The sequence below is a fragment of the Vidua macroura genome, chromosome 3 (assembly GCF_024509145.1).
Source record: "Vidua macroura isolate BioBank_ID:100142 chromosome 3, ASM2450914v1, whole genome shotgun sequence".
In the NCBI taxonomy this organism is placed as follows: Eukaryota; Metazoa; Chordata; class Aves; order Passeriformes; family Viduidae; genus Vidua; species Vidua macroura.
Window position 1 is genome coordinate 20,684,608 of NC_071573.1, and position 546,480 is coordinate 21,231,087.

Genomic DNA, 546,480 nt, shown 5'->3' on the forward strand with positions numbered 1-546,480 from the left:
CTTTAGTTGTCTGTGGGTTGAGAGAAAGAGACAATGATGTGTGGATGGAAAAACAACAACCAAAAAAAAAAAACCCTAAATTAAAATTAAAACACAGCAGGACTCCAAAGAATTTACAGATGTCTCTCCTCTCCTTCCTCACCCCCCCTGCTTCTCCGTGGTCAGCTGTAAATATTTATCTGGCAGGCTGTAGTGAAAGGCATGGCCCAAAACACTTAATCACAATTCCAGCATGGCTGCCCTCCAGAGCACCCCAAACTTGGGGGACGGTGGTTTTTTTCTGCAGCATTGTTAGAGGAAGGTACTTCTGTCCTTTTGCAGGCAAACAAACACCTTCAAAAGCAATTCATAACATCTCCAACATGGACTGCTGGGTGCTTTGTTTGTCTTCTTCTTTGGATCTTTTTCTTTTTAAAGGGTCTGATTTTCTTTTTAAACCTGAGTAGCAAAGGTGGACAAGCCCGTCACCCCACTGTCAGCAGCAACCTGGTGCTGATTGACAGGCAGAAGTGGAGTTGAAGTTGGACTGGATCAGTGAGGAGGTTTGGGAAATCTTCTGCAGAATCAAAGGAATAATTCTATTTCTGTAATTCACCCGAAACTGTTCCACAAGTATTGATAGAACCTGACCCCATCTTCCCTATGAAGGGTGGCTGTCTCTGGGGTGGAGCCTTGGCAGCTTCCACGGGTTGCTCAGCAGAAATCTGGGACAAGTGGAAGCACTGCTAGAGGCCGGTAATTGTAGGGCCTTTGCTTTTGAGGATGCCCAGCAAGAAACACCATTGGCACAGGGATTGCTGTGCAGCAATAGGTACCTGCAAAATCAGGAGTAAAAACCATGGGACCAGGGCCTTGCAAGCCTCGTTCCCTGGTTTTCACTTTCATGGTGAGTCTGGCCTTCTGATGTATCTCCCTGCAAGGATTTTGGGAAGATTTCCCCATCTTCAGTTGCACTGTTCCTTCCCATACACAACCATTACATCTGGCTCTAAACCCTATGTATTTATATTTTGAGCCATCTCTTGATGGCTCACTCTCCAGTTTGATATGGAGGAGCTGGGAAAGGAGAAAGGACCATAACACACAAGGCTGTGGGTCCTCTGGAACACACCCTCAGGGCCTCCCTCTCAGTCTGCTCCAGCCCCAGAGGCTGGAGCACATAAAGATGCAGCCAATGTTCACTTTGTGTCTCAGCTTCCAGCCTCACCAGCAGATGTGGCAGAGTCTTCCCTGGAAGAAGAAATTAAATGTCCCACCAAAAGCTTGGTTGCTACTTCACCATAGTGATTATTGCCTCAGTTTCCAGATGAAACACAAACATATTTTGTTTTTACAGTTCTTTTCTATTTTCTGCAGGGAGTGGCACACTTTGGCCAAGCAGAGCCATGCATGACATCATATTTTCTTATTGGCCTTTACTGCACTGCAATTGCCTCACCAGTTATTGCCACTTACTGCCAAGTAGCTGTTTCACCACCTGATTATTTATCAGCCTGCCTTTATGCTTTCCTGGGCATTGAGATTCACTTCACTTTCTCCCTCCTCCTTGCCACTATTTCTAGTGGAAATGATACTGATCAGCACATCTGCAAACATGTAGATTTCCTTGAAAAGGCAAGTCCACTACTTGCTCATTTAGAGCAGGTAATCAGTAACCACACAGATAAATTGGTCTGAGGTTAATCTATTATCCTGTCAGTGGCTGTTGCAATTTTTAACAGACTCAGAGCCTAGAGAATTGTTAAAGCCCCCTCCCTCTAAGTATAAATATAAATATATGATCATCTCAACATCCTTCAAGAAATAAACTCCCTTCTCTGCTGTAATTATTGTGACCTTGCCATTGTGATACAAAGGGTACCTAAAAATGCAGACCAGCTAAATCCAAAAGTTTTCAAAACCCAGAGTAACCATCTATTAATCTATTTTTAAAGCCAGTGCTGTGAGATTTGAGGCCTTCTTTGAGATCTTGTAATCTCTGGGGCTGCTAATACTGTAGCAGTTAACTGTGTGCACTGACACCAACTGCAGCATCATCAGAGGGCTGTAGGATGCTCTGGGAACAGCAAGTCCTCTTAAGGCAAGATTTTCCAAAGGGCTCTCTTTGCTTTGACCAAAATGGACCGCTAGGTTTTTATTACACATAGGGCACTGTACCATGGGAGATTTGCAGTCTCCCTGGTGCTGGTTTCTCTGAGCCCACCCACTGACTACGCAGCATCACATCCCAAAATCCCTGAAAGTGCCATGTCCACCTTTTCCCCTTGCAGTGTGATAAATGGTAAGGCGCAGAGGCATCTGGGGAAAGGCTGCTTTTATGGCAGGGTACATGGTGCCCTGGACAAGGGAGGATGTGAGGGATCATGATCACCCCTGGGGACAGCCCCAGCAGTGCCAGGCACTGCCTTGGCAGAGGATGGGGCAGAGCTGTGCTCTGAGTGTCCATGCAACAAGCACAGGCAACGGGGACCTGCTCGTGCTCCATGGGGTTGACACAGTACTGAGATTACCCAGCTGCAATTCCCAGCACCTGCTCTGTAGCTGGTCCTCGTGTCCAGCAGTTGAGGTGCACTTGAGGTGCCCGGTTCATCCATCACTCCCCACCCCCTTGGGACGGCTGGCTGCTGCTGCCTTCATACAGCTGAGGCAGACCATGGCAGGGTGGGGAGGGCACATGCGCAGAGGAATATTCTCCATACTGCAGCTGCTGCCAGGCTGACAGCAGCAACCAGAGCTGGGTTTTCCCACGGTTCCTTCACCTTTCTGTCAGTGCTGGGGGTGAGGTGCCAGCCTGGCCCCTCAAGAGAAATCAAGCAGATCTTTGCTGTTTGCTTTTCCTCTTCAGGAACTGATTTAGAACAGTAATTTGTCAGCCTAGCCAGTGCCACCCTCCTGCCCACCCCTATTTTGCCCCAGAATCGGCAAAGTGGCTACTCCAGGTAAGCCCCTGAGAAGCAGGAGGCTCGTGTTGCCTGCAGGCCCCATAGGGATCTGCTGACTGGAAGGCAGCTCCACATGTTCCACCATCTTCAAGGGACATCTTGGGCTCAGGGTCACATCAGCTCAGGCATATCTCCATCTGCCTGACATTGGTCTCAGGGTCTTTCTGCTGTTCAGAGATACAGGGGCAAGTCTGTGCTGGCAGCTGTGGTGGGACACCTGGACAGAACATCGAAGAGAAATGGAACCTTCCCTCTGTCCTCACCATGAAGGGAGTCTCCACCAAAGCTGCACATCCCCAACAGCCTGGCCTAGCCAAGATCGTGACTTGAAAGGACAACCTGAGCTACACCCTGTTTATTTCTATACCTGCTTTTTCTGTCACAAGCCCAGGAAGCCCAAATTATTTACCTGATACAGAGGGAAACAACAGAGTGATTCAGAGATCAAGAAACTTTTCATTTCTCAGAGGGAAGATAAATACTGTTCCTTTGCAGTAAGTGAATTGTTTGGTAGTGCCAGCACCAGAACATAATCTGTTATTCTCCTGGTTGATGTAGGATTGTCAAGGCCAGGCCACCCATGAGCTCAGCCATCAGGCAGAGGCAATGCTGGCATCTCCAAAGCCTGATTGGGGTTTCCAACCTGTACAAGTCTTAGAATACTAATTTCTGAGTGGCTGCTGTAAGGAAAGGGCTAAAACTTTGCCAGGCAGCTGCAAGATACCATGGAAAGATGAGATGAGGAGTTACCCAGTCCATGGTACCCAGCCTCTTACAGTGGCAAGCAACCACACAGCAGATGACCTTAGCTGAGAAGCCCAAAGTCTCTGGTTCATGTCCAGAGCATTTCCAGACACACTGCAATGAGCCCTGGCCAGCCTCAGCCCCACAGAGCAGCAGCATCACTAACAGAGCAAAGGCCTGGTCATGCAGGAAGCCCTTGGCAGCATCCCCATCTCAGCACCAGGAGGTGCCTTTGGTGAGCTATCCTGAAGTCCTGGGTCCAGAACAGAGGAGCTTGCCGGAGCAGCATTCCCTCATGAGTAGGGCTGGAGAGGTACAGAGGGACTCAGAGGTCTCGTCCTGCACACCCTGGACAGGGGTGTAGGCCTGGTTCCTACAGCTCAGCACAGCACTGGGCAAAGCCACTCAGCTGGCCCAGCTCCCCACTCTCCTCAATAACAGCTGTAACATCTTTTGGCATGTGCACAAAGCTCACTGAAGGAGCAATAGAAGTGTGAAGCCTCTCTGAATACCTTATTCATGGTGTTTAGACAGCACTGCCTATGGGCCAAGGGACACAGAGATTGGATTCCCATAGCCACAAATTATAGAACATGTTCTTCTTTTAACTGGTGCTTCAGATGATCCCAGTCACTTGGGATCAATTGTGGTGGTTAACCACCCTGCAGTATCTACGTCAAGCACTCCGGTTAGTGCTACACCTCTGCCACCTGCTTCCTTTTCCACTCCAGCCACCGCTGAAAGTCTTTGTGCAACCAACAATTTCTCTAAGGACCTAAACTCTTTGCTTACTCTGTTCTCTATTTCAGCTCCAAAGGGAGGGTTTTCCTCTGTGCAGTACCAGTGGGGTTCAAAAATACCTGGAAAATTCAGTGTTTTGGTGTGCACAAGTAAAAGACTACTTACCGCAAATATTGTGCTGTCTCCCAGGGGCAATCATAATGCTACAGTTTGTAGAGCACTACAGTAATGAAAGCCCCAGAAATACCACTGGAGATGAAAGGTCAGGTGATTTAATAGGAACCATATGTGCTGCTCCAAGTTTTCTGAGTAATCCAGCTTCTGCATGTCCTCGCTGCATTACAGACATGATGCATCATCTCCCCTTTCCTTGGCTTCATTATGGGGACTGAATCTCCCCCGAGACCCTAATTGCTTCAAATGCTCTCTGCTCTATTTATATTTGATTTTACCCAGTGGTTTCAAGCAATACTGATCCTGAATGACTGTTGATCTAGGGCTGTATCCTGACTGACATCTGCTTTCAGGAAGTTGTGTGTAGGTCTGTTTGAGTAACATTACACAGGGCAGAGAGGACTCTGCTCTTCAATTAGAGGCTTTATAATGATCCAGTCAATACAATGTTTTTCTTCACAGACAGAGCCATGTGACCACAATGGTTTTCATATCTGTGGACTTAGTTTCGGGGTAATGTGTATCTTTCTGCTATCTTTGTGTTGGGTCCTTGCCTCAGCTGCTCCCTACCTCGGTTTCCCCCTCACAAACTGGTCGTAGCTCCCCTTACTTGGGCCAAAGTGCTGCCAGACCTTGATAACCCACGCTGCCCTATCTGAAAAGGGATCTTTCCTGCCCCGCCTGGTGGAAATAATTGCAGCAGGTCCCACTGCTGGCAGCCCTGGCATCTAGAGGTCAGCAGAGAGGGGAAGGAACATTTGTTCCCTTCTCAGTGGACACAGACCTGCTTGATGGCCTGGGCAAAGCGGTGCCTTCCCTCTGCTGCCACAAGGCACGGCTTGGTCTGTGTGGTGGTGGAGGGCGGGGGGCAGGAGGAGCACAGAAAGCAGACAGATGGCTACACAGCCAACCCGGTTATTACCGGAATAAATTGGGTAAATCACAGGCTAAGCAGTTGCTCTCCCTGTGGTAGAAGAGGATCTGACACTGTGATTGAAAATTAGCAGCATCTCAGAGGCAATCATGGCTGGGAAGCTTGCTGTGCTGGGAAGCTCTGCTCAACCGGGTGTTGCACTTGGACTATGTTATTACTGCACCTTAAACCACAAGAACAAAATGTTTGGGACATGCTAATGACACCAGGAGAAACAGAAGCATTTTGATTTGATAGTAATTGTAGTAATTATTTGCTAGCAGGGCAGATATGAATACAATATAATGGGTCTGATTATTTATCAGCATTCAACACCAGAAAGAAAACAATGCTGGTAAATAGCAGAGGGTTTATTTTGAGGAACTGTTTAAAGCCACAAAAGGACAAAACCTCTCTGTTCAAAACAGGGCCTGTGGAGGCTCCGTGGCAAAAATCTGAAAAAGGCTTTCAGGCTTCACAAGAGCTGTATATGATTGAGGTTTGGCCCTGATGCGTTTGGCTTGGTGGCACTGCCAAGGCCAGATTTGCTGAGCAAGTGAGACCCTGACCAACATATTGCCAAATGTCACCCACTGGCAAAGAAACCACCCAGGTTAGAGCACTTTGGCAACCCATTTTGGAAAAACTTAGCAAAGATTCTTCAAACACTTGCAGGAGCGCAAAAACAGGAGAGCGGTAGGCACACCAGGACAGGTCTCACACCAGCAGTATTCACCATCCCTCAGTGGGGAGCAAAGACCAGTGTCACACATGCTCCCAGGCCACTAGAACAAGGACAGCTGCTGACCAGCCTGCCTTGGAGTGTCTGCAGGACATGCCAGGGCAAGGCAGGCATTGCTCCTAGGGAACCCTTTGGTAAGAAAGCAACTTTTCTCCCATTGCAGATGGCAACCACGTTCCTTTCAAAGGGGCTTTGTTGTCCCTATTCACCTCCTTACTTGGCATCCAGTTCCCATGGCACTTTCAGTTCCTCCACTCATCCAGCCTCGGAGCTGCTCTGCTGTGAGCATGTCAGATAGGAACATGCAATCAGTTCTGGCCAACCTACTAACAGACCCAGCTGTTACTACAGCAGGCACTGATGTGAGCAGCCACAAAAGCAAACAGATCTTTGGGCTCCTCATGTGTCTGGAGCTGCCTGCACATCCTGCCCCACGTTAACTGAAAACACGTGGTCAGGTCCTGCCAGGCTGGCGTGCAGCTACAGCCAGAGCGAGCTCTCAAAGCACTACAACTTCTGTTTCCTCACCCCCTTGCTTGAATAAGCCCACTGAAATCTAGCTCAGGAAATGGTACAATACCGACATGCTTAAATGTTCTCATCATCACTGATGTTACTTCTGCAGAGCCTTGCCGCTTCAGCTGCATCCTCGTTGGCTTGCTGGGTTGGGGTTTACTACGTGAGGATTACCCATCACTGGAGGATGCTTGTCCTTGCTTTCCTAATATGTTCCTAAATTTCAAAAGATAATTCCGTGCATAACATACCCAGTTATGTGCTCAAACCAAACTCACTTTGTTTCTATGACACGTGAACACTGGTCTGCCACCCAGGACAGACCTCACACACTTCAGAAACCTGAGCCTGAGCTATGCCTTTGTGACCAACCTTGCACACAGCGACCATGGATGATTCAGGCTCAGCCAAGGGATGTGATGGATGCCAGACAGCCCTGATGGCCATGGTTCTCCTAGCAGGCCCCAGCACCCACACCCTGAGGGCAGAGAGGACCTGTAGGATGCCCATTTGCAGCCATGCAGGTAGATCAATGAGTGGCTCAGGTTTCAAGCACTCCATGAGGAGCAGTGCAGGAGGTGAATGGGGTCACCCCCAGCCTCACCATCAAACACATGAGGGCTGAGTCACCCCTGAGGCCTCCCCATGGAGAAATTCTTGGAAGTGTAAAGGCAATGAACATGCATACAAGGCAGGGCTGGCATGGCAGGGTCAGTTGCTAGTACATGTGCCTGTTTGGAGCTACTGGCCCACCTGAAACCCTGGCAGGAGCAGACCCTGCCACTGAGGAGGGGGCAGAGATGGGACTGGCACACAGTAACTTACCCCAGAAAATGCCCCTATGTCACCACCCTCTTCAACCAGAGGTGGATTTAGTTTCCTAGGTAGTATTTTTCCAGGGTGCATGTAGTTTCCTAGGTAGTATTTTTTTTTTCCTCTTTCTTTCTTTTCAGGTCTGTAGCACTGTAAAAACCAAGCAGCCACAGCATCCTGTGGCACAGGGTTCCCCAGTGCAACCCCACACTCTGTGCAGATCTGCCTCTGGTTGTTTGCTTTGAACCTGCCACCTGCTACTTTTATTTGATGTCCCTGAAGTTCTTGTCTGAGAAGCAACAGCATACAATCACACAATACAAATACTAATTTGTATTGAGATCCCCTAGTCTTGAGTCACTGGTGTCCAGGTGCCTGCTTCTTTTTAATTCAATGGTGAAAGCTCCCAAGTGCCTCAAGGGCACAGATCAGGCATTCGTAAATTTTTCTTCACTTTTCCAATCATTACTGGTGTGATGCGCTGCAAAAGTCTGCCAGTTATTACCATAATGGATGAGACTGCAGAAACAGGAAAGAAATACCACCTTTGCCTTGGCATATATAACCAATCTGTATGTCCTCCATGCATCACTGCCTGCAGACACCTGGGAACACACAGCCTCATTCATGCCCCTCCCCTGCACAGGCTCTTCTGCCCATGCTCCAGATGCACATCCACCAGCATCCATCCTTCCAGAACCACACTTGCATCCATGCATGCCCCTTTATCTTTACTCCTCCAATAAGTCCTTCTGATTAAAATATAACTAATATGCCATAAATACAAACACCACAGGCACATAAATGCCACTGTAAATGCACTTGTCTATATACCCACGCTTTAACAGCACATACCCCATTCAATCCTAACTTGATACACACCCTTGAATGCATTCTTCCACCCCACACCTTGCCTCAACATGCTATGCAGCTTCAGGAAGAGCAAGGGAAAGCCCAAAGTTGTTTGAATGAGATGGTCTGTCCAGCTGGAAATTCTGCTTCTCAGTTTTTCCTGTGCCAAGCCATGTTTCAGTGGCTTTCACGGAGACTGGGGTGAGAACTGTGGCCCCAGCAGCACTGCATTTTCCTAGTCAATCCCATAGGTAGGCAGATAGGTCAACACTCAGCATGCAGCTGGAAGCAAGGCAGTGGGTGGGTTTTCCAAACAGCACTGCACTTTGCAGCACAGAGGTGGTGAGTGTTCCACAGATGGGCTTCACATGGAGCCCTGTCAAAGACTGAGCCAGGCAGGTGAGCACAGGGCACCCTGCTCATGGGTGACTGCCAGAGGACAGATATTTCTGGATAAATGAAACACAGGGAGACAGAAATATATATATATATATATATATATATATATATATATACACACACATCACATGTGAGCATGCATGTACATACATATATGCCAGAAAATGTTTGTCCAACACAAAGAAAAGACGATCCTGTGTTCTGGCTGCAAAGGGGCTCACCAAGGCTCAGGGTATACATGTAACAATCCATTTGGCCACTGCTGTGATCTTGGTTCCTCTCTGCTATTTTTAAAAGGCCATAGCATTAACCTAATTAATTTACTTTAATTGGAGAACGGTATTAGCTTAAATGGTCCTGCTTAAATCGTAGAGAAGCCGTAGCCACACTCTTCAAACAGCCACTTGTCCCCATTCACCCTCCTGCAGATGGTTAACACAGCTGAGCTGCACTTTGGCACAACAGCCCTGCTCTCTTCACAGGGTGTTTTCTGCTCCGAAGGGAAACACCTGCACATCTCCAAGCAAGATGGCTCAGAGCAGAGAAAGGACTCAGCTTAGAAGTTGCATGCTCCCCTGCTGAGCCAGGACCCAAACCTGGTGGGAAGCCAGGAGATCCAGCAAAGTAGAGGTCCTGAGGGACCCATGCCAAGCTGACCATGCTCACAGTGCTCAGACCTCAGCTGGCATCCCTGCCCATGCTGGCAGAGCAGGAACTGTTTGCACAAGCTGCTTTGGAAGCCACAGAGGTGATCAGCCCTGCAGAATGGATGCCAGAGGCAGCAACAAGGGACAGTGGCTACAGCAAGGACCATGGCTCAAAGACCACAGCTCAGCTCTCATTTCCCTGGTTTCTGCTGGCATCTCCTGCAGTGGGCTTTGGGAAACCATTCCCACATGCCAGAGTCTGGCATCCAAAGGAGGTCAACATCCTCACTCTCCTTTACTACAGCTGAAAAGTACCCTGTAAGATCTTCATGAATACCCCTAACCTGTCTTCCTCGAGCTTCAGAGTTGTTGCCATATTGCAGTTTATCACCATGTTTCACCACCCAAACTGCCCTGTTCTGTTGTTAACCCAGTGGCCCAAGCTTGCAGGGAGAAATGATGGGTGGGCATGATTGAACTAAATCCAAACAGATGCTGGGGGTTCAGCCAAGAGCCCTGGCACCAGAGCAGCACCTCTACCCCCAGCTCACCCTGGCCAATGGGCTGGCTGTGCAACGCCAAGCTGTGTGCCAGCTTCCCGCCTGTACCCTTCACCGGCTGTACCCTGCCTTCAGAGCGCTAGGTGTCCGTACCTCCAGCCTAGCGGATACAAGGGCAATGCATCCCTCTCTCTGAATACACAAAATAGACTTACAGCAAGCTTGACCTGCCAGAGGCCTACAGATGATCAGGGTTTGTGGAGTCATAGCCACCGCCACGGCTTTGAACAGCATCTGGGGCTCCAAGGGTGAGTGCGCTGAGGGATCAGGCTGTGCTGGAAGAAACATCCCAGAGGAAAGCATTCTGTAAGGGAGGGGGGACTTGGGGGAGCCAGCAAGGCACCGTACAACCCTTGCAAAATTGGCCAAGGCCAATTAACAAGCTGCAGCTGACAGAGTGGGGAGGATTTCAAGATAAGAGAGATGGCAAGAAGCCTAGAGGAGAACAGAGCTTGGAGGGAAGAATGGAAAAGGCCTCCTGGGAATGAATCTAAGTAGGACTGCTAAGGGAATTTATGCTAATATCTCTCAGGAGGCCTTAGAAAAGGGGACATAGGTAATAGCCTTGTGAGATGCTGGTGAAGATACAGAGTTAGCAGTAGGGGAGAGACAGGAATTAGCTCAAGTAGATAACAAGGGGAGGGGAATGCACATTACAGGCACCTGAGATGGAGTATTTAGAGCAAGACTCAGAGGAAGGGATGAACCACAGCTAAATTATGCAGAAGTACTCTGGCTGTAAACAAAAGGGCTGTGGAGACTCTCAGGACAGATATGCAAGACTTCCTGAAGTTAAAATTACAAGCCAAAGACCATTTGGGTAGTTACCCACCCTTCTGTTTTGGGGAAGGCTGGAAACCTACAGTCATGCTACAATTGACTTGCCCAAGCAATAGGCAAGTCACTTGAAAGACAAAACACCATCTTGGTGAGGGAAGCACCAGTGAGGGACAATACACCATACCTCAAATGGAGCAGCTGCACATACAAAGAACCTGGCATTCATTTTGGAAAAGCTCTTAATTTTCAAAGCCATCCACTTGCAGACGTGGCCTCCTGGCATTGTGAAGTGCTTGGGACTGGCTGCACTGTGTCACAGTTCACTCCACTCCACCCATCCATACCCTTGCCCACAAAGACCCAGAAGATGGCAAACGCACAAGACCCAGCAGAGGTGTGAATATAGCAGCTGTTACACTTTATTTCATTGTGGATTTTAATTTTTTTTTTCCTTCGGATTGAAAAAGAAAAGACAGAAAAGTTACAAAAGTAGTAAAAGGCAACAATATCCGCAGGACATCCCTGTTCCCCGCTCCCACACGGGGCAAGGCAGCCTGCCCCACCTGCTAGCTGGCAGGAGCACACCTCTGGGCCCCAGCACCTTGGCAGCCCTTGCTGAGCAAAGCCTGAGGCTGCAAGGCCATGTAGGGGCAGACACCCCAGCCATTTGCACAAGGAATGTACCTCTTAGATGGGTACCAGGCTATGGCTGTCCCATCTCCTGAGCACAGGGATTTGGTCCAAAGGAGCAATGCTTCCTGTCCTGCACTGGTCAGCTTGATCTGGCAGCAGTTAAAAAGCTGAGGTGTGCCATCAAAACAAGATAAAGCAGAATTTCTACAAGGGCAGGAGGAATCAGCAGAGGAACTGCGCTCTCTTGGAAATAGAGACTTGCAGGGAACCACGATGGTCTGCCAGAGGTCCCTCACCAGTAAACACAAGTAACCTCCTGGAGGTGATGCTGGTGTAGGGGGTGGCCCAGCTGTCACAGTCTGGAGCCAAACAGCAGGCAGAGCTGGGGCAGCATCAGGACAGACATCCCCTCACCACCTTGCCCAGCTGCTCTGCCTGCCTGAATGACAGGAGTTAGGGAGAAGAGAGGGGGTGGGGGATTCAGGTCTCCAAGCCTACAGCCTTTGGACTTTCCCCAGGGGTCTCAGTGAAAGGCCCAGACTAGCTCACTGGGTAGCCTCCTACTGGCAGCTGGACTGACCACTGGTCTCAACCAAAGAGCAGCATCAAAGACTCTACACTAAGGCAGATTTAAAAACCCAAAAATTATTTTGTATTACTCACAGTTGCTCCTCCTGATCTGGACAAACTACTTGTTTGCCCTGACACTCAGATACAGGCTCATAGTGGGCAATGCCTACACCAAGAGGTTACTCTGTCCACCAGGTGCAGCAAGAGGAAAGGCCTTGCTCCTCTGCCTCAACAGGAGAGGCAAGAGCTTGTTCTATTAACTCCTGCCTTTGGCACAAAACACGCACATGCCTCAAGGACAGATCCCAGCCAAACACCAGTGGTAGCAAGGCCTAGCATGGTCCCAACAGCCCCAGAACTGTCTGTGGAGAAATGTCCCCCACCTTCACTCAAACTCCCCTCCTGTTTCTTACACCAACAGCCACAAAATCGACTTTCTCCCCACTCCTTGCTTCATCTGGGAACATTGTCCCACTGATACCAGAAGAGTGTACCTGAATTTAATAGCTAGCCTAAAAAGGGGGAGTGGAAAGCTTGCTGGAGACATTAAATTGGTTTGGGTTTGGTGGTACCAGTTACCTTCACCATCATATAGTGGGACAATACTATGGAGAAGTGTTACATAGTCCCAGAACACACACTGCCTCAGCAGAGAAGAGACCAAGTCACCACCAAGTTCCTCTCTTTGATGATGCTGAGAGGACTGAAGGTAGGCACTGCATTTTCCTGGATAGCTCAACACAGACCTTCCAATTCTAGAATTTTATTCTAACCCCAGATCTACATATGGATGTCTCACTCTCCCATTTCAATCTCTTTTTGAACAGTATCAATCAACTGCCAGCAGATCATCTAGAATGCACAGCTAAATGTGCCAGTTACTCCTCCAGACACTTCCCTATCCCAGGGTTTTCCACTTAAGAGAGCTTGATGTGAATGCAATTGTAACAATCTCAGAGAGGGATCTTCTTGTTTTGCAAGCAGCTCTGCATAGCCTCTTTCTCCAGTCCTGAGCTCACTTGTGAGTGGGAGAAGTGCCAGGTCTATAGCAAAGCACTGTAGACCCAGGTATCCTTGGGAAACTGACTGGATTTGGTTTCACAGCTTGATCACTCATCCCTGCTGCCATGCAGGTTATACTAACCCCTGAACACCTCCTGGATATCTTCAGTTGCCACCATCCTCATGTTTGACACTGCCTTGGTGGCAGTTCTTGTGGTTTGTGAACCTGACTGGTTTGCTTTGCCCTGAAAGACAAAATTTACCCCCTTTGCCACTGCTCGGATCCATCAGTGGTATGAGAACAGGCACTGCTGCCAAGCTCTTTGCTTCTTCCTGCCAGAGCAGCTGCATTGCAAAGACGTGTCATTGCCCCTTCTTCTCCCACCCCTCCCCTTGGGTATCATCACCTCCCCTTCTCCCTGCCAGGCAGGACACTGGTTGATAGTTCCTGAGGTTTTCTGGAGAAACTCCTTCAGTAGGCACATGACGGTTCTTCCACTGGAGCTATCGGGCTCAGCGGCTTCAAGGTGCTGAGGGAACGGAAGGCAAAAGTGGAGGGATCATACATAAAGTGGGGCGGCGGGCGGCCTCCGTTGATGCTCTGCAGGGGAATAAGAAGAGGCATGAAGTCAGTGCTCATGTCAGCTGCAAACAGTGAAGTTCCTGCCTTGAGTGCTTTGCCATCCCCCTCTCTGATACAATTACACCTCCTTGAATGGGTGGTCATGCTTGCACTTGTAGCAAATGGCACTAACATAAGCAGTGCGAGCACTTTGCTCACATCTTTGCTCTTACCCTTCAAGATAAAAAGCAGACACACCTCCCTTCCTCCAGGACTGAGGCCCACCTGACTAGGGCCCATGGCACCTGTAGCCACTAAGTGAAACAGGATATCCATGATGCATTTAGAGTACCAGAGTCAGAAAAACATCACTACCAAAAGGTGTCACACGGAAAAGCTAAATTCACTTGGCCTTGAAGTAAGATCTCATACACTTTTAGAGCATGGAGACAAACCAAGTTCTCTGGAAATGCATTCTTCAGGCCCATTTTTCAACAGCTCTCCAATAAGGATTTACAAACCACTATTTCCTACAGTCTCAGGCATGCTGAAACTCTCCAGGGGTTTGGTTCCAGTCTCTACAGTTTGGCAAGGAATGGCTGAGAAATGCTTGGAGGAAAATATCCCACCCCCAAGGCCTGACAGACTGGTTTTACCATGGCCACTAATTCTCTACCCTTTTGCTCCCAGTGCTCAGAGCATGGCCAGAGCAGGTCCAGAGTAAGGAGGCCAGAAATAGCCATGTACTCCCTGAACTGCATGACAGGACAGAAATGCTGTTTTCCACTAGGCTGTACTGGGATATGTGGATCCCAGAGGAATTATAGTGCCAAAGAAGTAATTCCACTCTGTTAAATGCAAAGAGCTTTCCTTTTACTTTTCAGGAACTTTGGTTTGTTTCTTTCCTTCTGCAAGCAGAAGCACTAGTGGGACAGCTATTTCACTGATACTTTCTGGCCAGGAGAGGAGGGCTTACTTGCTCAAGGATCCAGGAGAGTGTTTAATCATGATTCTGTAGAGCTCATTCCCAAGGAATATGTGGAAAGTTCAGCAGCTCAGAAACTCATGCAAACGTCCCCTACTCTTATCTCACTTCCACCACTCTTGGGAAGGGCTTTACCACTATTTTCACAGAGGTTAGGAAAAAACCCAATGAGAAACAGGATAGAAAAAACCCCAAAAAACTACAGGTTGTGTAGAGAAGTGATTGAGAGCAGCCCTTCAGGAAAGGACTTGGGGGTGGTGCTTGATGAAAAACTCAACGTGAGCCAGTAGTGTGCACTCACAGCTCAGAAAGCCAGTGGAATCCTGGGCTGCATCAAAAGCAGACCAGCCAGCAGGTCAAAGGAAGTGATTGTCCCTCTCTACTTTGCTCTTAGTGAGACCCCACCTGGACTACTGTATCCAGCTGTGGAGTCCCCAACAGAAGAAGGACATGAAATTGTTGGAGCAAGTCCAGAGGAAGACATGAAGTTGTTAAGAGGACTCGAGCACCTCCCCAATGAAGACAGGCTAAGAAAGTTGGAGCCTGTTCAGCCCGGAGGGAAAAAGGCAGCATGGAGACCTCACAGGAACCTTCCAGTGTCTGGAAACAGTCTTTGGGGAAGCCAGAGAGAGACTCTTCCTCAAGAACTGCAGTGGCAAGATAAGGGGTTAGTTATGGTTACAAATTGGAAGAGGTGAAATTTAGTCTAGATATTAGGAAGACATTCTTTCCTGTGAGGGTGGTGAGACACTGGAACAGGTTGCCCAGGGAGGTTGAGAATGCCCCAACCCTGGCAGTGTCCAAGGTGAGGCTGGGTAAGGCCCTGAGCAGCCTGGTCTGATGGGAGGCGTCCCTACCCATGGCAAGTAGGATTAGAACCAGATGATCTTTAAGGTCACTTCCAACTTTTGACATTCTATGTGATTCAGACTGGGCTCTGGTGTTATGTGACTCCCTGTTCTTTTCTAGGCCTTTCCTAACTAGAACTACGGTCTCCTTTGCTTAGCCTGCACTGTGGGACTGTTCCTCAAAGAATTAGGCTTTTTAGGAACAATTACCAACTCTACTGTCTCACAGAAGACAAAGGTTCATTTCAGCACTTCAGATTCAAGTCTATCACACACCTAACAGCATGGCAAGGTGATGTTTTGATGCCTCCAGCTCTCCTCTGCCTGGGTTTTAACTTGTCATCACAAGACAGCAACACATAAATATCCCCTAAAAGCTGCTCAGATGGTTTGTCTCACCCAGACACACACAGCAAATCAGAGTGAGCTAAGTGTCCAAGCCAGGCCCTGAGTGCTGCAGTAACTGCAGCAGGATCTGGAAGCCTCTTGTCTCCAAGGCTCTTGGTCACAGCTCAGCCCCACTGGGCAACAGCCTTCATGTCAGGAAAGACCTGTAAAAGCCAGTGTGGGCAGTATGTTCCTGCCTAGTTCGTATCTCTTCTGCAAATTAAGATGGGCAGTTGAGAATGGAAAATGCCAACATGGTGCTTGGCGTCAGCTGTGCCTGCAGTTTCAGCCAGCAAATCATACCCTGCTACATCCCCCTGACACCTTGGCCAGCAGAATATGAAACAAGAGAGGCAGATTTAAGAGCCTTTACTCAATAGCCACCTGCTGTGGGGTTATATATGGTGTATGCTCTGGCAAGCCTCAGAGCTGGAAGGTAACATAGCAACCCCTATTCAAAGCTAAGGGGTAGAATAAATCAGCATATTTGTCCTTCTCTAGAGCAGAGAAGGTCCCCTGCCAGTGCCAAGAGGGAATGGGAACAAAGAACCTGGCAGTCCCCTCCATTTTGAAATGCCAGACAGGATTAGGGAAGGCAGCTGAATCCGTTCATTTTTGGCAGACGGCAGATGAAGAGGCTGGGGAAAGACGGGTCCAAAGGACAGACAAAAGTCATCTACAAAACTCACCAGGCTTTGGATGGAAAGCTGTGCTATGGTTTCTCTCTGGGTCGTCTTCTTCTGGGGCCAATGTGTGGGGCAGAGAGCCTTCCCAGGGCACTGCCAGGATGATGGGCACAGAACAGGTGAGGTAGAAGGTCAGGGATGAGAGAAGATGCAGTAGGATGACGAGATTGATGGATAGTCATGCAGCTGCAAGTGAGGCTCAAAATGCACCCAAATCCTGCCTCTTCATTGTGGCACCTCTCAAGCAGCCACAAGATGACCACTGGCTTTCAACAACCGCAGACAAGGGCAGAGTGAGAACAGGCCTGTGCCCAACTGCAGGCAGTAACAGGAGAGGCAGTAACCTGACTGCCCTGATCCATAGCAACCTGACCAATCTGCACTCCTTTATAACCCTGAGCAACAAAGGATCCTCATGCACCTGCTCCCTGACTGACAGGGCAGCACCTCTGCTACCGACATTGCTGGAGGTAAGAAGTCTCCAAATCCCTCAACTCTCTTCTTGCAGAGGAGCATTTTTAGATTGGAGTTCATATCCAGCTATAGGGATGACCAGCCTGATCTGGCTTAGTCCAAGACACCATTTGGGATCACAGCATGTGGTGGTCTGGTCCTGATGGGTAGCAAAAGGCAAAGCTCTGTAGATATATTTCCAGAACAAAAACGGATAGAGCCAGCTGCCAGAGAGGGAAACACGTTCCTGCCACCCTGTCGCTTGGGCCAGCTGTCTCTCTGTAGTCTGGGTAAGCATCCTCACCAGCCTGCCCTTCTCCTTGGGCACACCATGCCTAGGACTTTGCTTTGATTAGGGAAGGGTGTTAAGAGTTGTTGCCCCCACAGCAGGTCCCCAGGGAGCTTGCCATAAACCTGCCTGACAGCCCCTGGTGAGCAACCCCAGGCCAGCTCCTGCAGAGGCTGCTCAGAGCGCAAACAATACGCACTTGACATTAAAGGCTCATGTGTTCACTCTAATGGCATTCGGACAGCTGGGTACCGCTCACAGAACGGAGCCTAATATGGGCCCTGTGCTAATGGAAATCATTAACCAGAGCCCTCAATTTGCTAAGCAATGTATTTACACAGCTGGAGAATGGCCCGAGTCAGACTCACACGGTTGCCACAGGAGAGCACAAAGGCTCAGACACAGACTCTGTCAAACACACATGCTCACTTGCACATACTCACCTGCCTCAGGTTCTCCCCAGTACACAGGCGCTTCCCTGGTCACTTGTGCACATCCCTCTGTGCACACACAGACTCCTGACTCAGAAATCACAAAGAGGGCTGTTCCACTCATACAAACCTTTCCTGCTTGTAAAGTAATTCAAGCCATGCAGAGCCAGAACTTCACAGCATCCAGGGGATGGTCTAAGGCACCACAGCTCATCACTGGCTCGTACAGCTACTCAGAACACAAGGTAGTTCCAGCACCTGAAGATGCCCACACTGCCCCACTGCACAGCTGATTCGGATTAGATGAGCTCCTAAGGGAGGCAAACTCATCATACACACGTTTCAAGCAACTATGCACAAACCACCTTGGTCAAGGATGCCTCTTCACCCATGTACATAAGCCTACATGTACACGCCTGCCAACGTGTACTGTTCTCACCAATAGCATTATCACATTTAAATACAGGAGGGCAAATAAACAACCAGGTTTGAAACATATCTGAAGGTATATTAAGGTATAATATCTGAAGGTATGTATTAACAAAGAAGCACATCTAAATATAGTGAATGGAGGAAGGTGCCTCAAAGAAGGCCAGTAAGTTTAAACATCACAGAAGAAATGCCAATTTCAATCATATTAGCAGCTCTCAGAAAACAGACAAATGCAAAACTGTTCCATAAACCCATCTGTAACATAATTGTACATTTCAGCAAGGAAAGAGTATACAGGAAGAAGACAAACATGTAAAGCTAAATCTATTAATATGGAGCCATATACCTTCTAGAAACAGATCCCTTACTTCTATGAAGTCTGGGAAAATATCCCAAATGCAGACAGTAACATGATTTTGGTCTCATGATTCCATAGAATCACAGTTCTCCTCTCTGGACAAAGCCAAAGCGACCACAGGTCCAAGTGAGCTTTCAGCTGTGGGAATGACAATCCTCACGGGAGCAGAGAAATGCTCAACACAACAACGTCTTTGAAGTGAGTGGTGTGCTAGGGGAGATGGAAAATTAAAGGACTCTTTGGTCCTCTTTCTTAAGGGCTCTAATATCCAGGTAAGATTCAAAAGTAGATCATCATGTGCACTCTACCAACCCATCCCTACTCAAGGCTAATCCAGCACAGGAGTCCCTTCTTTCCTACTCTTGGGCCCCAGTGGTTGGGAAGTGTTGCTGAGCTCCATTTAAAGGATGCTGCCTTCCAGTGGTGGGTGAATGATCCCTTTGCAGTCTGTAGACTCACTTGTTGAAAGTCCTTTGGGATGAAACCATGTAATTGCAAGTTGTAAAGGCACATCCGATTTCCAGCAGCACCCTGTGTGGAAAGGAATAAATCCCCAGAATAGCTTTGGCAAGGACAGACGCCTGCCTGGGATGCTGCCTGTTTGCGAGACAGCTGCCTTGCCCAGGAGTGGGCAGGGCCAGGTATTCAGGCAGAGCACAGAAAGAGTAAAGGTTGTCAGACTCCAGAGAGGAACATTTACAGGTACACTGATTTAACTCCACTTTGTCCTCCTTCCTCTCACTCCTGCTAAGTGTTAGAAAATAAACTTCTTCACTCTTCAACTTTGATGTGTGAAGCCATCAGCTGTGAGCAAGGGAAGGGGACCCATACGCCTGGTCCTAGTTACATCTGTAATTCCAAATATAGTTCTGCCCAGGCAACCTTCCCAACATCTCTGCCTCAGTTTCTTCAATGCTTAATACATACATGTCCTGGTTTCTACTGGGATGAAATTAATTTTCTGCCTAGTAGCTGGTGTATCCTGTGGCTTAGATTTAAGATGAGAATAATGGTGACAGCAGTAACTAAAAATATCAGTCTGTTAAGAAGTGTTTATACTGAGTTAAGAACTTCTCAGCTTCTCATGCCCTGACAGTGAGAAGGTTTGGAAGGGCATGAGAAGCTGTGAAGGAAACAGCCAGGACATCTGACCCCAGCTAGACAAAGGACTTTGCCATACCATATGATGGCATAAGCCAGTGGTTTGCCTTCCCAAGTAACCATGATGCATTCCTGCTTTCCTGGAGATGGCTGAACACCTGCCTGCCCATGGGAAGCAATGAATGAATTCCTTGTTTTGCTTTGCTTGCATGCACAGTTTTTGCTTTCTATATTAAATCATCTTTATGTCACCCCACAAGCCATCTCGTATTTACCCTCCCAGTTCTCTCCCCCAACCCACGGGGGTAGCAAGTTAGCAACTTCATCATGGGGTTAAGCCACAATAGTACTCTACAGCCAGGATGAATTAATTAACTTCTAGGTGTTTCAACCTTCTGATGAGAGGCGATTTCTTTTCAATTACAGTCTCGCTTCAGGCAGTTTCCAAGAAATGGTTGCTGGCAAGCAGGACCAGCTCCTCCAGTGGAACAACAATTCACATTTAACTACTTATTCATTAACTCTGATACGGCCTCTAACAATTTATTCCAGTCACAGACCTGGAGCAACTCAAGGATGAAATTTTCACAGGCTAACTCGTTTCCTCCTGAAACTCTGTCCTTCACTCCCAGGTTCATATAGAGTTTTATTTCAAGGAATAGTTAAATAAGAGACCATGCCAGAACTTCCTTTTATGACTACTCTTTTCCCTTCTCTTCCAAGAAAAAAAAAAAAGAAAAAAGGTCATTTCCAAATATTGTTTTGACAAGGAACCCAAAACTTTGCAGTAGGCACTGTTTTCTTATGATTTTCATCACCCTGCCCTGAAAGACTGAAAGAGCTGTCTGCCATCACCAACATAAGGCTGCCTAACACTAATTTCTTTCCATACCACCACATTGCAAAGAGCAGTTCAACAGTTTACAAACACATCATTTCCTCTTCAAAAGGTTAAAAAAAAAATTAAAAATCAAACATTTGCAAATGTGTGTGCAGAATTGTCAGGTGGCAACCTACCAGACTTACAGAGGTGCCACCAGACAGACAACACTGAACCTTTTTGGAAGGTACTTCAAAGGGCCTAGCAGATGCTTGTTGGTCACTTGCCCAGGAGCAGAAATTGCCAGTTTCAGCTCTGGGTCCTTGCTGGCACCAGCATGATAAGCCTTTCTTCTCCTCTCTCACACATCTTTAGATACGTCTTTGACAAAGCTGACTGCAAGCTTTGATTTTGCTTGCCTGACAAGCTGAAGGAAAGAGGCTGCACAAATAAAGGGACAGATGGGTCATTCAGAGGGGCAGTCTGTCGCTGCTCCCTGGCCAAGCTGGGGAACCCACCACTCCAGGGTCCCAGTAAAGATCATGCTCTGAAGGCAAAACAAATCTCTTAGGAACAAGTGAATGAGCCCATATTTCCCTACTAGAGAGCCATGCCTTGCACTCACTTTTTTTCCTTCTGATAAGAAGTTGCCTGCGCTTCCTGCATACCTGCAGCAGTTCCTGCAAATACTACAGGGTCTGCATGTGCCTGAGCAAGAGAAGAGGCAAGCACAAGAGTAGCTCCAAAAGAACACAGACACAGGCAAGGCACAGTCTGGCCCTAAACCTCCAAATGCACCTGAGTAGAGTCCTTAGTTTTGGTCTGTAAACAAGTGACACTACCTCACCTTCTCCTTCCTCTCCATCCTCCCATTCCAGCCCTTGCTGTGTAGCAGGAACACCCTCCTGTCAGAGAGATCACACCAGCTGCCTCACAGCCCTCCTCCCTCAGGGCCAAGAACCCCAGGTACCATGCTTCCCACAGAGCTGGCACGTGGTGCCTACTTGGGCTTGTGCAGCTTCCAGTTTGCATGAGGCCAGGGCAAGCAGATTCCCTCTGGCCAGACAGGCTGGCACAGAGCAGCACGCTGCTTTCAACTTGAAGGGTACACAAATTAAACCTGTAAAGTGAGGATTAATTAGCCTGGCATGAGCAGGCTGCGAACACATGCTGACATAGTGCACTTGCCTCTGGACAAACCACCCCAGCTGTGGAAGCCAAGCGCAGGAAGTGGGTGTATTATGGGAGAGGTGTGTGGGAAAAGAGGATCACAGCTCTAGGGACTGGGAGAGGCAATGGGTGCCAGGTTCCCACAGCCACACGAACAAAAAGGGAGCAGGAACAACTGCAGTGGGCCTGGATACAGGGAGCAGATGTGCTTAATCAGCAATCTTGGACTTGAAGCTCTGACAGAAAACAGTGGCTCTCTGTGACCCTGTGCTATCCCTTACATCTCTATCTCTCTCTGTTCCATCACCCAGATATGACCCAGAAATCATTAAATCTGACCCTCTCTCTGTGAAACATGCCTTGCCACTTTCCATTCCCTTGAACCACAGTGCCACTAGCCATAGCCACCATTGACACACAAGGCTGTCCCAGAAGCAAATGGGTTGCACCTTGTTCCTACCACTCCCCACCTCCCCATATTCTTAAACCAGACCCGCAACCCACATCAGACCACAAAGCAGGAACAGTGCTGAAAATAGGAAGTCAGCCTCCTCACTCATCAGCCACTTGCTACTTTCATGGTGCTGTGTGGATTACAGAGCTCTTGGTTATTCCACAGAGTCTATTCTGTGGGCACTTAGATGATTCAACAGGTGTGAGGGCATACATGGCAGAAATTTATGAAAAGCAGGAAGCAATACAAGTTCTTATCCTTACAGAAACAGAAGAGAGACATGACAGCCACACTTCTACCTGCTATGGGCAGGCTAAAGGCTGGTTAGCCTTTGCCATGAAATCCAGTAAAAGCCAGATATTTGGAGCAGTTTTTAACAGACAGAGGCATTGCCCCCTTGACAGGACCCTTCCCCACACTGAGGAAACTCTGGACAAAGTCTTTTGTCAGGAATTATTAAGAACAAGGGCTGGCGTCCTCCAGGACCAACTATCATCTTCAGCAGGCAGTTCAGTGGCTGGGTTGGGAGGAGTGTAGGATACCCAAAGGGATATTCATGCTCCCACTTAGCAGAGGGCCTTCTCCATTTTGCTCAGCAGAGGCATGCCCATCAACTGGAGCCAAGACACCACAGAGGAAACTGGAATGCCAACATCTCCATGAGGGGCTTCTGACCATAAAGTAATCCAAGACTGTGACTGGCCAGGGAGGCAAGTCTCTCTTGTTGATTCTAAAATCAGGGTCAGGTTTAGACATTCAGTCACATACTAAAAACAACCAGGAAGGTTTGACAAACTGTTAGTAAGCTGCAGTTTAGGATTTCTGCTGCCTGACATGCCCTAGGTGTTTATACTCATGATATGGTATGAATAAAGACACAGCTCTAGGAACATGGCCTAAGTTCTCCTCACCCTATCCCTCTTCAGGTGAGTTACACTTTCTGCTGGTTTCTCAGTGTAACTCACTCTGCAATCATGGTATTTATCTACATATTTATATGCATCCAATGCTAAATGCTTGCTCAGCTCCTTGGGAGCCTGTGATGGAAGGAGCCACATTCCTGGTTTTATATATATATATATATATATATATATTCATACACACAGGTATGTATGATACATACACAGAACCTTCTGATTTTTTTAGAAATCTTTGTGCTGCACAGCCAGAACCAGAGGTTTGCACCAATACTGCTCTGTCACCTGGTATGCCTTGCACTTGTGAATAGCTCAGGCATCTGCCCAGAAGGCTCTGGCCATCATATCTCCTGCTCAGCTCCAAGCTGAAAAGGTCCCTTGTTTTAGAAGAAGAAAAGCCAGCATGTTTCTGCAGTGGCCTTTTAAGATACAGAGTAAGAGATAAGACACAGGGAAAGTCATTTGAGGGATCTGGCCCCTGTCCAAGCAGAGGGCGTTCTCAACATTGATAAGATCAAGGCAAGAGCACAAGAGGTTTATGTTCCGATTTAAAATTTTTATTTTTACATAGCAAAAAACATCTCTCTGATCAGCCAGGTTATCAGATTGGCCTTGAAATCCTTCCTTCCTTTCTGCCAGCCCCAACAAGATCCTAGAGACACAGCTGGTAAGCCCCGGGTGTCTTCTACCCACCTACTGCTGCTAAGACAAGCTCAGCTTCACTAATCCCATTCAGAGACTTCATGTAGAAGTTTGTCAAGGAAGAACAAAACCAGGAATAAGTGACAGACTTTTAATCCTCATCCCAAGATGCCCCGGGGAATTGAAGACTGGTGATATTATAGATACACTTGAAGACAGGTCTCTGCATTCAGAGCTGGCCAAGCTTTGTCTAGGGCAGAGACACACCCCACGAGCACATGGTCACACAGTCATCCTCCTTCCAGCACTGAGCAAGCGTCTCCATTGCAAAACACCTCACCATGCAAACACACTCGGGACGCTAAAATACCCACAACATGAGTGTGCCCCTCCCACTTCCAGTGCCTTGCTTCCAGTTACAGACACGACACTGGCTGGCACTTCGGGGCACCAGGGACCAGGTCTGTACACTCATACTGCCCAGCTCATATGTCACACACACACAGGCCAACACCTGCCCTGACCTTGCTGTGCTATGTGCTTTGCTGGATTTACCTATTATGTACAAATCCATAGTTCACGTACATGCTGTCACCTCTAATTTATCTATGCTCTCTTGCCCATAGGGGATGATTCTTCTGTTCCATTATCCTTTACTGGGTGGGAACAGAAGCAAGATTTTTTTTCTTTTTAATATTATTTGCTCTTTACTATAGGCTGCCACCTCTCACAGCTGCTATTCCTGAAAACATTTCAAACTGAGCTGCTGCACATTAGAAAAGCTTATCAATCTCTCTTCAATAATCTGTTAGGTTCTTAGAGTAGTCACATCACTAGCCCATTGTCCCACTTAAGAACCACGGAGTGAGTGGAAAGGCTGTAGCTGATCACCACCTGAGCTGGCCCTTGGGAAACTTAAGTACAGGAAACAGCAAGGTGACACCTTACTGTCACCTGTTAAGCAAAACCTGCTTAACAGCAGCAGGTCACCTGCTTAAGAAAGACTACCAAGGACCACAAACATTTCCAAAGGCTGTAGCTGTGTTTCCATGCCAGAGGGCAAAGACACTGCCCCCTCCATCTCACCTCCCCATGGGAGACTCTTCCAGCAGAAGACAGAGGAAGGAATAATGCAATGATGCATGAGAAAACAACACCTTGCACCCTGACATGCCAGCAAAGCCCCAAGATGTCAAGGCAACCAAAGTATCAGCTAGGAGGAGGGTTTTTTTAAAAGCAAGCATCATCTCACAACCACATAAGACATTGATCTCAGCAAGAATAGGATGAAAATGCTTCACTGATGATATCAGAACGTCACTGTCATCATTGTCCTCACACAAGATGGAATAAGCACGATCCTTTCTCCTACAAGTTATTCAGCAGCAGGAAAACTGAAGGGAGAAAGCAAGGATCCTTGCTTCAAATCCCTGGCATAAACCATTAGATATCCTGCCTGCTCTTCAGATCAGTTCACTCACTGGCTGTTCATCCAGCTGTACGCTGTCTGATATCTGTGACCATCTCAGTTCAGGAAGAGACTCTACCTGAGCTGAAACAGGAACACTTGTGCATCAGTGCCACAGTGACACAAGCAAAGTGGTTCACATGGTGATGTTTCCTGTTCAGACACACAGACAGCTGCCTAGTTCCTCCTGTAACAGCTCATCAACCCATCACTATGAGATTTGTCTTCATTTTTTCTACCCTTACCATAACGGACAGGTTCCAACATGAGCCTGTGCCACCAGACGCTCAGCAACAGAGAGCTGAGCTTCTCACCTTGCCTCCTGCCGTCACTCTTTGCAAAATACCACATTCAGTAGGGCCTTAGAACAGCCCTTCCAATAGAACTCAGGTCCCTAGTGTGCTCTGACTCCACTACTGAATGCTGGACAAAACTCAGAAATCACAGAGGGGTTGAGGCTGGCACATGCAGCTCTAGAGATGACTGAATTCAAACCCCCTCCTCTGAGCAGGGTCAGCAGGAGCCTGTTGCCTAGGACTGCATCCTGGCACACCATGGCTCTTTCCATGGACAGAGATTCCATGATTTCTCTGGGCAACCTGAATATCTTACATATCGACTTGTGCCCGTTACCTCTTGTTGCTGCTGGGCAACACTGAGAAGGAATACCATGCCAAGCATGTCCAGCTGGCTGGACTGAGGATTCCCTTTATATGATGAGAGCACAGCACTGTCTTTCAGAAGCATTGACCTCTCTCACCTGTTTCCAGAGCTGAGGCACTTCAGCAAAGAGTTCTGCCAGGGACCTGCTGCTTCCTTTTTCAGCTGGGTACACAAAAGTGGGCATTCACAATCACTTGAAAAATGGAGGCAAAAATGCACCTTTACTTAACAGCTCTGCCACCACAGCAAGAGGCTGTGAAGTATCACATGCTATTATCATGGAAGCCACAAGTGCCTCAGGTGGAGAAGCACTGTCCCAGCTTGGCAAGGCTGGCCAGAGAATAGTGAATTTTGTGCCATCTGTCAGAAAAGTGTGCTCTCAGTTTTTGCTGTTTATTTTACTGCAAACTGACATGGGCTCAAGGAGGAAAGGGATAATTCTCCTTTCAGATTCTCCAGGGGTACAATAGTAAGCCACAATAATGAGTTTAAGGTGTCAGGAAACCACCTCACTGAGACATCACTGAAGCCCAAGAGACTACAGAAGCACCACCAAGCACCACTGGAAATACCTGGTGTCCAGGGACAAACACCCCAAAAAAACCCAGTGAAAGAGCATGGGGCAGGCATAAAGGAAGGTGATAAACAAGATGTGCTAAAACATTGCAGCAGGATTAGACAGCTGGCAGGTCTGAAGGACAGGCACAGCCTGGGGAGAGCTCGTGGGGCACAGAAGGACACAACTATATTGAAAACAATTCAGGCAGAAGCAAATGAGAGCACGTAAAAGATCAAGATTAATTGTGCAATCAGAAGTACCGGGTCACTGTGGGGGTGCTGAAAGACAGGACTGAAGAGCCCTGACAGAAGGTGTTTAGGAAGTCAGAAAAATACCACCCCCAGCTGTGCACAAGGCTCTAGCCAGTTCTACCTGCTCCTCCTCCTCTCAGATACCAAATTCATTTCCAGAGCAGTGGTGAGCAAGGACATCCAACAGCATGCTTATCAACTGCAGCACTTCTGGGTACACACAGGCATCGCTCCTATTGCCTGCTGGGCAAGGTAAAAATCTTGAAAGGATCCTGGTCTGTCATTCAGCCCTCTTGCAAGGCTATAAAAAACACTGCAGTGAAAATAGCAGCTTCATCATGAAGGATATTTGGATTTTTCCCCCTAATCTGTTTTTGGCTGTGTATCACAAACATGGAAGATCATGTGGACTGAGGTACACCTGCTTTGGTGACAACATGCAAGGTCACAAACAAACAGAATCTTAGAATGTTTTGGTTTGGAAAGGACCTTCAAGATCCTCTAGTTCCAACGCCCCTGCCACGACAAGGACACCTTCTACTAGACCAAGTTGTTCAGAACCCCATCCAACTTGGCCACAATTCTTCTTCCAGGGATGGGGCAGCCACAGCTTCTCTGTGCAACCTGTTCCAATGCATCCATCACCCTTACTGTTAAGAATTTTGTCACAAAATCTAATCTAAATCTACTGTCCTTTAGCTTAAAGCCATTCTTTCTTGTTCTATCACTACACACCCTTTTGAAAAGTCCCTCTCCAGCTCCCTCATAGCCCCGTTTAGGTACTGGAAGGTGATACAAGGTCTCCTAGGAGCCTTATCTTCTCCAGGCCAAGCAGCCCCTGCTTTCTCAGGCTGTCCTCATGGGGAAGGTGCTGCAGTCCTCTTAACTTCACAGCCCTCCTCTGGACTTGCTCCAACAGTTACATGTCTTTCTTCATTCAGGGAGTCCAGAGCTGGATGCAGCAGCCAGGTAGGGTCTCACCAGAGCAGAGGGGGAGAATCACCTCCCTCAACCTACTTGTCACATTTCTCTTTGATTCAGCCCAGGATACATCTCCCACATAACCATACAGCACTGACCAAAAGAAAGACAAGGGACCCACAAAGGAAGCAGGGGTTGGCTGACGAGTCCGGGAATGTGCTGCTAAAAACAGAACTCTCAGAGGTGTAGGTAACAAAATCTACAAGGACAAGACTTGAGCATATCTGATAGGGATTCAGGCTGTCAAGAATGGAGAGTCTTGAGACACTGCAGCTTCATCCCAGCTAAAAAGTCATCCAAGCAATGTAGCTTTTATCTGTCATCACACAGCCCCATATCCCATCTGGTTCTGCAAACACCGGCACATCATGCAGGTATAGTCCCTTTTCCCCAGCTATCTACCGTACCTCTCACCCCTACCAAACACCACTTGGTCAAGAAGGATCCAAATGACACCCTACCAGACAGCTATGCTGCATGAGCTCATGGCATGGGATGTAGACTTTGACAGCAAGGAAGCTTAGAAACCACGGTCTCCAAAATGGAAAAGAATGTATTATTAGCCTTGTCAACACCTAACCTAAATTGCAACTACATTCTATACTGCACACTAGCAACTTGTGTTATGCAGCTGATCAAGCCACAAGAAATCTCCAGAAATCATCTTCTGGATACAGATGTTCAGTGAGAATCACCACATTAGGTATATGTGGAAAGATTTTCTGCACCAGAAAAGAGCAACTTACACGAATTTTAATTACTCTAGTCTTCGCTCCACAATTCTTCTTGAGTAGCATCTTCTGAAAGAGAAGTAGAATCCAGGGATTAGTAGAAATAGCATGAACAAACAGAAAGAGGGATATTTTAAGGAGTTCCTTTTAATCAACATTTCATTAAAACAAGATGGATGGATGGTTAAGTGGGATACAAAAGATTAAGAATTACCAAAGGTGGCCAGCAAGTAGATCAACCTAATCTGAGACTGTCTCACACAGCCTGCACAGAGACCTCTGACTTAGGTTATGAAAGAAATTACAAGAAATTTCACAGGGAAAAAGACAAAACAACTTCCTGAAAGGAAATTTCTTCTTAATTTCCGTCAATTAGTGGTTAAACTTTGCCCTGAAGCAGGTGAATTTACCTCCCTTTACAAAGGAAAAAATGGTCTATTTCATGTAAATGTGGATGTTCCCATTATTAAACAGATATTTTCATTATGCTTATTTATTTAGAATGAAAAAAAGGCAAAAAGCACCAGCCTGCAGTTCTAAATCTCTTTGCCATATATTGCAAGAGTCATTAAAGTTGTCATAACATGAACCACACAACTTAGCAAACAGGATATACTTGAAACAGCAATTATTCTGCGAAATTACAGAAATAAACAGGTGAGTTGAAGTTCTACCCCAGTTTTAAGGCACTCTTTTGAAAGCTGGCAAGTGAATAAAATCTTTCTTTCTCTTCAAAAAATTGTCACAAAAAAACTCCCAATGGGAAAAACAAGGCTTCAAGAGAACAGTTCTTTCATTTAAAAAAGATACTTTAACTACATTTTTCATTTAGAAAAAACTGGTGAGGGAGGCATGTCAGGAAGAATCTTCTCCATCAGCTTTTGAAAGAAATAAAATATTTTCCTCACTTCTGTTTTTAACACAAGTAGTTTTTAATACAAGAGTAGCCTTTCTCCAGTTGGAAAGCTGTGTGAAGTATGGGAAAACACTCCCCACAATCACACGCTTTTACAAAGCAACTGAAGTGTTTTTCAGATGAGGCTCTTAAAGGCTGTAGAAAGACATCCCACCATTTTACTAATATGAGTGGTAAATAGTGAGATCTTTCTATTTTCTCTCTTTTTATTTGTTTGTTATCCTTCTGGTTTCTCTAGCACAAAGCAGGATAAAAAGCAACACAGTACAGGGAGGCTTGGAAACTCAAAAAGCTTAAAAAATTCAAACCATACAACCAACCTCCAAAAAAATCAGAAGAAAAAGCACCACCCCAAAATTGAAGTCAGTGCTTAGGTGAAAGTATTTATTATTTTTCCAGTAGAAAGTACTGCTGGGAGGTGGGAAGTAGTCCCATTCCTCCACTGCCCTCTGTCACTCTACATCCCATAAGCACGTATTTGTAATCCCAATCCACATTACTGCCCAAAACTTGGAGAGGGAGTTAGAGATCCACCCAGCATTTCTAAGCACATCAGCCTCTTTGATCTAAAATCCAGAACTTGGCGCACTCACGTCCCACTTTGAAACTTTCACGTGAACAGTTTGGGGCTCAAGGACAGTGTATTTTATTATCCAAGCATGCATGGGGGAAGAAGGGAGGTACTGCAAGGATTTTGAGCTTTTTCTCTTAATCCTTTAGCAGGTGAATCGTACTGCTGTCTCCATTATTCAAAGGACTCAACAGTAGCCATGCCTGAGTGCTCTGGTCCCAGGTCTGACCTGGCAGCACGGCTCCAAGGTTTCTAACCCAAAAGGACCCAACAGTTCTTTGTACAAACCAGCCAGGAGACAAAGGGAACTGCTGAACTGAACTAGCCCAGCCCACAGCTGTCCAGCTAAACAAGTAATCCTGGGAATTCTATAAAATATCACAGGACTCAGCTCCCAGACAGGCTCCAAGGCACTACAGTAAGGCTAGTATTTACTGTGAGGTCACTGCCTTTCTCAAGGCCCTCACAACCACACAGTGAAAAAGAGAAGGAAGGAGACCTTGGTAGGGCTGACAAAACCCGGTGCAAGGAAGGGCAAAGTGAGGAGCTGTGAGGTCTTGCAAAGTTTTGGTCTCTCCTTAAGTTTTTCTTCCAGCTGCTGTAAAATGTTTGCTGGTAGGATGAGGAAGGGTAGGCTAGATAGCTCAAGCCACAAGCCCACTGGTGGGATAAAATGTGCAAGACAAAGTCGGGTTGAGCAATGAAAGTTAGAATCAGGAATTGTGATTTTGAGCCCCATCCTTTAGGGGAAGAATGCTGTTAGAGCAGAACATAACCTGCTGCGTCCCATATGACTACAAGCTTTTTGACTTTGGGCAAGACCCTCAGCTTCCCCAGGCTACAGTAAAGCTGAGCTTTATAGTGGTACTTGGCTGAACCCCCAGGATGAAGTGAGGCTGTGACACAAAAGTCTACATTGCCTCAGTAGCACCACTGAATCCTCTGCCGAAAGGGGGGAAAACAGCTCTGTTGGCCAAGGAGCAAGTAAAACACCTTCCAGTACAGTCCAGTGGGATGAAATGCCTAGCATGGTCACACCCACAGGTCCTCCAATAACTTCATCAGGGTGCAACAAAAGACATTATTTCCCAATTTAATCAGCAGAGGCAGCAAGATATTTACTCATCCTGGCCTTGTATTAAAACATACAGAGAGGACCAACAGAGACAGAAATTACAAGATGACACCAAAGAGTGAATGAAAGCCTGAAGGTAGGTGGGACAACCAGCCAGACTCTTCCAAGAGAAATTCAAGTGCTCAGCTGTATCCCAAGTCCTACTCTTCAGGTAGAAAACAGAAGTGTTCTTTTAGTGATGCTGTTGTGATAAGCTTTAATTATATGAGAATCTTACCACTAGTTACACTACTGCTATGGTTTGCAAAGATTTCATTGTGCAGCAAGAGCAAGATACCCTACATAGTTTTTGTTCCTCTTGTGTTTCCTCTTTGTTCCTGGTGTTCCTCCTGATGGACTAAGTAGAAAAATAAAAACATGACATCCCCTCATCCACAGGCTGTTAAACTGGAGCATAAACCTCAGCATACGAAGCTGCCTGGAGTTCTCTTATTTCCACTTAGACTGAAACCAGAGCAAGACCACTTCTGCTGCACTCTTCAACTTCCAGATCCCACATCATAGTAAAATCCAAAACAGAGAGCTGGAGAGAGAGAGAAACCCAGCCACACAATCCTGCACCTGAGAATGAATACACGGAAGGCAAGTCACAAATGTTATTCTATCTAATCAAATTGCTTCAATCTCACTTGTAGCCACACACTTTCTGCACCCAGCACCGTAGAGCCATGCTTTAGAAAAAGTAAGTCAAGCCATCTTTGAATGGTTTTCCATCCCTCAGTCTTCCCTTTTCTTGCCAAACCTGAGCGCAGACTTTCGGACAGGGAAGCTAAAATGCAGTGCTGCCTAGCAACAGCCAGGGACTTTCCACAGCAGCCTCTCCTCATCCTCCCTCTGGAGACCTCCACGTCACAAGCCAACCACGAGATGCAGCAACTCATTAACTCCTATTTACACAGATACAAGGCAGAACTGAAATAACATTCATTTGGCTACATGACTTGCAGTAGCCTAAAGCAGGGGAAACAGCCTATAAGAAAGGTGACATATTCAATTTAGTTACCCTGGGATCATTCCTAACTACTACACCAATGTGAAAGTGCAGTTTTATTTCCTCAAGCTGTTTTCAGGGAGTTATGACAATGAGCAGAGCAGAGAATTGTCAAAGGTCACAGAGGATATTAGTAGCAGAGCTGAGAATAAAAGCAGAGGGTATGGTTTCCAAAACTTTCTTCCACCTGCAGAAAATGAAATGGAAGAAGAAGAGGCAGTGTCCCTATTTCAATTAAAAAGTCTTTCCTGCTGGTCTCTGACAGAACTGCTAGCATCAGAGCTGAAAAATACAGCTTGGGAGCACTATTATTTGCATGAAGGGAAGTTTATTTCTCTATCTACAGTGACTTCTACTAAAAGGAGGAAATGACATGACTAAGGAAATGTTAAAGCTTTTTTGAGGACACAAGAGTTATGCCTTGCTCTAAAAGCAAAGCTAAATTGAAACACTTCAGGGTTAACCTTCCAGAAAGCAACAGAATCAGTTCAGCCCAAGAACCTGCCCACCAATCTCACCACCTGCTCATAACCCAGAGACTCACTCAGTCCTGAGCCTGGATTCAAAAGAAAGTTGCAGGGACTGGAAATAACAGAAGCACATATTCACCAAATGAAATGTAATGAACCCCTGATCTGCCACATGTGTGGCTTTGCCGCACATCACTGCCACGTCAAAATATCCCCATTAGAGCAGAGATGAGCCACCAGCCCTGCTTCTCTTGGAGCACAGCTCTCCAGTCCAGCCTCGCTTCAGGAAATATCTCCAACTGCTTAAGCAGCAGTCCTCCAACACTAACTTGAGCAGTTCTGAACTAACCCAGAAGGAAATGGTGAATGCCTGCATTTGCTTATGCACAAAAGCTACCACAGAACTGTACTATACAAACTGCACCACCCAGATGACTGTAATATATATTAACAATCAAAATACAGGCATTCTTAATGCAAGATCACTCTAGGAATGCTGATATCCCCAAGATGAATGAATTTATGTCACACTGCTGCAACAGTTCAAAACTAAGTATTTAAAACTCTGTCAATGCACAGTTTAAAGACAAGCATCACAACTTAATTTTCAAATGTTTAAGAGTTTGAACAAACTCTTAAACCAGCATACAGTGCAAAATACTTTACATTGATAGATATTAATAAACACTTTTCATCTTATGTCTGCTTTTTATATACACATTTCTGGTTTTAGAATAGTTTCATTTTCACTACCTCCACAAGACAGAACTCTTTTGTCCATTAGCATTGTGTGCGTGGTGGGGGGGGGGGGAGTGGTGTTAATTGCTAGTATTTATTTAATTTTATTATCTGGTCATCGTTTTAAACGTAGGGGCCTGTCCAGCATTGGATGCAGTTTAACTACTACTGGTTTTCTCAGACTAGTTTAGCCTATTTCTAGCAAAAGAGCACAGGAACTCTCAATTTCTCAAAAAAACTCATCATTTAATGACATACTTCATCAAATGTTACATACAGATATATAGAGATATAATCAGCTTGTTACAATTTAAGAATGTTGCAGAGATTTTCACTTGCTTAATGAAAGATATTTCAAAGTTAAAAAAAAAAACTGTATTCATTAACTGTGCTTTAATTTGACTCAAAGATCAGACTTTCCAAAGAACAAGCAGGCCAGAAGTCTGCCTTTCTTTAGTTTTGCTAATGACCCTTCACAGGACAAGTGCACTTTAAAGGTATGGACATTTCTGTTTCTTGTTGATATCTTAAGGCTCTTGACAGGATACAAAGTTTAAGCAGTCCAAATTTTCAGAAAAAGCCTCCTCAGCTCCATAACCCCTGTTTTAATTCTATGCTGTTAACCCTACTAGCCAGCTTCCCAGCTGTCCAGAGTCTTTCAGGAACAAGAAGGCAGACCAAACTTGTATGTCTAGCACAGAAACAGACCGATGACTTTGCTTGCTTTGTTCAGACAAAGAAAAAAAAAAGAAAAAAAAAAAAAGAAAGAAGAAACAGTACAGTGTGAGGAGAAATTGCACACTGAGTCACAGCAGAGGGCTGATGAAAAGGGAAAAACCATGCCTAGCGATGCAATGTGCACAGAGAAGATTGCCTCACAGCAAGGCAGGGAGGCAGCTCCATGGCCCATTAAGCAGTGGACTGAAAGTGGAAAGTCTGATCTTTGAGTCAAAAAAATCTTGGGACAGCGAGGTGAAGTGGATGCTGCTGCAGAGGCAAATGCTTACATGTGAGCTCCAGCCCAACGCCAATCCCATTACATTCAGCCAGGGAAGCACAGCCCTATGGCCCTCCTCCCCTGAGAAGGCATTTCAGAGCCAAGAGCCTGCCTCATGTCCTTTCCCAGCACCCCTCAGAGGCAGGTTTGGGCCAGGAGGAACAGCCTTCCCCTGCAGCCAGCTGCTGCTGCTAGCCTGTCCTCTATCCCAGCACTGCTGGGGCGGGGAGAGCTGCAGAGGGTTAAGGCAGGGCAGGGGTGCAGCTGCAGCACAGTGGGCAGATGAGGTCAGGGTGCTGCACAAAGTGGCCATTGTGCAGCACACTGGGGCTGCAGGCTTCTGCTTGACCGGCTCCCACCTCCGTCCCACCGTGTGGCACCGGGACAGCACCGGGGCCGCAGGGGCGGGAGGCCCACAGCTGCTGCCCAGTGGAGCGGGAGGCACACGCAGGCAAAGCAGCAGCAGCTTCACGCTGCTGATGAAGCGGAGCAGTCCAGCAAGGCCCCTTCTAGAGCACAGGAGAGGGATCAGCTTCCCCCAAAGGCCAGATGTGAAAGCCCAGCACAGCTCCAGTTCAGTAGCAAGGCTGAAGCTTTCAGTGTTTTCCCAACACAACAGCTCCGTGCACCTTCAGGCTTAAATACTACAGCCCCGTGCCCTCTGCTTTAGAGAAATCCTCCACCCAGGAGAGCAGCGCTTCATGCCCATGTGGCAGGGCACGAGGGAGCAGGGCCATGGTTCCTGTCCTTTTGCCAACACAGTGATGAGTTTTCTACAAGGAGCAAAGCCAGGTCTGCTGTCCCAATGAGTTTAGGAGAATAACAGGCAAAAAAAAAAAATATTACAGCTATTTTGTAGGTTGATTTTGGACTGGGTTTTTTAATTCCTTGGCACTGAGAAGTGTTGCTAGGACATGGGCATCACCTCTTAGCCTCCAGTACAAAAACTGTACAGAAAAAACAGTAAGTCACAGGCTCCTCCTTACTGCTTTTAAGCTGAAGCAACTCCAGCTGACACCAACCCCCATCCAGGCTCAGGCTCCCAGGCACACATGACTTAAATTGGCAGACAAACCAGGGGGCCAAGCTTTCCTAGCAGGCACCTAAGGGTAGTCTGCATTTGCATCACCAGGGATGCCCTGTGCCAGGGAATCACCTGCTGTCTGGGCCCAGGGGTGTAAAGCCACTATCCAGTGCATCCACGTACCAGACACAGACACAAGCTCCCTGCCCAGCCCCTGAAGCAGCACAGTAACAGAAAGGCTATAGTTCAGCCATAGCTTTAAATTACAATTATCATTAGTCACAGTCTCCAGACTTCCCCATCAGAAGTTAAACCGCCTACAGCATTTTAAAATACGGGCCAACTCAAATGGTTTGGCCAACAGTCCCCTCCTACAAAAACAAACCCCAGCATCCAGACACTAAGCTGTGGTGATAGTGTGGAACATCCTGAAAAGCCTCTTAACTCTTTTGAAAGTCATTTCTAGTTAATATTCAGGAGAATTAGTTAATATTCAGGTGAATTCAGTGAATTCATGGTTTTGCCACATTTATCCTCAGTCCATCTGAAGCTCCTTCAAAAAAATCAACACACTTGGTCTCTTAACATTGTCATAGAGAGCTTCCATCTCCACCAAGATAGGAGTCCCAGTTATCCAGGCAGCACATCTGCCAGCAAGGGCCAAAAATCCACAGCCTTCATATAATGCAAACATTGACAACTTAGTGTATCTGGACAAGGCAGCAGAGGAAGTGCTGATTATTAAGTGATCACTGAGAACAAATTCAAATTAAAAAAAAAGCCAGGCAAGGCCTTACAAAAAAAGATGTATTGCAAGGACTTGCACTCAGCAAACAGTGGACCATGAAAACCAAAACAAAATAATTCCTGTGGTCACCAAAATCCTTTCCAACATGGTTATCATTAATCACTGCAGTTTGTGCACTGCTGGGAAGGGCTCAGCTATCACTGCTGAAGAGAAATGGGTGAGAGCCTACAGCAAATACCAGCTGGCAGAACAGCAAGTTAGTCTCACCAGTAACTGCTCTCTAAATAAGCACAGCCCAGTTGCACTGCAGTCCAGAAAGGCGATGTGCAAGTGATCACTGCAGAGTGGCACCAGGCTCCTGGGCCTGGTCAATACCTGCTACAGAAGAGAGTGAGCTGAAGTCTGGCCAGCAAGGTCTGCCACCTGGCAGAACTTCTGAATTCCCACTATTCCCAAGGCCCAGAGAACAGATTAAATTATTCAAATTACAGGCTGCTTTTTGAAGTTTTCCCTGCATATCACACTAGAGCCACAGCTAACATAAACACAGCTACCTACTCACACAGTTGTGGTCTAAGCAAACAGACTGTCTGCCTGTCTGTAGGTGACTCTGGTTTTCTACTGCCTCTCTGTCTCTTTTGTGGCACACAGTTTCCAGATATACACTGGACCTGTACAGAAGCCCTGTCCCTTTAGGAACAGATAAAACTGGCCATATTTTCCCTGGCACTTTTACTACTAGCCCTTTGATTGGAATTTGAGGATGGAGGAAGTGAACACTCTCCATGAAGCATCTCTGGCTTAGCAGCCACTTTCCCTGCTGGTCTGGCAGAGTCTTGAGTCTGCTGATCTGCAGGGTATATCAGATGGTTCATCTATTCACTCCATGCCAACCCCAAATCCCTCACTGAGTTTTCTTTGAGGCCTGGAAAAAACCCAAAGCTCCATTTGTGCAGGAAATAGACCTGACCAAAAACTCCAGCACCTGTGGAGTAACAAAAATGTTAAGAAAGGGCAGGATTCATTAATTCCCTATCACTCATCTGCACATGCCAAAGCTACCAAAGTTCAAATGTCAGGCTTGCCCCTCCTGCTCACTAGAATCTGTGAAAGGAGGAGGGGTGCAAGGGGACTTAGGGGGTCTAGTTTCACAGCTGGCAGGCATGGTAGCAGCTCCTGAGAAAAGCTTACAAAGCTTTTAATTCAGGGCGGCCAACGTGACTGTTTCCTCCCTTCCTTCCTGGCCTTGGCTCCAAAGTTGTCCACAGGGAATGTTCAATCTAGTCTAACATATCATCTGATGTCTCTATAGTTTATCTCACTTCTAACTGAGGCCTTGGCTCAGACATGACTCCAAAGCCCTTCCTCCCCACAGACTTTTCAGATAAAGCTAAGCAGAAGGCACACTGCCTCCTGCAGCTTTATCCCATTCCCCTCATCACTGCTGCTGCAGCATATGGGAGATGGCAGTGCTAGGGGCTGGAAACAAGCAGCCCCAGACTTTTCCACCCTTTGCTGTTTAAACGCTGTCCCCAGGTGCCCCAAGAAGGGGTTAAGACATCAGCACAAGTCAGGCAATGCTGTAAACACAGTTCCCCTTTAATCAGGGAGATACAGAGAGCTCTGAAAATCACACAGCTGTATACCCTGGGAAAGAAGAAAAAAAAAAAAACAAACACTAAAATACCTGAAAGGTACCAACTCTTGTCAGCTGTGACATTACAGGGACATGGAGAGGAAGAGAATCCACAGATAGCTGCTCCAAACCCAGAGGACACAGGTATAAAAGTGTGTGCCTTTACGCTATCCTTGGGTAACTGAAAAAACTACAAGACATTCCAAATGCTCTGTCATAGGACCTCTTGCACACCAGCCACAAAGTGAACAGCCAAGCATACAGAACACCAGATTTCCAGAAGAGACTGCATGCTCACACAGATTTGCCACATGAAAGAATAGATGTGTGTGTGTGGATAGCAAAAGGAAAAAATAGGCTAAAACAACCAGCTCAGAATGGTTTCAATTCTAGATTTTTAAGCCAATTTCTTTCTGGTTTTGACAGAACTAGAACATTTTAGATGCTCATATGAAGTATTTATGTTTAAAAGTAAAAATTCTTGGACTTAAATGCTTGTTTGTCAGTCCAAAACCCTGCCCTAAATTTAGCACAAGGAACTTTTCAGGAGGTATAAAACCCATACTAAATCTACCTAATCCACCACAGAAAATATCCAGTGGAGATCAGTGGGTTTTCTCTGAGGAGAACCTGGAATATGTACCTTTAATGAGATTTTTAGCCAGAGGATTTATCTTAGTGGAGCTTCTCAAAAATAGGGCAACATGAGATATAGTCTTTGCACTAAATGAAGAAATGATTTGTCAGTGGCCTGGATCTTCATAATAGGAACCTCAAAAGGTGGCTCTGAATTGCCTCCCACGCTCTCCAGCTGAGTGCAAAGGACAATACCCTATGGGAACCCTTGCCTTGGGTTCATCTGGTGCTGCTGGGAGCACTCACAAGTGGAACTTTAACACATAAGGTCACATCTTCAGATGATAACTTGGATTCATGGACAGCAGGGAAACTTTGAAAAAGCCAAATGCAGACTGACTATATAAACAGCTTTGGAAAGCCAAAACAAGCCTGTCTGACAGAAGCAAACATCCCAAGGCTCTGAACACAGGGCAACAGAGTTCCTCTTCTTCTCCTTGCAAGACTCACACATGTATCATGTCTGCACTGCCCTGCAAAATATTTGAGCATATTCTCCTTTCACATGACTATACCTGTTCGGGAAATCTCATGTGTTTGCATGAGCACATGAAGATAAATGTATACTACATTAGAAATTGGAGACCAGAAGATGATTAACAAACCTGAGATACCATTTTTGCCTACAAATAGACATCCATGAAGTTGGAGTAGTACAACACTAATCACCACAGAGAGGAATGATGACGTAAGCCAACTGTTCCCACATTCCCCACTCAATCACCTACTCATCCCCCTGCTCCTCTTCCCCACTGAACCTCACTTACACTTTAGCGACAAGGGAACATGCTGAAGCAGCTAGGCAGCTAACAGGATAAAGGCCTCTTACTCCAGGGAGCTAATCCATTTATGCAGAACATAACTAATGACTGCGCTTGGAGATCGCTCTCCCATGCCCACATGGAGCAGGGTCTGCCCACATGTGCCTCACAGCACAACACTGCACAGCACACAGGGTCTTGCTCACGTGATGCTTGAGTGCTGAAACTCAGAACTTGTGATGGGGTTCGACCTACCAACTGTGAAAGGACTAGGCCTGTACCCATGTGAACAGCTTGCAAATATTCCAGAGAAGCCAGTATCTCCTGCCTGGTGCACTGTCCTTCCTTTTAAGCAGACATAAGGCTCCCTTCAGCACTGCTGATCAGCACTTGCAGATTCTGATACCATTTTGCATCCCTTCGTTCACATCCTCACAGATGCACATGGCTTGAGATGATGTAAAGCTGGCCCAGGGAACCATTCCCAGTGCAAGAAACAAAACAACCAATTCAAGCAAGCAGTGTTTCTCCCTGGACACTCCAATGAGCTGAGTGAGCTTCACCATCTCTACTTGTCCATGGGTACCAGCACAGAATACACATTACTCCTGCCAACATTTTTAAACTCCCCTATGTGAGGGCAGTGAGGCACCATTGGAGTTGGAAGCAGATCACTGTCCTTCTAAACAGGTGTTAACAGAGCACAGCAACCCTCAGAGCTCTGCATGAAGTATTTGCTGGAGAACTGGTGCCCTCAAGCATGCCACTCCATTGTCAACATCAAGATCCACCTTCCAAGTATTTGGAAATAAACCATCAACTCAACAGCTTGCAAGATCATGTCAGAGCCTGTATAACACATGTCAGTGTTCAGAACACATGCATCAGTTTTAATGCACAAATCATATCAGTGTTTCCTTCTTTCAGCTCAGGATTTCGGCCCATCTCACACTTACAAAACAGTCATGCTCTAGGACTAAGAGGGCTCCTTCCCTCACACACTGCAGAAAGGCAGAAGTACAGATTAACACATTAAAAAGTGACCGGAATGTCTCAAGGCCAAGTTCATTAGGATCCTCTGTACAGAGTAAGGTTGGTAACAAAAGCAAAAGTTTACATCCATTTATATGAATAGTTTAGAGGGTGTTTGAATGATTTGGATGCTTGCATCCAGAAAGCAAATGAACCAGTGCCTCAGCTCAGTACAGAGTTTTATACAGTGGACTGAGCAACATAGGCAAGTCTCACAGTTGCAGCAGTAGCTACAGCTCTTTCTACCTCTAACCCTACCAGCAGCCCCATCATGAGATAGCAATCTGGCCTTTTTCAGCTTCTTGTGGTTTTACCATTTCACTCAGCTCTAGAGAGTCCATGAGCTGTTTAGCACAACTGCCCATAGTCTGCAAAATGCAAACAGGACAAACTAGCACAGCAAAAATGCCTTTCACACTTCTTGTAGCAGTCAGGCTTGAATAGAACATTGGTGTACTATGAAAGAAAAGAGACAAGAATGTTAGAATAGTTGTTCTGTAAATCTTTCTGCTTAGAAAATATTTTCCAAGAGCACCACTTTCAGTGCTCATAATCGCACTCATTCTGCTAACAATAATTTGAAACTAATAGGATTGGTTATGTTATTCAGAGGAAAACAAGAGATTATATTAAGTTGAAAATTAGTTAAGAGCTTGACTGGACAGCACACGAAATTCAGTACTACAATGAAAATAAGCATACCATGAACTCGCTGTGCTATTTCCACCAGAGCTCTGAACAAAGCACTGCTACTTAAAGACTCGCTTTAAAGTATGATCAATATACAGTCTTATCATCCAGCCAGGTACACCATGTTCTTGTGTGAGGTCTGTCTGTCTTTCCAGCACATACAGCAAACAGTAGCAGTAACACTTTCCTGAACAAACGCAGGGCTTTCCCTGACCTATGGTGGTTCTCCCAGCTGCAAACCACATCACCTGAAACATAACAGGGAACAGGTTCACAGAAGTGAGAAAAATCAGACAACTGACTAGCTCTATTTTAGAGATATTTCTACCTATATTAGGAATTACACATACCGACTAGATTTGAAATTTGGAAAATTATTTTTTTAACCTGTTTCTTCATCATAATATACCCACATACCATCATAGCAGAGCCTCTAGGATTTTTTGATGAGCCTCTGAGTCACAGGCAAGATAGGGAGTTTCTAAAGCCTCCACGGGTAGAGAAATTTTTATTTTGTTTATGCTGTCAAAAAGAGCATGCTTACAATAAGACTGCAAAGTAACTTGCAAAGCATTTTAAGGTTTTATCCTTTGTACAGCAGATCAACTTGTTTTTTCCATAATCAAACATGTGAAGGTGAAATTATAGCTTGCAAATATATGCCAGAATTTTAAAGCACAAGCATGTTTTTGAATTAAAAATACAGTCTTCCCTAGTATAGACATGACCACAGACTTCATTTACATTAAGTTCTAACACTCTAGACAAAGCTCAGTTTTACAAATTCATTCCTATGAAAACTGCTTTGCATAAGCAGTTGAAGTCCAGCAGGAAACCAAAAAGGTTGTTTGCAATGAGGAAAACCAGCAAGTTTCATAGGGTTTCTTGTAAGTATCTTCATTTGTGTTTTATTTTCAATTTACCTGTAGACCCCAGGACACCTATGTTTTTGAAATCTTTAATTTAGAAAAAGCGTTGTTACATGTTTTTTTGTCTTGAAGAGGGGGGGCTTGTCTCTACCTTATTGGTCATCATTTCTTCAAAATAAATTGCAGCTCAATGAGAAGTGTATCTGAGCTCACAGCTCTGGAAAAGGGTAGGGAGTTTTACAAGGGAATCTGCTCTGGTTTAACTCAGTCTCCATCTACATGAGAAGTAGATGCCTCTACTGAGTGCCTCCCCCTGTGAGATGAGCTGTGGACCAATGCCCAAAACTCCCATTGGCATCAACAGGCTGAAAGAAAGTGCGAGCAGGGCCCAGCAGTGTGGTTCTCATGTGAGCCAACAATGGAGAGGTTATTCAGAGCTAAGGCAGAAAATCAGAGCTAAACCCCTGCCCATGCCAAGGACAGCTGTGTTGTTGACAGCCAGTCTGGCTATTCTACCACTCCAAAGCTTGTCTCAAATACAGCATTTCCTAGAGTGTTTACTTTAGTCACAGGCTTGGTCTTAAAAGCTCAGCCAGCTTCTGCCTATTGAGCAGTAATAAATGGCTGCTGCATTTTCAAGACTCAGACATGCTCCGGACAAGCTGCTTGCTCCCCATGTGTGGTGACAAACTGGAGCACAAACGCCTGGCATTAATAGTTAATCAGCACCATCACATGACTGCCCTGTTCCTGCTGTTACCACTCATACTACCACCTCCCTCCTTCCTTCTCACTCATAGGCAGTGCCCCAGGGGAGACTGCTGGGTGCAAAGCACTCCCATGCCACCTCTCAGACACCAATGCCAAGCCATGCTGGGCAAGGAAGGTGTTCTGGTTCACAGATACAGAGCTAAGCAATGCCAGGGAAGAGCTAAGGAAAACCAGGCTCTTGTTTTCCATTCCTTGCTACCATCTCTTCTGTATAGTGCTCTGAAACAAGTCTATAACCATCTAAATTCTAAGCAACAGCAGCCCCTGTTATCTTGTGGCTGCTGAATTCTAAGGGAATTCAACACTTAGTGGTGGTAAAGTAGGAACAAAGAGAAAAAAAAAAAACTAATCTATCTCTACTGCTTATTTCAGTTTCGTTACCTATTCAACAGAGTCAGAAAAGCAAGCAGAAAACTGCCACCACCATCAGATGCCCTCTGGACTATATGAGGAATAACCAGATTGGTTCTAAATAGCCATTTACCCTCCCCAGTTTCCTCAAGCCACTTCACTGGCCCTCCAAAGAGCTAAACTGTAAGGGTCTCTCCTTTTCAGATGTTGCTATCACAAGCAAAGGATGCAACTTATTACCCCTGAAGAGAGATCCATTCACTCGCAGACCAAATACAACTTGAGCAGTGACAGCATATGGTGGAGCCACCTGCAGACTCCTTCTCTCCCCAGGCAAGGATGAGATACTTGTATCACAGTGAGCCACATGCTGAGGGAGGAGTGGGCAGGGAGAGGTATCTGGCCAAATCAACAGCCACACTGGGACCCAACCCAGGCAGCCCCTTTTGTCTAGACACATCAAGGCTGGGGGAGGTGAGGACAATCCAGCCCTACTGCAGAAGAGGAGAGCACTGCAGAGAAAGTCCTGACCTTCACTTCCAAGCAGCATCTTCAAGCTGGTGATTTTGAAACATATACACATGTTGCAGCAAAATTTCTTAATCTATTAGGCTTCTGAGATTACTTGGGCTGAACTCAGGGACTGGGAAACAACATGCTAACATTATCCTCCTACACAGTACTGTATCAAAACAAGAAAGAAAATATCCTTCAGAAAACCTTATTTGAAAAGGACCAGAAGCAAACACATAAGAGACAGAACAGTGATATGTTGCAGGATGGCCACCCTTGGGGATCCAATCCAGCACCCACTCTATGACTGCTGCTCACCCCACATCCAGTCACATTTTAATCAGTTGTGTTGTTGCTGCAGTTAGGAACTCTCGGTTTTGCTTAGTGATGTTTTCTGTGGCAGCCCACCATAAACCACAGCTAGCAGATATGGGCTTTTCCTTCTATTAGCTCAGTAGGAATCATTTTACGTGGTGCTTTGAGAGCAAAATGAAAGAGGTTAAAACCTCAACCTTGTCCATTCACATGCAGAGCTTCTGGCAGATGCTTTCAGATGGAAGGGCTTTACCTCCTTCCCAATTTGCTCCTCTAAGGCCTACTTAACCATCAGAATCAGACCAAGAGTTCAAGTCCTACACAGCATCACTCAGCACTTCTCATTGAGTCACATGCCAGTGGTGCCCACTTGATCTCCTCTCTTTGGACTGCAGCCAAAGACTCAGCTCTAGTCTAATACCTTCTTACCAGGCTTTAGAGTTTTGAGGAAAAAAAAGAAAGCAACGTTGGGAAGGTAGCCAGCAAGCCTGCCAGTCTAAGTGATAAGCCCTTGGCTTGAACTGCAGGCTCATAATTTTCTGCCGCTGGTGCCAGGTGCTATTATTGTCCCTTTGGGAATCTTAATACAACAAAAATACTCTCTGTAGCTCTGTCTCCATCATTCTTAACCTTCCTATTCCACGGATCTCTGCTGCTTCTCAAACTTCAGCCACATCAAATTCCCTTCCCTCATCTTCCTTTTGCTCAACCAAGCTGTCTGGTGTTATCCAAATAACCCTGACCAACCTAATCCCTGCTCTCTTTCATGATTCACAGTAGCACCTCAAGGAACCACATTTCAGATGTCTCAACATATATTCTAGCTACTGGCTTACCTTCCCTTGGTAGTCCAGATGGATATATTCACCAGCATGCAAGCTTCCAGGAAAAGGCAGCAAAATTACACAGCCACATACCCCAGGAAAAAGAGACCGATAAGTATTTCCAGACAGCAGCTCATTTGTCCATTTCCCTCTTGAACTGTTGTCCCTTTGCACATATTACAAAAACAGAACAAAAATGTACTGAGACAAAACAAGGAAGTAAAACAAAGGGAGAAGAACAGAAGCATTTGGCTCTAGGAATGGACTACACATTCTGTGCCAGGGCTCACAAAACAGTGGAAGAGGTGCAAAGAGATGCGTGCTCAGAATGAAAATCTGCTAGCAGCACACCTAAAGCTGAACACAGTATCAATAGTTGCCACGGGGCAAGGCAGAACTGGAGTGGACTTGCACTAAAATTAATTCTGTATTTCAACAATGCACAGAGAACAGAGATCCTCCCGGAGAAGCTGTTGACATAAGGCTGTGTAACTTCCAGAGGGCCTCTGCAACCTCAACCATTCTGTGAGAATGCTCTAATCTCTGGTACACTGGTTGATGCAGAGAATTTAGGAATAGGACTAGATTATCCTGCCTGTCTTGCCTTTGGCATTTACAAGCTGGCAGCAAGATGAACCTTACTGTCACAGTTAAAAGACAACATAGTCAACTTACTTGCCTCTTCCAGGAGGAAATCATTATGCTTTTTAAGGAGCAGCTAGGCCAAGTTGTACATGGGTTACTCCTCTCTTATATTCCAATTCATCCAGCTGCAGCTGCACACAGGCACTTCCTAGTGTTTTTGCATGAATTAGATAACCATCCAGGGAACACTTACGAGATACAGAGACAGAGGTATCTGCTGCCTGGCAGAATCATAATCACCTCCTTGAGGCTAGGTGGAGTTCCTCATGATTTCCCCTGCTATTGAGTCTCTCTCCACCTCCCAGACAGCACGCTTTTCTCCCCACCACTGTCAGACTATCAATGTCTGATGTCAGCTAACTGGACATCAGCTAGCTGGCACTGAGCCAGTCTTTACAACAGAGATCAAACCACAGGAGAACACCTCCTCAGCTCCTTCAAAGATGCAAAGAACAACATACCTGTACCATGCCCCATCTCCCACTCATATTATACATGTCTAGAGTCCCAGAGCCTCCCACCCACCATGGAACTACATCCTTGCAGGTGAGCAGACCAGACAATGTCATCGATCATGTTCAGCCCCAAATTTCCTCATGCTAGGACTGCCTTGCAGCAGCCACACATAGCATTTGTTTGCTGGCCACTTTAGTGCCAAACACTGTCAGGGTTGAGATAGACAGGCACTTCTATGCTGGAAGAACAGCTGCTGCAGCATATTTCTGGGGCTGAAAAATTAAAACAAAATTGCAGGAGGTTACCAGAAGTGGAATTTCTCATTCTCTACTGATGCAATCAGTTTCTGCAACACTTTCTTTACTTTGTTGCTTTAACAAACCCACAAAGAACTGCTATGGCCCAACTTCCCACACCTGAGAGACAAGTTCTGGTGGTGTAAGCCATTATGCTCAGCACAGGCCCCTGAACTCCACTCAGTCACTCTGGAGAGGCCCAGGGCGGAGACTGCGATGAAACTGCCACCAGCACCAGCAGTAGATTTTCCGCCACCCTCTCGCCACAGAGAGAAGCTCAGATGGGCAAACAGATGGTAACAATTCTGAAAAGGCCTGGATTCAAATGGGAGGCCAAGAGGTGAAAAGGACTCATGAGCTCACACGTGGAACCTATCTGGAAGCTATTTGTCAAGTCCTGGAGAGACAGGCAAGGGCAAAACCCAGCTGTGCTAAGGATATGGAAGTCTCAACCCTGGAGCCATTAGCAGCCCAAAGCCCAGACCCCAGTGCAGCAGGGTCGCACACGGGGTCCTTGGTCACGTGTGGCGAGTGCTGTTCTGCAGCCTCTGTGCAACCAGTATTGACTCAAAGGACATTTTCAGAGCTGATCACCCACCCCACCAATGCTCAGTCCAACCAAAATGCCAGTACTGAAACATACAGCAGAAGGAAGATGGTCTTGATATTACACAGCTAAGCCCAAATTAGGATTCTCATCAAGCACTTTATCCAGGCCATTCCAGTGTCAAGATGAAGATCCACTCCTATGTCTTGCAGTGAAACTAGTCACCCACCAAAGGGGGTGCAGAGCCTGCAATGAGCAATCCAAATGTTAGCCTGGGATGCATGTTTCTCTTCTCTGATAGCCTTTTTCATCCTAGCATCTCATTGCATTTCAAAGAATGCACTAAGCCTCCAAAATAAAATGGTATTGGCACTCTGTAGAGGAAGCCAAATAAAGAGCAGCTGAGATCACTTGGCTTGTTCAGCTGGAAGAAGAGGAGACTGAAAGGACACGTCATTGCAGTCTAGAACTTCCTTACGAGGGGAAGCAGAGGGGCAGGCACTGCTCTCTTCTCCGTGGTGACCGGTGACAGAACCCAAGGAAATGGCCTGAAGCTGTGTCAGGGGCGGTTTGGGTTGGATATAAGAAAAGGTTTGTCACCCAGAGGGTAGCTGGGCACTGTAAGAGGTTCCCCAGGTTAGTGGCCATGGCACCAGCCCTGCCAAGGTTCAAAAAGCATTTGGACAACACTCTCAGGCATGTGATGTGATTCTTAGTGCTGTCCTGTGCAGGGCCAGGATTAGAACTTGTAGGTCCTTTCTAACTCAAGAGATTCTATGAATTACTGATTCTGTCCATTTATACAAGCAGGCAAACCACAGCAGAAAGCAAGACACGAAGCTTATCTAATCACTTTGCAGCATATCTGGAAATATACCCATGTACCCATACTCTCTGCCTTGTACTTCAAAATTATGCTTTCCATATCAGGGACCTAGCCACACAAAGAATTTGGACTGCTTGTTGTACCAGCCCAAAGCTGCTCTCCCTCCAAAAGATCTTTCTCCCTGCAAATGCTACAACTCTGACTTCACAAGCTTTTTTAAGTAGATTTCAAAGGTGCTCCTGGCAGTCCCACTGAAGAGCACAGGAGGATCCTTTACTTCCTCTCTGTTTACACAATATGCCAAGACCAATTAGTCCCCTGGGAACGAGCTCACCAGCTCCAAGAAGTCTTTGTGACACCCTAGACTTCCTTATGTCTCAGGTGAACCTGGTGCCTTCACCTTGAACCCAAGGATGTCCCTGCTCTCCTTGACCTTATGCTCTCAGCATTGCCAAAAAAGCCAGATATGCTAAAGTGGTAGCAGCCATGCAGAGTGGCAGCAGGCTTCATTAAATAGCAAGTGGTTGGCAGCCAGGGCCTGCATGCGATGAAGTGTCTGAACAGGGACCATGATCAAGGGGTGCTGGGAGAGGGCATTCACTGCAGCAAAGCAAGTGTCTGCACAAGCCAGGGCATTTCTGCCCAATTAAGGGAAAGAATAGAAGTCTTCTGAGCTAATTTTCTAGGCCTTTGGAGAAGCAAAGAAAAGCATGCATTGCAATATCCTCACTTGGCCTCAACAGGGAGACACTGTGTGGGCCAGCTGACCAGCCAGGGTGGGAAATACATCTGCCAACAGTCCAAACTCATGTCTGGGACACAGAAGGGCTGAATTACTGTACCCTGTGAAGCTGGAAAGGCATAGGCTGGCATCTAACCAAAATAGGGCTTTTTAAACCTGCTCCTGGTACAGCCTTCCCTGCTGCAGGAGGCTGAACTGAAAGGCATGGATGATGGAGATTTCCATTTATTAACAAGCCAAGAAAAGACAGCAATTCCCTAACTTCTTAAAAGCACTCTGATTGCCCCCCAACCCACTTGTCTCCCAAATTTGCTCCTCTTTTTTACCAAAAGGCACCAAATCACTGGAATACAGGGAGACATTTGGATACCACTTGGCACCAACCATGGGAGGAAGCAAAATCTTCTTAAACATCCCAACACAGAGCCACTCTACACCTCAACTCTCTGGACCAATATTCCATCACCGTCCAAGATAAATAGAATTTGATGCAAAGCACTTGGCATCTCTTCATCCACCCTTGAGTTACCCATACCGCATCACACCCCCAAAGTGTCTTCTCATCTCACAGCACATTTGCTTCAGGCACAAATTCATCTTGCCTGATACTCTTTGTCATCTGTCAGCTGCAGAGAGCTGCAGAAATGGGAAGTAAGGCTCAGGGATAAGAGTGAAAGCCACATCTGCTGCTCAAAAAAAAAAGTTTAGCTGACAAACTTTTCAGCTGTGCTCTCATGGGCAAGCATATGATAGGAAGGATAAGAATCACAAAGCAAGAAAAGCTTGATGTTCAGAGCCCAGAAGCCTTGAAGTAGCCTGTTTAATGTTAACATTCCTCATATGCATCATTTACCTGACTAAGAAACACGTGATGCCACACACCACCCAGGCAGTTAAGAACCATTTTTGTTGGAAAATGGAAACAGACCAAAATAGAAACACCCTGGTCCAATTTTATTGGGGAATGGGAGTCATGAATGATTTTCCTAGGAGAAATAAGTACAGGTCGCAAACAAAGACTCATCATAAAGCTTGAAGATGTCACTGGCTGAAAGTTAACCAATTAAAACTATAAAAATAAGACAGGTGACCAAATAAAATATTCAGGCTGCATCTCACTGTGCATGTGTGTGTCATGTCATGTTGTGCTCTCAGTACACTTCCCATCAAATTAAATCCACCAGCTGACTATCCTTTATTTATAACATGGATTCCACAACCATGGAATGTTAATGACATCCACAGCAAAAATGTTTTTTAAATAACACACTGCCACCCCCACTCCAGATTTCAACTTCTTTTGCAAAAATATTTGCCACAATTAATCCAGAAGTGTAGAGAGCAAATGGACAAGGAAGCCAATTATTCTCACAAAGTTTCCCCAGAAAAAGCCAATAGTTTGGAAAGCTAGTTTAAGTTAGCCCCTAACTTTTATCGATATACTCCTAAAGACAGAGCTGAAAGATGCATGAGGGAGAGCAGACAGATGCTATGCCTGGCATCCAAATCAGAGAAATCACCTGGGCCAAAAGAAACATTTCCCCATTTACTTATGTGCACTCTGGAAAAAATAGAAGCCTGGGCACAGGCTTAGCAGCTTTTTTCTTCTCTCATAAGGATGTGAGACTAATTAAAGTCTGTCAGTATCAGTAGAAGATTTGGGTAATGTGAAATGCAAGACTGGGCCCTTTGAATGTTCTGTGAGCAGAAACTTGGCTAGAAGGTTGAAAAGGGGGTGAAGAAAACCATACTGAAAACAAGTCTCTGCATTATGTATTCATGGGATGTATGCTGCCAGCAGGACTGAGAAAAACCAACAATGTAATAGGGAAATAGAAACCTCACTTTTAGGGGTCTTAGAAAATAAATGCATAGTCCTTTCTTTTAGTGGGTCCATCTTGTAGGCTTAAAGGAAGTGTTGCAAGCAAGGTTAAAACTAGTACATCCAACAAACCAGAGGCAGTGAAATTCTTTCCTAATGAGAGGAAATTCAGAACTGAAAATAATTGTTTTTAACTTATTGCAATGTACCAGGGCCAGCAGATGTCTGCAGATATCCTTTTAAACTGACACTACACCATTCCAAATAGAAAAATAATGAAGAGACATTAAATACTAACTCTACAGCACGGCCTTTTGAAAGAGAGGCGCCAGATGGGAACTGCACAGGGCAGCCTGCCCCATTTCCCATGCTCTGCAGAGATGAGGCAAACTTCTAGCATTTCTACACCTCAGTCCCAGGCCAAACCAAAGTCCTGCAAAATCAAGAGTAACTGCATCTAGAGCAAACTTAAGCAGTTTGTAAAGTGTTAAGAAGGTAAAAAAGCACTCTTTTACATCGCTATAGAACTCCTAGAAGGCATAGACAGATCTAGGCCCAAGAAGGTCAGCAAGTGTGGAAATTCCTATCATCGTCACATCGACAACCACTTTCACCAAAGGCATTTTTTATACATGCTAAGCAATTAATTTATTTTGGAATAAGTGACATAGGTCAGATCATGGAAGCAGTGGTAACTTGAAAGCAAATGCCAGTGATTTCGTTCCTGTGCCATGCAATGAACTGGACAGTACAAGTGCTGCCTTCCTCCTGGGGTAGCAAGAGAACAGCCAAAGTGTAGCAGGAGCCACCCAAGAAGCAGTGCCTTTACCTCTCAGGAGGGGTATCTACACCTACCCCAATTTATCCTAGACAGACAGCAGAAGTACCCTGAAGGTGTGCCCCTGAAGACATGACCACAAGAAGCAACTCTATGAATTTATTGATCCTTGCCTCAATAACCTTTTCCTGTCTTTGCTTACCAGGCCTTTTTCTCAAGCAACGCTGCTTTCCTCACGTGAACTTCTGCCTTACCTGCTGCATTTTTTCCAGGTCAAGGCTGGGCCTGCTGACCTTATCCCCATATCCTTGCCGATGTCTCTTACAAGGCATGACCTGCTCAAGGCCTGCCCCAACACTTGTGAGGATTAAAGATCCGGAGGCCGGGCTTCGCACCAGGGGCTGGAGTCTCTTGGGAGGGGAGGCACTGAACAGCACGGGGCTCGGGCTGGCGTGGAGGCCATCACCCTGCTCTGCCACGGGCCGGAAGGACATGGCGCACAAGTTCTTCACTTCTTCGTCACTGGAGGAGGCGTTGTTGCCATCGCTGCAGCAGGTGAGCCGGCTGACCTGGGACCACTTCCGCTTCTCGGCGGCAAACTCTCGGTTGATGCGCTCCAGCTCCTCTTCCGAGCTGTGGCGGTCTAGGCTGGCATGGAAGAGGGCCCGAACCTTGCAGCATTGGTTTTCCTGGTTCTGGAGCTGGTTGGTGGCCAGAGGAGTCAGAGTACAATTCCGTCTTCTCTCTAGTGGGAGGAGGAGATTGAGAAGTGGCAGAGCAGATCTGTGTCCCACAGCCTAATAAAATGGGCCTGTTTTCTCCTGACCTGCTGTTTTCATTTCCTCCCAAGTAAACGTCTGAGCTGTTTCCCCATCTTCTCTTCCCGAGATGAAGCACCCTCCCAGCTGAATGCTTCCCTTTGGAAGTTTCCAGACCTTTTTTCAGACCAGATTGCTAGATGTCATTCCCTTTCAAACCATCACCTGGAAGTCTAGTTCCAGAGAAAGAACATAGATCTGTCACCCACCTCACCTCCTCAAGGCGGAGGAGACATGAGCTTACAAATGTGTTGCTAGGCACTTGCCTCTAGCCAAAAACATTAACTTCTAGTGACCAGTTCTCAGGGCAGAAGAACCCAGTAAGTTACACTATTCTAAGTGTCACCTTTATAGCTCAAATAAATGAGATCTGGTTTCTGGAAATAAAAGTCCTCTATTACAAGACTTGTCACACAAGAGAACCTGTCTTCAGCCACAAGCTAGGCATGCTTTATCTCTTCTGCTGAGATCTTCTTATGCTACGCATACAGAGTAAGGATTTGAATTCTAACAGGGCATGTCCTGTGGGTCAGGAATTGAACTTCTGCTTCCTCTGCATTAGAATCTGCTTGAACCTGGGCACAGGGCATGCACTAATGGCAAACATAGCATAATTTAAGAGATGCATTTACTACAGATTTCATGTGCAGCTAAGCTACTTTATATCAAGTCCAAAAACAACTGCAGAGCACCTGTATTTTCTCTATCAAAGACTCTCACTAGATGCAAGAATAGGGCTGCACAATACCAACAGTCTAGGAGGAAGGGAGAGAGATAATCAAATAATGAGTCCAGGGGAATGAACTGAAGGTTAAAATTCAAAATAGCAAGGCTGAGGAAACCCAGAACAAAGATGACAAGTGCAAAAGCATGGAATAGAAGACAAATTTTTAGTCCCAGCTCTGCTGCTGGCACAATTGTGGACCATCTCTGCAGCACTGGGACTTTAACACATGGTTAACATGTCTATTTCTGGTGGTAAAAATGCAACTGCAGCATCCGATAACACCAGCCTCTCCCTGTGAGGTCCCAAATGCTTCAAAAGTGACTGATTTAATGCATCTGATTGTGGTACACTGGGGACTGAGAAGGAGGCGCTTGCAAGAGCACAAGTGAAAAGAAAAACTGACTTCAGCCGTAGTATCCCAGGATCCTTCTATCTTCATCCCTTTACCTCTGTCGATCTGAGCAAGTTCCTGGTTCTCTCCCTCAGAGTCATCGCTGTCCTCATCACTTGGGGGATAGGAGATCTAGGGGACAAGGAGAAAGAAAAGCCTTCATCATGAACACTGAATATTGCCCTGCTGCTGCCCAAGCCACTTCCCCCACCCTCCCCCTCTCATATCCTGGAGGCATCCACCCCACCTAACCGCATACACCCAGCCATAACACCTTCCTGTATACACATCCTCATCTCCCAACCCCAATCTCCCATTGTATCCTCTTAATTTCAGCAACACAGAACACACGGACTTCTGTTGTTTCCACCATGCTGCACTGCCAGCTCTTTCCCAAGTACAATGAACATATCCTGCCTTGCACTTCCCAGACATGTAGCTTGCAACCATCATGACCTACCACATCCACATCACGTGGATAACTGAATCTCCAAAATCTCCACTGCCGAGATAAAGACACATCCTGTCAACAGCACTTGCAAGGCACCCACAAATGGAAGTGGCACGTTAGTTTTAGCCATCCTGTGTATGTACCCACACTTCCCCCTTGAAGTTCACACACAATCCACCACAGAACAGACACGCCTTGCTTTCCTACAGGACAACCCTGAAGTATTTAACAGAAATAAAAGAAACATGATTTTACAGAAACGTAGACAATACTGTTTCACTGTCCCCTCCAGGAGATAACTTACAGTACCACTGAACACCTTTGAATGCTCCAAGATTAACAACAATACACATATTTTGTCAATATCAAGACTTTTCAGGACCATTTGCTCTGTATCAGCCAATGGACTTCAAGGCACTTACTCACTCAAAACATGTCTAACACTGAACAAACCTGGTAGCTGCCTCTTGAGAGGATTCAGAGATCTGAAACCAAGCTTTTATAGGTCAGATAGATCACACTGCTTCTGAGTTTCCTACACAGAGGAAATCCTACCTACTTTGTTACTAAAGTGACTTTTGTTCAGCAGCATAGAGCCTACTTGGAAGTTATTAGATCAAACCACTGAGCTACACAGCTCAGTATGTGTCTCTGGCAGCAGCCAAAACCAAATGAGTCAAAGGAAAATGCAATACTTAAAAGAAACCTTTATAAGAAACAGTTTTGGAATAAAATTATCATGGCAAGATGAACTTCATTATTCTTTACACCTTTTTATTCAGAATAACAAACATGGCCATCATTCTTAGCTGCCTCAAAATACTTGCTCACAACAGAATCCAGCAGCAATACATTTCAAAAGGGTACATGCTATGTTTCCATTTTACATGTTTCATGTGCTGTGGTTCACTTTTACGAAGACAAGGCAAGGATGCAGCCATTACACTGATTTGGACCATTTTACCTCCATCACCCTGGAGAGATGTCTTTGTAGTGTTTCAGCCATACAGAGACACAAAAGAGCAGCTGCATTTACCTAGGTGTCTATGAAAGACACACTGCTGATGCAGAGAAACAATATCAGTTGAGAGATTCTGATTGATACTGAATTTGACAGCTATTAAATCGACACACCCATTTTGTGACCATCCTCCAGGACTGTGTTTGGGGCATTTTGTTCCCCCCAAAAGCATGGTGACACCCTTTTCCCCCCCTCCTTCTTTAAAGCTACCTTTTGCCCTTCTGTATTTAAACTGCCCTTTGAGAAATCAAAATATATTTTCCTTCCTTGCTAGTCTTTAAACTATGTTGTCAACTGTCAAAAGATGAATCAGGCAAATCAGATTTCAGATTTATCCCCACTGAAGTAAACGGAGGACGTTGTTTTTCCTTCTACAACTACAATTTTCTTGTATGTGTTCACACACATGCATCATTTAATAAAGGCAGCTGGCACTGAGGAACACTGCCAAACACAGACTTCTAGTTGTCCCCAGAGCAGGTATAATACCTTGTTTGTACCATGGTAGTTCACAGAGGGGACAGCTGACACTGAGGTGCCATTGTGTAGCTGCTGTACAGACAGACAGAGGTCCTGTCTCCGTTATAAAAGCTAAGGCTCCCATTCTAACTCGAGAGGTACTGACCTTAGTCTGTAGCTCATTCCCACATAAAAACCTTTCATTTGGACACGGCAGGGTTTTCAGTGAGGTTTAGCAGCTCTGCGTGGGAAACCTAGCAGCTTCAGTTTCTGTACAATGTGAATGTCAATATATGGCATGGCACTGCTTCCAAAAAAAAAGCCAATGACATCTAGCACGTGGAGGTGAAACAGCTACTGCACAATGTCACTGGCTTGAGATGCTTAAGATAGGAGGTGGATTTGAGTCAATGACTGACATTTGAAGGTCTTTGTGTCTACTGGTCACGGGCTTCTAAAATATTCACTCTTCCCTGTACAAGTGAAATTTTGCCCTTGGCCTCATATAGGTTACTCTTCTCTACTGAGCCCTCCCTAGTCCCTCAGGCAACCAAAGACCAATTCCCTTGTGAGTTGCCTTAAACACTTTGCTATAGGCTTTCTTCAGAGCACCTGAAAGAAAAATCTTACAAAAAAGAAACTCTAGCTTTCATGTCCCACAACAGAGAACCACCATTCATAGTAGGCTAACCATTAATCTTGCAGAGTTGAATTTTTTTTACCTGAAACTCCTTGCCACAATACCTCACACAGGCAAAGATTAATGGAAGATCAAAAAAGTCAGTCTGGATAACAAGGCTTTCTAAAAACTAAAGATCGATGGAATTAAAAGACAAATGCTCTGACTAGTTGGAGATAAATATTCTGTCCCTTAACTCTTCCCAGGCTTTAACAGTACCCTCTCCTAAACATTCAAAAACATTTCACTAAAAACAGCAATACTGTGTTCAGGCCTCCAGCTTCCCATATATTAGCCACAGATTTACTTTTGTCCAAGGCAGTACAGCCCCATTTTCCTCAGAAATTCAGAACTGTTGCACTGCAGTAGCAGAAAATTCAAAAACTTCATGTCAAAAGTCCCACCAGATCATGGCTTCATTCACAGAACATCAATTGCAGAACTGCTTAGACTGAAAGACATTTCTTGGTATCACAATAGTCCAAGCTCTTGCTCAAGCTGGAAAAACAAGAAAAGTTGGAGGACTGTGCCCTACACATTCTCTGCCTTAACAAGCAAAATTGAAGAGAAGAGAATAGAAAAAAACTTCAATTCACATAAATGTGTGAATGTTTACAAGCTATGGCACAAAAGAAGCCAAAAACCAAAGGACAGGTAGTCATCTACCCTTCAGTCTTTCTTCAGTAAATGCATCAGAAAGCAGCCTCCTGTTGATGAGGATCACCCAGTGTTACACTTGGGATCTTCAGCTCCGGCACTCGACGTGCCTTTGGTCTTCTAGGACTCCTTCTGGGCCAGACAGAAACATAAACTAACTTCCCCATGCATTTAATTTCTCATCCATCTTTCCAAATATGGGTTGGTGTAAAATAACCAGATGGTATTTAAGGAAAACTTAAGAGTAAAGCTTACACTTCTGAGGGAGTTTTTACATGAAAGACAAACTAGGAGATACAAGAAAGAAAACTAGAATCAGAAAAATGTCTTTCTGATCACACTGCTGCCTGTCAACCGAGTAATAAACTGCAGCTGAAATTGCCCAGGTCCTAAAGGGTCACATCACCCTCAAAGTCTAAAGCTCTGAAATACATCAGGCAATAAAAAAGTCTCATTATGTTAAAGTGGAGTTCCTCTTGGTTTGGCTTCCAGAAGAGAAATTATCCTGCTATCATACAATCAAAAGCAATGACATTAAGAATCATCTGTGAGCTTAGAAAGGATAAGAAATCTCACTTTTAAAGCAGACTAAAACTCCCCCACCAGGCTCCACTTAAAGGCTGCATTGTCCTAAAAACCTAAAACACCAACAGTATGGTTTGGTTCAGCGTAGGTATGTTCATGAGGAAGAGATAATACAAAGATACAGTTGACCACAGGCAACCCCTCATTCCCAGCTTGAATGAAGAATGCACACAGGCTGGAGGGCATCATTCCCAATTTCCCTCTGGGAGCAAGGGAGGGAAGGAGGGAGTTTACCTCCAGGGAGGTTTCCCTGGCAAAGGCCAATACTGCCTATGCTGTACATACAAGGCTGTTTGTGACCCAGGCTTGCTCACTTCAGGCCGACCACTCCAGGGCATCTCTGCAACTAAGTGAAGTCCCTTCCAAGAGCCCTGGAAGGAGAGACTGCTAAGTTGGTCTCACACCCCAGTTCCTGGCACAAAACCAGAAAGTAATGGATGATTTCAGTAATGACTACTGATATTTCTATGATGGGGAACTGATTTCCATTTCTTCAGACTTCAGACTGGAGAAATGAAACCAGTACTCACTCACCTCCCTCCTGCCACACTGCCTACAGAGCAGCTGCTACAAACATGGGCATCCTACAGCACAGGGCTCTGATACTGGCTCTTCTCCATTTCCATTGCTTGGCTTTAGCAAAAACATTTCACTAAATTTCCCTAGTGTTATTTTTCCAAGTCAACAGCTGGTACAGTTACCATGGGACACTGCCTGATCTTGAATGAGGGAGGTGCCATCCTGCCAAATATAAGAAACTCTGAATTAGACAGAGTTGGAAAACAAGGTAGATGACGAGACACTGAAAAGCAGTTTTGAGCCACGGAACATGAGAAAGAAGGAAGGAATGAGTCAAACAGACCTTCAAATTAACATGTAATTCCTTTCCCAAGATCTCCTTTAATTTTGAGAGATATTCAGTGAATATCAGGGAGAATTTATGCTAGTACAACAGGCTGGCTCTCTCCTCAAGAAAAGTTGCCAAGTTAGAAATTCAGTTCAATCTTCAAACATCCACATATGAGATGTGACTGCCCAGGCTATATCTGGGGTTTACAGCTGGGGTCCTTCAACAGCTAAACTCCCAGCAAGAACTGTCCTGGTTTGGAAAAGCTTTTCTAGAATATTTTTTCCATGTTACTATGTTCCTTTTTAATTTTCACAGTAGGTCTGCCTTCAAACTCTATTCACCATTTCCTTGCAAATGGCTACAGCCAAACCCAGGGCTCATAACCCTTGAACATGGTCCTGCTTGACAGAGCTGCTGGGTTAATGAAAGCCGGGATGGGCCAGTGGGACACAACACTCCCTGAGGCCCTTGTTTTCTAAGCCCTACCTATGCCAAGTACAGCAAAATTCCTGTTGTAGGAATGCCAGCTTCTGCATGGGCCTGGAGTGTATTAATTGTCAGTGGTTTCACAGATGTGAGGGAAGCAGAGAGTGATTGAAGGTAGCCAAATCTTCAATGCTTTAACAGTACAGTTATTATTTTTGTTCAGTGCTTACTATTCTCATAAACTGCCAAACATGGTCACTGGCAACTCAGGATGGAAGTGGTGGCAATCATTAATCAAAGAACATGGAAACCAAGCTTCTGTTCTGAGGAGCAATGACTGAGCTGCATTTCCAGAAGCATGGGATTAAATTGTGTTACCTATATCTTGAAAGGAAGGCACAAGGCTTACATAGAACAGTGAGGATATCAGTGGTGCATGGGTGTAAAGAGGCACCTGCTTAGTCCTCTTACCATTTTAAATGTAAAATCCACCTCATCCACCTGCACTTTCACAAATACATAGATGTGTCTTGACCATACTGTGTACAGCTTCTGGAAAGAACTGGCACCTGTGGGCAAATCTGACTAGAACTAAAGTGGAGATACACTACCCTAGTGCTGGGGATCCTCATCTGCAAGCAGAGTAAACCAGAGGACTCTATGCAGACAAGTGCAGTGGGGCTGGCTTCAGCCCTGGAAAAAGGCTGTTGTTTTGACTGGTCAAAACATGGTTCAGGGCAACACAGCTGACTCTCTGCACTCTCTCATCTGCCCCACATCAGTTTTCTTTGCAGCAGTCAGAGCATGCAAACCTCTTTTTCAAAATCTTCCCCTGCTCTTCTCAGGGCTAAAGCTGAGATGATTTTGCAGGAAGAGACTAAAGATAAAAACACCAGAGGGTTTATAAAATAGAAACCAACCAACCAAAAAGCCCCGAGAAATCCAGGAAGCCCTGATGCTTCACCATTAATCCAGAAAAGTGTGTTTACACCACCAGTGAGCCTATGGTGCTTGAAGACTTGGAGTGCACAGGCACCAGAAACTAGATACCCCATGTTCCCCAGTCCCAGGGAAGTGAATACAGCTGATGCCCACAATTGAGACTCCTATCCACCCTGGGTCTGTTCTCAGAAACTCTGGGCAAATACCGTTACAAGAGTAAAACCAAGATCATGCTTTCAGATTCCACCCAAAATAGAAATAAGCAAACAGACTACAACAGACTCAATTCTACCAATGGTATAGGCATCCATATAGAGGCACACACTCCTATCAGGCATCACACTTCTGTGACAACAAAAGACACAAAAGGAATGCTATCAAGTAAAAAATAAGTCTTTAAAAGGCTTCCTAGGCAAAAAATACCCAGTCTCTGTTCCTTACCACACAAAATATTCCAAATTGGAGAGAACTCCATTAAGTTTATTTATCCTCAAAGCCACTGTGAGAACAAGAATCTCTCTGATTAAACATAGCTGCAGTCATGTACGGAGTCATTTTTTCAATGTTATAAATGTCATTTGTTAAAAATACAGATAAGACAAAGTCACGACAGCCCTCACTCAGCAGGTGGATGGGGTCTGGTAACAAATGTGTTCCCACGGAAATAGAGTCTTTAATCCTTCAATTTCTTTCTTGACATCCCAGACCGCTGTGTTCCAAAGTAAAACCGCTTCTGCAGCATGGGAGCCAGGGGAATGGGGCAGCTCCATGCTGTGATATGTATCACTCTTTCTGGTAGCAAGAACTTTTACAAAATACTCAAACTATCCTTAGGTTGTTAGCTTAAGGGGCTAGTTAAGGTTTATAGCTCTTACTACAAGTGACAGAAACCAAACACTCCTCCAATTCCACTTCTACCTGCACATAAAGCTCACAGGTGTGCCACTTCCCAGTAAGTGTCCCACCAATGTCCTACACTCCTCCCACACTCAGCTTCTGCTCCATAAAGATACCCAGCCCAGCCTGGCCTCAGGTGGCAGTCACCTGCATGTGACGGAACCACACTGTGAGTTTCTCAACAGCTCTGTTACTCCACTCATAGCTTTGCTGCTGCAGTAAAGAGAGCTATGGCTAATTCCTATACAAATTTCAAGGATTCTCATGAGGCTGGCATTCATCTGTTAGCTTTCTCATCCTATGAGGGGAGATAACATAGCTCAGATGAGAACTAACAAAGAAAAAGGTGTCTAAGCTTGGAAGGCACGTATCAGAAAGAAGCAGCAACACAGTTGTGATGGAAAGAGATCCCTTTGCAAAGGAGGTCATCTCCCCTGAGAGCTCTCAGCTTGGAGCTCTGGCAAACGCCTGGCTCACACCCGGCAGGAGCAGCGTTATTCAGCAGTGTTGACACCACAAAGCACAGCAATCCAGGAAGACAAAAAGGATCCCGAAGGATTAAAGACCTTCTTTACAGGGCCTCATCCACGCTGCACTAAGACACAGTGACTTATCTCCGCCTGTAATTTACAGCCCATTTGCTGCTAAACCTCAGCTCCAAATAGATTAAAAGGAACACTATTTATCAGAGGCTTAAAACCCTCTCAGACATAAGAGGAAGACAGTACAAGGGACACCTACAACTGGAGAGGCACCTCTAATAGCTGATCTTACCTGTAAAGCATTTACTCAGGAAGTGCCAACCATTCCTGCCTTGGCCACGGGGATTCAAATACACCCCTCCCGACTCATACCCCACCCCACCGGCCTAGCTCAGTTACTATTGCTGTGATGGGAAAAGGTTTCTTTGCACAGGCCAGCTTCTCAGGCAGTTTACAGCAGCTCCTCAGCATTCCATGAGTCCCCTCAACCAGGGAAGCACGGCTGACAGCAGCTGGCATAAACAACACATCTGGTAACAGTTTTTCCATTCCCTACTCAAAAGACTCAGAGGGCAACTGCCTTTGCCCTGAGATACTTCCTTAGCTGAGGAGAAGCTGCTTGTGCTGGGAGACCTCACTCGACACTCACCTCTGCTCAGCCATAAAGAACTACATTAGCCACATTTGCAAACACAAGGAACAATGCCTTACAGTCAGGCTGGAAAGTACATTTGGAGCACATGAGACATTTCAGGCTTCTCCTCCCCTCAAAATCTCACATTAACCCCTCTGAGTGCAAGCAGATGAGAGCTGTTTCATCTCTATGGATTTACACCAAACATCTTGTGTTCTATCAGAGAGCAAACCAGTAGGTTAATCCTTTCAGACCAGGTCTTTGATCCATCTGGTCAGGCACCTTCAAAGTAAGAGTTAGGAACATGTCGTAACTTGCAATGTCTCTCACTGCACCAGATCCCTTCCTGGTAAATATTTTGTGATTCCAAGTGGTTCCTAGTTGGGAAAATCTGACAAATGGGTTGCCAGATCATCCCACACATGGAGGGATGACCTAGAAAAGAAGACCAAATTTGAATATTCACAAAGACAGAACTTGAATATTCACTCTCTTCTCCAATATAGGGCACAGAAGGCAAAAAAATAAATTAGTATGAGGTAGGTCCTAAACAAATAACAGGTGATCATTTGGCAGTGTGTAGTTAAGGTGTGAAATACTTTGCCATAGGATGTTCTGGATGTAAATACCCTACACAGATTTGGTGGTGTAAAATGAACAGGTTTAGACAGAAGAAACTTACTGGGTTGCTAATGCAGGAGGATAGGCTACTGGGGGAAACTATAGGTCTACCATGGGACAGATGCTCCTAAATCCCATTCATGGAAGCAGGACACAGAGCACCATGCAATTACTTGCAGTGTCACAACATAAGGGGGATGCACAGAGCGAAGTGTGACAGCATTCTTCCAGGTCCAACTCACCCCACCACAGAGGGCTACTGAGACAGTATCCAAGCACCAAATACTAAATTAGCATCCCCTTATATCAGTTCAGGGGCAAGATGGGAAAAGCTGCATTGCATTGCAGTTCTCTACAAAATACCATTGAAGGGTTCCCCAAAAGTGATTGGCTCTGTCCAAGCCAGAACAAAAAGGGTTCTCTGAGAACAAAATATCTATACATGGAAGCTGCTGATTTTTCAAGCCTCTAAATTATTTCAGTTTATATGCTTCACACCAAATACCTCTGTTCTTTCCTCTTAATTAGCCTTTGGTCACAGAACTTTATTCCCTTGGAATAATCAACTCATAGGACTAAATATATATATATATTTTTTTTTTTTAAAAAAAAACACACACACAAGAATAGTCTGGCTGCAGACAACTGTCTGGAATAACCACTTGGCTTTGTGTGTAATAACTGGGTGACAGGATATGGAAGGATTATTTTATATTTTTCCAGCTTACATCCAGACACACTCTCAGCAAACTGGAGAATTTAGCTGCCTGTCTGGCACCTTTCCTTAAGATGGGAAATTCCCCATTCAAGCAAAGGAAATTTTATTCTCATCTTATGTCCATATAGAGCTTGGCAGATTGTGTCATGCCAAGAAGTAAGGACATCAGTTAAATAAAAACCAGCATGCATCATGGAAACAATGTGACCCTGCTAGGAAGGAGTAAAATGAGACAGATTGCTGAACAAAATAGGTGTGAAGGGATAGGATCTTTGTGCTATGAGCAACTCAAATTGTGTGATCTCCTTGAAATCCTAGCTCAAAACCAGGTTTGTAGCCCAGACAAATCAATTAATCAGCTACCAAGCAATATTTTGGTCCTTAGATATATCAGAAACCAAGGCCTGCCTACTCTCATTGCAGACATTTATGAATATTGAGGTATTTGAACATCTCACAAATACCAGGCATCTCCCATCCTTTTCTAAATCTAAATTTAGGTAAGGACCATCTACCTTGAAGTCAGGCAACAAACCTCAGGTGAACTTATCCATGAAATGGGAGACATGGCTAATAAAAGCCTCTCTGGAGGCCTAAACTCAGGCATTGGGTTCCTTTTCCTCCTCAGAAAGTGTTTCAAGCCCTGAACTCATAGTTCTTCTCATATGGCCTGACACTGGAGCTAGGATGGGGAGGTGAATCCAGGCAAAGCTGCAGAGGCCTTTTCTCAGGTGTGTTTGCTGGGCACGAGGACCAACCAACCCAGTCATGCTGTTTGAGGCAGGCAACCCACAGCCTACCAGCCTACCATGCCTTAGGGATACCTCCCCGGGTTTCACGGCATCTCCTCACTCACAACACTCATCCAAAGGGTGCGTGCCAGTGGCGCACAGACGTCGACCTGCTCCCAGCACCACAGCTCAAGCCTTGGCAAGCTGGAGTTCTCTGCAGCAGGCTCAGCCTGGATGATGAGCGCCTGGAGAGGAGTGCTGGGGGGAGGAGAGTGCTGGAAACAAAGAAACAAGGGGCTGGTCCACACCAGCTGCTTGATAAAGCACTCACAGAATCTTCTTTGGGCTTTTAGCCCCTGCCGCCCTTAGATGATATTCTGCTGCGCTATCACAGAATAACTAGAAAGAACCAGGATTTGGATTACTGCACATGCAGCCATATGGCAGCTTCGGTGCAAATCTACCAAACCAGATACTTTCTTACATATAAGTCCAACAGATAGTTTTCATAAGCATCCATGGTATTTCACCCTCCATGAAGCCATCAAGGATGGTCCAGAGAAATAATCATGTGAGTTCTTCACAAGGGTACTCTGTTGCAGCATTCCAATTCTGCTAGAGCTGCTCCACAGGACAACAGCAAAAGTTCACCTGGCTGAGCACTTGCTGTGCTGCAGTGATTACAAAGGAGATAAACACAACAACAAAAACAAACACAAAAAAAACCCAACAAAACCAAAAAACAACCCAACTACTCATCATGTAAGATCTGCTCCCTCTGCCTCAGACAGCTCCTGAGATGCCCCAGCCTAAAAATGCCTGTCCTACATGAACTGAACAATTCAGTGTGACATATAGACTGAGGTACATGTGGATGCCAGGTCTGTGTCCAAACAGACCGGCCCATGGCAGAGAGGAGGTTATAATGGGCACAAAAAGCAAGAACATAGCAAGAAATGCCAGACACCCTGAGCTGTTCATCCCCAAAGAGTGACCATGCCGATCCAGAAGAAACCTTATTTGAGCTGTGCTTCACCTGCCTGCTGCATCCCCACAGTTTGGGCAGCCCTGTGCCCAGACTGGCATGGAGACAGCTCTGCATAGGTCACACTGGGCCAGATGTCCTTTACATCGACTTTCAGGCCTGGGTCACAGCAGAGTTCGCTGCACAGGGAATGCTTTCAGTGCAGATAAAGGTCACAACTAATTGGCTTTTCTCTAAATCCTTGCCTGGGTGTTCCCGCTGAGTACTTGTGGGTGGCGCTGGTGCCTATTCACAAACAGCTTAGCTGGCTGACTGCTGGTCACCGGTGGCAGGAGGACAAACAGGCGCTGCCCACGGCCACGTACAGCAGCTCCCGCGGCAGAACACGGCCCAGCACACACATACCTGTGATGCCGGTTGCTAGGAAGAGCTGGATCACCCGGCAACCTGAATCCCACTCAACAGGAGAACAGGGGCTACAGATAAAGGCACGGGGGTGGGAGGGGTTGGCGCTGCCTACAATGTGTGTGGGAGTGTTATTTCCCACTGAAAAGGCAATACAGCCCTTGGTTCCCATTCTGAGGAATCCCAACAACACTGCTGTGACCCCAGGCATGCTCCAGGAACAGCCAGGGAAGCTGGCCAGGCTGACATATTACAGCAGAGTGGTACCCTGCCCACCCACCACTCCAAAGAACTCTTTTAAGCAGATGCAAGCCTTGCTTTTTACTACTAAAAAAAAAAAAAAAAAAAAAAAAAAAAAAAAGTGAACCCACTTTTTTGTGAAAGCATATAATTAAAATAAATAATGACCTGTTTTGCTTTCTATTTTCACCTCAAATATGAGCTCTTTTCGTGCTCAAGAAGACATTTAGCATCCCAAACAGTGCAACAAATTTGGAACTTGTAAGACAATGCATGACAGCAGGAAATTAAGAACTACACTACCCAGCAAACAAAAATAATTCATTTTCACAAAACCCCCCAAGCTAAATACATAGCACTGACTTTTCAGAATTTAGTTTTCCATTCAAATAAAAAACAAGAACTGGGAAATACAAGGAAAAGTAATGAGATTTCTTTGTGCCTTTGGGAGGTGGAGACTTTTTTTAAGTCCACAGTTTCCTATCAGTCATAAAGGCCAGCTGAGAGAACATCTCAACAAACTACCTCAATGTCAATGAATGCCCCATCATGCTGTATATGCAGTATCTGCAATTTGTCTGAAGTATCACTCTTTGGAATTAAGTCATTACAGGAGATTATCAGTGCTGAATGTCTGCACAGAAAAAATGACAACCCTTAAAGATTCAGATCTTCAAAGCCAAGTAGAAAGAATCGCAAACCTATTATTTTACAATGCCTCAGGCAGAAGTCTCAAAAACCCAAGGCTTAAAGTGGATGGGATTGCCTGTTCTAATCTTTGCCATAGCTAAGTATCTATCACAGCCTTTCTCACCCACTAAACATACATATTTTCAGTCCAAATTATCACAAGCCTAATTTCAGGCATATTCATAGGTACTCCAAAAGTCAAAATTGTACTTACACACTTAAAGGATTCATGCATTTGTGTCTTTCCTGCGATTACAACAAACCAGAAGCATCTAACGTAGCCAGCTGGTGTAACAGGAAGAAAAGCAAAGTTTCAATGTAAAACAGAGTCCTCCAGCTCTAGAGGAATGAACCTGTTTGGTGACATCTACTGAAACACCCACAAATGAGAGAAAATCTGCATACACCACAGCAGACAAAGCTAAATTTTCCCTGTGCCAAGCTGAAGACCTGTGACATACGACAAGCAATCGGCCCAAAGGAAGGCAGAAATCAGTCTGTCCTCATGCACAGTAAGCCTGAGCACTTAGGCAGATCTTTGAAAGCATACCCACTGTGCATCAACAATAATGCTATTCCACTCTTTTTTTTTTAGTCTAAGAAGGAAAAAAAAAAAATGCTCCCGGCTCCACAGAGTAACAAGCTACTACAGGGACACTGACTGCAGGAGTTGCTGCCTGCAAGCCTGAGGTTCACTTTGCACAGCCAGCTGAATCCCCTTCATACAGGGAGGATGAAGATGATTCCCAGTTGCCTGTCAGGGCTGGCCAGCCAGACCAGAGTCTTATAGCTGATTCCAGATACAGATGCCAGTAGAAAATAACTGAAATTACTTTCTGGCCCCCAGTGCTATGTATGCACACATATAAGCTGCAAGAGTACACGAAGAGAATTGACACAGTGGCTTTGTTAGCACCTAGCAGACAATTCCCTTTAAGCAAGTATAAGGCTAAAGTTATGTAGAAGAGAAATGCAGTTTTCTGTCACCAGAACACTCACATTTGACTTTCTATCACTGATCAACATTAAGGAAGTGACAACAAACATGTCCATATTATCTCTGCCCAAGACCAAAATGAATATGCCAAGTACATAAGTAATTTAACAACTTTTGTGGATTAGAACATCAGTTGTATCACCTCCAAAGTTGTTTGTGTCAACAGCAAGTTGGAATGAAATTGCCACCTTTAAAGTGCTCAGTCTTCTTTAGGTGCATGTTCCAGCCAGTTAATTTTTTAACACACCACAATCCAACTGTTTCATTCTGATAACACCTAGGGCCACTAATTAAGGGCTTAGTTTGACTGGCAATGCACAGACTTGTTCCAGCCAGATACTCCCTGCACAAAGGAGCTTGCTTGCAAGCAAAGCTCAGAAAACAGACACCCACACTTGAGCCACTACATAAATAGCAAGGCCCCAAGAGTTAAAGAGAAACTTGGAAGAAACACATTTTTGTGAGAAACCCCAACCCCAAATTGTGGGGATGAATAAGACATTTGATTTGCAGAAAGCTCACAGAGTTGGTTAGAGAACACTTCTAAGGGCTCAATATCAGTTACCCACATGCAAGCCCAAGATATGCATTTTAAAAGCTCCTTGATCAGCCTGACTTAATAGTTCAGGAAGTACTTCTCAGGGCTACAAGTCTAAAACTAGGAAAGAAAATAATAAAAAACTATACTAGACTGTAATACTGGACAACTAACACAAAAAAAGAAAACAAGCAGGCCTTGAGTTACAGGCCCCTCTCACTTTCCTGGTTTTGAAGCATTTCACTACCATATGGGACACTCCCCTGATCTCACTTTTTTCTCCTGTCTCAACTGCTCTGGAACAGACCCAGTTGCCAGCCATTATCAAAGATGATCCCTAACCTGTAAAGTCAGAGCCACCTTTGGCTCAAAAGCACCCAAAAAGGTTCCAGAATCTGGCCTAATCTCTAGCCAATAACACCAGACCATTGAAGTAAGAGGTAAACCAAAGACTGAGGCACCAGGCACCCTCTCCTTTCTTGGATTTAGCCACAGAAGCTGAAGGTTGAAGAGCTGAAGGTCTTAAGCTATCAGGCTGTGCTATGAGCTCAGGAGAGCACATGCTGCCCCACTACAGGGGCACAAGTATCCAATGGAAAGACACCTCAGAAAATTTGACATCCACAAGTCCACAGGCTCTGATAAGATGCTTCCACAAATGTTGAGAAACCTGGCAAAAACCATGGCTAGGCCATTCGTGATCATCTCTGGAAGGTCGTGGTGATCAGGAGAGGTGCCTAAGAACTGGGGGAAAAAAAAGGGCTTCAAAAAAGGCAAGAATTATGAGTCAGGGAACTACCAGCCAGTCTGCCTCACCTCAATCCCTAGAAATGTGATGGAATGCCTCATTCTGGAGGCCATGTCTATCCACATGAATGACAAGGAGTAGTCAGCATATATTTACCAATGTCATGCCTGGCACACCCAATTGCCTTCTAAAATGAAACAACTACCTGGATGAATAAAGGGAGAGCAGTGGATATTGGCAACATTGACTTCAGCAAGACTTTCCACACTGTCCCTCACAACATCCTCATAGGCAAACTCAGGAAGTGTGGACTGGATGAGTGGACAGTGAGGTGGATTGAGAACTGGCTGGTGGTCATAATCAGTGGCAGACAGTCTGGCTGAAGGTCTTTCATTAGTGGTATCCCCCAAGGTTCAATACTGGGCTCAATATTGTTTACCTTATTTGTCAATGACTTGGATGAAGGGGCAGATGCCTCCTCATCAAGTTCACTGATGTCACAAATTTGGGAGGAGTGGCTGATACCCCAGAGGGCTGTGCAGCCCTTCAGAAAGAATGGTTGGAGAGTTGGGCACACAGGAACCTTCTGAAATTCAACAAAGGGAAGGGCAGGGTCCTGCACCTGGGGAAGAATAACCCCATAGACCAGCACAGGCCCAAGTGCTGGAAAGCAGCTCCATGGAGAAGGACCAGGGAATCCTGGCGAACAACAAGCTGTCCATGAACCAACACTGTGTCCTGTGGCCAAGGTGGGCAATGGTATCCTGGGGTGCATTAGGAAGAGCACTTCCAGCAGGTCAAGGGAGGTGATCCTGCCCCTCTACTCAGCCCTGGTGAGGCCACATCTGGAATGCTGTGTCCAGTTCTCCACTCCTCAGTACAAGGAGCTCCTGAGTGAGTCCACTGGAAGGTAGCAAAGATGATTAAGGGATTGGAACATCTCTCTTACCAGGAAAGGCTGAGGGAGTTGGGCCTGTTCAGTTTCAAACAGAGGCAACAGAAAGAATCTCAATGTATATAAATACCTAAAGAGGAGGTGTCAAGAAGATGGAACCAGGCTCTTCTCAGTGGTGCTGAGCAATAGGACAAGGGGCAACAGGCAGGAACAGATGCACAGGAAGTTCCACCTGAACATGAGAAAGAACTTCTTTACTGTGTAGGTGACCAAGCCCAGAGAGGTTGTGGAGTCTTCCTCACTGGAGATATTCAAGAACTGTCTGGACACAATCCTGTGCCATGTGCTCTACCATGACCCCGCCTGAGCAGGGAACCTGGAACGGATGATCCACTGCGATCCCTTCCAACCTTACCCATTCTGGGATTTGGTGAAGCAAGGTCAGCTGTCTTCCAAGGCAAGGCACTCAAATTTGAACCCTAACTATCACATTTGACAGTCCAGCCACCCTTATCAGAAACTGCTGGCTGAGCAGGCTAACCCAACATCAGGTGAAGTGTCAGTCAGTCCCTCTCTTCCCACCACGGTGACTTGTGGTGAAAGGGAAATGGAGGGACACTTTCTGAGAGACACCAGCACATCTCTTGAGTCAAAGTTCTCTGAGCAGCCCTCGTTGCCAACTGCCTAAAGGCCAGCTTTAGAATGGAAAAAGAGAAGTCCATTACATCAACACCCAAAGATTGCATATTTTGTGGTTTCACTTACAGAAGGCCATGGCATCCTCTCAGCTTCTCCAAACAGGGAAAAACTAGGCGGACCTATCACAGCCACACTAAACCGATTTGGGACACATCATACAAAAATAAAACCTTTACAGTGGGCAGAAATTTCATCCTGAAAAGATTCCTAAAGCTTGGGTGACAATCCAAGATTGGTCAAATCTTCCACACTTGTAAAAATGAGTTGACAATTTACCCAAGGACAGTCTCCTGGGAATTTGGCTAATTTCAGTACAGTTGTAATCTAGAAGCACAACAAGAGCTTGCTTTTCCTTCAATTTGGGAACTTCCCAAAAAAAGTCATAAAAAGCTAAAGCGAGCAGGCAATGAAGGAGATGAGCAGCTAAGCACACTGTTATTAAAGCTCAGAAAGCACTTGGTTTGGGTGGTAAATGTAGATCAAATCTTACTCTATCCAAACTTGATGCTCGTTCTTCACTTACAGGGCTACAGACCTGATTCTGCGCTCTCACCTAAATGTTCACTAAGTTTCAATGACAGCACATTGGACCTTTTAAATAATCCATTTACCATACAAGCAGAATACGTACAGACCTGCATAGACACAACCCAAGGCCAAGAAAGCTGAAGTCTGGTCAGCGCCTGGCAGCCCCACATCATGAAGACAGTAGAGCAAAATGGTAGAGGACACTTGGCCTTGACACAGGGTCCGTGCACTGCATAGCCACCAGAAGCTTCCACACTGCTCACCCCCTGTGACACCTACCCAGGGTCCATACCTGCAAGGAGCTCTGGTCCAACACCTAAGACAGAGCACTGCACACTCCATTAAGCAATTAGTATGCTGCTGCAAGGCTCAACCAAGACCAGGCAGCTGCACACGGTCCCCAAAGGCCTACAAAACAGATTTAAACCCAGAGTTTGCAAGTCTGGCTTTCTGCCCATACACATGTGTACCAGTCATTGTAGCACTCCCCACTGCAAGCTGCAAAGACAGCTCTGATGGGCTATGCAATAGCCTTGCAAGCAAGGCATAGTGCAAGCTTAACTGTCTCCACTGAGCCTGCAAAAATGCAGACCACCTGTCTGCAGCACAAAACTTTGGCACTAACATGAACAAAATGGCTGCAGATGCCCACTCATGCACATTTTCCTGCATGCCTCCAAGCATCCGGAAGGCTGTATCTACCTCTGAGAGCTCCTTCCAAAGATTCTCACGGTTTCAAAGCCTGAGGCAAGAGACAAACAGTAAAGCTAAAGGAGGAGATTGCAGCCGTAAGGCCCAGAAACACAATGTTAAAAAAACCCTCACTGCCTCTGCAGATACTCTGCACCAAATCAATCCACTACAACCTAAAGCATTGCCCTTATTTATTTCCAAAATTAAAATCTAACCCTGCCTCACCTGAGAGCCACAGAATGTGCAATCCCCAGAGGAAGAAGTACAGCAAACTTTGTTAAAACAGTGCTGATGTTTCATCAAAGTTGCCATCAGCCTGTCCAGAGTGACTGCGCAGAAGTGCAACCACACGGCAATGAGCCTCTGTGTAACACATACAAAAGACTCCACTAGAGTCTGGTATACGGATCCCCAGCCCCCAACTCAGGCAACGAGGGCTGCTACTTTTCCCAGATCCCATCTTTTATTTGGGGCCAGGTGCTACACTTCCCACAGTACTGGTGCCAATCCAGAGTAACTCTGCTGATTTCAGGGAATATTCCTTGGTTCACAACAATTTTGCCAAATCAGGATCCAGTATTTTTTTCTCATTCGTCATGGCTCCCTTTTTATCCTGTGGTATATGGCTCAAAAATTCTTCTTTATATCTGGCAGGAATTCCTCTTTATATTAAACAGTTCTTACCCTGAATCTTGATCCTCGATTTTATTTTAAACATTTAAAATGGATGTATGAAGAATCTGGAAAGCTATGGGGTCAATGCAATAATCCAGCCTGCAAACTTCAGCTCAGATTCTGGCCTTCAGGACCAGATGAGAGAGAAATGCAAATAACGAGCTGAAAGGCATTTTAGGTAAATCATGTTTGTACAGTACCTAGCACAGCGGGGTTCTAGCCTGATAGGGCTGAGAGACTACGGATTGCCCACATACAAAGGTATCTAGGCAAATGCCTACACAGTTAAATGTGAATCCCATCAAAAGTAAAACATTCTACAGAACAGACAAATACATCTTTGTACACCTTTCTGTATTATCTGAATTGTGCAGGGTAATTCTGAGTGCAAAGGAACGGGACTTTAAGTAACAGGAATACAGCCTAGGCCAGTTCCTCCTGAGCTCACTGGCTGAGAGGAAACTGACCCAGCATAATAAACACTGCAAGTTTTCAGCTTCTCAAGGCCCTCTTCGTAGTTACCTGAAAGCAACAAAAAACAACCGAGACAAAACCGGCTTTACTTACCTTTAGCTGGAAAGGTTGAATTTCGTTCAAACTCTGGTTCCTGAGCTTTTTGGTGAGGATCTTCAGCATGGTACAAATCCGAGGAGCCAAGAAAGGGTTAAGCATACACACACGCACGCATCTGCATCTGCCGCGCCGCTACCGCTACGCTCGGCGGAGCTGCGCGGAGCTCGCATCCAGCACCCCAGGTACGCGGCGGCGGGGCACGGCTCCGCACAGCCGCTCCCGGCTGTGCCGCTTTCCCCTCCGCCACCGCACCCTGTCCTACAGCCCTCCGCGCTGGGACGCAAAGGGAATCCCTCTCCAAAGCCTACAGAAAAAAAACTGAACACCAAACTTCCTCTGCCTTCCACCCCCTCCTCAGTTACGCTTCAGAAAGGAGGGAGGTACCAGCTGGCAGCGTGCTGCAGGGGACAAGAGACACTCGGTGCAGAGTGCTCGCCGCCGGACGACAGAGCTCCCTGGGCGAGGCGCCGGGCCCCGCTCATGGCAGCGCTCCCGCCGGTCAGCCCCGGGCGGGCATCGGGCATCGCGCCCCGCTGCTGCCGCGGGCCGCCGCCACCCCGGGGTCCCTCCGGCACCGCCGCCACGGGAAACTTGTAACAAGCGGCGCGGCAGCCGCGGCGCACATTGGCCCGGCGGGGCGGGACGGGGCGGCACGGGGCGGGACGGGGCGGGCACTCCGCTTAAAGGGTCACCGGCCCTTCCCGACCGCCGGCGTTCCTTGAGTCCCCGACCTGGGCGGGCTCTGCTCGGGATATGGGGGACTGGAAGCTGCCTCTGCGCTACTGCATCCTGGCTCGCAGCCCGCTCAGTCCAGGGATCCCAAAACGGGATGCCGTGACCTGTCTGTCCTGTCCTCCGATGCAGAGCACAGATCCATAGGGATGGCTCGTGGGTCCTGTCTCGAGTTCCTTGAGCCACCCCGGGAAGTTGCACGGGGCCGGCAGCAGCAGGGAAGTTCGCCACAGCCTTTCCCCAGAGAAACGCAAGAGCAGGGCCAGGCCAGCATCAGCTCCTGTTGCACCAGCCATCCTCGGGCACAAGCAAGATGCCCCATTTCCATGGCCAGTCCCCCAGCACCTCCCTGGCAAAATAGTCAAGAAAGTTATCAGGGACTGACTGATAGGCTCCCAGCCACTTTGAACCCACAGGAAGCCGCCGACACGTTTGCCAGTAGTAACAACAAAGGGCTTTCACCCACTGCCAACTCCGTGCCAGCAATGAACTCCCCGTGTCTAGGTGAAAGGTCCCTTTTGCCCATTTTCAGTCCCTGGGGGCCAGCAGAGCCTTTTGTCTCAACCCTCCTCCCGGGACAAGCTAGGAAGCATTGCAGAGGTCTCTGCTTGTGTACAAATTCCAGAGGAGCACAGGCTGGTTAACTATGGGTTCCCAGTTCTCAGCCAGCACGCCTCTAACAAGATAAGAGCACTCCTAAAGTGCTGACTGTGGAAAAGAGAGAGCACATCTTTGCTGCAGGGGAAAGGGCCTCGGTTCAGCTCCACTTAGCAAAGTATTTTTTCTTGAAGGAGTACAACAAGCACAGAGTCTGAGCCAGAAAGCAAATTTTTTGCTTTTCAGATAGTGCCTTCTTAGAAGATGCGTGCAGTAGGAAACTGTCTCAGCTGTTAAGCCACACTTGTTCTGTGTGTTCTGCATTCACACAGTGGACTTGTTTTCACCTATTTTTCTCTGAGTTCACACCAAATTGAAATCACAATCCAACCTTATAACTCTAAGCCACCACATACTGCTATAGGTACTTCTACTTTTCTTATTGCATGGACTAAAAGAACCCGGGAATAGTGCACATAAGCAGATTGCCAGTCTGGCATCCTGCATCGAACAGGAGGGAGTAAAATGCCGACTGAAACCAGAAATCCTCCATAGACATATGCAATAATATTTTTAATGCTAGATAAGAATTATTCCTGGGATCTAACCAATAACCAATGTATATCCCAAAGTCTAACAACTGAGACTCTCTTATAATTTTTTCTTTTTTTTTTTTTTTTCTCATATAAAGGGAAATTACCCAAGCCTGTATTCATTCCTTATTTCAGCTCTGGAGACACTGGCTGTCCTTGTGATGGTCTGTAAGATATAACCCATAAACCACAGTGTGTTTAAACCACTGTGTGTGATTGCTTTCTCATTCAGAGATCAAGCAGTGGAGCAGGCACATGCCAGGGCCTAGTTGTTTGTTTCAGAACAGATGAAGCTGAAAAAGCTCCCTGAAACAGAGAAAAGCAGAAGCTGCCATCCCAGCTGTAACACATCGCAGGCTCTACCTGAGCTCACCCCACCTCACTACACCACAGGACAGCAGTGGGGACCCCAGCCTGGTGAAGGGTTTGTGCTAGGCCTCCTAACCTGCTGCAGGGACAGGGCAAGCAGCAAAAACAAGTGCTGATGAAGCTTTTTTGGGGCACTTGCAATTTGAGAGAAACTAATTCTACAAATCCTGCTTCTGCAACCTTTACCTACACGTGTTTCAGCAAATACCTGCAGAGCAGCTGTTTCTTCCTTGCTTTGTATTTCATATGATCAGAATCATCAATCCACAGCATCCAGCATCTCCTCTGAAGGAGGCACGGTGACACACTGCTGCAGCTAATGACAAGCAATTTAGCAGACCCCCAGAGGAAAAGAAACCCTCACAGAAAGCAGAGCTACAACCTACTGCTGCAACCCTTGTCTTAGGTGATCCGTGCCCCGACGATGAGACTCAACGTGCTAAATGGGTTCCCAGTAGATGACAAGTCACACTGCTGCATCACATAGTGGAAAGAAAGCTTCCTGAGAGGGCTGGAGACATTGCTTCTCCACATACAGGTTGCAGAACACTACTGAGTAACTTTTATCTGAGGACAGCAAAATATTTTCCAAGGATAAGTCATAGTATTATTCCCAAAGAAAAACCCAAGTCAGAAAAAGTTACTTGACTTTTTGAAGGTCACTGAGAGAAGCTGTGGAAGATCCAAGAATAGAAGTGGTACCTCCTGGCCCCTAGCTGGTTGTGCCCAGACTGTAATCTAGCCTGTTACTAGATCACACTGCTGGAGTTATGCAAAATTCAGTGGTTTCTGTTCCCAAGCATCTCATGTGATCACTCTGCTCTGTTTTTGGTTCCTGTGGGTTTCTCACCCCTGGAGTTTTGATCTGCCTACTGGGTTCAAACCAAATCTGAAAGCTCAAACCTAGTCCAAGTTTCCTCTGGTCACATGATAAAAGCATGAAAAATGCATCACACAACACTTAGGGTAAACCCACATGCCTGCTCCAGCATTTCTTGAAGAGCTCTTTAAGTTCCTCATGGCCAGACCAAGAGCAGAAAGGAGGCAAGTGGCAAGTTTTCCCTGCAAGAACACATGGCACTGAGGTGACAGGGAGAGGGCAGGGGACTGTGAGCTGAGGCAGGGTACTGGTTCACTTCCACATGTTCCTGCCCACTGCTGCCATGGGGAAGACATCGCTGGATGTCTGCTGTGCTTCATCTTACTTTCCCTTGGAGACATTCCACTGTGGGAATCCTGACCAAACAGTGCAATGGGGAGACAGGCAGAAGGGGTGAAGACAATGCAGTGAGGATTCGTTTAATGCACAGATTCCCTCTGGTCTGCGTTTCCTGTTGTGCTCAGAGGACAAGCTAATGCTTTCTGCAGTTTATCCTGCCCAAGGTATACCACTGACACTGCCAGGTGCAAGAACAGGAATGTGTGTGGGTGCAGAAAGCCTCATTAGGCAGGCCTGGCCAAGCCTTCTCAAAAGGAAAGAGATGCTTTTTTCACCCTTTGAAGTCACCTAGGGATTTGCTCTCCCCTTGTTACACAGTGAACCGCTTTTTGGTCTCCTTTTTCCACACACCGTGCCTTATCGGGCTCCTGCTGCATCTGTGCGTACGCTGGTCTGAACATCGCGAGGTTGGAGGGAAAAAACAGCCAGGAAAGAGGTTCAAGTGCCATCTGTTGGGGATCTCCCCTCATTACACCCAGGGAGACAAGGCAGAGCTGGAAAAATCCCATCCGTTCCTGCTTGCTTATGACCCTGACTGGATGGTGTCCAAGACAGACACTGGAGGTACTGCCAGTGACAGGCAGAGAAGGATCATCTGCCAAGGAAAATGCTAAAAGAGAATAGGAGGGCAGGAGCAGAATGAAAGCTGAGCCTGGAGCTTGCTTGGAGGAAGATGTGGACCCAAAGCCAGGCACATTTTGAATGGTGCTCCAGAGCAGAGCTATTCACCAACAGATTCAATCACAGTCCAATGTATGTAGATAAAAACAGAAGAGCAGGACAATCCACAGAAAAAAAAACAAACAAAAAAAAAAAAAAAAAAAACCCCAAACTGTTCCCAGAAAATATGACTGACAAAACAGACAAAGGACACCAAGCTTTGTCCCTAAGCCAACCACCAGTCACTTCTAGCAAGAACCACAGGGCATTCCTCCTCCCACAGTGTGAACTGCTGAGCCTAAGGGCTCCTCCAGAAGGGATCATCTCTGGCTCAGCCTCTGTGTGATGCCTGTCCTAACACAGGCCAAACTAAGCTGAGTCCCCGCCACACAAACCACAAACACCCCATGACCCAGCTGCAGGGGTGAAGCGCACACAAGGGCTCTCTAAGCTCTGACTGTGTGGTCTGTATACCAGGAGGATGGGACAGGCATTGGGAAACACATCCCACACATGAAGGAGCCCTTCACTAAAGCTATAAGCAGCCAAAGGTGAGAACTGCCCACCAATATCCTAAAGGCTACAAACATCCCAGAAGTGAGCCAGCTGCTGTTATGCAAACACTTTGGACATTCAGGGAGAATCAAGAAGGGCTGGTTAAAGGTGGCTGAAGATAACAGCTACCTGTTCTCTTTTACATACCTATCCTTTGGACTCATCTGAACAATGAAGTACCTAGGATACATGTTTTGGCATACACAGGTTTTGACTGCCATAAAAGAGGAAAGTAAGGAAAAAGGAAATTGAAGAGATGCTATTTGATAGAGAAACAGTGACTGTTCCAGCATAGGTCATGTCACATACATAAGAAGAAGAGACAATCCTATCAACAGCACTGCTGAACAGCCCCATCTCTGTTATAATTCCCTTGCTGCCCATTCTCTCCCTGCAAAATGCTTGGGCCAATTGGAAAGTCAGCATGTGGCTGATACAAGAGAACCTGAGAGAGCAGGCATTTACACTGCATTCCCCTGATGGTACTGCACACATGCGTTCCTCTGCAAGAGGGCCTGGAAGGGCCCCCTGGCACCTACTCGGTAACAGGCTGCTGGGACAGCACTCACAGTTTAGCTCAGCCAGCCAGAAACTCCAGGGTAGCAGGGCATCCTGGCTCCTCAAAAACACAAGCAAAGAGAAGCAATGATTTCTGTTTTGGATAGATTCTTTCTAATCCCTGGAGAAGAGGAATTGTCTCACCTGACCTTCTTTCTTTCAAATAGAGTCACTGCAATTCACTCCCATCTCTTCAAATCCCTTCTCAATAACAGTCCTCAGCTGGGATCACACAGTGCTTCTGAGCCCTGCCATGTAGTCAGGAACAGTCAGTCCAAAGATGAAAGAAACACCCAGCCTACCCCCACAGAAAGAGCTTACCAGCTCATCAGCTGCCTCAAACTGGAGGTCTTTAGGTCAAAGACAAGAAACCTCAAACTATAATGCTTAGAAGGGCAGCAACAGAGAAAAAGGTCCTGAGGTCCTGCAAAAATGAGAAACTTCTAAAGCAAAAATGCTAGCAAATGAGCACACACAGTCTCTGAAGAGGAAGGGGGAATATATTATTGTGGTTCCTGGTCTGATGGGGGGAAATTGTTTTCTGGAACTTCCTGGCTGCCCAGACAGCCTCTGGGCTTATCCCAAGTGTATAAATAAAACATAGCTTTTAACATCAAAGAGGTTTCCCAGTTCCTCTAGTTTGGCACCCCATCTAGATATATATTTGTGAGCAGCTTCAGTGCTTCTAAGGGAAATAAAAAAAGAGACAGGTTAGTATCACCAGGGAGAGAAATTCTAGGAAGAATTTTCAGAAATGTGCAAGTTTGAACTTGATGCTTTAATGCAGGCACAGTGCACACATGAGGACAGCAACAGCAAGGTCACACCCATGCTCTACCCTGGCTGAGCCATCCTAGGCAACTCCTGGCCACAGTGCCCCACTTTGAGCCTGAACAGACCTCTCAGACTGCCATCAGGTGAGCAGAAAAGACCAGCCAGCAGTGGTGATGTTTCACAGAACTGTTAGGACCCCTATCTGCTCAGTTTTCAGACAGTTTTGGGTCTGCTGAAGTCAGTGTGTGAACGTGTGCTGCTGAGCGACTCAGCATAGCAGGGAAGGCTGGGAGAGGGGCAGGAGCACCTCTTGAGGCCTCTGCAGGAGTGACAGCACAGCAGAATCCTCAGAGAAAGGCTTGCAGGTAAAATACATGGTCCTTAAAATAACTGCAGAGCTGCAAATGACTGAGGATTTGTGGCCACAAACCAGCCAGAAGCAAACAGAAGGGGTCCAAGCGTCCAATAAAACAGCACTGTGAGGAACAGAAAAAGATAACTTGTCTTCACAAGCCTCTGCCTCAAAAGCTCAGATTGCTAGACTGGCCAAGGAAGGAGGGGCCTTAGAAGATTTTGTAATGAGAATAAATCACAAGCATGCTATTTACTCCTTGCTTTCTAAACTCTGTGATTGCACATTGCACCTGTACCTCCTCCCCAACTCTTCCAGAGGCCAAGACCAAACGATTAAACCTTTATCACTTTCCCACAGCTAAGGACAGTTATTTGCAAGCAATTCAACAGAAATTCCACTTGAAACAGCTCTCTAGGCTGTGTAAACAAGGATGAAAACAGCCTTGGGAGGGAGGAAATGAGATTTGGCATCAGAAACCATGAGCTCTGCATGCAGTCACGCTAACACTACAAGTGGTCAAAAAAGTGGGGGAAGCTGGCAAGAAAAGATGGGCTAAGACAAAGGGCTGATAAAGGGTAGGGGGTGAGATATTTTCATGGAGATCTTATCTTCCATCACTCCCTCCTTTCTCTTTGTTTCCACGCTCGTGAAAAGCCCCTCCTGTCTCGTCCCCGACTTCTCCCGTGCCTGCACTGCCGCCGGGCGGCCCCAGGAGGCGCAGCAGACCGCGGCTTGGCGCTGTCCCGGCTGTCCCTGCCCAGCCGCTCTGCCGGGAACAGGGACCGCGGGATGCAGGGGATGCAGAGGATGCAGGGCTGCCGGGTTTCTCCAGCTCTGCCGCCGTGAGTGTTCTCCCGGCTGGGCCGAGGGCACAAGCGGCATTACTGCGTAGCAGCAACGAGCTCCTTTATGTCGGCGAGCACACGCTCCCGCAGGAAATCGCACTTCAGTAACCAAAGGTCTGTGTGTCTCACGCAGCCAGCTGGGTTGCTGCTCCAAGTCTGCACACACAGCCAGCCAGCTTGCTGCTCGCAGGCTCTGCCAGCCCCCTTGGCGCAGAAGGCCACGGTGAAAGGATCAGCCCTGCCTCCAAATCCCACCCTAGGATGACCTCTCTTCATTCGAGTGCCTAAGAAGTAGGCATCAGAGCCTGACACAGGTTACAGCCCCACACCAGGCTCCTAGCCCTCAAAGGCAAACCAAAGTATGGTCACACACCTGACTCCACTCAGAGGAGACAATGCAGAGAAAAACTCTTCATCTTCGTTTCCACACCACTGCCAGTATTCCTAGAGGTATTGATGAGTCATTTTCTGGAGCCTGTTTTTGAAAAAAACTCTCCTCTTTCTTAGCCAGATCTATTCAGATGTGTTCTGGTTGCCCTCTAGATGGGAAATGGGCCCAGATACACAGCATCAAATCCCCTGAATAAACCTGCTCACGCATCACAAAGCCACGCATGTAGCAGGTGTGTGGGACTCCATCTCTGGGAGGCATGCATAGCAAATGGCAAGAAAAACAGGATAGACAGATTCCATCTAAAGGATCAGATGTTCACTTCATCAGTTCCCAGCCCTCCTCTTTTCTCCCTCATAAACCCAAGTGATGACTTCTGAAGAGCCAGCCTAATTTGGTTATATGTGGCAGACACTCATCATACCCACAGATAAATGGAATTTCAGTATACTTTTGCCCACTTCCTTGCTGCTATTGTCACCACAGTGCACCATCATCACAATATCAGAGCTGTCCCAACATGGCCTGGGGTTGGGATGGCTGGATGCCCAGGTCACATATTGCATAGGAGAGCAGCAGTCCCACCAGATGGACTGGAGCTACACAGATAAGAAGAGACACTCGTTATGTCAGTGTTGATCTCAGCCCTGGCCATGTGTCCTGACGCTAATGCGGCGGGTGCAGTGACAGAAATGAAACTCAGGTTACGGTAAGAGTCTGGCTAAGCAGGTGACAGACAGAAAGAGTTAGGAGGAAGAGCTGTGATTAGACCAGACAGATGGGTCAGGAAAAGTATGTGACTGGGAGCACTGCAATTAGCATCCTGACCAAAGGAGTTTTCAATGCAGGTTTGCTGCTGTCAGTCAGATACCTTTATGTGCTGTTCTTCAGAGAACATAGAAAAGCTCAAAGCTCAAGTACATTCACATACTAGAAACTTAACAGCACCATTCCCAAGAGATGTAGTACCCCAAGGATCCGTGTAACTGAATACACCCGCAGGGGCATTCCTTTCAAAATGTCATCAGTCCCCCCATAATTTCATACAGCAACATAAGTGTAATCTTAAAATCTCCAGGTTTTACCTGAAGACAAAGGAAGTTATTTTCTGTGAAGCCTGATGAAAATTAGCCAGGCTTTGACACATCACTGGTTTGTATGGTTTCGTATTTATCTTCTAGGTTTTATGTGACTTTCTCCTTAAAAATATTTAAAAAGTGTTAATTAAACAGAGCTCACTATTGTTATATGCCATTGTCATGAAGACAGTGATAATAAAACTGCATAATGACAACCCCGTTTATCTTCCAGCAGATTTTTGCTATTTAGGGAAAATACTAAAGGGTCACGAACACCAGAAGGCAAGGCTTTTTAACCGAGGTGATAGAAGATTTAAAGGCTCAAGGCCCATGTCCACAAAAAAACCCAAGGTTCCCTAAAATGGATCTTGGGAGAAATCAACTACCTAAGTCCAGGCATGCAACCCTTAAAACCCTGCCTAATCCCCTGGGCTCATAGACTATGTCTATACCAGTAAATTAAACGTGCCCAGGACTGTTCTCTGGCACCGAGAGCCCTGGCACAGGATAGCTTGCACCAATAACATTAAACTCTTTTATCCTCCAAGCAAGGCATTTGGATCCAAGTGGTTGTTGGGAACGGCCCCTGGCCCACACTAACTCCCTCAGTTGTGCCTGGGAATTGTCTGGAAAAGTGTTAACTGGCACAGACCAAAACCATGGCAAGAATAAATTAAATGGAATCGGCTATTAATTTCTAGACAATGGAGTTGTACTGCCCCAGATTTACTGATACAGACATAGTCCTAAAATCCTATTGTGTGGACATGTATTAATCTCTATATACTTATATACTGTCTATATAATATACATTTATGTAGAATATTTTGCATTCATATAGTATACTTACAGGTATCAAGTTTGGTCTGCATAGGAAGCATTTCTTGGCAAAAGTGTGACAGTTGTTTATGTTGCTGGTTGATCAGCCATCAGCAGTCTTTCCTTTCAAGTGTCTCTATTCCAAGTGTCCCCATTCCAAGTGTCCCTTCCAGATAATGGAAATTTCTAACTTCTCAGACACTGCAATTTTATTGTGAATAATTGGAAATATTTGAGGGAAATTTTCACACTGATTTTCACAACTGGAGTGTCTATTTGTCCATGCTTAGAGGTGTTTGCCTGGAGATTACCTTTGCTCTTTGAGACTTCTGAGGCTGTGAATCTCTAACATTGTTTCATGCCTGTCTTGTACCTAACTTGGCAATTCCCAGTGTAAAGCCCAGGACTCTGCTGTGACTGAGCACCTCATGTCCACCTTGGCAGACAGGAACCTGAACCACCAGCTCTATCTACTCCTTGTGGTAATCAACCCTGCAGCTCTTGAGAGCCTGAAAGCCCTTGCTCTGTCCTGTCTGCCTGACGTCAGTCACACAATGTCCTTTTGCAGAGACAGGTGGGACACACACAGATGATGGGACTGGCACAGCAATTGTGGGACCATTCCTGTTGCACATATAGGTCCTTGAGTGCGTCCCAAATTACAAAGTACACTTTGATTTCCCCTGGCATTAATAGCTAGTTTTCCCTAAAACTAGTCCAGCCAAGTCATGTGGAGGCACAGGCTGTTTATTTACAGGCTTAGCTTTCAAACCACGCCACTTATCTGTAGATAGGATGGCATCCTCTGTCCATGCAGTGATTTTGCTTCAGCAGTACAACATGAGCAGTAGTCGATCTTGACTTTTACAGGAAAGAGCTTCAGCTACATAGTCAAAAGCCCATGCTGCTTAAAAGAAAACCTTTCATTCATGTCAACATATCCATTAAATTTAATCACGTACTTATTCATATAAAACAATATACTGTACACATCTTAGGTGCAGAGCACAGCCTCTGAAGGGTTTGGACAATATCCAGATGTAGGCTATGTTTCACTGTGCCAGAGGTGTCTGAATCAGCACGAGTTAAAACTCTAAAACTCGCAGCCTTAAGACCTGACTGCCCACGGTGTGCAATGCTGGGACACTCAGAGAAGGCTGTTGCTCTGTGCAGTTGATTGGTCACGCTGGCATGGCAGTTTGGGCTTGGAAAGCTCAAAGCAGGACCCTGGACATGACTTGCCAGGCCCACCAGCCATGCCAGTGCCTTTCAACCAGCAGATATATCATGGATATATCATACCAGCAGGTACATGAGGATGTATAGTGGACAGGCTGGGGAACAGCTCCCTTCCAGCCACAGTTGGTGGTTCTGAGGGACCCGCGGAAGCAAAGCCCTGGGCTTTGTCTCCCACAGCCCGTGTAAGCGGAAAACCATATCCTCACAGCTGGAGACCTGAGCCAAAAGCCGGAGCAATACCCTCCGTGACTGATGCCGCTGAGTCAAAAGGAAATGACCGAGCGCGAGGTGTCCCTGCAGGAAGCTCTGCAGGGCAGCGGCAGGCGGGCCGGGCCGGGCCGGGCCGGGCGCAGGGAGCGGAGCCGGGCAGGCCGCAGCCCGGCAGGGGGCAGCCGCGCCGCGCGGCCGCAGCCGCCGCCGGCCCCTCCGGCCCGGCGGGAAGGGCGAGCGCCGGGTCCCCTGTCGCCGCGGCCGGGCGGTGGCACTGAGCCCAAGGGGAGCGTGGCCTCGGCCGCCTCCTCCGCTCAACGCACGGATCCAGGGCTCGGGTTTGTGGCTGCCTTCACACACCCTGTTCTGAGCTTTCCTCATCCCGACGCAATCCCTTCTGGTAACAGTTGGGACATTGAGGCCGATTGCAAGACTGCGTGTGCAAGTCCCTGCCAAGGTTTTCCCATTGTCGCAGCTCGCTGAGTTCCTTCCCCTTCCTCCACCCACCAAATCCTGCTGGGTTACTGGAAAAGCTGCAGTCCAAATGTACCAGTGTCTTCAGGCCACCTATCGCATAAAGGGATTTTTCCAGGAAAGGCACATAACACAATCACAGTCATTCCCGACTTCTTTGCCACTTGAGATTTTTTTCTTTTCCACTCCTGAAAAGGGGTGGTAACCTATTTCAACAGCACGAGTTACTAGAAAGGCAATAAATAAATAAATTAATTAAATAAATAAATAAAGTTTGGTAGATCTGGTTTCTTCAAGCTCCAGGACACAGCCGAGCCGGCCAACCCAGTCCACATAAAACCCACTGTGGTCACTAATTCTGTCACTTCATGGTGACAGCCAGCAGGTGTGTAGATTGCCTAGACCCTGTCTCCTCCTCCCCACAAACCTTAGGAAATTTGGGGGGATGCACACAACAGGATGGGATGGCACCAACCAAAAAAAATAAAATAAAAACTCACCACAAATTAAAAAAAAAAAAATACCCCAAACAAACTGGGGAGACAATATTCTCTAGGACTCAGAACAGTAAGAATCAAAATTTCTGTATTACAGGGTGAGTTTTCATTTTCCAAATGCTTGGTCACTTTTCTTAATCTCTCCGAGCCTCATAGTTTTCAATATAGCACCATTTTACCCACCTGCACAGTGGCTGGTGCATTCTGATGAAGGTCATTATAAAGGCAGGCACTTTAATTACATGTTTAAAGTGACAATTTAATCTTTTTATGATCATGACCTGAAGGAAAACCAGACTGCCTATTAACTAGAGGTGGAGAACATTCAATTAATGAAGGCATGGAAGGCAGGACTGTGAAGTTCTTATTGTCTTTCTTAGGGACAGATTATTCTGTACTTTTGCATAAGCCAATTAGTTTTTAACTGCCTTGGCTCCCCAAACTGCAAAATGGAGGAAAATGTATATTGCACAGAAGTGACATGAGATTTATTTATTTATATTAATAAAACTATCAAGGTTCTTGGAAATTGCCAGATAAAGCATGTCATATAAGAACAAAGTACATAGGGCCAGTAGCTTTTATCATGAAGCAAGTAGGAAATATTTTTGTCTTTATGATGCTGAGAAATATAATGAATGAACAACCTTTTCATATCGTGCTTTTCGCTCTCTTGCTGAGCACTCCCTGCTAGATAGAAGGACTCACATGTTTTTGTCTTAGCACATCAGACATAACCCTATGGAGAGTGAAATGCAAAAAGAGAAACAACCAGAAGCTTTCTTGTACCATCAAAGATGTAGAAAAAGGGGCAAGAAAAGGTGGCAAACCACAAAGTTTGCCCAACAGAGAGGCCAAAACAGGGAAGAGAAGTATCAAAAGCAGCCACAGGCATCTGAGAGGAAAGCACAAGTGAGTGGGAGGAAGACAATGCAATAATACAAAAATAAAGCCCCTGGCCCATTTGGGCATGTTCAGATTAAAGGGCAGGGGCAAGCCAGACTGACAACTATCTTGGAGCTCTTCCCCAGGGAGCAAGGCATTGGGTGGTTTTTGTATATAATAAAAAAGCTTTAGGCGTTTCTCTTCATGCCAGCTCCCTTTATTGAGCTGGCGTCTTCCCCCAGGATGGCTTTCCCCAGCAGCCTTACCTGAACCCTTAAGGCAAATGCTGCTTTTTCCCTGCCCCCAACAGCAGCAAGAGCCAACATCCACCACTCACACCTTCCCCCACCACTGCCTGCCCCACTAGACCTACTAAGATTTCTCTGGTTTTGGCCATTCTGAGGACAAAAGTCACAGTGTTTAGTCACATCTCAGGCAGTCTCTCTACCCCCACTGACCTAACACATGAGAACCATTAAGTGATGCTGGCCAGCTGCACTGTATCTTCACAAAAGAGCTCTCTAGGAGCCAGCTCTGTACACAGTACCTGTAGTAGTGCAAACTGCAAAGGCAAATAGGAAATCTCCCTTCTGTCTCTAACTGCAACAAAGATATGCAGATGGGAATACCCTGACATGCTTTTTTAATGGCTTTTAAAACATTCAGTTCTTTCTCTGCAGTTCACAGTCCTCTGCATCCCTGTAGCACAGCACACACAATGTAGGTGGATTCAAAGCCCCTAGCCCCACATAAAACTTTTCTAAAAGAAGTCATCCTCACAGCCCCACTCATCACCCCTAAGTAAATTCTGCTCCAGTTTCGGCATCTTCCATGCACTTTTGGAACCTCAGGACTCCTCCTTGTCTGAGACCTCACAATTTAAGAACAGGCCCTGTAGTTTCGCTTTTCTCCACTGTATTTGTGAGCTACGGAGAGCTGGACTAGTGGGAGCCCCTGGACTCCACACTTGAATGGCTGGGAGAAGCAGAGCAACCCAGAAAACATGAGAAAAGCTGATAGCACTTCAGGCTTTTTGATGCCTCCAGGTAGCAGGAGTCTGACCTGACCTCATCCTGCCTGAAGACTATCCAGCCAAACTGCCCACTTTAATGAGATGCACGAGGCAGAAAGGACACAGCCTGGTTTCTCCGAGAAGCTCACCAGGTTGATGGCAGAGTGTCTCTGGTGTAAAATGATGGGAAAAACCTGAGAATCACAACTGTTGCTTCTCGTGGCTCAAAGATTCACTAGGAAAAACTGGACCCTTTGCTTTCCTAGATTAGAGGAGCTTAGTTTGACTCCAGAGAGATTAAAGGTGCTGAAATGGGAGGGAGAGGGAAGGATACTACCATTAACAAAGGGCTAGTTGCAAGTGTGGGGAAGGAGTATAACTCCATCATTAGGATATCTATGTTCCCTCTGGGAAACCTTTGACCTGAAGTAAGGATGTGAGTTCAATGTCATTTTTCAGGTGGTAATTAAGCAGAAGGCTGGTGGAGGAAGCAATCTCTTCAATCTCTCTCCCTTGCTCATATCTCCATAGACATCTTGCACCATGAAACAAAAGTCTTTACCTGTGCACAGCCCTTATCTATTGACAAGTGTTGGGAAAGCCGTGACTTCAGGAATTGTTAAGAAAAGGTCACTGAAGTGCTAAAATCTGACAGTGTTTCCATCACATCTAAAGCACAGCAGCCAGTTTGCTCTCTGCACCTCCTTCCCTAGCTACAATAAAGTGGGCAGCCCAGCAGTTAATGCTGGCAACTCAGAGTAATTGAATTTGCACAGGGCCCATTTCCAGCCCTGCTATTGTGCAAGTCTGGGAAAGGCACCAATTCTCTCTGTGCTCTCTCCCCCACCCCCCGAGTGAAACAAAGCACCCATCAAGCAGCAGGCTTGCTTGTCTGAATGAATTAATAGCTGCAGAACAACCTGAGTTCTACACAGATCCATCAAAGCCATTATGAGGACTGATGCTGGCTATCAGCCCCTTTTTCAGAAAAAAAAAAAAGGCACACAGAGGCTATATCAGGCAACTGCAGAATGACCCAGCCTCAGGAAGAATTTTGACATCATGCAGATACCTAACAGTAACATTTATCCATCAGGATTTACATAGACTTGACTTGAACCAGGCAATCTGGAGTTTGTAGCCATCCTCTTAGCTCCTAAGGCCCGGAGCCTTAAAGGATTTAAGCATCTAAATAACATCAGTGGCCTGAAACATAAATACCTTTGAAGAGCGGGGCCTCAGGATTAGCCTGCTAACCAGAAGAGTCTAGCTTCTGCCACTGGGAACACCAGCCCTCATGTTTCACCTGATACTTGCAAAGAGGCAATTGAGGATTGAGAACCCACCTTGTTAATTAAAGCAGGGTAGTATCTTGCCTCTTAATAGGGAGATATAATCAATGTTAATCTTTTGGGCGTGCTACTAAATATCCAAAGGGGATGTTTGTTTTGCAATTTCCCTCTTCCTTAATGGCAGGCAATGGTAGGCTTTTCCCTGCCCTGCACTATCAGCCACCCTGCAAATCACAGCTATAAATATTTTGGCTTATTTGATAGCTGTAGCATTTCAGCATCTTTCAACTTGAGCTTCCCCTCAACCATTATTCATTGGTCCTTCACGGCAGAGGTTTTGAGCTGATGTCCTCCTGTTAAGATACACATGCTGAGAGCTCTGTGTAGACTTTCCTCATGCTCTGGATTTCAAGCTGATCCATACCACATACCTGAAGGACCAATAGGAAAGGAGAGCAACTTCCTGCCTTGGGCAACTCAGAGAAGGTGCAAGCCGTTTGCCTGAACCACCAGGCACTGCAGAGATGTCCAGCACTGACTGAGGAAGATGCATTGGATGGGGAGGCAGGGTAGACTTAAAAAGCAAATAGGGAAGGAAGGGGATAGGATGGCTAGTCAGGAGAAGGACAAGGGCAAACAAGACAGTGGAAGGCAGAAGAAGAAAGGTAGGATGTCTTAGGAAGAAACAAGGTTTGAAATTAAGGAGTGGGATGACTGGCAAACGTGAAGTTTAGCTGAGGAGCCAATGTATATGGAAGAGTGGAGTTTATGTGGACAAAAGCAGTTGTGGCTATGGATGGAAAATCGAGTTATTGATACACTTAGATTCCTGCCAGACAAATCCTAGCTATGGAAGCAGTTTTGGAGTTGTTAGACAGTGGCCTTAGCAAGGGAAAAAAAATAATCTGCCTTTTTACAATGGGGCTTGAGAAATCTCAGATAGGATGTCTGGAGAGGACATATCTAATGTGACTGGAGAGGATGAAATGTTGTAACCTGGAGACTTCTCCTACACGTAATGTCTGGGAGTCTGGAGGATAGTTTGTTAGTACAACAGCAGCAGAAGGTGCCATTAGTATTTCTGGAGGAAGAAGGGTACAAAGAGTGTGCAGAAAATATGGATGGATCGAAGGAAAAGCAGAGCTGGTACTGTTGTTCCTGGCCTCCTGGGCAACCACGTGCGAGTGCCCTGGATGAAGGCAGATTTGCTGCAGGCATTACAGCTAATGCCATTTTCATTTCTGACATGCCACTAATGGAAAAATATTTAACATGTATTTATTCAATGTCACTAACAATACTCAGGGCTGATTAGTGGGGGAGGGTGGAGAGGACCTGCACTTCTGTAAAGACTGAAATGTGATATTTACAAGCGGGATTTGGAAAGACTCTCTCACAGTAACTGCTAAGTATCCTCTACCATGAAAACCTGCTGTCAAGTGTCATGTCAAATCAAGGAGACTATAGGCAGAGACTCAGAGAGATCTTTTTCCTAAGAGCAGCCCAGTGGATGGAAAGTAATTGCACTGCTCTGGCATTGCCTGAACTTGACACGTTCTCACTAAGAACAAATATCCTTTCCCTGGTAATGAAGGAAAGGTTTCATCTCATTTCACTCCAGGTGAGTATGTTCAGTACAGTGAGTCCCTTTGCCACTGTTAGCACTCATGTGTTAGCTAAGAGTGGTCTTCTGGCAGGTTTAATCTATTTCACAAAGTCTGTAGGAAATGTGGGACAGTAGGTCAGCTGAGAGAGCAACTGGGTGCATCATTTTCTCCCCCCCTGCAAAGCAGGTCACTGGCTCCTGTCTTGTGTTTATCTCTTGTCCCTGCATGGGGAGGCTTGGATCTGCAGCGAGGGGTGGCAGAGGACCTTCTTGCCCCTAGGCTGAATGCAGCCTTGTTGTACAGACTGTGCAGGCTGTACAGATCTGCCCCTACTTCCACACTGGAACCCCCCAGTGACATGGAAGATAGGCAATACACCATGGCTCCCTAACCTCCCTTGGTAAACCTGCTCTGCCTTCTGCTGAAATAACAGACGGGATTTAACGCTTCCTGGGCCAGGGGTGACCATGAAGTCCTGACTCCTCCAACCCAAATGGGATTTTGGTCAGTAAATCATGAAACAATAGGAGGCTTTTTTGCTCACAGTATGCAGCTCTGTCCCTATGCTTGCTAGAGATAGGCTCACACAAAATGCTAAGATTCAAGCTTCCATGAGCACCAAGGGAATTCAGATCCAGATTAGACAGTGCTTGGATGCTTTGGTGATTGGCACCTTAGAAATTACATAGATAGACAGAGCACAGTGGAAATAGATGGGACTTTGCAGCTTTGGCTCTTCTCTGCTAGTTATAATTATTTAAGATGATGTTTCACATCACATTCAAGCTCCTGTGCAGATAGCAGCGGCAGAGAACAAGAGATCTCTGCCACCTAGGAGAGGATTATGTGGATATGACAATGTTCAAACCCACTGGGCTCTGCCACGCTGCATTATTTAAGCCCAGTAACCAAATTTAGTAATCAGCCCCTGAGGCACTGAGAGAAAAACACAGCTTCCAGAGCTCCTTCTCTGCAGTCCTGTCGGCTTCCTCCCTTAAAGGAGCCACCAGCTTTTCTCTTCCTCCATCAGCCCCACCAGCCAGGCCTGACCTGGCTGACCACATTGTTCCTACAGGAGTCCCTTGCACAGGTGTAACACATGACCCAGGTCACACACAGTGTGAAGCCTTGGGAGCCCAGTGCAGAGGTACCTGCATGGGGAAAATGAGCCATCCCAACTCCAGGCCTTCAGGATACAGGGCACAGAGGCTTCATCTGTGCAGTGAGGTGTGAGCTCAGGTATAGACAGGACAATGCTCAGCCTGTCTGGACCACTGGCTGCTTCCCAGCTATAGTTCTGTATTCCATATCTGTGTGTACTCAGGCTCCTAGTGCTACCCACTCTGCCCAGAACTGGCTCTCACCTTTTCGGGAGCTTTGAAGCTCCATCTAAATCTGTGCATAAGCATGCCTGCTGGTAAAGTGTGTGGGCAGAAGCAATTCTGGACATACAAACAGGCTCAGACTTGTGCTTCGGTGAAGACCTGTCCTTGTCTCCCTTGCCCACCAAGTGCTGCAGAGGATGGAAAGAGGTGAAGCACAGCTCTCTCACCAGCTCTAGCCTCCCTTCCACAGCAGAGCTCTTTGTCACTGCTCCACAATGTCACAATGGCATACAATGGCACTTGTTAACCAATTTTCAAAAGGACTAAGGCCAAGGGAGACTGGGAGGCTTGGGCAGACTCCCTGCCAGCATCTCGGACTGTAGGTCAGCTGTCTTATGTTCAGTGAGCAGGTGCTATGCTACAGCAGGCCTTTGACTGCCCAATTAGATGGGAGTGCCCTGGTCCATGTATGTGGCCAAGCTCTCAGGAGCAATCTAAGGGAAGGAGAGGTTGAATAGAGTAAATATTTAACCAGTGCTGTGTCAAATGCAAACACGTGTCCAGTGTGGTGTTTGTCATCACAGGGCCCTGATCTAGTATGTACACTTGAGGAAACACAGCTTAACTCCCCACTGATTCTAGCAAAGCTGGCTTGAGAGATGCAGAATTTACCTTGGCATGTGAAGGGGTCATTTCAGTAAAACCCAAGCTCAGCCTCAGGGAGCCATGAAATAGTGTTGAAACCTGCTGGTACTGTAGGTGACTCCCACCACCATGGCTATTAACTGCAAGGCGTATCCTCTCCACCCCAGCAATCGGACGCCACTGCCTCTTAAAACTGTCTGCTGTCTCTTAGATCCCTCCCTGGCCTTCTGCCCAGAGCCCCAGAGGCAGAGTCGGAGACTGGTGTTTACAAACAGTCTTTTACATCGTGTGTGGAATGAGAAAAAGGAGCAAGCCCAGCTGAATGGCCCTGGCAGGGGCAGATATCATCAGAGCTTGCATGGAATGTCTTCCAGAGCCACCTTTCTTCACCTAGAAGAAAGCTCTTCACCTAGCTCTGTCTGAGCTGCAAGGACAGGGAACAATGGCAGTAGTAAGGGGCCTCTTCAGGCAGTAAGGGCTCCTGCCAGATGCATCTCCTGTGAGCTGGGCCACTCAGGTTGCTACCATGCCAGGAAGCATACAGCAACGCTCATCATAAAGACCACCTCTGCAAGGAAAGGAAGATTTTGGGGTTGTATGGATGGTAACAGCTAGTCCACAGGGCATGAAATCTCTGCCATCTTGTGCCATTCCCAGACACCAAATTGTGGATATGCAGGACTGTTCAGGTTTTTTCATTTCTGTGGTGGTGTTGTTGTTATTTATGCAATTCTCAGCCTGACCAAACTCAAAAATGGGTTATTTATCACATACCTCGAATGCCATAACACATAGGGCCTATTGCACCAGTGCCCCTAAGCTGCTCCTACGCCATAGCCATTTTATTTGTAAACCACAAGCTTTTTTTCCAGTATTCCTGTTGTTCAAGTGACCACCAGAGCCTATACCAGCACTGGCCTCTGGCGGATGGTCCTGGCAAGAAGGCGACACCCAGTATAAATAGAATTCTTCTCCCTCTGTGAGCCCCTGTGCCCAGTCAGCTCTTCCCTGCACCGCACAGACCCCCACATGCTGTGTGTCTGTGCCAGCAAGGATGGCAGTACTGGCTGCCATGTGGACATCAGTCCTTGGAGAGCTGTTCTCATCCCACACAGGACACCAGACTCCTCTGAGCTGCTGGCTGGCTCCTGCTGCGCAGTGCTGGGTGTGACACTGGAGAGCAGGGTCATTTTCTGTAAAGCCAATTTATTCCAGTCTTTTTTGAGGTCCTTTTTCTCCCCCTCTTGAGGGAGAAACTCTCCAGCAATGCTGTTGTGGGAGAAGTTACTCTGCCAGAACTTTTAAAACAGTTGCCCATGGGGACATGACATGCTGGAAAAACAGTCCCTTAATTCTGGTGTGATCACTTCAATTCTCGAGCCTGGCTCTTTCCCTCCTTCCCTCCCTCCCATCCACTGGAAATTAGCATGCTTGATTCGGTTGCAATCTCTTTGCAGCAAGGATGAGAGGGCTGTGATGTGGCCTGTGATAGGACAGGTGCCCAGTGCTCCTCGCTGCTTTAAACCAGTGGCAAAGTGTGCAAAGCCAGCATGTGGCCTGCTCTTGGGAAGGAATGTGACTCCCCAGCTTTTTCTGCAGACCCACATGGAAACACAACTGTGCAAATAAAAATAACAGTTCTGGTGAGAGCACAGCAAAGACTTTCAGCGGCCGTAACTAACATTAAACCACTTGGCAAAGCACTTCTCACTCTCTGCCTTTTCTACTCTCCAGGAACCTCAGGAGAGGCATAACTGGAATCCCTGTCTGGGAAAGGGAAGGACAAAGAACATGTAGATGCCCAGCCTGGGATTTCCTACAGCTACCACTCACACCAGGCAGACAAGAGCCACATGCAGCAGCTCCAAAAGCAACTCAGAGGAAGGGAAAGGCGTGAGATTGTTTGTGTGAAATGTATACATCAGAACTGGCTGAGGGCAGCCCAGACCTCTGTTTCCCTAGAAGTAGAAGCAAGGCCTGGGGTTTTGCCAGCCGCCTGCTGCCACCCAGACTGCTCTTATGCTAGCAGGATTCATCTGCAGCAGCAAACATCCAGTCAGAGGAGATTTTCAGGATGGGTTGCTTGGCATGGAGGGAAGGGGTGAGTGGGTATAGAAGAGGATAAACCTGTAATGTTCCTCAATTGCGGTACAGAAGCAGCCTCAGATTTCCTCCTAGGGCTCAAACTTACTTTGGCAGAGCTCTTATCTGTGCTCAGCCACGCTCACACGCAGGGGAATAGCCACCGCTGCCTGATGCACCAGGCCCTTCCTGGGACTGCAGGCTCCATTCTTTCTCTGCCCTAGACTGACGCAGTTACAGCCTTCCTCAGGGCTGAGGTGGTGGCAGCTGAAAGCCACAGTAGACACGCGGATGCAGCAGATCCAGACAGAAAGAAGCTGTGCTCTGGCACGGGCAAGATGAGGCAGTTGCCAGTGGGGGAAACTACTTGGGGTTAGAAATCTGCTGATTGCCTTTACACAGAAGTGGGCTCTGGAGACAAAATCCTTGTCGAGTAGTTGAGCTCTGTCCCGTGTCCTCTATTCCACAAAGCACGTGCCACTGGTGTACGACCCTTCATTAGATGGCTACACCAGCTGTGGGCCGTCATCAGCTGCTGAGCAGCAGCCTTCCTTCCCAGCCAGGTATCCTCTCAACAATGCTAAACTCCCTGAGAAGGAGGGAACAGGGGAATAGCACTCTTAAAGCAGTCTGCCCTGTAAATCATGACCTCAATATTGTTGGCACTTAAATCCAAAAGCAGGAAGATCATCCTCTTCATATATTTTGTGGGCAGTCAATAACTAACCTCTGGGACCCGGCTGCTTACGAGAGAGAAAATTTCTGAAAGACAGCAATAAAGAGGACGTGGGTACAGGGGGAGGAGGAAGGCGGGGAGGGGGAGAGGAGGGGTATGTATGTCACAGCTTACCTCAGAGCCAGAATTAGAAGCTGGGTAAAAAAATAAAATCACAGCAGGAAATAATGTGTGGCTTAAAATAGCAACATCAAATGGGAGCTAGAATGGGGAGTGGGTGGCATTTGAGGTTGCTGCTCTGTTCCTCCCTCAATGGCAGGGTGATTAATATGTCTACGCTACTTGTATTTATGTAACAAAGGGCACTAAAGGCCAAAGCTGCATTTTCACCAACACTGCAGGGGAGTCTGAATCTTTTCTTCTCCCCATAGCAGTAAAAGGGAGAACATGCACTTGTGCTTCCTGCCTCAGAAACAAAAAAAAAAAAAAAAAAAAAAAACAATCTTAAAAAATCCATGCTTCAACACTGCACACAGAGTTACATTTCCACTGTTTGGCATGGTGGCACAGAGACCTTTAGGGCTTTGAAGGCATTCCTGCTGTCTTTCATGGCTCCCCACAGAAAAAGCCTGTTCCCAGAGAACACCTGTGAACTTGTTTGGGTTGTCTCTGGCTGGAGGCTGGGCTGTAATAGCAGGCAAGGTACCACTACATGTTACTACACATTTTCGTGCTCGTTCTCCGTATTTGCAGTGAATCACAGATCTCTGAGATGGGCCACGCAGTCCATTTCCTTGCCAGCGCAAGATTGTTCCCAGCCACGTACTTAAAACCCTCACGTTTCTCTTGGGAGACAGTGATTCAGACTGATCACTCTTCTCTTCACGCTTTGTATCCTGAGAACTGCATTAAAGACTTGAAAGCACTCATGTGTTTTGATAAGAAAGGGATGCTGTTCTCGGGCCCATCGAGAACTGCTCAACCCACCACATCACTGCTCACTGATGAGTGGCTGCCGGATGTATCATACTTGTTTTTTGGACTCCTCTGGACTAATAAGCAATGCAGAGGCCTGCATGGAACTTGCAGTGAAAAGTAGGAAAGCATCCCAAGCGATGCAGGAGGCTTGCGTCTCAGCTGGCCACATTCAGCACCTCCCACTCATCTGAAAGGCCATGTGCTGCCAGAATTCCCTTTTCTCAGTGCCTGGTCTCCTCCGAGAGCAAAGGCAAGAGCAAAGACCTTCCTTCATCTCCACACACACACACAAGCCTCCTGCCGCTCCAGTCGCTACTATCAAAATGCCTGCTTGCATGTATCTGTTACATGCAAATAACTTAAGACCGAGTTTGTAGTGTGATAAAAACCTGCTGCACGGGCCTGATCCTGATATTCCCTGACATCAGCAAATATCTTTGACATAAGCTGGGCCATGCTGCTGTTGGAGGAAGGAGAATCTGGCCCAGATCTAATGCAAATCTTCCCACAGGCAAGCAGAGCAGCACGATTTGTTTAAACATGGCATGCTGGTGGCTGCAGACAGAGATCACTCCCAGCAACTCCATCAACATGAATAATATCCTGCTAGTTAAATCCAGCCATGGTAAATATCTCCACCATGTTATCCCTCCAAGCAAATATAGTACCTGCATGGAAGAAATTCCTCACAATGTTTCCTGTCTGGAGCTGAAGCTTGCCAGGGACTGAATTTCCTGTGAGGCTACAGTTGGGAATGCAAAGCAAAGAAGCTAAGAAGAAAATGAGATGATACATATTTGGACCTGCTTTACACTGAACCTCCTAAGCAAGCACATTTCCTGCCCCACCCCACCCCCCACCCCGTTATATAAAAATGAAGCACTTGGATTTTCAAATATGGGCTAGGTTATTTTTCATTAAGCATTCTTATTTTTACCCCACTGCCTCCCTCTCTACTAATTTTTTTCCAGCTGCAATTCTGTGACTTACACATCCTGAAAATGAAAGAGGTTGTTTTTGCCAATAGCAAAGTGCTATGCATCCTTTCAACCATCTGGAAATGGATTTTTTATTCTTCCCCTCTCCCAGCCACACACGCACGTGCACACACACAACCGAGTCTTTGTCTCTTGGAATCATTTCCCACACCAAAGCTGATGGCCATTAAAAGAATTCAATAAAAAAGTTCCACAGGCATTAAGAGGCCGAGAGAGAATAAACAGGGTGACTTCCTGGGCACTTGTTCTCATCCAAGCTGCCACCTCATGAGGAAGTGATGAATGCAATGGAGCATATGGTTCAGTTGTTAGAGATTAGGAGGTAGTTTAAGGCTCTTGAGGTTTTGTCCTGGTTCTGCTACAAACCTCCTTTGTCACTAAGAGCAAGTTGCCTACCTGCTTAGTGCCTCAGCCCCCCCTAGCTGAAATTAGGGATAGTCTTTTTAACTCCTTGTGATGATCAATGCGTCTGTGTTTGTAACGTGAGCTGATCTCCAGAGATGAAAGAAGTAATCTAAAGTGAAAATTGCCATGATAACTCTGTGCTGAGCCTAATAGAGTCAAGCAGGACACTTTGGGAGCCAGAGACTAGACTTGATCATCCCTTGCCCAGAGGCAAATGTTAAGTGAGCCATGTCGCTATGCTATCCAGATGACTGCAGGTCTGCAGGAGGAAGCAAAGAGGAGCCAGAGCCACACTGACTGGTACAAACATGCTTATAGTGTCCAGCTGAGAATGAGTAACAGCTGCTTGCTCATCATCCTGATTTCTGTCACTACTAGTGTTTCTGAATGCTGAAGTGTCCCAATGCTGTGACTCAGGGCTGTGAGTCATGGGGCTGTATGTCTCCACCGCATGGAATCACTCACTTGCTCTCTGATGAGATTGCAGAAATCACAGATCATCTTGGGTCTCTTACAGTGGTAAGTCTTAAAAATATAGACAGATATTTACAAACAGATCCAGAACAAAGTCATTCTGTCTCAAATACTGTCTACAGGGGATTTGTAGTAAAGCTCAATTTCACATGCACATCCCACCCAATAAATCCAGGAAAGTCTTCTTTTCCTTCTGTGGACATTTAATTCCTATATCCCCAAAGCTCTAGCAAATCTGGGCTAAACAGGATGCAGTGCAGGTAGCACTCAACCTTTTGCTTCCCCTGCTTTTGCCAGTCATGTTTTTAGACCTGAAATTCTGACACTGTGGTGACACAATGTTTTTTGGCATTGTATCTGCCTGTCCAGGCTCTCCAGCATCCCTGGTAAGGGAGCTTTGATCTAATGGCATTCTCTTAACCTCAGTGATAGGCACTAGTTGCACACAGGGCTGCAGTGTGAGTTGGCTGTCATGACCTCAGAGGAGACACCAGAAACCCCCAAGGTATCATCAGATCTGTGTTGACCACATACAGTGCAGGGACAACTTTCTCATCTACAGACTGCAACACCAACCAGCTGCACATTCTGGAGCTCACCTCCAGTTTCTATAAATTCTCTGCTGACACAGGTGCAGCTGAAATGGCCACCACTTCCTCTTGAGATGAGTGAGTAGGGGCTCACCTCAGCACTGACCTCACCGGCTGGGAACCTCCTGCGCTGTCCACCCGTACAGCACCTAATCAGTGAAGCGGAGTCCCCACACTGACAAGAGTGGGATTGCTGATACTCCTCTAGTGGCAGCACAGTTTGTGTTGGCAAAAGAGTGTTTCTGTTGGCATATGCCTCTTCCCAGAATTGATTAAGTCATGCTTGCTTTTGCAAAAATCTCTACAGCAAGGTGTTTTACTGGCGTAAAGATATGTAAAGAATTGCTCTGTTTGCTCACAGCCAGTCTGAATCCTTCCCACAGAAGTAGATAAAAGACTGTATTGGCAATCTCCCCAGGTGGGCTTCTGTGTGCTGGGCCAGGGTGAGTGCTCTTATATGTCTGAACTAATGCAGACAACCAACGAGATCCATACTAGGAAAGCAAACACAATGCTCTGAGCACAGGGACTCCTAAGTGATAGGAAGTGACTTCAGCACACCAATTCCTCTATTCCCGTAACTCTCTGTGGGTTTGCCAACAATCCTTATCGTCCTTGCTGAGAAAGGAGAGCTCTGCTAACTGATTACATCCTCGTTTCCTTACTGTGGTCAGTCAGTTGCTGCATGCCAGAAACAGCTGGTACGATTGATAGATAAGCACATGTCTTGATGGCTCTGTCTGCTCTAACCACATCCATCCCTGTGACTCCGAGACAGGCAGTTCTAAAAAAGAGTGAAACAACACACAACAGTTTTGTTACCAGGACTAGTTTTCTAGAAACACTAATCCAGGCAATATCGACTTTTCCCATATTTCTTACAAAATACTGTAGGTCTCCATGAAGGGAGCCAGGATGGTCCCAACCCTCCCCATCAGCCCCCCAAAGCAGGACATCCCACAGCCCAACAACCCTTGCAGACAAGTCAGTTCAAGTGCTGCACCAAGAAGATGCCTCAAGACCTCAAGTTATCAGGCCTCCTGAGACACCATCTCTAAATGAGGATCCATGCCCTGAGCTGACAGGATCAGGTCTAACATCACCACCTGAGACTAGCCAAGAAATGTGCAAGACTGGGCTCTTTAAGGACAAGCATGAATGCATTTGAAATTTTACCCCATTTTGATTAAAGTTCTCTGCACCTTGAGTTCAGCATTTTTGGATAGCCTGAAGGCATTCTTCAAATGCAATAGAACAGTTAAGTAATAAAATGCCTCAGGATCACCTCTATTCCAAGTACATTGCCCTCTTTCAAGCAGCATATCATGGCAAAAGTCATCTCAGGCCGAATTTCTCTTCAGTTTGAGTCACAGGAGTGTCATCAGAGACGGAGTTAGCTCAGTTTGTTCAGTGAGTAGAAGATGGACAATTTTATTTTGGCTTTTGTCTTTTTTTTTTTTTTTATGTTCTAGTTCCTGGAATCTGGTTTGTAGAAGTGGCCCTTCTGTCACTGTGAGCTCACGCTTTGAGGTGGGCAGAAACGTTGAAATAGCATCTTCTTTGACCTTTCTGGTACTGAGATGCTTCTTGTTGCTTTTTTTGTAAGTTTCTGAGAAGCTCCCACAAGCCTCTGTCCCCCCATCTCCTGAACTGCATCTGCAGCATCCAACAACAGCCCCTCTGGAGGGCAGCGTGGCTCTCACAGTGACGACACCACACTCTTAATTTGTTCCAGCCTGTTTCACACTGACATTTTAGCACTGACGTCATCAGCTGCTGAAATTTCACTGCTGCTGCTAAGAATAACAGCCCTCTTCATCCTCCACCTTACACCAAATAATTATTTTAATACTGTAGGGATCTAGGCTTATCTTTTCTGACACAAATCAGGTTCTGGTGGTTAAAAGAAGTAGTAAGAGCAAAGCATTGCAGATGCTTTTATGTTCTGTCAGCCTAGGATAGACAAAAAAAAACCAACACAAAAATAAAAAGTGTATTGCTAAGTTGTAGGAGTGCTATAAAAAATGAACAGGAAAAGTTCAGACTGATTTTTTTTTAAAGCTTCTTTGTCAGACAGTCCTAGGTTGCTGTCCTAGCTGTCATACAGTCCTAGGAATTGCTTAAATAGCCTAGGCTACAGTCAGGCCCAGAAGTCCCTTACAATGCGCCTTCCAAATTCTCCAAGGCTTTTTACCTTGAATATTTGCTTATACTGGTGCAGTGTGAGCATAAAGTACTGCCAAATAAGAATTTCCCATTGACTTTGGGGCCTGAACCAAATCCCATCGATTTCTGTGGGAGGATTTCTATTAACTTGAATGGGCATTGAATCAAACCTAAATTGGCAGTGTTCTGCACCCATTTGGCACAGTGTAGTTCTCTGCATAAGGTAGAGAATCAGGTCCAAAGACACTCAGAAATGCTTTAATTAGGAGCATTATTGAGGAGAGCAAGCTTTTCCATCATTAAGTTGATAAACTATATTTGTTCTATACTTTTAATAGCAAAGAGTCAGATTTTCAAAGAGACTTGGTCTAAAGATGAAGCTGAATGCTCATGGATTTCCAAGAAATGTTTTAAAGCAAATCAGATGCTGAGAAGCCTTTCAAATCAACAGTTATCTACACTTATTTATAAACTTTCAGAAATCCTAGAAACTACAAATTGGCCATTCTTGTAGGCTTATAAATCTAGTTTTGAGATGACCATTACCTGCAGCCAGCAGCCAAGTCTGTTCACCAGTTCCTGGTCAGGCCTGGGCGCTCACAGGCACAGTGAGCAGCAGCTGCAGTAACTGCACCAATTATTGCCTATAGGCACCTGCCCCTGATGCCTCCATTCCTCACAGAGGGAGAAAGGCACCTCTGTTAGGCACAGCAAGTCATGCACAGTCCCGTCTGGGCAGGGGTGACAAAGGCCTCTAAAAACCAGACATGCAGAAGTCCTGGAAACATTATTTTCAACCCCTGCCAGGGAAGTCAGTGGCTAGCACAGCTTCCGCTCCAGAAGCAGAGCTGAACCTAGACAGACCAACATCCGGTCAGGGAGAAGATTCTCACAACTGCTTTGTTACTGCTTCCCCATCAACTCTGAGGTCCAGCATCACTTCCTATGTTGCTGCTGACCCTCTCAGGCACCTTCCTCTACTGCTTGATCTTTAGCAATTGCTGTCTTCATTATCTGCATTTCCCTTTACAGCAGAATAAGGGAAGTTTTAGAAGCTGGCATTTCTGATGGATCCTTTGGTTACTCAGTTGGAGTTATTTTGTCTGGCTATTATTTTTAATTTGGACTTGAGTGTTTGGCATACTCGTTTTCTGGGGAGTACAGGGAGATTGATCATAAGACATGAGAGAAAGACATCCCTGCTTTAAAATGCTGGAGGAAGCAAGAGAGAGATGAGAGAAGCATTCTCACACTAAGAAGCCTTCCCATGAAATGCTGCCAGGAAAGAGACCCGAAAAGGTTGATGCTAGAGAGGAAAGCAAAGAGAAAGTGAAAGTGGTGTCAAAGCCGAGGCTCGAACACGAAGCACAGAAGCTGGGAATGTCTGCTCCGACCCCTGGCAGCCATTCTTGTTCGGCCTGAATCGGTCAGCAAGGTCACATGCCGATGGGCTGACAGGAGCATATCTCTGAGCTGACGTGCCTCTTCCTGCAGACGTCAGGATGGGCTTGGCTGGAAGCCTGAGGGATAGCTGCGGACACCTGATTTCCTCAACCCCCGTGCTAACCTCTTCCTCTCTTCCTCCCCATGACTAATTTCCCTCCACCTCCTCCCATGCACACCCCCAGATCCTCACCCCGTGCATTTTTATGCACAAAAGACACTTGTTAAATTGCGCCACCTGCTACTGGAATAAGTACCAGGTAAAGAGATAGGAATGTACTGAGGAACGTGATTCTTACAAACCAAGGAAACATAGAAAAAAATACTTCCTGCACTGGCAGGCACAGAAGCGGCTCTCAAACCATCCCCTTCTGATAAGAGCCCTGCTTCTGAGTTGGGGTGCTCCTAGAAAAACACATCTAAGTTGCTAAAGAAGTTGCTCAGTATAAACAGTAAGGCCTCAAATATGCTCATGTCTGTCTGGGGAGTCAGCGGGCCAGGGCATACCTGAGCTGGTTCAGCTCCAAGAGGGTAAGCCATGACTTGGAGCCATGCACTGAAAGCAAAGCTGTGCCCAGCAGCATTCCTGCATGTGAGTGGGAATGGTTCTGCCCCACCATATACTTTCTGCTTTCTTTTGCTGACATTGACAAAACTGCTCCCAGCTTCAGGCTATGGCTCTGGTTCTGTTTTGTACCACTTTTACTGTGATGCTGCTGTCCCACTTTTGAGTCTAAGCTTCCCCAGGGCGAGCACGAGGGGGAATTGGGCCTACGGGGTTTTTTGTTGCTTACACCGAAAAGAATTATCTAATTAAAAATCATTGGAAACCACATGCATTTGCAGAAATGGCTCTGCTTCAGAGGAATCTCTCGAGGCAAATAAGTGAGTAACTCTTCAAGGGTTTATGAAAATAGCCTGTATAGTTACACTCGCTAGGATAAAATTACAAGTGTTTTCAATCCTCATACTTCGGGGCATAAGTTGATCCTCAGCTGGGGGCCAGGGAGGAATTTCCTCCCAGAGGATATTATTGTTCTGAGATGTATCTCATGGGAGATTCACATCCTCCAGAGTATCTGGCATTAGCCACTGGAAGAAAAAAAAAAAAAAAAGGAAAGGGAAAAAAAAAAAAAAAAAAAAAAAAAAAAAAAAAAAAAAAAAAAGAACGGAGCCCGTGCCCTGGTCTCCTCGCAGCACACCTCGGGGCCCGGGCCGCCCCCGCTGTTGCACAAGCTGCCCCGGCCGATGTTGTAAGGGTCCCCGGAGGTCCGGGAAGGGCGCGAGGCGGCCCCGCTCCTTCTGGGAAGCGCCGTGACTCACCCGCCGCGCCGGGCCCGCCCCGCCCCCCGCGGGGACAGCCAATCACCGCCCTCCTATTTGCATGAGCGCCCGGGGGCCTCTGGGATAGCGGCGGGGGCAGCGGCGGCCGCCCCTCCCGCCATCGCCGCGCGCTCTGCTCCATGCGGGCCGCCTTCGCATTGGGAACAGGCGGAGGGACCATGCCTGGGGGAAAGCAATTCTCACCATTACCTTGAGGTGAAAGATATGGGGGACTTCATATAGCGTGTCCCACGGCGGCTTGAAATTGCCCGGATGACCCTCAGTGGTCTGGGGTGCAGGCTTCAAACCTGTAGCTGTCTAGCGACAGAGTGGTTCAATTCCACCTTTCGGGCGGTGCTCCTGCTCGGCCGATCCCTTTTGTCCCGGGAGGCGGCCGGCAGTGCCAAGCCCAACCATCCTCAGGGGCAAAAGGCAGCGCTCGCCACGCTGTCCCCAAGTGTCACCGCACAAGGAGCACGTTTCGTTTATTCTTCTTCCACTTTATTGCCACGGCGCTGGACTGCTGAAATGGCAGCGTGCCAGGCACAGCCGAAGGACAATTCAGGTTTTAATTGGATTTTTCAGCTAAGCAGATCTTTGTTAAACTGTGTCACATGTCCTACAAAAACAGAAAAGAAGTAAATAACAGAAGTCATTCTCTAGATCTGCTCCATATTGACGATAACCCATCTCCCACCCACGCTGCACCAAAGATGCTTCACTTCAGCAGTAAGCAAGGGTGCTAATAATGTCACCCAGCCCCATGAAAAAGAAAGGTTAGCATCAAGCTAAAAAACATATTCTTTAAGCAGAAGGCATTTATTTTGTGATATCCTGTTGCAACAGCTCTCCAGTCAATGATTTGTGGAGCCTCTAGTTAGGACGAGACCCCAACCACCCCCACCGCAGGGGACATGCAGGGCATTTTCACATTATCTCCTGGCCCCACAAGCAGGAAGGGTGATTCTGCCTGGTGAATTACAGAATAGTGAATTACAGAGTAGTGAGAATTATCAGATCTCCAGTGCTCCTGGTTGCTTTTTGAGGGGCGCAGTGCCATCCAGAGTTAAGTAGGTAAGCACCCCTGAGGATCTAAGCCAAAATGACTGTGCTTTCTTTACATGGAATGAGTCACTCCAGCTGAAGGCCTGGGAGGAGAAGGGAAGGGCACAGGGAGCCCTGAGACCATTGCTGATGGCTGCTGCTGCTTCGAGCCTGCAGACCCCTGAGCTGGTTGGGGAGGAGCAGCCCTGATGCCAGCAAGGCATGTTGCTCCAGGAATACACAGTCCTGTTATGGGAAATCTGGGGGGAAAAGCCCCTCTGAAGCTCCCACAACGTGTGCCAGCTTCTCCATGGCCTTGCAGATGTGTGTGCACAGCTGGGAGTACCCCAAGTCCCAGATGGCCATCTCTGTGCTCCACACCACTCTGCCTGCCAGCCAGCCTGCTCTGCCCATAATGAACTTTCTATGTGGAATTTCTCTGTGGCCTCAGAAATTGGTATCTGCTCTGCAGTTTGGCTGGAGGGGGTTGTTTTGGGGGTAAGGGGGAGAGCTGGAAAGGCCTTTGCCCAGTAGTGGGCAGCTGAGAATGTTAGCGCTCTATGTCAGTTACCAAGCAGAGCATAATACGGCTCTTTCATGTGGTGTTTATAACTGAACATGCTGTTTTGTGTCAGCCTGATTTTTTTTTTTTTTCCTTCCAAGAAGTAGTTTTGGATTAAATTATGACAATTACATTCTTATATTCACACACACACATCCCTGCCAGCTCCCACCCTTGCCCTGCGTGCACACAAACACAAACGGGAATTATGTGCTCTGAGCGTGATTTGAACTCTACAGCCTGGGATCTGTGCCTGGCATTGAGTTCACTTTTTTTTCCTACACAACAAAAAGGCCACATCTACTCTATACTCTTTCATTGCCTCAGGAAAAAGTAGGATGGTCAGATTGCTAGTGTGGGTGATTTGTCCCTCATGGAGCTGATGGGCATGAGACTTTGAGGCACGAAAGAGGAGGCTGGGGAGCCTTGCCTGGGGAGCTTGTGGTAAGCAGTGCAGGGACCTGGCTTTGTGAAATCCCCTGTGAATCCCTACTCTGAGCTGCCTACATTCCCCCAGTGTGGCTCCCACACCTGGGCAGTGCCTCGTCTGGTGGGTAACGCAGGCACACAACAGGAAACGATCCTGCCTTTTTGGGCTGTGCCCTGCAGAGCTGCACTTCTAGCACGTGGCTGAATGCAGGGAAACACAGGTGCTCATTAGGACAAGGGACATGGCAAGGCTGCTCTTGCAGCCTTTAGCTGACACAGTGGGTGGGACAAGGCCTTGGGAAACAGGGCACCCTGTATTTTAGTTATTTTTAACACTGTTTGGAGGAGAACACCAGTGTGGAGACCCATGTAGATGATCTGTCCATAGGAAGGGCATTTTGTACAATGCCATCCATGTCTCGTCTGAGTCAGCTTTGCTTGGAGTCACTATTAGTCAGGCAAAGCTTCCAGTGTTTCAACCTGAATGTCACTTTCTTCCCTGACAAAGAGCCAAATTAAGAGGAGCCAAAGCCCTCACCACTGGTTAAAAGGCAATCCAGGGGTTACTCAGAGCCAAAATGCACGAGAGCCTGGCTTCTTAGTCAAACGTAATCTGCCTCCTGTTGTTTTCCCCATGGAGTCACAGCACGGTGAGGAGGATGTGCTGGTGACAGATGGCTGACGCGACTTGCTAAGCGTACGGGTGACTGGGCTGTGACTCAGCGAGTGTTTGGTTACAAGAGACTGGGAGCATGTGCTTTTGCACTGGTAACAGTGGTCCTAGCTGGATCTCCTCCTGGGACGATCAGGCATGGGCTGTTGTGTGAAGCCTGTGACTGCCATCTTCCATGGGAGGAAAGCAGGCACATGTGGCCTATTAGAACAGAAAGTCAGGCTCCTAAATTACTGTTTACACTTTCAATGGAAAATGTCTGAGTGTGTATAAATATATGACCTGCCAGTAATGTCCTAGTGGCCTTCAGAAAGGAAACATCCTGGCCTAAATTACCATCTTGCTCCGAGGGAGTAGGACTCGGAATTGCAGTTGAGTCACTAGAGGGGGACAAAGACCTAGCCAGGGTATGCATCCATCTACCACTTCCCCCAGCTGCAGCTGTGGGAGATACCTTGGAGAGGCAGCTGCAGAGATGGCCCTGGTCCTTCCCAGATTTGGAGGTGCCCAATCTCAGGAACAGTTTTGTGGAGGCTGAGCATGCAGGTGGGGACCAGCAATGCTTTGTGGAAATGAAGCCACTCCTTTTCCCCCAGAAGCATGATAGCACATGTATGTGCATGAGTAGGTCAGCAGCCTTTATGTTGGCTCTTTCAGCATTTCTCCCTGCCTAGAGCCAGTTGGTCCATAGATGGCCTGGGCTTTCAAAGGCTAAATTCCAGCCACTGCACAGCACAAGACAGTGTCACCGGGCAGAGGACACAGACGATCATGTATGGTTACAGTCACATGCCATTTTTCTCCTCTCTCCTCTTTCATGAATGGAGGAGAGCTGAATTCTCAGGTCTGGAGAGGTGCCAGGTGTTATTGTTGTCTCTGGGAGTTAAAGACGTCATGGGAATATTGGAGGACTTGAGCAGAGTGTACCTGTGTGCATCCCATATGCGCACGGAGAGCCCAAGTGGCCGTGGCAAACAACAGGGCACTGCTTGCAAGTGACATATTGACCTGGATAGCTTAAAAGCTATCCCACACACTGTCCTGGGGAAACGGAGACCATAATGACTCACACAAATGGATCTGATACGCAGCCCTCAGCCCAGCCAGGCTGTGTGTGGAACCAAGACACTCCCGTTTTCTCCCCTCCAGCATACTTCCCTGACCAAATCCAGGACTGAGCCATTTGGCTCTGATTGGAGCTGGTCAGAACATGTTTTTCTTTTCTTCTCTTTTCCCCTCCTTCACCCTTTGGAAAATGTTGACATTTCAGGAAAGGACTGAAAACCCAAACCCTGAATATTTTCCATTGGAAAACGCTGGGGGAAAGGGAGAGGAATAATCCCCAAACTGCCAACAATCAAATCTCTTTTGCTTTTAAGGCTTTTGGGTTTATGCAAGGGAGCATATTTGGAGGTCAGTGAACACTTTTTATGAAAATATCTGTTCTCTTAAAACCAAATTTTCACTAGAAGTGTTCCAAGTGGCATAATTTTCACTGGTGATGGTTTGGACACTCTCTACATCTAATTTTGGAAAGGACCTGAAGAAAATTTAATTCATTTTATTGGAATATAAGGCACAAATGACACTCCCACAGCACAATTGATACTGAGAATATGTATTCTCAGTATCATGAGACTATACCCTGATATTCTTTATTTTTAAAGAGTGCTGTTCACACAAATGTCTCAAGCAAGTTTGGAACCTGGTCTCTGGAAATACCATGCTCCCAGAGCTACAGCTGACTTGCCTTAGACCTCAGAGCACATTCCTGAAGGGAACCTACCTTTCACAAGGTCACATCAAAGGCTGCAAAGGAAGCAATATGCACTGAAAGGCGTGTTACCTGTAACTATCCCTTGAGTAACTGATAGCACAGAACACTTACAAAGCATTTTGTTCTGATGTCTTCAGCTGACTTACTTTTCTATTTGAATTGTAATGTAGACCTGAAACATGTTTCATCTTGGTTTTGCATATTATTCTGCTTTCCTGTAAGTTAAAAATAAAAAAGGGACTATGTAGCATAACAGAACACACATATTTGTAGGAGATGAATTATGCCCTAAAACCTTCACGAAATGTGGCTAATAGCAGGTTAGAGTTTATAAAAGGAAAGATCTTAAAATGGGCACATACTGGTCATAAATAAATTGAGGCTGCAAACTTGCAGAAACTTTCAAAACAACAGCAGAGTGAAGTTCAGGATAACCTCCAAAGAAAAGCAATAGGAATAAAAAAGCTCAACTGTTTGAAGACAGGTCTTTATCAGTTGTGGGAAATCGTGACAACAAATGAGTAGATTCAATCACACAGACAACCTTTTTAATTTGGCATGCCCCTTACCCCATTATTTTCCATGCTGAAGCTTTTCAGTTGCTATTTACATTCTCTCTGGTATGATTTAGCAATTGCACTGCTGCACTTCATTCTGATTTAATACAGCTCCCTGTCTCCTGTCACTCCCAGTTTTCTTCTGAACTAACCACCTGTGTTTGAATTCAGTCAGCACAAAAAAAAAGGGTCATATTTGACTTCATCAAATCCCTGGTTTTTATTCTTTTCAGTTTAGGAACATGTCATTGTAATGGTTAAGGCTCATAAAGTGGTGGGTTTAGAAAGATAATGATGCAAAATCTGTTTTAGACCTCACTTTTGTTGGTTGGGGACAACTAAATTGCATGTTGATAAAAGGAACTGGTACTGAATGTCTCTGATAACTTAGTGGCAAGAAATACAGAGGACCTGCATTGGTGCTGCACATGCTTTGTCATAATTTTTCAAGATAAGTAGGTAACTTTTCACTTAAAGAACCTTACTCTTGAATTAATACAGTCAAAAAATTAAGAGTTTTAACCCCTGGCCTTAGAAACATAACTGCATGCAAGAAGCTATGGCAGAATCCTGAGGAAGTGCCATCTGGAGCTGCAGAGCTGTAACTAGCCATTGGAAGGCCGTACACACATAGCTGAGATGCAGCTATGAGCTGTCCTTGCTCCCATCAGTACTACAGGGGCAGATGAAGAAACAAGGAGATCCCAAGTAAGAAGATAAAGAGTCAAATGAATCACCCTGTCACTGTGTGAAATGTAATGACTGTGAGAGCAAACAGATTAAGCCAGGGCTCATGACTGTTAACATTCACAGAAACATGTTCCACAAATTCTGCTTTCAGAGAAAAATTGGATTCTAGCTTCCTTCTGGTAATTTAAAGAGGCAACAATCTGTTCATATGACCTTCAGATTGGGCTGGTACAGTGACTGAATCCTACAATAAAAACTGAAGAATAGCCTTTTGGGGCAGAGAAATGGTCCTCCCCACCCAGCACTCTGCTCTCAACTAGGGCACGGTCCAGGGAGCACACACCCCCGGACATTTCCCTCTGCCATCTGTTTTCTCAGCACTCACCTTTGTTGGATTGGGATGTTCCATTACACATTTTGCCTGTTCCTTTTAGTGTCATTTTATGGACCTGTTGCCTGCAAATTTGTCTAATCCCATTTTGAGCCCACTGATGCTCTCCAGCCTTTTGGGTCAGCAACTTCCAGAAGTTCTCTACTGTTAATGTGATATAATTTCTTTGAATTGTTTTAAACTCATCTACTGGTTTCATTGAGTGCTCCCTGTTCTGCTGTTGATGGATTTGGCTACTAATGGCTCTGCGTTCATCTCAGCCACTCTGATTTCGTGAATCCAGTCCTTGGCCACCAGAAAAAAATAGGGAAGTATTGCAATACTGGTTGCTCAGCTTACTTCAATCCCTGACACTTGCTGACCTGCACAGAGTGGTTTTGTGCCTGGAGCACTCTGGCTATTACCAAACTCAGGGGAGAAAAATGATGGCAAAGCAAATGGAGTGCAATGGAGCCCTTCCTCCCAGGGCTGTGCTCCCCCGCAGCTGCTCACCGGTGACGCAACAGGTCCCCTTTGCGGTTAAGAGCTGGATGCTGATGGCCCCATCCTCTCCTGGGGCTCTGCAGTTCTGGGCCCAGCAGGGGGCTGCAAAGCAGCAAGCAGGATTTCAGGGAGGGTAGGCTGGCAGCCCTGGCGGGGGTGTCCGGGGCATCTTCCAAAGTGGCTTTAATTAATGAGCACATGTGCAGTAAGGAGAGTTACAGCATCCCACTCAAATTGTTGACTTGGAGCCGCTTCTGGAGACAGCCGTATTCTGCTCATTAGGAAAGAGCTTTTTTGCAATGCCCTTGGATTGGACAGCTCTTGGATTGCACCACGAGATCAAGTCCACGTACGGGCTGCCTGCCTTTCGGCTGCCAGCTCCAAGAGGGTTGTTTTTCTTGTCTTCTCATTCTCAAGGAGTGCTCAGCCAGATGGCCTGTTTTCGAATGCACTGTGCGTTGGTTGGATGTGTGTTTGGAGAGTCTGCCAGCTTCATGAGAAGGAAGAAAGAGCAAAAGAAAGGGAAAAAAGCACCATTTGGTATCTATCTCTGGGACCCAGCCAGAGTTGAGGCTCTGTTTGAAGAAGGGGGGAGTCTTAAGAAGGAAACTCTAGACAAAATTGAAAGCTGGAAAAACTTTCAAGCTTGACAGACTGGGAGACTGAAGTTCTGTAAAACATCCATCCACTACCTGGCTCCATTGCAAACGTGTAGCAGACTTCCTCAAAAACAACAGTAAGAGCAAGCACAAGCACCAAGTGTCTGTCTCTCTGCTCTCCCAGAGTACCTCACCTGTGGGCTGGGATGCGGAGAGGCAACCCAGCCAGCTGCCCACCAAGGCTGGTTGATGCTGCCTGTGGGTTTTGGGATTTAGCTCTCCATTCACCAAAACCAGAAATTATAGCATGCAGCCTGAACACATCAGCTCAGGACGAAGAATGCAATGGAATAGTAAAAAATACCCATCACAGTGGCCCAACACTTGAAGAAGCTAGCCTTAGTGAGTAAGTTAAGCCAGGCCAGTGTCATTTTCTTGCACCCTCTTATGTTAATTTCACAGAAACACCTTCTGTTTGTTTGGTGCAGCAAATAAATACAGGCCAAACCAGAGCAACGGCTTTTTCCAGCACTTATTGGCAAATAATTTGAACCTGACAAGAAAAATCTGTTGCTGAAGGAAAGGGGGAAGTTTTGAAGTTTGGGTGGATTGTGCTTGGCTTTGTTTTCTTAACTAGATGTCATGTTGTGGCAAGCACATATTGTTCCAAGCCGCAGGAGGAGGTCTTGCTGAGCAGAGCCGGAGAAAGCCACATTTGTAGCCATTCCCACTGGCTGACATGCCACTGTGTCTTACAAGCAGGCTTGTCTGCTTGCTCACTGAAACCATGGCACAAAGAAGATGGTTGCAGGAGCACGTGTGTCTGTGCAGGTGAGTGTGGTAGCTGCAAACCTCCCTTCTCCGCTGATTGCATCAAATTATTTTCATTGAAGTGATCAGAATTCATGGGTCCTGGGTGGGCAGTGTGTCCCTGCCAACACTGGCTGGGCGCTGTGTTGCAGTCACTCTGCTGACAACCAGGACAAAAGGGGCTCTTCTCACTCCTGGTGTGGGACACATCTTGGGCTAAGCCTGCTGGTGTCTACAGCATGTCAAAACCTCTGTGGCTTCTCAGAAGCTCCAGGCTGTCACTACTCCAGGTCCAAAAGGTACTTCACAGCAGTCACAAGGGCAGCGTTTGCATGCCCCACCTTGAAAAGAGCAGGACCTTTCCCCACACACAGGGAAATGTCCTCAGCTTTTGGCAAAGCAATGTCTCTGACCTAGAGGTGCAGATGCCATCCTAGAAGGGAAGGGTTTAGCTGGTTCAAGACAGTGATTACATCACACAAGTACATTGTTGCATGGGTAGGAAGGCTGCACAAAGAGATTGCCTCCCTTCCTACTCCAACAGTACTCAATTTTGGTAAATAACCCTGGCATAAAAAAACAGGCTGCGGTACCTACATTCATGGTTAAGATCATCACAAGAGAATGGATTTTCTGTGTGACAGAAAGGTGCAAAAGTCTAACAGTAAATTCAGCCATTCCATCCAGGGCTTTAGAGGAGTCATTACACCACTCTGGCAATTGCCTGATTGTTACCAATGCTGTGTTATAGAGCTGATAAAGGAATTGCACCAAAAATTCAGGGGACTAGGAGTCACTGGATTGGGCTTTACCACAGTTAGGCTAGTTGGCTAGTTATTGCATCTCTTGGCAAATGGAAATAATGATTACCACGAGATTCACATGAGTATCGTTGGAAGGAGGTAGCTCCCAAACAAAGGTCATCAGTGCACTTTGGGTGGGAGATCAGCCAGAAAAAACATCCAGCCATACGCTCACCCAAGCTGCACTGGCTGTGTCAGACACAAACAGCAGCCTCTGCATTTTTCACATATGCTAGTTTTCCCCTGCATTATTTCATTGCTCTAGTGCTGCCTGACTCATGGACCTGTGCATCTCCACCATACTGCCCAACATGGCATGAGTTGACAGGCCAGTCTGAAAAACAATTTTCTGGGCTAAGGTACCATTACATACCTAGCATTGTCCAAGGAGGGAAGCTAGAAGTATTGCCCAAACATGGGATTTTGGAAATTTGTCTACTGTACAGAGAGGTGAGGCCTGCCTTTTGGCACCAGTCCTGGCTGCTCTTCCACCAGCCTTTGTGTATAACTTTTTTAGCCACTCAGTACCTGGATGAGAGGTCTCCAAGAGAGGAACCAGAGGTTCAGAAAGTCTCCTCTCCAGCTAGGGATAGGTCAGTACGTGGCATTAGTACATGGCATAAGTAACATTGCACTGTCCATTATGAACAAGAGTCTTGAATGTGGCTGCACTCAAGTTCAGCAGCACCCACTGAGGGACTGCAGAGGATGGCTCCAATTTTGCATCTGAGCAGCTCATTTAGGCAACATCCTCCTTCAACAGCTCAGCGTTTTCACAGGGACTGAACTCCGCAATGCAGTTAAAAAGTGGCCACATCTCCCTCCATGCATGGCCTCACTTTGCACCCAGAAGCTCTCGGAGCATATTCTTAACTTCACTAAGAAAAGCATATTTCTAGCAAGAACAGATTCTGATGAGCACACACAGCTTCCATTTCTCAGCTGTGAGGAAAACTCCCTGTGCTACAACTCCAAACAACATGAGATGAGATTATGGACACAGGACAGAGCTGAACATCAGTAGCAAGAATGTGATGATTGAAGCTGAGGCTTTGGTTTAAAGCCTAGGTATACACAAAGTGAACAGTGACCGAGATCCATGCTGCTTAGGTTGACAAGCCTACAAAGGCTTGGAGTACATGGAGTACAGGGAGTGAATCACAGAGTGTCTCACTCGCATCCATTCTCTCAGTCCATGAGCTTCCCGTGGTTTTATTGGTGGTCCATATCTTCTGTAGACCATGTGTTTGACATTACTGGGGAATGCAGAGGTTAAAAAGATTGGAACTCCTTTTGGAGTTACGGGAAAGAAAAACTTTAGAGAATGACTTACAGATAGAAGTAGCTCATCATTCAAGTGCAGAGACCCATTTGACTCATAGCTGTAGTTGGATATAAGGACAAGGATGGTTACATTAAAAATTCCCAGTGAAAGGTAAAACAGAAAACCATAAAGTGGAAAACAACAAAGCACATATTTAAGAAGTTGAATTTTAAGACACAAATTCAATTCACTACCATGCTGACTAACTTTTAAACTATGACTACACAGTAGTTCACAAGCCTCTTTTCAAAAAGGGACTGCACATGCACACACATTCAGGTAAATATAATATATGCAGCTCTTATTCATACGTGATTTCTTGGCAGGCATCTTACCATGAATTTAGCAAGGCTTTAGGCTGTCTACCACAACATTCTTGTATTCAAGTCTGGATGTTATGGTCTGGGTGGGTGGACTAACAGACAGTAAAAAACTGGTTTAGATAGTCAGACTTGGAGAGGAGCAAATAGATGTCCTGCCCTACTTGGAGGCTGGTAACAGTCTGGGTACTGTAGGTCTCTCGTGGGGCCTGTCCTGTTTAATCATCTTTAGCAGTTTTCTAGATGAGACCATGGAGTGCTTGCTTATCAAGCTTGGAGACAACATCAAAGTATTAGAGGGCATTGATATGCTTGAGTGCAGAGCTGCCATTCAGAGGGCCCTGGACAGGCTGCAGGAATGGGCTGAGAGGGACCTTATGAAATTAAAAAAGGATAAATGCAAAATCCTGCACTGGGAAGGAAGAGCCCCTGCAGCAGTACAAGCTAAGACTGATGGGGAGAGGAGCAGCTCTCCAGAAAAGGATCTGGTATCCAGGCAGAGAACAGGCTGGGCGTGTGCCTTCGCAGCAAAAGAAGCCAAAGGCTGACCAGCCAGGAGGGTGACAGATGTGTTTATCCAGCTTTCTCTAGGTACTCGGATGGTACTGGAGTACCAGACCCAGATTAGGATCCCCAATGTAAGAAAAACATGGACACACTGGAGCCAATTCAGCAGACTCCACCAAGAGGTTTGAGGGCAAGAGCCCTTTGAGGAGAGGCTGAGGGAACTGGGCTTGTTTGGCCTCAGAAGAGATGGCTTCGTAGGAGACAACCAGCAGCCTGACAGCTTCTCCAAGTGAATTATGAAGAAGATGAAGCCAGGCTTCTCACCATATGGCATGGTGGGAGGATGAGAGACAATGGACCTTAACTAAAATGGAAGATGTTTAGGCTGACTTTAAGGAAAGGCATTTTCACCATGAGAATAGCCAAATACTGCCCAAAGAAGTTGTGCAGCTACCATACTTGAAGGCTTTCAGTACCCAACTGTCAAAAGCCCTGAGCAACCTATCCTCATCCTTTTTTTGATCTTCTCCTTTCAACCAAAGGTTAATCTGAAGACCTCCCAAAGTCCCATCCAGCCAGAGGAACCTGAGTATTTGTAAGGTTTTGTAAGGTATTTGGGAGCCTGAGCATTATCCACTTAAGGAGCAGAGACAATACCATGTGAGCTGATTGGCCAGTCAGTCTGCAAGCAGAAACTACTCAAACAAAAGCCACAGTTAATTTGCAAACTACTCAAACAAAAGTAATAGAATTTGCAAAAAGCTTTGTTTGCATAAAACAATTGACTGAAAATTTTACACCAACAAGTAGTTGAGCAAAAATCTGTCTGTTCTTCATAGCCTGAGAAGAAATGCAATTTCAGTGAATTTATGACCCAGTTAAACACCAGTTTTTCTTAATGCCCAATAACCAGTTAGGAGATTGAAAACTCTGTTTTCTCTTTGACGGCTGTCTTCTATATCTGAAAAAGAATGAGAATGCCAAATACCAAAGCACCTAGAAATATTTCTTAGATTATTACTATGGCATCTTCCAACAGAAAACTCAGATTGCTTCACTGCTGTTAATTAATTAAGCCTAGAAACACTTATGCCAGGAAGTTTGATATCACCACCCCTTTTTACAGATGGGGGAAAAACAAGATATTCATTAAAACAAGATATTCATTCAGGGCTACTCAGTGAATGAGGGGCAGAACCAGAAACAAAACCTGGGAATCCTGGCTCAGAGTCTCCTCTTATAATCTCTAAACAAAGCTTCTTTCCTGCAAAATTCTATCTAAGCTCTTCATAGAATAATTAGAGCCAATTTATTTCTTCACTCGTTAACAATGAAATCTGACAGGCTTTGTAGTCAGGATGCTGAAGCTCAGTTAGGGGAGCAAGGCTCTTCTCCATGAGGGGAGGCCTGGAATGTCAGTCTTTAGGTGGCTTAGTAGAGGCATAGTTCCAGCTGCCAGGTACTTGAACTCCTGCCTAAATCCCTGTGGCAAAGCTTTAGGGAAGAACTGGAATGTAAATGTTATCTACCATAAATGTTAGGGAAGGATTAGACAAATAGCAGCTGTTTTTGCAATGATAAAACTTTGCCCTCAGTGGCACTTAAAAAGTATGAAAGAACATGTACCTGATGTGGTATTAGGTCGGTTTCTCTTTTTCTTTTGTTTCATTTGCCTATTTTTCAAGTGAGCAGACTGAAAAAGCTTGAGACACAGAGAGATTTATGGCAGTACGTCAGATGTCCCCCTCAATTCTACCTTCTTCAATTCCATCAGATCTGGAGGACATAAAGTTCCTTGGGGCTTACAGCTCACTTGCAGCTTACTAGCAGTGACTTGCACTACCTTGAGATGTACAGTAAGGTCATGAGTCATGGACTTTTCCACCTCCCCTACCCAGGGCAAATGGCTCACCATCCTCTCTGTCATCACTCTCAAGATTTCCCCAGAGGTCAAGAAACTGACACATGAAGAACTACAGAAGTGCTGACCATCCAATATTTTAAAACTCTGAAGGCTGCTCAGCACCTCTTAACCACAGGCCACTACATTTTAAGGTGGAGCATCCCATACTAGGGGGTACATCTAAGCATGTCCCCTATTTGCTCAGCATCACATGAAGGAGGCTCTGGTAGAGAAGGACAGACTCAAGATTTCCACATTTAAAAGCCTGTACTTTTGCTGCTTTGATGCATTTTCCTTCTATAAAGCAAAACAAGAAAGACTGTTCTCACAGAGCATCACAGGAAACTCTGCAGGCCCTCTGCCTTCGTCTCTTCAGCTTTTGGCAGAGCAGAGTTGAGGACACTGATCATAAAGTCCAGACACCAGAAGGGGTGAGGGAGGGACGATCTTTTACAAGAAATCCTTGTGGAGTGTGGAAGCTCATCTTCCCTGTTTCTTCAGTGTCATCTGCCTCTTCTCTCCCAAGGCTCCAAGCTCAGGTCCAGTAGGTGGCATGTTGAATTGGACTTTGATCATCTGGAAATGGTTTGCTGTTTGCCATTCCTGTGTTCCAAGCTTCATTTGTGGCTACACTTGCTTATCAAATTGCTTCTGCATTGGCTGTAGACATCTGTTATGGCCCTTCTCTTTCCCTGTTGGGCATTTTCAGTCACCAGGACAGTGTGCATCACCTCCTATAGTGGAAAACATTGACAGGAAAGCCTATTGTCTTAATATCTGGGGACAAATCACCTAGGCTCCCTTGGTCCAGCCTTCTCTTGGCGACCTATGAAGCAGAAGTTCATACACACCTTTTCCTACAGGAATGAAAAGGTTCCAGCCAAGGTCTGGGGAGTGTGAGGAGGGTACAAACAGGGAACAGACAGAAGGAGAGAACACAGAAGAGCACTTATATCTATCAAAGCAAAACTAAAAGATCTGGGGAGCAAAGGAGGTTGGTGTTGGCTAAAGATCAAAGCCTGACAGTGGCTGTGGCTTTCTGATCTTCTAGCTGAAAGTAGCAGAGGCTTTTTTCTTGCAATACTGATGGCAGTGAGAGCTGCTTGCAAAAGTCCAAAACTTCAGGAAGAGAGACACAAGGATGTGAGCTTTCCCATCAGCTGATTTTCATTTGGAGGGAACAAGATTAGTGGTATTTGAGTATCATGTAGCAGGGAAGAGAGTTGAGGCTGCAGTACTCAATGGCTTCAGGGATACCGAGAGCAAACACAACCACAATTGCCTATCTGTTTGAAGCAGGCTGCAGGATAGGGAAGGGGCTATTTCTTTACCAGCTGTGTGTTCAGTGGAAGTATGAGCTGGCAAGAAAGGAGAGTTTAGCTGAAGCCTAGAACATGAATTTGAACAAGTGGCTTTCTAATGAAAAGTTAAAGGGGAGATTCCACAGTCCGCATCATTGCAGCAAATGATGGCAAGCCAAGGAGAAGACAACCAGGTTAATGTGAAATCAAGAGTGACTTGATACTCTGCTGAGCTAAAATTTGTGTGTTTGTTACATATATACAGTTTTCTTGTGGGCATCTACCTTTTTCAAATGTGGATGAGAATTGCTGAGGACACTCTGAAGAAAGGACATCCTTCTACAGTGTTGAGCTGTGCCCAGAAGTCACACCAGCCTTCTGCTTGCTCACAAATAACCCAGCATGTCAATCACTGGGAGTGAGAGGTTAGAAAGCGCTAAATACAATAACTAGCATCAGTTGAAACAGACATTTGAACTTCTTGGGATGATACACATCCCCTCCTTTCAGGAGGTCCACAGTTCAGGAGTACAGCTGATGTATAATAACGCCTTTCAGAATTTCTTGCATATCAAATGACTCTGGCAATCTGCTGGAAACAAGTAAAAGAGTTGACCTAACCCAAGAGGAGCTGCTTTTTATGTCCCTTTCCATCCTGAGACATGGAAACATTTTTACAAGCATTTAGATTTTAGTATGCTGGTGTCTCCCTGTGGCACAGTTGGGATTAATGGCAGATGGCACAGAGGCTTGTCCAGAAGAAGGACTAACAAAGCATGAAAATGCCTTCCATGGCCAGTGGAGCTGTAGAAAAAGAGACCTCTGCAGCTGTCCACATTAACAACTCACAAATAATACAATCAACCAACAGGAAGGTTACTTTAAATTCATCAGGCATTATTATCATTATTCAACCATCTGAAGAGCAGCTTGACTAATGAAAAAGTTATTTGTGAATAATTCCAGAAGGATGATAACACATTGGAAAAAGTACAGAGAAGTGATACTGGGCTGATTAAGAAACTAGAAAGCATGCCTTAGCATTAAAGACTCCAGGAGCTCAGTCTGCTCAAGCAGAGATCATGTGAAGGGTTGATTTGATCACAATCTCTCAATGCTAACATAAAACCAGAGGTTTGATAACTGAAACTGAATGAATTCTGACTAGAAAAAACCCTGATATTTTAGAAGTGAGAGTAATTAATCAGTTTGCATAAAGCTTCTGGTAGATCTCTCCATTCATTAGCAATATTAAAAACAAACAAACAAACAAACAAAAAAAAAAAAAAACACAAAAAAAAAAAACCAAAAAAACCCAAAAAAACCCCAAAAAACCCCAAACAATTCCCCTGAAAGTTACTCTGTATTTCCAAGAAAAAGCAATTCAGTATGATACTGCAGTTTATGGTATGCAGGAGTTCAGATTAATGATACCACTGGCCTCTTCCTACTTTGCAATCTCTAAACCAATGAGCAAGTTACTCAAAACTGACAGCAGAATTGTGTGTAGACTCATTGCATGATTTAGGTTGGAAGAGACCTCAAAGAAAGTAAGCTGCTGAACAGACAGCTACACCATTTGTCAACGTTATTCAGCAGGCTCTAATTATGATGTTTGCAATGACTGAGGAGATCAATGGAAAGATTCCTAGTGACAACATCAACCTCAGTAAAGCGCTATCTACAAGATACACCTTCGCTCCCTTTGTTCTTCAAGGAGAAAAATCCTCTTCGCAGATGCCTTTTGCCCTTTGCCACACCTGTCTTTCTCTGCCCTCCACCAGTGAAAGGTACTTAGCACTAACTCAAGCAGGATTTGTGAAGTTTAACTCACTAATGATTGCACAGTGCTTCAGGAGTCTCATCTGGGAGATTCAGTCTATTCCTGTGTGATCCCACACACTTATTCTTTTAGACAAATGGGGGCAGGCATTTGCCTTCTTGTATCTGGCAACTACTGCAATAACAGCTTCAAAATAGATTTTGGCAGAGAATTAAAAAAAAATAATTAAGTGTCCTGACTTTAAAGGCTAGAACAAGGATTAGAAAAGGCTGCTTGATCTGGTAATTCACAGGGAAATAGAAAGTTCCTTCAGTGTTGACTGTGTATCATTCGTTGTATAGAATCATTGCCTGAAACATTCCCAGTTCCATGTAGCTAAAAAAAAAAAATGCTGCTCTTCTTGTGACCAAATGTGAAGTCACTCTTTGGATCATGGGATAATGTCATAAGGGTTTGGTCTGACTCATTTTAAGAGAGAAGATTTTCAAATCAGTGAACAAGGCAGTTCAGCATGTCAGTTCAGTCTCCACCCTGTCAGTGGATTTCACATCTAAAATCATAACAAAAGCTGCTAGAAGGGAAACAGGCCCACTGCTCAGCTGCCTTTCTTTGTGTATCTACTTGAAGCCCATCTTGCAGAGAGCTCTTAGCCTCTAGACTAAACACTACTTGGAGCTGAAATAAATATGAATGAACAATGGTTAGGACGCTCAAGTCAGTTGGTAGTGGTAATTTGGTGGTACTGGAAGAGAAGAGAGGGTGAAGTGACAGAAGTCCATCTGTGTGCATTCCTTCGACAGGGGTGTTGCTTTGCTGAAGTATAATCACTTCTCTCCTTTGCAAACATAAGAAGATTAAAATGTCCTTATCTCAGAGCTGCCAAAAGGTACAAACATGGAAATGTAACTGTCCTTACCTCTGAGATGCCAAGAGTGGCACAGAAAATTAACCGTGTGAGACCACATAGGAGGACTGCCTAATGTAAGGCACTTAAGTGGAAAACCTAAACCTCAGTTTTCATGCCAGCCTACTGCTAATGGAAGGATATTTCACCTGCTCTCTGGAGTGGCACATTACCCTCGCTGACTACAGCAGTGGATGGGATTTTAAATATCTACGGTTGGGTGGTATCAGGTTAAGACCTCACCCCAACCTCTTTATACTTTGCTTTAGCTAAAACCTCTTCCACAGAACTCATTGAAATCAGTGGGAAACCTCTCAAGGATGCCAGTGAGCTCAGCAGAAAGCCATGCGGCTGAAGATCCAGGCCTTGGTGGTTACGGCTTTGTTTCGGGAGTTTTAGTCTAGATTTTCAAAGCAGTTCAGCTGCTGGTACCAAACGAATGCCAGGACTATTTCATTCCTTCTGATTTCCCCACTCATGTTGTGGGGGAGAGTCAGAAGCTGGGGAGGTGCAGCATTTCCCCGGTGACAGCTCTGAACCATGCATATGGAGCAATCACACACGTTTTCCAAACGGGCTGGAGTCATGAGTGCAAGTGCAGTTGAAGATGGTCTCTATGTGTGTGCTGTCCCACTGTCTTGGATTTCTGGATAGCCATAGTCATACTGGAAAATTATTAACATTTTCTGGAGAATCCCAGCTACTCCAACATAATTTCTGTTGATCAGTCAGCGAGTTACAGGCTCCTGGAACAGAGACAACCGCACAGGAAACAATGTCAATGAACACAGCAGAGCAGGCAGCTACTCCATCCTCCCTTTTAACCAGAGAGACTGCAGCAGAGTTATGGAAGGTTACAAACCCTGAGCATCCTGGACCACACTGCCAATTGCAAGCTGTTCCTCTCTTGAGAAGAAAGTCAGGTACGAACAAATGGCCTTTGCTCCTTGCTGTATTTCACACTATTTGACCTTTCTGCTCAGCAGTTCTAAGAATGAGAAAATGAAGCCAAGATTGGCAACTGGTAGATCTCTTGAAAGGGTTAAATAATATATTGTATCTGACTGAATGAACAGGTGAGGCCTAAAGCAATTCAGAATCTCTAAATTTTGGGATTTCATTGGAAGGGGTATAGCTGCATGTGAATGAGTGTAGTAGGAAGACACAAATGCCCCCTAAGCTTCTAAGTTTACACCCAAGCATTTACAGTTTGGGAGATGTGAGATACAATTGTGGCTGAATAGGCTAGGATTCTGGTCAAGGTACCAGTTAGTCACTGTTCTCAGTGTGCGGCTCTCTGAAGACAATGCAGTGCTGGGTTCTAACCTCACATAAAAAGAATGAAAAAGAAAACACCAAAAAACGCTACAGGTGATAATTCCTATAGGCAGAACTAGAAAAAAAAACATCAAAATCATCCTTTTTTGGATGAAAGTATGAAATATGCAGACTTTTCTGTGTAAATTAAGTGATTTTTTTAATGTAAAAAAACCACAACCCAGTGAAAACTGTTTACTCTTTTCCTCATCTTTCCTTTCTCATCTTCCACTTTTCTCCATTCCACTATTAAAAAGGGGTTGAGAGGAAAACAGACAATAATTCTGAAGAGAGTTAAGTGTTCTTCAAGGGAAAGTTTTTGAACAAAGGGCTATAAGCACTTCTACTTCTGGACATTTGACATGTTGAGCTCCCCACTCCATAATTTCTGTGTTCTTCAGGGAAATCCATTTGCCCCTGGGGTTAAGTGCTACAATTATTAATCCAGGTATATAATCAGGGCTGAATACAGCTACTATGAGAAGCATGACTGTTCTCTCATCATATGAGTTGGGAATATTCCCAGAAAGTGTAGGGAAAGTGTGGCCTCTTCATGTTCCTGTGTAACTCGGCTCCTGACTAAATTCCATAAATGTGAGTTGAACAGTAGGAGGCCTCCTGTGGGACAGGTAAGTTGGTACAGAGGGCTTTAATTCTTCCTATTTTCAAATTATTACTTCATGAAAAATAGTTATAAAATGTCTGGAATGGATGCTGAGCTAAATATAGAAAGGAACTGTTTGCCAGTGTCAGATGGTCCCATAACATGCACATCACCACACCCTTCTCAGCTGGTGAGCAGTAGTTTGCAAAGTCTGGGTGAGCATGGAGTGGTTTTACCAGACATGAGTGAGATGCTATGGAAAAGCAGTCGTATGGTGTTTGAGGTTTCTCTTTGTAACTGCCTTCAGCAATCAAATACACCTCCTCCCAAGCTGTTGTTTCCTACTCTGTACATAAATCTTCCATCTACTTAGCTTGAATTTTGGGTTTTGCTATGAAAGACCTTCTAGATATGAGACATGATTGCCTAGAGAAGGCAGGAAGATAATCTCGGTTGTAGAGTTATATTTTTCAGTGTTAGCTTTCTGGGTTTGCCCTTTAAAGATATGACAGTTGTATATAAGTGGAAGTAATTTAGCCCTGGAGGGGTGAAATTCTTTTTTAAGCTCTTCATGTAATCTTAGTTTGTTATTGCAAAAAGATCTCTAACCAGGAGCAACTGGGCACAATCTGATGTTGAATTAAAAATAACTAGAAATCCTGGGGCAGTCCTCTGCAGTGCCAGAGCGGTTGCCAGATGCAGTTGGCGTCAGATGTACATCTAACTCAAGTGCCTTTGCCTGTATTTTACCCACAGGTACTGCAGGCAGGAGGGCAGCTGGAGGGGTGTCCTGCTGCCTGTCCTGCAAGTGAAGGCTCACCAAAGTCATCCTATTGATGCAGAGGGTTCAATGAGGTGCCACCCCACAACGCTGGCAATTGTACAAATACAGAGTAGAAGACAGTTCCTGCCTAGAAGAGGTAAAAGACTGCAACTGGCAGCAGAAAAGTGCAATGATTGCCTCTGGTTGTTCAGCAGCTCAGAAAACTCTTGGAATTGATTTGGCTCTGCAGACACACTGAAAGCAAATTTAATCCCATTCCAGTAAATTCTTCTGGTTTACTGCTAGCACGAAATGCCCTGACCGTGATTTTACATGCAAGCATGAGGTCACTACAGACAGTACTGGTTTATGTGAACTCTTCAATGCCAGCAATAGGATTTCAAAATGATGCAAGAGTATTTTTGTGCTGAGGAAGAGGTGAGATTTTCAGTTACCCAGAACTAGGTCATCAGAACCTAATTCAGGGCAGGGCTGGGAATATCACTCTACCAGTCGTATCCCAGTATGGATTGAGTCATCATGTGAGCAGGCAGAATATTTGGACAGGATATTATCTAACAGCACATGCTATGGGCCATGTCTTCAACATATTTACTCATCTGATTTTTAGGCAATTATGCCCCTTGGACACATACTGAGTTTGACTAGATAGCAAGGCAACTTTAAAGATATGGGCTAGAGTTATGGGACCAGTTATATTTAGGGAGCAACACCTAGTCTCTTATTGATCTACACAATTTGGAAGAGCAGTTTTTCCTGTAATAGTGAGGTTAGAGTCCATGTTGTGACAGTTGGGGGAAAAAGGAAGGTAAAGAGTTTTTCTGATTCCTTGGGTTAGGATAACTTTTGGGGAACACATGTAATTCAGTCTAGCTTTGTTTTGTGAGCAGTTCAAGAATGTCTTGGTCTATATAGTGATGTGGGGAAATAGCTTGTTCTTTTTCAGACAAGGGATATTTCCAGAAAGATAAGTTGAGATACATTTACATTATTTGATCTAATAGTTTGACATCACTGAAGAACATAACATGGGCTAAAAAGTGACTGAAATGTAGATATATCTTTACTGGTCAACAAAACCCTTGCAAAAGGCCATCTATGAATATTGTTACAATCTTTATCTTCTTAACCTAGAGGACTGCCTTCCCTTTATAGGAGGGAAATTATTTCTTTATATTTGGGGATGACAGGGCAAGGCCAAATGGTCAGTGCTTATGAAAGAGGAAAGACAGTATCTTTGCAGAGATTGTGCAAAAGGCAAGGAACACACATTGTGCGTCATTAGGGCTTTCAAATTGCTTGTATGTTTTTAAGTAAAATGGATCTAGGGAGACTACAGCAGAAGAAAAGGGTTTAGGGAACTAGCCACAGACAGTTATGCAAGAGTCCAAGACTTCAAACAGATTTCTACATACATTCCTGCTGAACCTCATTTCTAGAACTTGCTCCATTATGATGATTCCTATGTTTTTACATATTCATCCCAGGTCTAGCTTGAACCTGAGCTAAGCAGACAGAAATAAATGGAACACTGCCCTGCTTAACTCTGTTTTTCTGCTATTCCATCAGGTGTAAACGAGTGACTGGCTTCAGAAGCACAAATGCGTGGAAAAAGGAGCGATGATGCATTCAGTGCTTGTAGCTAGGAAGCCCTGGGGCCTTCTCAGCCCAGTGTTCATACATCAAATATCCATCAAACCACAAGACACTGCAAATTTATGTCCCTCTCCTCCTTCCCAGCTCTCTGCCCTTCACAAAATCCACAATATTCCTACTTGAAATTCCTCAGAGACACACTATTACCACACATAGACACACAGACAGATAGACAGACATCAGTTAGTGAGGTACAGCTCATAAGTAATTCACTAAAGAGTCTGCTGGGACAGGGGAGGGAACTGCTGTGGGTGTATTGTTCCAGTCCCATCATTTCCCAAAACACTGAATGAAATAATAACTTGTTTATAATACTGCATGACATCAAGGCAATGCTACATAGCTGCACTTGAGAAACAACTTTGAACCTTGTGACCTTCCTTCAAGGGAGAAAGTCTTTAGGGAGGCCACAGGATGCAGAAAGCTGTGTCCTTCTTCTGGTTCCCTAGACCCACTTGTCCCCTTGAACCACCTGTTTTCTTTTCCCTTACAGCTGTTAACTCTGGCTTGAAGCTAAAGATACCCCCTTGCCAAGGAGCCATGCAAGTGATACACCAATTCATTCCAGAGTAGGTTTCTGACATAAAATGAAACAAGTCCAGGCACTTGATCCTCCTCCAGTAAGATACAGGAGGAAAAAAAATTATTCCCTATCTATGTCACACCATGTTCACATCACATAATTACCTTCTCTCTTTGCCTTTACCCACCGTGCTTAAAAGTACTTGACCTTGCAGGCTCACAACTTTGATTTTGATACACTCTTTCTTTTCCCTAATATCACAGCTAAATCCTTTGTGTTACACAGCAAACAATTGCGCCTTCCTTTGAAAGTGCACTAGGTACACTGCCTGATTGAATTCAATGCTTCTAAGCAACAGAGAGCATCTGCTGACCAGTTAACTTCTTGTATTTTCTTCTTCTACAGTGAAGTAAAAACAAAAACAATCCAAAATTTAGAAGGGAAAAAAAAAGCGCCAAAACAAATGAGAACTGATCCTGCCCTCCTGAGAGAATGTTTACTTTAGAGATGTAAGCTAATGCATCTCCTATCTTGTCTTTCCCCCAGGCAGCTTCTTCCAAAGAAAGGAATAGTATCTTCAGCATCAGTGCGGGTGTCTTATGTCTGGGGGACTAATCACTTCCAGGACTGAGCCCTGATGACTTAAGCTGCTCTGTGTGCAAAACTTTATGCATGGAAGACAAAAACATTGTTCTGTTGCCCCAAAAAGGGAAGAAGGTTTCAAGGCTTGCTAAAAACAACCTCTGATCAGCTGTACACATCTAGACACTGTTGTCTTTGGTGTCCCAGATGGTCCCAGCTGTTGGCATAAGCACTGACAATGACATTCATTCCTGTTGCACACAAGTCCTATGCAAGCCCAATTTTTCAGCTGCCTGCTGTTGGGAAGTGAAATTCATACAGAGAAAAGCTGTCCTTGAGGCCCACAGGATCCCAAAGCTTGTGGAAAAAATGGGGAGGATTAGTTGTAGGATCACTTCCGGCTACTATCTAATTCTATCTGTGTGTCACTGATACCGAACGTCATTCTTTTTATAATGAGAACCCCTCGACAAACAGGGCTAAAAATAAAAAGCAAGAGCTCGTAGCTGGCACAAACTGTGCTACATGGACTCCAATTTGTATAGCAGGAACTATAATCACTCTGAGACGTGCCCAAGCCCTCGGGCATCCCACGGGATTTCAGTCACTTGTTTACAAGGTGTTTTGATTTGCAGCTGTTTGACTACAGTGGCATTTCAAGAGTGGGCGGTTTGAAAGGATGTTGTTACTGTGGATGCTGGGATTGGGAAATGGGTATTGAAAAATCACATAAGAAACAGGCAAGTGCTGTCTTTGTTCTTCCCCACTTACATCTGAATGACGTCAGTGCAGGGGAAAGGAGCTCCAGAACAGATCCAGAGACCAATGCTCTGGAAGGAATAAACAGGGTGCAGGTAAATCCCTAAAAACAGAGCTGTGCCCTAACCACACCAGAGTGCCCCACATCTGATCTAAGGGGACTAAGTTCTGGAGGTAAGAAGGGAAGCATCCAAGCCCATTGCTTTTCCACCTTTTCTAACAAGATTATCACACCTAAGAACTAGGCTAAAGGCCACTTCAAACAGACCAGCAGCTGAAATGGATTTAGTCACTGGCTCAGAGTGATTTAGCACTTCAGATGGCTCTTTCCATAATTCCCACTCTCCTGGCCTGAACAGTTCCTCTTTCAGAACTGCATTAAGCTAATGCCCACTTTCTTCTGGCCCTATTGGAATAATGGATTCAGATATGCAGAAAGAATGTAAAAATCCATGTGTTATCTGGGATGAGTGATTTGCACAATAGTGTCCATGAGTGTTTGTTTAACACTGCGGACAGCAGAACACTGCTAAGTGGTAACACACTGAGAAAGAGAAAGAAGGGAGGAGAAAGTAGCCTGGCTGTTTAAAAGCTATGCCCACCAATCTGTCTGCATTTTTTGGCTTAGTTAGCTGTTTGCCTGCTTTTTGTGGGAAACCAGGAAGGACACGTGGAGCTTTTCCCAGGCTTTAGTGTTATTCTCTTGTTTCCAGCCTTGGATTTTGTATGCGTTAATTACAGCAACTCACGTAGAAAATCTGGTGCCAAGAGGATATTTACCTCACAAACATTTCATCTGCTGCCCCCCTCTCCCCTTCTGTGACTTTTTTGAGCGATGACTGACTAGAGGCACCACACTGCACTTGAAGAAGCCTCACCCTCACTAACCTCAGACACCAGCCCTTTGCCTGCTCACTGTGTGGCAGAAACCTGGCTGCACTTTCTTGGCAGGGAGCAGCCATCTCCTCACTTCCTGGAGGTGAAGGAGGGCTCAGCCTAGAACATAAAGCGTAAAATAGGAAAGAATCAGTTAGATTATACCATGACAAATTGTTGTTTTTCTAGGGAGGTAAAAACCCACCCTATGTTTGATTCTGAGTGACATTGATCAGTTTGGCACTAGCAACTTCTCTGCTGGAGTCACAAGTGACTACTCTTTAAGCAAGTACCAGAATTATCTAGGCTGGCATTACAGTTCATCACACTCCTTGCTTTTTTCAGGCAAAGTTGAAGGAAAAATCTGCATTTGCACTGCACATGCCATCGAAGATCTCAAAGAACATGACTTATCCTAGCCCACATGCCAAATCTGAATCAGAGCCAGGGTCAGAAATTCTCACTCTCTCTCGTTTCCTCCAGCCAGGATAACTTTTCCTCAAGGTCAGCTATGACTGTTGCCATCAGGGGCACGTGACACTGTCAGCACCTTGCCACACATACCAGTTTCAGACTCCCTAGGTTTTACCCATAGCTATTGAAAACTGTCTACAGAAGAGGCTGCTAAAAAGAAAGTTGAAGACGGTTGAAGTCTATTCTAATCCACAGTGTCTATATTTATGCAGCCCGTGTCACAGCAGAGCAGAGAAAATGTCACTGGAACAGTTTTCTTTTTGCCAACAGGCAAGAGGTTTAGAAAGAGGCAGTAACCTCTATTTGATGATGTACTTCAACAAATGTTTAACTTGCTATTTCATTTAGAAATCATCTTTAATGTTGATTTATATTCCTGGCAGTGAAGTCAGGAGGTTGGCAATCCCATTCCTTTTCAGTCTGTGCTCTGACTGAGGCAATAATGCAGATCAAAGAGAAGGAGTCTTACAGCACTCACATTTTATCATCTTGAATGTTTTCAAGTTCTCACTCTGATATTCATGGGCAGATTATGTAACTACTAGATTTATACTTCTGAAGACCACATAGTAAAGACTGAAATGTTGTATCATTAAGAGGAGGTATTTGGAAATAATTGAATTGAATTGAATAAAGGAACAACATATCAAGTAAACACTTGACACAAGCAGCAATGTTTTCCTGAAGATGTCGTTTTGCTCCAGTCTTTTATAGGGTCAGCTTCTTGTTTTCATGCCATAGAATATATAATTAACTGCATGTTATTATACATTCTAAGTCTTGTTTTTCATCTAAATATGTCAAACTGACATTTTTATTGCCTTAGTAATTGCTAAATATTCAAGAACTTGAACATCATCAATAACAGTTTACCTAACTGATGGAAGCAGAGTAAGCCACAGACCTGTGAATTTTTCAGAGGGTAATATATTCATTACCTAATGGGTCAGAGGAATATGAAGACTTGCTTTGGTACCTGCCCTGAGCCTCCCTGCCCATGGCTTTTGTACAGTATCTCATGAACACTGATAGGTTTAGGTTGCCTAATGATCTGGGGACTTTGACAGCATAGCAGCACCCCCCTTTTTATAAAAAAGAGAACAAAGGCAGGCAGAGGTTAGCAGATCATAGCATTTCATTGGGGTTGGAAGAGACCTGTAAGACTATCTCATCAACCCAGCACTATCACTGTAACCCCTAATCACTAAATCATCCCCCTGCACCACATCCAGACACCTCTTAAACACCTCCAGGGATGGTGACTCCATCATCTCCCTGGGCAACCTATTCCAATGCCTAAAATGCACTGGAGGATGAGAGAATAGACTGAGAGAGGATTAGAGGAGAGCCCTGAGGAGAAGGATTTAGGGGTTTTAGTTGATGAGAAGCACAACATGACACAGCCATGTGCAGGTTGGTTGGGGCTCTGAGCAACCTGGTTTAGTGGAAGGTGTCCCTGCCCAAGGTAGGGAGTTGGGACAAGATGATCTCTAAGGTCCCTTCCGAGCCAAACCTCTGTATGATTCCATGCAGTGGGACAGAACCCCAATGTGCTGCCAGCCAGAGGGCACAGACTGTGGGGCTATCATGGCCAGGCACGTCCCCCTCTGCACTGGCCCTGCTGCCATGAGCCACTGCCAGACACACAGACAGGCTGCTGGCATGTGCGAGGATAGGCCTGCATGGGGAGATCACAGAATTACAGAATTGTCAGGGTTTGGAGGGACCTCTGGAAACCATTTAGTCCAACCCCCTGCCAAGGCAGGGCCATCTAGATCAGATCACTCAAGAAGGAACACCTCCCATGTCCAGGTGGATTTTGAATGTCTCCAGAGAGGGAGCCTCCACAACATCCCTGGGCAGCCTGCTCCAGTCCTCTGACACTCAATGCAGAGAAATTCTTCCACATGTTGAGGTGGAACTTCTTTTGTTTTATTTTATGGCCACTGCACCTTGTCCTGTTGCTGGGCACCATCCTTTTGGCACCCAATTGCCTTTGAGATATTTATATGCACTAGCGAGATCCCCTCTCACTTTTCTCTTCTCTAGATTAAATAGGTCCAGCTCCCACAGCCTTTATTCATAAGAGGGATGCTCCAGTCCCTTCATTATCTCTGCTGCCCTCCACTAGGTACTGTCCAACAGCTCCATGTCTTTCTTGTACTGAGGAACCCAGAACAGGACACAGAACTCCAGATGTGGCCTCACCCGGGCCGAGCGGTGGGGCAGGATCACCTCCCTCGACCCGCTGGCCACAGGTTGTGCTGGATGCAGCCCAGGATATCACCCTGGCCCTACCGGCCGCCAGAACAGCATCCTGGGTTTCCCAGGACAGGCTCCCTGGCGCGGACACGGGCAAAGTGGCGGGCACGGCAGCGCCGCCGGCTCCGCCCCGGGGCGGTGCGGCCCTGCCGGCCCGGCCCCGCGCCCCGGACGCGGTTGTGGCGGCGGAAGGGGCGGGGCGGCTGCGGGCCCGGCGCGATGTTCCTGACGGCGGCGGCCCGTGAGTGGCGCGGGCGCGGCGGGGCCGGGCGGCGGCGATGGCCGTGGTCGTGGCCGTGGCCGTGGTCGTGGCCGTGGCCGTGGCCGTGGCCGTGGCCGTGGCCGTGGTCGTGGTCGTGGTCGTGGTCGTGGTCGTGGTCGTGGTCGTGGTCGTGGTCGTAGTCGTGGGGGCGGCTGTGGGCGCGGGCGGGAGGCCCCGGGCGGGCGGCCCCGGCGGCGCGACCTTCCCGGCTCTTCCCCGCCCTTCCCCTCCTTCGGCCGCGGGGCCTCCCGGCGTGCCCCGGAGGAAGCGCAGTGTGACCTAAACAAGACTTGCACAGACACAATACAGATGAGCTTTTTTTTTTTTTTTTTTTTAATTTTTAGTGGGGGTTTAAATTTGTGCTGCAGATTTATGATTACTTTAAATTTAGTGAGCTGACAGAAAAATAATTCCGCCTGTTTCATGCTGTGCTGTGGGTTAGATCAGCGAACCCCAAACCAGGCCCGTGGGAAGGTCGGGCTCAGCTGAGAAGGGCTCCCTGCTCTGCACCTGTGGCCGTGCAAACCCTTGTGTTGGCACCACAGCAGGAACCGAAGCCAGAGTGAGTGGAAACAAGTCCGGGAGACTGGGACTGCAGTTTCCACCAGCAGTGATCCTCACACCTGTCTTAACTTCACATTTACACAGAGAATTTCATACTTGGCACTGAAGCTGAAAAGTTACTGAGAACATCTGGAGGATGCAGCAAGTGCAGCCTGTCATGCTGGGCACTGCATTTGCACAGACACTTGCAAAGGTGACATGATGGCAGAAAGAGCAAGGAACTAACAGCACGTGGAAAAATGGGTGGTGCTTTATCATGATAATAAAGCTCTTCGCACTGTCTGTGCGGTGCTTTAACAAAGTCAGGCCATGGAACACACTTAATCTTTGTATGTTGCATATAAAGGAAACAAGATAAAATGGTAACTGTTTCTTCTGTTTTTCTCTTCTCCATGCTGGAAAAAAAAAAAAAAAACCCAGTGGCCAAGAGCAAATCTAAGTAAGTGATGGTTTTCCTCACAGTTTTTGATTACTGTTATGTTGTATCTTTGCAAAGTATTAAGCTTCTCTAGATTTTTTTAATATATCTCAGAGAATTTCAGTCCTTGAGTCTAGCTGCCTCCTCTCAGCCATTCTGTGTGTGTGTCTTCTCACAGGTAAGTACAGAATGGTGTGAAACTCCCGTGGGTTTTGAACTTGCAGCAAAGGCAGGTTTTGTCCTATGGGCTGTCACATTGAGCTCAGCAGTAATCTCCAAAGCGCCCTGTGCGGGGGGAGCACACCTCTGTGCTCTGTGATTAGAGAGGTGGTAAATTATCCAAGTATTTTTCCTGTTATTCACCTGTCATACCTTTTTAGCTGAGGAGAGTAAACTAAGGTACAGCGTGGGTCTTTGTTGTCTGTGGTGTGGACTTTGGGCAGGTGCTGTGAAGCCTTCCCATAGCCAGAGTGCAGAATGCTTTCTAGCCTGAGCATATTCCTGAGTTGGTACGTGAGGAGTGGATGGGGTGCAGTCAGTGCTCTGGGCATCTTAGTTTGCTCTGTAGTCCAGTTCAGCAGAGATGTTAGTGGGCTCTGGAAGAAAACTAGTCACAGTCCTCTGACCTGTGTTAAGGATTGGAAAGAAAGGAATATGTAATTTGAGCACACCAGTGCTCTTACAATGTGAGCACAAGGTAACAAGATCATGTGGAGAAACTGACTTGGATCCAAAATGCTCTTTGTAAGAAAATGAGCTAGACAAATCTAAGAGGCTAAACTGGTACATTCATGTGAACACATTCCTATCTTCCCGTTCCCAGAAGTTGCATTCTGTGTGAGTGTATTATACTTGATACCACACAGGCCTGGGATCTATGGCCTTTGGTACATTTTCTGTATTTTGATTTTTTTAAGGATCTGCCCCCAGCAGAGCCAGTACCAACCACTTGCCACATTTGAGCAGATTCTTCTGTTACAGAATTTCTGCACAATGTCAGGCGTTTAAATTAAGAAAGCACTTCCCAAGTATGTGCCTGACTGAGAGCAGTTTGACATCTCATTGTTCTACTGTTATCTGTTCATAAAAACAAACACAGCAAACCAGGAGGTTTCTGCAAGGTGAAAAAGTAGCTTTTTAAAATGGTGTTACTAATGTTACTGTAGGGATTTCTACCACACACTCCCTTTTTTTTTCAATCCTGATATTTCTTTCTGTTCTTTTACAGTCCCATATGCACTCCAGGAATATGTTCTTATATTATTTATCATTCTCCACTCCCTTTGGGTTTCTTCCTATGCTCCAACAGCTTTCTAGTGGTTTCTGCCTCTGCTCCTTGTTACATCACTTCACAGGGGAGTAATTTTTTTGAGCAAAAGTATTGTGGCCTCAAATGTGGGGTGCACAAGAATTTCAAGGCCTGGCCACACTGATGCCACTGATTCCCCCAGAAAGGGGAAACTGCAGAGAGGCTTTGAGGAAGTGAGTGAGATATAGGGAAAGGAGTCTTTGTGGTTACTGAAGCTTCACAGCACACCTGCAGTAGTGTGCAGGAGAGGACAAAAACCAGGGCTAATCCCAAGGATATGCTTGGTCAGTTGTCTGCAGGAATCCAGTGTCTTTCTCCTTATTTTGAACTCAATAGTAAATTAGATTGCAAAGCTGAAAAGGAAGAGCTTAAGGAAGTACACTGGTCAGAGCTGTACAAGTGAGAAAGAACAGGTTAATTTTGACAGACCATTTTGTGTTAGAAACAGGAAAATACAGGAAAATGGAAAGTGAACTGAGATGTATTCATCTCTTCATTGAAATGGAAGAGACAGATGTAATTTACAGACTGGTTAAAGGGTTTTACATTTCTTTTGAAAATTCAGAAGATGCCCTCTGACTGGGAAGTTGCTTGGATCTTGGCATACTTCCAGACTGGGGGTGTGGAGCAGTTTCCTCAGTCTCCTGCTCCCGGGACACCGCAGTTGCTGCCAGCCTGCCCCGCAAACCAAGAGTCTTCCAGTAGGGAAGGGGGTTGCCATGGCTGGGTTGATATCAAGCTTTTTATCTCTAGCAGGATGGATGGTGCCAAGGGGTTCTGCTTCTCCTTTCGCATGTCTCTTGTGCCAGCCTATCTGCTTAGCTTCCTTTCTGCATAGGGAAGTGATAGTCTGTGATACAGTGTTATCTACAGCCTGAACATCTTTAGCTACCATCATCCTTCCTCTCTTGCCCTTAGCATTTAAGCCATAGTGACTCAACTGTATGCTGATTTTCCTAACTTCTTTTTTCTCTCCTGTTTTTATTCTTCTCACCTCACTGTTTTTTGGAAGAGCTACTTCTCTCTAGGCTTGTATCCTGTTGAGGAATTATTTACTTAAACTTGATCCTGGAGCTTATGGTTTAGTGTTTCTCTGTGTTAAAAGTTAAGCATACATAGTTTTGATACTCCCATTCCTGAAGTCAAAATGAAGTGTCGTATGTGATTGTGCCAAACCATGCATGCTGAAAGCTTATCCATTGGTCCATGCCCTGGCAGATGTGGTGGGCCCTCACTGAGTGCCTGTGCACTGACACAGAGACATCCCTTGTGACTTTAGATATATTCTGGTGAGGATGAAGAGTGCTGCGGAGACAGGCTACTGCTTCAACATCAGGAGACTCCGACTGCAGGAAAAACTGGTCTTGCTGAGATACGATCCCATCGGTAAGAGCTCAGGGAAGAAGTCAGCGTGCTTTGTGTGAGCTTCTCTGACTCTGTGGGAGAAAAGATTTGAATGCAACAGGATTTTTCCCATCTAAGCAGAATATGTCATAACATGTTTCATACTCAAATGACTGTATGCTTGCTGTTCTTCATGGCATTCCAGTGGGAAGTAAATGTTACCCTCATTTTGCAGATTGTGGCAGTGAAACAAAGTAATGACTTGCCTGACACATCAGAGACTTTGATGACAGCCATACCACATGTCACTGGCGAAGTCAAGTGACACAGGAGTTCTTTCATTCTGTTTCTTTGTGTGGTTTGCTAGACTGTGCTACCTCCAACAAGCAGGCACAAAGTATGCATCAACAGAAGTGTTCTGTTAAGCTGCCATGGGAGCCCTAGACCAGAAGTTTTAACCACCTCTTAAAAATGGACTTTTTCTTCTAAAGAAATAGGCACAGATTCTTCCTATTCCACAAATGATATCACTCTCCAGATGGCAGTTAGTGGATTCTTTTATGTTCCCCTGGTCCTTGCAGATTTTCTCAGTTTAAGAATCTGATTTGTTGGACAGGTTATAGCACCTGCCACACTGTCTTTTGCTCACCCGGCTTTTTGAAATGTGACTAAGGGTTCAAGTTTCTGTTGCTAGCATTAAAAAGCTGAATTTAATGTTAGAAAGCTTAATGTGGGTAAACTTAGAATTTAAACCAAACCATATTAGAAGTAACATGGTGTAGCTAATGCAAAAAAGGATTATTTAAAGTTGTAGAATATAAGAACTTTATTAAGCAGCTCTAAGTAGATAATGCATGGCCAATAGTTATGTGATTCAAGCTTATTTTTTCTTAAAATGTTCTTGTTAGACGACTACGTTTTCATTCTCAGATGTAACAGTACAGGAGCTTTGAGAAAAACCACCAGAGAAGCAATATGCAGTTTTCAAAGGTGACAGAGGTTGTGGGTTTCCTTTTGAATTCCACACAGAAGGGGAATTGGAGATCTCTGGGATTATATTCTTGAATAAGAAAAATGAATTATTATTATGCACATTGAAACATTGTGCAGAGTGATCCTCCAGAAGCTTTGCAACTTATAGGGAAGTGAAGAAAGAGAAGAACTCAGAACATGTAGTAGGTTGCTGAAGAAAGCTTTGATCTTTGTAGCCTGTAGTAGAACACAAGTGAGAAATTGATGTGAGAAAGTGTTGCATGTGTGAAGGGAAGTAAATTTGAGTCTAGATAACAACTCACATCAGGAATATGTTTGGAAGCATTTTCACTTGGCATGTGTTTTCACCTTATGTTTTCTACTTCTCAGAAACCTGGGATGTCCACAGAATGAAGCTTTTTAGTGAAGTAGTGGTAGGATTGCCCAAGTTTCACTACCTCCCAACTGCAGCAACAGAATCTGTACTATCTACAACATTTCTTAAAATGAAACTTTTTTGTGGAAGAAGAGGTTTTGTTGTGAGGATTGCTCTTGCATAGCTTTCAAAGGAATTCATATAATGAAACTAACCAAACTGTTGATTTTCAGATGGCATTTTAAAGCTTTGCTTTGCTTTATTTTGTAATTTTTGGTTTTTATTAATGTATTGACTATGCTTAACCTGCCCCTGCAGGGTTTTTTTGCAAACACCTGCATCAGGCATTGTGGTTAGGGCCAGTTTGTGGCTCGCTGAGAGATCCACAGGACAACTGGTTAACTTATCAGTGAGTCTGTGAGGCCAACTGGATCTAACTCATCATTTGTAGTTGTTTGGGCTCTGGAGTTGAAGAGTAATAGAAAGCAAGAGAGAACCTATTTTTGTCCCTACATTGAACAGCTGTGACTCAGAATAGTCACACAGAGCAGCTGTTGAGTGTTTTCAGTCACTTGCATTCTGACACTTATTCTCACAGAGGTAAAGTGGACATCTTTGGAACTAAAAATTACATGTGGTAAAGTGAAAGCACCACAAAACTCCTTCAGGAGTTGGTTAACAACAAGTGCTGTGCCAGTCAGTTGCTCCACACTCATTTAAGCAGTGAAGGCAGCCAGGAGAAAAGGAACGTGGGCTGGTTGAATTGAATTATTGAATTTTAACACTTCAGGCTTCTTAACGGATTCTTTTTTCTCTTTTTTTTTTTTTTTTTTTTTTTTACTCCTGTAGCAAAACAACGTGTTCTCTTCACAGAGAAGAGAAAAATCCGTTCTGTGTGAACAATGACTGGACTAGATTTATACATGAGAAGAGGATGGTCTAGGGGGAGGATGGGGTGAACACTGATTCAGAAATCCAGCAACATGGGCTGAAAAGAGAGGAAATGAACTGGGATCACCGTCTCCTGTGATTTGAAGGCCATTGTGAATAAAACAATGTAGAGAGAGAAAATTCTTAATGTCTGGACATAGATCATCACAGTAACATTTATTTATCTTTTGAGTTATTTTTACAGTGCTCAATTAAAAAAAATTAAATAGCAAATCCCATTGTCTGTGTTTTCTATTGTGAAAGAGGCTGTAATCTTCAAAGGAACTATTGTTTTATAAAGCAATAAAAATTAACATTTTCCACAGCAGGAATTCAATGGCAGTATTGCAAGTTTTTCTAACCTACCAGCCACAGATGCGACAGTAGTGACCATGAGCTGGTGTCATTACTTGTAGGGGTAATGTTGCACCAGCTCCTTCTGAGGAAAGAAGGAATTGGAACCTAAATGAGTTTTTGAATAAGCTATTAACATGGTTAAAGGCCTGTATTATTTTCAGCCAGGTTAATAGGATGGATTTTTCATTCCTGGGTTTTTGTCAAACATGAAGAAAACAGACAAGGTAGTTCTCTGATGTTCTTGTAAGCTTTTTTTCCTTAATTAGCTTGCCTGTGTTCAGAGCAATGTGGCTAGAAACATTTTTCAAAGTCAACCTCAGTAGCAGTCCTGTCCTATTTGCAGCTGAAGGGACCTTCCTGAGTGTGGGGAAGCAGAGAGTGCAGTGCCACACCTGAGGCACGTGGGCACAGGTGGCCCCAGGCTTGATATACAGGGCTTTGTTGTGAGCCAAACACTGGCCCTGGTGTTTGAGCACTGAAAGTTGTAGTCTCAAAGCTAATGCTCTGCTTCATGTGCTGCCATTTCACATAAGCAGTTCTGATAAAATCAAGTACAAATATTGTCAGGAGCCCAATACCCTCCAGGTGTTTTGCTATAAACTTCATGTAGTTCAGTAGAGCACACTGTGTGGGACAGCCACAGGGTTGTGTGGGGCCAGAGAGACCTGCTGAGCTCTGTTTGAAAGACCCACCACCCACACCCCATCTTACTGCTGTAGAACAGGAACACACTGGATTCCTGAAATAAGAAGCAAAGAGACTCTGCTGGCCTTTCCAGTCAGCAGAGGAGAACCTCAGTGCAGTCAGGAGAATAATGCTGTCTGGTATGAGATAAAATCAGTACAACAAGCTAGACAATCAATTAGAAAAGGTCCTGAGGCAAGTCCTTCCTGTAAGGATATGAAGACTGTGTCCCCGGTGCCTGGACGCTCACTGATGCAACGCAGTTAGACTTCCTGATCATTTCCTCCATGGATAACTTGGGATAGTAGGCCAGGTAGAATGCCAGTGCTCCCACAAAACTGTCTCCAGCACCCTAGAATAAAATAACAAACAAGCTTAAGTGTATTTGCACAGGGAAACAATTCAGATGCCTTTACCGGAAAGACACAAGTTGTAGCACTGATTACAGGGGTCAGGAAATTGGTCAGGGGTTGAGTTCAATACACTTTTCTATGCCCAGGAAATTTTGCGAAGTTAAACTAATGCCACAATACTATCCTTGTGCCCAGCTGCTGAGTCAAGGTGCACACTATAATATGGCTTAAAACTTAAAGAAAAAGCAAAGCAAGCATGCCACAGTTCAGCAAGATGTTGTTACAAACATTGCTTTTGAAACTTCCTGTTGCTGGAGTGTCTGATTTTGATTTCTCAACCTGGATGTTTCATTAAAGCTATTTTTCTCTTATTTAACTTCCGTTTTTTATAAAGGTCAGTGGTAGAAGGGGCAGAGAAAACGGGGGGGGGGGGGGGGGGGGAGGAATAAGCCATGTAGCTTGTGGTGTCTGTAAATTCCTAGTTGCAGAAGGATATGTTTTGACACTTCCAGAACTTAGCTGTTGTTTATTAAAAAGGTCCCACTGTCATTAAAAACTAATATTGTGTCTATCACATAAATCACTCTTTTTCCTGGGACAAGCTTTGCCACCTGCACTGAGTTTGACCATGGAAGATGAGGAGTGACATTCACCAGGAGCTCTGGCAGCCATGGCCCTCTTGAGCTATCCATCGTTTCCAAGCCGTGCCCTGCATGCCCCTTGGGAGCCCTCGGGAGGCATGGAGTACATCTGTCCCACATGGGCACCAGCCACACCCAGCTTGCTCTGACCCTTCTGCCCAGATACCGCTGGTTGTGCTCTGGTCAGCAGGGAGTGACAGCTGTTTGCCTCCCAAGCGCTTCTTAACAATAACTGTTGTTTAGCTGTTCAGTGCTGTGACGTGTCCCAGCAACTGGCAAAATTTAACTTGATTGATGGTCGTGTTTAACTTGATTTGCTCATTTTAGTCCACAGTGTTCTTTCCCTTTCCTCCTCTAAAACTGTCTTGATTTCTAAGGCTAGACTGATACCAGTTCTTGTTGGTACCATAAAACTGGTCCTAAGGTCCCTTTTTTTTAATCATACTTTTATACCAGTGAAGACATTAAACTAGACACACTAGCATTATCTTATTTCATTCCAGATCCAGCATATGAACTACTTCCCCTGAGGGATTTTGCCTCTGTAGTTGTAATAAATAGGCCCAAGAGTCATGTAACAAGAGCAAAGGGCCTGGAAAAACTGTCAAAACAGCTCAGCAAAATTTCTAATGGAAGTTATGACTAGGAAGTAATATTCCAATTTTGAATACTAGTGTTTCTCAGTCTTACACTCTTACTTGCCCTGAGATCAGCTGCATATAATATCATTCTGGCAAAACAATGCCACTTCCACAGAAATTTATTTCTAATGTTGCAAGCAGCTGATAGGGCAGAACAGCCTGGGCACTGCAAGGGACCCTAACAGGGGTGAGCACAGGATAGGGGCCCCACCCCAGGCCTGGCCTCTCCTTGCCCAGCCCTGCCACAGTGGCTGTTTGCATTGGTGTTTCCAGTCAGAAAACTCCCAGCTTAACTCTTGCTTGGCCTGGAGTTTGAATGCTGTCTTCTATCAGGATACAATGGAGAGCACGGCCTGGCAAATGACAAGTTAATAAGCAAAGCGGTACCCCTGCATGCAGCTGTAGCAGCACCTGTTTCAACAGTTCTGTATTCCTGAACATACCAGGGGCAGGTGAAGGTTTTTATCAATTTCTGTTGGGCCTTTGTCTCCCTTCTGGTTTCCAGAGTGTTCCCACAATGGCAGGTGGAGCAGGAGCAGGTGACTGCTAGTTAAGTATTGCCAGTGTCTTTGTCTGATGCATAATACAAAAATCTCTATCCCACTTCAGAGTTTGTAATCTAATCACTGCATGATTAATTATTAAAGCTATTTTGATGCTGTTGTTACAGACAGGAGTAGGATTTCAGCATGCAGATCTGTTCTGCTGTAGCTCTAGCAGGAAGAACATTTTTTACAGTGATCACTGGGAAATAGAAGTAGCCAAATATTTTAATGAGTAATACTCAGAATATCTGGTGTCAAGTGGCATAAACTGTTACCTGGCAGCAGCATGGAGCAGAATACTCTCTTTCTATTTTTTTCTTTAACAATTGCTGCACTGTTGGCTACAGGAACAAAAAAAGACTAACCACGTGTCACCCAGGTCTGTGTGCCAGTGAGATGGAGTGTAAGTTCTCCCTGCAATGTTACTGTGGCTCTCTGCTCACGGGTGATGCTCTGAGGTGGTGAAATGGCTGGGGATCTCCCTTTTAGCATGGCTAAATAATGATAAATGGCTCTGAAAGCAGAAAAGGGAGAGAACAGCAGACTCCCATCCAGAATAGAAAAAGTCCCCCTAGCATTTTTTTTGCAAGAGAAAAGATTACAGGGTGATTGGAGAATATACAGAAGGATTTGATGCCAGTAAATTTTTTCTGAAATCCTCACTTCCCAAGCATAGACTGAAGCAGTCAGTATCTGCAAAGCCCAGCTATCACAGACCCAAAGAGTATCATAAATTCAGTTGTTGGTAAGTGAATGTTTTGTGAGGGAGGTGTTTTCAATAGAGGAGCTGCTGCACTGAGAACAGCGTCATGCATCAGACTGATTATGTAGATATGCTGCTCAGCCTTGCTTCTGGTCTGTGCAGACGTGACTGGTCAAACATGACTAAAAGAGCAATAGCACAACTGGTTCAGCTGCAAGGTTAACTGCAGTAAGAACTATTTTTGGCTTACAGAAACAGGCTTTCCTTCTTTGGTATTTTGGCTTAAACTACATTGGGTTTGGTAGATTCAGAAAAGGTTTGCACAGAGCACTAGAAGGAACAGGCTCAAGAGTAAAATCAAGATTACACAAACACTGGAATAGCAAATAGTAGATTTACATTTAGCTGTTTCAAAACTGCTCTAAGAAAAATAATTCTAACCTACTTCACAAAAAGAAATTAATTTGAAAATGACCAGTAAGGTGCATTGAGAGTGCCCACTGACAAAATATAAATACAGAGTATGTAATATTTTACATTCTTCAGCATTTGTCTTCTGGGAATTCTAATGCACTGCAGACTTTGAGATAATCCTCATATCCTTGAGTGCCTGGAGACAATTCATTCCATAATTATGAAAGTATAATGTATTTAACCTTTCTGTAAAGCAGGAGATGCTAGTTTGTTTGAAATAAAATAAAGAATTGGATTTTTAAATTGCCTGATATGCTGTGGCTCATTCTTAAATACAAATATAATGGTTTTGACTAATTTGTATGGTTTTGAAGCAGTTTGAAAACCTATTTATATTCTGTGCCACTAGTCTGTAAAGTCCTTGTTTTCCTGTGTGTCTGGAAAAGGGCATTTTTGTTTCTTACAATCCAGCACTGACTGAGATTCTGTGCCTCTAGAGAAGAGAAAACCCATGAAAACACTTCTATTTATACCTTAGCTTTTGTTAGTTCTGATTTGTCAGAAGCTGGTTCACAACTTTAGTATAACTATTTTTATATGATGCTGCCCTGAGAAGCTTTTTAAGGAAAGTGCTTTGTAAGTGGAAACTATATTGTTCAACAGCCTTTTCAGCATGTAAAGCCTTTTCCAATCCATCATGCACAGACTATTAGGATGCATTTCCCTTATACAATAAGATGACTTGCTCACCAAAAAAATTTGGAGGCCAAGAGGCTAAAAGCTGCAGTTCACAGAGAGGCAGCAGTTCAACTGCCTTGTTCCAGGGCAATCTTTTGCTCAGCCTTTGCTCTCCCAGCCTGTCCTCCTGGGCAAGAGCAACAGCAACTATGGAAGAACATAACAGGGTTTTGGCTCCTGAAACTGGATGTTGTTAGTGAATCTCAGAAAACTTTTCTCAGGTGATTTTTAAGAAGTTACAGTCCTTGTGCAGTCTGGCTATTAACATGGATTCATTCCATTAAATACATTTTAAGAGCATGTTACCCAAAGGCCCAAAGAAACGCCTGAAAAGGATGTTGAACAGCAGTACAAGAGAAATATTTTGCCTGTAATGATGAATTCTTCATGTAGTGAATAAATCAAAACATCAATCCAAAAGCTGTCAAAAACTGCCTCATGATATAGAACCAATAACATTGTTCACAATGATGCTTATAGCCTCCAAGGAGCATTCACAAAAGTGCACAAATAAACGAAGCCTGAGGATTATGCTGATTTAGTGCAGCCTACATCCATGGCAATGCAGAGATGCCCAACTCTGTCAAAGGAACTGGGCCTTGGAGAATTCCTGCTGTATTTATAGCGCTCCACAACTGTGTGATACTGGATTATGCTAAGGATGTTATCGCTCTGTCACATCTGCTCAGCATTCCTTGCTGTACCTCTGCCTACTCTGTACCCAAACTGCAAATTAGCCCTATGTAATACAAAAATAGCTGTCAGCAAAGGCACTCACTATCCATTGCTCACAAGTGGGAAAAGCCTGTGTCTCCCTACAAGAATCCCTGGGCTGTGCCTTGATGAAAGGTTACTAGTGGAACTGGAGAAACATTTACAGCCTTCGGATATATTCAGATAATCCTATGCCATTTGGGTCTGTCTCATCTAAGGGACAATTTCAGCTGAAATGCTCAGGGAATAAAATATCCTTTGACAACAGTGTGTGGTGGGGTGACCCTGGATGGATATCAGGTGCCCACCAAAGCTACTCTGCCACAGTTCTGCTACTCTATTCAGTTGAACAAGGGACAGAAAATAGAACAAAAGGCTTGTAGACTGGAATAAGGGCAGGCAGCAATCACCATCACAGGCAAAACAGACCTGACTTAGGGAAATTAACTTATTACCAATCAGATCAGAATAGAATAATGAGAAATAAAGCAAATGTTAAAACAGCTTCCCCCATCCTCTATTCTTCCCAAGTTTAATTTCACTTCCATTTTCTCTACCTCCTCCTCACACAGCAGCGCAGGATGACAGAGGATGGGGATTGTGGTCAGTTCACCACATATTTTCTCTGCTGCTCCTTCCTCCTCAGGGGAAGACTCCTCACACTCTTCCTCTGCTCCTACATGGAGTCTCTGCCACAGGAGACAGACCTCCATTGAATTCTCCATGGAACATGAGTCCCTCCCACAGGCTACAGTTCTTCACGAACTGCTCCACAGTGTGTCCCTTCCACATGGTTCAGTCCTTCAGGAACAGGCTGCTCCAGTGTGGGTCCCTCATGGGGTCACAAGTTCTGCCTGCAAATCTGTTATAGCATGGACTCCTCTCTCCACAGGTCCTGCAAGGACCCTGCTCCAGCACGGGCTTCCCACAGCCTCCTTTGGGCATTCACCTGCTCCAGAGTGGGTCTATTCCACAGGCTGCAGGTGGATCTCTGCATCCTCATGGACCTCCATGGGCTGCAAGGGAATCTCAGCTCCAGAGCTTGGAGCACCTCCTCCCCCGCCTTCTGCACTGCCCCTGGTATCTGCACAGTTGCTTCTGTCACATCTTCTCTCCCTCTCTGCAGCTGTTGTTGCACAGCACTGTTTTTACCCCTTCTTAAGGGGTAAAACTACATTATCCCAGAGGCACTACCACCATCACTGAAGGGCTCAGCCTTGGCCAGTGGTGGATCCCTCTTGGAGCACTGGTTCTATCGAACATGGGGGAAGCTTCCAGCAGCTTTTCAGAGAAGTTATTCTTGTCGTCCCCCACTACCAAAACCTTGCCATGAAAACCCCACTCACAGCGGCTGGATCAGTTATGCAGCTTTTGGACTTTTATTATTTCCTTCTTCCTGAAAGAAACCATGTTTATCCTCTATGTGATGGAGAATGATTTATTTTTGGAAATGTTCCTGGCTGGTTTTTTTTTGGTTTTTTTTTTTTTTCTTCTGCATTTATTTGCCTGTGGAATAATTTAAAAAATTATTTTCTGGGAGGTTAATATTTTCTCCCCACATATTTCCTCACGTTTCACTGGAAAGATATTTTGGCAGTTTGAATCAAGACAACCTTTAAATTAAAAGAACTCCACTATCTCAAAACTCTCCTGAAATTAAACTAATTTGACTATCTTCAAACTGTTTCCTAAAATCAAGGCCTAACAAGGGTGATTACTCCCAGTTTCTGGGGTTGCTAATCCTGTGTGGAAGCACTGCTGTCTTTGTAGGGCAACCTGCAGATACTGGTGTGGCTCTGCACAGCTGTTCTTAAAGGAGGAGACCTATTGCTAGAATCCCCTAAAACATGAAATATTTGAAAATTACAAAGAAATTTCTCACTAACATAGTTATTCCTGTATCTTTGCAAGGAATTTTGAGCCAGAACAAAGGGGTACGAAGTCCTTAACTGGGAACTACCAAATTTACCAGTAAGAACCAAATGAACTTGAATCAAATAGCACAGCTTGCCTTGCTAGGTCTAAGTTAGGCTTTTGGTACTGACTAGATAGCACTGCAAAGCTACTTGGGTTGGAAATAAACTGGGAAAAGCACACTGTACCCCAGAGCTTTAGGGTCTGGATCCCCAAATCTATCACTGTGCTTAAGCTGTCCTCTGGTAACTGAGTGTTTCTGCCGTCTTGTCACAAAGAAAGAGCAAATGTTACCCTAAGCCAAAGGAAAATACAGAGAGAATCCTGGAAGTGGTGCTTATCTCTTCCTTTCTTCTTTCCTTCTGCCTTCCCCACAAGCCCCTCCAGTGCTGTCTGATGTGGTTTGCACACTCCAGGCAAAGCCATGAGGAACTGTTAGGATGCTGCCCCACCGTAGCTCCTTCCTCCCAACCATGTGTAGAATGGCTGAGCTCAGCCAGTGTTTAACAACGGCAGGAGGTGTAAGCTAACACATTTTAATTTGCATTCCCTGTAGGTTGACAGTGCACTCTTAATTCCAGTGATTCAGACTGTAGTTTCATAATAGGCTTAAGCCAATCCATGGTTATGCTACTGCTGAAAGGCTCAGTCCCCACTCATGTTTTTATCCTTGTCTCATGTTCCCACGCCCTCCCCTACATCAGATTTAGCACTTGTGTGGCCAAGCAGTGAGGCAGATCAGTTCTATGATCCTTCTGACAATTGGGCTGGCTTTTCTGAGCAAGAAACAATAGTTTCCACCCAGATCAGCAAGTTGCAGTATTACCACATGATAGCTAGTCCACAGCAAACTAGAAAGAGGTAGAAACACTCCTTTCAGCATGATCTTGGATCAGCTTGAGCCAACTGTGAAACCTCACCCTCAGTCAACACCAGGCAATTCATTAACTCAGTTGTGTATCCAAGTCTTAATACTCTTGTTCACACAGGAAAAGCTGCCTGTTCCACTCTTCCCCCCCGTACCCTGTGGGCTTGGTCTGGAGGAATGAGGGAATGATCACGCTTCCTTTCTGCATCTTTACCAGACTCTGTTCTGGGAAGCTGTGGGAAGGAGCAATCCCTGACTTTCTTGCATTTATGTTGTGATGTACTTGCACAGCCTTGAACAGGGAAAGTTTCTTGCTCACTTACTCAAGTTGAACAAGGCCATCATATCATCTGGTCCTTCACATGTCCTGAGAACTTAAAAGGTAACTAAACCACACCCAGTGTAGACTATCAGTTGGGAAACATCAAAACCAAAGCATACCACACAATGTTTCACATCAGCCATCAGGAATTTTTACCCACTTCCTGACAGATTTCCTGATGGGTCATTAACAGTGATTAATCAGCCTGACCGTTAACCCCCTGCATTCCTGAGAGATTAATCTCAATACAAGGTCTCCTGCAAGCAATTTCTTTCCTTTCTGAAACATCCTACTACCTTAAGTTATGCACTGTTTCTAAAAAGATCAGTGACAAGCATTACAGATGCATGAATTCCCCTGAAATGTTTGGTTTGTGGTGAATGTTGGAAATAAAACATACAACATTCACAACTCTGAAATTTTTAATTTGTATGTCATCTAAAAAGCAGAGATGAAAGTATCTGCTTTACATTTCAAAGCCCATATACAACATCAACTTTGAAGGCAGGTAATAGTGCTCTCATTTCACATGATAGGAAATTAACCCAGCTTAAGATCAAGGATGTTAAGAACACCCACTTTGAGACACTGGTGGGCTGAATCCAAAGCCCCACATCTTTCATGGGCTAATAGGAGTTAGTTATATGAACTACCCATCCCCTGAAAGTGAGGCACAGCTTGGGAACCCTAAAACTGAGATATGCAAAATAATTAAGTGGACCTCCACAGCGCTGCTGGACTCTCAATCAGGATCAGAACAGAGGAGCTCCCACCTCACTGTTTACAAGAAAAATACTGCAAGGTATCTGTGAGGTGATGGCTTTCTTCTAGTGCACACTGAGAAGTCTGAAGTCTCAGAAAGATCGCAGGAGAGCTACATTCTCCTGGATAATAATATTCCAGTATTCTGCTCAGCACTGGGGAACAAAGTTATTCTGTGTAGTAGACTGTTAAGTCTAACCCCAGAAAGCCAACAAAGTATTCACCCACAGGGAGCACTCTGTTTTCTGAATCATCTAAACAATCCAGTGTGATGATACTCATATAAACTCCTTTCAACTCCAGATAGCATTTATGGGAAGTGACAAATTTATTTCTTTCTCACACAATGGAGTAAGAGCACTGAACCAGGAACTCCATATACCATTCTGAAAACAATGGATCCATGTTGCTGAACCTGTGAGATTCCTGTCAACCAAATAATTCACCACTACTCTGATTCCTACACTACTAGGGCAATAGATATTTTGGCATGGAATTTTTCAATTTGAGATACACTTCTGTGTAAATTTTCTGTTTAAGATTGAGTTCACTTTTGCCTTCATTATCTGCTTCTTCCCTGGTTCCACACTTGCACTTTGATCTGTGACCTCCTTTCATTTGATCTGGAAGTTCATACCTCACATAGAAACTCAGAAACGTAAGGAGAAACCCTCCACACGTTCCTCACCCCCCCTCCCCCCAGTGCATATAAAAAATGTAAGACATACAAAATACAGTACTGGAAAATTCTGATTACACTTCATCTGAACACAAAACGCTCCAGTGGCACTCTTGCGAAGTTATAAACCACCATGTGTCAACAACAGGGAAGCACGCAGGCATCACCTCTAATAGACAGAGGATGGACTTTCAGTTGCAAATGCTACAGCAGCTGTATCCATCTTTCCCGAAATTTGAACTTGTACAGAATCAAGAGTCGTGGTTGAAGCCTAGTGCTAAATATAGCAGCTCCTCAGAAAGTTGATTTGTACTTCTCAAACTGGTTTATCAAGCCTCAACAACATGCAGCCTCAACTCTCCTACTGTAATCAAAAGCTTCACTTATCTCATTTCCTTGAGCAGTACTTCACTCCTTTCATTATTCATGTCACACTTGTGCCAAATTGTGCTTTCGTCCCAACAAAGCTCACGCTTATGTGTTAATTCACAAATATCATTTAATGGTGAAATGAAACTACAGCCAAAGCTCTGCCCAAAATACATCACGATATTTTGATACTACACTGGAAATTCTGATACTGGGTTTCCCTCCCCAGCCAGGAGACAACTGGCCAAATTGTCACTAACTGTGTCACTCAGTATCACATATGAGGTTGACATGGCTTCAGGACCCATAATCTAACAGTTAAGTACGAAGAAGGGAATATCTGTGCTGGACAATTTTACTAGCCACATGTGGTTTTTTTCTCTCAGACTGAAAATGCCAAAGGACTCTTAGTGATCCCATCTAATCTGACGAGAAGCACTCGGAATGACACAACTGCCATCTCGCCTGGAATTGATCAAAAAAACATTCTTTTTTTTGCACGAAAACTCCATATGCTCGAGTGCCTCTTTCAAAACCACAGCATCTAGCCTTTGTTGGCTGGCCACTGTTTCTGCCTACCTCTGAACTACACATCCTGGAAGGGAAAAAAAACACCAAACTTCAGTAGGTTTTCTGTCTGAGCTCTCCCCACTTTGTCCCCTTGCCAGCTCCCTGCATTCTTTTTCCAACTGAGTTTGTGTAATCGTTTCGATGACTACTCAAGCTGTATCTCCTCTCTTGAATTTCAGTTAGATGTGACTTACAAGCCAGAACTGCTGTTCTGCTCAACAGTATTGTTTTCTGCTACCCAGTCATTCTCTTGTCCTTAACCTGTGGGGCAGGAGTCCAGAAAACAGGGCTCCTCACTCATGGTCTTCAGCAGTAGGTGACCACCAAGGCACTGCTTCTGACAGAAAGGCATTCTCTGAGAAATTCCCTGTAAAATAGATCTTTCCAAGCAACACATTGCCTGCTTAATGATTTCATAACAAAATCACAGATACCAACAATGAGGCACAAGCTTCCAGAGAATTTCCTCACCTTTTCCCTGTATTTCTGTATCTCTTTGTGCTTTGAAATTAATAAAACAAATACTCCTTATAGACATTTGGGCAGCTGACAAACATTGTGGCTAGAATTTGGGAATCTGATTTTCTACAGATGACTTTCTCTACAATAGCTGGGTTTATGTCTGTATGTCTTCCTCTAAACACACAGACACAAAAAAAAACCCCTGAGAAAAGTGGCAAAATCAATGCACTCAACTGTAAACTTGCTATTAAAGACATTTCTATAGGTTACTGCGAAAATCATAAAAAGTTACAGTTTTAGTTTCCTTCAATTTCTCTAATGAAAGTTGTAAAATATTTCTGTCTATGGGACAGGCTACTAGAGATTAATTCTTTCATTCTTGATAAAAAATACAACTTCTGGCATTTTCTGCAGTTATAATTTGCAAAAGCAAGAAGCCTGATTTCCCCACTATTCTCATTTCTCTGTTCTTGTTCTTTTGAAAACCCAATTATGCAATATCACCAATCTAACTCAAACCTTTCTGGTTTCTGTAGTGACAAAAATTACTTGGCATTGAAAACTCTGTTGGAGGAAATAATGAAATCTGATATTGTTCAATATCATCATTACTGCACTTGGCATTTCTGGGCAACTAGGCCAGAAAGGGGTTCCAGAGCCAGCTTTGCCTTCCCTCTCACCACAACCAGAACTGATGTGAAGAAATTGAGAAGAGTAAGTTATGTTCCACAATAGCCTGGATGATACTTGGTTCTGCAGAGAATAGTTTTAAAGAAGAAAGGGAGACATATAACATTTGTTAGCTAACCATGAAGAGAAAAAAAATGATGAGGGGTTTGGCCAAGAATATGCTGCACTATTACACAGCGGATTGCATTTGCAACTTCCTACAGCTCAGGCCAGAAAAAGATACTTGGGAAGGTGACGCTCTGGATGTGCCAGAAGTGCCAGCTTCCACTAGCTATTTTTAACTGCAGGAATTGCATTAGAAAGGATGACTGCACACAGTTGGTCTTCCTTCCTCTTCATCCTTTCTGCAACTCAGATATCCCAGAGTGCTATCTACCATTACAAATGGCACTCCTCATGTGAATGCACTGGCAGCCCAGGATCTGCTCCAACACAGGATGAGCTACATACCAGGACTAAGCATCTTCTTGGAGGAGACCCTGAGCTGGACTCATCATAGAGTCAAGAGGAGGACAGCAAATCAAAAAAGGGATGCAGCATGTTTTGCTGTGATGATTTTTACTTGTGTTGCATTCTATGGTTAGCCCAAGAGAAGCAATAAAAGTAATTTCCTACTCTGCTCTCAACTTGCATAAATTATACAATTGTTTCATTTACTAAAACATCCCAGAAGTGAGATAGCACAAAAATATTTCTGAACTCAGCCTCTCTAGACCTTATCCAAATGTACTCTCAGGTGTAGATGTTGGATGTGGTATAATTCCCATGTTCTGGCCCACAGACAAAACACTCAAGTTGCTACACATATGCTGCCAGCACCCCTACCTTTTTATGTCCAGAATAATAATCAACTGGGTTAATTTCCAAACTGGAATGTTTCTCAGTATGCCAGTAGTGGAGCCAAAGCACCTGCTCTCATAGCATATTTCCATAAACTCCCTACAGCCTCTTCAAGAAGCATCCAATGCAAAGCAACTCTGCATTGCCATGTACTTTCTCCTTTATGTGGATATTTCCAATGATGTCCAGTTCTAAAAATGAGACAGTTGATAGCCTGACAAAAATTTTCCTCCAGTCCGATTTTTTTTAAGATGAGCATAGAAAACAAGTCATGATTAAACAAAGAAAACAGGTTCACTTGCCACTGAAGAGCCAGTGTCTGCATGTTTTGTTCCCTATCTAGAGAACAGCATTCTGAATAGTACTTTCCTTATGTTGTAAATAATGTAAGGTGCTTAGCAACTTTTTGTATATGTATATGGAATAAAGCTGTAGGACACAATCAGACACAATGCCATGACTTGTTACTGACCATGTGTAGCAAAACCAAACAACTCTTGCTATCACTAAAATAGTTTTACTGAGTTTTTGTTGCCTGGCACACTACAATCTTAGAAGGGGCTTAAAAATGAAATATTGGCTTTAAACTTCTCTTTATAATATGTCTTCATTAAGTACCCCTTGTAATTTAACGCAATTTGTGGCAAATGCTAATACTGCTTTGGGCCCACTTCTCCCTGTCAGCTGTATCTCTGTTAAATTATGCATTTCCATCTGGAAAGAAACTGTACAGGACTGTAGGCTCTCTTCCACTTAGAGTCAGGAATGGAAAGGGATTTAATTAGATGCTCCATGGTTGAGAAAAGGACTAGAGCAAAGCCTGGGTGGTCCATGGAATCTTCCACTGGAAAACAAGACAGCAAATTGTTCTGTACAAGCTTGCTTCTGTTTGCTCATTTTGTTTACATTGTTTGTTCTTACAGATTAAAATAGACAGTTACTAGGCAGATAAACAGTGCTTCCTTCCACGACAACGTTGTCCAAAAGTTAAGAGAGTAGCATGGGACAATATATGCCTGGGCTTAATTTTTGGCTGCATCACTCCAACTCCCTATATAACTTGGAGCAGAACATTTTTAGCCTGTGCTTCAGTGCACCCAGTTGTTAACATTTTTGATCCAATTTGTACAAGGGGGATAATATAGCTTTCTGCTCCCCAAGGGGAAAGAGGGTGCATCCAGCTTGCTCCACATTTTCTCAGTTGACTGCCAATGCAGAGGGATGCCACTCTTGCAATCCCTCTTGTCACTAGATACCTGAATACCCTTAGGCCACTGACCAAGCCTTAACAAACTGAAGTGTCTTCAGAAGGCCTGAATCAGAAGCAGAAACTCATGAGGAACTAAGCAAGTCCCATCTAGACTTAACTGTGAGTCAACTCACATGCAGTCATTTCAGTCATGTGCCCTTTCACAGTTCAGCTGAACTTCAGAACATAATAGATGCAGCTTTATTTAGACTTACAGTGCTGATCACTGATTGGAGTGCCTGGCAGATTAACTTATTCCTCATGGTTTTTCTGTTCCAAAATTCAATGGATTCCATATTTGTAAAAAAGGGAACGCAGAAGGCTAAGTCAGAAAGTGGGCTATGACTGGAACTAAACTTATTTATTAACCTATTTGGGTTGCATGTTAAAGAAAGGAAGCTATTATGGTGTCGTTTTGTGGGATGTTAATGGGAGCTCTGAGCATAATTACTCTGTGTTTTGGTGTGTCTGAATAAACTCCACTGATAAATAAGATTTTTGCTCAGTAGTAACATCTCTTTCCCTGAACATGAAAGGGAAGATGAGAAAAAAAAAGAACTGAAAAAGAAAAAAGAGAAGAAAAGAAAACAAAAAAGAAGAATAAAAAGGAAAAGGAAAATGAAAAGGAAAAAGAAAAAAAAATATAAAATAACAAGGAAAAAGAAAAAGGGGAAAAAGGATACTTTTTAGGGTGAAGGAAAAAAGAAAATAGAAAACCACAAAGGTTTACTCCTTGCTACATCCTTGGGTAGGAAACGGTTAAACAGTTAGCATTTTTCTTTTCTTAGCAAGTCAGAGAACTGTACATCAGACACATTGTCTGCCAAATGCTTCATTTACTACCAGCTGCATTTTTACTTTGTTGAGAGATAACTGAAATAAAATCACTGTTCTTTGTGCAAACGACATGCTAAATAATGTACGGCTACAAGATTATTAAATAGCAAAGGCATTTGATAATATTAGAGTCAACCACAAGTCCCACTTCTGCTGATGCAAAGAATTTTGAGTAATTAGTCATTGCACAGAGTGTTGTATTTATATCCCCTTGAGCCTCAGACGTTAGGCCACAAAGTCAGGAGACAAAGAATTGCTGTTATTAGGAGGACTGTTTTGGATTTATTTATATTCTAAGGCTCTATTTCAGTGTCCACTTCACTCCTCTGGCTCAGGCTTACTCCAAACCAGAAGATACAGCTAAGTCAGAGAATTTTAGTGTAAACCATATTTTTACAGACATGACCTCTCCACTTCAAGCAGAAGCACTTCAATGAGTTTGCAAAGCCCCCAAAGAAGCACAAGTGGCCTGAGGTTATATGAAAAGCCTGGGAAAAAGGCCTCCCAGGTTCTGTTCTGATCTCTAACAGACTTCTCATGGCTTATATACAACACATTAATAGCAGCTCCAATTTATGGACAGATAAATTGGGATACAAAGAAGACATGTAACTCTTCCAAGGATTTACAGCAAGTCTTTTGCAGTGCCCTGGAACTCTTAATCAGTCCTTTGTTAAAACTGCTAAACCACACTGCCTTCTTTAGACCACAATTGCTGCACAGGCCTGAATACTGTGGCATATCTAAAATTATACAGTTATACACTTATATGAGGCTTTATTAAAATAAGGGTTGTGTAACATCTTCAGAGTTCAATACAAAGCTGCCTAGTGAGCAATCTACTGTTTAAAGACAGCCTTCATAATTCTCCTAATAGAAGAGACAGATTTAATAAATTGTATCAAGAAATCTGAGGGAAACAACAGGATTTGAACAAAAACATCTTATGAGAATTCATATTGTAGCAATGAGCCTTTCTTTTGCAGAACTGACATGAAAAAATAATGGTAACATTTTTGATTATGACGAATAGTATGTATCACATCTCTGAGATTACTGAACAGAAAAGGACTACATAGAATAAATCATATGCTTATGTCACATTTCAGGCAGAGTAGATTAAATGTTGAATTTTATCCCTTCTCCTAAATGATTTTCATGTTTACAAGCATGGCACTTCAACCTGTAAGCTTCTCTTAGCAGGTTGTGCAATCTCTGTATCCAAAAAGCACAACCAGGCAGGGAAAATGCTGGTAATATAAGAAATTGCATGGTAAATGTAATGGTTGTGCTTAGAAATACTGCAAAGTTAAACATTCTAGGTCCTCCATGACATTTAAAAGAGGGACCATTGACTTGCTGTGATTACTAGGGGCACCATTGTGAAAAGTGATTCCAGATTTTCATTTAAATATTGTTTGCCCAAGTACATATTTGCCTTTAAAGAAAATACATCTATGCCTAAGCCAGAGATAGAGATGCCCGATCTCCTGGCTGTGAGTGTGCTAATGCAGGACTTTTTCCACACAACAGTGATATGTGTAAACCTAGAGGTCAACTGATGAAGAGATCCTAAATATAGCAACCATACTATGCATTTAGAAGACCAGATGAGTCAAAAATTAGGAAGTCACCCTAACTGGTGCAAGTATATATTCGTCATCTTGATCCAGGTTGGGTTCTGGTGCAAACTGGAGATTCTAAAAACTAACTCTAGATGACCTCCTCCCCAAAGTGATCTTTGTGCTGTAACCTAGAAATGGGGGTCCAACAGAGAGGCAGCCCCAGCTTACTTAGAGAGCCCCCCATTTTCCACTAATGCTGCTGCACAGGAGAGATCCTGCCAGTGCCAGCTCTCCAATTCGAGTCATGTACCCTAGACGGGACACCCCAGTTGCAACTGCAAGGAGCAACCAAAGAGCAAATCCCAGAGCCAGCAGACACGTTCCAGCCTGCCATAGCCACTGACCCCACCTCCAGAGGAGGCCTGGCATGGCTCTGAAGCCCAGATCCTGAGTAACCTGGAGCTCCAGACAGCCTGAATGCCCCCCTGAAGTCCACCTGCACATACTAAGCCTCAGGCAGGCCTCTGGCAGTACCTCAAGGACTTGACTTGGTTCCCAGCTGTCACTTGAACTGCTCAGCTCCATACTATCCCATAGTGCTTTTTTTCAAAATGGAAGGGAACTAATCTCACTGCTGGCCATATTCCAGCTTTGAGTAATTACATTCTTCTGACAAATTTTCCTTGGCAGTTTCAATGGAATATAATTAGTAAAAGTAAATAGATGTAAATAGTGCTGTAAATTACACTTTGCATGATTGTCAGAAGCAGAGGGGGAGAGCAAGGGTGAAAGGGCAAAAAGAGCAGAGCTTCATTCTCCAGTATGGATGATGTGGCCTTCTATCTCAATAGAGCACATATGTCTCTGCCAAGACGGCTTGTTCAGGGCTACTGCAGCAGCAGATGTCGAAATCCAGGATCATCGTGTGGTTCATCACACAGATCATCCCCTTCACCTCAAGTACAGCTCTGACATGATGGAGTTTGGTCATGTCCCACAGATGTTTGTGAGCAGCTGCTGTGCTCCACCTCAGCTGTGCTCCTGCTTCAGCAGCAGGCAAACTGCTTCTCACATACACAACTGCAAAATGTGTGTATATGATATTATTATTTTCTATGAAATGCTTACCAGATTTGTGAGTGATTTGTGAAACCTTCTGCTACCAACAGAAGTGTCATATAAATGGAATTACATAATTGTCCTTCACAGCTATTTTAATGTAGCTTCATGTACTAGTTTCACCTAGAGTGGAAATAGCTTCTTCCAAAAATAAAGTAAATGCGTATATTTAACTTAATATAGTCAAATAAATTTAAAAGCAACTATTTAAAGTAATGAAAATAGAATATAATATATACCTATATTAGTACTTTATTATGTGTCAAATGTCTCATGTACATCAACTGTTTCAAATACAAATTGATATACGGTGGGCTTAATCAGATATTTCTGTCATAGAGAAAGTTGGAGGATGATTTTTCAATAATTCACTTATTTTTATTTTTATTCAAAATTTGCATACAGAAAGTGGATAGCAGGAACTAGTAAAATGAAAGGAAAGTTAATTTTCGTAACAAAAGCTTATTGCACTATTTGGCTATAATAGGAGGAACAGATGTTTCAGCTTTACAATACCATGTCTTGCAAAACTTCCCTCTGAACAACTATTCGTGCTCTACATGTTTTGGACTGTGTATGGAGAGCTCTGCTAACAGTCATAAGAAGCATTGCATACATTACTAAAGCCCACACTAAGATAATTAGTGCTAAAAAAAAGAATCAACAAGCCTTTTTTCCCTCTTTATAGTATTGATTTAGTGTGGGTGAAAAACGCCAGATTTTCAATCTTGAAGATTCATGTTCCACCACAGAGTGGGAGATGGAGCCAGCTTTTCCCAGTGTTCTGCCAATAAACACTTAGATTAACCACCTCAAAAGTAGAGAGGAAGAGCCAGGCTCTACAGCCTATCAACCCTTAGTGTCTCTGATGAACCTGTGAACATGGACAGTGGGGAGCACACAAACTAGGACAAGGAACTCAAATTCTTAATCTTTGTGGCTGTACCTACCCAAGTATTTTGTTGTTCAAAAATTTCTAAAATTGCTGTGGACAACAGAAATTACCAGGGGTCAGTACTGAAGTTGCAGTGCTGCAGAGAGGACTCTGGGCAGTGGTAGCAGCCATGGAAAATTTCTGCAGTAAAAGGGGACTTTGAAGATAATTTTGTATCTTGCATGTGTATCTTCTAAATGGCAAACTCTGGTTTTTAGTAAGGACTCTGTAGTCTTTTGCAAATTCTGTGATAGGGTACACATGTCATTTAACTCTGTCTGGCAGTAACTTTACCTTCTGCAGACCTAAACAGTATCAATACAGATACATGCACATAACCCAATGTGATTGTGCCCAGTCCCTCGAGATGCTGAAGTCAGAGCAGTTTAAAGTAGCAACTTTTTTTTAGTATCAAACGGCAGGCTAAGAGCATACACATGAGCAACTCTGAATACCCTGTGGGTAGGTGGCTACTTGGTAAACCACCTTACAAGTTTGATCCTTCCCCTGGGGAAGAATCTACTGTGGACATGCCTTGAAGAAAGTAACATGTCCTACTAGAATGTTTAATGCTTATTTTAATAAGAGAGCAATCCAGGTTAGTTGAGGATGACATTATTTTCTTAATGTGTGTAAGGGTTGCTTTAAAACCACTTGCTTTCAGGCAAAGTGATAATCAGGCTAAGCACTGTAAGACTTTTATAATGGAAGGCCAACACATATTTTTTCATTCAGGCTGCAAGAATAAACCAAGCACAGCTGTTTTACTGAAAACTACCCACTGGTATTTAAGTAGATTAACAAAATTAACTGTGAAAATCCTCTGCTATGTGGAAGCCAAATAACCTGTTGGCCACAAGGAGGCAGGGCAAGGATTTAGTAAATTAAAAGAAACTGTTTTTATTTAAAATAAAAAGATTTTTTTTTAAAAAAGAAGTGCATTACATTCGTTCAGACATGAAACTCCGAACTGCTAGGCAAGATAAAAAGCATTTTTCATCCACAGTGTGTGGTTTCAGTATTGCTGTTTTATTCCAAGAGCAGCAAATCTTTATCTTTAAGATATCAAACAATAGCTGATCTGGAAGCAATTTTCTTCTTTTGAAGAAGCAGATCACACATATTTATTCAACATCCCTTCTGTGTGCTAGAGAAGAAGCTCTAGCAGTAAGTTTTGATAGCAGCAGTGGATTTACCAACTCAGAGCAAGAAGCTGTACTGCCAGGTTCACAAGGTGTTGCTCCCAAGCTAATAAATCCTGCTTCTGGATAGCTTTGGGAGCTCTGCCTTTCACTTCCTTGGCACTTCTAATTCTGGGCTAACAGCAAGCAGAGGCAACTTGGCGTCTGTAGTGTCCTACCAAGAACCTTTTGCATGAACCAAGAACCTTAGTGATGTCTCCTTCCCCCAACTAGAAATTCAAGACATTCCAAACCCAAGGTCAAGCTTCTAAATGACAAAGCGGCAAAAGAAGAAAATAAAACCAAAGTATCTCTATTTCAGAGTTATGCAGAAAAATATTATATTGACCAATGAAACAACGCTTTCTACAGTATCAGAATATCACAGTCCAAACCTATAAGTGATCTTCTGACTGAGATGAAGTGACTTTACTCTTAGCCCTGCTACTGCATGTTACTGATCTAGGTAATTTCAACTCCCTCTGCCTCTGTTTCTTCATCCTTTAAGCAGTTGCCTTTCCTCTTTGTGAATCAGTATGAGGTCCATGAATAAAAAACATGCTACAAGAACTAGTTGTTATTAATGCAATTCAGATATGGAACGTACCAGATGGTAAAATCTCCAGGATTTTAATGAACTATTGTAACAGAACATATGTAATATGACGTTATTATAACAGGCATTTAAATGTATAGTTAGTACATATAACGTGACCTGCTCTGCTCTCAGTAACTCCACTGGAATTATTTTGGATTTATGTCAGATAATACTAGGAACACAAAATAGCCCCATATGTGCAATGTGGTAAGGTTTTCACAGCAATGATATCTTAACTGTTGCCTGTCCTGTTTTCCTCTTTTGCTGGGGGTATTGCATTTTGTGGTTTCACAGAGCATGTTTTCTGCACTTAGTTCTGAGCAGGAAGCAAAGAGGTATCCTAATGCCAAAGGTTAAAATGCGCCTGACTAAGTATCCCTTACCTAGCATCATAAAACAGTCATCATGAAACAGCAAGAACTTTTGGTTTTTTCCACTATATTCTGTAAAAATTATGTCTTTAATCACTTTATGCTAGATTTGGTAAGTAATTCATGCTTTGTCAGAAGACTCAAACATTCAGTTTCAGACTGTGAGTAGTATCTCCGTTCTCTCACAGTGCCTGAGTTCTAAACAAGATGAAGTAAATGAAAGGGCAAAGGTGAAAAACAGGACTGCAGCTCAATCCAGTGGCATCACATACTACAGTCAGAGACAGGTACTTCAGTAAAGGAGGAACATGGGGATGGCTTTAGTATGTATAATAGTTCTAGCTCATCTACAACAGAACTACAAAACTCAGGTAAATTGACATTTAATATATGAGACACTGGAAGCAAGATACCAATTTCACATCATAAATTAGCCTTTGTGCTAGTGCCCAAAGATCTGGCTGATTACTCACTGCTTTCCCCTAGTGCTTAAGCAGTCTTTTCCAAAGCAAGACAGTTAAACCACAAAAACGTACCGTAGTGTCCACAGCCCTGACCTTCCCAGCAGGAACGTGCTTTGGAATGGGTTCGTCTCCTGATATCATCATGCAGCCTTCTGCTCCAAGAGTAACAATTACGAGCTTACACCCTCTTTCTAACAGCATGCGTCCCACCTTTTCAGCATCTTCAAGGTTGCCAACTGGGATGCCCGTTAAAATTTCTGCCTGGAAAACAACCCACGCAAATGAAAATCATAATCTGACAGCATTCATTTTTGGACAACTGTTGCATTTGAAAACAGTATTTAGTATCTTTTAAAAATGTGTATTGTAGGATGATCATGAAACCACTTCCTACGCTGATATTCAGCTGTGTCTTGCTCTTTGCTTGAAATCAGTGTGTCCTTCAGGCACAGCAGACTAACAGAGAGCAGCCTAGGCAGAGAGACACAGGAGGTGTGGGTTCTGTTCTAGCTTCTATAACTTACCTGGTATACAACCCTTAGTAAAATCACACTTCTCCCACATGCCTCAGTTTTTTCATCTGTGAAATGGGCACAGTGACACAGAATCAGCAAACGCATTTTGTGGTTTAATGTGAAAAAATGCTGCAAGTCAACTTAGTCAAGATTCTTAAGGGCTATTTATCACTAAGTGAGGAACTTTTTAAACACTTTTTTAAAATTCTCAGCTAGCTAGAGGGACATCACAAGGGAAAATCTCTTCCAGGAAAAAAAAATTGCTCCTCTTTGAAGACCCTGTTCAGTTTATTATATATTTTTGGTATATAATTTTGGTATACATATTTTGGTATCTATATTTTGAGAATACCTAATATTTATCTGAAGCCCTCTTTGGACAAAGGCCCATTAAAAAATTATTATATATTTGTGTTACAGCCATGTCCATATGCCTCTATCAACTGTGCTGGCTCTGTACAAACACAGTTAAACTCTTCTTCTAATTGATGGTAGCTTAAGTAAACTTCTCCCAGCTGGATCTTAAAATTTATCTCTTCTAGTTCCACCAAACAAAGAGTAAAACTTCACCAAAATCTGCAGTGAAGACTTCAGAATCAAACAACATTTTCATCACTTCACACATTTTCTTGATGGCATTGTATTGTCAAGTATATAATGTGCTTTTTCTCTTCTTTTTGGAAGGGAAAAGAACAAGAATGAAACAGGAAGAAAAGGAAGAGAAATCATCTTTTCTCTGAAACAGTCTACTAGGCAGTTCTCCTGCATAATACTGTATGCCTTCAACTGTAAGTAAACAGACACATTACATTTTGCTGTCTTCACTAAATTTTGTCCTGCTTGCCTGAGAAAAGGGAAGCATTACTGTAGCTCGCATTACAAGGTTGCTGCTGAATCTTGAAGAATGCGGTCTGCAGCATTTTCATATAACTGCTTCACAGCAGAGCATTACTTCCACACTCCTAGGATTTACTTTCAGTGGAACTTTCTTTGGAACCTATTCAGCAGCTACTCTCCTGACCTTTGCTGCACGGGCAGCTCAGCTTCTTGGGAAACAGCTGCTGAAATATTTCGAACTACCTTCCTCTGCATGACTGAATCTTGAATTCAGCGCTCGCAGTTCTTGGTGTAACAAACTGTAAACTACAGCGATTAAACAAGCGCTCCACGGAGCGCAGGCCATGCCCGTAGTAAAGAGAGGGCGGGCAGGCAGCCGGGGACAGGAACCACCGCAGCCAGCTACGAGCGAGCCGCCCCCAGCTGTGAGTCAGCGGCCGCTGCTCGCCACTGTCATTTCCTGACTTCCAGCCTGACCCAGGCGAGAGCAGCCACCCTGGGCTCTGAAGGGCCACATCGTGCCAACACACTCCCTAGCGTTTATAGTATCACTCGCAGAGCACTTAATCGCTTCAATTTTTAAACATACATGACTAAGTCCTGCAGTCCCTACTTAGACAAATGCACAAATTATTTCAAGCGCTGTTGACCTGATCACTATGAGGCAGAGCCTGGTGTGGCAGGACTTGGTTGTTAAACTTGTGCACTGCAGGGGCAAGGCGTGGTCAACACGTACACGCAATTTAAAATTACTTTTTTTAACCACACTGATCCCAGACAAAAATATAGTGAAGTCTAAATTATAAGAAGGCAACTAAATCTGTCCAATTTTCTCTTTGGCATGCCACCGTGCTGCTCGAACTTCTCTTGCAGTATAAACTATTCCGTATAAACTATGCTTATTCAGTATAAGCATATTAAATATATTTCAGGTTAGAAAAAGGTTAGAAAAGTTTTTTCATGTAAGAATTTTTTTTTTTCAAAAAGCATCTCACAAAACCTTTTGAATGTATCTTCTTACAAGGTTTCCAGGAAACCAATTCACTAATAATGGTTTTGGAGGAACTACAGATAGGTGACATATAATATTAAAATATATATGTACACTCTATTCAAGTGTCTAAAGAGTTCGAGTCTCTTCATGAATTTTAATATCTCTGGAGCAGGAACTATGTATTCCTGTATTCAGAACACCTGGTGCCCTATGCTACAAGAATAAAAACAATTTAACACAAATCCTTGAATGAAACAGGCAAACTGAATTTTCGGAGTACTTTATGAGGGCAATAATTCTAAACATCCTACCTCTGTTGCAAAGTCTCCAGAAGGAAAGTGGATTTGGTTTTGGTAGAGTAACAGTAAATCTAATATTGGTTTATTTACCTGATATTTATACTTCTGTAAGCCCATAAGCAAGGTAAATGAAGTATTTAAATATAATATTCTTCCTAATGAAATGCACAACCTGTATGCTTAGCATTATGACAATACTCCTCTTTGTACTTCCCATGTCCCAGATGAACAGGATTTTTTGTTTAAGTAGTGAAAGAATTGTTTTGGGACAGATATTTGTAGAAATCTTTCTTTTCATCTTTACACTGCTTATACCAATAAACAAAATTATTTTGAACAGACAGTCTGTATAAAAGTAGATCTTTGGCTGCTTCAAATCACTATCATCTAACTCATCTACAACAGGATGGTACAACTAAAAAACACTAGAACAAGCTGGAAGAACCATAAAAGCAGCAGAAGCCAGACAGATTCTGTGCCAATCATTAGAAATTGCAGTAAATGTCAACTGATGTTAAATACTGTGGTGAGTTTTTAAGTTCCTCCCTTCAGCAGAATCTTATTTAAAAAACAAACTGTGGTACAATTGAGGGAAATAACTAATGGTTATGTAAAGAAAAAATTAAATAACAATACTAAAAGCCCAATGTGGACATTTGCCATCATACTGTACAAAAGAGCAGCAAATGAAGAATTTTATTTTTCTGCAGCTAGTCTCATAAAACTACTCAGTTAAATGGACTTATTAAAGCAAGACGACATTCCATACAACTGCTGTCAGAATAAACCTATGATGGATATTATATAATTAATCTACATACTATTTTCAAAATGTTGTTTGCAAGACTGGCAGAAAAATTTAACTAAAGCTTTTAATTTCATAGATATGAAGGTTCTTGGCCATAGTCTTTACTAATTTTAGTTAAGTCTCCGTCTCTCTTTAGACTGTGGAGTCTAGTCATGGTAAGCTGACACAAACCAGAAGTGCTACATAAAAGAAAATGGCCCTGCTTTTTCCTTGCCACTCCTGTCCACATGGCCCACTCTCATGTGCCAGAACAGCCATTTGTGTGGCCTGGAAGCAAACTACGATTGCAAGGCAGATCTGTGTTAAAATTAACACCACCCTGAGTCCCACATTACCCGCAAAAGTCGACCCAAAACAATTAACTTATTTCAACAGCAACAGTAATTTACACTGGCTACAACTGAGAATATTCCCAGCACAGGAGCATTTGCCAGTTGTTCTTAGCTGTGGTGCATTTGGGACAGCCACTTCAGGGAGATGTTCTGGATCCTCTGCTTGGCAGTTTCAAAACCAAATCTGCAGCATCGTATCTAGTTTTGGGAACTCCGGCACAAGTAAGACATTGACCTACCACAGCACACTGCAGTGGAAGGCCATCAAGACAGTCAGAGGACCAGAGACCAGCACATACAAGAGGAGGCTGGGAGAAGCAGGCTTGTTCAACCTTAAGAACACCTGGCTAAGGGGAAAATCGAATTGCAGTCTGGGGCAATTTAGTAGGTGGGTATAGAGAAGATGAAGCCAGAGTCTTCTTGAAGGTGCACAGGGATAAGGCTAGAGACAACAAGCACAAACTAGATCATGGGAAATTCCAATATTAGGACAAGTTTTTTCACCAACAAGGGTGATGAAACAGTGGAACACGTGCCCAGAGGTCACGCAGGCTCCAGCCTCGGGAGATTCAGAACTTGACTGGACAAAGCCCTGTGCAATCCATCCTAAACTGGACAGGCTTCACCAGGGTGTTGGACTAGTTGAACATCCAGAGGTCTGTTCCTAACTTCCACAATCCTCTGATCTTCAGCAAATATAAACTGGTGAAATAACAAGAATTATTAATTCCTTGGGGAGCAGTCTATCATTTGGACTGGGTTTTGTGCACCTAGCACAATAACAACTTAGCAAATATTCCCAGGTACTGCTGGAAGAGAATTAATACATAGTAACAGGAAAACTGTCCCAGTTTTAAGGCTAATGCATCTACAACTACATATGATAATTTTAAATACTTTTCATTTCAAATATTTAAACACAGCAAGTCAGTTGGCTACAAACTTGGCCTGTACCTTAGAAGATTTCTTTTGAGAATGACAAAACAAGAATTCAATCTCATTAATTCTAAGACATGTGAACAGTCCCCAAGAAGTAGTACAGCAGATTTAGTGTGTAAGAAATTGCAAGGTCAGGCCACAAGCCAAGCTAGTTCCAGTTGTTTCAAATTAAAAAATTTTTACATGCAGGCAGGCAGAAATACTTATCATGCTAGAATAATTAAAAACTGATTGAAATGAATTGGCCCGAAGCTATAATTTCCCTCCCAAAAGTAACATCTTTCATTTTAGACTAAATATGGGAAAATTCATAGTTTCCAGCAACTGATAAAAAGGGGTTTAGAACAAAGATGGAAATAAAATATACTGTGAATTGCTGGCAACTTCTATGTAATGGCAGAATAGTAGCTTTCCATTACTTAAAACACAAAAGGCAATTTCAAGAGATGTCCTGAAATATTTTATTTCTAAAGGACTTGTTTTTGTTTTTACTCCTAGAGAGATCAATTATATTTTCTTAAGAAAGATTATTCTTACTATTATCTCTCTATATTAACAAGCAGTATCTTAAATGTCCTTATCACAGACTACAGATAAAGTTTTATAAACTTAATATTCTCTGAATCTTGCAAAAGGTAATAGTGTATCTTGATTCTGGACATACTAACAAATATTTATTCCAAAAAATGGTCTATCCTCTGTTAATAGACAGTAACACTTAAAAAGAAACAGTAGGAATGTATCTGTTTTTCTGTGTTATTTTTATACATCTTACAGCTTTAACAAAATCAGCAATTAACGTGTACTGCTTTCTACTATTGAAGCTCCAATACTAGTATTTAATTAAATCTTTGCAAGGCCTTCTTTAGATCAGAAGTCTGATACCCATTTTGCATTAGGGAGAAAGTAGTTCCCAATTCTGCATTAAAAATAGCTTGTCAAACTTAATCATTTGCTGTAACCATTCAGGAGTTTTTCTTCTCCTGAAGGGCTCCTCAGCAGTCTTTGAACAGAGTAGCAGCTGTTCTTCAAAACGTTTAGGATCAAATTGAAATTGCTGATGTGCAATATATTTTGGTTCCTAACCTGCAGGGCTATGTAACTGTGTGCACACGCTAAGAAAGAAAAACAACACATGAACTGTATTGACATTGTGGTTATGCCTAGAGCCATCTGCAGCAAGGATTCACATAAATACATGGGGAAAAAAATGGTAAGTATTCCAAAGAGCTTGTCTGGTATAAGGTTGTCTCTTTTTCAACATTTATAGATGACTGAAAAGAACAACCATTAGTTTTCACCAGGATGACACTGGATACATTTATTTTTCATTAGAAGAATTAAGGGAATGGAGAACTAGCACATTCCTGCACAAACCTCAGGGATTAGGCTGTGCTACATCTGGGAATTAACAAACTAGTCTCAACAAGTTTGATCTTTCTGGGAAAAGATAAAACTGAACTACAGGCTAAGCAGTGAAAGAACTGATAACCTTGCAAGATTTGTTCTGACTTTTTTGTTCGTGAACCACATAAAAAGAAAGTCATGTCAGACATAAAACCCCCTGTTATTGCAACAAGCAAGAGTGAAAAGAAAAGCTTGTGAAGAGCCTTCTAGACAAACTAATGGTAGATAATTCATTGATAGTGTAATTTTGTTTGCTTCTCTCTAGCACGTAAATCCGTAAGAACAAGCTGTGCTGTTATACCAGATACTGCATGTGATTTCATTAAATCCTAAAGCATTTAATAAAGAATGGAACATAAATTGTTGATGTTGTATTTGATATTTGCATCTTTGAGAGCCAACATCCCATGGCTGACACTATAGCTGGCATCTTTGAACTTTGTTCTGTGACAAAGGCGTTGCAGATCAAGACCCTGACCTTTACAGCTGTAAATAACAGAAACTTCTGACTCAGTAATAATTCAGCTAAACACAAGGACCATCCCCTTTTTCTCATATTTGATAATATAAACACTCCACACAGTCTATGAGATGTCTTAAACTATATGGCAGCCAACATAATTTTCTGTTACAAATATACTGTTCACATATTATTCGCAAACCACAGGATTTCATAATTTAAAAGTATTTTTTGGTGAACAAGGAGGAGAGGGATATTATGATGAAATTGTGATAAATATTTGCAAATATAAATTAATAAGAAAGGCAAACCAAGCAATAAAAAAAATCTGTGTAAAGTTAATTTTGTCTTAGAGCACACATCTGTATTTAAAAGAATGTTTTCGAAGCAGTTGAACTGGACAGCTCTAAAGAATTCACCTTCAAACCCAAGGTGGTTTATTAACTATTTAAACGACTTAGTAAAGATAAAGCAGAAATACACTTTTTTTTTCCCTTGAAGTAGCTAAAAATACCAGATAACAAAAAAAAAAAGGATTCCAGAAGGGGTAGAGCTGGAACATAAATAGGATTTTGGCTAGAAGGAAGACATTTGAGACTTAGAAATACCGAGTAGGAGAGGCAATGGAGCTGGAACAGAACAACTCAGGAAGGCAGTTGTAAGCAGGACATTCAATAAATTTGGCCATAGAGAATAATAATTTTTTTAAATCCAAGAGAATCACCACAGTGGCTTAGAGAAAATGTCTATCGCATCCAAATGCTATTTTCTAACTGTAATTGCCAGTAAATACAGAGGGAAATTTAAATAAAATAGGATAAAAAGATCTTTTCCCAGTCTATGTTCAGGATCACCAAAGTCTTAGGTACTCCTTGATTTAAGATGATGATGGAAATGCATATGTAGTTGGTTGAATGCATAAAATTAAAAAAAAAACTAGAATTATTTTTAAGATTTGTAGAATTAACTTGTTGCTTTTAAGTGCCATGCAGAGATGTGACTGCTAACCTTTATTTAGGTATGTAAACATTTGTCTGTATATCAAACTTCTCAAGTATACTCATTACAGAGATCTGAAATTAAAGAAAGTCATGAAAGATAACAGAAAACAGATGGTATATGAACATACAACAATTACTAAAAAGACTACTTTCAAACTTGTGACATAAGAAAAACAAATGCTTGATTTTTCCTTTTTTTCTCAGCAACAAGAAAGGAACAATGGCAATAGTTCATCCCTAAAAATCAATTCAATACAAATCAGACACACAGAGAGAATGAAATCAAACAAAATTGAATATTACATTTGTGCTAACATAATTGATTTCATTGCAAAGTTTCAAAAGGTTGTTTCTAAAAACAAAGGTATTTATGAGCCATTGTTGTTCTCAGAATATGCTGTACACTTGGATTTATGCTGCCATGATATGGCTGGAAGGAACTCCCATATGTCTAGCATTTCCATAAATTCAGAAAAGATGAGCCTCCTCAACAGTAGAGCACATATTTCTGTGCCTGACCTTGCATCCAGTGATCCTAGCTATCTTCACATTGTAATTACTTTCTAAAAGAAAACAGCTGAAAAGAATGCAAACTGTACCCCCAGCTCTGCAGGGAAAGGTAGATGAGTGAGCAGGGATCTATTATAATTATACACCTGTATTTCTTGTTCTCTAAATAGAAGTAATTTTCTTTTCTCCATGTGGTGGCAATAATAATACCCCTGGATCCAACAAGCTACACTTGTAAAGAATGCCTCTTTCAAGACTGTCCCCTAGCAATAAAATACAACAAAAGGAAAACTCTGACAGGTGTGATGCAAAGAGAGAAACGTCAGGAATCAACAAGTAAAGAAAACCAAAGTTTTGTTTCTAACATATGAGGGATAAGTATTTGCAGGGGGAAAAAATTAATAAGTGGCATTATGACAAAAGGAAACAACAGATGATAGTTACTTAATAGTGGGAGAGTATGGATTTTCTCAGCCCAAAATGTGAGCCATTGCACCATTTAGCCAATCCAGAGGCATAGTCCAAGCATAAGAGCTTTCTGATAGCATTAAGAAAACATGATACTGATGTTCTGAGAGTCCCCTGAACAAGAATTAATACTTTGCCTTAGCATTCTCTTCATCACATAGAATTCAACTCTGATGTCTGTTGGGCAGTGTCTGAGCCACAACTTGTATCATTGTCAGTTATCCTGGAAACTCTGGCTTCCAGAGACCTGAAGAGCCATAGCATCTCCCACCTTGCTATTTTGCTAATTCTTGAATTCTCCGGAGTATGTGAACTTGGCAGACCCATAATGAAACATCCCAGAATAAAATTTAGATGTCCTTCTGGGTTAATTAGGCTGACCCTTAAATGCTAGAAGACTCATGGACTGAGACAACTTCCAATATAGTTTGTGATGGGGTTTAACAGAAATTTCAAAAGAGGGTAACTGAGTCTTCAAAAGTTTACACTGACAGACATTGTCATCAGACAAAAAGCACTACCAGTAAGCCAGGGCCATGCTCTCTCTTAGCTCTTCCCTCTCCTCTCCACCCAAAAGGATCATGTTCATTGCAGAAATCATGTTTCTTAGAGATAACTTTAATTCTGACCAAGGCATGGTTCCTATCCCATAGGTTACTTTTCCCACATTCCTGTTTATATAAAGAGACGGTGAGGGGAAGGAACACAGCATGCCTAATTCTAATAAGTAGCAAATTTAAACAAAAGTCTTATGAGATGAGGTTAATTTGTCTCTTGTGACAAAACCAATTTCCTTTGGGAGAAATAACACTTGAATTAGAAAAGAGAGGAAAAGGGGGGCTGGGGGGAAGAAAAAAGCAAAATATACAGCTGAAGGCCAGAGAAGATTCACTGAAAACAGATCTGACAGGAAGAGGCATATGAAGCTACTATTTACCATCAAGTGCAGCAAGCGTGCATCACCTCCTAGCAACAGAGTTTAAAACTGTCAGAACACTATGGCTAATGCATTCCTGCTAATCATATCAAGGGATCACAGAACAAGGACAAGGAACTATTTTAATATTTACCACTCAGTGATAACATTTAACAAGTGTCCTTTTATGGATGCATTTTGCTGATCTACTTGTAAAGAAGGCTGGACCCAACTTTCCTGCTGCAAACAGCTAATTTAATTTCGAGTGCAAGATAAACTTATTTTAGAATACTCCTCTTTGTTGGTTAGGTCAGGTAAGAGGAGCATGGCTCAATTTTCCTGCTCCCTGTGCTGTATTTCTGAGATATCCTGAAATTTTCCTGCTTAAGACTCCTTCTTTAACATGACATATGACCATTACCTCAGTTTCATTGCAGCAGAAGATATCAGAATAGGTATAAAACTGTGGATCTAGGTCAGCAAGGGCTGGAGCTGGATTAAACAACGTCTTTACTGGAAAAAAAAAAAGAAGGAAAAAGAAAATCTAAATCTGGAGTGTCTTAGGTTCATAAACCATCACTTGGAATACCATTGTGTTTCAATCACAGACCCCAATATTTATTATTAACACACAAATTACTCTGCATCCTCCTCTTATACAAATGCTAAAAGTTTTGTTTAATTTATGTGCAGGCACCTGTCACGATGGGAACATGATAGAAGAGTAACAGAAAAAAAACCCCAAGAAATTATTAATTTTTTTAAAAAGGAGAAAATACTTAGACATTAATGCAATTTGTTTAACTGATGATGCTTCTTCCATTATATTAATAAGTTTTACAAGAACTGATTTAGTTCTAGAATTTTTCACTGTCATTATCTGAGTTCTGTACATGAAGAATCACGAGTTATGGAGTAATGAAGGGCATGTCCAGACAAGGAGTTAAATATGCTTCTGAATGTGTTACCTAACTTGTTCAAAATACCACATTATAAAACTGTAGTGTAGACAAGGCACTGCATATTTTTAGTATGCTATCTGGCAGAGCTAGACCTAAACTTAACATGTGGTAGAATATGTTAGTTAACCTAACTTTAAACGGTAGTAGCCTAAGGCCCCTTGTAGCAGCAGCAAAGGTTTGTCATGAGGACAGTGTGACTTACTCATTATTAACATAGGAAGTCTGCAGCCTTGTTTTTTCACTTTGCCAATTCCATGATTAATACTTGTGTTTTATCCACAAGGCCATAATTTTTAAATAAAGCACACACTCTTACTTCAGAAATATTCCTTAAAGTCAGTGATCAAATCTTCCAATCTGGATAAACACATTTAGACTGTAAGCTATAGCATGTAATAGTCAGACACCCTGAACATCTCTGAATCCCAGTTAATGCCTAACAGACAAAGATGCACAGAGACTTCTGAAATCTGAGTACCAAGAAGTTTAGGTGATTGACACTTAGAAAGTTTTAGCCTTTGACTGTACAAATTTATCATGCCTTTCTACCTGCCTCATTAAAAACACTATTAAAGTGACAAAGAATTTTACTCAGAAGTCATAAAATGCCAGGATTAGGAATTCCAATGAAATCTTAATTTGACTCCCTTAAATTATTACAATACAGTATGTATTATAATAAACTCTTTAATTATATGATCACATACCACTGAAAAACAGCATGTGATCACATAATTAAAGACTACAACAAAATACATATGCAGAAAGGAGACAAATTAAGGTTTCACAGGCAATCTTAACTCTTGCATTTCCTATTTTCTTAGCTGCAACACTATTGAAGTTTTCTTAAACATAAAACTTTCAGTTATACTTTCCTAAGTAAAACAAACAAGCAGCACATACTGGAAAACAAACTGTCATGTGGTATCACACTGACATATGCATGGGTCAGGAACAGCACTGGAAGTGCTCCAACTTGGGTTTTAAGTAATACAGACAGGTCATGAGCATAATGTAATACACTACTATTAATTTTCTCCCATATTTATTATCTGCTGAGCAGGGTGGGGGAGATAGAGGAACCCTAAGATCCTCTTTTCAGGTTGTGAAGAAGAACATGGCTTTTGAACAGGATAATCTGTTTGGCCCTCCTGAGGAACTTATTTTCTGCTGAAATTTTTTCCCAGAATCACAGAATCATAGAATGGCCTGGGTTAGATGGCCATTTCCCCTTGTCCTGTCACTATATGCTTTGTAAAAAGTTTGTCTCCAACTTTCTTGTACGGTCCATTTAGCTATCGGAAGGCTGCAATTAGGCCACCACTTTTCCAGGCTGAACAAACAGCGTTTCCTCACAGGAGAGGTGCTCCATCCTTCTGATCATCTTGGTGACCTCCTCTGGACTCTGTCCAGCAGGTCCATGTCTCTCTTCTGCTGGGCCCCCAGAGCTGGATGCAGGGTTCCAGGTGGGGTCTCAGCAGAGCAGAGGGGCAGAATCCCCTCCCTGGCCCTGCTGCCCACACTGCTTTGAATGCAGCCCAGGACACGTTTGTCTCACTGGGCTGTGAGTGCACATTCCCAGCTCATGTCCAGCCTTTCACCCAGCAGCACCCCCAAGTCCTTGCCCCAGGGCTGCTCTTGATCATCCGCCAGCCTGTGCTGATGCCAGGGTTGCTCCATCCAGGTGCAACACCTTGTACTTGGTTTTGCTAAAACTCATGAGATTCCCACAGGACTACTCCTCAAGCTTGTCACTTCTCTCCTTTTGCCAAGATCTCTTTTCAATGAGTTTTTATCCTTTATGCCTCCTTGCGTAGGAACTATGCAATTATAACCTTTTTCACTCAAGTTTCACCACATCATATCTCTTTATGGCCCACAATTCCTATTCCCACTTCCAGTGTCCACAGCCTGCTCCCTGACTCTACCTCCATCTTCCAATCTCTATTCAACAAATCCTGATCTCTGTTCCAATTTTGTTCCTTTTTCAGCTTCTCCTTTCTTTCTTCCTTCTTCTGCCACCCCCAAAAATCAAGTAAATCTCTCCTACGTTTCCTTTGTCTGAAATCATCTCTCTATCACCAGCATTCCCATCTAGCTTTGTCTCTTCTGTATTGAAATTGAGCAAGCTCCTGCTCTGTGTTTCCTGGGCCTATAACAGATCCTTAACAGTATAATATAAGTTGCCTAAAACCAGATTCAGGAATTACACTGGAAGTCATGCTGCCCAAATGGACAAGTGCTTGTATGGGCAGATGCTCAGGGGAAGCTAGCTGTGAAGCTCTTAACAATTTTCTGATGTCTCTGTGAAAGATACTTATTTTCCAGAGGTCGTTAATACAGTTAAAATCAGACAGGTTTCCATACTGTTGTGAAGGCTTATCTTTAAAAGAAAGTTCCCTTGCTATCAAGTCTTAAGTAAATTTTAAGGTAACTGATCTTCATAATTCAAAAGCTAGGGTAGGGTGGGAGGCATTTTCCATTGCATGGTTTCTGTGACCACAGTGCTTTGGCAGAAATCACAAAGAGTTTAACCACAAACAGCTGTTATGAAAAATTGTAGCCCAAGACTAAAAGCTTGAAGCATCCAAAAAATAGATCTGTTTCTTGCAAGTGACATAGAACCTTTAACTGAGGGTGCTTCCAGATCATTTTTCACTACAGTATTAATATGCTTGGCATTATCAGCCATCTTTTATGGAGTCTGTCATTAGAGAAATCCAAAACCAGACTTTTGGAGGCAGCAGCAGCTTCTCACCATTGACCACTAACAACCTTTAATTGTCCAGTCAGATTTCCACTACAGTTTATACCTACTTCATATAGTTGTTCACAACCAACCCTCCCTTCCTTCCTTCCTTCCTTCCTTCCTTCCTTCCTTCCTTCCTTCCTTCCTTCCTTCCTTCCTTCCTTCCTTCCTTCCTTCCTTCCTTCCTTCCTTCCTTCCTTCCTTCCTTCCTTCCTTCCTTCCTTCCTTCCTTCCTTCCTTCCTTCCTTTCCTTCCTTTCCTTCCTTTCCTTCCTTTCCTTCCTTTCCTTCCTTTCCTTCCTTTCCTCCCCCCTTCCCTTCCCTTCCCTTCCCTTCCCTTCCCTTCCCTTCCCTTCCCTTCCCTTCCCTTCCCTTCCCTTCCCTTCCCTTCCCTTCCCTTCCCTTCCCTTCCCTTCCCTTCCCTTCCCTTCCCTTCCCTTCCCTTCCCTTCCCTTCCCTTCCCTTCCCTTCCCTTCCCTTCCCTTCCCTTCCCTTCCCTTCCCTTCCCTTCCCTTCCCTTCCCTTCCCTTCCATTGTTACAAGAATAATGAATAATCAGTGCCACAATGAGAGGATGTCATGACATGTACATGACATGATGAGATGTCCCCCTCCAGCTTAGAGATCCAGATGACCTTCACTGAAGAGAAGCAAAGAGTTCTTGCCTGTTCCTCCATATTCCTTCTCTCTTTTGATTATTTCTTTCAGTAAGAATGAAGAAAAACAAGCAAAAAACCCTAATTCAAACAGAGGTTTAAGGCATCTGGGTATGCATCTGTTTTACACAAAAATAGTCAAGTGAACGTTCTAACATGAAGTGCTACATAATACATGAGGGTATTGCAAGCTAAAAGAAGAGAAATTGCATTAACAATTTACTGTTGGCTACAGATAGGTTTTTACAGTGCTACAAACTCAGCTGTTTACTTACATGTGATGGCACATGACATTTGAACATGTGTAGCCTATTGTTTTAAAGCAGAAGCAACCAAACTTCCCTGACAGAAGAGCTGCACAATAACACACTGACAGCACAGAACTACAGCTGGCCCATAGTTAAGTACTATCTTTTCATGATATATTGTGCTGTCTACAGTTGCTAAGTGATTGCATGTCTGTTCTGTGTATCAGGTTTGAATTTTTCTCAATTGCTTTTAAAAAATCTTGTCTTTTCTTCTGTCACAGGCTGGCATCTTACCATAGGAGGGTGACAAAAGTGTGAAGCATCTTGCCAAAACTGTTCATAGAGTTAGAAATGGACAAAATAAGTCATGGATATTGATTAACAATTCAACTAGAGTCCATTAACCAGTAGATTAAAAATGCTGTTATCCATTTTCATAAAATGTAATGACAAAAATATATTACAACAGGTGCACAACAGGTCATGGTGCAGAAGGTGAACTGGAGAGCCTACAATTCCAGTGTGCCATGATCTACTGGAGCTAGCCTGGGCCCAGCTTCAAGAAAACAGTAAGTTCTGATCCCAGTTGCATCCCTGATCTGCTGCATGACTGACTATGCTATGAACTGTCTCCTCCCAGTAGGATCTTCTGGATAGAAGGGAAAAACATTTTTTAAATCTCATATAGATGCCTCTCTTGCATAATTATTTACTTAGTGTTCAAATAGTGTGGTAACCGTGCTTGAGTAACTGAAAGCATTACAAGCACTTAAACAACAAAAACGTTATGTTGGTAATAAAACCCCATCCTGTTCCAGCAAAATATCAGCTTTCATCTACATATATGCTACACTGAAGGAACAATGCCCTACATTTAAAAGTACAGTACAGAAACAATTTTCTAATAATTTCACAGACCATGACTGTGTCTATGCAATGGCATCATGCCCAGTCACACAAGAATTTTGATTAGGAAGAAAAAGTTGGGTTTTTTTTATTTTAAGGATGTCAACTACTATACAAAAAAACACAGCCATACCTACTGCTATGCTGTGAGAGCAAGGGCATAAGTCTGGTTTTGAAGTAATTTCATTCACTTTCCTGTGTGGGGAACTGTACTGACTTGCAGTCATTATGCCTGTTCCGCTCTGGAATCATAGCAGAGTCAGGCCCATAGCTCCTGACCTATCAACATTACACTGTATTTAGTCACAGCACGAAAACAGAAGGAAAGGCAGCACCCGACATATACAGGGAGATTATAAGGGTATGAGTTGATTTGCTATCCAAGGTAAACACTGCAAAATTTTTTAAGCTAATTCAGTTCTCATTAGCATAGCATGAATTTGTTGGCTATTGTTTCAATTCTAAATAAAACTAATATGACAGAAACCAGAATTAACTACATGATCTTTATTTAGAAAGCACGATAAAGAGTATTTTTCATGTAGCACAAATGAAAGAAAGAGAATGGCTTCTGTTAAATTACCTCCACTGGCACGTGCCATTTTCAGAGCTTCAAGAGAAACAGCAGGGGTTATTTCTAGCTGGCAAACAACCACTTTGGCATTACAGATGACATCAGAAGCCCTCTTCAGGTCTTCAAAATTTAAAAGCAGGTTGGCTCCTTGGACTATGACAATAACATTCTGTCCTAAAGAGAAGATATTGTGTTTTTTTACTTTGACAATATAGTATGTAAAACAATTCCTTGCACTTTTTACAGTATATTTCGGGTGAATATTTAAATTTACTTCCCAAAAAACCCATTAAAATGGTATGCATTGCTGACATTTTCAAATACACAAATATTTCAGAGGATAATAAAAAAGATTGATGTACTAATGAACTAACACTGCACAATAAACACAATATAAATTCTTTCGGGGAAAATCGTATATGGGCATTCCCCAGTTTATTTTGGTGTCTTCTGTGAACTCTAAAGAAGCACCGCACTAATCACAGTGGAGATGGTGGATACATGCTGAGGGTGATATTTGCATCTTCCTAAAATATTCCAGTAGCATTTGGAAGAGAAAAGCATCAATGTGATTACTGAATTCATATACCAAAAATGGCATAAAAATTTTAATTTTCCCATCAGCTGGGAACAAAAAGTATTTCACAAAGCTAAGAAAATTATGCATGTTCTTTGGATTTCAGAGAAGCAGGCTTGCACCATTTACCCGAGACGTTTCAAGTTAGGGCTCCTAATCATCATGAAAACCAGAACCAGCTTGTCACCAAAGCCCAGAAAGGTGATGCCTGTGTCTTAGAAAAGTTTTATCAGAAGTGAGTAAAGAAGATGGGCAACAGCTTCTTCTGCTCTTAGAGGTGGCCAGAGGAATGGTCTAAACAAAGCTGTGCGTATGGAAGCACGGCAGTGTCTCAAAGCACATCTAAGATCCTTTTTATTCTTGTAGTTTGTTTTACAGTTAGGCGAGGTTCATTTACGTGGGTTCCAAATATTCTTTTGTTTTTCTTCAGACACACAAATCACCTTCTTTTATTGCAATTTCTTTCTTTTTTTAATCTCTATTACAACACTTAGAGACCTTCAGGCATGGGTGCCTTCAAATTAAAATTTGTTATTAATCACTCAGGTATTAACTTCAATAAGTCACTTGTTCCTTGATTTACAGGCTCAGCCCGCCCCCGCTGAAGATTCCTTTAAGGACTGCCAATCATTAAAGGCTACCAATTCTGTAATGAACTGAATTACTTTGAAAATAAATATTTATGTTTTTACATACATTATTTTTGTTGAATGTGACTTCAAAGTCTTTTGACTAAGAACGTGCAAAGTTCCTCTCCCTAAATACATTCCAAAAAGAAAGCAGGACAATGGAAAGAATAATATAGTGATCTCAGAGGGAGGGACCCAAGCTTTCCAAAGCAATTCTACTGTCAATGGTTTGGTACAGAACAGCTGCATATGAAAAGCAAAACCTCAGCACTTAAAAGCCAACGCCCTGCTTTTCAACAGACAATGATGGGCATCTTGGATAAAAAAAACAAAAGAAAACAAAACAAAAAACCTTCTGCAACACGTAAATGTTACCAAAGATATCTGAATCCTGTTGGGGAAATATTCAAAGGGAAATTGTGCCTATTTTGCCAGGCATCTTTTGATAGCTTTAGGGTGCAGCAGTGCAAGCAGTAAAAGACAGGGAATCAGTGGAACAAGAATCTCTTTCATTTCTGCCTGGCCTCTGTGCTTCCTAGAGTCTCAGACTTTATTCCCAAGTCTTGCTGCATTATCTTGCTGAACTATTTAGCTGTAGTGACATGTATATTATTATCAGACTTTGGAGCTAATGGCCCAAGGCAGTAAGGGGGGCTGTTTGCTTAAACCTGTATGTACAAATTCAAGGCAGATCATGCTACACTGGATCACAGTCTGAAGATTTTCTTCATAACTACAAAAGGTCAGGGACTTAGAGTCTGCTTTCAGACCTGCCAGGGAAATGCAGTACCTACTGTGGTGCAACAGTCCAGACAGATTAAACCCAAGCTGTAGGGAACACCCCCCTCCATTCTGTTCTTTGCTATATATACCACACTTACTGAATGATAAAAGTCACCACAAGCTTGCACCAGGGTGCATGAAGGCAGAATCTGGACCCATGTACTCACAATTAATACAAAATTTTGTATTAACAGCAACCATTTTGTTGAAAGAAATTATTTCTTGCCAGGGAAATCAGATGGGAATTCAGCATCAGGGACAACAGAGTTAAAGACAGATGGCAAAGAGGGGTGAGATTCATCTTGTCCAACATGAAATATTTTTTTTTAGTTAAAAAAATCCTACACACTAGAAAACTCTAAGAAAACTAATTTCTAAAAATTGTTTTTCTATGTTCCTTCAACAAGGAGAAGAGACAAATATTTTCAGAGGTTTTTTTAGTCTTACATATTTTAGATATCTGTTTGAGGAGGAGATAAACTATTGCCCAGAAAAGTCCATGTACCTCTGTTAACCCTGGGTGAAGCCTTAAACTGTAGACCTAACTTCTAAATCTACTCCAGTGAGGTAAAACATTACCCACACCAAGAATGAGAATAATGTATTTATTGCATTACTGTTAATTCTAAAATCTCTTTTCTTAGACTAAAATATCTGTTTTGATGGGAACATCTATATAACTTTGAGTTTTGCAGACATCAGCTAGAATATTAAGGGCCACTTTCACACTTGCTATAAGCTGTAACAGCTAAATGAAACTGATAAGCTTGCACAGGCTTACACCAGATGGGGACTGGGTCCAGTCAGGATGAATGCTGGATATATAAAAATTGTCCTAAGTTGGGCTTCTAAAACTGCTACTGACAGTTCTTAGAAAGATGGATAACTCAAGCCAGACCTTTTTTTACATGGGTCATTGTATAGATGACACCAGATAAGAAGTGCCAGTGGAAAAATCAAATGTCAAACCAGTCAACGCCACAGTGCAATAAATATCTTTAAAACGTGATGACAAACCTAAACACCATCAGTAGTGCTTAGAATGAATCAAAATATCAAACAGATCAAACAGTGTAATTATAACAATAGCTGCAGAGCTTGTGCTTAATAATTCACACAGAAGAAAATTATATTTGTGATCAGAAAAGAATGTTACAAGAAAAACATGTACTGCCAAATCACATAGTTCATGAATATGAGGGTGGATTTGAGGTGTGTTATGGTATCATAATTTCTAGGCAACCACTTGTTAGAAATATTGAAGAGTCTTGCACATAAAACATTCAAGCTAATGAAGAAAGTCAATATGTAGAAAGTCTCTAAAATTCAGGTGACATTTCTTCATAAACCTGAAGGTTCAAACCAAAGATTTTCCTCTGTGGAAAGTGTAACACAAACAAGTTGACATATGTATTCTAAGTTTGCCTTGTTGACTTAGCCTTACCTAAATATATATTTTGAATGTTTTTTTACTAGTAGTGCTTTGGTACTGAAGGTACACTCAACTTACAAAATAATGTCTATTCACTATTCATGAATGATTAATAACTTTATCATAAAGTCAGCACAATGCCTGTCTCAAGTGAGGGTTATCATGCAGTGGTGTGTGTAGGTGAGCTTCAAGTCCTAACTTGCAATAATCAAGAGAATTTTAATCATGACTTGCCAAACTCTGTTGTGCCTCCACTGAATTTTTGCTAGGAATATGAATATGAATGTTAGACTTGTTCAAACCTCTAGTCCAGTTAGGCCAACATAATGGTACCATCAACAGTCAGTACCAGATATGGACAAAGCTGCAATAACCTTCAGAGGTAATAATGTAAAAAAATATCCACAAAGAGGGTTTTTCCCTCACTACATGTGTGTGTGAAAGTACAACACATCATCACTTTATGAAGCTCTTGCCATCCAATATCACACTGCTAGCAGAAGGTGTGCTAAGTGATGCTAAGTGACAGAGCTAGTAGCAAGAAAGCAGACTGGAAGGGGAAACAAAACCTTGGGTTTGTGATGCACCTCAAAGAAAATGTGTTAAGAAAAGCAGCTGGATGTACCAGCTTTTATCCTTAAAAGAGAAAGTACAGATTTGGGTATACAGGATACTGGTATACTTGTGTTTAGTCAAAGCAAAACATTCTGAAAAGGCAGCAGCATAAAAGAGAACAACTGAAACGAACACAAGATCCCAGAAATATTTCTGCACAGCTTTCTGAGACCAGCCCAGAGGTCTTTGCAGCATCTCTGGGCTGCACATTTTTCAGTGCAGCTCTATAAACTTGTTAAACATCTCTCTACCATTCTGTGTTAAAACAGAGATTGAACCTCTCTATCTTTTATTGAAACTATACTGTATTGTCCCAGAATATAATCAACTTCTAGAGTATCAAATGTGCCTGATATTTTCCAGTTTTTAGCACTTTGCCAATTACAATAGTGGGTGAGTTATACTTGTGCAATTCAGTAACCAGTCAAAAACTTCCAAGAAATTCTACAGTGCCAGTTAGACAGGTAACATCAGGGAAGATTCACTTCAGAGCCTCATCTGACTCTGATTTCTACAGCTTTTCTTTGCTCTGCCTTCACTCATACATCACAGCATCATATACCCTCTACTTTTATATCTCCTACTTCTCCCTGTGATTTTTCTCAGCTGGTTTGAGTTGGTATTTTCCCCAAGTATCAGTACATGTAAAGAATTGGTAAGAAGGGTAGGTTAGGTGTGTAACAATACAGCAATGAAATTTTGTCAATTTAAAGAGATGATAGCTATGGTTTTTATCTGTTCCTCATCTTAACACAAAACAGCATCACAAACCCTAACTTCAAATGCTTCCCTTTCATGTATAATTTGAACTAGCAGAAACTACTTTACATCAGTCCATTGAGTGCTGTAGTGTTTCAGCTATGCCAGCACAGCCACTGCAGTAAAACATGCATGTGTAGACAAGCCCTTTCAAAACTGCTGTAAAGCCTGCTTAGGTCAAATCAGCCAGGTTTCTACAGAAAAAAAGAGAAAATGTCTCTTGCAACAGCAAAGCACATAAGTACTGCTATTTTACTGCAATTTGCTCAATTCAGGCGCCAGATGGTTTTTGAGAGAAGTAACAACGAGAACCATTACCAATTCTGTGCATCTGTTTGCTTTAGAGCAGAGTTCTGACCAGGTTTGCTCTTCTACTAGATTTTAAATTAAATTTGAGGGCAGTGCTAACTTAGCATATGATTTTTCAGTTACTCAGAGGCACAAACTACATGACTTTATGCATTATTCATGTCACTATGTGAATCACAAGACTGTCATATACCCTTCACACTGACACTAACATGTAAGCTAGCCCACTGTGAACCTCGTGGCCCCAAATATCCATTTCCCTTTCCTGGGCCTAATAAAGGTTTTACATCCACAAGATTGTTTTATTCCTTATCCTTCAAAAAATTCTTGGTGGTAAAATTTTAACAGGTCATCCTCTGTTCATTCAAGTTTAGACTGTTTTTATCTTAGCTGGCCATGCATATGAATTGGGAAATTATAAGACTGGTTCTTATTCAACTAGTCTGGACAGCAAACCTAGTGCAAGACGTACAAAACAGTGAGGCCCAGAAGCAGTACTGGATTCCCACTGTCCCTCCTGTTTACAATGGCCATAGTGACTGTAGGCAGTGTAAATGTCACGAGTTGCTGTGTAATCTACCTGCTAATCCAAACCCAGAAAAGGAGGTCGAAGTTAACAGGCAAGTATCCAGGTTATCCAATGTATTAGTGTTACCTTATTTCTGAGTTAGAGCTGTCATGCAAGGCTTGGATTAATCTTACTTAGGGAAAATTAAGCTCACATCTCCAACTAATTTGCCTAATTTTCCTGAATATTCCTGTGTAGGCTTGCCTTTAGTCACAGTTCCTTCCCAGTTTTGCTGCGTGAGTAAATAGTTATGTTTCCTTTCCCATTTTGAGCTGTAGCCCAATGTACAACCATCAGATTACATAGTAGCTTGCTAAATTGATGTGTCAGCTAAGTTGTGGTAACTGTTCAAATGAAGCTTCTTAGCAACTCCAGAAGTGAACTAATCCAATCACACTTATTTTGTTATGTTTGCATAAACATTATCAGTCCTGAGCTCTATATTTTGATTCAGACACACTTATTTTAAGGCTCTCAATAGCTTGAGGAAATAGCTTGAAAAGACATGCAGATGTGGCACTTAGATAGATGGTTCAGTGGGGGACTTGGCAGTGCTGGGTTAATGGTTGGACTCGATCTTAAAGGTCTTTTTCAACCTAAATGATTCTATAGTAAAAGTGATGGGTAAGTCATAGTAGGAAAGGAGAGCTTTAACCTTGTAATATATACTGTGTGTTCAGGACAATATAAAACTAGGTTGATCAGCTGGCTGATTAAATTATGCTTGAGGAAAAGATATAAAGTTTTCTGAGGATAGTTTAGCACTCTTGACAAAGAATATGAAAACAAGCCAAATCTTTATTTCTTCCCCTGCAAAATAACAGCAAAGGCATAGGCTAAGGAAAACTAACATGGAAAAAAATGCCATTTTAATGTGTACTCATCACTGCAGATGCAACTTGAAATCAAGTTTTGTGGTAAAATTACAAGATCAACAGAAATATTTCTACTTATACTGAGGACAAGTCCTTTTCCTGATTGAGAGCATAATGACTCACTTGGTGTCCTGAGGAGGCAAACCTTTCCCTCACAGGACCAGAGGAAATGGCCTCAAGTTATACCAGGGGAGACTTAGATTGAATATTAGGAAAAATTTCTTCACTAAAAGGGTTGTCAAGCACTGGAATAGGATGCACAGGGTAGTGGCTGAGCTACCAACCCTAGAGGTATTGAAAAGACATGTAGATGTGGCACTTTCGGCACTGCTGGGTTAATGGTTGGACTCCACAATCTTAAAAGGTCTTTTTCAACCTAAATGATTCTACAGTAAAACTGCTGGGTAATTTCTAGTGGAAAAGGAGAGCTTTAACCTTCTAATACACTGCATGTTCAGGAATGTGAAACTAGATAGCTCAGCTGGCTGATTGAAATATGGCTATCACACTGCTAATTTAAGCATCAGATTCTGCTGCTTTTAGGTACCTAATCTACATTGCCTGCAATAAACAGAAGTGCAATGAAGTGTGAATAAAGTCTTGAAAAAAAAAGAAAAATGTAGGAAAAAAAATCCACAATTAACAGTGATAAGGCAAAGGTTTCTTTTATGGCTGTAAAGGCAGAACAAAGAGGACAATTCAGAGCAGAAATATGTACCTTCACTGTTGACAATTATTGAAGCAGTTCCAGTAGCAGCATCTGTAGTTTGACCTACAAATGCTAAGAAAGGGAAAAGTTAGAGCATGCACTAGTTCAATACATTACTTTCAACCAATAGCATGTGACGCAGTTTAATTGAATTAAATCTAAAATGAACCCATAACCTCCAGCAATTTAAAAATGCTAATTACTCTTTCATGTGCAACAATGCCAGAGAAGCTAACAACAACAAAAAGTGTTAATTTACACCCACAAAACGAAATACGAGTCCAATATTCTTTAATTTGGCTACATCTCTGCATTAGAGAAAGCATGTTATTTATACAGTCTTCTCAAGCACTCTACTCCTGCTTGGAAATACTTCTTTTATCCAATGAAACAATAGAGTCAAGGCTAAAGAAAAACAAAAATACTAAAACAACCCAGCATCTCATTCTGTGTAGATTTGCATTTCAGCAGCAATATTAACTAATGCTATGAAGGAAGTGGTGGAGTTATATGTATCCCCTATGGACTATTATTCAGAGAAATTAACATGATGCTGGCAGCACTTTCTGTTAGAAAGATTGTTCCATGTTTCCTACTATAAGAACCTGTTTTCAGCTGACAGCAAATTTGTCAAACACCAACCAATGATAGGAAATTGGTAGTAGAAACCAGTAGCACTGTAGCAGAAAACTGACCAAAAAGTTGAGGGTTTCTTTTTTCTTCTCCACAAACTGTATTTGAAAAAAAAAATCTACTATTCTATTTGAGACAAATTCTGGTGACCTTTTGTTTAAGGAGCTCTGGTGTTCTAACACTGTAGAACATGGATTTAATGCTGGGCAAAAGCGAGCTTCTTTCTCAAGATGTGCCTTTATGGCCAGTTTAACAATCTGCTCCAATTTGAAGAAGGCAGAAAAAACACCTTACATCATGCTCATCTGGTTTTGCTGAAGTCTTGCAGGTATTCGCCCTGGAGGTACCCTTGTCTAGCTCAGTTACCAGGATCAGAGCAGGACTTCCCTTGCAATTACAGCTTCTTTTCACCATGAATTCTGCACACTGGAACTGAAAGCAGAGAATGTGTGTCTTCTGTACTCTCAATGCTCTTGCAGCATGAGCAGCAAGTTGCCCGGTTCAAATGTGGGAAAAGGAACAACGGATCAATAAAGATCTAAATGGTCTGAGCAGCACTGGCAACTGGTTGGTTGTAGAAGACAAGAAGACAGGGAAAGGGGAAAATTACAAAACAGACTGGAATTGGAAAGAAAAGGGGTGTGCTGATATGCTAGGAAACAGAAGAGCAACATGAAGACATACAACAAGGACTCAAGTTATGAGAGCTGGCAGAACTGGCATTACCCCAAGGATTTTCATCCAGTACCCAGTATCCTTATGTACAACAACAAGGATATGCTAGAAAATTATTAAACCAGGACAAAAAACCTATGACTGAAATAAGACCATCTTGAGCAAAAACCTCTGAGCACACTGAATCACCCTTGCCTCCATATCTAGGAATACAAGTTAGGATCCTGGATCAACCTCACCAGGAGTGTATCTTACTTTTCTCCAGGGCTGATCAATGGAGGAGGTGGCAATCAAACACAATTCCGAGATATTTTTAACTCAATCAGCAGAAATTGGGACCTTGGACCTAAACATTCCAGCCCTTCAACTGATCTACCTAGGTATCAATGAACTACAATATGATGGAATTTCTGAATATTTTCCCTACACTTTTCTTTTATTGCTATAAAGATTATTTTAAAATGTATGTTAAGATTGCAAGATTAATAATTTAAATCAGAAAACATTAAGGTTCTTTGTGGCATATGCATTTTCATTAAGTGGTATGCATTATAATTGCTTTATTTACACAATCAAAGACACAAGGTAGGCATGCTTTGGAGACATTCAGAACTGTACACTAACAGACACTGTTTTCATTCTTTCATGCTTTCACTGTTTCCTTGCTTGGTTTTTTTGCCTAATTTGAAAGATACACAATGAATAAAGCTATATATTCATTTGTGAAATATTTAGATGTTACACTGATAAGCATTAAAAAAAGCCCACAAAATACTGATAATTTTGTCTTTAAGGCAGGACTTGAATAAGGCAATAGATTAAGCTGTGGCTGCACATTAAACAGAAGAGATAAACAGAATATTGAATTGCCACTGAGTGATTACATCTGTCCATCCTTGTCCACCCCAAAGGAGACAAGGGTAGTGTAGACAAAAAAGGTATCATATAGTTAAGCAGTGCTCAGTAGAGAGGGAATTGGTTTTACAAAGGTAAAAGATAATAGAATATTGTGGATGCCTAATTTTCCCTTTTTTCTGAAAGCCTTTTAACATTGATTTTTGTGTTTATGTGTGCTAACATCAGCTGCAGTCTCTAAACTGACTGCATGGGTCGGTTCACAAAGCAAAGGTGAAATGTACTGCATTTACCATTGAATTTCCACTCCATCCCTCCTCTGACAATGTGAAGTTGAGAATGAGTAATCAGAATGAATTTTTCAATTTCTCACTAGGCATTATTATAATTAATGCCAGACTAAACAATTGCATAACAGCAAATTATCTTCAGGTGACTTGCAATGATGCAATCATCTGAGATTTAGAGGCAATAACACTACATTTTATTTTTAGTGGTACAGCTGATTTCAGGAGTCCCCATATTCTCTCTCATATTCCTTCATTCCTGCTAGCTACACCAAAACAGTTATTCATAGTTCTGAATGGTAAAACATATCTAATAAGGTAAAACAATAATAAATCCTCCACCACCAGTTTTTGAAGTTCAAAAATAATACAAAACATTTAAAGTAAAATTTTACCTGTAGAAATACCATTCTTCTTCAAATTATCAACATAATCATTGCCAAAGGAATCACTCCCAACCTATACAAAAGATAAAATAATGGGTTTTCTTTACAGAAAGGTGAGAGGATAAATAGACCATCTTTAGACAACAAAATGCTCTACTATAATTTAAATACAACACTTTTAGTCTTTAGAAGCCCTTTGCCTTATTAATCAACAAATAATAAATTAAGAAATAATGGTAAAAATGTACTAATAGTATTAGCAAACAATAAGAACAGTGTTCTGCAGTTTTCTCCTGCTCTATTACAAACACCCATGTTGCAATATTCAAGTTTCATCCTTGTACAATCCCTGTGCTCCTCTGACACTGAAACTTCTGGGGACTTTTAAATCTGGACATGTACTGAATTTTTCACCTTTGAATTGAAAGCATTGACATTAATTCAGGTGTCCTTCTTAATTGCAGTTTGTATTTTGAATTTTTTACTTCAAGTTTCCTTGGTGGAAAAATATCAAACTGTGTCTATGGGACAGAAAGTGATGATAAACACAGCATTACTAATTTCTGCAATTCTCCGTACTAAATGTACTGTTTAAAAATTCAATATTTTTTGTTTGCATTATCCAGCAACAGCAGATCAAGTTGAGTTAGGGAGTCAAGCTATGGTCTATTGTTTTTTTAATAGCAACTTAAAAAGCTTGTAATTTCAGTTCCATTAATCTTTTTAGCTGAAAACAATTCTGCTTGCTGTTTATTCAAACTAATATACATTTCTTTTTGTTACATTACACAAGCTGAACAAAGGAGATGAGGTACATGGAGGAAAAAAATAGTTTAATTTGCTTAATATCATACGAGCATTTAAAATATATTTATAAAGCCAACAAAGCTTTTGAGTCACCACTCTTAGCCTGTCTTCAGCATGCATAGCACATGTTCCCAATTCCAAGAGTGAGTTGTGTATCCGAGCACTGTCAAAGACTAACTAATGCTACAGAAAGTATTTTTGCAAGAGGAAAAAAGAAACAGTTTTCAAATTAGAAGCCAAATTGAGATCCTGGTTATGGGTCTAGAGGAGTCCTAACCAATTATCCATCTTCTCATAAAACAGCACTACACAGCTAATGGTGTACTTTAGTTGCTAGAGGCACAAAGCAGCTGCCTCTACTGACTGCTGTTAGAAATTTGTCTATATATGAGTTCAGTCTTTAGAAAGCTTGGAGAAGGCCTGAGTACCAGCTAGTGATCACAAGAATCAAACACTTTGATTCAGAATTCTAAAATTTAAATTGGATAATCCTTCTCCTCACATATTTGATTGCATAACCATGATTTGAAACTTTCATTTCCTACAGCATCTAGAAGGTTTTTTTCTAAAGCATTATTAAGGATAGTCCTGGTCTTTCAGCAAGGAGGACAGCAATTAAGGTCAGAATAGTCTAACCAGATGGAACATTGGTCTAGTACATGGAAAAAATCCCAAACAACCCAACATTTTCTTGGGTCAATGTGTTAGTCATTGTTTTCATGTTTGAGTATATTTGTACTTTGGACTACTCCCAGTTTGCCAGACAGGGCAGGTTGTCAGGAGCTGCCTCTTCTGACTGCTTTAGGCTGGATGACTGCAGCCATCTGCAATTTAAACCTGAGCTGTGCTCACCTCTGCACCCTAAAAACTGTGCTCTGGAATACCTTCAGTCTGATGGTATCACCTTCTCCCTCCCTTGCTACTATGATTCTTCTACAACAAAACTCACAATCTGCTCAGTTAATTCAGCAACAAAATATTTCATAACCATCTTCCAAAAGCTCAACTGAAACTTCCTTCCTTCAGCTCTGCATCCTGCATGACTGACAGACAGGCATTCCTTACTTTTCAACTGTCAAAGCAGCTGAGATCAGCCATGGTACTTTCACTTGCAGCAGGACATCTCAGTGCTGGAGGGAACCCCTCCAAGGGGTATCCATGGAGGTCACTTTCCTCTGGAGACTTTTTTCCATGTTAGTTCATCAGTATCCAACCCAGTTAATCCTAGTGCATTTGAAGGACTTTATTTTTCCATTCAGGCTTTACCCCCAAGGAAGACAAGAGTATTGGGCATTAGACTCAGTTTAGATTAAAGGCATATTTACTGACCATGTCAAATTATATAACATTGTTTTAAATATTTTCTGCTTTTGCACAGACTCTGATAGATGGACTATTGGAAAAACAGAAAAATAGATGTCTCAGTCTGCAGACCACAGAACACTGTTAAGAGCTGAAACAGCATTTCTTGTTTCTTCATTTCTTAACAAAGCCATTTGTACAAGCATTTTTGTCACGCAGTTTACATATCAGAATAAGTGGAAATACATCAGTATTTTTCAGTCTGGGTTTTCCCTGTTTATGATCATGTTTTCCACATGGAGCTAGGGAGCTGGCTGGCATCATAGCAACTAGAATTCTAGCAGCTTAAGAATCAAACTCATCTGTACCTGAACAACAAAAAGGATGTACCTTTTGATAATTTTTTAATTTATTTTATATGTTCTTTTTCATTTCAAGTGTTTACTCTTTTTTATCATTAGGGAATTATACAGGTACTAAAGACAAGCATAAGACAGTAATACAAAAGGAAAAAGCAACTGAAGATACCCATCATACTCTGTCCTGCATCTGAGATACAGCTATATTCATGCAATGAAGTGAGAATTTAGCCTATAGCACTTTAACTTAAATTTGGCTTATGGATAATTTAAAAAGACTACACAACATGGTAATACAACACTTCCTGTTTCTAGGTAGGAAACAAATGCAGCCATGGCTTAAACAGAATTTAGTACATGCAATATCAGCAATGTCCAGTGAAGATCATTCCAAACTGTTTTTCAGAAGCAGAACCTTTTTCAGCACATACAATGTGTTTCAGACCAACATCCCTCCACCATCTTATTCTAGGATGCCGAACAGATTTTTTTGGGATTGGTCACGACAAAAAGAAAGAAAATAGTTAGGGGAGTTTGAAATCTCTCTAGAACACTGTTGTTTTTTCAGTACTGCAACAGTGTTCTTTTATGAACCTGAGCAATTAATTTATTTGCTTAGATCCTTTAGTACCCTGAAAGGAATCCTTTACATTTCTCTGTAACTATCCAATTAATACATCATTTTACAGGACTGAGCAAATTGACTGCTACTGTGACACACATTGATAACTCAGAGTAACAGTGGCCACTTGCAGAGACATCCAGGCAGGAAACAGAACATTGTTTGCATTTCCACTACCAAAACTCAAATTTTTAACATTTTTTACAATTTTTACATTAAATTCCACAGCACTCTGTGGTATCTCTAATCATAACAGTAAGTCATTATAATTCTCTCTCTCTCAAACCCTTACCAAATACTGACTCTTGTGTTTTAAAGCTCTGAGATATGAAGAATTCCTTGTCACTTGATCTGAGATGTCAATCTCCAGTCTTCTTGAGGACATCCTCTGTCTAAATTACACTCGTACTAAGAGGATGCCACACTCCAACAGAATGTCCCTTTAATATTAATACTGATTCCATTTTCTGAACTTCAGATTGTAGAAGTAATTTTTGCATCCACACTAGATAAAAAATGTTGGGAAATATGACCAAAACAGAAGCATGTAACTGAGCACAGAGTATGTATGTTAGAGGCAATCCAGCTTAAAGAACCAACTTCTGATTAGTTGTTGCAGTAAAAATAATGTAATTGCAGAGGCTCATTATTGCCCAATTCTTCATAGTTTATTAAGCAAGAAATTTTATATCTCATTAACCTATGCAGATATAAGACTGTATATGAGACTTCTATGAGATGAGATAGTATTTTGTGAGGCTATAAAGTGCAATTTTTAAAAATAACAACTTTCAAAATTAAAAAAATAGAAAATGCTAATATTTTCTCCAACAAATACACAAGAGAAAGAAAGAGAAAACAGGAGAAAGAGACAGACGGACAGAGAGACAGAAATATGGAAAGACAGAAAGAAAGAAGACTGGGTTTTACTGAAATAACAGAAATATGTTATTAAAAAGTACTTAGAAAATATAGTAGCTACTAAATTTTATTATGAATGTGTATGTTTCCATTGCACTGAGCAAAGGGCTAGACCATTAAAAAAATTAAGCAAAATTCACACTTGCAATGGAAAAAAACCCTTTAACATTTAGCAGGAAATGTTATAAGGGAATTCACTGCCAGTTCATCTTGTACTTGAATCTGATCGTTCTTGAATGCAAAGATGATGAAATATACATAATATGACAGAAGCGCAAACATTGCCAAAAAAACCCAACCCCACACTGTAGAACAACTAGTGATAATAACTCACAGAAATGCTTTCAGGTGTAATTTAAATTTATAGCCAGCATTATTTAGTCTAAATATTGAATTGAAAGAACAATGAGGGAGGCTTCCTTGAGATGTTTGCAGTACTTCTCAAAAAATCCTTGACAGACAATGATCCAACAAATTTAGCATCCTCCCCAGCTATGGCAAAAAACAAAGTATGTCCAGTCAGTTTGAAGTTTCATCTACAGTTAGCACAGGATAGACAATAAAGACTACAGAGAGAAAAAATTTGATCTTAACCGTAGTAATGATCACTCAAAACTTATAATGTTTAATGACAAAAATCAAAGAAAAGCATTGTAAGAATATAGCATCTGCCAAGCTGAATCAGTCCAATGGTCCTTGAGTAAGTCTTTAGAGCTGCAGTACATCAGATGCTTCAGAAAAGTAGGCAAAAATATCCCACAGCACACAAAGGTGCTAGAATTTGGAAATGATCGCTTTCTTAACCTCAAGTAATGACATACTTCAAAGCACTTTTACATTCCTTCTCAAATTTGTCACTGGCTTGTGAGTATCAGATTTTTAATCATCTACAAAGTAAATTTCAGAGCAACCGTAGCTTCTAGCACCTGAATGCCATCAATGAAATGCTGATTGCTGTAACAGTGGGGAACATAAAGAGGAAGGCCTAATCAAGATTTCTTAAATTTTGAACACGTCTAACTCTTCCCAATTCTCTTTTCCATGGCATATCAACCTAAGTTTTGCAATCCTTCTCTATATGCAATTTCTGTCAGATCTGTAGCCAACTAGTCTTTGGTTCTGGCAGTGTTCTTAAACAGCCTCCTCCATGCTTAAATTTATAGCTGAAATAAGAAAAAGAAAAGAGAATTAGAGAGAGAGTTTAAAAAGCTAAAAACATACCAGAAGCTCTTTGGTAAGTGACCAAAAGGTTTACTGGAATTTGCATGAACATTCAGTTCAGCTGTAATTGAAGAGCAAGTCAATGCTTACCTTGCAGATCAGCGAGGTCTTGGCCCCAAGTCGAGCAGACTGGACACATTGGTTGGCTCCTTTCCCACCAAAACCAACAAAAAACTTATGTCCAATGATAGTTTCTCCAGCTTTTGGCAATCGTGTAGTAAGGCTATTGCAATTTAAAGCAATATTTACATACATTAGTGACTTAAGATAACAAGCATCTTCAAAATAAGAGTTACATCGTTATAATCCTAAATGGCTCAACAGCCAGCCAGTAAGACTGAAAACTATTCGAAAGACCTTTTAGGGTTCTACTCCACATCCCACTAGTTTAAGTTTATTTCTTATATGCCACCCAGTCAAGTTTCTTGTCCCCTCAAGAGAAGGGCTGCATTTCTTTTGTTCATGTTTCATGTAGTACCTGAAGAAGTTGTACCTGATCCCTGACTGGGATTCCCCCGTGCTAACTCAATACAGATAAACCATGAATCTATAGGTCTCCCTGTTCATAGGGATTTTTTACTGTAACATTAGGCTCAAGTTCACATATAGTTCATTTAATTCCATTACATGTAATTATACCTTCTTAAACTATCCTTAAGTAATTTTTCATGCTGTTGATATTCACACCCCTAAGAATTGTAATAGTTACCAAAACCTGCCTCTCCTCTGCTGTCATGCAGGCACACTGTACATATTTAACATATTTCTTTTTTAAGTTTTTCTTTTACAAATCAAGCTTTACAACTTCTCAGCATTTTGTTTTTTCCTTGAATGCAGTCCAATTACATTTACATCCTTCTGCGGATGGGTGCCCAGAACCAGATGCACTAATACAAGCCGAAAGCCATCAGGAGTGTATTCTGATTTCATTTCCATTTTGGAAAAAAACAAAACAAAACTGCAGTTTTGTTAACCCTGCCAGATGCTTTGCTATCTCAAACAAAAGTTGAAAAGTGTAAAAGACACCAAGACTGTAGGGTAGAATTTCTCAGAATGCAAACACTACCTGACTTTCGTAATTTCTGTTAAAATACATAACCCAAAGATGCATTTTCAACACTCAGATAACCAACATTTCTGCCTTCTCAAGCCATGCATTCTAGATACAAGGCCTAAAAATATCATTTTTAAATCTCTTACTCTACAAACAAGTTCACAACACATGGAAAGGAAAGGCATTCTATAATGTAGTAACAACCTGTTTAGTCAACAACAGTTACCTCAGACAGTTTCCAGAAGTCTGCGGGATAGAAAGGGGAATGGGAGACTGAAAGAATGCAGAAAAATCCAACCTAATGATGAAGAGATTATCTTCAGCTCTGTTTGTCAATTTAAAATACCATTTTACCAATAAATCTCACAGCAGCTTCAAAATTCAAAAACTGAATTCTGGGCTCCTCAGGACAAGAGAGCTGTGGAGCCCCTGGAGCGGGTCCGGCTGAGGGTAACAAAGATGATTAAGGGACTGGAGCATCTCACGTATGAGGAAAGGCTGAGGGAGCTGCGCCTGTTCAGCCTTGAGAAAAGATGCCAGAGAGGGAACCTCATCAAAGTCTATCAGTATCTGAAGGGAGAGTACCAGGAGGATGGAGCTGGGCTCTGCTCAGTGGTGCTGAGCAATAGGACAGGAGGCAGTGGACAGAAACTGATGCCCAGAAAGTTGTCACCTGAACACGAGGAAGAACTTCTTTACTGTGTGGGTGACTGAGCCCAGAAAGTCTCCCTTACTGGAGATATTCAAGAACTGCTTGGATGCAATGTGCCATGTGCTCTAGGATGACTCTGCTTGAGCAGGGAGCTTGGAACAGAAGATCCACTGTGGGCCTTTCTAAATTCAAGTATTCTGTGACTCTTTGAAAATTGCCAGCCTTCCAATTCAGAATAAAAGGTTAGATATTACAAGAAATTATTCACTGTGGGGGTGGTGAGACAAGTTGCCCAGGGAGGTTGTCAATGCCCCAGCCCTGGCAGCATTCAAGGCCAGGTTGGATAAGGCCTAGGTCTAATGTAAAGTGTCCCTGCTTATGGCAGAAGAGGTTATGACTGGATGATCTTTAAAGTTCCTTTCAACTCTGAATGTTCTAGGATTCTATGCTTCTGCACTAGGCAATCACTACAGATTGTTTTTTGAAAGGATATGAAGAATATGTGTATATTACTTTTTTAGCTTATGCTGCACCTTCTGGGGTATATGGGTGTTTGCAGAATCTTACAGAACTAATGACAGAGCACAGCCTATTCTCAGGAAAAAGCAAACATTTTTTTCTCCCTCCAATTTTCAGTTTCGTCAGTCCAAAGGTTTAGGATCATTAGAAAGTCAAGAAAACCTAAAATGAAACTAGCAAACTCAAACAAGTCCCAAACTCCCAGAAATTAACGTTTTGGCTTTGAAGGAGTTGTTACAGGTCTGTGCTTCATCAGTAGTTATAGTTTCCAGAGAGATGCAGGTAGGGATGCAGCCTCACTAACAGAAACACTCACTAGCACAGCATGCCAGATTTTAGGATGGCATACACAGTCACCAGGTTTCTTTTGTGTGGGTGGCCACAGATAAACCCCCGAAGAGTCACACATACAGCTCATAGCACTCATTTCCAGAGATTCAGAGTCAGAGCCAGGAACATTTTGTTGCGAAATGTTTAAACCATTTTCATTAAAAACACAAAAGCTTTTAAAAAATAAACTTATAACCACATATATATATATATATATATATAAAATATATATATATATATATATATATATATGGAAAGGATTGCTAGGTTCCTAATACAGCAAAGCTAAAACTGTTTGCCCACAGCAGCATCGAGGAAATTGTTTCCAACAATGAGTAACTGTACATTCTCAAGGAAAAAGGTGCAACAATAAAGAGTATCAATAAACAGTAATACATAAACAATATTCCTTAATTGTAATATCTGCAATTTATCACCATTTTCACCACTGGAAGCCAAAGTAGAGATGGTTGTGGACCAGAGAAGGAAGGCCACAAGACTCAGCTGAGGAAGCTCCTCTTCAGCTACTGCCAGGGTACCGCACATACACATCTAAAATTAGGTGCCATTCAGTAAGGAAGGATGTTTCATCCAGCCTTGGTAATAAGAACAAATAGCAGTTCTTGTGTAGTTCCTTTCATCCACACATCTCACTACACCTTAAAAAGCAGAACAACATTATTCCTGTTTTGCGGGTATGGAACTTAGTCAAGGCATTTTGCCTTTTCATGCCTTGGGTCAGTTAAGAAGCCAGGGGCAAAACCAAAAAGAGAGATCAGCTTAATCTACCAGCTCACACTGTCTTCTCATTTAAATTCTGCAGTATGAAAATGGCATCAATTCTCAATTCATTTTTCTTCCTCAGGCAGTTTTTTGGTTTTTTTTTTAGAGATTATAGCTTATTCTAAATAGAATTTGCTTCCATAAAATCAATATATTTTTAATCAAAATTTTTGTGATTCCAGCACACATCTCCTAATAGGACTGCTCAGAGTTCATATTCAAGTATGTTCAACCATAAAAAATATTGTTGCTTTAACAGTGGCCAAACTATGACTTGATTCTTCTCTCTTTTATGTTGGCATCAACATGCAACTCCAGTGGAAGCATCATAATTTCACTGGTGAAAAAACAGGCTTGATGAGATGAGAATTTCGGTCTCAGTGTTTCAAGTAGCATGGCATAACAACTGCCTGTGGGGTTCAAACAGCTTGTGGAAAACAGGGAAATGACCTTTTTTATTGCTTTGATGGAAAGGTACAAGGCAAAGGGCAAAGGATCAAGTGCAAGTGTGATTTATAACTGGTCAATTTTTAAAATAAGCTAAAACAGACCAAGCAAAAACGTGCAGCAACTTTCTGTAGCTCTCTACAAACAAACCTTCACCATATTTCATTTTAGACATGGTTGCCAATCATTCCAGACCAATTCTCCACTCCAGAAGCCCATTCTTATTTTCCATATGAAACAAATTCAGAGTACTTATCTATATAGGTAGTTTTAACTTTCACTGAAACCAGCAGTCCTGTAACAGGCTTCTTTGCCAATACAATGGTACTCTCTCATCATTTAATTCTGCAACTATACTAACTTTTGATTCACATCAGACAATTTTAATGAGCATTTCAGGCTTCTTTTATGAGCAGGCAGTGATGACTAATCTGTATGATTAAGAAACCCTATAAATTCTTGGCTTATTCATGGTGTCACAAAGAATACCTAAAATAGCCTAAAAGTGATGAAACAGCTAATGTAACTCCAAAACTAGGCTAAATAAGTTAATTAGAAAAAATGTCACATTGGCATTCAGAATTGTTACATAAAATGTTTTGCAAAGCCGTTTACAACTTCTGACGTAATTTGAAAACACTGACCTGAAAAACCCAATATAAGTTACTATTCAACAGACTCCTCCTTGCTTACATGACAAATTCTGCTCACCTTTAAATGGTGCAAAGGATACTAAGTTCCTATGTCTTATGAAAAATCAGAAACTGAACTTGAAAGCTCCCAATACATTCTAAGTAAAATAAAATCACTGTATGTTTTGCAAATTGTGCACGGTACAACTGAATCATATTTATAGAGGAAAGTTCAGACTGAAACATCTTGAATTACTTTGGACATTACAAGGAATATAATCACTCATAATTTCAATTGAGTTTTTATAAAACAATATTTAAATGTAAAGCACACAGGAATGCTGCCCACATTTGTGACAAATGAAGACTCTTACATACACTTACATTTCAGAGGTTTGGGACGAATAAAGGCACACACATAAGTATTCTACCACTGCACTAACTGCAAGCTTCCCTTCCAGTGTATGCCGCGAGCTCCCTTAGAGGCTAGAGCTGATTAGCCTTTGTATTTAAGGATAAACATCCCTTTGGAGGGATGGCATTAAAACCAGAATAGAGCCCTTTACTACAGTGTTGAAGCACTGAATCAGAGGTGAAAGCACAGTGTACTGAGTCATTAGCGCACCTTTCCCGATATTCTGGGTTTTCTCAAAAAGTTCCCCTCTAAGCAGTGACTAGATCACATACAGAGATAGAAAGTATGAAGGGGAAAGGGAGAGATGCATATGAAGTAGAATTTGCATAAATTAATCCTGAAATTAATCATGGTTTGCTTCTGATTCTTCACACCTAACCACTGTTTGTTCATTGTTTTCAACACACGAAAACTAAAAAGATGTATTTTTATTGTCAACTTAAACTGATGTGAAGCCATACCCTCTTCTCACAGCATTTCCCCACTACTCCTCTAGCACTGCTTTTACTGCTTACAGAGCTTCCTAATTCAAAACATTTTTGTTCAAAGGGTCATTTTCATTTGGATCAGTGCATTCGTCCAATTCATTATCCAGCAGCTAAGGTGGGCCTATGAAGGGAGGAGCAGGAGAGCCTCTGCTGGCAGCAGTACAGCCAGACTGCCCTGAGCCAAAGCTGGAACTTGCACTTGATAGTACTTTGTATTGAAAACACTTAATGCTCTGTTGCTAACGTTTGCTTAAGTAGTACAATATACTTAGCTCATTAGATATATGGAAAAGCAGAGACTATCAGTACGTTTCAGAGAACGGCATGTATGAGAAAGGAAAATAGCAAAGCACATGAATATTTTTCTCTAAAAAAGCCCCAACAATATTTTCATCAGGCAACTCAGAGGGGAAGAGAATTTCTACATCAGATTAAATATCACCAAAAATGCTTAAAATGACTGTCATTTAAATAGTATCAAAATAAACATTCAGGTTTCTTTAATTCCTGAAGAAAGGTGAAGATGAACACGGGTAGGAAAACAGCAGCAGAAATAGTGAATTTAAAACTGACTTAATAAAAAGCAATAGAATGTAAAGCTCTAGAATTTAGCTTTGCTTCTGTTTTCTTTGAATCACTGAACAAAACTTGCTTTCTCCACTCCTGGGAATTCCCTAGAATGGGGAAAATCCCAGTGAGATTAGAGTAGGTGTAACTTAGCCACTGTCTAGTACATATAATTTACTGGCCTTTCATGGGTCTCACAACTGAACAAATACAAAGGACAGAACAGTTCTTCCCTCTAACATAATACAACATTGTGGTGAAAAAATCTCAGACCTCCTTTGGATCTGGCTTAACATTTTGGTTTAGCCTTGGTCTGTTTTGTCTAGTTTCATTTTGAAGATTTGAACATGTGCTGTGGGAAAATATCCATAACATGGAGACAAAAAGACCACACTCTTTTCAAAATCCGATATTCTTGACTCATTTATGCTTTCACCCCTTTAAATCATCCATTAAAATATCTTATTGGGAGGTAGAAAACTTCCAAGATTTCTGAAGAGATTACCTCAGGAATTTAGTTAACTATATTTTGGTTTAAGCATGGGGCAATCTGGTTCTAGGTTTGTAGACTTCCTTCAGACCTTTAGTGACTGACAAAACCCTAAAGATCATAGCAAATGTCTATTTTTTTTCCTTCTATGTTCCTGAACATGACAAGATTTTCTTTAAAAAAAAACAAAACAAAACTTTTCAGACAATTCAAACACTAGCCTATTGCTTGGATGTTTGATGGTCTCAGTTCTCTCTGTAGCCCACAGTGATGAACATTATAGAAGCACTACCCAAGCTGGTATCCGGCACAATAACTGACACTTAGAGGAGTCCCTCTACAGCACAGTGATATGCAAAAGCTTTACACCATCATCCTTTCAGAGGGATTTTTAAAAATCTGTTTGATTTTACATCAAAAAACATTTATCACCACAACACAAACAAGTGAATGATAAATTGGTGCAAAGCTGCAGGAATCTTTTCAATGAGTTTTGCCATCAGGGAGAATATGTATTTTATAAAACAGAAATATATATAAACAACAGATAACTATACAAACTGTTTATATAAGCACATTAATAGATATATAGATATCTATAAATAGACAAACTGGTTTGTAGATCTTATTACTAAGTGGGTAAACAGCTGAAGTGGCACAACTGTAGAAAATCTCAAGCAAGGGAGAAAAATAAATGAATGGCTGTGACTATACATAGGAGGGCCACCAGCGTTATAGCTTCTTATATGTACAATCACAACTTCAATTGAAAAAGACCAAAACTTGTAACACATAGAATGAGAACAGCTGTCCACAGCTCCTCAAGAACTTCAATGAATAATTTTGTTGACCCTTTGTGCAGAATCAGATTTTACCCTCCTACATATTAAAAGATGAAACAAATAGAAAGGCATTCAGATGAATGCCCCGAAGCATTTATGGTAGTACACTGTACTGCATTTCAATGAAATTATGGTATTACTAAGACATCAAATTCCTAAATTAAGTTACAAATATGAAAACTTCAACACAAAATTTATTTTTTTTTACTAATTACCAAAAAGCTTTCTCATGGAACAACAAACCTGTAACAATTCCTCATATCACTAGCATTTAAATCTGGGGAAAAGGTGGCACAACATTGGTGAGTTCATAATCTGTGAAGTGTTTAATTCTGAAGCTGAAGCTCTAAAGAGATTTAAAACTCAAATAAATCTATCTTCAGATATTTAAGTCTCAGCAAACATTCCATCATTCTTACCAAACATCTGTTTCGTATTTAAGATTGTGGAAATTTTCAGAATTGCTACTCTCTAGCTTTTTTTGCCTCCCACGTTGTTCTTCATTGATGTCTCTCGATTACATTATTTTTGGAATGGCAGTTACATAATTATTTTCAATACAATCTGACAGTAATGTTAGAATAGACTGTCTCTGAAACAGGCTGTGCTCACCCAAAACTGAAGCAGGCTGCCTACAGTTCCTGTGCTGAACAGAACATTGTATCATGATGAAATAGCAGTGCTGAAGCAGAAAAAAAAACCCCAATACAAAACAAAACAACCTTTGCAACCCAAGCAAAGAGTGATTTTTACATGCCCAAGTACAGATTAAGATAAACAAGACATGTGAACATTAACCTTTTTTCTATACCTCTTAGAAAAAGAATTTATCAGACAACAGTGAACAAAGCGGAAATAATATGGTTGGTTGGACAAGCCACATGGTCCTTGTTCTTGTCATCGTGATTTTCTATATACTGGTAAATCAACAAAGTAATCTGTACTATTTTTTTATTCTGATACTTTACTGATATCTGATACTGATAAAGTATGATACTTACACTTTACTATACATACAGAAAAGAGGGCACCTACCATACAAAATCTTGCTGTCAGTCTTTTTCAGGTAAAAAAATAAAAATAACCCCTACACACCATTAAGTATTGGCATTTTGCACACAAGCATATTGTGTTTTATATACTATAATATTACGAGCAACATCATAGATGTGTTTTCAGAGTACAGAGTCATCAAGACTAAGTACAGTGGGGTCCAAGTACTTATAATTTTTTTCAATAAGATGTTGTTCTAAAACCTTATAGCCAGGACAGTAATTTTGATAAATGTGATATTTTTTATCAAGTTTGTATGAGCAGTGCTTCCTGCTGAATCCATATGAGTAATGAATGAAAAGTATAACCAAAATAAGACATTGTTTACATACATTTATTCAATGTATCATAAATAATGAAAGCAATAAATATATTAAAGTACATATATATTTATTATATGAGAATAGAATAGAATAGAATAGAATAGAATAGAATAGAATAGAATAGAATAGTTCAGTTGGAAGGGACCTACAACCATCATCAAGTTGAACTGCCAGCCACTTCAGGATAAATTTTTGGTCAAGTTTTTACTTTGAAACTATCTTACTGTTGATTCACTGATAAAAGTGTTCCATCTAATTCCATCTAATTATAAAGGCACCAACTAATATCAGGGATTACAGTAACATTAAGGCTTGCAGGGCAAAGATGAGAATGTGCAGGGTGTGGGGGGAGTGTGCATGGGCTTCACTGGCCAAGATTAACTCTGCTGTGACAGGTAGGAATCTCCTCTAGGTAAGTCCCTTTACCTTTTTCATAATTTAAGCTCTCTTGGGAGAGGTAGATCCCTAAATATCAGAAGGAAAAGTGTAATTCTGTATAACCCTGGCTTCTAATGCCTACCAATAGACAATTATTGTGTCTCCATTTAAGCACAGAATTTAATGAGCAATGGGGAATAAAAACTGAAGAAAAACCTGCACATTTTTGCTGCCTCTATATGGAGTAATACAAGTTCCAACAAAACCACCAACTACTTTTTTTCCAACAGATCATTTTTCACTTGGTCCTGTCTGGGAAAAAGAAAAATGAAATTAATTTTAAAAATTATTGAACAATACTAACAGGATATTCCCAATGAATAATACTAACAGGATCAGACAATTAGAAGAAGGAATGAATATTCAATTCTCATTGCTGTTGAGAACATAAAAAATGCCAGTCTTCCCATGAGTCCTGAACTTGATCTGCTTATCCTTTATTTTCAGCTCTGACCAATATTTTTTTCTTTTTGCTGCTTATACTATCAAGGTTTATGCATTTTGTATAAATAGGTATCTGAAAGAACACAGGAAACATAGGAAGTGATGAAAGGAATAAATTAACGAAAGGGAGTTATGATACTTTGGACATAAAAGTTATTTTTGAAAGATGAGAGACAGGGAAATAGCAATACGGAAGTGCACTGTAAGAACATGATGTATGAGGACAACAAGAAGAGGTGAAAGCAAATCAGGGAACTTTCATGGTTCAACAATGACATACTATTGATGTTGCACAGGAGAAAAAGGAGGAAAAAAGGACTAAATTCAGAAATGAAAAAAAAAAAAATACAGAAGAGAGCACATCGATATATTTGGGAACATTACCACCTTACTTATTTTATAATTAGTTGTCATAAAGATCAACATGTTCTACAAAGCTGCACCTACTTTGGCAACAACTAGTGAAAAATAATTTTGTATTTTCTTCAGGCTCGAAGTGTAAGATACGAGGATCCTCAAGGGAACCTGGATGTCAGCATCAAATAACTTACTGCAGCTTGATATAGGAGCTAACAACTGGAGCCATATAAAACAAGCAAACAAAAACTTACTGGTAAGCTCCTATGGAAAGAACAGCTCAGACAGCTTCTAGAGGCAACAGAATATATATGCCTGCCCAGAGTGTTTTTACACAAATTTGTTACCATCGACTCTGTATGACTTTTATTGCAGGTTTTGATTTGTGCCAGCAGCTCTTTACTGTCAGGAGTACTAAAATTCACCCGAAGATACTTAAGTCTAGAAATGTATCTAGGAAAATTACTGTTTCCTTTAACAGTATGGCCAGAAAGTAATTCATTAACAAGACAGAATGGAATATTAATCATACCATTGTGTCTCACAAAGGGGGAGAAAATACAATATTCTTGGTGTTGGTTGTTAAAATCTAGTGCCAAGCACCTGCCTATTGTGATGAGTATTTTCAAAGGAGTTCCTTTAGATAACTTCCCATTTGACTGTTGTGAATCTTGCATGTTAGACATCTCCAGACTGAAAAGGCAAGAGACATTTTATTTTAAATAGTCAAAACCAGTTTCCAATAATAGTAGGACAACAACCAAATCATTAATAATCTGTGGAAGTTATATGGAAAAAGTATTTATTGGGGCTAGAAATTATAGATACTTTCATAACACAACATAATATTCAATGTGTAGCACGGGATATAGCAGAAGCCCAAGGAACACCCTACAGTACTGACACTGCTAGTGCCCAGTGTATTGATGCTTTGCATGCTATTTACTTGGAACTGCTCAGCTGCTAACAACCCTACAGAGAGCAAAAGGCAATAGTTGTGCTCTCTGTAAAGTGGGATGTTATAATGTGAAGCAACGGCCATATGTTACAGAGCATTACTGAGATAAAATGCCATCTTTTTGTAGCACAAAGACAAATCCCTTCTTATTCTGATATTGGACAATTGGTAAATAAGCTTTCATCCCAACATTCTCTTCCCTGATCACAACGATTTTACTTCCTGACTTTTCACTTTCTTTCAACACAGGTATCTACTCTGGGTTTTCCACAGACAGATGAAGCCTCAGAAGGAATGCAGAATGATGGGGAAGATGCAGCACAGGACGTTGCTGTAACATCACCTGAGTATATAGTCAGCAAATAAGAGCCAGGTCTGTTATGGCATTAGTAATTTTAAGTCTCCAAAAAATACATACAATAATTTTGTCTATCCTTTTATTCTAACTTGGTTCCATTTCAGTGAACAAAAATGTGAAAAGGAATTTCTTTCTGCTGTAGTCACTCATATGGTAAGAATTTCAGGATCAACCCTTTCACATCCTAGACTTTCTGTGTTACGGGACACACGCAAGTTTGTATGTACTTAGGGCACACCATTTTGGCATTTTTTTCCAAATGGTCATACCCAGATCGTTGAACAAGATATTTTATGAGAGTTCAGTTGTGTTAGGTGGGAAAATAGACAGGCTGAAATGTGCAGAGATATAGTGTCTTTCTGAAATGAAACTACATTACCAAAAAATTACTATTAATTTTGTCTCATGTTGCAATACCCAGACTGATGACGTCCATTCCTTACAAACATTCATCTAATGTCTTTTCCCTTTCTTTTCACACTTTTTTTGAGGAAAGTCTACTTCCTTGGCTTAAAAATTCTTAAGCATTTGAAGGGATGAAATAAATTATGTTTTGAGTCCACCACTGCCATCTTGCAGCATTAGCAACTGTTCTAACACTGGACTCTACATTTTAAATGGATGAATTTTCTTTTGCCATTACGGTGTTGAAACTGGCCTCTCCTGTCACCAGCCCATGAGAAAGCATGTATACCCTCAGGAAGGTTCAATAAAGAGATTCAGCTACTGATACCTGGAAAACAGAGCACCCATTAAAAAGATGAAAAGACTGATGATCACGCTATTTTACTTTTGTGGGTAGTGTCTAATAGCTTACTGACCTCCAAATGTGAAAAATTACATCCTAGTGAGAGCAGAAAATTGTGCATCTTTAAGTCAAACCATTAAGTAGCTCTGAATAACAAAACTATAAGGAGTGCCACTAGGTTTCAGACAAGTGTTCTTGGCCAGGTGAGAGAACACAAGATGGAGTAGCTGATTTTCTTCTCTCATTAGGAAAATATACCCCAAAAAAGTATCACCTGCTAGGATTAAAATATTTCTAGATTCATTTACTCCATTACACAAGTGAACTCTCCAGAGGATTAAGCAATAGTTTCCCAGCCTCACACGGACTAAAGCTAAAAGCTTGTTAAACACTAGTTTTATCTCACAAACCATAATTTTTAATAGCTAACACACATAGGAAAGGCATAATCCTCCACTGATGATATCATAGTCTAGTGCCATGGAAATGACTGCAATATCATAAACACAGGTTTAAGATGACCTCACTTTCATTGGAAAGAGGGAAATTTCACTAGAATGTGAATGACATTGGGAATAAACACATAGATACCATACAGTGAAAAACTCTCTTACTAGCCAGTTAAACTATAGAAGATGGAGACAACAACTAGAGTTACAGCTGAACAGAAATAAGGTTCTCCTGGCCAAACACTGTGTTACTGCCTATGAAACTTTAAACAGAGAGCCCTCTGAACTCCTGTCAGGGTTCCCCTTTCTAAGTTCACCACACCACAGAGGAGTCAAATCCCTGCCCTGACAGGCATACAGTTTAACCACAAGAACATGAACAAAGTATGGCTATGAGAACCCAGTGTAGGATCTCAGAGCAACGTTGTAGCTGGAATGCTTCCTAGAATGAGTAAGTCCTTCAGAAGTGGGAGGAAGAGAACTCCACAGTCTCTTGAAGCACAAAATAACATGAAGTCAGACGCAAATGCAGAAGTACGATCTCAGTGTGGCAAGTGCTAAGCATCTTGGCATCAGCTCAGGAAAATACATATATTTAACCTTCAGCTCTGAAGTACTCTAAGAGGCGTCAAACAACTCAAGGATTGGAAGCTGAAATTTGTGTGTAAGCTTTGTTTTGCCGTGAGTTGGGAACGTTAAGTACTGTGCGGGACCCCAAGTTGAGAAAAGAAGCTTGAACTGAGAAAAGGGAGTGGAGAAATGTACAAGGCGATAATGATCTCACTTAAGAAGAACCTTTTATCTTGAAGGATCTCAAAGCAATTTACAAATTTAAGCAGACCAGACACTGCAGCTGGTAGGAAAAGAAGCAGACAGCTGGGAACTCATTCATGGGAAGGAGGAGGTAACAGAGGACCCTCTGGTGCTGTATCTTCCAAAATACTGTTGCTGGGAGAAGACAGCAGGACTAGAACAGAGCTTTTCCCTGAATTTTGCCATGCAGCCATGTGAGAAAATTGCAGAAAGCAAGCAGATAGGCAGAGCTGACAAAAAGAGATGCAGAAAAGCAAAGGACCTTTTCACAACTGGGGACCTGTCACTGTTAGCACTGTAGTTTCCCTACTTCTTATCTCAATTTCAACCCTTTAGGTAGACTCTTCACACTTTCTGCAGTAAAAACTTTGGTCATTCCTATTATTTTTGCCTCTTTTAATACCTTACTCCAATTCTCTTTACTTATTCCTATCTTTTTACAAAGAAAACTGCCCTTCTTCCTGTCCTCAAATTGCAAAATGTTTTCCCAATGCACAGAAGGGCAAATAATGCTGGTTTTGGCTACTGGGATTCATGTAGTACAGGCCTGACTGTAGCACCACACTGGGTATTTTTTAGCTCAAAAGCACTATTAAATACATACTATTAAAACTTAACAAGACAAATGAGTCTAAAAAACAAGGTATATTAGTTATTGCTGAAATGGAATTGCCTCTGGAAGTAAGAACAGTGCCTAATTACAGTACACAGTAGCATAGGACACAAAATGAAGGCACCAAATGAAAGGGCAGGGACATTTCAATTAAATAGAATCCAGAAAGCAACACTTCTGTTGTGCTTAACTTAAAAGACATTGTGTGACTACTTTCACATTCATATTTCCTGAGACTTCTAAAACTTCCACATTTCCATTTAGGAAGGGGAGGAAAAAAAACCCGTCTTCATGCAAAAGAGCCAAAGACAAGCGCTGAGCAGGTGTTCTAGCACTACCAGTCCTTCTCAGAGAGGGCCCACAGCATCCTCTATGGCACAAACAACAGTTTCTTTCACAAGGTGCCAGCTGGGATCAATGGCGCACTGTCTCTTGCTTGGGGTTCACAACCTTAGTTGCAAATGCAGCCCTTGTAATGAGTTAAAAAAAAAGTCCCTGGTGGCCTTGCCCTAGTTATTTTGTGTTAAGAAGCACCCAAGCAGACATTTTCCCTCCTTTTTCCCTCTTCAATATTTTGTCTTTTTTTGTTAGAGGAACTTTGTTGGAAGCTTTCCAAATCTGGGGTATAACATCAAATACCTTTAACATGCTAGAATATTAAACTGTGTCTCACCCCAAAATCACTCAGATTTTGCTGGAGGATGACAATTTTATTTCAATTTGCAGCAGTGAAAAGCTTCTTTTGACATAAATGAGCTTGGATCAGGCCCTGTATCACCAGTGTTTGGGCCAGTAGAGATACTCAAAAGCTGTACATGCACAGTTGACAATTTTCTTACTGAATGCCATTACTGAAGATTTCATCAACTTGATTTTTATCTCATTTTTTTTGGGCCCCCAAGACACAGCTTTCTTCCTGCCACACAAGAGACGACAATCAGGAGTTTCTCTGAACATTTAGGTTCTCTAAAATCAGAGCAGAATAACAAAATGCTGAGCCTGTATATACTGCATTTAAAATGCACCCAAATTTTGCTAGGTCAGAGAAGAAGACAAGGGGGTGACAGCACCGGGTCTGAAATCAAGCCCAGATTTTTCACTATTACATAAATGAAACAATTCACAGATGACACATTCTCTCATGCCTTGATGTCTTTCACTGGATCCAAAGATTAATTTCCTCAACTGGACTAAGCTTGTATTCCTTCACAGTTGTGCTTTCCCATGCTGCTGGCAATGGCAGATTGACTAGAATGAGGAGTGGCTGCTGCACGGGAGGCATTACAGATAAAAACAAAAACACAAATGAAATGGATTTGAAGGATTCTAGAACATTTCACTGTTAGGAGAAGCAGAATAGCAAAAAAAATATCAAAACAAGACAAAACCATTAAAAGTTGATGACATGCATGAGAAATGGTGGAAACGAGAACATGTGTGAGATCTGGAAACAAAGCAAAGAAGAAAATTAAGTAATATGCGAGATTTCCTCTGATCACTTGAAAAAAAAAGAAAATTCCTTTTTCCCATTCCCACCAAAAAATGTCTGCAATTATTGTTCCAAATACTGCACTTCTGAAAAAGAAAGTACAGACATAGTTTTGGATCATGGACATTTCCAGTGTGCCAATGAAATATTTACTTCAGCACTTCAGCAGACAATAATCGCCACTAGAGACTTAAAAGGAAGACACAGACTCTCACTAACGAGATACCTTTGTCATTTGGCCCAAGCAGAGGTTTTGCTCTGTTAGCAAAGAGGATTTGATGTGTTTGGGATGTTCATACCAATGTGCAGTCACTGCTGTCCATTGCAGATCAGCAACACACCACTCTGTACGGAGCTCAGTGCTTTCTCTGCTTTGTCTTTCTGTCTTGCTGAATGCTTACAGTCAATCAGTTTAGTACTTGCAGTAATTATTAACAGTGGTTGTTACAGCGGAGGCTAGAAGCAGAACTTTTAGTTCTACTCCCTAAAGGGAGTGAAGAAACATGATAAGAGGAAAGAGGTCCACAGAAAACTAAGACTTGAAATCCTGAAAATTCTAAAAAATGCAGTTTTCCACTATTTGGACTGGTATCATTCTCTTGAGTTAAACTGAAAGACTGTTGTTGTTGTGACTATCCAAAGACTGTTTTTCCATCTTACATTTTGTTCTATGCTTCTGCTGTTTTCAATTGCCATGCCAAAGTTTCCCCTGTTTATTCTAATTGTTTTAGTGTGTCTGACTCTCATTGGCTTATATGTTTAGTCTTGTCCTGATTTAATATGAATTAAAATGCCAATGCCACGACCAGTCTGCAAATATGAGTCAGAAGAGAAACTATTTAAATAATACTGTGGATGGTACCCATCTGGTTTGATATCTAGATCATATAGAATAATGCTGTTTTTGTTTTCTACTACTATTGCCTGCTATTGCCAATGAAGTGTTGATTGTGATTGTGACCACAAATATGTTTTGCTCCTGGTCCTATTGAGCCAAAAGAGTGTGGTTTACTGCATGTATGTACGTGAGGTTGTTTTGATCATATGAAGTTCGCTTTAGAAAACCCGCATTCTGCCACTGCAGCGCTACAGGACAATGAGAAAAGAATTTCTAATGAGAACAGTGTTTTAAAAGCAAACCACTGGGGCCCTTCCTTTTAGAAGAATTTTAAGACATGCTACCCTTTCTTCTGAATTTGTTTTCTCAGAATTACATCTGAGTATCTGAATTTAACTAAAGGTCCCTGTCTTTTTCTGTCCTGGTCATTATATAAGATTCAGCACATTTCAAACTGTACATTTCCATTTCACACAGAGGTTACACTCCTTTAACTCATTAGTTTACTGTACTGAATAAAAGCATTATATGCTAATTTTTTTTTTTTTTTCATGGTGTATCTGGCTACCATATGTCCAGTGGTGACTTGAAGCTTTTTGGTACCTTGCCTCTAACAGACCTGGGAATGTTTAACATTTCAAGTCTGCCACTACCATTTCAAGTCTGTCCCTGAGCTTCTAGCTCTCCAGTCAGAGGGCCAAGGTTGTGTCCTAAAGGGTCAACAGGGTATTTTACCAGTTTGAGTTATAACACAGCCTTGTCTAGCTCTGGCAGAATCTCAATCAATATTACCTTCTAAGAAAGATAGGCTTTAGTGTTGAGTGGACAATATGCCCATTAAACGCAATGTAAACAAAAATGCGTCTGGTTTTCGCTGTGTAACTCTCACAAATTTATTCAGGCTCCTCCAAATGAGTGATAGGCATTTAACATGATCACTCTTGTCCATGTCTTTTATAAACTGAAACATCAGCACAAATGACAAACTCACAAAACCCTGATGCTCCTTCATTCCAGCTGAAATGAGCCCTAGCTTTAAAACCAGAATATGCAGCCCCCGCTAAATCCCATACACAAAGACAGTCAAGAGTTATGCTCCTGGAATCTAATCCTAACCCTAACCTGACAATTTTTATATTTCATAAAGCTTGTTTATAGTTTCGTGTTCCACCTAGGCACAATCAAGCCTACTGCTTAATACTTTCTGGTAATTTTACCCAGATTTTCTTAACCCAGGATACATTTAAACAATGTCTGCATAGGTAACACATGGAAATTTTGGTCAGATTAAACTCTTGCCAGCTGAATGTAAACACACTGTTCTTCTTATTTTATTAAGTGCCTGAAGTTCTGTGCTAGTAACAGAAAGAATGAAGCCATCCCTTCTTTTTCAACTGAAGCTGATTAGCTTATCACTTATAAAAAGCCCTTTCAATGCTACTTAAAGCAGAGGCTAATAATGGTGTCAGATATGTACTTGTGATCGCATTTGTACACTTTAAGAAACCCTCTCAGCTGATTGAAAAGTGAAATGGCTTTTCTTCAGCCATTTAATCTCAGTGTAACAGCATCTGTCACTCCAGCCCATGGTGTAATTTCTGGTTACAGTACGGTCAGTCAATATGCCTTCAAATAAATTACTGCATTTTTATAATATCAAACATGCAGCCAAAAAAAAAAACTTAAAAAAAGAGTAAGAAGTTTTCTTGTTTGTTTGTTTGAGTATCAAGAAAAGCCCAGAGCTGCAGCTGTCAGCAGTGCTTAAACTGGCAATTTTATTACTACTTTTCCCCCCACATTTTAGACAGACAGGAAAAGGAATGTCTTGAGGTTAGAGCACCAAGTTTTACATTTCAGTGCAACGTCATAAGCATCTGAGAGCTCATTCACACATAACATCAAGATCAGTTCCACAGCTCTTACTCTGACAAGCTCTTACTCTTACAAGACAACTATTCTCCTTGGAAAGATGCCAATGTGTTCTGCAAATTACACAGAGCATTAAATCTTTCTGACACAGGTTCTATGATTATTTAAGGGGCTTCATCATTTCTGCAACACAAGTCTAAGCCTAAGCAATATTCACTCCTCAGCATGTTCCTCTAATCACGTGTTCTGCTCTTTCTTGACCCACAGGCTTTGGTATAATTGCCTGTTGATAAAGAATTTTTTTTTTACTGCAGAATTCTGAGCAGGACAAGGTGATGCAGTCCAGATACATACACTTTAAATCTTACTTTTACGAAGTCTGCATATAGAGTATGGAGATGTGTTTAAAATAGTACAAATCAAAGACTGATTTCCAAGTTTACTGGGACTGACAAGGCCAGCCAGTTCAGGTTAGAATTTGCATCGTGAATTCTTCCAATTTCGCTTGAATTCTCCTGTTATTTATTACTGACTACAAAGCCAGGCCTACTGGAACCAAGAGCTTTCATGAACTTCTGTACTTCAATTTTTCAAAGAAGTTCTCAAACCTTACCTATGTACAAAAAAGAAAAAGAAGAAAAAAAGACAATGAGACCCAAGTATTTAATTTAAAAAACAAAATGCTCAGAAAACAAATAAAGATTTATTTTAAATTAAGATATTAATTTAAAAAACTTTTTAAATAATTAAAAAATAGCTTTGCAGTTCAGAGTTGCTAAGTTTTTGAGGGCTTCCTATATACACTTCTTGATATGTTTGGATATGAATACCTTGGGAGGGCCTCTCTCTCCCCCTCTCCCTCAATCTCATTTCCAAGTGTCACACAAAATGTATGCAAGTAATCAACTTACAACCTACTGATTCATGGAGCTAACTTTGGGGTTTTTTTGCAATATTAACCTTGCTTTCTGCTTTTCAGTGGAGACAAGTGTGCTTTTAACTGAAAATGTGTTATGGTGGACCAGCTTGATTTACTTCCATAAAATCGTGTCAGACTCCTCTGCGCATAACGAGTATCAGAGTTCCAGGTTTCCCGTGCGGGTGCCTAAGGAACGCTGCTTCACTGGCCAAGGCCAACGCGGACCCACCCGGCGCAGCTGAAAACACAAACCCAAGTCTCTCCTCTCTCCAGAGTCACACACAGCTGATCAAAGCTCCGGCACACAACACGTTCAAACCTCTCCCCGTTCCCACACTCTTATTTCAAAGTACTATTTGCAGCTGACATCACCCGGGTGCAGCCGCCCCCCTTCACAGAGTCTCAGAATCCCAGAATGGATAAGGCTGGAAGCGACCACAGCGGGTCACCTGGTCCAGCCTCCCTGCTCAAGCAGGGTCATGCCAGGGCACATGGCACAGGGGTGCATCCAGACCGTTCCTGAAAGTCTGCACAACCCCTCTGAGCAGTCTGTGTCTGTGCTCAGTCCTTGCCTCTGCCGCAGCCACGGTTCCCTCTGCCCGGGGCCGAGCGCTCCGCCCGCCGCGTCTGGCGCCGACCCTGCTTCTGCCATCCCGGCCCGGGAAGAGACGTGACACCGCTTGGTTCGGCCCGGGGCGCATCCCGGCCCGGCCTAGCCCGGGGAGGCCCGGCGTGCCTGCCCTGTTCCCTGGGCACCGTGACGCCCTGCGCTCCCATGACCTCAGGGGTCGCTCTGCCCAGTGCGACCAGAAAAACCCCCACCCAGTACTAACCTGACCAGGTCGGTCATACAGGATCCCACCACCACAACCTCCGCGGCCATGGCGCCGGGGCGGCCCTTGGACCCTGACCCCGACCCGCCCCGGGCCCCGCCACGGCTTCTCGGGTTGCCATGGGCGACGGGCTGCCCGCGGGGACCTTCGCCCGGCAGGGCTGTCCACGCCGAACGCCTGCTGCCACGACCGCCCCCTCCCCGTTCCCCTCTGTCCCGCGCCGCTCCGGCCGCGGCCGAACCGCTGCCCCACGGCCTGCGCGGCAGCACGGCCCGCACAGGCACTTGCGGCGGACGCCAATATTGGGCCGGTGAAGACCCCTTCGGCCCGGGTGGGAGCGGCGGCGGCGGCTGCGGCGCGGGGGGAGCGGAGGCGCGCACGGTGCGCGGCGGGGCGGGGGCGCGCACGGCGGGCGCGGGGGCGCGCACGCCGTTGCCAAGCGGCGAGTTCCGGCCGCCGTAGGTAATGGCGGGGCCGGGACGGGCGGGATGGGGCGAGCGAGTCGGGCAGGGAGAGCGGGAGGGAGCGAGCAACGCTACAGCCTTTCCCGGGCCAGCGGCGGGCGGAAGGGGAGCCGGCGGAGGCCGGCGTTAGCACCGCCGCTGGGGCGGGGCGGGGCGGGGCGGGCGCAGCGCCGCGGGTGGCGGCACCAGCTGGGGAGGGAGCGGGGCTTGGCCAGGGTCAGCCCGGAACGGGAGTGGATGGACGGAAAGTTCCCCCTGAATGTGGCGAAGAGCTTCTTTACTTTGTGGGTGACCGAGCACTGCAGCAGATTGTCCAGAGAGGGTGCGGAGTCTCCATCACTGGAGATACTCAAGAACTGCCTGGACACAATTCTGTGCTATATGCTTCAGGATGACCCTGCCTGAGCAGGGAGGTTGGTCCAGATGACCCGCTGTGGTCCTTTCCAGCCTTACCCATTCTGGGATTCTGAGCGTTCTTCCGTGCCAGGGCTTAGGTAACTTCGTTGTTCACCCGGGGCTCCGCAGATCCACACTGCTGATCGCATTCCATGGCTGTGTTCGGGCATGGCTGCAGGAGGTGGCGGTCGTGGGTCCTCTCTTTTCCCCACTCACACACAGACACAAGCTCCTGCCACCCGCCCCCAAAGTGAAAACCACGCAACCAGCTTGCCGACGGCTACGCCAAGAGGGTTAGACAGGAGAGGTCCTGTCACGCTTCCAGGTTTCCATCACAATATTCACCTTTTCCTTTTTAAAATCTCGTAATCCTCATTATGTTATGGCCGGTGGTGGAAAGACAGAGTATCTTGTATCCTGACTCTCTCCGGTGCCCAAAGCAGTGCCCGGGACTTCATGGTTACTGTGACGCCTGTGTAACATTGCCCCGAAGTCACAGTGATACCCAGCTGAATCTGAGAGGATTCAACTATTAGTTTGTTTGCTTCTTTCCAAGGTTTTGTTTTGGGAGGGAAACAGTCCAGTGAATTTTGTTTTTCTTAATTCCCCTGAGTTTGTTTGTGTTCAGTTTCCAGTACTGTGGGAAACTTACGCTGTAGAAAAACAATGTATATGACAACTGAAACTTAGGAAACTGGTACAATTTGTGTTCTAGTTTGTAAAGCCCTTTGTTTACAAAATAAATCGGTGAGTTTACTTGATAGTAACCCTTTAAGTATTGTGTATCTGGCTTGTTAAATAGAAGGTACCGTGATTTTAAAAAATGATGCAATAAAATACAGAAAAATGCCTAACAGTCATTTAAATCTTGTTTTGACAATATCTGCAAATTTTATTATCATAAAGATAAGGAATCTCATTTTAAAGTTCCTTTTGGAAAGTGCATCTGGTGAGCTGTGATCACCAGGTGTATCACAGCTCTCAATTTCACCTTCATAACACTTACAGTCCCCTTAAAATGTGTCATTATCAAAATCAATTCTGTGATCTTAATGTATAACTTCAGGATTGCTAGAAGGATACCTTATTTTTCAGCATGTTCTTATGATTTTAGAAGTTCTTAACTTCATCAGTCCAGCTGCTCCCTGCTTGAAATTACTCTTCCCTGCAGCAGGGCTGGCAGACTGAAGTATGTGCCCTGTTGTAATCACTCTTGTGCAAAGTGCTTAAACTAATTTTTATTAGCAGTTCAATCTAAGCCACTGGCCTTTGCATTGAAATATATCAAGAATGGGCTTGTGTTTTCTCAGTCCCTCTGGGGAAGAATAAAGGTGAGTAGGCAGAAATTTTTAGTAGAAAAGCAGCAAACTGGAGGTAGTATCTTAAATTGCTGTAGGTGTTTGCTAAACAAACTTAAGTTGTTCCACTGTCAATTAAATCATACATGAGAACACCTTATGTGTTAGGGCATGGATACATAGTCTTCAGCTTCTTCACTGCCATAAAATGTAGAAGACAGTGTATTAAAGATAATTACTGTTTTTAGGAAGTCTTACTTTATTAGTCTTTCAGTTTGCCTCTAAGTGCCTAGCCTTTGCTTTATTAAGATATATTCTGAATATGTAGGACAAACATGTAACATTGCTTCCTGCTACTCCAGTGTGAATGGCTTTCATGAGAACAGAATGTGAAATTTAATGTTGCTCCCAGTTACAGAGATTTAGTAGATTCTGCAGAATATCCATTAGTTACTAATTAATGCTTGTAAACTGAGTGTGAGAAACAACAGAAAATTGCAATTATTGCCATGAGTTGTTCACACTCTTGTTATAGAACACTTACTAATACAGCAGTCCATATGCAGCATTTTTAAGAAAGTGAATGCTGTGTGTATTACTGTTTTTCAATTAAATGCTATTTTAAAAAATATTTTTGAATGCTGAGGATTTATGTATGAACTCTTCTGTCCCACTTAGCAGTGGCAAGTTCATGTTATCTTCAGTCATTTATAGCCTTGTTTTCCAAAACTACCAAGTTCAGTTAATTTTCATATGAAGCTCTGTGCCTTAGAATGTGATCAAATACATCAGCATTTTAATAGGTTGGTTACCCTTCTTTTCTACCACTTCTCCTACCACAGTCTGTTGTTGTCCACGTACTATAGTCTTTTTGTGGTGCAATGACTTAAAATGTGTGTATGCTCAGTTTCTGCATTTCATCTAGAAAGCAACAGGTTACTTAAGTGTGCTAAATTAATGGCCTAATTGATTTAGCATAAGGTCATGTAATTGCAAGCACTTCTGAACAAGCTGTGCTTAAAATGTGTGTACATCAGCTTCCTGATCTGTTACGTGAAGATTAGGATGCCTTTCAAAGAGTGCGGTGATACCACTGAAAGAGAAGCAGTGTTAGCTTTTAAAAGGCATCATGAAGTTCTATAAATTGCCACCTAATGAAGTAGTATAAAAGTAATACTGATTATTAGTGAGCACACTAGTGCTCTTGGAAATTGCAGGTGAGAATACTGAGAGGTATCAAACCCCTGGGCCCATTGCAGTTAATGTAAGTTCCACTGATTTCCGGGGAAGCGAACAAGTGTGACTTGTCATCAATTACAGACTGACTGGGAATGCCCACAAGAAGGACTAGGCGGGGAAGTGTCAGAGTGGCCCTCAATTTTATGCCTCTTTTTCAGAGGCATAGGACCTTAATTAAAGGCGCCTAGGACATAATTCTGGTTTTATATTGATACCAAATAAACAGAGTTCATTGAATGTTGCAGAGGTGGGAGGAAAATAACCCACCTGTGTTTATTTTTTCTCTATAAACCTGTGCACAGTTCTGTTACTCTACACTCCTGATCTTTTGCATGCTTAGCTTTTTTTCTGTCGATGTTTGCAAAATACATGTGAATCTACATCAAATAAGTAGATAATTTAAATTTTTTATTTTCTCCCTTTGCAGCTCAAGACAAAAGGAAGGAGGAACATAATAAAATGTCACCTGAAGTGGCCTTGAACAGAATTTCTCCAGCACTTTCGCCCTTCATTTCCAGTGTGGTCAGGAATGGAAAAGTAGGACTAGATGCTACTAATTGCTTACGGATTACAGACTTGAAGTCTGGGTGAGTTCCTCATCTAAAAAGAGCACCCAACCCCTCACAGTTGTCTTTTCAGAACTGAGTTTTATTAGGTTCATGTGTTTAAGCATTTTGAACACAGCTGGAGTTGACATACTAGCTACATTATTTTTTTGTCTTGCTACCATTTTGTAGTTTGGGAGACTAAATTTGTCATATTTTTGGCAATAATAATCTTGTTAAGACACTCGCATCGCTGCCACTTGATAGTGCTGGTTTTCAGCGGTGAGATAGTTACAAACACTTTTTTCTGTTGTTTATCACTTGCTTAGTCAGTCTTCTCTGTATACCAAAAATTGAAAGACATATTTGTGTGACCCTACCTGTAGTCATGAATATGCCAAACCAGAAGAAAAATTAACTTTTCCTTTATCTGGCCTCCCTCAAGTTCAGTACATCAAGTGGCTGTAGGGCCAAGTGTTTGAAATAAGCTAAGCTACTCCTTTTATTTTTCATTCTAGAGGCGTTCAGATTAGTTTTCAGATAGTAATAGAATTTTGGGATTTGCATATACAAACAGACTTTGGTATATAACCTCTGTGAATAATACATGAGGAGAGTGAAATGTTTAGATGACACGTCAGAAATTGCTTTATTCTTACAGAGTTGGGCATCTAACAGCATCTTTTTGATTTGGTTTTTTTTTTTTTTTTGCTACAGGAGCTCAGAGACTGAAATTACTTTTGCTTTAGATACACAAATAATCTTGTTTGTACAAACTACTGCTTTGTGTATCGTTTTGAATGATAGCATAATAAAAATAACAAAAGATGGTCAGAAGCACCACAAATCACTGTTGTTTAAAATGCAGTTCTGCTGAAAACTTTGTTTAATGTGCTTCTGAAGGCTGTTTTATTATATTTTCATGAAAAGCTTTGGAGGTGCTTTTCTGGTTGTAACAATGCCTTTTCAGGAATGAGGTTTGCATTCTGGGGTTAGTTTGAAAGGAACCATTCCCTCCCTGTGAGGTGCTGGGACAGAGTACAGAATTTACGTGGAGGTCTAAGAAGCCATGACTTTGTTATTAGTGTTGACTGGCTTGACATTTAAGCTTGCAAATTACATGAGACAGGCTGAGCACTTCTGCATCTGCTGCTGTCATTTCATGCTAGATCTTGCTTTCCCTTGAACTAGTCTTCTAGGAAAGCTGTGATGGGAGCTCTTATATTTTTCCAATTGAAGTCTAAGAGAAAGGAATACAAAGTAAAGTAGAGAGAAAATGCAACTATTTGTTGGGAGGTGGCTACGGGGTTTGCTCTCTACCCACTGAATGCTTATGCTGCCTGTCTTTAAAGTCAGAGATTAAAATAATAAAAAGTGGTATTTTCTAGCTGATTCTTTTCACTGGTATTTTTAATACGTGTCTAAAGTTTTTGGGCACTGATCTTGCCAAGAAGATCTCATATTTTTTTTAAAACCTGAGTGTTTTCCAGGAGTTTATTCTTTAAAAAACTAAAAGCTGCCAGCAGCTGCACCTGTCACTCAAACCCAGTGATTCAGATTGTATAGTAACTGTGTTAATGTGGAGTTTACACACAAGTACAGCACCTGACAGAGGTTGTCTCATATCTTGTTTAAAGACCCTGGCCCTTCTAAATGCACATGTTAGAAATACTTTTTTCCTTGTTCAGGAACATAAGCATAAACCTCATTCTTTATGCTGAGTCTTTGTTTTAGCTGGAGGTTGTCAGGATAATCAAGATTCTTCATTTATTTTAGAATTATTTTGAAGGTTTTCTTTCTTTGGTACAACTAGTTCTTAAAACCATTGCTGTAAACAGAATTAATTAACAATTGCTTGAAATTGCTTTGAAATGTAAATTTCATGCATGTGTTTGTAGGAAGGATTTTTGTTTGTTACAAATAAATTATTGGTTATTTATAACAGAAAATTTTGAATTCATGTGACAATATGGAAATACAAAATTCTCATGATTTAGTGCTTTATGCTGTCGCTGAACTGGTGAACAGTGCAAATTACTTACCATACTATGGATGAATCACAGTATTACAGAGATGTCCCTTCTGTAACTCAGGATCTAATTCAGTGGTCTTTAACCTTGGTACGGGAGTTTTTTGACACTCCACAGACTGTTTCTCAGAGTCTCATGTCAGCTGATAAATAGCAAAATCCTTAACCCATAGTCTTGTTAGTAGATTTAAATTTGTTGCTTCATACTGACTGTAGAGGAAAATTTTGTAGGGCTTTGAGAGTTCAAAAATGAATTGAAGGTCATTGGCCTACTCTCCTCACCTGTACTCACATCACAAGATGATCCAAACCCCTGCATACTTTCACTTTTATTACACTTTTTTAAAGGAAACAAAATAATGCAGACAAAATAATCAGAAGAGGCAAATGTAGGTGATATCAACGTGAAGAAAGAGAACTGTGAGGCCATTGAAGTTGGACATAAATGGGAAGAAAATGAGAACTATTTTTAGAGAAATGGGATGAAGTTCAGAATATCAAATGCAAAACTCCCTTCAATTTCAATGGGTTGAAATCAGACTTTAAACTTAGAAAGTGGAACCAGGCAGGTTTAGATTAAATGTTTGAAGTTAGATAAAAAGCAGTACTTGTTCGCAAATGAGTATGACCACTTAGTAGTACAAAGTTCAGAAACTTTGCTTTTGAATACTGATTGTACATTTATTCACACGTGACTGGGGTTGTACACACACTAGTCTAGGCTGTTAAAACCCTAGCCTAGCTTGAGTTTATTACAGAACATGCAAATATTTTCTGCTTTAACTGCTGTGTTATGTGGAAGATTTTTAGTAATAAATATATACAATTTTACTGTAACCTTTAAAATCTTATAATAGTTAAGGTAATCATCTCAATAGCTATTAATTTTGAAAACAGAAGCATCTGTAAGCTTCTGAAGAGGAGCTATATGGTTGCTCCACTGTCACATACCATACTGTTACTCTTAGAGAAAATAGGAGTTACTGTTGTTACATCCCTTCCCTAATGAACCAGTGCTTTACAATGTATAGCAAAATAAAATGTTCAAACTGGAGTATCCATCCATTCTCATTTCTTAGATCTTAGAAACAGGATGGCTGTGGTTAGCAAAAAATGATGGTAACATACTGAATAAAGTAGTACTTCTAAGGCTTTGCCCACTCAGAGCCTTGGTTTTGATATTCTCAGAAGTGGAAAGTATTTCCTTTCTGTTTCACCAGTAGAAGATCAAGTACCAGATTTTAGCCTATCACATCAGTTGATTTTGATTTGTAATGGCAAGTATATTAAGCCTTTAATTATTTGAAAAGTCAATCCATATGTCAGATAGTTTTAGTAAGGAACTTGTTTTGCACTTATTCTGACTTATTGCTGAGATTGACAACTTTTGTTGTGTTTTATAAACTGTATTAAAGAGCTGATGTTACATGTATGAGGTATGATGATATGTTAATTTGCTTTGCTTTCAAGTGTGGGAGGGAAATATGTCATAGTAAGGAAATCCTATTGTTTTGCAGTCTTTGAGTATGTAAATGTTTTATAATAACATGTTACAGTTTCATAATGTCTGTGTGTTTTACAAACTTATTAGACAGTACCAGTCTCATAAGACACATACATTTACATCTATGATTAGGATATTCAGAACCAAATACTATTTATAGAATTTATATGGCCCCTGCTGATGCAGACCCCTGAATGGAGCTCAGTAATGTGGCATAACAGAAAAGAAAGAGACTCTGCAACGGAAATACTAATAAAAGGTTAGGTGGCCAACTTTTCTTATAAATAGGGCACCACAGTGAACAAAAGTAGAACTGGGGTGTAGGGTCATGTCTGAAATACAGCACCTTAAGCAGCGTTGATTCTGGTGATAAGAAAACCCTGGCAGGCGTCTCTGTTGCATTGATAAAAGACATTCTTCAAGATGACAGAGTGGATGAAAGCATATTTAACTCTTGCATAGGATATTACTTTGTTCTAGACCCAAAGAAAATAGTGCTGCCACTTGAGTCAATGTCATTTATTGTATCATTCAGTCAATCTCTACTAGTGTCTCTTTGAAATACTGACCCGTCTTAATTAGATATTATAATCTACTCATAACCAACTGAATTGTGGCTGAGGCATTTTTCTTAGCATTTACACATATAATCATGGGAAAGATGTTGAATAGGGAAAAGTGATTATTATGTAGATTTAGAAATAGAGGATATTTTCCTATGTGAAGGGTGTTTAATTGTTGTATAATGTAGAATCCAGTTATTTAAGAGACTGCTGCTTTTCCTATGGTGCGTTACAAGAGTGAAAGACATAGTTGTGGTGGTCATTGCCTTTGAGAACTCTTTTTTTCCCTACAGCTGTTCATCAGGGCCCATGCTTGAACTTCAAATTATGCTGCAAGCCTATTCTTCTTACTCAACAAACTTGATTTTGTTTTTTTAAATTACTTTGATGTGTTCCGCCAGGCAAAATTTCAAAATTAATTTAAAGCTGCATATATTAAGATTCTATTTTTTTAGATATCCACTCATAACAAAATTTAAAATTTCATACTTTCATGGTTATATTTATTCCATATTTATGAGAAGATTAACTGTGGAATTTTTATGTAAGTAGTTTGTAGTAAACCATATTAGTATTTTGTTCTTTTCGCTTGTCTTATTCACTATTTATTTCTGCCTCTCTGCTTGATATTGAGCTATATGTGCAAGTAGTTATGTTCCTGAAAGAAACCTATATGAAGAGTGGTCAAAAGAATGTAATTCTTTCTGGAGTAAATTTCAACATAAAAATTTATTATCAAGCTGTAATAAGGTATTTATAGCTTTATTGCCCTGCTTCCTAGGAAGCAGTGATGATTTACTTTTTTTCTGTTATCAAGTCGACTGCAATATGCTTTGGTATTTCCCTTTCTTTTAGGCATTTCCCTTTTTAAAGTAAATATGCATTTTTATGTGCATATTTTGTGAAATAATGTTGATTTTAGCTGTGATACTATTATAGTACTGTAGCAGTTATTTAAAGCTTTGCCTTAGTCTTTTGCATTTGATTAATTTAAAATGGAAGATTCTACTTTAGTTACTTGAGGAAGGTTCATATCCATTATTCACATTGGTGTCTGTAGGTAATTTTTTAAACGTGTTTATGTTTTGTTTATATATAAAGTTTAATGAATCTGACTCTTCTGAACACAAGTACTGTGAAAAACTGTTTTTAAAAATAGCTATGTTTTATGTAAAATGTGTGCTTGAAAGGATGTGGCAGCTTCTTAGAGGTGTGGTTTTATGAGTCCTTTACTGCTGTATTGGATAAGTCGTGAGCTGTCACCTTTTCACAAAGTAGGTTATTTCATTCCAGGTTCTGATTATAAATACAGTTCTTCAATGCAGAGCATCTTACCACTAGAAGTTTATCTCTCAAGTAAAAGGTTGAAGTTCTGATGGGACAGTTTGAGAGAGCTGGTGCTGTGGAGCAGCACTTGGAACTTGGAACAGCAGTTTTTCTGTGCTGGTTAAAAAAGACTTGACTGTCTCCAAGGTTGCACTCTCCTGCATTTGTTTCTAAATGATGAAAAACAAAGGCAAAGTGTCTGTCTGGTAAAAGGTCAAAGTGTAGGGCATACATTTGGCAGTGGTTTTATAAATAATCTCCACAATGTTTGGCATTCTTTTTACACCAGTTTTAAACAAGGTGCTTGAAATGGTTCAGAATAAAAAAAATCTGTGTTAGTCAGTTTCAAGTGCTATGAGGAAAGAAAAGATTTTAAAAAGTAAAGGTAGCACTAGATAATTGCAGTAACTTGGACTCTCATTTAAAAGACTATATACATATTCCTGAGATTATTTTCAGTTTAAATACTGCACAATGTATCTTTGCTGGTATTTTTAAATGGGGACAGTGAGTAACTTCCTCTTGTTTGGCCTTGAAGAAGGTAAACGCTGTGTTTATCACTATTATCATGTAATAAAAATTAGAAGAAACTATTTGATACAGCTGTTTCTTTTCTGTGTAAGGAGAGCATCACATGATGTAGTACCAATAGTGTGCTAAATGCTGTTGGAAAGGTGTACCTTAACAAGGTGTTTAAATGTGGTTTTGCTATCCATGTGTTGGGAATTCATTGAACGTTTCTTGAAAATGGGGTTTGTGTTAGTGTAGGTCTATGCCCAGGTCTTTCTGTTGTAACAGATGTCTGTTATATCTTTGCATTGTGCATCACTACAGGAGAAAAAAATTCCTAAGATTTTATTTTTTGTTATAAAGACAGCTAAATCCTAATAATTGGTATCCATACCAATTTCTTCACTTCCAAATCCTTGCATTTGTTTAATATGAACTGAACAGATCTCTAGCATGCCATGTGTCTTGGATGCATATTGCATTTTACCAGGAGGTAAGAACAGCTCACTTTTTTTTTTTTCCATCTCATTAGTAAAGAAGAATACTTTCCTGGATAGGTGGTCAGTAAATTCCTCCAGTCTTACACATGAAGTTATTCCTTGTATGCATGATTCTCTCATAGGCATGCATGTATATGTGGCATAACATTAAAAAGCTAAGGTACACTTGTGATGAAACCGAAGCAAAATATGAATTTTTGTTTTAGCTTTCTGTTGCAGACATTGTCTGATGAAATTAGGGACTTAAAAAGCATAGGAGATGATCAGAGGCTTTATCCTGACAGACCAGTATGCAACACTGTTGAAGATCATTCTCTAGCAGTGTGCGAAATAAGAGTGAATTATGAAATGTAATAATTATTTTTAATCTGTTTCTTGATATAAGATCTTAGGCATTCACCTGGCATTGCACTGCCAGTGTAGGCATTCTTTGAAGCAGCTCTTGTCTGACTGAAAGTGAGCATCTCAAAAGAATATTTAGACCTGTATGTGTAAACTAACAGAGTTCAGTTTGCTCTTGATGTCTTTATTGAAGATACTAAGTTCAGTCCTTGAGATAAAAGTAAGCCTCCTAACTGATCCATAAAAAAGTAAAAGACACTAAAAGGGAACATGCTTATTTTGTCTTTCCTGAGAGAAGGGAATTTGTGTCTGAGGCAAACCACTCCACAGTGTAGGCCACAGGTTCTTTTCTCTGTAATCTGTGGTATATGACTGAAAGAATAAAATTAGACCATTGGGACTGAATATTTTTAATATTGTACAGTTAAAGAATTGCAGTGATAAAACTGAGTTAATTAGGGCAAATTGCAGAGTTTCATTATGGGAAAAAGACCAAAGAAATAGCCAAATATAAAGCCCTCTAAGCTTACATTGCCTAAAAAAACTGACCCCAGATTCCTGTGCATCACTGTACACATTACTGAAATAATATCTTTAAACCAAAAATATGACATAGTAATGTCTGTTCTGTTTTGGATGGTCAGTTCTTTTTTCACCGGAAAAACCTGATTAGATTGGTCTTGTTTATAGTTAGGGCTACCAGTAACCTTTTAAAATGTCTCCCAGTTTATATTATTTATTTCTCTGTTTTCTACTCCTTCCTTTAGAATGTTGGTTTCAGTCTCTTCAGTAAAAGTTGATAGGTTTTTCATGCATTTCAACCATGAATTTTTTTTTTCAGGGGGGAGGGGGAGGGGGTGAGTAATACATAGTTTCATGTTCTTTGTTAAGAATTCTTCTGTACTGAGAATTTTTTTAACTAATAGATGGTGATTATCTGTCCTGTTTTCCAGGCTGCCATAAGTGTTAGTCATTAGCCTTAACTTAAGCCCTATGAAAGTGAAATGGTTTCAGGCCAACTGCAAACAGGCAATGAAGACATTTAGAAGGAATAATTTCCTCAGAGATTTCTAGTAGTGTAGTGTCTTCTGTGTACATGACTTCCATTGTTTTAGTTTTAACCTGCTGTGCAGAGGCAAAATTCAGTTTTATTAGATAGATACAGAAAGGGGGAGAACTTAGGGGTGTAGGAGAGGTGCTAGAAGTGGCATACAGGCAGGTCAGGGCATCTTAGTGGGCTGGGGACTCAGACTTACAAGAACTTAGGGTAGACTGGACCCTTTTTTCAATGGGATCTAAAGGTGACTGTGCTTATAAATAATCTTGTCATTGCTGGAGGTCCTGTGTGGTTTTCTGTGCCTGTGAGGCTGATAAGAGGTGAGCCAAGCCTAGCTTCTGCTGTGATACTGGGAGAAAACAAGAGCTGGACAGTGAGGGCAAGGATAAGCATTTGCAGGGAAGAAGAGGATTTTTTTGACTGTCATCAAGAGAAATGTATATGGAACCCCTTTCTTTAGGTATAGTTAGATGGGACCATGGGAAGAGTGATGCTTAATCATATGTTTTATGATGTCATCTTGAAAATAGTATTAGCACTGCTGAGGTGGCTGTGAACTGTGAGAATTAATGTAAGAATGAGAAGTTAGAGAAAGAAAAGGTGAGCTGAGGGGTTCTAGAGTGAGGCTTTTGGAGAAAATGTAACATGCAGCGATGTGGGGCTTGCTTTCTGCAGGTGCAGTTCTGTGGGGTGGTCTGTTGTAATTTTACCTGTAAATTTCCTTTGCCTTTTGATATTTTTAGTCTACTACATGTCTTTATTGTTGTAATTGATCTAAAATAATGCTAGAAATAGGAGAACTACTGATATTTTTATTCAGGTGGTATCTTTGTGGCTTTGTGCTGTGTCTCTGGTCTTGTAATATTTTATATTAATATACTTAATCTGAAGTTGCCCTTTTGAATATGTGTGGGACTGCAAACTATGGATTTATGTTCTAAATGTGGTGATCCTTGCTTGGCCTAACTTTCATATCCAAAGAACTGAATTCATTGTCATATTAAAATAAATTTCTCCTGAGAGTCTATAAATTAGGAAATCAATTAATATAGGCATCTGTGACCAAAAATATCTAAAACTCTTCAATTAGAAGAAAACTTTGAAAGGGAAATGCAGAAGACATAGGATCATTGGATCCCTCCTAATATCCATAGAATCATAGAATGGTTTGGGTTGGAAGGGACTTTGAAGATCATATAGTTCCAACTCCCCCATCCCCAATAAAAGGGATGAGACCCATTTATTGTTTATTTAGTTTATTAAAGGGAGAAAATGTATAAACATGGGTTATGATTTTAGTCCTTGAGGTTTTTCCCTGATACCAATTCACTGCATTTGCCAATAAAATGAAATAAATTACTTAGAAAATGGATAGGGAGTCTTTATGGCTGCTACAGCCAATATTGTGAGCAATGCTATGTGGCTTATTAAAGCTGATGTTTATAATAGCTCAGCTTTTGTGATGTGCTGTATGAGTATGCTTTTTCTGTGAACACTGAAAGGATATGAAACTCCAGGTGGTTGACTGTAATTTCATACTTGGTGAAGAATGGTTCTCTTTTAGAATAATCTAAAAGTAAAAATGTTCCCTGTCTGATTTTATTTTTCTTTCTCCGGAAATGGAGTTCACTTTAGTGAACAGTAGAAATAAAACATGTGACATGTTATTAGGTTGTAGCTCATTGCAAAGTAATAGATAATTGAATGGCAGCTGTGAAAAGCTGAAACATGGTTTGAATCTGTCAGAAGGGGAGGGAGATGAAGTAAATCCAAATGATGCATCTGCCACTCCCTCATACTCTTCACTAAAAATTTGCTTATGAGTTCCAAGAATTTGGGACAGCTGGTCTTACAATATAATGAAGGAGTGCCTTTTCCTTGCGTGAACATGTGACAGTTTATGATACTGCAAATTCATTAGTTTATTTTCCTAAACATATTATACTAGAGTGTATGTTATTAGTGTTGGCCCATCACAATTGTCTTTATTTCTGTTCAATTTTTGAGCATTCCCTCATTAAAATTTCCATTTTCTGTTTCTATTTCATTCTTTTGAGGTGTATGTGTGCCATGTGTAGTCTTTAAAAAGAATTACATGCAATTACCAGAGTATAAAAGATCTTGCTTACAAAGAAAATCAGTTTGATTATCAGTGTTTTTAAAGCATGTTTGTAAAATAAGTTTTGTTGAAAATTTGGTCAATGCTTAATTATTTCTCCTAATTAGTATCATCATTAGCTCCCTGAGACCCAGTAATAATGATCTCCCACCCCAAACTGCAGAGATTTTATGAAGGGAAAGTTCTGAGATTGTTTCAGAGCTGTTGCTTTCAAGTCCACTTGCAAGTACAGTAGATGTGGTACGTCACATTTCTTTTTTTGTGATAGCACCTTCCAATCAGTCCTGCTATGGTGACTGGAAAAGAGCTGTTCTAAACCTAGCCTAACTAGGCTTACTGGGCTCCCCAAACGGGGAGTTTGGGGCTAAAAAAAATACCAGAATCATGTGGAGTCTCCCTCCAGCAGAGGCACCTGTTTTGCTAAAGTCGTGCTTTGGCCACTGCAGAACTGCTGCCACAAGACTTGGGCAGCTCTGAAGGAGATTTGTAGTTCTAGAAGTCCCAGAGCTCTAGACCTGCAGCATCTGCTTTGGCAATGCAGATGCAGTCACTCATATTAAAAAAAAAATCTACATTTTCTGCTATATACAAGTGCTGTATTTGTTTTCCTAAGATAGGCATAAGATACTCTTATGTAGTGTTTCTAGTGAAAGCAGCTGGAAAGTTGCTGGCAGCTGAATTGATTTTAAATAGTTATTTGAACTTTACTTTTAAAAAATACAAATATTTCTATAGGTGCAGAAGGGAAGTGAAGGGTTGTTCTTCTAGTATATATGTTCTGCCTCACATCCCACTGCTCTCTAAAAGTTCCAGTTAGTGCAATGAACTTCTTACAAGAAAACATATGTAAAGGAAAACATATGTAAAGGAAAATCAGCATTTACAGTAGATGAAAGTTTTATTGAGGATAAGTTGACATATCTGGAGACACTTTGGAATTTCCCAGATGATAACTGTTGCTTGAAATGCTGTTGCAATTATGGAATATCACCTATACTATCAGGATTCAAAAACAACATCATAATCTTTATTGCAATGCCAGAAGTAGTCTTTGTTTATAGTTTAATTTTATACTAAGTTTGAAGAAAATGGATAGGGTACAAATGAGTTTTCTGAAAACAGTGGGTTTATCTACTGGGAAGTTTTTTGAATAATTAACAGTTGACTTTCTGATTTTAATATTTTAATTAAGAGATGCATTTAAGTAATGATTAAATGTAACGGTGTTTTAATTTCCCAAAAGCAATGGTGTGAGTCTTTTAAGAGCAAATCCCTCTCTCTCTAGTATGCATAATACATATGTCTTTATAAAGAAGGGAAACTGAAGGTAGAAGTTGGTTGACTAGACCATATCTCCCATTTCAAATTTTGCCTGGTTGACAGAATTTTAGTTGGATCTGTTTGTTTTCAGGAGCAGCTGCTTAATTCTCTAAATACTGTGTAGGAGCCTGTAAAGCTTTGTGCAATGCTGCAGGGAGCTACCACTTGATACAGGGTTTGGTCATCAGTGTCAATGCTCTAAAATGTGATTTTCACCATTTTTCTGTTTCCTGATCTTGCAGAAAACCTGTCACCTGCTGGCTTTCCTTTTATTCACCTCCATCCTCCACACACTTAATTATTCTTAATGCCTCTGTATATGGCATACCCATCTGTTGTGAGTTCTGCAATTAAGTCTTAATTAAATGGGATTAAATACTCTGTCTTCAAGGAACACTGGAGCAGATTTCCCTCTACAAAAATTGGAGGAAATAAAAATCTGAAGGCATCCACAAAGGCTGTTCTACTAGATTTGAACATTGAGGTGCTTTTCTTAGCAAATGCCATGAAAGCGTTTTGCGTGGAATTTTGAGTTTGCTGCCTCTTATTAGTAACAATCAATCAACCTGTCTTTGCCTCTGAACTGCATTTGACTCTTGCTGGCAAAACCTTCAGCCTCTGGAACTCTGATTGAACTGTGTCTCATCATTCCTAAAATAATATTCATTCTTAGCCTCTTGTATTATGAAAGTAACTTGACCTCCTTTTCTCATAACAGTATCTTTATACAACACAAACAAGAACAGTTGGAAGCATGTCGTAGGTATGGTGGGAGGGGTTGGGAATACAGCCAGTGGTCAGAACTGAATTTGTGGTGTTGCTTATTATTTGTGTGTGTGTGTTGGTTTTTAGCTGTTTTCTCCATTGAGGTGTCTCTAACACAGTGTGAAGCTTTTACACCAAGAGTCTGGTGAACAAAAAACAGTTGTCTGTTTTCCAATGAAAGTACTGATCCTCAAGAACAGCAAGTGTAGCAGCCTAAGCATCATGAGATTAAGGAAGCTTTTGCATCTCTGACTATTCAGTTTAGGCAGTGTCAATGTCAAATTCCTGAAATTATAGAGGCTAAAATTGTGAGTCTAATTTACTTTGCTATTGTACAGTAAAATTCACTGATGATTTGTCTTCTGATAGTAAAGGCAGTAAAGCTTCTGTGTGATCTATGAAGGAAGAATGACTAAATGCATTGGATACTTTTTAATCAGTAAATATGATAGTCATCATATAAATCTTATGTGACTATTTGGGCTTAAACCTGTACCACAAATCAAAAAAAGAAGAAATAAAAAAAAATTACTCATTTTCCTGTAGAGCTATAGGACTTCTGTTGGCAGTTCTGAATGTTTGCTATAGTTTTATATGATTCTAAGCAAGAGATTTTAGGAGTGGCATAAAAAACAAGCCTCTGACTGGAATTTTGGGATATAAAGTAGTGGGTTTGGAGAGAGGTCTTCACGGGTTTGGTTTTTTGTGATTTTTTTTTAAAGTTTTTGGATCTAACTGTCGGTCTGCTTACTTTCATGATTAAGGCAATAAACACTTGTGGGTTTTTTTTCATTCTAATCCCTTCAGTTGTCACAGAACATAATTTTGGATAAGATCTTACCAGAGTCCAAATAACTTAAAACTGCTTCTCTTGGGAGTGCTTTCAAGTGATGGTTTTAGAAAACTATTTGATGAGATGATGGTTTTGAAATCTAGGGTTATCAGAGTCCTCCATATCATTGTGGTTTCAATCCTGTAAAATATCAAACTGGGGGATTTTTTAGCTTAAACAAAACAGAAGTAGTGTCAATTCAACAAAATAGTCAGTCACAAATACACTGGTATAAGATGAAACTTTGCTGTTAAACTCAAGTAGAACTGCATTCTTAGCCTTCTTAAAGGCTTTTAGGATATGCTGCTCCATTTAGCGGAAGAATGCATTGTACTGTGCCTGTTGTTATAGACTGAGGCCTTATTCCGAGCAGCAAAACTGAGTGACTTTCCTGGTTTGTATTGTTATTATTGTTGCTGTTTTGTTTGGATAATCTTTATTTCCTTTACGTGTGTTGTATTAACTGCGAAAGAAACCTTTTCCTAGTAGTCATAGGCAAGCTGTAAGGTGCATCAAACACTCAATGAAGGAATGTTCTACTTGGCACCTATTTGGAATAATTACTTCATAAGAATGTAATGTATCTCAATTTGAGTTTAATCTGCTGTATCTGCTCAAGGATTTTAGCTAAAATCTGCTGTGAAAGGTAACAAGCTGTATTCAGCTGTAGTTGCTGCATACTCAGTTCCGTCTACCAATTTCCAGCCATAAGTCTCAGCACAGCCCCTTTGAATAGGGCAATATGATGTTAATTAATACATTTAACGATATTCCTTGGTCCCAGAAACTTTTCAAGTTGATGATTCTTTGATATTTTAGTAGGGAAACCATTGTGGGAGATCTTGTGGTGTAGCATTAATCATCTTACAAAGACTAAGATGTATCACTGCTCTGAGCATGAGAGCATTAATTCCTGCTTCAGTGGCTTTCTTATGTAAAATATTGATATTAGTTAGATTAATAAATGCAAACCAGTGTAATATTTTTCCATTAATAAAGAGGGAGATAGCACACCCATATATTATGAGATAGAATCAGCTTATGATATTAATTTTCAACACCAGGTATTATTGTTCTATATGTCAATTCCCTGTGAAGAAAGGACAACAAATAATCTTCAGAAGACTTAGTTAAAAGTCATTCATTTTCAAGTATTATTTTTGTGTTGACCACATTAAGGAAAAGGATCTCATTTTCAAAAAAACAGAAGTCTTACATTTTGGAGAAGACAGAGGTTATGTTTCAGGGTCAGACATGTATCTAATTTTAAGAGGTTCTATGTGTTAAGGAAATTCAAGCAGGAGATAATGTCCATAGTCAGGCCATTACTTGGGGCTTTCTGTTGAAATGAGGTCATGCATAGACTCCTACATGTACAAAAGTTTTGGTTTGCCTTAGGAGTTTTGTTCTTTTGCTGTTTATTCTAAAAAGAAACTGCCTCCTTTCAAATGAATGTATATAATATTTCTGCTTGGTTGCTCAGCCTATTGCAGTTATTGAAGTCTCCTGTGCAGCCCAGCCAGAGCAATCTGGGGGGAAAAAATGTTAATACTGTCACTTTCTATCATTTCTAGACCAATAAAATTAAAAACATCTCTAGTGCAGTATAATAATATAGGAAAAGCACTTAGTATTGCTTTTAGGGACATTTACCATTAAATAAAGCTTTTATTTTAATGTTAAAGAATATTTTACTTTCCATAAGTATTTCCAAATGGCCCATTGTGCTAAAAGAAAAGATTGTAGAGTATTTGCAGGATCAGAAATTTTTGTGTCTGTTGAAAAGCTAACAATAGTGTAATTTTGATGGTATTTGAGAAATGTCTCAGACTGTGACCTGTGATACTTTGAAAGAAATTTTCATTAAATATTAAATGATGTTGCAGAGATATTTTAGAACTTGAAAAGGGTTTTTTATGGTGCACATTTTTTTGTATTCTTCCTAGAATTGACCTTATACCTGTTGTAAGCCATAGATATTATTTGGAAGTAGCTAATAATGTCTGTATAGCTGTTGAATTAATCCACAGGCATTAAAACACCCTAACAGTAGGCACTCCCATTTTGCTGTTCTCACCTATTAAAAAAGTACATCTTGGAAAAGAATTATATAAATTATAAAATATCTTTCTGCACTAGGGATCCAGTATTTTGTATTCTTAAGTTGATTTTACTCCCAATGAGGCTGGTGATGCTCACTTTTTCTGATAAGCCCTACCTAGATGAAATTGAAATAAATAGTGCAACCATTAAATCAAAACGTATTTCAGCTTTGGTCCTTTTGTACAACATGCTGTATTCCCTTTCACATTTGCATCATCAACAGGTTTCACAAAGCATCATTTCTTTTCCATCATCAGTCTTTCAATAAAATGTGAAGTATTATTCCAGCTGAAAAAAAACCGAGTCAGGTCATTCTTCCTGAATGAAGCAAGATGTGAACTAATCCTTTTTTGAAACTTGCTTTCCATTCAAGTCTGCACATACCTGACAGTAGATAATTTATATCTAAATTATGTCTTTCTAGATTGCTTCTCATGATACTCTCACAAGATGTTGCAAAAACCTTTCTAAGGCAAAGACAGGACAAGATAGATGTGTTTCTTCCTTTTGATTTGAAAGGACAGATATCTAATTTCTTTAGTGATACTGAAAAAATACAATGTGTTCTTGCTGAATCAGTGTAGGCTGTTAACTGCATGTGGCTCTTAATTGTAGGTGCCTTAGATTCTAGCTGCACATAAATGGTTTGCTTATGTTTTCTAGTATTTTTGTGGAAACTCCATTTAAGTTAATTGATCATGGTTTCATGGTTGCTTCTTTTTGAGGAAGCTACATGCAGGGACAAATTTGACTGTAGTAAATGTAGTTCAGTTAATATAAACAGTCTGAAGTTAGTGCATATGGTTTCCATAACTTGTAAGTGGAAAGAGGAAAAGAGACTGTAGAGCCAGGACCTGAGGGAAATGGCTCTCTGAACCATTTTGAGTATGTGAGTGAGAATTAAGATTGTTCCATTTGCCCTGATGCCTCTTGTGCAGTGGGAGAGATGGAGCTTCAGGAGTTAGGATGTTGTTTCTGACAAGGTAGGATCAGAATTTTGGACAATTTTCTGGCCTACCCATCTTGCTGCATTTGGCTGTGTATATAGCCCAGAAAATGTGGGGTTTGTTTCAATACATTGTCAGTGGTGTGTATTAGAGCTCTACCAGTGATCTAATATATGTTTAGTCAAGTTATTTTACCTTTGTCTACCATTCTTGTCATTCACTATTTTTCCTAGAGTTGACCAGTATGACTTTGATTTTTAGGTGGCTTGCAACAATTGTGCTGGGGCTATGAACAGTTCTCAATAATGTTAGGCTAGCAAGAAGATTCAGGGCTATTCAGATCCCTAGGAACATAAAGCAATGAACTTCTAAGGGCTTCCACTGTTTTTGCTCCTGGTATTCATCATATGCCCAGCAGCCCACAGCAGAGAGACCATTCCTGCCTGTGAAACAATGTATGTCCCTGTTTCTTCTTTTGCAGCTGAGATTTTGAAATTTTTTATTTGCAAATTTTGGTCTATGACTATCAAAGCTATCAACTAAAAAGCTGATCTTCTCTGGCCTAAGCACTAAACAGTTTTCCAGTGACTTTTCTATTCATGAAATGCTCACCACCATGAGGCCTGGCTGCTGTTCCAGTGCTCCAGATAAACAGGAGAGTCACAGACCAAAAAGATAACATGCTCAGTTCTTATAGCCTCAGGTAGCTGATTCTGAAACTTGCCCTCTTGAAGACTACTGTGAGACTTTTCCACAAGGGAAAACGTTAATATTATAATAGGTAAAAAATTAATAAATGTTGGTGGCTTAAAATTAAGATTGATCCCAGTTATATGGGTGGCAGAGATAGGGAGCAGGTAACAATGTTAGTGTGACTCACAGAGTTGTGGCTTGCAAAATTGTATACCAAGTGGAGAACTTGATGGCTTTGACTGACTAATTGAAAGCATTCTGATTACACATTCAAACCAGAGCATTTTGCATGTATGTTTCTTTATAAAATGGGAGAGAGTAGGCACAAATCCTAACATTTCTTATGCTATTGTGAGAACTGCTGATCAAAAGAGAATGGGCCTCCTGCATCTTTCCCACTTTTTCTTCTCAGAATCATAAAGATGAGTATTTCTAGTAGTCACAATATCTTTGCTATTAGTAATTTGTATCCTGTAGAATAATGTTAGTGTTTGCTACCATCTGTAACTGCTTAGCACATTCTTTCTTCTCTTATCTTCATTTTTAGCTGTACATCCTTGACCCCTGGACCCAGCTGTGATCGTTTTAAACTACATATCCCTTATGCAGGAGAAACACTCAAATGTAAGTTAAAAAATCTTGCAGTTGCATCTTGGCTTTTCTTTCAGTGTTCTATGTCTCACTAATTTTCCAGTGTGTCTGTCTAACTTTATGAGTTTTGAGATACATGTGTTTGTTATTTTCTCTTAAAGCTTCAGTTTCAAGAACACAAATTACATGTTTCAGGAACATGTACTACTTAAGATAAGTTTAAAGGCTTCCGTGAGACTACAGTTTTGAAAAATGAGTTCTAAAAGCCAAAAGTCACAACCTGGTATTTCTAATAAAATGTTATGACTAAGACAATCTCATCACCATTTTTAGATTAATTTATAAGTTGTATATGTTTTGTGTCATTTCTTTCTGTCTCTTTTAGGAATAATTCTTTATTAAGCTCCAATAAAAGATGTGAATCTGCTATTACATTAGGTATCTTTAAACAATAACTGGTATAATTGACCAGATTAGAGAAATGTGAATTTGATTTTTCTGATTTAGTGGTATTGTTAAATCATCTTTATGCTTAGAGAACCTGTAGACAGCTAGTTCATTTGCCTACTCTAAGTGTGTGTTCTGTTTGTCTTAGTTTGTGTTTTGTTTCAAAGGTTTAAAATAAAATTTACTTTTGTATACTTTTAGAAGGTAACATTTTCTAAACACTTGAACTGCTGAAAACTGGTTGCATTGTTTTTATCTCTAACAACTGAAAAATGAGAGAGGATGAAGAATTTCAGGTAAAGTAAAATTCAAGGCTTGGCATTTATAGTTTTAGGACAACTTTGGTAAAGCCATGCCTAGAGTACTATGTCTAGTTCTGGTCTGTCTGTACCAGAGTATCATGGACATATTGCAATGAGTACAGCAAAAGACTACAAAGATGATCAAGAACTGGAGGATTTGTTGTATGAGGAGAGGTTAAAATAGCTGGGGCTTCTTAAGAAAAGAAGGCTCAGGGCAAATCTCTCCAATGTTTATAAATACCTGATGGTATTTATAAGAAACCTGGTTTTTCTCAGTGGTGGTTACTGAAGGGAAATGGTCACAAATTGAAATGTAGAAAATTCCGTTCAAATACAATAAAAACTATTTTGCAAGGGTGGTCAAAAGGTAGAACAGATAGTGCTTAGAGCTTGTGTAGTTTGTGTATCTCCATCCTTTGGGCTGTTCAGAACCCAGCTGGACATGACCCGTAGCAATCTCCCGTTTGCCCTGCTCTGAGCTGAAGGCTTAGACTAGGCAGTCTCCAGTGGTGCTGTCCAGCCCTAGCTGTCCTGTGAGTCTGTGAAAGTTTGTTGTCTGGAGGAGCAGGTACTTGGTATGAACAGAAATGGTAAGCATTTAAAACACTGCTTTGCTACTATCCATTTAGACTGCACCATACACATGCTGTAGCTCTCCAAGACATTTTACATATTAAGAATTTTATTGTATTCCTTCTGCAGTTTTTTTTCTTTGGTTGTTTTATTACATTATGTCATGCAGTGGAAGTCCTCCTTTATGAACAGAAATCAACACAATTAAGCTCCTTATAGTCTAGAAGTTCGTTAAAGCTTCCATTTGGCACCTGTAAGGAAAGTTGTCTTTCACAGAAGTTGATGTGGAAGCTTAGTCAGGTGCTCAAGAGAGAAGCCAGGCACATGTATCAGCCTACTATTGCTACTTTTACTTTTCTGAGTATATGAAATTATGGCTTAAGAGGCTTACTAGTTATTTTTTCTCACAAAATAAAACTGGAAGATTTAAGTCATAGATAGTAATTATTTTAAGACCAAAGAAATGGTTCTGCATTTGTTCAGAAGTCTTGTGAGTAATGGCTGTATTGTATGAAGCCAACTTCCCTCCCAGGAAGAACTTTATTTTAAAAATTGTTAAGATGTGTAGTAAACTCAACCTATTAAGTCTTGATGTGTTCTGCAATGTGTAGTAGATTCCACTTGAGTCTTGGTTGATGACTATGATCAAGTCAAAATGTGTTTCACTGAGTGACATGCTTTATAGAGTGGTATCATGTTCTATAGGACCATCTTACCTTATACAGGGACGTGTTTGTACATTCTGAGAGATATAAATCTTATTTTAAGTAGAGGCTGAAGCTGTTCCTGATTCATAAAGTAAAATGGATAGACTAAGATGCCCATATGCAAGTGCACAGACATAAAGAGTATATTCATGTATTAAATGACTGTAGTCCAGTTCAAGTACTTAGAAATATGATTATGGAATATGCATTAAATTTCAGTATCAAGAAATCTGGGGTTTTTTTTCTCCAGTGTTCTTATATTTTTTATATCATATACACAAACAAAAAAAACCCTACAGAGCATGTTATATATTTTAACAAAGGCAACTGAAAATGGTGTAAACAAGTGTATCTTTTTCAGAGATGTCTAATAATAGCTGTGAATTCAAGTAATAATAATCCTCCACATTTCAGTGTTACATGTTTGAAAATGCTGTGAATCATTAAGTCTCACAGCCTGTGGAATAAATAGTGATGTGAGCAGATTCAAGAAAGCTCTAATAATTTTGTGTTTAGATCTGTAGTGATGGCAGGGGAAGACAGCCATAGTGTGCAAACAGAGATGTTTAGATACTTTGTTCTAGGTTGTTGCTAGATATGTTATCTTTCAAGAGCAGAATATTTCTGCAAAGGAAAATTGCGAAATCTGCCAAAATAAAAAGATTGGCTGAAAGTGTTCAGGATCTCCAGTGTATGGGCTTCAGATGTGGTACCAAATAAAGGCTGAAGTGTGTAGTTCCTTTGTGGTTTGTGTTACATCCTCTTTGCAACAGATTAGGTCTTCGTATATCATCAATCATAACCGCTGCCACTGCACAGGCACCCTTGTAGCAATCCCAATGTGTTGGAAACTGTTGGTGTGCAGCTTTAGGGAAGTGTAACTGCACAGTGCAATCCTGTTTTCCAAAATACCAGAAAGTTCACAGCTTCTCAAAAAAGGAGAAAGTGTTCTTGTAGGCAAGGCTAACTCCCTATAGTGTAAAATAATTGTTTTGTAAACTTCGGTAGGAGGAAATATGTTGTGACTTCAGAATGGCTTGTTGGGTGTGTAATGGGTTTTTTTTAAGATGTCACATTCACCTTACTTTTGCATGTATGCAGAGCTGCTGGAACGTTACACTGAAGAGTTATTCAGCTCCAGCCAGGGACCTTGGAGTTACCCACAATTTTATACTGGAGAAAATACTATGCCAGTGTTCAAGATAAACTAGTTTGTCGTATTAATTGTCTTCCACCACACTTCAAGTGATTCTTTCAGGGAGAAACTTTTATTTTCTTCTGTAAGGGAAGTAATTTTTTTGTTTGTTTTCATGGTGGGAATATTTAAAAAACTTGAGCCTAGTCTTCCTTGACTGTCAGTTGAACTCTGAGATGGCCATATTGTTTTTATTAGTTCATCTGGTACTCAGTGTTGTCGCATTAAACTCCATGGTTTTCTCTGTATTTGAGTTTTTCAGAGTTCTTAATTGGAGTTTTAATTTCAGGAAGACTATCTGTAATACCCTGTAAGAGATTGAATCTGTGCTTCTAGAACAAAACTTACTTTTTGTGGTATGCAGCGGTATCCTTTATTGCTTACTGGACCACAGTATCTGCTTAGAAAAGTTCAGTATCCTTTCTGATGAAGTGTTTGTGTATTTTGAGGTGAAGTGTTCTGTAACTCTTGCAGATATTTCAGTCTTGTTGTCAGAATAAGAAATTGTCAGAATAATAACAGCTTATAACAGAGTTATAAGCTTCAATAGTCTTTATAATTAAAACATGCCATTTAGAATCAAATTACAATCTTTTTCCAGAAGTCCTTGGAATATCTTGGATTTGGCTTTTCTTTTTCACTCAAGCTTTCATTGCTGCTTGCTAGGGAATCTGACTTTTTTTTTTTTTTTTTTTTTTGCTTTTGCTCTTCACATTTTCTTTTTCAGGCACTGATGCCTCCTTCCCTCTCTGACCTTGAGTGCTGTCATCTGGAATTTCACAGTGATTAAACAATGTGTTGCCCTTGCAATGCTACTGTTCTCTGTGGCCGCTTGAACTCTAGTATTTTCATCTTCTGTCTGATTTTCACTGTTTTTATGTGAGTGGATTATAGCTCTGGGTTCTACTGCCACCATTTTGGTTTCCTTGGTCCTGAAGAACCTTTCCTTCGTCTCATTTGAAGCTTAGTTTTTAATTTTTTGCTTCTGATTTTTGTTTGTTAGATTATTATTCTTTTTTGTTATGGGCCTTAAAGGAGAAAATCAGTCTTGATGCCTAACCAGTCTAAGAATATTGCCCATAATACGTGGTACAAAGTTTCATCTGTTTTTATTCCTGTGATGGAACTCTTTCAGTAATTTCATCCAGTCTTCTTGTGGATTTCTATTCTAAGGAAGTAATTAAGAACAAACAAAAAGATAAATATAGAGAACAGCCCAATGTCCTTATTGCCCCTTTAAAGGCCACTTTGCCAAGTAATTTGCTAAACACTTGTTTATTGTGCCAATAAACAATTGTAAAAATTATTTTTGTAGTTACTGTAAGATTTAAGATTCTCATAAGTATGTTGCTGCAATGCATGTGTTAATGTTTTTTGCATCATTAGGTTATTTCATACAGGCTGTATTTAGGTTGAGGCTCTTACGGGAAGGACTTCCTGATTGCTGTAATTCAGATTATAGTTAGGTGTTATCCTTACCTGTGTGATAAATATCTTTTTGTTGGATCATGCAACTTACCAAAGATTTTTCCAGGCAATGTGTTTTCTGAAGTTTGCCTGAGTCTTGCTTTGCATGGCAGGAGTAATAAATCTTTTTCTCTCGGCAACCTGTTTGTTATCTGATGAGTATACCTAATGGGAGTGTCAAGAGAGACTCTAATGTTATACTTATTTCTTCTTTGAATACAAAGTTTAGGACTGTATTTTCCCCTTTAAAATAATCACTTTCCTCTTACTTGGGTTTTTTGTTCACTTTTTCTTATATTCTGGACTTCTCTTGAGCAAGTAAATTACAGAAGATTTTGCAAGTCCTAAGTCAATTTTGCAAGTTGTAAGTCCTAATGTATTTCTTCATCAAGAGAAATGACCTTAGAAATATCTATGTACAAGTGGGGACTTACAGAGACTTAAAAGATTTTATGTTAGGCCTCCACACTGGTGTTGCCATAATGCCTTGCTACCTTGCTCTTTCCTCCTTTTTTCACCTGTTTGGGCTGCACATACTGGTGATGGTCTCAGGTCCATTTGCTTGAATCTATTTATCCTTTGCCTTCACCTTTCCTTTTCTCACCTATCCAGTGTTTCTGTTTTAATTTCTCCAGTGCTGCCTGGCTTTAATTTCTACCAGTATCTTATCCCATCTTGAATTATCTGTTGTTCTCATCTTTGTCCAATTCTAGTACTAAGATTTCTGAGAAAGCAGTTGCCCAGCTACAGAACCACAAGTTACTGAGATTGTCTTGATGCTTTCTTGCTCAGCTTGTGATCCAGTTTACTTAATGATACTCAATTTTTACAGTTTTTCCCACTTTACAAAATAACATGCTTTCTGTAGTCTTACAGCTCTTTTTTTTTTCTCCTACAGCAACATTTGTCAGTTGAAGTTAAAGAAAAAAATGACCCACACCTGCAACCCTTTGTCCAAGAATGAAAATAACATCCTGCAAATTCATCCTATATATTTCTTTCTTCTGTTGGAAAAGTGGGACTTGATTTACTAACCTAACTATAGGTGTCATAACTCTGAGGTTCCCAAGAATACCTTGCTTGGCCTTTTCAGCTTCTGACCCACAGGGCACTGATGTCTCTGAAAACCATGTACCATAGCTGCTGTAAATGTGCCCTGAGGCATCTCAAATGAGACTAAACAACTTGGTTTAATCAGCTGCACCAAGTTCATGGAGACTTGGGTCTTTCACAGCCTTGCCTGTGGTAGGGTAGCTAGACTTTCTTCGGGAGTGTTACAGAGGTGCTGAGAAGTTGCTTTCTTTCTAATGCAATCAAATAATTTTTTTTCAAGTTGTCCCTCTATTATGAGATAGTTTTGAGTCTTTACGCTGAGTTTTCTGCCTTTCTTTTTCTGATATCTCGATTTGCACATCACATCAGAAATCAAGCTCAAAAACATCCTTTATTTGCAAGCAGAATAGTCTGTCAGCAGCAGTACCACAGCAAAGTAGAATATTCATGCATCTCTTTTCAGTAGTAGTAGTTTTGTATTTAATAAATTTTATTTTAATTTCAGGAACTAACCTTTCTTGACAACCAATTATAAAAGGGTTCTATAGGTATTATATTACTGTTTTTGACTTAAAGCCTGCAGAGCAAATTCTTCAGTGTGGAATCCAGTGATAAGGATTCCAGCCAGGTCTGCATTTAGTTAATTTAAACCCTTTCATACTGCTGACTGCACTGACTTAGTATCTTGGTTGCAGGTTGTGTAACTGACTACTTTTGTATTTGTAAAGGCAATTAAAACTGGCTGGTTTAGGTAAGAATTTGTTTATAGAAGAGACTGATCAGTGGTTCTTGTCTACAGTTTGCATGGCTACTAGAAGAGACAGATTGAATTTTGAATTGATGAATAATATAATTCTACTGGTTTTTCCTTTTTAATACTCAACAAGAGCACTTTCTGTATTTTCCCAGAACTGATTCTGTACATAGTTGGCTCTCTTGCTTCAGCAGTTGCCTTATTATCTGTGAATGCATTTTGTGATCAAGTTGCATTTGCATTTCTTAAAAGCCAAATGGGTTGATCTCTTTCATAGGAAATTCCATTCAAATTGGTCTTACTCTAGGTTGCTGTGGCCACACATGTTTATTCTACATACTTAGTGCTGACTTAGAAATTCTTGGTGTCAGAAGAAACTGAAGCATATAGATATGTTTTCAGAAGTAGAGTTTGGGAAGTTAACTGGTGGGCTGCTTCCTAATTTTGCTGCTGTTGGTTAAACAGGAATGTTAATGCTCTGGCACTCTTAGCATAACATTTTTCAGTACTACAAATATATAGTATGGTTTAAAAAAGAATAAAAATACCCCAAAAATGAGGTTACCAGGAGAGGAAGAACTGGATAGGCCAATGGAAAGCGACTGTAAGGATTTTAGAAATTTCTCCTTTTCTTGCTGAGTTACACCTGTCTTACTTGTAGTCAGTTCTTATTCTTCTGTTAGATTTGGTTATGCATTTTGATAGATGACAAAAAAGCAGACCATGTGGGTTTTAAAAGAAATTACAGATTTAAGTATTAATATTTCTATCTTTTTGTCTGTGGGGAGCAAATTAACTTTTCTTTTGAAGTTCTGTGAAGTAAAACATTTCAACATTTAATGCTGTTTGCCTGAGGAGAAAGAAAGGAAAAGAAAGTAATATTTTTGAATAATTGGAAATGTAATTCCATCAAAGTAATTATTGGCTGGTATATCTACAACAATGAGGAGTGTGAAGGTTTTGCTTGCCTTGCTCTTACACTGGAGTAGTCATGGTCAGTAGTACTGTGGAGCACCACATAGTTGGCCTTCCATCAAGGGAAAAAGGGCAAATGGAGTTGAAACATATGCAAAACTAGAAACTTGTGCTGGAGATGCAAGGAAAAGGGTATTTGTGTCATTTGGGTAAGAAGAGCAGAGAATGCAGGACTATATTGATTTTTTTTCATTGTTTTTTTTCCTCCAAGGTTAGAATAGTAAATAGTCACAAACTCTAAGCACAGTAATTTTGGAAATGCTTTTATTGGTTCAAAGTGTTACTTTTATTTACCCTAGTTATATTTGAAGAGGGTAAGCCACAGATAATGTCATGTAAGCATTAAATATAGTACTTGTTATAAAAATGGCTATTTCTAGTAGGTCAAGAGAAACTGTTATCTTGTGATTCAAAACATTTAGCACCTTATATTTTGTGAGCTTACTGCAGAGGCTAGTGTTAATATTTATGTGAAAGTAAAACCAGATTTGCGTTGGCTGTTGTGATTGTTTAAATACCTTTTATTTGAGTGTAATGAAGCATATTTTATTTACGCATCATAACCCTGCCAAGCAAACTGGTAACTGCAGTTTTAGTTTCTCTGGGTTTTGATATTTAGCAACAAAACTCAGCTTTAGGATGGATCCTCTTAATCTGTAGTTTGATTTGTTACTGTATGTTTTTGCTGCTGTAACTTGGGAAAATAGCTCATGCTCATAGCTGCGAATAGGGCAAATGCCTTCATTGGTGCCTAAGCCTTTTAGGGTCAAAAGTGTTACCTTTTCTGTTCTAGTATGTAACTTAAGCAAGACATAAGTGAGACTGTATGGAAGGGGAGAGCACAGAACAGGAAAGTTGGAGAGGCTGGGAGTGATGGGTATGGATGTCTGATATGGTTAAAAAAAAGATTATTTTTTCTTTTGCTTTAGGAACTAGCTGAACGTCTTTGGATTCATGGCAGAAGTGAGACTTAATAGAATAAGATTTGACTGAGGGAATTTTTTTTTTTGTTTTTAAATATGTTAAAAATTTGTCCTAAGGTCAAATCTTTAATAGTAATATGATGTCTTTAACTTCCAGAATGAAAGCCACTGATGATAGAAAATCACTGCTCTTTTCTAACTGTTAACATTGAAGTTGAAACAACATTTTGTTCTGTACTTCTTTGTCTCTATTAAATTGTCAGCCAGCCTGTGTGAGGTTTGATTGTAGCAGAATAAATTAAGGTTTACATTTGGCTAAAAACCTATGGTACTGTAGGAAGGAGGGCATAAATGATACATTTCTGTTCAGTCAGAACACAAGAGCAATGGCATAATTTATTGTTTCTGTAGGGTTGTAGAATATTTTGAGTATGGTCTCAGCAATAGTGTTTTGTGAATGTATAATTAACAGGCACTGAACTACTAGTTTTATTTCTTCTGAAGCCTGGAGAACCTATGTAGCTATATAAAATGTGGCCTTTTGGAAATTGAATACACTATAGGGAAAATAATCTTGATATACACATTGGCATTAATATTGATATATTTGGTCTCAAAGTGGCTTTTATTGAAAAGACTTGGGAATTTGGATTTGAGGCATGTTTACCCTGGACAAGTAGATGCAATTTTAGCAATTATAAATAATTATGAGTAACAGAAAATCAAATATCACAATGTTAATTTTTACTCTGGATTCTATCCCTTGTACCTGAATAGTTCCTTGGTATCAGTAGGTCAGGAACACTTTTAAAATGCAAATATCTGCATAGTTGGTCACTGTGGGTCCTTAGCCACTGTGGGTAAGGACTCATAATGCCACTGATACTTAGTGGAAGAAGGGGTCTGACAGAAGGTCTAAAGAACAAATATGAGCATGTGAGACAGGTAATAGATTGGTTTGTCCAGCTGCAGCATGATGTACCTGACCTCGGTGTGACCACACATCACAGCTGAGTGGTCAGAAGAGGGTACCATGTTCAAATGTCCCGGATCCCCTAGCATGAATCATTGCTTGGCATATGCAGCTGACCTGAACCCCAAATTGTTAAAGTCTACCACCTACCATGTTAAACTCATAATGCCAGCTTTCATTTACTGCTATATTGAGCACTGCATCTAATGGTGTTCTGGGAGTGGCTGTGAGTTCACTCTGTGAAAGGAAAGAGTTTGTGTCTACTTGAGCCTCCAAGTAGCACCTACTGCCACAGCTTTGATGAGGTTCACCCCTTACTGTGCAGCTCGTAGAAGTGGATCTGGTTTATTGCCGGTCTCACTACTCAAGCAGAGTCTTGAAGCTGCCTCGTGATGTAGGGTTCTGTAATAGTTTTTCACTTCTCAAGTATGGAGGTGTAACATCAAAAATAGCTGTTATTTTGGTCCTTCTTTTAGTCTAAGCAGCTTTTTTTTAGTATGTGTGTAGTTGGAGTGCAGCTCTCAAGTGAGCTGAGCAGTAGATACGTCTTATCTGCTCTGTTTCACCAGCTCTATTAAAGCAGGAATGCAGAGAATGAAGAGCATGCAGCTAGCACCTGCAGTGTGTAAAGTGTGTGCTAAATGAGTTACTTAGCATCACGTAGCAGAAGCGCAGGTACAGTCCTTTCCTTTGGAATAGCATTGGGCTGCCTAAGTCATGGGCCAGGCTTTATCATTGTACTGTTTCTGAGTTACTCATAACTCATATTCATGCCCCTTTCAAAACTCAAAGAATGTATTAAGGTGAATCTCCTTCAGTACATAACCTCAAGTTCACTGCTCTTTATGTAGAAATTGATGAGGTTGTTGAAAGGAGCTATGCATGACATTTTAATTGCAGTAAATATCAAGAAAAGGGTTGTGTCATGGTGGTGTAGGAACTACCCAATCTAGTAAATATCAACTTTTTTGAATTCTTCAGTGTTGTATTACGGTTTAGGCTAATCTAGTAATTATTTTTTCTTACTTAATATAGATGCATTTCCTGTTGCAGTTTTATGCCTTTTCCTCCAGATCTGGTGCCCATTTCATTCTTTTAAATTAAATTGAAATGAAATGAAAGGTTTTATTTTTGTTTTGAGTGTGTTGGGAATTTTTACTGGCAGACCTCTGCTATTTTCTGCACCCCATACTTACACGTGCTCCCGATGGCTGTGAAAGGAAGGTGGGAGTGCGGACAGGAGAAACCTACACTGTGCTCTACTCGTCGCATGATCAGTGAATTTGTGATTTGGAGCCATACTGTAGAGAATACCTACCCCAGACTGGCCAGTGGCTTCTTGCTCATGAGCCTTCATCCGCTGCAATTAATCTTCATGGCATCCTTGCTTCCAGCTAAAGCCAAGAAAAATGTACAGAATATCCGCAATTAAAACTATCATGTTAAATGCCTGAAGATGGTGACATCACTAAGCCAGCAATGTGGCTTTGCAAGATTTGTTAATCTAATGCTTTTCTCCAGTTCTGCATTAACAGTTTTTTAAGAAATAAAAAGTGGTGTAACTTTCCTGAACAGAGTTGTTTATAAGGATTACCATGCTGGTTTTACTTTGCTGTGTGGATTTTAAATGAGTCGTAACACGTAGTAGGCAGTCATTTTTTCTAATGTCTACTACCTCACAAATCTGTTTTATGCAAAAGCTCAGTTATTCTTTCATATTGTCATAAAGAATGATGGGGAGGTAGACAAGTGAGGCTAGAAACACTTATTTTTATTTTTAATTTTTTTTTCTTGAACAGTGGGTGGGTTTTTTTGAAAGCTCAGATGCATATGACCACCTCTTGAACTATATGAACTCTGAAGTGTGTGTACTAGTGAAATACTAGAACCCAAATTTCTTTTAATTACATATCTTGTGACACTAGCAAGATGAGAGCTCAGTGCCAAGCTGTGATGAAGTCTTATATTTTCAGTTAATTTTCATCTCTCCATTTAAATGTGCAATACTGCATTTCTCTTAGCCAGAATTTGGGTAGTTGGAATGGTTCCTATTGAACTGTGTATTCTTCCTTCTACGAGTTGGCAGTGCTGAGGAGAAGAGAGGGAGTAAGTGCTACTAATTTTTAAAAGCTCTGGTATTTTGAAAGTCGTGACCTTTTGTAGTTTGCAACTGACTTTTAATAGAAACACACCCATCTAAATATGGTACTTTTTATTAAAACAAGATCACTTTTCTAACTTGGTGTTTTGAGGCAGCCCTCAATAGTGTTTGAATTGCCAATTGAGATACAAAGAAATAATGTATTTCATGTTTCATTGCTTGCAGAGGAGGAAGAAGCTGCGCCTCAGGAATTTGACTTCATCCCCCAAAACATCTGATGCTTATCTTGCATGTGAATTTTTGTAAAAATTATATGGCTATATACATGAAATATATGTAATGCTGCTGTCAAATTTTGTGTTAAAAATGTGTGTTGTATGTGATTATTTTATTTTTTTATTTATAAACACATATATAAAAGTGCAAACAATGTTTCCATTTGTTGCTTTTCAGGGGATATAATTTTTAATGCTCACTATCCTGACCTACCACCAGATTTTATCTTTGGAGAGGATGCTGAGTTTTTGCCAGATCCTTCTGCGTTGCATGTAAGTACTTTACTGTTTGAGAACCTTACACCTTGCAGAGAGACTTTGCTTTCTTAGAATAGCTTCAGGAACAGGAATTTTATAACAATGCAAAATAAAAAAGAAACACACCTTTTATCTCACTGGTATTTTGAGTGTAAACACGTTGCTTTCTAAAGTGATTTAAAGTTTAATCCATAAATGGGGGGGAAGGAGGAGGGGGCACAAAGTTTAAAACACTTGAATCATGACAATATTACCGTTTACCTTTAGTTACTTAGAATATCTGTAAAAATGTGTCTGTTTAATATCTGACCATCTTAAATGATCTGTCTCAGAAAAAAAACTTCATAATTGTGTCTTTAAAAGCATTTATCTCTAAAATAAAGTAGTGTAAAATTTGGTGTCACATTGTTGATTTTTGTTTTCTGTTGAGGAAGGATATATCCAGTTAATATGTTATGGGAACCACTGCATTAAAGAAAGCTATCTGTTCATGTGTGTTAGGGTTATCTAGATAAAGAAATTACTTTCTAAAAGATGGGAGGAACAAAAATTAATGAGGAAATACTTTTAGGCAGCCTTTTTTCTACAGAAGGAGAAACACCACAACCTGAAACCAAGCATTTTGTTCACTAGTCACAGGTAGCCTCAAGTAGTAAAGCCTTGTTTGAAGAAGCTATCAGTGCTTATGCTTTTACAATACTTCTCCCCCTCAAAACTTCCTTAGTAGTTACTAATGAGACAGTGCAGGGCCCTCCCCTGCAGCTCCTCTTGTGCTTTATGACATCTCCAGAGGTCCCCAAAGGTAGTCGGTGGCTGTCATGCTGTGGTACAGGTGTCATGATGGAGGTTGAACATGTCCTTGATGTGTGACTTGACAAGTTCTGGGTTTTGGTTTTACCTTTCACTTTATAGTAAGTTATACACAAAGATCAAAAGAATTTGTTTTAATAATATTTTAGCATACCTAATAGAACTTTTAAAAGGTGAATGTCATATTTCTTTTCTTCTCCTGGTCACTTTGCTGTTAAGCTCTCAAACTCTTTCGCTTAGGAGGCGTGGTGCTGATGAACAGCTATTTTGTTATCCTAGTTTATAGAAAAGGTTTTTCTTTCTATGGCAGTTCTAGAATTGTTTTCACACTCCTTTATTTACCAATACTATTTTCCTCTTTTTCTCATTTGTTTCACAACCTTCGCAATCTTACAACCTCCTGAGAAATGTTCACATTAGCAACTACTTTTTATAGTTGATATTAAAAGAAGAGAAGCACCTTTTAATGTACTGGAAAACAGAAATTAATAACAAATTGCAAATGAGATATTAAATAATTTGGGACATTTTGCAGAAATGCTGTTCAGATGGAGAAACTTGCTGAGAGTGGTACGGTGCCATATTTCTTATGTGAAAAGAAGTCATTAACAGTTGTGATCTACAGTAAAACCTGCAAAGATGAAAATATCCTTATTTTTCTTTCTTTCTTATATTGTTCATCAATGATGCTTTTTTGGGGAGTGTTGCTTTTCTTCTGCCTAAGCACAGAAAAAACTTCTTGTCTTTTTTGTTGGAAAGCAACTCAGAAGAGGTATTTGCTTCTCGATATATAATGAGATATTAAGCAGCCTATTTGAAAGTAATTAGAACAAACAAAAGAAGAAATCTTCCAGCTAACAGTGTTCCTTTGGTCATTATGCCTTGCTGAAGCATTCACTATGTAAATGTAACCTTCAGTTTGTCCTCATGGTATTGGAGGATGTTATTTCCACCTTGCAGCTGTGGTCTCCATAGTGTATCTTTAGTTTTGCATTCACTGTTCACAGTTCCATATGGTTTGTTGATTTTTTTCTTCAGAATGTTGCATCAACAATAACTTGCTTATTCTGCTATAAAAAAGCAGAAAAAAGCTCCCTTTTTTCCACAAATGTGAGAGCTGTTTAATGACGATCATTTTAATTGAATTCTAAGATATTAGCAGAATTCTTAAATGTGTTAACATAGCTGTCTACTGACTAGAAGTAAAATACAGATTAGCACATTGACCATAATTCAGTGCTCTTAATCTTGAGCAGTCTTCAAATACTTCTGATGCAACAGTTCCTGGCAATCCAAACAGGATCTACCATGCACAGAAGTATGTAGACGTTATTCAATGAGGAGCACAGTCTCTAAGTAAGTAATACATGCCATTGGATCTGTGGGAATTCTGACATTGAGCCTGCATGCACTGGTCTCATCTGTCTGAGTGTCTTGTTTTTTAAGAAGTCATCACATGTTGTTAGATGGCTTGAGTCAGGAATTATGCTTAGCATGAAAGGAGAACCAGGTACTCCAGATTCCTCAAGCTCGTGTGGCTCTAATGGAGGCTGTCAGTAGGCATCCCCAAAGACATTTGAATGGCTGTGTTGCAGATCGTTTCAGTCACTCTTCAGTTTCCATGGCCGTGGGCAGAGCTTCCAGTTAGGTTTTCATCTGAGCATGGTAATAGGTGTTCAGTTAAGCAGCCGTTAGCCAGACAGCTAAAGCAAGATTCCAGAAATACTGCGTTCTAAAAAGTGAATGCTGTAGAGGAATAGTTCATTTTTTGGGTTGTTTTTGTGGTTTTTTTTCCCGGAGAATTCCTGCTTGATTAGACCAGTATTTCAGCAGTAGAGCAATGTGTTGAGCACTCTTGTTTTGTAAGCAGGGTTAATGCTTTCTTGAATGGATACTGCAATTGCAGAATCAAGTTGAAAATGCTCTTTGAAATTTAGCTTTGCTTCTGTGTCTTGCACAAACATTAAAGGCACTTGGATTTGAAACTCAGCTTGAGTCTCAAGTTCAGCACAGCAAAGTATGTGCTTGGTTACATTTCTTAACCAGTAGTGGTTACTCTGCTGGTCACAGGGTCTAATTGTGTGCATGCTGATCTTGCTGATGATGTCAGCATTGTGGAGCACTTCAACAGTGGGGCAAGTGGTCCTTTTGGTTTGTTGTACAGTTTTAATTACAGTCAGGGGGCTAAATTCTTTAGGTTGGTGGTGCTGTTCATGCTCAAAGAGTTACTAAAAAGAAACATTTTTACATTTTATTGTCATTAAGAATGTTTTCCTATCAAATGCATTTGATACTTGCATGTATAGTATGCATAAATAAAATCAGCTTCTCAGAATGTAAATAGAAAAGTTCTTTCCTGCTCTAGTGTTTATTCATTTTGGATGACAAGTATTAGAAATATATTTTAAAAACAACCTATGATTCACTCTGTTCTGATTAAAAATTCATTTGGCACAAAACAAGATTAGTGATTGTGTACGGATGAGATTAATTTGGAACTCATTACAATGACGCCAGTTTGAGTAACAAGAATTGTTTGTTATGTTAGCCTAGTTGATTGTTAATGTGAGCCAGTTAATAGCTGAAGTGCTTATTCAAAATGTTAAGCCTATTTTCCAATGATTTTGAATTATTTTCTGTTTGGTGAAGAGGATACAATAGAAGTATAAGCAAGGTAACTGTCAGCTCAAGGAAATGGGTTATTTTAGTATTCTACTTCAGGTCTCCAGCTAGTCTTGCCAGAATTATTCTGCCCACCCATTGCTATCAAAAAGGCTTCAATAGCCTTTTTTGGGCTATTCCCTTAGTGGGAATGGAGGCAAGAAGACTTGAGCATTTCCTGAAGCCTACTAAGTGCTGAATGTGTCCTTGTGGGCTAGTATATAGCATATTCTTTGTGGGCATACCTAGTGCTGCATTTGCATGGGAGAAAGATACTGTCATCACAGACCTTCAGAGGATATGCCACTGCAGTTCTCATGCCCATACCTAGCATTGCGAGGATTGTTTTCCCTTGTGTTATTACTGATACTGAGTACAGATTCCAGTCACTGTGGAGTTAATTCAGCTCATTGTGCTACTCAAGTGTATTGGCTGTCACACTCTATATCTTGTGTTGACCAATGTTTGTTTCTAAGTTCTTGTATTTGTGCTTATTAGACTCATTTGGCTATATGAGGACTATCGTGAAGGTTGTAATTTTTTCTGTGTCTTAATCATTATTTCTGTTGGTTGCTGAGTTAGCTTTTAATGGGTAGTGAGGAGATCCTTTAAAAATCCCCCTCTTCCATTATTTTTTATTTATTTACTCAGGTGCACGAGGCACATGTTTAACAGTGTCAGTTGTCCCCCTGCTCACAGTAGCTCCAAAAAAGCTCAAGCACCCCTTATATTAACTAATGCTGTTTGAACTATTTTGTTTTAAAAAGCCTGTCAGTTGTATTGTTTCAAGGATTCAGCAAGGATTCAGCTGTTATGTGTTCTAGTGTGAGAGCCCCCCATAAGGGCAATGAGCTCACTGGTTTTGGAGTGTGATTTTAAAATATAAAGCCACAGCAGTGGGTTCTGCTTGTCTGAGAAATGCATGGGTGAGTTCAGCCTGTTTAGCTCTTTTTTGTGCTCTATTTCAAATGGCAGCAGCATATTTCATTCTTGGACCCCCTAACCTGCTGCTCTTGTAATGAAAGCCTTAAATTACTTCAGCTTCAGTTGAACTTGGGAATTTAAGTGAAACAGAATGCAGAATTGGATCCTTCAATTTATTAGAAGTTTTTTTTTTCCTTATTTTGAACTACTTTATATTCCCATTTATTGTGTTCATTTTTCAGCCATGTCTTGACTTTATATGTCAATATATGTTTTGATTATTTATAATCTCATGTTATTTAACATTTAATTTTCTGAAACAAACATTAATTTTGAAAACTTTTTATTCCTGTCTCTCTCTGTTGATCCTACCTATTTGTATACATGGGGAATGCAGGTATGCATGCACACATGTATGTGTATGTGTGTATGTATATATATATATATATATATATATATGCATATAGTCACTGTAGCCTTGCTTGAAGCTTTTTTGGTATTGATAGGCAATGGAAAAAAAAATCACATTTTATACCATCAGAGAAGTAATTTATTCAGGAACTTTCCCAAGGACTTTTTGACTGGTATTGTTGGCACTTATGGTATACATCTTTGTTCACGTTTTTGAACAATAGAAATATACCAGTGCAGCATTCCTTTTAAAGCCAGATCTGAAAGAATATAATTTTGAATGTATTTTGATCTGATTTTGGTGTCTGAGGCTGTTCCTCAGGGAATCTCAAAATCACAGAATAGTTAGGGTTGGAAGGGCCCTCTGGAGATGATCCGATTCAGCCTCTCTGCCAAGTTGAATAAGTGCTTAATTTAAAATGAGAAATCCCCAAAAGAGGATTCTGGCTGGGAATCCTCTCCTGGCGTAGCCTGGCCAGCTTGACTGCAGCATGTGTGAGGCCAGCATTCAGGAGGTTTTTCTGAGAAGTCACACGGTGCTGAGAGCAAGTGTTAGGATTATCTGTGTGGACATGTGGTAAAGATGGTGGCTATACAGTCCAGCAGGAGTTCAAGAGGATGACAGAAAAGGTTTTCCTGTCATCTTTCCATCTTTGAGTCTGTCAAAACTTTTCTACACTGGGAAATTATTCCTTTTTCTCCTTGTTTTAGTCTTCTTAATTTCTCTTGTAACCTTTCGTTTTTGTCCTTTTTGTCTAGAGTTGTTAATATTTATAGGGCTGAGAGATGGTTAGCCACATTGTACTACTTTATCATTTTGTATTCATGTGAAGTCATTCTATATATTTTCCTCACTTTCTTTTTGCCAAACTTCAGCATTTCCTAGCACAGTTTATAAAATATGGCTTTCTATCTCAAAGCATAAGTAGAAGAGAATATGCTGAGGTTAAAAGTTGTGCTTTACTAGATTGCAGCATTTTGGCTCGACTTTTCACCTAGTGAATCAAGAAATTAAAAAAAAATCTACAGTTTGATAACACTCCTTTAATTTCAAGGGAGCAAAATATCTGTAAAGCTAGGTAGTTTTGCCTTTCTTGCTTAAATCTTGCTGGTATAGAAAGCAAAATTAATTCCATTCGTTTTGTAAAGGGCTCCAGGGGGAAACATTCCCTTTCATTTTTTGGCACAAGCTTCTCTGATAATGCAGTTTCTCCCTTGAATATGAAAAATCCAGAGTATTAGCTTTTAAAATATAGTATTTCAGTCCAAGAAAGACTAGTTTTTGGAGAGCATTAGGAACGTGCATGGGCATTTGACTGAAGATGGCAAAGTGGGAGAAATTGTGTTTCTGCCATACTAAATAAAGTGCATGTGATGAAGGACTTAATCAGCACTAGTAAAATACGGGGAGAAAACATTTTATGATTTTCCATTCATAGCATTTTAGGAAAAAAAAAATTCGTTTGTCATATGAGTTTGCCATATTTTTCGTGGTCATAGATCTGGATGGGCCAGAAGTTTGGACCAGAATAACACGATGCTTAAATCTTAATATAAAATGCTGAAAAAGATGTTTAGGCTTGCATGTCTTTCCTTTGCAAGAAATACAGTCCTTGCTAAGTGGTAAGGGTGGTATAACGAATTCCAGCAAATAATTCACTTTCGAGCCATAGCTCATACCAAATATATAAAGTTGGATATCCCAAGCCAGACATATGAAAGCAGAACATCTTTTAGGTGAAAGTTTTGAAGTACAGTGATAATGTGTTGGCATTTATAAATCTTTAAATGTAAACCAGCAAAGTGGTAATGTACTTCTGACTATTTTTTGCTTCAGTTTATTAGTATATAATCATATTTACTTGAGCAGTGTTTTGTTAAAGATGGTGAAAAAAGTATTATCAGAAAAGCTAGCGGAAAATTGAAGGATTCTGGCCCTTATGTGTGGTGTTACTGTCAAAGTACACTCTGCTTCCTTACAAGAATCCTATAAACAGTAAGAAATGGTATGTCTTGAGGGCAACAGCTTGTTAGATTTGTAGAAACACATTTACAAGGGGCTTGGGTAGGGATGGGGATTTTTTTGAGAGAAAAGACTGATTCTAGGAGAGTCTTCCTGAATTGAGAATACATTTAAATTCTGTGTAGTATGCCCATTGAATTCACATTGATGTGCTATTATAATTATTTTTTCTGTAGAGGAAGTTGGTCATTGCTTATAAATATTCCAAGTAGAAAAAACTTTTAAATTAACTGATTACAGAAGGACAGTTAGAAATGGTCATTCTGTCTAATAATGCAGTTTTGTATTTTATTTAATTCTGGCTTGTGAATTGTGTTATAATTTATAATTGCACTTTTCTCCAATGAAATTAGTTTTAAGTTTGGTACCCTGAAGGTTCTTTCCTTCAGAAGATATTGTTGGGGCAAAGAAATAAATGTCTTTGCACTCTGGGTGATTTTCAAAAGATCTACTCATTTCCCCAAATGGAGGAGGGCTGAAGATACATTTTCTTTCCTTTTTACTGGTTTAAATTTCAGCCTATATTTGTTTCAAAACCTCTCTTTGTTTTACTCATTCTTTACATTCTTTTACATCTTTGTTTCCTTGCTATCTTCTATTTCAGTTCCTCAGGCATATCTGCTCTTTTTTAGAGATAACTACAGAAATATAATTCAAATTTAGTCAGCATCTTGAGTCTTTTGTTTGCAGTGTAAATGTTCATAGAGTTTTACATGAACTCTGCCTTATGACCATCTTCCCAGAGATGCAGCTTTTTACTTTCATAAAGGAACCAAAAGAGTGTTTTCATGCTGGTTTTTTGAGAAGAAATAACGAACTTGCAATAATTTTTTGGTATGGTAGAGAAATAATTTTGATTTCTCATATCTTACGATTTACACAATGCTATTTTGTAAGTGTTTTCTTTAGGGACTGTATTTTCAAGGTCTTATAAACCCTCTTGTAGTACAGGTGTGAAAATAAAGATGGCAATGCTGCTCTCACAACAGTGACATCCACCATGTTATACATTGATTTTAATTTGTGGGATTTTGAAAGGGGAAAAATGGCTAGAAGAAAACAGTTCTGTATGTGCAGATAAACGCTCAAGGGATGTTAGTGGATGCTATCCAGAACATTAGCTGTAAAGGTTCTGCCTTTTTGCTGTAGCTAAAATTACTTGTGTTGACAGGAAAGGAAAAAACCACAAGAGCTGATAAGAGTGAAAGACTTGCTATTTGAAAGGGACTCTTGAAGTGAAGCATTAACAGTGGTCTGTTCTCTGGTCCACTGAAGGTCTGAGGAGTTGAGGTCTGTTCACAGTGCCATGAAGGCACAGTAAGTGAGTCTTTAGGTAAAAGTTGCATGTACCTATGTCTTGTGGGGAATTTTTCTTGTCTTCGTACTTTGTTCCTTTTACTTGCCATGTCTAATTAAATATGTACAACTGGTAGTCAACTCCCAGGGGGAAAAAGTGCGGTGTACTCACATGGAGAAACTAATGATTAGTTCATTGGATTCACTAACCCAGAATTTAATACATGCTGAAGGAGTTAAGAAACGCCCTCTTGGATCAGGTGACGGTATCATCTGCTTTGAGAGAGGTGTGCTGAGAGGTGTGTAAAGAAGCAAAACTTGCTCTAATTCCTTAGCAAAGTAGGACAAGAAATGCTTATGTGTGTCAAGTCTTCAGGAGATTAATTAGATAGTAGGCTGTTGTAGCTTTTAAGGGTCAGAATATCTTCTTAGAGAGGTCTGTGGGAGAAACAGGCAGACTCCTTCAGGAAGAGTGCACAACATAAAAATGTTCTCCTGAGTTCAGCTTCACAGATTCTGGATTTCCTGAGTACCTTTAACTTACCAAGATCAGCTGTCTCTTCACCGCTCCTTCAGCAGGAAATAGAAAAAAATTGTTGTAACCTTTGGAAGTTGAGTTTACTCCTTTTTTGGGTGAATGGTACTTGAGGGGCAGTTTTGTGTTTATTCTATGTGAATGCAGAAGAGTGTTCTCCATTTGTCAGATTTGCTGGTATCTGTTATAGAGCCGCTTTGGGTATTGCATCATTTATCAAGAATCACACTGTGTAGGCAGTGGAAGAAAAAAGGTAAAATAATTTCATGCACAATATAAGATGCTCTTCTGAAAGCAGAATTAATTTCTTATTATGTTGTTTTCCTGCTCTGTATTTTCTTGTTAATTCAAGGCCCTCAGGTATTTGGGATTTCGCCTAAGTGTTTATAAGCTATTCTAATTTCTGTATCCAGTTTTCATAGCCTCTTGCCAAAAATAAAATTAAAATAAATACTGAAAAACCAAAGCTTTGCTTTGTGCAAACGTTTTTATCTGGTATTCGCGGCAGCAGAGCACACAAGGTCAGTAAATTCTTCGGTTGTATTTGCAATGACAGAATTGCTCCAGAGTTGAACTTTTTCTACAAAATGTTAAGTTTTGATGTTTGCTTGGGCCCAAAAATGATCACTTCAGGAAGATCACTCCAGAAAGTTGTTCCAGTGGTGCTTTGGGGGAGAGGGATATGAAGAACCTGTGAAAACAAGATGACAAGTAGATGGCATGTAGGTTTAGTGATTGATTTGAAGCTGCAGCCTGTAGGATGTTTAAGTGCTGGCTGCTAAGATACTGAAGCTTTTGAAGTTGTTATAACACTCCAGCCCTGCAAATACTGTGAAAAATATCTGCTGATAGAAAGATGTGAGCATATGGTAGATAATTATCCTGTGCCTTTTTCTGTGAGCAATTTCCCTGTGGTGGCCTATGCAGAGAAGAGCAAAGCGGGGACTGCAACCAGATACGCCAGTTTCTAGGCTAGTGCTGTAACCACTGGACCAGTATCTCCTCTGTATTTATGTGGAGGATAAGTGCTAATATCACACTGTGATCTTTCTCATTTTGGGTAAAAACGTATACTGGTACTGATTTTTAAGCCACTGTAGGATGCAAGTTGTGTGCATGTGGTGTGCAGAGATATAAACAAAATGCAAATCTGTACTTAACATTATTCTTTATGATAATTCTGGATGAAAGATGCTATAGAAATGCATTACCACTGTTACGGACTTGGGAGGTTTTGTTTACTGACATTTTCTCATGAAAGTTAATTTCTTGCTTAGAAATATAGAAGTACACTAACTTAAAATAAGATCTTGCTGTTATTTTCTGTAGTATAGCCAGGAAAAACAGTTGCAATCTGTCTTCTTTAAAATCACATTCCTGGAAGATATTCTGGCAACCTGGGTATTTAAACACATTTCAAAGAAAAACAACTTCAAATCAATTAGAAATTGTTACTGTATTTCATTTCTGATAGTGTAGAATTATAGTTTGCTGCAGACATTGCTTGGAGTTATGAAATAAGCAATAACCTGGGAAGGAGCCTATGAATTACCAGCATTATGGAACATGAGGCCCATTGTACTGTGAAAAAAAATGGGGAATAGGTAATCGTGGACACTGAGTAGTTTGCATAGGTTCTTGATTAGCTTTTTTGGAAGGATAAAGGAAAGAAGACAAAGCACAGAATGTTCCAGAACAAAATTTAAATGTGGTTTCTTTGCCAGAAGTTGAATAGTATGGCATTTTTGGAAAGCTAAACTGTGCATGTCTTTGCTAATAGGGCTGAGAAGTTACTTTGTTGGGGGTTTTTCACTTGCCTCACCTGTAAGATCTCACTAGAACTGATAGTGTCAGTCTCCAAATTTTCCTTGTCTCTTTTGGAAATCCAGTTGGTGTCATTGCTGCTCATTTAAATTAGTTACTGTTGAAATGGCTTAAATTGCACTCTGTGGGTGGCCTTATAACAGCTCTACTCTGCCTTTTATACCAACTTCAAGTGAATTAATTTTCTCAACTCTGGTCATGTCTGAATGTCAAAAAAACCTTTCCCTATCAAACTGTTCGCTTACTATGCAGCCAACTTCTGTCAGCAGACAGGATCAGGAGCCAGGGAATTCACAAATTAAATGTGCAGCCTGACAGAATCTCTGGGGTTATACTTCTTAGTGAAAATCAATGCTCCTTGGTGAGATTGTTTAACTTAATATCTGGCAGATTGTCAGAAGAGATCTCTTGAATCACTTGGATTTCTCTAAGGTAGACATAGTTTGATGGATGCCTATGGTCTGTTAATCTGTGTATAATAATTGAATACTATTTTTCCATTCCTATTGCCACACAACATGAGCTAGAGGGCAGAACTTAGTGAATATACATGCTATTGGTTAATAACTTAAAGGTCTAGATAACAGTTTTCTTAAAGACCTTGTCCTGAAAAATTGTTCTATAATGAAAAAAGTCTGCCAGGAAATCTTCTGCTGTGAAGGATCATTTAATTTCTTTATATTGAATTGGTTACTTATGGGTAGGTAAATAGTTATTGGCCATCTTCTGTGTGACAATAGCTACAGCTGTGTGGGCAGTGATGCTTCTGGAGTCTGGTCTCTGTCATATGGAAATTCTCATTCCATTACTTTTTCTGCAGGCCATTTTGAATTTATTCCTGAAGATCATTTTTCATTCATTCCCTAACTGGAAAAATGGGGTTTACCCAGTTGTCACAGATGACATTAGCAGATTTTTGTGTCCACAAAAATGTAGAGTCATCTTTGATGTATCTAAACCTGCTACTAAACCTTCTGTACTTCTTAAGATGAGGCAACAATTGATCTTTTTAGAAAATGAAATTACACAAGTTGCAGTATGGAAAAAAAAAAATACCCAAAAAAAAACTGAAATGAAAACCTGAAAGGTTAAAATTAAGATCTGTGCATGAAGTTGCTCACAGTGTTAGTGGAGATCATGAAGAGACATGCAAGCAGTGTCTAGACAGAAGAGAATTGTTTATTTGAGCCTTCATCTGTGTGCTCAGAAATGACAGGTAAGTTCTTCAATGGTACGCTGAAAAAATGATAACATTAATGATGGTCCTAACCAATCTGAGTTGTGCACATAGGCCATCATGTGAAGTTGGCATGAATGCAGAACTAGTTGCAGATACAGTTTGGGTTGATTCACACTGGTATATCGTTGTACAGTGGGCCACTTTCAGTCTAACTGGGTAACTATTGAGTAACTTAGGGAGTTTGCACTGCAGAGTTCATTTAAAGATATCTATTGGCAAACAAAGCAAGGGATTGTATCCAAGTCTGGATTTCTTTATTTCAAATGCATTAATGATTGTTCTGTTAAATTTCATTAACTCTCTGGAAAGCCTGCAGAAATATAATTTTAAATTAGACAGGATTTATTAAGTGGAATATGTAACTTTGTCAATACCTCAGTCACTGTGATCATTTTTTTCTCTATAAAATCCATTTTATTCACAATTCAGAAGAAAAAAACCCATCTTTTTAACATGTATGTGATTTTGGTAAAATGGTAATGTATAGATTTGTGAGCAAGGCGGAAGATTTTGATACAAGCCACAGAAAGCAACAAGTCTTTTTCTATGTACATAATTGTCTTGTTATTTCTGTATTCTTCTTGGCTTTAGTGATCTGTCTGTGTTCTTATTCCCAGGATTTCTTTGAAGTTGTAACAACTAAACCTCATAATCTTGAAGTTGCATCAGATTTTATTACGTATACAAGATCTGAGTTTTCAAGCAGAACTTGAAGCCATGAAACACAAACACCAGAAACTCTGGTCTTCTAATGTTTTAGATCTTCTTAACAACAATCTCTTAAAAAGCTGGATTGATTAGGCTGGAATGCAGCCTGCAGGCAAACAATCAGAAAATGAAGCATACAGGTTACTACTGTTTTTGCTCCAAGTTTAAGATTTTGATGATTTCCAAAGTCTAATAGTGAAAACAATACTGCATCACTAAATAAAATCTTATTTAGAAAGTCCTTTCCCTCTAAAGAAAAAGGTCAACTTGCTGCTGCAGGGACACTGCTCTCATCAACTAAAGGGACGAATTGTGTGTCCTCAGAAGAATCTCTATGATGCTGAAATTGTAGCAATGTAGACACTCTACAAGGGATAAACTTGGCAAATCAAATTCTGCCTCAGATTTCAACAATGTATTTTACAGGTAGTTGCTTACTTTATCTTTGATTTCAAAAACAGAAGGAAGATTAAAGAATGTGTTGTTTGAAACTGAGAACAATATAGAACATATTTTGACATCCTGTTGAAATTGGATTAGAGTAACGTTGTTTAAAAGTATTTTCAGGTGAATGAACCTAGTGCTTAGGGCAAATAAGTTGCACTAAGATATGTAAAAAGAAATTTCAAACATAAGCATGGCATGATGTTTGGTAGTGTTTGTGTTAAAATTTATTACTTTAGATGCCGTGGAAAGTACAGCCCTTCTGCAAAGTTAACAAAATGGGTGGAAATGTAGTGGCCAAATGCCAAATAACATGCACTACAATAATATAATTCTAAAGCTAAAAATGTTTTATATAAATCAGAACTTGTGTTTCAGAAAATCTGTGTAGCCCTTGAATGTTTCTTCTTTCATCAGTGAGAATCCGTTATAATTCATCTATGTCCTGAGTGGGTAGTTGAATTGTTCTTCAGGTGACTTGTTTTTATAACCAGTTTGTACTCTGAAACTTGAGTTGCTGAATGAGAGGTATTTAGTAAGGATCCTACAGTCAAATAATTAATTTTAATTCGTGTAGCTTTAAGGCAATACAGAATAAACACTGTTTAGATGCAATGTTCTTGAACTGTTTGAAAAGAGCACTCCTTGAGCTCTGTGCTGCACAAATGACAATGGATTTCCTCTTGCTCTTTTTTTGTTCTGTAGTGTAACATTATTTAAAAAACAAAAGGTTCAGTTGCATTTAGGTCAGTTATTAAAATACTGTTGGTCATTTCCTCTGACAGAACATTTCTATTGTGTTATACCAATGTCATTAGGAGGAAAGGTTATTCCCACTTGTCTGGCTGATATCAATACATACTGGCATATTACATCCTCTGGCTTTCTGGAAATGTTTTATTTGAGCAGCAATTTGGGAACAGGAAATTTAAGGTTATATGCAGTCTGGTTTCAGACTGCATGGTAGAAAATGTGTTTCCTAGAAGATGCTGTCTACCTGACAGATTTTCTCTAGTATTTTGTAGAATTGGATAAGCTTAAATAGTTTCAAGTTGCAAACAAATTTTTACCAGCTGTAGGTAGCAGACAAGGAAGAACAAAGTTTTCAGTCACTCTGTAGTATTTGACGAACTTATATAAATTGCATTCATATATCACCAATTGACCAATTCCTCTGGAATGTAGTTTACATTTTAAGATATGGCAGTGATAATATTACCATTTTGTAAGTGTTCCTACTGTCTGGAAGGGGGAGAAAACAGTACTTTTACATCAAGCCATGGTCAAATGTGAGGTCTATGACACTGGAGTAACTTTTAAAGGCAGAGGTTCAAGAATAGCATTTTAGCCATGCAGAGCAGCCCTTTTGACAAGAATCAGAGTGTGCAGGAAAATTGGAATACAGTTCAATCCTGTAGCTGTTCATGCATGTAGAACACAGCAATACATACTTCCCATTGCTTTCACTGACAAATTAGACTGGTATGTTTCAAGTGATGATGCTGAAAATGACAAATTCATTTTGGTATGATCTTAATATATATTAAATGGGGAAAAAAGTATAAAGTTGTGGAAAGAGCAACACTTGAAATATTGAGCCATCATACACATGTACTGAAGTCTGTACAAAACTATTCCATAGGGACATATCTAAAGTCATCAGAAATAATAAAAGTTATAACCCTTTCTAATGGAAATAGCCATCTTAGTTAGAGATCAGGCTACAAGTAAATTTCATTGTAGACCTGAAGCATGGTGCCTGATGAATAACTGATTAAGCTTTCTATCTGCCTTTGCAGGGTATCAGGGGTATCAGAAGATAAAATTTATATACAAACTCATTTGTTTCTTTTCAGGCCAGAGCCATCACCTTGCTAAGATCCTGTTTCAGTTTAAGCTTTTTGTAAACCTCTTCATAAAGCTAAAACTAGCTGAGGTTGGAAGGAGTCTTTAGATAGAGATCATTAGCCCAGCTGCCCTGCCTGGGCAGGATCAGCTAGATCAAGCTGTCCAGGTCCTTGTCCAGTCAGGTTTTGAGTCTCTCTAAGGACAGAGACTCAACAACTTCTCTGTGCAACTTATTCACTTGTGTTTATTACTTGTATTTATTACTTTCGGTGTTACACAAAATATGAATTTGTTTATGAAATATCTGCAACTTACAGGAAGAAGTAACATGGCATCTAACTACATTGAATACAAATATGGATAAGTAATTTTATGAAGCTACTGTATTGTATCATCACTTAGTTGTAAAATGCAGATGTCTGTGCTAGTTCTGAGTTTCTTAATGTTAACTGTACAATTCATACAATTTAAAATTCTGTTGCAGCTAGTTTATTGTCAAATGTCTGCATGATATACAGCTTTCTAGAACCTTAATGGTCCCTCAAGAGACCTGGAAGGGGAGTTTTTATAACAACATGGAGTGGTGGGAGAAAGGGTAATGGCTTTAAATTGAAATAGGGTAAATTAAAATTAGATATAAGAAAGAAATTATTTACTGTGTGTGAGGGTGGTGAGGCACTGGAATAGGTTGCACAGGGAAGCTGTTGATATGCTGTCCTTGGAAGTGTCGAAGGCCAGGATAGAAAGGCCAGCCCAGCCCACTGCAGGGAGCAAAGGCGAGCGGCTCAGAGGGCGCAGCAAGGACGGCCCGCTGCTCTCAGACTCAGCCAGAACCGAAGCCGGTGCCTCTGGGCGCCTGGCATTGCCACTCCCGGCTTTAAACCTGCCGGCATCCACGCGGCGCGGTGCGGGCGGGACGCGGACGGCCCTGCTGGCAAATCGCCGTTGCCTGGCCCGTCCTCTGGCTTGAGGGGTCGCGGTTATTTGCCAGCTGCCCTTGGGTCTTCGCCAAGCAGAGTGGCTGAGCCGCGGACGCTTTTATGGCCAGGGCCAAAAGTTTTAGTGGAGTTTTAGCTTTGAGCACCCTGATATAGTGGAAGGTGTCCCTCCCCTGAACTACATGATCTTTAAGGGCCATACCAACCCAAACCATTCCATGATTCTATGACATGCAGATTGATTTTGCTTATACTCAAAGCTCACCAAAAGCCACAGGATTGTGTTAACATGCTCTGAGGTTGTATCAAGAAAGCCACTTGAAGATCCAAGTGCAAAGCATATGAGTACCTAAGTACTTTCAATCAGTGCTGTCTCATGTCTACATGAGCATGGACTACAGGGTGAGTCCCCCTTTGCCTTTCACATAGGTCCTTTTTTGGTCGACTAGATGTAGGCATGTGACATTGGTCACATTAGGTATGGTTTGTAACACCAAATACTTCCTGGATAAAACTTAACTGTGCACAGAAGACTGATCTAAGCCAATTATAGGAGTGTTAACATCGCTACTGTGCTACTGACACAGTTCTCTTAATTGTATTATCATTTTTATTTCTGTTAACTATTTCTTGAAATACAGTGAACCTGTAATAAAAAGTTCTGCCAGGCATATTAAAGAGACTTTTGAGTACAGATGACATTTGTGTTAAGGGGATGAGTCAAGGTAATTCAAGTGAAGAGGCAGTTAAGGTGAAATAAATCACAAGGTTGAGGCAAGAGAAGAGAACCCATTTGCTCTACCACTGGTAATGTAGCCACTGTTTTGAGATAATGAAGCACCATCTGTAGTTGATGTTAATTTGCCATATTCACGTGGTTGACTGCTTTTTGAATCAGTTACTGTGCAAGGTTGTACTTACTGAATCCTTGTGTGTTGCATATCAGTTTTAATTTAATTCAAACTTTTCCAGTTCTCAGATGAAACAGCATAATTTAGGAAATAATAGAATGGTAATTTGGGCCTATATAAGCCTGGTAGTAGCCCTTTTATCAGTTTTATGGTAGGTCTCCTCTTTGAAAATAAGCTTCTCCTGTTTCACCTGGCTTTCTTCCAAAGCATGGTAGAACCTTTGTATTTTAATATTGTGGTTTAGCTTTGTCACAAAAGTTCCATGTGCATACGTGCCTCTGGTATCAGTATCGAAGGGGGATTGCTTGTCTTTTACTGCTGTAAACAATTTTGGGTTTTGTTCTTTTCTAATCAACAGAATTTAGCTTCCTGGAATCCTTCAAACCCAGAATGCCTCCTGCTTGTTGTGAAAGAGCTTGTGCAGCAGTATCACCAATTTCAGTGCAGCCGATTACGGGAGAGCTCTCGCCTCATGTTTGAGTATCAGACTTTACTTGAAGAGCCCCAGTATGGAGAAAACATGGAAATCTATGCTGGCAAAAAAAACAACTGGGTAAGTTCTTATTTCATCTAAAATGCTTTTAACAAATACAACTCTTGCTTCAGAAAACTGAAGTTCTTCCTGTGGATCTCCATGCTTTCTGTTTCCAATGGAGAAAACTCTTATTTGACTTCAGCTCATTTTCTGTACTCCCTGTTTGGGATGTTGCTGTATTCCAACCATTACACTGGTTGGACCAGATTTCCAGGTGCGAACTGGTTTGAAACTGGTGTTCATTTGTCTGGTTTATAGGTGAAAACTTTGAAACTGTTGCAAAGCGTGTGCTGTGTTTACAGGGCACAGTACAACATAAATGTGGAAGTTCAAGTTAGCTTTGAAGATTTGAGAGGCAGAATGACAGTGTTAGTATGACACCCTGCCAGCCTACCAGCCTGCTTAGGGGTAGGATTTTTAGGGTGTGCTTCCACATTATGATTGAGTTGATTTAATTGGTAGGTGCAGCTGCCAGTATCTCTCTTGCACTTGTCTAAGCTGAGATGAGTTGTTCTGGGAGAGGAGAGGAAAAACTAACCCTTCTAATTTTCTGCAAGAGGAGGCAAGATGGGCTAGAGCAGTAACCATGCTTTCATATGACAGTCAGACATTAAATTGGCTTATCTGTTTCCTGAAGTTATATCCCAGGTTCCCACATGGGAAATGTGCCATTTTGTATAGAAACACTCTGTGTATACTAAGATGTGGCCATTGGGAATGTAGACATTTTGGTTACTATGTATCTTGACTGTTTTTTAAAATCCATCTCTGCCACAGAGTAAGCTTTGCAAAAATCAGGTTTTTTTCTGCTGGTAATATATTTTTCTTCAGAAGTTTGGCGTAAGATATGTCAGGAGGTATCTAAGGTGTTTATGATGGACTTGTTGCCCTCTTGCTTTCAGAAATAGCATACTCTTAAGATAAACTGACCTCCAGAAGCTGTATCTTCTGAAACAGGTGCAGTCTGAAAATTGATGAAAATTCAGCACTCCTATTATCAAGGCCTAGAATTCAGCTTTATATCACTTCAATCATCCTTAAGTTACAGGTGATTCAAGGATGTTTACTTTACAACTCACACATTCATCTGTTGTTTTTTTTTTCCTTAGGCAAGTCATCTAGGCTTTTTTTATTTGAACCCAGATTTAATTTTGTTCATCAAAGAGATTCAGACCTCTTTAATGTTTATAGATCAAAATATTTGATTGAAATTAACTTAATCACAGATGTTATTGTCCGTAGCTTGCATCCCAAACAACTTGCTATATCTCTAAATTTCATCAGACTAGTTTACTGAAGTGCAGAAGGCTTTCTGAACTGTACTGAAATTTTATCCAGTCTTTTCTCAGTCTTTGGTGACTGAATAAAGAACTTTTTTTTTTAATTTTAAATGCTGTTTTAATTTAAAACATTCCAATAAAATAAATTTTAAATACATTTTGAGTCAAATCCTTTTCATATAGCAGAGCTATAGATTTTTCCATAGCATGTGCTTTTTTCCAAGTCTTTATTCTCTGTTAAGAAAACTCTTGACAGTTTTGAAGATTCTGTGAACTTGGTATATGTGACAGAGGCTTGTTTACTAGTGTCCTAAAACAAAACTGTGAAACTACCTTGTGTAGTTCTCTTTATGTCCTTTACAACTGATTTGGTAATCTCAAGGGTCAGCAAAATAGGACTGTTTTTCCAGAAGGCAGGAGGTAAGTGGGCTTTTTTATTCTCTGCCTAGAAGTCATTGAAATTCATGTTGCTGCTGTCTCTCAGCAGCTGGGACTCAGTAGTCTCAATAGTAGTTCAGCAGATTTCTGATATAATCAAGTATGAGCCTTGCACATTGTTATAAAAGCAATCATCTTAGGTGCATGAGTTAAAAATACTTTGAAGAAAATGACTGAATTCAGCACTCTGACCCAAAACAGAAATGGAACAGAAATTTGCTCTTATACCTTTGTTCCACTGCCTCCAGTTTCCTAAGTGCAAGTCTCCAAGATATATGACAAATCAACAAACTGTTATCTAGCTTAGTGGCTTCTTGTTGGAGAAATACCGGCAGATGCAGGAGCCCATTAAATAGCCAATCACTCAGGGCTATGGCCAGAAATTCATCTGTCTTGACCTGATGCCTGTATCCAGCTGGTTTGGGCAGGGGAGATGAGCACCATGGACAGGGGCTGCTCCCTGTCCAGCCAGAACACCTTTGGAAGAAGTATTAATTTGCAAAATAATCTTGATTGAATGATATGAAATATCTAGACTTTTTTGGAGCAGCTGATGATCAGAGTAGCATTGATCAGAGGTCATTCATGTATTCTGTGGCCATCCCAGTTCATCAGACTAGGTGTTATACCAAAAATAATTTTCTGGATTTTATGGCAAATGTTGTATGGCATTTTTTGAATGTCCAGAGGAGAAGCACTATCTGTAATGTCCATTTCAATCCAGATAAGAAGTGAGGACCCTGACCATCATCATAGCAGTCTTCATGTCATACATACATACATCAGTAATACAGCATCAGGAAGTTGGTACCTCTCCTCACAAGTGGTGTTATCAGGAAAGGTTTCACAGGTAGACTTTAATGTACACTACCTTTTTGTTGCATAGGGTTTGTATGTGCAATTTCTTTGCATATTTTGTGTGACTATCAGTGAAAAATTTTAAGGGCAATTCTTAGCTAGTTGGCATAAAGGGTGAATTACAGCGCAACATCACACAAACCCTTTTGGCAAATTATATAACTTGAAAGTGCCATTGGGAACATTTCAGTTCCATTCTGGATCTTGTTTTCTCTTGTTTAATGACTTAAATGTAGAATGAGTTATCTCTAGTTCATGCCTGGTAGATAGACCCAGAAACAGATTGGCACTAACAAATTGGTTACCTTGTCTCAAATTATCCCACTTTTTGTAATTAATTGCATAAAATCAATGTTTAACACTTTTTTTACTGGTAATTCAACCTACCAAACAAATATAGCTGCTATGTGGCTGTTATATTGAACTAAAAAAATAGAGATAACAAAAAATTAACGTGGAGGAAATCAGGCAGGTATTTGTTTTTAAAAACATGCTAACTTCATTGCTTTATAACCAGGTGGACAAAGTCTGGTTTTAAGGAAGTGTGTGAAACAGAGAGGAAATCCTTTCCATTTCCTTCACATACCCTTTATACGTAAAAAGAGCAATGTGTATGGGACACTTGGCAAATTTTCAGTAAACGGTTGTCTAGATGTTTAGAGTTACATAATTTTGAAGACAAATTATTAAAAACCTTCTACTTGAACTCTTTTCCTCTAACTTTATTCAGAGGACACTTTTGATATGTGCTCACCTTTTGAAAAACAAATTCTCTTACATACATCTGCAGTGTTTGTAAAGATGCCTCTGTTTTATCTATGTGTTCTTATCAATTTGTCAGGTTTTTAGCTTTGCTTTCAGGCTCTTTGCAGTTCTCACCAGACCTTTGTCCGGAAATGAGTACAGCCAAGATACATCTATATTTAGGGTGTAACAAAATATAGTCTGATTTTTGGTCATGCACATTGTTTTATTCCAACTACTTTTTGCTGTTGACTTACTGGCAATGAGGGTTAATGTTTTTTAAGGTGTTTTTTCATATGACATCTGTGAAATCTGTACATTTTTTTTCCCTCCAGTACCTGTATTCAGCAATTTTGTTTTAAATCTCATCCCTTCTCTTTGGTATGAGCTCTTACACACTTTTCTGGATAGTATTTAATCTTCAGAATGTTTGAGATTCTCCTTTAGCTACCAGGTCACATTAATGTTACCTTTTTTCCACAGACTGGAGAATTCTCAGCTCGCTTCCTCTTGAAGTTGCCTGTCGATTTCAGCAATATTCCTACATACCTTCTCAAGGTAAAGTAACTGTCTAAGTTGACAGTATTTGTGAGAGAGTATGAATTATTGCAAGGTCCTTAGTAATTATTTTGACTTTCCTGCCTTCCTGCTCTCCAAGAGTTTGAAAGTTCACCATTTCTAAATCTGATTGGATTATGTTTTGGAAAGGTGATGTTGGACATGCTGTTATTTTGTGTGCTACTTTAGTGGCATCTTTTATATGAGTCTGTGGAATTTCATGACATGTCAGTGTTGGAATTTTTAATGAACAGTCTCAATTGTACCAATAATCTTGATAGTAGAAGCAGAAAAGCAAAACTAAATATACCATTTCTTAACAGGGAATGAAAGCAAATTCTGGTTACTTGAACTGAAAGCTTCAATGATTGCTTTACTTCATTGTTCACAATGAACAGAAATTTGACCAGATACTTTTGAAAGTAGTATTATAGAGTATTCTTGCAAGTTGGGATGAAAAAGCCTTTATTTCTTTGCTAAGAGGAGAAATAAAAACAGAAAAAAGCAATTTGTGACAAACTACTACCATGGAAGAATTTGAAATGAGTGGTTTTTACAGCACAGGGACAGTCTCTCTTTAAAGCAGCTACTGTGGAAGCCCATCATAAGGTCAATGTTAGTACATTCAGTGAATGCAGTGAGAGATCTGGTTTTTCTGTCTATCACAACTGTCAGAATGAAGTGTCAGAACTTCCACTGCAGACAAGGTTTGAGTCAGTTGATGTTGCCAATACTCATCTTTCCTTTAAACCGTTTATCTGCCTTCTTTTAAATATTTGGAAAGAGGAACAGCTACTTAATCTTTAAAAACTAATGTGTTGAGATGAAATTGTCAGTGTGGATTCCATTACCTCCTCTTCATCTTATTGTTAGAACTGTCTTCAACTACTGTTAAATCACAGTTGCAAGTGTGAGTCTTCAGTGTTTCACCAAATAAGATGTCTCAAGCTACAAACCATGAAAGTAAAGGCAGGCAAACTGTAATCTTGACTGAAATCTTTGGTTGCAGTTTGAGATTGGAACCCTATGATCTTTCTAGCTTCTGTAGATTTTCTGTTTGAGTAATGAGCTGCTTCTCAAAAGTATGCAGATACTTTCAGTAGCAGCTCTTTCTCCCAGCTGCTGTCTTCCACTGGGCTTTTTCTTCAAGCTTGATGGGAATGTTTCTGATCAGAGGTAAGAGGGTTGGCTAAGGCCTTTTCTGGAAGGTTGGTGTTAAGCACAACACAGCAACAGTTCACCTAGACTGCAGGCTAGCTGTGATTTGCTTCTGAAAGACTCTGTGGAAAAAAGAAGATTAGAGTGTATAATGTGAACTGTGCTGTCTGCTCCTGCCAGAACTCCCAAGCACTGTATTTTTCAGGAACAATTTTAAACGAGTCAAGAATTTCAGGACAAGTGCAGAAGGAATATGTTCAATAGCTTCAGTTGCAGGGCTGTCTTGTACCTCTCTGTTCAGTTTCTGGGAAACCTTGCAGGTTGGAAGGTGGCGTATGATTTAACGTACCTGTCATCATGTAGGAACACCGTGATGTAATCTGCAGTTGTTTTTGAAGAGTAACATTTTAATGCATGACAGCATACTCCTCCCTACTGTGATTGCCAGTCATGTTCACTAAATATCTTCTCTAAACAAGGTTCGTATACTGTGGGTAAATCATTAGTGCTCCACAAGGCTCCTCCTGGAGCTTTGTTCATCCCAAGTACTGAGTGATTCATTAGTCTGAAGGAAAGCGTGTGATTATTTTGCATGTACATGTAGTGTGAGGTGAAGAGACACACAGAGCAGGTAGCAGAATCAAAGTTTCCCAGTCTGCCTTTATTTTGATATTTCAGAAATCTTAATGTCTTAGCTTTGGGGTTTTAAAATTAATGTGTTTTTGTATGTTATAGCCTGGATTTTTACAGCAGCAGATCCTTCTTGATGAGCAATGTACTAGTGAAATCCTCAGTTTTCTTGATCAGGCTTCTACAGTGCAAGCTGGCAAGTTAACTCTCTGTAGTAGGAAAGTGACATATAGTCTGGCTGAGTAGCCACAGGAGAAGAAATATTGCTTTATTCCAGAAGTATTTGTTGACAGTAGAAAAATGGCTTGATTTAGTCTCCAGCATGATTTATGACAGAATGTGTTTTGTAGCAGGCAGGATCTTATACCCTTGCTGCCTTTAGCTTCCTTTATGTACTCAGAGCTAGATTAATGTCATCTCTTGTGACTGCAACATAAGCAACACAAAAGCAGGTAGAATCAGGACTACTCGGTTGTGATTTAAGTAATTTTACTCTGACTACTCCAAATTAGTAAAAGAGCTATTAAACAAAAAAGATTTTTTTTTTTCAAGCTGTCCATGTCTTTTTTTTTTTTTATGAGACTTTTGACATAAATAGACCCTTAATGTACTGCAATAAAATAGTTTATTTCCATCATGACTCCTAGTTATGCTGGTTTCAAAGCTACCTGATTGTGGTACAAGATTGATAGAGTGTTTATTGATGCAGTGGAAATAATTATTAATATATTACTCTGAAAGGTGGAAGAGCAATCAGTAATTGAAGGCTGTTAGTGTATTAACAGCTTAATGTTTTACTGCAGAAATTAATGTGTTTGAATTGCATTCTCGTCTGTAGCCAATCTTATTGTGTGCAGTAGCTTCTCTGTAACAATTTGCAAAGTTCAAACCTGTTGTGCTTTCTCTGACATTTTCTTTTTTATGTTTAATTAATACTACTTGTGTTAAAATCTGGTGAAATATTAAAGACCATTATTTTTGTCTAATCAATCACTCGTAGTATCCCAGTGATTTCTAATGCTTTTCTGAAGTTTTTGTTGTTGTCAGTAGGTAATCACACTACAAGCATGACAGTAAAACTTTGTATCATAAGCCAGTACTCAGGTTTGACAATATAAGCTGTGAGATCAGTATGCAGTGTTACAAAATCTTTGGGGTTGTTGAGAATACACTCTGGAATCATAAGATATTATTCTGTCAACTTAGTACTGATTGTGGTGAGAGTACTTTTCCTATAAGGAATAAAAGTTTGGAGATGTAGCATAAATTGGATTGTTATGGACTGGAGAGGCAAATTTGCCAGGTTATTTCAAAGGTATTTGTAGCACTAAATTTAAAATTGAGTTTAAGTGTGTGTACATTTCAAATAAAACAGATGAGTTTATTAAGAAGACTGAGGATAGTTAAAAGAGCAATGCAGAGTACACTGTTTCTTCCTTTGAATTCTAAAATCGGAGCAAAATTTCTTCAGTTATCCTAGTAAAATTTCTTCAGATTTTATTTAGTTGGAAACATAATACCCGTTATAATGCCTGCAGCAGATAAATCTCTCTTCATAACTTCTCTTGCTATATTCCTTTACATTTGAAAGAAAAAACATCATTGTGTATTTTCTATGCTAAAGAGCTGTTCTAAAAGAAATGTTGGCTTACACTTAAAAAGCACATTCATTATTTTTTCTTTTAGAAAGTTATACTTTAATGCAAAGGTTTTTTAATTGAATGTGGACCTTTGTATTCACTTTCAAATGGTTTTCTTATGCAAATCCATTTGATATAAGTGAAAACTTTGTCTTGAAACAACTGCAGAATCAAGCTGATGGCTCAAACTACTGCAAAGTTTATTATGATAAATCTTTCATTAAGGTTCTCTTATTTGAAAAGAATGAGGCTTTGGCTCAGGAAAATCCTTGTATACTTTTCCTTTGCCTTTTTTTGCAGCTGGATTTTTAATCAGCGCGTTTGTTTCAAATTAAATTATTTTCTGTTGGTTGCACCATATTTCATTTTCTCCAGTGTTTTATAAAGGGAAGTATTCACCGTACATGCTCATTTTGAGAGTCAGTCTCTAGTCTGCATTTCTGCTTCTTTACAGATACTGTGTATGCCACAGTAATAAAATAGGTAATAGGCTCAACATCTAAAATACCTCTTTCAAATTTTCATAGAATTTTTTAGGTTAGAAAAGACTTCTAAAATCATGAAGTCAAACCGTTATCCCAGTACTGCCAAGTCCACTATTAACCCCATGCCCATCCCTATGTGCCCCATCTACACATTAAATGAACACTTCCAGATGTGGTGACTCCACCACTTCTCTGGGCAGCCAGTTCCAGTGCCTGATCACTCTTTCTGTGAAGAAATTTTTCCAGGTATCTAATCTAAACCTCCTCTAGTGCAACTTGAGGCCATTTCCTCTTCTCCTGTTATTGTTACCTGGGAAAAGGGGCCGACCCCCACCTCATTACAACCTCCTTTCAGGTCTTTGTGGAGAAAGATAAGGGTCCTCCTTGAGTCTCAAATTCTCCAGCCTAAGGAACCCCAGATGCCTTCTCCACTCATCACAAGACTTGTGCTCCAGACGCTTCCCCAGCTCCATTGCTTTTCTCTAGACATGTTCCAACCCCTCAATGTCCTTGTAGTGAGAGGTCCAGAACTGGACACAGCACTGGAGATGTGGCCTTACCAGTGCTGAGTACAAGGCTGTGGTCACTGCCCTGGTTCTGCTGGCCACACTATTGCTGATACAATCAGGATGCCATGGACCTTCTTGGCTACCTAGGTACATTCACTCTGTATAGTTTTTTTTCTTTCTTGGTAGATTTTGTCAGCTAGGGGCACATATGCAATCATAATGACAAATCATAAAAACCTCCAGCTCAGTAATTTACAAATTGTACTTGTTTATGTGACTGTAGCATGCTTGCACAGTATCAGTGGATTTCAGAGTGCGTTGCCAGTGACGCTGTTAAAAACAAGACATTTAGGTATTTTTCTTCTTATTTCCATGGGGGTTTTTAATGTTTTGACTAAGTAAAATGTTCCCTGAATAACACCACCTTCTTGTATGGATCTTTTAAAGTACTCATTTCCTATGTGTATGTACCTACTTGTTATGCTCCAGTGCATAGCTAATATCAGGACTAACTTAGCTATGATGCTGTGACCAGCAGCCTTCCAATGATTTGTCAGTATTGAAGCATAAAGGAAATACACAACACAGACCTGTTTCTTTAGATGCTTTATTTTGTGATGACCATTGTATTTAGTGCATATCTTTTAGAGCTGAAATAAATAACAGACATTGTCTAGACGCATTGCCAGGGGCCAAACAGTTGTGTGTAGGACTGTCAATGGAAGAGGTTTATACTCAAGTTCAAATTGAAAGATAAGAACGTATTTGTGGGTTTTTTTTCCTTAGTCTGATTTCATCATTTGGAAGTCTCTTAAAAGACTTCACTGCAACTTTTGTTTACAATGTAGACCAAATTCCAGGTACCAAATTCCAGAAAAGACTGCTATACTTGTCTATGTTTGAGTAATTAACTGTAGCACAGAACAAACAAAAATATAATATGCAGGGTCAAATGAGATTTTTTTCCAGGCCAATTTCTTTACTGTTGTGCTTTAGCAGTTTGATTCCTTTGACAGCATTTAAGATTTTTGTTAAATTGCTGCAAATACCAAAACACAAATGCACTTGTATAAAGTTCTAATGCTGTTTAAAAAACCTGAGCTAAATATTCTGAAAAAGAATAATATTTTATTTTTCTTTTAAACTTCATTGATTTTGTTTGGAGCTAACTAAAACCTGATGTGTAGTGTGGTCACAACAGTAGCAAGAATGATGTGGATCTGACTTGATCTTTTTGCCCTAGACTGTTTTAGTCTGTACCAGGTAGCTACCTCTCAAAAGAGTGTAGGATGTTATGCAGCATATTCTATCTGACTACCTTCCAAAATATATTTATGTTGTATTGGATAGAATGATGGACCTGCAAACCATATGAAGCTTGTCAGGTCTGTGGTGCCTGGTGTCATTCTACCTCTTTTACCAATAGCAAACTAAAAGTTTATAAGACTGACAGATAATCCTGAAATAATATGTAGTCCTCATAATTCACAATACTCCAACCATGCTTTACATAGAAATCTTTTAGGCTAATTTAGATTGCTGTTAATATTATACTACTTAAGACTTTGTGACAAAGGCACAAAGTTAACTTCCTGAATTTCATTCAATAAAGTATTCCTTATCTTGAGATGTATGCAAGCATTTGGAGCAAATAGTTTGTATTTTAAAAGTAGATGACAGTATGATATTCACTAGATTGATTACTATACCAGCATTAACTTAAAACAGAATAATGGATCATCAAAGATTGTCTGGGCTTCTTCTGTTAATAAAGGCAAACTTTATAACATACAATTATAATGAGCCATTGAGATTTTAGATTAGAAATGGGTCTCTGCAAGTTAGTACTGGCAGTATTTGAAACAGTAGCATTTGTAGCAGCTGAAGACAGTAAATTGCATGATCTAGAGGCTGGGAAAATAAATGTAAGCTGTGTATGCAAAATACATTTATCAGTATAGATGTCATTGATGTTTGTCTGTTATAGAGTCTTCATTTAGCCTGTGCCCAGTAATCTGCAGTTTATTTTTGCTATCCATATTTTCCATTGAAAATAACAGCAAAGTACCAGTGATGAAGTGCTCCTTTAGCTCGATACCTTGACCATTGTCGGAGTAGCAGCCCACTGCTAGAAGCAGGAAAAACTCCATGTGCTGAACCTTACATGTTGACTGAGGCCAAAAATAACATGGGGAGGGAAAAAAATGCCTTCATGTCATGAAATATTTCTGGTAGTTTAAACAATGTGGAATCAGAAAACTAGACTTTCTTGGTGCTGAAAGATTTTGTGTCTAGTTTTTCATTACAGCTTGAAAACATAAGATCTGTCAGCCATAAATGCTTGGGGATTTTGTATTGTTTTTTTATTTTGCAAGATGTTTCACTTGTCACTATAGGTAAAAGTGTATAAGGTCTTTCATATTCCACTGTATTGTGCTTCTTGGCAGGTCATACCATTGTAGTCATATTATTGACCCTCACAGGGTTTTTGAGAATAGATCAGCTCTTGTTTTTTCACAGAATCTACTGATTCTGGTGTTGGAGAGCTAAGAGTAAAGTGATAACTGCTTTAGTTCAGTGAAGCTGCAGAAATGCAGACACTGTGATTTAATTAGTCATTCTTTCATGATATTGTTCTTAATATCTTCTGCCTACAAACCAAGGGAAGCAAAGCTGTATAAAAATGTACTTCATGATCAAAGCGTGTTATATTTGAATTCTGGGGGGGAAAAAAAATTCCCTTCATTCTCACTAAACATATTAGTACAGCTTTTCCAGAACAAGATTACTTCTTGGTAGCATCTAGTAACTAAAACCACATAAAATATGTTAGTCAGGAGCACCTTAAGCTCTGTATGCTGAAAGCCAAAACCAATCTTTTAAAATAAGGATTTTCTGTAATTTATTGGAAGATTTTGTTAATAAGATCTGTCAACTGGAACAGATCATTCTGCACAGCTGATGATTTTTATAGGTTATGATCTTAATATGAATCATAGTCTCCAATCAACTGTATTTCTGATGATAGGTCTTTTATTTTGAAACATTTTATTTTTATAATGCAAAAGTAAAGGAAAGGACCACCACATCTACTGATAAATCTTACACTATTCATCCCGATTTCTGTGAATTCTCCTCAAATTTGGTAGAACTATTAATTTGCTATTCAGATGTGACTAGAGATAGGGGGATTTTCATTAATTTTCTTTTAAAAATTAAGAAAAATAAGTTAAAAAGAGCAGCTTTTGAAAGCCTTTCTTGCATCTGGTGAGAAAGTTTACAGACATGTTATGTTGCGTGACTTGGTTCAGATTTACTGCCTTGTTAGGGCTTGTAATTTGTGCTATTGCTTTACATTTGCATTTTATGCATTGCATAGGGAGAATGGAATTCAATAGCCATAAAAATAATTGCAGATTATTACATAATGATGGTGCTTGTTTTATCAGTCATGGTCCACCCATAGAATGTAGAACAAGCAATCTACAGTGGTCTTAATCTGGGAAGTAGGTCTTGGAAATACATATTTTTAAAACTCTTGCATTCATTCTACGCTGCTGTTTCTTATTGAAAGAAAAAAATATTCGCAAAGTTGTCGAGCATAGAATTTGAAGGTAGCAAATAATCTGTAAAACTCATGAACCAGCAAATCTGTATCTGCAAATACATAAATGCATAAAGCACGATGGTAGGATTTTCTGAAGGATGTTTCCATGCTGAGCCCAAAGCCCCTTTCTGGTACTGGGGTTCTTTCTAAGGCTTCAGATCAGGGCTTAAATCCTACAGGAGCTCATATATTGACATTTGAATGTAAATTTTGTTTATAAAAGTGCCAGTTGCTGTTACAAGGACTGGGTTGGTTTAATGTTCTGGGGTTCTTTTTGTTCTTGCTTTCAGCTTACTAGACTATGTCTTCTTAAGAAAGAATAGTATTAACATGAATGTGCATCTGTATGGTGATTGCCTATGATTTTTAGTCATGCTTGGTTTGAATGCTGTGATTTGCATTGGTAACTTTTTTTTTTTTTTGCTGAATATACAAAATCTTTTCATGACTGCCAGTCTTAAAAGGAGGTTTAATTTGTTTGGGTTTTTTTTAAATATATGTATGTAAAATAATCATGTAGTGGCATGTGTAGCACTTCTCACTTTTACTTGGTTTCATGGGTTTAGAGGTTTTAGACAAAAATAAAAATAATAAAATAAAAGCTTTTACATTGAAACAGTTACTCTCAGCAGTAAACATACTGAGGTTGACTGATCCATCACTTTTATTTTTGTCTAATTGATAGTGGCAATGTCATTAATCATAATACCATAAAACATAAAGTAAAAACAAAAAAATTGGATGTTCTGCTGTTTTTCTTCCATGTTACCAAAAAATTCTCAGCATTTTGTCTACCAATTGCTAGCTAGTAGTGTGCCATGTTCCTATAAAGCTTTTAATTTCTATAGTAACTTCTGTTTAGGAAGGTAGTTGCTTGTTTACAGAAGGTATATGTAGGCATTTTCTGTTTTAGAAGGAGACTTTAGAGGGAGAGGGCTAAAGGAAAGTCTACCTTGTCCAGCAGCATCTCAGTGAGACAGTGAAAGAACAGCAAGTAAAACTTAGACTTCTCGACTCTCTGTTGCTGTTTTAAGAGTTTAGGTGTTCATGCTAGAACTTGTATGTCTTTCATGTGCTGGGACCTGTAATCATTGCAAACAGCACATCCATGGGAGAGAAGGGGCAGTGGGGAGGAGCATTAGTTTGGCTTCATTGGGTGCAATTAGGTGCACTCCTTAGGCCTTAGCAGGTTACCAGTACATCAAAATTTGGGCAAAAAGATGTCCATTAATTAAATGTTGGTTTTGAGTTGTGTAATGAACTGTCTGGAGTGCATATATAACACTTAAGTATATCCATATAATACCATTAGGAAGTCCTTCTGATGAAGGAAAATTGGGAAATAGAGTTAAACTGGTAATGCTGTTCCATCTCTTGCCACATTTTGTCATTTTAATTACTTGCTTTTGTAGTTGTCTTAAGTAATAAACTACTGAAATATATATGCTTTTAATATATTGGAGTGTGTTTATATATTTGGAGATATCAGTCTTTGTTTTACTGTAAAATCTTCTCTGGTGTAGAAAAATGTTAGACTAATATGACTGATGGCTTGACTAAAACTGATGACTGACTGATGGTATGTAAATAATCAGTGATTCATTTGCAAAACCCTGAGGACAATGTGTTGGTTAACAAAGAATAAACACACTCATTCCAATTTATTATTCTCATTGTTTAGCATTTATAATGTGTGTCCTAGATAAAATCATTAATTCTATCTAATTTCACCTAGACTCATTACTTTTTCTAAGTAATAAATCTTATTTAATTTTCATTTTACTATTGTTAAGTGATTAGATAAGTTCTTGAAATATAGGTCAAATTATACTCAGGTTCCCATTTTGACATACATGTAGGTATTGTTGCTTTTCCTCCCTACATAAATTAGATGAAATTAGTAACTGATCATCTCACAAGTTCTAATTTAATATATTGTTCACAGGAATTGTGCTATATAAAAAACATCTGTGTTTCAGACAGGACTTGAAACATGACCTAGGTGTATGCAAATTCAGATTGGAGTCCTGAGCTGTGAGTAGAGAGCTTGTCCAAGGCTTTAACCAGAGCAGTGTTCTTCCTCTCCTCTCTCTTTCTATAACTTTCACAACTCATCACAGTTAAAATTAGCAGTCATTTAAGTTCGGTTCATTTTGGCACACTTCTCTTCAAGGAAAAACAATCCATGCCTATCAACAGAAAGAGTTGTGTGACTTCAGAGTTGCTGGAGATTTTTCTCCTAGGCCATTTTTCCACTATTATGGGTTCTTACTGTTGTGCCATTATAACATTCTTCAGTATTCTTGAGTGTCTTAAGGTGATTTTGGACACCTCTTCACATTTGGACAATAACTATATCTCTGAAGATACTTAGAACTTCAATTATACCTTCTTTCTAAAGTTCACAGAATTGAGCGGTGTTCTGCATGAAAGAAAAGCACTGCAACTGTTTCACTTATTAAAAAAAAAAATTGAAAAGCAAATAAATGGCAGAACAGAGACCAGAGTACATGCTATCTGACTTGCAGTCTGTATGAGAAATATTTAAACTAAAATACAATTCTAATTTTATATTCTTAAAGGCTGTGTTTCATCTTTGTTTACAACACCTTTCTAGGTAGAATGTAGTTCTTTGTGTATCCATTTCATTTTATGTATATCATTTATTTTGACAATGTCAGTAAAAGGCTGTTAAAATGGCAGTAATTTCTGGGCTTTGTTTTGTGTAATTAACATTGACTGCACTAGAGCTACTGAACAGAAGAGCAGTTTCTCTTGTATTAATGTTCTTTTTTACATGGTGATTCAAACTCCTTTTTCAAGTTTTGCGGATTTTTTAATATAAAATCAGAAATTGTTGAAACTTTATTTCAATATGTGTAAATTATAGGTGGATATTACTTGTTTGGTAGAAATAGAAGACTGAGGTGTTAGTAATACAGTGCTTTAGGACTGAGTGCTTTATGAGCTTTCCTAAAACAAAAGAAATGTTGAAATGAAATTACCAGAGATTCTCTTGACGCAATAGCAAATGTTTCATAAGAAGCTGTGAAACTGAATTTGTAATAAACAAGACTGGCATTTACAACTGTGTTCTTGCAGCATCAGTTTTACTGTATGGCAGCAACTTAATAGCTAAAATATTCTCTTTGTTTCTTTTTTTGTTGTTGTTGTTTACCACATGTTGCCAGTTCCTTCTTGAAAAGATGTGTGATCAAACTGCAGGCCCATTTACAGACCTTCAGGCAATGATAGTATCACATTTAGGAGACTATACCTATTAAAGCAACTTGGAGGCATATATTATTTCTCTGACTCATGTAAGGCAGCATTGCAGTATGCAGAATTCCTTTCCCTTGCCTTCTTTATTTATGAATTTTGTGAATATAGCTGAATAAACTTATCCCTCCTGGAAAAATGGTATAGAAAGTTATATGCCACTGATACAGAAATGTTATCACTGTTACAAGAAGGTGAGTAATTGTGTATGAGTAAGAATTATGTTAATATAGTCCTTCAATACTAAATATAAAAGAAGATATAGCACAAAGAGATAATTTAATAGAAAAGAACTGAGAGTCATTCAAAGCCAATTAAGAAGTGGAGATCCATGTAAGATTGAAAAAATTGCAGTCTCATAGGTTTGGAAGGATGCATTCCCAGGAAACTTGGAAAATTGTAATAGTGATCTGTATAAGTGGGATTTGAAAAAAGAAATTTAATTAATTTTGCAATGCTGTTCATCAAGACAGAACATGAGTGTGCTTAGCAGGACACCTCTTCTAGAGCAGTTTTTTGGCACATACAGATATAGGTTTTAAGTAAAGTCACCACATTTGTGAGCAGTAGAAATAGTGAAGCTTCATTTCATACAGGTTTAATCCCTCTTCTTGAATCACTGTACTATGCTGTTATTTCTCCCATGTGTCCTGTGTAGGATTTATCAAGTGAAAACATGAGAAATGTTTTCACTCTTTGGCCCCCCCTTTTGCTGCCTTTCATAGCAAACTGAATTGACCTGTCGCAGTATTTGGTGGAATAACCAGTTGTGTCTCTCCTCTATCTGACTGCTGATCTTCATAGAGCTTCTATGAACTTAATTATCTTTTGAGACTACAAACAGGTCAGGGAAAGGAGTGAAGAGAGTGGGGAGGTGTCTGAAAAGAGTGGTCATGTATGCACTGAATCTGAAACTAAATTAAAAGGGAAAAAAAAATATTACAGTATGTCTACATTAGAATGAAAAACTTGATAACATTCAAAATTTTTTCATCATCCAAAAAGTTTTAGAACAACTTGGCTCAAGTGTGATGAATGCACAAGCAGAGTATTTACACTAGCTTAGCACCAAGACATTCACTGGAATTTGTTTGTAAACTCCTTCCTGCAGCTTTATCATCTATCAGTGTTGTTTAAATCAATTTGGGAATGCCCATCTAAGGGATTATACAGTTGAAATCTTTAGTCAAGTGATCCATTTGGAAACATTTGAGGTAGATCATGGTGCAGCTGATTTTCTTCTTCCACTGAGTACATCATCACTGTTACTGTGAAGGAAATCTCTCCTTTAATGTAAGCTAAAAGAATCAATAATAAGTTTTCAATATGAAGACTGTTAACTGCTCATTGAGTATGCAAAAGCTATTTTGGGGTTGGACAGAAAAAACAAGAGTCTGAATTTGTAGAGAAAGATGAATAATCTCTGCATTACCATATTAAGGCAATTTTGGAACATACTTTCAATTAAGATATTTACAGCTGTACAAAACATTAGTGTTTTTTGAATCACAGAGAAAGACTGGAAGAATGTCTTATCTCTTTATCTTTGTGTTCTAATTTTGTATTCTTTGAAAAATAGAATGAAAAAGAGTCTTCTTGAGATTAATATTTTGGAAGCTTACTGCATGTAAACTTTTGAAAACACTGTTTTGAAACTGTTACAGTACTGTCTCCAGATATTTATTTGTTTCTCCTGTGCATGATGGTGTTCAGATCTTTGCAAAACTATTACTCAGAAAACAAAGTATTTGCAAATGCTCAATTTATCACTTCATGTAAATGATTACTTCGGGACTGTTTCCTTTTTTTTTTTTAATGCAGCCATTAATTGCAATCCAGCTTCTAACACACTGAAAGCTAGGCAGATATGGAGCCAAGCATGTATTAATGCTGATTGAGAAGGGAATATTCAAAAATTGACAAAAATACCTTGACAGTGTCCTGTTAAGTAACCATCTACAAATATATTAATTCCATTATTTTAATGGGCTCCTTTCTTGATTAATCAATGGCCTTATTCTCTTAAGCGTATCTGTCAGGACATGTCTTCCTAACAAATCTGTTCAGCCTGGAGCATGTAAAGCATCATCCTCATCTTCAAACTGTGTTAAGTCAAGAAAGTGTTGTGGTAATGTTGGGCATTGCTTGTCCAAGAACATTAAGAACCTTGGTCAGGATCTTTTTAACCATAAAAGGATGTCTGTTATGCTTTCTTGTTTGGTATAAGTTGGAAGGGAGTGAAAAAAAATACAGAAGGAATTTTTATTGCAGAGAAGTATTTCCCTCTAAATAGCATATGAAGGAATACTGTGTCTGAAAAAAAAAATTGTTGGCAGGGGAAGAAGTAGTCCAATAAATGTTGCTGATAAAGACTTAGCTTTAGATGACTATTCGATTTAAAACTCAAATTTTTCTACCATAAGCATAAAAAGTTAATTTTTAGACAACTACTTACATTTCTTCTATTTCTGTAAATTCTTCTCTAGATACTAGATCAGATTTCTTTTATCTTTTTTCCCACCACAGTTAGAGACTGTTATCAATTGCATTTGTTTAGAAGCTTGCCTGTAAAATGAAGAAAAAGTAAAAGAACTTGATGATGTGTGTGTTCCAAGAATTTGCATATGAAGATAAGAGTTTTTCAGTGCAGTTCTAACCTGGTTGTGTACAAACATAACTGTTAGCAAAATGTTTATTTATTGTTTTTCAATATGTTTTGTATTTCTTATGAGAATGATGACAAATTACTGGGTGTTGATGTCTAGGGTGGGAAAATGATACATTTTATTTTAAGATTTTGAAATCATAAAATAAGTTCAAAAGTGAATAGGCACTATTTTTCAATTTGCATTACATTTTTAACAGTATATTTCCTTTTCAAGTGTAGCAGTAATACCAAAATTCTCAAACTCACCTTTAAGTGACCACAACTGTGGAGCACAAGAACAGGACAGGATGTGCTTTTTGCATCCCTGTTTGTCCATGGGTGGTGCACAGATCAGTATATTACAAATATATATTTTGATATATTACCAAATAGCTTTAAAGCCTTGGAGTGAGCACCAGTGTCTTCTCTTTCGTTGTGTCACTGTGAGATTATCAATGTGAAGGATCTGGAAGAACAATTTTTATATTTTTTTTCCACTGAGGTTCTTAAAGAGATTAGTTTTGATGCTGAGAGGGCATAATTTCTTGGGTTTTCCTATATAAAACAAGGGGCAAATATTTAAAACTTATTAGTGGAATAAATTTCCAAATTGATACAATGTTTTGATTCTTACCGCAGTCTTAAATTTCTTTCTACAACAAATTATTGGTTGCACAGCTATTCAGTGGTTTGGAAGCATTTACATGCTGAAAAGCAGGTAAACAACTTTTCAATAAATGAACTTATGCGTAATGTGTGCTTTTATTTTCAGAGCAGTACAAGGAATAATTTTTTCTTGGTTGTTCTTTTTTATTATTTTCTGTAAAGAACTAGAGCAATGAGAGTAGAGTTTACTTCTTTCTATTGTTGGTTGTTCTTTTTTATTATTTCTTGGTTGTTCTTGGTTGTTCTTTTTTATTATTTTCTGTAAAGAACTAGAGCAATGAGAGTAGAGTTTACTTCTTTCTATTGTATTCTTCCTGCAGTGTGTTTTGTTGAAAGTTAGATATGGTGCAAATACAAGATGTAAAACATAGATTTCTATCAATAAAACCTACAAAGCAATATATTTATAGATAATTACAGAGTATAGAATGAAAATTGCCATATTACTTTTTGGAAGGTTGGTGTGGCTTTGCTAAATCTAGATTCTCAGTTTTTCTTACACAAATACTGAAAACAATAGTACAGTTACACAGAGTAACTGATTAGTCACTAATGAAAAAAAGTCACTTGCATTTGGAAGCAAATCACTGACGTACCCAACTATCCTGAAAAATAGTTGATTTCTAGGTTTAAACTAGAGTTTTGGCTATAATGAAGAGCAGGTGTATACCTCATGGTTGGTGGGTTTTCTTCCCTGTTTTTCAAAGAAATTTTCATTATATTTCATGTTATGGGAAAGGACTAGCTGGTAGTTTCACTTCCCTGTGTTTGTGTTAGAAAAAAAGCAGAGGTTTATGATGCTGGAAAGTGATCAAGGCAAGAAGTGTTATGTCTCCTGTTATGAAACTAGTTGCGTGCAATTTTTTCAAAACAAATATTTCGGATACCTTTATGGAAAGGCTGGTCTAATTGGCCCAATTGGTGCAGTTCAGACCAGTCAAGAGACAATTGTGTTTTTATTCCATGAGGTGGACTCTGCCCTCATTGAAGTCAACAGGATCATGATCACAGAACTATATTCATAAACACAGATTTTCAAACCATCTGAAATGTAAAGGATAATTATATGGCATTATATATAAAGGCCTCTTTGTGTTATGTGCTTGTTCTGTGTTTCTGAGGGATAAATATATACAAGAATTGTAGGTGTGTCAAAGCAGCAAAACTCGTTCAGACAGGTAAAAGCATTTGAAGTGGTGTCTTTTGCACCATTAATAGTTTTGAGTTTGTCTCAGTATTTCTGCATCAATATTATGAATCCTGGTTTTAGAGATTTATTATTCCTGTGAAAGCATCAGGCTGAAATTTGGCTTATCAAATGAATTACTCTTTCATTCTTTTTCTATTAAAAGAATTTTATGTTGCCAGTGATAGTTCTCTGATACTGGAAATGCTTTTGCAACTTGAAATTTTTTTCTTGTTCACAAGTCAGTTGGTGGCAGTTAAAGGAATTAATAAGTTTCCTTTCTGCAGCATTGATGGAGAACTTTGCAGTCAGAATCAAAAGGTTTTGAAATACTGACTTAAGCCCTGTAACATCACTGATAAGATTTATTAATCTCCACATTTTTAAATTGGGAAACTGGTATATGAACTTTTGCTAGAGTAAGGTAGTGGCAGACCAAAAATAGATTCCAGTAGTTGTGATTTTTAAGCCGTGGAGTATCAAATACAATAATTACTTCATCTGCTAATTTAGCTGCGGCTGTCAACCTAAATTTAATATAGTATTTATTAATAGGTGAGTACAAGCTGTTCTGTGTGCTAACCTTTGTCCATTTGAGTATTTGTTTATCATGGTTGAACTTTATGCAATTTAAGGAGCTGTCATTCAGTTTTTAAGTCTTCAAGTAATGTCCTTTGATACAGCAACATTGGAGGTAGAGAGAAAATGAGCAAATTTATTAATTTCAAACAAACTGAAAAAGTTTTTAATTACTGTTTGAAACATTTTTTGCTTTAGTCATAGGTTATCTTTTAAATACTGTTTTAGTCCTTTTAAAGTAATAGTTTCAATTGCTACTGTTAACTTAAAGTGTACGTATGTATACATTCAAGACTAGAGATATTTTGAATGATAAGTACCTTCCAAATGCTTTTGTGCTGCTTTATATAAATTATTTAATGTCAGTTCAATATGTCAAAATTAACTAGAAGACAGTGGAAGTTATATTCAAGTGTATCCACGTGAGCAATGGCATCAAATTAATTTAGCATGAAGTAAGCATTCAGTGGTGAGACTTAGGTGTCATTCTCTTCTTGCTGACATTGACAAGTGAGCATTCAGATCTTTAGGTGTAAATGACAGCTCAAGCTGTTGTGCTGTCAGGTTGATCAAACCAAAATCGAGTTCAGGAATGGCCTCGTGCCTCCTCTGGCTACCCTATGAAGAATCCAGCACTTAAGAAACTCATGAAATTTTATTATGATACCAACTATTTATTACACAATCATTGCTATTTCCAGTGCTGAGGTGGCTTTTACCAGTGTCAGGATTGCTGATGGCTTCAGCATCAGTTCAGACAAGAATGCAAAACCTGGCATTATCATCTCTGTATTTGCCAAGTTTTCTCAACATAGAGCTCAAACCCTAGCTCCAGAAGTCTGATTGATTAATGCCACAGTATTTCATGCTCTTTTGAAGACAGTGTCTTTCATCTTTTTTCTTGCCTGCTCTGAACTGTGCTGGAACCTGCTTGGGCCCAGTATGTCAATGGGAACAAAACCCTCCTTATATGGAATTTATTTAATTAATAAGGTTTGTTTATTTAATCAAGTGAAAAGCATAACAAATAAGGTATCTTGACTTTAAGAGTCAGTATTGGAAGGTTTATTAATCATACCTGGAGTATTCTTTGCAAAGTCCTTGGAGTTTTTCTATGCCTGTAGAGAATGTATGTTTTTTAAGACCTGTTTATTTTCTGATTATGGTCTCAGTGCTGTCTTTCAGACAGAACAACGCTGTAGGTTCTGAAGCAGATCAGTCTTAGTATGCCTAACTTACTGTTGGTAACAGTGTCAGAAGTTTGTTACCTTTCTTTTTGAGCTTTAATAATTAATGAAGGTAACTCAATATCAGAGCTGGATACCCTCAGACCACATTTCATTACTTTTTCAGGTGCTGAAATGTGGAAGATACTTAACTTCCCTTGTGTAAATAAAATAAAAAAATCTAGGCATTGATAAAATATGAAGACAGAATTTTTTCAGCAATTCAAAATACATAAAGTGACATAATTTATAATGCAAGTAAAACTGAAGCTCAGTAGTTACTTTATTTGTGATATCCACTAACAAGGATTTTATCAGAGTTGGCAAATATCTACTTAATTTCTTTGTTAGAATAATACGGCACATCATTTGTGGTGAGGACAAGAACGTCCCAAGTTTATTTAATTAAAATCAAGTTTAACTGGGAATTAATGCAAAGATATATATTCACCAACTGCCTGAGGCTCAAAAAAAAGATAGTCTATTGAGCAGACACCAGGTAACTACAACATTGCTTAAGGTTGCTCTGGTTACTGCAGCTAGGTTTGTGCCAGTACTTGTTTAAAGCTCAAGATTTTGATTCCATTACCTAAGGTCCCTCCAGAATTACAGCCAAGAAAAAGGATCTCCTATTGGACCTGGCATTAACAATAATTTCTCTATATTAGATTGAACAACAGTGTTTAAGTCACTGGGAATGTTCATATTCTGCTAAGAATAAACCTTTTTTTAGCTGACATAGTTGAACACAAGCATCACAGAATATATAAAAAATAGTTGATATATTGAAATGTTGAAAAAATTTTGAGGAGTGGGTGCATTATGTGAATTGTCTACAATGTCATGACAGTTAAGTTGTGGTTCCAGTCATTGTTCTGGATAATGCATTTTGCCGTTGAAAATATGATAGAGGAAGAGAGGCATCACTTCATATTTCATATGAAATTGGTGGAAAAATCATAGACTATGACTAGAAATGAACTTCTGTACCATGAAGACTCAGCAGAATAGTTCCTCTTATTTTGCCTATTTCAAAATCTAATCTGATACAGTGTCTCTTATCTTTAAAGGAAACACAAGTTTCTATGTTTTTGGCAATTAGTCCACTAGCAGTTTGTGTGTAATTAAGTTACCAGGTCACAAAGTATAGGGCTTTAGAGAAAGGTCTCTTCATGTAAGCATAGTGCAACAAAGTGTTTCTCAGATTTGAATTATGTTAATCATGTTAACGAATAGTGCACCAAAGTGTTTTATTTGAACTGAGACAAGGGGACAGTTATTGACTCTGAGATATTATATAAGGTGTAGCACCTTTGGTAAAGTCTGGTAGTGAGTGGCTCTTTACCAACGTAAGTAGGTAGGAAATAAACTTTTCAATAGTGGTATCTTAGTTTTCTTTGAGAAGCAGTAAGATAAGACCTCATCTGCTTTGTTCAAGGAGTACATCATAGACTGATGAGCGTTAGAAGTGTCTGTGCCCACTCTGCATTTTTCTTTCACCTAATAGACATCCAGTTTTTCTGTTTTCAAAGGTAATTTAAATGAAGAGTAATCTAAATTATTATATTTCTCAAATGAGGAGTTTTTATAGAACTTTTTTTGAACTTTTATAGCTCATACTTACCCCCTGTTCTGTTTTGTCACCTCCCTGTTAATCAAAGCAACATTTTGTCTTAAATTGTTTCTCAGAGAATGAATGGATGACTTTTTCTGAGGAGCTATATAAACAATGGTCATTTCACCATCAATCTTGAGCCTCCACTTTCCAGGTTTATTGAACCTTAAGTACAGCATATAATGGACTTGCTGCAAATACCCATCGTAGTCGTCTTGTACATCTATCTACCCATACAACAACAGCAATTTCCATTTTTCCTTCTCAAGAATGGCTTTCAATTGGAAGTGATAACCTCTAGAAGGAATGAAATACTACTGATATCTTTTGAACACATTTCCATGAAGGCATTCTTTATGCATTTTTATGTCAAGGGTTTCCCTACCATATTTCAGATAAACCAAGTTGTTCATTTAGTTGTAGTTTCAGCTCAGTTTCCTGAGGAGATGTGGCATCAGTGTCAGAGTGTGTCTGTTCTATTCTCTCCATTTTTTAAATAACTGTACCTCACATTTCAGTGTGTTCCACAGTGAAACTGGCTACGACAAAGAATGGCCTTCATTTAGTTCCTTTTCTTGTTCTAAGGTAATTTGTTGTGAGAGCTATAAAAAAATGAGTCAATTACAATACAAAGCAAACAAACATTAAGAAAAAAACTGGGCTGTTTCATTTTGTCTCTGGACTTTCCTGATATCTTTATACATCTGCCTTCCAGATAGTAAAGTGTTATGAAAGGGACTGCTCTTCTTTTAACAGTAGAGCAGCAAACATGTGGTTGCCACAAAACCAGTTATTATAGTACAACTAATAATTACAGTAACCTTGTGAAGATTAAAGTTTTAATGTAAAGCATCTTCAATTTCATAGATACAAAAATACCTGCAGAGAGTATTTCTTAATGTGGGAACACTATGCTTGATTAATGCAGTGGGGTTTAAGTTCCTCTCAGAATGAAGAAAATAAAAGTTTTGGGGGAAGAAAAGAGATAGAAATCTGTAGGTGTTTCCTAATCCTAGTGGGAAACAATATCTTTTCTATATTTATTAAATGGAAAAAAAATAACCACTTGTCATACGCACATCTGTTTGGACACAGCCTTAAGACAAACTAATGTCAAGTAAGTGCAGTTGTTCTGAGGGAAGACCAAGATGGATGTGTTTAAGTAGCCAGTTTATATTTCAGGCTGAAGGAGCTTAAGGAATTGAAGCATCTGTTTCCATATGCCATGGAAATAAAATAAAGAAATGTACTTTAAAAAGCAGCACCCAAACCAAACAAAAACTTTTAAGAAGCCTTTCAGTTAATTAACGATATTGAGGAATTGAATGTGGAGGAAGACAAAAGAGAATGGCATAATTTTTTAGGGACGAGAAGGAAAATATCGGAAGTTTCTTTTCATGTATATATAAATGTTGCCATTGATAACATTGGGAGAGTGTTAAAGCCCGGATGCAAAGCACTTTCAGAAGCAGACCTGCTGGCAATCTGTGAAGGTTGTAGAAGTTTTGATCTTGATTATCACAGACTGTAGGGGCTGAAAAGCCTGTGTGGAGCCAGGGCAACGGTTATTTCCAAAGAATATTAACAATTTCTGTTTAATACTACCCAAGGAGTCTGGGGACCAATCAAAAGAAATGAAGGCTTGGTCTTGACAGAGCTTTCTGGAGATTGCTGTGGGGCCAAGTATAAATCAAAGGAGTAGCTTTTGTTGCAGACCAAACAGTTAACAAAGCTGCATGGAGAGAGAGAAGTCTTGAGCTTCATAGTTAAGGGGAAGTTTGTGTTCATGACGTGAGTAACTGTCTGGGCTGAAAGGTCAGAACTTGACAAGACTGTAGTGTGAATCCCAAATGAAGCAGTAAAAGAGTGAGAGAATGGAAAGATCTTCACTTCTGTTTCATTTGAGCTAATTACTGCAGTGTCCATCTGGTAACTAGAGCATAACTTCTTTGAAAAGAACCTGTATACGTACATACGGGTAGGTGCACCTGTATCTGCCATGGCTATTTCTAAAGAGTTTTAGCATTGCAATGATAGCATCGTGCAAAGGAATGTGAACATAAATAAATTGTTACATCTTCTCTCAAAATGCTGTCTTTGAACATACTCAGCTGCAGGTCACTTTACCATGGGTTGCAGTCAGTGTTACTCCTTAATTGTTTGAAAACAATAGAAGTAAAATACTATAAACTTTATTGTAACAAACAGATACACATTTGAAAGAAGTACCCAGCAGAACAGAAATGAGCGTCTGTTCCCAGTGTAACTCTGCGAAGCTTTGTTTAGATTGTAGAATGAAACAGGTGTGAGTTGAGGTTGTATTTCTGGACAGGTTGATTTATTTTGCTGGATTTACTGTTTTCAGTGATGCTAAGATTAAGGTGACATTTATTGGGTTTAAAGCATAGGTAAATATGGAATGTAACCATAAGTTTAGAACAGTTTTCAAAGTAAATAATGAATTTTTTTCCTTTCTTTTACAAATAAAAATGAAAATGTAGTAGATTTATTTGAAGAAGTCAAGTCTATTAGAATTTTCACTTAAACAGGAGTTGTTATATTGCTAATGAACTGCACATAACAGAAACATATGGCTATAGCTTCTCTAGCAGAATTTTTAGATTCATCCCATGGCTACTTAGGCTGCAGGAGTGGGAAGTTAATGTAAAAGAAGGTCCATTCTTTGCATAGCTATAAAATAAAACTGAGGTGGTGTTGGTTTTCAGTATTGATGACTAGCAATTCTTTTTATTGTAAGGACAAAAAAAATATTTACATGCTTCATGGATAGCTCCTAATTATTTTTGTATGCTAAAATACACAGTGTATTTCTATTACAACACTCACAGTTCTAAGTCTTGATGTTCCCTAAATTTACAAGATCTTACATTAGAACTGGTTCTGTGTGGTGTTGAACTGATTCTGTGTAGATGTCTGTATCTAGAACTGGATTCCCTATGTGATGTTGTTTGACTGTATGCCAGTTGAGTTGTGACTCTAACAGGAGACTCTGACTTGTAGACCTTAAAAGGAACATGCTCCAAACAGTTAGTGGTTTTGTTTAATGTATTCAGGCTTAATTAGAGTGGACTTGTAGACTTTTCTCTGATGGCTAAAACTTGACCTATATTTATAGTTAAAGCAGTGTTTCTCAATGTGTTTATTTGAAGCTAGAGGTGATACCAAGCTTCAAGTAGTTTCCTGCGTTCCGCAGTATATTTCCTGTTCCCAAGGATGTGAAAATTGATGTATTGGGTAGTTGTGAGGGTTGGGGTAGAATGTGTATGTAGATGGTTTTCTTCTGTGACTGTTGCAAAGTGCTGCATACAGAGTGGAAACAGTGGGCCAGCATCTCATCTGTTCTTAATACTTAGAAAGTGACAAGAAAGGATAAGCTTCTAGCATTATGTCTGAACCCTAGAAATAAAAGATGAGACACTTCATTTCTAGATAAATGACATAATGAAAAAAAACAAGGAATATTGCACGTGAGATATCAAGATGGTAGAATTTTACATAGATTTGCAAAAATCAGGTTGCTGAGAGTGGAAAGATTAATTAGAAAAATTGAGCTGAATTTGGCAATTTCAGAGAGTTTCCAGAATGCATGTGACTTGAATCTTCCTTCTCCCTTGATCCTTAAAATGCTGTTGACTGCAGTTTTGTCACTGATAAGACACAACTGTTTTCTATGTGGCTTCTTAGTAGAAAAGGCTTGATAGTTTCAGATTTACAGTTTAATAATATATATAGGAATTTAAACATTACTATTTACATCATATGTTTAATCTGTTCTATTTTACAATGGCATCTTAAGTATTGACTTCTCTGATTTTAACTGGCACTTACTTTGATTTTCACATGCTATTTTAAAAGAACATCCAATTCTGCACTTTCCCTAAGCTTTTTTAAAAAATGCTTAATATTGTCTCCAAAAAAGTATCATAGTGAGCCCTGCTATAGGTGTACATGCAAGGCAAGTAAAGGACTATATTGTTTTGAAATTGTTCCCTGTAGGGAAGCTGAGGTTCATGAAGAAGGCGGAAGTAGAGGAGTTACTACTGTTGGTGTGTCCCCATGAACTCTTAACTGTTAATAACTGCAAGGTGGAGCCAAATCAATAATCATCCAGCAAATCCCATCAGTTGTGAAGCTTGAACGTCAAATCTGCATTATTTCAGAAAACTTCTGAAAATAATGTAGTGTTCAATTTACTGCTTCAAAGAAAAAGAAAATTTAAAAATAAAGCAATAAAATTCTCTCTCATATACAACAGGGTAAGAAGCTTCCAATTCAAACTTTCTTGTTGTGATCCAAGTTTTGCTTGTATGTAATCAGATCTCCCTCCCTGACAAAAAATGTACTGCTCAATTTTATGGTCAGAAAGCTGTATATCAGACCTAGAACAGGACTCTCTGTTAATTTGTCCATGCTGGGATGCTGTGCTGAAACAGCTGAGTGTATGCAGGTGACTTTAAGCCTTATGACAGCATTAAAAGTTGCATTTGCAGAAAATTATCCCCTGAACTTTGGAACAGGAGATATGAGAGAAAGTGTCAGGATAGACTTTAAAAATTCAAGAGTGGTATCAATATTAGTAGCCTTTGAACTCTAATCTTTTTTATTGAAAAAAGATTGAAAAGCTGCAGACACCATATAAGAGTTTAACTATACTTCTCCAAATTCTTCATCCTAACTTGGTGATGAATGCACTGATGGAACAGATAAAAGATGTGGTGATCTTTTCTGAGTCAGTAATCAGGGAAATGTCAGTGATGGAGTCAGTCTTCCATCTGGAAATACATGATATATTTTTCTAGCAACTACCTCTTTAATTCAGTGGGACCACATTTGAGCTGGACACCCCGTATATCAGGCACTGTCTTGGGCACGGTAAACAACAACAGATGATTCAGCCTTCACCTGAGCTGTGTGCCCAAGTACAGGAGTTAATGTCTCACACTGTAAGTTCCAAAGACCTCTCTTGACACAGCATGTCACTGAGTGTCACTTTTTTATTGTATATAGAAGGAGACTACCCCTGTGAATTTTTCTCACATTATGTGCCTGTTTTACACGGCAGTACAGATGTGAACTCTGAAATACCAGTGTCACAATCATTTTTTGCGAATACAGCTTTTATCCCTCATTCCAGTGTCCTGCTTCTCACCTGTATCAGGATCCACCTTCACAGAAATACAAGAGAAAAGCTGTGTTTCTCTTCTTACTGCAAGAATTTTATTTTTATTACAGTTATTACTCTTTGTGACATCTGTATACATTTACACTTGTGTGCAGACCAAGTATGTTGTTTGTTGGAAAGCTGAATGTTTGTAAATAGGGCTCAAGGGGGCAGGATGCTCTGACTTCCATATTCTTTGTCCAAAGCAGAGAATGCCCCACACAGACACACACTCCTATTTTTAAGATCCATTAGACATAAATGGAATAATGAGACAAGGGGATAATAGAATTCTTTGGAAAAGAAATAAAAATACTATACCCTTGAAATGGAAACACATAATAATAGCTTGTGAATTGAGTGAATAATAAAATTCTCTGGAAAAGAAATACAAATATATCCTTGAGATGGGAATACAGAACAGCAGTTCGTGAATCAAAAGTCCTGTGAACTTGGATAAGTAACATTCCTGTTATTTTCAGGAAACAGCAATTGACCAAAAAACTCATAGCAGTTAATAGTTTTAATATTAACACTTCCTTTTTAAAGAAAATGTTTCATATTTTTAAATCAGGTCAGCAGTGCTAAGCTGCAGTGAACAAGTTTAGAAAGACCACTGAAGACCACAAAGACCACTGAACAAGTTTAACTTTGCTTGTTTTTACCTTACACTTTGATTATTCACTTTTTCATCTGTGAAATCATATTGGTACTTCCTGGTTCACTGAAGACGTAGCTCAGGATATGGCTTTACTCTGGTGTTCTTGTTGTGACCCATGTAATCTATAATATTTCTGATTTTGCAAAGATATTCACTGAACCAGGAACATGGAAGAATATGTGGAGAGCAGGGCGAAAAGCTTTTATTAAAAAGTTGGATTGATTTAAAAAATAAATGCTTCTGCTGACTTGCAACCACAACACAGTTACAGAAATACTTATGATTGATGTCTCTTTCACAGTATTTTAACTTTTGCTCTCTTTTTTTTTGTGAGATCTATTATTTGTATCAATGAATTATTTAATTATCTTTAAAACAGTACTCTTGTTAGTGTCCTGTCATTCTAAGTTAGTGCTGTCATTCTAAGAGTCAGTTCTGTACCTAGAATCTTGGCTTGTACAAATAAATTATATTCTTCCCAAATATAATTGTTACCTCTGAATCTTTCAGCTATGAGCCCTGTATACTAATCTGTTATGTTTGTTTTGTCAATCTACACATATAAATATGCATGTATAGAAAAGCCATACTTAGCAATTAGAAGGTTGGCTTAGCAAGAAAATTATTTTATTTAAAATTGTATTAATGATTTCTTTGTCATCTAGTTAAGTACTGGGGTATTTATTAGGAGACTTTGTTTTCCAGTGGACACAAGATGACTGTTCTTTGGCCTCTGCAATGACATTGCTATTTTTAAAGCGATGAGAAATCAGTAAAATGGGGGAAAGGAATGCAAATATTGCTTTCTAAATAGGTTGCGGTCCAGTCAACTGAAGAGATGGCTGGAGAGTTTTGAGTCTTGGTGAAATCCTAATGATGGATTTGAATTCCAGGTTTTATGTGTCCCCAAATCTTTATCAGGAAAACAAGTCTAAAACAGGGCTTATATTTAATTGTCATAACTATACAGGTTGAGGAAGTAGCTGTTTGTCAAGACAGGGCAGCATTTGCTTGGTTTGAGTGCATGCAACTGCTGCTTGCTGTTTCAGAACAGTTATAAACTAAGCTTTGCAGTCTCTGAACACTTTGTTCACCTCATTATGAGCTGGTGATGGCAGAGGTGGGTGCTCCTGTCAACTTTCAGGTGCTTTTCTTGAGGTTCTAGGAAAGACATGGTGGTATTGGAATCTCTTCCTTGCCTACAAAACTTCATCAGAGTAATGGGGCATGGGGTGTCTCTCAGGGTCATTTACTTAATGGCAAAACTGTAGTGTTTTATAATAACTTAATGATTTATGTGGTCTGCTTACAAGTTAGGTTAGAAGGAAACAAAACAAAAATTAAGCAGCACTCCTGTGTAGTGTTTGATAAACTGATGTCCTAAATTTTGTAGGAAGCAAAACTGCTTTTTTATGAATGCACAGAAAAGCCAGATGTGAGATTACTACCCAGCAGTCTAGATTTCTATTATTTATTCCTTTTTTGTGATTCTTTTTTTAAACAAAAGTTAATTTATTACCAGCTGTATTTCAAATTCTGTAAATGCTGAGTTTTAATTTTATTTTAACCTGAATGTGATACCTGGTATTGGAGTAGGTAGAGCAAATGTACTCATACTGAAGTGTCATTGAATGAATTGAAATATAAGATCATCAGGATCTCACATACCAATCTCTTCTAAAAATATTAGATATTCTCTACTGTAGTGTCATCAAAACATACTTAACAAGTGAAGACTTAGATTCAGTCAATATGATACAATGATCCTTGTTTGCAAATATGTTTTGTATCTCTTGTGTGTGAAAATGAATATGTGGAAACATTTTAGATTGCTTGACATTAATTTAAAAATATTAATTGTATACTGTACCTCATATTAATTTTATACTGTGCCACACCTGTATTATGTATTTCAGATTTGAGTCTCAAACTTGCCAAAATATGTTTCTGACCGTTGAAGAAATCTGCTGTGTTTTCTGAGATTGTTTTTCAGACCTAAGCAAACAGTATTGTTGTGCTGAAAGTGTCACCACAACTTTTTCTGCTGTCAAACTAAATTAATTTTTATTGTCTGAAATTTCATTAATCTTGAAGGTTTTGTATCTAGCATGTATTTTCACAGACAAAAATGTTATTCTTTCCTTCTAACCATTTGTAGTTTCTTACACTTTTCCTAACAGCATTCTGTACCTAACTCTTAACAATCATATTGTTAAAGTAGCAGTAAATTACCATGACCAAAACAAAAGAAAGGAGTATAGACAAAACAAATTAATATGTAAATGTTGAACAAGAAGACCCTGAACAATGACAATGAAAAGAACCCCTGGGATGTCACACTGTTTGTGTAACATCCATTTTTTTTGTGTTCAGCTACTGATGCCCAAGTGGTATACTTGCTGGTAGTTTTAATGCTCAGTAGTTATTTGATTTATTTTGTTTAATGAAGAAAACCCAGTATGTTGTCCTAGAAGCTTGCTTTTCAGATTTTACAAAGTTGTTCCCAGGCTACAATTTCCATGTAATTTTTAAAATCAGAACAGCACTGAAGCTCAAACGTGCTTTGCTCAGTGTTTGCTGCTCTGTTACCTTGGGAGAGGGACTGTGTATGGAAAGCTTTGATGCCATGAGCAGTGCACTCAAGGTAACTGCCTTTGTTTTCATTAAAGTTCCTATTTAAAGAATCAACACTCCTTGATCAGACCTGGTGGGTTTCCTGGAAGACAGGAGAAAGAATTTCCTGGAGTGATTAAATATTCTCCCTAGAGTGAAGCAGATTTCTCAGTCTCATTTGCCACTCCACATTCCTTAGCCTGCTTTTACCTAGTGTGTTTTGTTATCAAAAAAAAAAAAAAAAAAACAAAAAAAAAAACCACTAGATAAAGGAAAAGATAGGGAGAACTGCTCGTATCAAAGCTAGTGAAACTGCTACACAATAAGGGTACAAGTTGCTTGTGCTTTATTTTCATTTTATTGCACACTGCCATTTGGTGGGAAAAAGCCAAACATTGCTAACACTTCTGAAGCCAGAGGTCTGTTAATACTAAGGAAGCAAACAGTGTTGTGTATTCTCTGGTGTAATTCACATTTCAGCTTCAAAACCAGATACTTCTCTGATCAGTTGTTAATAAGTATGGTACAGGTATGTGTCATGCAGAATTTCATGAATTAAATTTGACCCTAAGAAATTAAATTTCTGAATGCATGTTACTCTCATGCATTTATCTTCTGAAGACCTTTCTTTTTTCAGAAAGGATCTTGAAATATAAATTTCACGCTCAGCTTCAGTGAAGCTGACTGACTTGGTAGGGCTGAGAGGTACCACAGGCAAGTAGATGTCTGCTGAAAGACCCACTTAGTATAAGCTGGCTGCAGATGCTAAGATCAAGGTCTCCTCACTCCATTCTGTTCTCATCTGTATTCTGCCTTTCTATTCCACCATCCCTAGCAACCTCCACCACATTGTGTAAGTTTATCCTTTGTTTATTTTAAGCAATCCCTTCCCCATTTGTTGGAGTTTTTCATTCTTTCAATTAGTCATACCACAAAAACAGTTATTGAAGAGTTGTGAAGCCTCCAGCAAGAGGTAGGAGCAATTGGCTTGGACTGGGAACCTCCCTCCTGAAGCAGATTTGGCCTCACCGTATTGTTGGGAGGCATCTACAATATCAATCATCTGCGAGGCATCTAATTTCTCAAAGGTACATCCAATAAGTTTAACAGTTTGTGTTCTCTTTCTTCCCTCACTTTTATCCCCACACCAGTTGCTGTGTATATCCATAATACAAACTTAACAGCCTTACCAGAAGTTCAGCTCCCTTATTTCCTGCTGTCTCCAGGGTCAGAAGCTGCTTGTCCTCCCCAAAGCATGCTGATACTCTTCCTGCACATACTTTCCCAACCTTTCTACCAAATTTGAAGCTTCTTTTTTTCTTATTTTTGTTAATCACACTAAGCCAGGCTCTCAATGCCACATGTTTGATCTGTGCATCACTCCATTTCACGCTCTCCTCCTGGTCTCATACCCCCCCATCCTGAGTTTCATGGAAAGACAGGTTCTACTACTGCCCAGGACAAGACAGAAGTCACCTGCCACTTTAAACATTACAGTTTGGGGCAGGGAATTGCACTTGCGTGCCAAGCACAGAAATACCTCCTCTCAAAAGAATACTTTAATCAGAGGCTGCAAGGCAAATCTTTTTTTTGATAATGAAGAAAAAGTAATAACTGATTTTCCATACTCTGCATCTTTAAGGAAAAGGAACTCTAATATACAACTTGGTAGGACTCCAGGCACAAAAGGAAATGGGTTATAGCAGTTGTGACTGTGCAGAGCAGATGTTTTGGTTGGCCTGGCTATCAACCATCTGACTCATAATAAATTGTCAGTTCCAGTAAATTCCCAGTTTTCAATTACAGTAGGTAGGATATGAGAAAACAATGCCGTTTGGATAGTGTATTTAAAGTGGTTTTGATGGAAATTTTCATAAACATCTCCTACTAACTTTGTAAAAAGATTAAGGATCTTGGAAAGGCAGAAGCTGTAAACATTGAAACATACATTTGAATGTAAATTGAGATTAATAGAAATGAAAACTAACAAATGGCTGTTAACACAGTGCTGATACAATTGGAAATAGAATTTTAAATTTTTCTTTGGAGTTTTGTGATACTCAAAGTCCTTCCATGAGGTATATGGGAGAAAAATTTCTAAATGCCTTCAGACTTCCATTTTCAACTCTTCTGTTCTTCATTTATATTTTTCACATGGTCTCTTGTTCTTGAGTTTTGAAAATGCATACTTAATGAACCTTTCCTCAGCACTGGCTAAGTAGAAAAACAGAGAATTAAAATCAAATACCATGAGTTTTCTGTTTATGAAAAGTTGTATTTATTTTTGTAAATTGTTGCTAGGTTTCTGTAATAGAAAAAAAGCCTATGGGTTGACAATGTCTAGATTTTTTTATTGTTGTTCTTTTCTCACCACGTTGCTTTGGAGGTTTAGACAAGGATGAGGTTCCATTGTGCAAAGTATTCTGTAAACATAGGAAACCCCTTGCAGTTCTTGAGAAAGAAAACTATTTTCAGTGTTAAGGGCTATATCCATTTTTTTCATGTTTGATTTGTATGGGCATTTTCATAAATGAGAAAAATATTTTTTTTAAAAAAGACATAGTAGCAAGGTGGCAGAAAGGCACCATGAAAATCTATGTTGGATCTTTTCCATTGCAATGTTCTAGAGGCTGGGTTTTTTTTTACTGTCAGGCAGGAGACTGTTGTGGAAAAATTAATAGGTATGCATTATCAAATGTTTAACTAATGGTCTCAAGCATTTTTACATTCAGTTTTTGAACCTCAAAATTCCTGTGGCCCAGGATGTGTTCTCTGTTCAGTTAGAAGTTCATTTTAATAATGCCTTCTGTGGAGTCTTGTGTAGAAAAAGTTCTGTGAGTATAAAATGGCACTTATATTATGGCAGTTCTAACATTGGAATTTAACATTTATAGGAAATTGGCATTCTGCATTCTTACAAAATGAGTTTTTCTTGAATATAAAATTAATTTGTTTAATAAAAGCATCTATCATGTTCTGAGTTACATAAAAATTATAAGAAGAAAAAGCATGGATGCTTAAATACTAAAAAATGAAATCTGACTTTAGTTCCGCAGTCTCTTTTTATTTTTTTTTTCCTAAAAGGGTATAATATTGCCAAAGCAGTTAGATGTCACTCTATCTTTTGAAGCCAGCTGAAAAACAAGACTAGAGGTGACTTTTACTTTGCTGCTCTATTCAGATCTGGTCTATTCTTTGATATAAATACATGTGCAGAAATAGGAAAAGGGAAGATGCTGTCTGTGCAGGGTTTGATAAGAAGCATTAAAACAGCATTTGCCTTTGGACACTGTGGTGTAATGAAAAGATCTCAGCCCCTGTTCTGGGCAAATGGCATGGTCTGGTATGAGAAGGTTCCATCTTGTCACCTGATCACTTCAGGTTTCTATAGATGGTCGGGACAGAGATCACTGAAGGGGTTAAGTTGTAACTGGCACAGACAACATCAAAAAAGTTTATTAGCTGAAAAGTTTTCCACAGTTTATCTGTAGACATGTGGTTTTGGTTTGGTTTTATAAACGGCAATTCTAACAGACATACCAGTGTTGAATGTAGTTCTAGCAAGAAGCTTCTTCCATAAATAAAAGCCTTCCAAAGCAAAGCCTGAAAGGAATAGGTGGCATGGTGTTAGATACAAGGGAGTTGGTTGTAAATCTGTGGCCACCTGAGCAGTAAGGTTGAGCAGCTTCACAATGTTACCACTTCGTGTCTTTTAAAACCTACAGGAATTCTGGTTTTGTGTTTTGAGTGTTTTTTAAGTAACAAGTTTCATTTCTCAAGGCTAAAGATACGCATCCATTTGAAAAGTGGTAGTTATAGAAGAATGCCAGTTTCTTTACATGGATTTGCATTGGACAGTAGCTGTATGAACATAACGGTGCTCTGCTGGCAGCAGGAGTTGCAGTCACGTTTTTTGTGTGTATTTTTATAAATGGAAAAATATCGTGTCTCGATTTATTGCTCTTACTACACATTTCATTTTACTGCAGCTCAACATGCAAAGATACAGAGGTGATTTATGTGGTTGTTTGGGGTTTTTTCCCCTGGCGCAAGTCTTCATATGAAGTTCACTAGTGAGCAGAGAAAATATAATATACTATTATTGTGTGTGTTAATGGATGCTGTAGTGGCATTCACCTAGTCTGTCTTGGAGTTGGATTTTTCTGTTTCCTTGTTTTAACTTTGTTTAATCAGTAAGTACCTGATAGTATTCCAGAAAATGGTCTTACACATGGTGTCAAGCTGTGTGTGCACATCTACTTTTAGCACTAATCATAAATGCAAGACTAAAGAGGGGATTTACTGTCTGTGGCAGAGCTGGATGCAGCACTACAGGTGGGGTCTCAGCAGAGCAGAGCAGGAGGGCAGAATCCCCTCCCTCGTCTCGCTGGCAACACTGCCTTAGATCTGACCCAGGATACAGCTGGCTTTCTGAGCTGCAAGTAGACGTCACAGGGTTATGTTGAGCTTCTCATCAACCTAACTATTCCATGTACCTGTCATCTCTTGAAGAATGCCCATTAAAATAAAATCTTTTAAATTGTTATTAGCATTAAAAGCATTGCTGTTCAATCTCTCTTAATAGTTCTTTTCATTTGATTGACAATTAGCAAATGAATGGGAAAAAGCCAGTTAATACTATAGTCAGTTCAGGATTGAAAGCTGTTCCTTATTTAATTTTTTTCCTTAATGATGGAAATACATGAAATACTGGGGAAAAGGTCAGGGTAGATTGTACTCTTGGGTATATTTTGTTGTTATTTATCTTGTTGATAAAGCTTTTGTAATCTGTTCTATTTTCTCTAGTCCAGATGATAGTACCACTTAAAAACGTAACACTTAAGGGAACATTTTGGGTCACGAGATCCTATCCATTGGTGTTACAGGCAACCACATCCCATAATGCTATCCATAAACTGATCACAGCAGGACAGCAGCTATTGTTTGTGCTTACCACTCATATGGAGTGTTGTCCTGCGACTTAGGGTTAAAACCATGCTCGGATCTCCAGCCACAGTGTGCTTGTGACCATTTTACAGGCAGTTCTAAGAGTACAGTTTTCTTTCATCTGTCAGAAGTGAGCTGCACACCAAGGCAGAATTTAAGAAAACACTGTCAGTTCTGTCTCATTTTTCTTCTAAGACAATTAGGCTTTTTTAAGACCCATTCTTCCCTGCAGCTTATCGCTAAGTTTCTTGGCATATAGTGTTCTGCACGTAATAGCTGGTACACAGCTTGTCTCTCTGGACATTAACAGCTCCAGTCCTGTCAGAGCTTCAAATGGCATGAGATTGCCTTCCTGAAACCACTCAGTGGTCACTTAATTTTTTTTCTTCCCACACAGGGCAGGGCCTCCTAAGAATATTTAAGTGGTTTGCCTGTTCCTTCCTCACAGCCTGTAGGACAGAGCATACCAGGGCACTCTGCACCATGTTGATCCTACTTTGAGTACATATCTTATTTCCTCTCCTATTTTTCCAAAATAGATAAGAACAAAGGCATCTTGGCAAGTTGCTATGTACATATGAACAAACATGTTGGAAGATTTATTTGTGAGCAGAAAGTGGCACCATATTATTTGCTGTCAGTGAAGGTGACTGTGCTGCTAACTCATTACTTTCTAACTAGAGGTCAAGAGCTTAAATGAAGTTGTGTGTGGCAGAAATGCATTTATTGGTACTGTATGTGATTTATGAATTGGAGGGATGTCAGGTCCTAACCAGAAACAATTTGTTCTAGATGATCCCAAAGCTGTAACTGATTGTCCTGATATAAAGAAAACCTCAACTGTGAATGCATTAAGATTAACATGTATTTAGTATGCTTTTTTTTCCTACAGTACTTTCCTGGAGTCTGCAGACTTTGCTGAAAGTAATGCATAGGTTTAATTTGCAGGAAACTGGGGGACAGTGACTTCTAGATATAAATTTCTAATTGCAAAAATGTTTTTCATCCACAACAGGAGTTTAATACAATACACTAGAAAGTTTGAACCATAAACTACTTTGAAAAATAGCAAATACAGAATTTGTGGTCATAACTCAGTGATATTACAACATTCTAAAAAATCTTTTGGCATTTGCATCTGATGTCAAGCCAGGAATTATTAAAAACAAAATCTGTATCTTTGCTGAAGTTTATAGTTCACTGAATTGAAGAACTACAGTACTGTATACTTCATAACTCAGTAATTTTATTTTGATACATTAAAGGAAATTAAGCAGATCAAGATATTTATTTAAAGTCCCAAATTAAAGTGCCAATATAAGAAAGAATAAATTTGCAACCTGTTTTGCAGTGGTTCCAGTTTAGATTCCTCACTTAAGCATCTTCTAAATAAATTCATGTTTGACTTACTAGTTCTTATCTGTAAGCATTTAAATAATTCGGTTTGTTATTTACCATTTCATATTGCTTTTCTACGTACAGGATGTGAATGAAGACCCTGGAGAAGATGTTGCACTTCTCTCCGTTAGTTTTGAGGATACAGAAGCTACTCAGGTTTTTCCTAAGCTGTACCTCTCCCCTCGTATTGAACAGTGAGTGAGAGGTTTTTTCTGGAATATTTATTCAACTTCATCTTGGCACTTTTCAATTTTTTCCTGACATGTGTGATAACATACTAGATGATAACGTGCTATTATATGATATACTATTATATAATACTATATAATATATAATATATAATAGTATATATTATATCGTAATATAATACTAATATACTATTGCTTTAAATTGCTTAAAGTTATACTGGTTGCTTTGAGTGTGTGTGTGGTGGAGAAATGACAGATCTTCTCTCAGCTAGTTCTGTTTGTATGTGATACTCTTATAGCATCACAATCTCTGAAAACCGTGTTTGTCCTTGTGGCAGTGTATTTTGAACGCCTTCCATGGTACAACATAGTGATAGCTTTTGTGGGGGGGAATCTTTTTTCTTTCTTTTGAGAAGGTAAGTTCTCTATATAAACATAATACATTTGAATAAACTATTGTTGTAGAAGCTAAAGGGTTTGGTTAACTATGCTTTTGGAATTTGCAGCCTTAATAAATTACTTATTTTCAGGAGAATATTGGAATGTTTCATTTTAGGAGCATTGAACCTTACTGGTCCATTTACCAGTTGGCAAATTTGCTGAGAAAGGGATTTTTACTCCTAAAATGGAAGACTGGGAACTAAAAATCAATCTGTTTTCATTAAATCTCTTTTCTTCCTTTTCTGAAATTGAAAACGTTTTCATATTTCTCCTTGTCTTCAGTATCTAAGTCTTGTAATGCTTAAAAATAACTGTGTTAGACTTTTCAGGTATACCACATCCAAACTGGTATAGCATTGTTTCAGTGATGTGTTGTTTTTTTTCTAATAGGGCAGTTGACTTTCCTCTGAACTGGTGATGACTGTTCTGTGTAGAGAAAAGATGGGAAATACTGACTACTACAGTTTTAAGGGGATAAAGTTTGTGTGAGTGAAGAAACATAGTATCTTGACATTTTGATCAACAGAGTATTGATATAGATAAATTCTTGGATGCAGTTTAGAACATAAACACCAGAATTTGACTTAGATAAAGACATAAGACTTCCGAGATACTTTAAGAAAATGTAGGTTACATGTGCATGTGCAAGCACACAGGTAATGGATTTAGTAGCTTTCACCCTTTCATATTTTTCATCAATTCATTCCTTTTTGTCAGCATCAGCTGAGGGAACAATTGTCATCAAATATGTAATTATCCTTCTATGTTCCAGAGGATTCTTTTTCTGAACTCTTAAAAGCAAATGGGCTAGCATTAGTTTCCATTGTATTTCCAGCTGTAGTCACATGTTGATGGTTAAGTATGTTTCAGGCCACCCAGGTATATCTGTCTAAATCATCTACGAGCTAATGAATACGTTGCGTATTTTCCCACTTTCAGCAGTATCTTTAGAAAGATGTTAACCTCTTGTTACCTAGCAGAATAGCAATACAAAGGAAGTCTTTGTCTTCCTAAAAGTATTGCATTTTCTCTCAGTGCCCTAAAGAGCATCTGATTTTAGATGTGTGATGTAGAGCGATCACAGCAGAAAGATATTTGAGTGGTATTGGTATGTATCTGACATTCTGGTGTATTTATGGCTTTTGTCATTTATAGCTGATGCAGTCATGTTAAAATCATGCCAGTAAACCCTGGAGTTCTGTGCCACACCTTGTCACATGATCTGTGTGTTGAGGTTGAGATATTTAACTCATCTCAGTCAATCTGTCTTTCTGCATTTGTAACATTTCATCACAGTATCTAGGTACTGATAATGCATAATTACTGAAGTTGCTTGTGAGCTATTGCACCTCCCTTTATGCTACTGGCTACTCCTTATGTGCCATGAAAAAAATGTATGCGTATGTTTCCAGTGTTTGTAAAATTGTGCTTTAATAGCAAACATTCAGTTCTCTCTTGTCCTTTCCCAAAACCAATCTCTGCTGTGTTTAGCAGGGGCTGACAGTCTAGATATTTAACTTCCCAGTGTTTGGGAACTGAAGCAACAATGTGTACTTCTTTATATTTTTTGCCAAAAGTATAAAAAGCTTCAAGAAGCCCTCAGGATTAGTATAATGACTTGAGGCCATGGCATGTTACATTTGAATTGTGTTCTGCTTATAAAGGTCCTTCCTGCAGCTCACAGTAATTGGATCTACAAAAGCCATGTAAGCAAATTACCAGTGTTTTTGTTCTGTGCAGCAGATTTTGAGGTGTTCCAAGTAATAGTTGATAGTTCCCAACATAACATTCACAAGAACTCAACAGAATGTGAAAAATACCAAATTCCCACAATTATTTTGCTAACACTAAAATGTGTTCACATTAGGAAGAATGAGCAAACAGGAATAGCATTTTCCTGACATATGAAATAACATTTCAGGCTTATAGAGCAATAAGAGGAAAAGGGCCTGTTTGTGTAAAGTGAGTTATCTCCTGCTTTCCCAGGAGGTTTCATTGCTCTTGTGCTCTGCCATATAAACACACATTCCCGCATTGCCCTTTCTAAAAATGATATATACCCACAGATCTTGTCAGCAAGTTTGAGTCCTAGAAATGTGAATATAGGTCTTTTGCTTTGAAGGGTTTTTGTAAAACACATTTGCTCTATTTTTTTAAATTGATAGTAGACATAATAATACTAAGACTTTGACTGCACTTTGTCATAGACTCTGTAAGAGAGATTTCCAAAATCAGGGAAATGTCCACCTTTTAGGTTTGAGGTGAAGATGTTAGTACACTGGTTGGCTTGAAAAGGTTCACATATTGAAGCAGCAGGTAGAAATGCAGTAGAGAGCAGTTGTGGATCATCCAAGTCAATACTGGTGCTTTATTGACTTGTATGGTGTGATGTCTGGCTGCAAGATTGTCAAGTGCAGTTCTAACAATCAACTAACCAAACCCATATTTATGGATGGGAATTACTTTTATTAATTTATAAAAATCTCATCAATAACTCTTCATAATAATACCTGGTTTAATTCTTTCATTAAAAGAATTTGAATTGCTAATTTGAAAAGTTCATTTCTATACTATTTGTTCAAAACATGTTAACAGCAACTTTTAAGGTTTCCTTGATTTGAAATCAATCACTTAAAAAGCTTGCATTCTATAGTTTTAATAATTCTTCTGACTTTTTATTGCATTACATCAATAAACAGATGCCAATAACAGTTACTTTCAATTATTTCAAAATTAGACCAAATAAAAGGAAGCATGAGATATTTATGAGATGTATTTGTTTTAAAAAGCTAGTATCTTTACTGTAGTATCATAGAAAACAGTTTCTGCACACTTCTGTAGGAAGTGGTAAGCTGAGAAGCCACACAGACTGACCACACAACTTGAGAGATTGGTGCTTGTCAGCATCCACGAGTGTCCCCAGCTCATCCTTCCCTTCCTCCCACCTCAGGGTGGGGGACTTGTCTCAGGATGCTCTCCATCCTCTGCTGTGAGCTGCTGTGCCTTGAGAAGAGGGTTATACAGCTGAGCTAGGTAGGCACAGCCATGCTCTAAGGTATGATAAGGACCTGCTGGGATATTTACCCTTTATGTCTCTGATGCATTTCCATGAGTTATTCATAGTGGCTCTGAACCTATTGGTACAAAGCATCTTGTTCAAAATTGCCTTTCTAGTGACAGTATACTAGATACTCATGTGGGATGGAAATTTGTAATAAAACTGCCCATCATATCTTTGTTTCCCATTTATTAAAAGTCATTAGACTCTAAATTCAAAGAATCAGTTCAGGGTTGAACAGCTGATTTCTATATTAATGCTTAAAAGTTTGTGTCAGCATACTACACATGAATGTGGATCAGAAGGTTTTGGGCTTTTTTCTTAAGAGAAAAAATTCGATTTATATTTTTTTTTTTCTTTTGTGAGTCATCCATGCTAAAGAATATAAAAATGGGTTCATCTTGGTTCACATTTTAAGAAAAAACTATATTAGGGTAGAAATGCTGTTGCTCAGTGAATGCTATGTTCCCTGTGTTCACAGAAATAATCCTGCAGTAAACACTGTTGTCCTGGAGGGCTTTTCTCTGATAAATACGCGGACGTGAATATGCTAAGAAAACCAGCTGTCACTAGAAGTTGTTTTGCTTAAATGGATCAGGCTCCATGCTTTGGGGACTGCAATGGTCGTTTTTTACTGGTCTGGGAGCTGTGCCAGAGGGTTCTTCATGACTGAGGGTGGTATGCAGAGTTCGGTGACTGCGTTTAACCTTCCCATACAGGCAGGGGAGAATAACAAGAACCTGATCTGAGCTCTTTGGTTTTGAATGTTCCTGTATGTTTTTCACTGATGGAAGAAAAAATTGAAGAGAAAATTAAACATGTGTTTGCTTTGAGGTATTTCCTGTCTGTTACCTGTGCTTTCTGCTGGTAGCTGGAAGAGGAAAACCATAGAATATTACCCATTTACTACCAAGTACTGTCTCTTGCTATGTTTGAGACACAGGGGAGCTGTGAAGGGCTTCACCTTTGAAGCTGGCATGCCATGCTGCCTCCAGTAGAAGCCTACTGTTTCAGACAGATTATGAATATACAGTCACTAAATGAATGGTTGTGCTTAGGCCTTTTTATATGTCTGCTTTGTAGAAGTCAGAAGATCTTCAATTTGGCATACTAAAATGTGATTATTCTTGTGAATTGATGATTTCAGTAGAATTGTTCGTAGTCATCCATGGCAGACCATGGCTTCTTCAAATCCCAGAACATCTTTGCAGACATGGGAAGCAGGAGGAATAGTAGTTGCTTTGCAGAGCTTCCTGTTCCATTAGGCTTTGTTTGGTCAGTGCCTGGCCAGTGTAGTGGACATATTTACTGCCTGCTGAGTGTGCTATGCCCCCGTCAGCCAAGGCTTCAGAAGCTATAGCCAGTACCATAACCTGATTGCCAACCTAGCACTACTTTGTACTCTGCTTGTGTCCAAAAAATAATCTGTTTTGCTGCTACCAACTTTTGATGGCATCTTGACAGCTTCAGAAGAGATCAGGACAGACTGGGACTGGCAGTCAAAGCAGATTGACTTGTACTTCTGTTCCAGGTGTTCAACTGTACTGATTGTTCTTTTTTTTTTTTTCCTTCCCTCTGAAGCTGCTGTAGAGCAATTAGTGAAAATTGTTGTAGGAGAGCTAAGATTATGTGTCCATCATCTAAATGGTGCTTTAATGCTGGATATGTTAATGCTGTCTTTTAATGGCTCAGTTAGTGAGATTTTTAAGTCAGTTAAGAGACTAAGCAATTAGACCTATTTGTCGAGGTATGAAATACTTGAGGCAGTTCAGTGGGACCAATTTTGTTGCTAGGTAATGAGGTACCAGTTTCCCTGTGTAGGAGATATGGGACAGTTGTTGGTCTGACTTATCTTTTGTGGCAATCCAGATCTCAGTATTGCCTCAAGTCTCAGAGGAAAACGTAGAGCTGAGTATTGGGAAGGATTTGTATCTTCTGGAGGTTTTGTCAGGCTCTGAGTGTCAGCCTGTATGCTTAAGGTTCTGTAATGTGATGGTGGAGGGAGTATTTTTACATTATATATCAAGCACTTTATCACTTCAAGGATTTTCTTGTATGGTTGAAATACACATACAGAAAAATTCATTAGTAAAAGATCACAAAAGAAAATGAAAAAGTGATTCAATACAACCCTCTTCAACTCCCTCTGCATACTTCAACCCTCTTCAATTCTCCTTCTGACTAGGGTAGAATGGTCTACAGAAATTTCACAAATTTTAAACCCATTTGATTCCTTTAGATCAAGTCTCTCCATTAAGTTGTTGCCTTTTTTCACTTGTACACACATAATTTATTTATTGTCAAAAAGCACTTTTAATTAGTCAAAACTAATCCTGGCAACAGTATTGAAAGTTACTGTCATCTTCATTACTAGCTAGGTCAGTACTTAGTATTTTTGAAATCTTCCTCTCTCTCTCTGCAATATGGGTTGTTTTTTAAATTACTTTCTTAGATTGTGTTTATTTTGATACTGAAATTCATTTCAGGAACAAAAGGTCCTAAAGAACTCTGGACCAATGGTATGGACACTTTGAACTCCTTGAAATGTTTTCTGTAACATTAATTAGGCTGACAAAAGAAATTTGTAGCAGGTATCATCTTTTTTTTGTGTGGCATTTGGTGTGGCAGTAATAGGGTCAGGTAACTGGGGTTAAGTGTTAACCTAAACAATTACTGACTAGGTGTTTCTTCAAAATGCAGTGGAAAAATCAGGTTAAGGTAAAATTCATATGTAGGGGAATTTGGAGTTTTTCTGGGTTTTTTCTGAATTTTTTTTCTTTCATTGATAACATCCTGGTATTAAATTCTGCTTTAAAAAAAAAAACCAGCAGTTAGATACAAAGTTAGATTGCTGGAAATCACAATTGAAGCAGTAGTTTCTCTGTCGTTAAACAGACTTAATTCCAAAGACTGCCTCTTTGGAGTTAAATTGCTCTTGCAGAGGAAAAGTGCTTCAAAGTTACTGACAGCATCAAATTTTAAAATTACCTGACAAGTTTGAGGCTTCTGGTAATTTATGAGTAAATTTAATCATAGAATCATTTAGGTTGAAAAATAACTTTGAGATGATTGCGTTCAAATGTAAACTCAACACTACCAAGTCCACCATGTCCCTAAGTACCACGTCTACACATCTGTTAATACCTCCAGGGGTGGCGACTACACCACTTCTCTGGGCAGCCTGTTCCAGTGTTTGGCAATCCTTTAGGTGAGGATAATTTCCCTAATATCCAATCCTAACTTCCCCTGGTGCAACTTGAGGCTATTTCCTCTTCTCCTATCACTTGTTATTTGCAAGAAGAGGCTGACTCCCACCTGGCTGCATCCTGCTTTCAGGTAGTTGGAGAGTGAGATAAAGTCCCTCCTGAGCCTCCTTCTCTAAGCTAAACCACTTCAGCTTCCTCAGCTTCTCCTCATAGGACTTGTGCTCCAGACCCTTCATCAGCTCCATTGCTTTTCTCTGGACACGCTCAAGTACCTCAATGTTCTTCTTGTAGTGAGTGACCCAAAACTGGACACAGCACTCGAGGTGTGGCCTCACCAGTGCTGAGTGCAGAGGGACAATCACTGCCCCAGTCCTGCTGGCCACACTATTTCTGATATGGACCAGGATGTCACTGGCCTTCTTCGCCACCTGGATACACACTGGGTCATGTTCAGCTGCTATTGACCAGCACCCCCAGATCCTTTTCGACTGGACAGCTTTTCAGATGCAGTTCCCCAAGTCTCTAGTGTTGCAAGAGGTTGTTGTGACCCAAGTGCAGGACCCAGCACTTCACCTTATTGAACCTCATGCTGGCCTCAGCCCATCGATCTGGCTAGGTCCCCCTGCAGACCCTTCCTGCCCTCCAGCAGATCATCACTCCCACCCAACTTGGTGTCATCTGAAAATTCAAACAGGGGCACTTGATCCCCTCGTCCAGACCATCAGTAAAGATTCTTAACTGGACTAGCCCCAATTCTGAGCCTTGGGGAACCCCACTAGTGGCCAGGTGCCAGCTGGATGTAACTCCATTCACCACCACTTTCTGGGCCTGGCCATCCAGCCAGTTTTTTACCCAGTGAAGAGTGCACCAGTCCAAGCCATGGGCTGCCAGCACCTTCAGGAGAATTTGGTAGGAAGTGATGTCAAAGGCTTGCCAATGACAACATCTGCAGCCTTTTCCTCATCCACTTAATGGGTCACCCTGTCATAGAAGGAGACCAGGTTGATCACCTTTCATGAACCCATGCTGATTGTGCCTGATCCCCTGATTGTCTTGCATGTGCCACATGGTGATACTCAAGATAATCTGCTCCATGACCTTCCCCAGCACAAGGCCTACCAGGCCTGTAGTTATCCAGATCCTCCTTCTGATCCTTCTTATAGACAGTCATTACATTTGCTGATGTCCAGTCAACTGGGACCTCGTTGTTTCACCAGGACTGCTGGCAAAGGATGGAAAGTGGCACGAGCAGGTCATGGAAGATTTTTCTTTCAGATCGGACCTGAGATTTAGTTGTTGTACTGTATTCATTCTAACTGGGTAATAATTTCCAAAACTGTCAAGCAGTAGTTAAATGAGTTAATTAGAATCTTGGCAGAAAATGCAGTGGGTATGGAAAGGCACATTTATTCAACAGTTATGAAAACTCAGATTTCCTAGAGTACACTTTGAACCCACTTTTGTTGCTGCGTGGGTATTTTTCCCAGTTCTTGATGTAAATGCAAACCCACCACTACAGAACGTGGTATCTTAACAAAGTATGCTTTCTTGAAGTTGATTTTTACATATTTGGGATATGGGGTTTGCTTTCTGAATATGGTGATTAAACCATTTGTTTTCAGAGAACTTCATTCTGATTGTGATCTGCATATTAGTGTTCTGTCTTCAGACTTTTTCTATTTTATTATTTAAAACAATTAACAAAACTTCAGCTACTGTTTAATGCTTGCTTCCAAATGGCCATATTCAATTGGTACAAATCTCTGACCACTGGAAAGTGAAAAGTTAAGGATTTTCAGATACAACCCATGACAAGTGTGAAAAACAGAATTAAGTTGTATGTGAAAGACCTCTGATTGTCTCTGTTGTCTTCTCTCCTTGCCCCCCATCCCCTCCATCGGCGAGAGCTGGTAGTACCTGCTAGGAACCACATTCCTGTTACTGGTGTCCCAGGAGGGAATGTGGAAGTACAGGGAGCATAAATTGAGGAGTATGGCAGAGGAATTGAGGAGTGTGGGGAATCTGATGGGCAGGAGGGAGAATATAAGGGGAGGGGTCTTGGCCCCACTGTTATTGTGATAAAAGATTGTAGTGCATTCTTTGACATTACCAGGAGGGGTGGTTTCCCTGCCAATGTACCTTCTTCCATACACTTATTTACCCCACAGTACTACTGGGTATCACCTCTCAATTTCCTTTGTTTTCTGCCTCCCATCTTTCCTGCAAATAATCAATGGTATTTTAAACTTGATGCTTTCATGAAAGGAACATTAATACCGCCTTAACTGTCCACTGTAGGAAGATGCCATTTTCCCAAAATAAATCATGGCTGATTTTTTAAATGTGACTACAGAATTTCTGGGGGTTTCCTTTTCCCTGTTATTGTCAAGAATGTGGTTCATTGTAGTGCTTATTTTATTTAAGGCATGTGAGACAGTCACAGTCTGTCCCGCTACTTAACCACTTCAAGCTGCTTGGCTGGTTGTGACTGGACCTGGAGAAAATGTATAAAATACATTATCAAAGGTGAGACTTTTTTATTGAATAGTCTTTTCCTAGATAACAGATTCCCCTTCAGGAATATCATGAACTTCTTTTCTAGGAGCTTTACTCTGAAGAGTCCCCTAAAAAATCACAAGGATCTGTTGAATTTTGAACTTGGCACAGGCATCCTCTAACAATACTAAACTTTAGCTATGTTTAAATGAAAGTGCAGACTATAGGCAACAAATCATATGGCCATTGTGTTAATGAATGGGACTCTTTTTATGTATAGTTTGGAAAAACATACTTGTGTGTCCACAAAGAATATTACAGAATTTAAATGAGAGATCTTGTGTGTGATATTTAGTATGTGCATGCAGTACGTGTCAAACAACCCATGGAGGAAGACAAGTTAAATTTGGCAAGAACTGAAAATGAAGATGATGAAAGTATAGATTCTTTTTAGTTGGATTTTAAAACTAAATTCTTTGAGCTGGTTTCTGGTCAGGGGCTGCTAAAAATACATGGAGAAGAAACTTCATCTATTTAACAATTTCAGCAGACAAAACTCAGTTAGTACTGAAGTTGCAGACACCACAGTGCAGTGGAAAAACCTGTACAAATAGAGCGAGACAATTCTGCTTGCAGATATTTGCTGTTGAAGCCAATGAAAGGGCTGTGCTCTTCTGTGTGGTTTAGTGATGTCAAGCACTGCTTGCTGGAGGCAGCTGCGCTACTGCAATGCTTTCCTGACCTTAAATAGCCTATATGCTGGGTAATGCAAGTGTTCAAATATAAATACAGGGCACGTAAGGACAGAAGGAGGCCAGAAAAGCCACCGAGGCCCCTTCCCTCTCCTGAATTAGTCAGTGTCTTCCTCAGTATTCTTCTCTTCTGGTATTTGTCCAACATATTTACAAAACCGTTTAGACTAATTGTTCCCTTGTGTTGCCTCAGCACTGTTTATTCCATATGTTAAGTACTGCGTGCAAAGCAGTTCTGCTCTTCAGTGTGACTGCTGCTTGCTTTCCTTTCCTTTTCCTTTCTTCAAGGTTGCCTTTGATATTAACCCAAACAGTTGTGCAACCTCTGTCTGTCCTGGGAGGTTGTGTGTGCCCACTGCTCTTCCCTAGACCTCTCCACGCAGGCAGGGCTTTCTGGGACATTCTGTGGAGGTAGTTCCTTCAGGTCATGTTTTTGGTCAACTTCCCAGATTTTTTTTTTTTCTTTTGCTCTGTAATGGGAAGATGGTTAGATGACATGTATGTGTAATTATGTAGTGATTCTCCTAATTTGCTCCATGGTTCAAACACTGTGTTTCTTTTGTGCCTATAATGAATGTGTAACTTGGTTTCTACCTCCTCAAACCCTGTTGTTTTAAATTGGTGCTCTTGTTTTATTCATTTGCCTATCACTTAGGTTTCTCATACTGCCTTCTATGGGTTTTTATTTCTTTACATTCAATCTCTATTTTCTGGTTTCTCTTTTGGCTGTTCATTTTCAGCTCCACACACATCTCTGAAAATTTGTTTTGTTTTCGAGAAGTGAGGCTCTGGTTTTTTGCATGCCAGGTAACAGTTTTTCCTGCAGTTGACATAGAAACTGCAAGAAGAGTTGAATGATGAATGTACATCCTGACAAAGCAAGTCTTGTTGAAAGTTTAGGTAACATAAACTTAGGTAAAAGTTAAGGTAAGATTTGATCTATAAAAACCGAACAGCCCATTTAACAGTGAATCAGTGCATGTCCAGAGCAATCATTTAGTGTTGTCTACAATTCCAGTGCCTTCATTGTTCTTAATTTTAAAGCATTTTAGCATTAGTTTTTTTAACTCTGTTTATTTTACATTTCTTTTAACATTATTTATCTTCACAATTAATTGTTTCCATTTATAAAAGTAGTGAAAGCTTCAGGATTTTTATGCAACAGTGAAAGCAAAAACATTTCATTATATTGTATTTATCTACATATAATTGAAAAAACCTTTTTTCCCCTCTGTGACAGTATTCTATTTAGACTACATGTCTCAGCATTAAAAAGATTATGTTTCTCACTACTATGAATTTCTTTACTGTCTTTTCATAGTATGACATTAAAATTTTGGAGGTCACATCAATTCATAAAATACATCAAGTGCCTTAACTCAGGATTGCTGGAGTGGTTTTGTTGAAAATTCTTTTGCAGCAAAAAAGTAAGTGGTAGTGGTTATAGAGTTCTCTGTTGCAAAGGAACTCTGAATCATCTAGGCCAGCTTCCTGCTTGGCATGGGACTGCCACCAGCACTAGCTCAGGTTTTGTGTTGCAGAGTCTGTCCATGTCTTGAGCACTTTCCAGTGGAGATCCTGCAGGTTCCCGGAGGAACCAGTCTCTGCCAGGCTCTGCCACCCTCCTTAGGGGAGGACCTCTCCTGAAAGTCCAGTCTGGGACTCCCAAGGCCTCAGTTGTCCCAGTCCTTGGGACATAAATGTCCCTGCAGACTGAAGCTGTGCAGTTGGTCGTAGCAGTATTGCACAATATCGTTAACAGTATGCCATGTACTGCAGTGTGGAAGCAAAGGCTTTTTTAGTTAGTCTCATCATGCTTCTCCAGCAACAGGGACGGGGGAGTTCTTAAGGACATATTGCTCTCTAGGATTTGTTCTGGCTGGAGGTCATGGTACGCTGGTAGAAAGTTAAATTAAGTTCTTATCTCACTGCTGTCACAGTGAAAGGACAGCATAAGGAACAAGGGCATGAGCTTTCTGCATTCTGACAAGTATCACAAATGCATAGGCCTTTTGGACTGGTGCATGACATAAATTAGAACAGTGCATGGGACCAATATTGAAGAATTTGGGTCAGTAGTATGGGTAGTGTTATGCCTTGCAACACAAAGGCACATAATACTGGGAAATCTCTCTTACTTTATTTTTTTGGCTCTGTGTACTGAAAGCTTCAAGTTCCCTTTTCAATACACAGATGCTAATTTGTATTTTCCTTTCTTAATTTCATATGCTATAGCAGAATTTTTTAAAAAGTAAATAAATACCCTGAAATAGAGCACTAGTCATTAGCAGTGAATGATCCTGGCAGTGCAACTGGCATTGCTGAGTACTTTACACATACAACTGAGTACACTTAAAATGTTAGGAAAAAGGATAGATTTATCCTGATTTTGTTTGTTATACTAATGCTGTGAAAGTCTAGCATTCTATTTTTGTTCATCCACCAATCTGTTCAGCATATTTTGTTTAATAGTTTAATAGTAGAGTCTATATGCAACCACCATGTTACATCAGACTCTGCAACTGGAATGTTGTTTACTTTTCACCAAGGCAACTCCCTGTTTTTGTTAATTTATATCTAACAAGGTCCTACAGCTGATTCCCTTTAAAGTCAAGAATGTAGGGGTGTGGAGGGTTTATAAGCACATTGTGCTAGCAGCAGTGTCTTTTGTACAAGTGACCTGTTAAAGGACATGGTTTGGGGTGGCTTTTTTCATTTTTATGTGTGTGCATATTCTTTTATTCTTCTGCATTTTTCTTGGGCAGGTTATGTTTGTACTGCACATGCATACCCCTTTAATACATGGTGCCATTAAGTTATTTTCCAAAGCCACAGAAGGAAACTGACAAAATTTGTGGGAAGGTCTTCTGCACCATTCTCTCACCATTCTTTTGGGGACTAAAGGAGAGCTCACGTTTCTGACATGGTCAAATTGACAATGGTGGTTCATGTCTAATTCTTATTTTTGACAACAAGCCATCCCTTGCATGTTGCAATTACCACAGTACCAGAAAGGATTTTTTTTTTGTAAATGTTTAGGAGTTTTATCCAGGCTTGATTTGAAAATATGCAAGGGATACAGTATACACAATTTCCTTAGTGCTATTCTACTGATAAAATGTTTTACTGTCTTTTAATCTGAATATCTGTTTTTGCAAACTTTAATATGCTTATCTTCTTGGTACCCTTCTGGGATAAAATAGTACCAAATGCTGTCAGCATGTGTGAATATATTCATGTGTGTCAGAAAGATTTTATGTTTAGGAAACTAGAAGCAAATAGAGACTCCCTCGGATAATCTCAATCTGTACCAGATAAATGTTGCTAGACTTAGAAATGTCTTCTTTCTTTCTTTTATAGTCAGTTTTTTAAATGCAAAATGTCTTCTCAGTTACCCTCCTTAATTACTGCCCTGCCTTAACTTTATAGGGTGTCTTGAGGTTGTCTACACTTAGATGCACTCATACAGATTCCTCTGGTATCTCCACTGGTGTTATTTGTGCTACGTCCTCTAAAGAAATGGAAATTTTAAAATTCAGTATGTGCAGAAGTACTTTTTTTTCCACCATGAAAAAGATCTTTTTAATAATTTGGTATGTTTTTGTGCTTTGACCCCACCAGTGTATCTCAGTAACCTAGTAATAAATAGATAATGCAGCTGGCAAGCTGATCAAAACTGTATCTTCAGGCAGGCAGAAAAGATATTTTCATTTAATTCAGTCCTTAAAACCTGTAAAAATACTGGGTTCTATTTTAAGAACAAGTAGTAGGTAAATAGTGTTCCACCCAAAATCTGCCAACTACTGATTGTGTTTGTGTTCTCTCTTTTTTTTTCCTTAAGTTCTTTTGTTTGTAGGAGGACATCTTAGCAGAGCTTCACATATGTGGTTAAGTGCTTGCTGAGCCACAAGCAAATAATACTGTACAGTTAAGCATTTCTTCCCGCATTACCAATTTCTATTCTCTTGGGCAACAGGAGTTCAAATCTGGGCAAAGATGACAGGCATAGACCTGTCTGATTGGATTAATAACTTAGAAACTGTTGTTGGCCACCACAGTAATATTTTACAGTTGAACTTGTGGTAAGTTTCTCAACCTAGATTTTGATTTTATTATACCAGCAAATAGATAATTGAATAGCTCTTCAATCCTAAAGGACAAAAGGAGAATTGTTTCAGGTTTGGCAGATCCAAATTCTGCTAAAGGAGGTGAAAGAGGGTATGTAGAAGCCTGAAGGACAGTGATGATTCAGAGATGACTTCCAGTATATTGACTATGGGGGATTTCTTTTTAAATGCTCTATCATTTTTGCTTGTGTGGCATTTTCAGGCTCTCTAAATGCCTTTGTTTGGAAATAAGAAATAATTAGTTTGAGGAAGTGTTGTTTGCCACAAGGCAGTGTAAGTTTTCCCGTCAGTGTGTTCATTCACACCTGGAATGGAGGAGGAAGTAGAATTAGTTTGCTTATCATTTGGATATTACAATAAAAAGGTTTTTGGATAAATTTATTTAATCATAAAATCAGTGCTCTACATGGAAAGTCATGGGTTTTGTTATGTGTTGCTAGGGGAATGACTTCAGATTTTTCTTTTATCATAACTTTTCAAAAAGCTCAAGTAGTATATAATGAGTAGTAGGCTCTATATTTTGGATTGTACCATGAAACTGAATGCATGTGAAAAATCTATCTGTGACTTAAAATTTGCTTTTCTGTGCATTTGTAGTTGTCTTAAACTGACAAAAATAGCTAAGACTGGGGAAGGTAAAGCTGTGTTACAGGAACTCATAGGGAGCTTTTGGGAAAGTAGTTCTGAAATTCAGATGATGATGTTCAAGGAGTTTTGAACTCACTTAACAGTGAGGATATAGAACAGGTTGCCCAGAGAAGTTGTGGATGCCCCATCCCTGGAAGTGTTCAAGGCTGGGTTGGATGGGGCTCTGAGCAACCGGGTCAAGTAGAAGATATCCCTGGCTGTCCATGGCAGAGGGGCTGGGACTAGGTGATCTTTAAAATCCCTTCCAGCCCATGTTATGATCCTGTGATATGCCTTATTTGTTATTTCTTACACTTGTAACATGGCATAAATTCAGTTCTCCTCAGAATACTGCAGCAGGCCTTGATTAGTTCAGATTATAATCTTGTACATGCAATATGAAATCTAAATCCTTAGGAAGGAAAAAGACAAGTATATTTTGGGAATTAATTTGGTCCTTTGAAGTTACTCCAGTGTCTGGGCAGTCTTGATGCAGTACCTGCTGAGGAGACGGGCACCTTGATTAGAATACCAGTCACAATGACAGTCAGTTAAAACTGTTTTATGTAGAAAAAATGTAAATTATCTGTTTGAATTAACTGTTGGGGAAGAAACATCTCATTTATCTAGCTTTAGTACCATATGAAAAAGGGAAAACAGTATACAAAGTGACACAAGGAGGGAAGTTTTAGGCTTGGGAGCTTTCTTTCAACAGAATTAACTAAAGTAACAAATTTTTAAAAAAACACCATGAACTATATCTTGTTCTTTTAACTAAGAGAAATGCTTTTTTGAAGTATAGTTCTTTTTTTCCCCAACTAGGAGCTTTTCCTCTTTTATTCTCCAGGTCTTCCTACTTTTGGAGCTGTTTGTGTTTCATCTCCCCTTTAATGTGTATTTACATTGAGGAAAAGATGAAAATACCAGGTCCAGATTATTCATTAGAATTGAGCAATTCTGAGGGTTTCCTGGTAGACAGATAGTAGAGTGCTGGATTTTCAAGGCAAAGTATGAAATTTTAAATGAAAATAATTTTTCTTTCTATCTTTGGGATTATGAAACATGTACCCTGAGACTTGATAAATAATAGTGTATAGTCAGCTGTTCTCCAGGCATCCCTTGCTTTTACATGTACTGCATTTTTATTTCTTCTTGTAAAGTTAGAAAAAACAGAGCATGGATGTATGTTTCAACCTTTCCCAGCATTTGGTTCAAAGAGCTACAGTTAGTTATTTTTAGTCCTGGCCAGGTTTGCATCAGTGCTCTTCAGGTTCTGAACTAATTAGATACTGAATAAATACATGTTTCCTTGAAGGCTAGATAGCCTTTTCCAAGTATTGGCAACAGCTTGAGATAGGTCACTTTCCAAGGTAGGTCTCTAAAAACAAAGCAATTTGGAGCAGGTGTTAAACAATCCATAGGAGTGTAAGCTTGACATGTAAAGACCTGGGTTTCTTTCTTTTTTCCCAACTAATACATGGATTTTGAAATCACTTACTTAGGCAAAAAAATTGTGCATTTCAGATGCTATTTTTCATGTATTGTCACGTTGAAAGATAAAAATTAGATGTTTCCCAACCAATTTTGTCTTTCATGCTCTGAAATTATGTATGATGCCAATCATATTAGAAACTTATGGATGTGCTAAATCAGTTGGTAACTGTTGCATGTCACAGGTTTGGCAGTCTTGAAGAATAGAAAGTGGTGACTTAGTTACAAGGAACAATCTAGATATTAGTATGCAGTACTTGAAAAGTTTGTGATGTATATAACCATGACCTCCAGCCTCTTCAGTAATACTATTGCAATTGCTAATTTCTAACAAAAAGCTACTCTCAGGTAGTCAGGTCAGTCAGAGCAGAGATGCAAATAATTTCTGTTTCCTTAATGTTTGAGAAGTGTGTCTTTGTGTAGCTCAGGTGCTAAAAACAAGCTACACAGTTTTTCAGGAAATCTGCCTCTCTTAAAAGAATGAGATAGTTCCATTCTTCTTGACCACTTCCACCTTTCAGCATAGTATTCCAATGTAATTACAAATCTGAAGTGTCTCAGATGGTGACACACACCCCCCCTTGCCTCTAGCTTACACGATTCTCAAATAGTATCCACCTTTCAGATCTTTCTTTGGTGTAAACTTGAAGTGTCTTCTTTTTACCCCTTTGGTATTCTTTTTTTTTTTTTTTTTTTTCCTAAACTTGTTTGTGCTTAAAAATACAACCTGTATTCTTTCACAGTAGTAAATTTCTGGTAACTTGCTGCTGGGACATTGGCAGTATCTTAGCATCAGTTCAATGACCTTTTACAGTGATATGGGGTGACAAGCTAGTAAGAAAGGGAATGCTAGAGAATCTGTTAATGATCGATTTTTATCTGATTTGGATGTAGCAAAGAAATGGAATGATCGTTTGGAAGTGGGTTGGCTGTCTTTCAGTTCCTCATCAACAGACCTTTGGATTGATAATCTCTTCCGTGTTGTAATTCTGACAAATCTTGTTTGAACTCCCAGTGAAATAGCCAAGGACTGATTTGACCATGGCCACTGAATTTATCTCCCATACTTAGGCAGACTTTCTGTGGGCTTTTATCTTAATTTTGGAGGGCTCGTATGAGATTGTTTTGTTGTTGCTGTCTTATGTAATGCTGTTTCATGGACTGTGGATTTTAGTACCAAGATTTGCAAGACGTGAAGTAAATTGGACCATCTAGTTACACTTGCTAATACTTTTACCTTACTTCCCTTTAGTAAAATGACCTCAAGTATCAAGTTTGCATTATAATTCTCCCAAACACCAAACAAAGGAGAAGAACATTGTATTAAGTCAATGTTTGTCGTTGTCTTCCCTGTCTCTCCCCAATCCTGTCAAAAAAAAGATTAAACAGAGGTAGCTGTATCTCATCACTCACATCTCTGCTCTATACTGCAGCAGCTCAAAAACAAAAAGCACACAAATAGAATCAAGCAGCAGCATTAGCTAATTACAAAATGTGTTCAGTAACAAAGGTAAGAGGCCTTAAATCAAAACTCCAGCACAGCCTGTAAGTGGATCTTCACTAGTGTGTAAGTGCATCCCTAAATCATGGCCATATTTAGGGGATGGGGTTTGCTTGTGTCATGGTGCATCCCCCCACACTCCTTTCCAGGGACAGCTTGTCCTCCTCCCTTGGCATCTTGCAGCTAGCCATACCTGTACACAGGGATATCACTGTGTGCAGCAATTTGCTGGTGGTGTCTTTAGGCTAATTGTGTCCTTACTTGACTCCACCTACTCTGAGAAGTTTGACATACCCTGTTTCCCAAAGTAAATAGCATTTGGGGTTTGGTTGTTTTGTTCATACTGTTTCCACAGAGGAATAAAAGAGACATTTTGTAATCTTCATTCTCAGTTTACTTCCTTCAATCTTCTCCTAAACCTCATCACATTAAGTGTTAGTGTTTCAAGTTCTCTTTCAAGCACATGCCATCCAAATCGTGGTGGTATGTGAAATGTCATGTTAGGTAACTGTTGATATTGTCAGAGGGATTGTATGTTAAGCTGGGGTGGGGAAGGTAGCACAGTATGTTTTGCAGAGCTGTGCATTTTTAAAATCATCGTGATCCCTGGCATATCACTTGTACTTGCAGAAGAGGGCAAGGCCCTACGTCTTCAGATGGGGTGTTTTTCCAGATGTTCCACCCAGCCTGAGTTCATGTCAGACAAGTCAGGTCATTTCTGCAGAGCTATTGAAGTTCTCAGAAGAGGATCTTTATTTATTTAAATGTTTCATTCGTTTCATTAAATCTAAAACTCTTAGAAGGTATACTACATTTTACTGATAACAAAATTAGTTAATTTAAAAACTTCTCTGAGGGACAAGAAAATGTAACCATTCTAAAGTTCTGCCTTTTTCTCCCCATTAGTTCAGGTTACTCTAACAAATACTTCCACTGCATTTTTAAGCAAGCACCGTCATTTAAATGATTTGTATCTACTTTAATCACATAAAACTGTGACAATCCTTTTAAATTTTTTATGTAAATAGAGAGATACATGTTTGTGATTAAAATTTTGCACTGTAAATTGCCTTGCAGTATCATCTAAATATGCCACCCCACTAGAAAATCACATGGAAGTGGAAAATGATAACAAAGTCCATAGAAACAGGGCTAGCACATGCAATATTTTGCCCTAAGAATTCTCCAGCCCTAAGCCATTGGTGGCTGAGGAAATTTATTAATATGTAATCCTGAATGAATTTTTCTTTTGTGTTCTTGTCCAGCCTTCCCTTTGCATGCATATTACAACAGGGAATTTCATAGCTCCACTACCTCTTGCATTAAGATGTCCCTCCTTTTAGTTTTGAAACTAGCTCTTCTGTTAGCCTGCTGGCCACTACACTTTTATTGGAATAGACAGCAACTAGTCAGTGCTTATTCACATTTTCAACATCACTCATCACGTTATGGTAACTGGTCTTCTGTCCTCATTTTCTGGTTTCCAGACTCAGTTGTGCTGCAGACAAATTTCTACTTCTTTCCTCATGATCCCATACTTCTTTTTGTTTTGACTTTATTTTGTGCTGAGTTGATATTTCAGCTGAACTTTGATCAAAACCCTGAGAGCAACTGAATGCTTTGGTGCCCATTTACATTTTTCATTAGGGTTGTTTTTTTCTTTGTGTATGACTTCATACTCATCTGTGTTAAATCTCTTTCTTACTGTCATCCAGTTCCTCTGCTTCAAAGCCTGTTCATTACTCTTCATGGTTGGAGTTTATTTTGGCTACCCTCAATAACCTGTCATCCCTGAACTGCCACCTGGCAGCTCACAGGTTTGTCAGGTCATTTACAAACATTTTAAACAGCACAAGTCACTAGTGAACCCTCATGCTGACTTAATGCCACTGTTAGAGCTAATTATTTACTTAGGCTTCTTAGTGACTCTTTCTAAGAGCTGCTGTAGATGTGAGAGACAGGACTACCCCTAAATGCGAAGGAATCAGTTCAGCTTTCAGTCAGTGCCTCTGCACACAAACATTCTGGGAAGGGGAGCTCTGAAATAAACCCATTTCCCTAAAACTTAGGGAAGCCCTCATAGGAAAAAACCCAGCTTTCATCATGTCTTTGTCATTTCCATGGCCACCTCCCTTGACTTGATTTTATCTGAGTGAAAAACCTTAGTTTTGCTCTGCTTAAAACCAGTGGTGATGATTCTGTAGGTACAGGTGCCTCTTGGGCTACTGTTTGCTAATGTTAAATGGTCATTGAGTTCTCGCTTGTGATGTCCATCATCAGTACTACAGAGAGTTTGAGATGACCTTCATTGACTCCAACAAAGGATGATCAGTCTTTGAGCAGTCTTACGAGAAACTAAAGGGAAGTTTAAAAAAGACTAGGTAGAGCTACATTCAGGAGTATCCTCTGCATTCACCAAATGGAAACAGTTTAAACTGCAACGACTTGTGCTGGAGGGCTTTTGTCCTGCAAGAGCTAACTACCCTTGCATAACAGGCAATTGTTTTGCCATAAATCAGTAGCAAATCAGATGGTGAGTAGCTTTTGCTAGAAAATCTTGATAAACAGAACCCACTGAAAGCAGGTTCCTGGTTGATTTTTTTTTCCCCTTTTCAACGTATAAGAATAGAAAAATCTGCTCAGAGTTTTCTGAAAAGTCAAGTGGTGGAAAAAACAAGAGCAACAAGGACACGTACCAATAGGTCTTTCTTTGTACAATGTTTTTTGTATGGCATTGGGGTTGGATAATAGAAGAATGGGTTTCTGGAATTACGGACCTTTCCTGACATATGAATTTTATATTAGATTTTAAAATTCTAACAGAAGGAGATGGACAGAGTACAAAAATATTTTCTAACTTAAGAAGTGGTGGTAAAGCTTCCATATTTTCTGCTGTACCCAGTGAATATAGGCAAGTTTCCATCACCATCAACAGTATTTTGACCATTATTTTCCTTGTGTTGATTCATTCACCTTGTTTTCCTACCCACTAAGCAAGATTAGTAAACTTACTGTGAAACTGGCAGAAATTCTAGAGCCTTTTCTCTAATACAAATTCCCAGCTTAAAAAAAAAAAAAAGAGCCAACTGGCTGGTGGAATCTTCTAAATTTCACACCCTGTAAGTACTGCCCAAGAAGAGAGTCATGAATACACATGTCCAAAGCTATAAAGATTAATAGATTCCTGCTCTGGACTGTTGAGGGGAAAAAAGGTCATATCTCTAAACTTAGACTAAAAGGCCTTTGTCAGATGTTTTCAGTGGTATTAAGCAACTCCTGCTTTCCAGTAAAGCTGGGAGCTGGGAGAGTGAACAACCTTTGAAATTTGCTGCCATTGGAAATTGCCTCATGTTTTCCATTATAAATATTTTTCTTTTGTTTCTTTTATTTAAAAATTTTTCAGTTGCAAGTTGAGGTTTTCCATATGAGATAGCAGTTTCAAATGAGTCCTTCCAATGAGCTTCAAATGTTTTGAAGCTTCATTAGGACTAACATATTTGCCTTGCTGATTCAGTTTCCATCCCTCAAGAGATATAATATTTTTTTCTGTGACAGTGTCAAGTTATACCTTCCTTTGGCACCTCTGGTTTACAGAACATTTAATGAACTTTTTCTTTTGAGTATGCACCCGTGTGCACTAATGGTAAAGAAAGTAGATTGCTAGTATTATGGTTGTGGCATTTGTAGAAGCTCTTGGAACAAGCAGTGGTTTTGGCAAATGATTTACCTAATGGGATGGAGTTTCCTATGCTTGTTCTTATTCAGGAAGTGTCTGAGGAACACTGCCCTCTCCCTTAATTGCATGTGCAATATGAGTTTAATCAGTAGATTTTCAGTTTTTTGTTGAAGATTTCAGGTTAATCAATGGGGTTGGTTTGGGGGTGGGTTTCTTGGAATTGCTATCATTTTCTGCATGGACAGAGCTTGAGGTCTTGGCTGTTTTCCTGCTGGTTACCTCTGCCAAGGACTTCAGTTCCTCCCTAGATATGTTATGTGGTGGGAAATTAGGGTTATTTTTTAATCTGGCTTCCTAAGAAAATTGATTTTGTTTGCTGTAAAATTAATATGATCATGTTATCTGTATGTACAGGTATCTGTCATTTTTCTCCTGCTAACTTTTTTGAGCCTGCTGGTCAATTTGAAAAAAAAAATTGCAGAAAGGTAGAAGTCTCGGAAATAGTAAATTCCCATTGTTTTATGAATATAACCACTAAGAAGAGGAAGATACTGTTACTGCCATCTGAAGGAAAAGCTGAAGCCCCTCTGTATTCAGTGCTGAATACAGTGCTGAAGCTCCCTTCAGTATTCAGTGTGCAGAGAGTCAATATGGGAGAAAGAAATTACAAATATTCTAATCTTAGGAAGTGCTTTAATTAGAATTCATGCCTTACTAAACATCAGGTGAAAAAAGCTTCTCTTCAGTCAAGATTCCTCTCCTGAATGCATGCTCTGATATCTTGCAAGGCATAAAGAGCATTTGAAGCTTTTCATTTGGCAAAGGCATTTAGGACATCTTTCCAGCGTGGTTTCTCTGATGTTTATAAGGGCTGTACTCCTGCTGTGCTGTGGCTTTAACACAGCCCGTGTAAAAAGTCAGTCTGATACATTGTAGAAGTCCACTGGAAACCAGACTTTGTTACTGTGCTACTCACCAACTTCCTGCTTACTTGTCCTGTGAATAGTCCTGATTCGTGCAAATAAAGGGGGGGTAAACATTGACTGGCAGACAGTCAAGAATAAAAGAAATACAGAGATTACATTGGTGGAATAATATAGCTGATGTTTACATGCATAAAACTCATAAAGAAGTAATTCATCAACCTTTATTAGGTCATGTCCATATATTGGTATTACATTAACGTTGGTAACGTTGCGTTGTTACAGCACATGTGCAGAAGAGGATCAAATTACTGCAGATGTGTGAACCAAAACTTTGTGATCCTTTTGGGGGCTTGGGGGAAAAAAAATGTTGACTTAATATTACACATTTCGTATATGAGCTTACGTATGAGGTGCAGGTGGTTATAGGGGTAAAAAGGCAATATCTCATTTTATCAAGGAGACATTAAGATAAGGATTTATGTGTCCAAGGCTGTAGTAACTGAAATAAATAAATAAATAAATAAATAGTGTATTGTATTATACAAATGCCAAGTTTGAACCGGCAAACAAGAGAAAGGATAAAATAGGAGAAGCTATTGGATTGGCTGTCATTTGTGAAGTCAGAAGTAGATTAATGATATTAAAGACTCTCATCTCACTATTGCTTTTTTTCCTAGCTTGAAAACAATACATTAGGGATAATAGATCCAAATCCTATGGTTCTAAGTATATTATTTTAAACCAAGGTGGATAAGAATTTACCTCAGTAAAAGAGGATCAAATCTCATTCCCTCTTTTGTATCTCAAAACAGCTGATTTTTTTTTAAAACCCTGTGCCTGATTCTTAATCTGGAGTGAAATTGGGCATGTATAGTATCCTGGCATTGCATCATTACCCTGAGCTCTTAGTGAAAGGTAAAAAATCTGAAAGCGTGTGATGATTTCTTTTCTGTCAGTGTAACCACTGTGATTTTTAAAGAAATTAAAAACGATCAGTATCCAAAGAAACACTAACTATAGGAGTAGTTACTAAAGGAAAAGCCTTCAGTCATTTGCAAGGAGGAAGCCCTTTGAACACAAGTATACAGAAAAGTTTAGATTTAAATACACAACTGTGTTGTTTTTTTGGTTTTTGTTTTGTTTTGTTTTGTAGAGGCACGGTATTTTTGTTTTTTTACTCCAACTTCAGCAGACCTGCAATCTTCATAAGCTAGCACATTTATTATAACTCACTTTAAAACATCCAATAGTGGCCTGTGTGTTGAAGACAGGAAATAGTAGAAAAAGCAGACAGCATATGATTTCTGAGAACTCATCTTCACAACAAAATAGTAACCTAAGCAGGCAGGAGCCCCAAATCAGCTATTTCTGCCCAGGTAAACTAGAATTCTAAAACACTATTTATAGATTTAAGTAATATGGAAGGTTTCATTTCTTGCATTCTTTAGTCAATTCAAAAATAACTTTTTGTGAGTGACAGATATTTGCAATAAAAAAAGCTTGTGAAGTTGTCTCAGTCTGAAATCATGTACTTCTGTGGCTGCAGATCTATAGCATAAGACAGTGTGCAGCATCTTCTTTAAATGTTGTAAAATGAGAAGACAGTTAACCTGCCTGAGTAGGTAGTATCCAAGGGATTTTGGTGACACTGTGATGTTATTAGTTGATGGAAGGCAGAACTTGGGATAAACTGAAATGGCTCAGTAGTAAACTTCAACCTGGAAAGATGCTGAGGACCTGCTTGAGAAATTCTGATTGTACTCCACTTCTGAAGTAGTTGTGAGTTCTGCTCAGCTTTTGTGCACATAAAGAAATATTCATTCCCTGAAAGAAATTCTATCAAGGATTGTGTACTAATGTATTTGAAGCAAACTGTAGAAGCACTATACACAAATTGTATTATGTGTTCTTGAAACACTTTGCATTTTTAGGATAAAAGGTATTTTAATAAGACATGTAGTACTGCTTCAATGCTTTTATTTTTGGTAATCATCTGATCTTTTTTACATATCTATATGACTCAAGAGCCTTAATATAATTTCCAAAAAGAGAATACTTTATTTAGGAAGCAATTCAAGATGTAGAATCCTAATATTTCACTCTTACTAAATGACAGAACAGAAGTTATTTAAAAGCATACAATCTTTCTGAAAATGTCATTCTTCAACTAAAGATCCTGGTTTATCAAAGCATCTGATATTTATTCGTAAATACATCTACTTGCAGATGCAATTTAGGCCATGCAATATCTTACCACTCAACATCTTAAATGTTAAGTAATATTAATCAAATCCTTAAGTGATAAGGTGGAATTTTTGTCTTTCAATGGCCATTTGCAGCTTCTAAGGGAAAGAGGGGCAGCATTAAAGACAGTTTAAGGGGTAGAAGTGTGTGTGTTTGACTGATGGCCTGACTGATATCTGTGAATGTACACTGTGAATGTTCATTATCTCTTCTGGGATAAGGGGAATCTTTGTGAAAAGGATTTTTTGCTCCAGTCTTTGCCTTGCAGAACATGCTATAATGAATGTGCTCCATGACCAAAATCCAGGCATCAGTGTAACCAAAATCCTGAGAATACCTGTATTCACTTTCTGACCAACTTAAGTACTGCTGTTAAGTTACAAATTATGAGATTTCCAATTTCTTGTGTATATATGAGGTCCCTGCTTCAGTTTTAACACAGTCAAGAGTTGTGGGTTTATTTTCTGCCTTTTCTGTTTTAAAAGTAGACCCATGTCTGCCTTTTTACAGAAGGAACCTTTGTTACTTCTGGTGTAAGACCAGAGTTTCAAAGTGCCAGTGTTTTCTTCTGAGAATTTTTCTCAGTCTTTCCACCTACCAAAGGCTGCCCTTGTGCAATGTGATCCACAGCTCTGCTTCCCTCTGTTTTGAAGAGAACATATTAGGATGAATTTTGAATTATTTGTATTCATGGGAACAAAACAGACTTACACAAATTCCTGTGGTAAAGACTCTGAAAGGGACTGTAAAAACTGTCTGAGCAGATTGATATCACCTTGTTAAATGAGTAAGAGTTTAACATGGTTCATATTAGTTTGTCAAGCCACAGTGGCTGTGTTTACATGAAAAACTGATGTTCTCTTGCCTTGTGTCCACATGTGTATTTGGCTTACATAAAACCAGAGTGCACTCGGCCTCCTGGAGCATTTAGCAGGAGCACCAGACCAGACTTGTAGCATTCCACATCATTTGTGAACATAAGATAAAGCCAATTTCAAGATCTGAGCAAGAATGCCCTTTAATCATGCTGCATACACATGGAAATCAGTGTCAGAAGCCAGATGTATGAAAGAAAAACATTTTTTTCCTTTAACTTTCTGTCTCCCTCAGGCATTCTTATTGATGACCCAAATGCTCAACTTCATATCCAGAAGTTTTCCAGCATGTTGCTCTCATTTCATTTCTGAAATTTTTTTGCAAGTTTTCTTGCCCTCTCAGTATGTATTTCTTGTTCTTCATGTAAGCTAATTAAATGTAATGCTGATGAAGCAGAGGACAGGATGTTTCATACAAAATGTTTCTTCAGAAAGATGAGATTCACAAATGAGGATTACTGTATGGCCTAAGGAGAATGAAAAAAAACTACATGAGAGAAGTTTACGACACAGCAGTGTTTTAGCACAGAGGCAAAAAATAAATGCTCTACAAAATTATCTACAAAATATGTCACTGCAAGTGTTAGGCATTAAGCAATATAGGAAAAGAGTAACAATAAGAGATAATTACTGTAATTTGGCAAGTAGATGAGAGAACATAAATAAAATAAGGAACAATATGAGCAAGTGCAATCAGAAAACATAAAGGGCTGCAAGTTATAGGAAATGACTGTTGTTCTTCAGAAAAAGGCAAGAACAGTAGGCAGGGAAGGCTATAGAGTCATAAGGTTTTGAGAGTCATTTTCTTGCTTTGTGATAGACACTGCTGGTTAGCTGGGTTTGGTACAAGTACTGGAAAATTACCTGCTGTGTGAACAGTCACAATATAGTAAACTGGATGTTATTGAATGTATGCTGTAAGAGTCATCAGAAATTACAGATAGATACAGCATATGTTTGTAAGTGTAACTGATACTGTCTTAGAGCAGTTATTAATTTATATTATCCACTTTATTGATGGATAATAAGAGAAGATGTACATGGATTTGTGATACATATTCTGTTCAACTGAATTGTTTGGGAGATCATCATTAAAGCAGAGTGGATTATAAAAGAGTAGATCAGTATCTGAAATGCTGTAAAGCACTGTGTAACATACCACCCAGGCTTCAATGCAGTGAGGAATTTCCAGGGATCCTTATAATAAATAAATCCTGGATTATTTTGTTAATTTATTGGGTGCTGTTGCTTCAGAGGAGCATACTGCTCACAGCATACCACCAGTCCAGTGTTCTCTTTCTTTTTCTTCTTTTTCAAAAATTTGTAATTCCTAACTCCTGTCTTCATGCTACACCATTTTTAGTTCCTTTTTGACACAGCTTTTTCCCTTGAAGTAGAAGAGCCAATGCCCAGTGTTATCTTACTTGCTACTTAGAAGGCCCTTAATATATTCACAGTTTAGGTAGTTATAAATATATCAGCAAAGCAGGTAATGCCATTAAAGGTACCTTTCTGAAGAACAGGAATTTGAAGAATGACGGACTCAACTTTCCTCCTTCACAGTTCATGAGAAGGAGAAATGGGGAGAGTGCATTATTTTAAACAAAGTCCTAAGTTTGTGTTGGTATCTCAAACCAATGCAGGGTGGAAAAGTTTAACAATTCAGTTACAGTTGACTTTTTCTTTACCCAAAATCCTGTTTTGTCATAGTTGTGATGAGTCTCCAGCCTCTTTCACAGTTGCTCTTCTTTCTGAGATCCATGCAGAAGAAAATTGAAGGAGGTTAGGCTACATGGTCTTTCTCTTGTACGTTTTTGAACTTCTGTGGAAATTAAAACATAACAGGACTGCACAGTGCTCTCTTTATTTACTTATCTGCCCATGTTGCTTATCTTATCTACCTTTTCTGTTCAGTGATGTTTGCTGCTGCTCTGTTTGTCTGGATTTCTTTCGTACAACTTTTCCTGGTGGTTTGGGAGTTATTTGCTGTTATTTCCTTATTGCATTGAATTATCTGTGAAAACCTTCTCTGACCTTTCTTCACTTCTCACTCACGTTTCTCTGAATTTGCTACCAACCTTTAAGAAATAAAGCAAAATGCTTTGGAAATTATTTATCTACGTTGTAAGTGATAAAGGTTTAAGTCTCCTTTCTGCAATGTACATGCGTCCTAACCTCTCATTCAATTCCTCTCTCTGCAGAGTAGCTTGAAATACTAGATTGTGATAGTTCTTTGATACAGGAACCATGCCCTCCTCTTTAAACTGTGAGGTATCTAGCAACTGATTCAGGGCCTCTTATATCTGTTTCCTGTAAATATTCTTTAATGAATTATTATTTAGTAAAAATATTTAATATTATTAATTTGAATTAATACTAGTAAGCAATACCTTTTGAGAGCGAAGGGGAAGGATACACCAAAGTTTTATTTTTTATATCATAAGAAGTGTCTCTAAATTCAGCTCTCCATCATTTGTTGTGGATTCTCATTATTCTCTGCCCCACTTGACTGAGTATAGTACATTTGCAAAACACATTTCTATGGGTGGTTTTTTTTGCAGAAAAACTAAGGGGGGCATCAGTTCAGTAAGTAGTAACACAAAAGCAACATTTCTCAGAAATTTTTAGCCTTAAAGAGAAGGCTAAAACTCTTTCTATAACCTGCAGAACTTTTAATATTTTCTTTTTTAACCCATCACTAGTGTATTATGAAAAACAATTCTATATTAATACTTTGAAACAGTTTGAAATATATTGCTCTATACTTTTCACTTTTATGCTGTCAGGTTGAATAAGTGACCATCATTTCTGTACCATTTTATGGAGTGATATTGTTGACACCAGTTAAGTTAACCTGGACACTTCAAAGCCTCACTGATAATTTCTGGTGCTTGGAGTTTTCCTCAAGTTTGTACCTTGAAGTCTGATGGAGGTGCCAGAGGGCAATCAGTTGTGCTGGGCTGCCTTCCTGCCCAGCTGTCTGCTGTGAGCCACAGGTCAGTTTATAAAAGTGGGTCCTGTCACCCAGAGAAGAAAGCAATATGGTGCCTGTTGTAGGCAGCATGTTTGTGTGCCCTGTGGTACCACTGTGTGACATCAAGTGTCCCATCAGACAGGTAATAATTGTTATCCTCTTGTGGTTTTGTTTCTTCAGAGAATGTGAGATGTGAGGATGGTGGAGTGCTTCTTTTTCCAGCACTAGCAGCCCAGGTTTTCACTCATTCAACACACCAGTAGAAATCTGGCAGTCCCCCTTATGCAGAATGTTTCTGTGTGGAAAAATCCATTAGGCAAATGAAAAATCCTTTCAGTCCTGATTTATCAAATACAGAGGAAATTCTAGCATTTTCAGACTTCTATGCTATCATACTGCAGTAAGAAGAACTTGGTACTGCAGGAGTACCTGTTCTTTCTTCCTCTAGCTCTCAGTACTTAGTGAAGGGATGAAAAGAAACAAATTCTAATGTAATTATAGGGTTAACCATCTATTAATGTCATGCTACTTGAGTTATTTTCTTTGAGAAGGAGTAGAATCCTGGGGACAGAGCTCTTATCCCCACAAATCTCTCAGTGTTGAATTACTCTAGATATGGTTTGCATTTAAGTCTGATAGATTAAAGTCTGCTAGAACCTAGAATCTGTACACCTAATGTAAGTCTCCTTGGTGTAACCACTTTATCTAAAATGGCTAATACATTATAGACAACTGCTTCTTTCTTACAATTTTACCTGCAGCAGAATAGAGAGGTTGGACTAACCCAAACATAGTATTTATTAGCACTTACAAATTAATTCATCCCACAGCTTTTGTACTAGTCTATGAATGCTACTAAACTTCCATGTACTTCAATGTAAGCATCTGAACATTATAGATGAGCAAGCAGAGAAGCAGAATGGTTGAAATAACATGCTAGGACATACAGAGTTAGCAGAAGAGCTGAAATAAAGCTCAGTAAGTCTGACTTGCAGTTTTCTGCACATTCTGTGAAATACATTCTGGTTTTAGTATTTGCTCTTTACAATGATTATTTCATATTTTTTTCCAGTCACTAGTCAGGACAAGCTCAGAGGTATTTACTCTGAACCACTAGTAGTAGGTCAAGGAAAAAATGATGGTATCATCCTTTCTGCTCTAATGGCCAGATGCTGAGTCTGAATTTGACCAGGATTCTTTCTTCAGATAAGTAGATTTGGCATAGTTTTCCCTCTAGGCCTGTTTGTGATTGTATTTATTTTTCCAGTACGTTCAATAATATAGATGCCTCAGATTATATCTCTTAGCTGAAAACATACATTTCTGTTTTACCAGTATTGTAGTAGAAGTAATTCAAAGTAAAAATTATTTCTTTAAAAATAGAATGGAAATTTTTGTGGATACACTTCCTTTTGTGATAGATTTGAGTGGACAAGCAATATGTTAACTATGTTTGCTTTAAGTGGACGATTACAGGAAAGGAAAGAAAATGCTGTCTCAAACCTAGACTGTCCAATTTTTCAGTACAAATGTTCTGTTATTTTGCTGCTAAGCTTTGTGTTGCTGATCGAAGCACTATCCCAAGGCTTCTGCCAAGCACCATGTAGTTTGTGTGATAGGAGGGATTTGGTTACAGTCAGGCGAGTCTGAAAAATGGTAAACTGACAGCAAATCTGGGATCATGGTTGCTAAGGCAGCTTTTGTGGTCACGTGCTTTTATTTGATGTGGTTCCTTGTGTCTCTTGTGCCAAATGGTGTAATGTACTAAAGTGATGAAACTGCAAAAGAAAAAAAGTCAACTATTTACTTCAGCAACAGAGGACAAAGAGAACAGGGAAGGAGATCAAAGCCCTTAACATGCCTCTCAAAATAGGAAAAAAGAGCAAAAAGAAGGGAATTTCTTTCCATGTGCTTGAGGCTACTCTTGGATATAGCCATCATGAGTAATAAACCCTTTAAACGCTCATGTCTGCAGTGTGCTTCAGTTTCAAAATACAGCAGGTATTACAGAGAGTTAAAAAGGTAATTTTACCAATCTTGGTAAAATTAAGGACTATAGTCTATAAAGTCTACTTTTCATCACTGGTACATAGATTTGACAATGCTTTAACACTGGCCACATTGACAGAAAAGCTCATAATTACTTTAAACCCATATAAAAGGTCTTTCCACTCAGAGGCAAGTTTTTAAATTGTTTACATTTTCAAAGTGAGACGAATCTATAACTCCATCATTCACAATCATTGAACCTGTCTTTTCCCTGTTTTCTGTGTGTTTTGCAGAAAGAATATATTGGAGTTAGAAAAGTTGAGTGCAGTCAATATTATGTACTGCTTTCTTTTGGTATAAAGCTGTTTAATGCTACATTACACTGTATTCAGGATAAGTATTATTCTTACAGTTCTGAACTCCTCACCCAAATACACATTTTCTACTCTCCTAAAAAAAAAAAAAAAAAAACTTCAATAAAGTAAGGTACCTCCTTTTAAGAGTATAGCTTTTCTCTTTATGTTCTTTTCTTGGTGATATTTGTTTCACAGAAAAGCTTATGGAATTTTTGAAAATGGGGAATGGGAACAGGTAAGGGGGGAGCACAAAATATAAACTGTATTATGTGTGCACCGGTCCTTTGCTGTAGTAGCATAACCTTTGTTAGCACTTAACTCTTTAAACTGTGATGTAGAGAGTGGTCTGAAATAATCCTCATTTTTCAGACTTAGGTCAAAAGTTTCCCAGCAATCTAGAGAAACCTGCCTTTTTTTCTCTTTGGAGAAAGAGAGAAGCAAATTGAGCTGCAGAGAAGAGGTGGTGCAAATGGAGGCGTTTAGGGGAACTAGGCAGGCCCAAGAGCTGTAGGGAAGGGGGTAGGGATAGGAGTAAGAGCATCTCTCTACATGCCTGTAAGTGTTCCTTGCTAAAGCACTCAGTCTTCTGAGCTTGAAACTTGCAAGTACCCTTCTTCCCTATGAAGTGATGGGCAAATAACTGGTTCTTTACCCATAAATACTCAAGAAGAAAAACAGTCACTTCTCTAAACTTGTGAATTAATGCTAAGCCATTTATTGAGGATGATTTCTTGAGAAAGACATTTTAATTAATTATAAGTTATCACAAAATGTGGAGGAATTTTGCATTTTGTATGTTGGCCTGAATAAATAGATCCACTGAGAGACAGAGCAAGTCACTTGGAATGCACCAGTCAACAGCAGGAATGTAAACATACTCCAGCTATGCTTTCTGAACTTGTATTTCAGCATGTCACAGAACAAAACTTATATTAATGCAGGCTGACTGCTGCGCTTTTTGAATTGAGTAGTGAGTTCCTCACAAAATGCAATTTAATTCACAGACCATGGATCAGAACCACATTGTGACTGACTCTGGACGTCCAGCAGGACAGGACCTTACTGCAAGGAGTCTCTGCTCTGTCTTAAAATGAGATGAATGAAGTTGATTTGCAGAGCAGAGTAGGCTTAGAGTAAGAGCAAGCAAATAAAATTCTGAGGCCAACAGGTCTTTGTTCCAGCATGTTTGTACAACCTTATCTCTGAGACAGGTAGATCTACCATGTATTTAATCTTCATCTGGTACTAGTCGAAATGAAATGGCATCCCCTAAGACTGTGGCTTCGTGAATTGTTAAAATTACAGAAAATACCAGACTGTTAGAATTCTAGCCTTTAAAAAGTAGCAGTTTGTTGGAAAAAAAACAGTGTAAAAATCAAACACAATTCAATTGATTGTACTGAAACTAGCCTTACTCTGGCAGCTGTAGGGGAGCAATTGTCTGTGCTTCCTCATCATATCTCTTGATGCTTTTTGTTTAACATTTTTTGTTGTTGTGATAAAATGAACGTGGGGTTTTTTTGTCAGGGGTATATAGCACTGATACTGAGAAGGAAAGCTTGATTGCAAACAGAAGTGTTTAAGATCTATGCTCCAAGAGGCCCAACTATCTGGAAAGCAGATTTGACATGCAGCAATCGTTAGCTTGTGCTGTTGAAATACTTTGCCAAATGGAATGTCCTTCACTATAAAAGCACTTATAGCACTTTGGCACTTTTTCTTTTGATAGGACTGTGAGGTACCTCAAAAAGCAGCCTTAGATATTGAGCTGCGTGGTGACATTCCCTTGCCCAATTGTCTCCATTTTGCACCCTTTACAGGTCCTTCTTTGGCACTGTGGAAGTCTCTTCCTTCTTCAGTTGCAGGTTTTTTATAAGTCAGATGAATTATTGCGGCCTCTTGCCTGATCTCAGGGTTGTGAGGTACGGCAAATATATACCTTTAACGTGACAGACATTGCAGTACAACGTAGTCAAATCAAACTTTGAGCAATAGCTTCTTTACCTGTTTAAAAATAAAAGGTAAATATCAGTTTAATGAGACAGATGAATCTTAATTGCTAAATGTTTCTAGACAGTTTTGAGATGGTCAGAGGCAAGGTCCTGTGCAAATGCAGTATTTTATTAAAATATTTAATAAGCAGATTCTCTGATCCAATAGAGGGAACAAAGATGCCTGTCCACTCTTAATTTTCCTTACCCATAATTATTTGTGCAGAATATAAATTACAGATGGTACAGCTTTATTCTGTTTTCAGAGGATAATTACACTAGAAATTCCAGCCTTCTTTCTGTGGAGGGACCTCTTTCTCAGAAACCACACCTTTCAGTAGTCTGTTTTTCATTGGAGGTGGGCTGGATTTCCATTTATGTCAACAGGTTTTTACGGGATGGCTACTTTCAAGAGATGGATAGAGGTAAAATGGGAAACCCTTACTCACAAATCATAATAATTCAGTCTGTAAGATGTATTGTAAGCTGATGATATAGGAGTTGAAGCTTTTTTTTGCATGTGTAGTCTGTTAGAGATGACTTCTAATTTCATACCTGCTATTGTAACTGGGAGAGAAGCCAGTAATTCCTGTTGTACTCATCTGAGCATCTTCAGTGCTATGTCCATGCTGCAAGGGAACTTGGACTTGGTGTCAAATGAAGCAAGGCAGGATGCAAAATGGACAGCACCAGTTGCTCTGTGTATGAGATCAGAGGCTTTTATGGATATATTTACATAATATTTAAGGAGTTAAATAAATTGGAAGTCAGGGTCCTAAAGTAAGGTACACAACCCACTTCTAACATACCAAGAGGTCAAGTTTTCCATTCTCCAATGTTACAGATCGGTGCACCCGCTATACTACAATTTTGTAAGAGTATATTGTTTCAGAAATGTTCCAGCTTTCTAATCATCTTAGTCATACTTCAGTGCTTTTAACCATCCACAAATTGCAAAATTATATTCTTGTGTGAATAATTTTAGCAAGGGGGTAGCAGCAAGGAAACTGAATTCTGTTTAAAAAATCCCATTCAAGTCTTATTTCTGCTGGAAAAGTTTGTTTGTTTTTTTATGTAGCTGTGGTGTACTCAGGACTTTTTTTTTTCATCATTGCATATGCAAAATCCAGACCTGCAGAACTGTTCCATGTGGTGAACAGTCTGCTAAACCCAGACTGTTTTGCCTGAGTAGCAGATTTCCATATACCTCATTATGAGTTTGGGATTTTTTTTGATTTATGTAGGCTCTGTTCCTTCAAAGGGATGCATGACTGCAGACCTTTATACCTACCAAAGTGGTTTCTTATCGAGTACTGAGGAAAATAAGAGGCCAGATCCTGTTGGAGAGTAAAAGACTTGTTTTGCAGAGAAGAACTTTTCTTTCTAGCCAGTGTAATTTGTCATGGAAACAGCATGTAAACAGGAGGCCACATAAAGTAAATTAGCTCTTGAAGCATTTTTATGGTGTCCAAGTTGGTTCTGGATGGTTAGTGAATGATGTAATCCACAATGTGCAATGCAAATTTTTATTTGGTAAGGGCCTATAAAGAAAGATTTAGGTCAGTACTGCTAGAAGGAAGTAGCATGGACTTTACCTAGTTGTTGCCTTATACAGCCTGATTTAAATAAGTGTTAGATCTTTCCACACCAAAGAAGCCATTATCCTGAGTAATAGCAGGTGTGCTTCAGTCTTCTGTCCTTTGATAGTGGCAAATGGTTAAGCTGCCTAATTGCATCTCTGAAGTTACCTTATTTCTGTGAATTCCTACCATTCAGATGTCCAGTATGTGCATGGACAGAATTAACATCCTTGTTTTTGTCATTTCCTACTGGGCATGAACAAAATCATAGAATCATAGACTATAATCATAAACCAATGTAGTTTGGCAAGAAGGAGCTTATCTGGCCAAGCCACTCCTCAGAGCTCATAGCCCCTGTTGTTCAGCTGAGCTTTGAGCACCTCCAAGGACATAGCACCACTGAGGCCTACTTCAGAGAAGCCTCTGACTCCACCATCTCTATAATTTTCCATGAGATAATTGAAGACATCAATATGCCTTCAACTCCCCTCCTCAGTATCCCCCCTCTGCAGAGTTCTCTGAAGACTGAACAAACCCATTTCTTTCAGCATCCTTCTTACATCATCATATACCTGATAATCTTTCTGACCCACTCCCCCCTTGATTTAGTAGGTTAACATCTGTGTCCTATTGGGAAATCCAAAACTGCAGTAGATTACATGATTGATATTTGCATCTGGCCATCTATGACTCCTCAGTCCCAATTATTTTGATTTTTCTTAGGTGGTTTGACTGAAGGTGTATTTTGGAATAGCTGAGGACTTCAGGTCCTCTCCTCCCCCACTAACAAGATGTCTGAACTACAGTACTCCACATCTTACTGATGAGGGCTAAGAAACAGAACTGTTCACAATGAAAAAGCTATTTCCTGAGAGAATGTTTTGCGTTAGTGATACTCTTAAGTGGTTAATTTACAGTGGGTCATGGTATAACCTGTTTTTATAGATGGTATCACTCAATACTTTTTATTATCACCACAGGATAAAATATACTTCCTCTTGGTCATCTGACTTCAAGAATAGGGAAACAGGACTGTGCAGAAATAATTTTCAGATCTCATGGGCTGTACATGTAATGCATTCTTAAATTAACTTATTTTTCTAGTGCGCTTGGAGGATCATCTGCCCTTCACATCCCAGCCTTTCCTGGTGGAGGTTGTCTCATTGACTATGTACCCCAAGTATGCCAGCTGCTAACAAACAAGGTAAGCTGCTGCAGACAATCAGTTTTCCTTTCCCTTATGCACTGTACTGCATTTCCACAGACATCATTATTCCTCTGCCAGGTACGCAAAGCAAGGCATACTTAGGCTGAACTACACAGGGAATACCTTCTTGGTAAAAGCTGAGCACAACATTGAATGGAATGACTCCTTTAGGTAAACAAGTGAGTTTGGGATCAGATCCCGGAGCAGTTTTTTTCTTACTGCGACATGTTATGATTTAGGATAAAATGTTATTGTATTGTACAACACTGCATTGCAGGTTTTTAGTAAATACAGATGTGTAGTTTGCATATTATTGTTCTAGTTGTAAGTTCTCATACCCCAGTCATTATTGTAGGTTTTGAATACTTTCCATGATTTTTCTTCTCAGATGTTTCCACCAGATGAACTGAATCAGCAGTTTCTTTGGATGTTTATACAGTAATAGCTACTTAAGGTTGCTGAAAAGGTTGTGTTCCAGTTAGCTTACTGTTTAAGCAAAAAAGAACGATTATAGTATTTTGAAAGTTTAAGTATAATCTTCAAAAGAAGGCTTAGGGGTCAACATTTAGAAATTTACCTATTACAAACTTCCTATTTGTATATTATTTTTACCTTCAATTGTCTAAATGAAGAGAATAATTTTATCTTTTAGAAAAAGAATGTGTTTTCATAATTATGTTGGAATCTATCATTAGAGTTGTTTTTGTTGTGGTTTTCTGTTAAAATTACTTTCTGTTTTTAAAATCTGCAAGTACACCGGGCTGTTTTTATCCTTTCTTAAATGAAGTCACTTAAGCAAACTTATCATATGTTTTCCTCTTCTCAAAGTAACATTTCAGATCCTACACAAAGCCTTCAAAATATTCTTAGTGTTTTATAAAATACAATGTTTGAGTTTATAAATAGAATTTAAGTTATACAAGACAGCTCTCAACTATGGTTGTATCAAGACTTTTTCAGTAATTTTAGGAAAGCATTTGCCAGCCAAGGAATTCTAGTATTGCCATAGCCAAGAAAATACTCTTCTGTTCTTTTCAGTAAGGGAGAAAAGGTTCCTAAAATGCTAGTTTTTGTTCTGGAAAGCAAAGAAATTTACACAGGGAATCACATATAGAACCATACCATAGGTAATTCCAAGTCACCAGTTGTAAACCAGATGTCCTTGCAGCCCGGTGACACATGCATTGGTTTTGTTATGGGTCAAACCCTGCTCACACTGTTCTCTTAAGTGATGCCATTCAAATCAACGAGAAAACATACATGGTGTGAGGAGAATTTTGCCTTAAGTCTCCAAATTTAGCATTGTTGGATTTTGTCTGTGCCAGGATAGAAGTCTTTCAAAACCCAGAGTGCCTCAGAAACTGCTGCTCGCAGTTGAGTAGGTGGCTCCCTGAGTCAGCATGAAACCAGTGAAAGAGCTTAGTGTTCAGAAGATTTTGTTGGAGGTGCAGTCTTCAGAAAACACCCAAGATCAGTCATGCAAGAAATTTAATTTTTTCTTCTCTTTTATTTCCAGAATGTTATTTTGACACTTAACTTACTGTCAGTTCAGATAACTGATTTGCCTATCACAGATTTCTACTCAAACTTCAGTAAGGCAATGCTGAGCATTTATTTCTTTCAGTCTTTGTCTTGTGCAGTTAAACAGTGCTTCAGTCTGTTGTGAAAGACTTAAGTTTTACTCAGACATGATTGAAGAGATTTCAAGATAATCTGTATGCAATATCCAGAGTCTGTTTTAAAGGCGTTTTAGGATTCTTTAGGGAAATCATGCTAAATGTAGGATTCAGAACTTCTACCATGTCAAACATAAATCTTCCGTAACAAGAAATATATTACATACTGGCCTTTGGGTTTTTTAATCTTTTTATAGCTCTGGATTTGTTTTCTTTCTTTTTTAAGGTACAATATGTTATTCAGGGATACCATAAGCGAAGAGAGTACATTGCAGCTTTCCTGAGTCATTTCGGAACGTAAGTTTTCTTCCAATGCATATTTTTCTGTAGTGTGGGGGGAAACTCATTTTCTGCATATGGTTTGTGGTTGTGTGGCTATCTCCACTGGATGAGATTAAATCTAGTCATTTTTCACAGAATTATGTGTACAGATTGTCTCTCTGTAACAATACTGGAATGTACTTCAGCATTATTTCACTTCTGTGCCAATGGCCAATGTGATTTTTCTAGAAAATGGGTGATGATGGGAAAGGGACAGTAGGGATTTTCCGTATGCAGAAGTAGTATATTTGTATCTGAATAAATTACTTAAGGGGTCTTACAGGCAGTGACTGAGGTGGGAAGATGGGGAAGCAGGTGTGGTTCCAAGCCTTGCCAGAAGTCGCTGCTCAGTGTAAAGGCAGGGCTGGGAGACAGCTGTTCCCACCAACAACCAGTATTTTGTCTCTCAAGAGAAGAGGCTCTTGGGTCATGTTGCATTCCTGCAAATGAAAGCTGCGTGGCCAGGAATAATAACACATTAGCTTCACAAATCAATTAATCAGGGCTACCATGGCACTTTGAATGGTTGGCACTTTGGTTTCCTGCCTAAATTGAGCTGAAGTCCAAGCCTTTAGCTAATTGTGATGAGGGGCTTCTGCTTCCAAGGGGTGATGCCAGTGACATGGATATTTGGGAGCCCTTCAAATCTCAGGTCTCTCAAGTGAGGTTAGGAAAACAGGTGGTTCTAGCATGCACCGAAATTTAACACAGTGATAAATAGATAACAATAACTTCAACTGGATGTATGAGTAGACAGTTAGTGCAAGCTTAATCTTTATCAAGATATTTCCTTTTCTTCTGAGAAAGCTGTATTATAAAAAAGGCCACATGTGCCTAAGACTATATGACATCTGCATTGTGGTTCATGAGTTCTGATACTGATTCAGAATTAGAGAATACCAGCTTCTGATGGTTGAAATTTTTAATCCATCTATCAAACAAGTATTCTATATGGAATTTTTTGTTATGATCTCATGTTTTGTATTTTTATATATATACTCTTCCAAATTTTCAAATTTAAACTCTTCCCAGACTTCTAATTTTCAGTTTTACCCCTTCACCTTACAGAAATGAAGAAGAACCTTAATTTGTGTGCCTACAGCATTTATCAATTTAGGACTGCAGATGTGGTAGCAGGTCTCCTTTCATTCAAAAGTATATTTTAAACTGAAAATGGCTTTCCTTTGAGTAAAACCCTCCAATACCACAGCATAATTAAAACAATTACTGAGATTAAAAGTTTAATCTAATTTAAAATTAGCTAGAAAATTGTAACTGTTAATAAAAAAAAACAAATCCTGGAAGATTCTGAACAAACAAACAAAAATAACAATCCCCATATTACAAAATTTACATATTCATCATCCAGTATTTGAAGGTAAAAACTGTATTCATTTTTTTGTTGTGTTTTTGTTGATAGTGGTGTGGTGGAATATGATGCAGAAGGATTCACAAAGCTTACTCTGTTGCTGATGTGGAAAGATTTCTGCTTCCTTGTTCACAGTGAGTAACGTTTTGCCTGAGGCATAAATGTCTATCTTCTGAAGATACAAGTTCAAAAGGGAAAACATACAATTACAGGAAACAATTTAAAAGTTTTAGCTATTTTTATCCAATGCTTAATCTATTTTTGATGTGACTTAGAAAACAAAAAATTTCAATTGTGTCTAGAGAAGAGGAGAGGATGCACACCAATAGTGAAATGTTGGTTTTACAGAATACCAAAAGGGTCTTGGGAAGGTTTTCTAGTAATTTGACTCAAGATTGAGTTCACTGTTGTAACTTAGCTTTTCAAAAGTGTTAGTGATGAGGACTCAACCCAGGAATAACTAAAATCATCTGTAACTGTCAGGAATTAATGGATTGATAGCAACTGTAAATACACTTTATGCAGAGAAAATATATCACATAAGAAATAACAGCATATTTTCATTAGGATCCAAAACTTATTCCTAGACTGAAACTGTGTAGGCAAAACTGTCCTAACAGCGTAGCTAGGTTTGCTATTACTTAAAATTTTTAGATAAAGATTGTATTCCTATCAAAATACATTCTTAATTTAAATATATAAGAATTACTCCATGTGGAAATTAGTAAATGTGTCTTTGATATGTAAATGTGCCTTTTACATATTACCTTAAGTTTCAATTTCTGTTTTTCCTTGTGGTAAGGTGAAATTCACAGGTATCAAGGATACTTTGATCTGGGGAAATTCAGTCATGTAACTCTTTAGATTTGATTGTTACACTTCTTATTTATATTTCAAATTATTACACTGCAATGTGGGCAGCTGCAGCATTGGTGTTTGATGGCATTCTAGCACTGGAGTCTTTCGTATTACATAATTTTTATCATGGGCTAGCTTTTCATGTGGAAGACTCTTGGTGTCTTGATGATGTGATAGAAATTTGTCCCTGAGTTCTTAATGCAGGAAGTCAGGATTGCCATTGTTCAGAGAAGTCCTGCACCCTGTGTTGTATTGCAGATCATAAAAAATGGTCTCACTAATCTCTTTCCTTCTATGCCCTAAGATTACCTTACCACGCACTAATGATCTTAAGAATCATTCACGATCTTAGAAAACTCAAACCTGAAATTAAAACTCTTCCATCATGTTATTATTATTTATGCTGGGGAAAGAAATAGAATTGAAGTGGTATCTTTGGGAAAATTATCCTTATGAAGTCTTTACTTACATTTCAACTACAGTGCAGAACTGGTCACCGGACAACTGTCTTCTATGAGATGACACTTCTTTATGTACAGCCTTCCTGAAGATTTCCCACCTTTCTTACTCCCCAACATATTTGGGTTAATTTAATCAATGTTAAAATTCCTATGGATTTGATTTGTGCTGTGAGATAATATACCATAATACATGTTGAATCACTTAGATTTCAGGGGAATCAAAATTCAAATTTCTGCTAAATAACAGAGTGAGTTTTAACTGTGTAATATTCATGGTATTTAATTAAACTGGCATGAAAGCTGCAATTATAACTGAATAGTTTATCACTGTGTATTAACCCTGTGGCCTTAGAAATCATACAGTGGCTTAGATGTGTAAGCCATTGCATCACTCACTTGTTGAACAATTCAGTGCAAAAGCATTTCTGGTCCATGCACTGAAGGATATTGCAATGAAAGGACCGAAACCTGCACTTCATTTCCTGAGTGAAGTAATGTAGGCTTTCATCTCCTAACCACTGACATAACTATGTATATTATGGTTGAATATTTAGCAAGCATCTAATAAAATGTCTGGGAGAGATAGCAATAGGTTGAAAACTGTTCTACTTTATATATTTACTATAGTGTGTAGATAAAGTATTCAGAGGAGAGTAAATAGATCAGTATACAGCAAGCACTGTGGCATATCAAATGAAAGGCACCATAATACATTTTATTGGCATCTAAATTTTGGTTAAAATTTTAGTTTTGAGATTGTGATTTAGGTGAGATTTATAATCACTAACATGAGTCGTATTTCCTTTAGAGGATGGATTCACAGGTTTCCAAAATAACTTTGGCATTGTTTTGCAACTGTTTGCATTGAGAGTTACAAACTTGTTTGGCCACTAGGAAGCAAAAAACATGAGAAGTAAGTTAAAATTATTCAGAATAGTTTTATTGAATAAAGTGGGTTAAAGAGGAGAGAAACAGAAAAATAGTTCTGAATTGCTGAAGCCAAATAACCTTAGAACAACTTCTATGTTGTATGCCAAAAAAGAAAAGACTGGTGCTGTAGTTACAGAATGAAGACCAGAGTCTACACATTCTACCTTAAAACACTGAGGAGCTACCTAGTTGCAAACTTAATCATTAGACTAATGAAGCTGCTGGAGTTATTATATTAGATCAAAGACTAGTCAAAGGAACTGTTTCTTTAGTGGTTTAGTTTTAAGAATTAATCAAGTGCTTTCAAATATAAGACAGAAGAAATAAACATTTAGAGAAGTTCATCCATCCACATGGGAAAGGAAATCGTTAATCAGGCTTACTGCTTTTGATACTGATACTGTTTATGAGTAAGTCCCAGTATGAAGCTTTGTAAGTAAACTTCAGTAGACTGCTCACTTTCAATAGACTTCTCTTCTTGTTTATAAATCAGCTATGATTAGTTTTTGGAGACAAATATTTCCTTGTATTCTTGTTCTTGTATACAGTTTATCTATTTATACCATATATAAATTATAGTGTCATTTAGGTTGGAAAAGACCTTTAAGATCTAGTCCAGCCATTGATGAAATATTAATATTAGATAAAAACACGTTACATTATCTTATTTAATTTAAGAATTAAATAGCATTATTGTTATAAACACAAGAGTAGAACTTTGAAGTAATCTGTATTTGGGCTTTTCAAAGATTAATTTTTGTCTTGCAAGATCTTTAGGTTATCAGCACTAAAGAGATGGACAGAAGCTGGACTAGTATGCAGTAGCAAACGAAACACTTAGTGGTTGTTTAAGATGTCTTAAAAGGACAAACATTAAGCTAAAAAGGGTTTGTTTCACTGAACAATATTTTAAGGGGTGAAGAATGTTGAAGGCTGCCAACATTTCTATTTCCAGTTTGTTTGGGATCTTAGCAAAGGTAAAGTTGGTTGGGAACATTTGCTGAAAATGACCTTGGCTGACTGTAAGGGATTTCAGTTGCTGTGTGGATAATGCCACTGACCCAGGAGTTCCAAACTGCTGGTCATGTAAAAGCTCGAGTTTAATTGATGATCATTCTTGCTATGGGAATGCCAACTTAAGTAGCTTTTTGTCCACCTTTTAACTTGTCTGTGCAGTTATGTGGTTGTCTCTGGTAGATAATAGATCAGAAAGTGACAGCATCCCAGCAAGAAGAAAGTTTTGAAACAGAAGAAAGAAGCAAGCTAGCAAGAGACCTAAAGCATTAGTTGGCTAGAGACTATACCTATGAGTGTCAGGCTTTGGGCAGACACCTGCTTCTGGATTCAGGATTTTTTGGTGGACATTACCAAGACCAGCTTCTGATGCATTCTTGTGTGAATATTGTTGTCTGCACATGTTTGTCAGTCGTTTTAAGAAAAGTTATGGGGAAAAAACCTTGTCTACCTGAGCCATGTCTTAAAAGAAGTAGGCCAAGTATTGAGTGGAATATTTACGCAAGATTGTTTCTGTGAGCTTTTATCTAATGAGGTGTTTTAACTTTCATATAAAGTGCTGTTATTTTATTCTTCTTATTGTTCCTTAAATGAAAATGGGATTTTATGACTCTGAAAACTGAAGAAGGTAAAAAGAGAACATGACTATGTGAATAGCAAGGTGGTGTCTGATCCTATCAGGAAAGCAGGATACTTCTGCAGAAATGCCAAGCATAACAAAGTAAATGTTTCAGAATTCTAGAATGAGAAGTTCAATGCTGATCAAAACAATCTGCAAATATTGTATAAGACTGTCATTTCATTCTTAAATGAGAAACTGTAGATAAACAAAGCCCCCGTGATGTAAAAGTGGCTAGAGAAGATCAGATTTGGATCTTATGCTTGGGAATAAGTGTCTTTCTTTTTGGCGGTCTTTTCCTCTGGCTCGGTACTTTTATTTGTTTCCATGTATTTCTTTGAATCTGGTCTTGAGAGTTTCTGAAAGCATGTTCTGCCTACAGCAAAATATACCCTGAACTGACCGGGTTTCTTCAAAACTTTGTACATGGTTTCAGTCACTCAGAGCAAAGCATTCTCTGGGCCATCTCCTGGGTAGTGAAGTGTGTCTTGCTTACTGAAGCCAATGAAAACTGCAGATACACTGCAGTGCTGTGGACAGGCAGTGTGATGGAAAAGTAGCCTGAGTCACAGACACACAGGTCTGCACTAAACTAGGCATGGGCTTAGGCAGGGGCTAATCACAGGACTGAATTGTGGCATTTGGAAAATGAATGAGTCTTTTGCTGATCATTTTTCTCCATGGTGTATTTTTCTCCTTTTTTCTCTAGGGGATACCGCCAACTAGATTTAGTTCGAAATTTTTATTGAAAGCTGGTAATTTTATTTTTGACATGAAGAGTGCTTTAAACACTTTGTTCCTTTGATTCCACCTTGGCTATTTACTTGTATGTGAGCCAAATGAGACTTTTTTTTAATATAAGTATTCATAATGGATGCGAGTGAATCTGAAAAGTGGTTTTCTTTTCCTCTTTTTCTGTTTCTCTAGGTTCATTTTGTTTTCCTGTCACTCAAGATAAGCTAGTTGTAGGTTTCTATTTGTAATTGCAGAAAAGGGGAGAATGGACACAGAAAGCTCATAAAACTTGGTATGGACAGCAACAAACAAGAAGCAAAAGTTGTGATACTAATAGGCTTTATAAGAATCTTATAGATAGCCTGATGTGGGTGGACTGGCAAGGTATTTTAAAATGTCATTTTGCTGTGGATATTATTTTTTTAATTTCTGATTGTGTGGCAAAATTGTGTTTGCCACACTTTTAAAACTGTAGTGTATCAATTGACGTTCTTCCAGCAACTACAAGCACTTTAACAAATGGACTGAAGGGTTTTGTAATAACTTCTTACAAAATTGCACTTTTCAGAAAAGTGAACTGTTGATTTTTTTTTTAATTTTATATTTATATATCTCTAGAGTATGACTACTATGTGCCCAAATATATGACAGGTAACTACAATTCTCAGAAGAGGTACCTGACATGGAAAAAGGATATAATCCTATTTTATCCACTCAATTTTTGAAAATAAATAATTAGGTTATAAAAAGTAATTGACAGGGGCAGGACTTGAGTACAGGTTGTGGTGCTTATTCTTTTTACTTCGTCTGTTTTGTGTCTGTGGCTTTGGTAACCCACAGATATTTTTCTCTAAGATGAGAACTGCTTTAAAGGTGTGAAATAGACCTTTAGAATAGAATAGCAAGTTCAAAATTGCTCATAATAGCAAGTAGAAAGCAAATATCTTGTTTTCAGTTCAGAAAGGAGTTGATGAGCAGGGGTTTCATGGATGAGTCCTGGATTCAGTACCAGACAATGCTTTCAGTAAAGAAACAGGATGATACACAGCATCACATGATTATTAGAGATATGAAATTTCTAGAAATAAGAGCTGCATCAAGATAAGAAGCATTTTCTGAATAATATTTCCCTCTCTTTCCTCCTTCTATGCAATGACAATCACTTTGTCACCAAATAATTTTTTTCTAAAAATCCGTACGTGACATAGCAGTAGCACACAGAGGCAAGTGCTGAATACCTTTTATGAAATAGATAAATATAATTCATTTTGGAATAATAAGGAATGCACCTTAGTTTAGAGATGGAACTGATCACAAAGATGCATAAATGTCAAAAAGGAGGAAGCAGGGAGTGCTTAAGCTGCTTTTCTGTTTCCTTTGTCAGCAGTCCCCCTGCCCCATTCAGCAGCAGTCCTATCTTTTCCCTAGTTATCCTTTTGCTGTTCCTGTAGCAGCCCATCTTGTTGTCCTTAACTCAGATTGCCAGATTCAATTCTAGGTCAGCTTTGACATTCTCAGTCCTGTCTCTGCATGCTCAGGGAGTGTCCACATCTCCTGTGATTCCTTGTTATGCTTAGTTTTATCAGTTCCTTGCTCATCCATGTAGGCTTCCTGCTGCTTGCGTTTGCCTTTCTGCTCACTAGGATAGACTGTTCTTGAACTTGGAGGTCATCATGGACCCATCTTCTCACCAGGACAATTATCCCATAGGAGTCTTCCATGGGAGGAGCAAGACCCCTGAACAGCCTGAGGTCTGCTCCTTGAAGCTTAGGGATGTGATCCTGATGTTTGTCTTACATCATCCTCAAATGGTGATTCACAAAGTGCACCAAAAATGGCTGGTGGTCTAGAAAGCGTGTCATAAAAGAATATGTTCCACAAAGTAGTTCTTTAGGTCATTAAAAAGCATTAGAAGGATAAGCTTTTAGTATTGTGTAAGGTGGCTTGAAGAGTAAAAGTGGTAATTGTGATGTCCAAGAGTGGGAAATGCAAAGGGCCTGTACTGCAGTTAAGAATACCTGGAGTGGCTTCGTTGGCTGTGTGGGCCAGATGGGATTCCATTGGGTTGGGTTTTGAAAGCTGCAAGCCTGCAAGAAGCGAAGGTTGGAAGAACAGGATAGGAGGTGTGGCAGCAGAGGGTCCTCTTGACCTGCAGGATAATTTCACACTAGCCACAGATTAGAATTAAATAGGTTTTTCTTTTTTCAAATCCCAGGAAGCATTTAAAACAGAAAAACCAACTTATTTGCAAGCCTCATAATCTTAATAAAATGTTGGTGAGAGAAGACAATAGTTTTGCACATCTGCTTTTGAGGTATAAACATGGTTTAGAAGTCTTCCTGACCAGTTGGAAGGTAACATAAAACTTCTCAGCATCTATCAGTGTATCTCTGCTCAGAAAGCAAAGGAGTATCTTTTGCAGTGATCACCAGTCTGTGCCAAGAAGGGCATGGCTTGCTTTTTACACCCATAACAACTGCAACCGTATTTAAGTTTCAAGCTTCAAACAATTCAGACAGAGAAGAGACAGCTTTTAGTCACATCACTCTCATCAGCAATTTGAGAAGTTACTATAGAAACTGTAACAGCAGAAACAATAAAAGGAAATAAAAACGGAAGGAGGAGGGAATTAAGATCTTTGAGAATTTGAAGTAAAAATAAAACAAAATACAAGTAAGTAGCTGAAGCTGGTAATAGGAAACCTTTTTCTTAATTAAGATAAATATGATTTCAGAAATTAGAGAAGGAAAAGACCTTTAAGGCCATTTTGCCATTTCTTTGGGGTCAGTAGATTGTGAGATATTCCACAGGATATTTTTAGGAGGTAGTCCAGTCTTGCTGTCCAATAAGTGAAGTCCAATAAGAGTATGACATAGGTGGGGTGGGCAATGACACTCAAGCAAGATGATCTTATAAAGCTGTTTTCAGATTAAGTTATAGCTCTATAGCATGGTCTTGGACCACATAGCTGGAAACTGCTTGAAGAATATCTTGATTTGATCTGTTACTTAGCTCCTCTGTAAAACTAAACCAATAGTTAGATACTCTGTCTGCAGCACATGACTGTAACTTCAGTCACTCAAAATATTTTTATCTTTTTTTTTTTTTTCTCAATGCTGGTTTGTATGAAGGATGGAGTACTTAAAAAACATGTTCTAAAAAAGACATGGGATATTTTTGCAACCATATAATATGCCTATGTTGAAAGAAAATCAAACCAATTGTAATCATAAATCTAGTTGCCACTGGTGCCTAGACTGTATTATAGTTCCCACTATCAGTGGATGGAAATCCACAAGGTGGATACATAAATGTCATGCAGGCCTCCTCAAATAAAAATGGGTTACATTATATTTAAAGAAACCCAAACAGACAAAACCAACTAACAAATCAAAACAAGGAAAGCTAATTAAACAAATACATTCTGTAATGTGTCGGAATAGTTTAATCCATCACAATTCATTGTTTGCATTTTGCCTATAGTGGTTTGTCTTTTATTGTTTACTATTGTATAGTAGTAGTTGTTGTTGTTGTTCCTATTGGAGTATTTACTTGTATTTCTATAGTATTTATTTGACAGTATTTTGTACATAAGTCATCTTGCTCATTTACTATACAAGTGTTGACTTTGCCAATGGGGTGGATATTTCCCGTAGCAAGGGCAGACCTAATTATTTCAAAACCAGCTGTGATTACCAACACACCCAGAATGCCATAAGTGTCTCCACTAAAATTCCATAAGCAGCTTTTCCTTTCAGATTTGAAATTTTGAAATGTTGATTTCAAAATAACATCTTCCTGCAAAAAACCCGTTTTTCTCCAAAAGGGATGTCAGCCCTAATAGTATTTAACAAATTCATATTCCTGTGACTGCACTCTGTTAACCTAAAATCCCACACTAATGCCATTGATATGTTCTTTGTCATCCTTGCTTTCTCATTCCTGCAAGAATAAATCATCACACACCAAAGCAGGATAGCTGTGGCATTCAGTAATTTTTGTGTATTTTAAGCCAAGTTTCCCCCTTTCATTTTTTGCCAGTAGAATGTAGGCCAAAGGCCTTCAGCACGCATGAGTCCAGGGAAGATTCACTAAGCAAAGTAGCCTGAAATCCTGCCCTGAGGAGCTTTGTGCTTGACGCTATAGCCCCCAAAATGCTTGTGGCTAAATCTATTCAGGCTTCTCCATAGGAACCATGATCAATATGAATCCTGAAAGGCCTTCTGCACTGGAATTTTCATGTAAAAAATGAAGAAAGCTTTTTTCCTTGAAATTAGGTAAAGATTTTTCACCCATTGTGCAGGCTGTCTGAATCATCTGTCTCATAAGAGAAGTCATGTCAAAAAATCTAGTATCAATTTTCATTTTAAATAGGTCTCAAGAGATGTGTAAGTGATGTGTATATGTATTGCCATGGAGTTGCACTGTAAATTCACATGGGTCTCATCCACATCACCACAGGAAAACTGCAGAGCTCCGAGTTCAAGGAGCTTTTCAGTTTGAGGCCATGCATTCAAATCCACTGGTTTTCCCGGCAGTGTGAGCTCAACTGCAAGTAAGGCAGAGAGAATGTGAAATTCAGTGAACCAAAAAAAGAACAGGCAGAAAGATGATGAATATGTACTAATAAGAGACAGAAATGCAATTCTGGAGCCTGGAATATGTGTTTCCTGTTTCCATTACTTACTTCATCAGATGTACTTGAGTGCAGAGGCAGTCTCTCGCCAAAGCTGGATGATAAGTAAGGAGTGAGTCAGGGAATTTTGGGAAGAGAACGGCTAGTATCAGGCTAAGATTCTTCAGTGTTCTCTGGAGATTTGAGTTTGGCATATACTTCTTGGTTTTCTGGTGAAATAATTTAAACAAAACCTCTCACATGTCCAGTAATCATGGATTCTGAAGTATATGCTATGGCAGCCAGCATTGGAAGGACTTGTGTTTGATTATATAAAATATTTTCTACTAGTAAGTCTCAGCAGAATTGCATCCCACAGGCTAGTACTTAGTATCATTAGGCAGGTTGACTTGTTCCTTCATTCCTGATCTGGAATCCCTAAAGAATCTCTCAACTAATGAATGTGCTTTGAAACCATTTTTTAAATATTTTACGTAGCTAACGTCATTCTTGTGATTGTTAGAATCATCAGATCAAAAAGCTCATGCAGAAATGAACACATTTAATTGGAGCAAGACTTCAGTGTTGTGCAGTAAATAAATGCAGAGGGAGAGGGAGAATCTGTCAGATGGGAGAAGCCAGAACAGTGTCTCCTTTGGACAGCTCTGTGCAGCCTAGGACCATTTAGAACTGGAAACAGAACTGTGTTATCTTCTGTTTGAAAGCAGTTCCATAAAGCAAGTATGGATTGAACTAAGGTTGTGCAGGCCATAAAATCTTGTCAAAGTAGAAATCTCAACAATAAAATATCCAGATCACTCAGTGTTCATGAGTGCATAACAAATTTCAGGTGCAATAAACTGCTGCAGAATCAAGCATCCCAAAGGTTAGCAAGATAACCAGAATGGCAGCATCCAAAGATTAAAATTATTAATTCAGTGAGTAAATGTTGGCTTTTGTGAAAACAATTATCTGGATTTATCCAGTGTCTTATGAAGGATAAATAAACCTTTTCCCTAGAACAGGGGAACAATATATGGAAATTTTTTTAAATGTTACCATCTAAGTGCTTTGAAATATATTAATGGTCACCATACATTTCAAGCATGGTTTTGTTTTCCCATCTCTTTTCCCCAGTGCTTAAAGGTGGAAAGGAGGGCACTGTGGTAAACCTGCCTTTTTCTTCTGATCATTTTTCCTTCTGAAGACCTGTAGCAGCACTGGTACATGCTTTTTCTCAGACATTCCTTCTGAATTTCATATCCTGTTGAATGAGTTGTAAAATTAGATGCTAAAGATACTATTTTAAAGTTAATAAGATAGTCAAAGTCAACTCTGTAGTTGTTGACATAAGCTTAACAAACCAGGTAACCTGTTCCAGGCCTCAGATTGCTGTTTTTTAAGAAAATCAACAATTCAGCCTTACAAATGCGCCGCACAGTTTGTTAGTTATTAATAAACGAAGATTTTGGCTTTAAGATAACTACGTTTTGAATATATGTATGCATTAAATACTAAGTCAAGAAAAGCAAATTTGTGTGTTACTTCTAGATAGTTTCTTACGTTTCAAAAAGAGAGCAACTTCAACTATTTATAAACTGTAATTAAGTTTCTTTACAACGTGACTCATTCTCAACAAGCAAGTCCTTTTTCTTTTGCTTTCTTATGAACTGTGTGGGAAAATTAGGGTTCAATCAGTGAAGAATTTGCTCAATGCTTAATTACCCATAAACAGCCCTCCAAGTTCTGCTCATGTAGTGCTTGCATAAAGACATTATTTTACCCACTCTATGGCTGTCTAAAAGTTGACTTTTTAAAAATGATCTGTAAATTGTAATGTAGGAGAAAGCAATGTTTTACTGGATTCTTTCTCCAGTCTGCTTCTTTAAGTTCCCCTTACATTAACAGTATGATGCTTAGGAGAGCCAAAGTAAGAAATCATCAGATTTAAATTACTTTGAGCATGGAACTAAATTAGAAAGCTTTACTTTCCTGAATGAGCTAATTGTTTAAATTTTCCAAAGGAAATGTTTCTATTTCTGCGAGAGAAGGGGTAAATGGGACTTCCTCTGACATAATTTTCATTTTAAATCTTGAGTTTGACAGCAGCATTTTTACCTTCATAACCAAATATTACTGCTTAACTGCATGACTTGTATAAGCTTGCTAGTTGAAGTGACTCACTTACGCAGATGAAGTTATTTTTAGGGAGATAATTTGCACTGTTTAGAAGAGAGGAAAAAAGGGAGAGAGAGTCCTACTAAGAGCTAGATCTCTCATTATAGTTTACAGAGCTCATGAACCCAGCATCCAAGCAAAAGATGACTAAGCAAGGGGTCTATTGGTACTTTCAGGAATTTACAGACATGAGTCATCTGCTTATTTTCTCCAGACATATCACCAGGGTACTTTGTGAGTCAGCTGTTATTTGGGAATAGTACTTGTATTCAACATGAATACGTTTTTGTAGTTCTTAGGTAACTAGCATGCCAAAACAACACAGGCTTTTACAGTTTACCTAGTTCAGGTGTTAATTTACAAAACTGATAGGTTGTTCTTAGCTGTGATGCATTTTTCATGGCAAAGTGTGAATGTTGTCATGCATATAATTACAGTAACACCTTTGTCATCTTAGATATTGCATGAAGGCAGATCTGATTTTGTATTAATGTACAGATTGAGAGTCAGACTGCCTACACATGACCAGGTAAAAAGAAAAATTTTCTTTAGCAAGCCATGTGGGATTATGAGCAGAATTTGACTTTTCATGTCCAACACACCTTGCCAGCATTAATTACCAGTGGCATTTGCTTATTTTTTTTCATTCTGTGCACCAACAGTGTCAATGCACAGGCATCCACTGGGACAGAACCAAGTTCTTGCCTTCCTTTCCTATTGCTGAAATAATAGCTGACTACCTTGAGATATGTATAACACTTTGAACTCAAGGCTATTTCCTGTTTACTGGCCTTTTAGGTGTGGTTGTGTTCCAGAATTAGGGACAGGTTTTTTTACTTGGTCTGGACTCATCCACACCTTGTATTATGGAAACACTTGGGTTAGAAAATTGGAAGTTTGGTAATTTCAGGTGAAGGGTGTTACTATAAATCAAAGTCTAAATTTTTCAAAAAATTGTTTTTTAAATTTTAAATATAAGTTTAAATTTTTCAAAACTCTGCTTGCAGTTCAGGGTAATATTGCTGCTGTCCAGATGTAGGATGCAAAATTTTGAATCGAGTTTGATTACCTGATTTATGTGATCAGTTTATAATGTAAGTAATTCCTGAAAATTCCTATACAGATTTTGGTTAGAATATATTTTGGTGGTGCCTTCTCATAACAAATGCAGGTGTCACTGTAGTGAGAGCACTGCCTTGATTATCCATTTTAAACAGCATTTCTAGTGGTGGGTACTTTGCCCTCAGAGCCCACCTTTGGTTGTAGGTAACAGGGGGAAAAAACTATTGCTGCTTGCATGTGTTATGTAGATGGAAATTTTGAAGGGAAAGTTAATGGAAATTAGAAATTCTCAACTAAAAAGTCAAGTACAAGGACTAAATTATTATTTGAATGCTTTGCTAAAGTTTGTTATTCCTCTCACACAAATAAAATAAGTGATAAAATACAAAAGTATACAGACTTGGTTTCTTTTAAGGAGTTGGTACTTAAGAATGAAAAAGATACACTAGAGAAACAGTTTAAGCACTCAGAGCTGAAGTATTATATTTATAAGATTAAAATAAAGAATCAGTCTTCTTGATTCTTTACCCTTTTCCATGGTGGAGCCTTTCAGAGACCGAGGCGCACACATCGTTTGTGAGGGGAGGAGACAGCGTGCTTGCTGATAAATGGCCAGGTTACACCAATGTTTTTCAGGGTTGTTATTTAGTAATCACATTATAAAGAGGAATTTGGCAGAGCAATCTTTGAATCTAACCTTTGTTAAAGCAGTGATCTGCCCTCAAATTAGCAGAACTCTGCCCATGTCATTACTGCTTAAATATCTGCTGGAAGCTGCTGTGTGGGCTGAGTCACCCAGACTCCGGGAGTTGTCACGTGTGGCTCAGACACTGGGTCATGAACTGAGCCAATGCTGTCCTCCACGGGAGGATTTGTTGTATTTTGGGACTGTGGCTGGAATAGCACATTTGATTTAGTGTGCTTCATGGCTATAAATGCTTTTACTCCTAGAGCTTGGAGGGTCCTTTAGAGAAAAGGGAGATACGGTGTAGCTGATGCACATCTGAGTATTTAGATGTGATTAGATAAACTGAAAAATGAAGGAACTAGCAGGATGATAGTATGGAATTTGGAAAATAAAACCTGTCTTACACTGATTCCTCAGTCTGTTAGCAGAGATTTCACAGAAAGTGCTGGAATCTCTGAAGTATTTAAAATACAATTCCATTGCAGTGTTCTTTCACTGTACAGAATATAAAAAATGTTATTTGGAGGATATCAAAAAGTATGGTTTCAGGTGCTCTTTAAATGAAGCCTACACTTTTAAAAGAAATTAATATTCTTCTGTTAATTTGGGTGTTAGATTAGACATTTAATATTAGTAATTGAAGTCTGTTGTCATAACTCAGTTTAACTACAGATTTCTGAAGCCTCCTGAAATAAAAAGTAGACCAAGAAAATACAAACTATAATTCTAACAATGAACAAGTTAAGTTAAAAAACTAATTCTGACAATGAAAACATACAGTTTCTAACTGTTGTATACTATTTTATTGTTCACCAGACCTAGCTGATCATGAGACAGTGATAAGCAAAGGGAACTAAGAGGTTCTGATTTTTATTTTTAGTGGGATATTTTTGGTATTAATGACTTTGTGGTGTGGTTTTAGTTTTGTGGGTGTTTTCTTGTCTAGCAAATGATAGCAAGTTGAAATCTTTTCCAGCTCATATGACTGAATCTTTCTACATTCTGTATCAAATAATTTGGCTGCTTTAGGACACAGACAGCTGTAAAATGAGGATGATAACACTTTTTGTCCATGAGGACACTAAAATATATTGGTTAAATCAGATAAAGTTAAATTAGATTTTTTTAAAGGAAAGCAAAACAGAATGTATTTTGTGAAATTTTGAAAGGGAAGATTTCACTATAAAAGTAATTTTTTTTAATAACTAAATAATCCTGGTGGAGATTTTATTATTAACATAGCAATACACTAGCTAAGCTTTTTTAAAATTATATACTTTACAAAAGTGTTTTGGTAAGGCAAAGTGTCCCATACAACAATAGGTTGGAATCATTACTTAAAAGAAATGCAGAAGGATGTTTTAGAAACATCAGTTTCTCCTTTTCTGACACCTTTAAACCAATAGAATGGTCTGATATATTCCCAATAAGCAAAAAGGGAAAAAAGCATATTTTTATAACTCTTTTTTTTTCCTTTTGAATTGCAGTTGACCTACCCCTCTACTTTCCTCGAGACCAACCAACCCTAACATTTCAGTCCGTCTACCACTTCACTAATAGTGGCCAGCTGTACTCCCAGGCCCAGAAGAATTACCCCTACAGCCCTCGATGGGATGGCAATGAAATGGCCAAGAGAGCAAAGTAAGTCAGATTGCTGTTTCCTACTAAGCATTCCATTTGTTTCGTGGTCTTTGGTGGATAGAAATTTCATGGATGTAACTGTACGTTTTCAGTGTTACAAAAGCTGAACCTGTTCTTGTTCTCATCCAGTCCTGGCATTGCTGTAGATGAATGAAGACAGATACTTACTAATCATGCTTATTGCATTAGTGCCAGAGGACTGAACAAAAGAAGGCTCTTCCTGTTAGGCTTTGTATGGCACAGAGTGGTGACAGTCTCTGCTCCAGAGAACTTCCAGCCTAAGTAGATGAGATAGCCCCCAGCAGGAGTAACCTGCATGGTAGCAGTCAGTCAAGGTAACTCCCTGGGGTTGTGCGAGTGTTGAAGGGACCCTGAAGGGAAGCATGTGAGATGGAGAGAGCAAGGAAGAAAAACCTGAAAGATCTGGAATTAGGCTGTAATGAAAAGGCACAGAAGAACAGGAGGAGGTAGAGCAAACCACCATTCCAGCATAGGAGGCACCCTATCAGATCTTGAGAAAGTTATCTGAAAATCTGAATATCTCTTGCTTTAATTGCTTTTTTGGATAGAAACAGAGAATCCCTGTCTCCTTCCTCTGCATTTTTTATGCAAGCCCTTGTTTTGGGCTGAGGAGAGATTACTTCAACCTGTGTATCCCTTTAGTTAATGATGACAGGGCAGCCTTACAGAGAGGTTCTGTTGCCATAGGCAGTGGTGTCCCCAAAGCTAATTATTGTCCCTATCTTCTCATGAAGCAGAGCAGATTTTACCTGAATGGGGAGAATCAGGCTTGCTGCAGTGTTTTAATTTTGCAAAGTGTAAAAATGTTAGAAGAGCGAGATATTTAAGCAGGCTGATTATCAGTTGTTCAGCATGTAAAAGCATCAAACTGCATAAATCACAAGGCATATTGGGATGAACATTTTGAATGACAGTCAGAAGATTAAATTAAATCAGTAAATATGCATAAATAAGAGTTGAAACAAAAATAGTTCAAGCTGAGTAAATCAAATGAGTGGCATGGTCAGAGACTGTAATTTGGAAATAATGGAAGCAAACAACAATTGACTGATGCATTTGTAGATTTTTATACTAATTTAAATTCTATGGAAAACATCAAGTAACATTTGCTTTGGGATTTTAAGGTGCATTGTAATAAAAATTTTTTGGTAGTATTTGGTTTTGCCACCATACTGTTTATAGGAGCACTATTTCTTAATCAACTAGAATTTTTTTTGTGTGTATGGACTTTCTTCTTTTCTCTAGCAGGATATTATGAGTATTTTGTTTACAAAAAAAAAAAAAAAAAAAAAAAAAAAAAAAAAAAAAAAAAAAGAAAACCAAGAAGAACAATAACTGGAAGCATTACTGTGGCTTTTTTTATGACCATACTACAAAATGCATTTCTTTTGTAACTGAAAGCTTACAAGTACCTATGTGCTGTCTGCTAAGTGCATTTGCTTGTGAGTGGGTGTATACAAATGGACTTCACTGCCCTGCACTTGAAATTTAGAACAGTTCTCTTTAAAAGCACTAAATGTGTACACTTACTATCACATGTACATTTGGTGAGGTTATTCACTCTTACGTTTGGGCCTCTGCATTGAAGTTTTACACTGGATACGTAATATGAGAAGGATGATGAGAAGCGGGGGAAGACAGTGTGCTGAGATGTCTGAAATAGCAATCACTGAGCTGCAAAGAGACAGAAACTGCTCCAGTTAAAAGCGCTTCACTTGCAGGAACAGCTAGTGATTCCTGAGTAGGTACCATAAATAAATCTGGATCAAGAAAAATATGATGTTATGATACATGTGAGCATATTTTAAGAAAGATTTTTAACACAATTGAGCATCTTATGTAAACAGTTTTTAAAATATTTGCTAGGGCTTCTTAGAATAGGTTAGTGTGTTTTAACATAACCAAATAACTTCTTATTCTACTTAATTTTTACCACATGTTATGGACCAAGTATATGGGAATATATGTTGATATGTGGGAGAGCATTCTAATGAGATGTATTAGTTTAAACAACACATGAAAACTTCCCAAATAAAAACATTTTTAAAAATTACATTATTTACCCTCTAGAAACAATGTCATTCTACTCTGCTGAAGTAAATTTAGCCCTGGTTAAATCAGAGACAACTTGTTTGTGTTTCTAAATACTGTCAATTAGGTTTTGCTTATATATAGTCTTTTTCCTTCTTAGCAAAATTGTCTCCCGAGTGCTCAGCATTCTTTGAGACAAAATATCTCTGTTTATCTTCCTGGCTATTGCTCTAGGGCCACAGGATCTCCCACTTGATATTCCAGTATCTGACCAAGTTCTCCATCCTTCTTCTCAGACTTCAGGGATCAGTGTACTCTTATCTTCCTCAGTGAGGCCAAAGACACCATCAAGGATAGATTTTGCTTGCTCTTGCACCAACTGTAGAAGCATCATCAAGTTTGAAATGGCATCAGTCACAGCTTTCCTCATCTTTAATTTTGGCAAGCCCTGCCTCTGTTTTCAGCAACTCAACACAGGCTGTTTATTCATGGGCAGAGCTGTCATAAGTTCATTCCAGAGGGACTTTGATTCTGTGCCCAGCCTTCTCCCAAGGTTGTTTTGGTGTGGGTTGTTGATTTTTTTTCCAAACAGATGAGCCCATCCAGTTCCTTCAGTGCAGGGACTAAACTTGAAAGTCTTGGTATCCTTGCTTATCTCTGTGGCCCCCAGCAGGAGTAGGCATCTCTTTTGAAGTTAGGACTTAACCCTTTGCTGTAGCCTTGAGACAATCAGTAGTAACTATAGGCAGAAGCAAAATTAGTTCCCTAAAATATATACATATAAAAGTAGATTGTATGCATTCACACCTAGAGACATATCAGCTAAATCTAAAAGGCAAATTCTCATATCAGAGTATCACTTTAGCTGGATCTTTTTTATTCAGAGAGGAAAACTGCCCGTCTTCTTACTGAAGTTATTGGACCAATTTATATCTGTCTCATAAAGTCCATGAAGTGGAGCCTCTTTTCTGTGTCCTTGTAGGCAGATTTTAAAATCACTGGGCTCCACTGAAGCTCACTGATTTAGATTCCTCACTGAGAGATAGGATCTGGTAACTGAAGCTTGCTATTGTCTTAGCCCAGAGGTTGCCCTCTGGCTTTATTTAATTCTGAAGGATGAATCAAGTCCTGATTTAAGAATGTGATTTCAATTGCCTCCAGATTGCTTGTTTCTCAGCTAACACAAAATTTTAACCTGTTCCTCCAGCTAGAAACAGGGAAACCAATAACATTAAAATTTTCTTACAAGCTGCTGAGATGCCATTTCCTTTCAGTTGGTATCTCAGGCTTTGCCTCTTGTAGGTCATTTATTTATATGTCTGTGGCCTCCTGCGTAAGCAGCTTCTCCAAAAGTTTTGGTCCTAAAATACAATGGCAAGCCTAAGAAAATACAGTAAATTATGGAAAGTTAGCAGCCTTGTTTGTGGTGTACGTGTGAAGTAAAACATCTCTGTGCAGTTTCCATGGGAAAGCTTTCTTGTCTTTTTGCTTAAATAGGCATTCAAGTGTACATAAATGGAGTCTTTAAAAGAACATGCTGACTTGAAGCCTGGGATTTTACGAAGGAATACTGTAAATAAAGCTTGTTTGTTTATACAAATGAAATTCAGTTCTCAGATGCACTCTGGCCCAATTTCTGTCTGACCCAGTGCTGCTGTGTAGACTTAGATTATAGTTCAGGGGAGAGCAAGTTAAAACTCAGTTTATTCTTTTATCCTACATAAATCCACCTACTCATCATTAAAAATAGCAGGAGCATGGAAAACTGGTATCACAATAAGAAGTTGTTCCAAGGGTTCGTATTCCCTTTTTTTTTCCAAGTTGGCTGACAAAACAGGTTTCTGAATGACAATGTTATCCCTGACCATTCATTGGTGTTTGCTGAATGTGGTGTAAATTTTATATATCCCTTAGGGCATTCAGAGGGTGAAAGCTTCAAAGGGCTCAAGTGCTCTCAACTTTATATTGGCTGTTGCTCTGCCATGAGGTCAAGTGCATCTTCAGACTATATGCAGGTGCATCTTGTGCAAGCCACAGCTGCAGCTTCGGTTTGTGCTCAGCACAAGAATGCCATGGTTAGGAAGTGCCAGACTGGTGAACTGGGCCATAGCGTTTTCAGCCTCAGCCATACCTTTTCCTTGAGTACCAGCAAATTAGATGATGTCTGTCATGTGTATGATTGAGGCCCCCACTACAAGAAAGACCTTGAGGTGCTGGAGCATGTGCAGAGAAGGGCAGTGGAGTTGGTGAAGGGTCTGGAAAACAGGTCCTATGAGGCGTGGCTAAGGGACCTGGGGTGTCCAGTCTGGAGAAGAGGAGGCTCAGGGGTGACCTTATCACTCTCTACAGCTGCCTGAAAGGGGGGTGTAGCCAGGTGAGGATTGGCCTCTTCTCCCAGATAACAAGTGATAGGACAAGAGGAAATGGCTGGAAATTGCACCTGGAGAGCTCTAGTTTGAATATGAAGAAAAATTTCTTCCCCAAAAGGGTTGTCAAGCCAGGCTGCCCAGGAGGTAATGAAGTCACCACTCCTTCAGGTATTTCAAAGGTCTGTGGATGTGGCACTTAGGACATGGTTTAGGGGTGGGCTTGGCAGTGATGGGTTAATAGTTGGAGTCAATGAACTTAGTGGTGTTTTCCAACCTTAACAGTTCTGTGATTCTGAGATTACATTTACAGATTAAAATATTGTATGTCTTAGTCTAATAAAAGTATATTTGAAAATAAAAAGGGACAGGTGTGTTGCAGTTGTGTTTAGACATATCCGTTGTAGTATGTCAAAGACTTGCTCTTCTAGTCAGTAAATTTTGTGTGCCCTAATGCTTTTTTTTTTGTTATTTTGACATTAACCAGTTTCGACTCATCCATTTTTTATTCTTATTCAGATTTCTTTCACATTTATATATCCCTTAAGAAAATAGGAGACTTGAGAAGCACACGTTTGGCTCCTACCCAGTATAACATATTTACTCAATGCACTGTATATCTATTACTATATTTCAAATTCTTTAAAAATAACAACTTCCACAATTTTCATGAAACTTTTGAATTCTAGCTATGCCACCATGAATCTCACTATAAAATTTACATGTAAATGTTGACCCCTTTTTATATCTTCTCTTCTTGATAGGTCTAATAAAGGTAATAAATATTTTTTTTATTCTTTGGGTTGTATTTAAGGTTTTTTTTTGCTTGTTTGTAAAAGTATCAAGTTGTATTTGCCTGTATCGTATGATTTTTCATGCACATTAGTCATCTTTAAAGAGCAGTTTTCCAAAAACTTACTTATTTGCATTACATATACTCACCTCACAAAGCTTTTTGCATTACCATCTTTGTCTCTGTTGCATGTTATCTTAAACTTAAAATGAAATTCATAAAAATGAGAGTGAGGAACAAAAGCTAGGGACATCATTCTTCTCTAGGTGTGTGTGCATGTGTTCAGACATTTGCAAGGCTCAGAGGATTCTTTCTGAAGAAGAATGCCAGCATAGGTGCAACTAAAGGCTGAGGTGGTGAGCTGGGTCGCTTGTTTAACTCTGGTTTTTGGTAGTTTTGCATCAGAAACTGAACAGAAGTGATTTCCTTGCCTGAAATCAAGTAAAGCTGACATTTTGTTGCCGCTGGTGGGCCGCTCCTCAGAACAGAAAAGGGGCAATACACTGTGACAGCCATAACGAGAAGAGATGTGGCGACCCAGACGTGTGAAGCTTACGAAGAAGTTAATTTGATTTTATACACCATTAAATCAAAACTGATTTTCTGTGGGAGTGTCAGCTGATTAAAATTGTATGGGAACAGTAGAAAGGAAAATGGAAAAGGCTACGTTTTGTTAAAATACTCAGTGATTGCACTTGCAGTGTGTTCTGCAGTTGATTTACCAGCAAAGTGTAATAACAAATTAATTATTTTGATTATAAGATATAGCAGGTAAAGTAGATAGGACTTTTAATTAGAATTTTCCCAGTACATTCCTTTATTTTTACATCGTTCTTCTGCATACAGTACAGAATGCAGTACATATATATGATAGTCGCACTTCTTGAGTCATATTTTTCATGTAGTTTTCTTTAAATGTCTCCCTGGATAATTAAGTCTGACTCTTAAGTTATGGTATGTTAGTTTCTGACAGGTGCCTGCCAGGGATCTTCAGTGCTGTCATGCATTATGTGGATTTCAGCCAAGACAGAAGGGCCTGGGTATTTGTTTCTGGTCACTTCTCATTAAAGCTTTGACTGTAGGAAAGAAAAACAACTATTTAAAGATGAGGAGTATAGGTGCTATAGGAAGTGCATAGAAATAAAATCTGTTAGGCAATTAGTTTTTCTGCGATTTTGTATAGATACTCTGTATATGTGTGAACTGTACATATGTGCATTTTGATATATAGTAAATATTCTTTCTGCAAAAAAGTATTCTCATTTATTGACAAGAGAAATGCATAGAAGAGATTGGAGAAGTTGGCATGGTATAAGTGGAGTATAATAGCACTTTGCTGGAAGACAACTGCTTTGTAGGAATGAAAGGTTAGAATTTAATGTAGGTGGTTCTTGGATAACTGGGATTAAGTGGCGTTCTAGAAATACTGTGAAACACAGTCACTGTCTGATTTGGCTTTATTAGAGAACTCCATTATACATTTATGAAAGCTGCTAGTTCTATATTAGAGCATGAAATTACAGTTAGGAACTTGCGCAAAATATGTCCTCCGTTTCTCGAGAGAAAAGGGTAGAGATAAGTACATGGGTTTGGAAGGAGCTGAGATTTAATAGCCCAGATAAATACTGTTGCTTGATCAGTTACAAAATAAACAGCTAAATTAAAATAGGATGTGAGCTCCATAGTCTTGCCTTTTGGGTAATACTTGTAATTGTTCCATTAAGCTAGGTAAAACTCTGCAATCATTTGGCCCACTATCATGTCTGTATCAATAGGTAGCAGAAGATGCCTGTGGAAAAGCCTGGCAGAGCACGTAGTCGTATTTCCATTGTATGTTTTACCATCCTCAAGGATTTCTTTATCCATACATTTCTGTTAAGTAATTTTACCTGGCTTTCCTTCTATTCGCTTGCTTTTTGAACCAACAGCGTAACAGCATAAAATTCTGTGGCAAGGGATCACACAGGTGTGGTGTGAATAACAAACTCTGTTGGCTTTTTGCATTCCTGCCTCCTCCTATCTCAAGTTGTTGTTACCCTCTACCTTTTGTATGAAGAGAGGCAGCAAATAGTTAATCTGCTGATCTTCTCCATAACCTTTGTTTTAGGAGCCTTTTCATGTCTCTTTTGTCACCTTTCCTCTTGCTCTTCTCACTCCTTCCTTCTCCAGAACCTCTCCATCTTTCTGATCACCCTCGTCCCACTTCTTTATCCCTTTACTGTTTCTGTGATTTTCCTTCTGTTTCCTTTTCTGTTACTCATGATGCATTCACTGTGCATTTATATGGTGATGTAGTGATATTGACTGATTTACTCTTTATTGTGCTTCTAACAGCATCTGATTTTGTTTTTTGCATACAGATGAAGGCTAGTTACAATGCCATTTTAGCACCAACATCTCCTTTCTATCTGTTTTTCAGAGCCTGTGTTTTTTGTGGTAGTAAAATTATGTCTTTTTCTTCACATATTTCTCCTTTCCTGTTTGTCAATACTGATTTTTCACCTGGTGTGTTATCTCCCAGTCTCCTAGTACTGTAAAAACTATCTGCAGTTCTTCGTAATTGTACCTTATTTTTCCTTCCCTGACTAAATTGTTAACATTAACAGACCTTTCCATCTTCCTTTGCTCACTTTTGCATATCATGTAGGAATATGAACAACGCAAGTGAAAACACCCACTTCTGGGCACTTCTCAGGTGACTTTCCCCTAATGGTATTCATCATTTATTCCTGTTCTTTTCTTTGTATCTTGGCCTGCTGTTTATCCACTCGTGGATCTTTTCTCCTTCTGTGGTAATTCAGGGGTTTTTATACCTTTGAAAAACCTTCTCAAATACCTGTAAGTAAGTTGAGCAGTGTGTGTCACTTGAATTTTTCTTGTCCATGTGGTTTTGATACCTTGAGAAAATAGGAGACTTGAGAAGCACATGTTTGGCTCCTACCCAGTATAACATATTTACTCAATTACACTAATTTTGGACTATTTATGAATTTTTATAATAATTTCTATTAACAATCTCTACCAATTTGTAATGTATGGACATGAGATTCATTGAGTCATAGCTCCTTCTATTCTTCCAGACATCCAGACATTTTTTTAATTGACATCACACTTCTCTGGTACCAAGCTGTTTAAAGCAGGAGGTTACAAGCTATATAAGAGTTCAACTTCCTCACACTTGAGTTTCTCTAGAACTTGGGTGTGAGTATAATCTGGGGCTGCTGATTTGGTTGTGTTTTGTTCATTTGTTCGTTTCTTTTTTGGCTGACATTTCTGCATGAGTCGAATCTTTTGGTACATCTTTGGAAAGCTGGATTCTGGTATGGCAACATCTTTAAACACCTCAATTTCATTTATTCTTTGTGATTTCATTTCTTCTGAGAATTCTTTTTACTTTTTGACCACATTGTGTACTGTTTGACAAGTGTTTATTTCAAGAGTCACAGCTAATTTGTTCTTCAATTTTGTATTTGTTTTATTCTGCTTTTACCTGTTAGTATAAAGGCTTATTTCTGTCTGGTTTTCCCCTTTGGATGGGTCTCCAATCTTTTGAGCATTTACTTTTGCTTCTGATAGCAAATATATATCCTTTGAATAGCGAAGAGAAGCAACTACTTTAATATGTTTTATATAATCACAGATGTGTGTCATCTCATCTGTTTCCTTCTAACTGGTTTGTCCTAATGAATATCCAAGGAGGTTTCTTTTATGGTTTGGTATGTTGCCTTCGGCCCCTGTTGATAAGCTATCTGACAAAGCAAAGCGGACGGCATGATGAAATCAGTACTTTCACCTGCACGCAAACTTTGTTTTCAGGGATGCTGGTTGTCAGACTCGTTATGGATGCATCTGTGGTGTAACTCTTCATTTCTGCCTCTTAACTACAATTAAGGGATTCAATAATCTCTTAAAGATCATTCAAATTCTATTATTACTACTGTGAGCTCCTCTCTTCTTGAATGTCTGCGCTCGTCTTTCCTCACAAGCTTCATTCCTGAAGGTATTCTTGCCCAGTCTTTTCTGCTTTCTCTTACTACTTATCGCTACTTTCACACATTCTTTACCCTGCCTTTTATGCTTTGAAGAGGTTCCTAGTTGCATCTTGTCTCACATTGACTCTCTCCATCAAATCTAATAAAAAGTTTATTGCTCTCCAACAGCAGAACTCATTGTGTGTTTACATGGCCTAGATAAGAGGAAATAATATGTACCTTGAATAAACACTATCTCTTTAAGAAGTTAACCTTTACCTGGAGTGGGGAAATATGGCTATGGCACTTCAGCAACTAGGAAAAATAGAGCAGACTTGTCATGCTGTAGCTCATAAGACTGGAAATTTCCTGCAAGTTAACAATGTATTTAAAAAGACTCTCTGAAGATTGAGTTTTTCCATTATGGCCTTGGAATATCATTCTCATGATCCACTGATAAGGAAACAGAGTGACCATGCTGTGACCGAGATATTCCAATGCACCCTTCACAGACACCCACTACCCTGTGGGGAAAATGGAAGTTAAGAAAGCAGAAGCAAAATTTGCTATGATCTAAGACCACAAACCTTCATCTGACTGAAGTACATCTATTTATGTACATTGTGGAGAAGATGAAGGAAGTGAAGTGTTTTATCTCTTGAACTGACTGGCAAGCAGAAGGCATTGATGAAACAGTTTCAAAATGAGAAGTTCATTTTTCTGTGTGTGCTTTGGGACACTTTGATTCACTGTGTCTGTGCAATACACCTTTGTAAATTTTTAAATATCTATGTCAGAAATCTGTGAGACGTTAAATACCAGAGTCTTGATTTCCAGATGGTTTTAAAAAGTTACTTTCATAGTTACTGGCCTTGATCTGTATGAACTCATTATGTCCAGTAGCTGTAATTTTTATCTGTTATTGTCAGTAAAGGTCCATGCATTTGGGAGGACGTATATTCTTGGAATCAAAATTAGCATGTTTTACAAAGTGATAACCCTACTTATGCTGCTGCTTTAAAATAAACATTAATTGCCAACCTCCATGATGATCTGCAATCTTGGCTCCACAGCAGTTCCCTAGAACTCCCTTCCTTTATATTTTGCTTTTAGTCAGGTTGTTATATTTATGGTTGTTTCGTGCTTTGAACAAATTGTCAAAATTAATTTTCCTTTATGGTAAGTTGGGCAGTAAACTCATCTTAATTTTTACAGCAGACCAATGTTGAATTCTTCACTTTATTTATAAAATTAATCGATACCATAGGTTTTTGAAAATGATGCAAATGTGTAACAAAATGGAAATTTAATTTTTATTTCTATTTGCTTCATATAGATTAAAGCTACGTGTTAATTCTGCGATCAGCAAACTGTTGAAAAACATTTCTAAATATAACAATTTTTTGTACCTTTCTGTGTGACTTGAATCAGAAATGGCAGTAACTCCAGAAAGAACTTCTGGAGGAAAGAAATATTACTAGTAAAATACAGAAAACAGCTTTTGGACGTGAGTGAATATTAATGTTTAAACTTCTGATATGTACTTGGTTTCACTAGCTCTGCCACTTCTATTTCCTGTTGCAGTTTTGGTTTGTTTGTCATTTTGGAGACAGGTTTCTGTTGTGTGGTATAATAAACTGAGCTGAAAACAACTGTATTTCTTAAAAACCTGCATTTTGATGGCTGCCCACTGCAAGTCTCCAGATCTCTTGATGCTTGATTACTGTTCTGTCTGTCCATCAGCCTGGCTTCACAGTCAGTGCCTTGCATAGAGTGACAGGTAGAAACAGGCAAAAAAAATTTACTAATCTGTTTGTGGGTAATTCACAATAAAAGGAGGTAGAGAGAAATAGTAGAAGAGGAAGAGGGATTGTGATGCTTTTTTTTTTTTTTGGCACACAGGAAAAAAAAAATGCTAGCAGCTTAATGGCATTGTGCACTGACTCCTTTGTACATTTGTGTGTTTAGCCAGCTACAGTAGCAGTAATTTAAGAACTATTGTCTTGCTGTTGTATAAACACTTCAGATGTTTGCTTGGCATCACCAGTTCTGGAGATGTATAAAATGGAGAACTATGTAGACATTGTGTTTCACATAAAAGCAAAATATTTGCTATAGATAAAGCTGCCTAGTAAGGAAATTATAAACCACATCCCAAGGAGCGTACCATCAAGAAGCTTAGTTTAGAAACATGAATTCATGCCAAGTATCGTTATGTATATTTGAAGTGAGAAAGAAATCCTGGAAGGTACCTATTTCATTCTGCTCCTGTGCTTGGATAAATTTTTGTGATGTTAGATTTGAATGCTGGATAAGAAATGCTGCTGTCTCCTGAGTGCCTTGTGTATTCTGTAATTGTCTTGACTTTCATTAGCTCCTGAGCCTTTGCCACTTGGCGCCTGGCCCTGTTGTGGGCCTGCCTGCTACAGCGCAGTTCCAGCTAGGCAATCAAAAGTTAGAGCGCTGAGAACTATTTCTCACTTCAGTTTCTGTAACTTCTTAGGTGTGGAGACAATGATACAACAATCATTTTCTCCTAATAGAGGTGTCGCAAAGTGTCTGCTGTAGAGTTACTTTCCTGTTACCCCATAGTTATCCCAAAGCAGGAGATGGGCTTATTCAGCTTTGCTTTGAGTGCTCATGTATCTTTAACCTGGTGAGGAATGCTGTGGAAGCGCCTATGAATAAATAGACAACATGGTTCACCCAATGCAAATATGTTTTTAATGCATTATGTATGGTAAAAATAGCAAAGAGGTTCAAATGCCTCATGTCTGTGTTTAAAAGGAAAAAGCTACGCCTCAAACATTGGCATGAGGCTTATAGAAAGAATGGGCTCTCAGTAAATATCCACACTTCTGTATTCAGCCCTTGTGCAGTGCAAGGCATAGAGGTGCTGGAGGAGGGCATGAGCATGGTTTAAGGACATAATGAGCAGTCATATGGAATATGACCTAAATACATACCCACTGTTGCAATTAATGCACCAATTTATTAATTTACGTTCCTTTTGTTAATTAGTGCTAATCATGTTGAATTAGGTAGCTCCTGACAAAAGGAATTTCAAAAGAAAACTATTATATCTTTAAAAAAAGACAGGTTGGCATCTTTGATTTTGTTCTGTCAGAAACAAACAGGAAATCTTAGAAAGTTTTGAAAGTTATGGTAAATACCTTCTGTACAGGGGATGAATTTTTAGAGGTTACATGAACCAAATCAGCTGGATATGCCTGTGTGGTCACAGGAGGACAAATCTTCTCATCTGGTGTCCAGAAAGTATTGTTGTAGGTGTCCACTATTTTCAAAACAAGTTTTCACTCTGTCAAAACAAGTTTCAACAGGAACACAAAAATACAAAGGCACACTACATATGTATGTATGATCCATGCAAAAATACTTTGTACTTCAGAAAATGAATAATCAGGTGATGTTGATAAAGCCTGGAGAAGCTCTTTTATAATTCTAATATGTCTATAGCGTTGAAATAGTTTATATAACAAGATTTTATTGCAACGTGTCAGCATAAAAATACTAGTCTGGAAGGAATAGGTCAAAAACCTCAAGAAGCCTCAGTCTGTCCTTCACTCTGACCTGCACCCTTCTTAATTCCTATTTTCACCAAATTTAATTGAAAGAGGGGAGAACATTGCTGTTCTAGCTAATTTATGAAAATTAGTCATCTATAGAGTTGATGTTGTTCTATCAGGATTCAGTGGATTTGAAGAAACTTGTCGATGTCTTGAAGGAGTTCTCCTAGGGTACAGCAGGAAAGAAATGTGGGATGCAAAATGATTTAATTCCTTTAAAAGAAGTATACAGTAGTTGGGACAAATGCCTGGGATTCTTGGCTGTATCTCATATAGCTGGACAGGATACAATTCAGTCCTTACCTCAGTCCTGGGATTATTCAAACAAACTCAATTTACCTGCTGGACAATTCAGACAATAGGGAACTACTGAGGAGAATGGGGTACCAAATACAGGCCTTATTCCAGAAGTCTTGGAAGGATTAAGTAGAACTATTCAGAGATCACCATGATTACAGGAGTGCTTGCCCAAGTCAGGTCTATTAACTTAAAAAAGTTTTAGAAAATAACTCATACATATTATGTATGCCTTGCCTAGAGTAGGAGAAAATGGATGTATTTCTCACATACACTGGCTGCTATGATTTTGAATACACTACAGGTCTATAATTAGAGCCAGAAATTTACAGAATTAAACCACTTTTGCAGTACTTACTAAATTATTTTACAAGAATTAACTAAAATATTGAAATAATGGGTAGTATATAAGAATAAAATTTGCTCTCAAAGCCAGTAGTAGGAAAAAACCCAAATGCAAGTCTGCCTTCAGATGAGAAGGAACACAATACATGTACCTGATGCAGTGAGAGAAGGCCTCTATGTCTTTGTGAAAAGATGAAGATTGTGCCTCAAGGGCTTTAATTTGCCAATAAGGACATTGTGCTGGTAGCAGAAGTGTTGCTGTACTGCTAAGTTTGTTCCTGATGTGGACCATCATGATGATTTCATCCCCTTAATTTTCCTCAAATTGTCTCTTGATGGAAAAAGCACTTGAAAGTCCCACATCTTAAGCTGAAACAAATAAAAAAATGAGTGCAAATAGGGCTAGCATGGGTGAATTTGAGATCAGCATGCTGGAAATCTTGGCAGTTATAAACTGAGAGGTTTAAGGGGAATATATTTTGTGAATTACTTGGGAAGATGATTCATCACCCCATGATGATTGTCCTTGTCCCAGACACAAAAAGCAGAAATCTCATTGATACAACGTGTTGTATGCTTTTTTCCTCACAGAGTTTGAGTCTTGATCTTCTGCTCTGAATTTACCACATGAAGATTTTAAGAGAAATAGAAACACCTAAACAATCCTTTTAACTTTATTACACCAGCAGCAGTAACTAGAACGCAATTGTATAGCTGGCTATAGTACCAGTCCAGCAAAAGCAGCAGCAGAAATCCAGTCTGTTGGTGTTAAAATGCTTTCACCATAAATATATGGGAAGTGTTGTTTGGTGGGAGATTGCAGCTGCATAATTTTAAATCTTTGCAGATTTTCAGCGTAGATATGTGAAGGCAAAAAGTATTATCAAGTAGTCAATGCAGATTTTCTACCAACTCCATTTTAAAAACCCAGCACTAAGTTACCCTGGGAAAAAACTAGTACAATTAGAATGAAATTTCACAAAAGCATGTGAATTCTGAGTCGAGTATGTTTTAAGCACGGCAAACCCACACCCTGGGATTTAGATGTATATGGGCTTCTGGAGACCTTGTACCACACTCAGTGTTTCATATCACTGGAAAATATGTAAGCAGCAGGTGAGCCAATTCTAACTTCTTTTAGATACTTACCACTTGCAATTATAGCAAGACTTTCTTTCCACTGGATAATAAAGTGAAGGAAAGAGAAGTGCTTTACTCTTAACAGATGTCCTTGAGCGTAGCACCTGGAATTCATTGTACTGTGTCAAGTATATGTAGTGGTTAACTACAGCAAAAGGTGTTATTTTCTGGAGTGATGAAGAAAAATTTCCATAGAAACCTCATAACTTACTACCTTGAACTTGGAAAATGACCATTTGAGGGAACAAAAATGAATACACAAAAAACAATGGAGTCTTATAAGAAGCTCAACAAAGAGTTAGACATGTGTTCATAAGTGTATGAAGATTGGCACCCACTCTAGGCTGAAAAGAAAGCAACTTTTTATACACTGTTTAAGCTGGAATCTAAACCATTGTGAGAAGGATGCAACACTCAAAGTGTGTTTTACCTTCTTTACATGAGTGTTGATTGTACTCAGCACTCACGTGAAGAATATCTGTGTACTTTGTACAAATGAGTTTCTCTCTGTACTTACAGGAGAATTTATGCAGGTCTTCTGAGCTTGGTATAAGGTCAGTATGATACAGGTCCACCAAGAACATGGTAGATGAAAGCTGGAGAAAGAAGGATCTCCATCTTTCCCAGAAAGGAGAAAAGGCATTGATCAAAAGCAGATTTTTGCCATTTGACAGAGCCCTGAGAGACCATAGGTCAAGTTAGCTTTCTTCATCTTCAGTGTCATTCAACAGGTACCTGAATTACTGTTGTTGGGTTTTTTAAATAACAGTTGTCCACAGCTGAAAAACATATCTAGTGTATATAAAAGTAATAATTTCAAAATAGTTTGGAGATAACTTGAGAATATCATGTGGCAAAGTTTCTGAAAAAAAAACTTTCAGATAGTTCTATATGACTCCTTATGGTATAGCACGGATCATAATTATGGAGGGTGTAAAATCAATGTGTTAATATGAATAGAGTATGAGGAATATATCTTTTTCCAAAGTTCATGTTCATATTCACTGTTTCTCTGTGCCTGTATCTACAGGATGCTGGAGCATGAGTGTTGTCTCTTGATTTAAAATCTTTCTCTAAGGAAAAGCATTGCATGTGAAAGATGCCTTTACCATGTAGTCTATAGCAGAGTATTGTCCTTCAAAAATTTTTAAATTTCTGTTAGAATTATTTCATGTCATCTGTTGTGATATAATAGTTTGTGTCATGGTCCTATTTGGGCAGAAACGTGCACTTTGACTTCAATGCCAGATGGTTGATAGATGAAACTTACTCAGAAGGTGATTGGTGCTTCTTTTCCTCCTTACTGGTGACCTCTGCAGAGATTGTTGTAATTAAAATGTTGTAATTTATATTTCACAGGAAATTCAGGTATTGTAACACATGATTTTGTCCCAAACTTTGGATGAAAAAAAAAATCTAGAAAAAATTTTCCAGTGTTCATTTCACTTACCTTCTCCTACTTCCCCATCTTTCCTCCTCAATCTACTAAATGTGCTGTAGCTGAGACAGTCCTATCAGATATACTGGGCTTTTGGATCTCTTAACAAGGCCTTTTTTGGTTTGGTTTGGGGGGGGGTTAAGGGAGCAGTGTTAATATATTTTTTGTGGTATGTGTGATGAACCGTAATTATCTCTGATTTTGTTTCATCTGAGATACTTAAGGTATATGGGAGAGGGACAGAAATGGGCTGTCCCATTTCTGGAACAGAACCTGAGTACACTTGTGGTACTGCATTTGCTTCAGTCTGGAGAAGACCAAAATGATAAGGGCAACTTTAAGCATGTACTTTAAGGTACAAAAAGAAAAAAAGCAGACATTTAAAATAATGAAGTACTAAAGGAATTTTTGTAGTGTATGGAACATTGCCAAGAGGTTCATATGAACTACCAGTGAAATAACATCCTCTTTGAAACAGTACATCTGATCAGAATGTAGGGAGATGTTAGACTTAGTTTTGCAGCAAAGGATACAAGCTCTCCTGCAGGAATCAGTGAAAAGAAAGGATGCAAGTGTAGATAAAGTTGGTGTGGGAGGGTGTTTGTGGTATCATAAGCATTCATTCTGGAATTTACCTAACAGAAAAGGCATATATAATTGCTGCATATAATGCACTAAGTGTGGGTTTAATACAAAGCACAGAAATGCTATAAAGAAAAAGAAATAAAATGTAGGAAAATCGTTCCAATTGTATCCCATTTAATGATTAATAATTTCTACAGTTTTGGAAGAGGGAAGTTTCAAGTAATATTTACCAAGTCAATTAAGATCACGTGCATGGAAGAGAGTCTGCAGAGAAGCTATCAAAGGGGAAGGGGGAAGCTATTCAAAATAAGTAAGGAGAGAAGCATAATTAAATGTTAGGACAGATAAAGCAAGGACAAGTAAAAGGGATAGATCCTGATATTGACAACATGTAGGTGGTACTCCATGAGCTAGCAAAACACATAGAATTAAACAGGACTTAAAAAGCTACAATTTCAAAGGTATGGTAGGAGAAACATAGATACAGAAATGGCACTCAGCTGTTGAGATCAGGGGACAGGCAGACCTTCTCAGCTGGTTTATGTTCGTGTGTGTGCCAGCATGAACAATCACTTTTGCAGGCATGATTATGAGGGTTGTTTTCTGAACTTTGTTTCAATAAACCAAAGTGTGTTCTGTAAATACACAGCACAATCTGTATATGCTATAAAATGTGTGTGCTGGTTGTCCTCTTTATTATGGTTGTTTCCATTTCTGGGATCAGCTCCTCAGTCCAGAAATGCTTTTACTTTCCATTGCTCTTTTAACCTTTGGACAGCATCTCATATGTATTTACATCTTGTGCATAAAAGCTGACTGCAGCTATCTGTAATTAATTTGCCAGGCACAACCTCACAAAGAGAAAGGAGTGTTCTCTTCATGGTCTTGCAATGTTTTTAGGTGTGAGGAAGTATGCTTGCTGTTCAGTGATTGCCAAAGCTTCTTATTGCAGTTATGACAAACACCATGACTGTGAAGCTGATCAGTGTGTGTTTGCTTTAGGAGGTAAACCAGCAGAGACATCAAGAATCCAATAAATGACATTGCAGCTATTCTCACTTTAGATTACTTCTCGGTGAGAACAGGAGAGAAATTTATAGAGACTAGTGATAGAAATAGAAAACAAAATTTATTAAAAAATAGAGAAATTGAAAGTTTGGAGCAAAACGCAGTAGGCAGAAACCAAAGGCAGAATGATAAAGCAACTTCTAATATAACTGGTAAATAAAGGGCATCCCTGGGACATGTAATATACCATTATTACATGGTTGAGTATCTCAGCAAAAAAAATCTCAACGATACAGTTCTAACTCAATTTTGGATACATAGGATTAGCTCATTTTATGGATTTATGCATCACTTGATCCTTTGCAAAGAAGATAGACTAAGATCCAAAATATACAAAGCACACTTTTAAAAAGAGCATTATCCTATAAATTTTGAAGTTTAATAAAAGGACTTACCATTCATACAATGTTGTTAGTATTTATTTACTGCATTTTATATAAACTGCTGCCATCAGCAGTGACAGTATTGTGTCAAGGTTTCTGAGACAGATAAAGAGCTTATCTCCTGTATGTATTCTGACTTCTCTTCACTATTTCCCTGCTCCATTCCCTTGTCTGTCTTTGGGCCTTTTGTACCATATGTGAAGCCTTTTCCCCATGGGGGAAATAGGAAACATGGGAAAAAATCAAGTGCTTCAATTCATGCTTTTAAGATTACTCCTTCCTAATCATATATTTTCTGTTCTTTTCACTAGGACATATTTCAAGACATTTGTCCCTCAGTTCCAGGAGGCAGCATTTGCTAATGGGAAGCTTTAGACAGCTTTGGGCATGGAAACTATACTGGACAGATCCTTCAGACTGCACATGTCAGCCCAGAAGAATGATGCCTGGAAATGGGTTGGACTGTCTTGATAGGTGCTTTCTTGCCTCTGAACTGGTTTTAATAGCTTCAGTTTTTGAAACAAAAACCTCACTAGCATGCTTAGAACTGAATATTTGATATTAGTCCTGCCTCTTTGCCTCTGCCTCCACCATTCCTTTATATATCTGTTGAATTAAATTTAAAAGGGCGTGTATTGATATGATAACACTTTCTTGTGCCAACAATGTCCTGTATGTTATGCCTTGTTTCCTTTTCTTCAGATGGTCTAAATTGGATTGTTCTTCCCCATGGAAATATGATGTAATGTGTACATTTAGTTAACATTTTCAGCTTATCCTAAGAAAACATAAAACTGCCGTATGTACCGGGAATGCCTAATGGACTGTACAGTGCCATATTCTGCCTTGGAGGTTTGCGTCCCACTGTGGTTGTTACTCTCACAGGTATGGATATGAGTTGCACACTTCAATTCTCAGTGCCTTTCCAGTTGGTCTGAAGTTAATATGGCAAGGTGTTTGAGGTTTGGTGGTTTTTCTAATACTTCTGTTGAAAGCTTATCTTATGTGAAATGTTATGCTTTTATGCTTTGTTTTTATTTCCAGTTGTACAATGTTGGTGTTTTCCTAATGAGTGCCCCTTGCCATTACAAAAAAGTTCTACTTCTTTAGTACCAACATGCAAGTAACTAGTTATATAAACCAGTATAACAAAATAAAGCTTTTTCATAGACCTGTAATTTTTCCAAATAAGATAAATACTGCTAAGAAGCAAACTTTCAGCAAAATAATGAATGATGTCTTGGAAAATAGCTGATGAAATAATGCAGGGCTATAGGTATTTAGCTTAATGCTTAACTTCAGCATATCTTCTCAGAAAATATTTTTAAGTGTATATAACCGGAAACATTACCTCCCCTAATTCTGAAATGCCAAATGCAAAATCCTGCCTATTCATCCTTTCTTTCCTGCTTGTGTCAGACATAGCAGTTGGGACTAATGGTCACAATGTCACTTCCCCAATTAATAAGTGAATAGACCAAGGTACTTTCCAGTAAGGAATAAAATTAACAGAGTATGTTGGCTTATAAATGGTATCTGGAAAATGTGCCATACTTCTGCTAAATACAAGGAACTAAATAAATCATGTACAGATGATACAGTGGAACTGGAAAACATTTTATTTTAAATTATACCCTATAGCATCACATGCAAGAAAGTCTCATCAAGCTACTTGATTGGCAGTATTCTCCTACCCTTTCTACAACTTGTTATTTCACATGAAAAGTAGTGTTTTTCAGGGTTTATATTCACCTAGGAAATACAGATGGGGTTTGTGTAGTGAAGCTTAATAATTAAGAATTATGCAAATAATTCGCCTCTAGAAACTACAAGTATTTTTAGCTAGTTTGTGGGCAAAATTTATGTTCAATATTGAAAATCTTGGCTGAAAATTAAGCTGCAAACAAAATCTTTATTGTAAGAATAAATGTAAGAATAAAAAGTTTTATTATAAGTCTGCAGAGAAGGCATATTCTGTCCTGTGACCCACCCCTTTGTGATTCTCGGTGCATTATCAGAGGACTGTCAACAGTTTCAAAGGTCTGAGCCTGAATTCCCTCTGTGGAGACATTGCATGAGGCTTTTGCATGCTTAGGGCAGATGTGGAAGGTAATGGTTTCATGTGAATAGCAAAATCATAACTGAACAACCTCAAGTGACTAAGAACAAAATATTGTTTCGTATACTGGGATGATCTCACATCTACATTTCTTCAGGTAAAAGCCAAAGCCACAGACACATATTCAAGAATAGGCCAACCTTGTGAAAGAGGTGGGAGAAGAAGGGTGGCTAATGAAAAACATTTGTTCTCATAGTGTTCAAAATCTGATAGAAACAATCTCTAGACATCTTCAAAAGGTATAAACCATCCCTTAGGTTGCATCAGTACATTCCTGGAATCTTACATTTTATAACTTTGTCTTTGATTCAGTGTTGTACTGATTGCCCTATGAACACAGTGTGTGCTTTATATACCTGATTGCCCAAGTGACATCAGTTATTTATTTTTTTATCTTTTCAGAAGTTACCATACTTCAAAGGCTAGCAATTGCCAAATAGTTTGAAAAGAGGTCCACTCTTAGAAATTTAGATTTATTCTCAACCAAAAATGCATCCTTCATCTCAGTCCTAGTCATTTTCGACAATTAACTGCTTTATTATTAAAGAGTTTTATAAGCCACATAAGAAAATATTTTGAGTGTACAAAAAGCCTAAGCCAGCAATTCATTGTGTTGAATTCTACAGTTTCACCAACTTTTCACAACATACATAGAAACAAATCCATAGTTTCAGTCTAATTTTAATGTCATGCTACAATTGCTAGTATTTTGGGGAAAAAAAAAGGTAGAAAAGATGAAAAACTGTACTGTTTGCATTTAAGGTAAGCCTGTCAAATTTCAGAGTAGAAGAAAAGGCATTTTGTTACACTAAATGAACGTTTTCTTTATTTCAAGGTCACCCTTCACTCGTTGACCTACATGGTATTTTATGGATCCCTTTCTAATAGTTCTCAGAAGTATTGGGAGTGTTAGCTCTCCAAATGGGGTATTGAGAGACACTGAAATAAATGGAAGCTTCTCTCTAGGAGAATTACCATATAAACACTATACCAGAAGACAGGGTTCATGTGAATAATTTTATATCAGACCAAGTATCCATTGAAGACATTTATGTTAGCCACGAAAGTTTGGATCTGATGAGTTGGAGTTATTTCTGTTATCTCCTGTTTTATTATAATTTCCATTGTGGCCAATTTAACGGCACTGAGACTCTCAGCACTTCCTTCCCTATTGTGTGATATATGCAATTGAAGGGAGCAGTCATACCTAGGCTATTTTCCTTGGTTTATGACAGCCACAAAATGTAGGAGAAAAACAGCAATGTTGCAAATGTATTGAAAAGCCTAAACTCTACACTGTCCTAGTTTTGACTGAAAGAATGCAGTAACTTAACTAAGCCCTGCTAATAAACTATTTTCCAAAGGTCCTTAAATCACAAACTTATAGTCAAGCCCTCATTCATCTGCATACATAATCTGCTGTCCTAGAAGTAATACCAAATCTTATGGATTCAAAGTCAGACGTTTTGTGAACTTGCTGGAAAGACTGGACAAACAGCTGGGAAAATAAATAAAAAGTAATTATACCATACATTGTTTGGCCGTCATTGATCTTTCCATTGTGCTGGCCACTGCTTTGTTGATTGGCACTTTTCATTTCCTGAATCAGCACATTTTGGTATTGTCACTGTCCTTGAACGTCCTCCCATTCATACAGAGAGCAGACTTGAGTCAGTTCTTGAGAAGAGATCATTGCTGGAGTTAGCACAGATCTGTGCATTGTTAGACCATCCCTAGGGATGTTTCTCTGTATGTTCCCTTTCACTCATCCTGCCTGGAACCTACAGCAAGAAGCATCTTTGGTGAATCAGTCAGTAGATGAGATTTAGCCATGAAGTGCAATACTTTAAATCTGACTTCAGGTGGTTTTACACAGAGACTTCTTACCTAGGAATGAGAGGATTAGATCTTGAGTACTCTCCATAGAGCAGTGCCCCCTAATACAAGGCTGGGGGTTCAGCAGAGCTCAGAAACCTGTGTAAGTGATGAGTAGGCACTGCAGCTTAGACATCCTTCTGTGCCAGTACCCTTAACCAGAGAAGCAATAGAAACCTGTAGCAGCACGTGATGGTCACCAGTGCAGGTCTGAAACACATTTCTAGTGCCGTGTCTGTGCAGCAGTGACATGGAGATGAAGGGCAAGTCCTTTGTTGGTGCAGAACAGGAGTTTTTCACCTTTCTAGCTTAGTGAGAAGATGTGCTGCAAAGAGGTAGCAAGCTTTGGACACAACTTGTGACCACGATTGTTAATTATGGGATGCTGTTCCTTGCCCTGCCAAGCAAATGAAGTTTGTGACCAAATTGAACTGCCAGTGAACACTCTTCCATAAAATTACTTATGTCTCTGTAATTGATGCATTGTAACACTCATTAAACCTAAAAGTTACTCTTACTTCTTAAATGTTACTGAAAATCCCTGAAGTCATCTCTTCAGTTTTTATTTTCAGCTCTCTGTCCTCTTTTGGGACAATTTTGCTTTATCCTTACTAGTTACTGCTATTTTTAGCAAACTTGAGTTCTTTCTTTTAACAAGGCAACAAGGTGTATGCCAACATCTTGTGGGCCTACATTAAATATAGAATTATTTGCTGTAAAAATAAGTAGAAGCTGGTTTTTATTTACTAAGCCAAGTGTTGTGTTCTCCACAACATAAGAATTCTGAGGAAAGACTATTACCAGATCAGAGAAGATAATCATGCTGATGCACTGGGTACATTTTTTTTACCAACTCTTGATTTAATTTCCATGTTAGCAAATTAGCAGAGGCAAAGTGAATTGTCCTTTCCTGAAGGAAGCCTACACCTAAATAAAGCATTGATCAGACACTATCTTTTCCTGTTTATACTTTGCATCAATAGGTTTACCCCTACAGGGAAAGCTAGTAAGTCTGAAAAATGTCTAAAAACAGTGCAGGGTTTTTTAATATTTTTAATTTACTGATTTCTGTAGATTCAGAGAATAATTTCAAACTTTGTTCTGGGGGAAGGTAAGTAACACAAATATCAGAAACATGCAAGTAATTTTAGCTATGTAGGAACAATTTAGCAGTCAAATTATTATTCTGCAAGAACTCGAGGGTTCTGCCATATATTTCTAAGTATGTGCCTTGAAAGGCAATGGCATGAAGGTGATTTTTAGTCCTGCTTTGCTTATTCTACTCCCTGTCTGATGTTAAAAAGCTCAGTTCTTGGCTCCAAGACAATGCATAAACACCATTTTGTTGAAGTGGTAGTTACCAAACAAAAAGGCAAGGGGGGGAAACCAGTATCGGCTGCTGAAAATAGGTCTTAAATCATCAAGAAATCAGAAAGGAAGCAAGGTTTGGCATCTGCCCTGCCACTTGCTGTGTCTACAATATATGGGCCTTTAAATGTGCACCCAGTACAAAATACAGGAGCCTTTTCTTGCAGTGCTAAAGAATAAATGCAGTTCTAAACAACAGGAAGTAAAGCAAGCATTTCATTGCAAAATACGTATTACAAGTCTAACATTATTTGTGTCTACAGCTCCCTGCGTTTCTCCTGTCACCAGAAAGGGTGAAGAATTCATGCTTTGTGCTGCAGCTGCCCACAGTGAAAATTGATCCTTGGGGTACTCCATGTTTTCATCCAACTCTAGTTAAACCCTAATGATGCTTTTTCTGTCCCTGAGGATGGCAAAGCAGTACGAGGGAACAGCAAATCTTACACTGTCAGGCGTTTCTGTTCCACTGCTGCTCCATTTCAGGCCCTTGATTTGGGTGGGGCAAGTACTTTGTAAGCCTTCAAGCCTGCCAGCAATCAGGGTACATTTTATTTCCTCGTTGTTTATTTGACATAATCCTAATTTGACATCCTGTTTCCCTTATTCCACTGTCCCTTTCAGCAAAAAAATTTTAGTACTTGTTTAAAAACCAGAGCCGTCGAGGTTATTTGTGTCTTTCGAAGGGGATGTAGCACTGGTGCAAGAGTAGCAGCTCAAGGTTGGAGCTGTGTGTTTCTTCTCTGAACTGCAGCATCAGCAGCAGCCCAAGCATCGCACACCCCTTCCAGCAAACCTCACTTGAACTGTGTGTGACAGGCTGGCAACCTGGGGTGACAAAAACCCAAACCTGTTTTTTGCTTTTCCTCAGGGGACCAGCAAAAGGGCCTCTGCGGGCTCAGGTGTTGTGTGTAACCTGTGAGATCCTGGGTTGCTCATCAGCAGGGACTAGGTTTGTTTTTGTGCCCCACACAGGAGCTGTGCCAGGGGGAATGCCACCCTGCTGATGCTGCTGAAGCCAGGCATTTCCTCTTAATGCCTTGATAGGAAAAGGCAGCTGCAAAATCCAGCTGCAGCTCAAGTACAGCCCTGCCAGCTATGGGCGATTTCTTGTGTGTTTTGGCCAACTGAGCCTGCTCTCTGATGAAATAGACACTATTGGCATGCTGTGTTTCCTAGACTTTCTGCACTCATCTCCCTGTCCCTTGTATCCAGTGGTTGCTGTGTCTCAACACACCCATTTTCCTCTTGCCTGTAGGGGAGCTCTCAGGCAGCTCACAGGTGACCCAGGAAAGAGGATGGCATCTGCTGGTTTGAGCAAGAAAGAGGTGAGTTTGGGTGAATGAGTTTGGACTGTGAGAATTTGGCTTGTGTTCCTCAGAGCTCCCACAGCCCTGGTAGCCAAGAAGAAATGACAGCTTCTGTCTAATGGGGTCAGATAGTAAATGGAGCCGTTTCCGCACGGTGGTGGCTGGTATATAATTATACACCGGGCCATGGCGTGTCTGGTCCTAATAGCACCCGGGACTCTTGGAGTGACTCAGCCACTGCTTGGGGCTAATTATGGGCAGGTTGCACAAAAAAACCCCGCAAATTGATCCTGCCTTCTTCTCCTCCAGTGGGTGGTGTTCAGCAGCAACCTGGATTGCTCATACAAAGTTCATACAAAAAGTGTAAATGCCTGCTTGTGAGGAAAAGGCTTTTCAAAGCAAGGCTACAAAGAACACTCAGAGGTGCCTGGTTTGAAGAGGAGGTGGTGTCTGTCAGGACATTGCTTGGGCAAACTCGATTCCCTGTCTCTGGCATTACCCATTGCTGGAGTACTGTATAAGAGAGCTTCAAAAATAACCTAATCACTTGGTTTGTTATGCTTGTGGATGGCAGGACTATTTCTTCTGCATTTTTCATGGCCATTTTGTTGAATTTGGCATTATTTTTATTGTGATGCTTTAGAAATAGATCATGGGTCATGACTCTTTTCAGAAAAGAACCATGTGTTCATGTGGCATTCCTCCCATGATACACTGTGGCAAAAGGGTCCCCACAACAGCTCTACACTGTGAAGTGTTTATGTTCTCTGCTTCTGAGATACTTTGGAGCAGGCTCGGGAATCAGGGAAGGTAATTCAGGGCAAATGTTTGGAAGATGATGAAGGTTACCAGCATCACTTTGTATAGACCCCCATGTTTGCTAAGACCTTGTACTGATTTTAAAGCATATACCTTAGAGAAACATCAGAAGTATCTCCCTGTGTCTAGTGTTACATACAAAGAATTAGGGAAGTTGCAAGAAGCTGTTGAAATTAATCTGCAAGCAGTTTCATGACTGCTTCCTGCCAGGTCTGTTGGATTGTGTTTATGGGGAAGAGTTACCAAAAATTCTGCCTCGAGAAGTGACACCATCAAATGCACAAATCTCCAGGATACCAAGCCCTCGGCAGAGAGCATTTCCACAAGGACATGCAGTCTCACAGTGGAAGTGGTGCCCCCCAGAGGTTGGGGCTTCTCCCTGGAGATTGGTGAGCCAGGAGTAGGCAAAGCCATGGTGGTCCTATCCAGCAACTGGAGATAGTCCTGCTTCAAGCAAAATGTGGGACTAAATGACCTGAAGACAAACCTTTCAGGCAACTTGGATATGGTTTTATTAATTTTTTTAATGTCTGTGATACAGATCTAAGCACAAACTATCTACATTAAAGATTGTTCAGAGGCAGTAGCACTTGGAAACAAAATGAAGAGCGTAAGTGGTGACATTTCATAAGTTTATTGTTTCTAACTATTTTTAGATCTTAGAAGGGCAAACCATAAAATTTAAATAAATTCAATACTTTTTCAGTCATTCACTTGTGTTAGTAGGCATGGCTGCAAAAATGTGGCTATTTGTCCAACACAATGCTCTTAAGTAACTGCCTAAGCTAATTCTGAGCAGAGCAGCTCCGGTACTTGTTGATGCACTATATATGTATTGCATCATCCCTTCATTTTTATGAAGGGTACCTTGATGTTGCTTTGAAGAAAAACTGTTTGGATTGTAAGTAGGTTGGGCTCTGGTGCCAGTGCTCCGTGTATACAAACAAGATGCTTCTTCAGGGTGGAGCTAGGGCTAGAAACTGGTCCAACCTGCGTTGAATTCTGGTTGTTTAGACCACTTAAAGAGCAGTTCACAAACAGGAAAGAGTTAAAACTGGGTGAAATGAGCTGCTTTGTGGGCAAGGGTATCCGGGCCGACTGGCAATTGTGGCAAGAAGCCCTGTGCATGCCAACCTGAGGGGCCTGTTTGCAGGGGAGTTAGCTTTTACATACTGACATCTTGCTATAGAAAAATAAGAATTGTTTTGAGGTTTGTCTTTGCACCTTGTCCTGCCACTCAAGATTAAATCTCGCAGACAAAACAAGCTGTTTGGGAGGCAGACCAAGAATGCCTTTACAGTGAAGAAAAATAAAAACACTCAGCCAACTGTGATTAACTATTGAATGCAAAACACTCCCTGGGTTTTGTTTATTTGTAGACTGTAGAAAAAGCTCACAAACGATGCCATGCTTTCAGTGTGAAAACACTTCAGCCTCTGTGTCCCTCTGTTGCTGGGGGAAGGAAAGGATTTTGTCCAAGCTGGTTGGGAGGAGCTTTTTTTTTTTTTTTTTTAATTTCTCGAAGTGTTGTTTATTTGTTTTTGCAAAGGCGATGTACCCAGTTTCCTCCCATTGTGCATATTCCTGCCTCCAGCTGTTCGAACCTGATCTGGACTTTGGTTTCCTCCCTTCTCACTCCACTGGGCAGGACAGGCTGAGAGCACCCAGCTCAGGCACAGTACTGCCAGATGCAGTGGCATGCACAGAATCCCTCTGTCTTCCAAATGCTGTCCAGATGAGCACAGGGAGAAGTTGTCATTAAAATAATATTTTTTAAAAATTAAAAATTAAAAAAAAAAAAAAAAAAAAAAAAAGACAAGAAAGTGCCTGTGAGCAATTGCTTATTGCTTGCAGGCAGCTGTGAGCATCCCCAAGCTTTGAGGCAGCCTCTGGAAATGACAGTGAAGGAGCCCAAGCCCTTTGTATTTGTGTGAGTATTTACCTGTTCATCTTAGCAAATGACAACGTGCAGGTGTACAGCCAAGTTTTAGGTTTCAGAGAAGGGACAGAAAATGGGTGCTGGCAGCCAGAGAGGGAGGGAGCAGAGGCTTACTGGCACTGTGCTGCTGTGGGCCTGGATCGGCACTGCTGGGTATTGTGTTTGTGCTGGAAGGGCTGAAGGTGGAGTACGTGGAATTGTGCAGGATTGCTCTTCAAGGTCAAGGAAATGCAGAAAGTAAACAGTGTTAATTGGGAAAGAAAAACAGGATTATTAAGACTCCTTTGGCTCCAGTTTTCTAAATTGCAGGAGTCAAGGCGCTTGTATTTGTCATTAACTTATTAGTGCATCTTTAAATGCAGTGCAGGACAGGTCTGTTGGGAATTTTAGCATTTAAAGCTGCACTTTCATCCCTCTACTGCACACAGACATAACTGAGCTCTCTCAAGGAAGGACCATACTGTGCAGCTTCTTATCATTGGTTATCAACTGAGTGCAGATTAAAGCACAGGCCCTGCAATGGTGCCTTCTGGCATCCCAGTACCACGCATTTCATGATGAAAGCAGAATTAGCTCCTCAGTCCCAACTGCTCAGGTTGAGTCTTCATCACTTAAGTAGTAAAACTGCAAAGGGGACTGTCTTAACATCAGAAACAGGCAATGAGATTTGGCCCAAAAGGACTCTGACTTAGGAGCCAGTTGCCTTCTATGAAACGTGGGCGGTATGCAATTGTTTAATGCAGGATTAGGTCTTCCTTAGTATAGCTTTTTTCTCAGGCTTGGGCTAGAAAGCCTTTTGGTCCAGTTACTGCAGGTGTGAACATGTGATCAGGACACACCTGTATGCACAGATATGTGAGGGTTTAGGGTTTTTTTGTTTTGGTTTGGTTTTTGTTTTTTTTTTTCTTCTAGGGCTATTTAGCTTATTTTGTTGACAGAAAATATAAAGCCAGTTCTGGCCACTCCCTGAAGTCACAGGGAACAGACTGCCAAATTAACTCTTCCCATCATTTTACTATGTGACTCTTTAAAGACAAACCAGGATCCAAACCCCTCTGCAGCAGTTTCTGTGTATGTGAGTAGCAGAACTGATAACATCTAATCAGCCTCTTTGCCAAGGCAAGACAGCAAGAAGTTCTTGCTTTATAACATTAAAAATGCTTTGTAGTTATATAGGACTTTTCATGTGAGGACATCAAAGTGCAGTACAGGTATTAATTAATTAATTAGGTTTCACAACACCCTTGTGAAGTATTTGTGTCCATTTTACAAACAAGGGACTGAGGCAGAAAGCAAGGATGTGATTCGTCCAGGGTGCTCCATGGCAGGGACAGGAGCCAGGCCCAGCTGTGCTGCAGCCAGCAGCGCTGCTCCCACCCTGTCTGGGGCAGGGGGAAGCCATGTCCAGTCTCACTGTGAGAGTGGGAAATGGCTCCATCCTCAGCCTGAGTCTCTTCTGCCACATCCCGCTGGCATTGCCTGGGAGCAGACGTGCTGAGAAGGGCAGTGCAGAGGCTTCTGCTGCCCTTGCTCTGTCTCTGCAGCCACCTGGCCTGTGGAGCCCGAGCTGGCACATCCTGTCCTGCAGCCCAGTGCCACAGGCCCAGGAGGGCAGAGTAGGAATGGCACAAGGCTGAAGGTAGTGCCCTCCCTGAGACACTCAGGGCTCTTCACTCCGCTCCATCTCCAGCAAAGCCATGCCCTGAGTCACCAGGTGTGAGATTTCAGTCCTTTACACTATTGCTAAGAGCTGGAAGGCTCTTGGCACTGGTTGGGAATAGGCAGGGTTTTCCCTGGAGCTCGCTGTCAACCATGCAGGCATCACCCACCTTGGCTGGCATCACCCAGGGCCAGGATGCTTCTTCACCTGCCCCTTGGGAAGCTCCAACTGATGCCAGTTGTGCTCAGCATCCACCTCCCAGTCACCTGCAGGAATGGACCCTGCAGCAGGCAGCAGTCCTTACCAGTCTTGTCAAAAACAAGGAAGAAAAGAAGAAGCTGCCACCATGACTCTCACGTGGCTGAGAGGAGCCACCATGCAGGCAGAGCCCCTAAGGATGTCCCTTCAGCTCCAAGCAAGGTGCCCAAACCCAGTGGGAAAAGGACAGTGCTCAATAGCTCCACCTCCTACAAAACCTCTTGGTGGGCAGCACAAGCATGCCTGCGAGAAACAGGTTTGGGCGAGGGAAGCACGTGGGTCTGAGGCTGAGGGAAAGTGGCCACACTGGAAGTCTCCCTCCAAACAGGAGCAAGGTGGGGAAGAACTTGCATTCTGCTGCTCAGCCGGCCTGCTCCAGCAGCAAGGTATTCTGGCCTCTCAGGAAACTGCCCCAAAGCTCTTTGATCATCAGAGAGAATAATGGAAAAAATTTGATTTAATAGAGGTCAAATTAACATAGATTCCATTGGCTAAATGAAGAAAATCTTAAAATAGAAGATGTTCCTTAAAAAAAAAATTAAGACCAGATGAGCCTTGTCCAACTGAGAAGCATGAAATGTTCTTCCTAGCATGTTGTGGTTATTTTGTAATAACCATGCATTACACTGATATGTAATTGCATGCAGGGAACAGGAGTAGTGTGTAGTGTAGAATTGCCAGACACCATCAGCTACCGTGAAGTAAAGCCTATTCAGAGTGGTCCATGTTTTTCTGATACATCAGAAATTCCCTTCCTTGTGTCATTTTGCTGAGCAAGACCTCTTTTTTTTCCCCCTACAAATTTTGAGCCCATAACTTTGAAGGCATCTCATTTTTTCATTCACTTTTCTTGAATCATTAATGCTTAACTGACTGCAGTTCGTAAATGAACTATGCCAGAAGACAACATAGTATCAACTTTCAGCTCTGCTTAACCTCATCCAAATTTTTGATGTTTTGACTGTACTGAAATGTGAAAATTTTTCTAAAAGCATCTAGAAAAAAAAAAAATACAACAAATCCAGTTGGCCAAGGTATGGTCTTCAGGCCCCAGTTAAAATACAGCATTTAAGCACTTGCTTAACTTACTAATTGAAGTCAATGGGATCTCAAGCACTTTGCTGAAATAGGAGATTCTGTGGACAAGGTTTGTGCCAGTACATTTGTAATACAGAAATAAAGTGGTGCCAGGTTTATTTTGGCTCTGGATTTCTTTGTGGTGGTGATTGACAAATCCACAGAATTGGACTAACACCAGAAAGGTTATGACTATAAGAGAAGTGATGACAAGAAATAATAAATTTTGAACTGGCAAACACTTTAACTTGGGTAGAGTGTAAACCTCTATGTAAGGAAAGAAACAGGTCCATTTATGCTGATAAATGCACTCTTTTCAGGAAGACCTCCAGTTAACCAGCAACTAATGTGCTGGGACAGCTAAAAATTTTGAAGCAAATCCTTTTTTAAGTGGTGTAACTACACCAAAGCTTTTGGAAACAGAGAGGTTTACATCACACACGATAGTCTAGTCATATAATCTTATAATCATTTTGAAAAATAATCATTTCCTGGAGAAAAAGCTATGTGCTTTTGCATTGCAGGCAATAGACAGAGCTCAGCATGGTAAGAGATTTCTTGTCTGTTGCTGGAGGATGTCCAAACCCACCCCACTAACCAATAAATCACTACCTAATTGAAAAGATTCACAGAAACAGATTACAACATCAAGGATGGAACCAGTGCGGTAGGAATTAGACTGACAGTGTCCATACGTAGGGTGTGGTATCAAAAGATGATCTTACAGCCTGCCCCCACTTGCCCTTCTCCCTCCTCTTCCTCCTGACACTCCTTCCTGCCTGATCACTCCCTTCATCGTCCTGCCGGCTCTAGTGCATACCTAGTCATATGGAGTTAGTTCAACTCACAAAACCAGAAAAAGAATTTTTAAAAAATACTTAAAAAAAAAAAAGCAGCATTTTTCGGGTGTGTTCTTTTTTTCCTGTTTTAGTGAGTTGACTCATTACAGCTCCAGCAGCCAATTCCAGCAGGGAGAGCATGGCTGGGGGAAACCTTGGTCCTACTGTGGATACAGGCAGTTATTCTGGCTTTGGCCACTTCGTGATACCTTGACTGTGGCATGGCAATTTCCACCTTACACATGGACAACATGGACAAGTTATTGCCGGTACATCAAAGACCTGGAAAAAATTAATCAACAGCACCTCCGAGCTATTAGGCATAGACTGTAGTTAGATAAAATCATAAATAATGAAATCCCATAAGGTTGTTGCACAACGAGTATTGAAGCAAAGCTCATAAAATTCCTTTCCTGCTGCATTTGAGCCTTTTCCTTCCACAGAAGACATCGTTTTCTAAAAGTGATTTTTTTTTTTTTTTATTAGCAAACTCCTGCTGGGCAGAGGCGGGAAGGGCCCCAGCCCATGTGATGTCAGGATAAATATGTGGGAAGCCAATGCAGCAGAAAATCCAGCCAGAGGAATGTCTGGTGCAGAGCGAGTGGTGCAGGAACAGGCTGGCTGCCTCTCCCACCGTCCACAGCGCCTGCGAGGGCTTGGGCTGCTGGGAGGGCAGCACCGGTGAGCTGCACAGGCTCAACCCCAGGTGTGTCTCCAGCTCTCCCACCTCTGGGGGAATGTATCCCAAAACACGTGTTCCCTTCCCAAGGGCACAGTGAGCAAGGAGAAATGGATGGGCCTGTCTATCTGATGCAGAAGCAATTAGCCTGGGCTTTAATGAAGGATTTTAGCATCTGAGTATAGGAAACCTTAACAAAAGACCTTTGCATTAGACTCTGCAAATTTGTTGTAAGCAACAAGTAACAAGAGCAGATTTAAAGATAAAGATAATGAAAAACACTGCATTCTCTTGCCCAAAAGCCTATAAATCAAGACCTTGGCTCTTCTCTGCAGAAATGCGCTCAGATGTAATTGGAAACAGGCAACACCGATCTGAAACACGCGATCGAGCTCAGTTTGCAATGGCTCGGGTGATGAGGCTTCTAGAAGTAAAGAAGAGGCTCTCCCTTCCTAATTAAGTGGTCAATAACTGTGCCACCATTCTGCCTGGCCATTTTATCTGAAGCTGCCCAGGGATTCAGCAGCAATGGAACATGCCCTCGAGTGCTGTGGGTGTGGAGGCTCCTGTGGGCCCATCACCATCTGCATGCTGGACAGGCAGGGAGGCCTGGGCAGGGGACCTGGGTTAGCAGAGCCACAGGGCAGAGGGCCCTCTGCATGGGGAGGAAGAGGAAGGGCTCCTCCGACTGCAAGCCTGGAGCAGAGGCTGTACAGTGCCACCGCCGTGCCAAGGGTGTTTCCTCCGCACGTGCAGCACGCCCACATCGGCTTCCCTTCTGGGAGACCACCCCTGGCTTTGCTTCACGGGGGGACACAATCCCATCACCTCCAGCACAGCCAAGATGAAGATCCTCTGTGATGAAGAAGAGTCACCCACTCTGTTTCTTCACTCTGGGCAGTGTTCATGGCACAGAGCCTCAGCTGTGGTATCTCTGTTTGAACTCAGAGGTCAATTAGCTGTCCAAAAGACAATTGCATGGGAAAGTTGTGCCGGTGTAAGACAAATCATCAGTTTACCACCATCGCACACCTTGTACAGATATTCTTCAGTTTAACTGCCACTGCTGTGTAAAGTGCTTATTTCAAAGTGAAAAGGCTGTTTTTATCCAGAACTGTCCAGAAGACGTCACAGTGCTGTTATTATATCAGTAATAAACAGTGAAGCTGCCATGGAGAGAGGTGCAAGCACAGCAAGGAGTTCTGCAGGTGCTGGTGCCAAGCCATATTAAGGCAATAGAATTTATAGCCACTATTATCTGCGTGAGGTATATTTATGACTCCCCTCCCTGTTGCTCTGATATCTTCAAATCTCACAATATTTGTATATTAATTCCCACAACATTCCTGTAGGTAAGGAAATTGCAAACAAGAAGCCCAGTACTGGAGCCTCTTCATGCAACATGGAGCAGGGTTTGGAAGGTGGGGAAACATGAGAAATTTTCAGCAGTTACAGGTACATCCATGAAAATTCACCAAATAACATCATGTAAGTAGTTGGGCTATCTACAAGGTAAACAGCTAAATTCCTCTGGGTTGGGCTGTGCAAGGGTTCAGACTAGATGATGACAGTGAATCTTTATCACTTTAAAAATATACCTGAACTTTCTACCAAAGCAACTCTGATCTGAGACTACTTGATACCGGATGGTTGGAGGCATAGCAAAAGGAAAGTGTTCCAAGCACTGAGATTCATAACAGGAAGGGGAAATAATAAGCATATTTTTATAAATGAAGGTTTGATCATTTGAGGTTTTAAATAGTGTTTAAATTCTGTCCCTAATTCCTCAACATGTGATTTATTATGCATTACTTTCAGAAACTACTAATCTCACATAAAACAGCAGAAGGTACTGCTACAGGATACAGGACAAATGAATCAGCATTCCTTTTCTGTTACTTAGAAGACCTTCACACTGATACGGTGAATTTATACTTTCATGTCATTTTTGCCTAAATTTTTTGCTGTGATATAGATTGCATTGTACTCCAAAATGAAAATAACATTTTTTTTCTCCCTTGTTCTTCAAATGTGATCTCCTAGGGGAGGACACCCTTGAGCAGAGTCCAGCAGGCTCAGCCAGTGTGCAGTCTGAGGCTGTTCTCTGCAGGAGGGTTTGCAGTCTGACAACTGCAGCTGAGAGTTCCTCCTTCCGCGCCTGTCCCTGAGTCCTGACAGTTGCTCTTGGGCAAGTCTGGCCTCAGTTCTCCACACTGTTCAATGACAATAATTATTCATACTTACTTTGGTGAGTTTAATTAATACTTGTAAAGCACTTTGAGATCCTTGGATGAAAGAGTCTGTTGACAGACAAAATGCTTTTATGGTGACTGTCAAATTAAGGTCCTCTGAGCTTCCTCAGCAATTAAAGAGTTAATTAGCTCATGCCAGGAACCTGCCAGCCTCAGCAGAGACAGGGTGCTGGGTTTGAAGGTGCCTGTCCCTGGCCTTTCCTCACTGGGGCAGCTTTGTTGAAAGAACTCCTTCACTATTCATGCTGCTTAGGAGATAATGTCCTTGTAATGCACACATGCACGATGCATCTTCCACCTGGTTGTGTTGTAACCATTTTCCTCTCCCTGGTGTGTATCCCACATCCCAGATGATGGGAAGGTTGGTGTCAAGTTCCTGCTGCTGGACCTAGGCTGGGTCACTTTTCCTTCATGCTTGAGGGGCACAGCTCATCCCCTAGACAAGTACTTTTATCCACAGGTGAGAACCTTCCCAGAGAAACCCAAGAGGCTGGTGCTGGAGTGACAGGCAGGGGGACAAGCTGAGCTCTTCAGTGAAGGAGGTGCTGCCCAGCTGCCAGCAGGAAACCAGCTGCATTTCCTGGGCAGGTCCCAGCGTGGTAAGGCACACATGAAGGAGGCACCCATGAGTAAACCCTGCATTCATCAGGCATGACACTGGGTCTCTGTATAAAAGATAAGGGAACTCTATGCCTCCCTTGGGGATCCCATTCTTGAGCACCACATGGGAAATCAGAAATTATTTTATCAGAGGGGAACTTAGTCATGGTTTTGGTCAGACACCACAGTTGTACTCTCAAAGCTGAGATGAGCAAAAGGCCACGACATAGTTTCCTTTTGCAGCCTTTGCCCTTTCCCACATCATCACAGCTTCAGGTGGGCAGCACTCGGGAGTGGTGCCTACAGACCCCACTCGCTGTGGCTCACACAAGGCTGAGACAGCTCATGGAAAGCACATCAGCTGCTGTACGGGCAAAACCTCAAGCCCGGACGAGTCACAGCATTGTGCTTGTACTAGTTCAGCTCAACGAGGGCCTGCAGAGGGAGAAAGTTATTGAAAGCTTGGGATGACTTGTGAGAAAAGAGATGTCCTTGCCAGGACAACCACGGAGAGGATGAAATCCAGGGTGGGTGGCAGCAGCTGGGCTCCCTGATTCACAGTTCATCTCCATGTCAGTATTAGCACCCTTCGCAGCAGCGCCGGCAGCCTGGCTGGATGGCACTGTCCCATTCCCCACTGCCTGCGTAAAGGGGATGACAGTGGCTGTGTTTGCACAGGTGATGGCAGTTGTTTACCTTCTGCATCATTCTTTCTCTAGGCTGGTTGCTGGTTTCCTTTCTCTGCTCCTTCAGTGTGCACTAACGCAGCCTTGCGCCGCCTGCGTCCGGCACGACCAAGCCTGCCTGCCTCTTGGTTCACAGCTTTCCTGCCACACAGCTTTTGCTGGGCTGGTGTATGCCATGGCAGAGCATGGTGCCTTCTTTTCCTGCACAGGCCATGTGTGTCCCCAGCAATGTGTCCTCAGGGACATCTTCCAGCTGAGCACAGAAAGAGGCACTAAAAGGCACATCAGATATTTCATTCCTGTTGCTCTCCAAAAGTATTTAAGAACATAAAGTGCAAATCTGGTATTCAAAGCCCTTCTTTCTGACCAGCCTTCACCTGGGAAAAATCCCCAAACAAAATCAATCGTTCCTTTCCCTGGGTGGGAAATACTGCAGTTTGACTCATGGGATTTTAGACAGCACTTCAAATGCATATGTTTACCAAAAGGCAGCATCTTGTGCCCCAGCTCTTTGCCCTTTGAAGCAGCCTGGGGAAGGGAATGTGCAGGTTTCTTAGAACATTAAAAGTAGTAGTGAAAGTCACAGGGCCTTTTTCCTTTATAGAATCGAAGCTGAATTTGAGCAATAACCCTTCTGATGTCTCCAGGGGGAGGAGATGTGACGTCTTGAGGTAAACCACACATCCCGTAACTACCACTGTGCCATTTATGAGCGCTGCCTCACTACAGAAGTGGCAGAATTGCTTTTCAGCAAAAGTCACCATGTTTTTGGAGGGGAACAGTTCCAGTCAGAGAAAGACCGGGTGGCAGGGAGAAAGAAAACCCGACCGCAATAAAGCAGCCATTGAACCTGAAAGGAAAAAGACGTCAGCATCTCCGGCAGGGGCTCTCCTTTTTTCCTGGTATATCCGTGAACCATAATTACATGGAAAGAAATCGTGGGTGGGATTGGCTTACTTACTGACGATGAACTTTATAACTTAATGCCGTTACGTTGTGAGGGAAGGAGGTTTGGTTCACCCACCTCGTGGGACCTGCAAACTCAAGGAAGTGGCTCAGAGATGGGCACACACCTGCACATGCTCAGCTCATTAGCTTTCATCCAAGTGATGGGGTTGAGGCAGAACCAGGAGTGAGGGTGCTACCTCCCAGCTGGCTGAGCCAAGGGGTGAAAATTCCGGAGCAAATGGTCAAGGAGAGCACAGGAAAAATCTAGGTGCTGTGTGAGTTGAGCTGCATCCCATTTAGTTAACCACAAGAGACCTTGGAAGGGTGCAAATCTCAGGCAAAGGACAATTTGGAGCTCCTGAGCTCATCAGTATTCACAGGTGTGCAGGGACTTAAAGAGGAGAGTCTGAGGGAATGCTGGTGCTGAGGGCTGCAGGTGAAGACTGGAGGACTCTTTCTGTAGAGTTTGTGCTCTGCAGAATTTGAGGTGAACAGTGCAGTTTGTTGAAATCCTAAATCCCTCTAAAGTTACCTGGCTGGGACACAGAATAAAGAAACTAGAGCCAGCAGAATGGAGTTGGAAGATCTTGAGTTGAGATCTTGAGTTAGGGTTGAGCCTGGAGGCAGATGCAGTGCTGCCCCAGACCTCCCAGGTTCAAATGTCAGGAAGGTGGCTGCTGCAAGCCCAGCTGAGGGATGTACCTTAGGAGGGCTTCTCAACCCTTTGCTAGGTCATCTCCACCCCCACCAGTCTAAATAAACATTACCATAATGACTGCAGGCAAGGTCTGAGGTGTGCACCTGGTCTCTCTCCAAGTTCTGTTACTGAAATAGAAGTCTTGGTATGTCTGCAGCTGAGGACTGAGGTGTGCTGTCCAAGTAAGAATACACAGCTCTGGAATGGCATGGGTTAGGTCTTTGCTGAGGAAGCATTTACCACCACTGGCTGCACTAGAGGTTGCTTTTTGGTTCTTTAAGGGTACATTTTGCTACTTATCTCTTCTGATCTACGAGTTTTAGTCCATTGCTGTCCCTTCTCATCACTGTTCTTCAAACAAGCTGGCAGGGGAAAAATGTGACCATTCATTACACTGATACAAATCCAATTCTTGTCAGCATGTCTCTGGTGGAGCATCATGGGGATCATCTTTTACCTGGCTCTAAAATCTAGGATAACCATATTTCTAACATTACAGCACTCAATGGTGTTCCCTGACACTTCTCTCCTCCTGTCTGTAATCACCAAGCACTGCAAGGATATGCCAAGAGGGACACACCATTGGCACTGCCAGATGTTCCTGCTACTTCTTGACCCACAGCCACTCAGCCACCGGCAGTGGGACTGCCTGCTCTGCTGGCAAACACATCTATGTGTCTGATATGCTAATGCCTGTGTTTACAGGCTCCCTGAGCCAGCAAGTGCAGGGATGTTTAGGTGGCTGAACCTCCTCCTGTTGTTTTAAGGATTCTGGCAAACAGTCAAGAACAAAAGCTAAGACAGCCAGTTCCCGTTTGCGGGCACGTCCCTACATTTCAGTGTGGCAAACCTTGTGATTTAGCAAGCAAGAGCCTTCTGCCCCAGGGCTGTTAAAAGCTGCACTTTTTATAAGAGAAAAAAAAATAGAAAACAAACCTGTCAAGACTTCCAAGAATATTAGAAAAACACCAGCATGGATGGGCTGCAAGACTGGGATCAGGCTTTCACCAATGCCTCCACAGAGGGGTACTTGCAGGCTGTGAGGCTTTTTAAAAAGCTCCCGTGAGGTTTTTGTTCAGTCCTTAGACAAGTTTGTCCTTAAGGAAAAAGGAAGAATATACTAGAGGCTTTTGCTACCCTCCTGAATAATGTTTCTTTCTGATACCATTTGCTGCTTTTCTCCCCAAAAGAGGGTACCCCCATGTCTGAAGTGGAAAATGTTGGCTGACAGGACAGAGTTCACTGGTGGAAAAGGACATGTTTAATCAATCTAGTGTAATACTTTGCACTCCTGCAAGCAGTGACCATGGCTGGTGGGAGCCGGAGCCTGATGTGCTGTGCTTCTCCCCAGGACTGACCCCTGGCATGGACTGAGCAGGTTCTCACACACGCTGTGGGCTCACAGGTGGGCACATGTGCATGCATATGTTCAGGCAGGTGTGCATGCAGATGTGCACATGCGTGTGTGTGCATGCATGTGCCCTCCACAGAAGTCCCACAAGGTGTTTGTGCCAAGGCAGATCCACTGTCCAGCTGGTTCCTTGGTCCCAGGACTGCACCAGGCTGGCAAGGGGCAGCCATGGGGAATCTGACGGTGCCTCTGCAGTGGTCCCATGCTGGCTGCTTCAGGAGGATGCAACCACCAGCTGGTGGGCTGGAAGAGAGGACCAAACCTCCCTGGCTGCTGCAGTTTCCAGCACAGGGTCACAAGCCCAAAGGCAATATGCATAAGTTGCCTCCTGTCATGAGTGGTGGCATCCTTGCATGGAAGGAGAGCAACCTAACACTTCTCTGGGGTGCTGGATGCAGCAGAGATGTGGCTGGTGGTGGGCTTGGACACCTGACTCTCACAATGTCATGGTTAGCTGTCCTTGGAGACAGCTGGTGGCCCTTGCACCCACCTGGGTGATCTCTGCCTGTCTTTTTCCTGCAGCTGCTGGGTCTTCCTACTTCCTCCTCCCAGCCCCAGCCTCGGGCATCGCAGCATGTCGCAGCCTGTGCCGGCGCTGCTGCTGGCGGCCGAAGGGCAGTGGTGACTGAGCAGAGGGGACCTGGCCCCTACATCTCCTTCTTGGCTGTCATTTTATGTGCAGCCAACACCGGGGCCAGCTCTGGCAGTGGAGAGATTGGCGCTGAGTACCTGGTTGTGCGTGTCAAACCAGGCACCTTAGAATGAGAATCCATTAAAAACAAACAAACAAACAAACAAACAAACAAAGTCACTATGGTGTTGGTAGGAGAGATCTGTGGCATGGCACCCGGCTGCAGGACTGGTACCCAGAAAGCCAGGGAGCAATCTTCTTCTCTGTTTTACAAATAGGTATTGCCTTTGGGAGCAGGATCAGTTTTAACATATTTATTGCGAGAATGAAAGACAAAAAAGCAGAGTCCTCTGCCAAGAGCAAGTGAAATGGGCATGCTTTTTAAAGAACTACCACAAGACTGATTACCTTTCCAAGTAATTAAACGTTGTGAAAGGTTGTTAACGTGCCGATAATAGACGCCTTTGCAAACCGCCAGCACAGCACGATCTCACAGAGGACAACACCAAGCAGAGCGGGACTCCTCCGCCTTCGGGGCTCTGCGGCCCCCAGGGCTGGATGCGCCCACAGGGACCGGCCTTCACCCAGCCCAGCCCGCGACGGTCCCCGAACTTCTCCCTGTGCCTGAAAGGCTGCAGGGCTGACTCTGGCTGGCAGAGGGGCTGCCAGGCTTCAGCTGCCCGCCCCAGCTCGGCCGGGGGCACGGCAGCGGTCCCCGCCGGCAGCCCGACCCTGGCTGACTCGTGGTGTTTCTCTGGAAAGCGGCTCTGTCCGCCGGCTGCACCTCTTACTCCGCACCTGCGGGTGTTTTAATGCGGGTCATTAGGTCCGCTGTGGAAGCAGGATTACTGAGGGGTGGGATGCATTTTCCTGAAGCCATATTGGGCACGGATGCATCAAAACTGGACCCATCAAGCACTCCCACTGCTGACCCCCACCCTTTAGCTGGCTCCCGAGAGTTTCCCCAGTTGTTTACCCCAGCTTCACCCTACAGCTTTGGGAGTGCTCTTCTCTTGTATCGCATCCCTCTCTAAACACCCTTTCCCTGCAGCCTGGGACAGCACTTGCTGGTCCCAACTCCTGAGGAGCTCCTGAATTTCTATCATGACCCCAGGATCAAACCCGAGGATCACACCTTAGCCAGAGGGATAGTAGATGGGCGCTTGTTCAGAGGAAGTACCTCTTGGTCCTGCCCTGAGACCTCAGGTGGAAAAATTCTGCTTTTTCCTTGTCTTTCTGTACACAGTAGCAAGCAGAAAAATGCAGAGGAAAGAAAAGTGCAGGGGATGGTGGAAAGATTCAGTAACATCCTGGCTGAGAGCATCCTTGTAATCCTCCAAAAGCTAGCCCAGCATTAAAAATCCTTGGTAGGTTTTCCTGTACTGGGCGTTGATGTAATATCACACATTGCTTTAAAATAACTTAAGAGTGCCTTTGACATAGACTGTGTGTAACTCAAGCTTCTGGGTCATTCTTGAGAGGAAAGATGCTCGCTAATGTCCTTAGAAATAATTTGATGAGTGAAGGTGTGGGTGTTAACGTCTTTGAAATGGGTCTACTGACTTTGGGCAGCAGGTTCTTACCGGAACAAGACAGCTTGCCTCCTGAAAAAAACAAGGGTCTGTACAAGGCTGAATTCCTGAATTTTGGGATAAAATAGTAGTTCAAGGGGGGAATATGTGCTAGGCGGTTCGAGAAGGCTGTACCTTCCTAGTACCTCAACCAATGGGGAAAGGAAGAGAGCAACATGCGGCCGGGAGTTAGGATAAAAGCAGGCTGCGCCCTGCAAAACCTCGAGAGAGAAAACCCCGCGGGCGTGTACCCCGGTGGCCTCTCCCTTTCGTCGAATAAAGTTGAAGGACTCTGTCTCCTTTTTGGACATAAACCTCTGCTGTTTGTGGATTTTCACCTCTGGCGTTTGTGGATTTTCCTGACATTCTGGTGCTTTCAAAAACCCCATTCTGCATTCCTGACCAAGCCAGGAGTTGATTACAGGAGGTGTTTAGACTAGGACTTTAAGGTAACACTGCATAATAGCAATCTCCACCTCATGTCCCAGAGAATCTAGCGAGTATTGCTGGTACTTAAGTGTTATCAGATTCTAGGCAGGCACTCTCTGCAGCGTGAGCACCGTTTCAGCTTCGTGATGTCACCAACAAGATGTCCAAGGCAGCAAAAAGCTGAAATCCGACCACTCCATGCTCCATAGTGACTTATAACATTGTAGCCAGCTTGGAATCACCAGGTTCACAGAGACCAGTGACCACTGGTCTGCAGGGGATGGGGACCTCAGCCAAACAGGAATGCCACCACACTGCTTCCCGGAGTGAGGCTACACACATCTGGGTTTGGTGTCACATACTGGCACAGTCCTGTGCCACCCTTTACAGATGGATTGTTGGACCAGAGCCTCTCCTGGATGGCAAGAGAGGAAGAAGCCCCTCCCAGGTGCTCAGATGCATCCTTGGTCTGTTTTCAGTTCTAAATGCCCACATTCTAAGAAACCATTACTGCTCCTAATGGATGTTTCTTTTCCAGGGATGCCAGAGGACAAAGTGGCTCAGGAAGATGGAAGGAGGCACTGGATTGCACGGACACCCACGGGATAGAGATGAGCCAGGCTGTGCAGGGACACCAGCCAGCTCCAGTGCCGCTGCCCAGACTGGAAAGACTCTCCCTCCTTCCAAGGTTTTCAGCAGTGCACAGGTCACTATGGTAGGAGACAGAAAGGACACTTAGCTGGTTCAGTCAACAAATAATTTTACCTTTGAGTTTCAGCTGTCTCTTCTGCTCCCTCCCTGAAACCCCGCCACTGCCTCGAGCCGTGTCTGCAGGCACTGCGCTAATCAATATTACTTGGTGGGGAAAGTAAGTCTCACTTATTGGCCACAAATTCCCCTGAGTGCTTGTGTCAAAGTCTGTCATGTCAGCTGAAGGCAGGCTTAGCAGCAGAAAGGTCAAACTGCCTCAACTAGATCTGAGCTCAGCCATTAAGTCCCTTGTGCTTATCTGCCTCCCACTATCAGGAGAACTATCTGTGTGCACTGCACACCTCCCTACTTCTCCTCCTCATCCTCCTCTTGGGTGCTGCGCTGCCAGGGAGCACTTTGGTGGGGCTGAATCACTCAGGAAGGAACAATGAGCTGTCTGATAAGCTCAGCTGGGTGATCCACTTGGCCTGCACCACAGGTTTCAGGGAATAACCTCGGAAACTCTCAGAGCATGGATACTGACCAGAGCCCATCTCACCATCCCAGGCTGCAATTGCACAGGCTTGGTGCCCCTCATCAGCATGGCTGTGACCTGGTCGTGTTTGCACCTGAGCATGGGCACTTCAGGTGAGAAGTCCTCAGCATCTGTTCAGCTGAGCTATGGGGGCACTGGCAGGGGTGGGATTTTCTACTCCTAAGGTAGTTTTTCAGTCCTTTCTGCTGCTCTGACACAAGAAAATGTGATTGTGAGGCCCTGTTCACAAAATACAGGAAGAAAATATTCAAGTCTCTTACCAGACAGAGCAGTGGGGGAAAATTCATGTTCAAGCTCCACGGGGCAGGGCTCCCATCCCATAAAAGACCTCCTGCTGGGTCTGTGCTGGCAGCACTGCCTGGGATCTTTTGGGGAAGTCCCTGGGCTGCAGAGTGGATGAGCCTCATTGGGCTGTTTGGCTTCTGGTACCAGAGGTGGTGTCTCTGCAGGAGGAAGGAGCGGGGCAAGGCAGGCTCTCACGCTGCTGAAACAGGTTCAGAGCTGGGCAAACAAACACAAATATCAAGATAAGACTGTTCATCCTGTGCCAAGAGGTGTCTTAGAGCTAGACTCATGGGATCTCTGTTCCCATCTCTCACATCCCATGTATTCTGGGGCTAGGAGCAAGATTGTTCATCCCTAGGCAGGGATCTCCTGAAGCTGTTTTCTGCTTCCCTACACCAGCAGAATGCTGTAAACTGTGCATTGTGGTCACCCCTAATAAGCCCTTGTTCCCAATCCATGTCTTGCACCTGCTACTCTGGGTTGGTAGGACCTTTGTCCTGGAACATGTTAAGAGGGCTGAAGCCATTTCTGCTTTGAAGTAGTTTGGCCTTGTTGGTGTCTGGGATCTCTGCAGAGCTGATCCTGTGGGAGCCAGCAGGACCTCTGGCTGCTGCTCCCACACCATGGCCACGCTGCCAGCCTGACTAAGCAGTGCTAGGGGCGTCTGGTGCCCATCCTGCTTCAGAAAAGGGAAGAGCATCACAGCATCTGGCTTTGTCCTAGGCTTTTATTTGCACTAGGACTGGAAAAGAGTTAAATGATGCCTACCACATCACCTGGCAGCAGTTAAGGGTGGCAGCACTGGTGTCATTACCCTGAACTGGACAGTATGGCAGCACTCATCCTGCTGGAAATGTGGGGCAGAGCCAGCTGTGTGCTTGAACACAGGGACAGTGTGGCTGCAGTCACCTGAGAACAATTGAGGGGAGTGCCTCCCTGCCCTAAAGATACGCTGTGCTGCTGGAGGGAGGCCCCATGGCCCCGTGCCATGGGGTTATCAGCAGGGGAGAGAGCTCCATGGTCCAAGAGGACATGGGTAGGAAAAGCTCTGTGCTTGACAAAAAGTATTTGAGGAACCACATGCAGAAGCCCTTTGAAGGAGAAAACCTCCGTTCTCCCTTGGATATGCTGGAGTACTTAATAAATAACTGTAATTAAGCGTGAGGTGGTAGCTTAAGAGCTCGTTCCCAGGAGTTAACATCAAAACACTTGCTCTTAGCACTTAAAGAGACAATATGAAAGCAGACTTCACGCACAGATGAAAGCAGAATTGTCAGGAAGGGCTGGAGAGCCCTGGATATGTGCTTCTCCAGAGAGCTCGAGGAAAAGATCTCTGGAAACAAAAGAGTCACTTGTGTAAAAATGAACGGTGACGGAGAAAGCACCGATTTGCAGGGAGGTGAGAGTGAATTTTAAAACAGGACATGAGGAATTGTATGGGGAGAAGAGGAGTATGATTTGTCTTAGGTTGTCCTGCAGCTCCCCACACCCCACCAGTGTGCTTCAGTCTCCTGCAGCCACCCTTGGTCTAGAGGTTTCCCTGCCCCACTGCAGAAACAGCCACAGCACGTTCGAGCTCTAGCTCTCCGACACTGGTGGCAATACACATTTAAGGTGAAGTGATTACTGCAGGCTTCTTCACAGGAGATGTCTTAAGGGTTGGAAAAAGAGCAAGGAGAAGGAGAATCATGGCTGCATATATTTTAAATTGAAAATCAATGATCTTGCCTTCAGGCAGGTGGCACGGTGTGGCTGGTGCAGCCCAGCACTGCTGGGGGTGCTGGAGAAGAGGTGCTTACGACCCGACTCCGCCACGTGCTTGCCGAGGGCCAAGTCTAAGCTGCTGCGAAGTGTCCTTATCCACTGTTCCCGTAAAAACACCGTGAAAAGCATTCCCAGGTCTGGGTTTCAGGCTCCTAATTGCTGCCGAAATCGAGAAGCATGAGGAGCCAAGGTCTCATTTGCCTTACAATGATCCTCTCCTGCCCTGGAACCTGGGCTGGTCTTAATTTGTCTTTGGTTCAGGCAAGAATGGACTAGGCAGGCGTACATGTTATCTCTTGTTTTTTGGAAGCAGGGAGCCTATTGCACAATGCAGCTTGGTCTGGATGAGTATTAAAAATGCACGTGTCTGGGGTACTGAGAGCCAGGCTAGTCTGAGTTCCTTCAATCCAAAACAATAAAAAGTATTACAAAGGGGCTGATATGGGAATGAGGAGACTCAATCGGACAGAATATTTTTTACCAATGGGATGTACCAATCCCTTCTGTACATGTGAGCCTGTCTTAGCCAGCAGGGTTTTGTGCTCCCAGGGCAGAAGAAACTCCGGTGAAGTCAATGTAAATACACGATAAAGCTTCAGCATCACATGATGGGTGTGGGTCAGGAGCTTTCGGAGGGCAAGGTGGTGCCGGTCCAGCTGTGGCAGAGAGGTTCATCACCCTACAGGAGCTGAGGGCTTGGCCTCAGGTGTGCGTTCAGCTTCCTGCATTTCTTACAGGGCTTTTAACCTGAGGATTTACAAGTGTCAACTAATTGCATCCACATTAGCTGCAGCCAAATATTAAAACAGCCCTTGAATGTCATTTCAAACGAGCTGTTCTCAGACTAGGTCTCATGCAAATTCGGCAGGACAGGATAGATGTGCCAAAATTATATTGGGATAAGGTTTGAAAACAAAGTTCAAAATGAGCATGAGCTGAAACATGAGGAGGGCAGGATAGTTTAGGGTTAATGAACTGCTGAAGACAAAGTATAGAAACTATTCTAGAAGGAGGGATGAAAAACACCTCTCTTTTCCTCTTGCAAAGTGCTGCAACACTAATGCTCCAGCACCCCCATCTTGCTTCCCTGTTTCTGGCCGTCACTCTTTCCCTACACCAAATACTTTTTTGCATTTCTTGCTGCTCAGCAGACTGGATTCTACAAGCCCAACAGCCTGATGTGAAACAGGACCAGAGCCAGGATTGATGAGTTCAGGTGATGGCAGTGGTTCCTAACATCTGGGAAGCTTCAGAGCCAGCAGCATCCTTCACCTGAGGGAGAGGCAGAGCAGAGGGTGGTGACCAGCCAAAACCCAGCCACAGCTTTTGTTAAGTTTATTTATTTTGATGTTTGTTTTACCCTTTCTCTCTTCATCTCTTGACAACTGCAGCCTGATTCCTCTCACATCTCGAAGTAGTTCTCTTTCCAGCAGAAAGCAGCATGTGCAGATCACCTGCCACCCAAGGGGAAAAACACATCACGGCCTCACTGTGCCTGCTAGAGCACTTCTCCCCCTTCCCACCCCTCACTCCTAATGCAGTTCGAGTTGGAAACATGGGTATATTTTTACAGCCCTTTCCCCACCTCCCCCAAAGTCAGGTGCTGCCTGAAATAGGCCAGCTAATTTGGAGGGAGACTTTCAATTGCCTGAATAATGAAGGTGCTGAAAACTAAACTTCATTGGCAGGAATTTTAGTCCCAAATTCCTAGGTCAGTGCTAAAAAATAACTGAGTGCTGAAGACTTAGGCCCCATGGGGTGCTTCATTTCAGAGTTCCCTGAAGGTTTCAAGGTTGAGATGGGTGCTGCTTCTGCCTTCCAAGGAGCACAGTGTGAGTGGAGGAAAGCCCACTGCTTTCAGATGGGCTCCTGTGGGAAAATACTTTGTCCGTGAGACAGCTTCAATGGGATTTTATAGCTTGAACTTAGATGACTTCTCCCTCCCTATCAGCAAAAAGGACTTGCCCAGCGCTGGGCAAATCCTCCAGGGAGGGTGGAAATGAGACACTTCGTGTCTAGGAGTGGCATTTAAACAATCTGTGAAGTAGCATCGCTGCTGTATTCGCTGCAGATCACCGCAGAGCCAGCGTTCTCTGTGTGCATGGCTCTGCTCTATCTGCTTCTGCCACCTTCCAGCCTGTGCTAGTCAGTGACCTGGCAATGCCAGAGCCACCCGCGGCAGGCTGGTACAGTCCTTGTCCCACGAGTTCCTGCTGCAGGGAAGCCCAGGGCTGTCACCTGATGTTCCTGTGACATACTTTGGTTTGGAGAGCTAGAGTGGCTCTGCAGATCCTAGGAGGATGGAGGAGTTCACTTAAAAAGTAAAAATAAATGTAAAAATTAAATAATTAAAAATTAAAATAAGGGGGGGAAGAAAGGTAAGAATAGTTACCAAATTTGAATACGAATGAAAATAATAAAAACTTAAATGAAAAGTAAGTAGGAAAAATATTTTAAAAGTAAAGAGAAATTAAAAAATAATAGTGCACAATATTAGTAAACAAAAGAAAAATGTAACTAATTAAAAGAAATTAAAATTATAGAAGTAATAACCAGAAAAATACAAAATAATAGAAATATAAAATAATAAAATAAAAGAAATAAAATAAGACTAGTTTAACAATGCTATAAAAACTAGACAAGTCCAACGCTTGGTTTGTTGATGCGCTGAAAAACGGACCGAGCCCTGGGGCAACTCTGGTGCCAACCACCCTCCTGCAGGGAGAAGGGCTGGATCGAACGCCCCCCGAGACACCGCGGCGGGGCAGGCCTGTGGGGCCTGTGGGGCCAGATCCGCGCTGTTTCCCGCAGCCACCCCCGCTCCCCTCTGCCAGCGGTGCGCCTGTCCCTTTAAATCCCGGCGGCCGGGCAGGGAATCCCTCTCGCAGCGCGTCATCCGCGGCAAGGAAACCCGCGCTCGCGTCGTGCGACGCAAATGACCATTTTTGGCAACGTGCGACAGCGGACGGCACCAAGCGGGGCGGGGGGAGGCGGGGCCTGCCGGGAACTGGGCGCCGCGCTGCCCCCGCCGCTGCGCCCGCCCCGCCCGAGCCGCCCGGACCGCGGGCCCGGGAGGGGCGGGCGCAGCGGGGCGGGCGGCGCGGCGGGCGCGGCGGAGGCGGGCGCCATCCCCCCGCGGCCGGCCCGCCTCCCCCGCCGCGGCGGCAGGTGGGAGGCTCCGCGCTGCCAAGGTGGGGCCGGTGCGCCGCGGGTTTGACGTGTGCGAGTGCACATGGTGCGGCGGCGGCGGCGGGCGGATAATAAGCGAGCGCGGCCGGGGCGATGCCATTGCTCTGAGTCACCGCGGGCGCGCGGAGCTCCCGCTCGCAGCGCCGCCGAGCCGCGGGGCGCAAGACCCGGCTGAGTCACCCCGCGCCGGGAAAAGGGGCGGCCGGTGTGTGGTGGTGGTGGTGGTGGAGGAGGAGGAGGAGGAGGAGGTTGGGGGGGCGGAGGAGAACCGCTCCGCCTGCAGCCCCCGGGCCCGGAGCCGCTCCGCCGGCGGGGCGAGTTTCGCCGGGCAGCGCGGAGAGAGGACATCGGCAAAGCGCCCGCTTGCGCGCACGGCTCTGCTCCCGCCGCGCCGCCGAGTCCTGCCGTCCCGTCCCGTCCCGCAGGCGCTCGGCTGCCAGCTGAGCCACTTTTATCATCATTGTTATTATTTTTATTTTTGTTGTCTCTTTATTTTAAATTTTTTTTCTTTTTTTTTTTTTTTCCACCTTTTCCCCCCACTTTCTTCCTCGTCTCCAAAGCGGTTTTTATTATTTTTTTCCCTCTCCGCGGCGAGCGTTGGGAGGCGAAAGGCAACAGCCGAAGAGGTCGGGAGGGAGAAGGGGGCGGGGAGACGACGAGGGAGCGGCGGGTGTCGGTGTGGGAAGGCGGGGACGCGGCTCCCCCGGCCCGACCTCGGACCATGTACCAGGACTACCCCGGGAACTTCGACACCTCCTCCAGAGGCAGCAGCGGCTCCCCGGGACACCCCGAGACCTACTCGAGCGGCGCAGCACAGCAGGTAGGGCCGGGCGCTGCCCCTTCTCCCCGGTCCCTCCGGGGGCTGCTCCGAGCGCTCCCGGGACGGGAGTTCACCGCCACGCCCGGGGAGCGGCCGGCGCTTCCTCCGCGGTGGAGGCACGGGCGCCCGGCGGAGAGGCGCCGGCCGCAGGGGCGCAGGCGGTGCCGGGGCGCGGGGCTGCCCGCAGCCGCCGCTCCGTCCCGCCGCCCTTAGCGGGGTGCCGCCGTTTTCCCTCCCGCCCCGGAGCGGGTGCCGCGACGCGTCCGGAGGGACGCTGAGCGGAGTTCCCCGCCTGTCGGGCCGGGGGAGTTGTGGGAGGCACGGCCTGCCCCGAGCGGGGACGTGCGGTGAGGGAGCGCCCGGCGGGCAGTCTCCGCTGGCCCGGCCCCAGGTGGAGCGGGGTCGCCGGGTGTCGTTGCCGAGCCCTCGCCTGTAGCCCGGGCACCCGCCGCAGCGCCGGGCCGGGATCCGCTCGGCAATCAAAGGGCTACTACGGGCGACTTTTCTGCGAGGTCGGTAACGCGAATATAGGGGCGCACCGAACTCTTCCTCCTTCCTGCTTTTGTTCTCATTGGGAGTTTCTCGCTGTCCACGTTCATCGCGCCTGCCCGGATGGTGCCCGGGGCTCGCCCGCACCACTTCGGGCGGCTTCGCTGGGACTTTGGGAGGTGCCGCCCGAGTTATTCACGGAGCTGTTGCAGCCGCCGTGGGACACGGCAGGATGGCTGGAAGTAGGCTCTGGGTCTTTCCAGCGCCTGCGGTTGTCTGCCCGCTTCTCCCCCGTTAAACTTTGTCTCCGAGGCGCTGACACTCTCTTTGCCACGGGACCCACGCTGGCACCCCGCGGCCGGCGGCGTGCCGCTGTGCTCAGCCCTCTGGCCGCCCGCTCCTTGGTTCCGCCGGCCGCTCTCCGGCCGGCCGTGGCTTTTTCCGAGCGGGAGTTCCCTGGGGCTCGCCGGAGCGTTCCCCGCGCTCCCCGGCCCTGCTCCCCACTCAAGCCCCACTACCGGGCGGCGCTTCGAGAATGGGGAATATTTCCTGTGGAAGCGGCGTGAATTCACGGACTTGAAAGCCCAGTCTTGTGGTTTGGGTTTTTTCCCTTTCATTTTCCTAAGAAAATACCTCGAAATGACTTATATGCCTAGATCGACTAAATCTACCACTTCTGGGGAAGGCATTACACAATCGGGGCAGTTATACAAACCTGGGTTATTTCATAACTTGTTTACATCAGCTGGCCCAGCCTCACTCTTTTTTGCCTTTTCAGATTTGGGCTTCTCACCCCCCCCCCCCCCCCCCTTTTTCTCACAATATTATTTCTTGTGTGGCTTGTATGAGCGAACTGGCAGTGTGAGCGCAGTGTAGCCTTCGCATCAGGGAGTCATAGGATAATTAAAAGAGAAAAAATAAAAAAAGGAAAAAAGTCCAGTCTTAAACTCTGCCAGCCGTACCAGCCCGTGACATTCCTCACATTAAAGAAGTTTTACCAGAAATGACTCGCTGCCGCTCCCCGCCTGCTCCAAACGCATCTCGCTGGTGCCCTCTGCGGGCTGCGGACTGGGGTTTCCAGGGATTCTAGCTCAGCTAAAGCTTATTCCCTGGTTTACAGTAAACGCTAGGACAGGGTTGGGGAGCGGGAAAGGGGGCTGAGAAGCTGGAAACGCCCGGCAAACTGCAAATTCTCACTCTCCCTTTCCTGCCGTGATTTAACAGCTGCTCTGGATTCAAGCACTTGCTGCAGGAGGTGGAGAAACTCCGTCAACCGCTTCACATTTGAGCTGTCACAGTCCGAGCAATAAGTGGGTTTTCCCCTTTTTCTGGGGCTTCACGTCTTCCCCAGGCAGCTGGCGTGCGTGCTGTCTGATACGGGGACCAGAGCCCAGTTTCTAGGGTTACTATCTGAAACAGGGCTTTGAGCAGGACGTTGGCTTAGCGAGAACATAAATGTTTTCTTTAAAAATCCGGGAGATTTCTCAAGGCCTTGTGCTCTGTCTTTCCCTTGATCCTTACAGATGTTGTAGATTAGGATCAAATGTAAGCGTTGCCTTTACCCTAGCAGTTGGGCTGTTCTGCTGATTCTGGTCTATGGAGATCTGCAGTTTTATCACTACAGAAAATATGCATTGCTGAAATTTTTTCTTTATTGTGTTCTTTTTTTTCTTTTCCCAAAAGCAAGAAAAGATGCATCAGTCACATGTTTAAATGGAAACTGTGTCTCTGAGCCAAAACTTTGATGGTTTTTAATTATTTTTTCCCATACAGCACAGCACTGGAACATTTTTCTTTTAAGTTGCATGTCATGCTATTTTCCTAATCACTGACTTGCCATGTGGTAAACATAGACTTTAATTGGAAGAGTTTGTGTACTCTTTCAGAGTGGACAAGTTTCCCCTGAGATATTATAGCATTGTGTCCAGTTTTCCTTTGAGAAGATGCTCAACATAGAGCCATCAAGGGTCTTGTATTTATTGTAAGATCTATCACATACATGCTATATTTGATAACTAAGTCATGTTGAAGATGCTCTAGGATTTTTCGTTGCTTTGTTGTTGGGTTTGATTTTTCTTTTCCCAGCCATGATACCCATTTCTTGACTGGTTTCTAGTGCTGCTCAGCACTTAGTTACAGATGTCAGTGAAGGTCCAGAGTGGACCAAAGAACATATCGGGGTGCTCTATAGAAATTTTAAGGTGGAGAAAGGAAACACAAAGCCAAAGCTTGAAATGTCCCCGTGCTGTCTGTGCTGCTAAGTTGTGAGCTGCTAACGTAGTCTGTCCCTGCTTGTGGCAGGACTCACTGGAGCCTCCCCTGACTGTGCATCTGAGAAGGCTCTCATCCAACCCCATATTTTTAAGGCAGAGCAGAGACTGACCTCAGTTCTTGGCACACTTAATAACAGGACTCTTTCTGTTTGCTGTTTAGTTGTTGGGGTTTTTTAATGATACCTTCATCTGTGTTTGCTTGGGTCAGGAGGAGAGCGGTGGGTTTGTGGCTGAGCGCGTGCTGCGCGTGTAGCCCTGCAATCTGCCTATCGCCTCATCTTTCTGTAGTGTACTGAATTCCTTGTAGAGAGGAAGAACTGAGACCTGGCAGAGAGCTGCTTCCAGGAGCCTCTCATGGGTCAGGAGAGGAGAGCTGTGCATGTCCTGGGAGAGAAGGCAGGATGGGGTCTGGAAAGAGAAGAGGGTGAGGGCAGGCAGTGCTGTCAGGCTGGCAGGGGCATTGAAGCTCTCTGAGAGGAGGAGGGATGAGGAGAGCAAAGATGGGGCTGCTGTTTGGGGAAGTTCTGGCACTTCTGTGTGAGGAGGCTGGTGCTCAAAGGGGCTGTGCCGGGGAGGTGACAGGGAATTCAGGGCATGCCACTGCAACCAGCAGCATCCCAGTGGTCGGAGTTGATGGCCACTGGGCAGAATGTGGGGCCCAGCAGCATTTTGGCATGGCAGAGCTGATCCAGTGCAGTGTCCTAGCAGGGAAAGCAAGGTGTGTGTGGAAAGCCTGATCAGTCAGGAAGCAATGCTTGTTAGACTGAGCACACTGTGTCTGAAGACTCCACCTGCCACAGCAGTGTGTCACTTAATTAGTTATCAGGAAAAATACTGCCTTTGGAAAGTACAGAATACAGGTTTGGGGGATTTTTTTTTTTATTATTTCTAAGATATTTTGAGTTATTAGAAGGGAAGCTGGTGACAGAGATGGGGCATGGCACAGAGAGGAACTGGTCTCTTCCCCCCAGGTCTGCAAGCAAGCATTGTGGAGCTGCAGAGGGATGTGGCTGAACTGAGCAGCTCCCCTTTGCTGTCCAAGAGACCTCTACTAGTGTTACAGAAGGGTCTTAGGTTGAATACAGGCGTGGTTGGAAATTGAGTACTTGCTTAGTCAATATTTGGAGCCTGATTTTTGTGTCAGATGATTGTATGTGGTTGATTTGGTGCTGGATCTGACTCTCACAACCTCTATTGGGAATTTTTAGTGTGTTGTTGGGTGTTGGAGGCAAAGGTTAGCTCTGGAATGCCAGTGGTGTCTCCATGGCAAAGCACCAGAAGCTCTCTGGATGTTTTGTAGTCATAGCTTTCTAGTGTCCCTGCAAGGAAGACAGGACATTTCTTCTCTTTTTTTTTGGATATGAAAGGGAGGGTGGCACAGATAGGTAATGGTCGTAGTAGAAGTCACTTGCGGATCTGGAAGTAGGGCTCACATCCCTTGAGTTGAGCTTGTGGTTCAACTGGTCTCATACTTCCTCCCCTCTGTGAGGTTAAGGTCCTCTTGTGTTCTGCTTATGGAGGCACCAACGCATCCTCTTCTGTGCCATGTGGTCACAGCCTACACCAAGCAGAGCAAAGGAGGGGATTTGCACCCATAAATTCTGATGCAGTGTTGACAGTTTGTGGCTCGGAGCCGCTTTAACTAATTGGGGGAGGCGACATGGACTCTGAAATGTGGGATGAGATGAGGCTGTGTTGGACTCAAGCTCCAAGTGAATCTCTGAGGTGCTGTTGGGGGTTTTGCTAAGGTCTTAGTACCAGTGTCATCCTCTCTGTGTAATTTCCCCGCCTGCTTAACTTGACTCACTCCTTCCTTCTCTCATGCTTTCTTGCTACATTTTGAGCTGTTCAGAGGTGTAAGTCAGCAGCTGTCAGTATTCAGACTGGCTCTCCTGGTCTTCAGGTGTTGGCAGCTCGATAATGCTGGCCTGAAGTGCTGTAGCTATCAGCATGTGAAATACTATTTGCAGTAGCCTTGGTTTAACAAAGCTCTTAAGGTGCTTGACTAGGCACACCCTGAAAAGGAAATCTGTGTTGGTGTCCCTTATCTGGGACGCTTACCTGAGCTGAGGTCAGGCTGATGCAAGGGCTCTTGCTTCTCTGGGAAGCTAGGTTGTTGACCCAAGAATGTGCATTTTTCATGGAGTCATTTCGGGGCTTACAAACTAGTGGTGCTGACAGCTGTGGGTCCTACAAGCCCTGTCCCTTGCTCAGTGATTGCTGGAGCAAGGCCTGTCTGTGAGCTAATTCCAGTCTAACCATTGAAAGCCTCCTGAAGGAGCTCAGCATAGACAAAAACATTCTTTCTCTCCTGCTTCCCCCTCCGGGGACAAGCGATTGTTTTCCTTGCAATTTAGTGCCAGCGTATTATCCAGATGGATTTACCTCTGTCTGAAAGAAGGTGTACATGTATTTTGGAGGCGATCATTACCTGCTGCCTTGGTTTTACTGCTGACTTGTTTTGTCTAGACAGTGCAGAGAGCTGCAGGGAACTTGTCCGATCTGAATCCTAAGACCTACTTTTATAGGCTGCTATTAAAATACATATCCTCGCACGTAACCATCTCAGGGTTGGGTTTCTCAGTGAGCACAGAGCTACTGAAGGAGAAGCAGGCTGCTGTTCTTGCCATACCAAGCCCTACGTGGACCAAGCCCAAATTTCAGGGCAATCCTTTGGTGAAAGGAGGCTTTGCTCTGCTTGGTAATGGCATTTCAGAACTGAAGGTTCTCTTCCTTTTCTTTGGGCTTGAAGAGAAGTGTTTCTCTAGAAACTCCTTAATTCCCCTTTTGCTCCATGCCGGAAGGAGTGGTGGGCACTGGCAGGAGGTGGCAGCAGTGGGGATGGTGCCTGGGAGGGGAGGCTGGGTTAGGGTATGTTGGGGAGCTGTGTGGGGGAAGAGGAAAGGGGTGGGGAGAGGGCAGGGCTGCTCTGGAGGGGAAGTGCCTGAGCCCAGTGCCTTCCTCAGGGGCTGTGGCAGGCAGGGGCAGCTTAGGATGCTGCAGAGGCACCAGCTACTGGTGTTCTTGCTTTAGGTGCCGCTTTGATCCTCACTGGTGCCGCTCCTGAGGGCCTAGCTGGTTTTGGAGTAACCACTTATGTTCTGCTCTCATTGACAGTTTCTTCTCTGCTCTCTGTCCCTCTTCTCCTCTGTGTTTCCTCCTAGAAATTTCGAGTAGATATGCCAGGATCAGGCAGTGCTTTTATCCCTACGATCAACGCCATCACAACCAGCCAAGACCTGCAGTGGATGGTCCAGCCCACCGTCATCACCTCCATGTCAAGCCCTTACTCCCGTTCGCACCCCTACAGCCACCCGCTGCCCCCGCTGTCCTCAGTGGCCGGACACACAGCTCTCCAGCGTCCTGGTGTCATCAAAACCATCGGGACCACAGTGGGACGGAGACGGAGAGATGAGCAGGTAACTGCAGTGGGGAGAGCAGCTGGGAGTGCCTTGAAAACAGACACACAGGGATTTTCCCCCCCACCCCCTCATGAGATCTCCCAGCACCACAGGGGGAACACTGAGGTCCACCCCTGGTGCTGTTCACATGCTGGGGCTTCTTAGGGTGGCGTAGGGCGTGTAAGCTGAAGGATGACTTTTATTGCTGCCTCCTCATCATATGGTGAGATTTACCCAGTCTTCATCCAACACTTTGCACCACCAGCCCGCATTGCGGCTTGGTTTCAAAAGCAGGTGAAACTCTGAAGTTGAGCCCTGGGTTTCAGTTTGAGTGTCTCTGCCACTCCAGGCAGAAAGAAACCTCCAAGAAAGCAGAGTGGCTTTCATGTATGCCCTTTACAAATCTGACACCAAATTACATCAGCTAGTGTTTTCTGTCAGCTCTGTAGTTACTAGCACTGTGCCAGTCTCCATTTGTGATACCCCTAGTACCAGCCAGTAGCATGCAGGGTGGAACAGCTTCTCTAGAGCACCTTCACTCTAGTATGAAAAGCCTTCTGGAGGACTGGGGTCTAAATCCACCTTCCCACTATAAACCTGTAATTCCTTGATCTTTTTGCAGCAGTTTGTTGGGGATCCCGTAAGAGATTTTTCTGCTCCCACCCTAGAGGTTTGCCCTGTGCTCAACCTCCTAATGGGATTATCAAGCTGGGACCCTGGATCTGGTGGACTAGGTGCAGGCGTCTTATCTTCTGAACTGTTGTTCCCCTCTTAGTAAGAATCAGCTTTCTCCAGGGCTGTCTGGTGAACAGCTATTCACAGTGCTAGGCTGATTTCTCTTTTCAAAAAAAAAAATAGATCTGACTAAACTTGATCTCCCCAAGTTGTTCCCAAGCAGCATTTGTGTGGGTCGCTGCAGAGCAGTGCAGTGAGACACACTGCGCACCCTCCAGACACGAGTGCATGCTGTTGCGTGAGGTCTGTTTCTAATAAGACTCACCAGCCCTACTTTTACTTCTGCGTCATCTGTTTTGATTCACAGTCCAATTATTTTATGTGGAGTTGCTGTCTGGTTTAGGCCCAAGAGGTTGAAGACAGAGCTTAGCAGTACCTCTGCGTGGGGAGCTGGTATGGCTGCAGTGAGGACCCATTTTTGGGAGGAAGGATGGAGTAGCCGTGGTGGTTCGAGTATGTGCCAGCCTTTTCCACCAGCTGGAGCTACTTCCCTGTTCCCTGCATGCAGGGCTGTTGTCCAAAGGCAAAGAAAGTCTCACAGAGCTGGAGGAATAATTAGCAACAACTAATTTGTTTGACAAATGCTGCCTCTGTGTTCACAAATTGGCCGTGAAGAGATCACCATATTCTCTGCTTTATTTGTTGTTCAAAGTTATTTGCTGAAGGATGCCTGCCAAGCAATTCCTGGCCTGTGGCTTGTTTGCAAGCCATTCATTGTGGGTCATTCAAAGCCAAGTCCTTTTGATTAAGACACGTGCTAAGGCAGTACCCGGGCTCTCCACTGTGGCCCTTTGGCTCAGGTTTCCAGGCTTTGAACACCACATCGGAGTGCCTTTTTGGAAAACCTTGTGTAAGGCTTTATGAAAAGAGCCTGTTTTGATGAACGTTCCTGACAGTGAATGCACGTATTGGGCTTGGACAAGCTACGAATAACGCATACAGCAGGGGCACAAAGAGTGCCAAATCCAACCACTTTCAAACAAATCCAGCAACCAGTGATGGAATATTCCTTTTTAGACCTGGTAAAATGTTAAGAACATCCAGATTGGGGGCTTCTGCCCTGCCTGTGCAATTTTTACAAAGCAGTCTTTGAAACAGATAATTTTTAAATATTACTGAAGGTCTTTGGAGCAGAAATTTTACTCCAAACATATTTCAATGAGATGTGTGCTTCCAAAGCATGAAAAGGCTCTTGAAAACTCTACACAGGGGCTCCAAGTCAGCATAGATTCTGTGTGCAGGCTCAGTGCTTTGCCATACTGTAGATACTTGGGTGCAAATACATTTTTACCCTGCGCTCCTGTGGGGTGGGAAGTGAGTGGGCAGAGCTGTAGCAGGGAGAGCAGTGACTGCAGGGGCTACTTACTGGGGGAAATGTGCTTCCCAGCAGAATTGGAGGTACACCCCCACCCTAGGATGGACATTGTGAGCTGCTGATGGAAAAAGCTTTTGGGCCTAAATTCTGTGTCCTGCAGTTCTAGAATTGCTTGTGTTGCTCAGTGAGCATCTAGGGGCTCGTGTTACATGCAGGTGAAATCACAGGCACAGATCAGATCCTGAAAAAAGCAGAAATGAGTGAGCTGAATGCCCAGAGGCTGAAGTAAACTTACTGAAACTGCAAACATCAAAATTAAGGAGATAGAGCAAGCCAAAACAAACTAAGCTGAGGTTGGAGTAAAACTAGCACTAAAAAGAAAAGATAGTAAAACTGTGAAAGTCTCATTTGTGACATTGACAGACCATGCAGATATTAAAACTGAAGCTTCTCGAAGACGTGTTTCTTACCATTCTGTGCTGGCACTCTGTGAGATCTGACATGTGCTTTGCCAGGTGTCAGGGTTTTGCTTTTGTTTACAGTCACCAGGCCAGAGTCCCTGCAGCACACACGGGCTGGGTGAGGCTGAAATGTAGGGCACAAGGCTGGAGTGAAGGGCTGAGCATGTGCCCTGGATCCCCCGTGCTGCTCTGCCTGCACGGCTCCCACTGGATCCCCTCCCTGGGCTGTCTGCACGGCTCCCGCACGCTGGGTGCCGCAGTGGAGGCCTCTCTGCCCTGCTGTACTGGCTCCTTGGCTTTGGCCATGGCACAAACCTATCTCCTGCTGCTGGGGTTGTAAAACCTTGTCTCAAACCCCAAAAGCTAGGCATAGCTTTGACCAGGTCTTGCAAGCTCCTGCTCACTTCCTCTGGTTTCGCAAGAGTGTAGCTGGATGGGTTTCTATGGAATTGGTCCTGATTTACATCAGTGAGGATGTCAGCTGGCCTCAGGAAGCCCTTGCTATCACTGGAGCCTTGCCTGCTGATGCAAGAAGCAGTGTGTTATCTCGCTGAGTGCTCAAAAATCTGAGGTCAGATTTTTGGGTGGTATAAATCATTGTTGCTTCACGGACTTGATGGGAGCTCTGCTGATTTCCCTGTTTCCCCCTATACACCATCCTGACCTTCAAGAGAACAACTATTTTTGTGTGGGAAGCAGCAGATATTTTCTTTCAAGAAAGAGGCGCTTACAACATTGTGCTCTGGTTTTGCTTAACGTACCACCCAAGTTGTGAAACAATCAGAGCATCTTTTATCTGTTTGGCCTTGGTGCAGATTCACTGTCCTCTTACACAATCTTCTCCTTGTGCCCTGTTCCTTCTCCTCTCCCTTCTACTAAGACCTGGTGCAGGCAGAGATACTGTGTGCTTTCATCTTCTGCTGGCATCAGTGATGAGGGGGAGTGCTCAGCATCCTGCTGGATCAGGCTTTTTTCCTTTGCATTGTGGTTAAATCCTCACAAACTTAAAGGAATGCCTTGCTCAGATCTGATTGGATTTTCTTGGCACTTGCCCACAGCTGTCGCCTGAGGAAGAAGAGAAGCGAAGGATCCGGAGAGAGAGGAACAAGCTGGCAGCTGCTAAGTGTCGTAACAGGCGTCGAGAGCTAACAGAGAAACTCCAGGCGGTACGTGCCCTGCATACATTTCTCCTTCCTTGTCGCCCACCCTTTCAACCGGCTTCAAGGGCATTGCTCTTCCTCCACCAGCACGTTCGAGGAAGATGCTTCAAACACAGTCTGCCTTCCTCATCCAAGGCTGCCCAAGGGTACTGCTCTTACATCAACAGGAGCTGATGAGGGGGACTTGGACCTCGAGCTTAGGACCCTAACATTCTCTTTGCTGAGTGCCCAAAATGTCCTAGGAGCTCTCTTCCCTTCTCGCCTCTCAACTAGCACAAGTCTCCCTTACTCTGGTCACCTTTCATAAGTGGAAATAAAGACACTGTCTGCCTCAAAGGCAGGTTTTAAGGGCAAAAACACTGAAGAGGTAGGATCATCTGAAAGCCATAGAAAACAAGGCAGATGCTATGTGTACCTATCAGAGCTATACCCTTTAGGCTTACTCCTCCTTTGGAGGTGGGGTAGTAACTAACTTCCTTCAAAAAGGAAGCACCACAGAGATGTGTGCACCACAGAGATGTGTGCTGTACAAGTAATAATTAGTAAAGCTGGAGAAGGTAGAGCTGAGAATAAGAACCAAGGGGTAGGTAAGGCACTGGTTGAAGAGAAGACAAGATTGGGTTGTGTGAAATAAGCTGAAGTTCCAGTGCTCCTGGTCAAGACCCAGCCTGGTTTTATCCAATGATCTTGTTAACAAGCACAGCAGCAGTGAAAGCACAGCTGTGAAATGTGCTGCTGCCTCAAATTAGGAGGAGTTCTCAGTGTAGGGGAGGCAGGACATCCTATAGAAATGTCATGACTAAAGTGATAGAAGTGAGAGGAGTGTGCAAAGTGGGAAGTCCATATCCTGAAGGGCTGAGTGTGAATTTTGTGAAGTTACAAGCTCCTCACATGGGAAGGCACTAAATGCTCCCAGACTGACTGTGATCCGTCTGCGTGATGTGACCATGGGAAAGGTAAACGCATTCATCGTAGGATGCATCAAGGGGTGATCCACTGTTAGTCCTTTGGGCAAGAGTTAGACCAGTGTCAGACCTAATCTGGAATATGCACTACAGAAATAAAATGGAAACAGTTTAGAGACTGCTATACACTACCTCTGTCTAAGTGAAAAGATTATTGCCTAACATAAAAAAACAGTAAGAGGAGATCTGGGTCCTCTGCTAAAGTGTCTGTCAGGCAGAGAGCAAGGGAGAAGACTGAAGTCACAGGCCAAGACAGAGTGGCAAAAACTAGCCATCAGAGAATTAAGGCAAGTTCATGAGATTCTTTATAACCCTTAGATTGGTGATGTTTGGGAATAGCCTACAAATAGAAGCGTGAAACACAAGATGTTTGACTGGCAATGACCTGGTGTCTGCTTGGCTCATGAAGAGTCTGGGGTGTATCTGCCTGTGCCAGATGGGATGTGGACTTGGTGGCCCTATTCCAGGTGAGTAGTTCCAGAGCCTCTGCTATTTTATTTATTCCCCTTTTGTCTGCAGGAAACTGAAGAACTGGAGGAGGAGAAGTCAGTGCTGCAAAAGGAGATTGCTGAGCTCCAGAAGGAGAAGGAGAAGTTGGAGTTTATGCTGGTGGCTCACAGCCCTGTGTGCAAAATCAGCCCTGAGGAACGTCGGAGCCCACCATCTAGCAGCCTCCAGAGCATTCGGACTGGAGCAAGTGGAGCAGTGGTGGTGAAACAGGAGCCTGTGGAGGAAGAGATCCCATCTTCCTCTTTGGTCCTTGACAAAGCCCAGAGGTCTGTCATTAAGCCCATCAGCATTGCTGGAGGTTTTTATGGGGAGGAGGCACTCAACACTCCCATTGTGGTGACCTCAACACCAGCCATCACTCCTGGCTCTTCCAACTTGGTGTTCACCTACCCTAACGTGTTGGATCAGGAGTCTCCTCTCTCCCCTTCTGAGTCCTGCTCCAAAGCTCACCGGAGGAGCAGCAGCAGTGGGGACCAGTCCTCAGATTCCTTGAACTCTCCCACCTTGCTGGCATTGTAATCCCCCTGCAGCCCCCCATTTTGCCAGTGTGTTACATCCCCCACAGCACCATGGGGGGAGCCCCCTCCGTGGGATTAGAGACAGGCACGGGATCGTTCAAGCACAAGGGCAGCAAGAACAAGGATGGGGAAGTGCTACAGCTCCAGGAAGGAGAGTGAGGACCAACGCCAGCTCCCTGGAGGCAGGAAACGGCAAGGGTGGGACTGACACGCCAGGGTTGTTTGGAGAGGGTGATGTCCGCTCTGTAGGGACTGCCTGTGGAAACGTCTTTGTGACCGTAGTGGACTTGGGGAGCGCTCCTGGCCAGGACTGAAGGCGAGCTGCAGACAGTTGCTAGTCGTCCCTTTCCTTTGTGGATTGACTTGATCGGTTGTGCTCTGTGCTTAAATCATTCTGGTTAGTTGATCTTACAACTTCTCTCTTGCGTGCTTGCTCTCTCTCTCTCTCTCTCTCTCTCTTTGCATATAATTTCCAATGTTGTCGATCCCATTACATTTCACTCAGTTGCTCTGAACTCTAAAGTCTAATTAGGAACTTTCTTCTTGGGAATAGCTGTGGGAAGCACATAGGGTTGCCCAGATAGGAGGATGACAGCTGGGAGGACCAGGAGATAGGGGGACCAAGAGGAGCCCAAGAGCTCAGCAGCAAGGGCAGAGCTTGTAGTCTTTAGCCTGAGGCATAGATACAGTAGAAGTCTCACGTGGAAGACTTTCTTTTTAAAAATGTGGATATATTTATCCCCTTGGGCTCCTCTAAAAACCAAGTTAGCATCTCAGGGCCAAAGTAGCATCAGAAAAGCTGCTGGGCTGGCACTTACCAGTCACTGGCAGGATTTTACCCTAGTTTGCTCGATATCAAGTCTGCTGCTTGTTGTTTACTTTTCCTGGGCTGCCTGCTGTCTAGGGAGTAGTACATCTTCCTTCCCATCAGGGGTCCTGACTCAGAGGCTGATCTCTTCCTGTTAGTAAATCTTCCCCTCCCCTTGGCCATATTTGCAAAACATGGTACAAAAAAAAAGAGGTGGCACCACATGCCTATAAATCTAGGATGGAGACTGGCAGCAGCTGAGATGGTGAAATTAGCTGGCTGTACCCTTGCTGATTTCTTTTTTTGTTGTTGGGAAACAAAGCAGCACATATCCACCAGTACAGCACAGGCCACAAGGCCCCAGCTCCTGACCAGGCAGGAATGACATGGATGAAGTGTTGACCTGTTTGAACTAAAAGAGAGCTTCTGACAAGCTCTGGCAAATGACAAATTGACAGCTGAGGAAAATCTATTAGCATTATTTGCACCTTGGTCTTTGGCCTCTGGTTTTCTTCGCATTACAATTGATCTTGTTTTGTTGTGGTTGATTGGCCTGAAGACAATCAAACTAAAGGGCTCTTTCCCTAGTCTTGGGTCCTTCTCTAGCCTGTGGGCTTGACTGCTACTACTAAGTGCTCACAGAGGGCACAAGCTCTCCAGTGCTTATGTTCACTACTGAAAACAGTAATGTATTTCCACTTGGAGCCAAGCTCAGTTCCTGTTGACGTCAAAGCACTGGCAAACCATGACCCTGTGCACACTAGGATTGCCCAGCTTGCCAGCTAAACCACTTAGGAGATAGCTCTTTGGTCCTGCCTGTTGAAGCTGTGGTGGCAGCTATATATTTTGGTGTGAGATTCTTTTACACATACACATACACACACACACACATATATATATATATATATATATATATATAATTTTTGTTTTTTAAATCAACTGAAACTGGGGCATTTCTTGTTCGGGCTGGACCTGGGGAAATGCAACATACAATTATAGGGCTAGTCATATGAGATGCAAAACTGCTGCAGTCCCCACCAACTCCACTGGGAATTAATAGGTTTCAGTCTTGTAGAACTGGAACTTTACTCAGCAGGGCTAGCTTCCCTCAAACTCTGGCCACTGCCCATTCCTTGAATCCTTTCAATGGAACACTATTCTGGCTCTAAAGGTGGACTTTGGCTTTTTTATTATAACTATTATTTTTAACCCAAGTATTTACCAAACCTGACAGAAATATATGAGAGTTCCTTTTGCTTCATAAAGCTGATTGGATTCAGGCTTTTTCTATATTGCTTAAACACTTCCATTTTGATATTGGTGCTAGAGGTTTCAAATGGAGCTCACACAGTAAGTAAAATTAGTAAAAGAGTTGTATTGTCCTTACATGTACATCAAAACTTCCTTTCTAATAAAGTAGATCTTAAATTTGCCATAGTTAGTACAAAGGGTCCACTTTTCCTAGGGTTTTACATAGATGATACCACTTTAGGTAAAACTACAGCTTCTCTGTTTCCATTTTGCCAAATGCTTGTTTGGACCACTCCGGCTACTAAGAATCTAAAACTGTTAAATAAAGCACCTCTGCATGTCATTTCCACACATTTTTGAGGAGAAAAACACTGACAAGTGGTGTGTGAGTTTTAAAATGATGCAGCTACTTTTGTGGCTGGCTGACCAGGATTGCTCTCTCCTGTGAGATCAGGAACATCCACCCCTTGTAGGGGTTTCAGGAAGTCAGGTGGCTCTTCAGATCTAACTGGTGGAACAACAAAAACCTATCTTTGCTTCTGGTCACTGAATCATTGCCAAAAGGAGCTGCAGCTGGTCCTTCTCCACTGCCCTCCTTCCTGCCTGGTCATTAACCTGCTCAGAGACAGAACAAGATGCTTCCTTTTCCTGACCTGTGATACTGATGGGAGCCATGTGAAACTCCTCAAAAAAAGAGGATTATTTTCTACTGTTTGGGAAAAGCCCCAGATACCTTGTGCCTGTCTGTTTTCTCCCTCAAGTCTCTCAAAGAATGTCTGTGTTGGGATTGCTGGTCTCCAGCCTTTTGTGTTTTGTGGATCAGCCTTACTTTTGTTTAGTTTCTGGCAGGCAGGTACAACTTCATTCCCATTTTGGTCTGGTCCTACATTATTCTTTTAATGTTTTCTGGTGTGCTGTTTGGGAACTGATTGTCCTTCCCATGCCCAAACTGTTATTTTCCATGAGTACCTTCCTTGCTGGTTCCTAAATGTAGTGTCTCCATGTTCTGCATGCAGTGGGGATGTGGGAGCTGTTGTAACTAGTGCTGACAGAGTTGTTGAAGTCAAGAGAAAAAGGCCCAGGGAATTTCAGCTGGTATTGGATCAGCCCCCTGGTGACTGGCCCAACAAAGCCTCTCCTAACATCCGAAATTAATCAATGCCAAACTGGGAGGAGTAGTAGCAGCTGCATTGAAGGAAACATTGAGCTTCTAGGTGATGTTTGCCATTCCAGTTTTGCCCTCATTCCTCCTTCTCCTTTCCCAGTTGTGGCATTGCCTTCATATATTCCTTTCTTGTAGGTGTGGAGACTGGGTAAGTCTCAATCCACTTGTGGTGTGATGGGATTTGGGACCAACATGCTGGGGACAGTAGCTCTCTGTTGTGTTTTTATAATTATTATTTAAATGATCTATTTAGTTCATCTGAACCTTTAATTTTGCTGCTTACTGTATGTAGGATCCACCTGGCCTTCACCCTAAATGAAAAGAAAAAAACAAAATGAAAACAAACCTAAGACACCTCCCTTCTCCCTGGTCTCTTATTATTTATTGGCAGACAGCCGTCTTGTGCCTGCTCCAGCAGATCTGCCCGCCATTAATTTAACATCCACCCAAATCACATTCCTGGTGTTTGGTTGTTGCTTTTTTTCATTTTAAAACAGACTTCTGAAATGTAAGAAATCTTATTATCATGACACAATTTCATTTTCATTAGGAAGGCCAAGTCAAACATTTTAAGAGGTGGGGGGAACATTATACATTTATTTCTTATTTATTTATCATGTTTACATCTTTTTTTTTTTTTTTTTTTCTGTTCAAGACTTGGATATAATAAAGAAAGCATTAAAAATACTACAATCTTCTTTTTTTTTAGGCTAATAATTTTTTTGATTCCTTAAATAAAAGAATCTGAGTTTTGTTGTTGTCTGTATAAAATGTAAAAAGAGCTAAGTTTTTAAAGATGCATTATCATTTGTGAACAGTAAGTAGGTGGAGTTCAGGACAAATCTCAGAATACAAGATAATAATAAAATCCAATTCTGTTTTACTTAATTGTTCCCCTCCTATCCTGTATGATTAAAGGGTTATTCCACTTTCTTGTTTGTGGTTACTTGATGTTAAAACCATATTAAAATGTGTAGGAAATAGATATCCAATTGTTTTTGCTCAGTGAGAGGATAAACTGTTGTATATATCTTGATATACTGTGTAGTTCAAAGTAACATCAGTAAGGGATAGTGCATCTTTATTAGAGAGATAAGTAACTAGTGTCACTAAAGTCTGCTTTAAGATCCTCAGATACAGAAGGGGCCTGGTTCTGATTCCACTCACGTGGGACAAATTGAAAGCATCAGTAGCATTTTGCTGCTATGAAGCAGGTGTCAGTAGTGAAATGAAGTCTCAGTGACTAATAGGTGACCATGAGGATTGTTGAAGGTTTGGGGGCACCATTATCTTTTTTTTTCCTTAAAAGTTTTAGATGATGGGTTTTCTTTTTTACTGTCTGTCTGCAGTGAAATAGTTTCTGCCACAGAAGTTCTTAAAGATGACTGCTGAAGTGGGACCTTTCTTTGCTAGTAGTGGTCTTGATGTCGTTCTTGCAGTCCTGGGGAATTTCAGCGCTGAGGCATTCTCTCTGGTGTTGTCTCTTTTCTGTTCTTGTTATTTTACTGAATTACAGGCCTACAGTATTTGCACTAAAACAAAAAGCTTGTTAGAGAAAGCTTGCTGCTACAAAAGAAAGAACGTATTAAAATGGTTTTGCTTTTACGATTCTGAGTAGCATTTTGTAGAATAAAATCAATCTAGACTGAAAAGAAAAAATGACTTTTCTTTTTTCCTCTGCACCTTCTTCCCCCATACTCCTTTCTTTTCATCCAATTTCTCAGTGGTTTGATATTCCCCCCTTCTCTTTTGGTGCTCAGTTGTAATGATTGGCTGTATTGTTGACTATGCTGCTGAGAGTTATGACACTTGTAAATCTCGTTTCAATGACATTGTGGACACTTTTGTATAGCAAGAACTAACTGGAGTTCTCTCTGTTAATTGAAGTCATTAAAAAGCTCCCTTTGCCATGAACAATTAAAAGCTTGCATGTTCCTTCACTGTGAACAAATGGGTTCAGCATTGCCAGGTGCCTGGTTGCAGCACGTTTCAAGCCTTCTTTCACAAGAGCAGCTGCAATCCCGACAGCCGTTACCTGCAACAATGGTAGATGGGGCAGAGGCTAGCAGAGCAGCCCACCTGGGCTAAAAGGCAAATAAAGCACTAATCCTTTCATCTTAGCTTCAAAAAGGAATGGGATAGAAGTAAAAAATGTGTACTGACTTTTTTTGTTGTTTGTTTGTTTTAAATCTCCTCAACCAGAAGGAGTCAAAGCTTCTGCTCTGAAAACTTGGGGTGGGGAGCATGGTTGCTTCACTGGCAGCAAGGAGGAGATTAAGATGGAATTCCCTTGCATGCCTGGGGAAAGCTTTAGCCTCTGGAGTGGAAGGAACTCAAATACATCAGGTTAGGAGTGAGTGGAGGATGTCATATTCAAGTTCAAAATGAAACATCAGTAGGGAGGAGATAGGTGAATCATGGCCTGCCAAGCTGGCACCAGACCAAGGTTCTCCTTACTCATAGACTTCCTTAGGAGTAATGTCTGCTCTGGTTTCCTGCTGGTCCCTGTCCCTTGGGGTTTTTTACCCTCTTCTTCACTTCTTTTTTTTTTTTAACCCCTATGTTCTCACAATCCTATGGGGAAGGAGATGAGAGATGTTGGATCAAGTTATGAGGTGTATGGAAACTATTTGTGAAGTTATAGGGAATGCTGGAGGTATCAGTCACCAGAAGAGGGAATACATGCACATGCCTGTGTGAAATAAGCTCAGCTCTCAGGAATCCATGCTGTAGGAAAGTTGACATGAAATCAGCGTAGGAGGGTTTGAGCTTTAGAACAGGACCCAGCCTTAGGATTCTCTGCAGGGTCAAGGATGACAGAGGGGTAAGGGAGAGCCTATGGGAAGCTTTTTCTGAATGCACTTGTCCTGGTATGGCTAAAGGAAAAAGCAGGTATTCTGGGAGGCGTGGCAACTACAAGCAAATATGCCAAAGGAGCATCATCTCTTAATATCTACCTCCATTGGTCCTCGGCATGGGGGAGTCCCCATTTGATCTCCTACTGCATACAAGCCTTCTCCAGCAGGAGTGCTTCCAGGATTTCCTGCCTCTCCAAGGGCTTTCCCATTACACTGCTGCACAGAGGCCTCCAGCCTTGATTCTGTCAGACCAGCTCCTTTGGCAGCACGTACCTCCTCCGCCCCCTCCCAAAAAAAGACTAACAGGAGGATATACTCTTGCTCCCTAAGCTCCTGTTTGCTGACAGTGCCCTTCAGAAAGGCTTAATGTTGCTTAACTGCAAATGCTGCTTGCGAGGCCAGGCCTCCCACCTGATTTTCTCCCAGCAGTGGCTGGCTGTGACTGCCTTTGATCATCATTAGCTGTGGACCCCAGAATGTCCACAGCATTTACTGTAATTTGGTTTTGAAGGATGAAATTGCACAGCAGAGCAAACTCTTTTCCACCAGTCTTCTAGCTGTGGGAGGCCAAATTCTACCACCTTGACATGGAAATTATGTTTTTCCCAACATCCTCATCTTGGTTTAGATCACTTTACATAGGGAAATTCCCCTCCTTCTGAAACAGGCTCATCCTCCCTCTGCCCTACAATGCCCTAACCCTGTGATGAGAGGGAGTGATCTATATCTTACCACAGGGTAGGCAGAGTTGTACTGCAAGAGAGATCACCCATTCCTTTTGCAGGAAAGGCTGTGAGGGACATCTGCATCAAAAACTGTTCCATCAGGATCAGTATACATCCCAATGATGTCTTTAGTGCATACAAGAATGAAAAGAGGCTCCCTTTTCTCTTTTGCCTTTCCCCTTCCCAGAATGTGAGACTCATCTCTGGAATTCTCCTTGTGGTCATATTTCTTATTGACCGAAGCACTGGGTCGTCTCTCCAAGCAGCGTGTGTGGGTAGCTGGTCTTTTTACACGGAATGGAGACCCCACCTGGAACAGAGCTTTTGTGGCAAGAGAAAGGCGAGAGGAGTTGCCTGAATATATCATGCCAAAGGATCTCAGCTTGTCAGATGAACGTTTTTGGTGATTCTTTATCTTTTTTTCACTTTTAAAATTTTGTCTAGAACTTGCAGGAGCAGCTACAGGAGCACTGCAGAAATTCTGCAGCCAATGGAAAGAATAAGCATGTGTTAAATCTGAAGAAAGCTTAATGGCAAGGAGAGCTGGAGTGGGAGTGTGGGGGAAAGGAGGGCATCCAGAATACTGGTTTGAAGTGATGTTTCCACTGCCATGTGGGAAGGATGTGACAGAGAAAAACAGTGACATGGTTATTGCATCAGATACCCCAAAGTGGAAAAAATGATGCATAAAAAAAAAAAAAAAAAAAAAAAAAAACAACCAAAAACCCCACTATACTATATGGTCCTAGTCTACTGATGTCTCTATGTCCTGAAATTTCATAGCATCATACCAAGTGTTTTCTGCTCAGTCTCACATGGCACTACTGAGGCTCCCATTCAGCAGTGCCTGGCCAGTGTCAGGACAATGAACAGTGCAGATGGATTACCAGATAGGTGGAAGTTGCTGGCACCCTCTTATAGGGCTGCGGTTTAAATAAAAGGTTTTCATGTGTGTTCCAGTGTAGTGAGATCCAGTACACCTCAGGAAGGTATTCCTTGATGAAGACAGGACAAGGCTGGGAGGAGAGGTCAAGACAGGTAGGAATATCTGGCTGTGAGAAAAGAAGGCTAAGGGGAGGATCTTACCAAAGTGTGTCAATACTTGATGAGGGTAGGGAGCAAAGGAGATGCAATCATACTTTTCCCAGTAGTACCAAGTGACAGGATGAGAGGCAATGGTCACAATTTGTAACAGAGGACATGAAAGTAGCTTTTTCACTGTGAAAGGGGTCAAACACTGGCATAGGGTGACCAGGGAAGTTTGTGGAGTCTCCATCCTTGGAGACATTCAAAACTAGACTGGATATGGCTGTCAGCAATCTGCTCTAACTGACCCTGCTTGAGCAAAAGGGTGGGCTGGACACTCCTGTGATGCCTTCCAACCTCAACCATTCTATGTTTCTGCTTTTCATTCCACATAGTCCTGAAGGAACATATTGTGAGCATATTTCTTTGCCCCTCGCAGTGCTATCTCATCTGAACCCCAGTAAATATCAGCCTTTTGATGCTGGCTATGCAAGGTCAAACAGATAAGACTAAGCTGGGAGGAGGCAATCATGGCAGACAAGAATGTAAACTGTTCAGCTTGTTGCAGTGTGAGTCTCAGATTTCCTTTTTAATTTTGCATGCTCCATTCCACAGACTAGTGTGGGGGAAGAGAGGGAGACAGGCCTTACATGGCTGTGATCTAGATCCTGCATCCCACAAAAGACTCTCTGCAAGTCCACAGGCAGTGCCAGGAACTGCTGCCTATTTGCCTTTTGCAGGCTCTCCTACTGTTTTTTCCCTCTCAGACAAAAATAGTTTTTCAAGTTCCCTGGAAAGGTAAATAAGAATCTACAGCTGATGATCCTGGCGAGCTCGTGGGTCAGGCACAATCCATTTACTGAGCAAAGAGTTCCCTCTGGCCCCCCCACCCCATTTCTGTAATCCTGGTTGGGCTCCCAGATTCAGGCAAATTCATCCGTGGCTCCTAATGATGACACACACTCCTGCTAGTGATTACTGATGTGAGCCACCACAGCAGGGGATGCTGAGTTTGGGCAAAGGGAGGAAATAGGTCAGTTCTTTTCCTTTGGGTAGCTCAAGCTATTCAAGCACTGGGTGCTCTAATTCACTAATTCCTGTTTGAGTTGCTTATATCATATTACCGCTCTGAAATGTACTTCATTTAGTTTTGAAACTGTTTGTTTCATGTTAATGAGGGTAGAGCAACAGACAACAGCCTGTGGGCTTTAAAGGCCCACATGCCAGAGGTCCATGAATAATCTAGGGGAAAGGTGAGCTCATGAGCCCTTAAAGTCTAAGACTGCCCTATGGTCTAGTGAGGCACAGCCTTGCTCTGACCCCTCAAAGCCAGAGCTTTGGGCAGGCCATCAGGACCAGCAGTGAGCAGCACCACAGGCTGGTGCCTCAGGAACTGGTTGCCACAGCCTTAGTTCTAGACTGATGCTGACTTGAAAGGCTGCAACCCTTCACTCCTCCTTGGCTGCTACAGGTCACAGGGGTGATGGGAGACCTTGGCTGCCTTTTGTAGCCTCCGATTGAATGCCGTGTTTGTGAGCCACAAGGACTGAGATTAAATCTCTGCTCTGAGCAGTGTTCTGAGGCCATACTGGTATCTAATTACATTCTCTGCTTCTGGCAGCTGAGGAAATGAAGATCTGCCTGTGACACTGCCTGTGGTAAAAGGGAGGGAATAGGAAAGGAGAGTGATGCCTTCAAAACATCAGCTTCAGGTGCTTCCCTTGACCTCGGGTGTCCTCTTCTGTCAGCACCTGCAGCTGAGATGAGTGCTCATCCTGGGGTGATGATCTTCCTCCCCCTGCTCTTGTTGTCCTGGTGGAGGAAGGTGAAGGGTTTGCTGGAGCTCTAGTCACCTGTGGCCAGGCTGTTCCCAGGCAGCTACAAGGAGCAAAGTTGTCCTGTGGTGGCACAGAGCAGGAGCTGTACAGTGAAGGTCTTGGCTACTCGAGGTCCTCCAAGATGCACCTGGCTGGAGGAGATCCCCGATTCCACAGGGCTGCCTGTCCTAGAGGATTGAAGGAAGGACCTCCTGATAGTATGGCCAGCTGCCTTAGTAGGGTAGGTCTATCCTCCACTCCTGGTGACTGTCTGGTTCCAATTCTGGTTTTCTTTTGTCACATGGCTACAACTTATTTTTTTTTGTGCAGCTGTTGCCATTTCTCTGATCCCCAGGACCAGCGGCAGCTCCATGGGCACGTTTCTGATGGCAGGGAGAGAGGCAGACTGTTTCTACTGTGGAGCTGTACAAAGGGCTAAATCCTGTGACCCAGTGCCATGGGGAAGAAAGTCATTACTAATCCCTACCATATAGCGGCTCCGCCTGCCCAGCAGGATCAATGGCGCCATCTCAGCCCCATTATGTTGACTCTGAATCAGCAAGGAACGCCTAGGAGCCGAGAGGAGAGGGCTCCTCCCTGTGTGGGGTACTGTTGCCTGCCTGTGGGACAGTAAGGGCCTGCCTTCCTTCCCCCTGATTTTGGAAGAGGTGATGAAGTGCTCAATGGTTGCTTATGCCCACAGGCTAGCCCAGACCCCAGCAGGACGGGCAGGCAGAGAGCCTGCCAGGATCAGGTGTGCCAGGCTCACCAGCCCCAGGAGCATGGGGCGAGCACAGGAGCCGCGCACCCTCCCGGCTGAGGCCAACCAGTTCTTCTGGCCGGTAGAGGCAGGGGTGGATCTTGGAGCCATTTCCAGGGAGCAGGCTGCCGCTGGGAAAAGCAGGGAGCCTCTTTGCCCCCACGTTCACACAAGGCTGGGAATCCAGGATTTGGGAAACGGTCGCCTATCTCTCCTTGTGCCGCTTGCGAAAACAAAGGGCGACGGCTTTTCAGACGATACCATTTAAGGAGTTCCCCAGCTTAGTGAACCTCGGCTGACCTCAGGGTATACCGAGTTTCCAGCTCAGCAGAGCAGCGTTTCAGTTGAAAGCACGCAGCCCAAAACTTCCCTCCTTGCTTCTGGGGAAAGGGGGAGCTGCCGGAGCATGGGCAGCTAGTGACAGCACACAGACAGAAAGGTGATGTCGGTTACTGACTCTCGGATGTAGCCAGACCCCTTCCTAGGAAGGATGTTGCAGTCCAACAGGATCAGCTTGAATGTGAAGCAGCTTCAGCAGCTTTTGGAAGGCCCTGGGTCAAAGGAGGATGGGAGGGTGCCAGGCCCACAGCGCCACTGGGTGCTGCATGTTGAGGTGCAGGAGCAGCGCCCCAGCAATACAATGTTTACAAAAGTGAAAAACATTAATATCATGCAATATGCTCCTCCTGTTGTTTCAATAAGATCAAGGTGTGTACAGGAGAGCAAATGTGTGTATCTATCTACATGCGCACACACGCACTCGCTGCGGCTGGTGCGGGATATCGCTTGGCGCAGGATTATTTCGCCAGCCTGCAGTCAATACTGACAAATACAGTATACGTCCCATCTTGCCCACAGCAGTGAGGGAGCTGCGGCAGGCTCAGTGCTTTCGTCCCTCTTGTGAAAGACCTGGGGTGTTTTCAGCAGTGTGGGGAGCTCGGGTCCCGATGGCCTCGGGTCCCAACAGTGCGTGGTCTTGCTGCTACACCAAGAGAATTGGAGAGGAGCAACTCCCAGCCCGGCGCCTTCCTCACCGCCAATTCACCCCTCTGTGCTCTGCCCGCTCGGCGTGCTGCAGGAGACAGGGGTTCAGGGGAAGAAGAAGAAGAAGAAAAAAAAATAGCATGTGAGATCATATAATTAAAGATGGTATCAGAATGTCTAATTAGGATGACTGAGAGAACTTGGCTGGGAGACGCAGCCAAAAGCTGAGTTAGTGTGTTTGCCAGTCCAAAGCTCCTTAACAGTAATTAATCCTTAAATGTCCAATTGTTCAGAGTTCAAGGAAACACCTCCTACTACTGTACTTTGTGTTCCTGTTAAGCAAGGAGACACAGCAGGGCGTGTGCCCTTATTCTGTAAGAGCGACACGCCTAGGGGTGTTGTTAGGAACTAGACCGAAGGTTGAGTATAATTATTAACTACCTAAGAGTTCCCAGCATTGCACAATTACCCAAGCCGCCTTGCAGCTGTGCACTCGCCCTGTTTGGGTTTTTCATTGTGTTTTTTTTTTTTTTGTTTTTTTTTTTTTTTCCTTTCCTTCCTTTTAAAATAGAAATGCTGAGCTTTAGTGATGATATGTACGAATCCTACTGAAGTGTCATCTGCTGCCCTTCCAGTGTCCATTGTGCCACTGAGTTGGGATGCGGTAGTGGAGGGGAATGAGGGCAGCACATATACCTATATACATAGTGTATGGCAGTCTGATTCAGCCCCTCACTGAAACACAATAGGCTTATTTACATCATTTGCAAATTTGACCCAGAGATTTTCCCTTTGTTTTGATGCTGTCAATGACTCTTGCATTAACATAAAAGCCTTGGCTATTTACTCTGGGGGTTTTCATTCTGTTTGCATTTTTGAGGTGAGTTGTGTTGGGTTTTTCCCTTTGCTAATATTAAGCAAGGGGAAAACCTGGAGGAAAGAAGTAGGTTTGACACAGTAGGTGAACTGATCTGTTTGTCCTGCTACAGGGCTTCTGCTGTTGTTGGACCCTGATTGAGTTGGTCACTGGGATGGTTGAGAAAGGATGCTGAGGTGTGGGCAGCTGGTTCTGGCCACAGAAGGTAGATGGGTTTGAGGAGCAGAGGGCACCGCTGTTTGGTGCCTTCAGGAAAGCCCAACTCAGCGGTGGTATCACAGCTCTCTGGCAGACAGGAGGGGAGATGTGTCATTTCCTCAGGTGCATCATCATCTTTTAAGTCGTGTTTCTGTGTTTTTATTCTCTCACATCTTTTTTTAATTGAACCTTTCTGGTGGGCGTGGTGAGGGCCCAGCTGGGAGCCGGCCGGCCAAAGTCGCTTCTGGAGGGGATCATTAACTCGGGCGTCAGCCAAGGCCATTTAGTGTTTATAAAGCGCAGACAATTAAACACAGTCGCAGCCCTGCAATGCTATAATTGGAAAGCAGACTGGGATGATGTCCACCAAGAGGGACCGGCTCCCCGGCACCAAGGAGGGATGGGCGGGCAGGGCTGTGCTGTCCTGCCAGCCCAGCCAGACCCGGACAGGGCCACTCCGTGCAAACGCCCAGCCGGGAGGGTCCCGGCCCTGCTGAGCCTGCATGCTATGGATGTGAAACAAAGGCTTGGGAGGGAGACAAAGGAGAAAAGAAGGGACTTGCCCAAAGCCAGCTGACAGCCAGGAGCTGGCTAGGTGCCTGCCTGGCTCCCTAGGTGCAGACTGCACTGTGTCCCTGTGGGTCCATGGTAGGGATAATAGCATTGCTTCTACAGGCATATATCAGTGCATGAAGGCCCTTCCCTGCCCGGCCGCCATATGGGAAGGATGAAGGGACTGGTGGTCACTCCCTTGGGATTTGGAAATAGCCATTAACTGAGTCCCGGGCTCAGGCTGGCTTCAGGGTCACAATCAGTGGGGAGTGGGGTGGTTGGGGCTGTTCCCAGATAATACAGTACTCCTGCACCCCAGCCTGCACCCTTAGCCAGTCTGGTGCCACAGCACCGAATGCCATTGATGGTTGTTCCCCACCAGTGGCTGAATGGCCACTGGGAGCTGCATCAGGCAGCTGTTGGACTCACTTTCCAAGTCTTCCGTGAAGTCTGGCAAGCGAGGAAGATGCTGAGTACTGAAATGGGATCTCCATAGCCCTGCTCCAAGCTCTGCAACTGACTCACTGTTTCACCATGAGCACATCACTTCACCTTTTTGTGACTCAGAATTTTCATCTATCAATTAGGGATTTATGAGGTTTAATTAAGGTCTGTGAAGCCCTTTGAGATCCTCACTTGAAAGATGCTGTGCAGGCATAAAGTGCTGTATGCAATGAAGAAAACAAGAGAAATTAAAAGCTCCAGACGAGAGAGAAGAGAGGGCAGGTTTCCCACTGCTTGGTCTCCCAATTACATGCTCCTTGTTAGGATGGCAACCTCACTTTAACCTGTGGACAAACGAACTTGTTCACCCCTTCTTGCAGCAGACAGGCGATGACGTGCAGCAGTGTCTTACTCATTGGTTAGCCTTCAGTCATCTTTCCAGAAGTATGAGCAAACAGGGAAGGGGGAAGGGAGCAAGGGTGGGTGAGGAGTATGAATTCCAGAGAAAAGGGAAGTATCAGAAAGCAAGCTAGGATGTGCAAGGGCCTTTATCACTGGTGTTGAGATCTAGCTTTGCACAGTAACAAACAGGAACAGATTTCATCTGTCCCTAGAGGTACGTGCCCTGGAGCAGAGAAGAGCTGATGAATTACAGCAGAGAGGAAGCAAGGGAGTCTTCTTATGCAAGGCATCTCTTTGAGTGTCAGAGAGGAGGTAGATTCAAATAGTTTGAGGGAAGTGTTTGAGCTTAGCTAAATGAAAAGTTGTTTTATCTACGTTTTTTAAGGTAAAGGCCTTGTTTGCAGAAGCCATGGAACACACACTCTGAAGCTTATGCTTAAATGTAGGCATAAGCTTAAGGCCTTTGCTGAATGGGGACATGCCCAAATTTATTTAGGTGTCTGGTGGAAACCAGGTGTAGCGGCTGGGAATCTTACAGCAGTGATATTAGCAGGACCTCGAAGCTCCCCAGGAGCCATAGAAAGCAGTAATATGTGAACAGCCTTGCTGTACTATTCATAGGGACAGATTGACTGGGGGAAGGAATGGGCAAAAAGCAAGTTCCTTCTCCAATCTTTATTTTCTCCTTTGCTTGCAGTACAAACAACCCTGTGGAAGCAGGCTCCAGTAGGTGTGGTCTGTGTATGCACTTGTGGGTGTGCCGCTTTGTTGTGTTAAAAGGACCATTCCTCACCTGAAAGCAAGTTTCCAGGTTGTCACTGACAGTCACATCAAAACTTGTGACCCCTCCCATCCCCCAGCTGCATACCTTCCCTCTTATGTAAGAAAAACAGATGCCTGTTGAGATGAAACCCAAACTAGTCCCAGGTTTGGTGTCTGCCTTCATTCCACACTGATCTGGGACCCCTCTGCCTATCTTTCTTCTGAACTGCCAGGAAAACAGATGCATGGTAATTGCTGCTGGCTAGAGCAGCAATCAGAGCAGCCATCCTCACTCTTCTCTTTCTCTCCCCATCCATACAGCTTTCCTGAAGGTTTCTTAAGCTTTCTGTTGGGCTAGCTGGTTTGCTCTAACTCCATCTTTCTGAAATGGCTAGTGCCCCAAACTTGGCACAAAGCTTAGCATTAGTGAGCACTGTTTTGGAATAAAACAGAATAATGACTTTCTGTGGCATACTTATGACACTCCATTAATATATCCCAAAATCAATGTTTTTCTTGCAACTGCAGTATACAGTTGACTCATTATATGATCCACTCTAATGCCTCCAGATCCTTTTGTGTAGTACTGCTGCTTAACCAATTATTCCAAGTCATCAATTTGTGCACTTTATTTCTCCTTCCCAATCATAATACTTTGCTGTGTTTTTATTGAATTTTATCCAGTTGATTTTGAGCAGCTTTTGCAATTTATTGAGATCACTTGAAATAATAACATGCACATTAATTGTTCAGAAAATCCTATGGACAGGCCCATGCCTGCACCCATAGCTGGTTCCAGAGCCCAGCCTTTCTACCTTAAAAACAAAGGTCTCTAGCACTTGATGGCATTCTTGCAATATTCTGCTGAAATGTCAGGATGAAGCCTGGCAAAACTATGAATTTTGGATGACTCTCTCAATGGAAATATGGGATAAGAGCATCTGTTCAGCTGGCAGTGGCTTTTGGTCTCCAATCATCTAGCATTGGTTTGAATCACTGTTATTTTCTGTATTATTTCTGGTCTTCAAAGCATGCAGTCACTGAAAATATGCAAGCTTGGAATTGGCTTCTGACTGTGAGGGAGGATGTGGTGGTATACCTGGACAAACGGAGGTCACATCAAGAATCCCCTGGCCTGGACTTCTCATCCTAAGGACTGGAAGTACAGCTCCTCCTCACTCTCAGGCGAAGGGTCAGGATACTTCTTGTGTTCAGGAGTGAAAATGTAGGAATTTGGTGTCCTCTGGTGGCAACCGCGAGAGTTACAGCTGGCTAAAGCAGGCGTGACCCTCCACACGCAGTTTGTCACTCAGCCCAACTGGCCGTGTGCTCCAGCCGGAGCACTGATACTCCTTTCTGCCCTGCACTGTAAATATTTCTACTCCAGTCTGGCTTCTGTAGTTTCTGTATGCTCACCCCTTCTATTTATTTTATGCTCATTTACTTGCTTCCCTTTCTGGAGTGCTGAGCTCTGTGTGACTTTGGGTTTAAGATTGACAGGATGGTGTTTGCTTGCTGTTCTCCTGTGATTTCTTTGCCTCACAAAAGGAAATTTAGTTTCTGTAAGCACATCTTCACACTTACAGAAGGCTTCAGCTGCTTGTGCTTGCGCAGTCCCTTAGTAAAATAATGTGTCTGTGTCCAAAGGCCCTTCAGCCCACTTCTCTAAGCACTGACTGTTACCCACATGCTTGCCTCAATGCACTTCCATTCATCGGGCGAAAGGAAGACACAGAGCACCTGGACAGCCCAGGTCTGGCTCTTCTGGCCACAAAACAGGTGAGAGCAGATCAGAGCACTGCATAGATGGTGAACACCACGATGGGAAGACGTGTTTGCCACAATTTGTGTTGTGTGAAGTACGTGAAGGGAGAACACCAAGCCATGGAGCTTCTGCTGCTAATGGATAAAAACTGAGCAACCTTGAGGGCTGTGGAGTGTAAAAGTCTCTAAGAGTTTGGTGCAAATGCAGCCAGAAAAGTCAAACAGTCTTATGCCATATGAGGAAAAGCAGCCTTACCTCCTCTCCCTGTCTCAATTGCTATGCTACCACTTGACAGTCTTCTCTTTTTCAGGAGCAGCACAAGTATTAATGATGCAAAAGAAGTATAGCACATCTGGGGCTGGCTCACTGGGGTCAAAGAAATATGTTTTTTGACGCGTAAAAAGAGGCTGAGAAACGAACTTCTGCAAGGGAGTCAGATAAACAGAGGATTTTTAGGATGTGCATAGATGGACTAGCAAGTCTGAGACACTGTGGCACCTAGACAGGCTGACCCCACAGAATCTATATGTTGCACCTTCATGTGGGAAGAGTTTCAGAGAGCACAGGAGAGTCAGGAGCTTCCCACACTGGCTACTGCAATTACAGCTCTGGCTGACAACAGAGCCCCTTTGTGGCATGAATACAAACAGCCAAAAGCTGGCACTGCTTTGGAAATTTCATAGCTTAATGGAAAAGAATGGGAGAAAGGGAATACTCATGTTTTCATTTTACAGAGAACCACAGTGCTTTGAGATGACTTCTTCAACTCACAGCAGTGTTTATTTAGGTGACTGATTTCCATGCAAATGTTTGAGAATTAGGTACTTTGCATGTGAGCAGCAACAAACTCACCCAGAGACACAGGAAGGGAGCACATGTTTTCTGGTGCCTGCCATCGAATGCCATCACTGTCTATCAGAGGCAGGCAGATTGCTTCCCTTTTCTATCTGCCTTCCTGCCAGCATTGCTTTCTCAAGGCTGTGGTAACACTGGTGAACCCTTTCAAGTCTGTGGCTGTAAACAGGGCTCCCCAGAAAGGAGCTTTATCTCCTGATTTGATAACCAAGGGGCCAACTGAGGAGGCCACAGGAAGTGTCTGGTCCCCAGTTTCTTGCTGCTTACAGACTCAAACGAATCCTCACAATACAGAAAAGTCAGTAAAAAGAGTCTTAAGCAGAGGATCTTTAAATCTTGGCTTCTGCTGTTCTCTGGCTTTTCAGAGTCCTCAGCAGCCTTGCAGCTATCATCAGGCTTCAGGGGCTCCTGCCCCAAGGGGCTGAGAGGATTTCTGCCTATGGCATGATCTGCAGGTCGCTTGTATCAAAGGCCCAGAAGCTGCTAGAATAGGCAGTGAGGAGCAGTTCCAGCTTTTGCTGCAGAGGGCACACCGTGTTTTTGTGACAGGTGATGGGGATTGAGGGACCTGTGGCAGATACACAAGCTGCAAGGGCAGGCTGGACACCACCAGCCTCTCTGCAGCACTGAGCAGTCTGTGGAGATGGACTTGAGGCTGTACTTTGGCGCCAGCCAGAGATGAATGGCTAAAGGGCTTGTGCCCTCAGCAAGCAATCAAACAATCTGTGTGGGAGGTTGTGCCCTACTTAAGGCACAAGGAAGAAATTCCAAGTTTCATTCAATTATTAACATTGGATCAGAGTTTTTTTTTTGTTAGGTTTCTGCCTTCAGCTGCTGGTAGGTGCTTGCGGGAGAGCACTGCTTCGTAGCTCATCCAAAACATGGGTATAATTGCGGTGGTGACCTTGCTTATTTCTGTACTTACTGCCACAGCCTAGGTCTCTATAGCAGCTATGCAGATCCTAACTGTGAAAGTCAAGAGTCTAACCATGCACTGAGTTTAGAAAAACGTAGGGAAGTGTGTTTGAGGCCTTGTGTTTACTTGCTGGAACCCAAAGTGTCCCCCAGACACTCTTGGATGTTCCGGGCCCAGGTCAGAAGCATTTGAGACCCTGGCATGCAGCCAGAAACCCCTGTGGCTTTGAGTCTGATCCATAGAACAATTTACCAACCTTGCAGGAAGAACAAGAAATCACAAAAGTTTAGATATTATAGTAGAGGTAGTCACAAAGTGAAAGGAAGAATCTTTGAGTGCTGTACAGGAGGGGTTTAGGCCTTGTACAGAGGGGTCTGAGTTTTGTACATGGGGGTCAGAATTTCTAAGATGGAGGGATTTGGGCGTGCCCTGTCCTCCTTTCTATCCTCCATGTTCATGGTGATGTTGGCACTCACAGATCGGTTTAGAGTAGAAAGTCACCATTTCCATAGAAAGTAGAAAGTCACCTATTACCATAGGTAATAGGCATTGGGGAAAAACTATAAACATTTAACACGTAATGTATGATATAAAAGATGGCACCAGTCCCCTGGGCAGTCAGAGACAGTGTCAGTGTGTGTGTGCCTTTGTCTGACCTGCTGAATGGACCGCAGCAGTTCAGGAATAAAATCTTTTAGATAACATACAATAAACTACCTTGAGACCGGACGACTGAAGACTACTGAGTCTTTCTTTGAAGGCTTGGGTTGGAGGAGAGACTTTTCCACCTCTCAGGGTCACCTCAATCTGAGGGTGAGCCCTGTCATTTGCTTTTTTTATTTTTTACCAATATTTCTTTTCTAAAGCCATTTTAGAAATCATTTATATCCTCCTCTACTGTGACTCCAAAATCCTGAGTTTTTTAGAGGAGTGCACTAAGCATTACAAGGCTTTTTGCCCATTCCCAGTAATCTGACCTTACGCAGATCAGTGCTTTCCAGTTCCGCATTAACGGTTCTTCTTTCCTTGGAGGATTTGCACTCCCTCCAGCAGGTGGTAGCAACCTCCTTCAAGCTGTGCAGCTCTCCTGCCTGCTGCCGCAGAACTGCTGCCCGATGATTCATGTCCCTGCCTGCCCCTGACCTCACTTGATCTCCTCACCCTCTACTGCATGTCTGAACTCCCCTGAGGAGGAAGATCTTCTGTTTAGGTCCAGAGTATGCACTAAATTTACCAGCAGTGTGAATCACAGCAGGAGGAGGCAACGGCACAACGTCACAAGGACACATGACATGTCTTGCTTTTGTATATGATTTATTCCTAACGTTTTTGTAAGCACTGTCATGTTCTACCCATCACAGATGGGTGCCTCATAGATGAAATAATTCAGGGATGTGCTTCCTAAATACAGAATTCAAGATCTAATGCCTTGTCAAGGCAGTAGGATTAGCTGAAGCAGTGACAGGTCGCAGACAGGCTCTGTCTTCAAATGAAATGGAAACTCGGTCTGCTTTGTATTTCCACAAGAAGTCCTCTATGCCAGTGTAACGTGACAGTTTTGTGGATGCAGTTACATTATCCACTGATATATGGCCTCTGCTTATTAGCAATTGAGTAAGCTACCTCCCTTACTTACTCAGTACAAGTACAAACATCTTGGGTTTAATTATGAATGGTTCAGTGCTATGGAATTTTTTGTCTGTTTCTTTTTATTGTTGGGGCTTTTCATCTTTTAATATGCAGCCATAGTTTGTATTATTATTATTATTTGTATTTTAAAACAGTGGTCTTATAGGTGAGGACTTAGGTTGAAAGAGTTTTTGGGTTTTGGTATTCTGTATGAATGAAAGAAATGCTGGATAAAGCTCTGTTTAACAGAGCAGGTAAGGAAAAGCTTAAAGACAAGCTAAAAAAAAATCCCATGGCTTTCCCAGCTGTGGCTCCCATACCAGATGAAAGATGAAGCTTTAGGTATATGATAAGCCACCTAAAAATGTAGAATGAATCAAAGAGTTTGGCTAATATGCTTTAGCACCTGTGTTTGAGTATCTGTTTGGGTGTTGCTGGTTTTACAACTGTAACTGGGACTTGATTTTTTTTTTTTTTTTTTGGTGGTGTTTTGCACAGTTGGGTGTAGACCTGTGAAACAGGTCCTTTGCTCAAGAACATGCCAAGGCACAAAACTTCTGCTTTTCACCATTGAATCTCACTCAAAACTCTTCTGTGCCAGTTCAGTTATGAGCCCTCTCCATCCAGGGCAAGCAGCCAGAAGACTCACACGATTCAGGCAGGGTTAACTATCATGCCTAGCTAGCTCCTTGTCCCACCTGAGCAGCAGCAGGCACTTTAGGGAAGACACAAGATGTTCTGTGTTGATCATTAGGTAATCAGCTACATGGGTGCAGTTCCCTAGGGTATTCCTAAATACCATCAGCTGAGGGTTGGTTTATGGGCTGAAACTCTCCTTGCCTTCTGTAGCTGCATCTAGCTTTGCCCTTGCAGTAATGTAAAAGTCTTAATTTGTCTCTGACACCTTCTATATCTAATAGAAAATTCTCTCTTCTTCTTTTTGCAAACTTTTTTTGATTTTTGCTGCCACTTGCTATTTGCTATTCAGTCTACGAGCTATTTTGATGCTTTGGTAGTGGGAAGAACTGTTTACAATAGATTTACAAGCCTTGAAGTTAATGCTGCTTTGCTTCTGGAACATGTCACGCTGTTTAAAGGCTAAACTTACTCTTGGATCTGTGGTTTATGGCAAATGAGTGAATTATTGCTACCTTCCTTTTTATGTTTTTCTTGGCCTACAATGAGAAAGAGGCTTTCTGGGGTTTTAAACACTTCCAGGTCTTCAAGAAGTCTGTTTCTCAGATTTTTGACAGTGAGAGCTTTCCATTGAGGAGTGAAGCAGCCACAAACCCTTGGATGTAATGACAAAATGCACCAAAGGTAACTTGCATCCATGCTGAGACTGTGTAATGCCACCTTGACTGAGAGGTGATAATGGTCCTGACCAGCCTCATCTGAACCTCCCTCATTCTGACCAGGTGCTGGGGAGTTCCACTGCAGCTCAGCCCAGGCAGGGCTTGCTGGTGTGGTGCTGTGCCCTGACAATGACTTTAAATTTTCATTGCCTTACTGGTTAAAGGAATTTGGGTATCAGACTGTTTCAGGTGTGGGACCCCCAAGCAGAATGAGCTCATCCCTCTCAGACTTGAAGATGCAGCTGTCTCTGAGGTGAGAAGTCCCTTGTGTTAGTATTTTTTTGCTGAGTTGAGGGTGGAGGTTCAGGGGGTGAAGGCATGCTCTCCCCTGTCTATGTACATTCCTCCTTACATGTTGCTCTGAGCAATAGCTGTTCATATTCAGAGTTATTATAGCATTCCTGGTTTTTGAAAAGAAATGAGCACAAGATCTACCTCCAATGTGTTCCTTCAAAAAAATGTCAAATTTCTATAATGAAAAAACAGAAAGCCAAAATAAACAAAAACCCCTTTGAAGGATGGGTTAGACTGCCTGAGTTGGGTGTGTTAGTGGCTAATTTAAGCATTTAAAGCTCTTTACTTAAGCAGACTCCCATTATTCATGTAGGAGCTCTCTCTGGGTGTCTATGGGCTCGGAAAGGGCCAAAGGTCACTTTGATGTTTGGTGGGAGGACAGCAGGCTGCTCTTCAGAGGTTTGACCCTGACGCCGTAGTTGAGGCATAGTGGTAGTCTCGCTGGGGGGTGTTGTATCACAGTCTAGCTGGCATTTCTGCACGCTCTTTGACTCTGCTGAAGTGACTGCTCCTGTAATAGTGTCACAGCAAGGGGTTTGGAGACCTGTGCAGTATGAGGGCAGAGTTACTGCTCCTGCTTGCCTGGCACTGCTCTGTCGTGGCAAATACTGGTGAGGCACAACCCAGTGAAGGAAAATCTGCCAGAAGAGGAACTAGTGGAAGAGAAACAGGCACAGCATGAGTCTGGTTGAAGGCAAGAAAGGAGCACAGGTAGGGAAGGAGACAAAAAGAAGAGCACAACCTTCCTCTTTGGATGGGTATGGGCTGCTGCATAGGGTTCAGTTGTCCTTGTCACCTCAGGAACAGAGGCTTCTTCCCTGCCTGGTAGAGGCAGGCTAATGCCAAACTAATATGTTATGTATTGCCTGAAAGAGCCTTGACCCTGCTGGAAGCTGACTCATGTGATCTTGGTCCTTAGATTTGCTGAGAATTCTCCTGAAAAATGGCCAGCTCTGTCTGAACAAAGTGAGAGAAGCTGTGCCCTTTCTTTGACCCTTGAATGGGCAATGAAATGAGATATCATCGTCACTTTGCTTTCCAAAGGTAGAAGCTAATAACTTTTATGGCTGCTGAGTTATCAACTTCTAAGTTATAAAGGAGAAAAAGGAAGAGAATTTCTTTATTTTCAGCCTTAACATCTAACACACAGCACTCCAAGATTATCAGCCATAGAGGTGGTTACCATGAAGCTATTGTTAGGTGTGCTGTTCCTTTGGTTGCTCTCCTCAGAAGGTAAGTTTTGGAAGGCCCTTTGAAAATTTGCATTGCACAGTATTTGGGAACCTCTATTTTTAGTTGTTGCAAGGTGGGTGTATAGCAGGAGTTTTAGAAGCAGGATGAAGAAAATCTGTGAGTTAAACTGTGATCTTAAATACAGTTTTGGGTATGTTTGATCATTTTTGGAGGAAGATATATTCATTGGTTTGCACTGTTCTGGGGATAGACTGTGTCTTAGGCACTGAAGCATTCTGGTGAGAGAAACATCACCAAACAATTAGACTAGCAGTGAGAGCTGTGCCAAAATGGTGCAGAAATTCAAGCAAGGAACAGAGGCTTCCTCTGAATTCATAACTATGATCATCTTCTTTTCAGTGATAGAAGATTAAGTGAAAGGTTAGTCAGCATCCTAGCATTCTAGGCATTGTTGAGATTTCTGTAATATTCAGGATAGGGGGGAGCCCTTATTCCCTATACTGGGTCTCTGAAGTCCATGTTTGGTGCCAATGACAGTTTTGTAGGTGCTCAAGACTGAAAATACTGTGTATGCTTTGGCTTTATTGGCTCTGTGCTTCAGGTCTCTTCCTGTAAGAAAATAATGATGACTTGTAATAGAGCTTTACCTTAGCAGTAGGCTGTGATGATCACTATTCAGAGGATTATAAGGTGCTCTGATAAATAATAAACTGTTAGGAGGTTTTGGTTCCTGAAGTAATCAGAAGAAATTATAACATCTGAGCTTTTTAATTTAGTGCAAAATATGCACAGTGGCTGCAGTTCTTCTGAAAACTTTATCCAGGAAAAAAGATGTTGATTGATAGCAGCCTATAATAATTGTTTATTGAAACATATTAACCATAAGAGCAAGGGAGGAAAGAGCTAGAATGTCTCTCCCAAATTTTGGGAGAATTGTCTGAAAAATACTTTCTTTTTTATGTCAAGAAAATTGAAAATGCAAGTTAGAATTATTCAATGGTATAGTAAGGGAGTAACTATAATACTGGGAGTAGCAGGAGTTTAAAAAGTCATCCTGTGGAAAGTGTAAATCCAAAATGAACTAAGAAAACTGAAGAGGTTAAAATTTAATTAGCCAAGACAAAAATTAATCTGAAGAGAAACAATGAATCATTGTTAAACCAATAAATCATTTTCCAAATACTTCTGAAACATGGAGTCTGTAGGACTGACTGATATACAAAAGAAGGCTGAAGCCTGACAAATTCTTTTTTTTCTTTGGTGTCCTTGCATAACAACTTAAAAAAGGCCTTGCATTCCAACTCTTTCAGCACAGGGGACAAGAGGAGCAATGACCAAATCCTTGAACAAACTGATGACAGATAGTAAAAGAACTGCCAGGATTAGATGATATCCACCCAAGAGAGCGAGCCAAGCAGAAATATGAATGTGTCCATTTTATTAAGTGTATGCTCATATTGATCTGTGTTGGATGTGGGCTCTGCACATGTTCAGAAGTGATCTAGATAAGGGTGGATTCTAAATTGCTGGTGCAAAGCTATTCAGGATGTTCAGAATGAAAATTTAGACTAAGTTTTCCCCTTATATATTACTCTTATCTATGTGTGCACTATGGTGAACTCTGAATAGATACTGCTTGACCCCAGAATACAACTGTCTCAAGATATCAGTGCTAGTGATAGTCAGGAGAAATTCTTTCAGGAGTTAGCAAGAGAACAGCATAAAAACCACATTGCTGCTGCTGTGTACAGGGCCACGGTTCACCTGCATCTTGACAGTGGTCTGGATTTGTCATCTCAAAAAAGATGTGGTAAAACCTAGGAGGAGGATAAAGGGGGACAGTGGTCAGACTTAGGAAAAAATTTCAACATGAGATCAGAGAAACTGACCCTTCAGCCTGGAGAAGAAGGGATAAGTATATCATAAAGACATACAGGTGCATGCATGCAAAACAGCAAATTTTGCAGAAACAAGGGAATGACTACTCCTTACAAGAGCAACAAGGAAACAATCAGGTTATTAACAAATGAGAAGTAATTGAGTGATGAAGCATTTTTGCCACAGTTCTTGGGGAAAGCCAAAAGAGTGAAAGTATTAGAAAAACAAATAGGCAAATCCATGGAAGAAAGATGTCAGGGAGCTCATCAACATTAAGTAATTGTTTGCTTGGGGAACACAATAGTATGGATAGTTGGGAGGATAGAAAATGGAAATATAACTGTATTTTCCTTATTCTTTGCCTAAGCATCTGTATTTGGATATTGTCAGAGGCAAATCCCAGACTAGGTAGCCTTTCAATCTGACACATTAAAATTGTTCCTCCAACTCCCTGAGTCCTGGAAACTGGGACTGGATCCTCTTTCTCTCTCAATGTAACCTAAGGAAATATTCTCAAATATAGTTGAAATTAGTGTAAAATTCTCAGATACTGCGTTCCTGCAGTAGGTTTGTGTGATGCAGACAAGTCCCTCATTGCTGTTGCCTCCAGTATCCCAAACAGAGTTGGTGTTCTGGTTATTGCCCTGAGTAAAGCATCATCAAAACCCACAGATTCAACAGGCAGAAATGTTAAAAAAATGTCACACAACAGCCAGGAAACTGTCTCAACCTTCTACAAAGTAGTGTAAAAATAACATAAATTTGCAAATAACTCATTGCTGAAACCCAAGTAGGGAAAAAAAAACACGTTTAGAAGTTGCTGCCACTTATTGAATATGGTTGTGTAGTGTGGCACAGGTTACAGGCTGAGGCGGTCATGGGGAGCAGTAGTGGCTTTGTGTCACCATACTGACCAGTGTGCACAGGTACATGTGTCCCCAGAGGCTGCCCAGAGCCCCCTGCTCATGCCAGGCACATCTCCCTGCAGCCTGGGCACCACTGGCTGCCCTACACCCGAGGATGTCTCACCTGCTGGACTGAGCAGGCTCAGTTCTTACTCTGTCATTGACATGGAAAGTAAGGTATACAAGCCAGAAGTACTCAGCAGGGCTAAATATTCCAAAAATAGCTCCTGACTATTAAAGGACAATTATTCTAATTCTGTGTAAGACTTGCTGGATGCTGATGGCTTCAGTGGGGCAAGCAAGAACAGCTGAGAGCATGCTTTGAAGTTCAGCTGACCTAGGCTTTGTGGCTCTCTTTGTGGAAATTTTAGAATAAATCAAAATCAATTTGTATAAATCCAAGTGTATGCTCAAGGAAAGAGAGTAATGTTTACTGAAATGTCTACAGGCCTGACTCCTGGCTCCACAGGCTATTTTGTCTGCCAACGCTCTACTAAGAGAAGAAATTGCAGCTGTTTCTGTATCACTATGGCAAACTCACAACAGTGTTATGCTGCTTCCTGACTGTGGAAGATGTAGATTAATGTGAATTGCTCCTTTCTAAGGAGTTTCACCTTGTACATGTTTAAACTACTCTAAATTTGGACAGAATGCGACTACAGCAGTGTATGAAATGTGCTGAAGAGGAAAACAGGTAGGGAAGGCCTGTGGAGGATGGAGTTGTTTGAGGGGATCCACAAGCAGTTCATCACCTGCTGTTATAAATTAATTGCATTCCACTAATTTCAACATATCTCACCTGCTTTTTCTAGTATACAAAATCAAAGAAAATATTCTGGATGTTAGGATGAGCCTCATCTTTGGAATGTAGGGCAGATGTGAAAGGTGCCTTCTCTCCAGATTCTGTGCTTTTAGGTATATGAAGTCTTACGAAACTTTTTTTTCCTAAGGTAAAAAAAAAATATATAGCATAACCCTTTCTTTAATGTTTTTAAGGTAATGCAGATGATCAGGAAGAATATGAGAAACTAGAGGTAAAGTATGAGTACAACTTCCTTTTTTTTCTCTTTTCAACACCTATCATTACCTATCAAGCTGTTGCTTCCTCTGAGGCAGGCAGAAGAAGAAAGAATACAGCTTGTTGCTCTAAACTGCTTCTGCAAAGAAGAAATGCAAAGCCAGTGAGTCAGCAATGTGATAGTGCAGCTGCAAGATTACAGAATATAATCAAGAAATGAGGTTTTCTTCAAGCAATGTTTGTTATTAGGTTGCATATCCTGTACGTAGGTAGTTTGTGGTTAGCACTTGTTCCTAGATGCTCTGTTGCTCTTTTAGAAACACAGAATTAAACTCCAATTTGCTTTATAACAGTGCAAAGTGTCTGCACCATTAAAGTCCTCCAGCTGGGCACTAGGGAGTGTGTGGGGACCCTGGTGGCCCTTGTCACTATATAGATTTCACCTTTAGCTATTAGGGATGGTCAGACAGCCACTCATGGTCATTGTGATGAGGGAACCCCTTGCCAAGTCACCTGAGGAGGCAAGGATTGCCTTTCATGTCCCTTTAAAGCACTTGATGTTGGGCTGTGCCTACCATAAGGATATAGGATGGCATTAAACAATGTTCCTGCTGGTACTGAGCTGTCTTTCATGCTGAGTGAATAACATCACTCACATCCTTGCCTTTTCTGATCACCTGGCCAGGTGTTGTTAAGGAGCCAGAATTGGTTCATTCTGCCTTTCCTGTTGTGTATTGGAGATGTTTTGTTGTGTCAATTGGGTGCTCCTTGGCACACAGAGGTGCCTGCAGTAGCTGTCCATATGACTCTTCCAGATTAAGCAGTCACTGCAGCAATGGATGTGGCAGGATGTGTTCAGCACATTTCATTGTTTGCTCAGGCCCAGTGCTGTGGCAGCCAGTAAGAAAACTGAGCAGAAAGTGTCAAATTCTAGAAGAGTTAACTAAAAATGCAGCTGTCTAGATCTGTGTTCCCATGTATTTCTAACAGAAGTGTAATTGTTCTTTGAAGTTGTTTACATGAGTAAAATCTTGGTTACGTGTGAGAATGGAGCCTGTAGGACCCCTCATTCAACAAATTTCTTTGTTAGATCTTAGCAATCAAGCGTATTTATTTGTTCATGTCTAAGGCTCTAAGAAGCTTGCAGTTTTCATGTGAGCCGGTGATGTTCCCTGAGACCCCTTCATCTTCAGGTTTGTGTTTGATATTGTCTCTGCAGAGGCTTTCCCTCACAAAATTGTTTGGGAATGGGCTGGGGCAGAAATCAGCTGTTTGCAGGGATGCCTGTGTATGGGATTGACTGAGGTGAAGCTGGGCTCTATAAACTCCTTAGTTTTTTGTTCCACTTGTGATTACTTTTCTACCTTTGTTTCGTCAGCTGATGACTGGGGATGCCACTATTACTTCAATCATTCCCAGCAGTGGTTTTTTTTATCTTTTCTTGCTTGATGGTTGAGCATTTCAGTGCCTCTAAACATCCAAAGTATTTCCTGAACACCTGAGTAAAGTTTCTCATGCTTTCTGACTAGTTTAAAACCTCCAATCAAAGCAATCAGTATAGACTTGTTACCATTTTAGCCACCTTTATGTTTTAATATACTGGTAAATATAATTTTCTTTTTGGGGTTACTGTTTTGGGCTTTTTTGTAACCTGGAGTCTTTTACTTTTCTGCAGTTCATGCTCTAAGGCCAGCTGACATTAAAGCAGTCACTGCAATAGGAAGTTTGCAAGGAGTAAGTACAAGCAGGAAATGTGCTGAATGTGACCCATTTCCTCTGTTGTGTTGATGAAGTCAGCTCATGATGTAGTTTGGAGTCTCAGGGTGTTCAGGACTTCGGTCTTTCCACAAACATCAAAGACTTCTGGTGAAAAAATGGCTGGAAATACCTGCTGTTAGTGGTCCAATATACCCTGAATCTGAAAATAGCCAGCTGACTTTGTGCAGGAGGAAATGTGATCACAGTGCTCTTGCAGAGAACCATGATATTTGATTAGAGTGCATGGATTTTCCTAACAATGAGCATAACAGAATAACTGGAAGAAGATGCTGGGAAAATTCAAACTAGAACAAATACAAATTGATGAGAAATGCAATAGATTTTCCACCTCATCAAGTGTTTTCTGTAGAAATTTATTTCCTACCTAGAAGGCAGAAGGCTTCCAAGAATCACAAAGATACGTTTATGCTGTGTAGATCATTGGGTAAAGTTCTCCTGCCTGTAATAATATAGTTAGATTTGGAGGATCTTTATTTGTCTTAATAGTTGGAAGTAGATACCTGAAACAGATTTGAGGCCCAATTAAAAGCATTTGACCACAATTCTCAAGCTTTGAGGAAGTGTAGAAATCCCTGTAGAGCAAAAATTGATAGCTATTGCAGAGGCTGCAACTGTGGAAAATGGGGGAGAGTCTCCCTTTATTACAAAACAACTTTCAAATTTGAGATTATATCCATGAATATATAATACTTTCCCTTTACAAAATCAGCACTTCTGGACTCCTTGTGAGTACGTCTCTCTTTTGAAAAAAATTATTGTCCTGAATGCAAAGGTGCTTCACCCATATCAAGTGCATGGCCCTTTGGAACAAATTTTATTTGTGCTGGTGTCTTTGTTGCCTGTGGGGGTGTCATAGAAAAACATGTAAATGATCTTTTAAGGAATGTTTGCTTTCCTAGAGCAAACATCTCTGTCACTGTTTCCTTATCAAACTCTCTGAAAACAGTGAAGTTCCTCTCTTGATGTAGTTTCTTTTTAACAGACACTCTTCTGACTGCCATCTATGTAAGTTATCTAAATGACTTTAGATAGTTGAAAAGGAGTAGGAATAGATCCAGAGAAATTTGGTCTAGAATAGCATTTTGTTTTATGGAATTTGATTTCAATGAATCAAATTCTATTTTAAGCCAGATGTAAAAAAAATCATTAATGAAAGCAGTAACTAAAAAAGGATTACCAGATTATGAAAATGCACCATAATAGGGAAGTTCTGGAAAATAATCTAAATCTGTGAGTGATTACAACACAATGGAGAATATGTAGAAAACAATACTATCTCTAACAGACTGAAATATCGTAGGGGAACAGCATGCCTAGGTCTAGTTTACACTTTAATTAATATTATTCTTATTGCTTCTTTGTTCACAGACATCAGGATCTGGTGAGGATTTACTCCAAAGGTAAGAATTAATAGTTAGCTTTTATAAGTTACATTATCCTAATCTCTATAGTATCAGTGCAGGAGTTAGGCCCAAACAATTTTTTTTATTGTTTTATAGAGAGGAGGAAAAAGCCTATGTAAAATAGAAAGGATTTTGAGACACTGAAACTTTCCCCATCCTTTGGTAGCATTTTTTTTTGTATTTATGGAGGATATAGAATTACCTTAGGGTTGCAATACCCTTGATTAAGAATCATTGCTGTGTGATAAATCCTAGGCAGTAAATATAATAATTCACTAGTTAGAGATTAGAAAGCAGGGATTTATCAGAGCTAAGAACTCAGTAGTCCAGATACTGTGTCCTCTGCTTGGCTGATTCCCAGTGCTTCATGGACAAGCTTTACACCATTTCCTTCTTCCATGCCCCTTTAGCAGATCCAAATCAGTGAGTGAACATATGGCTAAATCTTGTAGCTGCAGGTCTGTGCAGATCTTTTGAGTCACAGCCTTCCAGGTGAGGATTTAGTGCTGCACAGATAAACTTTAAAAGACTAAGTTTTTTTTAATGGTTGCAAAAATATCTGAGTCCACTTGTATGTGAGTATGCATGGAGAGGCCCCTGCATCACTTATACCTACGTATAAGCAAACACAAGTACTGCAACATGCAGAGGGTAAAGAGACACAAAAAATTGAGATCTGAGACTATGTTCTTACTCAGCAGTAGCTGATGACATGACAGTTTTGGGGAAAGAAAGGCCCCTTTCTTACTTGCAACAGCTGCCATGAATTTCACTCTGAGATGCAGCATAACTAATAAGAAATTGAGGCTGTGCTGTAATATAATTTTTCTTTGAGAAATGGAATAACAGGAACTTCCTGTTTTCTCTTCCCTTTCTATAGCACAGGAAAGAACTTCCTTGAACTAAGCGTGGCAACTTTAGCAGGTGCGTCTTGCTGTCACACTAAAACTTCAGCAAATTATTTTAACAGCTTGCTGGCAGGAGCTCCAGGGCTCTGCTAGGCTGCAGAGCAGGTGCAGCACAGGCACGCTGCAGGGGTGTAAGGGAAGCCTGAGGGATGGTGTACCTGGGGACATGAGTACAGCCAGGTTGTTCGTGATTGCTTTAAAGGGACTGTCTGGGTAGACAAACAGGAGTGAAGGAGGGGTGTGACAGACTGCTGCAAAACTCTTAAATGCCCAACAGGGTTTTTTGGCCTCTTATTTCTACCCGCTACACAGTCTCTGCTGGTGTGTGCTTGTGGCCCTTGCTGGCCCATTGAAATTTTGTGTGGGTTTGCCTGCCCAGAATTGCCATGTGCTTAGAATTTACACTGCGACTGCCATAGTTGCGCCACATCTGGGAATTTGTTGTCTATTGGCTGTCTCTGAAAGCAGTCTTTACTTGCTTAAAGGGTATTGCAAGTAAACGTTTCATACCCACTTAAATGCTGTGTAATATATAGCTCCATGGTACTGCCCTCCAAATCATCTTCCTAGTATCTTAACTCCTTGGTGTGATGTCCATTTCCCTGCAAAATGGGTTTAAAACATGGCAACTTGCTGGTGTTTTATGAGTCTTCCTGGGTAGCCTTGCCCCATAGCTTCATTTCTATAGCTGCCTCTATTTAAGCTCACCTACAATACTTGTAGCTGACATGAGATGGGGACAGAGGTTTTTGACCTGAGTCTGGAGACAAACTCAGACATTAAGCCTTCACTCCACAAGGTGAGGAGTAGAACCAAGAAAAATATCTGCAGTGGGGCTTGGGCATACCTCTCGTGCTTGCCAATAAATCCTCAGACTTTACATGCTCTAGTACTGTTTTAGTTCAGTTGTGTTTAATGACTCAGCAGAGTAGCAGTCTGCTGGATGCAGAAATCTCCTAACCTGGGTGTGTCATTCAGCTCTCATTAGCACCTTCAACCCCTCGGTCCTACATCTGTCCCCTCCACCTGGCACAGCAGGAGAGATGCCAGACAGTCAAGCCAGGTGAGTCTGAAGGGCTTTTCACTGGGCAGTTGATGTACAAGGGGAAGAAATCTTTGATGGAAATCTTTGATCAGCCCTGGAGCGCTTCACTGTGCTCAGTACTGGCAGAGGCTGTCATTGTGGCTCAACTGGCACCTGTCAGAATCAGGAGGAACAAAGCCCCACTTCAGGGTCTGCATCACCTGAGTTAACATCAGGTTTCTTTTATAGCTGCAAAACAAATTTTTGGCTCAAGTAGAAGTTGAGGTGTGCCTACTGAGCTGCTGTTTTTATTTAAGTGCACATGTCTGAAAGTCAGGTAGCTGAATATGAACTAATCACCCAAAGCTCTCTGGGTAGCACTGTCAATTGTCTAATCTTAACACATTTAGGAAAAGATTAATCCAACCTGAATCCTCAAAAGTTGTTTGATTCAATGATAAAAATCAGCCAAAGCTTTAACCTTACTGATGCCTTCATCATTTCTCTCTTTCTTCTTTTCAGAGACCTCCTGCATCAAGCTGAAGAAATAGTGGAGCTCATGAAAGTGGATCAGGTTTGTTTAAAGCACAGGATAATTCAGAAAGCATGGTGTTGAAGCAGAAAAAGGCAGACAAGTGGTTTGATACTTGAACAGCGTTCAAATTTTTTTTCAAAACAGAAAATGCCATTTCTTGAGGTTAACGGACTTCAGTCTTTCTGCTGTAAATAAGAATCAATTCTGCGCCTTTCAAGTGCAGAGTTTTGTTCTGAAAGTATCCCACCTTTTTACTTTTGTCAAAGCAGCTGAAGAGCTTAGTAGGGAAGCCAGTATGTTTGTTTTCTGTTGGCTAAAGATGTGAGACTTCTGCTAGCTACACTCTGTAACTGCCAGTGTTTCTGAGAAGTCAACCCAAAATAATAGTTCTCAGTATTTGTCTCTTCAGTTCCTTTTTGGTCTTTTAGGAACATATTTTCAAAAAGGCCAATAAAGACCTAAATATGCTTTGGCTGATGCTGGTGAGTGCTTGAATTATCGCTCATGGCTGAGTGCTTTTTAAGTCCCATCCTGGAGCTTTAAGCAATCATTTCTCCTTTTTTTCTTAACCATGATGTTATTTTGTAAAATAGTCTTGAAATAATGGGGAAAAGTAATTGCCAAGACAATTCTGCTGTTGCCTCTTTGCTCTACAGGGATTTAGCATGCATGTTTGTGGAACTGTGTGGTTCTAACCAAGGCTCTTTAGGATTGTACAGCATTGCCTAATAAACACAGCACAGCTGAGCAGGGCTCTAGCTCTCAGATTTTTTATTCCAGTCTTTGTCCCTCTAGTGTGACCCCTTCTCAGCAGTTCATGTACAGTAATCCTGTTGGCAAGTTGCAACAGTGATGGAAAGAGACAATATCAAGTTCAGTGCTAAGCTGTCCATGCCCATCTTTTCCAATATAGTCTCCTACAGCAGCAGCAATTTCAGGCTCTGTCCTGAGCTTTGTGTTCAGCTTTAATTGCAGCACTTGATGCCTAACCATGTGTTTGCTGTGTCCTCTGAGGAAAAGCTGGATGGTTTGTCAAATGGAAGGGACCAAGATGACCAGGATTGGGCCATGGACTACTGCTTGGTCTTGCTGGTTTTGAACCCACAGCAAATTGTGTGTGAGAAAGGAAAATAACAAATAGATCACCTGTCATATGATCCCTTTATTTTTTTCTCCCAGATGATGGACTTCCAAAATAACTGGAAACTGATCACAGTGTTTTTTAGTGCTGAAACCTCATGTTCGTCCTATGCTTCCACACAACTGGTAAGCACTGTGTGGGGTGGTTTAGCAGTCAATGCAGGTAGTTAGGACACTCCCATACTCTGCTCTCTGCCACAGGGAACCAAAGGAGTAGTTAGGTCTGGGATGTTGACGTGCCTGGATCCAATGATGTAAGCTCCTGGCACATGATGTGTTTTGTATTTATAAACATCTGTACTTAATTTGCCACCCCTAGTCTGAGATGTCTTAGTAGAACAACTGTTTTCCACCTTCAAGTATAAAGATACTTTTCTTCCCTATCCCTGTCTTTTTTTTTAACTATATGTCAAGTTCCCTGTTTATAGGCAGTTAAATTACAAGACTAGTTCCCATGTTATTTTAGTTGTTGCTGGCTAAGGCTGAATTTAGAATAGAGTTATTCTTAATAACCGTTCAGTACACAGCTCAATACACAGAGTTTGTGACTTTTAGGAAATGGATAACTGCTTTTTCTACTAGTTTTGATGGCCTTTCTCATCTCATTTACAGAAGAACTGCATCTTGGAAAACCTGGAAAAACTTACAGCTGTCTTGGATTTTTTGTATAAGAAGGTAAGACATATTCATCAACCCTGAATAGCTGAATACTTTGTGTGTTTTTCCAGTCTCCCCTACTAGACTAGAGCTTGTACCACTCTTCATATGACTTAGAACACCAGTCTCATTAACATCAACCCACTGGCTCCATTTGTTTTCACTAAGTGTTTTACTCCTGTTTTTAAAAAGCTGATGCATGCAAGCAGAAAGGATATGGATGGCTAACTGCTCTGTCTTGCAACAAGAGCTAATGTATCACTCAATCTTTGGGTATTTTAGAAATGATTTCTGTGAAAATTGGAGTACGTCTGTCTAGGTCTGAAAGTTATGTTTAACAGGGCTGTTGGTGAAAGTAATTGATATCTAATTACTGGTGTGGAACACCTAGGCAGTGTACAGGCTCCTAACTACCTGGTGATGACTTTTACAGACCAGGGAAAACATCCATTAAAATACATATAATAGACCTTTTTTCCTATTTTGTGTTAATTTAAAAATCTCAGCCTTTCTAAAGGTTTTCTAGCTGGCTGAGCTAAGAATTATCTGCTTATCGAGGATGGTTTCTGGGAAGCATTCTGTTCTGTGTCTTGGTCTACTAATGATAGTAGACTAGATGAGGATATATTTCTACTAAAGCAGACTATAAACTGTTTAACTGAATTATTTCAATAGCATCTTCCATTAATTTTGTTTTTTTCATTAAAGGCCTACAGCATATTCTAAACCTGCTACATTTTGGTTGCATCAGACCACAACCACTCGTTTTTCTCCAATTGACTTCGACAAATGTTGTGTATGGGGGAAATTCCACCCACACATTCTCTTCAGATTCTTTCCACTATTATTTCCAGAATCTGTTTATGTGCACTTGTGAAAGTGAAATATCATTATGTAAATGAAAAGCTGCTTTCTGCACAGGGGAAAGGTATGGAGGGTTGCATGACTGCTTTTGCTGTTATGCAGGATGTTTCATCCCCAACTTTTCATTGCTGTGTTGCCACAAAAATGGTAGTCTCAAGTACATTTGAGTTCATTCAGTTGGCTGGTGGCCATTTTGGTTATGCAAAATGAATAGCTGTGTCTCAGTAAAGAAAGCATGGTCACAAGTACTTCATAAATGATGATCCTAGATAGCAGGCATAGGATCAGGGTTCAGGACAGAATTGGCAAAGACTTAGATAATTGATTTTATCTAGGCAGAATCCCAGGCCAGAGGTAATACATGTGAAGTTGTAGACGTAATTTACCATAATTGCTGTTTGCTGATCTTCAATTGCAAATCTAGCATGAATAATTTTTACTTTATTACTGCAGGTTCCCAAGGCCTTCATAAATCTGGTGGATTCCACTGAGCTCACAACTGCCTCTCTTGCACACCAGGATTACAGTAATGCCAGGTAACAGGTTTCTTTAACTTCCTGTCACTGTCTCCCGCTGGTGTTCAACAAATACCTATGTATATGTACTGACTTTATGACTGAGATACAATCTGTTGAGCTGGTTTTATGCCCTTAATATAAAAGTATGTAAAAGATTTTAAGTCTTCACTTTGTTTCTGATATACTCTCTCTGAAAGATATAGTTTGCTGGTGCTTTTAATCCTATCAAATTGGACAGCATATTTAAATATTGAGTCAGAGTTAAGGAAAAGGAGAAAGCCTTGATGCTGTACAAGCGCTGTTCACCAAGAGCCAAAGCATTGGTTTGTTATCAACAGTTTTAGCCACAAATCCAAACCACAGCACCATATGGCTGTTATGAAGAAAGTTAACTCCACCCCAGCCAGACCCAGCACTTAGATTATGATCACAAAACTCCACCATCTAGCTACCCCCAGGTTTTTATTCAGTGGTACTTTTGTTCTGCAACTCTCAAGTCAGAAGCTCTGCAGGTACTTCAAAAGTTAAATTTCTACATATCAATGTTCACAAAATGAGCAACTGATTTTAAAGGACATTATTAGGCTATTGGAAAGATTCTACTTGGGCTTAGGGTATGCTAGGGTAGAGAACATCGAAGTTGTCAGTTCCTTATGGTAACTGCATCTATTTATCTGTCTTTCTCAGTACTTTGTAACAAAAGCGTGAGTAGTTTGTGTCCCGATTTAGTATGGAGTAGGAGTGTGCACATGAGCAGTTATGATGGAGTAGTTTACAGCTGGTGATATTACACTTTGTCTTACTCCACAGTAATGTTTTTCCCCTGTGATCATGGCATAGGACACCATATGTACTAATACAGTCATCCTGAAGTGTTTCACAAGCTTTGCAAGTGTATAACCTCAGAGATGTTGTGATGGAACGGGGGAAGAGGTCTGGCTGCTATGTAACCATGTACTCAACAAATACAAGGAGAGGAGAAGCTTTCCTTGTCAAAAGCAACTGCATGGGGCACTCTAGCTTATTTCTCCCGCACAAATATGAAGGGGTAAAATGTGGAAAAGATGTGTTTAGGAATATGAGCCTTGCCACATATTGAAGTGCTTAAAAATAAAATGAAATGGATGTATTTCTTTTTTCCACTGAGGAATTATTAGATTTCCTTTTGTACTTAAGGCAATTTGCTTTCTTACTGTCAGCTTGCTCTGGTTGATAAACACAGTTCCCAGTAGTTTGTTAGACAGCCTCAGTCCCAGATCCTGTCCCAGATAAGGACCTCCAGCATTTGGTTACTAAGTTGTCATTATGAACTGTACTTTGAGAGAAAAATATAAATCCATACCAAAATGTGAAATTTCAAGAGTCAAAGAGGCTAATAGTGGTTGACACTTTCAGTCCTGTGCCTTGAACTTCAGGCATTGAAGTTTGGGACATAATGGGGTTTTAAGTTCCCTCCTTTACTAATTTCTTACTAACTAGAAGTATCTGCACTGAAAGGAATACATGAACCCCATTTTTAGGCATGTAACTCTCTTCATGTATTTTATGAATTTCCTCTGTTAGGCTTGGGTAAGATTCTGGTCCTGAATTCTTATTTCTTTCACTCACCAGCAGTGATAATAGCACTTTATCAGAAAACTCTCATTTTATGGGTTTAGCTAGAGCTCTGTGAAAAGGATCCTGACAGATACTTATTGCTTGTATCTGCAAACCCCCAGAAACTTTCACAGATTCCAGTCCATCCAGGAAATTTCAAGGGAGTATATCTTTGCTGGAACCTGACTGATATTATGTGTATCCCATCTATACCTTTGGAAACTCTCAGAATTCTCCAGCTAGCTTCAAAAATATGCAGTATACCCATCTCACCTTGCAGGTCAGAAATCTGACAGTGCCAATCATCCTTTAGCACTTAACCTTCTTCAGCTTCCATCCACATTTCTAGATGCAGGTCTTCAAGTCAAATACTAAAGAAAAAGTTCCCGTGGAAGTATTTTGAGTTTGTTCAATTTTCCTGTGTGACTACAGGGGAGGGAAATGTTTCAAAACCAGTACAGCTGTTATTTTAAGATTGAGCATGTTGCTAGCTTGTGAGATCCTGTGCTAATCTAAGTCTGGCATACTTGTCAACTGACTAGGCTTTCAAATAAAAAAGAGATATGAAGCTCTGCATATGGGAATATATATAATTCTATGGTATTCTATCAAAAATTAGCATGTTCCATGTAGCCTTTTCTACAAATACAACAATTTAGTCTTTAGTATGTGCTCGTCAGTGGCTTAAAATAATTCATGATATCCACCTTGTTTATCAAAAGGTCATAACATCTTTCATGTTTTTAATTATTTTCTGCAGGAATCAGTGCAATTATGTTGAACACTCCACACTACATGGTAACATACTGAGATGGTCCTATCAGGTATGGCATCTTCTGTGTTGTTTGGCTCTCGTATTGCTAGACATCTCTATTCATTGGCCTGAAGCAAGGAAGTAAGGCAGGAATAGCAGCGAGGAAGTTGAGCAACAGCCTTTCTATCACATCTCCATAGCAATCCCAATCCCATTTCTTACCTCAGGAATATTGACAATAAACTCTGTCTATACCTGAGTGATCTTAGTGTCTCCTGAAGTTTTAAATGTCTGTATAACTTTTAGCAAACTAGGATTTTTCATATCCCATCAGAGAAAAGATCCATCTTGTCCAGTAAACTGCCACATGATTTAGAAGAGGGAAATTTTCTGTTAAGATAAAGACAGTTGTGCTAGAGTCTCTTTTAAACATGCCAAGGTGGCAATAAACATGACATTTCATTGCCTTTCTAAGTTTGCTGCCCTTTCAAAGAAAATGATGGTATACCATCTTTCTTATAGCTACAAGGATTTTCTAGTTGTTGGGTAACAAGATTTCACTAAATTACTGTCTTTGTTCTGGATTACACAATTTTATTTGTGTGGTTTATTAGGTATGGGGATAATTTAAATGTACTTTAAGCCCTGATGAAATGCACATTCATTACACTTTCTTCCCAATAATACTTATCTTGTTAAATGGTTGTCTATTTAGGATGCTTTGGAAAAACTATTGGAGTCTGAGAGGTTTGATCAAAAGGATGACTTCACTGTTGTTCTTCAGCCTTCTCTCCAAGGAAGAAGTCTGCTGCTCAGACTGGTGAGTAAACTCAAGCTGCTCCATTCTTTCTGATTTGTGTCTGCTGAGACTGAGTGTAGTATTCAGCAAGATTTCCTGTCTTAGGCTGTGTAATTCTGGAAGACAAGAGTAGACAGGCACAGGAAAAACATACCTCAGGATCAGACACAGAAATCCTGAGAGTGGAACTTAATTTAAACAGCACCAGTCAGAGATTCTGTGTTTTTTGAATGCTATGTTCCAGGATAAATCCAGGTTTGGCACCTCTGCACCTAAAGTTGCAAGTATCTGGAAGCTGTCAGTACTGCTGATGTTTCCATATCTTTGTAGTCACCACCATATTCATCCATGTTTTTGCTCAGGTGTTTGATAACAAAGGCAAAAAAAGTGGGTAATGTGAAGTATTTAGAAGGGTTAGAGGAACAAAAGATAATGGTGTTTGTAACTATGTTGGAAAGTAGAGTTATTTCCCTGCAATGAGTCTGGGAACTCAGACTTTTTTTCTGGTAGAGGCAGTAGGGAATTAAGATGGGATTGCCTAGGATGTCAGACATGATTTTGTTATAAGTGGTCTTTAAAGGGAAGTTGAAAGGTCAAGGTTGCCTAAGATCTGGCAATGAGGAGGGAGAATATTACTTTCTGGAGAATGTCTCACTTAGAGTGAGGTATCAAAATCCATCACAGTAGGTGGTTTTTGTAAAATAGCTTGATAAGTGACTTATGGTCTGGGTTTTTGAGCATCATGATAATAGCTCCATGAATTTGAGGTAATTCCATTGCTCCCCTTAGATCAGTATCAGAACAAAGTGAATTGGGAGAAGAAATTCTTCTTCCAGGAAAACAAAGGATTTGCTATGTTGCAAAATCTTCTTGTTGCAACTGGGGCCATCTTTTGCCAGGCTTTTTTTGTAGATGACTGGTCCATATGCAAATAGCAGACTTCTAACTTTCATGTCATTACTTTTTCTGTCAGTAATTTGCCCTATTATTTCTTTAAATACCATCATGTGTCATAGGTGGATTCTTTATTTCTTCTGATTTGAGGTATGCCTGCAGGCACCATGTGTAACCTTCCAAACACTTCAAGCCGTTATATTTCATTTAAAATTCAGCGTGCCCCCCTAAGACAAATTCTGTTTCTAATCTTTAAAGGCATGTGTAAACTAGAAGAAATGTTGTTTATTCCAAATGATTCATGTGTTCACATCTATGTCTTCCTGCTGTACTGTGTGTCACTGTTGTGATCATGCTGTGTTGTCGCTCCGCTCTTCTTGTCCTGTTGATGTTTAAAATAATCATTTACAAAACCAGCATCTTTCTATCTTGACACACCAGTAGTAACGGGGATCAGCGGCAAGTGGCCTAATGAGAATACCAAATATTGATTTTCTTGTGGATATGATGATTATTTTACAGATTGAGAACTTCTGTGACTGAATATCTCATCTTTCCATACTCTTAATTATTTTATGATGCTCAAAGTACTTTCTCTTTCAGGGCAAGGATGATTTGATTACCACATCAAAGACACAAGTGGAAATTCTGGAAGATTGCATTTTCATGGCTGTGGGCCTCTGGAACAACATGGTAAGCAGTTCCACAGAGTGTTTCTTACTGAACTTGGCCTGGATGCCTGGTAGCATTGCACGAGCCAGGCTTTGAGCCAGGGGAAGGAAGAATACAAGAATTATCCCACGACTGCTATCCTCAGTTGTGCAGGGAGGCTGCTCTTGAATAATGCTAAATGCCCTACACTTCCAAGACAAATCTCACTCTGCTACTACTTTCTACTAAGAACTTTTTAGAAAGGTTTTCAAAGTAGCCCTTTGGGGAGCCTCAGGGACTAAATGAGCTGTGACAGATCCTGGTTTTGCTGATCTTCAGCACAGCACAGGATGACTGAGGCTTGTCTTAACCTGAGATTATAGCAATTATACTCCTGTCTACTCTGTCCTCTATCCTGCATCCCCCACCATTCTGTACTAATGAATCTTATACCGTTGTCTCCTCCTTAACCATCATCTTTGTGCTGCTGTTGCTCATAGCGAAAAGGTGATAGACAACCTTGAGGAGCTCTTGTTATGTCCTTTAGAGTTGGATGTCCTATCCAGCTGTTTTCTTTTATGCTACTTCAAGCCATAATAATGCTGTTGTAGCCCTGATCATTTAAAGAAGCAGAATTTGCAGGAAGAGGCTTCTATTAGAGGCTTCTATAGGCTTCTATCATCACCAGATGATGTATCTAGAAGAATAGTACAGTCACTTTAATAAAATATGTTATTTTTAGTGAAAGTAGGACTTGGTTAGTAGGAGCCAAGGAGTTAAAACCTGATAACCTATTGCAGCGGTAATCTTGGAACAGCCATGCTGGGTCTGTTTATCTCCTTTGCTGTTATCTGTGATATTCCTTGTGATGACGTCACAGTTCCTACCTCAGTTCTTCCATCATAAAATAGATGCCCTGTGTTTCATTTTTCTGTCTCTAATCCTTTTCTGCACAGACTTTGTCCTCCTCTGCTCTGTCCTTGACTCTATTCTTGTCACTCTGATTGCCCAGGAGCATTTTGTGAAAATAGCAGAGATGAAAAACCATAAGCAAAATGAAGCTGTGCTTTTAAGGCTGGCTGCATCAGGGCCAGTTACCCAGACTTGGGTATGCTGTGGAGCCACCAGAACCAAAACATTGTCATAAGGGAGACAAATACCTGCTTTGCTTTATTTCGGTGTTTTTTCTCAGTGTGAGGTGATTCCTCTAGTGAGGGGACAGCCTAGGTGAGCTGGAGGAGGAGCAAAATGTGTCAAACCCACATCTTGCCACGGGTTTGAAGGAAGACTGTGTGGTAACAATTCCCTCAACTCATTTTGTCCTCTCTTTTCCTGACTTCTCTTTAATTAAGTGGACTTTTCAGAGTACAGTAGCAATCATCAGAAAGGAGCCTTTCAGGGTTGCTTCTTTGTCTGCCTGTGGTTGCCTTGTTTGCCTGTATTCTGCCATGATGTAAAAGGAGATATAAAAGATGTGTTCAGCATAAAAAGCACTAGCAGGTGTCCTCACCTGATAAAGGTCTCTCCAGTTCTGCTGGGAAATCCAGCCAACAGTTTAGGCAGATTTCTTTAAAAATTAAAAAGTAACCCATAACACAGTCTTGGGAGCTGATAGGAAATCAAGATCATGACTTGTGGACCTGGAAACATAGCAGAATGAAACTGCATTCAGAGGTTTACCTTCTCCTGCTCTCTGCCAGACTGTCAGGACCTTGTTTTGAGGCTTGGTACCAGCCTCTTTCCTGGAATAGTTACCTGCTTATTGACCAAAGGGCAAAAGCTTGAAAATCTAGTGGCAATTGGCTTTAGGGCTGCACTTCAGCCTGACTGAGAAGGAGCTGAGCCATCATGTCCTAATTGCTTGTCCTGGGCAGGGCTGGATATTTAACCAAAGCAGTTGTAACTCCCTAGGACCAATGCAATTAATATGCTAAGCACACTAGAGAACAGTCAGATAAATGACATTGGAAAAGCTGAGAGAGGTTGGCTGTGTACTTGGACAGCTTTGATGTTTACCACAGAGAGGCTGATTGTAGGCAATTGCCAAAATTATTCAATTTTAGCTCTGGTCATATATCTGAGGGCAAAGCTCCATTCATGTATGTAAAGAACTTCATAAGAGTAAGAACTTCTTGTCTTTTGGCACTTTATTGTGTTACAGAAACAAAACCCGAGCTTATCCTGCAGCCAAAAAAGAAACTAAAGCCAGGCAAGAACCCAAAAGCGAACAGCACGACAGGAGGCTGCCCATGCCTCTCTCTTCTGTGTTCAGGGGTTTGCGCTGCCGTAGAACCTGCTGAGTACCAGAGCAGACCCACACACTAAGTGCCTGCATGACAGATGTGCTAGAATTCGGGGGAGGGTTGGTGGCCGCAATTCAGCCCTTGTGCCCCATTCCCTGACCAGGACCGTGCAGCTGAGCTGCAAGGGAGCTGTCAGTCTTTGCTGGGAGAGCAGTGTGTCTGAGCCAGCTCGAACTCACTGCCTTTTGGAGAAATTTGTTCTTGTCACCCAACTCCCAACACAGGCAAGTGTCTAATACTTGTTTAAACTTAATTTCTAGTCAAGAAATACTGTGTTGTATGTATCCCATGTTTTGTGGGACGATTCTGTGTTGGAGGTGTATTTTCTTTTAAGAATGGAATTAAATAGCTACTTTGTTATTTCCTAGGAGGTTGGAAGAGTATCCCAAATTCTCTTTTCTCTGAGCTTTATCTTTTATTTTTGCACCTAAATTATCTTGCATGTTTCGGAGAAATTAGTTTTTTTTGCCCCCTGCATGCCCCCCCGCCCCCAAACAAAAGCACACTGTTTCTTCAAATGTTTCTCTCAAAGAATATAAACTCGGTAAGCCTCTTCGCTATTTCTCTGAATTTTCCCATTATTTTCATTGATGGAAGAATCAAAATAGAATATAGCATTCCTGCACAGAGTGTATCGGTGACATCAAGCCTGCTGCTGTTGTATTTTCCTGTCCCTTGCATCCTGTTTCTTGTGCAGGCTGCTGGTCCTGGCAGCTGCTGGTGCCAAGCTGAGCAGGCATGCACTGAGGGATCTAAACCCTCAGCCAATTCCTCTGTGTGTGATTGCAATTTAATTAGCACTCAGCAAGCTGCCTGAACAGGTGAAGTGATTATTTTTGGTATTTGCCCCTTTGTGCTGTCATTATTTTCTGAATAATTCCATAATTTTTCCTTACAGTAATCCCCTCTCCATCTTATTTTAAGAAGGCCAACAAACATAAATGTTATTAAGTGTCTATATGGAGTAGGAAAGCACGTTTTGGTGTTGCCTAACATGTGTAAGAGCGTAGGTAATGAAACAGTCCGGAAAGGTAGGATAAACAATCAACACTTATAGAGTCAGCATTCCCAAAAGCCAAATTATTGTTTGGATGAAAGTTTTAGTCATGATGGGAAGACAGTCTGTTCACGTGAGAGGACTTGTTTTCTGTTCCTTGCTTTTGTAAGTATATATGTGGATATTTTGCATAGATAAATATTTATTATAAGCAAAATAAAATTTTAAAGATATATGTATATGAGCCTGATGGAAAACTTCAGGCACTAGAGCCTTTGCATTGCTGCTCTTCTCCCTTCCTTCCCACATACAGCATGTGTACAATTCCTCTGTTCTCTTTCTTTCCAGATGCAGCCAGTTGGACAGAAACAGCCTTATGGTGCCACAAAAATTGTCCAGTGTCCAACTCGGGTAAAAGGGCTTCCTTGTTATTCTGTGATTTTATTTATTCTTTGCAGAATTACCAGGTTTTCAAATACTGTTGTTTTCTGAAATTTTTGGAAGTTTGCACTTGCCCAAATTACTGCACTGTTCCTCAAGTTCATTGACACAGAGTCTTTATTTTCTATAGATGAAACTCTGAAAAAAATAACTTTTGACAAAATTGAGTTAAATCATCTCTGTCAGATTTTTTTTTTCAAAAATATATCTAGCTAATCTGAATTTATTTATTGCAGATATGAGGTGCATTATCAATATTCAAATTTGCATCACCAATAAAATTGAATCCATATATTTTATATAATCTAGCTTTTCTGTGATTTGCCTCTGCTGCCACGCTTTACTAATTTAGTCCCTGGAGCTGTCAGTATCTCGTGTTCAAAGAACAGATTTTTGTATGCTTTTGCATTTAAGCTCTGACTTTAGTAATTTGATAGTGATAAAATATTACTGGCATCGAAAAGCTTCTGAACAGCAATTAAAATATCAAAGAAATAGAATTTTATGTTTTGTTTGATGTTAGGTTTAAGGCAGGAAGTGGTGCTGTGCCTAGAGCATACCTAGGACAGGGCTTCAGACCAGGGCTTAACTTTCAAGTCTAACCTGGTTTACTTCACTAATGCAATGCACTCACTAATGCAGTCAGAAATTAATACTGTAAAGATTTTTTTTCTCTCGGAAAATGTAGCCAGAAGACTTTAACGTCAGCTGATGTGTTTCCACTCGCATTGGTAAACATACTCTTTTCACTCTGCAGGAAAATCCATACTTGTTTACATATAGAAATAGTAACTACTCACCTTCCCTGAGGACATCAAACCGCAAAGAAACATCTCAGGTATGGTAGGACTGTTTGCATCAATGGACTGGGTGTATTCCAGGGAGTGGGGCAGGTGGGTAAGAGTGTGCTGTAGCCTAAATAAACAATGCTACCTGGGAAAGCTAAATGCAAAACTCCAGTGTTTTACTTCTGTGCTTGACTAAATAGTCAGATGTTAAATAGCACATTCTCTCCTTGGTGTGTTCTGTAGAGTGTAAGGTACGTGTGTTCAGCTAGCCCAAAGTGAGTTTTGCCTTCAATGGTAAGAGCCTATGTTAAACATCTGGATAAAAATGTTATTTTCCCTGGGATAAGAAGATAGTGAAAATGGGGCTATTTAGTCCTACTATGGAAGAAACTAGATCAGATTTTTTTTTTTTTTTTGTGAGATAGTTTCAGATTAGATGTGTGGAGAAAAAGACCCATGATCGTGTTTTTTAAGTCAGAGTACTCTGATTTTGAGCAGAACTTTGTGTTCCCAAGTAGGAGCAGAGTGAGTTGATAATCTTCATTTTCATGCCTCAGAATACAATGCCTAGACCATCTAGACAAAGTGGCCTGTTTGTAACTGGAGTTGTAAGATGCATTTCTGTTCACATTTTAATATAGTGCCATCTGTTTTGTTGGTTACTTGGGGTGTACAGACCTTGCCATGAGGCAATGGTACCTACCACTCTGGTTTTTGGAAATAGCTATAGTGTAGGAGGTGTTAAGTATATAAGGAGCGATACTATGTTATGTTTGTGGTTGTTTTGTTGGGTTTTTAAATTAAAAATTAAAAACTCCATCCAGAAAAATGAGACAAGACATACAAGTATCTTTTCCTTAGGCAAGTTAGCCTACTTAAGGAATTCGGCAGAGAGATTTGGAGCCAAAGCACATATTTGAGTCTTGTGTGATGGTTTGCTCTGGTATATTGATGGTCAGCCCTTCACAAACAGTAGAATTAGGGGGTATTTCTGTCAGTAGCCTGCAACCCAAAACAGCCAGGAGGGCAAATCCCTGGCTGCACATACAGGACTGCATATGCAGAATGCAGGCTCATGGCCTGCTGACAGAGGTATGGTTTTGTGCTAGGATATTTCAGGGACGTTCAAACAGTTTCTTGCAAAAGATGTTCAGGGTATGGGCCCACCAAATGTTGCATAGCTGAGAACAACATGGCTCAGAGTCTAAAACAACTGACCCCACTGGTAGGCAAGAGTTGTGCTGCACTCATAAGGCTGCATGACTTCTGAGCAGGCTGAGTTTGTGTCTGCCTTCAAAAGGCACAGACTGAGGGCAGGCTGAGCTGGGTAGTTGTATACAAAGTACATGAGGATTTCATTAATATAATGCTCTGAGATGTAAATAGTTTGTCATGACCAAAGTATAGTGAGACTGATGTGAAGTCTTACCCTGTCTTTGCAGGAGAGGAGTTATGGAACAAATATTCCCTGTCCTGACCGGGCTCCCTCTGATGCGGTTCCAGTTTCGGGTATAGCACTATGCCTTTTTGTCATAGAGCTACTTCACTTGATGACAGAAGGAGAACAGAACTGGGTTTACTCAGGAGAGCTACTCTTTTCTTTGCAGAAGTGTGCTTTGTTGACTGTGGTTTTTAAGTCTTTTTGGAACAATGTGAGTGGTTGTCTAGCAAGATGCAAGTTCACTACCTCAAGGGTGATGAAATTTTATGCAGCTGCATCTTCCATGTACAAACAAAGAAGTGACAGTGGAAAAGATAGGAAGCAGTCAGGTCCTTCATTTCCAGGGTGAAAAAACTGTAGGGGGCTGTTGTTAATGCAATCTGAGGTGCAAAAACCCATATGGAGCTCCTTGGGTAGGTTTTGTCTAGAATCTGTGATGGTTCTAAATATCCACTCTATGCTGGCACCAGAGCTGTGCCTGCTTTTCAGTTATTTTCAACAGTTAAAAGAAATTTGAGGAAGAACAAATGCAAGACTGGAACCTTGCTGCCTCCTTTGTCACTGTAGCTACTGCCCAGCTACAGTACCAAGAATAATTTCTGATTTGATGCCTATCAGTCTCTGTCATTTTCAACTGATGCTGTCATGAGTATTAGAAACACTGTCTTTGAAATGCTTTATTGTGCTTATTCTGAGGAAAACTTACAATAACCATCACAATTTGTAATTTTCTTTCTTTCTTTCCCTTACATTACCTTTGCGTTTTTTTCAGTTCATAATTTGAAACCGGCAGATATTCAGGTGATTGCTGCCCTGGGAGATTCACTCACAGTAAGTAAAGATCACTAGATAGCCATTGATAAAGCTAGCAATGAAAAACTGGCAATGAATTTTCTGATTTTTTTTAACCTGGGAAATGGTATACATACCATGCCCTATTGAGCCAAACACATTTTTCACGTTTTTTTCCCATACTCCACCTTGGCTGATTGATAATCAGATTATGAGTCTAATCTGAGTGCAAAGTTCCCATTTGAAGTCCACAAGAGTGCCACACAAGGAAGAAATTTAAGATTAGATTGTGTAGCTGCAACACTATTCTGCTGGAGTGGACTTGCAACAATTGCTTTCTTTACAATTCTTTTTTACAATATCTTTTGATTTTTGGCAGCCCCCAAGGTATAGGCCCTAAAAGCTATTAGTGAGCAGCTTGAAGAAGAAAAAGAAAAAGTTCTGTGTCTGATTGTGTATATCTGTGTATCGATATAATATGATAAATATATATATGATAATACCAAAGCCTATAAAGCCATAATGATTCATACTAACTAAATATATGATTAAAATTGCAATAGAACATCAGGTGTGTCAAGTGGAACTTGCCTTGACATTTTTTTATTTTAACACTCCTCCTTGTACTATGTAAGCTCTGGACTGGTTGTGATTCTCCAATCAGTGGTGACTGCTTTACTGCTCATATAATAATTCATGTCTCCTACATGTTCTGTGCTAATTATCACATTAAATCCTTGTAGTCTTTTTCCTTGGAGAAACTGGGAAAGACATAGAATCACTGAACAACTTTTTAATTTGAGGAACATTATAATAAATTATTAATTCAAGACCACTGCTGTCATATTTATTCCTTATGTAAATTTAGAGTTATATGAGTATTTTGAACATTCTCAAGTAATTTTCCCCCACTTGATTGAATCACGAAGTTGATAGAAGAGAGTAATTCACTGGAGTGGAGTTAAAATACCTTCAGCCTTAGATCTTCTTGAGAACAGGAATCTGTTCTATTTTGGGAAGATGATGTAGCTTGCTTCATTAATATGCTTTTAAATTATTCTCACTAGCATCAGTCAGAGAACTAGTTATGCTTATTCTCTGAAGGTGAACTCCTCTTCTTCCTCCAGGCAGCTAATGGGGCAGGATCCAGACCCCATGATGTTCTGGATGTCATGACTCAGTACCGAGGTCTTTCTTGGAGGTGAGTCCCAGAAATTTTCCCCTCAGTGGCAGAGAATTCATTTTCTTCGGTTTTGATTTAGTTGTTTTTGTAGCAAATGAAGGCTTGTGGAAACTGGATTTGATGTCACATTTTGCATGACAGCACGTGGCTGGACTATTACTCATGATAAAGAAAATACTCCAGCGAGTGGTTATCTAGAGTACAATGTAGCATGACTGGAACAGACCTGGGTACATGGAAAAATGGGGTCCTTGTTAAGAGGTTCTTTTTCAGTCTCACAGTTGTGAAGGCCCTGGAAGAAGACGACCCTAGAACAGGGTCTTCTAAATTCCATTGCCATTGCATCACTTGCTCATTCTGCATTTCTGTCTCTGCTCTTTCTGTACCCTGTCTGCTCTTGCCCAGTGTGGCCCACATCACCCATTTGTCTCATTTAAAATTGAAGGTCTACAAAAAAATATTTTCTGTTGTTGTTTCATATGCAGTATCTCTTTCCTTGATCCCTTCCCAGTATTGCTTACGTCATGGAGAACAGTTTATCAATTATGAGTCAATACTGACTTTTACATATGCAGCATGTTGTTAGACACATCAGAAACACTCTGGAAAAAGGCAATCACGTTCACTTGTTAATCTGCAACTGTATGATTTAACACCAAACTTGTCAGGCTGATCTTCTGTTCATCGTTTTTTACCAATCTAAGTCACTGCAACTTTAGAAGAAGATTAAACACATTCACAGAATCATAGGATGGTCTGTGTTGGAAGGTACCTTAAAGGTCATCTGGTTCCAACCCCCATGCCATAGGCAGGGACACTTTTCACTAGACAATGATGCCACCATCCAGCTTGGCCTCAAGCACTTTCAGGGATGGTATTAGTGCACTTCAAAATCTGTTCCAGATTAAAGGGACACTATAGAGGTGTTCTAAGTCAAACACTTTATATTTTGATCTTTAATAGTAATCCATTGAGATTTTTTTGCAACAAGTATGCTAGTATTTTTTTCAGCATGAAGGAGAATAAAGAGCACACAGACATAATGGTGAATTTCACCAGTCCAGTAGTATTCTTCCAGTTGAGTGAAATGTGAATGGGTGGAAGGCAATTTACTTATCACTCTGAAATATATGTGCTTTTAGAACTTTTTGTTTTGGTTAGCTATGTTAACTAAAAATGGAAGCTATAAATATTTTAATAGGTAGAACTGTAGCAAAGGTGGCAGCCTTGAAGAAAATCTCATTTTTTCCAGCTGGGTTTAAACGTGTGCTGAAACACGTGAAAGAGCAGAAAGGAGAGCTGCTGTACAGGCTTCTAATATTTTTCTGCTGGAGCTGAGTGTCTCCGATGTGGTGGCCCCCTGGGGACAGGCACCCAGAGCGTGGGTGGGCTCAGCACAGGCAGCAGCGTGCTCTGTACGTGTGCGGTAACCCCAAAAGGGGGCACTCTCCCACCTTGTCCATTGCCTTGCCGAGTCCATCATACCTTACCAGCACTTTTTCCCTGTTCTTTCTTTTTAACAGTGTTGGAGGAAATGAAAACATAAGCACAGTTACGACACTACCAAGTAGGTGGCTTTTCCTGTAAATTTCATAAATATGTGGTGCCTGCTATTATAAAAGGAGATAGGAGAAAAGGGTTAAAATTTGTAGTGTGACACAAGCAATCCCTTTGTGTTTAATGTCCACTGCTGAGTAAAAGTTGCTTAACAACCAGGTGGTAATATGCTGTGCATGACTTAACTATATGTTTTGTAATTCCTATGTTTTGGTTGTTTCAGTATTCTGTTGGTTATAGTTCTGTCTAAAATGTGTTTGGTCACAGATGAATCAAAGGTCTTAGCTCATAGCCTAAAGAAACTATTTTGACTGTATGGGAAAGTTGTTTTAGGCAGGGGCAGAATCACATTACAAGATCAGATTTTACATGCTTTTTAAAGGTCAGGACATTTTAGATTGGAGGTGTTTGTAAGGCTGGTTTGTAACCTAAGATCTAGAAGGGAATCTGGGGTCTTTGGGGTTAATACATCTGGGGCCATCAGGCTAAAGGATTTGATTCCAACCTGTCTGCAGTTAGAGCATGATGGCATGAGGTTCTCCTGCCTGAGTATATGGTTACTCAGCCTTGCTTGCCAGGCAAAATGGCATTGCTAGCCAAGATGATTGTGTTAGGTCATGAGATATCTAAATTAATGAAATTCAGAAATCTTGAAGGCTTGTTTGTATGGTGATGAATCTCCATGTTTATTATACTTGAAGGTTGAATTTTTTTAAAAATAGCTATCTCTTAAAGCTTTTTAATGGTCTTTTACTAAAGTCTAACCTTTATTGCCTCATTTGTTACCTGCTGTAGGAAACAATATTTCAGGGTGCTGTCTCTTTCCACAGATATTCTTCGTGCGTTCAACCCATCCTTGGTAGGGTATTCCATTGGCACTGGAACACAGAATTCAAACAATGCTGCATTAAACCAAGCTGTGGCTGGAGCTTGTGCAGAGTAAGAGGAAAACTTATAATTTTAATAGGAATTTGATTTTTTGAAATAAAATTCTTTGCGACTAAAAAAGGCCCAAACCCTGGACTTTGGCAGGAGCACAGTAAGTCTAATAGGCAAATATTTTTTATCCTAACTGTAGCATGAAGGCCAAGAAATGTGATGAGTACTTTCACAAGGATTAGAAACACTGCAAATAAATTAGCAACAAAAGCGATATTTTCTCTGACATTTTCAGCCAAGAAAGTCACGGCATTTTACAAGCACTACTCCAAAAGCTATCCTGTTGTGAATCAGACAAAAGATACCTCCACTTTATAGGAGGTGTATTCAAAGCCTTTTGTCATCAGGACCAAGTGTTTGTGTAGAGACTGAGAAAGTTGTGGGTTGTTTAATTCCTGGTCTGCCAGAGCTGGGAATTAACTAGAGATCACTATGCACCCTCTTCAGTGCAGTTCATATCCTGTTATTTTTTTTTTTTTCCCCCACTGGTAACTGTTTTTATAAGACCTACTTAAGTGCCTTGAGGCCGTATAATAACATTGGTATGAGCACAGACACTTCAGAGCTATGTCTATTGATAGCATCTGTCTGATGGTAGGAAGAGAAAAGTGCATTTTCTATACAGTTGATAAAAGAGAAATTATGCAGCATTTGCAAAGTAGCTCAATGCCTGTTGGATGCTAATTATTTTATCTTTTTTCTTTTTCCATCACTATCTCAAAACATAGCCTTTGTTGCCTAGATTACATATTCCATTCAATGAAAATTGGACTTTCTTTGGGGTCTTTTGGTTTTTGATGTCCATTTGTCAGCTTTCCTCTTTGCCTTGTTAACTATGCAGGATTCTTTCTTTAAATTTTTATTAATGTATTTTATGATTTTATTTTTCTTTTATTTTTAGGGATGTTCCTAAACAGGTTAAGAAACTGGTGGACCGCATGAAGAATGATACTGTGAGTTCAACATGTCATGAATATCTTTAGAATGAAGTGACATAGCATCATTAGCTTCTAACATACCAAGAGCAGATCTCAACAGTGAATGCCAGACTTTAAAGCTGTAGGTACAGCAGGGTACAGCGTAAAACTTCCCAGTGCAGAGTGTGAGTTCAGCACAAAATAATCTATAGCTTAGTCTTAAATGAATTTGTACCAGCATATGATAGCTATTATCAAAGCCAGATAACTGTAACCTTTTCATCATTTCTACTGCAAGTGGCTGTAAATGCAGTGTTGTTGCTTCTGCTTCCAACCTGTGTCACCCTGTAAGATAACAGAACGCTTTCTGTGTGAGGATTTTGCTGTGGTGCTATTAATTATCTTGTAAGCAGGTGGTTTTTCCAGCAAAAATGATACATGCTAGGATGTTGAGGGCAAGCTTTTCAAGTAGCAAATCATGTGGAGTGAACATGTGAAGTGAGAAAGGGACTTGTTTTCTAAAAAAACAAATTAGTCCCTTCTTTCATCTAGTCATCAGCTGATTTTTAACTTACACGTTTATTGTTACAAATTATTTGATTAATGGTCTGTAAAATACACATTAGGTTGAGGATTGCTTACATATTTCTCACCTCAGCTTGTACTTTGAATGTTTGCTATTTGTAATTTGACAAATGTGCTATGCAATCAGTGACCTAAGTTACACTGTAATAGTTTGGCTTTCCAATGGTGCAGCTGGAAAGCAGCCAAAAAGCCTTCAAGATATCTGTGTGCATGTTTAGTGTAAATACTCTGGTGCGTACATATTGGCAAAAATATTTGCAGCACCTTCCTTCTTGGTTCACTTTCTTGTAAACAAGATTTCCATCTGATGGATGCATCCGAAATGAGATTAAAAGGAACAGCAACTAACAATGAATGGTTGGATGGTAGTTTCTAAGCCCTACTCTGCCAAATTTATTGGCCTGAGAATGTTAACAGAAATTTATGGAAATATCTTTTGTTTAGGTAATAAATGTTTTTATATAACTTGTGAAGTTCCTTCTGACTAGAAAGCATGTTCATAATAGAGGTGATATATCTCTGATTTAAGAGATCGTTTTTACCCCCACTTTTCAAAGCACTTATTGAGTGCAGGAGGAAGTTTGTCCCTCTTTTTCTTTTTTTTTTTTTTTACAATTTGAGACCAAACTACTGAACAGAGTGTTTACTAGCGGGGATATATTGCCTGCAGCCTTTGAAGACAGATGTTTTTAAACAACTGGAGGCTGATGCACAATTGGTGCTCTTCTTACTTGTTTTTTTGCACTGAAATTAAAGCATTAGAATATTGAGCACAACATCCACAACCTGCTACCAAGCATATCTGAACCTTTCCTCAAAGCTAGGAATTTATGTACTGTAGCATAATTACCTCGATTTAGCTAGCTATCCCTTTGCAAAATCCTTGCAGGAACAAAAAGTGCTGTAATATTTTACCATTATTGTTAGATAGAGTTAATATTGCCCCACTGTTCTTTGCACTTTGTCTCACAGCAAGTCTGAAATATATTGTCCCCCAGGGTTTACCAGCAGGATAGCTGCATTATTTATCACACAGTAAAACACACACCATAATTTTTGCTATGAAGATATATTTGTAGGACTGCAGGAAGAGTCACCCTGTAAACACAAGATATTGCTAAGAAAAGCATGCAGATAGATTTTGAGCAATATTTTCCCAAAGCAAATAGTTTTCCATGATGCCATTGTTATTGTAATTCTGGTTTAGATCACAGCAGTTTCTATGTATTCAGTCATGATTACAAACTTGTTTTTGTTGTGGATGCCTAGGGAATGATAGCCATGTACGCTGAGAAATGGCAAATTTGTATTTAGTACGTTACCAGCATCTCCCCCCTTTTCTTTTTTTAATTAAAAACTTCTATCTCCTTCTCTGTGTAGAGAATAGATTTCCAGAATGACTGGAAGCTCATAACACTTTTCATAGGAGGAAATGACCTCTGCAAAGTCTGCAAGAATCCAGTAAGTTCCCTGGAGCATGAACTGAGCCAGGGTCTTTACAGGGTCTTTATGCATTGCAGGGGGTAAGAGGGTGGAACTCGGTGCGTGAGACCAAAATAGCATAGGTCTTAACTGTGCAACTCTGGAATGTAACTGTGCTGAGACCTTCAGGTTGCTCAGCACAATGTTTCAATAATGTTAGAGATACCTTTAGAAGACCTGGAAATTACATAATTGTTGCAACTTTGTTTTGCTGCCAGCTAGAATAACATTTTGTTGCATGGTAGCTTTACCTCCTGTAGATAAAATGCCAAGTGTTTTTATTCCTCTTTGCCTTGTCACACTCCTAAATCTTACTTGGTACTCTTAATATTTTCAGTGCTATGGGAAAAGTTCTAAGCACAGCTCATGCTAATTCAATTATAGGTAATGTAGAGTGTGTGTGTCTATATATATATATATATATATATATGTATACCATACATACAGTATCTAGCCTTTGGTATGTGTGATTGTAGAGGAGGTGAAAGGCTGTAGCAGACTCCTCACTTAGTGATGAGGGTTAGCTACTCACAGGCAGTTGAGCACCTACTTGTGATCCTTCATGATTAAATTTGGATCAGGAAGAACAGCAGAGCAGCACAGTAAGATGGTTATAAAACAAGGAAGGAGCAAATTAGCTGTTCTTACCTTTTGCTGTCAACCCAAACACAAAGTGCCTGTTGTTCATATGACTGGGATGAGTGGCAAGGAGAGCGTGTGCATCCAAGGATCACAGTCATCTTCCTGTGGCACAAGTACAAATAGTGCCAACCACAGCACTCTTGGTGAGCTGTGACTTAGGAAATTAATAAGGGATCTGAGCTGTCTGCTTCTAAAGAGTAGGCAAGTGGGCTCTCAATCAACTTCTGCTTGAAATTAAATGAGAGAGAAGAAAGGCTGACAATAAAACAGGCATTTCTCATAAGAAAGTTTATGTGACTGTTGTAGTCCCACAAGTGAAAAAATAAGTGTTGGATTACTTGAGACAATAAAATTAGAGTGTTTAAACCATTAAAATGGATCAAGGAAATTTTGGCGGTGAAAGACAAGTATATGAAGTGATTTCATTCCCAGCTAAACACGTAAATTTTGCCAGTTATTATTTGTGGCAGGCAAGCAGCATGTGGGAGACACGTTCTAATATTCCATACAGCAAAAATAAACTTACTTTTACACAAACTCTTCTTTCCCATATATGGCCCCTGTTAATGAGTTGTTAGTTGTGCTTTTAAGACCAGCCCAAGCAAGCCTAGGAATGGAGGATGTTGTGATGTTTGATAATACCCTGTGAATTTTCACCCTCACTGGTATCCAGTGGCTGCTAGATCTTTTCTTGCCAGTGAGATAGCTGTGATGGGAAGGAAGAAAAGCAGAGACAGGACCATTTTGTTTATGGCTCTGTTACTTTTGACCCAAGAGTTAGAAACATAAACACTACTGTGAGAGACTCCAGCTAGTCATTCTTGTCCCTGCTTGAGTAAACTAATAATAAAATTCAACCCTCTTTCTTTAACAGGTACACTATTCTCCTGAAAATTACACCTACAATCTACAAATAGCTTTGGACTTACTTCACAAAGAGGTAAAGCAAACTTTTCTAGTATGTTGGAGCAGGGATTTTCTGTTCTGTTTGCAAAGCAGTCACTGATTATTGATGAAGAATTTATTTCCTTGCTTTCATCTGCAGAGTACTACTGTATCCAGAGGTGTTTGCTTACAGGAAAATCTTTGTGAAAGGCAAAAAGGGCTAGGGAAGCTTTTTACCAAAGGAATAAGAATGTTCTTTGTTCTAGCTGATGTGCTGTGAACAAATAATATCAAAAAATGTTATAACAAAGTGGAACAAATACTATTAACTGAGTGGAAAATGCTTTGCTTGTTCTTTAAACTGCACATAAGTATATTTTTGTGGTCATTAAGATAGAGGTTCTGATATTCCACATGAAGAATGATAAGAATAGTTGAAGAGTTAGCAGGTGTCTGGGTATTGCTGAGACCTATAACAACTTGTATGGACCTTTTTGAAGCCATCATTTTCAATTGACCAGCTATCAACATTTAGAATAGAACTAGGCAGTGCAGGCAGGGGCTGTAATTTAGTATTGCTTGTGTGGAGAATTAATTATTGAGGAAGTACTTTGAACACCCCTGTTATAAATAATACACAATGCTTGAATCAGCAGGCTGCTACCAAGGTCTGCTGAGGCTGTGTAGGGACAAAACCAACACTCTGTGCTCCAGGAGTTTGCTATGGATTTGTTTGTCCTCTTGGCAGGTTCCACGGGCATATGTGAACCTGGTGACGATGCTTTACATAGCAAGGCTCCGGGAGCTGCATCAGTCGGAAAACAATAGCTGCTCAAAGCTGCTTATGAGGTTTGCAGATGGTTTATGTTACAGCTCTCATTGCTGTTCACAGAAGGCTGCAACGTCTTCTTGGGAAGTTTTTCTCAAAGGGAAAAGGATCTAGTATTTCAGACTACCAAACATCTTTCCCTGTGCATGTCTACATTTTGGTTTCAACACAGCATTTAGAATTAACTGTCTCTGTTGCTGTCTCTGTATCTGAGCCCTGCTGTTATTGATTCTTATGAAGGTGCCACTTTTGACTCCACACTTACCCTGCAAGTGAGTTCAAGCCAGGGCAAAGAAAGCTCAGCTGGACACTCTTTGGTGAAAATAGAGAAGACACTAAGACACAAGGTTTTCTAGTTGTATTTACAGATTTACTTTTCTGCACTTAAAACTCTCCCTCTTGCTTCTGTTGTTTTTAGTCTCTGTAATCTCATTGCTGATTACTAGTTTTACCTCTAATTAATGTCTCAAGTAGATGTTTTGGATGCTTAATTGTTGCTTTATGTCTCAACAGTCCTTTCCAGATCAGTGTTAGTCCACTACTGAGACAGCAGGCCTGCACCTTGAGTGGACTTTTGGTGATTCAGATAGGGTCCAGCATTGTCCCCTGGAGTTGCTTCTGGCAGGACTTGCTTGTTTTCAGAAAAGCAAGTGTCTACTTTTCTGGACAGATGGGGAGAATAACTTTGTCCTGTGAATGTAGGCAGCCACTGGTTTTACAGGAGAGGCAGAGATGCAACACTCTTGCTGTGATTTAATGGCTTCCTTGTGGCTGTCAGTGGAAAATTGGTTTTGAAACTCAGGGTGCTGATACTCCCAATAGCCAGTTGTAGTGCTTTTAAAAAATTTATTTATTTATTTTTACAATGGTTACTGGCTAGAGTACACAGGTATCTCAAGGCCCTATTCATTGGGCAAGGATGGTTAGCAAAGCCTTTAGATTAGATTATCTCATGATGGCTGTAATCTTACCACATAATTTCAGGTGCCATGTTGAATTTAACATTTGCCTGTCTGGCAGCAAGCCAAGTTTACAGGGTGATAAGCAGAGCCCACGTGGGACAATAAATGCCATTCTACTGAGTAGAAGAAGAACCTGAAGGAGGATTTTGATCTTGAAAGTCTTCTCTTTTTTTTCTGAGATTAGCAAACAACCTGAAGAGCTGTGTCTACTAAGGTTGCCTAACATATGTTTCTGAAACTTCTGAAAACACAATTTAGATTTGTACTGTTCTCATATAGATGTACTGTGGAAGTAAAAGCTTTTGTTAGTTGGTCTCCATTAAGACAAGTTTGGACACAGTAGGCATCTGTGTATATTTTACATGTATCAACTGCATCTCTGTAGGAGGTCTTTCTCTAAGAGCTCTCTCAGGGATGCTTTACTGTGGTCACACTGTCAGGATATTTGAAAGGAGTCCTTCTTCTAATTTGGATTTCTGAAGTAGTGATGGGGCATGCCCAGGAAGATGGAACATCCCAAAAATATCCATGCACTAGAAAGATCAAAACCTCAGGGGAGGGACAAAGGTGGCCAACTTGAGTTCACAGAATCTTAAAATGCCTCAGCTTAGAATGGCTCTCTAAGGATGGAGAATTCTGCATCAGTCCTGGTGATTGTTTTGGTGCTTTACCAGCCTTGCTGTGATACACACTATAACCTCTGACTCTCTCAGCCGATTAGAATGAATTTGTGGCAACTCCATATTGAAGGATGCTTGCACAGTTCTGCTGAAGAAAAGCATGTTGCACAAGTATACTTGTGAACAGTTTTTTGGGGTGGGTTGGCCCCACGTGCCAGCCAGGCACTCCCACAGCTGCTCATTCACCCCACCCCAGCAACATGGGGAGAAAACAAGGACTGTGAGCAAGAAAATCGTGGGTCAAAATAAAGACCAGGGAGCCACTTACCAAGTATCGTTGCAGGCAAAACAAACCTGATTTGGGGAACTTAATTGTATTTGTTGTCCATGAGCATAAGCAGTGTTTCTGCTCAAGAATTTGGGCTATGAAGAAAGTGAGGGGTGAGAGGTAATGCTCTCATTCAATGGCCTTTCAGAGAAATCCCTCTCGGAGCTTTTAATCCTGCAGCCTGTCAGCTGGGAAGCAAGGGGGAAAAAGGAAGAGCAAATCTCAGTGCCATGCTCTTATCCCACAGGACACTGTGCCCTTGTGTCATAAACCCTAAGAACGATTCCAATGAGTTAAAGAAGTTGATCTACTTTAACAGAATGTATCAGGTAAGGCACATTGCATTTGTTAGAAGTTTAATGTCATCCTTCTGTTGATCAAGGGACCACAGGTGGGCTAATTTGAAAGTAGGGGATGGTTTCCACTCACTCTAATGACGTATTTGTAGTTGTGATTAAAAAAAAGTAGGATCAGGATCTTTACAATTCTGTTTCACTGAACCAACAAAACAGATGAGAAGAATAATTGTTACGTCAGAGCGTCAGCAGTTTTATGACCAGTTATATTATTGAAAATCAGGTTCAGTCAAACAACATGGTAACTCAGACGCAAGTTTTCAGGCACAGCGTGTCAGCCAAACCAAAAATACTTTGGTGGTTCTGTAAGGACGTATTTTTGACAGAAAACCTAATCCCTGAGCAGGCTACCAGTCCTTGTGTGGGGTGTCTCAAAAGGGCAGCTGGGTTGGCTGCCTGGCCCAAGCTGAAAACCTTCTGCAGGAGGGAGGGGCAACCCCTGGGTGAGGTGTAAAAGGATGGAACAGCTTGATGAGCTGAACACAGAAGGAACAATGACAACTTTTCTTTAACTCTTTAGGAGGGAACCCGCCAGTTAGTGGAGAGTGGAAGGTATGACACGAAGGACGATTTCACAGTGGTTGTGCAGCCATTTATGACTAATATGGAAATGCCAAAAACACAGGTAAAACTAACAAGAAAACCACACCTACATTAAATCCTGGTGCAATGCCACTGACTTGTCAAAATTGTTTTAGCTGTAAATGTAGCTAGCAGTTTCCTGACATAGTAATTAATTATTATATTCAGTTGCCATCCAAAATTGCATGAAATGTTTATGGAATATGAGATACTGAGCAACAGTAAAAAAGCAAGGAATACAGACCTTGATTTGGGACACTGCAATTGGACAGCCATGAAGTAGATATTTTTGGTCAAAATCTTCATCAGGAAGCACTTGCTCTACATTCCCTGTACATCAAGTCCTTTACAGTACTTTGGTAAATGACCTTTGGTATGAAAACCCATATGTTTTGGAGGACTGTAATGTGTAAATCTTAAGGGAAATAAAGAACACAATTGATATCTGTGCCCAAGTATTCTGTTCTCAGAGTCACAGTGGTTTTTATTCCTTAGTACTTTGGGAATAATGTATTGAAGAGTTTTAAAAGGCTTCTTAGTTCTGAGTTACTAACTTTCCCTGGCCTGGTTTAATTCTGTTTGCCTCAGAGGCCTGTGCAGATACTTTGTTTAGAAGTCTGCTGGGTTATCTCACTGGAGGAGAGAAGACAGAATACGCAGCTTGTTGCATTTTGCTGCCTCTGTGACAGCACCTATCTTTTTTCCAGGAGGGATGGCCAGATGATTCATATTTTGCCCCAGATTGTTTCCACTTCAGCCAAAAGACTCATTCCCAAGCTGCACGTGCTTTGTGGAACAATATGGTAAGATTTCTAAAAGTTGTGTTGCTCTCTCCTTGTTCACTTCATCCTGCCCTTGGCAGCACAACCTCGCCCCCCCCGCCCCCCCCCCCCCCCCGAGATCTACTAGGTAGCCGTATCTTTTCTGAATTGTGTTTACAAAGGAAAAGAGTGATCATATGAAGAAAGGTCACCTGAACTGTTAAAGCAGTCATATCAAACCAGTAAATCTCGGGGTATGGTAAAACTGGGTGTGTTCGGGCTGTGTCTCTCAGGAAGATTACACCTGCCAGGCACATTGACCAGCAGGCCACATTCCAGGTGTATGGGAATTAGTCTCTTCAGCACACAGAGAATCAGTGCATGGGACAGCTGCCAGCATTGGTGCTGTGCCCTGCAGTTGTCTTGCTGCACTGCAGAGGTGGCTTCCAATGACTGACAGCACAGCATCACCCATTGCTCTCTGGTACTCATCTGCTTTTCCTCTGTGCATCCCCTTCCCCCCCCCAGCTGGAGCCTGTAGGGCAGAAGACAGATAGTCAGAACATGGATGATGAGCTTGTCCTCAAATGTCCATCTGAGGTAAGTTATAAGGGTGTCTGTGTTTATATGGAGGTGCTGGGAGTGGCTGGGGCTGTGGGAGCCTTTACCCAGTGCCTGGAGCTCTGGCTCTGCGTGGGTGATCTGCTCCTCCCTGCAGAGTTTGTGCCACTGCCACCAAGAGCAGCATGAGCACTCACTCAGGAGCGGATGGAGGGTAAGCAGGAGTCAGTTTCCTCAGAGTCTCACATCACAGGTGGCCAAAACACAATGGAAGGGTGTTTGGCCTACCTAACCAGGACCATCAAGTATCCACACTGAATGGCAAAGCTTCAGTGGGGGAAACAGAGCAGTGATGGTACCAGTCAGCAGAGCTCTGCAGGATTCACTGGGAATACCTTGCAATGGGGCCACGAGCTTCTTGTGAACCACACACAGCAGGGTCCTGAGGGTATTCTCTAACTTCTGTTATAAAAATATGACCCAGATTTATACTGTTACACAGATTTTTAAAAAAGCCATTTATTTACTTATTCATTTTTAATCCCTGTGTTTTATTTGCATCAAGCTGCTAATCATCTACAGGCATCTGAGAGCCGAAGTCTGGGGAATGGAAATCTCTGTGCACTCCTCTGTTGCTTTGCATTAATTCAGGTTGCTTTGTTTTGTAGGCTGAGCCATTCCTGAGGACATATAAGAACAGTAATTACACATACCCTAACCAAACTCCAGTAAGTGTCAACATCACCATCCCACTGTTACTCTGCTGCATCTGTTCCTGTATGGTAACCAAATGAGTTATGTTCTGCAGCACAGGGGAAATCAGTCTTTGGCCAGAGGGGCTTGGGAGGCTGAGTGCACGGCACAGAGCAGGGAGCTACTTCCTAAGTTAGGCAAAATGCATCAGAAAACACTTGTAAGAACACATGCTTAAACACGTGCAGTACAGGATGCTGCACTCTTCTGAGCAATACTGAATATGACTACTGAATTGAGCAACCAAGACCTGTCTGGTTAATTACATGCTAAAGAGGCTCTAGTTTATCCATCTGGCCTCTGCTGGGAAGATCTTAGTTTCTACTGACTGTATTTGGTAGCCAAATGCTCTTCAGCTTTCTTTTTCTCTTTAGAATTATGGAAGCCAGCTGCCATGTGAGGACAGGTCTCCATCCTCCCCTCCTGCAACTTCAGGTAGTCTTGCCTGTTTATGTTAAGAAGTTGAATTACCTTCAGCTGTCCTTCAAGATGAAAGTTGGCTGAAATTGTTGCTGGACTGTGAAAAACATTGCTCGGAAAGGATGTAATGTTTTGCAGCAGATGCTTAACAGATACAATGCCACACTGTCATGCAAGGTAGCATTCTGACTAAGTAGCTTCACTGAACTCACTGCCAGTGGAGAACTTCAAAATAACTTGTGATGAAATCCAGATTTGAGTGCTGACATAGCTTATGACCTATTCCACCTAAATGTCATGGAAAGAAACTGGAAATACAGCTTCATTCATGTTAGTCTGGAATTTGGCAGTATTGGTTTTTCAAATAACTTCATATTGTCTTTTCCTTAGTCTTTTGAAGTCTTTAATGTGATGTTCCTGCTTTGTGTAATTCTGCATTGTTTTACCTTCACTTTGGTGCTGGATATTCTTTGCCACTTATTGTTATTTGCTCCTTGCTGTCCCGTCTTCTCGGAAGGGATGTAAACCATTGAAAAACTGAATAATATGCATATGTTGGTGCTACAGTCACAGGAGATGAGCTGGAAAGAGCTTCTGATTTATCACTTGGGTATTGCAAAAACAATGTGACACAGCATCCCAGTGACAATGGCTTATTTCACATTCACAGGAGAGAAAAAAAAAAAATAGCTATTTCCCAGCCAGGTTCAACTGCATCTCTTTCCTTTGCAGTGCATTCCCTAAAGCCAGCTGATGTGAAAATTGTAGCAGCCCTTGGGGATTCTTTGACGGTAAGAAGACAGTGTTTTTACTGTTCTCTTGGTAAAACTACAAACATGTGCCTGCTCCAGTGGAGGGGAAATAGATATTGCACCCAGAAGCAAAGATCTGTTCATTCATGGATTATAATAGATCTAACAGCTAGATTAAGAAGGAAGGTGTCAGTCTTCCAACACTCCATTCCCCCACACACTTATTCATATGCTTTTGAACTCTGGCAAAAACACAGGCAAATCCTTTAAAGAGGTGCCTAGGTAGTTTGCTGGATTTGAGACAGAAGAGATCAGATGCTGTTGAAATGAGTGGGACATAGCACAAGGCTTAGGTTACTCTGCTTTTCAAAGTTTTTTTCCACATAGGAATGGACTGATGGGCCTGTTTTTCAGCCTCAGTTCTTTCAGGAACAGAATGCAGCTAAGTGGTTTTGGATAATAGCATTTTAATAATTTTAGCATTAATGAAATAAGGAAGTATGGGGTGAGAGCCCTCTGACTTAATGCATTTCAGAAGATATTTAGTCATTTTATTGTGCCTGTTTTAACTCTTAACTGTTTTTTTGATCACAATACAGTTCTTGCTGCTGATAATTTTCTTTGGTAGTCAAGAAGGAATATGTTTCAAAATCCAGACATCCTATATTCCAGTTATGCCTTTCTGCCTTATGTTTTCATACTGGTCAAAGATTGAAATTCTACAGCCAAAGGAAACACTGGACAGAAAGATGTAATTGGATCATAGGTTTCTCAGAATCTGAGTCTTAACAACAAACACATTGTGTGTACAAACCGTGAACCCTTTACAACTCTCTGGCAGACATGGTGCTACAACTCCTACACCCAGGAGGCTACTGAAATAAATAGAAGCATTTTGATGTAAACCTGCAGTACTAACAAATAAAACATATTCTGTATATGGTTGTTGTTGCTGTGTTGTAATATCTGGGGCCCTGCAGTACTTCTGCTTCTAAGTATAGTCTGTAGGAGCTGGGAATAAATTCTGCTCTCATAGAACATGCAGTAATATATTGCTGTCTCAGAACTGCACTTGGCCTGTGCATAGTTACTCTGAGCACCAATCTTCTGTTATTTCAATAAAGTTTATACATAGAAGAAAATGTAGTATTGTGGTTTAATCTAAGGTAGCAGAAAATAGCTGCTTAGTACTGTACTCAAGTACTAGCATGCACCTAGATTTAGAATGAAACTATACAGTCACAGCTGTCAGGAACTCTGCTTCTGAATTCTGGAGGTGTTTTAGGAGGGGTGTAGTTGCCAGCTTGCCTCTTTCCTCAGGGTAAGTGTAGAGAGTGCTTCCGCCTTGCTCCAGTTCTGCTGTAAATCTTTCAATTTAGCACAATGGTTTTCAAACTGGTATATATGAGTTATGGTGGTTCTTTCTGATACATGCCTATTTTCTCTGCTGAGTTCATGTAGTGTTTCATATCATTAGCCATTTTGTGTGTTTGATTGAGATGTTTTCATCACTGTTGACTAATGCAACCATAAAAGTGTTATTTGGCTCATCTAGTCCCATGTCTTTGTTCCACAGCTCCATCATACATTTTGTGTGTCATATATAAAATATGATGTTTTTAAATAATTATGAAAGCCATTGTGTCCTTCAGGAGAAAGGTTTGGGAAAAGTCAGATGTCTTCTAAACCTTTGGAAGACATCCACTCAATTAAAAAGTAAATAAAATAACTATGTAATTCTATTTAAATTAGTAAATTGTATTTGTTTATGTATTTGTATTACAAGTTATTATTGCATTAGTAACTATGCTTTAATTTCATTTGGTTAATGAAAAATAATGTCCAGGCTGGTTCAGGAATTGCCTCAGATACCCTCCAGGATGTGATCACTCAATACCGGGGACTGTCTTGGAGGTAAGTCTTCAGCCAAGGTGATGAAGAGATGTGTTTTAGGTCTTTCAGCTGCCAGAAAGTTGAAAAAAAGGTTACTTCTCAGGACAGCATTTCTTGAAGGTGTATCAAGACTTTGTCATAAGGGTAACTTTACAGAAAATATTTTCAGCAGTGGATTTTAAGTAAGCTTTTTGATCTCTCTCATGCTTTCATTTTTGGCTGCCTGCAACAGTTTGTATTTTTATGTTGGGATGTCAGGTTGGAAATCTACAAACAAGTCAGAACTGGTTGGTTTTAGGACTTCTTCTCAAAGTTTTCTATTTCTGAACTTTTTGTAGTGTCATGGAAAATAGTTTGTTTGGCCGGAGAACTTTGCCACATATAGCAACACACAGTCATAAAAGACTAAATTGTCTTGCTGTTGTGCTGTAGCTCTGTTGATATTGACTGAAGCAGTTCAGTGCTGTACTAATACCTCTGTGTAAGCTGGAGTGTGGCCTCAGTATGTCCTGTCAACACAAAAGCTGAAGAAATAGATCCCTGTGCAGAAAACAGGAGGAGTGAGGAGCTACTGCTGAAGTTCTCTTGTCACACAAGGGCTGTCTGTGTTTGGTGTTGCCTTCAAGGGGCTTCATGAGACTGGAATGGGCCTCAAAGTTGACCTTCTAATCTGCAGTGCTTAAGTATGAATTGAGTATTTGAGTATGAAGCTATGTCAGACATTTTTCTGCCACTTAATAAATGACTGTACCCCGTACATCTGCAAGAGCATTAAATCCTTCTGACAAGTGTCTTCACCACTGAAACCTCACCTGTTCTCCCCAATAACACTTCCATTTCTGTCATCTCCATGGATTCTGATAGAATGATAATTACCAAATTAATAACCCTTTGCTTTCCCCATGGTGTGTAGCAGGCTTTCACTTTGTTTATTGTCTGTGTCCAGATCAGGGGTGGGTGACTGGGATTTTTCTTTCTCATTTTAGTATTGGAGGAGATGAGTCGTTGGAGAACGTGACTACTCTACCTAGTAAGTAAATGCTGTGCTACATATAAATGGCAAGATTGAGGAGATGCAGTGGGCTAATTTCTGGTAGATTTATAGAGTTTTTGAGTTTCTCAAAGCTGCTTTAGTGTAATTAACAAGAAGTGCCTTTAAAAGAAACAGTATGCTACGATTAAAAAATAAAAAGTTGCCTTCATCAGTGAAGCTGAGAACAGATAGAAATTCCCTTACTTTCTTTTCCGTCTCCCTTTTCAACTCTTTGGTGAGTATTATTTGAATTTCTAAATAACCTTGCTATGTCCGTGCTCATGATGTACTTAACATTTACTTTTAAGAAATATTCCATCACAATTTTTCCAAAAGAAATATTTGCATAGAGTAGGCCTCTATGGTAAATAACGCTGCCTACTCATACATGTAACCTGAAGGGAATAATTTTAACTTTCTCTTCACTGAAACCTGCAACTTTACATAGCTCAGTCTATTGTTAATGTACAGCCACTTGACTTTCAATTTGGATCAGCTGTAGTAATAAACTTCTATTCAAAGAGGGCCAGTAAACTGTTCTTTTGTGTGTCGGCCATTATTTAAGTGGAATGTAACAGGAATATAATTCTAATAAGCAATTAATTGATTCATTGAGTCCTATTACATTTGATAAAGCCCTCACTAAAATGTGGTTAAACTCAGTCTTTGAGATTGAAGTAGATTTTGTGGTTTATAACGTGGCCGTGTTCACTCTCAGATGTAAATTACTCTGCCAACTTCCTTTTGGAAACTACTATGGAGAACATGATGGAACTCCATCAGAACCATGCACCTGAGGCTTTGTTCTTCACATTTGTCAGTAGTATGAGATTTTGCACAGCAATGAAGCAGGCCCAGATGCTTTAGGTGAAAACCAGCTCTGGCTGGGCTGAAGGACCCTTCGCACTCACTTCACAAAGTCAACATTGTACGACTGATAATTTTTTTTAGGCTTTAACCAATACAACATGAGAAAGAACTGCACACAGTAGTCCCCGGTTCTGCTCAGCTTATCTGCTGGTGTCAGTGCAGGGGACTGCAAGCACACTGCTGAGTCACTGCAGCTGGTGACCACCCCTCTCCCCACTGCTTGGTGAATCCATCAAGGTTGACTGGCAGCGGCAGCAGCTGTGCTGTCAGAGGAAAACTGTGGTAGTGCTGGTGTGTTCTTCTAGTCCCTGTAGGCAGAAAGCAGCTGGAATCTTTTTGCCTTCATTGCCACCTCTGTTTTTCAGACATCTTTCGAGAGTTCAATGTTAAAATCATGGGCTACTCAACTGGGACTGGGAGTGAGAATGATTCCAATGCATTCCTTAACCAGGCAGTTCCTGGAGCACTGGCTGAGTATGTAGCTTTTTGTTTTACATTTGTAAGTGATGGATGCTTCATCTAATTGCCTTTCAACTGTCTCATGTGCTGTCACAACTTGCTCTGAAGAGCAAGCAGAACCAGTTGAGTTAGAGTGGAAATTGGCTCAAAACACATTAAATGTATGGGTTTATTCCATTGCAGAACTTTCAAATGAAACTAACAGTCCTCATTATGAAATCCACCAACAAGAAACTGGCAGAAACAATTGAGAGGTTTCTACTCTTCCTGTTCAACATCTATTCATTTATCTATTTATCAGTCAGTAAATCTGTGAATGTTTTTAGAAATTGAACATGTAATGAATTGGTAAGAGAAACTAGGAGTAAAACAGGATGAAGTCTTATGTAATTCTGGCCTCAGCTTTCTGGATAAGCAAGCAGGAAAGGACAGGAGAGAGATGGGGGAAAAACCAGTCTAGAATCTTAAGAAAAGAGAATTACTAATGGTCATCCATGGGTTTTGGTGCATTGCAGACCTGGTGCAGTTGGAGCCAGTTCTGCCAACATAATAGGGATTGTAGTGTCTTGCAGTCACCTGAATTTGGCTCTTTGCTTTTGGTCACACCTGGGAAGCTGCATGAGTTGAGCTTTGCTATATAGCTTATCCTAGAAATCCCTGGATACTTATTCAAAGTCAGTGCTGTTTAATTAACAAAACAGATGGCTGCTTGAATTCAGTCATAGTTTGGGCACGGAATCTGGCAGACCATGCCTGGATTTGACATTGTGAATTGCTATTACCCAGACCTTAATTTGTTTGTTTAAAGAAAAATTCATCTTGCTTCCCAAAGGAGTCTTGGAAGTGAAGTTCAGAAGCCAAGAGAGGTGTTTGTGTTTGCTGTATCTAAGCAAAGATTATTAGGATTTATCAGGTTTTTTTATTGCTCTCCTGTAGGCCCTGTGTAACTTCTGACTCATTCTGGTAATCTCAGTAAATACTTGGATTTCCTGACAGAAATAGGATGCTAGGTCCCCTGCTATATCCTACAGCCCCCACAGAACTGAAAGAAGGCATTTTTGTATTTGGTGATGACCAAATTTAAATGTGTATGTCAGTGAAATGTGCATCAGGCATCAATGAGAATTTATTAACATACTGTATGCAGCATATATCCAGATTACCTCCAGCTATTGCTTGCTGCGTGAAAGAATAAGAGAGGTGCCTGTCTCATATTCTTTATCAGCTAAATCCTAAAAAAGGCTTTTTGGTCTGGTGGGAGGACTTGAAGCAGGATACACAACATCTTAAGTCACCATTATGACTTAGGGCAGCTTGTGTCAGCAACTGAGGCATTGCTATTAAATAGCTATTTGTTAGCTGTTTGAAATGAGTTGATGGATGCTAGTCTAATGAAAATTGGCGATTTCATCAATACTAATTCATTTTCTCTCTTTCCCTACAAGTGACTGGACTCGATAAACATGATGAAATTGAGCTGTCTTTGTTTTGTAACCATGTTTTGTAAACATTCAACAAGGAGACATAGACAACATGCCAGATTTCTGCTTGTCTTCTGTTGTTTCTCTGTCTCATAATTCTCTGCAGAAATTTGTGCAAAAGTAAAGTCCTGTAAAATACTATTCTTGAGCTCTCAAATATTCTTTTGGGGTTCTGTCCTATAATGTTTTGGTTCTTGATGTACCTGAGAAGATTAATTTATCCTAGTCAAGTACTGAAATGTATTGCAATGTAAGGTAACGCTCCTCCTGCTTTAGGTATTTGACCCTGGAATGATGATACAATTCAGCATTTATTCTTCATCAGCCAAACCCATCCATTTTCCAGTGATTCACAGGGCAAAAAAAGTCTACCAGCTAATGCTGGTATTTAAGAATTGTTACCTGGCCTGTCTTGCTTTATGGTTATCTGGAAGGTGCTTTCTAGAGGTCCTGGGACATTTCTGAAATCAGATAACTTTGCAGCCTTACCAGCTTATAGAAACCAGGTGTAAGGGTTTCTTAAAATTAAATCCATGGCTGCTTTGAAGAGGTCTTTATTGAACTAGACGAAAATGTAGTAATGCAGGTCTCATACAGCAAAATGTTCCTAAGCCTATCTGCATTATTGCCAAAGTGTTTAAGTACACGATAGAGTTAAGGATAGATCTGAATAATGTTGCTGAAGCAGAGCCTGGCTGAGGTCTCTGATTTCATGTGGGGAAAAGGAAAAAGGAGGTTAAGAATTTAAGAGTGAGAGGAGAAAACAGGTGACAGGAATTGTGAATATCTGTATTTCCCCTTAGCAAACTGTTTCCATTGGTCAAGATCTAAATTTGGTTGAAATTGCAGTTCAAGGATGGATCATTGCTGGCACTACTTCATTCAAGATGTTATTGGATCTTGCTGGCTGCATTGGCTCAGGATGCATCAGCACCTCACTGACTGTATGAGAAATCAAATATGTTGTGGACTGGCAGATCAATAAATGGTGCTTTCCTCTGTGTCAATATTGCGGACAATGCCTAGCTTAGGGTTTTCCACAGTAAGAGCAGAAGGAAATTGTGACCACTTGTGGCTTGTGATAACTTTGGGATATAAATAAGTAGGTTATGACATTGGACAAGGGTAATGGTGATAAGAACTACTATGTGCACACAGTGTCTGTGTCACAAGTAGATGTATGACAGGGCTCATTCCTCAGTAGATGCTCCCATGCCAGTGTTAGATCAGTATTCAACTGGACAAGGGTGGTGAGAGACCTCTCTTTTTCCTACAGTAAACAAAGCATTGCAAAGGGGAGCTAAACTCTGATTGCCATACAAAACAAGTGTCATGCTTATTAATGTCAGCTGATATGCTCCCAGAAATGATAGACAGCCAGTGTCTTTAACGAGAGCCTGGAGGGAGATGCAGCTCATTCTGAACCACAGACCTGCCTGGAAGGTCAGTGCTTTCTGACCCCATTCTCTTCTCTTCCCTATGAATATTTGAAGATCAGTCTGTCAGGGCAGTCAAACAAAGCTGAAGCACTTAGCCTGGGTAACTCAAAACTCATTGCATTTTAGATCGATCTATCTATCTATCTATCTATCTATCTATCTATCTATCTATCTATCTATCTATCCATCCATCCATCCATCCATCCATCCATCCATCCATCCTATCTGTGTATATATATGTACAGAAAAAAGAGAATGAGAGTGCTCACCTGGCTGTTGGAACACAGCAAGGCTGTAATCTTAATTTCTCTGAGTAATATTTCTTGGATTTTTAATTACCCTGGAAAAGTTGTGTACACAGAGCTGTTTCACATAGTTATGTACTGTAGGTGCAGGCTACAAAAATGAGGAGGGTGTGCACAGTGAGCTCTGAAACATATGTTTTTCAGGGACATGTTGCTCAAGAGGTCAGTGAAGTATTGGGACTGGGGATTCCTGTGTTTTAGTCTACAAGGAATAGGTTGATAGCAGCCTAGCTCTACAGAGGCCCTCTGCTTACAGCTGTTGCCATATTTGGCTTTTCAGCTGTTTTGGGTGCTAAGCACTATGATAGGAGCTGAACTTACAGTTCCAGATTAATTACTGAACTTGAGTAAAATCTGTATTCATCAATAGTATAATATAATATAATCAAGTTTGATTTGATGTTGATTTTATTACCAAGATGTGAATCTGTAATTTGATCACAGCAACATGAGTGTTGTACTGTGTCCTCACTCAACCCTTCTGATATCTGTCATCTTGATTTAAGATGTCTGAAGTGTGGTAATGTTGATCCCTCAGTACGGGTGTTACTTTCACTCACTAGTTCTCCTTTTCAGGCACTTGCCAGCCCAAGCAAGAAGGCTTGTGAGTCTTATGAAAACTGATCAGGTAAGTTGTCTGGGACTCCTTACAGCATGAATAGGTGTTGCTTCACACAGCAGATCCACCTGCAATGACACCAAGTGCATTTCACAAAGGTAAAGAAATTCGGACGTTATTTTCTTCTTTATTGCACAGAGAATTGACTTCAGTGCTGACTGGAAGCTCATAACAATACATATCGGAGCCAACGATCTGTGCATCTATTGCAAAGACCCTGTGAGTAGTGCCACTGGTTATCTCAAACTGTGGTGTCAGTGTAGAAACACCTCAAGGGAAATCATAAAGCCTTCACAGAGATAACATGAGTTATATATGGGCTGCTCTATGTTTTGAGAGGGGTTGTTGCTGGCAATACCCTGATATAAAAAGCTACCAGCAGAGAGTAGGATGGTTTTGTTTTCTCTAGCTTACTCCGGGATAAGAACCACTGCTTTGACTACTATTTTTTGACCATAAGGAAAAAATGGAAGGGAAGAAATGCCTCACTCCTCTGATGTGGTAACTGCTCTGCTGCTAGCTTGGCCTCTTCAGATATCCAAGAATGGCAGTGGTAGTTCAAAGCGGTGCAACCCTACAATTGTCACCACTCCATAACTCACAGTGTGGGGAGGTGCTAGGAACTGGTGAGGTGTATATATAAGGGAAGTTGCTGCAGTGCTCAGTCTTATTTGAATGTTATGCTTCTCTGGATTGTGGAGAAGCCTTTAGGGCTGCCATAAAGAGGTCATGGGAGTTGAGTGGGCAGGCGACAGGGAGAGGCCACCTTTCACTGCCAGCTCTCACTCTCTTGCCTTTAATATGCTCACGAGCATTTTCAATTCTCCTGCAACCCCTTGTGCTGGAGAAATGTGCTTCTTCTGCAGGAGCCTTGCTAGGCATCTTTGCTGCTGCTGCTGCCAAGTTTTGTAGCCTTATTTATAGCTGTGACCTTGACTAGCAATGATTTCACATAATTTTATGAGAGCTTATCAGCTGGCTGTGAGCATGCTTGTGGGTTCCTTCCTGCATTTTTACATGAAGGGCCCAGTGGATTTGGATTAAATGTGCTGCTACTGAACAAGGTTTATTTTAAATCCAAAATTTCACCGAGCCTCCCTATGTTTTGGATTAATTACTATGTTTAAAATCCTCAGTCTCTAGAAAGAAGCAAGAACATTTCACTGACCACTGTGTTGTAGGGCAGAAAAGGAAGTGAATTCATGTGATTCTCCAGCCTCCCAACCTAAATTCCTTGTTGTCTCCATTTGACAGTAATCTCTTCTCTTTCTATCAGGATCACTACTCAGCTGGGAATTACATCAAAAGGATTCAAGAAACTCTTGATATTCTGCACAAGGAGGCAAGTACTGTGAAATTATCCCAGCATTCTAGCTCACACTGAGACATGACTGACTGATGCTAGCTCTTCTGTTTGTTTGATTTTGTGGGGTATTTTTTTGCATTCTAGTACCAAACATATGCTGTTGTCTTGTACAAAAAACATCTTCTTTTGTCTTGTCTATCTGCAGTAGTGAGATGCAGTCTGAAATGACAGATAGTAACATTGAACTATGGTGTGGGAGAAGGCTCAAAAGCTGAGTTGGGGGAGATTGGTGGAGGATTTATGGCTTTTTCATAATTTTTAATTTTTTTATCCTTCCAGTGGTGGAGAAAGGGAAGCGGTGTCAAATGGATGGACTTTAGGGTAAAATAAATGCACTGTGGGCTGTGCAACCAGTTTCTTCTAAGCCAAAGTCTGACTTACCTTTCAGGTTCCAAAAGCTCTAGTGAGTCTGGTTGATGTGGGGGACATCACCGCTCTGAGACATTTATTTGTGGACCCTTCAGTTCAGTGCCCCACTTACTTGGCAGAGTAAGGCTTGTTTGACTTCCTTTTGTCCTGTTTATGTTCTTATTCTGTGCTTCTCTTGTCATTTGAACTGATGTTTAAAGGTAGCAGCACAGTCCTGTGGACTTCCTTCCCATGCAGTGCTGGCATCACTCTGCCTGATTGCATTTCCCTCTCCTGGCTTTGACCTGTTTTCCATATCTAGAACTGTACATAATGTACACTTCAAAGGCCAGGGTTAAAGTTACTGAAACAGGGTTCTTCAAGATGGGGTTGAAGTGCACAAACATTTAGATTTGCAGGCCTTTTTTTGCAGGAACATGATGTTTTTGAGGAGTAGACAGGTTTCCCCTGTTTGAGTCTTTAGTGCAATGGGTAATTTGCATTCTTTGCTGATCTTTCAGACAGAGACAAATTCTCTGTCTTGGGAATGCAAAAGGAGTTGTTGGTTGGAAAGGTGTCAGCTCAGAAGTAAAACAGGCAGTACATTTCAAAGTACTGTTTTCTAGTTCCCCAGGGGCTCTGGTGTGCACCTCTGTCAGTCTGCAGGGCCTTTGGATGCCAGGGTGAAATTAATGAAAAAAACTAGCCTCTATGCAGTGTGCACTACTTCAATATATCTGGGTGTGAAACCAAAATTACTTAAAGTAGTATCATTCATGTGAGGAAGAAAATAAGATTAAGGTTTGAAATTACAATAGCAAGGACAATAAGATGTTTTCACAGAAATGTGGTTTACAGATTCTCTTATTACATCCATGTTGTGAGGGCATTGCATGACAAAGGGTGGTATCTGCATTATCAGATGTTTAACTCTCTCTGTTCCTGTTTTCTCCTCTAACCTCCCCCACAGTTATCTGTGTAGCTGTGTTCTCTCAGGAGAAGAAAACTCGGAAAATTTAACAATGGTGAGGGACGCCATCAAAGCTTACCAGGTATGACTGTTAGGAGTGGTACAGTTACTTTATTTCCACTAGAGATGAGCTCTTGATTACCAAGCAACATATCATATCTGTATTTTACCCAAAACATGAACTCGGCAGGAGCTCATGTGATGCTATCCAAACCTATCATGTGACCAAAACTAGCAGCAGAGGTCTTCAGAAAAATTATGTTTCCTAGTAGAGGTTAATTGATGAGAGTTTAGTCACCAAAACCCTGTCCCTGACAAACAGTTTCAGCATTGTGTTCCAGCCTTCTCAGCCCCTTTGCAGCATCTCAGCCCTCTTTTGCCAATGGCTGTGGCTATTTAAGTTCACAAGTAAAACTTCCTTTTGATTCCAGTGCTTTGAGAAAACCCAAACAAAGAAAATAGTTATGATGCAGAGATGTTGTTGATGGTTTTTGCTGGTGGTTTTTGTTTCTTGCAGCTTGGCATTCAGAGACTGATGGAGTCTGGCAGATATGACATTCATGAAAATTTCACAGTCGTCATCCAGCCTTTCCTCCAAAATCTGAAGGTTCCTCTTGACCAGGTATGATCTAAAGGTGATTTTCTGCATTTAAAGGACTAAGGATGGGTATCTTACCTATAGAGACTATATTCAAAATAGTTTCACTTTTTTCTGTGCTTTTCTTATGAGAAGTTGCTGGTTTTTTGTATAGTACAACAAATTTCTTCATGTAGTAAGAAGATTTTAGTTTTACTTATTATTCTGTCAATATCAATTATTGTTTTGGAAAATTAGTCAAAACTTGATTTAAGAGGTGTGTTTGTGTATGTTCTTTGAAGTACATAAATATTTTTCTTCCTGAAAATGCAACATGATTAATAAAAGACCAAATTATTGCACTTCTTAAAGCAACATAGCTGCATTGCTCAGTGAAGACTATGGCATCAGCTCCCCTTTATGCCACATAACTCATTTTTCTGTGTCTGACAGAAAGGGAACTTTATGTATGATCTTGTGGAAGTAGTTTTATGTAGTTCGTATGTATATGTTGATGTATATCTCAGTTCCTTGAATGGCAATTTCCAGTAAGCTGTAAATCTAGGAAAAGACTCAAACTTTCACTAAAGCTGAAACTGTTTTCATATGTACCTGGAGCTAAGAGGAGATGGAGCAAAATAATTGAGCAGGGATTGCTCTGGCGTGATTGAACTGGGCTGATTCTGAAAATGTTTGCAATAGCTGGTGAAAGTTTGAAAAGTTAAGGTGCTGCTATGGACAAATTTGCTTCACAGGCCTTCTTTGTTTTGTTTGACTGAAGCCTTTTGTTTGTGCATGAAGCTGGTCCCCATGAGAAGTCATCCCTAAGGATTTTGGTACTGAGAGTAGAGAACACAGAAATAAAAACACAAGAAGCAAAATATAAATATTTTTTTTTTGTAGTCTCATAAGCATTAGTTCAGATTTTAAGAAGTTCAGGATGCTCTTTCAATTTGTTATCTCACACAACATTCAGATGTTCCTGAACTGAAAGCTCTGTCTCTAAACAAGGCAAAAGATATGATGCAAATTTTGGTAGTGGTCCTCTAAAAAGCAACCACACTGAAAAAAACCTGTTCAAATTTTGAGGAAGAACTGCTCTGACCAAAAACAGTTGTTTCAGTGATGTGTGACTCTAATCTCAGTATTCATATGACAGACAAATTTCCAAACTCCATTTCTTCCAGATCCTCCAGTACCTGTATTAACCCTGTATTAAAGTACAGTTTTGTTTAGAAAGGAAAGTTTTGTATTATTGTATTTTGTATTAAAGTGCAGTTTTGTTTAGAAAGCTCTGGTGTGCTTGGTCAGGCTGCCTTCCATCAAGCACTTACTTGCTTCTTGATCCTTTCAAAACTCACAGCTTTGCAGAAGGTACTGCAGAGCATAATGCTGCCTGTGGTTCCAGTTCTAATGACAACTGGAACCAGGGAGAGGAGCTCATTCTTATTACAGAATCTGAAGAGGAAGTGTACCCATAATTGAAAATGGTGGATTTGCTGCTTCTGGATGGATCTGCCCATGGAGGCACATAATAATTTCTAGCTAGATGTTTCTGGTAGTTCATGGGTCTGCTGAAGTACAGTTTGTATTGCCAGATAATCGGGAGCCTTTCTGCAGTGGAGCAGGGAGAGCAAGTAACATGAATCTCTCTTTACTGGTTCTGATTTGGCCTCAGCAACTCCAAATTGAAAGTGTCAGGATTCTTCTACACTCAGATGTCCTTTATGCTTTTATTTGTAGGATGAGAAACCAGATGTCTCCTACTTTGCACCTGACTGCTTCCATCCGAGCCAGAAAGGCCATTCTCAGCTTGCCAGGGCTCTGTGGAACACTGTGGTAAGGTGACAGGCTCTGCATACAGTGAGATCTTCACCTAGACCTGACCACCATTAAAATATCTCTGCAACAAACATTGCAATTAAGGCCTGAATAATGCTGGTCCTTGTGTTTATCTCTCCCTAACTAGTTAAATACTCTCTGGCTTTGGCACTGCTCTCTGCCTACAATCTCTTGGTTCTTTAAGTGTGTGGTGGGGAGAGGGGTCCTCCAAGTGCACGATCACAGTAATTTTGTGACTTCAAGTCTTCTTCATCTGTTTTTGTGCAAGGCAGGATAGCATTTAATAAGGATGATGTTTCTATGGGCTGCTATGGGAAGCCACCAAATAAAGAATTGTAACTGCATCTGTCAATTTAAAATGGATTACTTAGATGTTTGTTTTAAATCCCCGTGTTGTTAATGTCTCATTAGGAATTAAAGTGGCTTTAATTCAGTTGAGTTTTACTACTTTTGGAAATGAGTTAAGCTCAATAAAGATGAGTCACTAAAGATTGCTTAAGCAAACCCATTTTACTTAGCACTGCAGTGCAGGAGTACCCAGCAGTCAGAGGCAGTATCTTGGATCCTGAATAGTAACTTCCATATACTTTGGATTAATGTTTTAACAGCTGACATGACTGCTTGCAATCATCAAGCAGTACCTCTAATTAGATTTGGTACTATCTTCTACATATAAACAACCTTTTGTTGGAGATGCCATCGTGCAGCTTAGCTATAAAAAATTGAGGGACTCTTAATGTCTTTTGTGCAAGAGAAGAAAGTTTATGACCTTGCCTTCTGGCAAAATTCCAAGGTACTTCATGTGCCTGCCAAAATCCTCCAGGAGTTTAAACTGATCCACTGTAACTTTCCACTTCCCATTTTAAGCTTCTTTCTAGAGCTGCTCTTTTGTTTTGTGGTTGCCATGTTCTTTCTGGGAAGTAGATGCATTTCAGCCTTGGCTGTAAATCTGGGTCTGTAAATACAGGCACCTGTATATAGATTTGAAAGGTATATTTATGTTGGAGTTTTTTTAATTGGAATTGTTTTACAAATTTAAGATGAGCTGACATGGTTAAAAAATAGGTTCTTTTGTCTTTGTTTCTAGTTACAGCCTGTAGGCCAGAAAGCTGACTCATTTGATTTCTCAGCTGACATCGTCCTTGGCTGTCCAGCTCAGGTAAACATACCCACATTTTGGAAGTTTGCTGTCAGGAGGCTGTACTGCTTGTGCTTGCTGCAGAGAGCAGGGATTTGGTATATCTGGAATAAGTTTACTTAAAGCTTTGTTGTCTGTTTACCTCTGAGTGAGCAGGTGTTCTCATATACTTGCACTGGTGTCCCATGGCCATTTTGCTGTGCCATGAATACTGATTAACAACATGCTGATTTGTGTGTTTGCAGCTACAGCACAGGTTGTTTTTTGTTGTTTGTGAAGTACAGAGGCAGCTCAAGCAGCAAACAACAGAATCAATGAGGTTTGGGCACCACAGCAGCTTTGAAAACCCAGAATCTGTTGTCTCTTGGATTAGTGTCAGGTTGGCTTTCCTGGCCTGATCCATAAGAGGAATACTTCAGAGTCTTTGGAAGCTGCTTCTGCAGTTACAAAACAAGCTGCTGAACTTGCAGGACAGTTGCTAGGTACCAGCACGTGGAAATGACTGCTGCAGGCAGCAGTAACTGGCTCCCTTTCTTCAGCAGTTTCAACAAGGTTGAAGAGCTGAACAGATCAGGGAGCTGAGTTCTGAGTTCTCTTAGTTCTGGAGGCAGACATTCAAGTTTTGCACGAGGTTTTTGTCCATATTGTGTCCATCCTGTCAGACGAGGAAAATCTGCTGAGTTATTAACCAGCATATTTCAGAAGTCCTCTGATTTGCTCAAATTTATCCTACTTCCTTTACCCAGCATTCCTTCCAAGCAGCTTAAATGAACGCAGCAATTTCTTCAGTGCCAAATAATGTGGATTTTATGCTTCTTTCCTTTCCTTCACTCTTATTCAAAGATGTTGCTTTTCAGAAGTAGGCAAAGAAAAGTTTTATATCCCTTGAAAAGATAATGGCCTTTTTTTTTTCAGAAATGGTAAGCCTTTAGTAACCCTAAGTGCTATGAAAAGGTCATTGATAGAAGTGCCAGTAACCATGGAAATTTTTTTATTTTGAGGCAACCTTAAGTACCATAAAAACCTGCCTTCTAATTTTAGTGCTTTTTAAGACTTCCTTATGCAGATGCTGGAGTTTCTCTTTATTGGGGTAAGTGAGCCTCCAGGTGAATTTTTTAGCCTGTATGATGTGCATGTCTTCCTGAATGCATGCTGCATTAATAGGGGACAAAAATAACAATAAAATTCCTACAACCTCCCTTGGAGGGAAGAATGATCTTTTCAGTAAGCAATCTTTCATCTCCCTGCTGCTGACACAGAAGATCTGCCCAGGTTTGTCTAGATTCTACATCAGAACCTTTTGAAAGGACTAAACTTCTAGTAAAGTCTCATTTGGAATGTTAGGAGAGGAAAATATTAAACTGAGATTGACATCTGGCATATGTAATTTTTGTCCTAAGATACTAAACACGAATTTTATTAATTTTAAGGAATTTTTGGCATTAATTTTATGGTTTCAAAGTCCAGATTCCAATTTTTGATAGTTTAGGCAATTACTTTCTTGGTTATGTGATACCTTGATATCCCTTGCTATGGTTTGTGCCATGTGCTTATTGCCTAGTTTCTCTTATTTATCTTATTTTGTTTCCTCTTTCTCCAGAAGAGTCCCTTCCTGGGAACATACAGGAATAGCAACTACACACCTGTGGAGCCCACTAGAGAGCCAGTAGAGGTAATTGTTGCACCTTTTGCTGCATTTTAGGCAAACTATGTAAAGCTGCATCTCGTCTCTTAACACATCATCCTGAATTTATAGATTATATAAACTATTACCAGTTTTTGGAAAGAGAATTCTGCCTTGCATTGCACTTTTCATTGTGTAAACAAATGTTTTCCTAAAAGCCAAACAAAATTGATTATATTAATGGTGCAATTGTATCAAAACTGTAACCCAAGTAAGTAACCTGGAATGCATAATTAATTCAGGTAGCAAGTTCCTCACAGTATGGAGAAGCTATTTTAGAATCCTGACCCCCAAATAATCTGAAGAAGGTTTAGATATTCTCTGGAGGCACTGTTCTTCCTTACACTCAAGTAAACTTAACCTGTAGAGGGCAGTCACCTTTTCATATTTGATGTGTGACCCTATATAAAGGTGATAGGAATCCCATTTCAAAGAGACTTAATTTCCGTCATGACTGAGCAACTATCATGAGGCATGTTCAATAAACTGCAGAAACAGATATTGTGTGTAGGACTTGAAGAAATGGAGCAATTATTTGCTTTGCAGTCAAAATGGACTGGGCTAGTTTGACATACTGGGGGTGCTCATGACTAACCCAATTATCAAAATCTTTGTGCCATGAGGGTCACAAAGAACAGCAGTTATTGTCTTAGAAAGTCATAGTTTGCAGTACTGATATGGGATTTTTATCTGTAGAGCTAGAGTTGTATTTTAATAGGTAATTCCACTGAATCTCAACAGCAACAGGTTTTGAAGTGATAAAGGAAAGAAGTAGAGAGAAGGTAAAGCAATACTTTCTGATCTAAAAATAAGCCAATCTGTCCTTTCTAGCCTCTGCAACCAGACTTTAGTGGTTGATAGTGGAGCATATTACAACATTTTTTTGAAGGAACAGATGAATTTGTCATGATGTTTTTTAACAGCAGCCATGCTTTCTGAAGACCACTGGTCTATGTAGTTTTCCTCGGGTAGAACTGTGCGGTCACAGAATAATTGGGGTTGGAAGGGACCTCAGGACGCCTCTAGCTTGACCTCCTGCTTCTAATAGGGCTGGCCTTTCGATCTGTGCACACAGCTGTCATTGCTCCTGCAAGGGCTGGCCACTGTAACGATTTTAGTTTTTCCCTTGCTGTCTTCTTGGCTAATATGGTTGCTTGTTACCAAAAAGCAGGGGGAGACATTCATCAGCTCTCTCTGCTGGTGAACTAAGGTGTTCTGCAATGTGTGTTTGATTCAATATCCTCTATTGGTGGAATATACATAATAACTATTATGTCACCTAAAAATGTATGGTAAAGTACAATTATTTAGAGCCTAACAGTTTTCTTTACTGGAACTTTTAAAGTTTTGAGGTTTTTTCAAATTTTATAATCAGTAAAAGCAAGTCATTTTTGAAAGTTTCTAGGGAAAGAATAGGTTCCTGGCAAAGTACATGGGGAACAATAATATAATAATAGAATATATAAGGTTTTATGCTTTGGCTAGAAAATGTCACCAGAAGTAATTATTGTTTGGCTAGTATTCCACAGAGAGGTGGAAAAAGGCTGTTGAGATACATAGGCACCAAACTAGGATCTATGTTATAACTTGGTTTTGCCCTACACTGTACAACTAAACCATATCTGAATTCTACATTATCTTTTAGCTACAAGATGAAAACAATTTTGTAACTTCTCGTTTCAGAATTGGGGCAGTGAGCTGTCATGTCCTGGTCATACTCCATCTAGTCATGTCCCAACATCAGGTGAGAAATAACTCCCAACCTAAAATTGTGCATAGGAAAAAAATTCATCTTTTGTTTCTAAAAGCAATAAGATGTTGAAATTGCACATCCTAGATGGAAAGTAAACAATAAAAGCTGGTATATTTAGCAGCAAAGGGAAGATGTCTGTCTTGCCATTCACAATGAGTTCTGCATGACAGCAGGTATGTCTCTGTGGATAAATGTAATCACATTTATTGTATGCATGCATCTTATACATCATTCATCATACAGCAGCGTGGCTGACTAAAATTGCCCAGGAGGGTTAGTGACTTAGCAAGTTGGAATGTGCTCTGATAAGCAGTGCAGTGCAAGTGCTGTGTGCAGTTTGAAGATTTTACGGGGAGATTTTTAATAGGAAATACTGATCTATGACCCAGATCTGTAGGTCAATTAAAAGAGATTGAATGTATGCATCTGTAAACATATCTAGTCTGTTTTCATTTTTTAGCTAAGCTGTTTTAAGTTCCATTTCTTTCCATGTTAGTGTAATGCACTGTTGCAAGCAAAGGCAAGAAGTTACGCATTTTGCCTAAGTGACACACAGAACCTGAAGCTTTTTCTACCTTAAAAGTCTGCAAAAATGCCAGCAGATTGGAACCTAAGACTTGCATGTTTATTCTGTTAAACAGTATTTTGTCAGTTATCTGTAATCCTGCTTTTATTCTCCTACTGCTTTTTAGTCCATGAGCTACGGCCTGCTGACATCAAAGCCATAGGAGCACTTGGAGATTCCCTGACTGTGAGTACTGCTGGATTCCCACGTTTAGAATGAGAAGAGCAGTTGTTGATTTCTACCCAGATGTTGTCTCATCAGCCATCATCAGAAAGTAAATTGCTTTGGCTTGGCAAAGCAAAACTCATCTACCTGGTTCCCTTTGCAAAGAAATAGCCTGAAGGTATAGGAGTGACACTGGCAATTGTGCAATCCAGTAATGAATAGTCCAGGCCAGGACAGAAATGGGATCCCATTCTCTGTTGCATGCAGTTTATCCAAGTGTTTTTGAAAATGGATGTGTCTGTCTTATAGGCATAGTCTCTTCTGATATGAAAAAAAAAGAAGTGAAAGCCATTGATATTTTTGATGCAAGAAGACATTTTGCTGAAAACTCCCTTGGAAATAATTGACTGTGAAATGAAGTACTTCCCACTTGAGATAATTCTGATACTTCTATATTTCAGAGTATTGCTTTCAGATTTTGCTTCCTGGGTTAGATGTCTTCCAGTTACAGCTGTAATGTATTTCAAGTACTAAGAAATGGAGGTTTAAAACAAAAAGTAGGAAAAAAAAAAACAACAAAAAAACCCACCACAAACCAAAAAATCCAAAAGGGCCCCAGAGAAGAATAGCAGGGAATACTGCAGATCTGCACTGAAGTTTTCTGAGAAAAAGTTCTAGAATTACACAGCCCTGCAAAATTTTTCTGGCATGGGATGAAAGCAAAAATTTGCGTCAACAGTTTCCATGAATTTTAACTCCTGAACTAAACCAGTGCTCGTTCTAGCAGCTTCTCTTCCTGTTGAGTTCAGAGGGACTTGAAGGGTCTGAAGCCCTTAAATGATCAGGCTTATCTTACAGTCAGGTGTGCATGTCTTCATTATGCATCATGCACCTTCTCATTAGCTCTGAACCAGATTTTGCTTGACCTGATGTAATCTTGCCTTGTTCCCTGCTGCAAAGCTTTGAGCTTTTTTTAGAAGAAATCAGTACAGTAAAGCCCTACAAATCTCCCTCCTATCCACTGCCATGACTCTTAAAATTAATTGCTTTATTTCCCCTCCCATGTCAAATGCTAGATATGTGCACTAGCACATATCTCTTATTTTAAAAATATTAGCTCTTTTAATATATGAAATATCTCAGAAAGCCCTAGTCATGGGGGCCAGATTATGATGCTTGAGGTCTCTGTCTCAAGAGCTGAGCAAGGCAGGTTTTCATAATGCCATTATTCATGCAGTTCCTACCAGTTGCCACAGCAAGGTGTGCTTGGGAGTTTTAAGTGATTTATTTGGGGTGGCCAGAAAAAGTGGCAGAGTATTTCCCATGTGTGTGCACATACTCACACCTCCCACAGCAGCCATGCATGGTTCGTACGGGGTAGCCATCCTTGGCACTGGGGGACTGCAGCAGCAAAGTCCACCAAGGCATGGATTGTCCTCCTGCTACTCCTCACAAGATCCCTGAATGGAGACAGTGTTTATGGCTGAATTGGTGCCATGGATTTTTGAAGAATACAAAAGTAGGGGAGACCACTAAAAAACTGTAAAGCTGCAGAAGAACCCCTTCTCATGTTTACTGCCATGAAGGTGAGTCAGGGTGCTGACCTTGCTAGAGGTCTGTCCCCATCCTGTGAGCTACTCAAATTCAGCACAGAGGTCTTTGTTCTGATGGCTTTCTGTATTTATTTAATTTTGAAGGATATGAAAGTTCACAGTGCAGGAAGAAAGGCTGTCTCAGTCTAGATACAGTTGGAGATTAATGAAACATCGAACAATTTAGTCATGTCACTGGTTAGAATTCATCTGTCTGACTTCTCTAACACCAATGCACAGTGAAAGCACAGACACACCAACATGCTTATCTATATTGGCAAAAAAAATCCTGTCCACACCTCATCAAGTCTGTGTGCTAAGTAGCAGACTGGATCTAGGAGAGGAAAAATGGACTGTACACCAAAGATTTGGGGTTTTTTGGCAGATCAAAAAACAGCTTCTCTGATTTATGTACAGCTAAAACTGGATGGAGATTTTTCATCAGTGTTTGGGGCTTTTTTCCTGAATTATTGTCTCTCAAAATCATCTTTCTTCAGGAAATGCCAGGATGAAGCATTTTCAATCAGGAAAAAATCCAAACAAATACAAAGCAGTTGATGTTAATCTGGGTCCCACTGGGCTGCTAAAACAGTATGAGTAGCAGCTTTAAAGTCTCATGTCCTTGACCTTACAATTTGATGTCCTCTGGCTGGACTACATCTCCTCTGATGCTCCATGGTCTGCTATCTAGATGAGTTCCCTTTGCGTATGAGGAGAAGCACAAAAAATTGGAGTATGGGAGATGCAGGGCTGCCCACAAGCCAGTGTGTGGTGGTGAATAAGGACACAGACCACTTATGCTAAAGCTGGGATATTGCAAAACCTTGGCTGGATGCAGAGTAATGTTAAAAGAATGTTTCAGCACTTTCAAAACATGCTGTCTATCTTACCTAAATTCATAGGGCTTTTTTTCTTTTAGTATTTTATCAGTTGTTATTTCCATCTTTTCCAGACTGCAGTAGGAGCCAAAGTACCGGACCTACAAACAGACTGGAAGGGACTTTCCTGGAGGTGAGTGAAAATGCTACTTTTTTTTTAATCTGTTTTTGTCCACACAGTTAAAAGTGTGGGTCACCTGGTTGTGTAATTACGTCTTTCTATATGTAAATTCAGGGGAAGGATGCTGACAGCAAGTATTGCTTGGTAAGGATTGGAGGAGTCAGGATTGGAAGAGAAAAGGAGTGATTCCTGTGGGGGGTTGGGTTGGGGTGGGTGGGTTGTGTTTGTTTTTGTGGGCTTTTTCTTGCGTCTTTTTTTTTCTTTTTTGTGTGTGTGTGTGTTAACCCAACCTGTGTCACAGTACCTTTTAGCCTTTTGCTAGTCTCTCTGGAGCTTATTCAAAAGGTTGCTGTTATTATCTACTGCAGTATATAATGCTTGAGGGTTTGAGTGAGTGTGGATTGGCATGAACATGGAGAAAGCACTGCATATGTGCTCAGTGAAGATGTTCCAAACACCTTTGCTATTGCAAAGTGGGCAAATGTCAGAGGGTGTGAAGCTCAATATCCATGCTAGAGTGGAAGGAAACTGCCTGCTCCCTATGGGCAGATGTATGGTTGATAAGTGTGTGCATGTATACATCGTCCTCTCTGCTCTTTCTGTGTCCTTTTGCATATGTCTGCAGGCATGGATACTTTCAGGAGGGGCTGCCACACGTGGTGTAAGAGTGTGTTGGCTCTGCACAAAGACAAGTTTTGAATGGTGAGGCAGAGGCTCTATGTAATTGGCATTGCAGCATTGCAAATAGGTAGTTAATGAGTATTTAATGCAGTCTCTCCTATGCTTAGCTGCATGCAAATGTAGTTTCAGCCAGGTAACGTGGAGCAGCTTTAGTGAGGAAATATGCTTTTCTGTGATAGGTATCCCAGCATGTCCATATGAAAAATCAGTTCTCTCAATATGGTCTATTCCCATCCTAAAGGCATAGCTTCTATCCTAGTGCTGCCTTGCTTTATTTAATGTGAGTTATCCCTTCACTACTTTCCCTGAATTCCTGTGGTTTATCACCTTAGTCCTCTTTGAAGCAAATATTGGGGGAGGTTGGGGGGGAGGAGGTTGTTTTTTCCTTCTTGGGCTGCTACAACACGTGGTGACAATAAGACAGATGGCTGCAAGATTTTATTCTTTCCCTTTGTAGTATTGGAGGTGATGACACTCTGGAGATCCAGGCTACTTTACCCAGTGAGTATCCTAGAAAAGCAAAAGTTGGGTATTACACTGACAGTGGTTTAAGTGGATGCTAGGAAACATCTGGAAATGGTCATTCCTTGAAAACGGTGGGGATGTCCATCTGTTGTGGGTATAAGCAGTTCATGTGAGTGAGAGCTGAGATCCAGACTGACCTGATTAGCTGTAAAGTTGATTCAGCCCCTCCACATCACAGGACCTGCATGTGACTGTATCATCTTTCTGGCCAAAAGAATTAGGAGTAAATGTGCTGAAGGTGACAGAAGCTCATGGTGGACCAGTTGCTCCCTTATTTTGTTTTGTGCTTTCTAGTGACTGACTGTAATATCTGTGGACAAATGAAGAGTTATGAAACAATTACCAATCCATCTAGCCAGGACTGTTGACAAAGCTATGGTTCTTTCAGATGATTTCAAGTTGCTACATAGCAGTGGGGAAAAAAAAAATCTAAAAGTACTATAAATTTTTGCCCTAGTGTTCTGTGTAATTGGGCCTGTAGTTGCCATAGAGACCATTAAGTGGTCAATCTGACAATAAATTGGAAGGCACTTGGTTTACAATGCCTGCTCTATTTGTATGTGATCCATGCTGTGGAGCATTTTGACAATACCTGACATTGTTAGTAAAAAATCTGATGTGCTTAGCCTTGTACCAGGCATATCTCTGTGTTTGAAGAAAAATAGAAGGCGCAATTCATTTATGCATTATAAATGAGATTCTATAAAGAGGTTTCAGACAGCACTACTACAGACACAGTAAGGACAATTGTCAGATGTCATGCTTCCTCACTGAAAATTTTAGTGAAATCTAGAAAAATGAAAAAAATTCGGTTCTCTGCCACAAGTATTATTATCTAGCTGGAGGAGTGAGAGGTAGAGGGCCATATTCAGGACATCTGCTTCTGGTACATGAAGGAAAGTAACCACGAATACTCTGACAAATGCAAGACTGGTGATTTGCCCAAGATCCATCTATGCATCTCCTGGGCCACCAAGCCCTGGTTCCTCAAGCCCATGGAGAGAAATACTTGCAGTGATGAAATTTGGACAAGTAACTAGAGTCTTCAAAGCAGGTGTGTCTCTAGCTCCTGTAAGTCATAGTGAATGAGGAGAAAACACAGGTCTGTATTCTCACCACTCGATTGGCTCCTGCTTCTGCAGGGAGGCAACACTGCTGGCTGTACTGTGAATGGTTAAACATTGTGCTTTTTCTTTTTAAGACATCTTGAAAAAATTCAATCCGAACCTCTTTGGTTTCTCCACTGGCACTTCTAAGGAAACAGCTGGATTCAACGTTGCGGAGAGAAATGCCGCAGCACGGTAAGGACAATCCCAAAGGAGAAAGGCAAAGGAGTGAGAAGTGATAGACTGGCAGGTTACCTTTGTGATGGATGTCAGGGTTGAGGTAATGCTGATGACCTGCTGGTACTCAGCATGTTTCTGTGATCTGATGTTTTTAATTGTGAGTTTCAGGGTTTTGGTTTCTTAATTCAATTTGGTATTTGGGGGATTTGTTATCTTTTTCTAAATTAGACACAAGCTTCCTTTCTTTATTTGATTTCTGCCCATAATTTTTGAGCCAGTAATGCCTTAGTTATGCTTCTAATTCAACCAGTACCTTTTTCTGCCCAGTCTTCAGTGTACAGGTCTCTAATTCACTGTCAGGCAATATCTGTAATGAGGAATAAATTCATTCCTTGATTTCTAGAGAATGTACCTGAAACTAACAAATGGAAGCCCACTTGTACCCTAATGGCATTAAAAATTATCCCTATTTTCAGTGCAAAAGAAAAAAAAAAAGCAGCTGGAAAATCACTCCTTTCTCCACATGAAGAAAAAAAAATCTACTAATCAGTTAACAACTAAAACATGTAAAAATTTGTAAGGCTTACACTGTGCCTGCTCCATGAATACTCACAAAATTTGTTTTCAAAGCTTTTTGTGACACCTTTAACAACCATTAAATCTGCTGCAAGAGAAATTTAGGATAACTATCAAAGCCTGTATAGCTACTAAATATTTCATAGGTTCCCTGAACAGAGCTGACTCAGCATGATCAATATGGTTCTAGGAATCCAAATAATGTAACTGCATTTGTGTAGTTGCTGGAGGGAGGCAGGGCTTATTAGCTCAAGCACAGTCTTTTTCTAGTGTATGAGGAGCTCATTTCCAGCTGGTGTCTCAGCATGGTTTGTGCTTTGGCCCATGGATGTTGCATCCTGTCCAGAACTGGACTGGGACTTCAGCCTGGCAGTGCCACAATGTAAGCACTCTCTTCTAGCCATAAGACAAGCCATAGGAATTTAAGACCAGATCGGGAAGGCTGGTTATGTGCCCAGCTTCTGTATCAGCACCAAACTCCCCCACTAGATTTTTGCAGCGAGTTATGCAACTCAATGTCTCTGTGCATCTGGGTATTAGTGTTTTTTCCCAAACAAAATGCACCAAGGCCAAGTCTGAGATGGGAAGAACTCATATCAGTTGCCTGCCACTTGGCAGCCATCCCAGCTGAAGCCTTTTCAGATCAGATTATTCACTTGTCCAACTTGGTCCTTCAGCGTTTGCTCAACCTTTTGAGGCATCACTTTCCTTATTCTGATTTCTGCTGCTCCTGAGATCCCCTGCAATGAGGAGTGGGGATCAAGAAGGTAATGTGCTTTTGGAGCACACATCTTCTGTTCTCTCTCCTAGTGATATGCCAGCCCAAGCACGTACATTGGTGGAGCTGATGAGAAGCAGCTCGGTAAGTGGGATTTGGGCCACACCTTGGTGCTGCCGGGGTCTCTGGGAGATGACTGTAATTAATGGGATGCTTGAGTCATGAAGAGTGCTTTACTGATGAAAGAAAAGTCCTTGCCTCTGCTGTGCTTTCCAAGATTAATATGCCAGATGAATTACCCCTAATGTAGGCTGCAGTGCAGCCAGGAGATGTAAGGATGGTAGAGAGGAAGAGGAGAAATCTGAAGGCTCTGGTGAGATCACAGGATTGCTTTGTTGAGCAGCAACCTTCAAAGTGAAGGTCACAAAGGCTGAGTGTAAAATTCCTGAAGCAGGTAGGTCTGCAGACCAACATGAGTCACAATATCCACAATACTGGGAAGAGGAACTATGAAGTCTTTGCTGGAGAAAAAGCCCACTCAAAGTCTGGTTTTGAGCAGGCAAATAATTAATCAGTGACCAGAAACCTCAGGAATGGATGAATCTCTGTCACACCATAATCTTGTAGAGAATTAGTAGGAGATTGTGGACCAGTCTGATGTGCCAACTCCACTGAGGGCAACAAAGGGCATCAGAAGCAGGGAGGGGAATAAATCTGAGAAACCCAAGGCTGCTCTGCTCTGAGTGTTGGCTGCATTTGAGTGGATGACTGTCTGGGTGTGAGCTGTTGGTTCAGGGAGAGCATTCCCTCTAAGGAAGAGGGAGTGCCTGGTGCTCCTTGGCTGAGACTGAATGGGAAAGGAAGGCACTGAATAATCAGGATTTGTCGAAGCATGTGGCTCTCCATGCCAGAACTCTTGATGGATGCTGCATGCTCACCCCACTGTCAGTTACTCTGCATTGCCAATTGTTTGGCAGAGTGAAGAGAGCTGGCATAGCTTTTCAATAGAATAGAAGATGAGAGGCTGTCGTGCTTTGTTTTATTCACAGCTTTTTATGCATTTTTTAAAAAAAGGAGAGGAATCTGTCCCTGCCATAACATTGCCTCTTCGTGAAAGTCTTTCTGAGCAAATTGCTGGTTAAAGAGGAGAATTCAGACCTGGGTGATTCCCAGGCCCTCCCTCTATTTGTGAGATCCTTTCGCAGATGTTTGTTATGTAAATGCACTACACTAAAAATAGTTGCCTTTGATTCCTTTCTTTGTACCGAATGTTACAAAATGTTTTGATGAGATCCAGCTCTCAGCAGCGCCTATTGTTAGCTTGTGGTGACGTGGATGCTGCAGCTGCCCTTATATGAGCTCAGTGAAGTCACCAGCCTCCTGGACTCTTCTATTTTAATCCAGCTGTCTATTCCCTGGGGCACCCCTTGCCCCTCCTGGCCACGGGGTAATTCTTGCCCAGCTGGCAGGAATTCCCAGCAGCTCCAGTTCCACAGCCACATGAGTCACTCCAGCCTCCTCTCCCACCCGGCTTTATCTCCACGCTGTCTGCAGTGTGCAGCCATGGCTGGCAGATCTCTCCTGTCCTCCTCTGTTCTGAAGCTGACATTCATTTAGGGATGCTTGCTGCCACAGACATATTTCCGTGCTTGGTTACCCTGACAGAGCTTGTCTGCTGAAGGGAATTTCCTTACAGAAGCCAAGGTGAATTGCAGCAGGCTAGCAAGCAGTTCAGATTTTCCCCCTGGAGAGATGCTCTTCTTTTGCCAGCTTAACTCAGCATACCTCCTTTGTTCTGCCCTACTGTCTGTGCCCATTTAGCCCCATTTGTGAATGTTACCTCTGCATGCCTAAGCAATGGATGCTGCAATCTGTTTATTTTATGTATCACTAGAAAATTAACTTCAAGGAAGACTGGAAGCTGATTACCATCCTTGTTGGAGGCAGCGACCTATGCCAGTACTGCTTGGACAAGGTTTGTATCTCTGAATTAGGCATGCTCATCCAGGCATTTGGCAGGTGACCAGCCCTGGAAACATAGCTTTTCCGTCTCTCAGGGAACCAAAGTTCCTCTTTGTTTAAAAAGCACTTAGAAGTCCTGCCCCTTTCATCTGTATTGTATCAGAAACAAGTGCACAGCTTTTAATACGGGGGCACTGCAGCTCTGGAGAAATGTATTATTTGAGTACTAGGAACCTGCTCCTATTGAACAAAACACAAAGATTAAGCTGAAGAGTTCTCCCTGCTTAACTGGACAAAGTAATCAGTGTGGTGTCTCAGGCATGTTAGGGGACACAAGTGAAGTCTTCTGAAAAACATCTTCACACAATAATTACTGAGGATGTCCAATTCTTGCTTCAGAATGACACCCAAAATAGTAACATTAGTTTATAGTGAAAAACATGTCTTTAGCTGTCAGTGGTCATCCCCTCTAAAACTGTTTATGTGGCACAGATTGGGGGTCTGTACCCCAACTTGTTGAAATGACCAGTCACTGTTCTCTATTTTGCTCTTTCCTTTACAGGCTGCTTCCTGGAGCCTATGTCCCCACAGCTACACCTCTATACAGTCACAAAGTTGTTTTGCTTACAGGCTTTGTGGGGTCTGACTGCCTTCATATCAGTTTCTCCAGATGGGCACTTTGAAAATAAAGATACTGTTCTGTTCATAAGGCAAATCAGTCCACTCTGGGTCCCACAAAAGACAACCCAAAATCCAAAAATGTGATCAATATAGGCATTATCAGGGAAAGGGTCTGCCAAGATACCTCAGGATTTTCTACAGACATCAGAGGAATATATTAATAAAAGCATAAGCACTATATAACCTCTGTATATATGCTGGTAAACTTCTTGATCTGGAAATATATCTGCCAACAAAAGAAAAAAGGAGCATCAAGTTGGTATAGCTTCTCATAGATCACCTTGTTGGTTCCTGAAAAAGACTGCCTCAATTTTTTTTTTTTTTTAATTTATTTTTAATAGGAAACTTATTCAGTGCAAAAGTTTGTAAAGCACCTTCAGGACACTCTGGATATTTTTTATAAGGAGGTAAGCTTTTAAGATACCCTAGCAAGCTATGTTCCTGGCAAGTACACTGATGTTTTTCTCACCTCTGATAGACTGTCAGTGATTATGTTTCATACAAGGTCATCTTTCAAATAGTTGGAGTCAGACTGTTCCTCAGTGCTGTATTTCAATGACTATACTAGCTAATGCCCTGAGAAAGAGAGCTGCAGTTTCAGAAAAACTGTGTTTGACAATATTTATGCTGTGGACCAAACATACCATGACCCTACAGCCAGTTTTCATGGCTAAACCAACCATGAACAGTTTCATTTACCCTAGAGCAAATAGAAATGTCCCAGGGAGCGAAGCAGCATTTCAGCTAGTTTGTACTAGCTGCTGGAATTTTTTTGGCTGACATCCACTCTATGTCTCCTCCCCCTCCTTTTATACATCATCCTTGCACATGCCATTGGCTGCAGCCAGTGCAGTTTGCACTGACTCCCTGTCCTACAGATGGCACTTCTTGCTCTTTGTAGTGGTATCATGTTCTGTTATTTGTAACATGTCTGTATGTCTGGTTATTATAATCCTCACAGCTCCCAAGAGTCTTTATCAACATGGTAGAGATGCTAGAGCTCTCTGGGCTGCGTCAAATCACAGCAAGCTCTTCAGAGTGTTCTTTGACAGCAAAGTAAGTGAGCAAAACAGCTCTTTGCCTATAAAGTGATATTTTTTTTGGCTCAGTCTCAGTTTCTACAGGAGGACATCCACACTGAGCTTTCCGAGCTACTTGCATTGCTTTGTTTACCTGATGCACCCATCAACTTTCTATTACTTCTTGCAATACTTCAGCTAAAAAGCCTGCACCTGTAGATAGCAGAGTTCTCACTTCTCAGCTGTAAGGCATCATGACACAGCACCAGTCAACATATGATTGCTGAACTTCAAAAGCTTTTTTGCCCAGCCATCTGCTGGTCAGCAGCACAGGCTGACATCGCTGATTCCTCTCTTTGTATCCAGTGCTGCATTACCTCTGGTGCAGGCTGGACTGCATGCAGCAGAGCACAGCCAGGAACTGCTCCTCGCACCTAAAGAAGGAGACCAAAATCTTAACTCAAAGAAGGTTGAGAGACTTGTTTTAGAAAGCAGCAGTGTCTTTAAAGACATCAGAATGGACCTGAAAAGGCTCTTTAGTCTTGCAGAGAAAGGTATAACAAAGACCAGTAGTTGCAAGGTGATGCCAAATGAATTCCAATTAAGTTAGGCACAGATTTTTTTAAAATACAAGTGATTAACTACAGGAACACACTGGAAGGGAAAATAATGAATTGATGGTTTTGCCCAATGCCTTCCTATTCATTCCAAGCACATTCTTAGAAGATGAATTTCAGTGAAGCGCAAGTTATTACCTCTTGTTGTGAAGGTAACATAAAAAAACAGAGTGGTGCAAGGACTCAGACTACTACATGGAAAAATTTGTATTTTCTAACTTTAAACTCTCAGATATCTGAAATTCTGCTGTAAGCCCATTCATGGGGTAGATTTTCTTGTTATTCTAACACATGTGATTTCCTGCTGATGTGTGGTATACTAAACACTTTTTTCATGTTTGACTCGAGTTGCTGATCCTGCAGCTCTTTCTGCTGGTGGTAGGTGTTCATTTTGAAAAGTAAGTCAGTAGAGATTTTTCTTTTGTGAAATATCTGTCTATTCCTTAGCCACTAAGGTGGCTCTCCCTTCTGCATGTGAGATTTGAGCACCTATCCTGAGCTTCTTGAAGCAGATGCACAGAGCTGAAGAACTGTGAATAAACTATTCTAGACTGGCTTTTAATTCTAGTATTTCTTTCATTGAAGGAAAGTTTGCCCATGTTTCTTAAACCCAGAGGAAAATACTTCTGAATTACAAGAAATTAAGAGAGTTAACAGAGATTTTCAGGTAATGCATTGATTCTGTAACTGGTTATTTTCACTTGTGTCTCTTTATATTGCTTCCCTCACTGCCTTTTCTGTCGTGCGTATCCTTAGCAGTACATGGAGGGATAACTGGAAAACTACTTGGATGCAGCCTAATCAAAACCCTACCCAGCTAACCAGTTAGTAGCAGTGCAAAACTTTCCACATTACCACCTTCTTTCTGAGTTCTGAGCTGGATGCAGATGGAGACCAGTTCTGTTTCCAGCTGCTGTTTCAACAGCCAAAAAGGATTTAGTAATGATGGCTGCTTTGTTGATCTGTGTTTGTCTGTTATGAGTCCAATGCGTAGCTCACATGAATTAACATGTCACTGCAAGAGTGACAAATAACCTTGCATCAGCTGTTTTGTGGTTACTCTTAGCAGAAGAAATTAACTAAACCAACCATGGGCCAGCTTGCTATCTGAGAGTAACTTTTCATAGCCTCAGGCGTAAGATTCACTCAAAATTAACAGAGGCTGTAAATAGCTATTGGAGCAGAAGCTTTTTCCATCAATGTTCTTATGAATACAGGAATCACTGTATCAGATCACATAATATTCTCCATTCTGGCTCTGGCAGTGGCTGTTGTCCAGTGAATCTGACAAAGCTTAAGAAATTTACCCTGGGTAATGCTTGCATAAGCCTACTAGAGGGGTCATTTTCTTCAGCTAAGGAAGAGGGATTAAGAATGTTTTGAGATATGACCAGGAACATTAGTATTTATACCCATAAGTTACAATGAGATGGGGTTTTTTATTTGTATGAAGGTCTGGGACCATAACTTTTGGAAGTGGCGGGTAATTTTTCAATGTATTCAAAGTATTATTTTAATTCAAGCACACCTTTCTGAAAAATCAAGTGCACTTCAGCTCAAGTTGGCATTCTGGACTCATTTGTCACTTCTAAAAATGTTGACCTTGTTCCTTTTTTTTATATTTTTCTACAAATTTTAATCTAATTGCAGTTGTGCAGTTTTGGTTTCTATAAGTAAGGTTTGAACTATTTTTTCCTGGTTTTTTTTTTTTAAATTAAGCAACTTTATATTTTTTACTTTTTTTTTTGTTTGAAATAATCCAGCTTCTGTGCATTTTCCTCATGAAAATCTCCTCATGAACCCAATTATTTTCCTAGCCATTTTCTTGACTGTTTTATAACATTTAGCTGGATTTACACAAACGATTCATGGCTTCCTACAGCGAAAGGTGTTTAATCTGCATGTTTCTGCTAGCTGACAAATGTTAGATGAGCCTTGCAAGTAACTCCTCTGTTTTCACTGATTACACGGCACGCAGGCTGAAGCCTTGCGGCTGATCAGCAGCGGTCGGTACGAACAGCGGGAGGACTTTGCCGTTGTCATCCAGCCATTCTTCCGGAACACCTTGTTGCCCCTGGATAGTGTGAGTCCTGTTTTGCATTCCCATTATGCAAGGGCCAGTATGTTGATTTCTCTTAAGCCAGTAAAATCCATGCCACAAGGACTAGGTTTTCTTCTCTCTGCACAATTTAGTGGCACAGCATGGAATCTGTGGTAAGAGTGAGAGAGGAGAAGACAGGAAGTCTCACAGGAAGGCAAGAGGATTCACAGTGCTGCCTGTGAATCAAAATGGCTTTAGGAAACATTCATAGCCTGCACCCATAAACTAGGCACCCTCTGACTTCCTCTAAACTGTGTGTTGCTTCCCTTGTTGAGGAGGTTGGTTAGCATTCACCACAGTTTCCCGATTTAGGTTATGGAATGTGTTCAGGTTTTCTTCAAATGGAGACCAGCACTTGAATCTCTGACTCATCCAAGCATAGAAACAGGAAGCAGCCTTTGAAACCAAACACTGATTCTCCTTCTTTTCCCCAGCCTTAGCATTATGTACACTGTGTTGTTAAGGATACAAATATCCAGTGTGATTCCTCATCAAAACAACCCAGTTTTGCATAGTACTGATACTCTTTTCATAGCATCCCCAATTTTTTTTTTCTGTCAGCCTACAAGGTTGACCAGTGGTCACCATACAGGTATTGATGAAGCAAATTCCCCCTAAGAGAGACATTTGCCACAGTTGGATAAGCCCACCATTTTTATTGCTATCTGAAATTCAGCAGAAATTTCAACACTTGAAATGTTGTTTGTAAGTCTGAATCACAGAAGTTTAAAAAGCAATAGTAAGCACTTTTCTATCAGTTCTGTACAAAATGGAATGTGGGTCAATGGCAGGGTCTGTGCAACAGCTGTGACATTTGGCTTAATGATACATTTAGTTTTGTTGTGAAAAATTTTGTGTGAAGTTGAGCAGGCTGCAATACACAGAAGGTCTCAAGGTGCAGTAATCAGCCCATAGTTAGGAGCACCTAAGTTTATTTCCAGTGTGAAAACATGAGCATATTGCCTTTAGGAAGATACCAAAATTGTGAAGTGTGTGGGTATATCAAGTACAGTACACTATTAGATATAATATGTCAGATCTCAAAGACTGAAATTTGCTGAGAAATAAATTTTTGCTTTTATTGCAGACTAGCAAGCCAGATATGAGTTTCTTTGCTTCAGACTGCTTTCATTTCAGTGTAAGAGGCTATGCTGAGATGGCCATGGCTCTCTGGAACAATATGGTAAGAGGTTACAACTTAGATTCCTATGTGTTTGTGGTAGCAGTATCTACAAAAGATCATGAGAAAAGTGTCTGAAACAAAAGAGTACCAAGACATAAAACTGATATCCTAACAAGAGGGGCTTGCTCAACTCTGAGGTTCTTCTCACTTTGCATTTCTTAGGCATGTAATCCAAATTTATCATATTGCATGAAACAGTGTAAGTCTTTGCTCATTCAAATTAGGAAGTCTCAAGAGTCTGGAGAAAACGAAAAATTCCTTTCTGATTTGGAAAATAACTTGCATTAAAACAAAAAGCCTAGTTAAACATTCAGTTATGTAGGTTTCCTGAAAATGTCTGTTCAATGATCTTGCCCTTCTTCAGTGAATTCTGTTATATTTATTAGGAAAACATATATGTGACTGAATTTTTGCTGCCATTAATAGTGTGGACATGTTGTACCACCCACTCTTGTATCTGAGGCAGTTTTAGTAGAGTCACTGAAACTAATGGGGGGCTGAAATCAATCTTACGGTGCTTGTAATCACATTCCATCTGTCATTTTTGGGGAAAGGAATAGCTTTTGAATAGTGTTGGAAGAAGGTGTCAGAGGTACATGCCAGACTTGATAACTCCAAGGTCACAGTTACTTTCAGAAACATTTCCCCATGTTGGGTGGAAGACTATGGCATTTTTATACCACAGCAACATTTCCTTCCCGTGTCTTGTAAACACCAGTAGCCAAATACATCGTGCTAGCAGAAATTCTATATCCTGGTTTGCACAAGAAGCAAACATAAGTGGAGGGGAATGTCTTTTCCATCCAAGTAAAAGTTTGAGAAAGATAAGAAACTTAGAGGATACCCCAGAATGAGCTTGAAAATAAGGACTGGAAAGTGCAGGGCAGGAATCTGTGCAGCTGCCCAGCATAGCATATGAGCTGTAGGTCCAGGATTATAGAATGTACAATGCAAGCACATGCTCAGAGTAATTGATTTGTGCATGCACAGCAAATCTGCCTGTTTTCCATCAGGTTTTCCTGTCTGGGACTCCAGATGACAGTAGGCTGGTAGGCTTCACTCTGCTTCATAGCTTAAACAGGGCTAATGGTGGGCCAGAAACCCCAGGCAAATGTAGAAAAATTCAAATTGAGCATGGCTGAGGGTTTCAAGAAAAAAAAAAAGGACAGTACCTGGGCATATGGTGGTCTTAAATTGGGTTTCTGTTGCCATGTGGTATTCCTATTGGCCATTACTCATTCCTGAATCACCATCAGTCTTTTTTCCTGTGCCACCAGAGTTTTTTTCTGTCCCTACTGTCACTCATTTCCTACGCATATAAGGATATTGACACAAAGCTTTCTACTGGGGTGGCAGGGATCAGGTTCTTACTGATGCAAAGCACAACTATTCCCTCCCATAGAGATCTGTCGGTCTATGCCAACTGCAAATCTTACTGTTTACTATTTAAATCTACTTCTTCTAACACATCCCTGCTTTTCCCTGGCAGTCCTTGTATGGCAAGGCTGTGCAAGCTTACTGTAAGGCTGTATTGTTTCCCCGTTCCCTGAAAAGCTGGGCAGGCTGCAGGCTTATGGCCAAATGACACGGATTCTTGTCAATGCACATAAAGGGCCAGACTGTGCCTGGCCACTGTGTGGGTATGCAGGGATTGGGATGGCTTACGGAGCTTCTCCCTCGCCGTGATGTTCTTTGCCCTTTTGGCTTCATGCAAAACAAAGTGTGCTTCTGCTCTCTGAGGTCAGAGGACTCTGTAGTCTTAAGGGGTTTCCACTGGTCCCAAACCCACCTTGTCAGGTGTTTGGCCAAGGTGAAGAGACACATGGACAGAGTGTTTGGTTAGTGTTCTGCCTTCATGCTTGCCACATGCTCTAGAGGAGCTGTGGTTTCTTCCAGCAGTTGTCCTGTGTGCTCATGGACCTGAGGATACTGTCATCTTCAAAGCCCAGAAGCTAATGCTCCTGAAGAACAGATTGCATAAACATGAAGTAAGCATGAGTGGTTACAGAATTTTGCATTTTATCATCTTTTGTCTGGGCTCTGTGCCAGAATCCTTACCAAGTGCCCTGGCATGGGAAGAATTACAATTACCTACAAATAACTAGTTGCACCTCAGGCAGAATGCTGCAAGATATGAGCCACACATCATACAAATAACAGAGCTGTTCTCTTTAAGGTACAGAAAAACTACCAAATTCAGTCTTCACTGCATTAGCTGGTGGGTGGGCCAAGTGATTAGGACTCATAGAAGAGTCCATCAGGACCCTACAACAATCAGCAAAACTTGGCATCCTGTTTTTTGCTTCTTCTCTTCTCTTGTTAGCTTTCTTCCCTTCCCTCGTTATATTTTCTGTGGTTCATATATTTTTATTTTTCAGTCTTTGCTAGCTTCTTTCTGTTTTTTAAATTTTTTATTAAAAATGAACAAGAGAAAGTTTCTCAGTGTTTCCATATGAGAATTTTACGGATAAAATTTGTTTTTTCCATGTTGAGTTGGTTTCGTTGCTCTATTGTTTCTCTTCAGCATGCAGCTGACACTGTAATCCCTTGAGGACAGTAAATGCCTGTATGGACAATAGCAGAAGCACCAGCCATCCTCTGTGCTGTATTCCCAGAAGTGCTGGATGACAACTTTGCAGTTCTCTATGGACCAATCTTGTAGTCATTACTTCAGGCATGTCCATACAACAGTTGTAAACACTTCAGTTAACATGACTGAGCAAGCCTCTACTCGTTAGCTTAACTATGGCAACCAATGCTATGTGCACTCCTAGCCAAGCACAACTGCCGGCCATTAGCCCAGGCATATTTTCTGTTGGGTTGGAAATGGGCTCAGGGTGAGCCTATGGTCAGCTATTGCAATTTAGCTGCCAACTGATAATATAAAAGGCTCTGTTTAACTTGCTTCTTGCGAGATTGTGAACCCAGCCTCAGCTAAAATTCCCAGGGAATTTCTTGTCTGAGTGAAGACTGCAAAGGTTGGCATTCTCCCATCCTCTCTCTGTAACTCTGTCATTTCTGAAGTAACTCCCATCATCATGACACTTAGGCACCTTTCTTTAAGTAATGTGCTAGGTAATATGTCTAACATCTGTCATGTGGGTTTTTTCCTGTGGTTTATACTGCCATTTGAGACGAGTACATGGCAGAACTAGATGTAATAGCGAACCACTTTGCTTTAGCTGAACATTTAAAATGCATTGTATTCAGAGCAATGCAAAAGGAAGAAACACTTATCCTATTCCTTGCTTCCGAGGGAGTTATTCTGCGGCCAGTACATCAGATTCTCAATGTCTTCAGTTCACAAGTGTTAAAATGTTTGTAAACTTTCCTCTGCTCCTTCTACCACACTTATTCGTTACTGTAAGCAGCAAAAGACTGGATAAGAATTTGTAACTGTCTGAATCAAGAGAGTCTGAGAAGAAAAAGATTCATCATGAAGTTTAACATTGCTTTTCTCTTCTTCAGCTGGAGCCAGTTGGTGAAAAGCAGACTTACAACAATTTTACCCATGACAGATCAAAACTCAGGTGTCCAAACCCTGTAAGTAAAGGTCAAGGTGCTCTCTCCATTAATTACCTCTATTTTTTCCTCCTTTCTTCTCACTGGTAGAGCTCTTTAAAAGAGTATCTTTGTGAAGGTTTCAAATAGCTAAAATATATTCCTGTTTTGTTACAGACAGGGAAATCTACTTAAGATTTAAGACAAAAAGCTTTATCCTCACTGCAGTGGAAAGCCTTTCATTAAAGTTAGTTCTAATGAGTCTGTGTATTTCCATTTGCTTGTTTGCAGCAAGCAAATTAGGAAGTGATGCCACCACTCGTGATTCTGAGGTGGCTTCTTTTTTGTGTTCTCAGAATTTTCAGACAATAGAGCAAGAGAGTGTTTGGGCTAAGATAGAGAGAAGGCAAAACCAGCTGATTGTCTAAAGATCTACCATTCCTCTCTGAGAAGGGGCAGTGTCATATTGTTGGAATACTGCCTGTTGAGTGATCTATGGTAAATAAAGCCTTTGCTCTCCCTTTGTAGGAGAAACCTTTTCTTTCCACGAGAAGAAATAGTGGATTTGGAAATTCAGATCTCAGCTTGGAGAAAACAGAATCTTCAGTGCCCTACTGGGCAGTCATTGTGACTGCAGTAGCTGGGGTCCTCGTGGGTTCTTTACTTGGCTGGGTTGTGTCACGAAGAAGAACCAAAAAGCGCCAACACAAGGCTGACACAGAAAACAACATTAAAACAACCCCTCTGTAACACAAGTGGAACAAACATCTTTCTCTGATGAGGCTGCTCTCTTCTGTGACACAGAGAGTAGCAGAACAAAAAACCTGTTGGATGTGAATGAAGCTTCTTAGTTGCCCAGGGATTTTTGTGCCAAATAACATTGATCAGTAATGTATTTTAGAGCTATCTTCTGCGGACCAGGCAGGTGGAGGATGAAGTTCAAAGAAATGCTGTGGTTTCATACCAGCAGGCAACTAAGTACCACACACCTGCTCACTCAGTCCCCCTCAGTGAGATAAGGAGGAGAACTGGAAGAAGGTAAAACCCATGGATTGACATAAGAACAGTTCTAATAACTGAAGTAAAGTAAAATGTAATAATAATAATTGAAATTAAATGGGGAATAAAAAAAAAGAAGAGAGGAATAAAACTCAAGAAAAACTAGTGCTGCACACTACAATTGCTCATTGCCTTCTGACTGATGCCCACCCTGTCCTTGAACAGCAATCAGCCCCTGATTGCAGAACTTCTTCCCCCAGTCTATATAGTAAGCATGATTTTCTATGGCATGGAATATCCCTTTGGCAGGCTTAGGTAAGCTATCCTGGCCATGTTCACTCGCAGCTTCTTGTGCTGGCAGAGCACAGGAAAGTGGAAAGTCCTTGGTTTAGAATAAGCACTACTTAACAACAACTAAAATACTGATTTGTTATCAACATTATTCTCATACGAAATCCTAAACACAGCACTGAACCAGCTGTTATGAAAAATATTAACTCTATCCCAGCTGAAACCAGGACAAAGTGTTAAAAGCTTTTCATTCTGGGATCCAATTCTCTGTTTCATGAATATTACTCAATTGCACAAAGCAAGAACACCTGTTCATGCATCCTGGCTTCTTAATTGTGCATCTGTCCTTTTCTCTTATAAACCTCTATTTAAAATGTTAGAGACAAGTCTGTGATTGCAGCCTTGTATTATCCAGTAGTAAGGTGTGAGTGAGATAAACAGCAGCTGGAATTTCTCACGTTATATTCCAGCAAGACCATTGTGTTGAAGGTGCTAAGGTGATTCTACATGGGCAAGTACAGTGCCATGGAAACATCTTTAAACTGGTTTCTGAACAACTTGGATCCACATGGTACCACTGGTGCAGTGCTGGGCAGCACAGATAGAATAACTCTGCACTGCCTTGGACCCCTGGCTCCTTCCATCTGGGATGGGGTGTGGAGCTGGGCTGTATCTGTTACTTCTTCTCCAGGGCTAAATAGCCCAGAGGCAGTCCTGTATCCTCCTGCCCTCCCCTGTATGAGAGCTGGTTCCAGAATGAGTCTTCTTGTGATGGATTTCTTCACTAGCATCTAATAAGGGGTCTAAACAAAAGTGCGGTACCTGCAAGCCAGCTTGGCTTAACCCTTCTTGTAGGACATCTGTTATGTTCAGGTCTCCCAGGCTGGAGACTCCATGGTTATTATCCATAGAAGAGCTTGCTAAGTTGTTTTGCACATTTTAGTTTGTTTTGTTTTTTAAATTCTAATTTAAGGAGTTCAGGGACTATCCTTTTTGGAAATTAGACTTTCCTCGTTTTAAACCTGCAGGCCAGTTCATATGATCTATTAGTACAAAAGGCTCTTCACAAGATCCGCATGATCTTGTTTCCCAATATCTTTCTTATTTCCTATGTTAAATACATTACCTTTTAGTTTTATTGAAGCCAAAGTGAGGTTTGCATAGGTGCAATTTTTTGTGATGTGTACTACATTTCCACTCCAGAAATGCAAATGAGTAAAAATGATAATGTTTCCCAGAAGAAAGTGTTCTGCATTTCCTGCATTTATTATTATGCATGCAGAAGGTGTTTAGACTTCTCCTTTTTCCATTTCATTTCTGTCAGTGTCCTTGCTAAGATAAAAAGAGGTGGGCAGAGTACAACTTACATAGTCAGGTTTCAGGGGCTGTAGTTGCACTCACCTCTTCTTTGATCTGCTCTCAAAGGTAGGGCTGTTAATAGTAGGACTTTTATTTACCTGCATCTTACCCACAAATGTGTGTCTGTGAGCTCCACATGCAGCACAAAATAGGGATATATTTAGAATGTGAACCAGGAGCAGTTGCATCTTGGTCCAGTGCAGCACAGGCTCTTCCTGTCCCTGTCTTAACTGTGGCCCATTAAGTATCTACCTGGTATTTATTTAACTTGGGAAATGGAAGCAAACACAGCCTCCAACCAAGAGACAAGATTTCAGTGTATTCCATAGCACCTACGCCTCAGACACACTGGAAAAATATAATCCTCATATGTGAGGAAGCTGAGCAAATTCCAAAGGCTGATATCTCCTCTCATCCCTAAATGTTGTTCTTGTGAGTTGTTTTCCCTTCTGGGAACTTTGATAGCCACTGCTCATACAACTCTTGGCTTGGGAAGAAGTAAAAAGATAATAGTTCTCTACAGAACCTTTCATCAGTACTAGGTATTTCAAAGGAAACTCAAGAACAGTAGTTCAGTACTGATTTACCTTTCCAAATCATGTGTGCATGTAGGAAGGGGGGTGGGAGTCCTGGAGCATGAGTTAGAGGTGCAAAATGCTGCAGTCTCTCACATCAGGTTTGTCCTACGTAGAGATGGGTACAAGTGCTTCTTGGGTTTCATGCTTGTGCCCCCTGCTAGAATGACTAAACATCCCCTTTTCTCACTTAGGAAGCTAAATTTTGTTCTGAGCTTCTAAAACCTAAATTATAAGAAGGGCAGCCAGTTGGGAAGCGAAAGGAAGGATGGTTCTTAGCTCATTCACTATCCTGAATGATTCTAGAGTGGAAATAATTCTTGTGCAGGAGCCTGGTTGATTCTGCTTTTGAATGGTGACCTGCAGTTCCCTGCAGCATTTAGCCCTGTAAGGGATGCTGTCCTTACTGATGCTTTTGGGAACCAGGAAACCATCAATCTTAAATTATATTGGCTCTGTTCTGGTAATGCAATAGGACACTTCCCCTACTTTCTGTAGCTTTGGTGTAGCTTTAATGCACGAATACAGTAGGAGCTGGAACAGGAGCTGGCAGGTTTTTATTTAATCTATGGAAGTATCTTCTGGCATCTTTCTTCTGTAGGCTCAAGTATGTGGTGAAATGCACTGGCATTAAAAAAAGTAAATCAAGAATCGTGCAGTTTGCAGCTGTTCCACAAGCAAAATTATTTCCATGAAGATGTTACTGCTGAACGTTCCCTCCATGCTTATTAAGGTAACATGAATCTGGAATGAATGACAACCAAATAGGTCTGGATACTTTGCATTCAGTGTCATGTTAAATCAGGAAGTAATCTTATCTGTCAGTTGTCCATTTGTCCTTTTTTTCTGTAATGACACGCCCTTGGTTTCAAATGCCCTTATGGCGTTTTGCCTCAGCGGGTGCTGAATAGACAGATTGCCTACAGAAGCACGAAAGGAGAGGCTTTAGAAGGAACTTCAAGTCTGTATGGAAAAATGGATCAATTGGATGCCATTTTAGCCAAGGATTTTGCTTTAGCCAGTGGTAGTCTTGCCCACCAGTGAAAAGCACTTCTTCTGTGTGATTTTCTAATGGCCTGAGAAAACAGGCTTTATGAATGCTGCGTCTGGAGAAGAGCCACAGCTCAGCCCACATGAGTGGTCACTATTCAAAGGACCTTTGTGGGCACTGGCCAACAGCTCAGGTTGTCGAGAAGGACACTTGGAGTAAATATTACTCTGTTCCCTGGTCCTGAGAAATAATCTGTTCTTCAAACAGGGAAGAGATGAAGCCTGACAAGCGTTGGCAAACATTTGCCTGCAGCTTCAGCAGTTCTGGAGTTTAAATTCTGGCCTTCTTTGTTACTGCTGATGGACCTTCCTCTCATCATGGTACAGTGCCTGCATGCTGCTGTGTAAGGTCTAGGGTCAGTTTGCCCCAAAATCCAGTTTAGGTGCTCAGTGAACTTAGAGAAGAGAGGGAAAGTTCAGTAAAAACATCTGCAGAGAATTTTGCGCAGCTTTGGAGATTGTTAAATGTTTCCTCCCACCACCTTCTAGGTGGTGAGATGTGCTAATGACAGATGATGTCATTTTAACAGCTAGGCAGTATGTGATAGCCTGGGACATCTGGGCAAGAGTTTTGTTACTTGGAGGGATATTTTGCTGAAACGTTGAGGTGAAACAACCCCACCTAAAGAAAGGAAAAGCTCTGTATTTTTACAGCTCTTCATTTTTGTGATTTACACTTCCTGGACTATTTAAAGAATTTTGGAGGCTTGGAGGATCATAGATTTGCTATTGGAGGATCATAGATTTGCAATTCTTGCTTCCCCCACGCGCCCCCTTTTGTTTTTAGAAGGAAGGTATCTGGGATTTTGGGACAAGCAGGACAAAAAAAATCTATCCATAAAATAGTCAATATATTACTTAAATAAAAGAAATTTTCTGGGTATCATAGATCTTTGAGCACAACAGGGAGGGATGCTCTTGTGAATTATTGTGTTAAAACTAATTCTGTTCCAAGTACTCATTTTGCACTGCAGTGCTGCCCTGTGTCTGTGTGTACCCATTTTGTTCCACCAGACTGGCACATTTTAACTTAGCACATGCTGAGTATCTTCCATTTAAGTGTCCTTGCCACCAGTTAACTTTGGTGGATATCAGATGTTTCACTGTCTTTCTGAGAATGGTAGATTTCTCATACTTGTTTTGAAAAAAGTTAACTTTAGATGCTTTTGATGACCATTCTAGCACAAACAAAAAATTGTTCCGGATTAGACCATTGGAGAGAACAGTACCCCAAGGGAAAAGACAAAAAAAAAAAATAGGACTTGAGCAGTTCTAGAAAATAAATCCTATTAAACATAAGTGAGCTTATTTAAAGGGTGATTGGAGCTACTCACTGGCTATAAGGAGTTTCTTATTGTCTTTCAATTTCTGTGATCTGTGAAATTGTCACTCATCATGAAGCCATAACTGCATTAAGTCCACTGAGAAAACATCATTTGCTGAACTGTATGGGTTTTCTCTAATTGCAGGCCTTCAGCAGGATTTGTAGAAGTTGGGTATGAAAATGTGCTAATGTTCTCTGTTGGATGAAGCCTGGGATCCATGAATGTGTTTCTGTGGTAGGGTGCTTGTTGTTTCCAGGCCTTCTGCTTCCCTACAAGAAGGATTTAATAGTCCCTTTGGACTAGGGGTGCTGCAGGGACATGGTTCTGTGAAAGGCAGCCAGGAATTCCTGCCACTGATCCATGGGCTGACCCTGGAGTGAATTATTTCAGCTGGAGAAGCCAGCTGCTTCCCGACATCTAGGAGTGCTTTCTCATTGCTGTGAAATTATTATGGCTGTGAAGAAAAGGAGCATGGTACCTTCAAAGTATTTCTATCTTAACCATCAAAGATTTTATAAAAAATCCTTTTGGTGTTAAAAACTAGCCATAGAGGAAACCCCTTTAGCTACCCCTTGTGTTGCTTAGGTGATGGAAAGCACCACCTGAGGGCCCCAGTGGGCTTAGGTAGTGATAGGAGAGAATCCCCAAAGTGAAACAGCAGCCAGGGTTGCTCAGCTGTGGTTCAATTCAATAACAGCAGGGAAGCTGAGCTTTGTGTAAGGGCTTCCCAGTGGGTGGAGACATTCACAGAAGATACATTCTGTGTTCTTGCACTGGTTAAAGACGCAGGAATTGCCTGGGTCAGCAGCTCTCCTCCACCCACGAGGGATTTACCTGCACTTGCCAGGCTGCCCACAGGTATCCTCTGAATCAGTTTTCAGATCAAAGAAAAACACAGGAGTTAGGAGTAAGTGGGGAGGACACAGCTGGGATAGATTAGACAACAAAAATCAAGGGTGCATCTTTTGAAAGTTTCTAGGTTGTCTCTCTCCTTAGCTCTCTCAGCAACCATCTTATATTACTTCAGCATAGACTTAGGAACCCTCAGAAACCTTGCCTGTCTGCAATGCAGCCTCTGGGGCCTGGGTTGCAGCATCTACTAAACATCCCACAGCCAAACTGACTGACTGCATGAATCATTTCGTGTCCCTGAGGATTCATCCCAGACCCTCTGGGGATCAGAGGAGCTGACATACCCAGGCTATGCTTCCCAGACAGCCTCAGGTGGAGGACAGACACTGAGGTCCTCACTGTAGGCAAGAAAAATGACACCTGCGGGAAGGTGCAAAAGCAGAACTTCAGGTATCTAAATGCTTCTGAAGTCCAAAACCAGAGTTCAGCATGTACTCTGAAGAAATGACATGGCACTGTGTGGAACACTGATAACAGGATTAGACATACCTATTGCATCACTGTATCATCTACATAAGCTGCTTGTGCATCTGAGCTGAAAATGCCACCAATGCCACTTAGCCTTTGACATAACATTTATCTATCACGTACTTGTTTTTATGGCTTGAGCTGACCTTTCCCTGCTGCTGCTCCTACTGCAGTAGTCACACAATCTCTTCGCCTTTTCCCCTACCTGAGACATCCTTTTGTCACAGCTGTCAGAAATCTCTGGTACAAGGTAAGTAAATAAGCCAGCCTGACAATTAGGACATTCCCCTTGCTGTTACTTATTCAACAACAAAAAACTTACTGCCTTTGTCGAAGCATCATCTAGAGAATTTTACAAATGTTTATGAAGGTAATTTGTGTGTCCTAACATTCCTGTGAGATAGCCTTATTACCCCCCCCAACTAAAGATGATGAAATTTATGTGCAGAGAGGTGAAATGATGTTCTCCAGGCTACGTGATGAGTCAGTGACTGAGCAGGAGATTAAACCCAGCAGTCCTGGCTCCACAGACACAGCCCAGTTGTGTAACCACTGTACAACTTATCACTCGATCACTAACACAGGGAGACTGGTGGCTGTGCCAGCTTAACGCCTATTTTTCGCCTTAGAATGAATGCAAATATGGCAAAATATTGGCAGTTTGTTCCAGCGGGGAGAGAGGGGTGGGGAGCAGCGAACTCCACGGAGGATCGGGTCCGCCCCGATGCTCCATTTACACACACAGACACTGGGCAGCGCTGCGGTGGAAACCGGGGCCCTGAGTATCGCGGGGTGGGGAACGGAGACGACGGGGAAATTCACTGCCCTCCCATCGTGCTCCCACTTGCATTCCCACACCCAGTAATTAGCTCCAGGTTCCACCCCCAGCCTGCAAGGTGCAAGGCTGCAGGTTGCACCAAGCTCTGAAGGGATTCTTGCACATTGAGTAGAGTAGGAAGAGTCAGGATTTTTAGGGATCCGATCTCGGATCTGTTTACACGGCTATGGCGTGTCCCCCAGATCAGAAAAAAGTGGATCCTATTGAGAAGAAATTAGGTTGATGAAATGGAGATTTTTTTTTCTTGTGCTGTTGGTCTGTCTTTCATTTTTTACTTGATAGAAGAAAATTATGGGGAAAAGTGGACCCAAAGTGAGAGTTTTCATTTCAGAATGTTATTTCAAAGGCTATTTAGTTTCAGAATATTCAGCAATGCAGGATGTCTGCCTTTTGACTTACTTTTCAGCTGAAAAATATTACTGATTTGGAACCTTTTGATTTTTTAATATTACCATCCTGACTTTTGAATGGGAGCTAACACTAAATCATCAGCAGGTCTGAGGAGAAAGAAAAGTTGTTTCTTTTGAATAGTTCCAGTAAATGCAAAGCTGTTATTTAAAATGTTTAAGAGGCAGTTTCACTGCCAATCTTACTCCTGTATTTATCAACATGATCTGTCTCTACCAAGTAATTTTGCTAGCTATGAGAGTGACCACAGACCAAAATCACTGTCATGCACAGTCATCATCCCTGCTGCCCAACAGTACCGGTGTGTAGCTCTAAAACCAAATTATCAATAGCCATCTTCAGCAAGAAACCCTGCAGTGTAATTGTTAGAGCAGTTGCAGCATGTGTGTGACCACAGCGATTGGGTAAGCCTTTCCTACTGACTCCAGTAGCAGCTCAGAAATAAAAAAAAAAAAAAGTTATAGAAAGAGGGAGTTTATGGCACTCCCTGTGCTGCCCTATCCCAGGGCAGGGAAATCTGCTTCAATAGGAAGCAAGAGCTGTAAGAAACTGCACCAAATATTGTGAAATTTGTGACATAAAAAGCACTGGCTGTGCTTATCCTCTCTCCCAGCCATGGAGCTGGAGAACTGCTCCTGGGTGTCTTCCCACCAGACCATATTTAGCAGAAACCTGTAGCTTACTTGTGTAGCTTTTTTGAGTTTTGAAATTTCATAACTTTATATGAAAGCAGTTGTGAGTTGGGATGAATCTTCTTGATGGGAAACAGGGATGTCCCTGCAAGTTATCAAATGCTAAGATGTAATTTACCTGTGTGCTCCCTTTGGTCTTTCTTTGAGCTGCCCCAGCTGACTGTTTGCTATGACAATCTAATTATGACTTAGTTTGGCCCGAGCACCAGCTGCCTTTGGTTTCTTTTATCTCACTGAACTGGGCAAGCAGAATCTACATGTTTCAGACCCTGCTCCCTGTGTGAAACCAAAGGAATTCAGAAGTGCATTAGAAAGGCATTAGCTTCTCCTTTTCCCTCTTTTTTTTTTTTTTTTTTTTCCACTGGAGCCCATCCAGATGGAGCACAAACAAGGAAAGGATAAATGCAAAGTGCTCTGCCACCCTGAAAGCATGTGCTGACGTCAGCTTTCATGAACTGGCACTTTAATCATCGAATGGGGAATGTTTCTCTCTCCCTCTGCAGCCTCCCTTTGGATTTCTCAGTGCACCAACATTAGCATTTATGGCAAGGAAGATTTATTTTCTTTGCTGGTTAAAAGGATAGTAAACTCAGAATGTTTTCACAAGCTGCTAGACAGAGAGCTCTGGAGACCTGAAATGCTGTAGGCTCAGTCTAGGTGCATCAAGGGCAGCAAAAGGGCAAACTTCTTCCTGGATGTATTTCCACTTGCATTAACAGCTGAGCTGAAAAGCAGGGGGCTAGTCCCTCAGCATACACAGAAAAGCTGTCAGCTTCTCCAAGCCAGACTGCACAAAGTACCCCCAGGGAGGAAGAAAGTATGGGGTACCAGGTGCAAGGGACAGATCAGTCAGGGATTTCCAAAGGACTTTTTGAGGCATATAAGTTAAATTTTTCAGAATTAAACACTGAAAGTTAGCAGACTCATTTTCTGTTCATGTGTCAGGCCTCAAAGAAGCACCTTGCTCTCTCCCTCTGCCCCAGTCTTCCTGAGAGGACAACGGGTCATTGGGCTTTGGCCCCCTCTCAGAAGAGCCAAGAGTGATGAATTCACTGAGGTGTGTGAGGAGCATTTTAATTTTGCTGAGGAAGATCTCTGTAGAAGTGCTTTGCATTTGTTGTTATCTTTCTGCTGGGCTTGAGCATACTCTGTTTCTCTGCATCTATCACTGCCTAGTCATATTTTCTGTATTTGCTCCATGTCCTTCACGCATGTATGTAAAGCAGGAGTAAGATGCAGCCATCCTTTCTTGGCTGTTTGCCATAGGTGAGCCCAGAGATGAAACCCTTCCCCCCACACCCGACGTAGTGGCCATCACAGCACAGAAATTCAGGGCAGTTCTCAGCAAAGCAATTCACTGAGGATTTTGGTCATTATGGTGTGGGGAGGTTACCTCACTCTATGCCCTCAGAGATGTGCTGGGGTGGGGGGGAACAGTGACAGATATTAATGATGCTAGCAGGCTATTGTCAATACAGATGCAGTCAGCTGTTCTCATCAGCTGCTTTCATTGGGCTGCCTGCTTCACAATAAAGTGGTTTCCTAATTACAGCCTTCACTTCTCACTGTCCTGTATGGTCCTGCATCATCAGGTGCTGCTGCTTCCTTTACACTTGCTGGAGCTCTCTGCAGCACAGCGCTGTCTCAGCGTTAATGCCCCACTGGCCCATGTAATTAAAGGAGGATTAAAGATGGATTTGTGGCAGCTACATTCTTATTTTGGTACCTCTTGCATGTTGTGGCTCTTGCTTCTTACACAGCCCAAGGTGACTAAAGGGTTGCAGATATTTAAAATACACATACACAGATATATATGAATATGTACACACATGTTATATGTGTATATATATCCCAGTTAGTGATGCATTTCTCAGGTGTCCAAAAACTTCTGTAATGCTATGTAAGAAATATATGAAAGAGATGGGGAGCAAGTAAGGGTTGGCATGAAAGCTAGGATCCACTTTTAGTCTTTCTCCTAGCTCCATCTCTCACACAGACAAAGTCACATGAAAACTACAGCTATTCCTTCCTACCAACCTCACTGCCACTGTATTTTAGCCTCTTATCTTTAATAACAGATACCCCTTCTTAGTCACGTTCCCCTCAAGAAAATCAAATTTTTTCCAGTTGAGCAGCTGGCACTATCAGCTGAACTCAGACCATCACACAGCCTGAGCTGAGAGTTTGGGGCTGTTTAATAATTTGTTTGATGTGCTTTTTTATTTACTTTTTTGGTTTGGAGTGCTTGGTTAATACTTTCTAAACTTTCAAGGCTGGAAACAGTTGCAGGAGAAAGAGCTGCAGGAAACTGCACCAAATATTGTGACATAATTAATGACGTAATCCTCACCGTGTCCCTGATGTCAGTTCGCAATTTGACTTGCTAATACTGGAACCCAGGTTTTGTGTTCCTGGTCTCTCTCAACCTTCTGCTTGCTTGCCAATTTTAAATGCAAAGTTGCTCAAAATGACTACTCTGCCCCTAATCTAATATTTTCATATTGTCTACTGCTCCCTAGAAGAGATATGATGGTACAGCTCCTTCTGCAGTTCTTTTAGCATAGGCTCACCTCGGTCCCACCAGCCTTTTGCAGATCTCTCATACCACCCCCACCCTGGAGTGAAATAAGCTACATTTATCAACCTCATTCTTTTGTCATTACAAATACATTATAAGTACATTTTGGCCCATATAATGTGATATCATTTTTCAGCACACCTTGTTGGATATTGCTATACTGATTAGAATTTCTACAGAAATTAATGTTTTGCGAAGTTTGGATGGTAGTGAAGTGTCTAGCTTTCACTTTTGGGGACTTTTTAGAATACATTTTCTTCTTCCATATAAGATGTTTGTTTTCATAATGACACAAAAACTCTACAGGCATACTCTTAAAAAAATTGTTTCTCCATTATGATCAATCCTAAACAATTATTTTCCAGGGAGTTGTAACATTCAGATTTATTACTATGTAAAAAGAAAATGCATTTCCAACTCAATATTCACACAAGACAGCTCTTATCCTCTAATAAGCTCTGTTGGTGGCAGATATTCTTGGTAAACTGGCAGTGTTCTGCTCAGAGGTGGTAGCAGCAGAAGTACCTTTCTGATGAGGGCAGCATGAATAGCTGATGCAATTGAGATCACAGAATATTTGGTCTGGATGGGACCTTTAAATGTCATCTCGTCCAACCACCTTGCAATGATCAGAAACATCTTCATCCAGATCAGGCTGGTCAGAGCCCTGTCCAACCCAGCCTTGGAAGTGTCCAGGGGTGCGGCATCTACCATTTCTCTAGGCAACCTGCTCCAGAGTTTAATCACCCTCATCATAAAAGCGGCTTTTGCAGTGTTAGGACTCTCCCCTAGTATTCAAGCTGTTAGATCAAAGACTGCCAAAATTTGGGTTGCTAGTACCCAAAGCAACTTCTGCTGCAGTGCTGAGCCCTTGCCACTTTCATGGGTTTTGTGGTGCCCTTTGGGACACAGGCCATGTTTAAGGAGCTCAGGCAGATTCTTGCTCGATTTTTCTGCAGTACTAAGTAACCTCAGAAACACTTGATGACTTCATTGCAGCCAGCTGTTACTGTATAAACAGTTATTTAAAATACTGTGTCCTGAAATACCCACGTCTTCATCCAGGGAAATAGATACTATTGCTGTGCAACACCATATAATCAAGGGAACTGCCCGGCAGGTGACAAGCATGGTGCCTTCTGGAGTCACCACGGATCTAAATACTCATCACTAGAAAGCAGTGGAGAAGTGACTGTCAGCACTTCTACCCTTATTGACTCCTGCTGGGTAGCTGGTCCTCCAGGATTCTCTCATGCCATCAGTTTAGCCATGTGGACTTTATTGGCTTCTACATGCTGGTAACTTTTATTTCCAAGAGCAATAGCATCTATTCAGCCAGAGCTGCAGACTAGTTGATGGTTCACCCTGCTGAAGGTGGATTCAGATCTTACCTAACCCATTCCCAAAAAATGAATGCCTGAAACCTTTGTATTAGTCCTGCCATCTGCCTCATTTCTGTTCCATGACTTAGGAGAGAAATCTTTGTTCCCTTCTCCTCACTTTAACTGTTTTTCTGGATGAATGAACTCCGGGAAGAGTGGGATCAAGCAGAAGTCACTCGTGCTGTACATGCAGCTGTCTGCATACTTCCCGCACCTGTTTGCCCTCCCTATTTCTGGCTCTAAAAAATCCTAGGAATTCCTCATTAAAGGTTTTTTTCTTTCATCAGCTATCTCCTGACAGCAGCCAAGATGACCATTTGTCTTTCCAGAGGGAAAAGAGTATGGTGTTTTTCTTTGTTCTGCTGTTCCCTGATCCATGGGCAGAGCTCTTTCTGAAGGTGTCCCCAATTTTTGCTTTGATCTGGGCCACTGTGTGCAGGCTGCTGCTTGGGTTCTGCTCTGCATCTTTCCATGTGACACGGTGACCTACATACCTGTCCTTGCCAGTAATGGGTCATAATCCTGCCTTATCTGACCCTCCCTTTTCAATGGTGATAAAGAGAGATCTTTAATTATCTGGTGGTTTCCACCCACCAGTCCCCAAGTTAAATGTGGTGCTGCCCGCCATCCTTGTTTGTTTTTGAATAAGAACTAGCTAATGTAAAGGGTTTCTATCCAAACTTCTCTGTGGAGTCTTAAATCTTAATCCATCCACAATCTTAACTAATTGGATTTGTCTGTAGAAGAAAGCTGCCTGTGGTTTGACTTTCTGCAGAAGAGTAACCAAAAAAAAAAAAAAAAAAGAGCTGAGGAAAGGATAGGAACAAATTACATTAATGAAGAAAAAGCAAACTGCATCACAGCTTACTCTGTTGCATGATAGGTATAGACATTGCTTAAAATTGCAGTAGAGATTTTGCAGGAATAAGAAAATCAGTGGCCTACTTAATATTCCTCCACCCTTGCAGGTTAGTTATGCAGGGAATAAGCAGCATTACTGCAACAAGACACACTAACTTATGCCTTATTTCTGCTTCTAGTACCATTGCTCTAGTAAAACTCAGAATGTAAAATGCTTTTTCTCTTGAGAATAGCATGTAAGTGCTATCTTATTTTTGCAAGCAGCACTAATGAATTGGTAAGCATAAATAAAAACACAAGTAGCCAGGAAAATCCAAATTCAAGAGCGTAACTCATTTCAGACCTAAGAGTCCAACTCAGGATAGCAATATACTTGTCCACTGACGACTGAGGAACCGTGCCTATCATACTGCTGGTATACTGGTACTGCCTGCTGCTATCCCTCTGTCCTTGGCTATGGCACATCTGCTACAGCTGCATAAATTAGGTTCAGATGACCAAAAAGCAAGCTTTAGCCAAAGAAACTGCACCCCTGTGAGCACTCCAAAGCTGCCTAAAATGCCACCACATCAAGAATGAAAAATACTGCATACAGCTAATTTAGCAAGGTCTGTAGTTCACATATGTTTTCTGTTTGTTGCCTCAACCTCCCCCCGGCTGGAGGCGAGCAGCAGGCACCCAGCTGTGCCCAGTTATGGTCAGAGACAGGGAGGGGTGGGTTGGAGTTTAAAAACAGAGCAAGAGGTCAGCTGTTTGCCTTGGCTTAGAGATAGGGCTCTGGTTTTGTGCTCTCTTTTGATTTTTACCAATTCTAAAGGTTGTGAGACTGATTCTAGCTTATTCTGCAGTGATGTTACTGTACAGTTACATCTGTACTGATCTTACATTGCTGACTCTTGTTTCATTAAGGTAAGGGAGCTATGAGCCCTGTTCCCTGTAACAGAAGGGGTCAGTCTGAGTTTGCTTCCTGCTGTCTCTGTTCCCCTTTTTGATGGATACCAGTGTCAGGCACTGAGCCTCAGTGTAAACCAAGTCCTGCTGAGCATCAGAGACCTACTTGAAGCCATGAAATTTAGGAGAGGGCTATAGTGATATCATCTTTTTGAGCTGTTTTTAGGAGTCTTGAAGAACACTGTTTTTTAAACAAATTTTGATTTAATGTGTTTAGGACCTCTGTGATTGATGGTGTCTATAAATACCATTTAAGCTCATAATAGAATTTTTAGCATACCATTTTCAGGAGGTGGTAAGCCAGGATTGCTGCCTCACTCCTGCAGCAGCTTCCCTTGGCTGTGGGGTGACCCTCTGAGTGGCACATTCTTGGCATGAGGGACATGTGGTTGGGGGGGCTCCTCAACATCATCTCCCCTTCTTTTTGGCAAAATTGTTGTCCAAGGAGCATGCTGGGCAACTGAGGTACACAGAGCTACTGGGGAGGGCATCAAGGGATTTCTGTGCTCAGAGTATAACTCCAAGTCATGAAGAAAATAACCCAGAGGGCAGCGCAGGCAAATGGGACAAGTGCCTCCCAGAAAATAGACATGGGAGGCACAAAACAGGATAGGGACAGGGAGGAAGAGGTAAAATCTGCTCCCATCCTCTGCACTCCTTTCTCAGAGATCTTGATGGTGTTATTAATAACATTAATGCTTTTCTTGGGGAAGGAGGGGGAAAGCATTTGATAAGAATCTGATTATATGTTTCTATATTTAAGAAGGGAAGCTTTTTGATGCTGAAGTAGGAAAAAAATAGTGATTTACTATATTAAAATTGACAAGTACTTAGCGTAATCTAGTGATTAAAGCAGTCTTTTCCTGGTATGCTTGTAAATCATAAATTCCCACTGCAGAATGGCTCCTGTGGCATTTTGCCCATTAACCTTTATGTGCTTTGGCTCCAGAAGTTCAGGCTGTTCCCTGGCTTGTTTAGCTGTTGCTGTTAACAGTGCTTAGCATCCATGTATTTCTTAGCCTTCAGGTCTCTGAGCACATGCAATATTGATGCCTTGTGGATCATAGAAAAAACCTGACTCATTAGTGAGGAGATATTAAATAAACATCCCCAAAGAAAGCAAACAAGCTTGGGCATTACGAAGACTATTTTTCAGCCTGAACTGCGCTAGCAGAGGCATAGGAAATGAGAGCTTAGTGAACTGGAGAGAGGAAAGAGGAATCATGCAATATTTACGTGGAGCCAAGATATGTATGCCCTGCCTGCCTTGCAGACTGGCACAGCAGTCAGTACTGGGTGCAGCTGGGAGGAGTGGGGACCTGCTCTGCCTCCTGTCCTGCCTTTCCCAGAGGCCAGATGCTGAGGATGGGGCTTGCAGAAAATCTTCCTGCCTGGTGTCTGGCAACAAGCGCAGCCTTTCTGCAAAGCACTGCAAACATGATGGCTAATGCATGCACAAGTGCATCCTCATTCCTCCTGGGTGTCATCCAAGTTCTGTCTTTGGCTTACTCTTCTCTTTTCTTCACCTTTTAAGAGTATAATGTATGATATTTGCCTTTCTCCTTCCTTCCTATAGGCAGTTCTGAGGCCAATGGCTGAAACCACTAGTTAAGATAAAAATACCACAAGCATTAAATATTCTTAAATAGGCTGGATATGTATTTTGCAAGCCACATGACATTTATTATTTATAACTAATTACTATCTGACAGTTTAGAAATATGAAAGACAATTTGCTACCCATGTTCAGGGACTCTGAGTTCACATGAGTCAATCTCAGTCTGAAGTCTAAAAAAGGTCACATTGCAATCTGTAAGCAGCTTTAAAGCCTTCGTGGGCCTTAAAGCATCAGGCTTAGCCAGTGGGGAAAAAGCTCCCTTGGAAAAAGGTAGCTCTGACAGCAGAGAGCTAGAAAAGGGAAAGAGCTGATAAGAGTCGGCTCCTGCTCTTGATGCAGGTAGAGGAAGAAGAGCAGTTTTTCTAGAGGCAAAGCATACATGTCTGATTTGTTACTGCTTCTGGTCGTAATTCTCACATTTATTTATTCCAGGCTCATCTTCACTTGATCAAATGGAAGGCGTGACATTGCCTTATGGATATGTGAAGCAGTCAAACCTGTGAGTAGTCCTAGCTCCACAGAACCTTGTACTGTGTCCTGTCTCTGCCATTGTGGCCCACATTTCCTACCATTCAGCCACCAGCACTTGTTTGCTGCTGCTTTTCACTCAGCCAAAGCATGCCACAGAAATGCTTTAAATTTCGGTTTTCTTTCCATCCAAACCTCCAGTACCCACCCATGCAAGAAGTTAAGAGCCCAGATGTCTCCTGTAACCCAGAAAATGCCAGAAACATATTGAGATGTCTCTCAACACACATTAACTCCCTTTCCCTTCCCCATACTGAAAAGTGCAAGCATTTCACTTTTGTACAGAAGGTGCCTGAAATCACAGTCCCTCCCCAGGACCAGTTGCCCCGTGGAGAGTGTGGGCAGACACCTCTTTTGCAAACAGTGCAAAAAGTTACTGTCTGCTGACTTCCCACAGCAGCAGGTGTCCACCTGCTCAAGTCTGAATTTACAAAGTACACTTCCCCTTGCTCCATTTGGGTTGAGGCAGCAGGAGTGTTTCCATGAGATGCTCAGCTGGAAGATGAGCCCTCAAGCCAAAGGCAGTGGGAATGGCAAGTCCTGGGGCACAGCTGGAGGCAGGTCAGTCTCCCTGGACAGCACATGGATCCAGGGTGGAAAAGCTCATCCCTGCTCATCTGACACACCACTTTGGCTTGTACATCTCCTACTAGTTCCCTTTGAGTGGAGTTTCCCCCCATGCTGCCTTGCATATATATAAGATGATTTGGGACAAAATGCCACCTCGCCACCTTCTTCCTTTAAATGCCTTGCCTGGTTGCAAAGCTAGTGCCAGCCGTCAGCATTGTACTGTGACTGATGTTCATTTTCTTCCACAATAGAATGTTCAACTTCTTATTACCTAACTTTGGCCTTTCTTTGGTCTTTATTTCATACATCCATTGCAAGTGATTAGGTCTTAGAAGTAGGAATTGCTAGTCTGGTTTCCTCAGGAAATAGGGCTATCATGTTCTGTACATCCTCAGAAAACTGTTGAACACACTAGTTGATTTAATTTGGCTGCTGGAGAGTGGCCTTAAAGCTAATTGAATTCCTGCAAGTTTTGTGCGAGCAGGCAGCCAGCTGGAGCAGAGAGGAACCCTGGAGTCACATGCCAGAAAGAAAAGTAGCAGATACATTTTATCTTAGTAGATACCAAAAAGTTCATAAGGGAGATACAGTAGTTAGGCACCAAAAAAAGTGCCTCAATTTGTACCTCCAAATAATCATGAGAAACAAACCCGTAAGAAACCTGGACTCTTCTAGTGTTTATTAAGTTACTTTTAGGTTGTTTGCACTGTGATTGGGACAATAGTTTTAGATCCCTGAAAGGGATTTTTAATGTGTTGCTATAGGCCATGAAAAAAATAACTGTAATGATACTGATAATGGCAGACAAAGGAATCTAATCACCAAAGTTCATCTGGCAACTGCAGGGCACAAAATCTCATCCCACAATTTTGGTTTTTTTTTGCTGGCAGCAGATTCTCAGCCCTCACCCACTCCATTCCACTTCCACGGACAACCTTGAAATTAGTCAGATGATGTGTAGACATCTGTAATCCCCCAAGAAATGAGCTGGCTTGGAAATGGCAAGTGCTCCATCTAAGCCTGGCTCCAGGTTTACAGCTCCTGACTGCTTACACAGCAAAGCTGTTAAGGACAGTATTGAAATCAGTGTGATCTTTTGCATGGTGGCACATGCCTGCCCAGAACTGGACAAAAGGGAGGATTTAACCACAGATTGTCTCTTTTTTTCTGTAAACAGGCATTTTTCCATTGTAAGGCAATTCCATAAAAATAAAAATGAATAAAACTGAAAGGCTTCTGCAGCAGTTTGGCTGACAGGTTTCATGCAGTAGTGCCATGTTACAGAGATAAACATCAGTGCTTAGCTTACAGATTGTCTCAACACCTGGAAGGCTGTTATAGAGACAGGTTTAATAATTAATTGCTATTTCTCTGAGACAATGTACCCTGGATCTTTTAAGGTGCATATTGCACAGCAGGTAACAGGAGGAGTAGGCAAAAGAGACAAAAGCATTAGAAAAGATAAAAAGAATGAGATCAAATGACATTATTCCTCATGTCATGGTGGAAATGGGTCTATACTCAGCTGGTCCTGCATGGAGGTTGCCTGGAGGTGTTTTGATATACTTGAGGTCAAAATACTTGTATTCCAAAGTTGCTTTTAAGTAAATGATTCTCATATAGCTGGTGGCAGGAAAGAAGATAGAAACAGATAAATTCCTTGATATGACTGTGTTGAGTTTGTCATGTCACCATGCACAGCTGAAGATACTGAGTTGTTTTATAACCAGAAAAATATGATATCTGGAAATGATGTTGAAAGGTCCTTACAGGATATGTTTTCTATATGTAGTACCTATTTTTCTCCTCTATGTTTAGCAGTACATTTTGTGCAAGATATAAACCTAGTGAAATTGAATGCTACAGTGAAGGGAAAAATAAGGAAAAATATCAATCTGCTGGGCTCCTTAATGACCACAACCCAAACCACAAACCTGGACTGCATTGTGGCAGCAGAGGTGCACTAACATCAGCTTCTCTCTGTGTCTCAGGCACCTCCCCATGTCAGTTGCCATCACTTACTACGTACTGGGGGCCTGTGTGTTAACATAGGGGTACTGAGAGCAAAAGTAATGGCAGCTGATGGTACAGAGCTGCACATTCTGGTAGCACTGAAACTCCAGTACAGAGTGTAATCTTATCATCCAAGCTTATTTCACCAAATGTGTATGTTTACTGATGTGAACATTCTCATCTTAATGAAATTGATGAAATTAGGGAAAACATGAACACATCTAAGATATCTACAAGGACTGGACTAACTGCTGATGCCTGCTGTGCTGAGTTTAGGCTGCCAGTGATCAGTGTGTTTTTTGTCATTGAGCAAATCCTGTTGACATCCTGGGCAAGATGCAAATCGTCTCTTTCCCCAGGTTTTTATTGCTGAGGAGGATCTTGATTTCAGTGAGTCAGATAGTGTTCTTTTGTGAACATGTCGACTCAGATGGCTTTGAAAAATATGTTTCCTTATGAATTGAAGCTGGCTCTCAAGCTTGTTTGGTAAGCACAGTGCACAAATTGAAATACCAATCATGGATCTGTATAGTTAAACTACTCGTACAGATGGGTCTGATGCTGTTGGTTGCATTTTCCCATTTGCTACTGCAAAAGGAAGGAACTCCTGAGCTGGAACAGGGGTTTAATAGAGGAAATTATTTGGGATTGCAATGGCCTCTCTAAGAGACGGTTGCTGAGGAAAAGCTCTGTTGGCAAGCTTCCTCTTGGTTTGTGTCCAGATCCTCAAAGTATAAGTTATCCTAAGCCAACTGAAGAGTGCTCTTATACTACCTGAGTTTCTTTATCATCATTTCTGGTAGCTTTCATGTGTTAATGTGCAAAGAAAAACCATTCTAGGCTGAAACACAGCATTTATCAAACAAGTTTTAAATCTGTTTTCCGTAAGACTTTTGAACTAATTCATTTTGCCTGGCACAGAGATTTTAAAATATGTAATGGAAAGTCGTATGTGAAGAAGCAGTAGAAGCAAGATTGAAGTGTGTTTGTGGAGATGAGGGAGTCACTCTCCTGGTTTCAAAAGCAGCAAATAAGTTGTGTGATTTCATAATGTTGGGGGTTTTAAGCAAGTTCTGGGATGTGCAATTGCGAAAATTTGTAGAAATTGAACCCATTTCAATTTTGGTTCCATCTCAATAAACAGATTTTTTTCTATCTCTCCCTTAGCTAAAAGGGCTGGCACTCTTACTATCCATCACTGTTCCAGCACTAGTGGTAACATGCTGCATTTGCTGAGTACTTTATATATTTCCCCTGCTGGAAAAATATTAGCTAATTAAATCTTCCAGTATTTCTGCAATAAGAGCAGTCATTAGAATTGGCTTTACTTTATGGGCAAGAATAAGGGAGAATGGAGAGTTTAAGTGACCTAACCATAGTAAATTACTGGCAAAATTTGGATGGTGCTCTTGATTTGTGTATATCCTCTAAAGACTCATGAAAATTATATCCCTTAATCATTCAGCTGAATAGCTGAATAATCTTGAGCTTTCTCTCTTAAAAAAAAAAAAAAAAAAAATTGAGGACTGGTGTGGACTTGGATCTCATAGGTAGTTTCTGGAACTGATTTTTTTTTCTTCAAAACTCTTTGACACTAAATGTAAGGCACTGGAAGAATGTTAAGGCTGTTGAGTTTTCATACATAACTTCGCTGACTCTTGAATGGAGTAGTAAATCCATAGCAGAAGGAGTTCTGGGTCTTTGCACATCAGTGTTTGTAAAGCACACCATTCCTGATGGAGCAATGGAGGCAGCTGCTCAATGGTGTGGCTGCTTTCCCGTGTGTGTGCTGTGCCGAGCACTGCTAACAGCACAGGGAAGGGGAGGATGGACCTCCTTGGTCCCAGCAAACCTACCCCTCTCCACTGAGCCTCCTGGATGGGAGGGCTTAGGACAAACCAGCTTTGTTCATTCATGGCCTTCACCATTCATACCTTGGGAGGTGGCTTTCAATGAGTGCCAGACTCAAAGCTGAGGCTGGGTAGGATTTTTTGTGTTGTCACTCATCTGACTCAGCCATTGGCATGAGACTGTGCATCTCCCTTATTTAAATCACATCAATTGCTCTGGGTGGGCTCCTCCTTGCATCCTGAAACAACTGGTAACTACATTAAAGCAAAAAATGCTTCAAAGTGTGGGGCAACCTTTTCCAAAAACCCAGCTTAATGTTTTCTGTGAAACATGAGCTTTTAAAGTTTGATTGCCACTCCAAGGCCATCCGTATTTCACATCAAGTCCTGTGGAATGATTCACTTCTTACTCGGTTGTAATTGATGAGAAAGGACCCTCTTTAATATTGGATTTCCTCTGTGGAGTTTTCTAGAAACTGGAGGTTGGGTGAATAATTTTATTGGGACAGTAAATTCTAAAGGAAAAACTATGTCATTCTTTAACAATACTGCTTTCTGAGATGACAGCACAATAAATTACAGGTGTACAGCAAATTCCTAAATGCAATCAGTTGACTCATTGTGCTGGGTGGATGGAATAAGAGCAGTGGCAGAGGGTTGGGTCACTGAAGTCACATGGAAGCTTTTCCACTGCCTTAAGTCAGCACTGGGTGATCCACTTTTGAAGAACAGTCAAAGCTAAAAGCTCACACTGAAAAAAATTATTTTGTCAAAGGCACCTACTTAGTGTGTTTTTAAAAAGAACTCTTCCAATCTACCATATTTTAAAATGTTTACCTTGCAGGATGAAGCCATTAACCTGTTAAGATTTTCATCATTTTAATGATAGGACAAGGAGGAGTGGCTTTAAACTGAAAGAGGACAGATTTAGATTCAATTTTAGGAAGAAATTATTTACTGTGAGGGTGGGAGGCACTAGAACAGGTTGCCCAGAGAAGTTGTGGATGCCCAATCCCTGAAGTGCTTAAGGTAAAGTAGGATGAGGCTCTGAGCAAATTGGTTTAGTGGAAGGTGTCCCTGCCCATGGCAGGGGGTCTGGAACTCAATGATTTTTAAGGTCCCTCCCAAACCAAACCATTCTGTGATTCAGACTTGAATAATGATCAGTGTCTGAGGCTTCAAAGAAAAGAAAGGAAAAAGGTTTTTTAAAAGCCAAAAAAAGATAGCACAAGAGATCCCAAATGTTTGCTACTTATGTAATAATAGTGACAGGAAAATTCTGTTCTGACCCTTGATTTTCTGCTTCCATCTTGAAGATTTGCTTATCCCTACATTTGTGACCAAAATGCATGTATTCTTGCATAAGAAAATTATGTGGCCTTTTCCATTGCTTTTCAGTGCCCTGTACCCCAGCAGCAATGTATTGATGGTATATTTCATCAGGGATGCAGTGGGGCTTGTAAACTGCTAGGCTTGGGAGCTACTTCATAGAAGAGGGAGCAGGAGCTGGAGTCAGTAATCACACTATGTCCCACTGCATTTATCCCCTGTCATACATTAATTCATGGATATTAAGTCCAGCAGGGACTGTTATGATCATCTATGCTGAACTTCTGCTTATGTTGTATAATTTAACCTTCTTTCCTGCATCGGACCGAACAACCTGTGACTGCACAAGTATGTGTTTTTAGAAACACCATTAATCCTGATTCAATCATTTCACATCATCAAGAATTCTGAAAAAAAGCCAGCTTTCGAAAGCTATTAATGGGATTTTTCTAAATGTAACCAGGAGATAATTAGTGTGCCCAGGTGATGCTAGAAGTTATTAGCTAGGGCCAGGGAACAAAAACAGGTGAGCACTCTCCCGGCCTGTGCCATCAGTATAAAAAAAATCCTTCCACTCCAACGTCCATAGGATGTTCTCAAGCAAATCGAAATGCACAATTTGTCTTCCTTAAACCACTGGGTGTTAGTTTCATGAAGTGCTCCTGTGTGTGAGGCTTCACTGTGGGGTCTCTTACTGTTCTGGACTATCTTCTAAGGTGAAAAGATGCTCTTTAGAGAACTAACAGCCAATGTAAGATTAGGGTTCAGAAATGCTTAACTGGTTTTGTTGTCCTTTAAGTGGCTGAACAATTAAATAGCTGTGCTACAGTCTTCTTTAACATGAGGCATTTTGGATGTGAAGAGGCAGGGGACACAGCTGCTGGCTTCTAGGCTTGATCCCCTAGCTTGTATTATTTATACTCCTGACAGAATTAACCATCATAAGGCAAATTGAATGCAGGGCAAGTACTGACCAGAAAACAGAAATCTATTTGAACTCTTTCTCTTAATCAAGCAAATTTCCACTGTTTCTTATGCAAATGTGTCATAATTTAGCTCATTGCCTGTACTTTCTAATCAAATGTAAACAAACAGGCACACTCCTCTCTGTCCTCTTAACGGGATATAATGTGTGTTCTTAAGAATTTGGGCCACAGGTTTTGAAGAGAAAATCTGCTTAGTGGCCTAGATATTAATAAAGCTGCTAGCAAATATAAAGAGAGATAGATGAATGCAGATGTGCAGATGCAGTTAGGAGGAATTGTTACAGGCATGAGAGTTGTTTGTCCCCGAGTACGCTCCCCTGCTCACTCAACCCACGTGCAGTGTGCTCTCCATAGGGTTTCATGGGCACTGAATGCATTTATCCTGAAGTCCAAGTAACAAGTGTTACAGGGTCTTTGATACCAAAACTAATAAGAAAAGGAAGGGGGAAGAAAAGCAAGAAAGAGGTATCAAAGTCTCCATAATTTATTATAATCCTAGCTTGAGAACCTCTGAGCTGGTCCTAACTCTGCCAGTAAGGTCTCCTTGACAAAGCTACAGAAGCAGCCAACATGTTATGGTTGTGGGCACTTATTTTCTCAGACACAGAGACAGTTTTGGTGTCTTAAGGCAGGTATAGTATTAATATATATAGCAATATATATATAGCAATTTAACAAAACAAAAAAAACCCACCACAAACCTAAACAAACTAATAAAAAAAACACCCCACAACCTAAAGCAAACCAACAAAACCCCAACCAACCAAAACCAAAAACAAAACAAAAGAACCCAAAGAAATACCCCCAAAATGCCAAACAACTCATGATTTTACTAATTTAATTATTGGTTAAAGGTTTTTGTCCAAAGCACCAGCTGAGGCACTCATTTTAAACCCCAAATGTTTTTCACTTATGGGTTTGAGACTAGAATACCCCACCATCTTTTATGTGTAAGGTTCTTTATTTAAAAGGCAGGGTTCTTTAATTAATTTTTTCACCTCACTGTTCACAACATTGAAATATTTATTATTCCTTTATGCCAGCTTTATTGTCTGGTAATGATACTAGCACAATCTTTTCACAGTCTTTGAGTGTTTACTGCAGAGAAACCTATTCTGAACCATTTTTTCTCCTTCTTGGCTTCTTTATGATTACTTATTAAGTTAAATCAAAAGAGAAAAAACCTTTCCCATACTTAACAGGCTTTGATGAGCCATAAATTTAGACTTGCATCATACTTTGAATGTACCGGGAGTGAGGACTGATATGGGCAAGGGACTGTGAGCCACAAGTTTCCTTTGCCTGGATTCATAGTGATAGTAAAATAGAGATCACTACTGAAAAAAATAAACATTCTTAAAAGTAAGCTGTCATACAAAATGCATGTATCCCTATAAATAACACTAACTCAGTCACATCAGGCTGTATGAAATGGGGTTTTGTTCAGAGACTGCCTCCAGACAGTATAAAGAATTCACTGTATTTATCTGATTACAATTCTCTCCAGGAGCAAGTAATTTATTGTATTGTAAATCTGGCCACCTACCAGCAGTGAAAGCCTGTGCTTAGTGGAGCCCAGCTTTCCAAAGGACTAAAAAGCTGAGCTGGCATGCTAGTTCTGACTAAGGTAGAGTACTGGCCTTCCTTGGAATTAGACCATATGATTAAATTTTATCATTGTTTCATCTGATGAAGCAATATATAGCACAAAGATTGTGAAGCAAGCATGTTTAGCAATTTAACAAGCTGCAAATGTATTGTAGGATTTGATCCAAACCCCACTGTAGTCCATGGAGAGGAATGGTTTCTCAAACACAGCTTGAATTAGAGAGGGAGAAATTAAAACAGTGGAAAACTTCAGGAAAAGAAGAGCAAAGCAAAAAAAGCAGAATAAAGTCATGGGCTAATCAGCACTGTGTCACAGCTCTCCCTCTTTAATCCCAAAGTATGGTGGACACTATTTATATTATTTTTTCATGTATTCTGTATGGCAAGGCCATAGCTAGGAGCTTACCAGTTTCTGGAAGAGAAGCCCCCTGCGCTAAGGGCTTGGCCAGCTGGGTGTAAGGTTCTCCTGTCTGTACCAAACCTTGACAGAAAGATTTGCCTGTGCCCTACCTCACACTTCCCTTGACAGGCAAATGGTGATGCTTCTGCCCCTCTTCAGGCCTGCCCCTGTCAGTCCCTTCCCAGGGTTGTAAGCTCTTCATTTGTCTGCTGTTTTGCCACAAAACCTCTCTTTTGTCCTCTACTCATTGAGGATTCAATCATAGTTCAGAAACAGAGACCAGCCACTTGTTCTAGGAGTTCAGAACTAAACATAATCTGTTTGCATGAAAAAAATCACTTCCTTGAATGAGATTGAATAAAAATCAATGTGAATGCTTATCTAATAAAGTACCTTTTTTGTTTATGGAACTATTCTTCAAGTCTTTGCATGTTCTCAATTTGCCCTTCTTTCAAGCTCAAATTCAGGTGACCTCAAACCCAGGTCAAATAACTTTAACCTCTGTTAGAATCACCAAAATTATACTTCACTGAACTTTCTTCCTTGAAGCCAAAGTTGGTTTTGTGTCCATTCTATTTGCAGTTCCAGTCAAATGCACCAGATCTTCTTCAAGTACACAAAACATTTATTTGGTCCACCATGAAGCCAGAGTCACTAATAGCTCATTGACAAGATGGGTGTGGGCAAGAGAAAATGCTGTTGGGAAAAGCAGCATGTTACTTGAGTAAATCGCCCTTCGGGAGGTCAGGCTGCTAAGCCATGGAAAAAAATGGGGTACTCAGCAACAGAGAAGCTTTGGGGTGGCTATATGTGATCTGCCAATTTGACATTGAAGTCAGTAGATCAGTAGCTCCCTGTGCCTCTCCCCCAAAGAAATATTTCTTTGCTGAAAAAAGAACCAAGTAAATGGTGAAAAATTTCATATTGCTGTGTCTGGGATGAGATGCTTTGGGGTTTTATTTTATGTTTTGTGAGTTAAAGGCTCTTGGCAGGTGAGAAGATGTGTGGCACCACGTAAATATGAAATGGCAGCTGCAGAGATGAAAAAGGGACACTGGAACACCTCATTTAGGAATACCAAAGGGTAAACATGGTGCTGTTTTGCCAGGCTGACTTGTGCTGCTCAGGTTGATAACAGTGCAGACCACAAGCCAGCCATGAGACACGGCCCCCACGTCGGGTCTGTCATCACTCCACTGATGGGGTTCTCCATGAAGAGATGCAAATCTTCCACTTGCCCAGCTCTTTTCCCAGCTTGTCTTCGGGTGCCCTACAGCACTGGAAACACAGCCACACCTCTGTGGGTGTGTGTGCCTCTGAGGTGTGCCACAAACAGGGAGTTTGGCCAGCGGCCTCATTCACGTGGGTTTCATGTCCCCTCCTCTCGCCCACACCGGAGCAGAGCTGAGCCACTGGGGCGTGTACAGCTCGCCTCCAGAAACTCAGGGCAGGGAAACGTGGGGTTATATAGGCATGTTTAGAGGAGTTTGGGTTTTCTTAATTCTGTTCAAACATTCAGTAAACATTCATAAAGCTCATATTCTCAAAATTATTTATTATTGCTTTTTTATTAATTATAGGAACTGCTGTTGCTTTGTCACAAGTAAAGAACTGCTTTGACTAACTAAATACTCAAGTCAGGTTGGAGAAGGTTGTAGATCATTTCATTAATCACGCCAGCTGTTTATTGCTGTTCATGTGATGTGAAGAAGCAGAAATGGCTGTTCTTAAGCATGAGACTGCACTCGTGCTGCTTCCTTCGAGACAGTTAAAAAAAAGTGTTCTGCCGATATCTTGAAATATGTAATGACAGGTGTACTTCTTATAAGTTAGAGTTCTTAGAATTTAACACGACTAATACCTGGTATATAATTTGTACATACCTTCCCCTTGCAGCAGAATGAGCTATGTGATTTATAGAGCAAATTAAAAGTTTGCAGTGAAATGGGAATTCTGAATGTACTATGGTGTGTCCTGTTCTTATCTACCAAAGGTTGAAAAGGACAGAAATATCAGAATTTCAGACTGCAATAATGAATGCACTCTCAAAAATCTAAAGCCATGTGTTTTACTCCAATGTGCTGTAAAATTAATGAAATCTTGGATAGTAAGAGGGTGGAAAATAATCTAGTGCATTGGATATTGAGTGATTGCAAGTAATTTGAGAAACATATTCTATAACTTCAAAAGATGGGAGAATTAATCTACAGTAGACATATATAAGAAGTATATGTAAGGCTCGTAAAAAATCTGGCTTCCATCAATGTGTATAAACTCTGTTGGGCCAGCTTCTCAGCAGCATAAGCAATAGTAATCACTCTGAAATCAATGACCCAAACTCTGACAATTTGGACTGGCTACAGGTCTGCCTGTATTCATTTTTCATACGATAAATACAGAAAGGGCAGTGGCAAGACTGCTTGCCATGCAGGGCAATTGCTTATCTACCCCGATCAAAAGGGATAATTCCCAGATCAGAGTCAAATGATTAATCTGTGCATTGTTCAGTACAGGGTCTTTGTATTGTGGTCAGCAGCCCATGAAAAACCCGAGTGGGATGGAACGCCACCTGTTCTCCCCTTGGCTGCCAGGCAGTAACAACTTTCTGTTGCTACTCATGTGGTCCAGATTCAGTCAGTGGCCTGGAGCTAAAAGATACATAACAACTAATGAATCTTTGGAATTGCGTAGTTCCCACTTCTACACTTGAATTATACATTTAAGACTATTTACCAAAATGACACAGTATTCTTTGAAGTCGAAAGCTTCTGCTTTTCACAGGCATAATTTTTTATGTCCTCTCTCGGAAAATTGCGGGTGGATTATGTAACTGTTACGTGTGTTTATTATTATCTGTACTGGGAAATCAATTGGTGCTGCAGAGGATAACAGCAAACACTTACAGCAAAGAGGAGATGATACTCTCCTGTGGTGATACAGATGACAATGATAGATGGTAAATAGATGGTCAGAGAAAACCCTACTGTTAGTTTGGCAGGACTGACCTTAAACAGCTTTGTAGACTTATATATATTTTCTTTTCAGCCTGCCACCAAAGCAAAAGTAATGGGTGCAATACACATGGAGGCTGTGTGCCAGCAACAAAATTGCATTTGCATCAGTTTTGTTTGTGTTTAGAAAAAATGCTCTTGGGTCTGTTTGCTTGAGTAGTGAAGCAAGAATTTCATTATTTCAATGTGAGGCTCTGGCCTGAAGTGGAAAAACAACCACTAGTCTTTCACTGCTTTTACAGGCAAAAAACAATACAAAAATACATCCAAGTGTTTGACTTTCTCATGGTCCTCTGAAAACCTCAGTCACTGTGTCTATTTAGCATCCTATGATTGAAAGCACATGCCAGCACTCTGCTGCACTCCTGGTTCCTGGTTCAGCCTTTCAGTTTGTCCTTTCTGTAGTTTTATGTGCTGGTGGCAGGGATCTCTCCAAGGATTATCGTCACGTTAAGTCTTACAGAGGTCACAGTGACACAACAGACTCTCTTTGCCAGACACAGTTCAAACGTATCATGAGCCACAATACCTGCCTGGAGTGAGGCACAAACCCTATCTGTGGCAAGTAGGAAACCCCCAGTGCTTTCTGTAATAAAGATACAATGCCTAGTTTAATTCCAGCTTGGCTATTCATGTCCAGTCACATTTGCCAGTGGTATCACCAGGATACAGCATTGTGCATTTCCTGCTTTGACTGTTGCTTAACAACCTGCTCAGCTGTCACACTGTTAGCTGGTACTTACAGCGTGGTCATGGGCATTCTCATGTCTGGGAAATAAGCAGAGCTGTTTAAACTGGTCCACATCACACTACAGAATTCATTGCATCTCAGAGAAAAATTACATTTCTCTCTCAATTAGTTTATGCATAAATCTACCTCCTCTGAATTCAGTAACAAACTGTGACTGATTCCGGGGCAAATCTGGCTCCAGTCCTTCAGTAGCAGATGGACTTTGGATATCAGTGAGTGAAACTTGCACTGTATGTGTAAGGTAGTATTGATTTTCTATGGGGCCTAATAAATAAGTTTCTGTTACTTCTTCAGGTCCTAGCCTTGCCAATTATAAAAACTTGTTATTGTTTTCTGAAGGGCAGCATTAGCATTGTTGGGGAAAGCTAGCAACATTCATGTGAAAGAAATATAATTAAAATGTGGTAGGCTATTAGAAATGCCAGACCAAATTACTGTCCACTGGGAAAAGTGAATCTGAGTGTACCTAATGACATCCTTTAGAAAGTGATACTCATCTAAGAAAATATATTGTCATTTGTATTGATAATCTGCTATACTAATGCTTGAAAATAGTTTAACTTAGGCAATTAAAAATTTTTAGGGGGTCTGCATTTAAAGATCCAGTGGAATATCAAAGTGACAGACATTTCTTTCCCATTGTGATCTCAGATATGCTTAGAGTTCATGGTATCAAAAAAATGGCAAATGAATATGAAAGCCTAAAAGGAAGACTACTTAACACACTTAATTGAGATGACAACCAAAGTAAGAGATGTCAGAATAAATACATTATAATGCTATGAAAAATAAACTGAAATAAAGCAGATTTCATTCTGGCCCTATTAAATTTTGATAGAGTTTAAGGCAAGTTGAACAGTCCCTGTCCAACCACAGCTATGAAAAAGTCAGATTATACCACTCTGGATATAGGGTTAGCTCATATAGTGATGAATGGGATTTAACTTAATCTCTGATGACTGTTCAGTTGTGCCCAGCACGTTCTAACAAATTTACCTTGATTTTCCATAACTTTAAATAAAGCATGGCAATATCTGGCTGGGTAGACAAGGTTTTAGTTTATACTTGAAGGCTTTGTGTCTTTTAGGGTGATTTTTATGACATAACTATTTCATTAAAAGCTCTTCCATAGACACAATAACACCAGGAAAAAAAAAAAAAAAAGAAGTGGTGGTTTTGATGTTATGGCTTATGTTGCTTGCCAGACTGGAATGCATCTTATAGGCAAAAAGCCTCTAATTATGTAGGAGGAGTTTACTCGCAGAACTCTACCAGCACGACAAAACTTTCAAGTGTAAATGGGAGCTAAGTGCTCTTTAAGTCAGCGTGTCTTCTAACCACTTAACAAAGTATAATTTGTTTTCCAAAACCTCCCCTTCCCCTGCCACACAGTGGGTCTGACTCTTATCTCTCACCCAGATCAGAAGTCAACAGAAGGACACCAGCCCACCTGAGAGGGATCAGGCCTGATCCTTTAAAGAAAGGCTGCATTAATGGGATTCTCCCACTAGCAGAGGGTGGTATAATGGGAAAAGCAACACCCTGGGAAGTACAAAAACATGCAAAAAATTAGCCCTGTTTGTCCTAGTCCTACTTACTGACACATTTCTATGACTTTTCACCCTGCTGTGTAACTCATGCCAGCTCTAACTTCCTCACTAATCGGTGCACGGGTGCAGCTGGGACAAAAGGGATTTAAGAGACCTTAGGGGACACCAGGCAGGCTGTGCCCTGCATGGAACAGGTTCTCCCTCACCCCATACAGCTGACGGCTCTGGCTGCCATAACCAGCTGCAGGAGACTCTTTTCTTCTCTGTGGATGGGCTGGTGTGGCTAGACTGCATCTGTGTGATGCTGTGTGAGGAAGCCTTACCAGGCTTCCCAACCTTGGGTTGTCAATAGCTTGGCTCATTCTGCCAATTCACAGAGCAAATGTATCCAGGAAGGCTGGGGAGGAGGTCAGATTTAAAGGATTACAGCAACTGAGCAGTACTGTACCTGCCTGTTGTATTTCTGACTGTTGACATCACTAATTTAGTAAATTCTGCCTGCACCCTTTCCACTCTTCCCCCATCCAAAAAACCCCAACATCTAAGTCAGACATGGAAACACCTATTTAGTACTTTTTCTTGCATTTGGGTTGAAAAGGGCAAAGGAAAAAAAATAAGAGAGAGAGAGAGAAAAAACTGTAAGATCACATTCCAGAAATATTTTGAAAATCCACAGGCTTAATGAGAGAAAAGAACTAAATGCATGAATGTTGTCACTGGCAAGCCATCTGGAGCATGCAAGTGAAAAATGCTTTCAAAATCTTAAAAGTAAACGATCATGCAAAAGCACGAATAATCTGCACTTGAGGCAAAAGGTGTTTAATTAGAATGGGAAAAGTCTTTGTTCTAAGTAATTAAAGGTAAAATTCCAGAGTAGATGAGAGAAATTAAAACTCCTTAAACATTTGACAGTTTTAAAGAGAAAGCTGCAAGGGCTCAGGCATAAACCCACACAAGGAGAGACAGAGGAAGAGGCCTGACTGCTTAGGCAGCTCTACTGAGACATTGCAAGGCCTGAGAAGTCAGTCCCTGTCCATGTAGGGTGATTCAAAGCACTCAAGTCAGGCATACAGGCATTCCCAGCAACCACAGAGTAGAATAAGCAGCCTCCAAAGGGTGATGAAAAATCCCATGTGCTCATCAGTGAGCTGCCTTGAATTAGTCAGGCACCTCAGCTTTGGTCCTTATTCTCAGAGCTGTTATTGGATTTTATACTAGATGGCATCCACTTTACAAAGGACACAAATAATCCTGGCATCAGGGACAAGCAATACAGCCAAAGGAATGAAAAGTTCAAGGAGCCTCATGAAACAGAGGCACTGGAGTACCAGTACTGCCTGTGCTTGGACCACACCTGGTTGCTCAGAAACAGGACTGCAAGCACATGGAGGATGTCACAAATCTGAGATTCATCAACCAAAGCCCTCATTTGGAGGCTGGTAGGACAACTATGGGCATTATGGTTTTGGAATTTGGCATGGCCAGAAGGAATTGTCTAAGGAGTGAGGCACCCCCATAATTTTGGAGGTCTAACTAAAAAGATGCACATACTAGAGTGACTGCTTAACATAACAAAAGGTTTTATATGACACGGTCCAATTTCCTAAGTGAAAAAAAAAAAAAAGACCTGAGGAAAAATCCTCAGAGTGCTGTGAGCTGAAAATGTTCTTTTTTCTTTTTCATTTGTTCTGGATACACCAAAGTTAGGTATTAGTAATATAATCTTTTGATTCCTATTGTTTCCAATAAAATCCACACTGTGCAATAAGTTTTGCTGAATGAATGTCATGACTAATCTTTGAATAATTTGGGTTCTATTACATTTTTAATAGCATTTTCCAGTTTAGTGCTTTCTCCCTTCTCTGTAATGGTTGCCATTATAAGTTTATAAGCAGATTTCCCAGCAAGAGGATTTGTTATCACCCAGAGCTTTCCTACAGAGACACTCATCAATATTAGCAACCATTTTTTGAATTATACTTATGACACAATTACACAGCTACCAAGGGCACTGCATTTCTCCTCATTAGCAAGATCACTCATGTTTACTGAAATTTATTTTATTGAATTTATGAATAGAAGACATGACGCTGTCAAAAGCTGTGTTTTTTCTCAGTGTTGGCCAAGACAAAAGCTTTAAGATTCTATTCCAACTTCTGACCAGCATGTGTGAACAGACTCATCATCTGCTTTGAAGCCTAAACCATTTTCTAGCTACATATTTTAAAAGGGCTTTCCAGAAGTGGAAGTGTGATTACCTAGGACTATGTAGTGCAAGCAAATCATCTCAAGCAGGTATCAAATGGTATGAAAAATACACAGATGGTTACCAGGAATCTTTCTTTCCTGGTGGAACAGAAGAGTTAATTTATACACTAGCAAACAGAAAGTCATCTCATTTGTCTCAGAAGAAAAAAGACAAATGTTGAGTGTTATCCAAGATACTGCAGCTGAGTTTCTGACCCTCAAGAAGGGGTTAAAACTACTCAGTGGTAGCTGAAATCCTGTTATTAAGATCCCTAACCAGACAATTACAGTTTACTCTGGTCAGAAAGCACCCTTATTTTAATGGATGAGTATATGATATTTTCTCTCTGTCACACTAACTTTTCTGGTCATTTAATTGGAAAGAAGATGCTGAAAATTCCTGGGAACAATCCCAAAAAAGGAGCTCAGCTTTGAATGAGAGATTTACACTGCTCAATTCTGACACTCAGCTTATGCAGAGTTTTGTTTTTAGAGCACCAAACTCTGCAAGGACCACATATTGCACAGGTGCCACAACTGCCTGCACTGTAGTACATGCCTAACATGTCTAGTGCACAAACAGAAGTGTTCTACCCAGCTCTGCTGTATTAAACACAGGCAAAGTTCTTGGGGACAAGTAACAACTTTTTGCTGGTTTGTTGTTTGCTGTGTTGGTTTGGTTTGGTTTGGGTTTTTTTTTTTATAACAATGTCAGTGGTCTCCCTGTTTTTCTGTATATCTCAGTGCTTTCTTGTTGCCTCAGACTAAATGTTTTGGTTTCTGAAGGTCCTCATTCTATGACCCAACCACCTCTGTCCCAGGTACAAACTTTTTGGGGGATTCCTACAGGGGCAGAGGACTGCAATGCTTGTCACACTTTTGGCTTTGGATCTTACACAAAATGCAGCTTTGTCCTTTATTCTTTTACCCCTGTGAAAGTCACGGAAGAGTTTGTAAGAAAATGTTTTCTCTTCCACTTGTGATAGAGACTTAGTAGATCAGCTGAAATTGCCTGGATGTTCTAAACTTATAAGCATCATCCCACCAGAGATGTGTTCTTGAATGTTAAATTTAGGCTAATTGGAAGCATATCCTTTAATTTAGCAAGCTGAGGTTACTAATACAGATCAAGAGCTAAAAATTAACAGTGGAGCTGATGTATGCTAAATGCCTAAGTGATATCTTAACCTATAATTATACAAGTTCTGTTAATAGTGAATAATTCAAATCTTCAGGGATTTCAATAGTCTAATAGGCTGTAGTTATTTCCAATTTACATTATGGTTGCTAGGTTTCGTTAAAATGAGCAAAAGGCTGCATAGCGTAGCAGAAGAAAATTGGTGTTTGAAGTTATCACCCAGAAATCAAAACATGAAATTTAAATTAGAAGGTGTCCAAGCAACACAATGACACCAAAGCCTAGCACTGATAATGAGAGTAGGAAGACAGGGAGTTTGCAGGGATTATTAAAGGAAGACAGCACTACTAGCAACACGCTCCATAACAGCGATACCTTAAATTCCACACTACTGTATGTAAGGAGTTCAAAACATATTACAAACCTCCATTAAGCCTTCCTACGTTCTTCTGAATTATTTAAATTTTGTTATCACTGATTTGCAGGTGGCAGGCTGAGGCACGATAAGGCACAAGGCTTATCTGGAGTCACAGGATGACTCAGTAGGACGCGAGAGACGCAGCTGGGGGCTGTAGCCTCCCTGCTAGCCTGCTGATGGTACAGGTACCCCACACCATTGCTCTGGGGGGCTGCTTTGCCAGCCCCCTCCTCCACCAGCCTCCAGTTTCAGCCTCATAGCACAGAGTTCAGTCCTCAGCTGGGCTGAGACAGTGTTTTTGGAAGGCTGCTGTTCACCAGATCACCCAGAGCAACATGGGTTAAACCTACTTCTTTCCAGAGAGCTGGAGGATTTGTTATTCATCTGGATCACTGCAGACACCTGACTTGCAGTACAGTCCCAGAAACACATCAGCATGGTGGCAAGGATGGCAAATCACAGTGGGGAGGAAGAGCAGGATCTTGGAATGACCACCTCCAGCCAGAGCTGGCACCAGGGAAAGCGCAACGTGGCCAGCCATGGCCACGCGTGTTTCTGCAGACCTTTTGTGAGAGCATGTGTACAATCCTAAACCCAAATGGCAGCTATGGCCTCCTCTGAATCAAGCCCACCCAGATTTGAGAGTAAGGCCAGGTTTTGCTGACTCAAGGCTTAAACCTGTCACTGTGACTCATTGCTGTGGTCTCACCCACCTCCTGTTCTTCTGAGCCATACTGTATGTGAGTGAACCATTTTTGGAACAACAGGGTTAAATTAGATTACTTAATAGGTAATAAAAATGCCACATAATTTAATAGGAATGAGAAGTGTTAGTTACAGTTTGGTAGAAGTCAAGCTGTCTGACACATTTTGATATCTAAATTTGACTTTAAATTTCTTTAGCAGTTCTTCTGGAGCATACTTTAAATATAGAGTATCTCTGCTTCTGATGAGCAGATTAACAACTAAAATAAGTGGTCTTTTCTACATAAAGATTAGCTATTTCCTTAATGTTTAGTTAGTTGTTCATGCTGCTTTTTCAAAATTCAGGCTCAAATTCCCCATTTGTATATAATTTCAGTTTCTGAATCTACATTTAAATATCTGAATTTCTCTAAAGAGACAGAAGTACAGAGGGGTTCTATTTGGTCTTCTTTTAAAATTTAAACACTTTGAAGCTCTGCAGTTTCTACGTTAGTGAATAAGCCATGGGATAAAGAGTTATAATTAAATAGTTATTTCTTTATAAAATAGGTCTTTCCAAAAGCTTCTTTTTATTTTCTTCTGAATCAAAGTAACCTCTTACATCTCAGCCCGAAATAGACATATCCATTTTGCAACATATTGCTAAATATCTCTAATTTACATAAGAAGCAACAGCAAAACTCCACGTACATTATGTTAGCTAAATTATTATTATTATGTAATTACATAATGGAGAAATAGCAAATTCAAACTCTTAAAATGCTGATCACAAAGTATATTAAATTATAGCATTGCCTCAACTGCAGAGCAGGTGTGCTCGGTGGCACACCCTCCATCATGCAGACGATGGGATAAACTGGAGCACAACACAGCTCTTCTCCAGGAAACTGAAGGAGATATTGCAGGCCTTTGCTATGTCCTGAACCAGGACTAGAACCCCTTTAGGGCTCATGGCTGTAGGTCTAAGGAGAAGCAATACCTAGTGATTCCCTGTAAATACGCATTTCACTAAGTCGTGAATTAATGTGCTTTTGTGGGAAGGTTCCCCCTGAAACTGCAGGTAGAAAGAAATCCTTCCCAAGCCTGCTTTTACATGCAGCAGACAACAGAGAGTCAGCAGGGGCAGATTTGGCTAAGGAACATGTGGTGCATCCATCAGTGACTGCAATGCCCAAAGCCCCCGCGTAGCCTTGCCCTGCAAGCTATGAGTATTCTTGAGCAAACCACATCAGCCTCCCAGCAGTCCAACAGAACAGTAAGAACCTATAAGAACCACATACTTTAATAATTTACTGGCTGGAAAACACTTTCAGATTGACAGATGCCTTGTTACTACAGAGTCATGTTAAGCAATAACAACACAAATCAATAAAAATCATCAAATAATTAAGAATCTTCAGTCACTTAACACCCACTGCAACTGCCATTAGCAAGAGGTTTGAGGGCTGTTCATAAATCTCTTTAGCATATTATAAATTCCCCATAGAGCACTCAGATGCCCCAGCTATGGTGATTTATGCTGCAAACACTGCAATCCTGTCCCTGTGCTATTAACTGTAATGGTTTCACGTTTAAAAATTGTGTCCTGGGAATATGGCTGAGGACACAGCACACTGGAGACGCATTAGTGAGAAGAGACGTAGACAGAACATGCAGGAGACCAGACCGTGACTCACCACATAACCCGGAGGAACTTATTTACCTTCTCATTTTAAGTGTAACCCTCAGTGTTAAGAAATGTGTGTCAAAATTTAATCACTTCATGGACTGTTATGTAGTCTGATTAATGATATTTAGAGAGCACTTGGAGATCCCTGGATAAAGGTGGGGTTTTTAGTCAATCCGTTATTTCTGCCTTCAGAGCTTTTATTTCTTGTGTCAGGTCCCAGAGTTTAAAGGAGTTCTTTCTCACTCTCTGCATGCACTTTGTGAAACTGGCTGCTGGTGTCAAATGCCAGCATATTCACAGGGCGTAAACCATCTGGTTTTGCTGAAACTAAATATTCCCATGTTTACTGAGGAAAATAGATGCAGACACTTTCAGTTCTTGCAGCTGTTCCTTCCTGGGAAACAGTAGGGGAAGATTTTCTTCTCTCCAAAGCAGAGGAATAGTAAGCTTGATTGACATCCTGCAAACTGCAGATCTTGCAGGCCCAAATTATTTTCCTTGTTTTGCTTCAGAAGTCCTTCCCCCTTCCTCACTTGGGGAGTAACGCCTCAGCAAGTGTTGTGTATTTCTCATAGTTCGTGGGCAGTAGGACAAGCTGTCAGGGGAACTGAGATTGTATCACATGCTAATAAACATAATTTAAAGAAAACAAAACAAAACAATGCTTCTCACACTTTTAAATATGACACAGAGAGATTAAGTAACTTGTGATACATAACCCTGCTTATGCTTCACCTTGTCCCTATTTTGCATGCAGCTCCTGGGAGGCTCCCTCCTGCCTTCCAGACTCTCTAACCCACCTGGGAGCTGTCAGGATAGGGCAGGGGGAGCTGCTCTTTTTTAAAAAAATGAGATTTTCAATATCAGTCGTACTTACTATATCTATTCTATTTTTTCTTTTTTTTTACTGTTTCAGCATTGGTTTTTGACATAAACAATCTGTTTTCTGGGAACATCTAGACCTGCCCTGCCCTGCCTTTTAAATATGCATAAAAGGCAATGATGGCATAACTACATTCACAGGAATCAAGGGTTAGTATTAATCTACAAAACAATCTTGTTCTTCAAAAATAACTATTGCCTTGATGAGTATAGCATTTGTGTCTCAATCAAAGATCTCATTATATGTTTCAAACAAAAACTATATTAAGAGAGACAGAACAGCACTACCACTGAATGATTGGGGCATTCATTGGACACGGACCCAGACTCGAGTGCCTGGGCCAACGGGTATTTAATTGTTTATACAAAGTGTTGCAGTTCCAAGCAGGGATATCAAGAGAACCAGTACAGATGCAGGAGTTCAGAGAAGCGTTTTCCACATACTTGCTACGTGCCTCCAAATGCAAACCACTGGCTAGTTTGGGACTCTCCTTAATTTGTGTGGAAGGTTGAGAAAATCTTGGGTTTAGCTCAGTGTAGAAGAATATTTTATTTTTACATCTTAAAATATTATAACCAAACCCAACTATTTACCCAGTTTTAGTGCAAATACTGAGAAACAAAAAAGGGTCAGAAAGTACTACAGGGTGGGATCTGTTGGCTTTTTTTCTTCTATCACTTAATCTAAGATTTTTGGACAAAACAGGGATAAGTTATCTGCAGATTTTGTTTATTTTGAGATTACCTTAATACAGTTTCTTATAATTTCTGACTTAAGAGATCTGTAAATATTTTTGTAAACAAACTCTCCTAAGGAAATACACTGTCAATTGGATCACTAATTTCTATTTCAAGTAAGAAACTGGAAAAGGGCACTGAGGAGACAGCAGTGGTTTAGCTATTGCCACTCAGGGAGGATATGCTCCTAATTACACACTGGAAAACTAACCATGGCTCCTACTGGCCTCTCCCTCCCATCCACATAAGAACTGCAGTCAGCCCTGAGTTACGGTTTGCCAAGGTGATAAAGAACAATAGAAACGAGCTGTAGGATGGGATAATGCTGTAAAATACTGCCATGTACTGTCTACCAGGTAACTGATGACAGACCTAGGATAGTGACAGTTTTGGAAAGTCACAATGCCATAGTAAATAACATAAAGGTGTATGTAGTGCACTAACTTTAATGTGCAGTGACTAGCAGAAGTTCTGTCTGAACCAACACAAGGTTACCAGGAAAGAGTAGGTAACAGCAGAGATGCTGAGTCAGTGCTCTGTAGCTGGGGAAGCAACTCTCAAATTCCCAGCAACAGCAGCCTAAGTGAGAACTCACGTCTACGCAGTCACAGTTGAGGGAATGACATTTACTAACACATAGTTGTTTTGCCAATTTCTTTGGAAATTTCTATCTTTCAGACCTGACAAACTGAGCAGAAGAGCAGCGCAAATTAAAGGACACCTTAAGAGAGCATGTGGATAAGGAAAGTTGACACATGAGGCATTTAGGGTAAATGGCACTGAGACCAAGTAGAGGAAAGTTAGAAGCAAAGCCATCTTGGTGGACATGAGAGGAATTTCAGAATAACTGAGACAATTTAGAAAGGTGAGCATTATTAATGAGATTTTGACAAGGCATCAGTCCAGTTCCCCCTTGTACTTGAATCACCACTTAGCTGTCTTTGGCCTATATCTGTGCATGGTATAACGCCAAAAATTACTGAACATCTACCCTTGATCACAGAAAATGCTTTCATTGAATGTTTCTTTCTGTACTGCAGAAGACAATGAGCCTCATTCTCTGATCTTTTAATTCTGTTTACTGTACTTGGATTATGTCAATGGGACATGCTAAGTTTTAACCCACTGAGGGAGAAACCCACATATTTGTGTCCCTGCTCAAGCTACAAAGAAAGGGGGCTGCAAACTTTACAGGGTTATGGAGCACAGTGAGGGGACCTTCCACCCAGCTGAGAGCCCAGGTACAGCTGGGCAGTAGCTGTCACCCAATAAAGCATGTCAGCCATGCTCCCAATAAAACAAGACACTGGCACAGAATCTACAAGGAAAGAAATGAGCTAATTTTTGCAGCTTGTTCTTTTTCATAGCATCTCTGCTTATATTAAAGTATTCTGTTGTTATGATATGCTCCTGAATTGTTTCTGGAAGATGCTGACATGCCTAGTAAAGACAGTTGTTAGGGGATTGGTTTGCTCAGTGTACCTGAAGGTATATCATCCTATGGAGTTTGGGAAGATGCCTTAATTATATTTTTATGCCACAGTGAAAGATAATTTCATAGCCCCATTTAATTATCAATGCAGAATGTTCTGCGATAATATATTATTATGTCTGAACTGTCTGA

The 546,480-nt window shown here is 41.2% G+C and overlaps 6 protein-coding genes, 2 long non-coding RNA genes and 1 other non-coding gene across 12 annotated transcripts; 6 read left to right on the forward strand and 3 right to left on the reverse strand.

Annotated features, from left to right (window-relative positions):
- Positions 1-11,235: 11,235 nt before the first annotated feature.
- LOC128805354 (uncharacterized) lies at positions 11,236-71,575 on the reverse strand. 3 transcript variants are annotated; one of them, XM_053973980.1, is made up of 6 exons: positions 71,066-71,575; positions 52,309-52,384; positions 50,571-51,061; positions 28,247-28,285; positions 13,436-13,558; positions 11,236-13,273 (listed from the first exon to the last, which is right to left on the reverse strand). In XM_053973980.1, exons 1-6 carry the CDS (start codon positions 71,168-71,170, stop codon positions 13,166-13,168), a joined length of 942 nt encoding a protein of 313 aa, XP_053829955.1. In that variant the 5' UTR covers positions 71,171-71,575; the 3' UTR covers positions 11,236-13,165. The 3 variants fall into 3 exon arrangements, with proteins under 3 accessions (XP_053829955.1, XP_053829956.1, XP_053829957.1); XM_053973981.1 differs by having other exon boundaries at positions 13,171-13,273; positions 13,436-13,629; positions 28,232-28,285; XM_053973982.1 differs by lacking the exon at positions 28,247-28,285 and having other exon boundaries at positions 13,171-13,273; positions 13,436-13,629.
- On the forward strand, positions 30,197-32,998 carry LOC128805357 (uncharacterized). The gene is made up of 3 exons (XR_008436399.1): positions 30,197-30,257; positions 30,855-30,914; positions 31,217-32,998. It is a non-coding gene; the product is annotated as an uncharacterized LOC128805357 (long non-coding RNA).
- A 24,995-nt stretch (positions 71,576-96,570) lies between the features above and the next one.
- LOC128805359 (uncharacterized) lies at positions 96,571-127,786 on the reverse strand. Its single transcript, XR_008436402.1, has 4 exons — positions 127,582-127,786; positions 105,570-105,638; positions 101,149-101,557; positions 96,571-96,790 (listed from the first exon to the last, which is right to left on the reverse strand). It is a non-coding gene; the product is annotated as an uncharacterized LOC128805359 (long non-coding RNA).
- On the forward strand, positions 101,206-101,292 carry TRNASTOP-UCA (transfer RNA opal suppressor (anticodon UCA)). The gene has a single exon. It is a non-coding gene; the product is annotated as a tRNA-Sec (tRNA).
- A 3-nt stretch (positions 127,787-127,789) lies between the features above and the next one.
- Positions 127,790-134,044, forward strand: MRPL33 (mitochondrial ribosomal protein L33). The gene is made up of 4 exons (XM_053973984.1): positions 127,790-127,876; positions 128,882-128,900; positions 131,468-131,574; positions 133,730-134,044. Exons 1-4 carry the CDS (start codon positions 127,855-127,857, stop codon positions 133,777-133,779), a joined length of 198 nt encoding a protein of 65 aa, XP_053829959.1. The 5' UTR covers positions 127,790-127,854; the 3' UTR covers positions 133,780-134,044.
- On the reverse strand, positions 133,969-206,166 carry RBKS (ribokinase). Its single transcript, XM_053973983.1, has 8 exons — positions 206,020-206,166; positions 186,389-186,521; positions 181,076-181,139; positions 178,240-178,302; positions 170,984-171,148; positions 165,302-165,393; positions 155,467-155,655; positions 133,969-135,203 (listed from the first exon to the last, which is right to left on the reverse strand). The coding sequence occupies exons 1-8, from the start codon at positions 206,067-206,069 to the stop codon at positions 135,030-135,032; spliced, it is 930 nt and encodes a 309-aa protein (XP_053829958.1). The 5' UTR covers positions 206,070-206,166; the 3' UTR covers positions 133,969-135,029.
- A 272-nt stretch (positions 206,167-206,438) lies between these two features.
- On the forward strand, positions 206,439-369,726 carry BABAM2 (BRISC and BRCA1 A complex member 2). 2 transcript variants are annotated; one of them, XM_053972892.1, is made up of 12 exons: positions 206,439-206,481; positions 209,844-210,003; positions 227,119-227,195; positions 239,086-239,180; positions 256,097-256,291; positions 260,077-260,151; positions 294,264-294,373; positions 329,782-329,881; positions 331,787-331,857; positions 333,302-333,384; positions 347,898-348,051; positions 366,388-369,726. In XM_053972892.1, exons 2-12 carry the CDS (start codon positions 209,876-209,878, stop codon positions 366,449-366,451), a joined length of 1,152 nt encoding a protein of 383 aa, XP_053828867.1. In that variant the 5' UTR covers positions 206,439-206,481; positions 209,844-209,875; the 3' UTR covers positions 366,452-369,726. The 2 variants fall into 2 exon arrangements, with proteins under 2 accessions (XP_053828867.1, XP_053828866.1); XM_053972891.1 differs by lacking the exon at positions 206,439-206,481 and adding an exon at positions 206,896-207,204.
- Positions 369,727-395,887: 26,161 nt separating this feature from the next.
- FOSL2 (FOS like 2, AP-1 transcription factor subunit) lies at positions 395,888-413,519 on the forward strand. Its single transcript, XM_053972895.1, has 5 exons — positions 395,888-395,930; positions 396,286-396,545; positions 402,472-402,726; positions 406,278-406,385; positions 407,864-413,519. The coding sequence occupies exons 2-5, from the start codon at positions 396,447-396,449 to the stop codon at positions 408,371-408,373; spliced, it is 972 nt and encodes a 323-aa protein (XP_053828870.1). The 5' UTR covers positions 395,888-395,930; positions 396,286-396,446; the 3' UTR covers positions 408,374-413,519.
- Positions 413,520-430,999: 17,480 nt separating this feature from the next.
- Positions 431,000-507,287, forward strand: PLB1 (phospholipase B1). The gene is made up of 59 exons (XM_053972890.1): positions 431,000-431,048; positions 434,789-434,826; positions 435,940-436,003; positions 436,486-436,544; positions 437,958-437,989; positions 438,873-438,916; positions 439,879-439,963; positions 440,447-440,498; positions 441,639-441,725; positions 442,212-442,274; positions 443,574-443,656; positions 444,501-444,510; positions 446,002-446,058; positions 446,704-446,808; positions 448,285-448,374; positions 451,981-452,043; positions 452,831-452,911; positions 454,304-454,370; positions 455,075-455,133; positions 456,222-456,295; positions 457,801-457,844; positions 458,665-458,773; positions 459,675-459,726; positions 461,656-461,736; positions 463,274-463,339; positions 464,033-464,133; positions 466,271-466,352; positions 466,900-467,004; positions 467,669-467,764; positions 468,251-468,322; positions 468,952-469,011; positions 469,411-469,471; positions 470,189-470,247; positions 472,055-472,122; positions 473,088-473,131; positions 474,370-474,478; positions 478,265-478,316; positions 478,446-478,526; positions 479,584-479,649; positions 480,062-480,162; positions 480,992-481,073; positions 481,509-481,613; positions 483,312-483,407; positions 484,498-484,569; positions 486,149-486,220; positions 487,916-487,976; positions 488,678-488,736; positions 491,260-491,318; positions 492,445-492,488; positions 493,714-493,813; positions 495,185-495,236; positions 496,987-497,067; positions 498,077-498,142; positions 498,697-498,791; positions 499,957-500,038; positions 501,350-501,454; positions 502,560-502,655; positions 506,124-506,198; positions 506,685-507,287. The coding sequence occupies exons 1-59, from the start codon at positions 431,000-431,002 to the stop codon at positions 506,904-506,906; spliced, it is 4,395 nt and encodes a 1,464-aa protein (XP_053828865.1). The 3' UTR covers positions 506,907-507,287.
- Positions 507,288-546,480: the final 39,193 nt, after the last annotated feature.

What these genes read in the sequence shown, in the direction of transcription:
- LOC128805354 (XM_053973980.1), bottom strand. Translation starts at nt 71,170, where the DNA reads ATGCTTAACCCTTTCTTGGCTCCTCGGATTTGTACCATGCTGAAGATC. An exon ending in TTCAACCTTTCCAGCTAAAG is followed by an intron (nt 52,385 to 71,065) that starts GTAAGTAAAGCC and finishes CTTGTCCCCTAG; the next exon opens with ATCTCCTATCCCCCAAGTGA. An exon ending in ACCTGGAAAAAATGCAGCAG is followed by an intron (nt 28,286 to 50,570) that starts GTAAGGCAGAAG and finishes CTTCTCTTTCAG; the next exon opens with AAGATGCTACTCAAGAAGAA.
- MRPL33 (XM_053973984.1), top strand. Translation starts at nt 127,855, where the DNA reads ATGTTCCTGACGGCGGCGGCCC. An exon ending in GCTGAGATACGATCCCATCG is followed by an intron (nt 131,575 to 133,729) that starts GTAAGAGCTCAG and finishes TTACTCCTGTAG; the next exon opens with CAAAACAACGTGTTCTCTTC.
- PLB1 (XM_053972890.1), top strand. Translation starts at nt 431,000, where the DNA reads ATGAAGCTATTGTTAGGTGTGCTGTTCCTTTGGTTGCTCTCCTCAGAA. An exon ending in GTGGCTGGAGCTTGTGCAGA is followed by an intron (nt 458,774 to 459,674) that starts GTAAGAGGAAAA and finishes TTTTATTTTTAG; the next exon opens with GGATGTTCCTAAACAGGTTA. An exon ending in TAGTCATGTCCCAACATCAG is followed by an intron (nt 487,977 to 488,677) that starts GTGAGAAATAAC and finishes ACTGCTTTTTAG; the next exon opens with TCCATGAGCTACGGCCTGCT.
- BABAM2 (XM_053972891.1), top strand. Translation starts at nt 207,048, where the DNA reads ATGGCTGCAGGAGGTGGCGGTCGTGGGTCCTCTCTTTTCCCCACTCAC. An exon ending in ATTACAGACTTGAAGTCTGG is followed by an intron (nt 210,004 to 227,118) that starts GTGAGTTCCTCA and finishes CTTCATTTTTAG; the next exon opens with CTGTACATCCTTGACCCCTG. An exon ending in CTGGCAAAAAAAACAACTGG is followed by an intron (nt 256,292 to 260,076) that starts GTAAGTTCTTAT and finishes TTTTTTCCACAG; the next exon opens with ACTGGAGAATTCTCAGCTCG.
- RBKS (XM_053973983.1), bottom strand. Translation starts at nt 206,069, where the DNA reads ATGGCCGCGGAGGTTGTGGTGGTGGGATCCTGTATGACCGACCTGGTC. An exon ending in AGACCTCGCTGATCTGCAAG is followed by an intron (nt 181,140 to 186,388) that starts GTAAGCATTGAC and finishes TCTTTTGTATAG; the next exon opens with GTTGGGAGTGATTCCTTTGG. An exon ending in TCAGGGCTGTGGACACTACG is followed by an intron (nt 135,204 to 155,466) that starts GTACGTTTTTGT and finishes ATTTTATTCTAG; the next exon opens with GGTGCTGGAGACAGTTTTGT.
- FOSL2 (XM_053972895.1), top strand. Translation starts at nt 396,447, where the DNA reads ATGTACCAGGACTACCCCGGGAACTTCGACACCTCCTCCAGAGGCAGC. An exon ending in CGAGCGGCGCAGCACAGCAG is followed by an intron (nt 396,546 to 402,471) that starts GTAGGGCCGGGC and finishes GTTTCCTCCTAG; the next exon opens with AAATTTCGAGTAGATATGCC. An exon ending in GGAGACGGAGAGATGAGCAG is followed by an intron (nt 402,727 to 406,277) that starts GTAACTGCAGTG and finishes ACTTGCCCACAG; the next exon opens with CTGTCGCCTGAGGAAGAAGA.